This window comes from Crocodylus siamensis, chromosome 15 (assembly GCF_052110815.1).
Source record: "Crocodylus siamensis isolate JL-2025a chromosome 15, ASM5211081v1, whole genome shotgun sequence".
Classification (NCBI taxonomy): Eukaryota; Metazoa; Chordata; order Crocodylia; family Crocodylidae; genus Crocodylus; species Crocodylus siamensis.
Window position 1 is genome coordinate 44,820,242 of NC_143409.1, and position 525,435 is coordinate 45,345,676.

At 44.1% G+C, this 525,435-nt stretch overlaps 4 protein-coding genes and 1 pseudogene across 15 annotated transcripts; 3 read left to right on the top strand and 2 right to left on the bottom strand.

The window, feature by feature from the left end:
* Nucleotides 1-206: 206 nt before the first annotated feature.
* Nucleotides 207-63,880, top strand: GRAMD2A (GRAM domain containing 2A). Of its 4 annotated transcripts, XM_090029208.1 has the most exons (13): nucleotides 207-245; nucleotides 16,054-16,387; nucleotides 23,762-23,875; nucleotides 24,954-25,011; nucleotides 31,998-32,070; nucleotides 32,662-32,765; nucleotides 34,302-34,400; nucleotides 38,885-38,956; nucleotides 44,207-44,269; nucleotides 53,558-53,714; nucleotides 54,908-55,007; nucleotides 56,829-56,936; nucleotides 58,226-63,880. In XM_090029208.1, the coding sequence occupies exons 3-13, from the start codon at nucleotides 23,772-23,774 to the stop codon at nucleotides 58,227-58,229; spliced, it is 942 nt and encodes a 313-aa protein (XP_089885334.1). In that variant the 5' UTR covers nucleotides 207-245; nucleotides 16,054-16,387; nucleotides 23,762-23,771; the 3' UTR covers nucleotides 58,230-63,880. The 4 variants fall into 4 exon arrangements, with proteins under 4 accessions (XP_089885334.1, XP_089885333.1, XP_089885335.1 ...); XM_090029207.1 differs by lacking the exon at nucleotides 16,054-16,387 and having other exon boundaries at nucleotides 213-245; XM_090029209.1 differs by lacking the exons at nucleotides 16,054-16,387; nucleotides 56,829-56,936 and having other exon boundaries at nucleotides 213-245.
* An 11,528-nt stretch (nucleotides 63,881-75,408) lies between these two features.
* On the bottom strand, nucleotides 75,409-85,885 carry SENP8 (SUMO peptidase family member, NEDD8 specific). 2 transcript variants are annotated; one of them, XM_090029283.1, is made up of 2 exons: nucleotides 85,601-85,775; nucleotides 75,409-77,957 (listed from the first exon to the last, which is right to left on the bottom strand). In XM_090029283.1, the coding sequence occupies exon 2, from the start codon at nucleotides 77,912-77,914 to the stop codon at nucleotides 77,276-77,278; it is 639 nt and encodes a 212-aa protein (XP_089885409.1). In that variant the 5' UTR covers nucleotides 77,915-77,957; nucleotides 85,601-85,775; the 3' UTR covers nucleotides 75,409-77,275. The 2 variants fall into 2 exon arrangements, with proteins under 2 accessions (XP_089885409.1, XP_089885408.1); XM_090029282.1 differs by lacking the exon at nucleotides 85,601-85,775 and adding an exon at nucleotides 85,782-85,885 and having other exon boundaries at nucleotides 75,410-77,957.
* Nucleotides 85,886-85,978: 93 nt separating this feature from the next.
* MYO9A (myosin IXA) lies at nucleotides 85,979-480,386 on the top strand. Of its 7 annotated transcripts, none has more exons than XM_090030154.1 (43): nucleotides 85,979-86,136; nucleotides 184,510-185,420; nucleotides 262,998-263,092; nucleotides 266,825-266,887; nucleotides 271,686-271,785; nucleotides 274,876-274,932; nucleotides 280,022-280,119; nucleotides 284,707-284,833; nucleotides 303,873-303,962; nucleotides 348,992-349,108; nucleotides 362,739-362,873; nucleotides 390,340-390,461; nucleotides 392,597-392,738; nucleotides 395,161-395,356; nucleotides 401,376-401,495; nucleotides 410,645-410,720; nucleotides 416,385-416,528; nucleotides 418,006-418,045; nucleotides 421,426-421,548; nucleotides 427,654-427,734; nucleotides 428,955-429,065; nucleotides 430,533-430,655; nucleotides 431,175-431,324; nucleotides 433,026-433,339; nucleotides 434,681-436,390; nucleotides 439,252-439,339; nucleotides 439,843-440,058; nucleotides 447,482-447,594; nucleotides 448,771-448,928; nucleotides 450,757-450,980; nucleotides 451,575-451,691; nucleotides 453,270-453,458; nucleotides 457,034-457,090; nucleotides 458,101-458,212; nucleotides 459,031-459,092; nucleotides 460,730-460,922; nucleotides 461,596-461,724; nucleotides 463,176-463,281; nucleotides 464,249-464,380; nucleotides 466,546-466,669; nucleotides 471,900-472,102; nucleotides 474,233-474,375; nucleotides 475,060-480,386. In XM_090030154.1, the coding sequence occupies exons 2-43, from the start codon at nucleotides 184,578-184,580 to the stop codon at nucleotides 475,530-475,532; spliced, it is 8,016 nt and encodes a 2,671-aa protein (XP_089886280.1). In that variant the 5' UTR covers nucleotides 85,979-86,136; nucleotides 184,510-184,577; the 3' UTR covers nucleotides 475,533-480,386. The 7 variants fall into 7 exon arrangements, with proteins under 7 accessions (XP_089886280.1, XP_089886284.1, XP_089886287.1 ...); XM_090030158.1 differs by having other exon boundaries at nucleotides 439,846-440,058; XM_090030155.1 differs by lacking the exon at nucleotides 85,979-86,136 and adding an exon at nucleotides 86,493-86,843.
* Nucleotides 436,841-436,976, bottom strand: LOC149852504 (U2 spliceosomal RNA; annotated as a pseudogene).
* Nucleotides 480,387-501,699: 21,313 nt separating the features above from the next.
* On the top strand, nucleotides 501,700-521,671 carry LOC149852505 (zinc finger protein RFP-like). 2 transcript variants are annotated; one of them, XM_090029136.1, is made up of 8 exons: nucleotides 501,700-502,107; nucleotides 505,047-505,799; nucleotides 515,758-515,853; nucleotides 516,709-516,939; nucleotides 517,209-517,231; nucleotides 517,686-517,801; nucleotides 518,611-518,670; nucleotides 519,300-521,671. In XM_090029136.1, exons 2-8 carry the CDS (start codon nucleotides 505,242-505,244, stop codon nucleotides 519,839-519,841), a joined length of 1,626 nt encoding a protein of 541 aa, XP_089885262.1. In that variant the 5' UTR covers nucleotides 501,700-502,107; nucleotides 505,047-505,241; the 3' UTR covers nucleotides 519,842-521,671. The 2 variants fall into 2 exon arrangements, with proteins under 2 accessions (XP_089885262.1, XP_089885263.1); XM_090029137.1 differs by lacking the exon at nucleotides 505,047-505,799 and having other exon boundaries at nucleotides 501,703-502,107.
* Nucleotides 521,672-525,435: the final 3,764 nt, after the last annotated feature.

Sequence of the window (525,435 nt, forward strand, 5' to 3'; positions counted from 1 at the left end):
TAAGAGGCAGGTAGCTCCTCGGCTGGGCCCCGCCCCTCACCTGAGCACGGGGAGGCCGCTGGGGGGCGGGGCGCGGGGCAGCCAATGGCTGCGCGCGGAGACGTGGTGCCGGCGCGGGGGCGTGGCCGGCGGCGCCCAATGAGCGGGCGCGGGGCGGGGCGGGCGAGCGGCCGGCTGCGGGGCGGGCGCGGGCGGGGCAGAGCGGAGCGCGGGCAGCCGCGGGGCATGACGGCGCCGGCGCACAGGTAGGCGCGGGGCTCTGGCCTCTGTCCCGGCCGGGGACCCCGCTCCTCCCGCCGGCCGGCCGGCGCGCGGGGGTGCCCCCGCCCCGGGCACCGGCACCGGCGGCGGCGGCGCTGCAGCCCCCGAGCCGGGGAGGGACGGAGGCGCCTGCCTTGCCACGGTGCCCAGGAGCGGTGCCAGGCCGGGCACGTGCCAGCCCGGGGCGCGCAGCAGGGATGCCGCGGCGGGGCAGGCCGGGCTTGCGGGGTCTTGGCATTTCTCCGGACACGAGCCCTGCTTTGTGCGCCTGCAGAAGCCTGGGCGCCAGCCTCGCTGGGCCGTGCCTGCGGCGCCGCGGGCTGGACACGTCGACAGCGGTGCCCGGGTCGCGCCGCGGCCCCGCCGGGCTCTGGTGCCCCGGGCTCCCGGGGGGTTGGCAGCCGCGCGTGGGGCAGATGGCAGGGGCTGGTGAAGCAGGAGAGACGCCAGGCTTTGATGGAGCCGGTCTGGGAAGTTTCCCCCCCACTTTGTTTCCCTTTTCTCCCTGGTATTGTGTTGAAGCAGACCTGGCGCCTGATGCGTTCGCCAGGCTTCTGGAGCTTTTCCCAGCATGCTAATGTCTCCCTTCGCTGCGTCTAGTGGAAAACGCTCCCGTTTGCCTCGCATCGGGCCTGGCAGCCGGGACTCACCGTTTCCCAGAAGGGGAAGGCAGGTCTGCCAACACTCTGGGGCACCAGCAGGATCTGCGTTGTTTGCTTTCTTTTCTTACTTTCATTCCTGGCTTGTACGGACGGGCCATCTGATTTCCTCCCCCGTCCCCTTCCTGGCACATCGCACGTTAATTGTCTCAGCTTGCCCAGCACTTTCTCTGTGCCTGAGGCTGTTTTCTTTGGCATGTGGGAATCATCTGTCCCAGACCAGGGCTGCAGGGCTTGGAGCTCTGAGACCCCTTCATGCTGGGTGGTTTCATACCTTCAACACTTGTTGCATCAGTATGCAGGATTTAAAACGTTTCCGTGTGTTTAGCCCTGGGATCACAAGCTGGGAAGAAGGAGTGCGGCCCATCTCAACCCAGACAGCCCTGCATTCATAGCGAGCAGGTGACTTTCCAGGGGACAGGACTTTGCTGATCTTGCGCCATTGGCTTTTCTGCGGAGGGTGCCTTGGTGGGACACGGCTTCACTGGGAAATGGACCCATTACATAAAAGCTACCAAACAGGCTTCTGACGGTCATAACTTCTGACTTCTCTCAGCCCTTGCAAATCTTCAGCCAGCTGTAGAATCCACTCAATTTGCTGAAGCCGGTCCAGCCACTCTGTGCCTATGATTTCAAGACGCAAGAGTGAACTCGGTCCATAACCAAGGCAGCTACGCCTGAAAGTCAGGGCCAAGGAACTTGCAACGAGTTCCCTCGTTCAAGGCAAGTCGCTTCCCACCAAGCTCCTCACCTGAAAGGCCCAGCCATCCTAAAATGCATCCATGAAGCACCTCGGATTAGAGTGTTCTTGGCGGGAGGTTACCCAAATGTCCAAATCTTGCTGGAGGTGGCTGGGATAATATTGGGCACGTGACACAGTTTGGACACTGACATTTGTCTCCTGTTTCTAAGCTGTCGCTTCAGGAGTCTGGGAACACTTATTTCTCTGCAGGCGGGGAGCACTGCTTTGTGTCTTTAACTATACATTGCTCTTGGGCATCACGGGCCAAGGACCTAGTTCCCCAGGGCAGTGTGCTCCTTTTTTTTATGGTAACACAAGCCCCGCAACCCTGATTAGGCTCCTTTTTGTCACTCTGCCTTTGCTGTCACTCCCTTTCTCCCTGCCTCAGTTTCCCTATCTGTAAAATGGGATAATGAAATTCCTCTCCTTGGTAACAGATCCAGAGATGAAAGGAGCTAAGTTTTGTTATTATTTTGAATGCCAGATGAACACTGTACAACCTAGACCTTGAACTTCATGTCCTGCATAATGGTGCCAGTTGTTTGTAATTCACACGGGGCTAGTTCCACCAGTCAGAATGGAGATGACAGCAGTAACCTGCACCGTACATCGGTGCTCACTCCAGATTGGCAGGGGTGGGGGTTCTGTTTGGGGTCCTGTGTCTCCTTTCTCTGATTTAATTCACAGCATGGAAGGAGGAACCTTTGGAGCAGAGCGGTCAGGTGCAGGATTCAGGGCTGTCCTGGAGCACAGGTGCAACCGGAAGTGCGGGAAGAAGTGATGTGCTAAAGATAAATGCTGTACGGAGTTCTTTCACCTGCATGAGCCTAGGTTCACCTGGCCCGAAGAGAAACCAGCCACTGGAAGGCCACAGCCCCCTGTGCTTCTGGCTGTAGGGATTAGCAGATCACAAACTTGGTAATGCTAGGCTGTACCTGTTCAAGCTCATTTTTGCTAACCAGGGGCAAGGTGTCTGTCTAGTGACCTCCATCAGGGTCTGCACCCTCCCCCAGAGGATTAATTCAGGGCTTGAGTTGCACCGAGTGTCTAGTACAAATCCTTTGTGCTGGGAGGACATGTGAGCAGGTGTGTAAGCACAAAGGGAGGTGTCCTCCCCCTGAGGGCTGGGCCCATGGAAGTGGCTTCTGGCAGGCACTGCTGTAGAGTGAGATTTGCCAGAGCAATGCCTGACATATCAGGGAAGCTACCCCCCGGGCCCAGAGCTTGAGCAGGAGAGCTGTGACTTTTGCTACTTTATCTGCAAACCGCATGTCTGGGAATGCTGGCACCACCTTTTCTGAGGAACAAGAAAACCTCCTTCCCACCCACGCTGCTGCCGCAGAGCCGCATGTGATGCATGTGTTGCACATGTGTGCAGTACAAATAACAACATCTGCGGGTGGTGCAGTAAGGGCTGTGCCTCCGTCTCCCACAGCTCTTGGGCCTCCTAAGCTGTTGCCTCTGGAGTTTGGGAACTCTTAGGCCTGGAGTTCTGGCAGACAGAGCTTGGAGAGCTGGCACTTGATGCCAGCAGGGAGTCTGAGATTTGCTTGGCCTTTTGGCTTTGTGATGGGTCAAGCTGTGGCTGCCTACTCAGTCCCTCCAGTGCCTGTCTGGGATGTAGGCTCCCTCAAGCGGAGCATTTCCAAGCTGGCATCCTCCTTGGGGCTGGGACCTATTCAGAGCTCAGCTTTGGACTTGTGCAGTCCGTGGCATCCCCTGTCCTGTGCATTACTGCCTGTTCCTCCCTGGCAGTAGCCTCGGAATAGCCAATCCCCCTGCCCCTGTGTCTGTAGTATACGCTGTATCCTGCATGTCATAGGGGGCTTCTGTCACGTGTGTATTAGAGCTGTTTAGTGGCAGAACTAACCTTTTTTCAGATCAGCCACCTTGTGAGCTAGTATTTGAGCTTCCTGAATGACAGTGGGACTAAATATGCCCCAGGAATCCCCTGCGGTGACCCTTATATCCAGGCATGGCATTTTTGTTCCTGTAGCCCCTCCTGTGTCTGGTCAATGTGGACTGTGTGAGCATGAAGGGCACTGTGGGCACCAGGTTCACAGGGCTGGTGGGTCTCAGAGTATAACTGTATAGCCAGTGGCACTAGCTTTTGCCTTACTGCAGCTTTTTGGCCCCTTTTGCTGTCTCCTGCCTGTGCCACCACGGTCTCGGGAATGCTCCTTTGTGCCGGGATTATGGTCTGTACATGGCATTGTGGTTCCCAGGGGAAGCTGGGAGCATAATCTAATAGACCTTCCCTTGGCTTTGCACTGGAAACTGCAGTTTCTGCTCTTGGCTGAAGTGGAGGGGCATATTCCTTTCCAGCTGTTAAGCCGGACCCCTCTGGAATAGACCTGTCTTCTGCTGTGAGACCTCCTTGGTCTTGTTCTCTCGTTGCTCTTCAGTGCAACATGGGCCTGCTATTACCTCGCTACCTCTTTGTCCCTATTTGTATGTATGATGAAGTGGGATCTGGTCTGCTGGGAAGAGCCGCTTCTCTGAGGACAGTGGAAGTGCCTTAAGGAAGCAGGAGTGCAGCAGTGAAGTGGGATCTATCTGACTGAAGCTCATTCACCTGCTATTTGCCTGGTACTCTCGAATCAAGTATCTGGAGATGGTATGAGGCTGCTAGCTCGGCTCTGAGCTGTGGGGCAGTAGCAGTAGCAGCTGAGTGTCTTGTTCTGTTCTGGGATCTCTACAGACTGTGAGCATGACATGCCGGTGGCTGCCCAGGTAGGAGGCCAACATCTGCCGTCCTCCTTATCTGAGTGACCTTGCCCTCCTAGGGCAGAGCGTAAAGCTTCATCCTCCTGCCCTCTTTGGTGTTATCTAAATATATCGCACTTGGTTTAGCTGGGATTTGTGGGCTGATGGGATCGGCTGCTGCCGAGGTTAATGTTCTGGGTATAAGAGCCTTCCCATGTATGGAGAACCTACCCATCAAGCGGCTCCGTGCTTGACGCGGGTGGTTTGAGCTGTAACTAGCTTCATGCGCTTGGTTCAGAAGACGCTGCTTCCTCACTCCAGGTAAAGGCTGAGGGATGGGAAAAGGGCACGTCGAAACCTGCCTGGGACTGGGCAACCAACATATGGCAACATCCTTGACCTGTACTGCTCGTGGGAGTGGAGAAGTCTCTCCAGTCCTGGTGACACCCCCCCACCCCCTAGGGAGTAGGGACAGGCCTCTCCTCCGCATGTGACTCCTACTGCTCCACTTCAGTTCCTGCATGAATGCTGAGAGGTAGCTTCTGTGGCAGGCTTTTTTGTACAGGGGCTGCAGTCCTCCTGCCTGGGCTGCCTGCTCTCTGTGTGTGAGCTGCTGGAGGGAGATGGCCAGGGGTGTGGAGGCTCCTCTGTGGACACAGTTGTAATCAGGTTGGACCCCAGTGAAGGGTTTCGGGGCAGGGAGGTGGCTTGTGGTTTCCCAGAAATTAGGGACAGAGTGAAAAACCCTCTGTGTACTTAACCCTCTGTGTACTTTAACCTTATTCTGCTGGAAGCTGGGATGGCTCTGCATCACCCAGAGGAAGGAATGCTTTCTGGTTGAATAGCCTCGGCCAGTTGAATCGCTGGTGTCATGCCAGGGGAGCCAGAGAGGTTTTGTATCAGGGGTGAGTGCAGCCCAAAGTGTTTCAGGATTAAACAAATCCCTGCAACTACAGCAAAATCCCTGGTGGCTGCAGTCATTGCCCTGAGGGAGGGGAGAGCTGGGGCAGTCGGGGGCTGCTGAGCCCTGTCCTTTACCGAAGGGCATGCTGGGGCTGTTCTGCACTGGTGAAGCCATGGAGCAGCCCACTGCTGGGCCATGCAGCCACAGCGCCCTCATTCCACCCAGTGCCTGGCAAGGTGGCCTCATCCTAGCTCTGGAGGGTAAATATTGTCCCAGACACCTACGAGGACACCAATAAGAGCGTGAAACCCAACAAGCTTTTGCACTTGCCATTCACATGATTGACTTTTCCCCTTCAGAGCAAAAGACCACTGGGCTGCTGGAATTTGGGTATTGCTAAAGGGCTCCCAGTGAGTTTCATCGCCATCAAGGGATGCTAGTGCTGCATAGTCCCTCTCTTCCGACACTTTATTGCAGTGGCAAAGCTGGACGGAGGGCCGGCAGAAGGCCAGCGGAGCCTTGGGTATTCCTAGCAAAGTGGCCTCCTTGCTCCCCGGCACTGTGTTACTGCCCCCGGCCGGATGGATAACCAAGAGCTCATTTGTAAATGGCAGTTCCTTACTAAGGTCACCTGAGGCCCCTGGGGACACTGCTCCCTGCAGAAGTGCTGAAGTCTGAGATCTTTGTAAAAATGCAGCCCTGAAGGCAGAGCAAGTGGCTTGGCAGTTGCTCAGGGTCTGGGCCTCACCTGGCTGGGAAGTTCACCCGTCTGGGCCCCGCAGCCCTTCATGTAATGGCTCTTCCGGGCCTGAGTTTGTTCCCACAGGGACAGAGTCATTTAGAGCTTGATGTTACCCTGGCTGCTGAAGCATCTTCCCCTCTCAACCCACGGCTGCCCTGGGCCGCCTCAGCCAGTTTTCTCTTGGCTGCTCTCTCTTGACTGGCTTCCAGATGTGATGCCTTCAGCCCCTGCAGCATTTCCTGTTGCTACAAATGAATAGGTGATGCCCCCTGGCACCTTCTGTGGGAGTGGGGCTGCAGAAAGCTGGAGGAGAGATCCCAGCATGCCCAGGCTGGCTTCTGCAGCAGCCAGGAAAGGAAATCCTTCGTGGATGATCCCTACTTGCTGCCATCTGGCAGGGCCTTGTCATGCTTCTGACTATGTTAACTCCCTCAGCTCCGTTCTTGGGGACTTTTGTAGTCATTTTGGGCAATGGCAGGACAAAGGGGTGTGAACTCCTTAGTGACAGACTCCTGCAGCATTTGGCAAATCTTTCTCTCACATCCGTGGTCAAATTGCCAGATCTGGGGTCAGGGGTGGAGTTCCCCCCGCGTCGCGGTAGCAAGGAACTTTTGGAGATTTTTTGCCTTTCTCCATAAGATGAGGTCTGCTCATCTTAGCAGCAGGTGAACAACTTTTTCCTAAAAAAATCCCTGGCACTGTAGGAGCCATTGCATTGACCAAGGCACTGGTGGTATCTTGGGTCTCTTCTGCTTTCTTCCTGTGGCATATAGAAGGATTTTGTTGTTTTATAGTTTTGTGGTGTGTAGAGGGGTTGGAGCAAATGCTCCTTTGGACTCTTTTGGTTTCCTGCAAATGCAAGGGACTGGACCCTCTACAGCTGCAGCGGCCCCTTCCAGGCCTAAGTTATCAGCTGCCTTAACATCTGGCCCTCGGTGGTCTTGCATGCCGAGTGGTCAGGTGTTGTCCACTTTTTTCCCTCTTGCACTTGGCCAGTAGATTGACATTCCTGGCTCCTTTTGTGAACAAGATTCTTCTTTAAAAGAGCAAAGCAAATGCAGGGCGCCAGCTTCTGGATGTGATTCCCGGTGTTGGCTCTGAGCCCTAGGTGCTGTGCATGTTGGCAACTGCCTCATCTCGCTGCCTCTTGCCAGCTGGTATCACCTATGAGAGAGAAGTGACTGCGGCATGAGGCTCTTATGATTGTAGGTCTTTTGTAGGAGCTGGCTGTTGAGTGAGGTGTGGAATGAGGGCTTGCTAGCCCACAGTGCTGGCACGTTACCCTACAAAGAGGATGTTCATAATAAAATCAAACCCTTACTTGTGAAAGAGAAACTACTTCTGCACATTTGTGAGCCAGTGAGTGAGATCCCATCAAGGTTATTTGTCAGTTAACGGCCTACAAGGAGCACTCTGTGTTAAGTCCCCAGCTTCCTGATTCCAAAGAGGGTTCTTGTGTAACCGGCTGCTTTGTCTCTGCAACTTCTGCACAAGGAAGAAAACAGTGCATTTGTACATGGGAGGGACAGGTGGTGTGCCTTTGGACGGGCTTTGCTGCTTCTACAGCATGGGACCCCTAGAGAGGCACTTCAGTCTCAGAGGCCAGTAGGCCAATCCATGCAACCCTATCTGGGATGCATGTTAAGCTGGTGTCTCACAAATTAAAGTGGTTGCTTTAGAGTATCTGGGGAGGGACATGATTGAAGAAATGCAGGGGTTGGTAGATGCAAATGCTCCCTGATGATGCTTTTCCTGGAATCGGAGGAAAACGGGACTGAGTTTCTGCAAGTTTATATATAGGGAGTACCTTGGGGAGCTCCCGCTGTCACGTCCTCTCTTGAGAGCTTTGCGCTGAGGCATGTGTGTGTATGAGAGAAGCGTCTCACCTGTTGGTGCAGATGTGGAACAGCTGTTATGCTAGTGTAGGCTGCACACCTTCAGTGAGGGCAGGGATGAGTGCTCATTTGGCACAACTGCATCTCAGAGTTGATATGCCAGCTGCCTGTTCTTCACAGGCGTTCTGTACATTTCTGCTGTGAAATCCAGTGTCTGGCTTGGCAAGACACATCTTTCTTTTTTTATCCCCTTTGAGAAATCCCAGCTTAAAATGTGCAAAAGCAAATTGCTGCCTTGTCTGACTTGGGGAGAAAAATCCACATACCAGCAGACTGAGCTGCAAGCTTTTAATAGGGGCTGGAAAGAGACTGGGATGGAGGGAGTTACCAAAAGTAGGATCCAGACAGTGCTAGCAGTTAGTTCATGGACCAAGGGCATGATTATTTTCCACAGGTGCTGAGCAAACCCGGCTCCTGCTGGCATCAGTGGCAGGTGTGGTTGTGCAGACCTGTGAAAAGCAGGCTCCGTGCACCTGTGTCTCCACAATCATGGCTGTGTGCTGTTAAAGTGCCTGCCGGGAGACCTACCCTGTTTCATGGTGTCAGGCCTTGCAAAGTAGATGCTGTGCAGTTCTTCTCTGCCAGATGCTCTGTGGGCTTATGCTGGCTTCAAGGGAGTTAGGAACTGGGTCAGGATGACTGGAGGAATGAGTGTAGGAAATATAAGGAACAGAATACATCCAGATGGTGAAGAGGTGAGGCTGAGATTTGACTCGATGGACCTTATTACAGCAAAAGCTGCATTAACCGGCACTTTATTAGCCGGACAACTCTATTAACCAGCGTCCGAGGGACGTAGCAAAAGCGGAAGTGGAAGCACCACTTAGTTTCATAGTTTCTAGGGTCGGAAGGGACCCGAGTAGATCATCTAGTCCGACCCCCTGCCATGGCAGGAAAGAGTACTGGGGTCAAATGGCCCCAGCGTGGTGTTCATCCAACCTCCTCTTAAACACCCCCAGGGTAGGAGCCTGCACCACTTCTCTCGGAAGTTGGTTCCAGCTCCTAGCCACCCTGACCGCGAAGTCGCACCTCCTGATGTCTAGCCTGAATCTCCCCTCTGCCAGCTTGTGACCGTTATTCCTGGTCACTCCTGGCAGTGCTCGGGGGGAACAGGGACTCCCCCAATGCCTGCTGATCCCCCCTGACTAGTTTATAACAGGCCACAAGATCCCCCCTCAGCCTTCTCTTGTGGAGGCTGAACAGGTTCAGGTCCCGCAGCCTGTCCTCGTAGGGCCTGCCCTGCTGCCCCCTGATCATGCGAGTAGCCTCCTCTGAACCTCTCCATGCTGTCGACATCCCTCTTGAAGTGCAGCGCCCAGAACTGGACGCAGTACTCCAGCTGCAGCCTGACCAGTGCCGCATAGAGGGGGAGGATCACCTCCTTGGACCTGCTCGAGATGCATCTGTGGATGCATGCCAAGGTGGGGTTGGCCTTCCTGACCACGTCCCCGCACTGCCGGCCCATGTTCATCTTGGAGTCAGTGATGGCCCCAAGATCCTTTTCCGCCTCTGTGCTGACAAGAGGGGAGTTCCCCAACCGGTAGGTATGGTGCCGGTTGTTCCTCCCCAGGTGCATCACCTTGCACTTGTCTGTGTTGAATCCCATCCTATTCTCGTCTGCCTACCCTTGTAACCTGTCCAGGTCCGATTGTAGCCTGTTGCTTCCTTCTAGTGTGCCCACGTCCCCCCCACATGTTAGTGTCGTCAGCAAATTTGAACAGGGTGCTTTTTACCCCCTCGTCCAAGTCACTGATGAAGATGTTGAACAGTGCGGGCCCACGGACCAAGCCCTGGGGGACCCCACTGCCCACATCCCTCCAGGTTGAGAAGGACCTATCCACTACCACCCTCTGGGTGCGGCCCTCCAGCCAGTTGGCGACCCATTTGACTGTGTGGGTGTCTACAACACAGCTCCCCAGTTTCTTAATGAGAACAGGGTGAGAGACAGTGTCAAAAGCCTTCCGGAAGTCCAGGAAGACCTATATCCACTGCTACCCCGGCATCTAAGGATTTGGTGATCTGATCGTAAAAGGCCACCAGGTTGGTCTGACTGGACCTTCCACTGATGAACCCATGTTGGTTGCCCCTAAGCATGCAGTCTCCTGCTGGCCCCTCCTGGATGTGTGCCAGCATAATTTTCTCAAACAGCTTGCCTAGGATCAAGGTAAGACTAACTGGCCTATAGTTTCCCAGGTCCTCCTTCTTCCCCTTTTTGAAGATGAGAACCACGCTGGCCCTCTTCCAGTCCTCTGGCACCACACCAGAGCACCACGAGTGCTCGTACAGCCGTGCCAGGGGTCCTGCAATGACCATGGCCAATTCCTTTAGTACTCTGGGGTGGAGATCATCCAAACTGGCTGACTTGAATACGTCCAGTCCCTCCAGAAGTTCCCTAACTAGTTCCTCACTAACCCTTGGCCCAGGTGTGCCTCCCCCAGGGCCCAAGCGGGGCCCGGCAGGGAGGTGGCTGTTCTGGTCCCTACTTAGGAAGGCGGAGGCAAAGAAATCGTTAAACATGTTAGCTTTGTCATCTGGTGTGACGACCAAATTTCCCAACGCGCCCTGCAGGGGCCCCACATTACCCAGAACCTTCTTTTTACCCCCTATGTATTTAAAGAAAGACTTCTTATTTTCCTTAATCTGGGAAGCTAGTCCCAGTCCCATCTCTGCCTTGGCCTTCCTGACTGCCCCCCTACATCCCCGAGCAACTACAGAATAGTCCTCCCTGGTGATGACCCCTTCTTTCCATTGGGTGTATGCCTCCCTTTTAGCAAAGAGACATTCCCGGATGCTTTTGGTGAGCCATGGAGGCTTGTGTGCCCTCCTGCTCCCTTTGATCCTCGTTGGGATTACCTTCCTTTGGGCTTGGAGGATCGTCTCCTTAACGAGCGACCACTCTCCTTGGACACCTGGCTCCCCTCCCCTCCGGGACCTCAGTGCTTCCCCAACTATCCTCCTTAGCTCGTTGAAGTTTGCCCTCCTGAAGTCACTTCCAGGGGACTTCCCGTTTCACTGCTGTGAGCTGAGTTTTTTCTTTGCCAATTTTTTGGCCCACGGCCCAGGGCAAAGCAGCCTGCGCGGGGCCCCCCTCCCTGTCCCCTGGCATGACATCGGGGGGATGCTGGATAACAGAGCTTTTACTGTAGTATGTTTAAGCATCTGGAATGAAAGGCAGCTACACTGTGTTTATGGTCTTGGCTGTCTGTAGGCCAGTGTCTGTCTGGTAAGCTTATCATGATCCTATGTTCAGTCTGGGATTAGGATGTTGGGGTGGGGAGGGCCATAAAGGCTGCTTGACCGTGCCAACTCAGTATCTTTAAGGTGCTTCATATGCAGTCCTTGTAATGGCTGCTCCCTAAAAGAACGGATTGTCTCTGGCCTAGAACAGGCATGAGATTTGTCCTAAGCCAGTGCTTGGCAGCTAGATCCTAGGTTTCATCCTCCTCGCCAGTGTTCACAATTGCCTGGTACAGAGGGCATGTTGCTGCTGCTGACCGGCTTTCCCAGCCCTATATTTCACCACCATTCTCTGGTAGGAGCGCAGATCCAGTCCACGAGGGCAGCTTGGCAGTGCTGCTGCATGAAGATTTTGCAAGCAGCATCTCGGGCCTTGTGCCCCATCATGGAGGCCATGAGTGATGCATCCTTTCTGGTTGTCCTTGATTTCTCTTTAGAGTAAGAGATTCTCTGGGACTTAACCTAGATTTATTATAAGAGGGACCTGTGGATTCTCCCAAGGGCAAGAGGATTGAGAGCTGGAGACATTGCTTTGTCCTTACTGCCCTAAGTGGGTGTGTGTATGTGAGTGTGTGCATGTGTGAGAGAGAGAGAGATGTTCTGTAAAGGGTCTTTGCCTGTTACTCGGCCCTAAAAGTGCCCATAGCCTTTAAGGTCATTGTTTTACTTGGAAGCTAGGATTCAAGGACTACATGACTGGCGTTCTGTACAAGTTCAGCCTCTCAGTCCCTGTCAAGTGAAGAAAAATATTCATTCTGCCTTCCCAGATGTGGAAACGGGGGTGGAGAAAGGTGAAGGAACTTGGCTTGGTCACAGAGGAGCTAGGAGTCCTGACTTTCCATCAGCTCCACAATCCACTACCTTTAGTAGTAACATTTGACAATTCTCCCAAGCGCTGCACGCTAACTCTCCCACTCCTTTGTCCTTGAGTTCCTTCTGTTGCAGTTACTGGGTGTGTGTGTGTGTGTGATCGAGAAGGGTTAGTAAGCAACTAGGGGGGGAAAGGATCTTGCTGAAAGAGACCATCTTTCTACTTAAAGGCAAAACTGCCGCAACAGTACAAGGGATGTGGTTGTAGCAGTAGCTTCTGGGCCTTGCTGTATGGGATGCTACATGCGATTATCTCTTGTGGAGACGGTTTCAGAGGAATGGATAGACGGTGGCTGTGTACACACATTGAGAGAACCTGTGAGAATTCTCCTAGGTTTGTTCTTGTCATAGAGAAGCTTACCAGAGAGGCACATACACATTCAAATACTGAGGCCCTGAAGCATGGAGTGCTTGCACTGTGCAGCCGGGGGTGACCCTCTGCACACATTTCAGAATGCTTCTTTAGTCTGCCTGGCAACAGGTGGCAGCAATGCATAGGACAGCCCTGATTGGCTTGACCCAGACTGCCCATGGTCAGCCTGTTTTTCCCCATAGCAAATTTGTAGAGATTACTAAGGGGGAGTGTTCTGGAGCAGCAGAGTCCAGCAAGTAACACACGTTCCCTGGAGGCAGGGGGAGAAGCTGGAGGACCATGAGAAAAGCCAGTGGCATGTACAGACCTTTGCTTCCCCAGGAGAAACTCCTGGGAGTGATTTAACCCTGGCTGTTCCCCAGTTATCTTTCTCCTGGAGCAGCCATTTTTACCCTGGGAGAAAAGGCCCAACATTTGTCAGGCCTTGGTTTCCTCTGGAAGAGCAGCAGCTCTTCCAGAATAAACTGAAAAGGGCTCTCCTCCACAGGGCTATGCAGACATTCAAAGCTGGGCAGTAGCTAAGCAGCTGTTTGTGGTGGATGGTTTGGGATGTTTCTGTTTATGCCTGGGGGATGCAGGAAATGCTTTCCCTTCTCTCTGAATAGGCGCCAGCTGTGTTTACTGTCACTTCCCCTGAACTCTACCATTTCCTCCTAACCCTTTGTCCTGTTTGCTGGTAGCATACAAATGGAGCGGAGCACTGGCCACAGCACTTCTAGTAACCCCCACGGGACAAAGACTTGCTATGCTGGTTCAGACCAAGACGTGGTCATCCACAGCGGCTTATACCAGAAGCTTTGGAAGAAGATGCAAGTAACTCTGCAGGAGGCAGCTCGGGGCAGTCTGTTCTAGGGGGAGTTTTATTCTGACCTTCATAGGTTAAACCCTGAAGCTGGATAAATGACTTTGAAAACAGGCTGTGATAACTCTCTAGATTGTCTTGTCTAACCTGTAAATTCTAATCCTCTTCTGAATCCTGGCACCTGGTGTCAGGATCATCTTGTGGCAATGAGTCCCACGGGCTCATTATGTCATGTGAGACAGGAGTCTGCTGCTCCTGCTCCCACTTCCACCTCTTGTGCTACAAAAGAGGATGAGTTGAGGAGCCTGATATACTGTCTTTGTACAGGTTTAATCTAGTCTGGAGGACAGCCTGCATGGGCTTGTCTGCACCGCAGCTGCTGACAGGTCCTGGCACTGAGAGGCCAGGCCTGGCTGTGCCTGCTGGCCCACTCCAGACCTGGAAGTACAATAGTAAGGCTGCTCTTGCCTCATACCCTGTGGCCCTTCAAGTTCACAGGCATCTGAGGGCTTGAGAGTGCACGTGAAAGGATGAGCCCTGAGTGGCCACACGGACATATTTGCAGGCTTGGAGTGGTCCTGTGGGTGCGCATGTGTAGGGTGAGCTCAGGCCTATCCCCGCTGGGACCTGCCATGGTGTAGACAATGCTTACACAGCTCACAACAATCTTGTCTGAGTTGTGCCTAAACCCTTTTTAAACAAGCTGTGTGTGCTCTAGATTTGGGCCAGTGCAAGAAAATGATGGATCCTAGAAATTAATTATTTCCTTAGGGCAGGGGTGGTCAACCCCCAGGCCATGGATCAGATCTGGCATCTGGTGCTGGGTCATACGGCCTGCAGGACTCCTTACATGTCTGAAAATTTGGCAACAGGGCTTCCCTGCTGCCCTATTTCCGGGCCTGTGGGGAGCCTCGGGTGGGAGAGTGCAGCGGAAGACTGCTGTGCAGATCATGATCCCAACATGCAGGGTTAGATGGGAGCAGTGTGGGGCCCTGGCGCCCAATTCCAGTGCGTGGGGCCTGATCCTGGCACATGAGGGGTGATGTGGGGTCCTGGGGCCTGATCCCAGAGTGTGAGGGTAGTTCAGGCCCATTCCAGGAGTGTGGGGCTGGGTGGAGGCAGCACAGGGCCTAACTGAGCCCACAGACTGGCCCCATGACACATTTGGCCTTTAGGGTTAGCGGGAAAGAAAGTTGTGGACACATTCATGGTATCCTTTCCTAGGGCATGTTTGCTTGGCATAGGTGCCTCACTTCTGCTGCTGCCTGGAAGCAGGAAGATAAAGGAAGCAGCAAGACTAATGCGGAGGTGGCACCACATCCCTCAGGCTGGAAGCTTGCACATTGCCTTTACACAGACCTGGAAGTTCCTGGTGTGCTTCTCCCCACTTCCCATCCTTCTGCAGGCGGACGTGCCTCAGCTGTCAGCCAGCACCCATACAGACCGTCTGTGTCACTCCACTTTGGGGTGGAGTCCGCTGGCCTGGTGGGTTCACAGGTGTGAACCACTAGGCAATGTGGAGTGGCACAGATGCTTGTCCCGTGTGTCGTCTGGCCGTGGGCTGGGTGGGTTGCCAACCTCTGTTCAGCTGCTGAATTTAGCTGACCCCCTTCCTAGACACACAGGCTGAATTGTCACCCAACAGCTGTGGTCAGCTGTTCTCCCTTAAATGCTGAAGCACTGAACTTGTTAACCATTCCTGTGGGATCCCTTCTTGCTGTTCATATGTGTGTGACAGATTTCGTATCTGTGCTGTTCATGCCAGATTAGGGACTAACATGTTTGAAAAGAGTTTTTTATATGTTTGATGCAAAGAAAAGCCATTTTAGTGAGGGCTCCTGGGGTGAGGCTCCAGTCTGCCTGATTTATGGAGCTAGTAAAATTATTTTTGGTCTTAGCATGAAGCTGTGTCCTGTCCCCCATGCCTCCCCCCTCCCAACTCAGAGAAGTATCTTGCAAGGGAGGGGTTTTTCTCAGTGAGCTGCATTGATGAGATGTGTAATGGAAATGATCTGTTTGTAAGCAACCTGCCGGTAGCGTCCAGAGGGCTGAGAGTATGACGTTGGTGAGCCACCTGCTCCTTGGGGTTGTAAGCCAATTTCTGTTCTGTTGCAGAGCTGGCTTCGTGATCTTTGGGAAGAGCCAGAGCAATTCATTATTTAAACACTAAAGCAGGTTCTTTTCTCCCATCCATCATTCAGCTGGTTGTTAACCCAGAGCTATAGATGAACAGGAGCAGTCTTCATATTACCCAGCTTTAGACTGGACTATGAAATGCAGGGACAGAAGCATTGTGACTGGCAGCAGGCCCAAACTTGCCTCTCAGTTGTGCTGAAAGGCACACCTCCATGACAGATGCTTTGTATGACAGAAGCCAGGGAAGTAGAAATATCAGGACCACTCAGCCCAGCTACGTCCCTGCTGTTCAGTTGTGTGTCTTAGGTGTCAAACAAACATGCACTCACGCTAAGATCATCATTTTAGTGCAGTGACATCTCTTGATGAAGAACGATCATCCAAAATTGAAGGGCCCATCTGCAGCTGTCCAAGGGCTCTCTGCTACCATATGGCTGCTCGGACCTGAGGATAACATGCTCTCACAGTATAGACGAGACCTCAGTGATGTTTTGCGCTCCAGCCACAGCCCTGATGCGCAGAGGGACAACACTAGAGTGTCCCGAGGGCTGGCATTGCTTGACAAATGGTGAAATACTGCACAGGAGTAGCCACATTGTCAAAGGTCTGTGACTGCCAGAAAAATGGAGTTGCCAAGTGCATACAGTACTGTAACTTCTGCATCTGCATGAGGCTTGTGCAGTGTGGAAACCTGGTGGCCTAGCTGTCCTTTCTGCTCTTTTTCAGGATTGTTTTTGTGGCAGTTGAGTCTCCCTTGGGCTGCTGCTTCCCACCTGCAGCAGCTCATCCTGTGTCCCTGAGATCTGACTTGTGTGGGATGCATCACGTTTAAAGGTGCCTGTTTGAAAGTGCTGGATTCCCTAGGCAGCAGTCTATAAACAGTGCATCAGCTGATCCATAACACGTGATACAAAATAACCAGGCTGCACAAAGACCTGGTTCCCCACATCCTCTGAATGGTAATGACACTGCAAACAGAGGATTATGTCTTCAGGCTGGAACAAAGAAGCAGAAGAAGCAAGAATGGCCCTGTTCCTGGGGATTAAAAGGCAAGGCGAAGGTAGGTGGTGTGAAACCTCACGTCCGAGACACTTAGTACTAGATCTGCGGGGTAGTGGTGGCAGTGCCTGGTCAGAGGCTTTCAGGCATGTGGCGATTCTGCTTGTTCTCGTGTTCTCCTGCCCCAAGCATGGGACTTGCCAGACCCTTGTCTGCTCCTGCTGTTGGAGTGGAGAGGGGCTGGAAGTGACAGTGGTGCTGAAGCGTCATGCAGTAGCAAGGCTCGAAGGTGGGCTCTCCTCACCACCATTGTGTCCCCTTTGTTTAGTAAGAGAAGGGCACTGATTCTCCTCGAGCTGATCCAGGGAGCCATTATTCACACAAGGTAAAGTGGCATCAGAAACAAGCCTGCCGCGAACGGGGAGGGGGCTGGATTAAATGACCTCATGAGGTCCCTTCCAGATCTATTTCCCTACGAGCCGATACATCTGTGCCCCAGGAAGTAGCTCCCAGTTCCCTGTACGAAGTAACCCTTGGAAGCACCCCTGCTAAATGCACTCTCCAAGATGAGCCAGCACAACTACTGCAGATTTAAAAGGATCAGATGAGGGAGAAGACACAGGGCAGGGCTGGATGGGACCAGTTTTATAGCTCTTGATTTAGCAGCATACACAGCACTGTTCCCATTCAGGAACCTCTTGTGCTTACTCGTGGCACCGCTTGTGCTTGCGCTTCCTCGTGGTATCTGTTACGCTGCCTGGGGGATGTCTCGGCAGCACTCGGCTGGCTCGTGGGATTGAAGTGCGTGTGGAAGGCCCGTTCCTCTAGCTCTGCAATCTGCGGGTGTCAGTGTTTTGAGCTCTGCTCTCATAGTGACAGCCATTCAGTTAGGATCTGGGGTGGCTGTGACGGCCAGAAAGACAGTAGGTCTATGCCCACCTGCTCTGCTGCTCCAGATTCTCCAAGGAGCAGTGGAGAGTCGCTTGTGTCAGTGATGCAAATGTTTTCCCTTTTGGCCAACGAAGGGCCCCCCAGCCTGGGGGAATCTCACACACGCTGAGAGGAGACGGCGAGCTCTTCCCCTGCGTTTCTGTCCCTTTTGAATCATTTTGGTTTATCTTCCTTGCTCCAAACTGCATTTCAAGCCTACTGGAAGGGCTTGGATCTCAAACCATCCTTTTCTTTGGAGCCAAATTTAGCTGGGCATGTTTTGAAATCCCAGGTCTTCTGTTGACATTGGCTGCAAGCTCAGAAATTAAATGTAACCCTGAAGCTTTAAAACTCAGCTTTGAAATCTGGGATGCCCTCCTGGTGCTGAGCTTCTGCTTCCCCACATGCCTCCTCTTGGACTGTGCTGCGTGCAGCTACCATGAGTTTTTGTGCGCCAGCTCAGTGGGCCTGTTACAGTCTCTGTCCCAACTAGCCGTACTTGCTGTCTCTTGATTTTGCAGGGCAGGATGCATTTGTTTAGCAAATGCTTGCTGCAGGAATGGTGTGCAGGATTCAAATCCCTCGTTAAAGCAGCGTCAGCAGCCTCTCTGAACGTTTGCTTTTTTTCATGCCTGCAATTACCAAGTGGTTTAGTTTACTGTTCAGATTGGCTTCCTGGAGGTCCTCATCCCCTGTCAGCTGGAGGTTTGCTTCCATAGCTTTTGCGGCAGAAAATTGGGGTTTGGCAGACAGCAGAAGAGCTCTGATGTGGCCTGCAAAACTTCTGCAGATCTCCAAATGCAGCCCAGCAAGATTTTAAACCAGCTCTCTTCTTTCTGTTTCTTGTCTGCTGCACTTTTCATGTCAACTTCTCAAGGAGCAGTGGTCTCAATTGCAGCAAGGGAAGTTTAAGTTGGATATTAGGAAGAACTTTCTCACTAGAAGGATAGTAAAACCCTGGAACAGGTTACCCAGGGAGGTTGTGGATGCTCCATCCTTGGAGGTTTTTCAGAGTTGGCTGGACAAAGCTTTGGCTGGGATTGATGTAGTTGGGGCTGGTCCTGCTTTGAGCAGGGGGTTGAACTAGATGTGACCTCCTGAGGCCCCTTCCCACCCTCATTTTCGATGATTCTCTTACACCTCATCAGTTAGTTTTAAATTAGGTTGCATACATAAGAATTCATCTCCAACATTTCATTAACCTTCCAACTAACCCTTTATATTCAGGTAGTGTGTAGCCTTCTTTCCAACGCGCTATTCATAAGTACGTACATTTGTGGAAGCAGTGGTGCCAGGGAAATTGAAGACAGCCATAGGATCTGTTATCATTGGAATACCTACACAGCAAAAATGGAAAGAGAGAGAGATGTCCTGTATGTGAATGTACTTCCATAGGAAGAATATCCTACGTGCTCATTACCCAGTGCTTCATGTGGCTGGTTCTAAAATAGGAGCTATCTGATTTGTGGTAGGGATGATTTTTTTAAATATCTTTTATATATTGAATACAAGTGTGTGTGTGTGTTCTAACTTTTGTCAAAGCAATCTCTGATTTCTTTTCCTTTTCCCTCCACCTAGTAAAGGGGAATATGCCATGCAGATGGTTAGAGTTGCTGGCAAATCCAAATGTCCTTTTCTAAGTGCATCACCACAGTGCAGCCAGGCACACTGCAAAGCCTTCTTTGGTAGTATGTCCTCCATCATGCTGTGCTCCTCCACATGCCTCGCCACGGCTTCTGAGCACAGGTCTCTGTGCAGCACTGAGCTGAGCGATGAGTCCTTTCTGTGGAGTTGGGGAAAACGTGTCCCTCTCAGACACGTGAGAGGAACGCATGGAAGGGACTCCAGCGCTTTAGAGAGGACACAGGCATAGGCACTGAAAAGTGGATGAGTTTCTAGCCTGAATGAAAACAGAACTAAGGCCTTAGCCTCGTGCCCTCAGCTGACTCAGTTCGCTTGAGTTGCAAGCACCACTTAACTCTGGATGGGAGAAGGGTTAGCAAAACCCCCAAGCAAGAGCCTGGGCTAGTGCTGCAGTGAAGACATGCCCCGCGTTGTTGCCAGCGTCAGGCCCAGGTTAGTGAAATGGTTCTGATTGCTTTTCCTTTTGAACTTGGCCCTTGTGACGCACATGCTTGAGGGCTGGGTTCTTTCAACCAGCTCCCTGGAAACTTCCCCCCCGCCCGTCCTGAGTTGGCAGGATGTAGTTTATTTTGAGCCTGTTAGAGCCATTGAGTCTGAACTCAGCCATTTCCCCTTGCCAGGAACTGTCTTGCACAGTTAAACTCTGTGATGTTAGTATTGATGAAAGGGACTTCACACTCATCTCCAGGGAGGTGGCGGCCTGTCGGAAGTCAAGCTGGCTGTTAGAAGGTGTCTAGCCGTTGCTGCTTTGGCTCCAGTAAGAGGAGTGGGGTGGGCAAACAGTGTCCTGTTTTCTGATGGGGTTTGAATAAGACTCGGCTGCCTGCAACCCCAGGGGCTGGACTTGAAGACCCAGGAGGTTCTTTCCAGTTGCCTCGCGTTCCTCCAGCCATCCCCCTTTGCCCCAACTTACTGGGACCCTGTTGAGGGGCAAATGAGGTTTTCAGTCCACTGGTTTCTTTCTCTCTCTCCAAGCAGCCAATTCCTGCCAGTTGTGACGTGGGCAGCTGCTAAGTAGGAAGCATCCAGAAGCACTGCTGACACTCCCTTGCTTCATTTGTGCCAAAAAGTGTTTGCATTCACTTGCACATTCCCACAGTCTGTGACTTTTTTTTTTCTTCCTGTCCCTGTCTCTTGAGTGAACAGCACCAAGTAATCTCAGTTGACTGCCTTTCAGAGAGCCTGTCTGCTAGCTGCCCAGGATGCCTTCATGTCACCTCCTTGCCTAGTATACAGTGGTGATTGCCAGGGCAAAAAGGCTCCCTCTCTTGGTTTCCTCGTCACACTGACTCCATGCTGTCCCCATGCTGAGTCTGGAGCAGGGAGTCCTCTGTCTGCATGTGCGGAAATGCGCAGGGGGGCTGTTGGTATCCTTTTGTTGCTTCCCTTTGCCATGGTAAGCAGGCCTTGTGTACATGCCCACAAAACACAATTATGTAGGCAGCTGCCTTTTAAAATGCAGATTTCTGGTTTTGATGGGCTGTTTCATGGTGCTAATGAATTTAGCCTCTCATGGCTATTACAGGGAGTGACAGGAAGGGCACCTGGGAGGTGAAGTTGCATTGTCCTCGTGTTATAGAGTGGAAACTGAGGTACCAGAATACTGTGGAACTTGCCCAAGGTTGCACAGGCAGTCTGTGGCAGAGTTGAATACCAAAACCTAGGCACAGACTTGCAAGTCAAGCCCCACCTCCCTGCCCCCTCCCCATCATGAAAGTGCTTTTAAATAAAGGGGGAAAGCCCATGAGATTTTTTTTTTAAATGATGCAGTTGGGTTCTGCCCCATTGCCTTCGGGAGGCTGAACCCAGAGGGTTGTACTGACAACTTTTGTCAGCTGCAGTCAGAAATGGGCTTCTTGGATAATCACGGTACTCGACTGCAGCTCTCAGCTAAATACTGAACTTGGCAGAAAATCCCAAGTTAGCAGTGCTGCGGGTCAGGGGGCCTGTCCATTGCATAACCCGCAAGACCATTCGGCTTTGTCGCCATGCATTTTTATCTGTAGCGGAGACCAGCTCTGGAATTCGTCTCCTGCAGCCTGTTCAAATGACAAGCGAGCTCTTTTTCAAATGGCGCATGCAGCAATGTGAGGTCTTGTGGGAGTTTTGTGATTGTGCGCACAGTCCTGCTCACTTTGCATTTCGTTAACCCCCTCATGGCCTCATTGCCAGGGCCTGAGAGTGCTGCTGTGATAATTGCACGCTAAGTGGGTACATAAACCAGTGCGTGTTTGTATGTCCTTTTTGGAAATGTAGACCATAAAATATCAGTGTTGAAAATCCCTAAGCAGGATGTGAAGCCAACTGCTATTTCCCAGTTTCTGCCTGCCCAGTTCTCCCTTGCCTTGCTCCGGTCAGTCAGATTTGTTAATACTGAACTTTTCGTTCTGTGGGAGGGTGGGCAGCGAGGAGGTTCCAGCCTGCTGAGTTTTCTGGCCAAGTGTGATGTGTGCTGAAATGCAGGCCAACCTCATTATACCAAAAACTGGCTTTTAACAGGCCCATCAGCAGGAACTGATTTCTTTTCTTTTTAATTAGGATGATGCCTCAGATGGACTAACCTCATTGTAGTGAACACTCTTCTAACAAGATTTTCTCCCCGTCCCATAACTAGCTCAGACCCTGCTAGTCGTGCAGCTGCTGCTGCCTGGTGCCCAGCACACCCAAGAAGCTGAGTACTCCCTAGGTTGTTAGCGTGCCCAGAGTCTTATGCTGGTGCAGGCCTTTGGCAAGCAGTGAGCTACCTGATTGAAAGAGCAGTGTAATGCCTCTGACTTGCATTGGATGATGCTCCTTCTAAGCTTCATCCACAGCCAGCTGTGATTCCTTTTCCTTGCCCCTTCCCCTGTGTCTGCTAGTGCCTGTTGGATAAAGCTTGCAAGTGCCATGGGGCACAGGCTGCTCACACGTGGCAAGGCACAGACGGACCCTTTTTTCTGCCTGTGCAAATCGGGCCCTTTGTTCTGCCTTGTTTGGCTGGGGAGGCTGCCAGACCCCCCTGGGCAGAAGTGCATTGCCTCTTCCAAGGGTTCCCTCTCATCAGCCCTTGGGAGCGGAGCGTGGCAGGCCAATTTTTTGGGTGGGTGACAGCACACTGTGTCCCTGTTACCATGGCACTGGCCTAGCACAGACCCTGGTTAGCATCCCTGCTGGTTTTGGACTCTTGTCGGTCCTTGGAATAGGTGGGAACTTCGTGGCTCTTGCAACCCCAGAGATCCACTTGCTCTCCCCAGCCCAAGGGCGAGGTGCTCCTCCACTGCTACAGAGGCTCCTGTGTGGGATCACAGGTGTGGAGACCCGAGTTACCCGGCGAGCTGCTGTGACCCTGTCAGCACAAACAAGTACAAGTTGAGCTGTCCTTTGTGTTGCGTTGTATGTCACATGGGTTAGTCCAGGATTAATCCTGCTCAGGCTGAATGATCACAATAGGGCTTGGCAGTAAAGGCCAGTTTGTCTTCCTGAGAGCGCTTAGCAGTTGAGCCGCAGTGAAGCTAAATGGCCTCCCAATTCCCAGTGAAGAACCATGCCTGGACCGTTCTGTTTTCTTGCCCGCTGTTCCCCATAGCTCTAATTCAGCATCTCTTTCCTTATCACCTCTGCGGTCTCTTTTTGTCACCTGTGTTTGCCTAGATTTTTGATAATCCTCCATGGCATTGATTTCCCTCCTACAGCTGTGGACCCAACTCTAAGGCAGTATCTAATTGCAGGCTGTTCAAAGAGGAAGTGTCACCTCTCTGGCCTCTCAGGTGATAACCTTCTGAGCGTGGCAGCAGGAGCGTGTTTACTTTTGGTTTTGTGACAGCTGCAGCTGCACATAGGTTTCTGATAAGCCTGTCTGATAAGCCAGGGTTAAAGCAAATAATTAGCATGATGGAGGGGCTGCTGGCTGTGGCAGGGGGGGCAGGGCAAGGAGAAAGGATCTTTGGAAATAATGTTTCCACGCTCAGGAAATAGCAGCTTGCTTAGCTTTTGCATGCAGCCTGAAGCGATAGAGGGGCATTGGTATTGCTGGTAGTGAGGGTGCCTTATAGGTTGGTCAGAGCTGGGTGGCAAACTCATTTCTCCTCTATAAGCGAGATAAGGCCATTTCTCAGAGTCACGGTTGCCTCAGCCCTAAATCAGGACAACCAGAGTGTCCCATGGTTCCCAAATGGATGTGCGTGTTCAGCCCCTGTCACTTCAGTAAAATACCAAAAATGAAACCAGATAGGCAGCGTGGAGGGTGGGGGAAGCACAGCCTTCCCTCCCCTGTGAGCAGGGAATCGACAGCTGCAATCAGCCTTGAACAGAAACAGAGGAGCCACATGCAGCTCCCGCAAGCAAAAAAGACCCCAGTTGTCTCTGGAGCTTCAGGGCCGCTCCTCTATTTCCTGTTGGATGCCACTTCCCCCTGCTCCCAGCCAGACACGCGGTCTCCACCCTGCTCCCATCCAAAGCAAGGTTCCTGATATAATCTATGTTGTCCTGAGCTCTCGGTAGCTTTTGGCATCACAAAGCCCATCCCTCAGCAAGCACTTGTGCCCATTTGAGCAATTGCAGAACAGCTTATGATGCAGTCCCCTGTAATGACTGCATCCCATTCCTGCTACTAGTTTTTACCACAAGCCAGCAAGGAGAGAGACTTTGCAGCACACCAGCTGGCTGCAAGCATAGAACAAGTCCATGGTTTGGCTCTGGCAGAGCAAAATACAGTCGCTGCCAATGGACCTGGTTCAAAACTCTCTGAAAATCTCCCAGTGCAAATGGGATTTGAATGCAGTGGTATTTAAGGCCTCTTGCAGATGACTCTTGCCTCCCAGCTGCTCCCTTCCTCCACCCCCAGAGTCCTGACAAACTTCCTTTTTGTCCTGTCTGTCTGCAGCACAAAGCCAATGCATGAAAAAGCAGCTTCCCTGAAGAGCTCCCAGCGCACGCACAATCGGGAGAAGCTGGAGGCGTCTCATAAGGAGAAGAGCCTGGATTCCCTGGATGGCAGGTCAGCTCTCAAATCGGTTGGCTCAATTAGATCTGGTCACAGATGGACATCTGGAATCATTTCAGCTGTGGTCAGCTGACTGTGCACAGGGACTTTCGCTTTAAGGGCTGGTGTTGGACAGCTTCCCACCAGATGCGTGGGACCTCTCGCATACTCAGTGCAGTGTGCTTCAGCCAGTGCGGCCACTGCACCGCTGACCACATAACCTCCCTCTGGCTGTGTTCTCTGTTTTCTGCTCCCACAGACCCTGGGCATGGTCTGCGGTGTCCCTGCCACGTTAGAGTAGCATTAACAAGCTCAGAACAGCAGCCTTGTTATGAACCCTTGGGACCAGCTGGGCTGGGTATATCGATTGCTGCAGTGATGGCTTTCTGGCAGCCTTCTGAATTTGAGTAGGGCTTTCTAATGATGCTCTTTGCAGGAGTCTAGTGTCTGATATGCTGGAGATCAGCGAAAGGCTGAGAGACGGTGCTGATCTAGGCTGGGCCTGAGGTTCCCTGTCACGTTCGTCTTCTTTTGTGTGCCTGTTGCCAGTGAAAATCCCTCTGCCCCTTGAGTCAGAAATGGAGCCTTAGCAGGTAGGAAGTCCCTGGAGGAATTTCATGAGAGAATCCCAATCACTAGGATGGGATACTAGATAGACAAAGTAGGTGAGGGTTTCCTTTAGCTCCGGCCCTGGATCCCAGCAGCATCCGGACTTTTCATTGTCAGCAGACTCCAAAGCAAGATGAACCTAAAGAAGTCTGTTCCATCGGACCTAATGGTCCATCTGCTCTGAAATCCTGTCTCTGACAGTGGCAAATGCCAGGTGGTTCATGGGTGTAGGTGGTTCACGCTCATTTCCTACTGTAATGCCTTTTAAATAGCCACTGATAAACAGCAGGGGGAAAGGTACATCTACACTGCCATCAAGCGTATGACTGCAGCTTGTGTAGTTAGATCTGAGCTAACTTGGGTACCAGTAGCAGTGTAACCACAGCAGCTCAGAGCTCAGCCGCCCTATGCTGGGGGTACCTCTCTTGTATTTGCTTTGTAGGACTGGTGGGCTTTTCGCCTGACTAGATTCTCTTTCTTGCAGTCTGCATCTGAATGAAGGTCTGAAGGATGAGGAAGTGAAGAAATGTCACAGAGAAGTGGTGAGTCAGTTTGGGGAAAGCAGGGGAGGAATGGTTGCTATATCTGAACTTTCCACTGCCCACAGTGGGCTGCAACATGCAGATTGCAGGTTACTGCCTCACTGCCAGTGGGGTCACTGGGAATCTCTGCCTGAACGCTGAGCAAATGCATCTGTGTCTGACGGACCGAAAACTTCTGGGGTTTGATTACTAGACAGTATCTCCCTATGTGCCTAAGTCATACAAGTAGCAGTGTCTGAGTCCAGTCCTCGTAGGTCCTCTGCAGAGCTACCCAGAACAGTTTGGGTATTAACTCTTTGTGCTTCCTGTCAGTCAGTACCAATTTAAGTGCCATTTTTCCTGTTGGCTGACAAAGTCAAGTGGTGATAAAATGGCACTAAACGAGAGATAAGGGACCGGGGCCCAAAGGGCAGTGAGAATAGGCGTGCAGAAGAGAATATATCTCACACTTTGCTCTGAGAGGATAATATCCTGCTTTGTTAAGAGTCCAGCCAGTCCAGACACCCCTTGGCTTCCCTTTCTGATCAGAAAACGTGTGTGATGGTGCTTGCAGCACAGTGCACATATGAACTCAGAGCTGTGCTTTCTGAGGCAGCCCTGTTGATTCACCATAGTCTTGTCTCCCTTTTCCCCAACTCACAGCACAATAGGGTTAAATATGAAGACCTTGTCCGCACTTTTCCCTGGTAAACTGAATGACCAAATTGCTGACTGTACTTATCTCAGTTCCAGTTAGGAAACTTCACTTTTAAAAACTTGCTTATTGGGTCTGAAGTGTCAGCGGAGAGAAAAAGTACATGGCCAAGGCTGAGATGCCACACAGTACAGGAGGAATACCAGTTGAAACCATATTGCAATACAGCACACCAAATAAACCAGCTTGTGCTAGGCAGCCTGATAACGTGTGAAGCTGAGAGCAGGAACTCTGTTTGTAAGGTCACTGTGAGCAAACAACGCTCTTAACCCTGCAGTTCACCCTTTCTGTGGGTCACGGAGGAGGAGAGGGGGAATAAGGGAAGGGAGGTGGTAGGGGAAGGGGCAAAGCTGTTGCTTAATTGCCTGTATTTCTGTCAGGGTTCAGGCCTCTGTATTTATGTGAGACATGAGCTCTCTACAGGATCATTGATACCCTCTGTGCACAAGAAAGGGTTTTAAATGGGGCTTCTGTCAAGAGGCTGTGTTCAGGCGAGGTCCCGGACAGAGGTGTTCCAGCCAATCAGGCCAACAACAGAGCATCCCAGTCCCAGATGGAGGAAACTTGGAGTGAGTGTTACAGCTTAATGAGATCATTACCTTGCTGTTCACAGCTTGTCAAAATTGTCATAGCTGGAGACGTGCCCAGGGCACGTGGCAGAAGGAGCCTTGTGACACCTTATCTCTCTGGGTTCCTGGAGGCTGAGCCTGGAGCTATCATGGTATAATCAGTAGGAGCGACATGTGCTCAGGCATCTTGGAGAAGAGTGAGTGATAACTAGCACAGCTGCTGCAGTGCAGATGGTGCTGGTGTAATGGTATGTCCTGAGGCAGTGGGGCTCTCCTCACTGGCCCAACACTTGGAAAGCACTCTGTCCAAATTTGCAGATGACATAGAACTATGGGGTGAAGTAAACACACTGATGGGAAGAAACCGAATCCAGGCGGACCTGGACAGTTTAGAGAAGTGGGCAGAGAACAATAGGATGCAGCTCAACAAGGACAAGAGCAAGGTGCTGCACCCAGGGGAGAGGGAATCACCAGCACACCTATAGGCTGTGGGATGACCTTTTCAGAAGCACAGCGGCAGAAAGAGATCTCTGAGTCGTTGTCGACTCCAGGAGGAATATGTCGTCAATGTGATGAAGTAATTAGCAGAGCTAACTGCACTTTGTCATGTGTTAGTAGGTGCATCATGAACAGGTCCAGGGTGGTGATGCTTCCCCACTATGTGGCACTGGTCAGGCTGCAGCTGGAGTACTGCGTCCAGTTCTGGAGGGCCACTCGTATGGTTAGAGACCTGCAAGGAAGGCCCTATGAGGAAAGGCCGAGAGACCTGGACTTTTTCAGCCTCTACAAGAGAAGGCTGAGAGGGGGATCTTGTGACGGTACACAAGTTCACCAGGGAGGGGGCAGCAGGGAATAGGAGATGCTCTGTGTACCAGGACACCCCTTAGAATAACCAGGAACAACAGCCACAAGTTGACAGAGAGTAGATTTAGGTTGGACATCAGAAATAACTTCTTCATGGTCAGGGCTGCCAGAATCTGGAGTGGGTGTCCAAGGGAGGTGGTGCTCTCTCCTACCTTGGGGGTCTTCAAGAAGAGACTGGACAAACACCCGGCTGGGATCATGTGACTTCAGTGCTCTTTCGTGCCAGGGGCTTGGACTCGATGATCCATTGAGGCCCCTTCCAACCGTAGCGTCTATGAATCTCTGAACAACACCATTGCTCTCTGTGTGCTGGCCACTTCTTGCAGCCAGCTGTCCTCAACAATGGGGCATTGGCAGTGCCCTTATCTCCTCTGCTTCTAACCATGGCATGTGATAGGGTGCTGTGGACATTTCTGGTTTCGTGTGATGTCGGGGTCCAAACTAGTGATTTGAGGGAATCCTTTGCTAAATGGTTGTTTGTGGATGCAAGAGGCTGGACTCAATGGCCCAGAAGGCCCCTGTTGGGCTTCTATCAGGCCTGTCTTCCCCATGTGGAAAGCAGAGAAGTTTATGCACATATGTGGTCTAGTATAGATATAACACGATCTCATAGATATACACAGACACACACACATTATATATGTGTGTGTGTGTGTATGTGTATATAAACGTGTGTGTGCGCATGTGTACATTCTGTGTGTGTATATGTATGTATATACAATCAGCTTAACATTGTATAGAAGCAAATCATGCACTGCCATACAGCTGACACTTGTGTTAATCACAGCTGACTGTAACACGGCTAAATAATACAAGACTGGTGGGGTCCTCATAGCTATGCTATGGTTCAGCCCATGCACTGGAATTTGAGCTCCTTTGTTGCTTGACAAACTCCACATATGTTCAGCCACTGACTGAGCAAAGAGCATGTGACAGATTTCCTGGAATGGTCCCATTTAATTTTTCCCTTTCTGCTTAATCTTGTGGAACGTGGTCATCAGACATTTACTGAAGCTTCATAGCCTTTGACAGAGGTTGCTTCTGCAATTCGTGCTTCCATATTCTTTAGCCAAAAGTTTGCTGAACAGAAGGTGCGAGCGAGAATCTATTGCTCTTTTTAGAGCATTAGTCAAATAGTTGCTTGTTCATGTTGATTTAAAAAAAAACAACCCGCCCCCACAGGCTCCTGGATTTCCTAGCGCTCAGGAGATCTGTGACAGTTTTACCATATACCCCACCGCTTGCTTGTTCTCCACTTACAGGCTGAGATTTTACACAGTTGCCCTGTGACACTTGTGTGCCCTGTTTGGTGTATTGATCTGGGTTTACAATGCTGTTCTGTTCTGCATAATAGCATAGTGTTCTGCACCTGATCTGCTTGAGAGCAGGTGCAGTGAGGTCTGTGATCTGGGCACAGTGCCTTCATGCGTGTAGGCAGATGGAGTGCTGACAGTGCCCCGTGGAGGTCTGAACGGGTGAAGGACAGGTGATAAATTAAATGCATCTGCCTCTCTTCCCAGGGTTGGTTTGCAGTGACTCTGGCCGACTACTTTTGGATACAAAGGGCACATGTAGAAAGGAGTGTTATTTAGAACAGCGTTGTCCAACTAGTGGTCCTTGAGCTGTGTGCAGCCCACAAACGGTTAACATGTAGCCTGTGGGGCCCAACGGTCAACTTCCTTGCCCCATTGCACAGGAGAGCCCACAGTCCACCTGGTGGGGAGGGCCATGTGCTGGGAGCTGCACATCGGTACCCCACACAGCCTTCTGTTGTGCCGGAGCCCGAGAGGCCTGGTTTAGACGGTTGCGTGCGGGGTGTCCCAGTAGGGAGCTTGAAGGAAATTCCAGCGTAGTTGTGAGTCACTGCTGTCCTGTGATCCACTGGGTCACGGTTTTTCTGGTTCGCTTTTGTCAAGACTAGCGAACACCAAGAGCAGGCTGAACAAACAGTGCAGGGTGATGAAAATGAGGAAAAAACCTAGCACAGAGGACCCTGCTGCTATGAGACATGAGGCTTTGCTCACCCTCTTGGCGTGAGCAACCATGAGCTGGTTGAAGTCCAGTAGCGTTGCCTCAGCTGATCCCAAGGGCTGGCTTTAACTCATGATCTTGACCTGTCATGTGGAGGCTGACTGAGGAGCCAGCTTCCCCGATGTCTCTCCTTGCCCTGAGCCACTCTTGAACAGATTGGCTTTGCAGTTCCTTTTCCTGAAATAAATGTAACCCTTCTTTGGCTTCGGTCAGGATTTTCTTGAGGGACAAATGGCTGAATTGTAATGCTGAATTGGCTTCATGCTCCGGTACAGCAGTGTGGTTGGTTGAGCACGGACGTGTTCCTGCCTCTGCCCTGTTCTGGCATAAGAACACCAGTTTTCCTGCTCCTTCCAGGAGTAACGGGACAATCCCAGGCAGCTACCTTTGCAGAGGCTGAGATGGCTCTGCTCCTGTGTGTGTCTGAATTATAGCCAGGCCCGGGCCTGCAAATATGGTATAGTTGAGTCAGTTGCTTAGAGGCATGGATGTATTTTAACAAAATATTTGGAATATTACTGAGAAGTGGCTGGGAGCGTTACAGGCACCGGGCAGAGAGCCACGCTGTTGGAGTCTTCTACACAAGCTGGACATGGGCAGGAAGAGAATGAGATGGAAGTGAGGTCCTGGAGTTTCTCAAGGCATGGTCGTTCCCCCTCCTTTCAGTGGAGCTGTGCTTCCCTTTGCTTTACACCTCAGTTTAGGGGGGGCTGGTGCTTTACACCTGGGGCAGGGGGCTGGACTCTGATCTTCCGAGGTCCCTTCCAGCCCTAAGGTCTATGAAATCTCTCAAGGCAGCTGTTCTGTCGGCCTAGCACTCTGTCTGCGGCCTGATACGTTGTGGTGGCCCTGTCGTGCCCAGATCTCAGCATTACTGAAGCCAGTGAGTTTGGCTGGAGGCCAGGGCCTCTTGCAGGGACCTTGACAGAGATTATAACTTGTCCTCCCAGTGATGGAGGATGAAGGGCAGACATTTCTGTGGTTCTCTGTTCCCTTGGCTGCCTGTGGGACCACGAACTGGGATGTAGCATTGTCCCAGCTATAAAAGCAAGAGGGGCAGGCATGGGTTACTAATAAACAGCTTGCTTGCTTTCTGTTTAGGAGCTGCTGTTGTGCAGTGGCCTACCTGGTTCACAGGGGCTCACGTGAGGTTTGTCGTGGTTATTTTTACTGTGGCTGCACATAGGAAGCCGAAGCCTAGTCCTAGATCAGAGCCCCAGTGTAGCAGATACCAGACAGATGCCACACCAAGGGGCAGTTCCCAGTTCTGTCCTGTGGGCTAATGTCTTCTGAGTGTTTCCGATGGAAATGCAGAGCTGACTTTCCTGTCTGAGCCCATTAGCCCAAGGGAGCAATTGACTTGACTGCTGGTGATTGAGATGTAGATAAGATTAGCTGTCTGAGACTAAGCCCAGGCAAAACTGACTTGATGCTCACAGGATGTCATTGGGGAATCCTAGGCTAAAGGGTCAGTTGGACAGTCTTGTAGCAAATCTGGTGCAGAGCAGTGAGTTGCATCTATATATTTTGCTCTTAAACATGGAACTGTTTAAACACCAGCAAGGTGCAGATGGTACTGACTGTCAGGCCCACAGGACTGTGCAATGCCTTTTCCACCTGAGAACACCCATGCTGCTGTTGAATGCCGTTTTCATTGTCACACTCTATTTTTGGTGTCTCTTAAAAACATAACTATTGCTCAAATGATCTGCCTTGATGAAGGGTGCGAGGCAAGTTTGTCACTGTGTTTGTGAATAAGGGGAAGTAAATCTGGTAGGCCAAAAAATCTTGGCTCTGGGAAAAATTGACTTGAAACTCAAATGTTCATCCAGAAATGACCTGAACAAAGGAGCCTAAAGCCAATGAGTAGTCTAGGTGTGCAGCATTGCCTTCTATTAGCTCAGACTAGAACTGCTCAGCTGTGCCACCTTGCTAAGGGAGTTTCCAAACAACTCAAGGGTCAAGGCCCTCCATTTTGGCAATGGAAGGATCTGGGTCCTATCCCCTCTGTGTCCAAATTCTGAGAGTTTAAGATGCCTGGCACAGTGGCAGCCATACGTGTCCAGGTGCTTCTTGCAACACTGAAGTTAAAGTCGTTAGCATGGCTAAAGCTGCCCCTGGAGACCTGTCTGGGGCACCATGCTTCAGGAGAGGGAGAGAGATTCCAGAAGAGAGCAGCAGGAATGATTGGAGGTCTGACCTGTATAAGAAAAATCTGGGACACCTAAGATTATTTAGTAGGGGATGTCGATACATCTTCAACTACTCAAAGGGTTATTATAAAGAGGATAGGGCTGAATTGTCCCATCCTCACTGAGCTCTGAGAAGAGGAGGCTGTGGGCTTAAGTTGTAAGTAGAGAGATTTAGGCTGGAGATTAGGAGGAACTTTCTAATGAGGACGGTGGTTAAGCACAGGGAACAGATCCTCTAAGGAGACTGTGGAATCTCCATCGCTGGAATTTTTTAAATGCAGATTTGGCAAACATTTGCCTGGGGTAGTTCAGACAAGGATGAGCTTTCCTTGAGCAGGAAACTGGAGTAGATGACCTGTGAAAGTGTCTCCCAGTTAGGCTTAACTATGATTCTGCCCAGCCTCTAGCCAAGAAGTAAATGTTGGTGGGGAGGGGTATTGTGACATTTAACCCCACCTAAATGCATGTTTTGTACTTTTACATGAAATGAATTCTCTTCCGTAGTACAAAGGTCTCTGGGGTAGATCTAAGAGGGGAAGATGGGAAGGGGAACATTTGATCTTGGACTTGATGTCTGTGTCAACAAGGTCACCAGATAGTTCCTCAACCACTTGACTGTGTCTGTTTAATTTCTAGATCTCAACTAAATGCAACTTGCAGTACCACAAGCTGTTCAAGGACATTCCCACAGAGGAGAGCGTCCTGAAAGGTAAGCACTGGAGGCAGTCTCAAGGGAGCAATAAGACGCCCACCATGCCCTGGAGAGGACAGGCTCTGAAGACCAGCTGGCCTCACTGTCCCTGCTGTCAGCCAGAGTGTGACTGAGATCAGAGGCTGGGATGGCAACAGATGGCAGAACCTCATTGGGCCCCTTTGCAGGACAAATGGGTTCATTGATCCGGGAGACCAGAGCCTTCAAGTCTTTGCAGGGTCCTGGATTCCTAGAAGTTTGATCATCGTAGCCTGAGCTGTGCTGGTAGCTTGTTTAGCTTATACTCTGGTTACCAGGGTTTGCTGGGGAGAACCAGTGCTTTCCAGCATCAGTTTGAGGTGCAGTTGGATGAGCCCCTGCCATTTTTTAGTATCAGGTGCCCCTATAGTGAAGGGAAGGAGAGAATGTCTTTCCTCTGTGGCCACAGACCTGTAGCCAGCAGCCCCTCCAGTCAGGTGACTGACAATTTGGGGGAGTCCCCAGAGATGATACCAGCCAGCGGTGGTTCAGGGTCCTTCAGCTGTGGCATTGGTTTTATAGTCCACACTGTAGTAGCTCCTACTGCCATACTGCCGTTATGTGTTACAGTCTGCTCCTGTGCGCTTCAGAGAGACATCCTCATTCAGGGACGGCTCTACATCTCCCCCAACTGGCTCTGCTTCTATGCAAACCTCTTTGGGAAGGACATCAAGGTAACGCTGTGCTGATGTTCTTTGCCTGCCTTTCTTTGGTAAGGACCTGAAATCTCAACACAAAGCCCAAGCACAGATACCAGCATCTGGCAGCAACACCCTTTCCCCAGCCCAGCTTCCACTGACCTGTCCCCAGTGGTGTCTCATCTCATTCTGTCATTGCAGCCTGCTTACGTCAGCAACACTGACTCCCAAAGAGAACTCATTCCTCTTGGGATACAAATGCCTGCATCTGCCTTCCTTGCAGTCCCCATTTAGCTTTAGCAGACGGGACTCCTAGCTCTGGGCAAAGGGCTGTTTTCGCCAGACTTCTTTTCCAAGAGACTGAAATCATCTTCCTTTCCCTCCAGACTAAAGTCATCTCTTAAGAGTGTCAAATAAGGGTGTAGAAAGTAAGATTGTATGTGTGTGTATGTACGCGTGTATAGAAGGGAGACATTTCTTCCGTCTCTCGTCTCTATCCAATAACCCGGAGAACTTTCTTATTGGAAACAAATCCTGCTTTTGTTTAAAATTCCACATCCCAAAACATTTTAGAATCTAAGCCTGGTTCTGCAGCAAGATCAAAGGATTCTAGCGGATTTGAATTTCTCTCAACTCCTTCTGCTTGAAGTATAATTTGACGTTTTGAGTTAATGTTGCATCTGATAAAGAACTTTTTTAGAACCCATTTCCTTTAACACTGTGCTAAATAGCTGAATTATTTATATCGGCAGCCGTTCCTATGTAAACAAAAAGCTGATAGAAGTAATGTTAGTTAGTTTTCAAAGTTTAGCATGTTTTGATGGAGTTATTCAGCTATAAATCACATCCTGGTTTATTTTTAACCGTGGCCTTGATTCCAGGGACTTGCGGGTTTGTTTTTTGTTGGGTTTTTTTTAATTTCTTCCCCTTGACTGATCTCTATAGAGAGCTGCTCTGTTTGTATTGGCTGGTGGATCCTTTTTTCCCTTAGCTGTATTGAAAATGTCGATGCAGGAAATGTTTCGGAGCCAAGGTTGTAACAGAGTTCTGTGACACGTACTGACAAGCAGTCCAAGTAAAATTACCTCCAGGCAACAATCAATATTTGGGCAACTAGTGTAGACAGTAGACAGCAGATAATGTTAAATTGCTGTATTTGTAAAGCAATTGTGTGCATGCACATGCGAACACGCATGTGCACATACACATACACATTGAAAGGCCACCAAGCCAGGCATTCGGAAGTTATTAGGTACCAGAATTAGGGTTGTCCATGCAACCCTAATTTAGCCACTTTGTATCAGATAGCTCAGAACAGACTTCATGGATATGAATGATGCATAATGCCTTCCTATCGGCCTGCTGCCTCAAGCCAGTGCACAAGATGGATGGCGCTCCACTTAAAAGCAGCTGTTCATGTTTTGTTTGATTCTTACCAGTCAGTAGGTGGCCTTATGGCTTATTTAATGCACGAAGTTCAAACATTGCTTTGAATGAAGAATCTGCCCACATAGGATTTTTATGATGCTTCCAGCTCTGCTTATAACACGTGTGTGCTGTTCTGTGTTGCAGGTGGTTATCCCAGTGGTCTCGGTGCAGCTGATAAAAAAGCACAAGACAGCCCGGTTGCTGCCCAATGGCCTGGCTATCACCACCAATGCCAACAGAAAGGTAATATCTTGGGTCTTCTCTTCATGTCCTGTTAGCTGTTTTAGTGCCAGGGCACCAAAATAAACACTACAGCTCTAAGAGCCTTTGCTTCGGTTTGGACCCTCTGAATTTCAGTGCGTTTCTGGTTGGAACTGAACAACCTGGCAAACTTCCACTGCGTTCCAGCTGAACCCTTGAAGCCGGCTCCTGAGGGAGTGAGGGACTGGTGGGAATGTCTGCCTTGTTTGTTCAAATGTCAATTTGAGCAGCAGAGCTTCCAGCGAAGGTGGACTGAGTTCGGTGTTCACATGGACTCTGGCATATAGGAAGGTTGCCTGGTGCCGCATGCTGATGTACACTTGGCTGATTGTAATGTCTCTTCTGCAAAGAGTGCCAGGGAATATGGACTGATCAGAACCTGGTATCATGCTTCCTCTCACCCAGTCCTGTGCTGGGCTTTTGGGTTAGTTTTTACCTGGAGGGAAAAGTATCAGTTCCCCAGTTCCTAGTGTGGCTTCTAACCAGGTAATAAAGGCTGAATCCCGTGAAACATAAAAGTATCTCATGTCGGGGGTTGTCAACCAGGGGTATGCGTACCCCAAGGGTACTTAGAAAGGTTGTAGGCGGTGTGGGCGGGGACAACACAGCCTGGGGCACAACAGTGTCATCTCCCCTGACACGTTTGCCTCCTACCCAGGGGAGGGACACGCTGGGTGCCGCCAGCCCTACACAGCACACCATGGCACCTCCCCGCCCGCCTCCCCAGCTCACTTTCCTGATTTGGCTGCTACCCCCTTACAGCAGAGCTGCGAGGGTCTGAATGGTGGGGGGAGTGTATTTTTGTGCCCACCCCTGGGAGCACATGATTGGCTAGGTGCGAAGCCGATCAGCAGCCTGCGGAGCCATGACCAGCCAGGGGAAAGCGGCGCGGCGTGTGGCCGAGCAGGGCAGCAGCAGTGGTGGCGGGGGTGGCCACTGTGTGTCAGCCCCTCTTCCCACATGCGTGCCTTCCCTCCCCCGTGCTGCTGCTACATGCACCCCACAGGAGGGCACGTGGGGGAGGTGCATGCCCCCAGACCAACATGTGGGGCAGGGCCGGCCGTGTGCTGCTGTGGGCCGGGGCAGCGCTGGGCTGTTCCCAAGGTGGTGTTGGGCCTGGCTGTGCTATGGCCCCTCCCATAGTCCCGCTCCCAGTATCACCACTGCCTGCCCCAAGTGCAGCCTGGCCCAGGCCCTGCGGGGAAGAGCCCAGTGCAGCCCTGGCTCCAGCCTGCAGCTGCAGCCCACCCTGCCCCCTGCTCAGATCTGGGGGGGGGGGGGGGGCACATGCCCCCATGCCCTCTTGGAGGTGTACTTAGCAATGGGAGCCACCCCACTCCCCTGTCCCTGTGCAGCTCAGTCTCACGCCCCACTCCAGCTGCACAGCGCCAGCCTGAGCCCCTCCCTCACCTCATCACTCTCTCCCTCACTTTCTTTGTGACTGGACTCGGGGGAGGGGGGCAGACGAGACCCCCACACTGCAGGAGGGAGTGGGGCAGGGGCAGGGGTGAATCATTCACCCCACCCCACTTCCTCCTGCACTGCGGGGGTTGTCCCACCACCTGGCCTGGCTGGGGCTCCATTCACCATGAATAGAGCCCTGGCTGGGCCAAGTCGTGGGACAACTGGAGCCTGGTGGCTCATCCAGGGGGGGCAGAGGTGGGCTCCCACTGCTGTGTGCACCACAGGGCAGCCAAGGGGAAGGCACGTGTCCCCCCGCCTTTAGCTCCCCTGTGCCATACCCCTGGACAAGCTGCTGGGCTCCACTTGTCCCACCACCCAGCCTGGCCTTGGCCCCACTTTCCAGCCCCTGCTCCTGCCTGTGCTCCGCTCGCTCCCTCATCGCAGGGGCCTTGATCTGCCCTCCCCTCCCCCTGCCCCTTCTCCCAAAGACTTACCTACTAGGGGGGTGGGGGTGAACATGCATGCGCTCAAACTCCCCCCAAATAATTTTTTCTTCCTCTGCCTATGTAGTGCCTGCCCCTGGCCCAGCCCCACTCCTTCCTGCACCATGGGGACCTCAATCTGCGCCCCCCACCCCCCTTAAAAACAAGAAAAAAAATATAAAGGAGTATACAATCTGAAACTTTGAGGCCAAAGGGGTACACTTGTTAAGAAAGGTTGAAAACCCCTGTCTTATGTTATTGCAGCCCAGGTGGCATGAGCTGAAGGTAATGGCTGAGGGTTTCTAATGCAGAACTTGGTATTCAAGCCCTTCTAGCAGTGAATTGTTGTACACTGTGACATCCCATTGGCTTGGATAGGGCTGATCCTGCCTCAAGCAGCAGGATGGACTAACTGACTGCTGGGGGGTCCCTTTCTGCCCTACTTCTCTTTGATTCTGCTTTTATTTTAAGTCAGCAATGACATCAAGAGTTGCGTGTTCCTCCAGCACCCTTGGCCTACTTCTCCTAACATGGAAGCCCAGTTATGTAGTGCTTCTGTTAAATCCAGGCACTTTTATATCACATGCTCTTTTTCTGAATGCCATACTGCCTAGTGCCAGCAGAAGCTCTTATCCAGGATATGAGGTTCCACAGCTGGAGCATAATTAGGGGCTAAGCCATTAAAAATCTGGACCAAATTTTAATGAAGAGGAGCTTTTAGAAAATAAAATCCCATCTAATCATTGGATTGCCAAGAAAATCTTTTGGGGAGGAATTAGTAACAGAGGACACATCTTCTGCGGGCAAGATTTTTTTTTAATAGGGGTTTCAGTTTCACCTTGGCAAAACTGAAGCTGGGAGGAGCTTTTGGAGGCTGCCAGTCTCTTGTACATGCTGTGCCGCCTGACACTGGAATGTGAGAGTAGAGCTAAGTAGCAGAGAAAACAGGCCCTGGTTGAGAAATTCTGCTTGGCTCTGACCTTCTTGGCTGTGGGAGAATAAACACTTCCCTCTGGGCCCTCTGGAGGTCAAACATGATATTCTTACTGCCAGGGCAGGGTGGCACCGTAGAAACCTGGTTCACAGAGGTAGAAGCTTTTGTTGGGGACAGTCAGATGCGTCTGATAAAATAGGCTGTCGCCTATGAAAGGTCATGTGTCTGAGCCAGTTAGTCTCTAAGGTGCCACCCTGCCCTGCCTTCTGCCTGACTTCAGACTAACTTGGCTAACCACCTTACTCATCTGTGTTCTTCTTCAGTGTCTCCTTCTGTATTTCCTTTGAGGTTACTGGCAGGTTAGGAAGGCACGGAAACAATCCCAGTTCCTTAATCTCATCAAGGCTAAGAAGCTTGAACTATCACTTTTTTTTATTTTAAAACTTAATTTGCCAAAGGGCTTCACACTTGCCTGGGCTTGGGCTGTGGTTTGGATTCCACCATAGTCACCCGGCAGGTATTTCCCCTTGATGCAAAGCTTTCCCTCCATCCAGATTCTCTTCCCAATTCAGTGTGTGCTCAAGCAGGCTCTGCCAGAACCGTGCACTCTGGAAAGGCTCTTATAAATGTCTGCATAGCCCTTTCTCCAGGCTACTTGCACTGGAGATCAAGGACTTGGACATTGTGGAGTACACTCGAGGGGTTAGTTTGAGGGCCTGCTGCCTTTGTCTGTGCCCTCTGTCATGCTGTAGGAAGCAATGAGGCAGGTGGCACTTTGCCCAGGGATGAGTCAGTGCTGAGCTAGTGGCCTTCCCAGTGCTAGAACATCGTGACACTTGAAGCCTCTGCCTTCTGGTAAAAGTTCATGTCTGATTCTTCTGAGTAATTAATAATCTCAATTTGTCCCCAGCCTCCTGGCTGTAGCTCCAGGACTTAGCATCCCAAAGTCCTCCAGAGTCACAGTGGAAATGGTCATTTTTTTCATGTCCTGTCCCATATTGCTGAGTAGCAGTGCTGAGAAGACAATGTTCCAGCCCAGAAGCAGCTGCATTTTAGTCCTGATAAACAGCTGACTCTGCAAGACCCAGTAGAGCTAGTTTCTCACTGAAATGGGGGTGTCTCCTCTAAGCAGGCTCTTGTTATATTTAAATATCCTTTCTTTTAAAGTCAGGTTTCCCCCAAAGTACCCAGCATTGGCCAGACAGCTTGCACTGAAGCCAGTGATAAACTACCATGGACATCAATGGGAGCTGAGCTAGGTAAATCCTTGAGACTCCCACCCTATATGCCCTCCTGGGAAAGGCATTTGCAGGGCTCCTGGCCTTTTGCGTGTTTGTGTGTGTGTATGTGCGCATAAAATTATGATGCGAGTAAGCATGTGTGTATCTTCTGGTTACAAAATGAGCTGTTCTCTTGCTGAGTCTGCAGCTCCTGTGCATCCTAATGGAGTGCTTAACCGAGTTTGGAGCTTTTGAAATGTGAACGCTGTTGAACCAGTAGCCAGCAAGGCCACATGCTTTTGGTTTGAACTCTGAGCGTCCAAGCAAAGAAAGGATCCAGCCCCTTAAGCAGCTCCTGTGTATCAGAGCCAGCGTGGTAGGCTGGTGGCCATGCAGTTTCACCACTCTCTCTTTATTTCTTTTCAGTACATCTTTGTGTCCCTGATCTCCCGAGACAGCGTGTATGATGTGCTGAAGAGAGTCTGCACCCACCTGCAGGTACAAACCCGATAGCTGACATATTAGAGGGAGAGCAAGACCCAATGAACAATTATGGTGCTGATGCTGGGGTGGATGTATTTTGGCGTCCCACGCATGGACCTTTTGTGATGCGTCTCCTTGTAGTTAGAGCCTTTTCCCCTGGAAAGCATCTGTTCTCAGGGCAAGAGAACAGACCTTATGATGAGAGGCTGAGAGTCATGGGACTCTTCAGCCTGGAAAAGTGCAGGCTCAGGAATTACCCCGTGGCTGACTAGAAGTATAAAAAGGGTATACATCAGGATCTGAGGGAATTCCTGTTCACCAGAGCACCCCAAAGGATGACAAGGTCACATGGTCACAAACTCCTCCAAGACTGTTTTAGACTGGACATAAGGAAAACCTTCTTTACTGTCCGAGCCCCCAAGACCTGGAATAGATTCCCTCCAGACATGGTGTAAGCACCTACTCTGGGCTCTTTTAAGAAACATTTGGACGCCTATCTTGCTGGGATCCTTTGACCCCAGCTGACTTCCTGCCCCTGGGGCAGTGGATTGGACTCAATCTTCTGAGGTCCCTTCCAGCCCTAATGTCTATGAAATCTTTCCATGTACTCTCTAATGATAACTATCACAACCGTTGGTGCAGGGGGGACCCTGGAGAGTTGGGACATGGAGCCGTAATCTGAATCATCAGGCTGTGTTTCATGGCTTCATTTATTGCCCAATCTACTTGCCCACTGAATCATGCACACACAGGGAGGATGGTGCAAACTCCTCACCTCTGGAGGCAGAGAGCAGCTGCAATGGGCAGGTGAAACTAAAGCCTTTTCCTTCTGTGTCTGGGTAGTTTCAGCTTCAGCTGTGTGTTGTTGGTGGCCCCTGATTTAGTAACTGAACTGCTGGGTGGTGAAATCTGTGTTCCTAACAGAACAGGAGGGTTTGGATGCACTGATAATTCTGGGGCTTCCTTTGGGTGCTGGCCACGTGTCTCTTCTTAGACAGTATGAGCATGGAGGCTGTCATAGCCCAACTCTTCCCTTTGGTGAGTGGGCGGTATGTGATGGCATCAGCTACTTAGAGGATTCCCAAGGCAATCCAGAGGGGGGTGACATGGTACATGATACACCAGACCCCACCAGTCTCTCTCTGTTCAGAGCAGGAGGGATGGACCTGGTGATCTCACAAGCTCCCTTCCAGCCCTCAACTTCTGTGAATCCATTAAAGGCAAATGACAGAATGGCCAAACCTGGGTAACCAGAAATAAGATGTGGCCAGAACAAACCCACAAGCCCTTTTTTCTTTGCCTGGAAGATGCACAGACCCCCTTCCCTTGGCACATGCCCTTGTACCAGGCTGGTAATGTGCTATCTGAACACAACAGGGAGGTACAGAATAGCGCCGTAGACATGAACGTGGGTGTCTCTGGGGTCCTCACTGTCCCGTCAAAGTGCTGCGTCCGTACTGGCTGCTGTTGGGCCTGGTTGGTATGGTTGGGGCTGTCAGCAGCCAGGGCTTCCCCTGCACTTTGCAGGCCGCTGGGTAGAATCTTCTACTGGCTCAGCTACCTGCTGCAGTAATCCCAACTCCGGTAGCTCTGTTATAGGCAAGGCTACTGCTTCAGTTCTCCCATTTGCAATAAAGCAGCAGAGGCCACTGGGGGCAAATCCACTGACTAGACTCTTTCACCATTAAGGGAAGCTAATAGCTGAGTGGTTCTTCCCCTTCACACAAGACCAAAGCCTCCCTTGCCTTGTCTGTATTGATTTAATGGGTGGCAGATACTTATACTTCCTTCTGGGAGAGCTCATGGAACATTTTCTTTCCAGCAGCTGCTGAAGTGGCTGTCAGGGAACAGGGAGTGGCTGAGGTCTGGGTACAAGACTGGGATGTCCTGAGATAGTTGCAGTTGGGTAGTAATAGATGCTTTTGCTTTATTGTGGCAGACGTTTGTTACCCTGTGGCAGGAGAGTACAGGCAGTCTGAGCTGATCCTATTCTTCAGCTGCCCTGGGTAGATGCTCTGGGGATTTGAGGGCCCCTCAAGCCCCTGGGGCACCTGCCTCCTTTTTCTGGTTACAGAAAGGCTCCCTGGGGAACATGAGGGTGCCTCTCCGTAAGTAAGGAAATCAAGGGTCCCTGCTCAGCCAGACCCATTCCCCACAATCGTAAGGGCAGGTCTGGCTGAGCAGGGAAAGTGGGGAAATCACATGGTGCCTTGTCCCTCAAGAGCAGGACAAGGGGCAACGTGTGTTGTGCCCAGTGAAGCAGATCAGCTGTATCGCGACACATCACAGCACAACTGATCTGTTTCATTGACAATGTCTGTTTCTAGCCTTTGAACCAGATCCTGCTCTACTTAAGCCTGACGCCTAAGCCTGATCCTGTCCTACCCTGGAAATCTACCAGTGCACGTACTATTGTAACACTGTCATCTCAGCTTCAAGCACAAAAAAACAGTGAGGAAGAGATGATCCACTCACCTTTTTGTATCAAGAGCCTTTTAGAGACTCCAGCTTGGAGGCAGAAAGGATTGTGCTTGGGCCTCTTGAGCACCAAATCGTTGGAGTACGATCTGGCCTTCTCTGCACTTGAACCACAAGGCCAGGTCACTTTTCCCACATTTAACCCTGTCTGGCTTGGCAAGCTTGGGCAAGTTGCTTTGCTTCTCTGTAAACCAGGCATAATTCTGCTTTGCTGCCTCCCTGGGGCATTGTAATAATTCATCACTTAATGTTCATAAAGTGCTTTGAAGATGAAAGGCTCCATATGCTTTGTACCAGGAAATACAGACAGACAGAAAACCTGCTTCCTATCAGTGTGTGTGTGTGAGATATTGAAAATTTATACATTAAATATAGTGATGCTGGAATGATGAGCAGAAATTAAGTACATATCCTAAATTGCATGACCCAAACATTTCAGTGCTGCATTTTAAAAAGCATTCACTGGACGTTCTCCCCTTTAAAATACATTGCCTTCTACTTTTTGGCTTTTAAAATATTTTTTACGTTTGTCATATAGAGGCAGGAGTCCAAATCCCGACCAGAAAATGTAATAGCTGTCCTGTTAGCTACAGTTGTCTTGCATTTCACTCCTTTGCTTCAAGTAACTGCTCATCATTTGGTTCATACCTAGACACAGATATGGTTCTTGACAAATGATGGGCCAGTGTGTGGAAAAAATTCACTCCCAAAGCATTTGGCTGTTAATGGATTCATATTATAAAACACATGTTGTAACGTTGGGAGCAATCCTGTTTTAACTGTCTTTGCCAGCAGAATTGGGCCAATTATGATTAATTCTTGTGTTGTGCAGCAGACTGAGTTTTGACTTAGCTGCATGCAGTAAGCTAGGTTAGCAGTTTCTAGGTCACTGATTAAACTAGGCTGAATCCAGTGAAGTCTCTGTTTTAATGGAGTGTGCGTGCATTATTTATAACCTCACCAGAGTCCTATTAGTTTGCTGGTATTTGCTTGACTTAACTGTCTTCAGGGCTTTTAAAGTTTTGGAGTAAAAATCCTGGTACAAACATGCTCAGAAGAAATTACAGGGGCAAAAGTCTGAAGGGAAGAAATCTGCTAGTCCTTAAATTGGTGACACGTAAGACGATTTTGTTTGTCATGGAAACCAAGAACTTGATGAAACTCCATAACTTCCATGATGTGTTTCTTTGCACTGTCAGATGGCAGAGAGCACTGGGTCCTGGGAGATGTAGTGCTACCAGAGATGATGGTCTGTAGCAGGGCTGTCTAACTTGCAAGCCACATGTGGTCCATAAGGGGTTAACTTGTGGCCTGCAGGCTCCCTTCTGGGTGGTACTCCCCCCACCAGTCCAGCTGCTGCCACAGCTGGGAGTCTCTGGGTTTCCCTTCCTTTCTTCAGGTTTATCTTCCTGTCCCTGCCTCTGGGGTTGGGGCAGAGCAGCCTGCAGAGAGTGGAGGAAAGGAGGGCTTTTCCTGGTGCAGTGCAGGGAAGAAGATGCCCACACAGTGGGGCACCACCTCATACTCAGAGCCATCTTGTTTAGCAGTTTCCATGATTTCCCTCCCCAGCTTCTGCCTTGAGACTTGCTAAAGAAGTGGCCCCCCTAGCTTGATTCTGGATGGCTCTGTTCTGAGATCCGTGGGCGAAACAGAGGAAGCCAGCAGTATCCTTAATCCAGAAAGTGCCTTCATGAGGTGCAATGTTTTGCCTGGTGGTAAAACGTGGTGCTCTGCTGACTCATCCTTTCAGCCAAACTAGGGGGGACCTCAGTAATTTTAACCCTAGAAGCAGAACCGGTGGAAATGTTGTCAGTGCATCAAAGATGAAGCATTTTGTCAGGTCATTCCTCGTTTGGAAGACCCTCGGAGTTAGAGCTCCAGTATTTCCTGGACTGCAGGGCCAACAGATCTTACAGCTTCTGGACTCCGAGGCTGGCTGATTCCCTGGGATACTGGAGTCAGGCAGTCTGAGGAGCCAGATGGCCTGGGGATCTGGAAGCTTTTGAGGGTCCCAGTTTGCAAGCAGTCAGCAGGGCTGAACGTCCTGCTGCCCAGCAACATGCTGCCTGGGACTGCCAGGGATCTGCAGGGAACACATCTTATTCTGCAGTCATTGTGTTCCATGTATCTGAAATGACATCTCATGGGATTTCCAGTTCAGGAAAATTGTCACCATTTTGCTGTCATCTCAGTCGAGGACACAAAGATTTTCAAAAGGGCAAAAAAAATGACTGTGAATGAAAATTTGCCTTGCCAACTTGCTCAGCCCAGAGGGTCTGGGCACTCCTTGCTCTTTTAAGTCAGAGGTGATTAGCTTGGACCAAGAGAAGTGATTTACCCAAAGCCTCATGTGGTCTTTGGGATATTGGGACTCAAATTTAGGAGCCTCCTAACCATATTTTTAAGCTCAAACTTGTTGGTACCTGTGGTGTCTGAATGCGTTTTTGTTTCATTGTTTTTTTTTTTTCTCAGTTCTGGAAATAGGAACAACCTTCATATTTTGATGTCTCCACGTTCAGCTTTTATCCTGCACAGGCTGACTCTATTTTAAAAACCCTTGATCAGATATATATTAGCAACCCCTCTGTATATGCTACCAGTTTCTGTACAGGTATCCTAGTTGGAAGGCCTAGAAGGCAAAGTGCTGGTAACTGCATAGCAAAAAGGAACTGGAAGTGGGGCTGGGGGTGGGGGCAGGGGTCCTCTGCATCCATTCAGTGCCCAGAGTAGTAGCTTCCAGTCAGAGCCTGAGGTGGGTCAGTAATGTTTGTTCCTTGCTTTTCTCAGGTTTCCAGTAAGAAGAGTTTGAGTTTGAAAGAATTTACAGAGGAGCCGGACTCTGTATCTCTGGTAAGATCCATCTTTTAAAAAAAAAAAGAGTTAATAACCGCAACACAGAAGCACCACTGGTAAAGCGATTCTGTAGCTAGTGTATAAGACTTAATGCTGTGGGCTGCAAAACATTTGGTTGAAATGTTAGTAGGTTTAATACATTCCCTGTGCACCTTGAAGCTGCCAAAAGCAGCATTTGCATGCAGTGAATATGGGCCCCTCCAAATTCACGCTTCTCCTGCCAAGGTAAAGTTTAACATGGGCTGCCTGGGGAGGTCACATAAAGCTGTAGCTCTTGTCCTTGGAGGATGTCCTACAGGATGCCTTTATGCAGTTCACAACGTGGTGGCATCAAGTCCCTATCATGTGTTTATAGATAAGAACCACTGAATGACAGGCAGGCAGCCTTCTCTTGGCTCTGCCCAGCTATCTTGTTAACCAGTTAAGCTGCCAGAGTCATAAATGCCGATAGCATATTGGGAAAAAGGATTGAATCATCAACCATCCCAAGAGATTAAGCCTTTCTTATCTCTTTTCGCTTCCTGCCAAACTGATTCACCAATTCATTACTTTAAAAAAATCTTGCAGAGGAAACAACTCAGAGCAAACAACTCAGAAAATCACAGCACCACACAAAGTATTTCACAGGGTGTTAGTCACTTTTAGCAAAGGTAACGGAGCGGGCTATGGACTGAACTATTAGTGAAAGCTCTGTCATGGGACCTGTAAAAGAACTGTAAGAACATCCCAATGGGTACCAAGGGCATGGCAAGCATTGTGTATAGGAAACGTACATGAAAGGCCCTTTACTGAGATCTGAATAAAGACCCTCTTTTTTAAGACCCTTTGCCACTGAAAAGAAAAATACCTGGTTTTGAATACACTTGTCCCCCAATGAGGAAAGTCAGCGGATAAGAGCTCCCATGTTTGAAGTGTCTAATAGATGTGATCCCAGTCCCAGAAAACTTGCATTCAGTTTTACCTGCAGTAGTGTGAGTGAGTTTGAAGGGAGAGGCCAGGGCTGAGAAGGCAGAGAGCTTTGTTAGCACAGACCCTCGGATGCTCAGTTGAAGGCAAGCGCATTTCCTGTTACTTTTTGGCTGTTGTTCTTAAAACCAGACATGTGGGCACACACAAATGATTGAGAACTTTAGTAAAGAATTGGTTGCAGAAGAAAGGAGGCTTCAGCCAGCATTAAACTGAGGCAAGAATGTCCCTTAGATCATGGAGGGAAGGTGTGGCTAACCATCTCTTGCAGTGACCTGTGTGATTATGAAGCTGGGGACCTTCTTTATTGAAATCCATATGGTGGCATGGGCCCCAGGGAAAGCTGCTCCTCTGTGTGATGATAGCTGAGTTTTGCCTGTCTCACAGTCAGCCTTGTGTTTCTGCAGCTGCTGCCACTGCGTGCTCTTCTCTAGGAAACAAAGCTCTTGCCGAATGGAAATCACGCTCTTTGGGCCAGTGTGGGACAGCTGTTGTGTGACATGGAGCAGACAGGTGCAATTTTAACTGGCTGCTAAAAGGAAAACAGCCCATCAGCTGACATGACCAGCCTAGTCATAGCATCTTCCAAAGCCCTTCAGCTCCGTATACCACTGCACAGGTCTCAGTAGCACCAGGGAGGGTAGGTGTCTGTATAGGTACCAGCTGAATGCTCACGCACCTGGCGTTAAAACCTTAGCAGGACCCTGTTGTCTTGACAGTCCCATAATTGTGCCTTCTCTCTCATTTCCCTCCTGCTCCTTCTTTCATCATAGTTCTTTTTCCCTTCCCAAAAAGAGGGCTTGGTGACCTGAACACAACCCGGAGTCTTGGTTGTACTGTATTGTGGGCCCATGCTGGCTCAACTTTGTTCTCCTCCCTCACTGAAGATCAGTCAACTCTTAGATACAGTTGCTGCTTCTCCCTTGGTAGAATCCGTCTAAGGCTACATACCGGCACAAGACAGACTGTTGGTTTTGAAGGCTGCTCAGGGGCAGGTACTTGTGTATTTCCATCCTGTGCCCACTCAGGGGACAAAGGGAACTAGGGCTGTGTCAGCCCAGCTCTGATGCTGTAGAGTGGCTCTTCCAGTGACTGGAAACATGCTCTTAAAGCTGGCCTGGCAGCTCCTCTGCTTGATGCTTAGTTGAGTCATCACTGTCCAGTTTCTCCTCAGCAGACCCGTCCCTGCCCCTCCCCCACATCCTTTCCTGTCCAGGGCTGGCCCTGTGGTTTCCGATTAGGCTGAAGGAGCCTTATCAGTGCTCACCATTCCACCTGCGGTGCTTGGATTGATTTTGCAACTGTGTTGATATCGCAGCTCTTTTTCACGCTCATTATTTTCCATTCTGCCACATTCATTTCCCAAGAAACTGATGATTACCTGTTGGCCCAGGGCCTAATGTGCCATAAAACTCTTACCCTTACTTTTTGTATGCACTTCCTTGTTTACCACTGAAATGCTGCAGTCCCGAGCAAGGTTTGCAAAATGCTGGAATTCCCATGGCACAAATCCCTTGTTTTCAAGCCAGAGGGTTTTAAAGAGCATAGCACGTCCACTCAAGGTTTTGTTATGGGTAGGCGGGGGGTTTGAAGGAGCCAGCAGCTTCTTGCCAGCAGCTGTGTGCTAGCCTAGTGTCTGTCGCTCCCTGTCTTGCAAACCAGCTCTGGCTGTGGGTTCAGGCCTTCTGGTTCCAGTGATCCTCAAGAACCCATCCTGGTAGCTTTCTTTCTCCACCACGTGTTTTCTAGGAGCATCTCAGGTGTGAGGTGTTTGGTGAGAGAGAGACACCCTGGTTTGGTGTCAGACCCCTTGAAGTGGACTTTTTTCCCCTGTCCGAGCAGGAAAATCTCTCCTTCCTGACAGCCTGGCAGGTATAAGAAGAATGGTGGAGGCACCACTTCACATCTCCTTGGGAGAAAGAAACCAGGGAGGAGAAGAGGTGGAAGGATGTGAAAGGGGTGAGGGAGGAACTCTTCCCTAACCCCTCATGCAGTGCAGAGGCCTGGTTGGCATGCAGAGGGAGGCCTGTCTGTGCCTTTCTACCAGTTACAGTGGAGGGGGTGAAGAGGTGACACTATGGAAAACACTGTTCCACAGGCTTTCCTCCTTGCAAGTTACTGCTTCTGTCCACACCCGTGCCCTTAAGGAGTAGGTGGCAAATCTCTTCTTGTAATAATAGTTGGCTTTGGATCCTGGAAGCATAACTGAGCATGTTGGTGTCCTGGGCAGGTGGTGGGGGCAGTTCTGAGCAAGACTTGCATTACATGGGGAATCCAGCTGCTGCTGGGTCACAGGGTCACCGGACCCTGGTGGCAGAGACTCAAGGCTGTTGCTGCTGGGGCAAACTGGGGTGGCAGCTGCTGCAGCGCAGGTGCCATATACAGTGGCTTCAGCCTGGCACCCCTTTGCATTTGCGCCCATAGAAGATGTTCCACTCTATTCGCCCACCCCTGTGTATGCTACGGGTGGAGCCTCTTGGTGGCTGGGCTCTGAGCAGCCATCTCTCCTTTGAAGGCAGAAGGCTTGCAAGAGGAAAGTGTAAAGTCCTAGCCTGAGTGTCTGCATAGTGGGGCTCCGCTCCTGCTGCCACGCTGCATGCAAGAAAGGCCAAGCCCTTGAGGCATCTCAAATTGAGAGCGTGCAGGAGCAGAGGCCACCCTAGCACCAGAGGGGGATTCTGTCCAGCTGTGTGAGCCCTATGAAGAGATGGGTGTCTGCAGCTGCATCCCTTGGTAGCCCCTCAAGGCAGCCCACAGAATGAGGCCCTGGATGGGGGGGAGGAGGCTGGGCCTGGCCTGTGCTGCCTGGACACCCAAGAGTCCACAAAGAAACTTCTTGCTGTGAATAAAGTGGCTTCTGTCCAGGCATGATGCAGAGCAGTTGGCAACTGCCTTGGACCCAAACACAATGGGGATTTTGACGCTTGCTGTGTATACAAGGCTATTGCTCTCTGTGCCCTTCCCTTTCCCTCCTGCAGTCATCTTGTGGGTGGGGGAGGTGAGTGGCATCCCATCCCCAGGCCTGGCTGGGCTCTGCTGTCCCCAGCTGCACCATGTTCCTGGGCACCCAGATGGCAGAGCTGGGGCCCAGATGGGCCTTGCATCCATGTCAGCCTGCCCCCCCATCCTTTTCACCCAACTCCAGCAGCTTCCTCTTCAGGGCCTTGTTTTCTCAGTGTCCCTCTGCCTCTTCAGACCAGAGCCACTGTGGGCTTTGTGCCAGCAGGCCCTGCTTCCCGCTTGTTCTCTGGTGCAGGAGGAGTACACTGAAGTGTACGGCTTCCTGCTGGGCTGAGATGGCTGCTGTCACTGAGCGGGCCCAGCAGAGCTGGGGCTGGCAGGATGGGACTTGCTGAAGGCAGGACCCCCCCTGCCGAGCTGCTCCTTGCTTATCTGGATCCAGCCCCCATCAGAGCCTGACCACCCCCACCCTGAACATCAGCCAGCACTGTTTCACAGGGAGGGGGCCATTCCCAGAGACTGAAATGAGATTTTCCTTTCCTGCCTTGGCTATAAATTAGCTTCCAAAGTCCTGTCATTGTTGCTTTAGACTAGAGCACTGGTTCTCAGCCTTTTTTGTACCAGGACCTGTCTGTAAACATTGGCCAGTCCTGACCCAGTGCCCCTGATTCCTGACCCACTGCCTCCCGGCCCCAGCCCTCCAGCTTGTGGGGCAGGGGGGCCCCAAGCAGCCCCTCGCAGGCTGGAGCTCTGCCAGCCTGAAAAGGGAAAAGTCACGGTTTCCCACATTTTTCTCCCTTAAAGGCGCATCCATTTTTAAAGTTTGTTGATCCATTTTTAAAGTTTGTTCATGACCCTTTCTTATATTCTTGTGACCCGCTTTTGGGTCATGACCCATGAGTTGAGAAACACTTCTCTAAGTTGTTCAATCCAGGCTTCCCTCTGTGGGAGCCCTAAGCTCTGCCCTCCCAACAAAGATGGGGGCAGAGAGGGTATATTCATATTCAGGGAGGGGTGTGACAGGAGACAGAGCCAGCTCTACCCAGCTGTGTTGCATGCTAGGCCCTTTAATTGATGCACATTGCCACATCAGGGATAGTCATGTTTGTAAGTCAGGTAGTCAGTGAGTTCAGGTCTCAGATGCAGAGAGAATCACATTGTGCACTTGGGAATTTCTAAACATTGCATTTCCAAGCCAAGGCTGAGGGTGGATTGCTCAGTTTGTTTGCGGAGCTTTTAAAGCTGCTCAGAGATTTCTGCATTTGGTAGGCCTTAGCAAAGCAATGGGGCTCTATATGCTGGGAACCCTGCAGCAGCAGAGTGGGTTGCTCAGGAGGGCCGGGTGCAGCGTTGTTATTCAACTTTTCCAGCATGAGTGGCTTGTCAGGTGTAAGATGGTCCGAGGGGCAGCATCCGAATGTGGCGAGGCCCTGACACATAGAGAATGATGGTAGAAATTCCTTGCAGGACCATGAGTGGCAAAGTTTGTTCAGGCTAGCAGAATGATAGAAGATTATTAGGAGTGCACTGAAAGTGTCCCCCCGTCCTGGTTGGCTGGAATGGGGTCAGGAGAGGAAGCTCCGAGGAAGTTAGGAAGGAGTAGAACAGACTGGTAGGGATGGGAAAATGTGCTGAGAGGAAAACATCACTTATCTAAGTCCCAGCTCCCCTCCTGTGCCCCCCCCCCCCGCACCCTTCTGTACCACCCTCAGTCTCAGAGACACTCTGGAAGCGCTCTCCCATGCCAAGGCTCTGTGTAACCTCCATTTTCCCATTCCTGATGGTGGGTTTTCAGTGCTTTCATCACATGCTCCACCATATGCAAGAAGCTTTTCGTTCCCCCCTCTCATTCCTCCTTCCCAAGGAGATGGTGCAGTCCCCAACTTTGGAATTCTTCAAGAAGAGACTAGATAGACACCTTACTGGGATCATTTGATCTCAGCAGTATTCCTGCCCAGAGCAGGGGGGTTGGACTCTGATCTTTCAAGTCTTCCAGCCTTTAATTTCTATGACTTCCCTTCTTCCCCCCCCATACCAGGATCCTCCGTTCCCCACTCCACCATACCAGGACTCCTGTGTGCTCCTGCAGTTCCCCAGGGTGCACAGTACAGGGTGGCCCAGTGGAGGGGCTCCATTCAAGCAGGACCCATCTGTGAGTCGTGCTTTTAAAGGAAAGCAGTAAAGAGGAGGGTGAGAGGAGACCAATACAATATTAAAATGAGTAAATATATATGTACAGTTATGGGCTCCTTTCTGGGCTTAGTCTGCCTAGCTGTATGGGAGGTCTCTATGTGCACAGAAATGTGGCTGGAACATCTCAAGGTGAAGAGGTTTTGAAATTCAGGGTCTGATTCTGGTCACTTCTGCAACCCCTGTGACTTCCATGCAGTCTCTCATGATTTCCAGAGGCGGAGGCAAGTGACATCAGGCTTCCCAGTTACAGTCCCACTTCTGGACTGAAGGTAGCAGTATTTTGAATCTGTCTGTTAAGAGAACTTGGAAGTGTTGTGATGGTATCATCTCCAAGGCCCCATCTGTGGTAGAACATAACTGAGGTGTGGTGGCTGGCTCCCTAGACAGGACCATCTAGACATCTGTGCGTCTCGCGAGACAACTGAACTGTGCTGAGTGAGGCATCCGCTTGCTGAACATCTGTGAGTGTGACTGCAGAGCTCAGTTCTTGAATGACGGCCCCTTCCACACTTATCCCAATTGAAGTTCATATCAAACAGTTGGGTCCTGAATATGGTTGCTGTGTTTTTCCTGAGGTTTCATCTTTCCTCTGCATCTTGGGTTCTTCTTTCCTCAAAAGCCTTCATTCCATGCGTAATAGATTGTTTCCAAGCACTTCAGTCCTTAACAATCTTCTCCCAGTGATTTTGCTCAATATTAATTGACTTCATATCTCTCTTGCAAGCATCTTTGAACTGGAGATAAGGACTCTCACGTGGTCTTTTTCTTGTAAGGCGTTCTCCATACAAGAGATCCTTAGGAACATAGCAGTAGAGTTAATGCAGCAGAGTCGAGCAGAGAGCTTGGAGGGCAGCAATGCAGCCATTTTGCAAAGAAGCACCCTACACTGAAGTCCACATGCTGATCCTATGCAGTACTTCTCGTCCTTGTTCTTACATACCTGCCCTGGCACCTTGGTCTATGAACCCTCTAAAGAGGCCTCTACGCTCTCTGCAAGCAGTCAGGGTATCTGCCGATTGAAGGTTCAAATGAGCATGCTTGCTGCTTTGATCTGACACACCACTGCCTTGAAGAGGGTGGTGGGTGCCAGTTTAATTGCTGGAGTATCTTCTGCGCAGCATTGGCATGGCATATGAAAGGGGCAAGCTGTTTGAAAACCAGCAACAAACTTCTTGGTATGGATTCTCACTGCGTTTGCCTGGGAGCAAGATCAGACTATTCTCCAGAAACAAGCCTAGTGATGTATATCTTTTTGTTTTTTTCCTGTCAAAATATTTATAAAATAGCTGCCACTGTCTGGATCTGGCAGCTCAATTTGCAGTCACATATGACGTGACAGCCATACCATGAACTATGTGTGCTGCTAGATTTGAATTCCCTCTTTGTGTTATGCTTGAGGTTGATTTTATATTGAGGAAGATAATCAACCATTGAAACAACTTTACCAAGGGATGTGTTGAATTCAAGTCAAGGCTGGGTACACTCCTAAAAAAAAAGCGGGACAGTAGCTTGTAATTTAGCTTGTGTAATCACTTTATGCATGCTGTCTGGGACCTGGTTACTTTGTAAGTTACTGTGATACATAGGTAGGGTGAGTTACTGGCATGCTTGGCCCGTGTCACTTTTTGATACAAGTGCAGTGGTTCTCAACCTGGTTAGACTCTAGGCACTATCAGTTAGACTCAAAGCCCCTCAGAAAATACCAGCTCTCAGTTTTCATACATTTTTTGACTACAGAAAAGTAATAAAGCCATTCTTCTTTGGCAAAAAAAACTCAGAAAGCCCACAATGGATCAAAATGTTTTTAGGACTATGGATTCGTATTTGACATTTCTGGATTTATCTTGTGAAAAATACTTGCACACCTAACAGTGCTAACACTGTATGGCACCCTTTGGCACCCTTGAAATGATCTTGGCATCTGGGTTGAGAATTACTGTACTACTGTGATAGCAGGGTTGCTAAGAAAACAGTGGGAAGGTATTATGGTATCATACGCTTCCAGTAAATGTGACAGCAGTCATTTCAAAACTATGCCTGCAAAGATTACACCACCTTGGCTCCTTCCCAAAGTTTTATATAGCAGTTTTACCAAGGCTGGGAGCAGGCAAATCAAAAGAGCCTTCAAATGGTTAAAAAGTAAGTCTTAGGAGAGGGCATGGCATTTGGTAGACTGTTCTCAAGGAGCAGGTGCAGGTACACCTGCAGAGGTAACGTGAAGTAGTTTGGCCTTTCTAAGTTACCAGGGGATGAGAAGACTTAGGCAAGACAGGCAAGCCTCTAGACTGCTTTACTACATTGTTATCTCTTGTTGCCTTCCCAGCATTATGGTTCAACAATACCTTGTCAGTTTACTGAACAAACCATGGGTCACAGCACCCAAAGGGACTTCATGCAGTTGTGAAATCCTGTAAGCCTTCCTGAGCAATCGCAGTCAGGACACAGGGACCTGTAGTCAGACACTTGTTCTGAGTGGAGAATCACGGCATCCCACCCAGACATGTAAAGGCTTGAGGCTTTGTATCTCTGCAGGGGGCACTCTGGAGGGGTCAGAGGATGCTAGCCCTGCAATCATGATGTAGGGTGTGAGGCCAGTGCTATGCAGGAGGTCAGACTGGATGATCATAATGGTCTTTTCTGAACTTAAAGTCAATGAGGTGAAATAAACAGTGATCAGTAATTCAAAGCAGTTCTGAGGGGATATATGCCTTTGGTATCTTGATCTGAAAAGTCTCATCCGGTATTTCCTTCATGGGCATAAACTTAGAGGACCTCTTTGCTCCTGATAGGATTCCATCTCGGCCCTCACCAAGATGCCCTGTTGCTTGCAGGAGTTGACTTTCTGTTGGGTGTGAATCCAACTCTAGCATTTGATTTTAAAAAACAAACAAACTGTATCCTATTCTTAGGCTACCAGATTGCTGTATCAGGCAGTGAGAAAACATGCCTGTCAGGGCCAACCCAGACCTGGGGAGCTTCACAGCTATCTAGGGCAGCCAGGCACCCCCACAGCTCCATGCCTCATGGGTCGGGAGTCCTGGGTTGAAGTCCTCTCCTACAGACCTTTCAAGAGGACTCTGCAGTATAGACTAGGGGCTCTTTTCCGGGGCCTGCCAACAGCAGGAGATGGTTGAGTTTGCTGCTAACAGTCGGTGCCTTCCACAGGAGGTGATTGTCCCAGAAGTGAAGTGGAGGAAGGTTTCCCCAGCGTCTCTCTCCCTGTCTCTCCCAAATGCAGACTACCAGTGCATCCACCGGACCTCCATCAGTAGCATCAGCACCAAGGAGAGCTCTTTTAACTCTGAGGAGCCCCTCGTGTCAGGTGAGGGGCCTGGTGGGGATGGAGGGCTTGGACCTAATAACCCGTTCTCCTTAGCCTGCCTGTGGCTTTGGCCCACCCATGCTGAGACATTGGTTAGGAAATCCTTGGAAGGGGCCTAGAGAGCTTTGTTTTCCGGTGTGGGGAATGTGGAGGGATGCTTCTCTCTGAGAGGTGCATGGCTTTGTGCCCTTAACTTCCATGGAGCCCTTTCCAGAGGACAAGGCTCTTTACTGCTCGTACTTGGCTATGGGGGATTTAAATGCACATATTGCTCTGGAAAGAGATTGCGGATCATGCTGGGAATCCCTTGAGTAATATAGTGACTATCAGATACATCCCCAGTATTAAAGCACAGAAACCACTAGGAGGTTGGGGAGCTGGGTTTCCCTGTGCAAAAGTGTCTCTATGAATGATCACTATGGCAAGATCAGCTCTCTCCATCAGAACTGGGTCACGTGTTGTTCTAGCCTCAGTGAGGGACAGTGTGTTTCGGAACTAATTTCATAGATTTCATAGACATCAGGGCTGGAAGGGACCTCGGAAGATCGAGTCCAGCCCCCTGCCCAAAGGGCAGGAAGTCAGCTGGGGTCATAGGATCCCAGCAAGATAAGCATCCAATTTACTCTTGAAGGTGTTCAATGTAGGTGCTTGAACCACCTCCGCTGGCAGACTGTTCCAGACCTTGGGGGCTCGGACAGTAAAGAAATTCTTCCTTATGTCCAGCCTGAAACGGTCTTGCAGGAGTTTGTGACCGTTCGACCTCGTCATCCCTTGGGGCACTCTGGTGAACAAACGTTCCCCCAAATCCTGGTGGTCACCCCTGATAAACTTATAGGTGGCCATCAGATCACCCCTGAGCCTACGCTTTTCCAGGCTAAAGAGTCCCATGGCTCTCAGCCTGTCATCGTAAGATCTGTTTTCCTGACCTCTGATCATGCGCGTGGCTCTCCTCTGGACTCTCTCAAGTTTCTCCACATCCTTTTTGAATTGTGGAGCCCAAAACTGGATGCAGTACTCCAGCTGCGGCCTCACCAAGGCCGAGTACAAGGGGAGAATGACATCCCGGGATTTGCTCGAGAAGCATCTATGGATGCGAGCCAGTGTTTTGGTCGCTTTACTAAATAGGATCATTCAGCTTAGACTCTTGATCCATTTCATTTGGTGCCTCTTGGCGCTTTTTTTTTTTTTTCCAGAAAGTGCAATAAACACAGAAGAGGAACTGGAGGCAGAACCAAACTGTGTGGCAGAGCTAAGGCCACCTGATTATCAACTCCTGAAAATCTTCATTGTGCTGTAAGTATAGACTCAGACAGGTAGACACCCACATGGGTGAGCAGAGTGGATAGTCAAGTACATGGGGAGTTGGCTGCAAAGCCTTCCCCTCAGAGTTCACTAGTCCAGATCTCATCCAAGTCAACAGTGGCTGAAAGTCATTATTGCCTGTGTGGGCTATGGGAGTTGAAGAGATCTCCATTCAGGTCCTAAACAAATAGTCATGCCTAACTGGCACCATCAGTGCAGAAGGCAGGACAGTTTGGATGTGGGACTGAACTACCTTCTTAGTAACTGAGGTCTAGGGCCAGTGGTAGATGAGAAAGGGGGCCAAAGGGAGCTGCTTGATCCCTGTTGCTTCTTGCTGCACTTCAAAGAAAGCTAGCAAAGATAACACTCCACATTGTGCAGGACCCAGTTCCCTGGTGGATCCATCACTTCTCCACTCCCAGGTGTCACATCAGCTGGGCAGCACCCATGCCCAACACAGCTGCAGCCTGTGGAGCTGAAGCATTAGGCCAGAGTCCGTGCGGAACAGGATGGGGTTATTGTAGTGTTAGCCAAGTCCATTGCTCCACTGATGGCAGTGAAAAGGGGAGGGAAAAGGAGGAGGAAATACATGGCTGAGGGAAACAAGCAGAAGGTTGGAATCAATGTTATGGCTGTAGAGCAGGGGCTGGGGATGGAGGCCTTCTGCTCCTGGCACCCATGTGGCTGGGTTAGCATTTCCCATTTTCAGATCTAATCCTCTGAGCCACTCTGTAATCAGCCTGACCTGAAACAGATATGAGTAGGGCTGGTAAGGCTGGTGCATTTTTAACATGGTTTTGATCCCCAGAAGATGAAAGACAACCAAAAAAATGCTCTTGTTTACATGGTCTGCTCAGTTTGCTGGAGCCAAGCATTGCCCCAGCACAGCTAGCAAGTGGGGTGGCAGGACAGGGGGGAAGGTTTTGCTCAGCAATGCAGTGCTCCAGGTTGCTAAGGGATCTGTGTCTTATTAGCTAGTCCTGGGTACCAGGGCTCCAAACCTGGATCTTAGCACTCCTGCGCACTCAGCTGGCAGATGCCCTCAGGAGGGCACTGGAACATTAGCCATTTGTGCGGGATTGCTTAACACTGTTGTCCTATTGGCCCTGTCTTTCTCAGCCTCCTGTTGCAGAGGTGAGATTCTGTGGGTGTCTGATGCTTGCACTGCTCCTGCATGTTCTGTAGATATGGAGAACTGCAGTTCTCTGGCCTGCCCAATTTAGCCTCTTCGCACCTTCAGTGAGAGAATAGTTTTAGGCTGTGTTGTGATGCACCATGTAACATACTGATATACGGGGAAGATTTACATTCCCATGAAGCCCCTTTAAAATCACTCTACTTTGCTCTAGCAGGGTCAAATGGATGCAACTGTGATTTACTTTGAAGCCTCTCTTTGCTGCTGGCATGGTACAGATGGGCCTTAGGGTGAAAGCAGCTTGGGCCACCGTATCTTTAGGGAGATGCATACGTGAGCAGAGCCTTTGACCAGTTCTTCTCAGGTGTTGCTACTGCATGCTTAGGCCCACGAGGCTGTGACCGCTAGTCCCAGCCCAAATGAGTTTAGTCCTCTGGCTCCTGAGAACTTGCTGCATCTGGGATCCATTGTGACCCCAGGAGAACGGGGCTGTGTGTTGCCAGCTGTTGCAACGAGCAGCTTTTGGAGAGAAAATTAAGTAAAGCAGCACCCATGCTCTAGTTTTATCGTTACCAAGAGGTCTTGTATCACCCCTGGTGGGACAAACATAGCCCTAGCTGTTGGAGAGGCTTTAGTCTCTAAGGTGTGCAGCACTAACAGTCTGCCTCCACCCACAGGATCTGCCTCCTGGTCGTGTCCTCTTCATACCTGGCATTCCGCATCTTCCGTCTGGAGCAGCAGCTCTGCTCTCTGAATCGGGACTACCTCTCACGCGGCCACAGGAGGTAGGGGCTCTTGGGTCCCAAGGGAGCCAATCAGTAGTGGATTTGGGACAGCAAGAAGTGGGGCATGGAGGTGGCAGAGAGCTCACAGTGCAGGCATCCAGCAGCTGACACCATGGGTCTTGGCAGCAAACCAGTGGTGAAGGGAGTGGAACTTCACCCCCTCCCCCAACAGGAGATGTTACCCCTGGGATGGATGCTCTTCCCAGTCATGGCAGGATGCAGGCTTTTCACCCAAATCCAGCATACCTGGTACAGCCTTGCTAGAGATAAAATTCTGGAGGTGGAGGTCTAGGCTGTATTCCACTGACCAGGCATCTGAGCGTGATCATGCTCCATGCTGCTAGAGGACCCTGAAAACAACAGAGACTCCAGAATGGGCCAGTCCTTATTTGCCCGGATGCTTTTTTGTGATTTAGCCTTAGACGTACCAGAGTAGATGTATTAATGATTGTTCAGGACCTTGAGGGAGGTGGAATAGGATTGCATTTAGACTCCGTGTCAGAGGAACAGGAGCTGGCCCTGCATTTTGGAGAGCAGTGAGTCTTGCACTGGCAAAGTATGCTGGATGGGTAAGAACTAAATGAGTAAAGCTTTGCCACTAATGCCTGTGATGAAATAGCATTGCTCTGAATGCCCTAGTTTTGCCTGGCATCTACCAGTATTCACCATGCCGCCAGATCATGTGCTGTGAGCTCTCCACTAGCACTCTCCAGGGGGAGAATTTTTTAGTGCAGTGACGCACAGCAGTGTGTGTGGACCCTGTCACTACTGCTTTGTGATTCAGTTTGCTTGCCTTTAATGGGAGTAAGATCAGGCCTGTAGATTTCACATTGCTCTGATGCAGTGTCATGGAAGCCCAGAGCCACAGGACTTGTCCACACTGCATGATGAGTTAGCCTGTATGGGGCTCTGTGCTTCCATGGCTAGACAACTGCCAGCACTAGAGCTAGGTTAGGTTTTACACTACACTGTACAGGGAAGGTTAGACATGTGTAATGGCTGAGCTTGATGGAGCACTGGACAGGAAGTTGTGAAAACAGGGGATTGAGAGTCATCCAGTTAAGCCCCCTGCATGAATCCAGCATGAGGTATTTCCAAGGTACCCCAGACAAGTGCTTCTCCAGCCTGCTGCTACAGTGTGTAGGGAATGGTCTGTCCTCATGGGATCTTCCCTCACTAACCTCTCCAGCAAGAGAGTCCCAGGAATGAATTGCTTGAGCTGCAGAAGGTAAGGGTGGGGCCCTAATGTGGGATGGATTTCCTATAAATGCCTTGGTCTCTCTTTCCAGGTGACTGTCACCCCAGAGCTGTGGCTCAGGATGGACATTGGCAGGAAAATAGCACTTTGTGTACAGATCTCCAACACAGTCTGTTGGTGAACATTGCTGCAATATTTAGAACACCCGAATTAAGTCCTCAATTCTTTTTTACTCCATGTTGCATCTGACCTGAAACATCGCTGTTTACAATGGAAGACCCCAGTATCCTTCCTTTACTGGAATGCTGTGGGATCATGCCACACCTGCAGTGCAAGGTGCCATCTGTGGAGTGCAGCCAGCCTCTACTCACAGTATTCGGACCAACTCCAAGATGCTCCCAAGCATTCATGTTTCTGGGAGGTCTCAGGTGCAGCTCTGCTTGACTGAGGCTAAAGCAGTGTCTCTCAAATGCATTCTGAGCAAGTCCAAACTACAAGTCACTCGATGGCTCAGGGTCCTGGTCACCTCCGTGATAGGAATCAGGACCACGTACTTTTGTTTCTCCTACCAGCACAGACTCCTGTTTTGGGGTGGGAGGGATGGGACAGACTGCTGCTATCCTGCCGGCAGTGCCAGCAGAACACACATGTGAAGAGGGACCCTATGAGAGCCACTCGTTCTTCCAGGGGCCTTGGTTTTGGCCCAGATGTGTTATACCAGAAGCTGCATCACGGTTTTGCACCGCCATGTCGGGAGACACCAGCACCTTTGGGCTAACATCACCTCCAGTTTCAGCAGCCAGTGGTTCAGCAGGCTCCTGTGAGCACCTGACACGCACAATGCTGTTGGACCCCACTCATAGGACCCAGTGCTCAAATTGCCACCTCTTTTATGTTCAACTTTTTCTTTTCTTTGGAAGGATATTTGAGAAGCTCCCATAATGGAGGCTGACAGGGACATGCAAGCTGGGTGTGTTCTGTTCTTCCCGATACCTGCTTCCATATGAAGTAGTTGTCATCGAGACCCATCCTTTTTGCACCATGGGGTTGCTGTATTTCCTTCCTGTGCTGGACCAGCCTTGTGTGGTCCCATGCAACACAAGGAAACCTCTCTGTGACTAGAAGCCGGTGTTACTGTCCAAGCATTAACTCCATTACTCCCGTTATCAGATGTCCAGTGTAGAGAACGACAATCGAACAAGATGCCAGGCAGGGTTTAGAGCACTCTTGGGCTGATACCAACTGAAGTGAGGCTTGCCCAGGTGGCAGATGATTAACCAGGGAAATTCTGGTGCAGTTTGTCTTACGGCACCAGTGTGCGTAGCTCAGAGACTGTTTGTGCATTCCACTTCCCCTCCTTAACGTATTACAGTCCCTACACCTAGAGGCCCTGGGCCGAAGAAGGATGAAGAGGAGGGCAGGGAGAGTATAAAGCTGGCCCCTTCTCCTGCCCAGCCTCTGCAAAGGAAGTACTATATATAGCACAACAGTGCTCTCTGCAGAACTGAGGCTGCAGGGCTTGATGGTGCAAAACTGGCATGAAGGAGCAGCCCTCCCTGCCAGGAAAAGATATATTGCCCTGGCTGCCCTAGATCACCCAGGCTTATGCAGTGGCATGACAAGCCATCCAGATGCTGACACCTTCAGGTGGCTCCTGGAGGGGGTCCACAACTGATGGGCAACTTGGGGCAAGATTCCCAAGGTCTCTGCTGTTTGGAAAGAGCCTGCATTTTAGCGGTGAAGTTGACTGACCATGCCTGAGTCAGACCTCAGAGTAACAGGCCTCTCCTAAGGTGGTGCCAAACAGACTCTTTGCTCTACATGCTGCTCTCAAGCACTTGGTGTTTCTAGCCACTGGAGGAGGCTGTAAGAGACACTACAAAAGGTGTGGCCCAGGTCAGGCCTCTGCGTGTTGGTTGGTGTTAAAATGTACCTTTGCCATGGCCAGGCTCCAGCCCACAGCTCAGAGGCAGCAGGAGGAATAACTACAGCAGCATTTCCTTGTAATCTCCTTGTTGTCAGCATCTAAATGAAATCTTAAACCCTTTGTGGCCTGTCACTGCTCACCTGGGGAGCAGCAAGAGCTTGAAAGACAAGGCCTGGGGCAGAAGGCCCACTGAATGCGTGGGACAGTGGAGCTGATGGTGAATTGAAAGCTCCTTCCAGTCTCATCTCCCTCTCTCTTTCATGGGGGCTGCCCTCAACATGTGAGGCACAGTAAAATGCTAGAGGCCAAGGTCTTGAATATTCATTAGCTTGGCTGGGCTTATGCATATTAATGTACCTGCCTCGTTAGCATTCTGGTGGTACCCTTTTTACAGCTGCTGCAGCCATGCTCATTCAGGGGTCTAATCCAAAGCCTATCAAAGCCAATGGAAAGACTCCAGCATTCCACCCCCCTTTACACTGATGTTTCAGGGATAAGGAAGCCAGCTCTGTTCATATCTTGTGTGAAGCATTCAGGGGACAAAGGTATGAGCTCGGGGCAGTTCCCCTTACAGCTGCACTGTGTAAATCTGTAGTGACAGGGCTCCCAGAGCTCAGATGAGCTGAGATGAGACAACCTGCTGTGAAGCATCCCTGGGCCAGCTGGCAGACTGTTATTCACCAATAACTTCTTCTCAGGTGTGTCCACCTTGTCTTTGTTGAAACAATGTCTTTTCAGTGCCACGTTCCCCTGGGAGCCACAAGTGGGAGATGCATCCTGCCACCCCTGGCTGTCAAACTGGGTGGTTGGGGGAGGGAAAGAAGTGGTACAACCAACCAAGGAAGCATGTGAGGTCTGGCAACAGGGTGAAGTCAGTGCCAGGGTTCATCATGGGTGTGAGCATTGGACAGATTCTCACTGTTTGGCTTGTACTTAAGTGACAGCTCCTGTTTTTTAGGAGTAAAAATCCACTGGGTGTTTTATTAATAATAATAAAGTTATTAAGTGACATGCAGACCTACTGCTGCCCCTCTCTTGGCTGCCCATGCTGCTCAGGAGGACTATCCAGTCAGCAGTGCTGACATCCTGCTCTTTGCTCAGTTGCTGGAGCTATGGGCTGGTGCTTTGGCATGTCTTTCTTGGAGCAGGAGTGTTACAAGGGCTTTCATCCCTTCCTTCAGCCCCTCCTGTAAATATGGAGAGCACCTCCCATTGATTAACAGCAGAGATGGGGGCCGGGATCTAAAGCACATGTAATGTGTTGCCTTGTGTCACAAAGAGGGGCACAGCAATAATGATTCCTGCAGCAGTGCACAGTGCTCAGCATCTGAGCTTGCAGAAAGATACCAACACACTTCATGCCCCCACTGATCATGGTATTGTCTTTACGATATAAGATCCACTCATTCAACTGACCTCTTCCATTCCCAGCTGCATCTTCTCCACTGCTGTCAGCTGCTGGGCTAAGTTACAGGAAGCCTGTAGGGCTCATGGCAAGATTTGAGCTCCCCCATCTTCAGAAATTGGGCTGTATGAAAGGTTTTTAACAACCAATTGTTTATCGGAGACCCAGGATCTGCCTGAGTAGCTTGCTCATACTGCACCTCAGTGCCTGGAGCAGAGGACAACACCAAATAGAGATGAAGCGTTAGGTGCCTATTACAGGGCCAGCAAGGGGGAATGGAGCACAGTCTTCACTATCCAGAGGGATGTTTCTATGTCTCAGCATTTAGTGCAGGTAAACTGCTGCCAATAGGACTTGGATGTATTCTAGTTCTCTTTCACCTGCAGGTATTTTTCACTGAAATCAGTGTCAGTGCTGCAGGACTATTAGCCAGTTGCCATTAATTATTCTTTAGGGTTATCACTAAGATGGAGATCTCACAGCTGAGCCATGAGCACTTTGTTTTCCCCTCTCCGTGTGGATCATCTTGGCTTCTCAACTGCAGCCCCCAAATGCCAAATCATAGCTGCTAGTCACAGGCTTGCTCCTGTTCTCCAGGAGATAGGAGGCAAGCACATGATTCTTCTTGAGTTTTTTTCTAAACAATATCTGTTTCCTTTGAAGGGCTAGAAAATATATCCCAAGGTAGTAAACCAGGTGTAAACAAGTTTTAAGCTCTTAGTTGTGGACCAATAACTTTCCAAGACCCCAAGTCCTTGAGCTGTGACACAGACAAAGGCAAATCACACAAACTGGTATGAGTGAGAAAGAAGTGAGATTTCTGCTCCAGCCCAATCCTCCAGACTCCTAGCTTGTATCCTATGTCTCTGAGGGTATTGATGTTGCTACTTAAGAGTCAATCCTAAAGGCCACCCTCAAAGAGTCTAGGCCTTATGAAGCACTCTTCTCTGTCAGTAGCTTACTCTGCAGCTGCTCTACATTAGGCTTCCTTAAATGGAGACTTGCTAGGAATTAGCCAGCTTACAACTCTCCTGTTGTGCTTGGCTCTATTTAGGAGCAGTACAGACAGGCTGTGGAATACAAAAAGGCAGGAAGTTGTGGGATTGCTGCTGATGGACTTTATATGTGTGCAAGCTGCAGTGCCTGGGTGAGTGCTAAGCTTGCTGTAGGGAGGAGTGGGCTGAAGCAAGACTTGACCTGGTCAGTAGATCTGGGCTTAAGGGAGGCCTCAAATAGTAATGCCATCTTCTGCTATTACAGAAACCTGTCCTATTTTCTTTCTCTCCATTGCTGTGTAAAGTATTTTGGGTAGGAGATGACTCCTGTGAATTAACCAAGTGTGTTATAGCTTGGAGTTTGTATTTGTTTGACGTCTGAGGAATACAGGCTATGGTGCGAGGTGGGCTGGTGGACTTCCACCTGTCTTGGTGAACATTCTTCCTAAAGAAGCACTGGAGACCCTTAGCTGTGTACTCTGTGTGCTGGGGTTTCTAGATTTTGTGCCCTTGTTTTAAGGGTAAGGGGGAGCAACAGTGTCTTGCAATAATACAATAACAATAAAGTAATGCAATAACCTCCACTGAACTGCAGCAGCCCTCCCACTGCTTTGCAGGGAGATGCAAGGTGTCTGCTGCAAAGCAACCTACCTTCTGTGAGTTTTCTGCCCCCATGAAAATAGGTCTTATTTATTTTAGTAGCCATTTTCCTCCAGCACAATTCTTTGCCATCTGTGGGGTGGCCCTTTCCCACTACAGTATTATATCAGTGGGAACAGCAGCAAATGCTTGGAGGGGAGTAGGATCTGCACAAGAGAAAATGCACTTCAGCACCTCCAGCCTGGTCTGGCTGACATAACACTGATGGGACACAAGGATTAGAAAAGTCATGATGCAGTGGAGTCGCATGGAAATATTTCCAGGGCTCATCAAGAAGACACCCATTCGTGTGCTCTCTGCTATATGTTGGTTCTTGTGGCTGAAGGAAGGTCGGGGAGCCTGGTTTGGGCTAAACTATGCCATCAAGTATCTCATTTATAAGGGCTGACATCTGTCGCCGGAACCATGTCTTTCTGCCTCAGTCACACGTACAGTATTTTTACAAGTCCTTGTACTGCATCAGTGTCATTTTTTACTCTTATTTTTCACTTCAGCCCCACCAGTCACTAACATAGCCCCCTAGACCTGTATGCAACTGATACATCCATAACTGAGAGGCAGCTGCAGTCCAGCATGCTGCTCACACCCCACCCACTGCTTGTATTGTCCTGTTTGTAAACCAGAAGTATTTCTAGAGAGCTGATGAATGGTTTGTCTTTCCCTCTACATCTGTATCACTAGCACAGTGGGCAGTTCCTGGGGAATAGAATGCTATCTCGCTGTAGGTTGTGAATCTATTTTAAATAAAACCAACGTTTTCTAGTGTCTCAGTGTCTGGTGAAAGAATTATTACGTCCCTGAATGAGGGGGTGCCGTGCTGAGGGGGGAGGGTCTAGATCCTAATTGGAATTTACCAGGTGTATCCCCTCCTCATGCCTTTGATCAAAGAATACAGGGGCCAAGTGGCTGGGAAGCCACCGTCTTGTGCAGGGAGTGGTGATGGTGAGCCTCTGGGTGGTGCCCACCCTTCTGTGGGTCAGGGCTGAGTTGATGCCCAGCTGGGCTGCAGCAGCAGCCTGTCAGTTTGCATGAGATCCTGGCTGTTTCAGTGCTGCAGCCCCCGGAGTGCCCTCTAGCCGGAGGAGCAGCTCCCAGCACTATGGGGAAGTATAGGCAGGGAGGAGGCAGCAGGTCTGGAGGCCAGCCCCACCTAAGGCATGGTCTGGCTGGCCAGTGCCTTGCTGCATGAACTGTGGTGGGTCTCCGTAATCTTCAGGGCAGCATTCCCACTTCCCTTCCCCTGGAGGAGCAGCTGAAGACATGATGCAGCATATGAGTGTGGGGCAGTCCAGGGGCTGGTGCCTTTGTTTAGGGATAGTTCCTGTGCCCTGGCGTGGTGCTTTGGGGGCAATTCAGTGGTGCAAAGGGACTGGGACCTATGTATGCCTTTGCTGGGGACTAACCTGTGTAGGTGTATAGTGGGGGCAGGGGAGGTCATGTGCTTCCTCTGCACAGAGCAGGCCATGGCTCTGACACGGGCAGCTCTGGCCTCTGGAAGGGCTGTTTCCTGTGCTTATGAGATGAAGAACCTGAGAGGTGCAGCAGGGGGGTGAGTCTTCGTCTCCTGTCCACACCTCCTGTCCTAACTTCAGGAGGGGAGCCAGCCTTTGCTGGGCTCAAGGAGAAGTAGTCAAGGTCTGTCCTGCCTGGGGCTCCCCCAGCTCAATAGGCAAAAGAACAGCCAAAGCCAAAGCAGGAGCTGCTGAGCAGTGGCACCACAGGAGGGAGGGCAGCTTCTCTGAGCACTCCTGGATCACATCAGAGTTGTCCCAGGGCTACAGTTGGGAAGTGACACCCCCCCGCCTCTTCCCCGGTTAACAGATGGTAAAGAATGACACTGGCTTTTTGCTCCCTTATTAATTTAGGAGCAAGTACGTGTTTCCTTTGTCATGCAGTTGCCTTGAGCTGTCAGCAGCTCAGCCACACCACCCAGTGCAGGGATCACGGCATTTTAAAGTAAGAGGCTAGGTATATTGTCAGAGAGAGAGACTATGTAGGCCCAAGGAACATGTGTTGGGAAGAATGTGGTGTCCCAGATCAGAGACCATAGCCAGATGTGTCCCAGATACAAAAGTTGATAAAAGGGAGCCAGGTTATTTATTGCTCGGAGGCAGGCAGGAAGGTATGTGCTGCTTGGATGGCTGGAGGATGCACCACCTACTTGACTTCTCTGAGAAGAGTGGGTGTGTAATAGCTGTGAAGGGCAGGAAGGGGCAGGGCAGTTCTTGCAGGGTGTGAGGCCAAGCTGTATCCAGCCACTCCTCACTCAGGTATCCCCAGGCCACCTGGGGCCTTTCCCCAAGACTTCAGCACCACTATATAATGGGGAAGTGGCCAGGTAAAAAGGGGTGAGGGAGGCACGTGTAGGACAGGCTGAGACTTTGGCTAAGACAGAGATGGGTTATTTCTGAAGTAAACTGTCCTCTGCAATGAGGGTTGGACTTGTAGGTTTGTGGATGAGATCAGCCACAGAGAAGGGAACCAAGGACCAAGCCCTGTGGGCCCCTTATCTTTGATACAGTTCCCTGTAGTTGCAGGTAAGGGTTGGCAGTGGTGGCTTTGAGACTGCCTTTGGTTAATGACTGTCTATGAGAAGATCCTATGAGTGCGATGCAGTTGTACCAGGCCCCCAAGCTTGGAGGGACTTACTAATTTTTGAGAATTTTCTTTCTTAATAGAAATTAAATGCAAGTGTGTGTGTGTGTGTGTGTGTGTGTGTGTGTGTGTGTGTGTGTGATTCTGTGCACCATGTATTTGGCTCACAAGCCATCTGTCCTCCTGGAGGCCACTTCTATCCAGCTCTGTAGCATGTGGTTACAATGGACTGGTTATAGAGAGAGTTTTCTGTAGAAGATGGAAAGGACCAGGAAGTGTATAATTAACAAGGGGACTTCTGGGTTAGAGGTCAGATGACTCGCTCTCTCTTTCAAATTTAAAAAATGGGGGTGTGGGAGCCAAGTTTCTGATGCATTGAGTCAGGACCCCTGCACTCAATGGCCCAAGAGTCCTGTGTTCCTGTGGTCTTACCCCTTGGTCCTACCTCTCCAGGTTGCTCTAGTCTTTCCTTCCCCACAAATAAATACATCCCTTCCTTCCGCCACACTGCTTTGACTTGGGACTGATTCCAACCTACTTTCCAACCCAACCCTCCATTCAGGTACTGCCTATTCCAGCTCAAACATGGATACTCCTGTATGTTGGATGTGTCCTCTGGTGTTGTGCCTGTAGTCTGAGAACCAGTCATAGGGAGATGGGATGCAGGATGGGGTGGACCAGATATCCAGGAACAAGGGGGATGTATTGTAGGCAGGAGGCCCTTGCTGCCCCAGCTCCCATGTGCAGAAAACTCTTCCTACTCTTTGGCACAAGAGTGGCCAGTTTCCAGGTGTTCCTTCCTTAGACCCCAGAAAATCACCCTCCTCCCATGATCCCAGGGGCAGCTGTAACTGAGTTCATGGCTTGCAAGGGAGGATGCCAGCTGGAGGAATGTGAAGAGTAGTGGGTTTGCCTTTTAATAGTGAAGGGCCTCATGCTGGCTGCTGTTGACAACCCTGACATCAGTTTGGCCCCCTGCAGGATCTGGCCCCATCTGGGGAGTAGCAGCAATCCATCCTGCCATCTCTTGTGGACTGGTTTTAATTTAAAAAGGCTCTGCTCCCTGGCTGTGCCTGTATAAATTCCTACCTCTTTCTAAATGCTGAGCTCTGGGGAGCAGCTGCTGTATTTTTGTCCCCATCACAGCCCTAAAGATTCTCCATTTCCCACACTTATTAAGCCAGAGAAATGAACTGGATGGCATTGTGTTCCAGAGCCTGATTGTATTAGGAGCAATCTTGCTAGTGCCAAAGGACTGGCTCTTGCATTAAAGTGTCACTTTTGCTAGCTTATTGCTAAACTATCAACTTGTTTGTTCCCTGGGGAGAGCCTGGTGCTGTTTTTGCTGAGTGCTTGAGGAGGCAGTGTAGGAGGAATGTGTCTCTTTCCAAAATACTTATTAAAAGGTTGACTTTTGGGATGTGGCTGACTCTCTCCAGCATGAGAGCACAGCATGGAGTTGGGGAGGGGCCAGGGTGCTTGCAACACAACCTCACTGTCTACACCAGGGGTTTTTCCATGCACGCACGTTTCCCTGTGGATTAGCAGAGCAACCTGTAGTTCCTGTGCAAACTCCTCCCATTCCCTTGTTTTTGACTCCACAATGTCCAAGCCACAAGGACAACCTGCCAGTGACTCCACCTGGGACCAGGCTATCCACCCTCCTTGCTACACCTGACAGATGTACTGTCATATTCCAGCAGCGGTGACTAACATGGTGAGACAAGCACCAGGCACCACTGGAGCTCACCAGAGCCTCAGCTGAAGTTGGACTTTGCTTGTTGGATTCTATGTGCAGAGATCAAGGCAGTGCTTTGTTTCTGTCTGGGCACAGCCCTGTCCCCCTCTTTTTTCAGAGGTAGGCTTCACCATGCTGTACTAGCTATAGCCACCTTCAGAATGGGAGGCAGCTGTATGCATTTTCTGGTGATGTTTAAAATATGTTAGTGTTAGAATGATGTTGTGTCCCGGGATTATGCGAGAGGCAAGGATTTCTCTGGGTGATGTCTTTAAAGGGACCAAATGCCTAGCTTGGATAGTTAGACAAGCTTTTGAATATAAGACATTCTTCAGGGCAGAACTGGGCAGCCTGTTCACTCAGCAGGGCATCCCTGTGTGGGTGAGAAAAGGCTGCTGTCCTGGGTGATGCCCCAGAGGCTGAGCTGGGGACCTTGATAGCAGAAAACACCATTCTTGGCAGTGTGTGCTAGATACCCAGCCTCTGCAGCTGGGAGCTGTAACAGATTTGCATTGCCTTTTACACTGGGTAGAAATGGGCAGGCATGGCTGGCCATGTTCATGCTACAGGGCTCTCCAATTGGCACTGCCTTCCAGTTCATTTCAAAGGGCTCTTTACCTGCCCAGCTCTGTAATTCATAGCTGAGAGATTGCCAGGGACTGGACTAAGCTCGCCAGGATTTCAACTCTTATTTGTATGAGAGCGAGACAGTCCAGATCCTGCTCGCATTTTACAGGGAGGGCATCTTCAGCCCACAGCATCCAAGTGCTCACCCTGCTATGGCAGAGGACAGAATCTGGCCTGTGACAAGGGAGGTAAACTCCCTCATTCCATTCCTTTCAATATGCCACTTACCCTGGGGATTAATTATAATGATGATGCAAAGGTATTGAGGAACGCAACTGCTTTAGGTCCCTGACTCCCACTGATATCAACCTAATGGTCCTTGTGGCTGTGGGCCAAACCATTTTGCTGTTGCATGTTTGTAGTGGAAATACTTGCAGATACTGAGTCACATACCAAGGGGAATGGTTTCTGGGTTTTCTTCACAAAGGCTTGGGGCAAAGGAACATACATTTTATCTTGACATTCAAATCCTTGTTTGTAGGGGAGGAAAAATAGTCAGTCCTTGTTAACATAAAAGCAAACCTGCAGAGAACAGGCACAAGCTGGGAAGAAAGCCATGGCTTGATGGTTGAGTTGTTGTGCCTGATTTATTTTATGAGGAACCACAAGAAAAAGGGCAGGGACAGACTGCAGCTAAAGCCCTTTGATTTATATCTTTGAAATCTGTGGTTTTGGAAGACGGAGGATAAAAAGAATCAAATCCAGAATGTCTAGTAACAGGCTGGAAGTCCACATGTGATGCACTACCCTGTGCCATGCCACCCCTCAGCCCCACGGGAGCACTAACTGTTCAACACTGGAAAATTGGGCTGTTCACTTCAAGGAGGAGCTCTAGTACAGAAGAACTAGAGCAGCTCTTTGAGCTCTGTCCACACTAGCTAAAAGAGGAATTTCTGTTTTCTGGTTAGTTTTGGGTAGTTCCAGTTAGTTGTGGCCACTAAAGTGTCAATGGACCTCAAGTCAGGTGTTCTTCACCATCCTCCTCTACTCCCTTCAGATGGGGAGATTTTATACTGCTGGCTGCCACCAAGAAAATCTGCATAGTAGAAACCTATTCTGTCTGGCACTTTGTTAGGTATGTGAAGGGCCTGGACCAACCTGCTTGGAGCTAAGTGCTTCCAGTTCTGGGGAAACTTCAGTCAGAACTTGGAATTTGCACCTGGACTTCCTTAACATTTGGCTCAATGAGTATCTCTTCTCCTCTACTGAAATACCCTGCTCAGGGTATAAAGCCTATATCTTTTTTCTCTTAACGATAGGCATCTAACTTCCAATTCATCAAAGGTTTACATGGAAGGAGGGGCTGCCTGTTCTCTAAGTATAAGAATTGGCACAGATCACAGTGGAAATGCTGGCAGAGGTGAACCTGACTTGATCAGAAATCCCATGTCCATTCACTTTCCAAATCAATCATTTCCATTAGCCTCATTGATTCTGAACCCACCTCCCTCCCAAGACTTCCTTGCAATAACAATTTAATTTAGAAAGGAACAAACACTTGTGGGGGAATTCCTTGGGTTAACAACTGCCTGTAAGTGCAGGGGCCTGGACTTGATGTCCCAGGACACCTGTTCAATCCTTTGTTTCCTTGGAGCAAGGGAAGTTTAGATTGGGTATTAGGAAAACCTTTCTTGCTAGGAGGGTAAAACACTGGACACAAATTATGCAGAGGTGGTAGACTTTGTTTAGCTGAATCTTAAAAATCACAAAAACAAAGTTTTGGCTGGGGTGATCTAGTTGGGGCTAGTCCTGCTTTGAGCAGCGGGTTGGACTAAATCACCTCCTGAGATCCCTTGCCACCCTAACTTTCTTATGATTCTATGTTCTTCCACTTCCATACCCCTCATCCCAATCTATTTGGCGGTAGAGAGAGCACTGCCAACTCTTAAGTACTGGGAAGGGCTCAAATACTAGGATAATGTGTACCTGGCTAATGGGCAGAAAGTTCACAGGTGAAACTATCTCAGTTTTAAAACTTGTGATACAATGGAGGACTCTGCAGTGGATTTAATAATTTATGCCTCATTTAAGAAGTGGATGGTTTATTGTCAGTCAGAAAGGACACTTGAACACTAGATGGCAGCAAAGGATATGCAATCATTATGTTCAGATCAAAGAGAATCGCTTGCCCTAAATAGACCTAGTTGCTAATTCCCTTCTCTCTTATTCAACCTATTTTTCAATTGGTGCATTTGAGCTGAGTTTAATTTAGGCCTGGGCAGGGTAAGGGCAGTACTAGGGTGGGAGGATGTTTTTATTTCTAGGGTAAGCTATTGAACTGGGAATTAAAGGAGTTCGTTCTGTTTCAGGCCATTATGTGATCTTGGCTTGGCTTGGTTACTTTGCTTCTGTGCCTTGGTTTCCCCTTCAGAGGAAAAATATTGCTTCAGCTCCCAGGGGCTATAATTCATCATTTACAAAGTGTTACTGTGTTACAGGAATGAACATCACACAATGAGCAAGCAATTTAGTTATTTAGACACTGTGCAGTTGAGGGTAGAGGTAAAGCAAATTTCTTCCCCATGGCAACATGCCTCTATCATGCTTGGATACAGCACCTAGTATGGTGAAAGAGGTTAGGCCTTTGTGCCCCATTCAGTTGGCTTCCATGTGAAGACTGTCAGCAAAAGGGACCAGGTGCCACAAAGGCATTTGTCTGCAAGAAACCAGCTCTTTCCTCAGAGACTACAGAACAACCCTCAGCACTAACTCATCTGAGCTGGAGTTGAGTTAGTACATCAATGGGGAAATGTACTCTGCTTCCCCTGAATTTAAGGTAATGACAATAGATCCCTGGCCCTTCTCATAAGATGACAACCAAGTGGATGAATGTCCCTCTGCTTCCCTGTACAAAGAAGAACCAGGGTTTCATTCCTGATCCCAATCACTTTAATTCTTGCCCATCATGATCTACAGGTATCATTCTGATGTCAAGCCCAAACCCTGCAGTGATGGGCACTTTGCAGCACTCTAACACTGAGCAGCTGTGGATGGAGTTGCCTTTTTAGCTGGAAGAACAGTTATTCTCATCCAGGGTCTGAAAAGTGGGGGGATATAATGACAACCATCCTGCAGCTGAGTACAATCCACGCATGCGCAAAAGCACGGCTATATGTGAGAGGCTGGATGTGGCTAAGATGCATCGTGAAGGACTATATCAGTCCCTTGTGCATGGGCAACAGTCCTTTGCAAAAGTAGAGCAATGAGCTCTTGAGAATATGGAAACAAGGCAGTTCCAAAGGTTCTGTCCTTCCTTTGCTTTTGAACTGAAAACTGGCCACTGCAATTGTCTTCTGTGTATTAAAGGGTAAGCATTTTCCCCTTAAGCAAGAGCATTCTTGTTCTCCTGGTTGTGAAGTGCTCGGGCCCTCTAAGCATACTTTTGTTGCATCTTCAGTGGTAGGTAGTAGCATCTTCCATGACAATGTAGAGAGAATTAAGGAGTCTGTACTGGATGCCCAGACTGCAAGCCCTACGTAGCATTCCCTGCTGGCCTACATGTACAGGAACCCATCTGAGGGCAAGTTACTCCCACTCAGCCTGAAACATGCTTCAGAATGTAATGAATACACTAATAGGCCCTGTTCCCACCACCTACGCTCCACTCTGTCACCAAGTTCCTTTCAAGAAGGCTCTTTAAACATAGCTTTCATCTTTTTCTTATGGTGATTATTTATTGTACAGTATACTGAACATTATTATGCCTGGGGAACTGAAAGTCTAATCACCTCCCTACCAGTAGGGGGTAATATTGACTAAGTGAGACTCTAAACATGTTATAACTTTGTCAGTGTTTAACATGACATTGTAAGAGCTGACTTTTTTCCCCACCTGGCAGCACACATATATGATATGTCATGCTATTGGGCAATAAAAGGGGCTCTTTTGTTTTTAAAGTTCAGCCTTGAACAAAGGGGACCTTGGACTAAAGGCCTTGGTTGTACCAGGATTACTTTTATTTACTTCATGAGACCCCGACAGGTGAATGATTGAAGTTACCTGAGTAAGGATTTTTAGAATCGGGGTTTGCACATGGTCAGTGATTGCAGCAGGATCTGGAAGTGAGACATCCCTATGAAAAATCACAGGATAGTTTCAAGTGTATGAATGGCAATGAAGTGACACGGGCATGGAAACCTGGTTTAACTAAGATGGAAACTGGAAGTTTTTAACTTACAGAAGGTTCCTTCAAGGTTAGAATAGGGATAAATGCAAGCTAACTAGTATTAGGCTGCACATTATGGTACTAAGGAACAAACATTACACAAATCAATCTGCTGTAGAAATTGGGTTGGAAATTCCATGGAAAAAGGCTTTTCTGGGAGCTAGCAATATGTTGTCTGCTTCAAGGCAGGCTGGCTGTATACTTTGAGGAGAACCTTGCACAGTGACAGCTTGGAAATACAATTGTCTCCATGCCAAAAGATTATCTAACTTTTTTGACTTCAAAAGCACTTGCCGTAAAGGTTAGGTGGAGTCTGTGTGAGCTGCCCATATACTATTCTAGTCCTTGTGGCTACCTGAAGTACACTCCCTAAAGGCACACACAGTTCTGTGCCTTCAGGCATCTCTTAAAAAGTTAGCTGATCCAACTGGGCAAATAAAACCCCTTCTATTCTTTCTGTATTTCCTCCTTCATCACTGCTTATTAGTTACCCAGATGGGTGGGGAGGTACACACAGGTGCGCCTGGAGCCATTAGGCAGTCTTTGCTTTCAAATAAAAGAACAGGACCTGCATTATGTAAACCCTCCCCCAGTGGGAAATCTAACCTGAACCTAAAATAGAGAGAGGATAAAGGAAAGATTTTGAATGTTCATGAATTTGGCATCTCTCCCTAGACTCCATCTGTTGTCCTGAAAAGCGAACTCCCAGAGAGCAGTCTGGCTTGGCAGTTCTCACTTTTTCTCCTGTCACAGGCCACGTTTTACATCAGTATAACCCTCGACACAGAGCACTTAGACCCTTTTTGCCTAAGCTTTAGGCTCCTTATCTACTGGGTAAGGGTGGGGCAAGTTTTCCTTGTGCAGCAAGCATGTTCTCACACAGCACTGAGAACTACAAAAAGCCTTAAAGATCAGGACCTACTCCAAATAAGGTGTTTATTACAGATTAGGTGTTAATGACCCATTGACAAAAATCAACATTTGGCCAGGGGCTGGGGGAGCTTATCTGCGGTTTTCTGAAAGAAAATTATGCGTCACTTCAAACCTTAAGAGGCAGGCTGCCTCCAGGCATGGGGAGAACTCCTCCAGTATGGGAACAACTTACTTTCCTATTACTGATAAACAGGGACCCTGGTTTTCTCTGATTAAACAAAACGGAACAAAACAAACAAACAAAAAAAACCCAATCCAATTTTTGGATTAAAAAAAGTAATGCAAAATCCAAATTTTTCCATAATTTAAAATGAAACGCCACTATAGTGAGAGAGAGATGGATATCCTATATACATACATGTAGGCATTTCATTTTAATCATGGAAAAACGTGTGTTTTGCATTACTTTTTTTTAATCCAAAAATTGCAGGTTTTTTATTTTTAATCGGAGAAAACCAGAATCCCTGGGGATAAACCAGGCTATGGAGTTCTCTCCTTGAAGAGTGTTACACTATAGGGCAGTAATCCTCCAGGGACTCTGCCAACCCCAAGTGCTAAATTAACATACCCAGAGAAGAGACTCGGTGTCCCTCCATGTTCCTGAGCATTAAGGACAGTTGCCTTGCTGTGCTGGTCTGTCCTGCCATCTATGAGCCACAGGCCAGAACTAGACTGCTTTTCAGCTGTGCTGGAGCACTGTAGGGCAGTCCTTTCAACCTCAGGTTGGCTCCACCAGAATTAGGATTTTTACTTGCCCTATGTCCTATCTGAACCCTATGCTTCATTGGTCCCTATAAGTGCCTCTGCCTACATCCACTTAAGAAGCTCTACCACTGCCCCATGTACAATTAGGGCCATTCCTGCTGTTGCGGCAGCTAAAGCAACTAACCCAGCAGGTGAACAAATCTTTTCTAAAAGCTGTCTAGTGATACATTGCTCTCCTGCTGTTCTGAAATGCTGCTGTAACTCAACAGGGTGCTCAGAAGCCTTCAAAATGCTGCCTCTGAAAGCTTAGGCAAGAAGCAGTCAGCTGAATACAGGACCAAAGCTACCTTTGGATTTCTGGTGTTTTCTGCTTTCTTTAAACTGCTATAAAGACAGCATTTGTATTTCTAATATAGCATAAGGCCCAACCATCCACATGCTGCAGGACAGGTGCCAGCTCCCTGCCCTCTTGGGGCTGGCAGATTGCCAGCATGCATTTACACAAGAAGCAGATAAGGGCACTTAGGCCATTGTAGGTTTGTGCCTGCTTTCAGTTGGACACAGTTGCACTGCCCTGTTGTTTTTGTTTTCCAGGAAAGCCTTTGTCTGACTCCTCCTCATGCTGTTTATTCTCTCTGTGCTTGCTGCCACCCTTAGTGCTTTAACCTATTTGCTTCTCACTGTGTAAAGAAATTTCAGCTAGAGGCCTGCTGTGCTTGAAGCTTCCTCGGCTGTCCTCTCTAGCCTGTAACACTAGCTCTGGTAGCCTCCTAGCTCCCATGCCCGACAATCCTCCATCTCGCCTCCCCTCCCCTCCCCTTTCCCACTGTGCACAAGGCACAACTTCTTCCAACTTATCTGAATGCAATTGGAGCGTTCAGACCCACAAAACGGATATCCTAGCTAGTGACTAATATCCTTTAGTAACCACAATTAAAGCTTCTCTTTGACAGCCATAGACTCAGTAACACGCCAGCCTTCAAGAGCTCTAAATTCCCACTTTAGTTGAAGACAGACTGCACTAGTATTTAGTATGGGAATGCCCCAAGTAAGATGGGCAATAGCACTTCAAATAGTGCTTCTCCAGACCTTGATGGATCACCAGCTTCTCAAAGGGCCTTATTTTACAGGAATCTAGCACTTGCTTTCTTGGGTAATTGAGAAGACTGTACAACTAGGTTATAGAGCTGGTCTCAACTAGGTGGCTTAGCTCTGCTCCTTTAGCTATTTACGTTCCATTACTTAGCCAGCACTTACTAGTTGATAGAAGTGTTGTGAAGAGATTTAAAAGAAAGGATTAACAGCTTCAGGTCAGTTCCAGCTTTCCCTGACATGTAGTGCTGCTGGTCCTGATTACACCAAAAAATAACAAAAACCTGTGCTTGTGACTCACTTCATAGTTGACAGCTACCAAATAAACAGAAACCAGTGTTTGTTTTGGACTGAGTAACAAGGGGTGGCAGCAGTAACTCTTAACCCTTGTGTGTGATGCACCACACCCCACTGAACGGATCACTTTGAAAATGCAGCCCACAAAACAAACCCGGCTGTACAAAACAGAAGAAACTCACTTGTTTAGTTGACATTATTTTGCTTTATTCTTGGGTCTGGATTTTCCAACTGGGAGAAAAGGAAGCCAAGTGGAACTATTCCTTCATCTCCTCCCTCCACTAAAACACTGTAATAACAATTGGAGTTGGAAAAGCATTTTACCCCTGCAGTTGGGGCGGGGGCTAACACTGCTGCTGTATGACAGACTGCATTTGTCTGCTAATTGCACAGAAAATCTGGAATGGATATTAGAAGTGATTGCCTACATTTCAGTGCTGCAGGGCAAAAAGAGGAGAGTGTGTGTGTACACATGCTACTCCTTGATAGCAGCAGGGGCAATAAATAGGAACCAGGAAAAAAGACAAGTTCGCCTACAGCAGCCAACCCACTGTACTACTTCTAACCAGCACTAGCTGGCCAGTCAAGCAGTGCAGACTACTGTGTACAGCAGAGCAATGCATTTAAAGTGACTTCAACAACACTATTGCATCAGATACTCTGTGCCTGAAATCTCCAGTATTATCAGTGGAACTGACTTTTTTTTATATTTGAATGATCAAGGAAAAAAGAGAACCAGGGGAAATCCCTCACTCCAGGAGCTACTGTCAGTCCTGGAAGTGTCCCATAGATTGCTGTATTACTTGGATCTCTAATTCTTTTCCCCTCCCTTCCCTTTTATTCAGCTGACCAGACATTTAGAACGATTTCAAAAGTCAGATCCTTACTTGGCGTTGATCTGTGTTGCTCTACTGATTTATGCTACAGACCCATTGTCTGCACTGAATCCTGCAAGAGACACACCTTGGTTATTTCTTTTTTTAATTAAGCAATGATGCTTTTTGCTCTTTCCCCCCTAACATCCCCTTCATCTGTTCATGGAATCCAGAAGACCAGATCCCAGATATAATCCAGTGTGAGAGCAAAAACCTTTCCTATGTTGGAAGAACCAGCTGTTTCATGAAATTGGGTCTATAAAGGACCAAGCTTGATTCTCCAAGGTGCTGTAGCTCCTACTGTTCTCAACCCCTCTGAAACATCGGTCCTTGCTTAAAATTGAGGACCACTTTTGCTTTTTAGGATGCACAAGAAGGGCCTTGCTTCCTTTTAATATTATCACTTCCCTCTTAATTTTTCAGTGGTTTGGAATCAGCCAACATAGGCACAGTGTGAATTTTTAAGGTAAATCAAACAGGTGGGGGGAGCAAGAGAATCTGACCCATCCCAAAAAGCAGTAAAAACCAGAAATCATTGTCCTTTACTTTCTGACAGACTTCTACAAGGACTTCAGTTTTACCTCTGGATTTCTGTAAGTGTAATTTGTATCCTCAGATCATAGATTTCCCAATACTACACTTTCAAGCACAAACGTACCACTAATCCACTAAATCCTATAACCTGTAGTAGCCACAATTACACTTAAACAAACACCTCTAGTTTGTTCTTAAAATTAAGACTAAAGTGTTTGCTGGGATCAGTGAAGGGCTAATGAAAGCTAGTATTGTACTGTTGAGGGTAGGCTGCTTGCCAGGATGAGGGAAGAAACTTTTATAACCTATTTTAATATAGCAAGAAATGACATTAAGCATAGCAAACTGCCTTTGCTAACAAGGTTCCATTAAACACAAAGTGATCTGCCAGACTCAAGGGCCAGTGCATTTTTGAAGAGGCCAAGGCTTTTATACCAGTACAATGCAGGGGGTAGCCATGCTGGAAACAAGGGAGGAGTTGAGGAATTGATGTTCTTTAGAGAAATTCTGCACAGGGGCATCTCTCAGGCACCAGGGGTGGAGGCTGGAGGACAGGCAGGGCAGTTGGTGGGGTGAGAGCAATTAAATCTAAGTCACTTTTGTGCAAGTTTGGCAATGAGAGCTTTCCACTCTGCTCTCTTCTGTGTGATGTAAGAGGGAGTGAGGAGCTGCAGCACTGGCTCCTGCTGTCCCCTAAAGTATCCCTGACATAGAGCCTCTGTGTTACAGATCACATACATCCCACAGTCATAGCTATTCTGCTGGGCTGGGGCCTTCTCCTCTATGAAAGCTGCTTTGCCTCCTCTTTTGCCCAGAAAAGCCTCCAGCTTCCCTGCCACCTGCTTGGCATGGACTGAGTTGCTCTTACTATGGGAGTCATAGTGGGCAAAGCAGTTTCTGTCCCTGAAGTACCCCAATAAGCTCCAATGGGTTCCACCAGCAGCCTGACTGGAGTTATCATTGATAGCCAGGAATACCACCTTTTTGTGGGAAAGGTCCAAGGGCTCAAGGAACATGGCTAATTCGTCTTGACTGGTGGTGCACTTGATAAACTGAGCCACTTCAGGGCCAATAAAGCACACTTGATCAGAAAAGTCCTGGAACTGGCTGCTGGCAAAGTACTCAAAGGCAAACCCAATGATATGGTCGTTAAGCCAGCTTGGGGGATCCAGCAATGCAACATCTGACCGTCTCAGCAAGCTGTCCATGTAACTCAAAACAACAGGGTCCATCCTGTACAGGCAGGGTCCACACTGCTCCAGGAAATGTCAACAGCTAGAATAAACCAGGGGGTACAAAAAAAAGTCAGTGATGAGGCAAACAGGTTTCACTTTCTATGTTATTTAAAGAAGAGCTACTTCTAATATTGAAGACTTTCTCTACCACCAGACCACATAAACTCACAGATTTTTACCAACGTGGGCTTAAGGTGTGAGGTTTAAATGGTCTGTCAAGTGACAGCAAGTGTAAGAGGGGAAAGAAAGATGGCTTATCACTATGTTTCCCATTTGAATTTGTTTGTGGTAAAGGCTGGGTGGAGCTCTGGTCTGCTAGATTGGCAGGATAGTGCCAAGAGCTGCATTGGTGTCTTCTCTATAATGCATTGGAGGAGAAAGATGGCCCAGTGGTTAAAGCTTTAGCTATAGCTATTACTGACCATAGTTCAGTAACAGCTGTAGCTAAATCTTGCTTTGCCACAAACATCCTGTATGATCTTGGAAGTAATTTAGTCTCTTTGGCTCATCTGCAGCATAAGAATCGCTCTTCTTTTCCACCTTGCTATGGAGACCTACGCGGAGGAAAGATTGTGAAGCATTCAGATATTATGGTGGCACAGGCATGAAAATAGAGACAAGCACAACTCATAGGTCTTTTGACACTGCTTTCTCCATAGAAGACTGGTCTCCCAGCTGGCCAGGCAGCCATTAGATGAGGTGAAGGGGAAAAAAAAAAAAAAATCAATCAAAGTAAGATGTCAAACAACTGAACCAACTCCTTTGCCTAACTGCACTTTTTAGGACACAGTTTTCCCACAATTGCCTAGTTCAAATGGTCTAAACTCTTTTTATTTAAATCAAGCATATATTTTTCATCATGTTCATTTACTTCAGTTCCAATTTGAACATGATAACTTATCGTCAAAGAGAAAGGACAGTTGCTATGCTAATAACTAGTCTTCCTTAAATAATAAAAAAGAGGGGCTGCAAAAAAAGAAGAGTGGCTGCTTGAGCCAGTCAGTGGCCTACTTCAAGAGTTGAGATTTTTTTTCTTAATGGTTCCAGATACACATTCATCCCCTCCCCTCTCTGATCCTTGTAGCAGCAAGAAAACAATAACTTCTAGAAAACCCACACGATTTCAAATGCCTCCCCTAGATGGAATCAGAAATTGTGGCAGAGGTGATATCTCTTATTGTTCCAACTAGACTTTTTGCAAAAAAGTCTATTATTTGCAAGCTTTCGGGCACAAGCACCCTTCTTCAGGTATAGGAGAAAGGATTGTAAAAGTTCTCCTAGGTAGAAATAAAAGCTCATATTTCATAGGAGATTTGAAGATGGTGTTGGTTGTAGCCATGTTGGCCTCAGGACATGGGCAGACAAAGTTATTTGGGTAAATGTGGTATCTTTTATTAGACCAGCTGAATAGTTGGAAAATTGTTCTTTGCAAGCTTTTGGGTACAAACCTGAAGAAGGGTGTCTGTACCCGAAAGCTTGCAAAGAACAATTTTCCAACTATTTCATTGGTCTAATAAAAGATACATTTACCCAAATAACTGCGTCCCCTAGATGGACGCTGTCAAGCAGAATAGATCCCAAATGAAGGGTCATATTAAAGTTACATTATAAAAATCAGTAAAGAAAATTTGGACATTTTTAGGATTTTGCTGCTAATGCTGGAAGTCTAAACAGAGAAGCACAGGGTTACCATGTAGAATTCTTGTTCTAGGTTAGTTACAGCTTAACTTAACAACTTAACAGGTGTCAAGTAGTTATTAACCCCTCTTCTCACTTTTTCCACTATACCAAAGGGGAGGGCATGCTAGGATTTTCCCAGCTTGGAAATGGGTAGAAAATGATTAGGTTAGTAAACAAGAAATCGGCAAGCAAAACTGACCAACCAAGCATACAAGCTGAGTAAAATGCAGGGTACCAGACAACACGAAGTAGCAACAAATAGTTTTAATTTGGATGATTTTATACTACAAAGCTTATCAAACACAAGGAAGTGCTACTTTAATACATTAAAGAAGCAGTTATCCTCTGAAGTCCAGGTTGGGATTCAATCATTACATTTCCGCCTACGTAAGGGAATCCTTTGACAGTACTGGATTGACATAATGGCTTCCTTGCCTCCCCTCTTTCCATCATGCCCCTGCCTGATGTTCCCTGGTGGCTGAAGTACACCCTGGAATCCACTGGCCACTCAGATGTTGGGGACTTACTTGACAGTTGGATGGCCACCCAGAAGAGAGCCTGTAAGTGTGACTTAAAGCCACTTTTGTTCCACCCTCTCCTAACCTGAACTACATGTTGCATATGAACATACTGGGATCAAGTGCTTAGTGATAACACCATTTCAGTGTGACTCATTATAAACAAGACAGACTTAATCTATAATGATAGGAAAGGGCTCACATGCATTAGTTTATTTACAAACTGGAAAGGAATGGATTTCGGCTTTCATCATTGCAATGTGAGTGAAGAAGAAAAAAAGCCTTTCCTAGTCCAGGTATGTATAAATTGAAAGATTAATTTGAGTCCTTAATAATTTTGGCAACGAGCCTTTGACATGTATCTTGTTAAATAGAATAATTGTAAAATACAGGAAATGTGGTGTATGTGTAATATTCCAGAAGAAAGGCCCAATCTTAACTGGCAGAAGCCAACAGCTACACAGGTGCACAGGCTGTTCCAGCACAAGCTAAACAATGTCATTTAGAGGGAAGGGGAGCATCCATTATTATGTATACTGAGATATATACAGGCAGCCCTCGACTTAAAACGTTTTGCACTTAGAGCGTTTATAAACTGACACCCTGTTTCAACTTTACGATGTCAGTTTCGACTTTACAACGCTTGATCCGATGCGATGCCACGCCAGCGAACAAGTTTGCTGCATTGTTCATCTCCCTGGAGAACATCTGTCCAAACTTCCTTGGACACTTTCTTTAAGAAAGCAGCCAAGACTCCTGAGAATACTGGACTTTTTGAAAGTCTCTTGGTTGGACTTTTTGAAGGGTTCTTGGATGGAGTAAAGTCACCTCAAAGACGTCCTTCCAAAACAATATGATTGCTATTAACAATATAAATACATTAATGTAGCTATATTACTCATCTATAATTGATCGGGTACAAAATTCTGGGGTATTTTTGGTGAAAATAGGGTATCAGGCCTTGGTTCAGGAACCAATCCCCCATTTATAACATTGTTTCTTATGAGAAAATTGGTTCCCAGTTGCGACCTTTTGACTTACGACACAATTATTCCCTTAAAACTGAATCTTAAGTCTGAGGACGGCCTGTACAATGGTATATGGGCACACTTGACATTCTGCCAATGAACACGCCTAAATTATTTTCAAATTAAAAAAATTCTGGGTTCTACAATTCAGAATGGATGTGGAGAAGCTTGAAAGAGTCCAGAGGAGAGCCACATGCATGATCAGAGGGCAAGAGAGCAGGCCTTATGAAAAGAGACCATGAGCCATGGGACTCTTCAGCCTCAAAAAGCATAGGCTCAGGAGTGACTTGGTGGCAGCCTATAAGTACATCAGGGGTGTGCATCAAGAGCTGGGGGAATGGCTGTTCACCAGAACACCCCAAGGGAAGACAAGGTCCAACAGTCACAAACTCCTGGAAGACCATTTCAGACTGGACATAAAGAAAATTTTCTTTACTGTCCAAGCTCCCAAGATGGGAGCAAGCACCTACTTTGGACACTTTCAAGAAACACTTGGATGTTTTATCTTGCTGGGATCCTTTGACCCTAGTTGACTTCCTGCCCCTTGGGTTGGGGCTGGACCTGATGATCTTATGAGGTCCCTTCTAGCCCTAATGTCTATGAAAATCAATACATGGCAACAACCTTCTGTTTTTAAAAGGGCAAAACCAGAGGAAACATAGCCAACTTATTAAGTCTCCAGGACTTTATACAGACTTTAAAGATAACTGAGCTCTAAAGTCTTAAGGATCTATCAAGGCAATCTAGAAGTGGCCTGTCTTGAATTTGAAGAGTTCCTGGTGAGAAAGTTCTTCCTCACTACTCTGTTTCTGCTTCACTTTTTCCCAGAGACAGTAAAGCTGCCAAACATGCCTTGCAAGCATTAACAGTTGGATCACAAAACTTGCATCCTGTGCTTTGTTAATTTTTCACCCTACAGAAATGAAACTTGGTTTGAGGCTTTTTTTTTTGGTAAGCCATGTGGTAGCTTCCCACAAGCATTCTTTCTTCCTGATTTAGAGTAACTACCACCTAATTGCTACTAGCTACTACTTTTAATGTTATTGCCATCTGGTATTTGTGAAACTGCTTGTAAGTTCTGCATGATGACTCACCAGATATTACACAGTTTAAAGAACACCTCACAGATTCATACTGCCCCCAAACCATCCAGTCCAAGTGGTACATACTGCACAAAAAAAAAAAATTAGTAGAACCAGTTGGAAAGTGTACATAATCTCAGATTTCTCTTTCTAACTAAGACTCCCAATTCAAACTAAAGATGAACTTGATGTCATGTTTGGATATGGTTTTGTATCTAAAGTTCAAAGGTCTTTCAAGTCCAAGTCACACAATTAAATCAGTTAATTCCCTGGTGTTTAAAAGATTCTCACAGAGTCCACTTCAAATGCATATCAGACCTACTCTCTGGAGACAACTGCAAGCACATCCTTATTAAATCTGAAAAAAATACTGACCGAGGACTAGAACGCTTATTCTACCTTATAAGCAGAGCCATGCTCACTGATTTTTGTTTTGTTTTTGTTTAAAGTAGCTTTTTGAACTTATGAAAGCAACATATACTCCTCTGCCTTGCTGCTGGACAAAGCAACAATGGCTTTGAAATAAGACATTTACCTGCTTTCCTAGGTGAAGGTAAGGATATAAAGTGGTGGTTTGCGGGGGGGGGGAGGAGGAGAGGGGAGAAGGGGGCAGGAAGAGAAGTAGTAGTTTAAATAGGAATTAGAGTAAACCAACTTACTCAACTCTGTGAGGTCACACTTCACAAGTTGTACAGAGGACTCACCAATTTAAAAGGTGCACACAATACTTTCCATTACAGAGGCTGCACTACCACAATATCACTTGGGTTCTATTTTCATCCATATTTCTGTTATTGCAATATATTATAACTGGTTTGGGGCACCTTATACAAGTCTGATACCCTTTTAAAGCCAAAATATAAGGTAGTGGGTAATGTCTTATGCACTACAACCCATTACATTAAATAAAGAGGAAAACAGTGCTTTAAATATAAGCTTCTCCTTGCACGGTGGTAAACTAACAAAACAAGAAGAAAAAAAGACCCATACTTGAGAAACAGGGAATTAAACTAACTAGACACCTAGTATAAAGAAAAGCATGCAAGGCAACTATCATAGATGGTTAAGACTGAACCAGGTATTTCAACTTTATGAAGTGCTAACAGCATATGGAGAGAATATTTAAAAAATGTGTTGTTTACTGTGGTCTTTAACAAACCTACAAAATTTGGAGAAACACACAGAAAGCTAACTGATGAAGCTAAATCCAAAATTTACAGATGGACATGCTGGAGGTAGAGATGCGTAATAATCTGCCTACAGTCATAAAGGAAGTCTTTGGAAGAGCTGAAAATAGAAATCAGCCTCCTGACTATCAACCCCATGACTTGGCCACAAGACCATCCCTCTTCAGGAAGTAGTTTTTGAAAGTACATCAGTACTCTTAATCATAACATTATCAGTGGTAGTGAGAGATACTGAGGAAAAACTGATTTATTTTTGTCCTTGCAATCTGGACTGTATTACCAGCATGACCATGCTAAACTCTTGTTCAAAGAGCATTATTAATTTAATTTGGGTCTTCATACAGATTCTAGGTGCCTATTATATTCCATGAGTTGGTTCCAGAGCAAGAGAACATCCTTCCAAGCTTGTTAAGGAGTTACCAACTTAGGAACATGGTCTATTCCCACACCCTTTAGAATAAGGATCATTAAAATAACTAATAATATTTTAGTAATGTATTAATGAAAAACTATACACCATATATGGGCAGAATGTTGAAGGGCTTCAGTCACGCTCTGGATACAAGAAACTAAATAAAGCCTTCCACAACTTTCATGAACAGCCCTCAATATCCCATTTTGTTTAAAAGTCTCTTCTGGCAAGACATTGCTTAGGATCTAAAATAAGATTTAAACAGGCCAGGAACACAGCCATGGACTTACAATTTGCTCCAAAGAGTGAGTGGGTTGGAGGTGTTAGGTTGGCTGGAGAATGCCAGTAACCCATCCTGATGAAGAAGCTTGATAAACAAAAAAGTACAGAACTCCAATGCAACAAAAATTGAGAAGTTAAATATAAAAAAGTCTGTGGATCACACTGACTTACTTTGAAAGAAAGTTTGTTCAATGAAATACTAAAAAGGCCTAAAAAAAGAATGCATTTAGAAGTGTTCATCATTCTCCTCAGTTCAACAGTGGCGTTCAGTCACAAGAACTGCTTTGGGCATTATGACTTTGATCTTTGAAGAACAGCATTCACTAAAATTGAATTGATGACGTAGGTATCAAGCAACACAGTTGACCCCAATTTTTTTTAGCTATAATTGTATAGTATTGTACAATAAGAAACTGTCCTAGAGTGTCTGTAAGAGAAAACAGTCCTCCTAAGTACCGTTTCCTGCAAATTACTGAGAACCGTTGATTCTCAGTGAAATAAGTAAGCATTAAATCATCATCTCAAACTGTCATGGCATACAAAAGAGAAACATGGTTCAGTAGTTAGGAGGGGGATTCAGGAAATATGGATTCTAGCCCCAGTTTTCAGATTTGATTCTTGATCTGGGGCAAATTTTTCACTTCTTTGAGCTAAATTATCCATTTGGTGCCAAAATACACAACTAACAAAAAAGATACCAATTGCTTCTTGACTTCTAAGGCAGTATTTGTTACCTAACACGCTATGACTTTCATTCACATGAAATGAATTTAAAAAAAAATCTCATCTCTGCTCCTCTTTACCCTTTCAGATCAAATAGTCTTCGTCAGTGTCTTGAACTACACCATACAAATACATTAGTTATACTAAGCCTTAAGACTGACACAATCTTACTCTTTTATGATAAGATTTTACTTCAAGTAAGGGGTCACTGAAAAGGGTTTGACATACTGCCCAGAGAGAAAATCATGGCAGAAACCATCCTACTTTATTATCCTAAGGAACTATGTAATGCAGTGATCGCACCCTTCCCTGCTCTTTATACCTTGATGTGGTCTGTTCCACGAGCAATGACAGCCACAGAATACCATGCCTTCTGCAGGCACCTCCAGCTTCCAACCTTAAACACCCCCCAAGTGGGGCTGCAGAGCTTGGCGCCTGCCTGTGTGCTCTGTGGAGCCCAGGGGCAGTGCTGCAGGGGCATCAGTGGTTGCAGGAAGTGCCAAGGGTTGATGGAGGCCTTCCTGCCCCGCCTCTAGACACAGGGCAGGAGGGTCTGTGTCTAGCAGGGTGAATTTATGCACTTCCTTTCACAGCATCTGATGAAGCGAGCTTCAGGTTGTGTTGCCTACCTACCTATCTACTCTGGGGAGTCTAAGGTGTCTATCAACCCTGCCTCCCACTAGACTTCAGATTCAGTCGGGGAATGACCTCTGCTCAGAGCTGCAATACTCAGCCAAAGGTTCCGGTCACGTCATTGTGCTGCTAAATTACCGTAATTTGTTGCAGGCGACCGCACACTTCACCGCCAGCCCCCGAGAAGGGGGATCCGCGCGAAACGGGGCTCAGAGGAAGCGCCAAGGGTCGCTGGTGCCTTCCCGCCCACCCCGCAACCCGGGCAGACCCCGCATCATCCCCTGCCCGCCGAACGACCGGCGCCGGGCCTAAGCCTCACCTCCCGCCGCATAGCCTAGGCGCCGCGCACCTCCCGTTGCGCCTTACAGTTGCCGGGAGCGGCCGTAAAGCGGCCTCGTTACGACAGCCGACGCGCAGGGAAAGGAACGCCCCTCGGGAGAGGGGCTCGTCAGCAGACAACGCATGCGCTGAAGGGCGGGGCCCGGGGGCGGTGAACGCGTGGCCCCAGGCGGGGCCTCGCGGAGGGGGGCGGGGCCGCGCGGGCCGGGCGCGCGCGACGTGCCCGGAGTGGCCGAGCGCGAGCGTGTGTCGCGCGCCGGACCGAGCCGGAGTCGGAGCCGCCGTCGACCCCTCATCTCCCCGCCCCGCGGGATGCGGCGCCGCCCCGCGCCCAGGTGAGGCTCCCGCGCCCCCCGGGGCGGAACGGGAGGAGGGGGCGGCGGCCCCCCTCGGGCTGCGGGGCCGTTGCAGCCGTTACGGGGGCGCGGTCTGGGCGATGCTACCCCCCTCCCCCCGTGTGCGTGTCCGGCCCCGGCGGCATCGAGCTATGTTGGCGGGTGGGCCGGGGGCGGCGCAGGTGCGGGGCGGGGGGCGCTGGGGCGGGTCTGTGGGGGGGATGGGAGGGATCCGGGTCCTGGGGGGTCTGTGCCCGCGGGGGTGTGGGGTCTGGGTCTTTGTCTCCGCGCGAGTTGTCTCGCTGCGTCCCTCCTTCCAGGGGAGAGCCCGCACCCGCCCCTTCTCCCCCGCCGTCCCCTCGGTTCGGGTGAGGCAGGCTTCTTCTCCGTGGCGTTGTGGCAGGAGGATTCGTAGCATCCTGCGCCGTCTCCGCGGTCCTCGTCCCGGGGATGCCCGAGCAGCTTGCCTGGACTGCACGCTTCGCCCTCTCCGCCTGGCTGGGAGGCGTGAGTGCAGAGCACTGCGGTGTAGACCAGCGTCCTTAGTACGCCGGTGACATGCAAGCTTGGAGATCACCCGGGCTGTAAATGTTTCAAGCGCTGTGGGGCTGACAAGCTGCAGTGTCTATTCTGGTTAAAAACAAAAAACAAAACTGTTGTGGGGATACTCGAAACGTTTATCTGTGGCTTAGCGTGCAGGATGTACGGTGCGTGGTGTTTTTCCTTTTAAATGGTTGATGTAATGGTCTGAGACTCAGAAGAGCAGGGCGATTGTTGACGGGAAGCAGCATTAGTAAGTGAACGGGAATTTATTTTTCAGTGTATAGTATGTGCATGATCTTTTTCTGGCTTTTTACCATTTATAAAAATGTAGTAGTGTTATCAGTCAGAGGTAAGGGCAGCTGGAGTGGATGGCGGATTTGCTGTTTGTCTTTTTTCAGGCTTTACATTAGTAATCTCTTTTTCATTACTGTACGACTAGTGTTGAGAGGGGTCCCCTCACTCCAGCCTTTTTTTAATGGTAAACCGAGGTGCAGACTGTAGATGGTGCTTTCAGTTGAAGATGGGGGTCAGGCCTTTCCTGTACTGGAAGTCCGGGGAGAACTTCTCACCATTGCAACTACTGGTGGTAACTCTATTAGAGAAGCTAGTGTAGATGGGACAGCTGTTGGTGTTTTCAATACTCTGTCATTTAGGTCTGTTCCAAGCCGGACTGGATGAACAAAATACTATAAGCAGCATTGCCTTGTGCTTTCAATGTGGTTGCTGCCAGTGGATCTGCATCTGATGGCAATTATATAAATCCTTGGAAATAAATAAGAAAATCTCCTAGTGTAGAGACAGTCTTCAAGCTTGAGCTTCACTGATGCATATCGTTGGCCCATTGCTGCTATTGATTTTATTTATTGGGGAACTGTCATGAAAATAGAGTGTTGTCATTTATTAAGAGTAGTATTTAAAACATTTAAATTGGGAGTCAAATGAAATATCTGGATACAATATTCTTAATATATGTTGCTTTTATTCCTAGCGTGAAATAAAGTGATTTTGAGTAAGGAGGTTAAAGAAAACCATTTTTCTTTCATCCTTCCAGAATTTTCTTATACATAGCAAATGAAACGTGACTTTAGCCCCAAATCCTAGAGCAGGATTTGCAATAACATGCAAGTCCAACTTAAGTTACAGAGTTTTTACAGCATCTTCCTGTCCTTGAGCCAGCAATAAAAGGACAGTCTTGGTTATAGATATTTTAGCAGCTCTCATTTCACATAGTTCTATTTCATACCCTGAAGTCATGCTGAGACTAGTAATTTAGAATACAACCAAAAAGACCATGGCTTTCAGCTGCCTTTCTGTAGTGTACTTTATTGTGATTGTTGGACTAGTAGGCAGTGTCTACCCATATTGATACTCCACAGCAGAGAGTAGGAGCAAGTCTAGTGAAGAACATTATGTACAGATAAGTACTGGAGAGAGAATTAAAGCTGTGTTATAAGGGGAAAAAAATCTAGTTCACTGCTGTGGAGGACAGAAAGCCACCCTCCCTCCTAGGATCACTGTTGCCTTTAAACCATTATTTTGAAAAGTACAGCTTTAGATAATGATTACTTTTTTTTCAGTTCTTCACAGCCAAGTCCTAGGAATTGGAATGTGAATCTTTTCTTCTTCCCCTCCTTTTCAGCAGATTTTATTTAGCAATGAAATTGCACACCCCCAAAATGATAACTGGCATCTAGACTAAAGCCCTAATCCTGCAAACACTTACACACCAGCTTAACTGCAGGCAGCTCAAACCATTCATATGAGCGAGCTGCAGCACCACTCTATAATCAGTAATAGGAGAATATTGTTCAAGTTTCATGGTTTCAAGCACAAAGTTGGATAACTGCAATTTCCTTTACAGGTTATAAACTGTTTACCATGATCTGTTTTTACTTTTTGTCTTTAAGATTGAGACTACACTTGCCACTTGTATATAGAGGCCTTTGCTGCGGGTCAGGACACGCATGCTTTCCTCTGGACTGCTTTCCACCATTCTAGTTGTGGAAGGCATGCAGGGCAGCCTCTCCACAGGTTTTGGGGAAGTAGGGATCTTTGTAGGCAACTTGTGCCTCATGCTTTCACTTCCGGCCATGTTTTTTCAGGCATGTGCTTGTGTGGAATGCCTGCCAGAACAAAGCTCATGCTTGTTAGTGTCTTAATTCATGGTTTAAATACATTGTGCATGTGTTTGCCTTTCGAAAAGTGCTTAGTTGTCCAGATTGGGCCAATAATTCAGGAACCGTGAGAACAAGCTAATGACTTGTATTATCCCTTTACTTTTCCCCAGTATTAGTGACAGTGTCATAACAGTGGAAAACTGAGACTAATGTAATAGCATGCAAAAGATATGCGGTGTGTGGGGCCAAATCCTATTAAACAACAGCAACTTTAAAATAACTTTTAAGCTGACTTTGAACTATGACTCAGTTTCAGTATAGGTCACTTGATTTTGTTATCTAAAAAACTGGAGAAGTATTAATATATGACATCATTTTTTATATACTTTAATATAATTAATATAAACACAGTCACTTTTTCATTTTGGAAATGTTTTCATAAATATAGTTTATAGGTTTGTCTGTCCTTTCCCCCAAGTCTAATTGTTTATACCAGAAAAAGTGCATTTTTTTGTTGTGAAGGGGTTAGTGGGGAAATTAAGACAATAGGCCTCTTTATCATATCATCTGGTCTCCGTATACCAGCTCAAACTTTAGTAATTTTGCAGGTTAGCAAACCTCTTGGGTTTTACAATATAAATTTTAAAGGTTAGCTAGACAGATGCAGTGCAGTCTTTTTTTTTTTTTACTGTCCCAAAGCTGTCTGCTTACCCAAACTTCATGTAAACGATCATTAAGTACACAGCGCTACCTACTTTCTTTCATGTTCAAGACAAGGTGCTTTGGCTAAATCTGATCTCTTTTATTAGACGAACTCATTTTCAAAGCTTCTAATAGTTTCAGGGTAGCTATGAGGGAAGCTAGTTGGTTTGGGAGCTGCTAAAACCACAGCACTGCCAGCGGTGTATGCTTAAGCAATACTTAGAGCGCTGTTAGCCTTGTGGTACTGTCAGCCCCACAAACCAGCTAGCTTCCTTTATGCCAAGGCTACTAATAGCAGTTCCAAAACAGACTATATAAGAAGTCCTGAAAAATGAGGGAAGCTCTTCAGTTTCAGGGTTGCTAATACCAGAGCACTGACAGCTGCATTACTTAATAAGCATTATTTATGGAGCTGTAAGTACTAGCCTGTTAATACCCCCTGAAACTACCTTCCTTCATTTTTTGGGGATGCTATTAGGAGCCTTGCAAGTGAGGAGAGAGAATACCTATGAAACTAACTAGCTCCCTTCATTTTCAGGTCATCTGCTAATGTGCCTTCTCTGACTGCTGCTTCCCCTTCAGTCTTCCTAGGAAGGTTCAAGGGAATGCAGTTAATATGCAGTTAACTTGAATACATTGCTACAAAACAGAGGGGCTGAAATATGCCATGATTTAAGTGGTTTATGCATTTAACGAATCTGCGTATAGCGAGTTTATTACAATAAACATTGAACAGTGATGGGCACTGGCAGCGTTATGCAGCTAAAGGAATCTCACACTCATGCACCTTGTACACACGTGATGCAGCCTGGTAAATATTTCTGTTGAGTCTGAACTCTTTTTACTGTAGGATAAATGAGATAATTTACTCATCAATAATTATGCATACAAGAACTGTTATTGTATTGTATTGTATTGTATTGTATTTGCATAGTCAAGTAATTAGACGTATGGTATGCATGATGATACCCATCTTTAATTGTGTGACTACATCCTATATGTATATCTTCACCCAAGACTACCGTCCTCACTCCAGGTTCAACTGTCATCTCCTCTGTGTTAGAGTTGGGCTGATTCCTCCACCACAGTGCTGGGATGCCAGTAAAAGAAGCACAGAGAGGACAAGGGACAGTCTCCTTGTGCTTGTTTATTTTACCTGGCATTAGAGTGACTCCTGACAGCTGGGAGGAGTAATTGGAGGGAAAGCATTGCTCAACCACTGCAGGCCTTTAGGGGAGCATGCACCATACAAATTAAATCTCCAGAGACTTTAGCTGTCAATTATTAACCAGGTTCTGAGCAAATGTCAATGGAAACTTCAGGGCTCTTAAACTGATCAAATTTAGGTGTGGTCTTCCTCCCCCTCCCCATGGGAGCATCCAAGGGACTATATCTGATACAAAAGCTTTCTGGCACATTTCAGGTCCCTGCCCCAAACCATTGAAGCATGAGAGCTTGTTAATAATAATCATTATTATTATTATTACTTTTTAAACATGGGGTAGGGAAGGAACAACATTTTTCTCTACTAATCTTGTTCACAGGAAGAGCTGAACCATTTACGCTAAAACTTTCCAGCCTAACACAGATCCTGCTATGGAAATATTAATCTCTTATTCTGACAAAATTAAGTGATTGAAAACAAGGTCTTACAATGGGAAGTTTTAGACAGCCTTTATTATGGGAATTTCTGCCTACCTTGTTTATAATTGCCCATAATTCCCCTTTCTAAAGCAGCTGGACTTAATTTTATAATAAACATGAAATATACTTTTAAAGTATTAGTAGTTTAATTTGGGATGATCTAGTTGGGGGTAGTTCTGCTTTGAGCAGGGATTTGGATTAGATGATCTTCTGAGGTCCCTTCCAACCCTAATTTGCTATGATTCTAATTAGTGTTTTTCAGTGGTTTTGCAGAAACTGCACTTTGGTAAAACTCTTTTGCTATTAGAACATGTTTTCTGTGATGTGATTATGATATATCTGGGTATTAGGATAGCTTGTTTAGTATTTTTTTTTTGTATAGTTTGCTATTTCCTTCCAAAACCTGATATTTCAAAATGGCACAGAATTCTCTTCTGAAGAGTCATTTTGCTAAGAAAATCTTTGTATTTTACACTCTGATGTTTTGATCTTGCGTGTACATTATTGCTTACCTGCATTTGTTATGAATGAGACCACTACTCTTCACTAATATTAGGCACGCATGCAGCTATTTGCAGGTTCAGGTCTTCTATTTCCATATTTGGGATTTCCTCTGGTATTCTTTTAGGCAAACACAAAATGATAGACTTTCCTTTTGAATACACAGTTAATTTTCTCTGAATTTAACTTTGTTGATTGTGTGATCTTCCTCTTACATAGTGATGAAAAATGCAGCCACACATTTTTATAAGTTAGGTGACTGGGTATATCACAGTTCATTGCACTGGAGTTAGGGATGAGTAAGTTTCTTATTGGACTGTAAGAACAAAGTGATTCTAGGGAGACATCCATTGACTGGCAGAAACAATGTGACTCAATTGTTTCCAGATTCTGACCATAAAAATTACCACAACTTTTTTCCCCTGACATTAGCTAGATTTTTTCCATAGGCTTTTTGTGTGTGTGTGGGGGTGTGTGTACATATATATTAGTATCTTTTGAGAGCAGGTGTTCAGGATTTAGATTCCATAAATGAAATATACATGCAGAGCTCATGGTAAATAATGGGAAGAAGAAAAGAAGAAAGTGAATAGCTTTTCCCTGTGGGTTTTCTATACATGTCTCTGCACATCTTAGTTCATTATTTGCAATATTAAGGGAAATTTAATATCTTGATATATTTATAAAAAACTTGAAATGTTAATACAATTGCTTGGATTTTATTGCAGAAATAGGTCAAATCAAAGCTATATTCTTCGGATCTCACAATGGGAGCTTGTGAAAAATCTAAAAAAGCTTATTAGAATGGATATTTGTATTGAATAGTGACTTAGAAGTTGATGTATTTCTGCTGGCCTAACGTGTATTTACAGATCTCTTTCAAAAGTTTTGCTTCTGCATTTGTCTGAAATGTTAATTATTCTGCAAGCATTTTGTCGTGGGGGAGGAGTTATCTGACAAGTAGCTATAGAGCAGTTCTGAATGTAAAATGAGACCTGACTGTCCTTGCATACAGGTACCTTTTAAAAACCATTTTATTGCTATCCGGAAAAAAAATTAAGCTGATTTTTCCTCTTAATTCTTTTCTATGAAGAAGTAAATAAAGTAACTTTTTAGTTCCGAAGACATATTTACTAGGTTGTTGGCAGTTTTTCTGCTGGCAGATGAAGCCTCGATCGTCTTTTAGACTCTCTCAGTGCTGTTCCTCAGTCCGCCAGAAGTAGAACTCTGAACATTGTAAGACCCTCCCTCCCCAACAGGGCCTGAATCAAGAAAGAAGGCTTTGGAGCCAAGTCCTTCTCCAGTTGGGGAGTGGAAGACTAAGATCAGAACCCGAGTCTAGATTTCCTACACTGGCAGCTACAGACCACCGTAATTAATCTTTAGACCAGGCCCTTTTAATTAAGTGCAGTAAGCTTCAAAGGAATACGTGAGTTGGTCTTGCTTTGGTGGTCCTTTGGTTCCAGTGCTACTCGTGTTTTATTGTAGGGCCAGAGTAGTGATCCTGATATGTTCTGATACTTTTCAATATAAAAGATCTTGTGACTTTTTGGAGAATCTCTTAATTCTTGCTTGCAGCAGGCCTTTGAAATTCAACAGGGAGACGGCGCTGTGGCAAGAGAAATGTGTTTTCTTTGTCCTAATAAATTCTGTTTGGGTGTAGCTGAACTGTGAATTGTTATAAGTTGTGATTTTTGCATGTCAGGAAAATACTGACAGCATGCTGAAATAACACTTGTATAGAGACATGCTGAAGAGCTTGGCCCACGTTGTTGTCACAGTAGCTGTAACTTACAGGCAACGTGGACTATTTGAGAGATGTCAGAGCAGCTATTAGCAGACCTTAGCCAGGCCCTTCTCTTGGACTTGACGCAGCCTGAGTATATCAACTAACCCTTTTGAGGCGACTACATGGGGAAGGAGCTGTTCTTATCTCCTGCAAAGTGACACCTGGGGGGAAGGGAGAGAGAGCTGTGCTACTCTTCCCTTGATTACCACCTGGACTCGACATGTGCCATTGTCAGGAAGAAAAAGAATCAAACTGTCCCTTTTTGAGGGGAAGGGAAGAGCTGTTCTTTGGGAGTTGCCCAAGAAGCAGCTTTATTCAGCCTCCCTCTCTTGAGAGGACGTCCTGCAGCCAGCCCTAGCTTGGCTTCACAAGGGGCAAATCTCTGGCTTTGAGACCCTGGCTCTTCTCGGTCCCTGGCTTCCCCCCAGTGAGCTGTAGCATCCCCACCTCTGGGGCTCCTTCTGTCCTGTCAGCTCCTGGGAAGGTGGGGGCGTTTTCTTTTTTTAACAGAGTGCAGTTGTCCCAAACAGCACAGCAGACTTTGCTTCAAACCAGGCAGCCTTTATTGTGCCATTTCAGTTCCCCCTGTCTTCCCAGGGACCATTTCTTCTCTCTTGGGCTGCTTTACGACCTTCTCTTCCACTAGCTCCCCCAGGTCCTCACTCTTTTTCTCCTCAGGCTCAGTCACACTTACAACAAAACTATTGTCTTAACCGGGGGACAACACTCAAGGAATACAGTGAAACATTAAGTATGGTGAACCCATCAAGGGGCCTGCTTTCGGGTCCAGACTGCCATCTGCCCCAACAGCGAAAAGGGCATACAGATGTCCTACTTAGGGAACTATTTACAAGAATAGTCAACAGTAAAACCTGCCTACGCTGAGCCCCAAAGTGCTTCCCACCAGAACTGCAGGCTAGATCCAGCACACTTAGCTTCCTTTGTCACAGCCATCAGTAGCTTTTTCGCCCCTCCAGCTCTATTCTGGGATAGAAGCCTTCTGCTGCTGCCAGCTAGAGTATTTAGTGTTTTAGCTCAAGTGAGAAAACATCAAATGTTCTGTGGTGCTGAAGTAGTAGAGACAAAACCTGACGATGCATGATCAGTGACACAGTAGTCAATTGTTGTGAATTGAGGAAGAAATGAGGGTAGCTGTTGTAGAGGAATGTCAATTAGTAAGTTATATGTAGATTATAGTACAGTTAATCTTGGCTGGAAGAAAAGTGAAGTCAGTGGTACAAGTTTTGATGAGCTTCATCATAACTAAAGCAAGGTTTTCAGCAGTTAATATTTTGACTTGTGCTGACTAAATTAAGACACCTATAAAGATATCAGTGAATAGAATATTAGTGCTTCTTTGGGTTGTCTTTGTTTTCGTGCATCTAGTTAAGGAGCTCTAATCCTTGTTGGAAATCATCACATTCCTTGATTTGGTCAGACTGGTGCTGGGTGCAGTCATTTCAGAGAAGCTGGAGCCTTGAAGAGAGACTTTTCCCAAGTGTAATTGCTCTGATCTTGGCATGTTAGGGTGTATCCATCTCTAGTTCCTTATTCTGCAAAACACCATTAAAGGATATTGATTTTGCTTCCGGTTTATGAGGCCATTTGCATCTGGGTAAAGTGTTTTATTGTTGCAGAACAGAATCTTCTGACTTATTTAAATGATATTTACATCCCTAGAATAATTCCCCATTTAAACTCCTCTAATGATATGGGTTAAATGGTTAACCAATAACCCATACCTAGTACCTGCATATATGTGTGTGCTCTGAGCTGTGCACGTTGGGCAGGACCCCTATGTTCCCTCAGTCAGCTGCAGAACTTCCTGTGAAGTGGCGATGGGGACCACCCTGCCCCTTTCCTAGCATGGCTTCTTTGTGACAGCTCCATCTTTAAGCTATGGTGTGCTGAAAGGAGAGGGAGGTGGAGCCATGTGCTGCCTCAGAAATGCCAAAAACCTGAATGTGGGCAGTGACTTCCAGTGGTTCTTTTAAGTTGGAGCTGGTGGCTTCTCCGCACAGTGCATTGCTGATGCCCAGATTGATGAACATTTGCAGTATTTTATTTTGATTTGTACAAAAACATTTTCTGGGTGATTTCAAATTGTTAAAATACAATGCAAAATATATAACCATAAGTTAAGCTTACCACAATAATTCTCATAAGTAGTAACATGCCTTTGCCTTGTATTTTGCTGCAGCTTCTACTGAAATCTGCCCTGAGCAGTCATTGTTCTAAGAAAGTCTTTGTATTTTGGTCTTTGTGTTTCTACCAAAATGGAGGGGGGATGATTTTTCCATTATGTCCTAAAGGTTTACACTCTGAGCCTCCAAGCTGAAAGAGATGCAGACTTGACTGCCTAAATCGTAGTCCTGGTTATACAAATAGTCCATTTGATTTAAAAAAGATTATGCTAGCTCAGGCTTCTCTGAGCCTGATGCAGTGGAAAAGAGATTGATTTGAAGATAACCAGTTCCCACTCAGAAGTCCATATTAAGATTAGGTCCCTAGAATGGTGAACATTGCACAAGCACATTTAAAGACAGTCCCCACTCTGAAAAACATACTGTCTAAATTTAAAACATGAGGTAACCAGTAGGTAGAACAGATAGAGACCAAAAGGGAGGAAGGCTAAAGATAAAAATGATGGAAACACTTGGTTATATATATTTTCTAGCGTAGTAATTCTCAACCAGGGCGCTGCTGCACCCTGAAACACTGCCATATCCTTTGAAGGGTGTCCTGAGGTGTCAGGAGATAAGCAGATAAGAAGCAGGCTCAGACTTGTTTCTGCCTGTCTGCTTCTGTCCAGTCATTGCTTGGCCCCTCTGAACTGTAACATATAAATTTGTTTTTGAATTTGGGTACCACTCAAATCACAAAAATTGTGGAGGGGTGCCTCGAGAGGCTGAGAACCATTTATCTAGAAACTTTTGAATTGAGGGTTATGGTTAAGTAGAAAAATTGGAGATACTAATGTGAGTAATTCCTTTTTGCTGCTAATGTAGCCATAGGTTGTTAAACCTCCTTGATTGAAGCATGTCTTAAGTAGAGGTTCAAAGGAGGCCTTTTTAGTATCTTCATGAATTCCCCCTAAGTGTGGCAGGAAAAGTAGCACAAGGGTGCTTGTTGGAGAAGTGGAGATGTGGACATTAGCAATAGGCATTTTGTAGGTCAGAGGGAGCAGAGGGTCATTTAGAAGCTTTATAGATTATTTGGAAAACAGTAGATTTTGGGATAGATGATTGAGCACTATGTTCCCTGCTCTTAGTCAAAAGCTCATCCTAATAAGTAGGCTGATGAATTCTACTATAGCTTCAGATTTTCAAGTGGTCTTGTTCTTGTTCAGAATTATAATAATTGCCTAACTTAAAATTGACCAAATTGTGGATATAAAAAGTGTTTTTGATCATACTGTCATGCGGATATCTGTGAAAAGGCTAGAGTCTAACAAAATCATTTCAGCCTTTGTTTCAAACAGCAGCTGTACTTTTTCAATCAGGGATGCCAACACAATTTTTTTTCTGGTTGCTTCCTCTTACCTGTTAGCATTACCTTAGTTTTATCTTGATTGAACTTAAGCCAGTCAGCTCTTATCCAAGCCCTGTTTTGATATAGACACCGGCTCATTTGTTCCCCTGCATTTAGGGGGCTGGATTAAATGGCCCAGGAGGCCTCTTCCAGTCTTATGGGCCAGTGTAGATTGAGAGATAGGTACCAACATATTGAAGCCTCTGTTCCAGGTTTGCTTTGTTTTTTTTTTTTAAAACTAATTCTTTCTTTGGACTCTCTATGCACATTGAAAAGATTTCTAATCCTTTTTCCCATGGTTATAGGAATCCCATTTCCCTGGGAAATAAGAATTATAGGAAACATTCCATTAATATATATTTTTTCACCCCATCAGTCTGGAAAGAGGAATAATTTCACGCTTTTCCATAAGTGTGGCTTTTAACAGCATGTGATTACTATATTTAAGTGATTCCAAGATGTTTTCTCCCCACTTAACATGTGTTGGCGGGGTTGGGCCTCATTTTGGAATTGACTTCAGGGGAGCAGACAGCGGCTCTGGCTCCATCCCCCATTTGGGGCTAAAGCTGCATCTGCTGCCTGATTCCTGCAACCTTGGGCTCCCATCTCCTTCTCTCCCCCAACAGCCTCAGACCCCTGCCCCCACCATCTATTACCCTTGCTCCAGCACCAGCAGGCTCCATTGCTGCTGCAGCCTGGGTAATGGAGTGTGGCTCCAGGCCCACACAGTAGCTGTGGTGCCAGCTCCATGCTACTACTATGGGACTGGGCTGGGGCTCTACTCTGTGTACCAGGCTGCAGCAGGGACCAAGCTTGCTGGTGCAGAGTAAGGGTAAGCAGTGGTGGGGGCAGGTGGAGGGCAGAGGCCATGGGAAAAGGTATATGTGTGGTGGGAAGTAGGGGCAGGGGGCAGAAGCAGTGCTGGGGAGAAGATGACCAGGGAAGGTAGTGGGGGCCTGAGGTTGTTGCAGGGAGTGGTAGGCATAATCGGGAAAATAAATAGGGCAGGGGGCAGATGACAGAAGACAAGCTGCCTGCAGTTCCCTACTAGCACTGCCTACTTACCACTGCCCTGGTGGTAAGAGCAAATTTTAAATGACTGTCCAATAACTAAACTAGATTCTATACATGGAAAATTATAATAAATGTATAACTTTCCACATACAGAATGTAATTATTGGGGAGTCCTCTTAAATTCAGTGTCATCTTAGATTCAGGTAAGTACGGTAGCAGTTTCTTTCAAATTCCTCCTATTTCACCTCTTAAAGCAATGCTTCCTACCTGCTGCCCCCCCCCCCCAGTCAGATGGGGCCGGATCCAGTTCGTGGGCCTGATCTGGTATGTGGGGTGGGGTGGCGGGCCCCCAGTTTGGCTGTGTGGGGCTTGGGAACTTGGCAGCAGGGGAGTCATGACAATGTTACTTCCCACTTCTCTCTCACCACCAAATTTCTCAACTGTGGGGAGCCCAACAGGCTGGATGCCATAGCTTTGTGGGCCGCATTTGGCCTGTATGCTGGAGGCTGAGAATCTGTATTTTAAAGCACAATTCTTCTAGTATCAATGCTTTGAGAGAGAAACTTTCCTGAAAGCAATGCATACGGTATTTTTAGCTATGTGTAATCAAATTGATCGGGGAGTATGTAACTGATACAGAATTTTTAGTGCAAATTTCAAAATTGATATTTAATTCCACATTCTCATTCACGATAAAAGCTGCATGTGTTACGGTCATGCAAGATGTCTCATTATGGACCTCTTTCATCAGAGATGCCTGTACTTTCTGCTGGATCCTCTGTTTTTGATAATTTTTCCCTTTGGGTTTCCTTATACTTCAAGGATATGTAGTTAGTTCTGGCCCAAGATGCCACACGTACATATACATACCATTTTTGAAACTGGAATTTTCTAGTTCTAGAGTGTTGCTAGAATTTTTACCTTTCAAACATGGTTTTTTGAGTTGGATTGCGCAATGCAGTTATTCAGCAAAAAATAATCATGTATCAAAAGGTGCTGATGACTTGGGAACACCATTTGAAAAACAGCTTGTTCAGTGTCGCTTTTTCCTTTCTGCCAAGGTGAGTATTCTCAAGAACTTCTCCAGATATATGATGGGGAATAATGCTTTTCTCTTTTAATACTGCATTTTTGACATAAAGGTCAAACTGGAACTTGCAGTCTATAGAAATACTCAGTTAACCTAATCTTTAAAAGTCCCTGGTTGAAATACAGGTTTTACTTTTCAATGCTTCAAATAACACCCACGACTACTGTCAGCAAAAGATTAAAGAGCTAGTTCCCTCCTGCCAATCTTTTCATACAGCGATAGGCAAGGAATATGTTTTTATAAAACAGGAAAATACAAATCACACAAACATTAATGGGATGCAGGAGGAGGTATAGTTTTTAAAGTTACTTCTCGTTCAGCTTAGAAATTGAGCGTATTTCCATTTGAAACCTCAATGTGGTAAATCCTACACTATGTACTTTAATCAGTATTTCTCCCATTACAGCTGTTTGTTTTTTTTATTTTATTCTACAGGACCAATCTAAATGTACTGTATTTTCACAAACGGGCAGTTTCAGTTGTGACTGTGGGGCACATTGGTTAACATAATTTAATATCGAATGTTCGATGCAGAATGCCATGTGTTCTCTCCCAGCTTGGCCCTTATTTGCTGATAATACACTTGGCTTGGATCATTGACCAAGTATTTGCAATGCGATTGCTGCTTAGCAGGTCTGCGTGTTTGTTCAGGATTTGTTTGTTTTCCATCAAACACTGCTTATCTAACAGATTAGTACAAATTCCAGTTTTTAAAAAAAATCTGTTTTTGTTTCTATCTGTAGTTACATATTAAAACTGAGGTTTTTTTTAAAAAAGTAGATGCTCAGTTTTCATTATAATTTAACGGCAGTTGATCATCTCAATCTCTTGGCCTTCTTTTGAGACATTCAAACTTAAGGTACAAGTGGACATAATTTTTGGGGAGTAGTTGGCCAGTAAGGTTAAATTTTTATTCTGTGTTTACACAGTTTGCTTTTTTCTTGGACCTGCTCATATTGACCACTCTTTAAATAAGATTTCCTTAGAAAAATATTTGTAGAAGTAAATTATCACTTTGTTCATGATTTCTTTCTGTCTAGGCATGCATATAAAGTGCCTCACAGTGACAGGGAAAATTGCCATGGTTTATATTTATTTGGTATGTAACTCTGCTTGGAAAGACCATTGAATAATACAGTCATTAAAGAATGTCGTCCCATTAATACAGAAGAAATGAAAGTGCAAGGCTGTATAACAAGTCACTAGAAATGCATTGCTTACTTTCATAAAGGGCTGTTTAACTTTGTTTGAATAAATCCCCAAATAACTACTGTATTTTTAAAAGCTGGACACTATTATTAAAAGGCCTCTTGGAATTTCTTTTGTAATTAATAATAAAATTAAAAAATCCTGCACTCACTTTGGGATGTGGCTACCGAGGGGTGGGGGGATGGAGAGGGAGATCAGGACAGGGGCTCCGCCTCTTTGCCAGCCTTCACTACAGCTACTGAAGGGCTAGCACACCCTTGGACAAATATTCTTATTGTGAAAAAGGAAACTTGACAGAGATCTGGCTGTTAAATGTCATTTTTTCCCTGATCCCTTCACCATAAGAGGTTGTCATCAAAGGGGCCTTTGCTTTTTGGTAACTCAGAAGCACTGGCAGAGCAAAATTATGAGGAGAGAAACTTGCGCATTGTGGACTTTCTTGGAATATAATTTTGTTTCATTGCTTTCAGAGGTTCTGTTCAATACTGTGGTATCCAGGGCCCAGGTCTTAGAAGATCTTAAAGATAAGGACAGAAAACTTGAATTTGACTTCCTATTTTATAGAAAGCCAATATACAGAAGACAAGCTTTACATGTTTGCAGTATCTCTGTTGCTGAAAAAAGATGCTTAAAAGTTCTGTAGTATTGGAAGGGCATGAGGTATGACTGGAGAACCTTACCAGTGTTTCTGGGCAGTTCATTTTATATTTTGTTCTAGGTCATTGTTAATGATAGAATAGCATTAGCTAAGGACAGCTTCCTGTTGGATGTCACTCGTCCCTGCTTCCCTTTGAATAATCTTTCATTGACGGTTACTTTCGGAGATCTACGAATTTGCCAGCTTTTAGCTTGTTTAACTTGCTATCTTAATTGCACAATGTGCCAAGTTTTAATTGGAATGACACATGGTACTGGGTCACATGTCTTATGGAAGACTAAGTATGTTATGATGACACAATTAGCAGCTAAACCTGTGATTGCCTCAAAAAGATGTCATGCTTGCTTGACCGAACCTATTTTCAAGAAAACCATGTTGGTTGCGTTAATTATGCTGAAATCTTTTAAGTCTTTACCAATTCACAGTGGGTCAGCATTTCCGTGATTTGACCCAGTACTGACCATCTGACTTGTAGTTATCCAGGTCATCCCATTTACCCTCTTTTACTATCAGCACAATGTTAGTTTTCTTTCTGTCTTCTGGAACTTGCCTGTTTTTGCAAAAAAAAAAAAAAAAAAAATTAATTATCAAAAAAGAGCTCCTGACTCAATTCTGTAAAATCCTGAGTGCATTTCTAGATATGCGGGTGTGCACGCACACACACACACACACATACACCCCCCCCCAATAGCTGCAACATCTTTCATTGTTGTTGGAAAAGAAAATATGTCATTGTTGCTGTTAGATATGAATACCTCTTATTCAGCAGCTTCTCAAATACTGAATGAAAATATTTATTGAACTTTTCTGCTTTTCTGACAGTGTTTATATTCTTATACAGTAATGGACCACTAGCACTGCTAGGATTCTCTTTCCTTAGGCTAATTCTCCTTAAAACTTAACTTCTGAGGGGTTTTTTCATTAGCTCGTCTATGTTTTGTTATCACTTGTCTGCATTTCATATCTACTTATTTATAGTCATTGCTCTCAATTTCTCCTTTTTACACTTTTTGTGTATATATTTTCTTTCATTTCATTTTGAAGCAGCAAAGGCAGGAGAGGGTGGCACCTTGATTACAAAAACACTTTCCTGCTTTAGTGTATATAGAAATATTTCATATTGTACTGAGTTATTGTGTGAGATTTAGTATTCTCAAATGGCATCTGATTATTTATGTGTTTTGTTACTTTTTTCTTCCCATTTAGATTTTGCTCATGATTGTTTTCAGCTTTGGGAAGCTGGCATTTTTTAAACCTTCAAATTTAAAATTTTAAACTGAAGGAATAGGCTACAATTGGACCTAGACAGATTACAGGGGTGGGTGGATGAGAACAGGATGGGATTCAACACTGACAAGTGCAAGGTGCTGCACCTGGGGAGGAACAACCGCCACCATACCTACAAGCTGGGCAACTCCCTTCTTGTCAGTGCAGAGGCAGAAAAGGATCTTGGAGTCGTCATTGCTGCCAAGATGAACATGGGCCGGCAGTGTGGGGAAGCAGTTAGGAAGGCCAACTGCACCTTGTCATGCATCCACAGATGCATCTCAAGCAGGTCCAAGGAGGTGATCCTCCCCCTCTTTGTGGCACTGGTCAGGCTGCAATTGGAGTATTGCGTCCAGTTCTGGGCGCCACACTTCAGGAGGGATGTGGACAACATGGAAAGGGTCCAGAGGAGGCCACTCGCATGATCAGGGGGCAGCAGGGCAGGCCCTATGAGGAGAGGCGACGGGACCTGAACCTGTTCAGCCTCCACAAGAGAAGGCTGAGGGGGGATCTGGTGGCCTGTTACAAACTAGTCAGAGGGGACCAGCAGGCACTAGGGAGTCCCTGTTCCCCCGAGCACTACCAGGAGTGACTAGGAATAACGGTCACAAGCTGGCAGAGGGTAAATTCAAATTAGATATCAGGAGGTGCTACTTCCCTGTCAGGGCAGCTAGGATCTGGAACCAACTTCCAAGCAAAGTGGTGCTGGCTCCTACCCTGGGGGGAGGGTTGGACTTGATGATCTGCTCAGGTCCCTTCCGACCCTACTAACTATGAAATATATTAATTATTGGTCAGCGCTGTATTTTGCTACTACATAATGTATAATGGGTATGATCACTTGCATGCGGGTGCCTGCTTGCTACCTTCAGTGATATTTCTTCTTTATCTAACAGAATGAGATCTTATAGACTTACCTAGACAAAGGCCACTTTTGTTGCTCAGTTATCAGTTCAAATATATTTGGCAGCTTCATTAAATATGAAAGACTTGAGATGTATATTCAGCCCCAAAGAATGATTTCTGACAACAACAAAAATACTGTATTGTCTGTGCTATATCCAGGCCTTCTGCTGGTTGAGGGGGACCAAGGAAGTGTGTGAAATCCAGGCATTACTCAAATTATTTTTCTACAGCCTTTTCGGCATTCTTTCCCCTAAAAAGACTGTTCAGTACAGATCAAGACTTGGTGAGAAGTGTTCTTTTCTCCAAAATACCCATTTGAAGGGAAGTGTAGGCACATTTCACTGAGGCAGGACCTTTGCTTCCACTGTTTCTTTGTAATGACCAGAAAAGATGCTGCTTGCCCAAATCTCTTTGGTACCTCAACAAACAATACAGGTTAAATTTATGGTAAAAAATGCAAAATCCAGCAAACTGCCTTACTAAGCAGGCAGAGAACCTAGTCTGGATTTGGGTAATCTAGCATGTCTGTGGTGTAATTTTACATTGACATATAAGGATATTTATTCTGCTTTACTCGTTAACCACTGTCACCTTTGTGGTGTTTGAGCAACTTCTAGCTGTGCATTAAGTGACATGAATGGCATATGTTCACTATGTGGTTTGTTCTTTCTTCTTCCCAAGGGGAGAATTGTGCTTAGAGTTTTGTTCTGTTAGGGTTTATTTAATTTTATTTTTAAACTGTACTAGCTGCTTATGTCTGTTGGAGAAAATGGCGAGGTTTGTAATGAGCTTTAGTTCCTGCTGGGAATTTAATTCACCATCTCAGATGTATGTGAAAGCTCTGTCTAGTGCAGAGATTTTATATTGTCTGTGCACTAGAGTAGATTATTGCCTATGAAAGCTCATGCCTCTGAACCAGTTAGTCTCCAATAATGTGCCACCCTGCTCTACCTTGTGCTTGATTTCCCATTAACATGGTTAAACAACTCCCCACTTTGTAGCTTAGACATTTCTACTGTGGGCACAGTTATTGATCCAGATCTTTACCTTAATGTGCTTTAGATGATCTTTTGTGGTATCTAGGGCCCAGACCTTAGAAGACCCTGAAGATAAAGACAGAAAACTTGAATTTGACTTGATATTCTGTAGAAAGCAGAAATACAGAGGACAGGTTTTACATGTATGCAGTATCTCTCTTGCTGAAAAAAGATGCTTAAATGTTCTGTAGTATTCAGGAAGTGATAAAGGCATTTGTAATTGAAACGAGTTTGCTGTTCAACACAATCAGATGGTGCCTCTTAGCCAGCTGGAGATGGTATAAATTTTACTTGCAGGAAACTGCTGTGTGATAGCTCAGTATCATTGAGGAATTCAGGAGCACTCCTAGACAAGACTGAATTAACCAATTTTGAGTGCTTACCTTAAAGGTGACTGTGGAAAGTTTACAGCCATGCTTTGTAATGTTTTCTTTCACCCAGTAGTATTAGCTTGACTCTAAACAGCTTCACAACCCTGTGCTGATTTTTGTTCTCACACGGGGTCATTCTGATAGTCATGAGTTTTCAGTGTTTATATGCATCGGACTTTATCAAGTATCCAGCCTGTAGCCGTATTGCTGTAGAGAAAAAAGCAATTGGGATTTGTTGTAGAGGTGATATTTTTATTAGACCAACTAGTTTTTTGCAAAAAAAAAAAAAAAAATTAATTGCAAGCTTTTGGGCACAAACACCCTTCATCAGACATTTGGGAAAAGACTGTAAAAGCTCTAACCAGGAGAACTGTTTTACAGTCCTTTCTCTAATGCCTGATGAAGGATGTTTGTGCCTGACAGCTTGCAATTAAAGATACTAGATTTTTGAGAAAAAAATGTTGGTCTAATAACAGATATCACCTCTACCACGAATCCTGATTGCTTTTTTGGACTTTATCAAGGTGCTTCTGAGAGTTGAACGTTATTTTTTTCCTCTCAAAATTTAGCTAGTAAGGAAGCTTGCCTGACAGAAAGTCCAATAAGTAAGTAAAGCAGATGCTTAAACTGAATAAATCAGATGGATGGAAAAAAGCATCATATTTAGCAAGAATTAATACAGAAGAATGTTCCTTAGCTGTAATATTGAGAATCTGTTGCTGTGATTTCTGGAATCACTTGCACAGAATAAGATGTAGCAACTTGAAAATATAAATTATTTCATTCATTTTGTATGTTAACCAATATAACAGAGTTCTGGATCTTGCAGCTTTCTGTCTGTGTAACAATTAATTGAATACAGTCTCCTAGAATTTAGCAGTTTTGAGACTTTTTCCTTAAGTCTGTGGATGCAGACGCATCATGTTCATTACAAAGTAAATTGACTTCACAGCAAAGAAGAAAATGGAGCAGACGTAGGGTGTTTGTCTTTTCTAGGGTGAAAAAAAAAAAGTTGTAGAGATTTAACCTGAGATGATTCCATGTGGAATAAGTGTTGTATGTCTACTTTCTAGTCAGTTTCTTCCTAAGATAGCAGTTTGCTCAGTGTTAAATGGCTCCCACAGGCTCTTAGGCTAGGGACAGAAGTTTTGCTTAAACCGGTTTATATGATCAGAAACTGGTTTAAACCTATAACAGAACAGAAGCTCAGTGCACATAAACCAGTTTAAAAGTGGCTGAAACTGATTTAAGACAAACCTTGTTGAATGTAACATCAGACTTAACTGATTTGGGTCAACCCAGGGTTATGAAACTTCTGCCCCAGACCTTAGTGGTGAGGTGCTATCATAGTTCTTACTGCAGGCAACTAGTTTGGGATTCTTGTTGTATGTCAGCTTCTTACTATGGAGTGAATTTGCTGTATAGTAAAATTATACACCTTTTGTCTTGCTGTACAGCAATTTTTGGCCTTAGGCTAGAACAGTTTTAGTGAAGGAAGATAATGTTGCTACCTTTACTTCAAGAATCTCTGATGCTTTTAAATCTGAAGTTACAAAAAACATCAAACTTAATTTTGAGATATGTTTTCTTTATTTTATCGCTTGAAGAGGATTAGTACCTCATCAGATACTATGATGAGTATCGTGGCAGTGGTATGAGCCCTCTGCAGTGCTAGTACTGATGATTTTTTAGGGAGATATAATAAGTTTCTTCTTTCCTTTTTAAATGAGAATTTACTTGTATAACTAACTACTTGTTAAAAGAGCTTAGGTTACTTGGTTAAGTTTTGAGGCCATTATTTCTAGGTCTGTCCCTTACAGATGTAGAGAAAATCCCATCTCTATCCTCTCTGTGATCACCTTTCGGATATTTGAAGACTTATCAGATCCCCGGTTGGTCTTCCTATCTCGAGGCCACAAGTTGGATTTAGCTGTGCAGATACAACTGGAAATTATAAAAATATGCTGAGGACTTGTTAAATGATCTTACTATATTTTTAAAAATTAATACAGTAGATTTTATTATTCATTAATTTTCATTTATCATCTAATCATTTAACTGTTATTATTTTAGTATTTAAGATAGCTGATGATACTAAACAAATGCTCAATTGAAGTTATAGAGCAGATGATACAGGATGATTTCTGTTTAAAAACAAACAACCAACCCCCTTTCCCCAATTGAACAATTCTGTCCCTTGCATAAAACCTTATTTTTAGCATTAAAAAAAAAATCTTTACAAACATTTATTCTGACTTGTTCAAGTAAAAGGCTTTAGAATTTAAACCAATGTGTTGAAGTGGATCATGAAGTGAATTGAGAAAGTTTGGACATAAGGAAGGTTTTGTGCTCCTGCCTGGAGTTATAAACTACTCCAGTTTTGTGATATGGCTGTGCTCTAGGTGGAAAGAAGGAAGCTTCTGCCCAGACCTGTGCAGGGTGTCTATCTCTTCTTTTTACAAGCTTTCTTAGAGCATTAGTCTAAACCCTTTTGGTTTGAGCACTACTGTCTGGGCATAATTTCACCTTGCAGGAAAAAGATGACTAAAGTTTTGGATGTTGTGATGTTATTAGAAAGACATTTGTCAGTTGCAAATTAGTGCACAGGAGTATGTACAAATAAATATTCTTACTTGAAAGTTGAGCTTTCTGTGTCTCAGTAAACTGTTTTGTAAAAGTTGAAGGCTCTTGAAAAATATTTTAATAAACTTAGAAAATGTAAAGTGCCCAGCACAATGTTGCAGTAAAAGTGACCTGGAATAGAGCTGTTAGGAGTACCTAATTCTCTCTCTCTCTCTCTCTCTCTCAATATAGCTATAGATAAAACAGTATATATATGGACGGACAGACAGACAGAGCCATATATGCTCTGTCTGTCTGTCCATAAAGCTCTTGGCGGGGTGTGGGTCCAGCCAGTACTGCATGCGGGATGAATTGCCTGTCAAGAATAACAGTGGGGATGGAGTGCTGTCATGATGGCAGAGGCAGGGATGGAGTGCTTCCATGGTGGTGGGGACAGAGCGGGGGGCGGGGGAGGAAGGGGCAAGGCCAGCACTACTGGCCTCACCCTTCCCCCCTAGCCCTGCTCCTTGGAGGCAGCGGTGGGCAGGTGGTGATGGTGCAGTGCTGGCCTCATTTCCCCCCTCTCTCTGTCCCTGCCGTTATTCTTGACAGGCAATTCGTTAATATTATAATAATATTGCTCAAGTTTTTCTGTCATTAAATGTTATAGTCAGTTGCTTATAGCTCTCAAAGTTTTACCTTTTTAGATGAAATTGGGTATTATTGCTCTCAGTCAGGGAAACACTTTTTTATTTTTTTGGAAATGTAATTTAAAAGTGGTTTAGGTCTTTTTCCACCATGAAAGGAATGGTGAGAAGAAAGCCTTGTGCGAAATCAACGTCTTCTATAATTTATTTATTGCTAATATTTCTAGCACAAAAGTGGCAAGAAATATAGTCCTGAGTTAAAGCTGTAACTTTTCTCAGCTGGTGAATATTGAACTGTTTCCTAAGTTTTTATTGGCACTCTGAATGTAAAAGTTTTTAAATAGAGACAGTTTCCATTTTGGCTAACTGTTTTAGGATTCTATTGTATTTACCCACGTGGTTTTAACAAAACGTAATGTCAGGTTTAGAGAGGATTTTGGGATACCTGTTGTTGAACATGGGAGTGCAAGGAGCTAAATCTCTGAAGTAGTTTTCCATCTTTCGATATAATAACTAAAGGTGAATGTGGAATAAGACAAGATCTGTTGTCTCAAAGTTAGAGAGTCATTTATGAAAGCTAGGCCTCATCTACAAGTTACACTTAAGAAGTTATTAACCAGTTAATCGCATCTTAAGTTGTGACCCAGCCATACATTTTATCAGCTAATGGTGTGATAAAACAAGGAATAAGCCACAAAGTTATTTCACAGAAAATGTGTAATAACTTTGGCTCATTCTTATCATAGCACAAATGGAATGTGTGTCCAAGTGCTCCCCTTTAGCTCCACCAGCTGAATGGGCTCCCAGCCACAGGGGTGCACCATGTGCTGCTGTGGCTGCGTGTACTGAGGGGCTCACAGCTGCGGAAAGCACCTTATGCTGCTGCAGCTGGGAATCCCGCAGCTGATGGGGCTCATAGCTGTGGTAATCCTGCAGCTGCGAGTCCCATCAGCTGTAGGACTCCCAGCTGCAGGAGCTTGCTGCTTGCCAGTGCAAGGGGACCCCAGGATTGTTGGTCCTGAACTCCCTCTGCACTGACAATAAGGTCTGACTGGATCTGATACAGGATCCCACAATTACATCTTCTACTATACATGTGTTGTATGGCAGGAGATGCGATTATGTGGATCATGCATCAGATCCTATCACACCTTTACCTGAACATCTAGAGGGGCCCGTAGGAAAAGTTAGATTGCATGTCTATCTGTAATGTTGTCCCCTTGTGCCCATTTTTACATTACGATGCCCTTTAATTTATAAGATCTCATCCTGTTATTTCCACAGGACCCTGCCTCATTAATTGTACTAAATGTACAATACTTCGGGAATGAGACAACTGTTCATTGTGTCTTATCTTTGTTCATTGTGTGACTCCACGCCTTACTTTTGACAAACCTTCCAATCTCTGCACCGCATATGGAATAATTAACTGTAACAGAGGTCACACTGCATTGTGCTGGTGATGCTGAGTATTCATGGTTTCAGTTGTTTTCTTTTTGCACTTATGCATGGTCACAATTTCTGAGAGTAAGGTCCTGGGTTTTTCAAGCTGGTCATGAACAAAATAAAGGAGTACACAGTTTGTGGCCATCTGCAGAAATGTTGGTTTTAAGTGACCTGTCCATCTCAAAGTTTGTGGCAGAGGCAGGGACAAAACTGAGTTCTTCTGAGTGGCTTCCAACTGCCTTACGTGCAAGATTACGCTTTCCCATCTTTTTTTTTTTACTTGCAGTTCCCTTCCTCATTCTCCACATGCCTTCCAGTTTCTCAAGTAAATAAGGTGTGTGTACTAGAGTCTCATTTATAGTGAGGCTCTGATTTTTCTTCATTTTACGTATTACAGAAATTTGTACTAGCATAAACAATGCAGCAGTACAGCTATACCACTTGTGGCTTGCTTAATGTAGATAACGCTAAATCAGTGGTTGTCAACCTTTTTTAGGTTCAAGGCACTCCTTGTTAGACTTGGGCACACCTCAAGAAATACCAGATTTTAGTTTTCACTTGGTTTTTGACTATAGCAGATCAATTTTTTTTCTGTTGCGACTAACTCAAAGGTCACAACAGGGTAGAAGTGTTTTGAAATCTCTGGGTTTATCTTGTGAACCACATTTGCCCACCTAACAGTGCTAACCTTTCATGGCACCTTGCAGCACCCTCGAAAGGACCTCGAGGCCACCCTTGTTTGAGAGTAACTGCTCTAAATCAAAGGTATTTTTCAGAATCTAAAGCCACGTGTGCGATAAATCAGTACTGTAAATCCAGTTACTTAATGCTTGTTTTGTACTTGCATATCAACAAAAGTTTCTGAAATGGTGGAAGTAGTGTATTTGCCTTTCAGATTCTTTAGATGGTCTGTCACTAACTAGTTAATCCTGAAGCATATGCTGATGTGGAGAAACAATATGAGCCAGTTGCTGTGGTTGGTAGGGTGTGGCTCAAGAGAGGCTTACTTCTGATGATGTTTGCTGGGCTGAGCCAGAAGGGGCTAATTATAGAGAGAAACTGGGGAAGGAAGAGAACAGGGTCAATTAGAGCATCCAGCACAGTTTCCTTTAAATGAGTAGTTGGGTTGACTAGATAAAAATAATAAAGAAGCATTGAGTAAGTTTTCAAAGTTTCTGACTTAAAATAATGCCAGAAGCTATAGTGAATGATCTTTTGTAATTGGTTTCAGTGTGATTTTTTGTTTTTTGTTTTTAAGTAAATTGCCTATCAAATTTATAGTTGTATTTAACAGACTAGCTAAATTTAGTTTAAATGAAGATAGCAAGGATATTAGTACTTTTTTCCCCACCTCTTTAGGATAATAGGGTTTCAGTGAAGAAAATCCAGGAAACACCCTTTTTTGTTATCACCAACATGGACCTTTGACAGGGCAGATAAGTTGACCAACTATTTTTAATATAATTTTTAAACAATTTTTTTTATCAAAAGAAATATCTTCAGTGTAGAGCCTCACACAATTTGACCTAAGGTGTAGAATTAAACATTTTAACTATGTGTTTTTCCCCTAATTTGGGAGTTATTTGCTTCATATTAAATTAGGATAGAAGTTCTTCTTTTTTTCGATTTCTTTCCTCTAATCTGAATTGGCTTATACTTGAGATGATGCATGACTCCTGTGTATTTTGCATCTCGGTTCCACTGATGCTGGAAGCAACACATTCTTGTATGGATAAAACTGGTTTCTAACCAATATTTTTATTTTTTTATTTTGGTGCTTATTAGCTAGCTGAGCTGCTGTCATCTTGAAATGTTTTCTTTCCTTAGTTTTTCTCCTTGCAGGTAAGAGTTAGTTTCCTCTAGATTCTGTTTTTGGCATTAGGCATTTGCTTTTCTTTTGCTTACCTTTGTCTTCCAGTGTATCTCTTGCTCTTTTGGAGACCTGAGAGTTGCATGCTACTTTTTAACTTGTGCTGCCAGATTCCTTCTGCCAATCCTTTTACTCAGCCCTAGGTTTGCTCATGGCAGCTTTTGGCAGTGCATCTAAGCGGGAGTCCATACATTGAAGTCACAGTTGAACCAGGACTTTGTGAAAGTCCAAGCTGAATCTTCCCTATCCTGGAGTCTTTCATGTGTAGTTCCCTGCAGGGTGCACCCTTCTTTCTAGAAGAATCATTTATTTCCTGTGGGCCTAGTGGTTTTCCTCTGTGTTATTTATATGAGCAAGACACGTGTTCCCTTTAAAGGATCTTGCCTGTCTGGGAATAAACTAGATACAGGTTTCCAAGATCATTCAAATCACAGAACTATCCTGTCATCTGGTTTACTCTGCTCCTGCCAATTCCTCCACTGAAGCTTTTCCTTTGCCCTACTTGTTTAAAGTTTCCATGCAGAAATCCCTGGTTAAATACTAGCATCCTAGTGTCTCTCTCTCTCCGAATTGGTTGTTTAATGAATCCTTTTAATTAAAATCCAGACCTTTTGAAGAATAAAGGTCAGGATAAAACCTCATTCTGAGGCTGTCTGTCCTTCCCTCCTGGTGGCCCAAATTAAGTAGGGAGGTTTTTCCTGGTTTTTCTAAGGGTATGTACAAGTGTTACAGTTCCACCAGTTGAAATGCTCTGTGAACAAGTGTTCACAAGGCTTCAAATGGTTAAAAATGGCCTATGCAGTGGAAATCTCCGCTGCTTTGGACCAGGTTGAAGCCCTAATTGATTGGTTGAAGTCCTAATCAATCCCTTATTTGAATCCCTCAGTTGAATTTTAGATGGCTTACAGTAACAAGTTGAACTTCAACCACTTGATTTGAAGGCTTGTACACAATCTAAGTGAGAAGTTCCAGGTACTTGAAGTCTGGCTAGAAAGGAGATTGCTTCAGAAGATAACTGTTGTGGAAAAAGTGGAGGGATTCTGTAAAAATCATTCGGTGACTTCACAAACAGAGGAAATATTTGTGTCATCTTTGTCTTATTTTTTGTTTCAAGTGCTGCTCAGGTGTCTGTAATAAAATATTAATAGTCTCAAAAAAACAAGCGACTGCAAGCCCTACAGAAGATGATAGATCTAAGATAGCTGTGTTAGTTTCTTCACTATCCAATTCAAAATGAAATACCTCTGATCAACTCCTACAGTCTTTGCCTAAACATGCAAGCTCCTATTCTCTATATTGGGGGTTCCCAAAATGTGGCCCCCCAGGCCAGATGTTGCCTGCCATCCAGGACTGTGCCTTTGAAATGGCTCTTCAGGGGTGAAACTTTGGGAACGTAGATCAGGGTTTCCCATAGTCCTCAATCAATAGAAATGTTTAAGTTTGTAGGATACTACAGTTCCTAATCAGTCTTCGTTTTGAACTTGGCAAACCTACATCCAATAAAGGATTAGTGACCCTTGCTCTTGGGATGGAAGGAAACACCAGACTCTTTTGGACTTGGCACAAGACTGGTATGAGAAAACACACCAAGCTCCAAGACTGACTCTCAACAAAGATGAAAGCTGTCTAGTTCTGATTCAGTACATTACTTCTGAGATGTCTCATAGACCTTTTAGTGTTGGTGATTTGTTGTTGTTAGTGCCTAAAAGACCTAGTGATGGTCCAGGCCTGTTGTACTAGGTGCTGTGCAAACACGGAACAGAAAGACAGTTGCTGTCCCAGAGAGCTCACCATCAGTTTGATACATCCGGATGGGTAAAGACAGGAGCACAAGGAGACACTAGGACAGTGTTGACTAGCATGGATAGACCAGATGTGTTGGCACACCAACAGTAATTACCATAGTCATGTTCTTTTGTAAATATAATTGAAAGGAGGAACTTTTTTAAGGAGAGCTCTGAAAATTAGCAAAGTGAAACAGCCCAGTGAATATTTACAAGTGGTTCTTCCAGAGTGTCAAGGTGCTTGTTCGGAAAATGTAACTGGTGGTTGAGGGAGGCTGGCATCTTAAGCTGATCAGAGCTGACGCTTTTGACACTGAACAAGAGAAGTAGGTTGGTGTCAGGCACAGAGAGCTATGCATCACCCTCCTGGAAGTGAAGACAGTGGAAGCTGGGACTTAGAAGGAATTTGCAGGAAGAAAATTCTCCTTTCCCTTTGAATATTAATTTCATTCTTCCGTATATTTAGCTACCTTCATATACACCTGTTTTGGAGATAATGTTGGAAGATCCTTATTTTGGTTCTGTAAAGGGCTACAGTAAAGTTCAGATGTTGTGATATATTCTTTAAATATAGTTATTTCCTAGTTATAAGCAGGGACAAGATTTCTTGGGAAGGGGAAAGTATTTTCCTTAGTATTTGTAAGAAGCTTGGGTAGGGAAAAGCACAATAGATTACACTGATTACAACTGAGTTACCAATGTATTAGTATTAGGCCTGTGCGAAGCAGCTAGTATTTGCTTTGGATTCGGCTGATTCAGGGGACAGTGATTTGATTTGAATCAGTGTCCTGAATTGATTTGGCTGAATCTGATTCGGAGATTCAGCTGCTGCCGAATTTTCAAATCAAACAAACTCCATCCCCTGCCTGCTCTCCCAGTCCTGTCAAAGGCTGCCCTACTTGGCCCCAGTGTCCCGGCACTTTAATTAAAAAAAAAAAAAAAATCCCCAGTCACGGGCTCCTGCCAGGTGCAGGGGGGCAATCCCTGTTGCCCCAACTGCCCTGCACTGCAGGGAGGGCTCTTCCATGAGCCCGCAGAGGCTCTGACAGCTGCTGCAGCAGCTAGTGTGTGGGCACTTTTTAAGTGCTGGGATGCTGGGTCCAGGCAGGGCAGCCATAGATGGGGCTGGGAGAGCAGGTGGGGGTCGCGGGGGGGGCGGTGTTCAGGAGGGCTGGGGGAGCAGGCGGTGCTGGGGCTGGATGGGGGTCCCCCCATGGTCCCCTCCTCCAGCCCCACCTGCCCTGCCCCCTACATACCTGTGTGGAGCTCAGGTCCATCTCCCTGTGGCAGGGAGCAGGGACTGCCCAAATCTCCAAATCTTTTCCAAATCAATTCCAAGGCTTTGAATCAATTTGGACCTCTTAGCTTGTCTTCCAGTTTGATTCAGATTTGGATATTCAGCTGCCGAATAGGGCCTAATCTCCTCTGAATCAAATCAGCAGCCAAAGCTTTGCGCAGCCCGAATTAGTATCATCTTTCTTTTCCATGCCTCTTCCTTTTTTTGTGGACTGTACCACCACTGTCTCAGGCTCCTAAGCCCATAAATTTGGATAACATCTTTATGTGGCTCTGGGAATAGACACTCAAATTACAGCATGTTTTTAAAGGGATGGAGACTTGCTGTTTATCGTCTGCTCTGCAAGTCAGTTTTGTCCGTCTTCTTTTTCCATGCAAGATTCAGGTGCCCCAGCTACGCTTTCCTTTATTAAGGACTAGGGGTGGGCTGATGAATACTGCTCTCTGTTAAGCCTCCACCCCTTTTTAAGTAACTGCGAATTGATTGTTTGTCTTTATCCTCCAGCTTTTCTCTAGATACAAAGGGCATCTTTACATGTGCTCCAGGGTGGGGTGAGGTGAGGCTTGATTGATTGATCAAGTCTGCTCCACCTCATGCTAATTAACCTATGTTGGAACAGGTATCAGGCATATGTGTAAGTGCCAAACATCTCGGATGAGTTTAAATATTCCCAGTAAGAACTGGCTCAACATAGTAAAAATCTGGGTTTTTATTCCCTCTGTTCTCCAAGACTCTGATCAGGCACTCCTCTGGTCTTGCTGCTTGCTACTGTTGAAATAATAATTTATTGCTTTACTGGTTATTCTATCTCTGCTGCATCAAACACAGTTTTTTTTCTTTGTCTTTTAATGTCCTCTTTCCATCACCATTGGTTTTCTTTACCTGCTGTAACTTGGGTCCTAAGTGCTTTGGTGCAGAGATGGTCTATTAATAAATGTTTGTAAAATGCGTAATGCAGTGGAGCCCCAATCCCTCCTGGAATCTTGGGGAATTAGCCTTACACAAATAGGTATTAACTTTATAAATCCAGGTTGAAAACTTGTTTCTATTATTTAGGGGTGTGTTAAGCCTCTTTTAGCCTGCTTTAAGTTTTTATAGGAGGCATTTATCCAGTTAAGTTATTTTCTGTACTGTCATTTCAGCTTCAAATATGGATCTACGGTCCACATGAAACAATTTAATGCTTGGATTGGCTGAATTTTAGAAAGGTTGGCAGTGACAGCACTGCTTTATTATGTTTCTCTTACGCTCGTTTCTGACCATTCAGCACAACCGATAGTCAGATTTTAAGCCAGGGACATTTCACAGTGTTGCTGAGCTCTTAGTTGAAATATTTTTGCAGTATAGCAAGTGGCTAAGTACAGTGCTCATAAACTATATAATGGAATGGGAGTGTGTTTTGAGCCATGGGTGTTTGTTAATATGGTGACTAGAAAGAACCTGTACTTGTAAAGATCATAAACTCAAGGTTTAAGAATACAGCTTCTGAAAAGTCATTTGAAACCTGAATTACTGAAGAACATACTAAGTGCTTAGAGGCTGTGGACCATCTACAGTCCAAATTCAGTTAACCTGTTCAGCTGAAAACATTTCAGTCATTGGGATTTGGGGATGCTGAGCAGCTCTCAAAATCAAGGCAGTTTCTCCTTTGGTACCTTAATAAGGTCTTATAGGCATTTTAATTTGTAGCCAAGTGTGCAAAGAGGCTTTTTTTAACTAAATACTGAACAGAACACAAAATGGTGATAATTATTACTTCAATAAAGATTTCTCATTGCAAATATGTGCAAGGCATTAGTGTAATCATTTAATCTTTACCTGATTTTAGATCTTTAACTATGCCCAAGACTTAAAGTATTGGTCCAGCTACAGTGCAAAAAAATTGTAACCCACATTAATTTTATCCACTTCCTATGATTCTCAGTTAACCCTATGTTCAGGAAATTACTCTGGTTTCCTGTAGACTATTTCTAGTTGCTGTTGGCTGAGAGAACTGCAGTGGTATTTATGCAATGAAACATAATAATAATTAAAAAAAGAAACAGTGGTTAAGGAAGATTAACTTCTCCTAATCTTTGAATGAATGAATTGAATGTGATATACTCGACATTTACCTTGGAGCACTGTAATTTTATTCTAATGATTGTCACAGTTGCTGGATACTGTGAGTAGTTATTTCTTTTGTTGATGAAAGGGCATGTAGCTAGCTGGTGGAAGTGCATAGCTCTCCATGCCCCCAGCTGATCAACTTCTTTTTCTGCTCAAATCCAATTTGCTTCCAGTTCCTGAAGAGAAGTTGTAATGTAAATTCTGCTTTGATTGTTTTCTTAGCTGAAGGAGCTAGATACTGAGCCAGAGAGGAAAATCCTGGAATGTCCTATGTATAACAGCCCTAAAGGTCTTAATTGCTGAATATCTTGTTGGGCCTACGAAGCTTTTAGTTGAGGCCTGCCCTTTTTCTGTTGCTGAGTTGCTAGCAGCAGTAAAGCACAGCATCCTGATTCAGCCACATGCTGTCCCTTACCAAGAAGCATACATTGGACAGGAAGCTGAGATGCCTCAAAGCTTCCGGACTGATGCAGTTAGAACGACAGTTATTTACTTGTTATACAAGGCAGGCCAGTGTGGTTGAGATTTGCAGCTCTTCAGGGCTTGTTGCAACTTTGAGTCATCTAAGTTGAAACTCTCATGCTTCCATGTTTCTCAGGGTGGAATCTCAACCCCTCTTTGCTCTTAGATGCACCTAAGATCTTTGCAACAGGATCCTTCATACAAACCACGAGTGCTCAGAAGGTCTGACTTGGTTTGACTACCTACAGTTCTTCCTTTCAGGAGCTCTAACCAATGGTGAATAGTGACCCCAAGCAGCCTTTTGAAACAAAGCCCTGTTTAATCTTGATAGCAAGAGCAGAGAGAGCATAATAATAAGAGACCCACATGCAAGTCAGTCTTAGGTTGGTCTGTCTGAGGCACCCAGCTCCTGAGTATTGGGCTTCATTTTAATCCGTAGCAATCTCTGCCACATCCTCTCTGACCTTCTGGGGCTCTCTCTTTATCTGCTCCATAGTTCTCTCTTCCGGTTTCCAACCTTCCACACCCTGGTGATCACAAGCCAGACTGGTGAACTCAGCATGGTTGTGATGAAACATCTTTGTGAGTGATACTTGCGTGTGAGGGGACGTTTGCAGGGGAGGTGCAAAGCATCTTGGGATGCAGAGGGGTGGGGATCTCTGTTAACTCGAATCTGGAGGGTATCTGAGACATAATTTCAGTAAACCACTTTAACTTACCAGTTGTTAAATCTGATACTACATCCACCCAGGTTTATCTTGAACCAGTTTTGGTCGTTTCGAAAGTGTTTTATGTGCACTGAACTTATGTTGCAGTACACATTTGAACTGGTTTCTGATCACTTTTACTGGCTTATGTGCAATTTCTGTCCCTAGCCCAAACCTCATCTTTAGTCAGTATTTAACTCTGTTAGGATATTTTATGAATGGTGAACACCCCAAAGAAATATAGTATGCATTGTTTTGTTTTTCAATAAGCAGTAGAATCTCTTGCTCAAAGGAACTTTTCTGTATCTTGGAAATGTGTTGAAAGGTCTGAGTATACTTGCCTTGGAGTTGGTTGTACTCTATAGAGTTGATGCTAATCATCTGATATGAGGACTAGTCCTAGAAGCCTCAATAAACTGTTCTGGAGCCCAGTGGATTATGGTTTATTCTACAGTACAACCCTTAAGACTTTTTCCTGACCTGTGAAGTCTGCTGTAGTTAAAACGTTGTTTTATTCTTTCACTGTATTGTCTCTAAATTGATTTGGTTCTGAGCATTTTTTTCCATTGTCGTCTTGGATGCCTTCTCTTCATTTTTTTTTTTCCCTTGGGAGTAGTTCATCTGAACTGACATTTTTTGAGATCACCTTTCAAAATTCCTTGCAACACAGCACATCTTTTTTTTTTTTTTCCTTTAGCTCTATTGATTATGTCCTCTCCATAATCTTTCTGCTGTTTACATAAAGCTTGCTTTGAAGGGCAGGTGTTAAGGAGACAGTACTCTAAGAATTTTTAAATGGACACTGACAACCAAATCCTGGCTACCATGGTACCTTATTGCTATAAATTGTGCAAGGGGAAGGGATCATTGCATAGTGTGTATGTATGTGTTTGTGTGTGTATATATGTACAGCTGACAATTAGTAACACTAGACATCTGAAAAAGGTGGGGAGAGAGCAGAAAAAAGTAAAATAGACTCTTTCTTTAGTGCATCTCTTCTACCAGAGGCTGTCTTTCCTTTGGCCAGTTTACAGAGATGAAAAAACAAGGTTTTTCTTCAATCTGATACCAGATCACTGCCAAATTATGTTGGCTAACTTCAGTACGGCAAAATCAAAATGAAAGGAAAATAAACACTTAATCAGCTATCTAGTGAGCAGTTCCAACTTGTAAGAGGGTTAAAACTGTCTGTCTCCCAGACTGGGTGCCCTAATCAGGCTTCTTCAACTGGGACAGGTGACCACTGTTCCATTTGATTACAAGTAAAGCGGTATATATTACAGACTCTCGAAGACGCCAATTGATGATCCTGTTTGGGAACTGCTTGGCTGTCTTCCCTTGGACAGGAGAAAGACTGACAAGTTGTTTCCTCCTTTCCTCTGAGAGCCTTTTCATGTCAGGGTGAGCACATCTGGATGCTCAGATTGAAAAGCTCAGCCGCTTCTGTGAAGAGAGAGGCTCTCCAGCTTCCTCCTCCTGCAGGGATTAGTCCCTTTTGTGCCTATGTGATATAGTATATGTACATCCAGGGGTGAATCCAGAGAGGGCACAGTGGTGTGGATGTACCCTCCTTTCAGATGCTGCTGCTACTGCAGGAGCAGCAGCCAGAGGCTTCATTTAAGTCCCTGAATTAGGTAATAATTCCCCATTCCCTTCTCTTGTGCACTTAGCAGCTCTCTCCCTTGCCTGCCCTTTCCTCCCTCCCTCCTCCATCCACTGCTTCCCCTATCCCTGGCTGCTGGAGAGCCAGGGAGAGGCTCAAGAGCCACATCTACATGCACCAGCTGGGCTCCGTGGAGAACTGGGCTCAGTCAGGGACAGCAGCCACAGTGGGTGGGTGGGTTCCTCCTCCCTACCCAGTCCCCCTTGGTGTTCCCTGCCAGCCTGAGAGCAAGCATGGGGGAAGGAAACCTATGTGCTGCTGCTGTTACTGTCTCTGACCAGGCCTGCCTCAAAGTGCAGCCTGGATGGAGTAGGACAAGAGCAGCTCTGGTGTCTCCCAAAATGCCCTTGGTTAGGTGGGGACACTGGCAGGGGAGGGGAAGTGCCACTGAGCATGGAGGGGGAAGGAATACAGAGGGGCAATTTGTTACCTGGTTGAAGGACTTAAAAAAAAGACATTGGCTGCTGTTCCTGTGGTCCAGTCTGCTCTCCAGTGCTGGGGGGAGGCTGGGTGCAGGGGGTGCAGCCACCCCTTGCAGTGCTGGTTGCTGCTTTCATGCTCCCTCTCTACAAAATCTTGGATCCACCCTTGCATACATCCAACCAAATGTGCGTTAAAAATATAAGTATGCTTAGCTAAAGATAAATACATTTAATATCATCCCAAAATGTTATAGTTGGTGATCTCTCAGCATTTTCATTATGACCTCCTTTCTCTATCCAGTTTAGATCATCAGTTGGCACCTGTGGATTTTTTTTTTTTCTCCTTGTATCAACTCATGGGAGAGACGACACAGCACTAGATTAATTTGACTGCCCTCTGACAAACAGATGGACCAGTAAGGCTTAGGTTGCCTCCTGGGGAACAAGGGGGATTGCAGTTCTGCCTTCTGCAAGGAATCGTGAATTCTTGCTTTGTGGGAAACAGAGTCTTAAAATTAAGTAGTGCAAATGATGTGCTTCCATGTGAATAAGTCTTGAGTATTTAAAAAAGGTTTTAATAGCAATAAATCAAATGGTGTAGGTTACAGCAGATAACCAAATGCTGCTTTAGCTAGCATTTTAAAAAAATTGCTTTTTTTTTATGCTTCCCTTTCTCTGGGTTTTTGACTTGAGATACTCTGAAAAAGACTGTTATTCAAAAAACTGCTGAACACCCACTCTCTGGAAATCAGGTTTCTTCAGAGGTGACTTCTTTTTGAAAACCCAAAATTGGAAGCATTGAAAAACACGAGTCACTGAAAAATAAAAGCTGGCCAAATGAAATTGTACATGGATTTTGCGATGTAGACAACAATGGTAACATGTTTAGAGAAATGTCTGCAGTTCTTGCTCTAATGTATTGGTATTTCAAGGCTTCATGCTTTCCTTCTGAATTCTGTAACAGAGTTAAGCCAAGCAAGAGTCAGCAGTTAAGTCTAACTTGATGCTGGTTTGTTTGGTTCCTTTTTATACGTAAATCAAATTTTTTGCTCACATACATCCTCAGTAGTGGAAGTGGGGCCCAAATAATGTAACAGTGTCCTGAAATCAAAGAGAATGCAAAGCAATAGATTTCTGATTAGATGCTTCTTGAGCAAATCCCGGGACGTCATTCTCCCCTTGTACTCGGCCTTGGTGAGGCCGCAGCTGGAGTACTGCGTCCAGTTTTGGGCTCCACAATTCAAAAAGGATGTGGAGAAGCTTGAGAGAGTCCAGAGGAGAGCCACGCGCATGATCAGAGGTCAGGAAAACAGATCTTACGATGACAGGCTGAGAGCCACGGGACTCTTTAGCCCGGAAAAGCGGAGGCTCAGGGGTGATCTGATGGCCACCTATAAGTTTATCAGGGGTGACCACCAGGATCTGGGGAAACGTCTGTTCACCAGAGCGCCCCAAGGGATGACGAGGTCGAACGGTCGCAAACTCCTGCAAGACTGTTTCAGGCTGGACATAAGGAAGAATTTCTTTCCTGTCCGAGCCCCCAAGGTCTGGAACAGTCTGCCAGCGGAGGTGGTTCAAGCACCTACATTGAACACCTTCAAGAGTAAATTGGATGCTTATCTTGCTGGGATCCTATGACCCCAGCTGACTTCCTGCCCTTTGGGCAGGGGGCTGGACTCGATGATCTCCCGAGGTCCCTTCCAGCCCTAATGTCTATGAAATCTATGAAATACCTGAAACCATAAGAAAATCTCAGAAATCTTCCTGCATCCCCCCCGCTTTTATTTTTTGGCATGGATATCTATATAAAAAAAAAAAAAAATTATTTTAATACATTATTTTTAATAAATGCAAAGCTTAAGAGACTGGTTGAGCCAGAAAGATATCCTTCAGTAAGTGGAGATCCAAACTTAACTTTGTTCTGCAGTGATACCATATGATTATGATTCAAAACATTTTAGTTCTGTAGGCCTCGTTAGATAAATGTCTTTACAAAAACATTTAAGCTTTTTTAAGTTCTGTTCCTCCATGATCCTTCCCAGGGCAGTGGTAAGACGATCAGAGTTTTACATTTTCATTTTATGTGGCCAAACTTTTTTTTGAATTTAAGTAAAAAAACTGAATGTGTGCTTTTTAAGATCATTACACCCTTTATGTGTTTGTTCATAGACTGATCTCTCAATTGCACATGTCCTCTTAGTCATACATGTAGCTTAACATAATTTTTGCATGGGATTTTCAATGTTTTTGGATTTAAAAAAGATACATGAATGCTATCAGTCAGAGTTTTATGCATAAAATATTATCATGGTGGAAGACTTGCAGAAAACTTGTAAAATGTCTGCCATCTCCCATAATATTTTGATGAATGGAACGAGGGAAGATGCCAACCCTTTTTGCTTTCAGCAGGTGGGGAGGATATTTGGTCCTATTGGGCATTTATACAGGTGCTCCAGGAGTTAGGGTGTGGGGGTGCTTTGATTAGAGTGGCTCCAAGAGCCACTTTAATTAAAGTGCCTGGACTGTCACGTGTATCAGCATCCGCATGCTGAAAAATGGCGGCTGGGTGCTTTAACTAAAGCTCGTTGTGTGGGGGCGTTTTCAGTGTGGGGATGCTGATACATGTGACACTGGAGTCTGCTGGAGCACGGTAATTACCACGCTCCCACAGACTTGATTGAGTCTGCTCTGACACACTGCAGTTGTAGTGCATTGGAGTAGCCTTGCTGCACATGTATAGGTGCCCATTGAGATGAAGGGACGTGGAAGCCATTTTGAAAGAATTCTTTGTGGATTTGTTGTAGGAGAACATTATTCTTTAGCTGCTGAAGACGTTCCTTTCAGTTACGAAGCATCAAGGGAGAAGGTGGGGAAGGGGGATTCCAGAGGGAGCTAACACAGTAGTATTTCAGTGAATAGAGATTGTATGGGATGTTGGAAAGGTCTGTACAGTTCTGTTAAAGCTACTTGAAAGCATTTGACACTATATGCTATGTTTTAAAATACCTTTATAATTTTAGTTCCTAAATTAACACACAAACTTGAGAATGTCCATGAAATTACTTCTGTACTCAGAATAAATGCTGTAAGGTTTCCTTGGGAACCTGGGCGGTGGGTGGGGGTGGGGAGGAGGAGGAAAGAGGAGGATATCATTTTTATTTTTCCTTATATAACAAAGTTGGATCAGTGTTTTAAGCACTAGACCATCTTACTTACGGAATTGGCTGCTTCTTAATACTGTTTTGGATAAGGCTAGATTAACTAAAAGACTGGTGTTGTACTAACTGAGCTTGGTTAGTATCTGCACTCATGAATTTAACTAGATCGTTTCAGAAGAAACTATTGATGAAAGTCACAGAAATAATGTGGCATAGTATGGAATGTTTGTGCTAGACAACACTCTGCCGTTGGGTTTAGGATGGAGTGAAGAAGAAAAACCTCTTTGTTTTTAATTTTAATAGAATTAGTGCATTTGTTTTAAAAGGCTGACAAAATAAAGGATGTTCTGATATGGTTTTGTTTTTAGATGTTATTAAATGGAAACTTCATTATTTAAGCTCAAAGGGTTTGTAACAAAACAGAGAATGCAATATCTTGTTTTTCTAAGACTTGGTAATTGTTGGTACTGATTATAGAAAAAAAAATCCTTTTGGTCCTCTAGCATGCATTTCATGATAAGTTGTAGTCATAGGCTTTTCCAGGAGAGGTTTGCTTTCCGTCAAAACAATGCCAAAGAAAACTATTTACCACCAAGCAACTTTTCTTCCTTCTTTTATTGGCAAAAAGTATATTTTTATGGTCTAGTACAGGCTTGTCCAACATATGGCCCGCGGGCCACCACGTGGCCTGCCAAGGCATTTTCTGAGGCCGGAGGTGCTGCAATGGGAAACGAAAATAAACACTGTTTGCTTTTGTTCCCACCCCTTGTCCCTCCCCCAGCCCCTCAGCAGCTTCCTAATGGCTGCTGAAGGGCTGGGGAAAGGACAAGGTTCCCACACGCACTGCATCAGCTTGACGTTGTCGACACGGCGTGTGGGAAGAGGAGTAGCCGTGTGCTGCTCGGGACAGGATGAGCCCAGCTGGAGCAGCAGGGGCTCAGCTGCACTTTCCCCTACCTGCGCCGGTCAGTCCCAAGTGGCACACGACTCTGCCGTCACCTCTGCTGGCTAGTGCTGACCCAGGCAGGTCTGTCCCATCTGGAGCAGCATGCAGCTGAAGCTGGCTTCCCACGTGCTGCTGGGGAGAGGAGGTAGCTGGCCAGGTTGGCACCAGCCAACAGAAGCGGTGGTGGTCACTTGGGACTGACTGGTGCAGGCCAGGGGAAAATGCAGCTGAGCCCCTGCCACTCTGGCTGGGCTCGTCCCGTCCCGACCGGCACATGGCTCTGCTGCTGCTTCTGCTGGCTGATGCTGACCTGGCTGGGTCCGTCCCATCTGGAGCAGCATGCGGCTGAAACCAGCTTCCCATAAGCTGCTGGGGGTGGGAGGAGGCCGGCCGGGTCTGCACTGGCCAGCAGAAGCGGCAGCAGAGCCGTGTGCCGCTCGGGATGGGACGAGCCTGGGTGGAGCGGCAGGGGCTCAGCTGCACCAGGCAGTCCCGAGTGGCACGTGGCTCCGCTGCCGCTTCTGCTGGCTGGTGCCGACCTCCTCCCGTCCCTGGCAGCACGTGGGAAGCCAGCATGGGGGGGCCTTGGCAGGTGGAGTTCTGGCATGACCTCTGCGGGGCAAGGTGGCAGGAGCCGTTGTTTGCCGGACCCCGCGCTCCGGGCTCCCAGTGCTGAGGCAACCAGGGCTGCGTGCGTGGGCGGCCGGGCACCATGGTGAGTGGGGCTGCGCAGGTGGGTGGGTGAGGGGCTGCAGTGCAGTGACCGCCTCACTCTAGCTCCCCTCACACAGTGCTGGCTGGTGAGGCTGCGCTGCTCAGGGGATGGAGATGTGGAGCTATTTATTCCTCCCCTTCAGTCTCTGGGGCAGTAGCTGGCTTAATGCAGAATTGGTCCCTCCTGCCCGTGCCCACCAGCAGCTACCATGAACCTTGCAGTAACAGGCAGGTGCCGTAGGGCTGCACAGGCAGGGTCTCCTTGGCCCAGGACAGAGAGGGTGTTTGAATATGGGTGATTAAAAAGTTCATGATCCAGCCCCACATTCAAAAAGGTTGGACACCCCTGGTCTAGTACAAAGCTTAAATCTTTTAATACACTGTTCGTATGCATTTCCATTTCCTTTGAGCATCCCCAGGTATCTTTGCGTACGTACGTTTTTATATATGTATTTTCTTCTCATGACTAGGGATCCTGGTTTTCCCTGATAAAACATGGCAAATTCTTGGATGAAAACCCCTGAATCCATGATTAAAATGAAAGGCCCTTCACTCCCCGCCCCTGCCCTGCCAGAGGGGGCCCTTAGCTGCCAGGGCTACAGGAACAGGGACCTGGTCCCCCAGCATGCAGTGGTGCCTCCTGCAGCAGAGCAGGACCCAGCTCCCACCCCTGCTACCTGCTGCTTGCCTGCTGCAGGTTTGGGTGTGGGGGGCAACTCCCTGAAGTTGTGCGTACTCCTGGGGTGGGGGGGCATGGGAGACCTGTGCCCCCCATATCTGTGCACAGGATGGGCACAGGCTGCCCACTGTGGGCTCAGGCTTCTGCCCTGCTGCCCTTCCTTGGGGCCTCTGCAGCCTGGCAAGTGCGACCCAGCGCTGCAGGGCACAGTGGGACTGCACAGGAAAGCTGCTTGCCACTGCAAGTTCTGCGCTGCTCTGGTGAGGCATCCTCCCACCTTGGGGTTGTACCCCTCACTGCTGCTGCGCTCAGAGGATGTGTCGCGGGGACAGCATGGAGCTTACAGCAGCAGGCAATTTTCCTGCATGGTCTTGCTGTGCCCTGCAGCACTGGGTTGTAACCACTGGCTGAGGAGGCCCCAGGGGAAGGCAGCAGGGCAGAAGTCCAAGCCCACAGTGGGCAGCCCACCCTGCACACAGATCTGGGGGGGCGTGGGTCCCTCCTGCCCTCCCCCCCCCCCCGAGTGTGCATAGCAGCAGGGAGCTGGCCCCACCCCTCCCCTGCCTCCTGGATGATCTGCCTGCGGCCCTGTCGTATTCCCCATCGGGGCCCTGCAGATGCACGCTGCAGCCCCAGCCCTTAAGCCCCACATACCGCCTGGCTTGGCAGCAGCCCCTGCCCTGTCCATCTCCCTCCCTCTCTCCCTATGGGGCCTCAATTTCCCCCACCCCAACTTACGTGTGGGAGCTGCTGTCCAGGCTGCCTGGGGCCATGTGCATATATGTGCACCCCTGCCTGACTGCCCTCCTCCCACTCCCCCCATCCCCTTGTAGGCTGGATTTCTGCCAGTCTTCACAAACCTCTTTGCAAAACTGCAAAATCTGTGGGTTTCTCCATTAAAACAAGAAGTCCGTGTCTTCTTCTGGTAAAAGGCAAAGTCCATGTTTTTCTCTGATTCCCCATGGGAAACGGAAAACCCAACGACAGTTATCAGGAGTGGCTATGTTTGGAAAGACCAGACTGTAGGAAGCAATGGGCCTTGAGAAAAGAGGTTTGCAGTAATGAAAATGAGAGATCTGAACATATTAGTTATGACCTCCGAGAACTATGGAAGACTTTAGAGAAAGCAATGTCGGACTAAGAGAGGAGAAAAAGCTTACAGGCCTGAGTGATGGCAAACATCATGGCATGGCTAATGGATATTGAAGGAGGGTTACAAGGAAACATTCAGATTTCTTTTCCAACTGTTTTGAGTATAGACAAGATGTAGGAAGGGAGGTTGGAGAAGTAGTGAGATGCTTTTTGGAATCAGGGCAGATTTGAACAGAAACAGTTGCTGAAGTTAGTACAAAAGAGGAAGAAAAGAGTGTGTATGTACAGGCAGTCCTCAGCTTACAATGTTTTGAGTTACGTTTCGCACTTACAACATTTATAAACTGACATCCTGTTTTGACTTTATAATGTCAGTTTTGACTTTACGATGCTTGATCTGATGCGATGCCACACAAGCAAACAAGTTCGCTGTGTTAGTCATCTCCCTGGAGAACGTCTGTCCAAACTTCCTTGGACCATGTTCTTTAAGAAAGCAGACAAGACTCCAGAAAAACCTGCAGCCGAGACCCCTGAGAAGACTCCAGCCAAGAACCCTTCAAAAAGTCCAACCAAGAGCCTTTCAAAAAGTCCAGCAAAGTCTCCTCAAAGAAGTCCTTCCAAATCAATATGATTGCTATTTACAATATCAATGCACTAATGTAGCTATATTTCTTATCTATAATTGATCGAGTACAAAATTCTGGGGTATTTTTGGTGAAAACAGGCTATCAGGCCTTGGTTCAGGAATCAGTCCCCATTTATAACATTGTTTATTATGAGAAAATTTGTTCTGAGTTGCAACGTTTTGACTTAAGACACAGTTTCCAGGAACCAATTGTCTTGTAAATCCAAGGACTGCCTGTATATTTGTATAAAAAATAAAAGTGAGCCAGAGCTATGAATCCGGCTTGAAGGAGTGGTTGGCAAGATAGTAAAAGAAACAGATAAACCTAGTGTCGTGGGAGCTGAGAAATCAGAGCCTCTTAGGGTTGGGGGTTGGTGGGGGGGAGGTATTGTTATCCCAGAAGCAGCCCAGAGACTGAGGCAGATGATAATAGTACCTTGGCAGTCTTAGCTTGCTGAAGTTCATTATGAGTGTTGTGATTTTCTTTCCTTCTCTTTTTGTGATGCTTTGTTTTTTCTTAAAACCTGAGTTCCTGCAGGGTAGCAAAATACGTGAGAAACTTTGCTTTCGTTAAATAAACCAAAATAAAACCCAAATATGTAACACTTTTTCAGTTGCAGAGGAAATAGGATGAGTATACCATAAAGATTAAAAATAAGCACGCAAAATTTTAAATCTTGTGATTTTTCTTAAAGTCCATCTCATGACCTTTTGGAGCCTGACTCATGATTTTTAAAGGCTTCTTAAAGTTGACCATGTAAATTTCAGATGAATGGATAAAGTAGAAGTAGGGTTACCATATTTCCAGTTCAAAAACGAAGATACCTGTTGGGGTGGGGTATAGTTTCTAACTGTTACAGTAAATAATAAGTGTTATTGCCTCAGAAACTAAATGTAAAAAAAAAAAAAGCCACAGCTTCTCCCCCCCCCCCCCCCCCAGCCCTGCTGGTGCCCCTTGCTCCTGACCCATAGTCCCTGGGCCAAGCTGGTGCCCCTCACTTCTGACCCACAGTAACTTGCCCCTCCGGCCCATGCTGGTGTCCCTCACTCCCAACCTCCAGCCCTCTAACACTGCCAGTGCCCTGCACTCCCAACCTGCAGCCCAATGGTGTCAGTCAGAAGTGCAGAGCACTGGCACATTTTCCCCGCCCTCCTCACACCCATCTCCTCCACACACCTCTGCCACATGTACACACACATGCACACCTGGACAATCTCTAAGCCCTGGCCCTTCATCCCCTGCTCCCCATAGATTTACCTGCATCCAGCTGCTGGGGATGCTTCCACCATCCTGCTGTATGCTGGCCAAGTGCATGCATGTGTGCAGGTGCACATGGCACCCCATGCCTCCAGTTGCCCCAAGGGCTCCTTGCAGGCTGGAAGGGGAAATCTATAGTTTCTTCCTTTTAAAGAGGAAAATCTGTGTTTTTCTGTAGCAAACAGAAAACCCAGATCCTTGGTAAACACTCACTCAGCTCAGGCAAGCTGGGAAATGCAGTTCTACCAGCACTGACGTTGAAAAAGAACTAGCAGAGCAAAATCCTGGACATTTGTTCCCATTTCAAAAAAACACCCAGGCAGATACTGGAGGACCCAAAAAGAGGATGCGTCTTGGGGAATCTAGACGTATGGTAACCCTAAATAGAAGTATAGGAATCAAAGAGAGGGTAAAAAATAATTTTGCTTAGTGCAATGATATCTGTGGGAGCTATGTTGTCCAAATTTCTGCTTGAGTTGTCTGGAATAATAAGATCTACTGCATGTGTGCCAAAAACACCATACTTGAAATACTATTTAAAAATACTAAATTAATTCTGTTAAATTTAGTGTAAAATTTTAGGTTACTTACCTAAAGTAATTTGAACTTTCTACTTTCAATTGAATTAACAAAAAAAGTAAATAAAAAAGGTTTGTTTTTTTTAAAGATAAATTAACTTTCAGGCTCAGACCAACTATAATAATTTCATCCCCAGAGGATTTGTTTACAAGGAATTAAGTCTGCCTGTTTTGTTATCACTCAGTTTCCATGTTTTTCTGCAATATTCAGGATTAATGTGATTTGCCAATGCCAAGAGCACCACAGATTGTGTTTCAGCAAAGAAGTTTGAATTAAAAAAATATGTCATCACAGCCTTCTTGTGCATACCGTAGTAGAGAAAAGTGGATAGATTAGTTCTGCAAATGTAATAGCTCCATCTGATTATGTAAGTGTATAGTCTCTGGGTATGAAAATCTTTTCTCCCCCACCCACCCTTGCCCCTTTAAAAAATCATAACGGCTGTGTTAGGCAAGGTTCTTTGAGTAGACGGCATATTTTTTATTAGACCGACTGACTAAAAGATTTCATAGACATCAGGGCTGGAAGGGACCTTGGAAGATCGAGTCCAGCCCCCTGCCCAAAGGGCAGGAAGTCAGCTGGGGTCATAGGATCCCAGCAAGATAAACATCCAGTTTGCTATTGAAGGTGTTCAATATAGGTGCTTGAACCACCTCCGCTGGCAGACTGTTCCAGACCTTGGGGGCTCGGACAGGAAAGAAATTCTTCCTTATGTCCAGCCTGAAACGGTCTTATAGTAGTTTTGTGACCGTTTGACCTCGGCATCCCTTGGGGCACTCTGGTGAACAAACATTCCCCCAGGTACTGGTGGTCACCCCGATAAACTTGTAGGTGGCCATCACATCACCCCTGAGCCTGCGCTTCTCCAGGCTAAAGAGCCGCATGGCTCTCAGCCTGTCATTGTAAGGTCTGCTTTCCTGACCTCTGATTATGCACGTTGCTCTTCTCTGGACTCCCTCAAGCTTCTCCATGTCCTTTGTGAATTGTGGAGCCCAAAACTGGATGCAGTACTCCAGCTGCGGCCTCACCAAGGCCGAGTACAGGGGGAGAAGGACATCCTGCGATTTGCTTGAGAAGCATCTATGGATGCAAGCCATTGTTTTGGTCACTTTACTAGCCGCAGCATCGCATTGCAGGCTCATGTTCATTTTGTGGTCAGTGATGACCCCCAAGTTTCTTTCTTCCGTAGTGCTAGCCAGTGTAGCACTGCCGAGCCTATAAGGATGCTGCAGGTTTTTCTTCCCAGGGTGGAGATCCTTGCATTTTTCGGTGTTGAACACCATCAGGTTCTCGTCTGCCCATTTGCTGGGCCTGTCCATGTCAGCCTGGATCACCCACCTGTCTTCTGGTGTGGATGCTTTGCCCCAAAGTTTGGTGTCATTGGCGAACTTGGCCAGTCCGCTCCCGACTCCAATGTCCACATCATTAATGAAAATGTTGAACAATATGAGTCCAAGGACAGAGCCTTGAGGGACCGCACTGGTCACAGGGCACCACGATGAGTGACTTCCATTGGTTACTACCCTCTGGGTCTGACCACGGAGCCAATTTCCCAGCCAGCAGATCGTGGTGGACCCAAAGCCTCAATTGGCTAGTTTCGCCAAGAGGTAATCATGGAATACCAGATCAAAGGCTTTTTTGAAGTCAAGATATAGGACATCAATCTTTTCTCCCTTGTCCAGGTGATAGGTCACCTGGTCGTAGAAGGAAATGAGATTGGTCAAGCAAGACCTACGCACAACAAACCCGTGCTGGCTTTCCCTTAGGATGTTGGCATCAGCCAGTCCATTAAGGATGCCCTCTTTCATAAACTTTTCTAAGATCTTCCCTGGGATAGAAGTCAGGCTGATCGGCCTATAGTTAGCCGGATCCACTGTCCTCCCTTTCTTGAAGATAGCACCGCAGTGGCCTTCTTCCAGTCTTCGGGCACTACACCAGAGTGCCAGGAGCTCTTGAAGATCTGTGCCAGGGGCTGGGCTGTGATGCTTACCAGCTCCTTGAGTACCCTGGGGTGTAGGTTGTCAGGGCTGGCTGACTAGAAGGTATCCAGCTTCTCAAGGTGTTCCTTCACGAGGTCAGCATTTATGGAGGGCAGGGGTCTCCCTCACCCGGACCTCCTTGTCCCATAGTGGGCATGGGCGTCCCATGGGACTGATGAAAGACTTATGCAAAGTACCCATTTAATAGGTTGGCTTTTTCCTGGGCGTCAGTTGCCCCATCTGGTTTAAGATATCGCATCTACTCAAAGAACCTTTCCTGCCTACGTCCTTAGACTAACACAGCTGCAACCAAAAACCCAACCAGTGTGTAAACTTCCTAGAGAAATCTATGAGCAACTAAATCTTAATCTAGAAGTACTGGAGAATAGTGTACAGAATTTATTTCCCTCTTTAGGAGGATGCACCAGCCTTTTATTGTACTGTAATGCCCATGTGCTAACACTAGCAGATGGAAATGTCGTGTCATTATTTCTGCACATGACTGCTAAATTTCTTTGAAATGGTAGGGACATGACCTTAAAGCTTTTTGTGAGAAGTCTTGAATTGTATGTTTGGCAAAAGAAAAACCCGGCGACACAGTACTTGCACATTAAGTTTCAAATACCCACCTTAGCAGCAAATCTTTAGAGCTCTTTTGTGAGCTGACAAATACCAAGTAGTCATGCATCTGATTGAAGCTGAGAGGTAGCATCTGCTCGGTGCTTGACCTATTATTACTGTAGTGCGACAGGACAGGCTGCAAGTTGAATGGATGGTTTGTTACATGCTCTGGCTGGGGGCAGCTGCCTGCTGTGGAGCGCTGCGGTCCTAATGTTTCTAATTCTGCCAGTGAAATGGAGTGTAAGTAATTTAAAAAAAGCAATAGGTTATATTTCCCAATGTCGTCTTTTTTCTCTCTCTCTCTCGTTTTTCCCCATTGTTTCATAATGAACTAATTTTGCCTTGAGGGAGTGAATTGGGTTAAATTTGGTTGTTTGTTTTATTCAAATCCTTGTGTTACTGGGTTTTCTTCACCGTTTTCTTTGATGTGTAAGTTCTCTCATTACTTGTTCATGTAACTAATGTCATTACACAGTCTGAAAGTTGCTTTTAGCTGATATAACTTACTTTTAAAGTATTCTTTTTCTCATTCACCTGCCATTTAAGCACAGCTATTTTGATAGCAAGTGTGTTGATTTTGTCAAACAGGAATTCAGTCTTGAATATGTATACATTACAGCAGGAGTTCCCAAACTCTGGCAGATTGCGCATCACCACTTTAAAACGATACAACCTTAAGTACCGCCAGCACATTTTTGTCATATAGAGTAATTATAATAAATCTGTTACTGTGTACCAATGACAGGTTGTCTGTGTACCACTGGCAGTACCTGTGCCCCAGGTAGGGAACCGCTGCATTACAGAGTTCTGCTGGAAGAAAAGGGAAGTAACATCAAATGTAAATATAAAGTTAATACTTCTAATGCTCAAGAAAAGTAAATAAAACATTAAAGAATTTGAAGGTTGTTGGTTGTAGCTGTGTTGGTCTAAGGACATAGGCAGACAAGGTTTTTTGGGTAGATGTGATATGTTTTATTAGACCAACTAAATAGTTGGAAAAAATGCTCTTTGGAAGCTTTCAGGGACAAATGTCCTTTTTGAGGCATAGGGAGACTCTGCCCACATGTACCCAAAGAACCTTGCCTGCCTAAACAATTGGAAGGCATTTATTGAGGTTTTTTGTGAGACGTTGCAGTGTTGGTCTTTAGTGGCTATAAAGAAAATATAGTCCTATGATGCTTCTTGAAAACGAGGAGCAGTGTGTAATCCCCTATTTTCTAGGCATAATGAAAGCAGGGTCAAAGAAATGTCTTGCACTTGCAGTGTATGTTTGGGAGCCTTATAATGGTCCTGATTTCATGTCCACAGGTTCAGACCAGTCCCAAGAAGAGTTCTGTGTGGCACAGACAAGTTTTAGCCTTACTGTAGAAAGTTGCATGAACCAGAAGGCCAGAGTTCTTTGCCATGGTCTTCATTCTGGAGCATTAGTCAGCCTTAGATGTCATCGGTCAGGACATTTAGAGCTTTGACTAAAAAATGAGACCTTTAAGCCTTGTCTATGCCATGGCATACTGTTTTAGTTGAGGCAGAAATTAACAGGGTTGTCATGTCGGAAGGCTCAAATGTACCTTTACAGAGATTCATGCATCAAAAGAAAATTAAATCCAGGATTTATTTATTTATTTATTTATTTATTGCATTACTAGTGTATGTTCTTGTAATGGCCTCAAATTCTTTAGTGAGCTCTTCCCTCAAAGACTGTTGCAGTAAAAGAAATATGACCTTTGAGATCTATAGCTGGTTTCAGATTTATGGAGGAATTTTGGCTTGCGTTCTTAGATTTCTTTTCAACTTTTCATTTTCTTAGTCAAGGTAAGAGAGAAGCTTGGAAGGAAGTTTTTATTTTTTTAAAGGAATATGCTTTTTCTTTTCTTTCTTTTTTAATTAAAAACATGTAATTCCACTGTGACTTTGCTATCTGCTTAAGAGAGTTCATCTGCAATTTTAAATGTAGAGATTTCTTTGTATGGTATTGATTAGGGATCACTACTCATACCTTTCATGAAAGAAATGATTCCTAATGGGAAGCTTATAGTGGTCTCAGTGAATGTAGGAACCAGTACATTCTAGCCTTGTAGTAAGAATGCTTTGCCTTATTTATTTTGGCCAAAAGGATATTTTACCTTTAATATTTTTTTAAACTTTGATAGCAATCTGAAGTCCAAAAGGATTTATTTTTTTCACAGAATAGACAAGCATTTGTTTTAAAATAACAGATGTGTAGCTTCGTATATTTCATAATTCATATACATAGCTAACTTCATGAAAAGATTTAAACCTGGAAATTAAACTGACAGTGTGTATGAGAATAAGATGTCTTTTCTTTGGTCAATGCAGATGAAAGTTCAGGAAATTTGTTGTGTGACTCCTGTCATTACAATGGGAACTTCATATTTTCTTTATTCCAGTATAAAATATTGCAAGCAAAATGTTGCAGCAACCACATGTTAAATTCCTCACTTGGGTGTGTTGGTTTTGGGCCTCTGTGTTAAAAGAGCACAATGCAGCTCTGGGTAGAGATGCCAGCCTGCTCTGAACATGCTATTTTAGAAATAGGAAGCAGTACAGCCATGTTACTGTGGGTCTCTGCTAATTATTGTGGGGGCAGTGCCATACTGACCCATTTTTATTGCTTTCCTTATCAGAGGTAACACATTCATAATTAGCTCAGATCTCTTTATGCAGAACTGCCTTGTGCCATGAAGACATACTCCAAAAGGCTAGGCCTGAAGGGGAGAGGGGAAAAACCATACCCAAGCAAACTATTTAACTTGCAGTGCTTAAACAGCATATTAGACTTTTTTTTTTTAATTTCAGTCTTTGTCATTTAGGTTTTTTTCCTGAAGTCAAGTTGGGTTGACATAGCCTTTGGGACATGGTTGGTATGAGTGCTAAAAGCAAAGTATACCACAGTCTTCTGTGAAATAGATGCATTTCAACTCTTTGTAAAAATTAAAATAATTGATCATATGTAGTGTTGCTGAGGTGGCCAGGCATAGTTATAGGCAGAGCCCCTGCAATGTTGGGGAGAAGGGGGAGGGGGGACCCTGGTATGGGGAAGAGAGCCATGAGAGGGGTTACATGAGCCTGCGGTAAAGATTGAATTGTGACCCTATAACAGTGAGTTTCAAACTGGCGTCATCAGGGATTCCACAAAAAGATTGGGGGCAGTGATGTAGTGGGCCTGGCAGCGGTACACTGCCATTACCAGGCCAGATTGCCTGGCTCTTCATTGGCTCACACCACCCATTGACTCGGAGTAGGGCTTCTTCGGTAGACAAAGTGATATGAAAGGCCTCTGTGACCTCAGGAAGTTTGAAAACCCCTGCTCTAACGGTTCTTGACTGGTCCCTGGAGAAAGTCCTGATGTTCTTTTTGTTTTTATGGGGAAAGCCTTTTTCTATATTGGTCTGGCTATCTGACGAGTTCTACTTGAATCCTTCAGAAGTGGTCCCAGACAAAGTATTTGATTGACATTTGGCAATCATTATTAACAAAATATTAGCATCAGTCTGAACATTACAAGAGCTTTGCACTGAAATGCTCAGTAGAAACCCAGGTCTTATCAGGTGGGTACTTGAACTTATAAAGAAGACCTTGAAGAACGGAAGAAAATGAACTGTTAAGAAAATCTATGACTTCTCCTTATGATCTTATGATAACTGCTACACCTCCAAAAACAGTTAGTCGCTACTGTGTAATTGAGATTATCCTTTGATAGCCAGCAGATATTGTAGCCAATGAGGCTTTTATAAGTCTCATTTTAAAATGTTGGCCAATACATGCGTGGAAGCCCAAGAAGCCTCCTGCAAATTTAATGTAAAGATGCCTCTCCTCTTTCTGCCTGTGATATTCCATCTGAGTATGTGGAGCGAGCTTTTAAAAGATACCAGCAGTTTTTCTCTTCTGCTGCAGCATTAAACCTCTCTGAATGGTTCCTTTAATCCCTCTAATGGCAGTGGATTTTGAGGCTGTTTGACCTTTTAATTATAACTTTAGTCCCTTTTAGTCACAGGAGCAAATTAACATGGTGCAGGGTGACCAGTGGAGTCCCTCAGGGCTCGGTACTTGGGCTGGTACTCTTGAACATCTTCATTAACGATCTGAATTTGGGAGTCAGATGCAAACGGGCAAAGTTCTCAGATAACACCAAATTATGTGGGAGAGCAATCGCACCGCAGGACAGGCTAGGGATATAGGCTGACTTGGACATGCTTTGGAGGCAGGCCGACCAAAACCTGATGGCCTTCAATGTTGAGAAGTGTAAGGTGCTGCACCTCAGTAGGAAGAACCTTCAACATATCTACAGGCTTGGCAGCGCTTGCACCATGACCGAAAGAGTTTTGAGGGTCCTGATTGACCACAAGATGAATATGAGTCAGCAATGTGATTCTGTGGCTGGCAAAGCAAACCAAACTCTGGCATGCATCTACTGATGCATCCCAAGCAAAACTAAGGATGTCATCCTCCCACTGTACTTGGCCTTGGTGAGACTGCAGCTGGAGTACTGCATCCAGTTTTGTGTCCCACACTTCAGGAGGGATGCAGAGAAGCTTGAGAGAGTCCAGAGGAGAGCCACTTGTATGTTCCAAGGCCTGGAGGGCGGGCTGTATATTGAGAGGCTGAGGGACTTGGGACTCTTCAGTCTGCTAAGAGGGGCTGAAGCGTCATTAGGAAACATCATTGTGTCTTCATCTCATGTATAAAAATGGAAGGCAAGCTTCTGAATGCCAGGCAACATGGCTTTGTGACTGGCATGTCTTGCCTGACCAACTTCATCTCCCTGTATGACCAGGTAACTTGTGCCCTGGACAAGGGAGATGACATGGACCTCGTATATCCAGACTTCAGGAAGGCCTTTGACCTTGTTCTTCATGATGTCCTCATGGTTAAGCTGGAGAACTGTAGCCTTGATCATCATACGGTCTGATGGCTAGGCAGCTGGCTATGGGGTTGGACCCAAAGAGTACTAGTTGACGGGAGCAAATCACCATGGTGCAGGGTGACCAGTGGAGTTCCTCGGGGCTTGGTACTTGGGCCGGTACTCTTTAACATCTTCATCTGTGATCTGGATTTGGGAGTCGGAGGTGAACTGGCCAAGTTCGAGGACGATACCAAATTATGGGAGAGGGTGGTCACACCACAGAATAGGTTAGGGATACAGGCCAACTTGGACATGCTCTCAAGGTGGGCTGACCACCCCCTGATGGCCTTCAGTATTGAGAAGTGTAAGGTGCTGCACCTTGGTAGAAAGAACGCCCAGCGTACCTACAAACTTGACAATGCTACGCTTGCTAGCATCATGACCGAAAGGGACTTGGGGGTCTTGACTGACCACAAAATGAGTATGAGCCACTAATGTGATGCTGTGGCTAGCAAAGCTAACCAAACTCTGGCGTGCATCCACCAGTGCAGCTCAAGCAAAACCAGGGAAGTCATCCTCCCACTTTACTCGGCCCTGGTGAGACCGCAGCTAGAGTACTGCATCCAGTATTGGGCCCCCCGCTTCAGGAAGGATGTGGAGAAGCTCAAGAGAGTCCAGAGGAGAGCCACTCCTGTGATCCAAGGCCTGGAGGGCAGGCCGTATGAGGAGAGGCTGAGGGATTTGGGACTCTTCAGTCTGGAGAAGAGAAGGCTCAGGGGGAACTTGGTAGTAGCCTTCAATTATATAAGAGGGGTGCATCAGGACCTGGGAGAATAGCTGTTCACCCAAGGCATAACAAGGTCTAATGGCCATAAACTCCAGGAAGGCTGATTTGGACTAGACACAAGAAAAAAATTCTTTGTGTGTGTGTGTGTGTGTGGAACAGACTCCCCCCAGAAGTAGTGCAAGCACCTACTCTGCACTCTTTAAAAAAAAAAATCTGGATATTTTCCTTGCTGGGATCACTTGATCCCAGCTGACTTCCTGCCTATGTGGTGGTGGGGCTGGGCTCGATGATCTCACGAGGTCCCTTCCAGCCCCTAATGTCTATGAAATCTATGTTGCTGTCTGAAAAGTCTCTTAAACTGCCAGAACTATGTTGTCTGCACAAAGCCTGTAGAAACCTTTGGCCATCCATGTGATATAGCAGATCCTCTTGGGCTTGGGTTATAATATGACTTTCAGTATGGGGGCCTGCATTTTCTGCAGTCTTTAAGATGACTGTGTTCTGGTGGAAAATATTGTATGACTTCTAGTAGGAAAAGATATTTACATTTTCCCCTCTTCTTTCTGAAAATACTTGCAGAAACAGGAGTGATGTGTGCAAGTCTTGCCGAAATTCTTCCTGTTGAATCTCTGAAAAATATAGCGCATTCAGTACTAAATTCGAGGCCTGTTTTTTGAAAAGGGAACTAATATGAATGTTTACATTCTGCCTTCAGAAGTCTGGGAACAACAATCTTGACTATCTTCTGCTATGCCTGTGGTGTTGATGAATACTGCAGTTTTTCTTGCTTGAATTCTAATGGAATTATTGCTTGGGCCTGAGGCTAGGTCAGTGTGCAAAAACTCCATCTTGACTGGTGATTTTGATTACCATTATTCCCACTTAGTTGCACCAGTTTACAAGCATTTTCCAAATGCAAGAGAGATCACAGATAACTTGTCAACAACATCATAATAGGACTTCCTCTGCCTGAACTGTTCTTCACACTCATGCATTAGCAAGGTCAAAGACAAACCTTGCTGAGTTCTGTCCTGTAACTGTATGTGCTAAATTACTATGAATCAAAAAAGAAGGGACATGGATGTTGTTTCCTAGTTCTGGGTACTACAGCTTTCCCAGCCAGTTTGGAGCTATAGATGTGAAGACTTCTCTTGATATAACAATTTTCTGCAAGACTTGATGAGCATGGGTGTGCACATGTTAATGCCCCCAAAAGTCAAGCTCTTCATTATTTTTTTTCTCCTGCATCGTCTTATCTATTTTTGGGCTCCATCCTGCCCCGAAGAAAAAGGGCAGCCTTAATTTGAAACCTCATAAATACTGATTGCACTTAATACTTCAGGGTTCATGACTTTTTGCTTCTGTGAGCAGAAGCAAGACCAACTGCCGCAGCAGTATGAAATCAAGTATGTCTCTGTTGAAACCAACAAAAAAAGTACTGTGTTTACTTGAATTTAAGACAACCCCCAATAAACTGATTCTATGCATGGAAAACTTATACATTTGTTATAATTTTCTATGTATAGAGTTTATTATTGGAGGGTCATCTTTAATTTGTCCCCCCCACTGCTGCAGGGGGGCAAGCAGTGGGGGTGCAGGTGCTATGAGGAAGTCATGGAGCTTGCCTCCTTACCATCTTAGGCCCCCCTTTCCCTTTCTACCACTTCCCCCATCCTGTGCTTCCCCCTTCCCCTATGTTTGTGTCCCCACTTCCCCACCTTAGCTTTGCTCCATGCCAGCAGGTTCTGTCCGTGTTCTAATCTGGGGCATGGCCCCAGCCCAGCCCCTGTAGCAGCTGTGTGGACTGGACTGTGTGCTGTTGCTACATGCTCAGCTGGGGCTGGGCTCAGTGCACCAAGCTACAAAATGCACAGAGCCTGCTGGCCAGAGCAGATGTAAGGGTGTGGGGAAGAGGAGCAGGTGGGGGAGCAGCGGGTGTATGGGCAGGGGCATATCATAGAAGCATAGAAATAGGGTTGGAAGGGACCTTGTAGATCTTCAAGTCTGACCCCCGCCCCCCACCCCCCCCGCCTGGGCGGGAGAAAAGACTGGACTCAAATGAGTCCAGCCAGGTAGTCATCAAGCCTCTTTTCAAAGATCCCCAGATGGGGAGGAAGAGACTGCAGGGGAGAGATGACAGGGTACAGGGGTAGTGTGGCAGGGAAGGGCAAGTTGTGGCTGAGGCTGCAGCTGTGGCCTTGACCCCAGGTAGGGGCTGGAGCCTAGGCTGTAGCAGCTGCTTGTCCTCTCTTACCCCCTATTCCAACTCTGCCAATGCCCTCGTATGCAATTAAATGTTGGAGGGGGGGACACACTCATCTTGCAATAGAGTAAATACAGTAACTTTATATATGACTAAGTACTTTCAGCCCAGATTTTCATAAACTGCCTCCCACTGAACTTCTAGTTTGGGTCTATAGGCTGGTGGCCATCTGCAAGCTGGGAGAGTGAAAACCAGCTCCAAGCAACTGCACATTTCCCATTCTTTGGAGGATTTTTCTCTACTAAGACAGGTTATTTTGAAGCTTCATTTGTAAGCATCACTATCACTAATGCCTTGCTTCAGGTACTTTAGAGTTTTTAGCAGCCGTGTTTCCAGGACTTCCCAGCCCTTCTCAAGCTGGTGCTTTTCCCTAGTTGATTCTTCCTCTCTGCTAGTGTCTCCCTTTTTCTCGGGCATTTTCCCCTGCTCCTGGTTCTATTCTATATGCATTTCTGCCTTGGGGACAGAAAACTTTATTTACAGTTTGCTGTAGGACATATGATCAGTAGCAGACATGACCAATAATTACAGTATCCAATGTTAAATGTCCCAAAGACTTAAGGAGAACCCTGAGATATGTGCATTTTATTTCAAGACCCAGTGCAGGTTCTCTTGTGCAGATGTGCTATCATACAGCTTTTAAGTACATGATTGCATACCCCTTGTCATGTGAAAGCTCACATTGAAAAATGAAGTGTGATGGGTTGCTCCCCACTCCATGTGACAATTCCTTAACCTCACCCATAGGTTGGCATTCTAAGTGACAAGACGCTACTTAACACATGAGGCTTCATGTCTGGGAGGGGAGAAGGGGAAGGCTGAAATTCAGAGAAATGTGGGCACGTAAGTGCCTTCAACTCACTGAAGATTGGAGTCTTTGTTATTTGTAAAACATTCACAGGGTCTTTTTGAAGTTATCCGAAATTATTTAGGGGGTGTTATAGAACAGTGGTCTGTCCTGCAAATCCTTCTAAAAAAAAAAAATAAATCCTGGAAATTTTTCTTTTTTATTTCTTTGCATCTATACCTCTCTATAGGGCAGCAGTTAGGAGAGTTTTTTGTTATATGTTTAGTTTTAAATTAATTAATCAGTAATGACTTGCCCAGATGAGGTGGCTCAGTTGCTGTATGCACCCTCAGCCTTGGTGAGGTAATTAATTAATTAGTAAGTAAATAGATGATCCTTATAGGCCTCAAAACTCCAACAAGATCCACAAGCAAGAGGAATCCACTACAAGTTCCCAATTAGTAAATCTGGGAAGTTCAGGTCCAGGGGCTGAAAGCAAAGGGCATTTTTACGTGTTTTGCTGATGTGGTGCTGGGCCCTTCTAATTAGTGAGCTGTACTAGTTAAAAGCCCCCATGCCTTCCTGCACTGAGAAAATGGTGGCAGGCTGCTTTGAACTAAAGCACATTGAACGTGTTTTATTTCAAAGTGCCCCGCTGCAATTTTCTTAGTGTGGAGACGAGCTGCGTCACTGACACGCGAGGCTGCCAGAGCACATCAATTTACGTGCTCCAACAGACTCAATTAATCTAGTTTGCACCAATGCCCTGGATTTCCAGTGTCAGGGCAGCTCCCCGCATGTGTGTAAGTGCCTAGGAAAATGGTTGAGTGTCACAGTGAGTCTTTATAGGGGTTAAGGCAGGGTCTCAAACACGACAATTTCTCATTGTTCTTATAATCCTATACAGGTTCAATGACATTTGTACCTAAAGTTAGGAGGGCTTTTGATGATAAAGCTATTTTCTTTATTCTCTTATTTTCTAGATAGTTTTTAACCTGTTTGAGATGTGCTTGCAGGTTTTCATACTAGAAGACAATTCTCAGGGTCACTTAATTTACTACCTAACAGCCTTGTTTAAAGGATTAGGGTGTTTGCACTTTGAACAATATATCTCTTTTCTGTGTCAGCTTCTTCAAATCATTCTTTAAGGTTGAATTTCCAAACATTAGACAAGCTTCTGCTTTTTAGTTTTTTGTGTGCATCTGTTAAGTAATATTCAGCTACTCCTGTCAAATAATTTAGGTTTTCCTATGCTTTGTAATTCCATTCTTCACATACCCATCCCACTTGATAAACATTTTTCAGTACAGGGCTTTGTGTAGCCATCAGTGTAGGTACATGTTTATTAGAATGTCCTTTTCCCATATTTTATACCATGACCTTCCTAAATCTGTCTCCTTTCCTTATTTGATCAGTCAGAAATTGCTGCCTTCTTTGAGGAAGGGTAGTAGCAGCTGCTTTGTTACTGACTAGGTTTTTAAAAATGGCATTTTATAGGAGTACCTGCTAAGAGTCTCTTTGGCCAGGTGCAGATATTACACTTTTTCTGGTTTAGATGGTTAGAAACTGGTCTATACCTGTAACAGAACAGAAATTCAGGGCATGTAGACTGCTTTAAAAATGGTAGATCCCAGTCTAAGATGGACCTGGATTGATCTAGCATCAGACTTACTTGATCTAGGTTAGATTGGTCTGTCAGACTTCAGTACCAGATCCCCTCCCAACTCAAGTTAGGTCACAGTGCCCCAGCAGACAAGGTGCCTTTGTGGCTTCCCTGCTAATCTCCCTTTGCACAGGGTGGCTCACTAGCTTTGACCATGCTCTGCTGCTCTGAGGGTTGCAGGTGCAGGTGGGTGCCATGCAGGTGCATGGGAGGGTGGAGATCATCTGTAGCTCAGGAATTTTCTATATACAGTGCTCGTAGGCGGGGAGGTGTGTGCTCATTTGGAGGAAGTATAAGGCCTCTGGGAGCTCCAGAGAATGGCAGGCACCTGGTGCGTTTCTTGGAATTGTGCTGGGCCATTTGCTGCAGCCCTGAGAGTTGGGAGATCACAGCTATCATGGTCTCTCCTAGGCTCAAGGCTGTGTGAAACCCCTGGGGCTGGGAGACTGCAGTAGCTGGAGTCTTCCAGTCCTGAGGGTTTTGCGCAGCCCCAAGACTGGGTGATCACAGCAGCTGCATCTCCCAGCCAAGGGGACTCTCAACCCCAGCAGCTGCCAACTCTTTTTCCCTGCATCACCCTACAGCTGCCAGGGCCCAGAGTCCCACAGCTGTGGATGCTGGGTCCCAGCAGCATGCCTCCTGGTGCTGGGACCCAGCTAGGTCCCAGCACCTGCAGAGCATGGATGCGATCTCCCAGTCTCAGGGGTTTCACAGCCCTGAAGCTACAAGATTGTGGTAGCTGTGATCTCCCAGTCCTCAGAGTTCTGGTGAGCTGGGCTCCTGCTGCTGCTCCCCTGCAACACCGCTGCCAGCCAGACTGCCAGGCGTCCCATGGCAACCCACTTGGGAAGCCTGGGGCCGAGTGGGAAAAGGGTCCGTGATGACAGCAGGGGGTTGGGAGCATGTGCCTGACAACCAATCTGGGGTGGTCCCTGCTGGCCACAGTTGGCTGCCTTCAGGACTCAGGCATGCAGGAGGGCCCCCTGCCTTCTGGCCGTGGCCAGGCATCTGCATGCCCCCCAACCAAAGAGCAAACGTGAGTCCTGTTAACTCCCGATCCAGTCTTAGAAAAACCTGTGTAGATTGGATCTATTCTGCTTCGGCCTTTTTGAATGTCTGTACTTAGCCTACCAAGTATATATTCTGGATAATGAAATGCCCCTCTGGCCAGTTGGCAGCCAGAAATCAGTGAAGTTCCTAGTGGGTTTTAGTCCTATATTAGGTGACAACTTGGAGGCAATGTAGACTCCAGTACTCTATAGTAAGACTGTCACTAAAAAGGCAAGAAAGGCAGTCTTCCACGGGCTTTCTAAACCTTGCAGGTCTTCTATTTACGTTTTTTGTTGCTTTAAAACTCATATAATATTCACTTTACTTCCTCCTGAGTGACTAGAATGAATTCCCTTTGGAAAAAGGCAAGTGTCAGACTTCAATCAGCTAGAGGATTGGTTTGGGAGAAATAGGGTGTTTGGTTTCTGAAGCCTGAGTACGCTGCAGTTCTTGAACTTGAAGTCTCTGGCAGAAAAAGTTCTTTCTAAATAAACAAACCTGTGAAACAAATGGACTGCAGTGCCTCTAAATGTTAATAAACAATAGGAAACGGAACTAAGGAAAAGTTCTTTTAATTGCATATAGTGTGCACAAAAAAGGTTCAAGGCAGTAGGGTCTTTTGGATCCTGCAAAGGACTGTACTGCACACAAGAGTTGGTTAGCCACGTTAAGCTGAAGGTAGGGTAGGGTGGCGTTAGAAGAGACTAACTAGTTCTGAGATCCTACTTTGAAGTAGGTTGGTGATGGTGAACATTCATGACTCTGAGCCAGTTAGTTCAGGGTTGGGCAAAATACGGCCCGTGGGCCAGATCTGGCCTGCTAGTTGACTGTATCCATCCTGTGGTTGCCCCCACAGTGCTCCACACAGGGCTAAGCCCTGCCTGCTCCCTCCTAGGCCAGCCCATGCTGCGCTGCCGCTAGGACTCGCTGTGTACCCACCGCCAACCCCAGCCGGTGCACACGGTTTTCCAGCGCGGCTGTTGCTGGAGCTGCCTGGGTACTAGTGGGAAGCATGGTGTGAGCTGCCCCGGGTGGGAGTGGACAGCGTTCCTGCGGAGCACTGTGGGGGCAGTTGTGGGCCAGGTGAGGGTGGGCATACACCTGCAGTGTAGTGCCCAGGCAAACTCTGCTGCATACACGCATGGCCAGCTCCCAGGTTCTAGCTCATGGGCAGCCCTCCACCCCCCCATACACACCCCACAGAATATATAAAACTCGTTAAGTGACCCACCAAATGAAACAGTTGCCCACCTCTGAGTTAGTTGCTAAGGTGCCACCCTGTCCTGCTTTCACTATATTGTAAGCTTTTTAGGTCGGGGACTGCTGTTCTCTGTGTACTTGAACAGCCCTTAACAAACCGCGACTCAGCTCAAGCAGTGGCCACAAGCTACAGTATAATAATTAACAATTCATACTTTATTACCATTAAATCTCACTAGTCTTAAATATACCTGTTTAAAGAGTTTGTATCCGCTCAGGCCCTGCATATTCAGTGGTAATTGTACCGAACTTCTGATAATAGGGTTGCCGTGGTATTATAGCTATGACACATCCATCTCCACCCTTGTGTACCGCTTCCTCCCCCCACGCCTGCCTAAGTGTAAGAAGCAAGGGGATTTTTAGTGATTTTTTTTTTTGTTTGTTTTTTTATTGGATCAACTGTATATCTGGGGGAGAGGTTAGACTAGCTTCTCTACAAAAAGTGCCCTTCAGACCTAAGGAAATGCACCTTGTGTCTGAAAGCTTGTGCAGCATCTTTACCAACCATACATTTGGTCTAAAAAAAGATATTGCCAAAAACACCACCACCTTTTCCCCAGAAGTCTGAGGCAGGTTGCAAATTCAATAGCAGCTTCAGCTAAAGTTGTTGATTTTATAAAAATAATTATTTATTGAAATGAGTAACTTATTCAGCAGGGCAGGTTTTATGTACAACTATTCTCATGTTTTCAGATGTGTTTTTTTGTGTGTGTTTTGAATTTTTTTTTATTGCTATTTCTCAAAAATTGAAAGGTTTCATAAAGTAGGGTGGGCTTCTGGACCTTTCTAGCACTTGGGGGTATGGGAGCATTTGTGGGATAAGTACATTAGCTTCATGAGGCATGAAATAACATCTGAATTATCATAAATAAATTACAGACTTTTAGGCAAGGTTCTTTGGGTATATGTGATATCTTTTATTAGACAAACTGAGTAGTTGGAAAAAAGTTCTTGGCAAACTTTCGGGTGCAGTCGCCCTTCATCAGGCATAGGGAGTCTCTGCTGGTCTGAGACGCCAAGGAATGAGATAAGCTAAAAGTGTGGTAGGATGTCAGTGAACATGTAAATAGGTAGAGATAAGCAAGACAGAAGGTAAAGCAGGGAAGGGAGGGGGGAAGAAAGCAGGAAACAAAAAAAGGCCAAAGGGAAAATGTAGGCTTTGTGTTTGTTATAGACTTTTAACCATTTTATTGCTTCAGTACATTTTTATTTGTATATTTTCTTTGTCATTTTTTTCCAATTTGACTTTCAAAGTCAGCAGAATGTTTTGTCATGTCACCTGTTACAGGCACATTATTACTGTCAAAGATTTTTTTAAAAATTTATTTTCTTTTTTCAATATGGAACCGCCTATAGGAGTATAGATCACATCTAGTTTTATAATACCTGCACATTTAATTTAGTTTGATACGTGCTAATTAATTCTGAAGAGCAGTTAAGAATGCACTGTGTGTAATGGTCCGTGGTGGGGTTTTTGATTTTGCTGAAGTACAAAGCTTTTTTCCTCCCAACTGAAATTAAGTGCTTGTTAAATATGATATAATGGCATCGCTAAGCTGTAAAGCCAGTGCTTTAAAAAGCAGGCAGAGGTGAGCAGTGGAAAGGAAAGCTTTCCCACCATCCTCTTTCAAACTTGTTCAGGGAGAATGACTGATAAATTAACATAATAATTAGATATTCATGGCTTGTCCAGTTGTTGGCATCTTTGCTAAAATTGCTAAAAAGTATACCGGTGTGGCTATTTATTCCGTTTGTTAGGGCTGCAATTGAAACCTGTAGCTTAACTCTCATGAGCCACAAACAAAATAGTTGCTGTTCTTTCATGGGTGACCTGAAGGTGTGTTGCAGTTAAGAGCTGTTGAGTTATTCCTGTCACTAATGTATATCAAATATATGAGGGTCAGTCAGAAAGTGATGTTTCCTATTGTTTTCTTAGCTGAATATTATTGAAAAAATCTTAAAATTACAAAGAAAATTGGTGTCACTGCTGAGCACACATCTGTTTTTCCACGTAGCTCCTTCTCTGCCAATGGCCTTCTTCTGCTGGCGAACAAAAATATGTATCCCAATGCTGTAGGAACAATGAGGTAGCACAGTCCACCCCAACTATGAGAGTATTTACTTACATACCAACTTATCCATCACAGAGGAACTGTCATGCAGAGGCAGCACCTTGGACATATTTCTGTCCGTTTGCATGAAATGTTGAATTTTTTTCAGAGGGTTGATGACCTCAGAGTTTACTGTGCCCCCCCCCCCCGGTTAGAAGTCTACAAGAAGACCACCCTTCATATCCATAGCTTGCTTAGGAGTTAAAAATGAGGAATTATTCTTTTCTGGCTGGTCATCACATAATTTACATAAAGTTATATAGAAAAATGTTCATCTGGTCTAAGTGGAACAGAACGTTTGCAGCCTAAAAGTACAGTAAAACCTATGTTAACTGGCATTTTTAGTAACTGGCGCGTACAGGGCCGCTGCCACCCACCACCCTGCGCAGCCACCACTCTCTATCTGGCTACTGCCACCTGCCCCCTCTCCTCCCACCGCTCCATGTCTGGCTGAAAACCCCTGCTTCAGGTAACGGGTTTTTATATAATCAGCATGACCGTGTTCCCCACTCATGCCGGTTAACACAGCTTTTACTGTACTTGTGATTTAAAAAAAAAAGCATAAATACCCATCAGACAGCTTTTTGTGGATGTTACCTTTTACTGAAGTGTTGCTGAACCTTTTTGCTCTGGGGGCTGGATGGGCACTGCCAGGTCCACGTGTGTGCTGGATCTGGCCTCTGGGGCCCAGTCCGGTACATGAGACAGGTGCAGTTGGGGTCTGATCTGCATTACAGAAGTCCAACCACAATCCAGCCGCATTGGGTGGTCCTGGCCCAGTTGTGTGGGGCTTAGATGTTTCTCATTAGGGGAGGGCTGGCAGCGTTAATGACCACCACTCCTTCACCATCACATTTCCTGACCTGTGAGGAGCCCTGTGAGCTGAATGACATGGCTCTGGGACAAATAGGATCCAGTGGCCACAAGTTGAGCATCCCTCTCTTGTTGGACCAGTCATGTGGTTGGGAAGGACTTGGGAAGGACTTGAAACCATGTAGTTGGTTCAATAAAACGTATCACCCACAAAAATCCTTGTCACTCATGTATTTCCTGGATCATCACAGCTACAGCATCACTCCAACACTAGAAATACCCATGATAAATTTTGACATGTCCTCAGTTTTGGCATGTTCATTCATGATTTTCAGGCTTTAGGTTTGACTGATTGAAAATATTATTGATAGCTGAGTTTTTTAGATCATAAGCATTTAGCTTTTCTTCCCCCCTCCCCCAGCTTTTTTTGTATTTTTAGGGGGTTTTAGGAACAACAAATTAGTAGGGCTTTTTCCCTTCCTTTGCTGACTCTTTAACAGCAATTTTGCTGAGGCAGTAGTGGTTTTCAACAAGGTTGGTATGTATAACACTCTAGGGGATTTATGGCTCTTCGGGGGGTGTGGGAAGAAGTTCGTTTTTAGTCTTGTATGTCACAGTGCATCCAAAGCATTCTAATAGAAACTGTGATGTGGTGGTGTGTACTAGCTTATGGTGTTGTTTTAAAGTTGCAGGGATTTTTCATGACACATTTCATTTAATAAAAGAAGATTTATTCATCCATTGTGGCACTCTTTGCTTTGATACATCTGGCACTTGAAGAATAATATCTTCTAAAAATAAAAAAGCATGGGAATGTACAATTTGTCTAGATTCAATACCATGTAAACCAGTCCCCCCTCCCCCAGCATCTCCAGCCTTAAATGAAAGCAGGATGCATAATTTTTTCTGGTGATGAATTTGGCCATAAATGTGTAGAATGCATTGCATCAATCTTCTTTGAAGAGAAATTCTTAATTCCTTTTTCTTGAGTTTGACAACCTAAGCTAATATCTGAAAATGTTCAGGGTCATTCATAGTAGGTAGTCCGAGCTGGGCAGCCATCCTCATCTAGAGCAGGGACGGGCAATTATTTGGGCTGGAGTACCACTTAGGGAGTTTGGGGGGCTGTCATGTGCCAGGTCAGGATCCGCCCCCTCCTCCCCAGCCTGCAAGAGCTCATGAAAACTCTCTAAGCGGTTCTGTCCCAGGGCCTGGCCCCGTGGTCTTCATGGACACCAACTGGAGGGACACGTGTAGGGTACACTTGTTTGAGCGGATGGGAGGGGGCCACGGGCCAGCAGGAAGCAGGTGGCCAGGGCCAGGGTCAGGGGCCAGTGCTGTGGGGCAGTGACAGCTCAGGGCCAGGGGCCAGGGCAGAGATGCAATCTGCTCCCCACATCCCTGTGTGGAACTGGCACCCATCGCAGGGACGTGCAGGGAGTGGATCATGGCTCTGCCCCAGGCCCTGGCCTCGCACTGGTACAGCCCCGTGGTCCCAGCCCTGCCTGCCCATCTTGCTCCCAGGCACCACTCCCTACCAGTCTATGGCCCCATCCTATCTGCCCAGCTAAGCACACCCTCCCTGCACAGGTCGTGGGTACATCTCCATGGAGACCCTGCCCACCCACTCCGTCTGGTGCCCCAGAAGGGCTGGGGTGCCTGGGTAACAGGGCGGGGCCTGGCAGTGGTGGCTGGAAGGAGTCACTGCTGCTGGGTTTCCTGGAAAGTGGAGCCTGGCTGTTGTGCCGCCCAACCCTGCTATGTGCTTTGGGACCTCGGGACAAGCCGTGCATACCGTGGCTTGGGCTGGGTGCAGCTGAGGGGCCCGCTGTAGGCCGGATAAAATCGGTTAGTGGGCCAGATCCAATGAACAGGCTGTATTTTGTTCACCCCTGGTTTAGAGTCTCTCCCCTCCTTTTGTAAGAATTTCAGGTACATGCTGGCATTCTCCATGAAAAATGCTCCCCTGTCATTTCCAAAAAGAGCTGCTTACTGGTCTACATCATGGGTCCAGTACCCCTTTCTTACTAAAATAATGGGAACTCATTTCTGGCATGCTGTCTGTAGCACCTGTGCTGCATTTTATCCAAAACGGGAATTTATCCAGAACGGAATTTATCTCAAGTGGTGGTTCTTGCAATTTATCTCAGTATTTAGACTCAAGGTATTCCTTGGAACTGTTCTCTCTCCTGTTCTCTCTTTCTTTGTTTTGTGCTCACTCTGTTTTTCTCTGTTTCTCTCATAGATCGAGCCTATTGCAAAGAAATGAGAAAGATGCAATAGGTCAGAATGCTTTTTTGACACTTGGATTCCTATTTGAAGTCTGAGTTTATCTTGTGAATTGTGTAGGTGTATTGCACAGCACCCATAAAAGCACCCTTAAAATGATCTTGTGGCACTCTGGAGTGCCATGACACATTGGCTGAGAATCACTGACCTTAGACATTAATTAGCATCCGAAACTGTGGAGTCTACTTTGGAAAGGAATTTTAAAAATAACTGAGATTCCTATTTGTATCAGCGAGTTTAGAAAGAATCCTGTTTGAAACTGTCAATACAAAGTTAGTTTTCAGAACACAGATGTGCTTCAAGTGGGCATTAATTTCTAAATGTTATGCTTTCTGTGTAACCTGTTGGGCTGGAGAAGTCTGGAGATAAAATGCATTGAGAAGGAATCAGACTATGTTACCTGTATTCAGACTGTAATCTCCTCAAAGCGAGCTCCAGGTTGCCGTCCATTGTAGGTTGTATAGTTGTATGGTAAGTTATAGTTGAAAGTATAGTTATATTAATAGTTGAATTGTAAGTTACAGTTGGTTGTAGAAAATGAAAATGACTTGTGGAATTTGAGCTAGGCAGATATTGATTCTTGCTTTGGATTTGTATGAGACTAATTTTGGAGGAATCTTCTATTTTTCCTTTCCCTAAAAGTTCTTTAAAAAATTACTAAGAACAAAAGTGGAGAAAAAACGAGTCTAACAATTGTCTGTCAGTCTGGGTGGTTTTTTTTGTCGGGACTGTTGTACTCTTTGGTAACCTACAGGTTAAGACAACATTTGATCAGTTTAATCTGGAATTAGCTAGTTGTGAAATCTAGCATGCTGTAAAGTGTAAAAGAGACCGTGGCAAATAAAGCATTTTGAAAGTTCCTGCTAAAAGAGAGAGAGTTGGTGCAGAGTGGGCGTTTTATTGGATGGCTTGCTAAAACAAAATAATCTAAGAGGATGAAAGCGCCACTTGTTGTAACCGACAATTGTTTTCATAGAATGAATGGAGTTGTGGAAAGCAGGATACTGTTTATGTTGCTTCTATTTACATTCATTATGTGGAGGTATGCGAAAGTGGGGCTTTGAAATTAAAAGTGAACTCAGTTTGAACGTTTCCAAGTGGGATTCGTGACGTCCACACCTCTGTATGGCTTTAGAACCACGTCTTTCACATAAGTGATAATCCCAAAGCAGTGAAATGCATTTTTCTCCAGAGTTTTAACCAGCAAATGTGTAATTTGGGAAAAGTGCCTTAAAACAAAAAAAAAAGAATAGATATGCAAATTAAAAGTGGGTAAGTGAAGGCTTTGTTAGGCTGCTTAACAAGAAGCCTACACAAATAGCCTACATTTTTTTTTGCAGAAAATTCTTCCCACGTTAGTGAGTGCAAAGGAGACTGTTCCGATTCACTTAATGCCAAAAATGTAACTGCATCAATCTGTTGTTTCTTGTGAAACAATTTGCTATAATTCTTACTTTAGTTGCACGCTGTCAGCTATATAGAAATACATTGAACGGTTTACAGTATTGAGCTCCAGTGAAGTAGGAGGGTCTTGTGTAAGAAAAAGGGATAGTGCATGATGTCATCTCCTTCTCCTTTTTAATGAGATTCCAGCCTTGAGCAGCTGCGTCTTTCCGATGAGACCACAGTTATTTAGCGGAACATGCTGCTGAGGGCTGATTTGACTTTCAGATTCTTTTCTTTGACACTGTTTTGTGGAACGATTGTTTCGCCTTCCCATTTCAGACTGGACTGAAAGCAGGAGAGAGCAGAAAGTGGCAGAGAGTGGGACAAAATGCATGTTCATTTTACAGTTAATTGAGAGCTGCCTTCAATTGTAATGTGCAGATGTCGAAATTTGTACAAAGAGTTGAGGGACTCTAAAACAAGCCGGTTTGTGCTGTAGCTGAGTTGGTGCGTCTTCTGGAAATGAGATGTGTCATAGCAGCAGAGACGCAGCTCGGAACTGGCATTTGCAAGGAAGCTGAAAAGAAGAAATGCTTTATACCGAACTGCTGCTGGAGTTTGCTGATCTAGCTTTTTCACGCTAAAGGTTATCAGTATCTGCAAGTCCACGAGGAAAATATTAGCAGTTTCAGTAATGAGCCTGAAGGGAATTTGGCTGGATACCGAAGACTGTGGGAAATGAATGAGACACAGAAGGTTTGGGGAACTGTAAGTGTATGAATTTGTTAATGATTTGATTAAGAGTCAGATGTTAATAGCACTCAGAGAACAGGAAGACAAATATAGCAGAAAAATATTTCAAAGAGCAAGCCATTTAAAGTCTCATAGGAAGACTGTCAGTATTGCCGATCCCAAATGATCAGCAGTAATGAATGAGGAGTAAAAATCATAATTACCTTAAAAATGATGATTTAAAGCAAAAAAATGATTTATTTTTGCTTCTGTGGTCTTCAGGGTATGTATGTTCATACTATTCTCCAAAGCAATTCAGGCTAGGAATTTATTTTTTAAATAAGGTGATATTTGCATGCATTGATGTAATCAGGAGCTGGAACTTCAGGGAGAGCAACATATGCTTCCTCATACAATAGACTCCTGAGAGGTGGAAATGCTAACATTTTCTATTTTTTGGAGATCTGATAATATTTGTAGAAAAAGATTCTGTTAAGAAACTTTAGAGAGCTTTGAATGTCACCCTTGTCATTGCTGGTTATAATCCATAACTTCATGTAACATGAAGGTAAGTGACAGAGCACCTGCTTTGCAGTGGAATTGTTTGATGCTTTCCAGCAATCACCTAAGTGCACATTTAAGTTTGATGTAGTCCAAGTACTGCTGTGTCCCTTTGGATAATTTGTCAGTTACTGCTAAGACAATTGCTAAAACATTTGGAACCATCACGAGATTAGCTGACCTGATTTATAGAAAATATTTTCTAATCTTTTCATGTAAATTCTGTGTAGTAATTGTTCTAAAGAACTGTAACATTGGTTTTGTCAGTTGTAGTGTTGCCTGATTAGTTGCGTTCTTGATTATCATGAGTTACTTGTGGACTGCATTACAGACTAAGTCGAGGAGTTCTGTAGTTTCCTCTCTGTTTTGAAGTTGAATGCCTACGCAGTGGTGTCTTTATATGTAGAATTTTCACAAGTAAAGAGATTAATGCAAAGATACTGGTTATGGTGGGGAAGTTAGAACAAATAAAAACCTGTTCTATACATATCTTTATTGTATGAAAATACATGGTTTCTAGAAAGCAATCCTTACTTTTACCTGCCTTTAAGTGCTTTTATAAAGTAATTAAATAATTATCCTTAGCTGTCTTGCATCAGTACATTTCACTTTTATAAACCCGATGATAATCTTCGGTCTCCAGAAACCTATAGTTTTCATTTTACTAATTCAGTACTTGATCTTAGACAACATTTAAAGAAGCAATGAAGTTTATGGGCAAACAGCACAATACCATACTTCATCCACTCAACTTTCTACCCAGTTTATCAAGTCAGAATTATTTCATTTTCCACTGGATCTGTAGGGCTGAATCAGAAAGTAAGGATGGATTTATTCGCCTTACCTTTGTTCGCCAGAGTTGTTGAGCTCGGTAGAACAGGGGTACCATCTCTAATCTCCCATGATTCTGAGCTCTAAAACAGAGATTACCTTTTGCTGTCTCTTGCAGAACGCCTGCTATGTTCTTTCCCATCCTCAGGCCGAGGTCCTGTGATATTTGGAGGCACTGGTCTGCCCAAGTACAATATTTACCTGGTAGCTGTTTGTTTTTGTTTTTAAACAACTTTTTTGAAGGCCCCGATTCAGCAAGGTATTTACAGATGCTCTGAAGGTTCAAAGCACTTTAACTTTAACCAGTCCATTTTGATTAAATATGTGCTTATCTGAGCTAAAGAGATTAAGCACAGGAATTGTCAAAGGCGGTTTTGAAAGTTTCTGGAACAACTCAGTGGAGAACATGCCCTTTGTGAGACCTCCTTCACTTGGAAGATGATTGAGAAATGCACTATATTATGAGAAGGCAGATGCTATGTTATTTATCAGTAGCAATTCAGTTAGTTAGAAATAAGGAAAATTAAGGTTCAGTTAAGTCAATACTTCATTGACTTTTATACATGGTACAATGCCAGTATTACAAGTATAACATTATGGGCATATTTACACATGGCCTGGGGGGGTGGGGGCGGGCTTGATTAGCGAGTGCTTTTAAAAAATGCCTGAGTGTCGCATGTATCGGTGTCCTCTACACTGAAAAAATGGCGGTGGGGCGCTTTGAGCTAAAGCTCATTGAACGAGCTTTAGTTCAAAGCGCCCCGCCCCCATTTTCGGCATGGGGACGCTGACACACATGACGCCACAGTCTCCTGGAGCGCATTTATTTCCGTGCTGCAGCAGACTCAATTAATTCTGTCTGCTCCAATGCACTGGATTTCTAGTACGTGGGAGCTAGCACCCTGCATGTGTATAGGAGCCCTAAATGTTTAAGGCTTTTTTCAAAATACTTAAGTAGCACATTGGATTTTTTTGTCTGTTGCCCACAATTCTGAAAATAAAATGACCATTGAAATGCATTTCATAAGATACAATAGAGTGAGAGAACGCTTTCTAGATTACTAATTTTATCACTGAGTTAGAAATATTTTTGAAGTGTGATTAATGGAAACCATTAGAAAGCAAATATTTTCTGGATATATTATAGCTTCGTTCACAAAGCCATTAGTTTTTTCTGAAATACTGTGAAATTTTAACAGCTTTATTTACTTCCACTGGAGAGGAGAATAAGAGAAAAAAATATAGAGGTGTCTTTAACATGAAAATTATAAATATCAATAGCTTCCACCATTATCTAAGTTGAAGTCATCAGCAGGAAGAATGGAGTCATTCACAGGACTCAGTTTGGTTAGCTATCATTATGTCATTTTTTTAAAGCTTAATCAGAGGTCTCAATTGTTCACTTTTTATACAAGGACCCCCTCTTCCACTTCAGTTTGAATATTTATTTAAGTCTGGATTGGAGTGGGACACAAAGATAAATATCTATTACACTCATATTTAAAAAAAGGAAAAAAAACACTATGTTAAAAGAATATTCAAGTTTGTAAGGTCCAGTGCTTGATAAAGTCAGAGGGTGACCATGCAAATTTACTTCAGCCCTCTGGGCACAGATTATTTGATACAGTCTTGAATGGCGTGACTGCATACTTTTTTGGCCACAGAAACTTTGCCGAATTTTGTGCCCAAGATGGACAGTCGTCATTCAGCTGCTTTTCAGTATTTCACTTTGCCTTGCTTGTTCAAACCCTGCATGGAATACAGATTTTTTTTCCCCTCCCCCAATAGCATTTTCCTCTATCATTACCCTTATAGTTTAGTTTTTCAAAAACAAATGCATTCATTTTCAGAATGCCTTTGTATGGTGATGGGGTCCTCTGTTTTATGTAGGCGAACTCAGAAGTACAACGACAAATGCTAAATTGTCAGAAGTGTTCACTGCTTTGAGGTATCTAAGTTGGGACACCATGGTGCCTGATTTTTCAGTATACTTACTGTTTTATGGTACTTGGAACAGAGTTCCCACCGACTTTGGTAGTGAATGTTAAGTGCTTCTGATCTGCTGATGTGTTTCAAATTTTGTACCCAGAAAGTGTGGCTCTCCTTTTTTTAAAGGTGGTTTGTAGTTGACAGTATCTCACAGGAGCTCTGATTCAGAAGCAGAGGTAAAATGGAACAAATTTAGCGTGGTATTCAACTGCCATTAACTGCAGCATCGTGCTTTTTATCTTCTTGTAATGCCTGCCTCAACCATCACACACCAGGTAATGGCCTAAATGTCCGTTCTTTTTAATCACCTTGAAATCATACCTGTTCTTTCCCATATGGATGCATATTTCCAGTCAGTTATTAGGCTGTTGCTTTGCCATGTTTTCATTCTGTGTTATCTCCAGGTTTAGAATCAAGTTCAGATATACCATGGAAGCTAACACCATGTCAACTCAAAGCTGTGTTGGAAAGCAGCGTGGAGTAAGTTTTTAAATTGGAGCAAGTAAGTTTAGTTGGAGTAACAACAAAGAGTAGAGAGATGCTGTGTAGATACATTTTTGTATTTTAAAGGAAGGTGTTCAAGTAATGTGTATATATTAGAACCAAATTCAACCAGCAAACAAATATCACACTGAAAGTAGGAATGAACAGGTCCATTGAGTGTTCTGGTGACGTTGCTTATGTCACTAACCATTTTATCACTTTTAAGGATTGATATCACCCAAATTCCCTAGTGGAATTTCAGCTTTTGTATGTATTCCTGAATATACACAATTCTCTAAGTTCTTAGTAAACCAAAATGACTAATAAGTTGTTCTTGCTGGTATAGCTTTAAATGTCACATATTTTGGCCATTTGTTCACATCATAAATGGGACTGTTGTATTCTAGTGGAACTCTTTATCAAGAGACAATGCTGAAGTGTCTGAGAGGAATTAATGTGGCAAAAATGTATTTGCTGCAGATTTTAGTAAGTATTGTGTTAGATTTGGAAAATAGAAAGTATCGTGCCATTGTGCTTACGCATACCCTCAATTGGTTTTCATTTTTAAAATGACTAGGCTAGGTTTTAAACTGGTACAGTACTTGGACAATGGGCCCTGCTCCATGTTCAGATTAAAGCTGGGTAGAAACCAGCTGTAGGGTTGTTTAAACATTTTCAAACACTGCCTTTATAGATGGTTGGCACTCTTTATAGCTAGATAACATTTTTATAATGTGATAGCTACTTTGGATGTGAGGCCAGTCTAAATTTATTGTGCGATTAGCCAGTTAAGTGCATAATGTGAAGTGTGTAGCAGGAGCCACTGTGGTGTACTTTAATTCTGTTGTAGATCATGTCTACTTTCTATAGACAAGGAGTTGTATAGTGATCAGGCCTTTTCATTATCTTCCACCTTCCACAAAGATGCCTAGGCATCTAGTGCCATAGTGCAGATATTATAAAACCTAGAAAAGAAAAGGGCTATATTCTGCTACCTCAGCCTTTTTCCTAATCTAAATATGGTCACTATAGGGATTTATATGCACGCTCCAGCAGTGGGGGGAGGGATTTAATTAAAGCGGCTCTGAGAGCTGCTTTAATTCAAGCGCCTGGAGTGTCATATGTATCAGCATTCCTGCGCTGAAAAATGGCGGCGGGGGTACTTTAAAGCTCATCAAACTAGCTCTAGTTAAAGCGCCCCGCTGCCCTTTTCAGTGTGGTGGATGCCAATACATGTGACATTAGAGTCTGCTGGAGCACAGTAATTACCACGTTCCAGCAGACTTGATTAATTGAGTCTGTAAGTATAGCACATCAGAGCAGCCTCACTGCATGTGTGTAGGCACCCTGTGTGAGGCCAGGAAGGAATTTTTCCCTTAAGTTTGCTACTAGCATCTTGGGGTTTTTTTTGCCTTCTTCAGAAGTGTTGGCTGTTAGCCACTGCCAGTTCGGGTATGCTAATAGTCCTGCTAGCTTCCTGGCTAAAGGGTTCTCAAGGTCAGACCACCAAATTTGGAACCAGGAAGGAATGTCATGTGGTCATATTGGCGGGGATTATGGGGATTTTTGCCTTTTTCCTGTCCTTATGATAGCAGGATATCGGCAGTACCCTCATCCCCCTGCTTCACCTGTGGCAAGTTAAAGGAGATTTTTGATGTTTCAGGCATTATGCCTGGTAGTTGTGTATGAGGGTTGCTCCTGAAGTTTTTAACAGGCAAGGCACAAAGTTGTCTAGAATAGTTTAGACAGAGGTGATCCTGCTTTTGTAGGCTTTAAAACTAGATGACTTCTGGAGGTTCCTTCCAGCTATACTCTTCTATGATCTTAAAGGTGTGGCTAGAAAAGTCTGCTGCTATTTATCTGATAATTACTTCATGCATATCAGGGGATCTGGCTCTCTGGACACAGCACTTAGGTAGCTGTTATCTAAGAAAGGCAGCTCATCTCCCAAATCTCACTTCTCCTTCTGTCAACCCAGTGTTTACTTGGAGTATTACTTCCTGGTTCCAGGTTGATGAAAGAAAGATGAATCTCGGTCTAAAACCTAGTAAGCTGTCAGGCTTAGGAAAGTTCCTCTGGGAATATTAAGAGGAAAAGCTGGGTTGAAATCCTAAATCAATTATAAGGCAGATGCTGGTGCCATAATATAATGAAGAGTACTGCTGGGAAGTCTGCTTCAATCTCTGAAAGGCAATTTACAAGGTAAAACCAAAATCTCTTTTGAAGGTGTAGATTAAAAAGCATATATTGGCAAATCCATAATAAGGAAAATGGGGTAATTGTCTTAGTGCGACATACATTTCCATAGAGCATAGTACACTTTTAAAAAAATTGGTTAAATCCCCATATTTTATACAGGTTAGGGGACCGAAAAATAACTGAGACTACCTATGGTAGAAGAAACAGTTTTTATCTGGCATGCTTAAACCCGAGGCCTGCTGAGCCATGCCATCTGGCCCACAGAGGTCCTAGCAGTCTAAAAACTTGCAGTTGCTGCTCCCTGACAGCCACTGATATTCCTATTGTTGTGGTTTACTTGTGGTCACTTCGAAAATGACAGTTTTCTGTATTATCATTAGGGCTGTGCAAAGCTTTGGTCACCAACTGAATTTGGAGGAGATTTGGCCCGATTCGGCAGCCAAATCTCTGAATCCAAATCAAATTGGGAGACCCATTATAAGGTCCAAATCGAATCTGAAGCTTCTAAATTGATTCAGAAAAGATTCGGATTGGCTGGGGAGAGGCAGGCACGGCTGGGCAGCTGCAGTATCTCCCATGGCTCCTTCAGCTATGCCTGCCTCTCCCCAGGTTGGGGAACTGTGGAAGAAGCCCCCATGGTTCCCCTGCCCTTTCCTGCCCTGCCCCATCCCCTGCTTAGTCCCAGCCTAGTCCCAGTACTTAAAAAAACAAAGCAAAAGTCCCCTTCCCCTCTGCACTAAATGGCTGCAGCAGGGGATGTGGGGCCCCCTGGCAGAGCCCCCCCCCCCCCCCCCCCACCTGGCCCCAGCAGTCTGGGAATAAAAAAAACAAAACCCAACCCCCCCCACACACACTCACCGACAGTAGCAGCCACGTGGCAGAACCCCCCCCCATGCATCCCCTGCTCCCCGATCTTCTCCCCTCCACCCCCATCTAACCCCGCCCCCAATGGCTGCCCTGCCTGGCCCAGCCTCCTGGCAATTTAAAAAAAAAGCCCTGCACTCACCAGCTCTGGCAGTGGAGATCAGGGCATCTAAGGGCTTGTGGCAGAGCCCCCCCATGCAGCGGGGGGTAGTGGGGATTGCCCCCCCTGCCTGGCACCTGTGCAGCAGCTGTCACATGGCATGGGTGCAGCATGGCTCAGCTGGGTGGCACACGCTGTCTGGGAGCTGGTGCTGCAGGGGCTGAGCGGTGCCTGGCTCCAGCTGATGCATGGAGCTGCCCTAGCTCCCAAACAGTGTGCAGCGCCCTCCCAAGCTGCGCTATACCCGCGCAATGGGGCAGCTGCAGCATGGATGCCAAGCGAGGGTGGAGGGTGATCTCCACAGTGCATGGTGGGGGTTCTGGCATGAGTGCCCAGAGGCCCCAGTTGCTGCAGCCAAAACCGGTGAGTGTGGGGCTTTCTTTTTTTCTTTTTTAATTGACAGGATGCTGGGGCCAGGCAGGGCAGCTCTTGGGGGTGGGGTTGGTTGTTAGAGGGAGATTGTGGCCTTAGAGTCCCTACATCCCCTGCTACAGCTGGTGAGTTTGGGGCTTTTTTTATTTTAAGTGCTGGGAGGCTGGGGCCAGGCAGAGGATGGGGCTGGGCAGGGCAGCCATGGGGGCTTGTCCTGCAGCTTCCCCTGCCTGGGGAGAGGCAGGAAAAGTCAGAGGAGCCACAGGAGAACCTGCAGCTGCCCAGCTGTGCCTGCCTCTCCCCGGCCAATCCAAATCTCCAGATCAGCACTGAATCTCCGATTCTGGTTCGGTCAGATTGAATGGGGACAGTGATTTGAATTGCCAAATCGAATCCACTGCCCTTCAAATCCAAATTGAATGCTCCCCTATTTGCACAGGCCTAATTATCATGTATGTTTTTATTTTTCTTGAGGTGTAGTCTTTCATCTTCCTGCCTGAAATGTATACATTTCTGTTAATGTAAACATGACTGCATCCTTAAATTATCAGTCTTTTATTAAGCAGAAGCAATGAGGTCAGCTTTGAAAAATATGCCACAGCTTTCGTCTCAAGTACACCTAAAATAAATAGTCAATGGTGCCATTGATTTTTATTAACATAAATGAAAGCTCAGATAGCACAGAGTGGTCTGTCTGATTGATGCTTGACTTTTAATAGCAGAACTTATACTTTATCAAGAAGTGCAAGAGCCACAAAAGAAACACCCACCATATTTATTTGGCTCTAAGATGACCCTGAATGTAAGACAACCCTCCCAATAATTAGATGTTACATTTATCATTTTGTTATAACTTTCCATTGTAGAATCAAATTATTGGAGGGTCATTGTAGTGGGAAGCTTGCCTCCTGTTTGTGCTTAACTAACCCCCTGCCACTTTGCCCCACCTTCCTCCGCTGCTCCCCATTTCTGTCTCCTGACCAGGCTTTGCCATCCCTTCCCCTCCCCATCTGCTTCTCTGCGATAGCAGGCTCTGTCCCTGTTTTAGCCTGGGGCACTGAGCACAGCCCCAGCCCAGCGCAGCGCAGCCCAGCCATACTGACTGCATGCCATTACTGCAGAGCTAGGCTGGGGCCATGTTCAGTGTCCCATGCTGCAACACTGGCAGACCCTGCTGGTGCAGAGCAAAGGAAAGCAGGAGGGACAGACAGACATGAACAGAGGCTGCAGGCAGGGGGAGATGTGGGGGTGGGGAAGAGGCTGCAGTGAGGAAATGGTGGGGTGCAGAGGCAGCAAGTGGGGGCAGGCAGCAGGTGCAGCTACTGCCATGACCCCAGGTAAGGGGCTGGAGCCCCAGCCATTTGCCACCCTCCCGTCCCCTCCCCCCTGCTCTTGTACTTGATTCGAAGACAAGGACTCCCTGTTAAATGGCGGGGAATCTCATCTTGGAATTGAGTAAATATGGTATTTTGACAATGCATAAAACATGTTTATCATAGTTAAAGAAAATGACATGCCTCGTCTGTGTTGAGAAATTTGTTTCGTAATGATCACTGTTGCCCAAAGGCATTCCCTGGCATTTCTTTTGAAATTCTTTTAATGAAAGTTTTAAGTGAGCTACCATACTGGGTGAAAAAAAATCCTTTCTGTGTGTAGTACATGCTCTGATATAAAGAGTATGGGCTCATTTATTTCATATGTATCTTTTCTTTACAAAGTATTGGTAATACTAGTCTTATCTTTCTTCTGGAGAATGGGGATGAGAGCTTTCACCAGGCTTTAGTTAAAGGCATCTGAGTATTTAGGAAAGAACTTCCTGTTTAAATGTGTTAGCCATTTGAAGTTAGAGAGCAAGTAAGTCGCTGGTGAACCACATCTATTGTATATTGGTGTGCTTTTCTGTGTGTGTCCTATTTGGTGGTCTTACACAGGCATAGCAGTCCATCTGTGTGTACAAGAGGCTTCTAGTTTTAGACCTAAGAATCTTTTCTTTTTATTGTTCTGATTTCATTCTCTGTCGCATGAATATGGTTATGACATGCTGAGACAAGTGTCTAGTATCTTAATTTGCAGATCTTTATGATGATTGTCAAAATGGTTTTTTTATGCAGGTATTCTTCAATTAGATGAGTTGGCTGCCAGTGTAGATACAGCCTGTTTTCTGTCAGCATAATGCGTATGTATACACATCTATTTCGAAATGTATCTGTGTGTTCCTAGGTGAACCATTATGTAATTGTCAAGATATTGCCTGGTGCCTTTTTTAGCCAAAAGAAGAGCTACCAACAGTGCTACAAATAACCATAGGTTACTGATCTAGCTACTATAGTTGTTTGTGGTTTAGGAGGTTGGTTAAATGCATCCATTTTGCTTTAATAAATCCATGTTGTTATGGTGCTCAGGGCATGAATGTTGTCTTGGAAGTCTTTGCTTAGAAGCTCTTTTTCTTGGATATTGCTTTCCTTAATCTTCAATTATAGTGACGGAGGACTGGATGGTATTTAGTTTGGAGTCATTTAATGCCTTATCTTAAGTGACTGGAAGGAACCTCTGCTGATTTGTTACACATATTTAGAGGCATCTTTAAGTAGCGCAATGGAGGCATCATATTATATTAGTACAGGAAATGTCTTGGAGTCCTGTCATGAGAATATTAGTAAGCTATTAAACAGAAATGGGTTTCTTTAGCTGCTGTAATTTTTGTGAAGGTATAAATGCCACAGTGTTCAAGAAAGAATTAATAATAATCTAGTGTTTCAACAGTTTTAGCCAGTGACTATATATGAAACATATAGGCACCCTTCTGAGGGGAAGGGGGAAGTCCTGGGTTCTACTGTGTGACAGGGGGCCATCTTGGGGCTGGGATTGGCCTGCCCATCTGTCTAAGTAGGGCAGTCTGCCCAGTCTTGTCTGCCATGACTTGCTGTTCCGAAAACTAGTGTAAAATGTGGGAGGCTATCCATTTTAATGCTCGGATACCAGGGGCCATTGTACACCACTCTGTACCATCCCTACACCATGTCCCGTGCCTTGCAGATGGCATCCAGTTTTATTATTGCACCCCAGCTTCAGGGCAGGCCAGACTCGGTCCACTGTTGGAATTCTCACACACTGCCCCTTTCAGGGCCAAATTCATACTACCCCACTCTCACTGGGGGCTCTTCCACTCCACCCTCTCTCACAGGGCCTCTTGTATGCTGCCCATCACTGGGCCACTCCCAACCTGCCCTGCTCCCTTGAGCGACACCCTTGGGCCATTAGGCTTGATTACTCTTAAGCTGGGGCTGCACACGCAGCCCTTTGGATTGCTCATGCTCCCCTACTCTTGTTGGCATAGTCCTTATGCTTAACACTGGGCTGATTCTGCCCCTAGCCCTGGGCAACTTTCCACATTCACATACTCATGGGGGTTGGCCTGTGTGCTGCCCTTCAGCCCTACTCAACACACCCCCTGGTGCAGCCTTTCAGACTGGCCTTCAGTCCTACTCTACACCTTGCTTATGCATAGTCCTTCATGTCAGAACAATGCCTCCTACTCTGTGCGGGCCCATATAAACGTCCAGTTGACTCTTGAAGGAGTCCACAGTAGGTACTTGCACCACCACTGGCGGCAGTCTGTTTCAGGCCTTGGGGGCTCAGACAGTAAAGAAGTTCTTCCTTATGTCCAGCCTGAAATGGTCTTGGAGGAATTTGTGACCATGTGACCTTGTCATCCCTTTGGGTGCTCTGGTGAACAGGCATTCCCCCAGATCCTGATGTACACCCCTGATAAACTTATAGGCAGCCACCAGGTCCCCCCTGAGCCTGCGCTCTTCCAGGCTGAAGAGTCCCATAGCTCTCACCCTGTCATCCTAAGGCCTATTTTCCTCCCCTCTGATCATGTGCATGGCTCTCCTCTGGACTCTCTCAAGCTTCTCCACATCCTTTTAAAATTGTGGAGCCCAGAATTGGATGCAGTACTCCAGCTGCAGCCTCACCAAGGCTGAGTACAGCGGGAGAATGACATCCTGGGATTTGCTAGAGAATCATCTGTGGATGAAAGCCAGAGTTTTGCTCGCTTTGCTGGCTGCAACATCACATTGGTGGCTCATATTCATCTGTGGTCAATCATGACCCCTAAGAATATCCTTCCTCAGCAGGGTGCAGTTTTCAGTCATACCCAGGACCAGGAGCCTCCTGTCATCCTCATAGCTCCTGCCCTTACCTCCAGGGATGTTCTGAACAGCAACTCAGCCAGCTTTTGTTCTTTCAGTTGCCAACAGCATTCTGCTGCTGCAACCCTGCAGACCTAGATCTAAAATGGCCGCTTCATCAGGCCTGGCCTGCACCTGCTGGCTTCCTGCTCCTAGCCTTAAAGTGGCAGGCACCCAAAAGTGCCCTGCCACACACTCTCTCAAGTGTTGCTATCCTAACTATTAGGCTGAAGACTCATGCTTCTCCTTATTGGCACAGAAAATTCTTTTGTGAAATGTAACAGCTTCCAAAGGAGGAGCACAGAGGGGCTCCATCCTGGAGTAGTGTCTAGACTGATGAATGGAGCCCTGTTACCTCTCTGGAGAGATTTGGATTTAAATCTCTGTCAAGCAGAAGATGGAGCTAAATCTGCATTTCCAATGTCTGGGATGAATGCTTTAACCACTGAACAGTTCTATAAAAGGTGGGCACCACTGATGGCACCTCAGCCTAGTATTTGAGGGACTACTGTTCAGTATTTGATGGCAAGAGTTTAGTTGCTTCCTTTTTAGGAGTGAGTTCTTGGCGTGAATCCATAGTAAGTGAAGTGCTGAAGCTCTGGAGGTGAGGGGAGAGATTTAAGATTCAGCCCCGTCTTCCACATTTCTGGTTGTTATATTTTTGCAGTGGGGAACTGCTTTAAACGGGCTTATCTCTGAGTGTGGGCTGCTTCCAGCCTGGCCTGTGCTGCCACTGGCAGTCAGTCACTGTTCCCCTCTGCAGTGCTGTTGGTGCTGAAATGTTGCCAAAGCCCCTTGGCTCCACAGGTCTATGTGCTATGGGTTAGTCATCTTCTGCTAGACAGCTTTCTTAGTGTTTTTGATTCTGTAGATTTCACCATAAGGAGAATAACTGTATGCATTTTTTTTTTAAGTTTGTAAATCTTTTAATAAATCAAAGCTTATATGGGTGCAATGCCTTTCTTTGAAATGGCTGAAACAATTAAAATCAAGCAGAAGAAGAATATGGCATGGATTAAGTTAAAATTAATTCTGAGTTGGGTGTTCTGCTGACATAATTAGGACCACATTAATGTGGTGGTTTCTTCACAGGAGCCTTAATGGAATTGTATAAGTATTATTTGAAAGTTTTGTTGTGACTGGTCATTGTTTCAAATTTGTAAATTATGATTCATTAATTCATATCTGCAGATGATTCAGTATTCATGGCTGGTATATTTTTTTCATCTTTTGATTTTAATCAAATAATTGTTGGAAAAAATAAAACAATATGGGTCATTTAGATCACTTTTTAAATGTGATATAGGACAAACATTTGTAAGGCACTTTATTATATGTATTAAGGGATCACTTTTCTGCCATTGGAAATGCAGCCATTTGTGGGTTGCAATATAACTGGTTTAATAGTGCTACACAAAAATGGGGACTAGAGAGTGAAAAGGGTGTTTCTGTTTGAAATTGCAGTAGTTTAAAAGATGAAACAAAGAGTGAGACTTGTAATATCTCATTTTAAAACATCCAACAAATTTGTACCTCTGAAGAGCAAAACAGAGAAAAGCATCAGTCAGCCTTTTAAATTTAGTTTGTGTATTTGAGCATCTGATCACTGTTCTGCCTTTAACAATACATGATTATTCACAGCTTTTCATATGCCCAGAGAAAATTCCTGTAAGTACAGGGGCAGTGGCCACCAATAATATCCTGCATCATGAATTCAGATTTGTGCAGAGTGGATAAATGAACAAATGGGTATAATCAGCTTCACCTGGTAGTTGTGTTTACTGGGAAAATCTCTCTCTCTTTTTTTTTTTTTAACATCATAGTCTTTGTTCATGTTCAGGGAAAAGTAGAGTTTAATGTTCTATTAATTAGAGTTTACCTAGTGTAGAGCTGTTACACTTTGTAGATATATCTTGAATAAGCTGTAGCCAAGTCAACGTTTTTTGATTTGGACTGGTTGCTAAAACATACAATATCTGAAAACTTGTTCACCTGGAGGCTAAGGTTTTCTAAAATCATGCAGCTCGTGGGGGAGCATGGAGGTGAGTACTATGAACTGAGGCCTGTTGTGGGGGGCTACTATTATCAGTGTTCCTCTGACTTCACATTTCTTGGGCTCTGTGAAAAGGAGGAGAAAAGCAGTCAGAGAGAAAGCTGATGTAGCCATGTATCTTTTGGTCTTCACATATAGGTTTCTGAACATGGTGTAGAAATTTTGGCAATTTGTGCTTCCCTGCCTTTTTAAAAGCTCCCTTTGGAGGTCTTCCAGACTCAACTAGTTCAAATGATTGTCCCTTTTCAGGAAGCGCTTGCTAATAATATACAGCCAGTTGGATTTTAAATTGAGAGTTCATAGTCATGCAAGTTCCTCTTAAGGCTGGGATTTCCCGCCCCCCGCATTGTAAAAGACTGCTCATGTTGCTCTGGTTCTGCTCCTGGTGGGCTTCCCCGTGTTTTCTGCTCATAGATGAGACCATTATCCTTTTCTCACTCATTTAGACTTGGGGAAGTTGATACATCTCCTATTCTTGTCTGAGTCATGTCTCTTGGGAGTTGTTGTTCTGTTAGACCCTGTTTCCTGGTCATCAGCTTCTTGAGAGTATTAGAGAATTCAGCTTTATCTATGAGCTGCTATTTCTACTTTGTTTAACTTTTCATCATAAAAGCTCTTTTTTGGAGTTATGCAGAGTTGCAAGTCATGAAGTTCATCTTATGAAGGTGCTACCAGTTTAAAAGGCTTATAAAAATGCAAGCACTTACCTTGCTGGGATCCTATGACCCCGGCTGACTTCCTGCCCTTTGGGTGGGGGGCTGGACTCGATCTTCCAAGGTCCCTTCCAGCCGTAATGTCTGTGAAATCTTGTTGAAACCCTTCTGAATTGCGCTCACATCCTCCCGCTGTTCACAATTCTTCCCAACTTCATGTCGTCTGCAAATCTGCTCAGGAAGCTTTCTGTGCCAGCATTTGAATCATTAATAAACACATGGAACAGCACCGGGCTATCGACCAATTCCTGTGGGACTCCACTCAAAATCTCCAGCCATGCTGACATGGATCCGTTTAATAATTACCCTTTCCTTGCAGCTATTGAGCTGGTTATATATCCACCTTGTAGTAGTTTTATCCAGTCCACATTTCTCCAATTCATTTATGTGAAGGTTATGTGGGACCCTGTCAGAAGTTGTGCAAATTGCTTTCCTTAGGATATGCTCCAGTAACTTGCCAGGTTTTGAGGTCTAGCCATTCTGTAGTTCCCTGGGTCCTCCTCCCTGCCTTATTTTTTTTTTAAAGAGGGGCACTTTGTTGGCCCTTTGGCCAGGTACCAGAGAACTGGAAATCTCACAAGACTTCATGAAGATCTTTGCCAGCAGCTCTGAGATCTCCTCCTCCACTTTCTTCAGGACCTTGAAATGAAGTTCATCCGGCTCTGCTGATTTGATTTCATTCACACCCAACAAAAGTTCTCTGACTGTCTCTCTTACATTATCTCCTCTTTTAGCTTGTCGCCTTCCTTATCCAGATAATCCCTATAAGGTGTCTGGCAGTTTAAATTTTTTATGAAGACCAAGGCAAAGTAGCTGTTTAGTAGTTCTGCCTTCTTTGTCTACAGGCAGTCCTTGACTTATGTTTCGAGTTACAATGTTTTGCACTTACAACACCCTGTTTCAACTTTTACAATGCCAGTTTCAATTTACAATGCTTGATCTGATGCAGTGCCGTGCCAGCAAACAAGTTCGCTGCATCGGCCATTTCCCTTGAGAACATCTGTCCAAACTTCCTTGGACACTTTCTTTAAGAAAGCAGCCAAGACTCCAGAAAATCCTGCAGCCAAGACTCCTGAGAAGACTCCATCCAAGAAACCTTCAAAAAGTCTAGCCAAGAGCCCTTCAAAAAGTCCAGCAAAGTCACCTCAAAGAAGTCCTTCCAAATCAATATGATTATTATTTACAATATAAATATATTAATGCAGCTATATTACTCATCTATAATTGATCGAGTACAAAATTCTGGGGTATTTTTGGTGAAAATAGGGTATCAGGCCTTGGTTCAGGAACCAGTCCCCCATTTATAACATTGTTTCCTATGAGAAAATTGGTTCTGAGTTGCAATATTTCAACTTGGGATGCAGCTTTCAGGAAGCAATTGTGTTGTAAGTTAGAGGACTGCCTGTATTTAGTTATCTTAACAGAGGACTCAGTTTCCTTGGTCCTTCTTTTCTGGCCAACACAGTTATAGAACCTCTTCTTGTCATCCTTAACTTCCTTTGCCAGGTGCAGCTTGTTCTTTATCTTTGTCTTCCTGGGTCTGTCCTTGTAGGTTCTTGCTGTTTCTTGGTATGCTTCCTTGGTGACCTGCCCATTCTTCCATTGCCTGTATGCTTTTCTTTTGCATTTGAGGCATTTTAAAGCTCCCTTGTGGAGCCACACTGGTTTCTTGTTGTTTTTCTTGTGCTCCAACTGTGTCCAGACGGATTCTTGTTGGTCTTCCAATACTGTGGGTCTTCTCTGTAGGGTAATTCTAATTGTATGTCAGAGAGCCTCTTTATACTACAGTACTTGATTCCCCCCCCCCCCAGATGAAGTCTAGTTTTCATGGGGATGTACCTACTTGTTTCCATTTGTTTTGCCCCTTTCTGTTATCTGGACTTGTATGAGGATCTGACAGTGTTTTGTGCTGTTCAGAGTGCAGAAGACAGGGTGGTGAAGCGTTTAGTCACAGCAAAGGGAACAGCCCTCATCAGGTCCTTATTGTTGGATCAAGATGGCCATCCCAGAAGTGTGGGGCAAATAAAGAAGGTACCAAAAGCACTTCTTTAAAATGTGGTAGGGAATTGGTACACCAGTAGAATCATCCCCTTGCATTTGGACCCATTTCCCTACAGGTATTTGTCCAAAGTCTCCCAAGTCCGGTGTCCCCCGCCCCCCCAAGTTCCTCTTTCCAGTACATCCTTGCTTGGTTGCTGCTTTGAGAAGACACTTTTGGTCCTGCTGCTCTTCCCACAGAGCTAAGAATCTGTGTTTTATTGAGGCCCAACCTCCTTCTACTCCCAATATGCTATATACTAAAAAACAGAAATAAGCAGGGCTTCCCTCTTCCACTCCCAGCAAGAAACAAGCTGCATCACTTTCTAGAGCTCTTATGGTTGGCTCACACTTTCTAAAGCCTGCTTCCTGGGAAATTGGGTTTCTTGCCAAGTTTGTGATGTTTGTTTTTCCTTCCCTCTCTCCTGACAGTTCATTCTGTTATACCTCTGCTTAATCTCCTGGGAAGAAAAGAATCCATACTTCTGGTTGCAAGGGGAATGCAAGCCATTCAGCAGCTGCTTTCCCTGTTAATTTTCCTGAATAGAAAAGCCCTTAGAGGCTGGCTTTTTTAGTAGAAGGAGTCTGCTTATGTAGAAGAGTTGTGCCAGGCAGTGACTTGGCAACTAATTCATAGTTTCCTAGATATTTTAGAACCTGTCAAACTTCAGCTCATGGCTCTTCAGGTGGAGCATTCAAGGCTCTTGAGTCTCTTTATCTAAGATGTGGCCTCGCTGCACCCCACCAATCCTGTATTAGTTCATCTAGAGATTAGGTCTTTTTTAGGTGAGCTTAGCTTCTAAAATGTTGGGTTTATTTTAATTGTACCGTAGTTCGTTTGGTAAAGGAGGCACCATTCTGAGAACGTTGCTTGTGTGCTTGTAATACAACCATGCCCATATAAACCCATCATGAGGACCAGCAGGTAAACTGGCTTGTAAATTAGTGTTTTATTCTAAAAATGCTTTAATTGGAACTGAGAGAGAAGGATGTCATTAACGGGGTCTCTGTTTTAGGAGTTAAAGTACCAACCAGTTAGGTAGTGGTGTTATGTTGCCCAGCAGAATAAGATGCAGTGATCTGGCATCTATAATAATGGTGATCTTTGCAAAAAAACAAAAGGCAAATTACAAAGGTACAACCAGAGTTTTTCTTTCTTTTTTAAATTTAAATCAGGGCATTGATTGCATCAAAAGAAAACTGCTCCTTCCTCCCCCTGTGATAAAATGACTTGTCGTATTGAATAGGATTGATTCATCTTATAGATATTTCTGTCTAATAAAACAAAACAAAAGTAGTACTGATTTTTGGGTTAGATGTTTAAAAATAACAAATGAATTCTGGGTATCTTAGCATTCAGCTTTTTAATATGCTTTTAAAAGGTGCCTGGTATTCAGAGTGAGATTCCATGCTTCCTGAAAAACGGGTTGCTTCAAGCTACCTTGGGATGGGTGCTTCAAAAACAAAGGCAGCCAAAAATTGCTAGTTATTTTTGAAAATCTTGGCTTGTAAGGTTGTTTTTGTTTGTCATATTAATGTAGATAATATTCATGAATGTGCAGTTAGACTGAAAGTTTAGTTTCCGGCCATAAAAATGAGTGAAACTGTTCCAGGAATAGTGCATGTGTTAGACAAACCTTGGCATGAGAACTTAACAAGGCTATGCTGCCTTCTCTGCTTGCTTTGTTGATGGGAAAATAGCCTTAGGAACTGAAATAATGGCTGCTTGGAGGTTAGTAGTACATTGAAACAGAATTGGTCTGATACCTTTAACTTTTAAGAACATTAATTGCAGTTTTCACTTCCAAATCTTGAGGAACAAACTCTGAGACGCTTCTGAATTGGCATTTGTATAATTACTGTGAATATTAAATACGCTAAAAAAAATCGTCTGTGGGTTAATTATTTTATTGTTATTGACTTGAAATATTTAGTCATTATGTTAATATGTATTTGTTTATATTTTGCCACCCTCCCCCCCCCCAAAAAAAAAAAAAAGAAAAAAAATTTCTAACCCTGGTATGAAATTCAGTCTTTCAGGTGAGCACTCAAAATATAGTATTTCAAGAAAGGGGAAAAATATAATTTTAAGAGAATAGTTTTTATTGTATTTTTTTTAACTTAAAGTACAAATGGCTAGGCTATTTTCTAGTGAAATCTTTTACTGCTTTTGGTCTTAGCCATCTTGTGATTTCACCCAGACTCTAGTGAAGAAGGGGAAAATTGGAGTGCAAGAATAAGATCACACACTTTCATTTTCTAATTGAGAAGAGCATATACTTCAAGTGCTGTTTTTCTGACTTGTGAGATTGGGTTTGGAAGCGGTGGCAGAGAAGTGCTGCAGAATATCAAAGTAGCTGGAGTCCTTTGGTTGCTTGCCCCCTAAATGAGGTCTACACTGGTCATTGGAACACTGCAAGTTGTTACAATTCCTATACTACTTCAAAATTGCGCTGTTAATTATTTTAAAACTTCCTTGTGTATACGAATAGGTTTAATTAATCTTTAAAAAAGTATTAATAGTCATTATTCCTTCTGGAAGTTGAAAAATTATTAGAAAATCTGCAATGTTTGTTTTTCAGTTAGTTCTAGATATCTTCTGCCAGTCGTCACAAACTCAGGCAATCACTTGTCATCCCCATATGGAATATTAGAATATCAAGTTTTCAAATAATTATGCGACTTGCCGGCATGAAAGAAGATTATATGCTGGTGTGCTTCTTTTCAGACTTGGTCTCTTAATTTTCTTTTTTTATTTCCCAGTACTAAGCTGTGCTGTGGGTGAAAAACGATAACTAAAATTTATTAGTACATAAGTTTCTAATTTTTAAGGCAACACACACAGCTTAATAATATGACCTTAGAAAACACTGAATAGATGTCATAATGATATCTTTATATTTTGGCTTCTGTACTTAACAAGTAATCAGATTATATATAAATGTAATTACATTAATGTTTCCTTAATATCAGGCTTTTTTAAAATGGCATAATCAAGTATTTAGAAACTAAGAAGCGCAACAAACAGTGATATCTGTGGAATCTTAATTTGGATTTGTGCAAGTAATGCAAATAGGTGGATAGTTATCCATTCTTATTTCTTTTATTTTCAGTTAGTTTGTAGTTCTTTGCCTCATTTCCTAAATACCATTTTTTGTCCATAAAGGCTTTTCTGATGCTTGTTACCATACTATTTGAATAGTATAGATGCTAAATGCATTTCTTGTCAATGATTTGTGAAATAACATGGTGATATTACTTCAGTTCTTCATCTGTCTGTAAAACTGCAGTTTCAAACCAAATTGCCAATTTATATGTCCAGTTAGATAGAGATTACTAGATCTTGATTTTTTTTTCAGAGTACTTAGTATTTTTATAGCTATTATGTGCTCAAAGCACAACTTGCAATTTGTGAAGATTCAGTATTTCTTCAGGCCCCCATGCTTCAAGTGGGAACCCAGAAGAAAGGAACAGACAACTAGTGACTATCTCTTGAAAAGTTTTTAAAGGACCTAGCATCTCACAGGAGAGAGTCTGGGTAGATTCCAGCTCCACTGCAATGACATTCAGTTGCCTTAGCCACATCACCCAGTTCTTCTCCAGTAGGCTTCCTCTTTTTCAGTATGTTTTTTTCCGGCTTCTGTAGCAAGGCACCAGTTCTACAGACAGTAGTTTCATTCTCTCTAATTATGCTTCATTCCCCAAGCACCATCCATCTGGTGTACATGAAAGAAGTGGAATTTGATGGAGGAAAGTAATATGTGAACCTGTCATTAAATGTTGTGAATATAACATATAGAAACAAAGGGGCTGAAGTAGGATGGCATAAGGACCCTTGAATCGGGTATTTCCTAGTGTTTGAGTGCTTGCCTTCTGCAATCTTAATACATTCTCTTAATACAGTTTGTGCTAATGTCATTTTTAAAGCTTTCTCAAAAGCCAAACTGAAAAAACAAAAATCTGTCATATGGAACCATTTAGACCCCTACATGGGTTATCAGCCTTTAGTTTCACAACCTTTAGATTCACAGATTTTTTTTTTTTTAACCACATAAGCTGAGTGACCTGTCAGCATTACTGGGCTGTTATCTCAATGGAAAGTCATTAAGGCTAGGGACAGACATTATACACAGACCTGTTTAAGTTATCAGAAACTGGTTTAGACCTGTAACAGACCATATGTTCATTGCACACAAACTGGTTTGAAAATGGCTGAAACCAGTCTGAGATGAACCTGGTTGAATGTAGTATCAGACTTACCTGATTTGGGTCAAACTGGTTTATGCAGTGTCTGTCCCAGACCTCTTCCTGGTTTAAGTTAAACCAGACTCCCTCAGCATCCCGATATGCTGTCTGGGCTGGGCGGGGTGGGCTCTGCTCCACAGCAGAGCTGGCCCCTCCCTTCTGCTCCCTGGCTGGAGCTGTGGCAGAGACTGCAGGTGTCTGCCTGGTTTCCCTTTACTCCCCACCTCGCCTCACCACTTTTTGCTAAGCAGGGATTTCCTGGTCCCCTCTGCCTTCTACAGACACCTCTCAGCATTAGTTAGCAGACCACATGCTGGCTATGGTCCATGCTATGGCAGATGGGACAAAGGCAGAATCAACATGTAGCTGGTAATGTTCCTCAGTTCTATAAATGAGCTGATGAGCATTGAGTTAAGGTGGATAAACATTGAGTTATTAATTCCCTGCTGGGCTGGTCAGGAGTGGGGTAACCCCTCCCTAATCGGTGTCCTGCTGGGACCTGGCTATGCCCCTCCTCCCCAGCTCAGCTCTGTGGAAGGGAAAGGAAGGGAGGGCTGCTTTAGCGTCCCCCAGCTTCTAGCGTGAGCCAGTGCCAGCATATGCTTGCATTTTTCAGTCCAGAGGTGATGTCTGTGCAGTTACAAATGGATCCAGTCTAGGAAGGTTAGATTAACCTGCAAAGATTGAATCAGTTCAGGCTCAAGCTTTTTGAATGTTTGTCCCTAGCTTAAAAGAAAAGGGCATACATGGAATACTAATGGGATTTATAGTTATTCTGGACTTTCGGAAGGCCTTCGACACTGTCTCTCACCCCGGTCTCATTAAGAAACTGGGGGACTGTGGTGTCGACACCTACACAGTCAAATGGATTGCCAGCTGGCTGGAGGGCCACACCCAGAGAGTGGTAGTGGATGGGTCATTTTTGACCTGGAGGGATGTGGGCAGTGGGGTCCAGCAGGGCTCAGTCCTCAGGCCTGCACTGTTCAATATCTTCATCAGTGACTTGAACGAGGGGGTAAAAAGCAACCTGTTCAAATTGGCTGACGGCATTAAGATGTAGGGGGATGTGGGCATGTTAGGAGGAAGGAATATGCTACAATCGGACCTAGATGGGTTACAGGGGCAGGCGGACGAGAATAGGATGGGATTCAACACTGACACGTGCAAGGTGATGCACCTCAGGAGGAACAACCGGCACTATACCTATAGGTTGGGGAACTCCCCTCTTGTCAGCATGGAGGCGGAAAAGGATTTTGGGAGTCATAATTGCTTCCAAGATGAACGTGGACCGGCAGTGTGGAGGGGCAGTAAGGAAGGCCCACCGCACCTTGTCATGCATCTGCAGATGCATCTCGAGCAGGTCCAAGGAGGTGATCCTCCCCCTCTATGCGGCACTGGTCAGGCCGCAGCTGGAGTACTGCGTCCAGTTCTGGGCGCCGCACTTTAGGAGGGATGTTGACAACATGGAGAGGGTCCAGAGGAGGGCCACTCGCATGATCAGGGGGCAGCAGGGCAGGCCCTATAAGGAAAAGCTATGGGACCTGAACCTGTTCAGCCTCCACAAGAGAAAGCTGCAGGGAGATGTAGTGGCCTGTTACAAACTAGTTAGGAGGGGACCAGCAGGCATTGGGGGAGCCCCTGTTCCCCTGAGCACTGCCAGGAATGACTAGGAATAACAGTCACAAGCTGGCAGATGGGGAGATTCAGGCTAGACATCAGGAGGCGCAACTTCACGGTCATCACGGCTAGGGTCTGGAACCAACTTCCAAGCGAAGTGGTGCTGGCTCCTACCCTGGGGGTCTTTAAGACGAGGCTTGACAGTCACCTTGCTGGGGTTGTTTGACCCCAGTACTCTTTCCTGTCATGGCAGGGGGTTGGACTTGATCATCTCCTCAGATCCCTTCCGACCCTACTAACTATGAACTATGAAAGAAAGGATAAGCCTCAGCTCCCTCCCACACTCAGCCTGGGAATAGCCTGGCACTGCCCTATCCCCAGCCCACCCTGCCCCATGCAGATCCAGGGGCACATGCCCTCCTAGGGTGCACACAGCTGCGAGGAGCCACCTGCACATCCCAGATGAGCTGCGAGTCTGTCCTGCGCCTTCCCCAATCCCCGCAGCCCCACTCTCTCCCTTACTGCGGGGGTCTACAGGAACAGGGCTAGTGCTATAGCCCGGCAGCCAACCCTTCATGACCCAGTGGTTGGGAACCCCTGGTTTAGTCCCGTGTTTTCCAGTCATAGATGCCCTTATACTTTTGTCCTTACCATGAATCAAAATTTTATTACCTTACCTTGTACTCCTTTGTTAGTTGCTAGGCAGCTGAATGGTCATGCCAACACATGGTTCAAGTTTTAGATTGTTGTCTTTAGTAGGCGTGTTAAACAGTTCAAACAAATTTCATATTCTTCATATGGCACAGGTCTACTTATTGCACTGTTTGTTTAGTCTAGATGTAAATTTAGCTGGGTATGATTCTGTTAACTGTTTCACTGTAAAATACGTATTTGTGTATATACATACCTACTTACAAATACGTATTTTTACAGTAAAGCCATTAACAGAACACACATGTGCACAAACACATATACCCGCAGGTGCATCTGGCCAGCTTGCCATTCCCGTTGGTTTTAACTTTCTACTTTCTGTGTACGTTTGACACTATCACCTAGGATATTGTTACTGAAACGCACGCTGTTTGGAGATGCAAGTGATTTTAGGATAAATGGTACTTAAACTGGTTTTACACTTTTCAAAGATAGGATTGCTACTTATTTTAAGGTACTTTACGCACAATGAAGGTATTGTGGAAATGGTATGTTAAGCAAAGCAGTGGTATTTATGTATCATTGGTGGGGGGGTTGTTTGTTTTTGTTTTGTTTGAACAAAAACTTGAGCTGGAGAATACTGTTTATGCTCTGTATGCTGTCATCTTCAGGTCTTTTCACTCCACATTTAAGAAGAGCAGACAGATGGCAACATCCAGTGAAGGTAGTAAAAAGTATGTTTCCAAATGAAAGAGGCTGAAAACACGTTTCTCTTCATTTTACTTTGGAGGTGAATAGTTGAGAACAAGATCCAGTTTTAAAAAACAATGAATGATACAGAGAAGGCAAGTTGGGTGCCTGTACATTTTTTTTCTTGTATTACTAGAATAAAGAGAGAGCCAGCAAAATTACAAGGAACAATTAAAAGTGAATAAAAGGAAATACTCACATGAACATGCACCTGCCCCCCCCCCCCCGAGGCTGTTATAAACCTATGAAAAAAGGTTTGTAATAGAAATCAGGACAGATGTTTAATGTAAATAGTGTTCCTCTCTCTTGAATGATTTAAAGAGAACAGCATGGTGAGCTCTAGAAAGAAGATGGGTAATCACAACGGTAAAGCAATGAGAGTATTTTAAAGTATTATAGGTTACCCCAAGTCAAGCAGCTTTTAAGTAAGTATATGCATAAGTCTCATTTGGAAGAATTGAAACCCGATACTTACTGGTTCCCCTGGGTTTTCCTGTTGATTTAAGCAACTTCTCCATGCCAAAAAAGAAGAGAAGCAAGAACTGGAAAGAACATTGAGATTTCCTTCCCTGTAGTGTTAGCACATGGTATATTGTTTACCACCAAATGACTGGGTCCAGCAACAGCTTTGATGGCAAAAGGATATTGTGTTTTTTCTCATACTCCAGGCAACAGCATTGATGAAGTCAGTAGTGTTTACACTTCTGTTAAGCTGTGTCAAAAATGTTAGGAGAAATTTTGCCCAATAAACTGAAATTAAAGCACAAAAGTATAGCTAAGGTAACAACTTTTCTTAGCTTTCATAGATTAGATTTTGTAGATTTTTTTAGGGTCGGAAGGGACCTCAGAAGATCATCAAGTCTGGCTCCCCGCCCCTGGGCAGGAAAGAGTGCTGTTGTCAGATGACCCCAGCCAGATATTTGTCCAGTCTCCTCTTAGGGGTTTGTAAGATAGGGGAGAGCACCATTTCCCTCAGAAGCCCATTCCAGACTCTGGTAACCCTTACCATAAAGAAGTTCTTCCCAATGTCCAGTCTGAATCTGCTCTCTGTCCGTTTGTGACTGTTGTTTCTAGTTACTCCAAGGGGTGCCCTAGTAAACAGAGTATCTCCTATTTCTTGCTGCTCCCCCCTGATGAATTTGCAGTTTGCCACTAAATCACCTCTCAGCCTTCTCTTGTGAAGGCTGAAGAGATCCAGGTCCCTCAACCTGTCCTTATAGGACCTTCCCTTCAGGCCCCTAACCATATGAGTGACCCTCCTCTGGACCCTCTTAAGGTTATCCACATCCCTCTTGAAGTGTGGTGCCCATAAACTGGACACAGTACTCCAGCTGCGGGCTCAGCAGTGCCACATAGAGAAGTATCACCTCCTTAGACCTGTTTGTGATGCACCTGTTAATGCATGATAGAGTGTGGTTAGCGCTGTTGATCACTTTGTCACATGGTTGACTCATGTTCATCTTTGTGTCGACTATTACTCAAAGATCCCTTTCTGCTTAGAAGGTGATCTCCCAGTCTGTATTGGTGATTCCATCTCCCTAGGTGCAGCACCCTGCACTTATCTTTGTTGAACTGCATCCTATTTTGTTCTGCCCACCTTTCCATCCTTTCCATACCTACCTGGATCCATTCCCTACCCTCCAATATGTCTGCCTTGCCCCATAATTTGGTGTCATCTGCAAATTTGGACAGTGTGCTCTCCACTCCCTCTTCCAAATCACTGATGAAGAAATTGAACAGTACTGGCCTGAGGACCGAGCCCTGGGGGACACTGCTGCCCATATCTTTCCCAGTCGATACTGACCTGTCCACCACCACTGTCTGGGTGCATCCCATTAGCCAATTGGCAACCCACCTGACCATGTAATCATCTAAGTTACAGTCGCTTAATGTTTTTAGTGGGTAAAAAAGCTGAAGTTATACTGTAACAAGGGGCTGAATTCTTCTAGATTCTCCCTTTGCCTTACCTTCCTCTGGATCATCACTTCAGAATTTTCCTTCATCTGGGGAGGATCTAACTGTGGGTGTCTTTAGAATTTGTCAGTGTTGCTCTATGGATTAGTGAGAGCAGTCCTTTCAGTGTTGTGTAAGGAATTTCTCACTGGGCTCAGTGCACTACTTCTGACCCTTTACCAGCTTACTGTGTGTGAAGTGTAACAACATTGTGTGCGGCTTGTAACAATTAGCTAGTAATTTAGTAACAGGACTTAGTTTACCGTATTTGATAAACTACCCAGTACTGGGTTGTCACTCAGTTTAACATTTGCATGTTTAGTTTGCAACAAGTAATTGCCAAAATAAAGTATCCTATATTATTTTTTTAAAATTATTCGGACTTTCTTCCCATGACAGAAACATTAAGTACGTAACAGTAGCGTGGCAGAAGGCAGGGTAGATGTGCATCTTGTAGACTAACCCAGTCAGATGCGTAACTCTTCTGGTCATGAACAGTAGTATGGTTAGCATTTTTCTTAATCGTTTGAGACATTTCGCTTACTGCTAATGTTTAAGAATGGAAAATCGTCTGTCAACTACTGAAGCTTGTGGAAATATATTTCTATAAACTCAAAACACTTTATTGAATAGATTCACAATACATAAATAGCTATCTCAAAGAAACTCCATTAAAAACTTTGAGACGTTACTAAAATGTTTTTTGACAGTTTTGATCATTGAAGATAACTTTGTTTTCAAATATAACTTTTAATAATGACACAAACAAACATTTCCAATCTACCTTGTCAATGTTATTTCAGGCCAAAGTTCTTGATTTGTAAAATCACTTTCCAAAAATGTCAATTTTTTATGATTTAAGTTTGTTGGTTATCACTCATAGTCATGAATTTAATCATTTTTCATCAGTTTTGCTGTGAAGTAGGTGAGTGAAAGTTCTTATTTAAACCTAAATGTATTAAATATTTTCAGAAGGACTTCGTAAAGTGTTTGGCCAAGGAACATTTTGTTTTAAATGTTAGTCTTATTACTTTTCTAGTGTGAAAGTCCCATTTTAAACAGGTACTTAAAGTCCATGAATACATACTTTGAGATTCTATAATTACATGTAAGCTCTTACAGCCTCTGCAAGATCGAAAGGATATGGTTAGAGTTCTGTCTCCAGGGAGAAGAGCATGCTATTTAGGGTGGCCATTGGTCCTGTTTTATACTGAACTGTCCTGTTTCTAAACCCTTTGTCCCCTGTCTATTTCTAAATGAGGAACAGATTGCAAAAAGTCCTGTTTTTCAGTTCACTGGGGGAAATGCATGTAAATCATTTGTCCTCGTGATTCTGATGGCTGTGCCTAGAGGTTAGACTGTGCTCAGCCAGGAGGAGCAGGGTTCCCAGCCAGGTAAGGAGGGAAGCAAGTGGCCTTTTTGTGATAGCCATGCTCCTTGCTGCTGATTGCCAAGGGGCACAGTGGCCCCATCCCTCGCTGCTGATTGGTTGAGGAGGTGGCAGCCCCACCCCTCACCAGTTTTGGCCAAGGGGGCCTGTCCCTCACCAAGGGAAAGTCTGTATTCTGGGGACGCATCAGTGGTCACCCTAATGCTACTACTTTATCTTTCCTAAAGATCAGTAGAGGTTGAAATGTAGGTTAACCTAGAGGTTGAAAGAGATCTTGGTAGTTGAGCTTTAGTAATCTTACAGTCTGCCACTTTCTTGGTATGGGCACATTTATACTGATAAAGGGTAGGTCTGTCTTTTTTTTTTTTTTTTTTTTTAGGCTTTAAAAATTATTTTCTTCACCTATATGGGTATATTACTATTTTGACCTAATGCCATATTGCTGAAAAGTATATTTTCTTAACGTATGGCAATATTAACACTACTCTATTAAAGGGCATGTTTTTGGATAGGGCAGAATATAAATATAAATGAATAAAGAAATACAAATTGCGCAATATGTACTCTCTGAGCAAATGTATCTGTAACAGTTTATCAGCCAGGGTGGTGAATTACTGCCTAGACCTGCAGGGACAACGTTCCTAAGGAAACCTCTCTCCAGATATGTTCTCCTGGTGCTATTCCTATAGCTCTATGAAGGCAATGACTGTTTTCCCTTGTAGGGCCTGCACACAGTTTATTGTAGTATTCCTTCTAACATGCTTTGGGATATGGCATTTTTTTTAAACCAGAGACCTGCCAGTAAGGGTTGAACAGAGTAGGAAAGCCTTATTCATATGTACCAGTGCTTACAAAACCCTTTGCAAATAACTTTGTTAACACTCCACAGACTTAAAACAATCTGACTTTTATGTGCCTTTGGCGTTTATGTACATCTGTATCAGCAGATATATGAATGTCCATAGATTGCAACTACTGGAATTTGTAAAGTTCTGTCACTTTAAGAGTTTTAAATCCATGTATGACCTCTCCTCCACATTGCTAACTTGTAATTTTAGTGGAGGTTTCTAGCTTTAAAATATCTCTAGGGAACTGACTCTGCATATGTGCAATTTGAAGGTTACTGATATTTTCAGGCTTTGCACTCTGAGATTAGTGCTTGGCTCTGTAGAGAGCCAAAGTGTTCAAGATATCTTGTAGCTCGGATATGCAGAACATCATTATGCTGCTTTATTAAAAGAATACAGGTTTTTGAGAACAAATTTAAATGGTTTGAGGTCAGCAAGGGGAGGATGAAATCTTTTGGACTTTTAGTTATAGTTTGTGAGGAACTTTTCCAGCCTCTAAGGCTTTGTCATTACTTCGGGGGGGGGGGGAGAAGCTTTTAAACCTAGGTTCACCCATAGTTTTTAATAAACTAATATGAAAATAATACACTTGTCCTGTCTTTGCTAGGGTCGGACTACCATGATGATCCAGGTAATACGGGAGAAGGAAGGCTTTTTTGTAATGGCTTTTATTAGAGCAGCTGTATAGTTGAGTGAGAGGTTAGACAAGTTTTTGTGCACAAAGTGCGTTTCTTCACTAGGGTTTTACCCTGAGTTAGTAAAATAATTTAACTTGTTCCTCTGCCCTGCCCCCCAAAGACAAGACTTATGTTACAACCAACAGTTTAGAAAATGTTTAAAGCAGTTACTAATTTCTGTCTGTGTGCTCCTCCTACAGTATGTAGGTTGATTCAATGTCAGGTACATTTCTTAAGAACATAATGCTTCAAAAACCATATACATACACTGTTATATATGTGTATACTAACCAATTGCCTGTCAGGAATGACGGGGGATGGGGATGGAGTCCTGGGGCCCCCCGTCTGGGCCTGCTCTCCCTTCCCTCCTGCTGCTTGTGGTCTGGGCCTGCTCCCCTTCTTGCCTTCCCCACTCCGTCCCTTGCTTCCCCACCATCATGGCAATGGGTTGCCTTCTGTTAGAACACAAAGAAAGCGTTACAGACAGACGGACAAACGTAGGCTTCTATAATAGGGGAGACCTTGTAGCCGCCTACAAGTTTATCAAGGGAGGACAACAGGGAATTGGTGATTTACCAGAGCACCCCAGGGAATAACTAGGAACAATGGGTGCAAACTAGCAGACAGTAGATTTAGGTTAGACATTAGGAAGAATTTTTTTACAGTAAGGGTGGCCAGAGTCTGAAATGGGCTTCCAAGAGAGGTGGTATTATCACCTAACTTGGAGGTCTTCAAGAGGAGGCTTGACAGTCACCTGGCTAGGGTGATCTGACCTCAGTCCTCTTTCCTGCCAGGGGCAGGGGGTCGGACTTGATGATCCATTGTGGTCCCTTCCGACTCTAATCTATGAATAGAATATGTATGTATGTGTGTGTGTGTGTATGTGTGTGTGTGTATATATATATATATATATATATATATATATATATATATATATATATGTATATATAGGAGTGTACACTTGCTAATTTATTTCAAATTAGATAAATAAACAGTATAAAATAATACTTTGCATTTACGTAATACAGTTTATCAGGCGGTACTGCACCTTTGAAACTTAATATAATTAAAGATACTAATGTCTGTGTAAGGTAGGTGATATTCCTATATAACCAGGAGTAAAGTGAGATGATGACTATAAGTTAACTAATAAAGACATTGGCAGAAATGGAAATAGAATGGCAGGTAACATTTTCACCCTTACTTTGGCTTTTTCATACTGAGTAAAATAACTGGAGTGGCATAAAGACTTTCTCAAGCTCTGGATGTGTTGACACAGATGAGAATTTTCTTGGTGTAAGAAATAAGAATAATCAAAAGCTTGTTTTTCAAAGAACCTTTTACAAGCCTTGATGTTGCAAGTATGCCAGGGACAAGGATCACAGCAGTGTGGGCATTTGGGGAACTGTTGTAGTCTGTAGGCAGGAAGCGCTAGACTGCTGTAATGCAAGATGGACTGTTGGAGCTATCTGTTCCATGGGGTGCTGAGAAGCCCAGAACCGGGCAGGGCCCAAGGATGACTTTGAGAGGCTAATCCACCATTTCTTTGGGTATGGCTTCTGTATGGGACCTCTTAGAGGTACAGAACAGAATCTTTCCCTGTATCTCCTTATAACATCTGAAGGGGAATCAAGGAAAATCTGCAAGTTGGCATTATGACAGAAGTGCAATGGAATTTAAGATAGGAATCTGTTCTTTTCTCAGCAAATGAAATGAGTCAAGGAAGAACTTATAGGTAGGACTGTATAGATAGGACTGAGTAGATCACAGGATCATAAAAAATGAGGGTTGGAGGGGACCTCAAGAGGTCATCTAGTACAATCCCCTGCTCCAAAGCAGGGCCATCCCCAACTATATCATGCCACTCAAGGCTTTGTCTTCCTGGGTATTAAAAACCTCTACTTCTGATATCCAGAATGTGGCGAGAGAAACTTACTTTGGGAACTCCCATATTTTTGAGTACCATACTTTTTTCACACCCAATATAGACTTAACACTATTTTTGCACAAGTATGTATGCACATCATTTGGATTTTTAAACCAGTGTAGCAGATTAAAAAGTGTATCTGCCTTATCTTGGATTTATCACTATGTGAACATCCTTGAGAAACTTGGCTAAGATGGCAAGCAGCTCTATGAATCTTTGCATCATGGTAGCAGAGATACTTAATACTTTGGTGTTTCTTTTGGGATAAGGGTTTTTATAAGGGGAAAGACTAAACATTCTTCTGGCTAAAAAAACAAACAAACAGCCCACTGTAGTTTGTTAGTTGACTTCACCTTAATCTCTAGGCAGCATCAAGGCCTTGGGAGCTATTTTTCTCTTTGTTTCTCTTGGATTTGCAGCCAATTTGTGTAATACATATATTCCCAGAGGATTAGAATTGTACCTGTACAGCACATACTACTGAGCATTAAGCTCTGTTGTTACTGTAAATAGACAGAAGAATAAAGAGACTTTAGAAAGCATTTCTTAGCAAATTAGACTCTCTAACAGATGCCCACTTAACTGCTGTCAGCTTGCAATCTCACTCGCTTTCTGCTTGAAAAAATCACAATAAGAAATTTGCTTCAATAACTATGCTGTATGTGCAAATAGTGTGGCTTCTGTGTATTTAGTGGAAAGTAGAAAGGTTACGTTGGCTCTATACTTTGGCCCCATGCAGCTGTCTTAAGAAATATGTAGGGGAAAACTGGCACCATGAAGTGAGGAATTAGTGCCAGGTCCTTTTTTGAAAAACTTTTTTCATGATAGCCAAACTATTTATGACGGAGATCTTTTGATTCAGTTTATATATGGTAGCTGCTTCTACATTTTTGAAAGGTGTGGAGGTGGCATTGCTTAAGAACAGTATTCTGGCTGTAGCTGATCAGCTGAGAACTCGAAAGGTGGGTGGGAGGTGGGGGTGATTTGAAGATGGAGTATATTTAGTGACGCTTAATGCACTAGCCTCTGTTCATATCAACCAGCCATAGAAAGGGCAGGGAATGGATGGCCACTGTATTTTTAGACTTCATAGATGTTAGGGCTGGAAGAGATTCAGGAGATCGAGTCTAGCACCTTGCCCCAGAAGCAGGAAATCAGCTAAGGTCGAAGGATCCCAGCAAGGCAGAGATGGAACTGGGACTGGCTTCCCAGATTAAGGACAATAAGAAGTCTTTTTTTAAATACATAAGGGGTAAAAAGAAGGTCCCGGGTAATGTGGGGCCCTTGCAGGACGACATGGGTAACTTGGTCATCACACCAGACGGCAAAGCTAACATGTTTAACGATTTCTTTGCTTCCGTCTTCCTAAGTAGGGACCAGAACAGCCACCTCCCTGCCGGGCCCCCCTTGGGCCCTGGGGGAGGCACACCTGGGCGAGGATTTAGTTAGGGAGCTTCTGGAGGGGTTGGACATATTCAAGTCAGCCGGCCCGGATGATCTCCACCCTAGAGTTCTAAAGGACCTGGCCGAGGTCATTGCAAGTCCCCTGGCACGGCTGTACGAGCACTCGTGGTGTTCTGGTGAGGTACCGGAGGACTGGAAGAGGGCCAACATGGTCCCCATCTTCAAAAAAGGCAGGAAGGAGGACCTGGGAAACTATAGGCCGGTTAGTCTCACCTCGATCCTAGGCAAGCTGTTTGAGAAAATTATGCTGGCACACATCCAGGAGGGGCCAGCAGGGGACTGCATGCTTAGGGGCAACCAACACGGGTTCATCAGTGACAGGTCCTGTCAGACCAACCTGGTGGCCTTTTACGATCAGATCACCAGATCATTAGACGCAGGGGTAGCAGTGGATATAATCTTCCTGGACTTCCGGAAGGCTTTTGACACTGTCTCTCACCCTGTTCTCATTAAGAAACTGGGGGGCTGTGGTGTAGACACCCACACAGTCAAATGGGTCGCCAACTGGCTGGAGGGCCGCACCCAGAGGGTGGTAGTAGATGGGTCCTTCTCAACCTGGAAGGATGTGGGCAGTGGGGTCCCCCAGGGCTCGGTCCTCGGGCCCGCACTGTTCAACATCTTCATCAGCGATTTGAATGAGGGGGTAAAAAGCACCCTGTTCAAATTTGCTGATGACACTAAGATGTGGGGGGACGTGGGCACACTAGAAGGAAGCAACAGGCTACAATCAGACCTAGACAGGTTACAAGGGTGGGCGGACGAGAATAGGATGGGTTTCAACACAGACAAGTGCAAGGTGATGCACCTCGGGAGGAACAACCGGCACCATACCTGCAGGTTGGGGAACTCCCCTCTTGTCAGCATGGAGGCGGAAAGGGATCTGGGGGTCATCATTGCTTCCAAGATGAACATGGACTGGCAGTGTGGAGAGGCAGTCAGGAAGGCCAGCCGCACCTTGTCATGCATCCACAGATGCATCTTGAGCAGGTCCAAGGAGGTGATCCTCCCCCTCTATGCAGCACTGGTTAGGACAGGCTGCGGGACCTGAACCTGTTCAGCCTCCAAAAGAGAAGGCTGAGGGGGGATCTTGTGGCCTGTTATAAACTAGTCAGGGGTATTATCAAGATTTTAATGTGAGGTATTTCTGAGTGTATAAGAGTAGAATAGGGTCTCAAGTGGTTAGTGTTAGCACAGTAAATGTCTTCTGGCTGCAGTTAGTTTTCCTTATAGTACCGTGGTATTTTACAATTCAGTTGACTTTCCAACTGGCAAAGTTTGACAAAGCCCTTTGTAAAATCTTAAGAATGAGATTAATGGTATTGCTTAGCTGATATTGCCTTATCTGCTCATATAGTGTACTAAAACAAGTCTTAATGTTTATCTTCATTTTTAGTGATGTCATGACGGCATACTGGACTGTTCTAAAGATGCACTGCAGGTACTGATGGCAAGGGGTCCAATATGAGTGTAAATGATGCTGGAGGAAGACGACGCTTTGAGGACAGTGAGTTCACATTACACATATACCCTGGGAACATTGCTGAAGGGACTATCTATTGCCCCATTACTGCCAGAAAAACTTCAACAGCTGCTGAGGTGATAGACTCTCTCATTAATAAACTCCAGCTAGACAAAACAAAATGTTATGTCTTAGCAGAGGTGAAGGAGTTTGGTGGGGAGGAATGGATTCTCAACCCTACAGACTGCCCAGTCCAGCGCATGATGTTGTGGCCCCGTATGGCACTTGAGAACCGACTGAGTGGGGAGGATTATCGTTTCCTTCTGCGAGAGAAGAATCTAGATGGGTCAATTCATTATGGCAGCCTCCAGTCCTGGTTACGGGTGACGGAAGAGCGTCGCAGGATGGTGGAACGTGGATTCCTTCCTCAGCCACCGCAGAAGGACTATGACGACCTGTGTAGTTTACCAGACTTAAATGAGAAAACACTCTTGGAAAATCTTCGAAACCGCTTTAAGCAGGAAAAAATTTACACTTATGTAGGCAGCATCCTAATAGTTATCAATCCATTCAAGTTTCTCCCTATTTACAATCCAAAGTATGTCAAAATGTACGATAACCATCAGCTTGGAAAGCTGGAGCCCCATATTTATGCTGTGGCTGATGTGGCCTACCATGCAATGCTTCAGCGCAGGAAGAACCAATGCATTGTCATTTCAGGAGAAAGTGGGTCAGGGAAAACACAGAGCACAAACTTTCTGATTCATCACCTCACTGCTCTCAGCCAGAAGGGGTTTGCTAGCGGAGTAGAACAGATTATTCTTGGAGCTGGACCAGTGCTTGAGGTAAGATGAAAGTAATACTAATGATGAAGCTATTTTTGATGTGTTACAAAAAATAGTCCTGATTTTATAGTATGAGTCTGTGTACTGCCCAAATGATAATAGTAAGCAGGATTACCACACTATTACGAATAGTGTGTAGGTGTGTGTCTTTATAAAGCAAATACAGTTTTAATGCTCTTGAAAAAATGCAGTGAATAGTTATTTGGGGAATTTATTAAAAACATTTGTTTTCACTTTAACTAAAATAATCTAAAAATGCATGGAAATCCCAAAATGATTATTTTTAGTTAACAAGAGACTTAATTTAAAAATGGAGCTTACTGCATGTAGTATATTGACTGTGTTACTGTCAGTGTTTAACTGTTAACTTTATTTGAGGTTTTATGCATGAAGATGCTTTGTACTCGGGTTTTGGCACGCCCAAATTGTCTTTCTCCCACCCATCAGGAAAAAAGCTTCTATATACTATATTGTCTTGTACACAGCATGCCCCAGAATATAATGCATGACTTGCTTTTGAAAGGCGGAGTGAGGGGGGAAAGATTTTGCCTTGTAGAGAGCAACTGAGTAGCAGCAGCTAGGGAGCAGATCCTGTCCATTGTTCAGCTCCCTGTGGATCACCCATAAATGGCAGAACCTTTTGCTTACCATATTTCTCACATGTGGTACACACTCCAATTTCCAGCAGGTGGGCTTGTTTGATTCCCCTCCCCCTCCCCCCCCAAGAAAAGGAGTGTCGTATACAAGAAAATACAGTACTTTAATTTTTACATATGGAATGTCACTAAATGTGAATATTTGTAAGAAAAATATTTACCTAGTTGGAAAGTAATTTCATAGCAAAGGAACTTAATGGGTTGCAAGTACTAGAACACTGTATGTTTAAAAATAGCCTTCTTGTTGAAGCTTGTTTAATTTTTTCAATTAGTGGTTATAAAGGCTCCCTGCATCTAAAAGGGTGATCCTTGGCATTCAACATCCTGTGCCAGGGGGAAGTGGTAACATCTGTCTGGGAAACTAGATTGGAAAGAATTTGTTTAGCAATTTGAGGTGGAGTGATGCTACACCTATGTTTAAAGGAAGTTGGTATGAAGGAAGTTTGCTTGCTAGGAAAAAGAATGCTTCTGGGTGGAGGAAACTGCCTTCAGCTGCCTAAAACAATATGTAAAAAGGTGTGCTGTATTGTTTTCTTTTGTGAATTAGTGTCTTGACTGTATATCCAAGGAATTTTATTAGTCTTGTGTTTTTCATTGCTATCCATTATTGGATGTTTAGCAGCAGTCAGTAGTCCCTCCCAAATTTAGATAAATTCCTACTCAGCCCCAGCTTCCTGCAAGGGTCCATTGTTAGGGCAGGGGCAGAAACCCCTAGCCAAAGGAGGGAGGGAACCCAGAGACTGCTGCTGCAGCTGGAGTAAAGGAGGGAGCAGTGACTGGGTGAGAGCCTGGGGCTGCACATTTAACCCCTCACAGGCCTTTGGAGGAAGTAGGGATCTGTGGTTTGGTTTTTCTTTTTTGGAGGTAGTATCACCATGTGTTGAAGTCTTTACTTTTTCATATTCAGCTTTGGATTCTGTGAATTTTAGTAAACCAGTCTGGATGTAAAAAAAACAAAACAACAACAACAACAAAAACCCTATCAATTGTTTTGGACATGCCTTCACTTGGGAGAGACGTTTCCTAGCAAAATAGAGGTGAAAGAAAATCTCAGGGACTTCTACAAAGATTCGCTGCTGTATTGAATCTTTTAAAATAAATAATGATGCACTTTTCCAATTTTCTTTCTTCTAAAGCATCTGCTGTTGTTGGGAAAGACTAGACCTGTGTTTTCTATGAAGTCCATTAAAAATGATCAGATTAGACCCTAAGCTGTAGTTCACCATGTTCAACTATGGTTATCTCAATGCACACCCTGACTTATTTCAAGGTGTGCAGTTCTTTTCCTTTTATAAGCAATGACGGTGGTGGTAACTAGTGATCACAGAGCCATTTTTAAGGCAAAGTATGTAACACCAAAGAACTTAAGAAAAATAGATCCTAAATGAATTGACCAGTCCATACTTATACCAATTTTTTCCCTCCTAAGGCTCACCATTCCCCGAAACTGGAGAAGGTCTAATTTCTTCATGGTTCAGTATCCCATAACCGTTTTTAGTTTCAGCTTGAAGTCATGGACAGATCCCACCTATGCTCCTAGTCCCTTCCTCTTCAACTTCTGAAAGCACTTTTAACTGCTTATAGCCCTTTTGCATATTAGTGCATAGGGTAGCAAAACAGCTGTGTCACTTTAGTCAAGAGTATTGTCATTGCCTTGTAGTTGTCCTGTCAAATGTGTTTTTGGAGACTTGCTTATGCATAGCTACTGTGTTGTTCGCTTGCTTTTTTCCATTAGCCCCGTCTCCCGTTAAGCAAAACTAGTGCATTTTGATCAGTCAGTCAAGTCTTACAATCTGATATGCCTCACTGTTGGTGTTATAGTGTTCATATGGGTATTCTTAGATTATTTCTCAGCATTTTCAGGTCTGTCATGCACAAGATTATTTTTTGAGAAGTGAGACCTACCAATTTTGAATGTGTTAAGACTGTCAGTTCACAAGTAAACATAGGTTTCCATGTTACCCTTGAGTCAGGCAGAGGGCAGAGCAGGGTGGTATCGAAGGACATTTTTACACATGCTCTGGGAGGGGGTGGAGGGTTTTCTTTAATTAGTGAGCCGCATCAATTAAAAGTGTCCAAGCATCATGTGCACCAATGTCCACTGAGCTGAAGAATGGCGGTGGGGTGCTTTGAACTAAAGCTCATTGAATGATAACATCGTCAGCGGTGGATGTGATGCTGGGGTCTGTTGGAGCGTGTTAATTTCCGCGCTCCAGCAGACTTAACCAATCGAGTCTGTTTCCACACGCTGGATTTCCAGCATGTAAGGGTTGGGTCCCTCCACATTTATAAGAGCCCTTAAAGACTAACCTTTTCAGATAAGCTTTTGCAGGCTATAGCCTATGCTTACTTCATTAGATGCTATGAATGGACTTTCAGAGAACAGGATAGAGAAAGGAGGAAAGAATAGGGGGAGGGAGGCATTCCTGAGCGGGGAAGGTGAGTTGAAGAGATCAAAAGGGATAAACAAAGCAGTTAACTCACTGAGGGCATGAGAGATTTTACAAGCTAGTCTGGGTAAATGGGATAGAATCCAGAATCCCTGCTGAGACCACACTCAAGAGAATCCATTCTGTGGTTGATTTCTTGTTCCACAGTTTCTCATACAGGCTTATTTCCCCACACTTCAACTATTAAGTCTTTCATATATTTAATTTATTGTTCAAATGCACCTTCCACATAAGACTTCCTGGCTTACTAACCTGTGGGTGTGTTTAAGCTATTTTAATTCCAGCTTAATCACTTTTTGTGTGGGATCATGCATAAGGAGCCACCTCTCAGTAATATGTATAAAACCTATCAAAATGCATACAGCAGAGTCCACCTACAAAAAGTATCCCCCACATGTCCTTTTAATACAGATGCATGCACTTACAAAGCCCACCCAAGTACATGGTAAATCTATTTAAAGAAAAAAAAAAAAAAAGAAACCTTCCAATGAATTAAACTCCTACATTGTCTGCAGTCAAGAGAACAAACAATGGATCCCTGGCAATCCTTATTGTTCCTGTTCCTTAGCTCTCTCTGTTAGTAAATGCCATTTTAGTATGTTAGTATTGCTGCGATTCAGAAGTTCCTTGTTTCCAAGGGTTGTAATGATTGCTTGCGTTTCTCAGGATCCAAGTGCTTAGACCTGATCTCCTAACTGTTGGCATATAGGGTCTCATAAATTGTTTAGAAGGAGGCATTACTGTAGAAACTAGAGAATTTGTCCTCCATTTTCATGTTTATTCTTTCTAAGATCTCATGCATAATCGTAGGATTCAAGATTGGGAAAATACAATGATGAGTTTTGGTTTTATTCACTAGATCTCTGTCTTGTAGCATGCCAACAAGGGTATTTTCTATTCACAGAATCACTATTTTCCTCAACTTTAGCCATGTGAGGGTGCATACCAATTCCATGGTACCCTTATTTCTACACTCTTCTAGCTGTCTCCAGATTACTCAGCTATATTATTCCGGCTGTCAATAATGGTTATTCCAGAAATTTTTCCAGCTATCAGTTTAATTGAAAACAATCACAGTTGAAGTAGTTTTAAAATTACATTGTTCATGCTTCTGTGTTTTTCCCGTTTCCTTCCTAGAATTTTGGGGCCAATTTCTTCAGCTAGAGTAACTCTGTTGTAGTCAATGGAGTTATGTTGATATCAAGTTGTTTGGTTTATTGTCTGCATTTTTATATTTTTGATCCAGCTTGTGTCACATTTCTGTATCCCTTGCTTCTTCCTTTCTGCTTTTTTCCTTTCCTATTCTTTTATTTTATGTTTTTCCTCCTCAGTCCCAACATTGCCTCTCTTATCCTGTACTGTGACATGCAGGGGGATGCCCAGCACAGCTTGCTTTGGAGTGCAGACCTGTCCCTCTAGTCAATCATGAGAGATAATGGGCATTGATGCATTTCTTTTGTGTTCAAACCTGTAATTTAGGGAATGAGTAACTGAACTAGTTCTACTCCAGGCTGTTATGACACCCACTCTTCCCATGTTTGTATGCTTCCCCCCCCCACCTCTCCACAAGTGCTTCAAATAGCAATGAAGAATTGTGCCTCTGGGAATGGATAGCTCAGATTCATTCTCATTAATGTTGACATGAACAGACTGCATCCTATGCAGTTTCACTGTGCTCCTGTGGCACCCTTGGATATATTGTGTGACACAGTACCATGCATATCCATCTCTGTGAACGTTCCCTTGCAGGGATAATTGGAAAAAGTAATTATGGGATTCCCATGATCCTTGGCCAAATTAGACTTTTGGGGACCACTGTCAAGGCATATCAATATTTTTCATTTAGTAATCTTGGCAATGTCGTTTGACTATTTTACAAACCAAGTCAGTGGTGCGTACAGATTCCTGCTTTCTAAACCTTAGTGCCAACATTTGATGTGTATTAAGTCTTGCATCTATAAAAGGAAATGCCTTTTCACTTTATTTATTTATTTATTTATTTATTTATTTATTTATATTGGCAGAATGTGATTCAGTAGACAAACTTGTTTTGTGCTTGAGCTTCCTGAGTGTGTGACAGATGTGTAATAATAACCCATTTGAGTGGCAGTTTTGACACGTTTGGCATGCTTATATTTGACAAGTCTGGTTTGCTTCAAACAAATCTTGTTAATAAGCTGGTATTCAGTTTCAGTATGTGTGCTGGTATTATTTGAACAGTGTGTTCTAATCAGTCTTTTTTTCCTTGATAAATAATATTATGCAAGTGCTATACCTACTCAGATTGTAGAAAGTATCCAAGTAGGGCTAAAAGGAAGTAACTTATTCTTTGGTTTCTTCTTTATTTCTTGATTTTTGATGTGCTTGTTTTTAAAGTCTCTAATCAAAGTAAAAGTATTTAATTGTTTTCTATACAAAGTTAGCTTTTCCTTTGGTGTAGCCAAGAGGGAATATTCACTAAGAACATGGTTGTCATTTCAAACTAGCTGGCCTACACCTACAAGGATATATAGGTAGGGACCTACTTAAAGCGTGGTTTCATGATGTGTGTGCTGACCGAGCAGTTGTCATCCTAGGTGCCTCCGTGGCCCAGGTTACCGAGGTTTGCAGACCTAACTGAATTAACTTAAGACTTCCTGGTCAGGATCCCATGCAACAAGTCAACATCCTAATCAACTGAAACGCTTCAAACCTCATTTAATTTTTCTGGGCCTGATTTATAAGTGGAAATACTGAGGTAGTCTGAACTCTTTTAGCTGATACTAATGCAGAGCCAAAACTTGTTGTGCTAGTTATGTGTCATTCCCCAGAAAGCTTTACAGATGAATATCATTTTTTTTCTTTTGCATATGGCTTGTCAGGTATTGCCTCAAAGTTTCAAGTCTAGACTACTTGAAAAGAATGCATATGTTGTGAGAGAGGGGGAGTAATTTAAGGTTGGATTTCACCTGTTAAATCAGTTTCTTGGCACTGCTTAAAATTTTAAGACCGTGCCTGTGGGCTCATCTGGAATCTAATCTAATTCTCAGAAAGCTGTGTGAATCAGAAGTTGATGCCAAAACACAGGCTTGGGAAACTAATCAATCTAGATTTTCAGCTCTGAATTCCAAGGAAAATTTCTGAGTACTCTTTTCCCTGTTTGAGCAATCAGGTGTCTTTATAGGGACATTATCGACAGCCTTCCCTGCTAGCATAGTGACTTGGTGAAGTGTGGCCCCAAAATGCCTCTTTTCTCATGACAGTAGTTAACAAGGCTTTGACTACCCCAAATTCACTTTTTCCCAATCCTCTGCTAGGGACAATAACTTTAAAACTTTTAGTTCAGATTTTTTCTTTCTTTTGCACTCCTATCTAAATAACACCAAGATGAAAGCATGCATGCTTATGTAGGGGGAGAGTAATCCTAACCAATAATTTGTCCTGGGCATGCCTTTGTGAACTTGCAGTTAATATTTTGTGCATACACCAGTGTTGGGGCCATATTAGCTTTCAGGAATATTGTAGATGGAAATAAATTTTGAGTCAGTTACTTATCACATGAAGTATCCACTCTACCTTTGTAGCTATACCAGTCCTACTGTCTTCCCTTTTTATATGCACTTTATGCATTTCTAATATGCTTCTTTTAACTCTTGAAGTGACACGCACACAGTTTTTGCAGCTTTGACTTGACTTTTCATGAAGTCATAGTGGACTTTGAGATGAACATGAGTTGTCAGTGTGATGAAATCATCAGCAAAGCTAACCATACTTTATCATGCACCAGCAGATGTATGACAAATAGATCCAAAGAAGTGATACTTTCCCTCTGTGCGGCATTGGTTAGAGAGCAGTTGGAGTACTGCATCCAGTTTTGGGCACTGTACTTCAAGAAGGATGTTGATAGACTTGAGGGGTACAGAGAAGGGCCACTTGTATGGTTAGGGGCTTACAGGACAAGCCCTATGAGGAGAGACTGAGGGACCTGGATCTCTTCAGCCTCCACAAGAGAAGGCTGAGAGGTGATCTTGTGGCTGCCTACAAATTCATTAGGGGGGTGCAGCAAGGGATTGGAGATGCTCTGTTCACCGGAGGTAACAAGGAACAGTGGTCACAAACTGACAGAGAGCAGATTTAGGCTAGATATCAGGAAAAACTTCGTCATGGTAAGGGTGGCCAAAACTTGGAATGGCCTTTCAGGGGAGGTGGTGCTCTTCTTTACTTTGGAGGTCTTTACAAGAAGACTGGAGAGGCATCTGGCTGGGGTCATCTGACACCAGCGCTCTTTCCTGCCTATGCAGGGGGTCGGACTTGATGATCTGTTGAGGTCCCTTCCGACCCTAACATCTATGAATCGATGAAGTTTTTTTATGCTGTACTGAAGAACTTTGTTCTTTCAGGTCCAGGGAGGCAAGCCTAGACCGTCACATCTTGGGGAAGGTGCAGTTGTGATGCAGACCTTTGATTTACCAGTCTTTTGCTAATTTTTCTGGCTGCTCACTCAGTTTGGAGGGAAGTTGGATGCTGCAGAAATCTTCCCACTGTCAGTTACTGTAGGCCTTCAGCCTCAGGGCTTCTCTCTGTTCAAATAATTGTCAGCTCTTTTCCCACTGCCTTCCCTATACCTAGAAGCCTGCTACTTTTTTTTCCTTTAAAGTACACAGGGAGGAAAATAAAAGCAGTCGGGAAGAGCCTTGGGTAGCAGTAGAATTAGGGAGCAAGAATGTTATTTTCTTTCTTGTTGATTCCTAGCCCCATGCAGGAGATCAGAAGAAGTGAAGATCACCTTCCTTTATTTCTCCTGCTTCTTTTAATTGCCTAGAACATTTTTATTTTTAAATTGAAAGCCCAAGTTTTCAACATTCAAATGATTTGCTTGCTAATGCAAATGTTCAAAAACTTAACAATACCTTGTGAAATGCCACTTAAATGAAGTTAAGGATCTAGCTACATGTTTTGGTAAACTTTCTTTATATTTTTCCTCTTTTCTACAAAATAGCAACAAGAAGTTGGAAGACTGAAATCTTGTACAAACAGCCTTAAGCCAGGAACCTCCTTTCAGTACTAAATTCAAATTTTGTAGGAAAAACATCAACATTGATCTGTGATAAAAGTTAGCAGTTTTGGAGTCAACAGGATTTCCTGGTTGAATTTTGGAGTGGGGACAAGCCAGGCTTTATTAAGCGTGTTTACACTCCTATAGAAGATGAGCACTTTCTTCAGTATGCTGTATAGTAACTGGATGAAAACAACTTTTGTAGGTTTTTTTGCAACGTTAATAGATGTATTCAGTTTTATTATTTTGCTTCTATAATATTTATATTTTATTTTATCCACTTCCCTGGGGCAGACTGGTGCAGTGGTACATTAGCATCCCCCGTTGATTTCTGCTCCTTCCAAAGTTTAAAAGCAACAGCCTGGCAGTGGCAGCAGCTTGTCTAGTCGGGCAGTGGTGAGGGAGTCTGTTGCCTTCATGGCTCATCATCATCCTCCTGATCCCATCTAAACTCTTCATTCCATAGTGTTAGTGACACTCTCTTCTTTCTAATGGTCTGGATATTTCATCAGTCAAGCTAGCCTTTGTTTTGCGATTCCAGTTTGCTGTTTGCTGTTTCTGGTAGTGAAGCTACTATTTCACAACCCATTAGATTTTGAAACAAATCATTCTAATGAAGTTCTGCTTGTTTTTGCTTCTATCTTAAGCTGAATACTAGGCCCCTAGCATATTAGTAAAGCTTCTAGCTTATTTTTAACTAGAGAAAAATATATTTTATGTGTGATGATGATCCTTACCATCTGCACCCGCCTTTTTTAAAATTCTAGGTCTGCCCATAACACTCTCTCTCTGCTAGCAACCAGTATGCCTCTTACAAAAGAAAACCCCCAGTGAAATTCTTCTCTAAATGACCAAAATATCCCTACTAAGATAGTAATCATGTGTGTGGTGGGGTTAGACATGTTGTTCTGAGGGGTTTGCTTTAGGTCTTACTGTTTATAACTTTCCCAATGTCATCTTCAACTTGTTTAACTCTTGCGAGGGGCATTCTGTGCCTGGAAACTTGCCCCAGTTATGGTTGGTGCAGTAAAAGACCTCGCTAAACATACCTCTTGCATGTGCCCTGGACTATCATGGGTACTAAAGCACTACAAAACTAATTGCTCAGCTTGGGAAGATTTACAAGGACATCAGCTCAAGCTGAGTACGTCGCCATAGCATCTGTTTTCAAGCATAATTCCTGTGTTCCTTTGAGTTGTTCACTTGCTTAAGAAACCAATTTTGAACAAAATAAATAAAAAATGGAGACAGACTGCTTCACTTATGGTAACTGTGATGAGCAGTTACTGTTGCCAGACAAGGCTAGTATGAAGAATTGAATTTTCCTATTGGTATACCTATGATTACTCAGTTTGGTTTCCATTAAAAGTTAGCATTTAACTTCTGATAGCAACAGACACACCATGGTTTTTCCTAGCAGACACCGACTTGCTTAGAAAATCTTGGGAGTGGTGGCAGCCATTCATCAGCAACTTTAGAAAGCATGCAACTGCTTAAGTAGGTGTTTAAGGCACTGTTAGAAGTTACTTTTTCAACGGCATGGGATAGAAATCTAATTGCCTTTTTAAACAAAAACTTAAGTACTTCCCCGTCCCGTCCTGTTCCCCCCCACCTTACTGGCAAGTGGATTTTTTCAAGCCCTTTTAAAGGATATAATTTTGTTTTTAATCCTAAAGAATTATTTTGTAATACATAGCTTTATTGTCTGTCTTTTTTCTTGGGTAATTTGAATCGGAGAGTTGCTTTAATTCTTGGCAGCTAGGGAATCTGAACACTGTTGTGTACGAGGAAAACAAGTTTTGCTGTTTACATTTGTTATAGTAGTGCTGCTCAGCTTTCATAGTTTCATAGTAGCTAGAGTCGGAAGGGACCTAGGTAGATCATATAGTCCGACCCCCTGCCTTAGCAGGAAAGAGCACCGGGGTCAGATGACCCCGGCAAGGTGCTCATCTAACTTCCTTTTAAAAATCCCCAGGCTAGGAGCCTGCACCACTTCCCCTGGAAGCTGGTTCCAGGCCCTAGCCACCCTGACTGTGAAGTAGCGCCTCCTAATATCTAATCTAAACTTACCCTCCGCCAGTTTGTGACCGTTATTCCTGGTCACTCCTGGCAGCGCACGGGGGAACAGGGACTCCCCCAATACCTGCTGATCCCCCCTGACCAGTTTGTAGCAGGCCACAAGGTCCCCCCTTAGCCTTCTCTTGTGGAGGCTAAACAGGTTCAGGTCCCGTAGCCTATCCTCATAAGGCCTGCCCTGCTGACCCCTGATCATACGAGTGGCCCTCCTCTGAACTCTTTCCATATTGTCCACGTCCCTCTTGAAGTGTGGCGCCCAGAACTGGACGCAGTACTCCAGCTGCGGCCTGACCAGTGCCGCATAGAGGGGGAGGATCACCTCCCTGGACCTGCTCGAGATGCATCTGTGGATGCATGATAGGGTACGATTGGCCTTCTTGACTGCCTCCCCACACTGCCGGCCCATGTTCATCGTGGAGTCAATGACGACTCCAAGATCCTTTTCCGTCTCCGTGCTGGCAAGAGGAGAGTTCCCCAACCTGTAAGTGTGGTGCCGGTTCTTCCTCCCCATGTGCAACACCTTGCACTTATCAGTGTTAAACCCCATCCTATTCTCATCCGCCCACCGTTGCAACCTGTCAAGGTCAGCTTGTAGCCTATTGCACCCTTCTAGTGCACCCACATCCCCCCACATCTTAGTGTCATCAGCAAACTTGAACAGGGTGCTTTCTACCCCCTCATCCAAGTCACTGATGAAGATGTTGAACAGTGCGGGCCCGAGGACCGAGCTCTGCGGAACCCCACTGCCCACATCCTTCCAGGTCGAGAAGAACCCATCCACTACCACCCTCTGGGTGCGGCCCTCCAACCAGTTGGCGACCCATTTGACCGTGTGGGCATCGACACCACAGTCTCCCAGCTTTTTGATGAGGACAGGGTGAGAGACAGTGTCGAAAGCCTTCCGGAAGTCCAAAAAGACTACATCCACAGCAACCCCTGCGTCTAATGATTTGGTGACCTGATCGTAAAAGGCCACCAGGTTGGTCTGACAAGACCTGCCACTGATAAACCCATGTTGGTTGCCCCTGAGCATGCATTCCCCCGCAAGGCCCTCCTGGATGTGTGCCAGGATAATTTTTTCAAAGAGCTTACCCGGGATTGAGGTCAGACTAACTGGCCTGTAATTTCCCGGGTCCTCTTTTTTTCCCTTTTTGAAGATAGGGACCACATTGGCCCTCTTTCAGTCCTCCGGCACCTCGCCAGAGCACCACGAGTGCTCATAGAGCCGTGCCAGGGGTCCCGCAATGACCTCAGCCAGTTCCTGTAGAACCCTAGGGTGAAGATCGTCCGGACCAGCGGACTTGAACACGTCCAGCTTCTCCAGAAGTACCCTAACTAACTCCTCGCTAACCCTTGGCCCAGGCGTGTCTCTCTCGGGGCCCGAGGGGGGCCCAGCAGGGAGGTGGCTGAACTGGTCCCTACTTAGGAAGACAGAGGCAAAGAAATCGTTAAATATGTTAGCTTTGTCATCTGGCGTGATGACTAAGTTGCCCATCGTGTCCTGCAGGGGCCCCACATTACCCGGGACCCTCTTTTTACCCCCTATGTATTTGAAGAAGGACTTTAAAGTTCAACAAGAAGTTACTGAATGGGGTTAAGGGTCAAGTAACTAGAAGAATTAGGCATGTCTTGGGTTTTCAGTACATGCAGCTGACATCCAGCAATGTGAGGTTGTGTGACCTTAAGTTAAATATGTATACCATTTCATAGGAAAGGTCAGCCAGTTAGTGCTTCACTGATCCACATGTTCATGCCATACTAGTTTGAAGCAACCTCGAATGGTGTATGCACACATCCCCAGGTAATTTCAGGTTGGGCATAATTCCTGTGAAATTCCGTTGTGTTAACTCTTCTGATACTACTGAAACTTTTTTTTTCCATGGCAAATTAGTGGTGTAGTCATACTTGGAATGTAAAGCTGAAGTAAAACTCTATGCACGCTAGACGAGTAGGGTTGTGTGAAGCTTCGGTCTCTGATTCGATTTGGCAGAGATTCAGCCAATTCGGTGGCTGAATTTCTGAATCCGAATTGAATCAGGAGACCCTTTAATCTCTCTGAATTGAGTCGGAACTCTCCAAATCGACTCAGAGATTTGGAAAGGTTTGACGATTTGAACATAGACACAGCTTTAAATGTTTTTTCTGTATACCTCAAGGTACCAGGCGGCTCGTGAATGCTGCGATGCTGGGATGGATGGAGCATCTCACCGGAGTGCAGGGCAGTCCCCAGTGTGCTCAGCAGCAGACTCAGAAGTGGAGTAGAAGCACTTCCAGTCCACTTGTGGGTCCACCGGGGAGCACACTAGGGGCCCCCCCACACTCCCTGGCTCGGTGACTGGTGCCCCCTGGGTCTGGGGGGGGCACCTGGGGTCCCCCCCCATGGCTGATTGCTGTGCTGGAGGGAATGGGGGGGGTCCTGTACGCTTGGTGGCAGACCCAGAAGTGGACCGGAAGTACTTCTGATCTGCTTCCGGGTTTGCCGCCAAGCACACGGGGGGGCCCCCCTGCACTCCTGTAGTACGGTCGGTCTGCCCCACCATCACAGTGTTCATGAGCCACACCTGATACCTCGAGGTATGTAGGAAAAAACATTTAAAGCTGTGACTATTGCCGAATCACTGATTCTCTGAATCAGCATTGAATATTCAGATTCAGTGATCCAAATGAACTAATTGAATCACTGTCCTCGAGTCGGGCTCAATCCAAATTGAATACTGCCCATTTTCCACGCCCCTATAGAGGAGCATGCAGTTCCACAATGGTGGACTTTGAATAACTTGAGAAGATGATAAACTTTGGGAATATTGACCTGCATTTTGTAAAATATGCATCAGCTATACTTTTATTTAAAAGCAGCTTAACTACTGGAGCTGAAAGAAATTTGATTTGCAAATACAGTGATGAGACATTAGGGCAGCTGTCTTACAATTACAGTGCTTGGCTGTTTAAGGAAATTGAACTCTGAGATGTTTCAGTCTTTGTTCTGTATATCACAAATATGAAAAATCTTACAGCAAAAGCCAGTATTATTGTCTCCATTTTATAGGTGGGGGAACTGAGGCACAGAGAAGGGACATGATTTTGCTGAGGAATTGGGATATAACCAAGGTCTTCAAAGTCCTAGTTCAGGCTGTTGCCTGCTCAGCCAAGTTGTCTCCCAGTAAGTTCCTTGAACCTAAAAATCAAATTTAAGGATTACTGTTTGAATTGACCCCGTCGTTGTCCCATCTATGAGTTGAGCTGCCAGAATGCGTTGTCTAACTTAAAAATTGCAGTTAAAAAAATCATCCAGTGATTTCTTCCGCACCTCCTAATGCTTTGTTTTTCTGATTTTAAATTGATGTTAAAATGCTGGGATCAAGATTCTTTTGATTTGTTTTTAATTGCTGGTAGTTTACTTTATAACTCAAAACTACCACCTTTGCAGTTTATGGATTGAAAGTATTAAAACTACTTGATACAGTAAAGTCAATGCAGTAGAACAAAGCTTATCTAATTTCCCCTTAATGAGTTGATTTAATTTGCTTAGTAAAATTTCTTAAGGACTGTCATACTTTAATTGCGGCAGTCTGTTATGTATAAACACTTAGTTGTATGGAACAAGAGGACATTCTGGGTAAATTAAGTGGTCTGAGAAGCATCTGTTTTGATCATTATTACTGTTGCATTTTTATTGCCTCCATCACAAAGTAGCTTTCAAACTAAAAAATAACAACGTGTTTACCCAAATCCAAGATGGCTTCAAATTGAATAACCCCTCCCCCCAATAATTGGATTTAAAATTTGTTTTAATTTTTAATTGAATTATAAATTTGCCACCTGCCCCACCATGCCTGTGCCTGCCCTCCCACCCTGCCTTCCCAACCCTCTGCTCCCACCTGCAGCCTGATTAGGGCGGGAAACCTTGTCTTGGATTCGAGTAAATATGGCAAATTCTGTCTGTTAAAAGATTTTAAACCTGTACATTTTATTCTGCTTTAGTAAATGGACCTTTTCTGGAGATTGCTTCCTTCTATGAAAATACTTTGCTAGTTCTCCAAGATTTAAGGATATAAAATCTGCTATGTCTGAGAATACTGGAACCAGAAAGTTTCTGGAGAGCTTTGACAATAGATCTTTTTCTATTTGCTGGATCCTTCTTGACTGTTTGGTGGCTTTCTAGAATTTTTGCTTTGTTTTTGTGCTCTGTTGATGAGCCTGCCATTATCTATCTGCTTCATCAGCTTTATCCTTGTAGGTCACCCTGCTTTACTTATCTGAGGTGGGGAAAGTATTTAATGGAATCCATAGGCCTTAACATGTGCTTTAATTTGAAGTGTGAAGGAACATCACACCAAGGAAATATATGGCTTACACTGAAGGGGGTGAAACTGTGCTTGATACTAAGGACAGAAATTACACAAAGGCATCTTGAGAGATTTGAAACAAGGACCAAAGTACAATGAGATTTAACTGCCATCCTTCTGCATCTGTTCATTGTTTGGTTTTTGTTGTTTTTTTTAAATGATTCCTTTCCATAGCAAGGTGGCCTAGGAAGAATAAGCTGCCATGCACGTAGTTGAGTGTTATATAAGAGCAGATGAAGTGGTGGAACCTGCATAGCAGTGATTTTTTATTTTTATTTTTGGATAGGACTTAACATTTCCTGGCCCTTCCTCTTTTTAAAGTATTTTATTCTCCAGGACCACTCCCCATACACTTCATAAAAACTTTTCACTCACCCTATAAAAACAGCACCGTGGCAGGCATTGATCAGAAAGCACAGAAGGACCCAGAGTTTCAGTTGTAGAGATTCTAGCCTCAGAATTAAAAAGGAATTAAAATGAAATGGGTTATACGAAGAAGATGACTGTCCAGGATTCTTCTTGCCCAAGGAAAGATGCACCATTTAACTGGGAGTTGGGATTTTCTCGATCCTCTTACAAAGAAAAATGGTGGGTTCTCTGAAAGGAATGGTTAAAGACTTCTTTGCCCATATGTTTTTGATGTATCAACAGTCTTTAGATTGCTGCCAAAGATGAGCAGGTCAGACTCGATCAGGATCTGTTTTGATATTGTTAAAGATTTGAAGCTCCCAATCTCATACTCTTCTTAGAGCCCTAAAAAAATAGATATGAGCAGACAGATGATTTTGTAGCGTTGGACTGAGTTAAAATCTGTACACTCTCTCAAATGTCCTGTGTCTACTTGAGCGCAAATCTCTGAGCTTTTGTTTCCAATCATTCCCTTGTGTGTTGTATCTTTTTCCTCTTTTCTATTTAGATTCCAAACATATGGGAGCAGAAACGATATTGTGCTATGCATCTTCTGAAGCATCTAGCACAGCAAAGACTAGATCTCACTTGGAGAATCTCAGGGTTACTGTTAACGCAGTTAAAACGAGATGGTTTTTGGCTTCATTATTTTGTGTCCAGAAGTTCTGTATGTTCTATTTTTTTGCCATAATGCTCTCAAAATGCTGTTATTCTTCAGCTTGTCCTTATTATACTTCAAATCAGTACCTCCCTGCCAAAAATTAACAAATATGTTTTTGTTACCCCAAACTTTAAAGTATTCAGTTTGTTTATTTTGCAAGTTCATAAGGGTGTACTTGGTGCCTTCCCAGAATATTAGCAAGTGATAGAATCAATCTGGTGGCTGACTTTTTGCATTAGAATGGAAATAAGACTATTACATTTTTGACAGCTGCAGTAAACATTATGCTTCTTTTAAAATGCAGCTTCATTATAATACTTGAATGCAAGAAACTATTGTTTGTGCTTCTAACCTAAGAATGGGTTGTGTGAAAATTTATACAAAAATGCAGTTTAATAGCTTTATTTGAACCAGATACGGGTTCTACGTGTAAAATGCAAGCTATCATATTTCCACTGTAGAAGGATGAATCAAGGTTGGCCCTTCATTTTTTTCAACCAAACAGCCCTGTGTTAAGGAAGCCACATGCCTGCTGAAGTGGAATGAAGTATTTTGGCTTTTAATTTAATAGTCTGATTCCCTTCCTGGCTGGATTCCATGACTGAATGCCTGGCCTTTTGGTTGAGCATTTTTATTTTTCTCTTTTTTTTTTTTTTTTTTCCCCCATGCCCCTTGGTAGACTTCTCTTGCTTTCCTCTACCCTTATCATCCATTACCCTCTCTCTGTTCCCCTTTGCGTGTCCTTTTCCTTCTACACCCAATGTTTAGGATAGTTCTGAATGAATGGAAACTCCAGCCTGAACTGATGCCTTTGCTGTAATATACCTTACTAGAAATGAAGTAGTTTTCATTTGTCATGTCAACTAGTACATTTGGAAGAGAATTCTTGTCTTTAAGGTTAAACAAATGTAAATGCAATGAAATCTAGTAAATTCAGAATTGAGACTGAAACATTGTCTTTGATTTGTCTCCATTGTCTTTGACTATAACAGTAACTGTAATATTACCTAATGTCTGACTTGAAAATTTAGCCATTAGTTTGGGCTCCTTTAGGTAACCAGTGTTTGAGTTTCTGACTTGACTTTGTTGTTTGTTGTTGCTGTCCATGATGATGCTGGTAATACAGAGGGGTGCTTGCGAGGCAAGGGAGGCAGGGAGAGGTGGCTGCTTTGCTTAATAGCAGCTATGTTTGCAAATTAAGGGGCCATGTCATGGACTACCTGCAAAAGGCTTTGCATCTCCTTAAGGATGGGGATGTACATCCCTAAAGCAGGAGACAGTCAAAGGTTCCTCAAGCTCCATCTGAGATGTGTAGGACCCAGGAGAAGGAAATAATTCTGAGTTGGCAACCAGGTTCTGGCAGAATACAGGGTTATCAAATAAATGACAAAGATTTCAGCTTTTCATTTTGTTTTTCAATTGAAGCTGGATCTCAAAAGCTAATAAAATGATTTTGTTCCTTAGGGAACATTTTAGCATTCTTCTGATTCCTAGTGATTGTAAAGAAAATTTGTTGTAAAATAGCTCCCACTAAGAAGGCTGTAATGGTTTTTTGTTTTATTCTGGTAATTTACTGTGCCATATGTATTCTAATTACTGAAATCTTATTTTGTGTCCATCTTACCCAATGGTGTCTGAGAATAGCAAAAAGCAAAATTAACTCACCTTGTCATAAAGAAAACGTACAGAGAATGGAGACTTGCATTAATTTTTCTACTGAAAGAATGGCATTTGTCTTTGAATACAGGTTGGCAATCAGGTCACGACTTTTCTAGAATTGATAAGCTTTTCTAGATGAGAATTTTGAAATTTACAATTTAAAAAATATTTTATTAGAACTTCTGGAGTGTGGTCAATTTAAAATGAGAACCTATAGCTGTTGAGTTTTTGGTTGTAGTCGTGTTGGTCTAAGGACAAAGGCAGGCAAGGTTCTCTGAGTAGATGCGATATCTTTTATTAGACCAACTGAGTAGTTGGAAAAAAGTTCTTAGCAAGCTTTCCGACGCAGTTACCCTTCATCACTGATAGGGAGACTCACTATGCCTGATGAAGGGTGCTTGTGCCCAAAAGCTTGCTAAGAACTTTTTACCAACTACTCAATAAAAGATATCACATCTACCCAAAAAACCTTCCTTACCTATAGCTGTTTCATTCAAAGGAAGTGCCCAAGGAAATTACAATAAGTGGCTGCTGTTTATATAAAGTGGCTAAATGATCCAACTTCTAACTTCCCCATTTCATTTAACAAGCTGCAGGTTAAAAAGTCCCAGTTTGCTTTGAAATTAGATATTAAGCTGCTTCCTGTCTGAGTTTTTACCGACTTCGTTTCAGAAATATTTCTGTCCACACTCTTAAAACTGACAGGCAGCCCTCCTATTCGCATAGAGTACAGTTCCTTGAATTTTAACAATTCCTCGTGATTGACATGGAGGAAGAATTCCTTCAGTATTTAGAACATGATTGATTAGAGTACTTCTTAAGTAAATGAACAACTACATATCGTATAGTTAAACTAAGGGAAGTTGTGATCAAATTTGTGCATAGCTTAAAAAATTTGCAAGTGGGGATCAAACAGTATTTGTTTTTTATATGAATGTTTTGGAAGTAATTTAAGAAAATAAACAGTTTCGTTTTCTTTGAGCTTATCATCTTTTTTCTCCTGCTGCTTTGCTCCTCTTTCACTTTGAATAATTAGGGGTTATTTTCCTCCTCCAACTATTATATTATCTGTCTTATTTTCTATTTTGATATTATTTTCCTTACCTTCAATATTTTTCCTTTGTTTACTGTTTTCCTTTTTTTCATGATGATTCTGTTCCATCAGTCATTTTTTTTACCTTCAGAACTCTTTCCCATTCTTATTTCCATCTTTTCCCCCCAAAATATGCATTTTAATACTGTTTTTCTCTTGACATTTTCCTTCTCTTTCTCCCTTGACACATGTGCAAATAGCAGCCCCTCACTCAATCCATACAGATCATGCTACATAGTTTTTTTTTCCTTATGAATTTTGATACACTTCTGCCTCTGGACTTATTTCCCTGTCTTTGCAACATATAAGCTGCCTTTTGGTATAATTTATACCCAGGTATTGAAACGCTGTTGATTTATCATTTATTACTTTTTATTTTTCAGTAATGTCTCTTGCAGGGGTGACCAGCTTGTGCCATGGGTGCCAGCTTGTGTGTGTGGCAAGTGGTAGATTTTATTGAGTACAGGCAGCACAGCAGCAGATCAGGTAGGGTGCACAAGGAAAGCAGTAGAAAGCAGAGCAACAGTTGGATCAGGGAGCACAGGGGAGGAAGCAGAAAGCAGAGCAGCAGATCAGGAAGGGGATTGGAGTGGCACTTGAGGAGTGCATGTCTAATTCATGGTAGGCCTGTCAAAAGGGTTGGCTCCCACTGATCTATTTTATAAAGTCCTCGGCCTTTACTAAGCTTCCTAATTTACCTGCCATTTATTTTTGCCTTCAGCTTTTTGTAGACTATATTTTATGAAGCTAATATGAGAGAATCCTTTTTCAGGCAAACAGATTTTGTGCCATGTTTTTATTTCTTTCACCCACAACAGATACGCAGAAGTCAAACAGCATAATGACAATATATACATCCGGTAATTATAATTAACATTTTAGGTCAAGGAGTTAATGAGGCTAGCCCTTTACTCCTACGCATGGCTTCCATAAAAGAGCCAGGTTGATCGTTGACATGCAGGTCCTTCACCCTGCATTGAACATGTGCGTATTGCAAATGTGGATTTTTGAAAGTGCAAACTTTTGTACTCCTATTAAATGAGAGAGCTTGCAGCTATGCCCTTTAAAGAGTGGGAGGAAAGAAAAAACAGACAAGCAAACCAGAGTATTGCAAGTTCAAAATGTGGAAGTGATTTAAAAACAATGTTACTGAGGTTTTAGGAAGTGAAGCATCGGTTAAATACTAAGGTTCATAATCATAAACTATTTCAGAACTATGGTTGTAAATGGTTGTCAAATATCAGTCTGAGCCCTAACAAATATGGTCCTTTATAGTATCAGCAGTAGTAGTTGCCCTCAGTTATAAAACTATATTATATGAAATTAATGCCGTTTTTCTCGGTGCATGGAATAGGTAGTATCAGCAGTTACTGTGATAAAAGAGTTGACAAATTTTGGCTTTCCAATGTTTTCTCCTGAACGTGGCTGCTGCGTCAGCATTTCAGATGCCTTACCTGCGGTGGAATGTTGTAGAATGAAACTATATGCTAAATAATAAACACAAATAAGGGTCTATAGGTAGTGTAGCATTTGTGATTTTTCCACAACTTGTTCAGATAGTTTTATCAAGGACGTGGGTTATAAAATTCTTCATGTTTTTTCATTTGGTTTTGACTGCCAAGCAATTGGTATCGCTTTGGCTTGACATGTTTGGGGTTAGTCTTATGGAACTCTATTAATGGGAACAAATTGTCCCTTGAAATGGCACGTCAGGTTGTTCACTATGACTTGCACCTATCTTTAAGTGTGGGAGATAAAAGGTGTTCTCATTTTATATTTTGCATAAAGAGTTTCTGCTGTTGCTACTTTGTTCCCAGTTCCGATATTCTGTAAATTTAGGATAAATTAGCTAGGCTTTAAAGGGTTCTGATTACTTGCAGGGGACAGGGGTGTAATTGGAGTCATTGGTATGTTAAACCTGAGGAAGGCCTGTCTAATGGTTATGGCAGTAGCCTGGTTCTTTAGAGACCTGAGTTAACTTCCTTTTGTGCCACACTTTCCTGTGTTGCTTTGGACAAGTCATGAAGCCCCAGATTTTTAAAGATATATGCATGTCTAACTCCTGTTGATCATAGTGTGGCTATGATACCTTGATACCTGTATATGTATGTATGGAAGTGTCTCTGTGTTAGTTCCCCATATGTAAAATGGGGGTAATAGTACTCTGCACTTTTCCATGGTGATATGAGGAGAGGCATACATAGAGACATAACAAGCAGCATTTGTGCCCTAGCCGCCCCTCCGCACCCCCCACCCCCTCACACCCAAGAGAGCCAGGGATTTGGGAGGGAAGGGAAGCTCCTGAGCACTGGAAGGCTGGAGGCTCTGAGAGCTGGGTGCGGGGGAAGGAGAAGTCTTACTTATGCCAGGGGTTCAAAAACAGTCCCCTTCTGCTGCTGCAGCATGATCTGCCCCCATGGCTGTTGCTCTTAAAGAAGTAGCTCAGTCTCTGTACATGCAGCTGAGAGGCGGCTGCTGCTGTGCTGGGGCATGGGCTCTGCAGGTGGGGGTGATTCTGGTGCCCCTCTGAATTTAGCACCACGGCTGATGCCCCATTCGCTTTCTTCAAGTTATGCTACTGGGCATACAAGATGTATGGAGAATAAATGTTGTCTTGGGTTCCATCAAGGAACAGAAAAGTAAAGCAAGGATTACTAGGATGGATTGCATTTGACCATGGAAAATGTGCTGTAATAAAGATTGCATGTCCATTTCTTCTGGTGGTCTGGAGGCAACCACTTATAATGATAACTTTGACACTTATAACACTTATAATAACACTTATAATGATAGCTATAATGGTACACTTGCTTTTTAACGTTGTGCCCCGGCCTCAGCAAAAAGTAAAACTTAACAGTGCTTCATGTTGAGGCAAAATTAGTTTCTAGTCAGTAATTATAAATGCTATCAAAGTGAATTTTAATTAGGTAAGATAGCAAATAGTTTAGATGTCCATACACTGTCTACTTAGTGATTGTAGGATAACATCTGATCTTTAATCTTGAAGTTGATATGCAAGCTAGGGTATTTATTAATGTTGTGACTTTTTTGTATTTTTTTTATTGACTCTAGATGAGGTCATTTTTGGACAGCTAATTTAGCATGCAAGGATGCAAGACACAAGTAGCAAGCCCCTGAGAGTGTAGTATTTCTATTGTGAATATAAATCATGTTAAAGATAATAATTCTCTACCACTGTGGGCAATATTTAACCTAGGGAGGTGTTTATCTGCTCCCCTTCCCATTTAGTATTTGAGTACTTCAGACATATTCATGTTTATTCTCACAACATTGCTGTGAGGTAGTGAATATTAGCTCTGTTTTACAGTTGGGGAATTTAGACAGAGATTAAAGGCCTACTAGAAAACTCATTGCTCCAGGTAACATAGGAAGCTTGTGGGAGAGCCAGAAATTGAAGCCAGTCCGGGGTCTTAACCACAAGGCTATCCTTCCTTCCTGGTGTCCTCCAGTTAAAAGGCTCTGTGTTTAATTGCTAAGCCAGCAAGATTTACTATTTTTTTTTTTAAATTGAACAATTTAATAAAAGTGGATCTGGCAGCAATATGAGAACTGAAGTTCTTGTTATGATTTAACTATCTACAGTATGCTCTATTCAGAGTGCATCGCCTCAGGACTGAAAAAAGGGCTATGCGTTCACCTCAACTATGCCTTTACTGAAATTCAGTGTAAAACATTGCTCGTTAACTAGAGGAACAGCCTGCACTGAGCTTTTCAGACTTCATTAGTGCTTCTCACATTACCCCTCTAATAGCAGGGCTGAAATTGCTAATACCTAGTCTCTTGAAGACTACCTTAGGAGCCTCAAAATTGGTGGATCTGGCTAGAAGCTGTCAGTTATGCCGTTAAAAGATTACAGTTATAGAAAGTAGAAGAAGACAGGTGAATTCTTGTGTATTTACGCTTTGCTTTTAAGAAAAATTGTGAAATACATCCAAACTTCTTCTTTTTTTTTTTTTTTTTTAGACGTGCCAAATTTTAATCAGTAAGTACCAAGATTTTTTTATACCCAGAGTCTGCTGTGTTGTCAGCAGGTTAAAAACCTCTAGTGTATCCATGTTTGAGACAAGGTGGAACAAAGTGTATCTGCTTTGCAGTGAGTATGGGGGACCAAATAAAAGAAATCTGGATAGATCTGATCCTAAAACTAGGCAAACGTTTAGCTTCTGTTTTCAGTAAGAAGTATGATGATGACCCCAAGGACAACAGTTTGACGTCTGATGGGAATGTGAGTAGGGACATCTCCACCCTGACATAAAATCAGAACTAAAAGAATTCAGGCAGGCGCGGGGTAGAAAACTTCAGAATTTTGAGAACTGGTATATGAAATCACAGGTCTGGGAGCCAGGGTTTTTAACTTGAGAACAGCAAATATAACACTTATATTTAAGAAAGGGGAAAAATATCACTCCTTCCAGCTGCAGCTTGGAAGTGTGGTCTCAATGTATTCAGGGGCTTTAGAATGAATTTTGAAGAAAAGATTAATGGAAGACATAAAGTAAATGGAAAACAGACAGGAAATATAATGAAGATTTACCAAAGGTAGAGAAGGCCAAAGTACCCTTTGATAATATAATTCATTTCACGAAGGAGTTGCAGTAGATCTAATCTAATCTTTTGGTTGCCACATGAGAAATTAATTAGTTGAAGTAGCTCAGTTTAAAGCAGGGGTGGGCAATTATTTTGGCTGGAGGGCTGCTTAATGCGTGTTGGTGAACTGTCGAGGGCTGCGAGGGTAACCCCACCCCTTGACAGGTGCCCTGCCCCCTGGTCAGCATCTTGGGACAAGAAGTCCTGCCTTTAACCTCTGATCTTTGCCACTGGAAGTCCCTCCCTAGATCTCCAACAGGAAGAAACCAATGACATCCAGCACTGGAGTAACTGAAGTGGGGTGAAACTCAACAGTACAAAGTGCAAGATTTTGCATTTAAGGAGCAATAACCAACATTTCTGCTGTAAGCTGAAAGTTCATCATTGGAAATGAGTGAGGAGGAGAGAGGCTTGTGTATGATAGACAATCACAGGATGTCTGTTGTGTCATGTAAAAGGCAGATACCTTGCCTAATACACTTTAGGATGGTATTTCAAGTAGAGATAGGGAATTAATAATGCCGTTGTCTGCACCGGTGAGACCCCATCTGGAAAGCAGCATGCTATTCCGGTTGCTTATGTTCCGGAAAGACTAATTCAATCTGGAGCGAGTGCAGAGATTGACTATTAGGATGATGGGGCAAATGGAGAGCCTGTCTCATGAGAGGAGAATAGAAGAGCTTGGCTTGTTTAGCCTAGCAAAATGAAAGCTGAGGTAGGATATTATTGTCATCTATAAATACACCAGGGAGGAAGAGGAACTATTTCAACTAATGCACAATGTTGGCACAAAAACAAATGGATAGAAACTAGCTGTGAATAAATTTGGGCTGGAAGTTAGATGAAGGTTCCTAACTATAATAACAGCAAAGTTCTGGAATAACTATTCAAGAGGAAAAGTGGAAGCAAAGAAACGTGGTTTTAAGAGGGGCATTATCAGTTTCTCAAAGAAATTTTTCAGTTTGGCTAAAATTGGTGATTCAGAATTGGTGATTCAGAAGGCCTCTTCCAGTCCAGTATTCATAAAGTAACTGCATCTCGTTATTCTAGGAGCAGATCAGTGCTTTTTGCTTTTCTTGTAAAACTCTGCCCAGCTCTTCAGTTTGCCTTTCTTTTGAACATAGCACTTTGGTGGCTCATAGTTACCTGCTACTAACTGGTATGCCGTCTCTCTTTCAGCAGATAAACTTGTTATGTTTCCTAATTTCACTCTAATAAAATTAGCCACTCTAATCCTCAATTGTTTAGTTTAACTTATTCCTTTTACTTAGCATCTTAGAAAACGTTGCTATGTAGTCTCCAGTTAAAGGATATAAAACAGGCATGTCTTATTCTCCTCTTTTTCTTTTTTTTTTACTTGCAGTTTTCTGTAAGAGCCTCTGCTTTGACTATAATAAGCGTTTGTGATTCAAAACCAGTGTCTTCAGATAAACTCTGTTGGTGGGTTGGGAGAGCATTCTGTATTGAGAACTGTTTGTTGCAGCATTACTTACTGCACCATTACTTACTGCAGCATTTGACTGGGATTTTGAGAATTCCCCTTTCTGCTTTAAGAATGCAAATGAAAATGAGATGTGCAAAGAGTCAGCATTTGTTCCAGCTAGTGCCCACTATGTAATAAAGCTTAATGGTTTCCTTCAACCCGTGTTCCAATCAATCTAGATACAAAAGAAGTCCTATTAATCAGATTTTATTTTAAAAGAAGAAACTTATTCGTACATAAGTAAAACATCAAACAGTCATTGTGACAATTGCTATTTGCCAACTGTACCAGACAATACCCTTTTGACAACATCTCAATCTTTCTGGCATTTAGTAGCAGGACTCATATAATAAATTCCCTGGATTACATAAATACTCAGAATGGGCTATAAATGACTAGGGAGAAAAAGATGAGAGCTTTTTAAAGTGAGCTGCTTTATATTCATAGCTCCTATGCAATGAAATCTGTCTTATGTGGCTACTCAAAGACAGACATAAATCAGTTGTCTAATGGGTGGTTGTTTTATCAGGGTAGAGCAGGTTGGATATGGTGTATTTGGAGATGTCTTCAGCTACCTTATTAAAACAGAAAACTGTCTTTTAAAGGGTGTCCTGGACAAGTTTTGAATTGAATTAATTATCTCAAGCTTATTGAAAATTTCACTTAATTTTAAGGACCTCAAAACAATTATGACTCATCTAGGAAGTTAATTAAAACTGTCATGTCCTTAATGCTTTAACAGTTTCAAATGACAAGCTTACACTAGTTGGTTGTAAGCTATTAAACTATATTCTTTGATTTTCTTTTTTGATTTTTTTTTAAATATTTGAATGCAACTCTTCCTACAGCAAGAATGTGGGAATAGGTCATTTTTTAGAATTGGTGATAGGAAGCATTATTAGACTAATAAAGATTTGTCTTCATATGAGAATTTTGGTCAGTCGGACATGTCCCTATTGTCACTATTTTGCAAGAATATTTTGTTGTTTTAGTGTTGAAATGTAACATTTTCTCTGTCCTGCTAAGAGCTGTGGTGGTTATGATGATGCTTATTGAGCAGTTATTTCCATATATCTGCACTCCGGTTTTGTGGGCCAGAGCTGTCCTGGTATTTGGAGGCCTCTAGGACAGATATAAACTTGCCAGCAGTTCATAAATTTTAGCCAGGCTTTTACCTGACTCAGGAAGTGCATGTTTGAACTTTATTAAGGGGCTTAGGCTAGGATTCACAATGATCTAATACCAGTGCACTGCCAACTGTAATGTGTAATTTTCCTGTTTTATTGCTCTGTTTTATTTTAGTGGTTTTTTTGCTTTAGATAGATTTTTCCTGCATCAGTTTCAGGGATGTTAATCACTAGTGGGTAAATACATATAGCCATTCTGTAAAATGGCCCTTAGCAGTAGTACATTAAATTATGCCACATAATACCATCCTCAGTGAGAGAGGCAGTTGTTTCCTAGCGTTAGGATGGCAATACAGTATGGCCATTTTAGATCTGGATTATGTTATTGACATGGGGTTGGATTAATTTATTTTTCAGGAAAAAATAAAAAGGAGTAGATAATTTTAACTTTTCCGAATGATGTCTAAAAGGGAGTGTGATGATACCACACTTGAAGGCTGCATATATCAAATAAGGAGAGTTTGTTAATGGCAGCATTAGAGGAAGCTGAAAGGGTAATAGAATGTAACTAAGTGATTAGAGAAAATTGAATGGCTGGCTCCCATTTTGTGTTGGCATATAGTTAACATATTTGCCTTGTGAAAGGCATAACTGTTAAACTCTCAAAGAAGCCTCAGAAAAATACAAAAGATAAAACAAGTTATTCTGGCTACGGGAAAGCAACTAGAAACTGGGAACACAGACGATTTTTTATGTAAACATTAGTGAGAATATTAGGAAATATTTCCTAGCAGTTCTTTCAACTTCACAGTCAAATGAAGGTCTAGTTCTGTGTTGCTTTAGAAATGGGCTGCGCAGGTAACTTAACTTAAGGTTGTATTATAGTTGGTGCTCCTGCACTGTAATGTTGAAATAACCTGGATGTTATTTGGTATCCCTTTCATCTGAGTAGCTCAAGACAAACTAAAGCCTTGAAAAGGGCTTTATTTATTTGGCTTTACAGAAAATAACTGATCATCCAAAATAACAGGAAATCAGTGTCAGAAATGGGAACACTATCTAGATTTTTCTGATTCTCGTTACTTTGCTTTAAATAGTAAATTATATGATCTAATATCCTGGTTCTATATGCCATGTTGTATAATAAGCAGTATTTATTTTTTTTGTTTGCAGAGTATTGTATTACCCAAACACTATTTCCTTTTTCTCACTTTCTCCTCATATTTTCACTAATAATATAGTACAACTTAGAGTACAAATAGGATTATGTCTTAATTACCATATTTACTCAAATATAAAAGAATTCCACCCCCTCCCCCAGCATGTGGGGAAATAGTTCCTTGTCTTATATTTGCTTGCAAGGAGACCTCATTAAATCCATTGTCTATCATTAAACTGCTGCCAAAAGCAGCAGGTGCTCAGTAACAGAAACCAACTATGAAGCTTATTAAATGTAGCCAACACTGAGCATGACTATAAAACACATGGCCCACATGGGGCAAACATAGTGATTCTGTTGTTGTTGTTTTTTAATTTCATGTCTTGGGTCAAACCGGTTCCAAATTTTATAGACTGAGCAGAGCTCAGTTGTTCAAGCCTGTTTGGGAGTACCACCGGTAAGCATCCTACTTCCATGACTCTTCGGTCTGGGGCTTCAGATATTCTTAAATCCATTGCAGGCATCCTGGAAACCTACCACAAGTAAAGGTCAATGCATCCCATCTAAAAAAGACGCATGCTAGTGCTCACTGTGCTCAGTCCCCCACCAGTGTCATCTCTTTTTCAAGTCATGGTAAGCCACTACATTGACTATGTTTCAATTTCCTCTTTGATCCCACAGCTGAGCTGTGTCTGTCGTCCCCCCCCCCCCCAATATTTCCAATTATTCCTGTTTCTTCACCAGCCTCAAGTGTCTGGCAAACCACACCAAACGGGATCCCACTCAGAATCCTTTTGTTGCCTCTTCTCAGCCTGTTGCATACGATTAGTGCGACTCTGCTCACCATGTGGTGGAACTGGACAAGGTTGCTCTGCCCCTCATCTGCATATAAAGTTTTGGAGGATCCCAGGAGTTGTAACAAAAGCACTTTGGTTCATGTCATGAGCGGACGGCTACCTAGCGTGTGGCTCCTTTGTAAGGGGGTATTTCGAGTGTACACACATACTGAGCAGTGCTGAGCTGTGGGGTCACCATGGCTTGAAATGCTTTTGATTCTGGTGGGGCGCAGCTCATGAATTATATGATAAATCATGTATGTTTTGGGTTTGAACTAATATCATGCATAGTTTATACTATAAGTAAGTGCTAGAGTGGTGCATGCTTAGAACTGCGTTCATGGAGTATCTGTGCTAAAACATGCAGCAGTTTAAAAAAGGTAATATGCATCCATCCTTGATGAACTAGGTCTATGGGTACCCATAGTAAATTGCCTATGTGCAAATTGCTACAGGCAAGTTTATTTCAAAGTCAGTGTTTTGAAATTTCTCTCTCACTTTCATGTGCTCAGGGGAAGCAGGGTTTGATAGTAAGACGGGTGAAGGGGCTACAGGGAGAAGAAATTGGAGGACAGAGGATAAGGGGGCCACTTGAGCCCCCAGTTTTGTTTTCCCTGCTGTAGCCGTGGGAGGAAGACAAATTCTAGGCAAATTCCCAATAATTAGATTGTATACCTGGAAAATTATAACAAATGTATACAGTTTGCATATATAGAATCCAGTGATCAGGGAGTCATCTTATATTCAGGGCCATTTTATATTTGAGTAAATATCGTATTTATATATTTCCTAATTTAAACCAGAGAACAGAATTAAAAAGCATTGATTTTAGGATGTAAAATTGTTCTCGGTGGGTGATCAGAGATGTTTTGAAAGGCATGGATTTTTATATTTGAAGCAGGCATAAAGCTATGGGTATACATAGTGTCATGAAAAGTGACAGCTACCTTGAGCAGCCCATACAACCAACTTCTGAATCCTTTTAACTTGCCTTTTGATTTATGTACAAGTGTCTCTCTCCAACAGTGCTTTGCTGTTTAGAAGGTATAAAAATGTAGTTCTTGTAAAACATGACTTAATTTAGTAGGGTTGGAGGAAATATGGAAGAAGCAAGGTATTTTTGTTTATTTTCTTTGTTGTTATATCTTTTATTTTATCTTTGGCTGAACCAACTGTATAGTTGAGAGTGATGTTAGATGAGCTTTCAAGCACGAAGTGGCTTTCCGCAGGTCTGGGGAAGAAGCAGCCTAAACTATAAATACCAGGTAAAATAATGACTTGTGTTAACTCCGCATGTAAAATTCAACCGACAATTAATTGTCTTAATTTTGCTTGACTTGAATTACTCAGAATGTGTAAACTTTGATCCATGCCATTTTCAGTGTTCAGGCATACATGCATGTGCATTTCTTGATGTTTGGACTATCATACTGAGCAGCCAAGAGTCAAATAGCTTGAATTAATACCGTGCTTGAGCTCTTTTAAAAGGTACTGTGAGCCAGTGGCAGTAATGTGACAGGATGTAAGCCATATTATCTGAACTGCTTATGCCACAGAATGAAAACTTTGCTGAAATCTTTAACTCATGTGCTGCTTTTTACCCTACCAGTTCTCAAAGGAAAAAAAAATGCAGTTTCTAGTATTACATCACAATTATGATATTTATAATAACAGAGATGCAATATATATAGCCTTATGGCTTGAGTGAAATATGGGTAATGAATGGGTGGGACCTCATAGTTGCTCTCTTGGTTTTTAATTCTGGCCCATGTAACCACCCCCATGATGTGACATCTGTTTTTCATTTTTGACAGAAAACTGGGTAATTCCAATAAAACTGGAGATAGAGCTTAGTGATTTTTAAGAAATAAAAACTGATAGTAAGTACATCATTTAATAGTTGAACTTAGGATTTTTTATGGGAAGTGTTAAACCGTTCTGTTGTAGTGAGTGGCTATACATCTGGAAGGCTGTAAAAACTAGATGGGGATTTTTAATTTAGTCCTTTATCTTCATATGCCTTTAAATGTGGAGGAGTGCTTCTGAAAAGCACTTAAGTATATTCAGAACTCCAAGCTTGAAAACAGTCTTACTGATTTCAAGAGGGGGCTACTTGCATGCATTAAATTATGCATATACATGATAAGTATTTGCAGGATGGTGTCCTTAGAATCAAATTAATCTTTTTAAATGCTCCTGGAAATTTGATAAATATATGGGAACAGCCACAAGCGATCATGTTTGCTTCTTGGGTCCTTCTGTTTGTATTTATTTTTTTAGAGATTTTGTTTCTTGTTCTGTAAACCTGGCAACAGGTGGGGAAAAGTTGTAAATAGGGATTCTCATTGTAAAATGTAGAGCCTGTGTCAGCTATCCTTCTTTTCGATCTTTCAAAACCTTATGTTTGAAATATACCTTAATAACCGAGAAGATGTAAAGAAATGTAGGCTTCACCAGAACTAGTCAGGGGATATTGAATTTAACTAGGACACATTTAATTTTCCTTAAAAGCAGCAGCAAGAGTAGAACTTGTTTTGAAGCAGTGTATACAAATTGGGCAAGGTATTTGAGAGAGATTTGAAGGGTGTTTTTTTACATCTATTACTTTCTCCTTTCTGGGTTGTATTTTATACATTAGAACCAGCCTGCACTATATCCTTTTTAGATCAGTTCCATTTTTGATCCCACTGAGCAGAGGTGACTAGGTTAAGAAAGTATGGTAGAATAATTTAGTTTTTAAGTAAACTTTTTGGATTATGTGCTGGGGTACTCAGCTTTTCAGATATTAATAACTGGTTACTTCTGAACAGGCATGGCTTCCCTTGTATGTCCGTCCTAGTGCTAACAGGCCAGCAAAACTCCTTGTAAGATTCTAGGATGGTTTCTTTCTTCATACAAAAATTCTGTAGCTTCTGTTGAGCTTTCAAGGGCTGCATAATGTAGTCCCTCCAGTCCATGGTGGTGGTTTCAGATCCTGAGGGCATAGTGGGGGAATCCACAGCTCTAAAATTCAACAATCTGAATCTCATTGCTCCATGATGACCCTATGCGTGGGCTGTACAGTCTCTGTAGCAGGGTTGTCTCAATCTGGGTGCATGCCTATCTACTCCTTGGAACGGAGGGCAGAACTATAGTGCTTGCATAGCTGGAAATGCTGTGCTTTACAGATGTGGCAAATTGAAATCAATTTTGCATAGGTATGTGGAAGAACTTATGCATACGTTCCACAATATACTGCATATAATTCATAGAATAATGGAGCACTAAGAAGCTAAGGGAATATCCCCAGAAATCCTAGCGCCGCATTAAAATTAATGTGGCACCATTGTTTGATTGGGTGACGTGGTGTCTCTTATACTGGCTTAGCAGCATTGGATGCTCAAACATAGGTTTCCAAAACCCGGTTGCCTGGACTCGGGTTAACTTAGAAGGCATACATTATGATTAAGAGTTAGAAATCACTGGGGGAAAAAACGTTTGAGACTACTAGTGTGCACCTTTTCTGGTTCAAGTTTCATTAGCACTGAAGAACGTATGGTGGAGCTCCATCTGATGCTATGGGATAGGGGGGAAAGAAGGTATATCTCATTCTTGGATACATGAACAGGAGCGTCTTACCTAAGGCATGGCAAGCGATTATTCAGTTCTCATCTGTTCTAGTGAGACCTCAGCTAGAGAACTATATCCAGTTATGGGCACTGCACCTTAGGAAAGATGCAGACTTATTGGAGGGGGTCCAGAGGAGAGCAACACAAATACCATATTATCTCTCGTACCATGTGCCCCCAAATAAGACCTGTATCTTGTTTTAGGAAAGCGGGAAGAAGAAAGATTTTTCCAGACTCTTACCTGCTACAACATGAGCTCACCACATTTGAAGGCTGCCATATGCAGGAGGGGAAGAGTCCTGTCATCAGCATTGCTCACCCTTTCCTTGCAGCTGATCGGCTAGAGGTTCAGCCCTGTTGCAGCCACTGCCTAATTGGAAGCGGCTTTTGGCTTGGCTCGAGTTCAACATTGCCTGTGACTGGGTTAAACCTGAAGTTGCTGCTGAATGGGACTTTCGCCTTTCTGCATGTGGTGGGGAAGGGAGCCCAGGCCCTGGCAGCCATTCTGGCATCTACTTTTCTCTGTTCTGGTGTGGAAAACAGCTTCCTTGCTTCAAACATGCGCCCCAATTTTGGAGGGCTAATTTTGGGAATGGGTGCATGTGGCATGCACTTGAGTACAGCAAAAAGTCTAGAAAAATGCCCAATGCAGAAAAATTGAAGCAATTGCATCTGTTTAGTCTAGAAAAGGGAGGACAGAGTAGAGACACAGCAGTCTCCAAATATGTAAAAAGCTTTTATAAAGAGGATAGTGATTAATTGCTCTCCTTATCCACTGGGATAGGATAAGTGATAGTTTGCAGCAAAAAAACATGTAGGTTACCTACTAGGAAAGGCTAAATACAATAAAGATATTTGAGCACTGAAGCAGACAACGTAGGGAGGTTGCCAAATTTGTTTTATCAAAGATTTTTAAATACACATCAGTGAAAAATGTCAGGAACAGTTCGTGAATACTTATCATGCCTCAGAGCAGGGGGGATGAATAGGGCAGGATGTATATCTGACGAACAAATAAATGATGTCATGAGATCCTTCCAGACCTGCATCTCTGTGATCTCAATGATTCACAAAAAACAGCAACAAAAACTCAGCAGTACTTTGTGTACATGAATGTTAGTTGTCGGGCTTGCAAGATCTACCCCAGTATAGACAAATGCCCATTTTTTGTAAATCCTATCAGAGTAAGTATTAAAAAGGAAAATTATACCCATAACAACAAAACTTTGGTTCATGCAGACTGGTTTAAAAATGGCAGGACCTGGTCTAAGATTTGCCCCTTCCTCTTCTTTCCCCCCCACCCTCCCAAACGGCGATTGCATGTTATGTTGCCTACTGATCTAAACTAAGCCACTTAATGGAAGGTCATGCAACTTCAATTGATTCTGCCTCAGGCTTTTTGAATGTCTGGACCTAGCCTAAGGTGCTAGCTACCCTGCTCTGTCTTCTGCCTTGAGATGTAAAATTATTGTGCATATGTTAAAACAAATTAAAGCTTTAAGCAGTGGTTCTCATTCAAGACAAAGTGGCATTAAGAGCCACAGACTTTTATAATTTTCCATTTGCTGCCTTTGTTTTGCACACAAATTATTAAACTCTTTGGGATGGAGAATAGCTTGTTCAGTGCTTGTATAGTTCGCATCATAATAATACTAATACTTGATTCAAATTCTGTTACTTTATTCATAGTTTATTTGGTTTGCATTAACCACTGCAAACTCTTTACAATCTTGGACTTACTGACCCAAGCTGTGTTCTGTCGGTGAATTCTTCATGGATGGAGCCCATTGTATGCAGGGGCTGTAGTATGAGGATAATTGGCTTGCCCTGTCTTGTATCAGTCAAAATTATAGTCTGAGGATCTGTGATGAAACAGTGCCATCAGAACTGATGTACAACAAGGCTGCTTCTGGTATTCTTTCTTGCTGATCACGACCTAAGAGGAAAGACTTGCTGGTTCTAACTCGACAAAAGGCATTTGACTCGATTGGGAAAGTTTTCTTTTTTCAGTTTCCCATTTTGCCTGTTTTTACCTTTTTTTTTTGGCTGAAGCACAGGTTTATTATATCTCAAAAAATCTTCTAAGTTGAGATTTGGAAAATAAATGTTTGAAGAAGGGGCCAAGCAAAATATGGCCCACAGGCCAGATCTGGCCTGGCAGACGATTCCATCTGGTCCCTGGGACCCCTCTGTAAGCCCCTGGCCTTGTGTCCCCCGCATGCCACTACCACCTGTAGACTTGTGTGGCAGCTGTGTATTATGGACTGGGTGGGAATGGCCCCACATGCTGCCACCACTTGCGGCCAGGGACTGGTGGGAATGCAGGAGCTGAATGCTATGGGGCCGGGTGGGGCTGGCTTTGCTCGCTGCCACCATCTACAGCTTCAGGGACTCCCTCTACCCCCCCACATACACCCACACTTTCTTATAGCCCCTATACACATTCACCCCCCACCATAACCCCACAGCCCCCCACACACTCCAACATCTCCCCCACCATACCCACACACATCCCCTCCCACCACCCTGCCCCCTACCATACTTCCAAACCTACCCACACCCTCCCACAGCTCCCACTCGCACTCCTACCCCCTACCCCACCATACCCCCCCACACACATGCACACCCAACCACTCACCCCTACACCCACCACCCCACCCCACTGCACACACTATACAAGAGTAAGACTGTACTTTGAACTATTCTGCAATTGTCTCTAGATACACTATGCAAATGCACAGAAATCCAGACACCATTTAAAAAAACGAAAATAATTTAAAGTTATTGTAGATGTTTGATTTTAGTATATGATTTGGATTTTTTTCTGGTTTCAAGATGGCAACCCCCTCCCCCCCCCCCCCCAAAAAAAAAAAAAGAGAGTACTTTTGGGACAAGGGGAGGGACTTTTGGTTGCAAAGGTCAGGGGTTACAGGCAGGACTTCTGGTCCTAAAATATTGACCGGAGGCAAGGCACCTGTCAAGGGGTGGGGGCTATCCTTGTGACCTTTGACAGGTCCTCCAGCTGAAATAATTGCCCATCCCTGTTTTAAGAAGTAGCAACTCTAGAGTTCATTACCTGTTTTAATCTGTTTATGTGCCAGATACTTATTTACATGCTGTCATTAGCAGGATTTCTTATTGGAGTGTTAGAAAAGGAAATATAAGGAATATCAAAATATGGAAAAATATTGAAATTATTTGCCCTGATTATACAAAAGCTTAAAAAGTAGATGCATCACTCACCTAAATAGTCTTCCTGGCTTCAGTGGGACTATCTGTGTGTTTAAAGTAGTGTCTAAGTGTTTGCAGCATACAATACTAAAATTGTTTTTCTTTTAATTGAAGTGTTATAATGGCATAATCTCTTCATTACTTCAGAACAAAGCTGCAGTGTTGAGCCAAACTTCAGACTATCTGTACACTAAAAGAGTTGATATAACCATGATTTATATATTTAGGCCCAAATTTTAAGAAATAGGATCCTCAAGTTAAGGTGGCAGTTTCAAAAACAAAGGAGGAATATAAGTCCTGTTGACTTAAAACTGGTAAATTCTGAGTGGGAGGAGTACAACCTGGTTAAAACATTTCAGCTTACTTGACTTGTGAACATGCCATATATTAAAAAGTAGCTTAAAAAATAGAGCAAGAAATTTTCTTGCCAGTTTTGTGTTCTGAGTGTGTGGTGATGTCCAGTTAAGGATGTTAAGAAGGCCTCAAATTGGACTTTCAACAGATGAACATTTTAAGATGAAATGTCTAAGTCGGGGCTGTCCAACTGATTTGGCTCTGTGGGCTGGAACTGGTCCAAAGGGCTTCTCGGATGTCGGAAAACTGACCTTCAGTGGCAGGTTGGTAGCCTGTGGGCACAGTTGCCAAAGATGCTACACTGCCATAGCTCTGGCATTTAAGATAAATGCTGCTTTTACTTGCCCCCCTTTTTTTCTTGCTGTTGATTTTAGCTGGCAGTAGTGCCAGATGACTGTGAATATAATGGCACGTAAGGAAACAGCAGGATGGAGGAGAGCAGTAGCAGTAGCAACCTCAATCCCCCTCCATGGAGTTTCAAAGCCATGCCCATGCAGAGGGCCCGGCAGCCATGTGGGCCACAGTTTAACCCTTGCAGGGCACGTGCAGCCCATGAGCTGCCACTTGAACAGCACTGATCAAGGTGAAAAAAAACATTGAACACCTGGAATTCTTGTAATAGGAAATAAAATATCAAAAGTACAAAACATCAATTTTAGCAGTTTAACTCTATGAAAAGTAAATAAAGAACAAGCAGTGTTTGAGTAAATTGATTTGCCCCCCTTTTTTGCGGGGGGAAAAACCCCATTAATTTTATCCATTCTCTTTAATCTGTTGTATGTCATAAAAAGTGCCAATCATTGGTGCTACTCGAAACACAGTAGCAAAGTTTTAAATTAGCCTGGTTCCTGATTTTTTTTTTCTTTTTCTTTTTTTTTTTTTAATTTCTGCAAGTTGTTCTATATTTTTCCTTTTTAGATAACTCTTTCAGAAAACATGCTTCTGTTCTCATTGCCTTTTGCCACCCTAGAACTTAGCTGATGAGATTTGCAAATTTGCTGTTATACAGTTCTTTGGTTAGTTCACTTTTCTGTGTAGCTTTGTTCATGGGGAAGTACTTTGGAGGAATCTATTTTAATAATAAGTAACATTTGGTGGATGTTTTACTTTTGGATGTAAATGTGAATATCTGTTCTCCTTTCCATGTTGAAGGGTTTGTTTCCAAAGATTAAGAGGTTAGGACTAAAAAATAAAATTTGCCTGCTGTATATAAGATGTAAAACCCTTTTCCTTTTTCTCTCCTTATTTGGCTCCCTTACAAGAATATGTGTGCGCCTCACTCTAATGTATTCATCTTCACAATGATCCTGTGAAGTAGGCAAGTATTATTATTTCCGTTTAACAGATGAAGAGCTGAGAGACAGGCCAAGCAAAGTCTATAAATTGCATCTGTGTCTTCCAAGCTAATACTCTATCCATTGTGTCATCCTTCCTCCAAGTGTCGTCTCTTCTAATTCCCTCCCCCACCTTTCCTAGTGTTTTCGGGGCAACTAGAATTGCTACCACTACCTGAAAATTCCACATTAATGTAATTAATGGATAACTTGTTAAACCTGACCTTCTTTTTTAGTACCATAATTGAACATAATTGTGCAACTACAGATATAATGCATTCAATTCCTTTTCTGTAATTTGGCTGTCTTCTGACAGGCTTTGTATTTGGTAAGCAGGATATTTGATTCCTAAAAGAGTTATTTTTATATCTTCCACCATCCCCATTTAAAAGATAATGCAAATATAAGCTTGCACAGATCCGTTTCAGCCTTTTAAAGAATTTATAAAACCAGGCCGCCCTATATTTACAAGACTCCTGACGTAAATTTTTTCTCATTCTTTGCTTGAAGGGTAGTGTTTCTTTTTCTTTCATATTAACTACTTAGTGAAACTGTTTTCTTGATTTCTCTGGCCCCATGGTTTCCATAAATATGCTACCTGGTATGGTGGGTACTTGATGATTGCCACTATGTTCAGTGCTGTTTAAAAAAAATACACAGAAAAGAATGGTTCTTACCTTTGACTGAAAACTAACTGCGTCATAATATTGATATATTTACATATAAAAATTCTCATGGACCACCTTCTCTCCTGTTTGTAGTTACACAAAAGGCCTTTGACACAGTGTTTCACCCCATTCTCATAAATAAAGTGGCTGTGACTTAGATGATTACATGATTAGGTGGGTGACAAGTTGGCTTCAAGGGCATAAGCAGAGAGTGGTGGTTGACGGGTGAATATCAGCCTGGAAAGACGTGGGCATTGGGGTTCCCCAGGGTTCAGTCCTTGGGCCAGCACTGTTCAGTGTCTTCATCAGTGACCTGGATGAGGGTATAGAGAGCACTCTGTCCAAATCTGTGGATGACACCAAATTATGAGGGAAAGTATACATTAGTGGGCAGGGAACAGATTCAAGCGAATTTGGACAGGTTGAAAAAGAGGGCAGAACTGAATAGGATGCAGTGTAACAAAGATAAGTGCAAAGTGTTGGACCTAGGGAGAAGGAATCACCAACACATTTACAGGCTGGGAGATGACTTCCTAAGCAGCACAGCAGTGGAAAGGGATCTTGGGAATCATAGTTGACTTCAAGATGAACATGTGTCAATGTGACGATGTGATCAGTAAAGCTAACTGTATTAGCAGGTGCATCACAAACGGGTCTAGGGAGGTGATACTTCCCCTTTGTGGCATTGGTAAGGCCACAGATGGAGTACTGTGTTCAGTTTTGGGTGCTGCACTTCAAGAGGGATGTGGAAAACCTTGAGAGGGTCCAGAGGAGGGCTACACAGATGGTTAAGGGCCTGCAGGTAAGGTCCTACGAGGAGAGATTGAGGGACCTGGATCTCTTTAGCCTCCACAAGAGAAGGCTTAGAGGTGATCTAGTGACCATCTACAAATTCGTTGGGGAGGACAGCAAGTAATAGGAGATGCTAAGTTTAGCAGAGCACCCACTGGAGTTACTAGAAACAGTAGGCACACACTGACAGAGAGCAGATTTAGCTTGGACATCAAGAAGAACTTCTTTGGTTGTGCAGGGGAGGTGGTCCTGTCCCCTACTTTGGGGGTCTTCAAGAGGATACTGGACAAGCACCTGGCTGGGGTCATGTGACCCCAACTAGATTAGGGGTCAGCAACGTTTTCGGGCAGAGTGCCGAAAACACCCTCAACCTCGACTTGTAAGATGTTGGTGTGCTGGGGCAGATGGAGGGGGAGCTGCGAGGGGCCTGATCCTTATTGTGGCTGTTCCTGCCATTTGCCCTGTGGCGTGCGTGCCAACCAAAATGCCTTTGTGTGCCACACTCTGACACCAATGCCGGGGTTGCCTATCTCAGGACTAGATGCTAAGGGAGACCTGGAGCTGGGTGACTAGAAAAACCTGCACCGTGCATATAGACTTGGTAGTGCTACGCTGGTTAGCTCTGCAGATGAAAGGGACTTGGGGGTCATGGTTGACCACAAGATGACCATGAGCCTTCAGTGTGATGCTGCAGCTAGTAAAGCGAGCAAAACACTGGCTTGCATCTATAGATGCTTCTTGAGGAGATCCCGGGATGTCATTCTCCCATTGTATTTGGCCTTGGTGAGGCTGCAGCTGGAGTACTGCGTCCAGTTTTGGGCTCCACAATTCAAAAAGGATGTGGAGAAGCTTGAGAGGGTGCAGAGGACAGCATGATCAGAGAGCAGGAAAACAGACCTTATGATGAGAGGCTGAGAGCAATGGGGCTCTTCAGCCTGGAAAAGCGCAGGATCGGGGTGATCTGATGGCCACCTATAAGCTTATTGGGGTGCTCATCAGAATCGACTGGCAAACGACTGTTCACCAGAGCTCCCCAAGGGATGACAAGATCAAACGGTCACAAATTCCAGTGTGGCCGGTTCAGGCTGGACATAAGGAAGAACTTCTTCACTGTCCGAGCCCCCAAGGTTTGGAACAGACTGCCACCTGAGGCGGTTCAAGCGCCCACTTTGAACGCCTTCAAAACACATTTGGATGCTTATCTTGCTGGGATCCTATGATCCCTGCTGACTTCCCACCCCTGGGGCAGGGGGCTGGACTCGATCCTTTGGGGCCCCTTCCAGCCCAAATGTCTATGAAATATATGAACTCTTTCCTGCCCAGGGCAGGGGGTCGGATTTGATGATCTACTGAGGTCCCTTCTGACCCTAAACATCTACAAAATCATCTGCAGCCATTGCAATACCAGGAAGCATTGTTAAAGTTTTTAACATATTTATATTCATCTTCTAATGTGGTTTGGGAAGTGGAAATGAAGAGAGTCTGCACTATAATACCAGGCAGCTCCATGTGAAGCAGATGTCACAGGAATAGGGGGAAATTGTGTGCAGATGCTCTTACTTCCCCTGCCCTGCACTTCAGCTGAGCCTTTATTGAAACACAGACAAGTGGAAGTCCTTTCAGCACTGTTAGGAAAACATTACACCGAGTTAAACCTCAGAGCAGTTGTACTCAGACCCTAAATGTAGGTATTAGTAGCAGCTTTTAATTAGTTTTAAAAAGTCACAGAATTCTTAAATGTTTAATACAAACAAGGCCACTATAGTACTTGAAATATTTCTTAAGGTTTTAAAACAAAAGCTATTAGATAGCAAAGCTGCTACTCTTCCCTCATTTGCACTTCCACACTTTAGGTGGTGTTGCTCATTACAGTCTAAAGGTTTCAGAATAATGTTTACATCGCTGTTCTCCAGCTCAAACTCACATTCTTCCTATTTTTTTAACATACAATTTTTCTCAGCCTGTGTTACAGCTTGAATATGGTATATGCCATCTGGATTTCTTCAAAACTTGAAAAGAAGTGCAGGATCACTCAGTTCTTTCCTTAATGCCTGTCAGCAAATAAATGTCTTGTGGCTTCTCATAGATAGAAGTCTCCCAGGGAGTTTGTTAGTAGATGATCAGTACGTCAGCTGATGAAAGAAGGAAGATCTTGTCAGAACCCAAAGTGGTGCAGAAATTGGGATCTGCATATAGAATATTATTTCCTTTGATTTCTGAAAGAATGTCACTTGACAAGGTACCCTTTTTTGCCCATGAGCTTAACTGAGTTGAATGAAAAATGTAGTATCTTCATTTTGCCAGCTCTGCCTTGATTGAAGGGAGAAGAGAAACAAAATTCCAGTTTAAAACTGCTAATACTAACGTGCAACTTTATAGGCTCATAGTTTCTAAGAGAGATAGGTACTCCTAGATCCATCAAATACACTGTGCTCTACCATGTATCATTCTGCCTGGGGGGCTTTCCTAACAAATACAGCCAGAATAACACTTGCCTATATCTACAGTGCTACAAGTATTGAGACTGGGCCTTAGCATCAGGTACTGTCTACTTTTTAACCAAGAACTGTTCATTCATTCTATGAAGTGAAGGAGGCAAAGGTCCCGTGGGGGTGGAGGGATGGGGCGGTGGTATGCATGTGATCAGGTTAGTAAAGCCTGTTATTGTGGTGCATTGTGTGGGTATTGCTCATTCACATGCTAAGGATTTTTAAAGTTATGGGTAACTTGAATTCTGACACTTACTAAACTTTCCATGCTTGATGTCGCAACATAAAATTCTTCTAACTTCTTTTTTTGTGCGTATAACAATATGAAACTAATACCAAACCAAACAGTCATTAGGGAGAACAGAGGAAACTCTGCCCTTCCCTTCAAAACAATAGCCAGGTCATTATAGATTGGTGCTACTAGTGACGCTTGAAGTCAAGGATGCCTAATGCTTTTCACTCTAAGATCCTGTTTCAGATTGTTTATAAATTCCCCAAACTTCAGGCCTTAGAGCTGAAATTTCCTCCACTAGGTGATTGATAAACCTGTTTTTTGTTGTTTTATTTTTTTTTACAAAAATATTTCAGCAGAAACCATCCAGATACTTCCTTGACCAACTCTAAGGCAAAACAGAGTTTGTTTTGTCCATGGAAAAGTGGCGGGGCGGAAGCTGGAGAGGGGAATCTGATAGTTATTTCCATTAAGACCTCTAATAATTTTATAAGCTAGGACTTGAAATTCAGCAAGGGAGAGGGCCATGTGAATCGGGAATGTTCCTTTTGCCATTTTTCTCAAAGTCTGCTGAAATGTGGCCAAGTTGCAGGCCTCTGAAAAATCTTTTTGCATATACATAAAAGTTCATTTTTGCTTTATGAGGTGGACTGCTTTATTCTCTGGAGAGTCTTCCCTGTATTGAGCATGCTCCTTCCTATAGTTTGCCGAATGGGCTGTTGACATGCTATTTTACTGAGCTGGCTTTATCCCAAAGCTGCAGTGGCTAGTCAGAGTTTTTTCCCCTGTTCCTTCTTGTATTTAGGAGCCCCTGTGATATAAAGCAACAAAACTGAGAACAGCAACTCTATCCTGAACTCCCAGTGTCGTCTTTTCCTTCCTGCTTCCCTCCCTTGGGATGAGAAAGAAAAAACTTGATAGTATAATGCCAGAAAATTGAATGCTTAGGTGGTGACAGGGATGGACTGCGGGGTGTCCTGAAGTAGATGGGTCTAAAAAATCCCCACTCCCATCCAGAATGTTAATTAAACCTATGACTGTTGTACCTCAATTTTGACATTATAGTATTATACAGGATGCTCTTTAAAAACCTATTATAGATAATAACATGACTATTTACAAAACATCATTATTTTTGTACACATTTCTTTTTGCATTAAGTTGCTTCAGATTTGACAATTACAGAAACAGTGACTTCTAAAAGATGCAGTGAGGAGGTCCAGAGTCTCTTGTCCTGAGGTTTAATTTTATTGTGTATTTGGTTTTTGTTTCTTTCAGGACTGTGTCTTTTATTCCTCCTGCATTTGCAGATGTTTAATTTATAGAATTAGTGGGAGGCCTTTTGTGCTGCATGTGGTTCCTCCTGTTTATTTTTATAGTTTAGGCTTTTAGACAACTAAAGTAATTATACAGTAGTCTTGGAATAACATCTGTGAAACCAGAAGTGGTTGCACAAGGCATTTTAGTAAAAAAATTTACAAAGAAGTTCCTGATTTCTCTAACGCTTTTCTCTAACAAGGGAGGCAAAAAAGATGAATGTCAGCAATCTTCTCATCCTTGTCACTGATTGTGTTCATTTTAATTTGGTAGAAACAAGGTTTCTTTTGGTAATATCTCTCACAATGCTCTGACCTTAATTTTGGCACATGGCTTTTAAAAGGACTTATAGGTTGCAAACCTAATTTAGATTACTACTCTGAATTTGAATCTTAAAATCATGGATGTATTTGGCTATTTTTGCTCTATGCCTTGCTCTACTGCTTCTCTGCTAGATGCGTTTGGGCAAGTTATTTATTTTCTCTGTGTCTGTTTCCCTGTCTGTAAAATAAAAATAACAGTATCAGTAGTGCAGCTGAGCAGGGGTGGGGGGCAACTGATGCAGCAATGGCTTTGTGGGGAGAACAGAGTACAACAGTAACCACCACCCACACTGGCAGCTGGTCATGGCGTTACTGTATGCACCACTGCTCCTCAGGACACAGAACTGCCCTGGTACACCTCTGAATAATATTGACCCTCCTTGAGAACTATTTTGAGATCTACTGATCAATCTCTTTAGTATTTTAAATACTATAAAATGTTAGTAACTTACTCTGCATCATGTGTTCTTCACCTGATTAGTCATGGTTACATTAGAAACAAATATGGCTTGTGATCATTTGTTGGGTTATTCAGTCTCAGAATCATAAAATTAGTAGTGGGTTTTCTGTCTCATAGTTTTCAAATATACAGGGTACATGACACTGTTACAGAGGTAGATAATAATGTCACTTGGGAGCCTGCTGATCCTCATAGTTTCTATGTAAAATGGCATATTTCATTGGCTTGTCTCTCTCCTGGTTTTTAGTTAGTTTAGGCAATATGTGACCTAAATGTTGGATATTGCTACTGTTCCATACACTTAATTCAGTTAGTATAAAGTGTAACATGAAACTAGAATTCAAATAGGGGATTCCTAACTCTTGGGTATGGGATGGTAAAGAATTATTTGGCAGGAGAACGATGATGTTCTGCTGCCTTCAAAAATAAGAAAGCACATTAGAAAATAAGGGAAGTAGCTGAAGGAAATGTGTAGTGTTTGCTCAGTGAGTGACCTGTGCGGTACATGAAGTCAGAATGATGTCCCTGCGCCATTGAGCTGTTTAGTTTCCCAGTGTTCTTTGGAAGTTTGGAATCTGATGCTGGGTTCACAAATGGTAATATCAGAATTTGTTCAAGGGGCACAGAAAAAATAGGCTGAAACAATTTTTCAAAGTTAAGTCTGTCCTGTCAAGACTTACCAGGTTGTGTTCATGTTTTGTTGAGCCTGGAGAAAATCAATGGATGATTGTAAGAAATTGGACAACGGAATGAGTTAAAAGAAAAAATGACTGCTTAATTTAGAATATTTAAGCTTCGCTTTTGGAATAGCTTTTATTTTCTATTGATTTATTTTGGCTTTTTGAACAGAAGTACTTTAAAAGGTCACAAAACACCAAGAATAGTTCTCGGTGCTCCATCTGATGTACAGCATCATTTGAACAGTGAAGATGCAAAATAAAGAATTTGTTTTATAAAAAAGGAATGGTGACAACAGAAAACTGGAAGGAGGTATCTAGTAGTTGTCAAAGCAGTTAATCAGAAGTGGGTATCCCGTTTCCCATGCTCTGCTAAAATGTAAGCATTTTTGGAGGGTTAGAGCAGGGCAGAAAATAACAAAGCGAGTTATGACTTGGAAAAATACCATTTAGTAATGGTGGGGAAATAATGCAAAACAAAGATCACCAACAGAAGGAAAACCTGTTAAATGATAAGTAGAAGAGCTTTACAGTATATAGGAAGAAAACAGCAATTTTTATAGGCATTTTCAGTGTATGTTTCAGCTATGTGCATGAAGATAACACATCCTGGAGTGGACATGCAGTTTTAGGACCCTCAATACCAGAAAGACCATGGCTAATTAGAGAAAACAAATGACTATCAAGGACTGTAGGGACTGACACAGAAGGACAGATGGGAAAAGCTCAGCTTCTTGGCTATGAGATTACTGAACAGATGTAACCATCTGTATCTAAAGGCTGCAAATGCCAAGTTTAGGCCAGACTGTTTTTAGCAAAATGTATGAAGGTACATTTTGGCATGGTTGACGCAAAGAATAAAATTTCTTCTGAATATCTGAAAAACTTTGCAAAATTATTCCAGCCTTGTCTCCCAGGAGAAGTAATGGAAACCCTATTTAAAACTAAAATGAACAAGGTATTAGAAAATGTCCTGTGGGGAATAGTTCTGTATTAGATCTTGGGAGATGGACTGGTAACCCAATATGTCTTTTTTAGCTCTAATTTCCAGTATTTTGTTAACTCAGTATAGTATGGGTAGTACTATGTGATATTTTTACAAAAATAATGAACAAGCTGTTTTTTTTATGACTTTTATTTTTGTTCACTTAATGCTGAATTTGCATTTGCTATTTCAAGTCTATTTCCTTATTCCTATACATGCGTGATAGTCCTTAAATATATAACATGCTAGTACTTCAATATGACACATTATATTGTTATGTAAGTATAGACACGGGCAATATTTTGTAACTTTCTCATTCTTGCTATTTATAAAGTAATTTCGTTGTCATGAAAATCAAGTGTTTTGTTTTATTCAGTAAGACACTTTATTTAATGCATCTGCCCCTTTGAGGCTTTGAAAACTATTTTTCTCCACTAATATATAATATTTTTATTTTGGCCCAGAAGCTTAGCTTTCCTTAGCTAATCTTGAAAGGAAGCAGTTAAACAAGGGGTGTGTGTGTTGAGCATGTATGTATAAAATTAGATGATTGCTATGAGTTGGAGTTAATTGGATTGTCATACTTACTCTGTGCTCTCTTCCTGGCTACCAGGTAACAGGAATATGGGAGGTACAGGAAGGGATAAGTGAGTGCATCTCAAAAGCTAAATTTCAGCAGGTAGACTGGCCAGTTGAGCTTTCTAGATAACTGCAATGACAGAAGAATGAGGAAGCAGAGAAATAAGTAGCTGAAGCAGTCTCTCCTCGTCTTCTTCCCAGCATAGTGAAAAAGGAGATTCTGACCCAAACTGTTAGAAGAACCTCATGGGAGCAGAAACCACATCAGTGGGGTCAGGCTGTCTGAAAAGCACAATGGAAAATGTATCCTAGTTAAAAATACTTGTTGAAATACAGCTCTTTGAAAAATCACTGATATATTGTAAGTGTGTGGTGAATGAGGGTAAGGAAGATGGGAACACAGAATATTTCATGGATATTGGATAAGTTAATAGCGCAGAAGGATGCAGGAGTATTTTGGTACTGTAGAATCATGGTACCTTTATGCTGTGGAGTCTGTAGGGCCCTGCTAACAGGTAGCTCTGCCAATTTTCCCTGTGTTTATCAAGTAGAAGGCACCTTTAAAGACCAACTTGCTCAGAAAGGCATAAGCTTTTCTAGGCTATGGCCTGTTTCATCGGATGCTAGCATCCCTAAACTGTAGGCTATGAAAGCTTGAGAGTTAGTCTTTAAGGTGCTATCCTGCACTGCTTTCTGCCTGACTTCAGACTCAGGCAGCTTCAGGTCCCTACTGAGTAGGTGTGAACTCGCTTCTATTCAGGCTGCTCCTTTCTCTCCCCTGTAATAGAGGGTGATGATCAATTTGCAGCAAGAAAGGAAGCAGAAAAAGAAGAAACATTCTAACAGTGATGAGCAAAAGGGAAAGTGATAAAAAGGGAAAACAAGTACAGAAAGGAGAAGCAAAAACTAAGTCTGGTAAGGGGAATAAGATATAACTTGCAACACGTGAAACTTTTTTTAAAGGGACCTGGGCTTTCAAATACATCAGCGAACATACATTTAAGATATGGACTCTGGAAGAAAACAGGCATGTAAATAGTTTTCTCATGCTCTTATCTTTTAGTTTGTCTTCCTATTCTGCAAGCAGGGAAATATGGGCAGCAAAGAGCATATACGACAGTCACAACTTTCCAGTATACCCGCCCCTAACCAGTATTAAAACAGTCTCTTACCCTACCCTAAACTCCTTTGACTGTTGTCCTGGTTATTCATTTTGAAAATATTGCCACCTTTGGTGCGACTCAGAATGTATATATACATTTCTTATTGAGGCAAAAATCCTTTTGAAGCTGGTCAGAATTTGCCTGAGAAGAGGCTCAAAATATGAGCCTTCAATAAATATATTTAAAATATATTTATTGTAATGTGCACAATATATTTATTGTAATGCCCCTTCTGTACTTAAAAATCTTTGCGTAGTTATAATTTACATTTCTGAGCATTTACATTATCTAGACATTGACTGCCAATTTAAAGTGATATTTGAGAACACAGCTGCACTGGAGGGAGAAGAGGAGGCAACATCTTAGATTCCTGTTTAAAGAAGACTTAATTTCACTATTGATATCAGAAGAATTGTACAGATATTTGGGGTCAGTGTTTTAAACATGGATGCCTACATCCACATGAAAGGAATGCATTTGCAATTGCAACTATTCCAGTAATATGAGGGAAGTAATTTGGCATTTGCAGTGTCTGAGTACATATTCTTGTCAGGGGGTTTTGGATTTGGGCTCCTTTTCCCCAAAGTAAAGTCCCAACATGCGTTGTGAAGACAGAATTCATCAAATTTAATCATCTCATTCCAGCAAGTTTTTGCAATCCGTAAGTTGTTCTTGAATTTCTTAAGAAGGCGTTTTTGTATGGGATTTGTACTGGAAGATTAAATGATAAGAGAAAATTAACTGAGTTATTTCAGAGTCTGATGCAAAGTACAATTCTCAGCTGAATTGTTGACTGTCCAGTGCAGGCACAAGGGAGGGAAAGATCCCATAGGGCCCTTCTGTGTTCTCCTTGCACCTGGTGGAGGTACAGGCAAATGAGCAGTGTCTGTGTAGCTGCTCACAGAAACATGCAGATTTCTTGCTCCCCTCAGCCTCGGCCAGCGCAGCAATGCAACTCCAGTGTCACGTGGGAGGATGTGTGTTGTGCCAAGTACAGGGGAGGAGGTGAAAATGTATTATTTCATCCCCTTAGAGCAACAGAGGGGAAGTGGGGATGGTGACTGCTTGCAGTCTGCTTCCTTGTCCGCTCTTGAGGCAGTACAACAATGTGTCGTCCCTTATGCAGAACTTGTTACAAAGGTATAATTGAGCTCTTTATCGACTAGTAAAAGGTGACAAGTAGAGAAATACGAACATCTGCAAATTGGTTTTCACTACTGCACAAAATACTGAACAATTGCTTTGTCCAGCCCCCCATTAGTCACGTGATAATTTATCATGGAGATACTGAGCCCAGCTACACTAGCCCTTTCACCTCATGATTGACTGATTTAACAATAAAAAAAACTGCTGTCACACTTGTGTGTTTAAAAAGTTACTGATGCAGATCAATGGTGGAAGAGTATTTTGTAAAAAAGATTAAACTGCTGCTTATGTGTTGTCATGCAATACCAGTTTTCAATCATAGATGGAAATGGAGCCCCAGCAGTATATTGCTTTTGGTTTATTATCAGGATTTTAACTTGCAATATCTAGTTTTAAGTTTACCTGATGGTAGGGTTACCATACATTCGGGGCTTCCTGGATGTGTCACCTTTTCGGATCCTTCGACCTCCGTCCAGGCAATTTTTAAAAATATATATAAAGTTTTATATTTATTTATTTGTTTAAGAGCTAAGCTATGTATTTCCCCTGCACTGGGTCTTTTTTCACAGACAGGTATCTTTGCTCACTCTATTTGCCAGCCCTTTACAATCAAAATTGGAGTTCAAAGTACACCGTTCTGGGCATTATGCTTGTGTGCTATCTGCTGTCAGTTTTGGAAGTGGATTTTTATGGTGCCAAATATTCTACACATTCTAAAGGTCTTTTTCAACTTCTTTACAGGAAAAATCAAACCTTTCAGTAGTTTTCACATTTTTGGCGATTTTGTAAATATTTTCAGTGTTGCTTTCTTCTGAAAGTATGTGTCAGTATTTGGATCTCACAGAAAAAGGTGAGAGAGTTGTCAAGTGACCAGATAAAGCAGTCGCCTCTGCCTTTTCTGAAACTTTGTATGGTGGAAAATATCATATATGCAAGGGTCATCTTTAAAAATATTGCACCCTGCTGAGAAAATCGATACTTTACATGTGCACAAAACACAGTGGTCTGTGCCCTAGCACTAAACCACCTTAAAGTCTTGCAGGTTTATCAAGAAGAATGGCAGATCGTTTACACCAGGGCTGTCTAATGGGAGGCCCACAGGCTCCTATCCAGCCACTACTCCCCCGTCACTTTGGCTGCATCAGCAGCCTGGGTCTGGGTTTTCACAAAATCAGAGAAAATGAGGGTTGGAAAGGACCTCAGGAGGTCACATCTAGTCCAACCCCCTGCTCAAAGTAGGACCATCCCCAGCTAGATCATCCCAGCCAAAGCTTTGTTTAGCCGTGTTTTGAAAACCCCCAGGGCTGGAGCTTCCACTGCCTCTCTGGATAATCTGTTCCTGTGTTTTATTACTTTCTGAGGTGAGAAGATTCCTAATATCTAACCTAAACTTCCCTTGCTGCAACTTGAGACCACTGCTTCTTGTTCTGTCATCTGCCACCACTGAGAACAGTCCAGCTCCATCTTCTCTGGAACCCCATTCAGGTAGTTGAAGGCAGCTGTTAAATCCCCTCAGTCTTCTCTTCTCCAGACTAAAGCAGCCCAGTTCCCTCAGCCTCTCCTCAGAAGTCATGTCCCCAGCTCCTGATCCATTTTTGTTGCCCTCTGCTGGACTCTCTCCAATTTGTCCACATCCTTTCTGTAGTGGGGGACCCCCAAACTGAACACAATACTCCAGTTTTCCCTCCTTCCTTCAGCTTTCATGTCCACCTCCTGCCCCAGGGGGTAACATGGCACGGCACAGTACAGTGCGGCACACAGTGTCAGGGGATCCCAGCTTTCTGTAACTCCATGTCCCTCAGGGGGTGCTTGCTCAGGACCATTGTAGCCTTGTCTGGTCTCTGAGAGTACCACCAGAAGCCAGCTCGTGCGTGGCTTCTGGAGTTTGGAGGGGGCGAGGGTAGCCCAGGTTCCTTCCATGCTCTGAGGATCTTGGCTTTTTTTTCCCTTGCCCTCCCTGGTTCTCCATAGCCCTGACTGGAGGAAAGCATCCAGTTGCACTCCTGGATGAGGGACATCACCCCTTTCTGGGAGCCCCAGTGCAGCCCCCACTTCCAAGCAGCGCAGCAGACAGTCTCTTTGGTAAGGCAAAGGCCAGCCAGCCGGAGATTCTCTGTCCCGTCCAAAGGGGTTAAGCCTCTGTCCCCAGCCCAGCCTGCAACACGCCCTCAAAGATACTTGGCTGTTCTCTCCAGCTCCCCAAAGCTCATCCACCTGTATCTGACTCTTCTGGCTAGGAGCTGCCAAGCTGCTTGTTTCCAGGAGCTGCTTTCCTATTGGCATGTGTATCTCCTCTGGATGCCTCTTGGGCATTGGGCATCTCACTGTAATGCAGTGCAACCTACAGTGTTGGGTGGTGAGGGCTGTCTCCCAAAGTGCCTGTGTGGTGCAGTGCAGCTGCAGATGAGGCCAGGGAGCTATAGAAGCATGTCAGCTGGAGAGGGAGGAGGGGCGGCCCAGCTGGCATGGGGCATGTGGTGCCCAGCTGCTTAGAAATTGGACAGCCTTGATTTAGACAATTCCACAGAACAATCATCAGAAGCTAGCTACTGTGAAATATGTTGTACCTTCCTTTTAGTTGTGCATCCTTATTTTATACCAGCACATACCAAACTTCTTTTATTCTTAAGACTTAATTGCAGTGTGCCTTTTTAATTTTTTTTGTATATTATTTTCATCTTGTAATTAGACAAATTGCAGATGCAGCCTGAAAGGAAGGGTAACAGAGGCAGAAGCCAAGTTGGGTTTCACATTGCAGTGGTATGTTTCTGTTGTTGCTAACATGTTTTTTGTTTTATTCATTACACACATTTCTCGTGGGGGAAATTCACAAAAGCATACATTTGTGTCAATTATACCTCAGGCACATGTGTCCATGAGCTCAACCGGAAAGTACCAAATGAAAGATTGTCCGTGGGGTCTTTTTCTTCTGGAGTTTTATTTTCAGGTGACAGGCAGAAGGTTAATTTCTGTCAATATCCTAAAGTGGGAAAGTACCCTAAAGAAGAGTGCATCTACATATCCATAGCTACTAGGTTTACGGTAGCGTTCCTCCTTATAGTTTTTGTAAGCCCTTAGAAAGACAGGGTCTATTTCCCTTGAGTATGTGAACTTGTGTAAGGCCCTGCTGAAAGCACAAGGTGTGAACACTGTTTTTCAGCCAGCAGAGTGGTGGTAGCCCATTTCTATTTGACATGGTTCCTGGTTTTGAGGGAGCAAGGGCAGCCCTTGACATTCTTCAGCTCCAGGTCTGGGGTTCTTGGGCATAGTTTCAACAACACTGTATTGAAAGAAGAGATTGGGTGGTGGTATTACTATTTCTGTGGTTCCCCTACTTTGCCTGTGGCAGGTTAGGATTTTAGGTCTGCATTGTGTCAGGGTTGACAGTAGTTTCATATAGCGTTTACATCATGATTTGTATGGAACGGTTTGCATAGGGATGATCCTGCCTTAGACAGGGGGTTGGACTACATGACCTCTGGAGGTCCCTTCCAGCCATGCTTTTTGTGCTTCTGTAATTCTGTAACTGGAGGGGGGGGGGTGCTTAAAGTTTTATTTCTTCATATTGGTGGCCTCTTTGAGAAGTTTACAGGTAGGATCAAAATTTCTCTGATTCTGAAAATGTTAAGAAATGTGAAAAAAAATACCAGGTAGAAAATTCCCAAGAAGGGAACACAAAGCCTCCCATATAGATTTTTTTTTTCTCAGTGGGAGTGCAGGAAGTGATTAGGAAATGGTACTTAGACATCACTTTACATTCACGTAGTCAGACATATGGTTGGATAATGATCAGTTGCATCATATCAGAATTGTGTATCGTGGTCACCTTGACATTTCCTTTCACAGTTACCTGTACAACTTGCTATGGCAGAATGGTATGTCATGCAGTTTTGATGCAGTGATTCAGCCCATCCTGCCAACTACTAATAAGTATTATTACTTGCTACCTCAGATACCATCTGTGATTGGATTGGAGAAATTTAACTCTACAGTATGATTAGTGTATTTTAAGACAGGGCTATCTAGTTGGTGGCCCATAAGCAAGAATCCTGGTTTTCTGTTTCCTGCAGAAAAACATAGATTTTCCCCCTTGAAGGAAGAAAAATGAATATTTTCCTCTTTTGCAAACATTTCTCTGTAGGCTGACAGTGATCCAGCCCACAATGAGCCCCTAGCAAAAGGACCGCAAAGCCCCCAGGCAGTGTCTGGAAGGGGCAGAGCATGCGGCCTGAGAATCTAAGACCAGTCAGGCCTGGCTCAGACTTACTTTGTCTCCTTCAGCTTTTGGGGTAAATAGGGCCTGGAGGGCTGGGGGTAGGGGGCAGCTGGGGGAGATGGTGGGGGTTGTTGGTCAGGATTTAGGGGCACTGGCAGGGCTGGGGGGTGGGCCCTGTGAATCGGGTGCAGGTCATGCTGCCAGGGCTGGGGTTGAGGACTGCAGGGAGAGCTGGCAGGGCATTGAGGTGTGGGTTACACTGCCACGGCTGTATTTAGTTAGTAGCAAAAAATTCTAGAGTTCCCTTGACCCTTTAATGAATACACAGGGAGCTGGCATGGCAGGGGTCTGTGAGTGGGCAGCTTGAGCCATGTGTGGTGGTTGGAAAATACATGACAGTGGTGGTAGCCCTCCAAGACCCAGTTATCCGGCTCAGGGCTCCTTAGCTGGGCAATTGGCAGGGACAGGCTTAATTCTTTGGAGCCTGGGGCTTAATTTTGTGGGCTTACCATGGCCTTTGGCTCTGTTCTGCTCTTGCAGCACCAAGCTGCCCCATCTTGGCTGGGCTGTGGTATTAGTGCACAGGCACTGTTTGGGGTGGATAGGGGGGAATGGGCCTGGGATGCTGCTGCTTTTTCTTCTTTCTCCCACAAGGGCCAGGGCAGACTTGCACTGTGGGAGGCTGATACTTTTATTTTCAGGTTCAAGTCAAAGCACCAGTTCAAACCAGTTCTTGGATTCTGGTTCAATTCCAGTTTGACTCCCAGTTAGAGCAGGGGATGGTAGAATAGGCACCCAGCAAGTTGTGAACTCCCCAGCACTGAGTGTGTTCAAGAAGAGCTTGGTCAGCCACCAGTTGGGGATGTGCTGAGATTCAGCCCTGGAGGGCCCTGTCTACAGGGTCTTGACCCTCTGGCTCAGAGTCAGACTGAGACCTGCATTGGGATCAGGAATGAATTTTCCCCTGGTCAGAATGGTATCGACCGGAGGGATTTTTGCCTTCCTCTGCAGTAGGGGCATGGTCTCTACCTGGGATCTCACAACAGTTGCTGAGGGGCTGCACTGGGGTGAGCCCTGCAGGCAATGCCAGCTGGCATCCAGCAGCCTGACAGTTCTGGCTTCCCCACCTTTTTCTGCCTGGAACCAGAAAGTCCTTCCCCCACCCCCCACCCCCAACAAAATCATGGGGCTTGATTGCTTTTTTGTTTTTTTCCCCTTGAAAACACTTGATTTTGCATTTTCCATGAAAAAAATGCAGTTGCAAATTGAGTCAGGCCCTTCATACAGGGGCTAACATTTTGATGCATCTCAAATTTTATTTCAGCCTCCAGACATCTCATTCAAGTCTAGAGAAGATGTCAAAGAATGCAAAGTCGCCCCTAAAGATTTCACAATGATGATACTGAGCTGTTTTGCAGTGCATGCAGCAAGGCTGCAGATCTGGGGGGGCCTGTGGCTTGGGAGTGATGGGCACCAGCATATCAGGGCTACTCAGTACCACAAAGCAGCAGGGGGCACAACTGCAGTTGCACCCATGCCCTGGCGAAGTGGGGAGGATGCTGCTGAGAGGGTGCAAGTTGGGGGTAGACAGGGGCTGCGGGTCGGGAGTGAGGGGCACCAACAGGGCTGGGGAGGCTGTGACTTGAGAATGAGGGGCACCAGCATATCAGGGCTGCTCAGTGCCACAAAGCAGTGGCGGGGGACAACTGCAGATGGACCCGCATCCTGGTGAGTGAAGGGGGCAAGGAGAACTCTGATTTTTTCCATGCTAAAAAGTCCAAAATCAAATGCTAAAATATAGGTATTTAGAATTTATTTAATAATAATGATTGAGGCACTGGTAGGCTTCCAAATGTGCATCCCTCAGACTCCTGGGTGGCTGCTGCTGTACCATCACCCCTTCTTCCAGCTGCTACTGCTGCTTTCTGCCTGTGCCCCAGGGGACAGGCCAGGGCAGTGCAACCAGCAGTGCATGGAGCTGAGGCTGAGTATGGGGTCACATGTGTATGGCTTGGGGTGGTGATCATGCCAGTGGTGCAGTACTGGAGGGGAGCACTCTGCACTGGTGGTGGTAGTGGTGTAGGGGTGCTCACAAGGATTTGCAGTACAATGGGGAGAGGAGGGACTCATGCTTGTGTGCCTGCACGGGGCACCACAGGAAGGAGGTTGGGAAGGGATTGTGCTCATGCCCACATACTTCAGTATGGCAAGGGGAATTGTGCTTTCATGGCTGGGTGCCCAAGGGGGTGGCCTGTGTGGTACAACAGGAGAGAGGGGGTGTCTATGCAGCCCAGTGGCCTGTGGCTCAATTGGTGCAGCCCCCCAGGGCTTAGTCAGGAGTGTTGAAACCTTCTGTTCCTACTCTAGAAAGGCACCAGCAAATTCAGCATCTTTCTCTGCCAGTAGTGTAATGAGGGGTGGGTGACCGGGGTATCTACTGCATGTGTACCCACTTAGAGGGGGCACAAGAATGATGGCTACTGCTGCAGCTGGCCTAGGCCCTGCACCCCCCAGGTAGTTATGCTTCTGTCTCCTCCCCCCTCCCTCCCCCCCCCATGTTTTTCGGCTCTGGTTTTAAATCGGTACATCTCTAAGTAAGTGGATAGCTCAGTCTACAAACCCATATAATTCTTGGCCTCATCTGCAGTTGCCTGAGTGGATACCAATTGCAATGTTTAATTTTCTTCTATGTTATCAGAATCAAGCAGGTCCTTTGTGCTCTGTTCACCAGATAGAGAGGCACTTACATATCAGCTGCATGGAGCCTTTATAGTTGGTGTTTGAAAAGAGAATCAGTTGCTGTGAAATGCTGTATACTACATTTGTAGCAATTCTTGAGAAATTTAGAATTTGGGATTAGGTGTTTATGTTATAGCACTGTATTCAATTTAGATTTGTAAAAACAATGTCTTGGCACTGAAAAGCGTGAAAAAAATCAGAAGAGTGGTGTAACTTGACATTGAAATGGAACACAAGCTATTTATTATGCAGTCTTTTAAAACTGTATTTCCAACCCATTTTTGTTTTGTTGCTAGCTGCTTTTACTCATACCGCTTTTGTCATCTGATAGAACAATAAGGTCTGTTTTCTTATGCTGTAGGCTCTGTCACTTTGTTTTTCTACTGGTTCCAGTCATTGTATCCTGCTGTGATTATCTGCTGTTATCAGCACCAGTATGGAAATGAAATTATTTGAAGCTCTGATTTAAAAAATGTTCTCACTACAGTTTCATCATGGACTGAAGGACACTTACTGTGGGGCATGATTCATAATATTAGGCAGATGATTTATGGTAAAAGAATATGTATTTTTTTTTTAGGATAGAAGTGGTAATTGTAGGTAGACCTAAATATCTGCCAGGCTGAACACACTGCTTTTATATTAGTAACCTACTAAATACCAACTTGAAGTAATACCTACCTCCTTGTAAGCCATGTCTACACTGAAAGCTTCATTTTTGTTGGCTTATGGTTGCCAGAAGTATGTTACAGGAGCACTTGCTCATATGGATACTTTACTATTACCAACCATCTTAACAAAAATGTCTTACCAGAGAAGACAGTGCACCCTGCGTAGACCTTGGGGCTTAAAACTTCCAACTCTGGTTTGTCACTTGGAGTGTTATCATTCTGCATTTGGCAAGTAGCTGTATGTTGGCCAAAGGCTGGTAGTGTTTGGGGAGGCAGTTTTATTCAGGCAGTAGAAAGGCTGGGTTTGCCAGTTTACATAAAGTGAATATGTAGCTGCAGGTAAACCTGTCAAACAGAAGAGATGAAAGGTAAAGGGTTGATCAGTAAGGCAGTCTTGAAAGCCTACTGAATGGAAACAGCTGGGAAAAGGTGGTAAAAAGTGTCTCAGACCAACACAGCTACCAAATACATCCCTGAAACATGGAAGATGCTGAATTTTAGCCAATCTTGGATTTTAAACTTAATTGCAGAACTACAAGAAAAAAGTTTAAACCTCCCTGGTTGCCATCTGACACCTCCAGGGAAGGAATCCTACCCGATCTACACCACAAAGAGCAACTTGGAACAACTTGCAGAGACGCTCTTATGGACCCAGAGGGACAGATTTGCCATCTCCAACTCCCTCTGTACAAAAATAAAGTTTCTTTCTTACCTATGGGGACTTTTTACCATTTTTAATCTTCCCAAAGCCTGATGAAGGGTGTTTGAGCCTGAAAGCTTGCAGAAAAATTTTCTATGCAATTTCCTAGTTGGCTTAATAAAAGGTATGATTTCTGAACCAAAAGTTATAGATTTTTGTATTTCTTTTTGTCTCAGACCAACAGAGCTACAAAAAACATCCCTGAAACAGACAAGTTACAAAATCGGTTTTAAATATTTACTGAACTGGGCCTATATAAGAGAGCCTCCTCCTTCCCTTTTCTTAAGGGGATACTTATAGATTCATAGTTGTTAGGGTCGGAAGGGACCTCAATAGATCATCGAGTCCGACCCTCTGCATAGGCAAGAAAGAGTGCTGGGTTCAGACTACCCCAGCCGGATGCCTATCTGACCTCCTCTTGAAGACCCCCTAGGGTAGGGGAGAGCACCACCTCCTTTGGGAGCCCATTCCAGACCTTGGCCACTATAACTGTGAAGAAGTTCCTCCTAATGTCCAGTCTAAATCTGCTCTCTGCTAGCTTATGGCCATTTATTTCTTGTAACCCCCAGGGTGCCTTGGTGAGCAGAGCCTCACCAATTCCCTTCTGCGCCCCCTTTAATGAATTTATAGGCAGCCACAAGGTCGCCTCTCAACCTTTCCTTGCAGAGGCTGAAGAGGTCCAGGTGCCCTAGTCTCTCCTCGTAGGGCTTGGCCTGCAAGCCCTTAACCATACGAGTGGCCCTTCTCTGGACTCTCTCCAGGTTATCCACATCCCTCTTGAAGTGTGACGCCCAACACTGCACGCAGGACTCCAACTGCGGCCTGACCAGTGCCTGATAGAGGGGAAGTATCACCTCCTTGATTCTGTTTGTCATGCATCTGCTGATGCACGATAAAGTAGTTAGCTTTGCTGATGACTTCATCACTCCGGCGACTCTTGTTCATTTTGGAGTCCACTAGGACTCCAAGATCCCTCTCTGCTTCTGTGCTGCCAAGCAGGTCATTTCCTAGGCAGTAGGCGTGATGGACATTTTTCCTCCCTAGGTGCAGCACTTTGCGTTTCTCCTTGTTAAATCGCATTCTGTTGTTTTTTGCCCATTTGTCCAACCTGTCCAGGTCTGCCTGTAGTTGTTCCCTGCCCTCCGGTATGTCCACTTTTCTCCACAGTTTTGTATCATCCACAAACTTGGATAGAGTACACTTCACTCCCTCGTCCAAGTCACTGATGAAGACATTGAAGAGTATCGGTCCAAGGACCGAGCCCTGTGGGACCCCACTGCTCACGCCCTTCCAGGTCGATACTAACCCATTCACCACCACGCTGGGTACGACCCTCTAGCCAGTTTGCCACCCACCAGGCTGTGTAATCATCCAAGTCACAGCCTCTTAATTTGTTCACCAGTATGGGGTGGGATACCGTATCGAAGGCCTTCCTGAAGTCTAAGTAAACGATATCAACCCCTACTCCTGTGTCCAGGTGTTTTGTAACCTGGTCATAAAAAGAGACTAGATTAGTCAGGCATGATCTGCCCGCTATGAACCCATGATGGTTTCCCCTCAGTATAATTTTTCCTGCTTGGCTCTTGCATATATGAGCCTTAATAATCTTTTCAAAGACTTTGCCAGGGATGGAGGTGAGACAGACTGGCCCATAGTTGCCTGGATCCTCCTTCCTCCCTTTCTTGAAAATAGGGACCACAGTGGCCCTTTTCCAGTCCTGTGGGACCTGTCCCGTGTGCCATGAGTGCTCAAATATTCTTGCTAGTGGCTGTGCAGTGATACCGGCCAGTGCCTTCAGTACCCTCAGATGGAGCTCATCCAGGCCTGCCAACTTAAACACATCCAGTCCTTCCAAGTGACTGTCAAAATCTCAGGGTCAACGCTTGGTAGCCTGGCGCCCAGCTGTTGCCTCTCTACAATGTGAGACTTGTTTTGCCCCTTTTCTAGGAAGACTGAGGCAAAGAACTCATTGAGGAGTTCAGCCTTGTCCTCCCTGTCTGTTACCAATTGCTTTTGCCCATTCAGTAGTGACCCTGGGCCTTCCTTTTACTCCCTGTATATCTGAAAAACAATTTTTTGTTATCCTTAACTTGGGATGCCTCTTAAAGAGGTGATGCTCGTAGCACAAAACTGATCAGAAGTTGCCCTGGGAGAGGAAGGGTCTGCCAGTGCCATAGTGCTTTGTTGCTGATGCTTCCAGTATATGAGATCAGATGGTCGTCTTTAGCTGATATAGCACCTGACTCAGCTGAGTTATTAATTTCCTAAGCAATCATGCATTTTTAATTAATTTTTTTATCATCAATTTATCTAGTAAAGTTTAATTTATTTTAACGGAGATGGTGTCCTTGTTCGTCATAGGGAGGCCCTTTATTTTTGAGCTTCTTTTATTCAATGTATCAGTTTAAAATCAATCCTTAAAGTACATTAGCTTCATGTTTTTGCTCTCCTATTGGATCTCATATTAATTTGATCTTGCATTAAATATGGAAGAATATGTTTTTAAAGTGTGTAAAGATTAGCAGTAGCAGTTGACGGTACCTTTTTTAGCTAATTCTCTACAAAAAAGTTCATTTGTCATTTAATATTCAGCCCCAGAAAAGTTAATGTAAAAATCTGCCTTACATCGGGTTTGTTGTGCTGTGGCTAAGGAAATATTTCATGACTTCTGATTTTAAGTAGTTTTTACCTGATTTAAAGTACTAGCTTAGATCAGTAATAAGAGGTGAAAGAAGAAAACATTTTTCAGAAAGATAGTTTCATAGTTTGTAGGGTCGGAAGGGACCTGAGCAGATCATCTAGTCCGACCCCCTGCCATGGCAGGAAAGAGTACTGGGGTCAAATGACCCCAGCTAGATGTTCATCCAACCTCCTCTTAAACACCCCCAGGTTAGGAGCCTGCACCACTTCTCTTGGAAGCTGGTTCCAGACCCTAGCTGCCCTGACTGTGAAGTAGCGCCTCCTGATACCTAACCTAAACCTACCCTGTGCCAGCTTGTGACCGTTATTCCTGGTCACTCCTGGCGGTGATCGGGGAAACAGTGACTTCCCCAATGCCTGCTGATCCCCCCTGACTAGTTTGTAACAGGCCACAAGATCCCCCCCTCAGCCTTCTCTTTTGGAGGCTGAACAGGTTCAGGTCCCGTCGCCTCTCCTTATAGGGCCTGCCCTGTTGTCCCCAGATCATACGAGTGGCCTCCTCTGGACCCTCTCGATGCCGTCGACATCCCTCTTGAAGTGCGGCGCCCAGAACTGGACGCAGTTGTTCTTTTTTTTTTGTTATGACGACCCAGACTGCATTCATATTCTACACTTCTTAAAAATCTGTTACTGTATTTACTCAAGTATAAGACAAGGTTTTTTTCCTCTCAGTTGGCAACCATATCCTTCCCCATAAGCATACCCCAACCTACCTAGGAGTTGCATTAGATTGTTCCCTTGCCTATAAACATCACATTCAGAAGGTTAGCATGGATAGCTGCCTTAAGATGTTTAGCCGACACAACATGAGTTGCCAACTTCAAAGTGTGCTCAGAACCACCACACTCACAATGGTACATGTCCCAGCAGAATATAGGGCTCCCGCACGGTCCAGAAAGTGTCGCGTTAAAAAGCTTGACACTATATACTTAACAGTGCACTGAGAATCATGACAGGACTGCACAACTTACACACATGCACATATATCCTTGTACTCTTGGGTATTAGACCAAGTGATATAAGAAAACATCGTTACTAGCAATAGAGGGAAGAGATGACAAAAATCATCTGCTCCATCAACTGTTAACTGTTGATCTGAACAGATGGCGGCTTAAGTGGCTTAAAAGTTATAAGTCATTTATATATGACCCATAAGCTCATGGAAGGGATTGGAGATGCTGAACCAAACCTGTGGGCAGCAACAGAGTGGGCTGACTGCTGGAAAATATCAGACCTATTCCTACAGCCTTTTAGACTAACACCAAACGAGTCTCCCATTGGGTACGACTTTCATGGAGAAGTGTGGGTCAAGTTGAACAGACTGAGATCTGGAGAAGGAAGCTACACTACACAAGGGATATTGAGATTTCACAGAATGAACATCTTGCACAGTGTGAATGAGGTGTCCAACTAACAGCACAACACTGAATGGAAAGCTGCAATCTTTACAAACGCCCAGACAGGGCAGATGGAATCCGCACGTTGCATGATAACATCAGGCAGTGGCTCAGATTTGGCAGTTGATATCTGATGCCATATGAAAGAAGAACAGCCTTAAATGGGGCCCCAAACAATTCACCCAGAATCCCTCTGTTGCCCCCCGCTCTCAGCCTGTTGCATATGATTAGTGTGGTATTGCTGTCCCTGAAGTGAAGCCAGACCAGATTGCTCTCCACCTCACCTGCATATAAATTATGGGAAGATCCCAGGACACGTGATGGGAACACATGGTTCCAGTCATAACTGGGGTGCTAATTAACGCATGGATCCTTTGTATGTGTGTGGGGGGGGGGAGGGTATCAGGCGTATACACATGCACACCTTGAGCAGTGCTGTGCAGTGGGACCACCATGGCTTGAAATGCTGTTGACTCTGGTGGGGCCCAGCCCAATGAACTATGTGGTACATCACAAGTCTTTGGCTTTGGACTAATACCATGCATAGTTTGTACTACATATAAGTAGATGCTCAGGATTGTGTTTATGGAGTACCTGTGCTAAACCTTGCAGCAGTTTCAAAAAAAGGTAAGATGTATCCATTCTAGATGAGCTAAGTATATGGGTACTATATGCAAATTGCTACAGCCATGTTTAATTTCAAGGTTATTGTTTTCAGATGTGCTCCTCACTTCCACCAGCTTGGGGAGAGCAGGGTCTGACAGTAAGGAGAAGGGGAAGGGGCTGCCAGGGGAAAAATGTGGGGGGAAACCAAACAAAGGGATAACCTGATTTCCCCCTTGCAATTTATTTTCCCTGCTGTAGCAGTGGGAGGGGGACAAATTCAAGGCAAACCTCCCATAATTAGATAATTTTCTTGGAAAATTATAACAAATTTATAGTTTTTCTCAATATGCAATCTAATTATTGGGAGTTGTTTATTAATCAGGGTCATCTATTGGAGTAAATTCATATTTTTCCTATGTTAAGGTACTACACATTTGAATGGCATATAATACTATCTTTTCTCTGACCACTTACTTGAGTACTCCAAAACACGATTAAAATATTTGAAATGGTTTTACATTAAAAGAGCAGTACCGAGTTTATCTCAGAATGGCACAAACATATTGTTAAGACAGCAGCGACATTGAGGGTAGAATGAAGTATGTAATTTTAGTCTCCGGAACTCAGCAAATTATATATTTGAGCCTTTCTCCGTACTTTCCAACTCTTTTTTTAAACTTAACTCGAGACGCATCTTTCTTTGCAAGATGCCCACCTGCCTGTCTGGGTTTCCCACTATTCATATGCTAAAAAGAATAGATTTTTTCAAAGAGGGGGAAGAACGCTTAGAAGCTCTCAATATTTTTCATTCTTTGAACTTCATCACGACTGAAGTTTGTGCCTGAACATAACACACTTGAAAGTTTTTTTGTTTTGTTTTGTTTTTGATGCACGTGATATTAGGGTTTCATTTCAGTCTGTGAATGAAAACGTCAACTGCATTAAAAAAATAAGAAGGGAGGCAGCATGAACATCAAGGTTCTTACTACACCTCTCTTAGGAAACCATGAGAAATTGTTAAGAGCTGTACAGAGGAGGAAATAGTTTTACGTTTCCTGCCATCAGAAGGACATGGTAATGGTATGAATCAGCTATTTCTAAATGTTGGAAAGAAGGGCAGGGGACAAACTGATGAAAGGGTAGCTGAAGTGGCAGGCATGGCATCCAAATGTTTCTTCAAAAAGTTTACTTACTCATCTTCTTTTTCTTAGTGTTGAATCACTAGGTGGTTGTAATTTTTGAAGGCAGGATGTAATTAGTGAGTTGGAATAAGACTTGGTCTTAAATCTTGCCAGTTCTAAAAAGTGACATGGTATTTTTAATGAACTAGGCATAATTGGTACTACTACTGTTCTCTGAAAGATGGCACCCCGGTAGCAGCATCATACCAGTGTCCTACTGTGGCAGATTGAATGCCTTAAAAATATCCCATGGGGATTTCTCATTGAATTTGGTTCCCATGACATCCTGGTCTGATTCCCTGAACTCTGTTTTTCAGCAGTTTGCACTATTCTTTTCTTTACTTTTTGTGGAGGATTTTCCTTTTTACTAAACAAAATATAATCCAGTAAACACTGTCACTCTTATTTCCTGAACTCTCATTAAGATTCTTACCCTGCTCATAGTCTGAAGTGGATTGGAGTTCATTGTGAGATTCCTCTTGCGCCTTAGAGAGCAAAAGAGGGCTAGCTCTTCAAAAATAAAAAAAATCATATTGATTAGGAGTTTCTCCTTGAAAGCAGTATAGATGAGATTGGAAACCCTTTCCAGGTTTTGTAGGAAAATCGTTCCAAATGTTATTTATACAATTTTTTTGACGCATGTGGGTTCATTTTCTTGAGACATGGATTAAGCATTTACATTACTTGTTTTGTAAGGGAGAAGAAAGCTACTTGATTTTGGCAGACTTTCAGGAAAGTGATTATGCTGGTTTGATATGACAGAAAACAAATAATAACTAGGAGATGCATTAACATTACTATTCAAGGTGGGGGGGAGGGGGCTGCTGGGACGCAATTGTTTTTTGTTCCTGGCAGGGTGTTGGATATATGGCTCCTCTATCATTTCTGATGGCCCTGTGCCAAAGGGTAAAATTGCTGTTGCCTGCCCTTAGGGAAAGGTGATGAGATGGAATATAAACCATTTGGGGAAAAGGAAAAGTCAGAAAAAATCCAGAAGCTGAAATAATATTTTTCATACTACAACAACTTCAAAAATTAAGCTACCCTCCTAAGAGTTTACTCATTCAAGCCTTTCATTTTTGAGATGCATCTGTGTGCTCTCTCACATACAGAGAAATTCACAGAAGTCTGTTAGTAGGGTAGGGTAAAAAAAAAAGTTACTAGAAAGTTGTACTTGACTTTTGAATCCGGCACAATAGATGCATAATTTCAGATACCATATTTACTTGAATCCAAGACAAGTGTTTTTTTCCGCAATCAGCATGGGGAAAAAGCCTTGTCTTGGATTGGAGTACCAGCCCAGAGCACAAAGCAGCTCAGGATTTCAGCCTTTGAACTTACTGGTATGTGGTGAGTATGAACTTTAAGTTATTGCTTGGCCATGTGGCACTTTTTTTACTTATACTATTTCAGCTTTCCACAAAAATAAAAACTTCTGGCTTAAATAGCAATTACATGATACAATGAGGTTCTGTCTGAAGTAACCTAAATTTTACAGAATATTTCAGTTCAACATATGAGTAGATCAAGCTGTCTAAATATTGAACATGCTGTATATATCATATTAATAGGTAGAATCTATTGTACCAGGTAGATATTAAAAACATTCTTGTATGGTGACACATGTTTTTCACCATATGCAAAAGTCAGCAAGGGCCACAGGAAGTTCTTCTGAATAATACAACGCTCATGACAAGAATGATGTGAAGACTACTTTGATTTGGAATGCAGGATGTAGCACTTAGTCTGTGGACTTAGGATAGGAAGCGAAAGGCTAAATTGCAGTGATTTAATGTGAATTTCTGTAATAGCCTATGATTAATTTTTCCAAATCAACAGTAATACTTCAATAGCATTAACAAAGCACATTGCTATAGATGTAAAGAGGATGTTACAATTGCAAGAATGTTTTTCCTTTATTTTAATAAATAAAAAAGGAAAATATATGGAACTAGAGATGAATGTTTAATTCATTTAATAATATTAATTAAAATATTAAAAGGGTTAATAATATTAATTAAAATGTTAAAAGGGGATTAAGAAAGCCTGCAAATCTGATCTGTGGCAGATGGTAATTTAGGATGTCCCATTATAATTCTGGAGTATAGTAGATGGGATGCTGAGGCAGTATTTATACCTGTTTCTTAAATTTAACTTGCTGAAGCAGAAGCTACAGTTATGTGTTTTTAGGTGATTATACAGAGTTAGACCTCAGGGCTACTTCTTGTATATAAAAACCTGGGAAGTAGGTTTCCAACTGATTTTCAAAGAGCACAGTATTGTTTCTTAGTCAAAGATTCATTGAATGTATGTTATAAACAACATAAAATAGTATTTGGAAATTTGGCAGGCATGTTTTCAATTTGCTTTGATAGTTTGAGCCAAAATAGTTCAAAGAGTTAGGAGCAATGAGAATGCAGGAGGAGAAAAATGTATTGCAAAAGTTCAATAACTTTTAAACATTAATAGACAGAAATGAGAAAGTATGCAGGGTAGTGATCTCTCATTGATCAGTGAGCATTTTTGGGGATGTGGAGAAAATGGATTTTTCTGGTTTTCAGAATAATAATGGTTTTACATTGTAGTTTGCAAATTCACATTGAACATAAACACAACAGGGTAGTGGTCTATAAGTTGAATTATATTGTGAGGTTCTCGTTCTCAACTTACGTCGTGATTGATTTAGGAGTTGTAACATCACTGACTCTTCACAGGTCGGTAAACTTTCTGTAATCAACTGGGAAGACATTCTCATGGAATCTTTTCTTAATTTTCTGATAAGTAGTGGTCAGGGTCAGCTCAATTAAATGCCTATATTTTGGGGATGAACTTATTCAGGAGGATTCATTCATCATTTCCAGATTGTGCTATAGTTTAACCAATCATTTTCCAATGCAGCAACTAGGAGGTGAAAGACGTTAACATGCATGTCTATGGATCAAATGAATGCATTTTAAATTATGAAGAGATAAAATACTTCAGTGCTCAGTAAATATATCCCTTTTGAAAAATAAATTGCTAACTTGCATAGCAAAAAAAGAAAAGAAAAAAGGGAAAGCTATGGTTTTCATCTTAGTCTGTTCTTCAGAACTTAGGGAAGAAGGGAGGAATTTTTATACGAACAGTATAGTGTCAAAATATGATGCGTTCCCTGAATATCAAGTCATACAACATATACCAATAGGCATACCAACTTGCTTGTGTTATTAAGGCATGAGACAATTAACTGGTTTCTTTGGTTTGGTTTTTTCTATGCAATAAAAATTAGTGTGAAAAATATTTAAGTGTCAATTCAGTATAGAAGTGCTCTACAGAATACTGGAAAAAAGTCAATGTAATATACACAGATATTAACTGAATACTGATTGGTGGAGGAGCCATGCTTGCAGCTAGCTCCTCATCAGCGGGGAGGTGAACACTGCAGTTATAATTATGGCGATGTTCTTGCCTCCTGCCACTGATTGGCTAAGGGGCCTCAAATGGCCCTGTTAGCTGCTGACTGACAGGGAGGCAAAAACAGCACTATGTTTAAAACTGCGGTTTTAGCTTCCCTGCTGGTCAGGAGGGAGTAGAGGGAACCTCTGCTAATTGAGGGGGAGGGGGGCAGAGGGCCAGCAGTATGCGGGGGAACAGGCAAGATTAAAGGAGCCGCCGTGCATTCTACTTCAACCATGAATTCGGTAGGTCACTGAAGATGGGTATTGGTGGTAAAATTTGAAATGCTGCTCCCTTTGGGAATGTTCACTTGGAGTACTTTTAGAGCAGCCCCAGAGTACGGTTTTGAAGAATGGTTACACATTTAAATTACAGGTGGTCAGTTTACAGAGTGTACTTGTAAAATCAACAGAATAAATTCTTCTTGAGTGGAGGGAGAAAGGGGAAAGTTAGCGTGAATACTAAATAGCATGCACTGTACAGGTGTGTTCACTGAAAATACACACGCACACATGCACAGACTTGCATAGTTCTGTTGTATATTTATTGTATTTAACATGCATCTTCAGGGACAAGTAAATGCAATACTGAAGAATGACTCCTTTGTAATGGCTTAAATGCATTTTTTGTTCCATCAGGAATTTTTAGTTAAATTTTGCATTTATACATTTACTGTTAATTAAAATTTTTTTGCCTGATTCTATGCCCATTTGTTTCCTATCTGGGGGGGCAGCGGCAGTGCAGAGCTTGGGTGGGCGGGGTATGGTTGTGAGGGAGGATGTGGGTTTGTGGGGCAGGGGATGGTGTGGGAACTCTCCCACCCACACTCCCCCTATGATGAGCAGCCCCTGCAGGTGGCAGCAGCAACAGCTGGTGGGGGCACTTGTGCCCAATGCAGGCAGTGCTGTCTGGCAGTGCACAGCTCTGGCCAGCTGTGGACATGGGTGGGAGGAGTGCAGTTCAGCCAGCCCACCTCTATTGCCTGGGCTCCCTGCTGTGCATGTGCAGCTCCTGCACTTGCATGCTACTGTGGGAAGCCCTCTGCTGGAGCTGGCTGCTTTCCCTGCCCCCAGCCTTGTGCTGGTTCCAGGACTCCCCTGAAGGAGCCCTGGCCCCTGCTTCCCCGCAGAGTTTCAGGACCTGCATGGCAGGGAGCAGGGAGGCAGCTGGTTCCAGTGCAGGGCTTCCTCCTCTGGCACATGACTGAGAAGGTGCATGTGTGTTGTGGGAAGTGTCAGAGACTGGGAAGTGACATGACCCCATGTACAGTGCTGGCTGGAGACGTGTGCTGCCAGATGGCAGTGCCTCTGGTGGGTAAAAGCCCCCTGCCTGCTGCTGCTGCCACCTGTGTGGGGCTGTGCAACTTGGGGGAAGTGTGACATAATGACACGCAGCCAAACCCTGCCCACACAGCCCCCCACATATACATAACCTATTGCTCTCTCACACACAGCCACACCTACCACAACCCCCCACATCCCACCATATGCACACATACCCACACCCCCACAACCCACTACACACACGCATGCATCCCACCACATACCTCCCAACTACACCCTCCCCACACAATATACAAGATGAAGACTTTATTTTTGAATTATTATCCAGTTCCCTCTATATAGAGTATATAAACATAACTCATGATGTGAATATTTTTTGTAATAAAATTAAAATATGTTATAGTAGGTGTTTGACTTTTAGTGTGTGATTTGTTTGTTTTTTCTGGTTCTAAGATGGCAACCCTCCATCTCCCCAAAAGGAGTGTTTCTGTGGTGTGGCAAAGGTCAGGGGTTGGGGGGTGGAACTTCTGATCCCAACATGGTAACCGGGGGGGGGGCAACTATCAAGGGGTGGGGCTACCCATGCCACCCTTGACAGCTCACCAAAGCTCATTAAACACGGAGGTCCAAAATGTGCTCCCCTGGTATAGACTAAATCAGAGATGTATAGCATAAGTTTTCATGAGCAGTGGGCTTAATTCATCAGATACTGTTGTAGTTGGGCATTGTTACTAAATGCCCTTTTCCGGGCTTTTAACAGAGTACATATTATGTGTGCTACCTGTAGTATACATACGTACTACCTGTAGTATATAAACTAGACAAAATGCGGAAGACTTAATTAGTATTAAAATTTACTAACCTTGTAAAATCAACTTTTCAGGCATTATATATGCATGACTGGCCTGCCTCTCTGGCTTTATTCTAGTCTGTGTGCGCTTGATCTTCTCTGGCTTATTGTGTTTCCCCACAAAACAGACTCTGGGTAACTTTGATTCCTATTCCAAAGTTCCTACCATCATTATACAGTAAAACTCCTACGAGAGATTTGTTGTGTTGCCTTGCTAGCTGGCACTTTGAACTAGTGTATTGCTTGTATAGTCAAAAGGAAGATCAGATACTTTTGATGGAGCGTTGCTCATGTATTCTTGTGCTAATGTATTTTATTCCACACTAAAAATAATAATAGAGGTTCTGTAATTTAAAAGGGAGAAGGAAAAGACTTCTATTATTCTTGCTTGCAAAGAGCTGAGTGCACATGCTGGAGTATCTTTGACGTGGAATAGTCTGTGTGAATTGACATTCAAATGAACCACTCAGTGACTCATTACTTCTAGAATATTCGTTGTGACTCTTTTTCTGAAAGTTAAAACTTGCCTGGTAAATAAGCCATAGATAATTTAAAACATTAAAAAAAAAAAAAAGCAATATATTGTCATTCATTTTGTCCTTGTTAAGTAGAGTGGTTAATTTCTTCTGTCTTTTTGCTAGGATATAATAGTTGCCGATGTCTGGTAGAAAGCCTTCAGAGAAATCTTATTTCTGTGACGTTTAGAATATTTTCAGGAATGGGGCGCATCTCTTTTTGCTACTACTGCCACCCAGTAAGAAAATGAATTACATTAGAAACTGTTAACTGATGGAAACCGGGCTGGTACATTACTGTTATTCGGTCCAGTTACGTACGAGTCTGTGCGGTATATTTTCTGAGATCTGTAGATCTAAGTGTTTATGAAAATAGGAATTTTTCTGTATGACAAGAAATCTCTATTTGCAGTAGAGCATTCCAGGGTGCATTAAGACACAGTTTGGTTGAAATGTACCAGTCAAAAAAACACTCACAGTAAGGATCTGTACAATATTAACTTGGTCATAAAGTAGCAAGCATGAGCCACTTACTAACACAACTGTAGCTCGACCACATTTCAGTGACACAAGAAAATGGAAGGTTGTTTTCTGGCCTTGGTGGGCCCAAAAAACAATCTGCATGGATGAAACCTCTTGGTGGAAGACTGGGTGGGAAATGGTTTTAAATGCTGAAATGAGCTGAGTGGGCTGAAGATACTTCCTCGTTTTCCTTTTGTGGATGGGTGACATTAGGTCAGTGTTTCATGGGTACTAAATGGCGTCTTCTTGCTTCTTCCTTACACAATTAATTATATGTTGCTTTTATAAGCTGTATGGTAACTGTTTAAGGTAGTTTCGTATTTAGAGCGTATAAAAACGTCTTTATTCACCTGCTTTGGTCTTTACAGGAGTGGTCTTTCTCTCAAGTACTTCCAGTAATATTCAGAGCTAATGCTTATTAGTGAACAGGTGTCAGATTTAAGAAATGGTGAATTTCTTTGTAGATGTGCCAATATCTTTCTAGCTCAGGGATGGGCAATTATTTCAGGTGGAGGGCTACTTAGTGAGTTTTGGTAAGCTGTCAAGGGCTGCAAGGGTCATCTTTGACAGGCAGCCAGAGGCAGATAAAAAATAATTTTCTAAAATTTGTAGGGGTCCTATGGGCTGGATAGAGTGGCCTGGTGGGCTGGATCCAGCCCACAGGCTGTATTTTTGTCCATCTCTGTTCTAGCTGCATAGATCATGGACGCCAAAATTACTCCCACCATTGCTTCTGGAAAAGTAATTCACTACTGATCTATAGCTACCGTAGATTACTTCTTCTATTGCTCTGGAAGCCTAGTGTCAGTACTTCACTTATCTAACTGCCTAGAAGCAAGAATAATGATCACAGAAGTTTTCAGATTCACTGATCTACATGCATTGAGTTACCCCATGTGGGCAATAAGGGGTATTTTTTTTGTTCTGTATTTCCCTAGCACTGGCATGTAGGATAAGCAGCATATGTTTCTACATATGTTTTAAAATCACAGTACTTTGAATTTTCATGATACAGTTGTCAGAAGAAGAGCATAAGAAGTAAAAGTCTTGAAGCAAGAAGTAAAACCTACATGTTGATTCCGAGAGGGCTCATCTATCTTATGTAAAAAAGACCTGACTTCAAGAAGGTGTCCGACTAGTATTTGGTGAAGTGCAAACAGTGGAAGAGAAAAACCTTGCAACAGGTTTTACCCTTTGAGGGGTGGAAGAATGTGTTTGGAGGGAAAAGGATGATTTGAGAAAAGGTTGCAAACAACAAATCAGGTTGCAAAGCCGAATCACATCTCACAGTAGTTTCCATTCAGTTTGGTTTGGTGTTAATGCGAAGAAATTTGGCTGAAAAATTGCTGTTTCCAGATGTCTTTAGTCCAGGGAGGTCTAGTTGGGTGTATGTTAATTCATATATGTTTATTGTCAAATGGAGCTGAGACCTTGACATCTAGGGTCAATTTGAACATTTATAGACATGTTCCAGGAGGCGGATGGGGGTGTGTGTGCTTTAATTAGCATGGCTCTTGCTAATTAAAGCACTCTATGTATCACATGCATCAGCGTCCCCATGCTTAAAAATGATGGTGGGGGAACTTTAAAGCTTGTCGAATGAACTTCAGTTAAAGCACCCTCACCTCCATTTTTCAGCAGGGGGACGCTGATGCACACAACACTGGAGTCTGCTGGAGCATGGTGAGTAATCGAGTCTGCTCCAACGCACTGTAATTACAATGTATTGGAGTAGCCTCCCTGCAGTGTATAGGAGCCCTTTGTTGTGGAAAAATAAAATGTGTGTTCAGAGCTCTGTGAATAAGTGTATGGTTTTACTCGTGTTTTGCAATTCTGAGTTTGACGTTCTTCCTTTGCAACCCTAAAGTACTCTCACTATGCTTTCTTTTTACATTTGAATGTATGTGTGCATGTGCGCACGCATGTGTTTGCACATGTGTGTATAGTCATGACTGCATAGTAAAGAATTTGAATTGGATGTATCCTGGGATAAATTCCTGTTTTATATTAATTTATAGGTGCCTTTTAAGCATGAAATAACCTCCTCCAAGCACACACTGATTGGAGGCAAGCATTCACAGCAGCAGTGTTTGGAGTAGATAGCTGAGGATTCAGGGAAGATTGCTGTGATAGGCTAACAACATTAAGATGGTAGGATGTCTGCTCTCATGTATAAAAATTGTAGGAGTTTCACATTGGATGTGTCTACACGAGACACTAACTGTGGAGTTGCCAAATTAGCTCTACAGTAATTGTCTTAATGTCTACATGTGCAGTTCTGTTAGAACAGAGTAAACTAATTAACTCCACCATAGGTTAGTATTTCTAAACACAAGTACTATCTTGTGGTAGAGTTTTTTTTTTGTTTTTTTTGTTTTTATTTCGCAGCAATACATGTGTAGATGCTGACAGGACTGGCTGGGGCATGAGGGTGCTTCAGTGCAGGGGCTGCCTGCCCCACACTAGAGCACCCTTGTGTCTCAGGCAGTCCCCCATAGCACGTTGAGCTGGGTTGGAGCAGCCCTGGGCTAACAGGCTGACCCCCCTGCTCCTCCCCTCCCCGGGTCCCCTGCCAGCAGGGGTTGTTCCAACCAAGCTCAACGTGCTGCAGTCCTGGGCCCACATGTAAATGCAGCACCAGAGAGCAATAAACTCTAGTGTGATATGCACCAGAGTTTATTGCTGTGTATTAATAGCATATGTTGATGCACCTGGTATGTCTATAAATGGGAAAATCGAGGCTGCATATCATTACATTGCTTTACTTTTCCATACTTTTATGAGAGATATTTTTGCCAGGTATATTATATATGTAGTAACCAAGACTTTCATTCATTTGTAACACATTACTTTGTATGCTGGTCTCACATTTAACAGGAGAAATGTTTGAGAAGTTTTATGCTGCCACATATGACAACCTTTAGCTAAATCTTATTATGCATAACTAAATTTCTTGTAATTTTGGATGTAGGAATCTCAAAGAGATGATTTCATAAACTTTTCTTCATGCCTGTTGAAAGGGAAGCTGAAGAAATGGTTGGAGGTATGGGCAGAACCAAGAGAGGACTGTATCTCAAAAGCTTAATTAAGATAATACGCCCAAGAGAAGTATATGGATAAACAACATACATATATAGCTGCTTCAGAAAGGGATGGAGAAGCTGTTGCTTGTGATTAGGTAGTAAGTTGTTACACTGTAACTGCTATGTCTGCATGGGCCTGTAGTAATTTAACCCAACACCCACCTCCCTTTTCTTTAACCCTGCTTCATCCAGGGTTAAAGTTTAGGTGATTTAGCTCTGCTTACATCACTACAGAATCATGGAGATGACTGCAAACAACAGAAGGCAAATGCAGAATCCCAACTTTCCCCTTTTTTAAAAGTTTTTTTCATTTTTTTGGGAAATGGGTCTCATGGTTATGGCAACTTTGTTTATGATTATTGGATTTTGAGGGGGTGACAATATTACCCTTTTTTCATAAACCCTTTACCCTAACAGCTTTTAAGGTTTGGTAGATATTACATTTCGGCTCACTTTTTAAAGATGTAGTTAGAACTTATAGGAATGGATCAATTGTTTATCCATGGCTAAATTATTTTAAATGTTAAATCATCAGGGTCTGATCCAGGGTGGATGTTTTCCTCATACAGAGGAGTATTGAATTTTTTTTTCCTTCAAAATGTTGAATCCTAGCCAATAAAAGCTCTGGTCTTAACAAGAATTTCAGGAATGCTCTTACGGAGTTTTGCCATAAAGCATCTACAGCCTTACACCAATGAGTTAGTAAAAGGAAATAATATAGACAGAACAGAATTTGTTTTAGTGAAATAGTTATAATTCATTCGCAGTTTTCCAAGACTATACTGTTATATTGCATATAATCCTTATTGGCTTTACAAGAACTCAGTGTACTGTTCAAATATATCTAGACTTGCTCATGCATAAGTTGCCTTAATAGGACTTTTTTATAGCCTAGTCACTCTCTTTAAGAGACCTACTAAATAAAACAGGAACAAAGAATATATTAAATTGCCTCAAGTTAAATTTAAAATATACTTTTTAGCTAGTAGCCAACACTTTCAGCAAGCCTCTGCTATAGAGTTAATCTAGTGAAATAACAAAGAATGTCCCAAAGATCTTTATAAATAATAACGGAAATCATAAAAGATTGATATTGCATATTATGTTTTGATTGCCCCTCTGGTCATAAGTTAGATTAGCCAGCCATGTGGAGCCTAAAAAGAAAAATACCGTATTTTCTCACATACAACACTCAGCTTTCCCCCCAATTTTTGCATGGATGTAGTATCTAGTGCTGTGCAAAGCTTTGGTCCCTGATTCAATTCAGCAGAGATTTGGCCCCATTCATTGCCCAAATCTCGGAATCCAAATCGAATCAGAGGACCCTTTAATCTGTCTGAATCATTTTGGAACTCTCCAAATTGTTTTTTTTTCTCCTTCTTCATAGATTTCATAGACATTAGGGCTGGAAGGGACCTCAGGAGATCGAGTCCAGCCCCCTGCCCAAAGGGCAGGAAGTCAGCTGGGGTCATAGGATCCCAGCAAGATAAGCGTCCAATTTACGCTTGAAGGTGTTCAATGTAGGTGCTTGAACCACCTCCGCTGGCAGACTGTTTCAGACCTTGGGGGCTCGGACAGGAAAGAAATTCTTCCTTACGTCCAGCCTGAAACGGTCTTGCAGGAGTTTGTGACCATTCGACCTCGTCATCCCTTGGGTCGCTCTGGTGAACAAACGTTCCCCTGGTCCTGGTGGTCACCCCTGATAAACTTATAGGTGGCCATCAGATCACCCCTGAGCCTGCGCTTTTCCAGGCTAAAGAGTCCCATGGCTCAGCCTGTCATCGTAAGATCTGTTTTCTTGACCTCTGATCATGCGCGTGGCTCTCCTCTGGACTCTTTCAAGCTTCTCCACATCCTTTTTGAATTGTGGAGCCCAAAACTGGATGCAGTACTCCAGCTGCGGCCTCACCAAGGCCGAGTACAAGGGGAGAATGACATCCCGGGATTTGCTCGAGAAGCATCTATGGATGCAAGCCAGCATTTTGGTCGCTTTACTAGCTGCAGCATCGCATTGGAGGCTCATGTTCATCTTATGGTCAATGATGACCCCCAAGTCTCTTTCTTCTGTAGTGCTAACCAACGTAGCACTGCCGAGCCTATAAGGGTGCTGCAGGTTTTTCCTCCCAAGGTGGAGAACCTTGCATTTATCGGTGTTAAACACCATGAGGTTCTCGTCCGCCCATTTGCTGAGCTTGTCCAGGTCAGCCTGGATCACCCGCCTATCTTCTGGTGTGGATGTTTTGCCCCAAAGTTTGGTGTCATCGGTGAACTTGGCCAGGCCACTCTTGACTCCAGTGTCCACATCATTAATGAAGATGTTGAACAGGATGGGTCCCAGGACAGAGCCTTGAGGAACCCCACTGGTCATAGAGCACCATGATGAGTGACTGCCATCGATTACAACCCTCTGGGTCTGACCACGGAGCAAATTTCCCAGCCAGTGAATCGTGGTGGAGCCAAGGCCACAACTGGGCAGTTTGGCCAAGAGGTGATCATGGGATACCAGATCAAAAGCTTTTTTGAAGTCAAGATATACGACATCAATCTCTTCTCCCTGGTCCAGGTGATAGGTCACCTGGTCATAGAAGGAAATGAGATTGGTCAAACAAGACCTACCCGCAACAAACCCGTGCTGGCTATCCGTTTTGGAGAGATTCAGCGATTCAGACGTAGATACAGCTTTAAATGTTTTTTTTCCTACATACCTCTAGGTAGCAGGGGCTCTGAACGCTGCAGTGCTGGGGCAGATGCAGCGTCCCACAGAAGCATGGGGGGCTCCCCAGCGCACTTGGCAGCAGACCCAGAAGTGGACCAGAAGCACTTCCAGTAAACTTCCTGGTCCACCAGGGAGCATGCAGGCCACGCCCCCTGCACACCCCTGGCTTGGTGACTGGTGCCTCCTGGGCCTGGAGGAGCACCTGGGGTCCCCCTGTGGCTGGTTGCTGAGCCGGGAGGACATGGGGGGGTAACCCCCCCAGCACGATCCCTGGCAAACCTGGAACTTCCAGGTTCTCTGCCGAGCATGCTGGAGAGTCCCCCGCACTCCTGTGGGATGCTCCATCCGCCCCATCACTGGAACGCTCATGAGGCACGCCTGCTACCTCAAGGTATGTAGAAAAAAATGTTTAAAGCCGTGAATCGGCATCAAATGTTCAGATTCAGCCAAGTTGAATCAGGGACAATGATCCAAATCAACGGCTCAAATCGCTGTCCCTGATTCGGGCCGAATCCAAATCAAATAGGGCCCATTTCGTACAGCCCTAGTAGTAAAACTGCAAAGAGGGAAGATAGAAAAAGATGAGGGGACCTTTCCTGCTTTCCTCTCCATCCACAAATATCTACAGAGTTTTGCTTAAAAAGAAGGCTGAGGTTCAGTGCTGGGACTGAGGAATAACCTACCTGCAGTGCAGCTCTGTGGTTGTGATTTTTTTTTTCCCCCCTTTAACTGAACTGGGAGGTAAAACTCTCAGCGTTTGAGACCTTGCTGTTTTTTGTAACCAGCTCAAAATTCTCCCCTGGCTAATATTGTCTACCATAAAGTTCAGCGCTTATTGGTTTTATTCAGAAGACACTCGAAGCAAGGCAGTGTGCTGACTGGTGCTGAATATAAACACATACTGCTAATTAGATTGGTCCTGTGACTGCAGGGCTGAACTAGTCTAGTTTTTTGTTTGAGTTAGTAGGGGCAAGATAAATTGAAGGTTTTAGATAAATCGCATAACTCATGTATATAATAGCTCAACTTAAACTTGGAACACCCATTTCTTACTGTGTTCTTTCAGATAGTTTATCTTTTACCTTCATGCAGATGGGAAATAACGAAGTATTTAAATTCCATTACTGAACAGTTTGTGTAGTATTTGAGTTTTCTATTTCTTTCTTTGTACAGTTTATTAATAATTCTTTTGTACAAATATAAGTTTGATGGGGAGTTAGAAACACTTTCAGAGTATAAATAGGACGTTCAGAGCCGAGTCATTGGGTTTGAAACTGGGACGGAGAGTGTCCCTGCTCTGAGGATCCTTCAGACAAAGGTTGGGAAGGGAAAGAGGACCAGGGAAGTGAAATGACTTGTGATCATGTGGAAGATCACATACAGTGCCAGAAATAGAAGCTGGGTTTCCAAATTCCATGGAGGCTTTAAGACCCGGCTAGACAAAGTCTTGCTTGGGATGATTTTGTTGGCACTGGTCCTGCTTTGAGCAGGGGGTTGGACTAGATGATCTCCTGAGGTTCCTTTCCACCCTCATTTTCTGATTCCCAGTAAAGTGTGCTAGACAACACTGCCTCTTTTTATGGTGATTGTGCTGCATGGAGCAGAGCATTGCTATAGTATTAATATTTGTAGGACTAGAAAAAGCCATTAATAAACTGTTGCAAAGAAAGGCAGAATATGTTTCTATGTGACCTAATGCTTCTTCATCACATTATTTTAGCATGTTTTTTTCTTTCCTCCTCCTCCCTTGGTATCCTTGGATAAAGCACCATTTTTTTATTTGTTTGCAAAGTAGTATTTGTTTAATATAGTTATTAACAGTTTGAATATTTTTTGGATTATTCTATTAATAAATATGCTTAATAGTGCACCAACTAGATTTAATGCCATGCATGATAATGGGTATTTGTGTTTCACTTCACTGATTTGGTTAGAACCCAAATTTATGCAAATATATAACTGCAGCCTTGAGCGAAGTGCTCGTTCCATTTTATTGAACCACACTTCGTTTTTCTTGGTTTAAACATCCTTGTGTTAACTCCAGGCTCTGCCTGTCAGGCCAGTCCTGTGCTACTGGAGTCAGAAGGCCAACCACTCTGTTTCCCACTGGTCTGGTTACTCAAGAACAGCTAGTCTGGTTAGAATCGGATTTTATTTTGTTATTTTTATTTTTTATTTTATTTTATTTTTTATTTTTTGCTTTGATCAGGTTGACTTAGGAGTCTTTACTAACCTGAAATATGCTCATCACCAGGCTGCATCACTAAATTTAAAGTTTTGGTGAATAAGAAGGTAGACTATTGCTGTTCTTTTTTTTCTTTGGTTGCAAAATTAAAAAGGAAAATATAATTCGAAGGATTTTACTTTTAAAATCTTGATCATGTTAGATTATTAAAGTCTATTCTGTTATAAATGAAAAAAATTCTCTTGTGGGAGAAACTGAATTCCTGTATTTATCCAAGAGGTCTCCATACAATTAGTGTCTGTATGGTGGTTCTTCAGGTAACTCATTATGTTCTTGAGGGACGTACTAATAGTACAGGAGGAATCTAATCCATGCTTAGCATTGATTTTTGTTCTAGCAGAAGTTTATGCTTGCATGCAATGATTTTGATGTATGAAAGCCAAGATGGATTGATTCAGAGTGATTTAAACTGTTTATTTGTAATAATCATTCAAATCAGGAGGCAGGAAACCTTAATTTAGAACATTGATTTTAATTTTGCTTTGCATCAGTATTCTATAGTAATTTCCTAAAAGCATGGTACAATTTAATTGCTTGGTATAACTATTAAACCATGTAGATATGCAAGTATATAGAACATTTATATGGAAGACTATTTCTTTTTGCTACCCAGGAAAATGCATTCATTGCATAAATAAATATGAAGATGTATATAAACATATAGCTTAATAGACATGTATTTGGATTTTTAATGTTTTCATTTTCTCCTTATGTTGTTATATGGCAACTGAGGCATTAATTTGCTGTATTATGATTTTTTTTTTTTACATGGGAATTGTCTGGCTGCATTTAGATGGAAGTTGTAATTCAGTTAAACATAACAAAGCATTTGTATACATTCATTGTATATGTACACACCGCTTGAAATGAGCTTCTTGCTCAGCAGAAACCGGTGCAATGTTTCATCTCAAGCTAAGTGGAAACTGTAAATATTATGCCTAAATTAATTTAAATCGGGTAGGTAATGCGTGCCAGGCTGTGGCGCACACGTGCGCCCTGGGGCAGATGGCAGGGGAGTTTGGCGGATCCTGATCCCTGTGGCAGTGCAGCCTCTGCCCCACCCACCGCTGCCGTTCGCCCCAAGGCATGTGTGCAACAAGTCGGGTCAGGGCTTCGCGGATGTCAGTGCAGCTGCCTGCCATCTCCCTGCTGCTTGCCACAAGCATCCTGGGTTCTGTGATGGGTGGCAGGGGCCTGCTCAGAACCTGGGCCAGCTGTGGCAGGCAGCTGGGAGGTGCGAGGGGCTGTTCTGGGGTCCGCGGAGCCCTAGCCCTGCTTTTTGCTGGTGGCGGGCGCATGCATGCCTTGGGGCGGGTGCCAGGGAAGGGTCTGGGGCTGCACTGCCACAACAAGGATTGGGGCCCTCTCAGCTCCCCTGCCATCTACCCTGAAGTTCCTGGTTTAAATCTTTTTTGCATATGCCAACTGTAATTTCTTTTTTTTAAGGTTGCAAACAATAAAAATTTGTTTTTCCAAATGTTTGTCAGTGTTTGGCTTGATTGTTGTTTACAGTGATCATTATCAAACTTTGGAGCCATAAACAGCCTAGCCTGCAGTATAGTCAACAAATCTAAATTTGGACCTTTGCTGGGAGGGGAAAAAATGTTGGGGATCTCCGTACAGGAACGTCGAGACACTCTTTGCTAGGCTTTCTTTCATTGATTGTGTAGTGATGACTGTTCCAAAAGAAGTTTGTAATGTGTATGTAAATAACCTAGACATGAGTTGTTGATTTTAAAACAATCTCCCTTTTATTTTGACAGGCATTTGGAAATGCAAAGACAGCACATAACAACAACTCAAGTCGCTTTGGCAAATTCATTCAAGTGAATTACCAGGAGACAGGCACCGTGCGGGGGTAAGTGGCACAATCAGCAGTAGCTCAAGGTTTTGAATTTTAGAAGCATTGTCTGTACTGCTATTCTGACAGGCACTATTGGTAATATGTGACCTAGAAGGCTAACTGTCTGCTTTATATTTTAGACCCAGCTGTCATATTTTACACCTAATATAAAGATATGGGTATATCTGTACTGTGGTCACAGAAGTGACTGCCATGTAGTTTAGGGGTACCTGAGCTGACTTTTAGCTAGCTAGCTACTAATTTACCCTGGTGTTTCCATCACAGTATATGTGATTTAGCCTCTCAGCTCCAGTCGGTCATAACTGCAATTGGATAACCAAACCTCCATAATGAAAATATAAATTGTATTCCGTTTCTTTGTTCCAATTCAAACAATGGATTTATGTTCTTTAGCATTTAGATTACGCGATGTTTTGCCCTGGCTAAATAGCCCTGCTGTGGAGCAGGACAGACTAGACTGTCTAGGGTACCATACAGTGTAGCTATGTTTCTCCAGTATTTTGAACTTGCTGCCCTGGGACAAGCAGATGCACCCTTTTTACCCTCTCGCTTGTTTCCCAGGAGACAGATATCACTCCTTATTGTCTTGGGTACTGAAACACTGAGATTCTTTTATTTTTAAATGCTCTCTCAAAACAAAACCCAGCATCTATCTTTCTTATAATGATACGGTGGTAGTAATCGGGGGGGGCGGGAAATAACATTTCTCTTTTATTTCAAACAGAGCTAAATTGATTTGGCAATTTTCTTAAACACTTTTAATTTATGTAACACTTTTTCATAATGCATCTCAGCTGTGTGGTGCCAGCATCCATTGACAATTAGTGCATATCTGCAAATTGCAGTTTAGTATAATTCATCAGAAGAAATCTACCTCCTTTAGAAATTTCTTTCTTCAGTCTTTGGGAACATAAAATATTGGGGGTTTTCCCATATAAAGGTAGACTTTTGGGGTCGGTGCTAAATCTGTGTCTGTGCTGTATAGGCTGTTTGTTGTGATGTCTCTGTGATGACAGCTTATACTATACATCTGGTTTAATTGGTCTAGAAGGTGCAAATCTACCCTGCCTTTTGCTGTGATGTCTCCCACTGATACTCAACCAAGGTGCCATGGTGCCTTGAGACCCTTTCTGGGAATCCTTAAAAACATTCTGACTTGTTGTGGTCTTTTTGAATTTTTTGCAGCCAAAAATTGCTCTATTATTTTTCCAAAACCAAAGACCAAATGAAAAATAGGAACTGTCATTTTTCCAGGGATGCCTTGTGCCAGTTCAGGGGGTACGTTGGGTCTGAAAAGGTGGAGAATTAGCAATGTATATAAAAGTTATAGAAGCAAGAAGTGCAAATGTAACACTATTTTTTGCACATGCAGTTCTGGAAAATCACTGTTAGGTATTTGCTTATTGGAATGGCCAAGCTTAGAAAAGGCTGTAAACTTGACAGGCCGGATTGCATCAACCAGAGCCCCATGTTAAGCAAAGCAGTTGACTATATAGTTTTAAAGGCAAAGGGACTCAAGCAAATGATTAAAGTTAAGTACTTCAGAGCTGAAGAGGGGTCAAATGTGTTCATAACAAACAAGTTCTTATGCAAAGGTGCTTGCAGCATTTATAACCAAATTAAAACAATGAGCAGTATTTCAAGGACAGTTTGAACATTTATAAAACAAATGGTTCTGTCCTTCCTGTTTGTTCCTTTGGAGGGGAAAATCCTATCTATAAAAACACTGATGCAATACTAAATTTATGGAAAGGAAGTACTCAGTAGGGAGAAATTCCCAAAATGAAAGGTTTTTTTACACTCTTAATTTTAACACATTTTATTTGGGTATTTTGTGCTTCTGTATCCATGTTACATTAATTCACCCTAAACTTTCATGTAATTTTGTTTACCATAAAATGTGCCTACATCTGTTGCGTGGCAGAATTAAGACTGTGGGCCAGACCTCCACTCTTAGAAACTCCCCCTTTTGGAATGCTTAACCTTGTAAATTTTAATATTGTTAAAGGTCCAGATGGGTTAAAACACATAGCTGGGTTGCTTACTTTTTATGTTTAATTTGTTTTTCTTTTATTGTATCCTAACTAGAAAAGAGAGCCTTTCTCAGAGTTTGCCTGCTTTTAGAGTGTTTGTGCTGAGCAAGGAATAAAGGCCATAGCCTCCCTTTTCCTAGTCCATAGCACTAGCGTATGACCATAGCATCCCTTTTCCTAGTGGAGGCAGAAATGATGTTTTGGTTGGTTGCTCCTCTCTCAGCGCACACGCTCTAAACCAGGTACTACCTTTTTCATTGCCCCAGCAGCATTGCCAGCCTCACAGTGTCAAAAATCAAGAGACACTCTCTTATAAATCAAGAGATTTGGTATGTGAATCATGAGATGCTGTGTTCTAAACCCCTTTCCTCCTGGCTCCTCACATGCGGCCTGAGCAGCGCCCCCCTGCTTTCGGCTCCGGGCTCAGTGCTTACCTGGTAGGGCTCCCTGCACCCCTTTGCAGCTGAGTCCTGCTCCTGCCCAGGCTCCCGGGGACTTTACAGCTCTGGCTCAGTTGGGTGAGAGACGTACGAGAAGATTTGAGAGTTCTGTTGTAAGTTCATGAGTTGGACTTAATTTTACTTAAAAATTTCAACTCTCACGGTAATTTTGTGAGAGTTGGCATTACAGCTCCAAGCATAGACTCCACAAGGAATTTTATCTGAAAGAATAAATTGGTAAAACAAGAACCTGTGATTTAAGGACTACAAAAGGAATAGAAAGGAAACAGCAGAAAGAGCAAGTCTGTTTTATACTTTCTCATTGAGGATAAGTGACAAATCCTTCTAGGTGTCTCTCTAATACGCTTGAACATTAGTGGAATAGTACTGACTTTGCTATAGCACAAGCCCCATTTTTCTTCTCTGACTTTCGTAAATCTCAAAAGCATCATCCTGTTATTGATAGAGCCTGCTTCTCCTATGTAGTGCTGCAAACACTGCTACAAAGCATTCTGCTGCATGTGTCAGTGGCTTATTGTGAAGTCCCAGGAGAAAAGAAAAATTGCTGTGAGGACAGATTTCCAATTCATGTAATAATTACATTTGAATCCATTTTCTCAAACTGGAGGTAGTGGTAGAAAAGCATCTCTAAAAGCACCTTGTTATGACATACGGTATCCATACTTTTCTGACTGTAGCCATTGCATAATAACACAAAATTCCTGTACAAAGAATAGCTGTACGGTGAAAGGTGGTAGTAGTAGTAGTAATAATAATAATACGGGTTCTGATCCTGAAGTGAACATCTGCCTGGGAAGATGGCTTCATTCACATGTGTTTCTTTGCTGCATCAAGGCCTTAAAGGAGCTGGTGTTACTCTTAGGTGTAGATGGTTTGCAGGCAACTTTTGTTTTACTGGCTTTAGGTTAAATCAGTATCTTAGATTCTTTGGTTTCTTTCAGGAATTCCCTCTGCACTCACTGCCTTGGGCTCACTCATCAGATATCATGGATTTCATATCCATGTTAGTTTTGGCTTTGTATCAAACCAAAACCTCAAAAGCCAAACATAATATTGGACTTGTTCTGCCCAGGAAGAAATTTATACAACTAAGTGAAATAAGGCTAAAATACAAGTATGTCCTTTTTTGTATAGTAGAAGTCACAATAAGGCTGTGTTAGTTTAAGAACACTGGAGCAAAGAATATGTCTATGTGTATATGTATGTATGTATATTTTTTTTTTTTCTTTCAGAGCCTATGTTGAAAAGTATCTGCTGGAGAAATCCAGGCTAGTTTATCAGGAACACAATGAGCGGTAAGAGCCTATACTTTAAAAGTTTAGTAAGTTGATTCGGTGCATGGCACAGGTAGCTTTAAAATGCCGTTTTAATTGTAACTTCCGTATTTCACAGTCCTACATGTTATGCTAATTCAGTTTGTCAAAAAGTTACCTGTGCCTTGACAATATAATGTATAATTAATATAAAGGTGCAGTGCTCTGGTCAGCTGGATACTCAGGTTTAAAATCTCCTCATCGTGTGCTTCATAACATCAAAGGGAGAATAGACCACACAATGCCCACTTTTATATCTGTGGCGTACCAAAGATCTCGGTAGCTGCTATTAGAGTTCTACAAGCCCAAGTAGTATAAATTGTGCTCCTTCTGCATTATTTTGGGTCAAGGACTATCTATGAGTTGTACACAGCTTCTTACACAATAGAGGTCTGTCATCAGGCTATTAGGTGCTATGGTAATATGTATAATAAGTAGTAATAAAATTAAATCATTTTCTTTTGCCTAATCATGGCCTCTTTCAGAGCTAAGTTAGGGTTTTCAGAATTTTCAGCCCTCTCAGAGCTATATCAGTAGAGTTATTGATGCATTGTAAGGAAGCTCGTTGACATTTTGGATTAATGTATTAGTTACATGCATTTATCAAGCATCATCACATTGTCTAGGAGGTCTTTCATAAAATTATTCTTGGAGTAGCTGTGTCTTCAGAGAGTATAAAGGGCCTAATTCTCCAGTGTTCTGCACTTTGATCATTTATAGCAGTGGATGTAAGCAATAGTCTCAGCTGCTCCCTCTACCTAATATTGCTGCTGGTGTAAGACATGAAAGTCTGAGCTGTCACTGTAGGTAATTAAGTCTTTTTCCAATATAAAGCTTTGTAAATGAGGTCCAGGTCTTTTAAGTTGGATTTGGAGCTAGACAGGCAAATGTTATGAAGCAACAATGTGATATGCTTACATGGATTTTGGCTTAAATAGGATTGAGGAGCTGGATCCCATCTCAACACACTTGTATCTGTCAAGAGAGTAGAACCTGGTCAGGATGGGACAAAGGGACTAGGATGATGGAAGGCTATAAACTCTATAGAAGTTCTTCAACAGATGTGATTCTGCTACTATATATTCCCGAGACAGGCTGGGATATAATTACAGTTTTTTTAGTGTTGCTTAAGAAACTGGGAGGCTGCATATAGTATCTGATCTGTACTCATTCCACAGGTCTGTTGAACAGTCCAGACTTCCTAGGGAGAGATGCTTTATGCTCTCAGGAGATCTTGAAAGAAGAGTCTCGGGGGGGGTTTCCCCCCATACTCTCTCACTGTATATCCTCCTGCCCCTCCTATATCATATTTCAAATTTCTATCCCCTAACACGTGGCCCTTCCCTTTTGGCTTTCTTCTGTTTCCTCTTTTTATTCCCTGATTCTTTTCCAGACTGATTTCATAGCTCAAACCAAAAGTTCAAAAACCCATGCTTAACAGTTCATCCAAACAGTGATTCCGTTTGTCGCAAATCAACAAAGTTCTGAATGTAGCTTTCAAAGAAAAAAGCATAACAACCCCCCCATGTAATTTTTCCCAGTATCATCTACAGATTTTTTTAAAGTCTGTTTTAGAAGCTTGATAGTTTCATTCTTGAGGCTTTTGAATGTAAAAGTTTAGGACTGAAAGAAATGTGGGTTGTTGAGTTGCATGCCCTGCAGTTGACTTGACATAGTCCCTTTCATGAGCTTGATCTTGAACTCCACCTTAAATGCTTCACTGAGGTGGCTCAGGTATATCATGGAGATCATTGTTGCCATGGGTCCTAGTCTCCTGATCAGCATAGTTATCCTTTACACTTGTTCTAGGTTGAAGTTTTCTTTCTTAAACCCAGGTGTCCAGTATCGGGTTATGTCTCACCAGTGCCTCATACAGGGATAGCCATACTTGCCTATTTCTATGGAAATTGCAGATGCTTTGCCTTTTTCAAGGCTGTATCCTACTGGTCTTCCATAGTCATCTTATGATCAGCTAGAACACTGATCTCCCTTTCTCTCTCAGCCATTTCCATCTGCTTGAGGCAGAAATTCTTGTTATTGGTCCCTAAACACATGATCTTGCACTTTGCACTATTGAATTTCGTCCTGTTTAGTTACTACAGTCCCCAAAGTCACCTTTTTCTTCCTGCATTGATATTCAGATGCTACTCTCAACTTTGTGTCATCAGCAAATTTCATTAATGCACTCTTGATTTTGTGCCAAGGTTACTGATGGAAATATTAAATAAAATTAGTCCCAAGGCTGAACTCAGTAACCTCCCTGCAGCCCAATATCTCCCCGTTTGGCACAGCCTTGATCTATAAAGGTCTTCCGTGAGATAATTTCCCATAATATAATAACCATTTCTTCTCTAATTTTCTTGCCTTCTGCATATTTGTTTACACAGAGTTTTTATTTCATGTCAGCTTCAGGTTCCTTTTCCAGGTGATTTTCACATAAGTAATGTTTCATCTCTATCCATATACAAAAGGAGGTCATCTATTCATGTCACTAGTATTAGTTGGCTTGGTATGTGCAGACATGAAGCCTGAGGTCAGGGGCTCAGAATTTTGGGAGAACTTTGTGTGCAGTTAGAATTGGCTTATCGATAACTTATCAGAAACCCTCCCAAATAAAGGGAAGTTAGTAGCAGGGCAGCAGCGGCTGGATTTTCTGCAGTGAGCAATGATTCTTAGACTACAGGTCAGGCTACTTATGTTTTAAATTGCTGGTAGTTTGCCCCCTCTCAAAGACATCTTAATGATCCCGTCAGCATTGGGTCCCATCACACCTGGGGTTTTCAGCAGCCATTAATTAAAAGAAGTAAAAATTACAATCTCATGTGTCTGTTGTTTAATATACTTGATTGTTAGTGTCCATATGTTTGAACTGGGTGGTTAGAACTAAAGGCAAATCTGATCATTTATTTTTCAAGCTGTTTCACAGTTGAGTAGCCAGGGAGCTAGTGTAACCTTTTTTATAGTTTGTATAAACTGCTTTTGCTCTTTTTTTTTTCAATCAGTAGTAGCATTTTATTTCCCTACTTATCATTTTATTCCGTTCTATATCCTTTGCATTATCTAATTGTCACTCCCTTTCTCTCCCATCTTCTGATTTTTTTTTTTTTTTTTTTTTTTAAATTTAATTTAATTTAATTTTTTTTTTTTTTTTTTAGGGAATCCTCCATTCCCTTTCCTCTACTTATCCTCCCTTTTTTTGCGGCTCCCTAGGTCTTTGCCCCCCCCCACACTTTTTTTATTTTTTAAGTAAAAATCTTCCTTCCAGTGATTCTATAAGAGTAATAGAAAACATGAACACTTTTGCTGTACTTATTGTGGTCCCAAGAAGTCTATTGTGGGTATTTTTTTAGTTTTCCCTCACCTCACTTTTCCTTCAACTTATGGCTTTTACAAATAAGTTGTTCTTGTTACAGAGTATGCTGTTGGACATTAACTACAATTCAAAGCAGACAAATGGTATCAGAATCAGCTTGAGACTCTTAGGACAGCAGTATTATAGATTGTGTTCTGGTCTCTTGAAAAGTATTCTTCTTTTATTCATCCCTGGTGAGATTTGCAATGCTGTATGACTATACCTGTTCATTTTAAGAGACTAAGTAGGTATACCCCTTGCAAAATATTCTCAATAGCTTAAAGGCTGTACTCATTACAGATGGGCAGTTATCACAAACCTTTAAGTTTGCCTACACAGAGGGTGCATTAGTGTCAATGAGTTGGTGTCTTTACTTGTCTGTATTTTATTTGGTAGCTAAATAGCTACAAAAATGGATATACAGTTCATTAAATGTATAATTTCCTTAACTGAATAAAAGATTGCTAGTCCCAATTGGTTACTTGCTGCCTTCTTGGTAACAAGCAGCCCTTACCTGCATACTGGTTAAGTGCCTAGGAACCCTCTGCTAAATTGGTGAAATTGATAAGGAGCTGTCAATTTTAAGGCTGCTTTTAAAAATAATTTTTTTTAGAATTTTTTTGTGCAAATTTCTAGTCAGTCTAATAAAAGATATCACCTTTACCATGAGTTCTGACTCATTTAAAAGCATAGGGTTCTCTGAGAAGCAAGGAACCCTAATGAAGTGTGAAAAGCTTAGCTCAGGCTCTTCGTATAGATGATGAGCACTATTTTCTTTAAGTTGGTGTAAGTGCATGCTCCACGTAAGTATGCTGGCCAAGAACTGAAAAAAGGTTGTGTGCCCTTAAATGCAGTATGCTGTATTTAGAATCATAACAACAGTATTAACTCTTGCTCAGGGAAATAACGTGAAATAAAAGTAAGTGCTGTAAACTTTGATCTGATGGTCAACTTCTCTCATCCATGTGGAGGATCTTAGCTTTGTGTTCTGTTGTTTCCCTGCATGGACAGTCTTTACAGATTTTACTGGGGAAAGGTGCACATATAATGAGGCCAGTCAGTAGCAGATTGCTGTCCTGAATCTTCAAAAGAAGAACATTAGTCTTCATGTGCTGGTGAGACATTTGATAAGGCCAGCTATTTTTACATACAGATGGCTAGATACACCTCGAAGGTAGCCATCTGCACATCCTCTTGAACTTTCAAAGTGGCCTAAGGATGCTAGGTGCCTGAATTTTGTTTGAAAATCAGTGGGAATTGGGCACCAAACATCAGCTGGGTCCTTTATAAATCACAGTATATGTGTTCGAACTATAAGCAACTGTGAGTACTTGTATTTGAAAATTAGGTTCTTAGTACATATGTGTGTTTCTGTGCCCAGTGCTAACACTGCTTTTGAAGGTTAACATCATTTTTATTCATTACCAGGAACTACCATGTGTTTTATTACCTCCTGGCAGGAGCGAGTGAGGAAGAAAGATCTGCATTCCACCTTAAACAACCTGAGGAGTATCATTACCTCAATCAGGTGGGAATAGATAGGCAGCTCTGGGGATGACAGCTTTTTTTTAAAAAGGAGTTGCTTAATATTTAGCTTTGGGATGGTGGACTGGTCTCTTTTAATGACATGCTGTTTTCTATACTGATGATACTGAATGTGAATATAGAAAATAATCTAAATGGTAGACTTTATGATCTCTGGCTTTTGGAGTCTGTGATGGGAAATCATTTTTTGTCCTTTTTCAAGTATTGGAAATGGGATAGTTTTGCTGCTTGCCTTTGCTTAAGCAAGGTACATCTCTTAAAGGGTTTATAGTAATCTTTTACCTGCTGCCTCATGAATGTTGTTACCAATTAATACTTGTCTTCTGTCTAGTTTTGTTTAGATAGAGATATGTCCATCTCTTACCAATGGGTCTGTAGGATATAATGTTGCATGATGTAGTCATAATTTTTAACTTCATGGCTGTCTGGCAGCATGACTGTCTTGTAGCTTAACAATGCAACAAGCCTAATATAAACCAAATGTGGAAACTCCCATAAATTTTAAATGAGTGAGATACTATGGAGTTACTCAGTTTGCACAACAGAAAACATAATTGACAGTAAAGATTTTGGGTTGTTTTTTGGCACTTATGTGTTACCAGGAAAGACATTAGGTCCCACAAATGCTAATGGAGTTTTCACATTAAAATCTTGCATGTCACTAGTTATTAGATCTCTTCACCTCCTTGTTCTGATTTGTCCTTTTATTTCCTGAAGTTGAGATCACATGCAGTATAAATTAGTTTCTTCATTGGCTACTAATAAAGACTAATTTGCCTGTCTTAGATTTCTAATTAGCGTTAAAGATGTAAACACAGTGTGCTGCAAGTAATCTGTTAAGCTTTTTAAAAAATGTAAAAGGTTGACTTCATAATATAGCATTAACTCTCCAGAAGTGTCATAACTTTTAAAGACCTTGAAAAAATCTGTCAAAGTCAAAATACAATGTTATAATGATTACCTCCTGCATCTAATGACATTAAGAATTTCACACCATTGAATAAGCAAATAGGAAGTTAAAGCTTAAGGCATTTGCTCTATTAAATACTGTGTTGGTGCTTAAGTGTAGCAGAGGTTTGAGAATAGTGTGCGTTCTGTATGCACCATCTGTGCTGCAATTTTGAAGCGTGAGAGAGCCAAGATAGTTTTGGATAGAATGTTTTCTCACTTCCGTTGGTTTTGTTGGATAGTCTTAATACCTCCATATTTTTGTAAAACAGCCTTTTCTATTTCATTCCTTTAATTTTTTCAAGGTAATAAAATAGAGGTCAAAACATTTAAAACTAAAAGTCAAAACAGAAGAGCCTGATGTGTTGGGTAAGCAAAAGGCAGCGATCTTTATGATGAAAGCATCCATTTTTCATCCTTCCTTAAAGGAACATGGATATAAATAGAGTTGTATGGAGATTCCACGTGCATCTCAGTTAATTATGGAAGCAGATTCTATGCTTAGTTCAGCAGGAATATTTGGTTTGACATGATTGGCTTAGATAGGTATATGGGTAGAGAGAGATTTTTACCAGTGCGGATCTATATGAAACTGGCTCATTTAGAATGATTAAGCATAGTGTTTCAGGCCAGTGCCTTCCATCTATGGTGTAGCAACAACCTTCCAATGGTAACAATGAAAAATAGAGAGAGATGGGAAATAGGAAGATGAGGATTGTTGAAGAAATGTATGGAAATATGAAAAGACAAGGCAACAGGATCAGCTCTGAACACTTTCCTATTAACAGAAGAATTTCTTAAAGATGCCTTAGAATCCTCTACTGTGAAAGGGGATGAGGAGAGAGGAAAGAGATTAACAATTACTGACTGGAAAAAAAACAAGTGAAGTTAAAAAAGCAAAGCTTTTATTTCTACCTTTTTTTTTTTGCCCATGGTGGGGTGAGCCCACACTGGGGTGAGCCAAATAAAACAGTATTTTGTTTGGAGGGTGAGAGCTGGGGCATACTGGCAGAGTGATTAAGATGTCCTACCATACAACTCCAGAAGGCATGAGCTTGAAACCTCTCTGACTCCTGAGGAAGGCTGCCCCTCTCTCCACCTGCTCCAGTCAACCCAGCTGCAAATTGGTACCTGATTATTTAGTTTAGCGAGTCAGAAGTAGTCAAATATGCTGTTAGCTAAGTCCCCAAATTGTGTGCCCTTGCCTGTAGAAACAGGTGCTGCTTAGCCAGGTGGGCCTTGTGGCTTAGCCTTATCTTGGCACTTAACTAAGGGGTGACAGATTACTTGAACAATAGATCCTCTAAACATTTTAAATGTCCAATATTCAAAGGGCCTTTCAGTTTGAGAAAAGAAATTAAAAAAACATTTACAGTTTCCTCTCAGGTCTGACTTGGCCTACCATTCAAATATGCTTTTATTTGAATGTTCACCTTGCGGTCTTACAAGGTATACTGAATAATACCAGGGAGTATCCTCATTGAATCAGCACCTTGCAAGACTGGGTCCTTAATTAGTCTAATTTCCACAACAGAATGTATTGTACCACATTTCTGCCCTTGGACTGCTTTCTTCCTCCTGTGTTTAGTCCTAAGAATCTCCATGTTTTCCCTTCTCCAAACAGTTTTTCTAATCTCATCGTTGTCTTTTTGGCCAACGAGGACATTGAATGAATGCATAAATAAAGAAATGTGGTCTTTTTTAGAAGCTCTTCAATGTAGCTTTATCATTGGTCATGGGAATATGTTTTGGCAACATGTATCACTTTCCAGAGCCTGCGGTAAAAGGAATGAAAACTAGACCTTGGTCTCCAGCATAGCTGGGCAGATAACTCTGTAGCTAAGCCAGTGGCTCCCATTATGATAGACAAATTTGTATTTGTAATATCTTTACAAATTCTGCACGTGTTTAAAGAATTAGAAGTATAGATCAGAGTATGATAAATGTGGCAAATAATTCCTACAACCTGAAATACTTTCTTACATTTAAAAAAAAAATGTTATGATTATATGCAAAATCTTTGCTGACTTTGCAAGTAACTTTGCATTGTTCCTGTCTCAGATACCAGAGAGAGGGAGATATGTTTGGTTTGAATGCTGTTTAACTCAATTTGCCTTGCTTTCAGATGACAAAGAAACCTCTCAGACAGAGCTGGGATGATTATTACTATGACTCTGAGCCGGTCAGTACAAGTACATGCGCATTCTGTGTTGCTGGTGTAGGGTGCTACTTTGCTCACTTGAATCTTGGCTACACCAAGACACAGGGAGAAAGCAAAACTGAATGAGTTTAAAACAGAACCACCAAAAACATTAGCCAGATTTTCCCTTCATTGAGACTGCTTGCATCTTCATATTACATTGGAACAGATCTTTACAATGCTTTTTTTTTTTTTTTGGTCATTGTCATCTGGGAAGTGTTATTTAATAGATTAGCTATAGATTGGATATACCTACCTAATTTTAACCAATTATATGTTGGATGACTTTATCCAAAGTGTAATACACTCCAGTAGGTGACTTCATAGAATATCTATTATGTACACATTTGTGTGGTAATACAATATCTTGTATGTGAAAATAGAACAATATTTTAATTCAGTTTCAATGAACTGCAAATCAAGGTTTTAAATAAACTACTGTTGAAAGATTATTTGTTTGTTTTCTTGTCCATTCAGAATGGCGGCGGCAGCACATTTTTTATCCAATGTGTTGCACAAAAACAATATACCCAGTGTGAGAAAATGGTCTTCGAGTTTAATTTCAAGTGCGAACAGATCCTTATTTAAAGTAACTACGCTCATTTTATCTGAAAGAAGACAGCTCAATAGCAACACCTTTCTAAATGTATATGACCAAAAAAAGAAAGAGTGAAGGTTTTCTTTCCTGTATGCAATTACGTGATGTGACAAAGGCTCAGTTTAGAAATACGCTTTTGGCTTGTGTGGCCTGTAAATGTGTCTTTGTGGTGTTCTTTGTCAGTTTGGTCTTGCATCTAAAAGCATGTTCCAAGTCTAATTGCATGATATTGTTGCTAATTCTCTGCTTACTTAATGTCTACCAAACTTCTAGAAATGAAGGGTATCATATATCATTGTGTAGATATATATATAGAAAAATGAAAGCAAGACTTATTCACTGTGCACTGTCTCTACTGTTAAGACTTTAAAAGTTTTAATATTAAATTAGTGTTCTGGAAAGGGGGGAATATCTTCTCCAAATAATATACTGGCAGTTTCAGAGAACTGTTGGATTCTAGCAATCAACTAATTGTATTCTAGGCCCCCTCTACACATTGCATGTATTACAAAATTAGCTGGTTAATTGTGCAATCAATTTAGGCTAGATACACGTGCAAAGTAACCCAAAAGGTCCATCCAGTTATAAAGTTAGAGTTGGTAAATGTGTAATAACTTTATAGCTGGTTCCTATCCAGCTTTAATTTACACGTATAGCAGGGTCTATGCCCCTATGATTGGGGCAGCTGACTGGGCTCCTAGCCTCAGGGGTGCATCATAAGCTGCCAGGGCAAGGAATTGCACAGCTGCTAGGATATTGAACCTGGGCTCCCCTTGCACCAGCAATAAGGTGTGATAGGATCTGATGCTGGATCCCACAGTTGTGCCTCCTGCCATGCATGGTTGCGTGGATCACGCATCAGATCCTGTTATGCCTCTACCTGAACATTTGGAGGGGCCCTAGAAAGCGTAAGAGAGGCTGAATAAGATGTTCTCTTTACCTCCCAGCAGGGCTAGTAATGAACAATTTAATAAGGCAAGCTGTTGCAGACCCAGGAAATTCAGCATTGCATTGCCCATTTTTGAGCAGCAAAATGTTGTTTATAATTACATGTTAGGTATTTCCTTAATTCTGTATTTCTTTTTTTCCTCTTTTGTCAGTGTACTGGAATAACACTACAGAATAGAGAGAGAGCGAGAGAGAGTGCGAGCGCACGCGCATGGAATTCTTACTAACACAGCGCTTGTTCACTATTAGATTCTGGAGTCTATCCTGTGACCTTGCTGGGACTACAGGGATTTAAAACAAAAAAAAGAAGCACTCTATTATCACACAATGTGAAGAAGTGCATTATATTATTTTAACTTTTAAGCGGAAGTGTATGAATTGTCTCAACTTACTTTAGTAAGCAGGGCACTTGGCTTGTCATGCCAAAGTTGAAAAAGTTCAGAAAGTAATTGCATAAACAGAATACTGATGACTGGATTGATTGGCACACAGATGTTTGTTCTTTTCACATTTGTCTACCATAATAGTATGAATGTTCTAGATTTATAGATGTCCACTGTGAAAAAAGAAGATAAACTGTGGCGACATACTGGAGATGAAATAGTGTACAGAACGAGCATCTGCTTTTAAGTCAGTGATTTGCAAGAAGCCTTTCCATATGGGTTAATGAGCGTGGTAATTGTTATGTAAATTGTTAACCAGATTGCCTTTGGCTTTGCAGGTATTGCTTCTCAGTTAGCTGTGGTAGTTGCAGTATTAACTTTTGCTCTAATTTCAAAGAGGTGAAGTCATATGATAAGATTGTCCAATGGGATGTAAGCATTTCAGTTTGTTTAGTGATTTTTTTTTATTTGTTTTTAAATTCCCTTGACACATCTCAGTCCTGGAAATTAAATGCATGTATTTGACTGTGGCTCCCAAGTTCAGCATAGGCAAGATTAAAAAAGCTTCCTCAAATTATCTTCAAACATTATTTAGACAAAGAAATTTACCCTTGTTGGTTTATTGGTTCCTTAATCTTTATTCCTTCATTTATTTATGATTTGTGCATTGAGTCTGCCAACAGGAAGCCAATTCTCATACTGATTTTTTTTTTTTTTTTTCTTCTGATGCAGGCATTTGTTCATTAGATATTTGACTAAGTTTAACAGTTTGCTTTCTGCAGTTTACTAGACAGCCACTAGTTACCAATGACTTTTGGTTGCTATCACTCTTGGCCAAGGTCAAACTGCTGTTGTAAAGGTGAAAGCGTTTGAATCCCATTTCTGACGCATTGGACTACAATGAGTTGCTCTCATTGCTTCTTTTTTTTCATTTATTGTGTTGAAGTACACCATTTATTGAATTGGATATCAATGCATAAATCCATTCAGAACCAAAAAGGAATCTATCTGCTTGTGCTTGGTTATCAATTGAGTTCAGCACAAAAGTAGAAAATCCTAATGGAATGCAAATAGATTTTTCTAATAAACTAAAACTTAAAGCCTGCCCATATTACTTTCGCATTAGGTTTTAAATCCGCTGTTTAAACCCACTTACTGTTAATCAGTTATTTTTATAAATTCACTTTGTCACTATAATATTGTTTTGCTGATTGTTGTGCACAGGGCCGGTTGAAACCGATGTTAACAACCATTTTCCAGCTGAACAGGATTTATAACAATTAGGTTGAACATCACCCAGTTTTAGTTATGGAGAACCAGATACGCCACAGAATATTGCCTCATGCCTGTATGTTTGGGTTGCTTATAAGATTTAAAATACAGGTGCTTTTCTTTTATGATAAATCGGTATTAGTCCAAAACAATAATCCTGTTAAGTAATGGGGGGGAAAGGGGAAAGCCTCATCTCCTTAAAGGAGAATTTCAGTGAATTGACTGTGAAAGTTTATCTGTATTTACCTACTGACAATGAAATTACAGCTTCATGCTCTGTGTTGTAAGTGAGCATGAGACTATGTGAGCTCCATGTACTAGTCATTATCATGTGTCAATTTGATGCCAGTCCAGTGATATTTCCCATGCTAGTTGTTTAGCCATTTTTGGTTTGTTTTTCAAAACTGTGCATTCAAATTGTGTGGACACTTAAATATTCAGGTAATTTGATTTGCATGCAAATTATTAACACTGACGATATGTGCGCACAACTCTGACCTGTATTGGCAGTTAGCTTAATTGCAGATGCTGTTTTGAACAAGCCTTTATTTTATGCACACTCAAACTATAAATTACACTAAGATTTCAAATTTCCTTTCATCTAGCATTTCCAGGGCACCAACTAAAAATAACTTGCATTCAAACATCTTCAGTATGCAGCAATCCAGAATTCATTATTCTAACCCCAGAAAATTAACCAGTTGATTTTAATTTTAAAAGTGCATTTGAGAGAAAGCTTTATGTATTTTTTTAATGGAATTCTTCACATTCTGTAAGGGGTGTCAGTCACATTAAGAAATTTGCTAATAGGAAATCAGCCTCTGAATCAGTGCACTAGCTATTTGCTCCAACTCTCTGTGTGGATACTCTTAGGCCATGTCTATAACTTGTCTGCCAAATCCTGGGGCACAGCTGAGAAACAAACCTGCCCCCATTCTTTCTGCTTTATATATGCCCAGCAGTTCGGTGTATGGTTGCCAACTCTGACTCAAGCTATTCTAGGAGATTTTTTTCCCCCACTATGTGACATAATGTAATTAATTGTACTGTTCAAGCTGTTCACAATATAAATCTCCCAGATTGCTTTCAGTAGTCACGGGGTGTCGATGCAAGTCCACTAGACTCCTGGCCAATCTGGGAGGGTTGGCAACCTTAGTTAGGGGGTGCAAAGGCTTAGAGCAGTATTGGGCCTGTGCCATGAGAGAGCTGGAGAGCAATGCTGGGGTGCTTGCTCAGGACTGTTTTAAGCCACCTAATTGCTGAGCGTGAGCAGTCAGGGCTTTTTTACATGAAGTATTTTGCTCCATTTTCAAAGGCCCTCTTAATGTTCACTGGACATCCACAGGGGCATTCAGTGAAGAGCAATCAATGTAGTGTAAATTCACACCCTAGCTTTACTGCACACTCAATTCCTCGTGTAGACAAGGCCTTCTCAAAGTGCTTGCTCAGTTAAAATGTCACAGCTCATTTGTTGTTTTAGAGAGACTTAAGGCAGGGTGGAAGAAAAGGCTTCTCTGCCTGAGGGCATCATTCAAAATAGCTTTTACAGAATTAACTATTCCACACTATCTTTCTTTGTGTATGTTCTTATTTTGTATTGAAAGTACCTTGGTATGGTTTAGGTTAGGGAGTGGATCAAACTTACAAGGTGAGTTTGTCCACACAGGAGTTAGTACAGAATAGCTATACTTAGTTATTAGCTATAATTAGCTGTATGTAAAATCCAGGCAGCAGACTGGAAATATTCTAGTCATTGATAGAAAAGCATGGAAAGTGCCAAATGGGATTTACGTAATGCTGGATTGTCCATCCACACACATTCTGGACTTCATTTTTATTAATTCTTCATCTTTGTGTTTGAATCAAACAGGATTGCTTCTCTGTTGAAGGGGAAGATTTGAAGCATGACTTTGAGCGCTTACAGCTGGCCATGGAGATGGTGGGGTTTCTTCCCAAGACTCGCAGGCAGTGAGTTCATCTTCCAGTTTAACAGCATGCATAATGAGCAAGAAAATATGTCTCATTCACAGCAATGTGACTCTGTTGTGTCCAATGTAACTTAGATTGCTGATGTGACAGGGAGTAATGATATTTGACAATTCATATATTAAAGGACTAAACAAAATTTCAAGATGTAAGCAGAAGTGATCTGGTCTGTGCAAATTGGACCTTGAAGTATTTTTGAATTGCTTGTGAATGTAAATGCCTAATTCTGAACGTCTTGAATTCAAATGACAATTCATTCAGAAATCCTGTCTCTGACCTTTTATATATGTTTAATTTTTAACCTTTGGATTCAGATTGTGTACAAATGTGGATAGTGTAGCAGGCTTTTTCTAGAAGCCTTGAGAAGACTGTGTTGAAACAGTTGATCCAAATCTGTTTGAAAAAGTGCTCATCAATCTGGTCATAAAGCAATAAAGGAATGAGATGGCAGCCTTTATCAGGCTACAAAAAGTCCATCTAGTTTGGATAGGGTTTTTCTTTAAGAAAAACTGAAAAATAATTATCAGTGATTATCAAATTAACATAATAGGAACCATTGAACTATTATAGAAATCATGCAAGTGTGGGGAGGATGACAACTTTGTCTTGTTATACTCTTAAATTAAGTTAATTCCATTTGATACCTCGCTTATCACCCAATGTAAGCGATGATGTTTAACATTTAAAAAATAAACTGATTGCAGTTAATGTAAATGTTAATGTAACTTTTAAAAGGTATTTTTCTGGGTCTAGCAAAGTTAAATAGGAGGCAAGCTTAAAAACCCTTGCCAATACGGTGTGCAACTTTGACCATCCTGTACATAGACCTTCCAAATAACCATTTTTTACCCCAAGTATTAGAAATTAGTTGATGCTGTAAAGCTAGTTTATCTCATGCTTCCTAAACAAGTGTAAAAACCACAGCATTGCCAAGAAAGGAGAGAAGGCTGTTGTAGTTTTTGCCCCAGCCTACCTCCATTCTCCCTCCTCCACAATACCCATATGTTTGCAGAGAAACTCCTTGTTCGTGCGCACATTCAGTCTTGTACCTTCATCTCTTTGACTGCATTGGCCTAACAAGTAGGTTCTCTGCTCTGGGTAGTAGTGTTGGCAGTGGCTGCCATATTGTGCAGCCCCTCAAAGTCATCAACAAGGGTCAGGGCTGGAGCCTTAGTCACCCCCCGCCCTGGGTGGTTTACAGTATGATTTGATGCCTGCAGAGCCGTCCCTTGTGGGGAGTGAATCAGGGTGACCGCCCTGGGCCCCGTACTTTGGGGGACCCTGCAAACAGCACCATTGGCACGTGCTGTGGGTGCCACCACCCTGTACAGCCACTGGCTTCATGCTCCGGCTGCTCACTCCCCCCACCAGGCTGTTATGCCCCGGGCCCTGCACGCCCCCAGGGGCAGCTCTGGATGCATGTTTTCAAACAAACAAAGATGACAATAGATCTGTACTTCATAAACATGGTGTTCCAGTCGACACAACTCCTTAGTACAACAGAAACGAACTACTGCTAAATTGGACCGTGTTGTTCTGATTATAAGTTGACCATTTTTCTTCGAGAACCATAAAATCACATTAGACTTACATGCAGGGTTGACCTACAGTCAGGCCCCAGACCTTTGTGATTGCAGTAGTTGTGTACATGCAATAAAAATATCAAATTGGATTTTTTTCAATGAAGGTTTTATGATGTTTTTAGTTCATTTAACCGATTCTGTGGGATTTTGGAAAGGCAGTAGGACTTTGAAGACTTAATTTATAGCTATCAACTTATTTGGAAGAGAGACAGGTTTTTTTTTTTTTTTTCTTAAAACGAACCTGGAAATATGGGAGCATGTTATCTCCAGGGTTGACTTATAATTGGAACAATACAGTATTCAGTAGCTTCCTGTATTCTGTGCCTAGATGACTCCTTGTGCATCACACAGTGGGCTTGGTGACAATTTTTTTTTAGGGATTGGTCTACACAGGGAAATTATCACACAGTAAGCTAGTAAACAATTAGAGCAAGTTTCCATCCATTAGGAGTGTCCATATGGAACATGTAGTACACTGTGGATTCACACACTAGCTTTTACTGCACAATAACTTCTCTACATAATATCTGTCATATGTGAACTCTGCAAAAAGTTGGAGAGTTTAATTGGCAGACAGGGTTCTTTGGGTAAAACTGATATCTTTTATTAGACCAACTAAATCGTTGGAAAACTTTTTTGCTTAGTAAGCTTTTGGGTTTAAAAACCCTTTGTCAGGCCGAGGAAGCATCTGCAGTTGGTATGTGCTCTTCCTGGATGGAATGAATAGTAAGTAAAGAGGCCAGAGGCTGATATGCATGCAAGAAAACAGTAGTTTATTAAACTTGTAAATATATACATATAGTTGTAATTTTCCTGTTAATAAAGTGTTTCAAGTTAATAAAACATCTTCAGTGTTTAAAAGTAAGAGTAGTTGAGCTTTGTGGATTTGCTTTTTCCAAAAAATGGGTAATAACATTAGGTTGAGACAGCTATAAAGAAAACAAAGCAATTAAAAAAGTGTGTCCTTAAAGAAGTGCCTGCCAAAACCAGCCATGGGTTTCTCTGTTTGTTGTCCTTATAAATAATTAACTCTTATAGCTAATAGCACTCTTCATATCTTGATCTCAAACCCTCAAAAAAGGAAGTCATTATCACGATCCCTGTTTTACACTTTGGAAAGCAAGACACAAAGTGGTTGAAGTTGCCATGCCCAAGCAGGCAGTGGTGGAGCCAGAAATAACACCAGGTTCCTGAATCCAGTGCCCTGTCCAGGCCTGAAGCCGTGTTGTCTGCCCTGAGTTCCATGTCGGATGTATCCAATTATAAACCTGAAAAGATTTGTTCAGTAGCTACTATCGCCACAAATCCAACTAGGTAGTTGAAAGCCAATCTGGGTTTTTTCTTCATTGTGTTACATCTCCAACAGAAATTAACCTCATACAATATTTAGCATGGCACATTAAATGGATTACACATTACCTGGTAGATCTCAAAGCAGTTAATGAACAATCATAATCAAAAAGGGATGTTCCTAGTGAGTCCAGCGAGGATATAATTTTGGCCCAGTGCTATTCAATATCTTTTTATCAATGGGATAGAAGTTAAAAATAGAAAAGTATTTCTAGGGAAGTTTGTCATTAATACACAGATTGGTTAAGTAGCCATTAATATGTAGGGAAGGCTGTTTATACAGAACATTCTCATTTGTTTTGTTCACTGGAGTTATTAAAATAATGAGGATTTTAATTCGGTTGTTCCGTGTCATTTATGCAGAAACAAACTGTAGATTAGCTTTACAGGATGTGGGACTGTGAGCCTATTTAAAACTGAACCCAAATTTATAGCCTCTACAGAAATGACTCAGTGAGAAGCTATAGCCTTTCTGGTGGAGAAAATTAAACCAACTGATTATAATAGCCTTAATATTGAATTCAGCAGGAATGGATTTATAAACCCAAGTTTTGCTCTCTGATGTTTACACAGGGTCACAGCCCTCATTGGGGTTGCACACTTTTAGCAGTAGTTACCTTGTAATGGGAATGTGTTGACCATTTTTACTGATGCACAAAAGTAGAATTAAATTCCATTCTATTATGTATGGAAAATATGCACAGCTAGTAGGAATGAAAAACAGGGCATGGAAGTTAGCCACTACTAGATGGTCAAAAAGGACAGACATAGGGGTAACAGTGTATTGGGGGAGGGAGGGAGGGAGAAGGTCATTTTAAAATTATTTCAATCATTTTTCAGAATGAAGTTCCATTTTAAAAGAAATAATTTTTCCATCTCAATATGCAAAGTATAAATAGAGCACCGGTGCTTTTGCATATGGAATCAGGTCGAATGTCCTTCTGTTTCTCTCTAAGAAGTGGGTTGCCAGACCTGTTTTGTCCCCTTCCCGTCTCCCTCCCTGTTGTAACATGAAGGCATGTCATGGAACCATTGGTGTAGTGAATTGAACTGGAGGCTGGGATTTGGTTGAGCTGGCCTCTCTTGCTCAGGGGTGCCATTACTTAAGTGGCTTAAGAATAATTTTAAAAAAAAAATGTAAGCCATATTATTGGGAAAGCCATTTTTAAGTCTTCAGTGAAAACTGGGCCTTAGATGACTCAACATTGATATTTATTTTGAGTAGACACTTTTAGAAATGCTAGCAGAAACTGTCTGGCTCAGTCCTCCTGATTTGTAAACAGGGCACATGATGGTAATTTAATTGCTTTGAGATCTAGTCATGAGAAGTAATAAAATGCTGGACTAGAATTTAAACAGACATAGCAAACCATACATAAGTATTACAGACAGAAGGATGCTTAACACTGCCTCTATTTTTAGATAATTTTTTAATGGGAATACATTTTGAGGAGTGTTTTATGGCAGTGTTTTGGCAGTTTTTCTTTTAGGTCTCACTACACTAGAATTTTGCCAACAAATGCCATTGCAAGGTTGTTAACACTAGTCTTTGTTCCATGAGAACAGATTTTATTTCTTTTTTAGCATTATGGGGGAAGAACAACACCACAAACGTATTTTAATTCTTTTTTTCCAGAATTTTCTCTCTCTTATCTGCAATACTACACCTGGGTAATATTTGTTACAAGAAGAAAACGTATCGGGATGATTCTATAGACATTTGTAATCCTGAAGTTCTACCTGTTGTCTCAGAGCTACTGGAGGTAAGCCGTCACTTTTCTTTTCACACTGTTCATTTCATTCCTCTTTCACGGTGAATTTTTAGTTTTGAATACTACTTGTTTCAAATGTCAGAGATGTGGCGCCTCCATATTGGGCTAACATTTAGTACTGGCAATTCTAGCTGCTTTCATTGTCAGTGAAGGGCTGTTGTACTTCGTAAATCAAGTTATTTCTTTTCATTCTTTTGATGTCTGTACGTTTGTTTCTGTGTAACGTGTTTCCTGGATTTAGATACCCTGAAAAGACCTCAGAGATGCTCTTCTTATCAATAACATTAAAGGAATAGCAAAATAGCAATAGGGGAGAGAAGCCTCCATTCAACCTGGATATTCATTTTGAGTAAATACTTTTTGAAATGTAGGATATAAACTAGGGGTGGGCAATATGGTGGATCTGGCTAGTGGTTGGACTCCATTTCCCAACAGCCCTGCCTATGTTGCTGCAGCCGGTTTCCATGGAGACCAGCCCCAGCAGCACTGGCAGGGCATGCTGCTCCAGGGCTGGGGCTGGGATCTTGCGGTGGTCCAGAGCCGGGGCAGAGCCATGGTCCGCTGGCTGCACATCCCTGCCCAGGGTGTGTGGGCAGCAGATTGCAGCTCTGCTGCAAGTCCAGACCATGCTGTCACTGCTAAAGTGTCCTGGCCGCAGAGCAGCTCCCTGCCCAGCCACGTGTCCTGCCAGTGCTGCTAGGGCTGTTCTCCAATGCTATGACTCTCAGAGGCCTGTTACTGCTGGAGTCTCCATGAAAACTGACTGCAGCGGTGTGGGCAGGGGCTGCTTGGAAATGGAGTCCACTGCTGGCCTTATCTGGCCTGCATGCTGGACTTTGCCTGCTCCTGGTATAAAACATGTGTGGTTTAGTCGTCCTGATTTGCAAACAGTGTATATGATGATAATAAATTGTTTTGGGATCTTGTGGTGAAAAATATCTATATAAGGTGCAAAGTATTCATAAGCACTGCTGCCAATAGGATGCTTAACATTGCAGTCTTCTAACATTGCATTCTAACATTGCCAGATGGCAAAAAAGCTTGCCTGGATTTGTTTCTGTTCTTAATGATCTAAAAGCAGCTGGGGTGTTTAACAAATCCTAAAGTGCACACTTAAGTGACAGATTTTAAGTGAGTTATGCAGCCGTTGTCTTTATCCTCTAGCTGTTCCCCTAAGCTAACATCATCACTTCAATCTTGTCTTTGTTGAGCCTCAACCAAGTGAGGCTTCCATATCCTGTTCTCCCCCAAATAGTAATTAAGACACTCAGTGTTTGGACTGAATAATCTAGAAAGCTGGCCATCTTCAATATACTTAAGGTTCTCCAACCTGTATCTCTGGACTAGCGTTTTAACATGCTATTGATCCAGAACGGTGACACAATACAGCATCTCATGAGGAAATGCCATTAAAGCAGGGAACACCTACCGGGTAATGCACATCGGGCGCTCTCCAAGTGAAATGCCATTGGAAGGCAGTTTACAGGGGTGCATAGGTAATTCAGTATCCTGTGATCAAAAGTATATGATAGATCTAATTGGGTTGGGTCTGCAGGGAGAGATTTTTCAAAGGCACCGTGGGGAGTTAAATACCCGGTTGCTGTTGGAAATTAGGTACTCGGTTCCTCTCATTGTCTTTGAAGAATCTCCCTCTTGAACTTCATATATAAAAGAAGAGAGATAATCAGCTAAGGGAATAAGAACAGCATACGGGTATACCACTGTCTAGTAAGTCTGAGGCATCAATATCCAGAGTTGTCTTGTGATGACTCTTTCGAATTATTTCAGCTAACAATGAAAGATTAAACAGCAGATCAATACAAGGAGAGTGATAGCTGCCTGTTGCAGTTGAATATAATAGTTACAGCCCTAAAGTACTGCATCATTTCCACAAACAATGCTATTTTCTACCTGCCATTCAAATACATCTAATACAGGAGAAAAAGGCTAGTTTTCATGCCCATTCTCCTTATCTGGACTAGAATTAAGCTAGAACATCCATATTCACTCTCCCAGTATAAATCACAGATTATAGTTTCCAGATGTAGATCACATTCCCCTTTATCTGAATCTCACCACAAATAAATCCCACAAGTATCCCATTTATCAAACTATATGTTAATATATTACTTGCATGCTCTGGAATAGAAAATGGAGTTTGAAGTGTCCAGAAAGTGTCAATAGTGATTCCAAAAACTTCTGAAGTAGTTGTGTCATCTGTTATATAGATAGTAGACTGGCATAATGGGATAGAGATAAAATATTTCTGCCACATGCAGTGAGTGTCATGATTTACATAGGTGACTGAGAGTATCTTATGTAGCTGATCTTTCCTTACCACATGCAGACTTCAAAAAAATGTTTTTTACATTTTCCTGTTACTTTTAAAATATTACAATATTTTTTCTAAAAATTCCTTTAAAAATGGAAACAAAAGCCATATTAAAATTACAGTTTAAGCCAGGCATACGCAATGTATCTAGGACCCTGCAGATGGTAGAAAGGAATGTATACAACTTAATGCACTTATGGGACACAGCACTAACTGGAAAGATTCTTCAAGTTTTTGTTTTCTTTTAATTTATAGCGACTGTTGTTAGCCAGTTGTAATATAAAATAATGTTATGAAATGACTTTAAATGTAGAAAGAAGACTCTGTTGCAACCTAAGGGCAGTTGCAGAAAATTTGAATCATATCTTTTTCCTTATCTAAGAGAATGTTAAAATTGGCCTTATAATGGGAACCTGGTTGCAATCTACACTACGGTGTAGTCTCCATATAATGAGCATTTCCCCAGCATTTTAAAAGAGCCCCACTGCACATTCTGTATTACACTTTATACATATTGGGACTTGCATTCATATCATTTATAACATATATATCGCTAAGAGGAATGCATCTCTGAGATAACATTCATGTTTTTGTCCTGTCAAGAGCATAGTTAAGATTTCTATTTTTTTAAATTTAATTAATAAAATGGCACGCTTTTTTAAATTCAGGAATGAAAGAGGCTGAAAGAGGTGCTATTACCCTGTTGAGGTCCCCGAGTATGCATCCTTAAAGAAAGGAAAATCTCATGCATCTTCTGTCCTATGTGTGTATATATATAAAATGTTTTATGTATGCATGTTAAGAGCGTATGAGGAAAGCTAGGTAGTCTACGTATGGAATGGGATGTGCACACCTTTAATCACTGCACAGTGTTATAAAAAGGTTCACAGTGTGCCAAATTAAAAATATAATGAAAAGGCATTGTGTATTTCTCTCTCTCTCATGAATTCAGCATAAGAGATAGTATGGAGCTAGCTATGTATTTTCTGGGGACCCATTTTCTGAATGATTCCACATGGAAACTTTTCTGCAAGATTCTGGAAGAATTGTGTTACACTGGAGTAGCCAAAGCTTAGCAACACCTACTTTTGGGAATTCTAACTCCTATTAGCTCATTTCTAAGATATGAGAGCACAGAGGGAAAGGATATTTTTTCCCAGTAGTCTTCTGATGCTTGTGGTGATGTTCTGCACTTTTTTTCTTCAAACCAGAGAAACTAGTCCATGGAAAATTCTTAATAATTAATTTTAATGTTGGCGTTTTAAGCTATCCCTTTTCATTGGCCAGGTGTCCCTCCTTCCAAATTCCTTCCACTTCATTTGAATGTGTAGCCCTCTTTTTGTTCTGTAAAAAGATGAAGCAACCCATTGTGGAGGAGTAGGGGCAAAACTGGGGAAAGGCTGGTAGATCTAATAGATTTTTTCCAGTGCTGTCATGGAGGTGAGGCATTGTTTGACTTCAAATAAACTTGGAAATAGCACTGCAAGATGCCCTTAGCTGGCAAACTCCCTTTTCCTGTTCAACTTACCAGTGTAATACTCTACAGAACATACTGTTCTTATTTAGGAGTCCATGAAGTTGATTACACTCAGCATAGCTGGGATATTGTTTAAATGTACAATAGCAAATTGTATCAGTTAGGATTGTGCAAAGCGAGCCCTATTCAATTCGGATTCGGCCTGAATCGGGGACAGTGATTTGATTTGTTGATTCAGATCACTGTCCCTGATTCGATTCAGCCCAATCCAAATCTGAAGATTCAGTGGTGATTCAGAGAATCAGCGATTCAGACACAGGCACAGCTTTAAAAGTTCTTTCTACATACCTTGAAGTAGCAGGCATGGCTCATGATCACTGTGATGCTGGGGTTCATGGAACATCCCACAGGAGTGCGGAGGGGGCCTCCCGGGTTCCCCACCGAGCATGTGAAGTGGAGTGGAAGCACTTCAGGTCCATGTCTGGGTCTGCTGCCAAGCACACTGGGAGCCCCCCATGCTTCTGCAGGACCCTCCATGCACCCCAGCATCACAGCACCGACGAGCCCCTGCTACCATAGAGATATGTAGAAAAAACATTTAGAGCTCTCTCTCTGTCTGAATCGTTCCAAATCAATTCGGAGAGATTAAAGGGTCCTCTGATTTGATTTGGACACCAAATTTGGCCGAATCTCTGCTGAATCGAATCAGGGACCAAAGCTTTGCACAGCCTTAGTATCAGTATCTGCTTCTTTCTATATTTAATTAAAATAGATCCAGTTAACTCAATTTAGTCAACTGTTTAAAAAAATCAATAGAAAAGCAAAGACAGTTCATTAAGGGTAACTTAATGTGTATTTCCCCTCATGACCATAGCTATATATTGCATCCACAGTATGGCAAATGTGTAGTATTTTTATATGGTACTTCAAAAAGGTTTCATATGAACAGAGTTACTAAGTTTTAAATCTTACAGTTTTAAATGTCCTGTTATGACCTTGCACTTACTTTCTGATATTTTGTGTGGAGGTTTTTTTGGCTCTTCCGGCTTGGGGGGCAGTGACTAAATTGTACTGCATTTTGGGGAAGTTGCTGTAAAACATGAGCATAGAACAGGGGTTCCCCCCCCTTTCAAAATTAGGGGTTACACTAATAAATAAAAGTAATGTTGGGGTGGAACTCCTTGATCTTTTCCGAAATACGGACAGATTTTAATCACTGTACAAAAGTGCTCTCATTAAAGCAACACTTTTTAAAACTGCAAATCTGCAAAAGTTTCAAACAGTGATCTTTGCCCCTGATTTCTTCTGCAACATCTGTAAGCTGTAAGTCATCAGTTCTGTTCTTGTATACATGTAAAATCCTCCATCAGTTGAGCTATGATTGTCCTATTGTGAATTGAAGCCATGTTTTAATGAAGTGTAGAGCACAGAAAATATGCTTACTTATAGCACTGATTGCTGGTACAATCAGAATACATATTATCAAACTTGCTGTTTCAGAACACTTACGATATTCAGCTTGGCTTGTCAAACTCATGTCTGAGCTGATTCCAGTTATCTTTCTGCAAGTTTAAAACAGCTGAAGCTGAAGAATTAGTTGATCATAATGGAAATCATAACCATAGATGTAAAACATGGTCTTTCTTGCATTTTCAGTTCTTTTGTGTTATGAGAACCTTAGATTTTGAAAACACTGCTGAATACTGGATATTGCATTTTTTTAAAAATTAGATGTAGTTATATGTATCTTTGAACTTGACTATCTGGGGTCACTTGTCCCTATTTCCATTTACTCAGGGACTGTTTTTGGGAGGTTCTGGCATTGGGAATCTCCTCAGTTTTCAGCTTTTTTGCTCCTACAGTCAGTTTGGGCTTTTATCGGCTTTTATCTCATCAGATGGGCTGAAAATAAATCAACTGTCATTTTCTTAAGAGATTACCCTTCTATTGGTGAAAAGTCCAACCCTTGCTGAGTTTTGTGGAAATTGTTACCCCCCTCCCAAAAAACCCCCAAAAACAAACAAACAACCTTAAACCTGGGAACCAAAGAAAGTGAAAGGCTTTTCCCCCCCAACTTTTTAGGGTCTCATTTCAGGTTTCTTTGATGCATTCTTTGCAACTTTGCAAGTTTATGCATTTCACAAAGCAGTTCTTGAATATTGAAACCAATGCTTCTGTACCATAGCCATCTTGTTGGATAGAGAATATGTGTAGTTGATGATGCAAAGAACATGTTTTATGTCCTGAAATATAGCTTCTCATTTAGAGACATGATTTCCATGATCTCATATTGAAAATCTGGATTTATAAACTTGTCCTGATCCTTTTTTGGCCACTTTGAAATATCAGGACCATAGCTCTCATTGTATACAAAGCAGTTCAATGAAGTGGCAGCCAATCTCTTCACATAAGTTTTTGCACAAGATAACCCAGGCTGCTTGGTTATTTTCCTTGGTCTGTTCTTTTTTCTTTCATTCTGATAGTAATGAAAATTTTGTGTCAGCAATATTCATTGGCTTTTGAAGACTATCAGCTGCTTTGTGATTCTGCAAGGAAGCTTGGCGTCTCTAGTTTGTCTCAAACCTTTTTTCAGTTAGAGAATCCAGATGGTGTGAAAGCTTCATTTGCATCGAGTCTAATGTAGTTGTACATAAAAGCTGTGCAACAGTCAAAAGAGTATGCTGTCACTAGTTATAGAATAATGGAGTTACTGAAAGTCATCAAACCAGGATTAGCAGTAAGGATGGCCAACTGTCATTTGTTTCCCACTGCGGGCAGTTGTGGAGAAAGCACAGTATCACAGCCAGCAAAAGTCAGTCCACTTGTTTGAAGCGTACAGGTTTCCCTGGTTTTATGCTGTAGATGCGTTCCTGGAAAAAAGTGTATAACTCGAATTCGCATAAAGGGAACCCACTTTACGATGTAACAAATAGGGATACGTTCCAAGACCTCGACTGTACTGACCCCCTGACCCGTTTCCACCACTGTGACAATTCACACAAGCACAGGGCCGTGGTTAATGTGGGGATGGCAACTATAGCAACATGTCACAGACAACAAGTGATGAGCACAGATCCACATGGGAGGCTATAGTTTGGTGCGCGTCACTCCCCCAGTGCACCGCACAAAGCAGCTGACTACGGACTTCCGCCACATCGGTCGCATAAGAGTGAATTGACCTTGCATATAACAAATTTTTGGTATAAAAAGGGTCATCGCATACGAGCGTATTCGCACGTAGAGAACCTGCATAAGACAAGGGAAACCTGTAGTTTCCTTTTAGTCAGCTATGTTTAAGTGATTTTATTCAAGTACCATATATACACATATGTTTAATATGCATATGCATGTATATTAATTCCTTGGGTTTCTCTCACTTAAATTTTGTCACTGAAAAGCCTACAACTATACTATTATTCATATGCAGGTGTATGCATTATTTTCATATTTTACTTAGTTGCTACTATAGGACCATGTACAGTTGTAGACTTAAAAACAATATCCTCTGGCACACACATCAGCTTATTGATTTTTATATAGTCACTATGTTCTTTGTAGAAGAATCTCAAATGTGGCAGAATTAAGAAAGGAAACAGCCCATGCACGATCTGTTGATTTGACTAGAAAACAATTGTTCTCATTTTGCTTATAACCTTTTGGGTTCCTCTTACTCTGAAGCCCTGCTGGGGGAGAGACTTCACATATATGACAGCTGTAAGGCCTTTGGCCTTCAAATATGATTGCTTTGGAGTCAATGGCTGCAAAGGAAATCAAAGAATCATGGGCTCCCTGGTCTCTTGCATGAAAGTGTGTGGGAAGAAGGGCGGGAAGAAGAAAGGAGCCAGCTGGGAGGCTCAGAGTCAGCCCCAAGGGAATGACAACTGACTGGGCCCAGCTCAGATCTCCTTAGACAGAGGGACCAGAGGTCCTCATGCAGAGAGAGGACGGATTAGTATTTCTTACAAGAAAATGAGGATACCTTGGTTTTAGTAGGAGTAAAGGAGACATAGGCAGGTGAGCCTTACTTTGGCACAAGCAAATGCACCTTGCTAGAGAAAGAGACCTTGCTTATCCACCCAGAGTAGAAAACAGATAGTGCCTGCCCTAGAGAGGATGCTTTCAGTCTGGCCTCGGCTACCAAGGCCAAGTTGGTATCCTGGGGGAAAGAGAGGGATTGAATGGCTAAGACCATTAGAAAACTACTCTTGGCCTGAGGAGAACATACCATGACTTACCAGAGACGGTCTCTGTTGCAACAGTCAGCTAGTGTAATGTCAACGTTCAGATGCTCTTATTTTTTATTCCTTTTTTAATACTGTCAGACCCCTTTCCCATGTAAGAAAGTTATCTATGCCCCTGAAAAGTAAAGCTAGTATTGGCAGTTGTGAAGGAATGCAAAAGATGATAAAGTACTAAAATGGACCCCATTGTTCTTAGGTAGTGAAATGCCTTCCAACGTACAGTGCATTTTTGATTTCTTAAAACATTCAGACTGAGCATTTGTTGGAAAAGCAAACGGCTGCATAGGATTTTGGCCAGACTCTGTGGATTATAGTTTCATTTACAGCAAGACCTTAATTACTTTTTTTCAGTAATAGACATACTATATGGATTATGTGAGGGTTTGGCAGATTTTTCTTGGCCTTTGTTTAAACTTCACTGAAAGACAGTGCTGGAGGATGATGTCAGTGTTGCCAGATGAATTGACCAGACATGGAATTCTGTAAAAATAGTGAAGGTGTTACAGGAGGAGGGAGCATTTTTGTGCCAACAGGTTTCATGCAGAAGTTGGAAGGATTTTTTTTTTTTTTTATGGCGAAAAGCCTGTAAGCACCCACATGTGGGCTCACTGGTATGCACCTGTTTCCATCACTCCTATGTAATGCCAGTCAAGACGGTCTCTGAAGTAGGGAATGAATATAGCTGTTTTTATTTGTATGCGTAATTTAGGTTTTTAAATATATTTGAGTTAATCTGAACTTGCAACTGAAATCTTTTGACAGCAAATGATCAAGTCTGTTTTTTTTCTCCAGGACCATTTCCTCATTTATAAAAAGAAAAAAAACCCAAATAAACAAAAAAACCCAAACCAAAGCTGATTGTACTTACCTGTCTTTTGTAAGGTCTGCACCTGAATCCTAAAATTCTAAACTTCCTTTGAACTTTGGGTGAAAGTTTCTCTGAAATTACCATTTTAAATACCTTTCCTAATGCCTAAATAAATGGTTGTGCTCTTTCAGATCTCTTTCTGATTATCCATTATGATAAACAGTATTCTGTACTCTTTTTGGGCTTACTTTCTCGATGGTGCCTGCAAATTGCATTTACCAGGAGCTAGAACTTTCCAGCTCGTCTTTTGTGTTAGGGAGAGGTTACACCATAATTTACCTTGTAATAGGTAAATAAAAAAAATAAAATGTTCTTCTGTGCTTGCAGTTTGTTTTTTCAATACACACATGCCATGAGGAGACGTGCCTACATGCTCTATTAACTGATTGAATACAGGTTGTATTCAGGTTGTACAAAATATATCAGCTTAAGAGCCCATTGTACACTGCCTATAGTATAGGTTCTTATTATAGGTGGAGGGAGAATTGGCTCCCACCACAAAAATCTGCCAAATAGCAGTTGAGAAGTTGCTTCATTAACCAGAAATAATTTTGAAGGGCAAAGGGCTGTAGGTATGTCATCATCTCAGAGTTAGCGTGGCCATCCATTTGATTTTAGGAAGCAGGAGATAGACCTCATTGCTATCTTCAGTTTCTGGCAGACATTACATTTATTCATGATTGTGTTAATTGGGTAATAAATTGTACCAAGATGCTCCTGAACATCTGTTATGGCAAGGTGCACAACTTTAGGGGTCCAGGATAAAATTTCTCAGTCCTCATTGTGCAAATCTAATAGGTCCCTTCTGATCCTAAAATCTGTGAAATCTATGAATGTCTGATAGGAGCCTTTTAGTTTTATACCAGTCAGTTATTGGATGAGTTAGTAAAAAAGTGTAGTCTAGCTCTCAAAAATGAGGTGGGCCAGAAAGAGGCAAAGAGCTGCGTTTCCTAGCTCTCATGTCAGAAATAGTTCATTTTTCTTTAGCTGCTATAACATAATTGTAGCCCAGCATTAGTGGAGAAGTAAGCTTAGCCTGTCTTGGCACCTGACCAGCCTTTGTGGGAGTCTGCATAACCTTCTGGCTGTCTGCACGCTGCCACCTCCCTCGTCTAGTTCTGTTGACATTTATAGCGATGGAGGAGTTGCCTTGTCATTCTTCACTGGTTTTTAAGGATCCAGTCAAGCCGCCACTTCAATTTAACTTATCTATGGCAGTCAGTGAACTCTTAAATCTACATCCGCTTTATAAAACAGTTATTTCATTCTCCTTGTGGATTGTCCCCCATAAATAAAACACGAAGTCTTATAAGCTTTCCGGGTTTGCTTGTTTGTTTATTTACCTAAAGAATTTAAGGCTTCCTTGTTAATTAGGAAAAAGGCATGAAGCCCGGTGTAGGAGAGTGGCATGTGATACATGAACTAAAGAAACAGGTTCTGTCCCCATTCATGCCTTCAGCCTTGTTAGACTTGTTAATCTACCTCAGTGAAGCAAGCGCAACAAATAAAGCTGGTTTTCTGATGTTGTTCAGAGCTGTTCTTACTCTGTCTCCCTTACTGCTTCTACATTTTGCATTGCCTTCCACTGCATAATAGCTGTAGCAGATTTCACTTTGTTGCTTTTGTCAAAGTTTGTCACCTGAGCATTTCGGATGCCTTTTATGCTAGATAAATGGCAAAAGTGTGTTACAGCTTTCTTACTAGTTTAGTAATGGATTGAGCCTTCATAAGGTCTCGCAGAGCTTTGATGTTTTATATTGTGGTTTTGAAGGTTTTTTTGTTTCAGGTTTTTTTGCCCCCTTTTTACTCTTTCATGTTTCTACCTAAGTATAGCAAATACTAATTAATAGCTACCTGTAATAGTTGGGAACACATCCTCACCACTTTTGAGGCAAGTTCCCATCATTCCAAGTCAGCAATAATTTAGATCACTGGTCATGACTTTACAGCCAGTTTGCTATGTTTTGTAACTCAAAAACTTTCTGAGATTGTCGTAACTAAAAATTTAGGCTAAACTAGAGAATAGGAATGAGCCCCATTTCTGGGCATTTGTGACAGATTTATCATTGGAGATTATTCCTTTGTCCTTTTGAAGAAAGCGGCATATATGAACAAAGTCTTGAATTAAATGTGTAGTGATGTGGCCGACTGTGAAAAGTCTTTCTCTGCAGCTGTTGTTCAGAATAGAAGTATTAACTGAGTTTCCCATTGGGATTAGTTACACCACTAGGTATAGTGATTTTTTTTTTCTTCCTCATTTCAGTTCAGCCCTTTCCATATTTTATGAAGAATGTTTCCATTATTTGTGGAGATGACTGGGTGTTCTTATTTGGAAATAAATTATTGATCATTTTTAAACTGTACACCTCAATTCCTGTTTCAATTTAAATGTCTCTTGTTGTTGCCGTATTGTTTTTTGTCTTTATGTAACCTTCAGAGCAAGGTACTTGATAGATAAATAAGAAACAGTCCCACAGAGGAGGCCTAGCTGGTTGAAGCTCAGTTTGAATAATACCAAGGTAATGCCAATAGAATAGGTAAGGTGCTAAAAAGATGCATGTAAAGGATTAGTATTGAAGCTCTATATTGAGGTAATATAATTTAGTAGACTTAGGACTGGTCCTGTGTATTCATTTGTCATCTCTATGTTAGAGCTTGCTTTCTTTCTACAAATACACCATTTCTTTTAGTTGTGAACTTTGCCTTATTGAGCCTCATTTTTGTCACTAAGTTACACTGAAGTTATAAAAGGAGTTAATGTTGGGCTACTTCAGATCATTCAGTAACAGACTGTTGTACTGTGTGGCTGGACAGGGTTCACACACAATATTAAATTGAGATTTTTTTCCCCCCATAGAAAGCATGTTATTACCTCTGTTTTCATTGATCTGCATGGGAGGTGGTTTCATTGCTGACTAGGCCTTATTACTTGAACTATGTACTTGGGTCACTTTTAAATCTTGCCCTTTTTTTTTTTGTACAACATCTCTAATTTTGGCTTTTTTTTCTGTCCATGCAGCTACAAGTTTAATTCAAGCCTGTATCATTTTATAGCTTGAGTACTGAAACCTACTTTCTTCTGGCTGTGATTGATATAATGTAACTTTCCTTAAGTTAATTCACGATGTTGATGCCCAAAATAATCTTGGCCACTTCCTTTGACCCTTTTTCTTCCCTGACTGTCTCTTCATCTTCTCATCAAATACAGTTTTCTTGTCTTCACTTTTAAGGCCCTTCATAACTTAATCCCCACTCTACATACTAGAGCTAGTAACATATTGTATAATCAACCCTAAATTCTCTCTCAGCTTTACCGGCCATCAGCTTACTACTTCTTTTAAACCCCCCATGCTTTCTCATGCTGCCCACTTACACATGGGAGAATTCCCTGAAAAATCATTCACTATTGTATCTCTCGTCAGTCTTTCCTTAAGAGTGATTTCTGACACAATCCCCAGAAAAAGCTGCCTGCTGATAATGGCTGGGTAGTTCACAAGCCCTGATGATTCTCTTGTACCTTATTACGTTTTCTTGCTTCTTACTTCTCATCTCAGTTGAAAAATAAAACAAGGCAAATAACCCATATGACCACCAGAGTTAGATCTCTACTTCAGTACATCAGTTTGCTTGTATTCACTTTCCTTACTTATGTTCTGTTGAGATCCTAAACTCTTCACGACAGACAGTGTCCCCCTCCTTTATACAGCATCCAATACAGTGCAACTAATTCCATGTCTGATGTGAGTCTTTTGGTGCTTTCGTAATATAGACACTGCTTTTATCTGCTTTGATAGAAAGTCCCGAGTAGCGGGAAAGTTGCTTTAGAGGTGACAGGTGAGAGTGGCTTTATTCTGGCTATTTTAAGTCCCAATTCTGATTCTTGCTATGGAGATGAGCGAGGTAGGGTTAAAACAGATAGTCCTGGGGAGATTCAGGGCAAGACTGTGTTCTGGTAGAAAGCTTGGAGAGGGATCAGGATCAGAGCGGTGCTAAAGCCACTTTAGACTCCCTCCGTGTGCGTCTGAGTCCTGTACGTGTGTGTCTTGGGGTATGACTATATAGGGCTTATGGTGGAATTACTCTATCCAGCAATAATCTTTCCTCATTAACAGTTTGGGGCTTTTCTCCTGTAGTTCTGCTAGGGCTAAAACGCCACCCTACTTCTCTCTTCAGTCACAGATTTAATAGGATCTTACAAATTGGTGCTCGAGATGGGGGCCTGTCTCTGCCCCAGGTTTAAACAGAAAAGGGACCCTGACTAGGCATTCTCTTTGGAGGGTCTTCAACTGCGATATACACACTCTTGCTGTGTTTTGGGCTGGCCTGTGTGGAGCCTGTCTCTCTTGTGCTTCTGAGAACTGGGAGGTCTGAGAGTAGAGGGTGATGGTTACGTAGATGGACAGTTGATCGGGTTGTTGTTTAATCTGTACTTGTGCATTTGAATTATTGAATGCCAGATGGTGCATAGGATATGTGCTGTGGAAATCTTAAATAAATACAGACATGATAAGTGCCCTTAGCAGCAGCTTCATTTTCTGAGTCCATCTTTAGCAGAGACCTCTAACATTTTCCTTTGCTATCAGAAGGCAAATATCTCATGACTATTGCCAGAGAACAAAAAACCCAGACATGTTGTCTGTGTTCGTCCTGTCACAGTCAAGTGCTTGATTTATTATTTCTGAGATCTATCAGACCAAACGCAGCCCTGCAGTAATTGTGGGGCAATGGGATGAGTATCACTTGAGAATTGCTCTCTAGGGCTTTATTTCCAGTCCTTTGACAAGTATATTTTTAATATTAAAAGGACATTCTTCAGCTGTGGGGCTGCCTTGGAGGGTAGACAGATTTGAAATTTACCTAGCATATACGTATGCCTGATTCGACTGGATAGCTGGGATATCAGATCTGGATGTGTTTACTGGATGGCTGTTCGTATTGTAGTGTGCGTTGCCTTGGTAATCAGCAAGTCAGAGTACTGGCTGCTTGTTTGTTAACTGAGACTAGCATTGTTCCCACTGCAACATGTTTGCTCTTTAATGTGGGATAATAGACCGCCTAAAGCTCACTTTTGTTCCTGGCCTGTTTGCTCACAATTCTTAGAGGTCAGTTGACTGCTCTGCAGTTGGGCATGGTTGAAAACATGTATGAATTTTGCCTTTGGCTGTGGATTGAGTCAGCAAATGACCCTGGATATTTGCTTTGCTTTTGCTGAGGCAGGAACTTGGAAATGAAGCAGAACTACACAGAACTTGGAAATGAAAAAGATGTTAAGTGTTGATTCAGAAGCTCCCATTCCTTCCAGCCTACATAGAAAATGGCCAGCCATACTCTCTAAACTAAACTCTAGTTACTTTTTTTGCTTAGTTTTGGGCAATGGAAACCACTATTGAAGATCTGCTGTCACCAGCATACTGTTTTGTTTGTTTGTTACAAAAACAGAACCATTAAATTAAACCAGTAGCGATTGCTGAGGATAAATGAGGTTAATTCTAGGGTGCTGATGTTTGACTTTTTGTGACTCAGGCACCACATGCTGGTTATCTGTATGCACCTCCCAGCTATCTTTTTCTTTTCAGAAGATGAAAAAAGCAAGAGAGTGCTGATTTGATTGCAAGGGGATAGATAACACACGACATTAGTGTTGGCCAATGTTGCTCTTGCCAGTGGTGGGCATTTTAAGCACGAGACATGAAACCATGTGGAAGCCCAGTGTCAGCAAAGAGAGCAAAACTATGCATATGAACCTGTGCCTTTATTGCATTGGCTTCCATGAATGGAATTTCTTGGGTTCACAAAGAATGGGATGACCACATTTTTAATATATTGGCTAGGATTATTGATGTCCACAGTGGAAATATTTTAGTGACTACCACTGAGAGATTAGGGATACCCAGTTTTAAAAGAAACTAGCTCTCAGTCAATATACAGCTCAAAATTCCATGTTTCCTCTTAATTTGCATTTTTCAAATTGAGACTGAAAGTATAGTTTTTACTGTTCAAAGTGGTGCATATTATATATGAAACAACAGAAGATGCGGTGCTTAGTGCATAGTTTCTTTTGAGCTGCGAACAATTTGGGAAAGTCCAGGGATCCAAAGAGTTGGTTCATTTTTTTGCTTAGAGTCAAAATGATACTTACAGGGAATATTAAAATGAACCAGGTATGACTGTAAAGCCAAACGTCTTAAAATACGAAGCCAAACTGTTGAAATTTGTTTGTATATAGCTAATCTGAAAATAGCTTGCTGTTTTCAGAGACAACTATATGTCACCAGGATATTGCTACAGCAGTGGCTAGTATCATCCCTTGAATCTCTCTCTCTCTTTTTTTAACTCCAGTGTAAAAAATCTTTAGCGCTTAAACAGTATTTTCTGAGGAAAAAAAATAAATCAATGAAATTTGTCCGTCTTCAGTGAGCAGAATTATCTCTTAGGGGGTTGGGGGAAAGATTATCATGACTTTCTCTGCACAGTTGGTGAATCTAAATTGGTTTGGGCTGAAAGCTTTAACTGAAAATGAAGAGAATGAATCTAACTTTTCGGGAAAGGTCATGTTACCTTTCTAAGGCACACTTTATTAGTTTTGTAACACATTTGCTCTGGAGGACATGATTTTTAAACATGTTTTTCTAGTGGCTTTTATTAGGAAGGGTATTGCAAGTTGTTTTTCACCAAACATTTGTCTTAATAATAGTAACTCTGGTGCTCTTTACCTTTAGGCCTTCAAACTCAAATTAAAATACATGTATCAAATTTGCCACTGAATTTGAACTTTAAGGAAAACATGGTGGGAGATGAGGCTTTTCCTTTTACATTTCTATTCACAGAAAGATTGTGGAAACTGATTAGAGACTGTACCACTCATGAGTCATCATTTACTTAGTGAAAATGAACTTCTGCTTAGAGGCTACATGAGCAGGCCAGATTACTTTTTAGGCATGTGGTCCATTTGTTAGGATTTGCTTTGAGTTTCCTGCAGAGATTTTGGATATTCTTACAGATACAAAGAATTGGCTCATTAACTCTCACCTGTCTTTTGTGAAGAAAATGTTACTCCTCTCTTAACCAATGAAGAAACTGAGGCTGGGTGGGCAGATGGTTTGCTATGATCACACAATTTAATTACCACCTTCAGTCCGTCAAAAAGACCTCAGTTCCAATATTACTGTACCATGCAAGACTGATGAAGAGGCATTGCATCTGTATTCCTAACTCTGACTCGTGTGTTCTGACTTCTAGGTTCCTTTTCCATTGATTCAATATGAGATTTAGACAGGCCTCTAAGGACATTTATATATGTGCTCTGGGAGTGGGGGCAAAGAGGAAGGGCGCTTTAGAGTGGTTCCAAGAGCTGCTCTAATGAAAGCTCCCAGATCATCTTGTGTATCAATGTCCCCCCAGTGAAAAATGGCAGCAGGGGTGCTTTAAATGCCCCCACTGCCATTTTTCAGTGCAGGGCTGCTGATATGCAAGATGTTGGAGTGAGGTAATTACTCAATTAATCGAGTCTGCTCTGATATGCTCTAATTATAGCGCATCAGAGCAGCCTTGCTGCACATGTATAGACGCCCTAAACTTCTGTGACTCAGTTGATGCATTGTTAAAATGCACGTTGTTCTTTTATGGGGGGGATATTGTAGCTTGATTAGAGTGAAATTCTAGCCTTTGGCTACAGTCAAACGGACAAATTACTCAGAGTAAATGCTGGTCCCATCAGTCACAATACTGATTATTGATTTAACAAATCCAGTATCTCAAAACTCACCCAAAATTTAAAGCACCAAATTCTTTATAGTGTCTATCAAAAATCATAAATGGGCCAAAACGTTGGGACACTCCCAAAACATGATGTGAGGGTCACGAAGTTCCTCCAGATTGTACTGAGAACTTCCTAGATCTGGGATTTGGGGACTTTGGTTTTCATACCATATGTTTTGCAAAGTTCCTGCACACATTGTATACCTGATTAGTTGATCAGATAGCATAGCAGCGGAAGCCCTGCTGATCAATCATTCGTTTGCTCTTGGTAGTTCATATAAATATTGAGCTGTAAATATGAATCCATAGTCAAAGGCTCTCAAGGATCATTTCATCTAGATAAATTCCCTGTTTCTAACTTGACATTGGAATGTGATTATGACCATGACATTTCACTAAATATTTTTCAGGCCTATAATTAGATTTTCTTTTAATTTTACCAGCGAAAGGAATATTATGGTAATAGGGTCAGAACAATGCCACAGAAAAGGAAGATGAATATTTTCACTAACAGTTCCTATGATACTGTAAGTACAGTGATGCCAAGGTTAAACTGCTGGGAATGTGGCTTCTGGCATCCCTCCGTAGGGTGGTAGATATTCTGGCAGCATTCACCCATTTGCTGTTGTGCCCATGTATTATGCATCTTGTTTTTACTCAGACCAGCTTCTGATGATTCTGGTTAGGAAAATGAATGTCATCTGGCAAGAAAAAAGTTCCTTTTAAGAACAAGCACCTGGTGCCCTTTGACCATTAAAAAAGATATTTTGTTTTGCTGCCTTCTTTCTTTCTGCTAAAGAAGCCTCTGTTCAGACAGGTTGCTTTTTAAAACTGTGGAGTAGAAGAGAAGTCCATTTTTGTTTTCACTCTGTATTCAGCCTCCAGTCTTCTCTGGAGAAGAGAAGACTGAGGGGATTTCATAGCAACCTTCAAATACCTGAAGGGGGGTTCGAAAGAGGATGGAGCTAGACCCATGCTTCCCAAACTTTTCCCAAACATGGCCCCTAGCTCCCAACCTGCAGCCCCCCACCACCTCACTCTTGACCCACAACCCCCTGGTCCTGCCTGCCAATGCCTGTCAATCCCAACCCGCACCCCCCTGGCTCTGCCGGTGCCGCTCACTCCCAACCTGCAGCTTCCCACTTGTCCCAGGTGCCCCAGAGTTGGGGCCTGCAGACCCCTGCCCTTCTCCACCCCCCCAGCAGCGTCCAAGCCCTGGCTGCTGCTCACAGGAAGTGGTAGCTAACGTGGCCAGAGCGGAGTATTGGGGCTGCTTCCCATATCATCCCCCATCCCCTTGCTGCGGGTGTGGGGCTCCTTGGCCTGCTGCCCTCACCCTCGGGGCTCCATGGCCCAGCAGGCAGGATCTGATGTGGGAGGGAGCACCACGCCACCAAGCTGAGGCACTCCCTGCTCGCCTGGCAGCAGTGGGGGCACAACTCCATGCCACTGCCACGATGAGGCAGCACTCCCTCCTGCGCTGGGTCCTGCCCACTGCACTGTGCAGGTAGCTCTTGCCTGGAACTAGTCCAGCCCCATTGCATCTCTGCGCCCTGCTGTGGGTATATGAGTCTCCTAACCCCAACTGCTCATGTTGTGGCCCCATTTGGGGTTGTGATCCACAGTTTGGGAACCCCTGAGGTAGACTGTTCTCAGTGGTGGCAGGTGACGGAACAAGGAGCAATGGTCTCAAGTTGCAGCAAGGAAAGTTTAGGTTAGATATTAGAAAATTCTTATCACTAGGAGGGTAGTAAACCCAGAGAAGTGATAGATTATCCATCCTTGGAGGTTTTAAGACCCAGCTGGACAAAGTCTTGGCGGGGATGATGTAGTTGGGGCTGGTCCTGCTTTGAGCAGGGGGTTGGACTAGATGTGACCTCCGGAGGTCCCTTCCAACCCTCATTTTCTCTGCTGCTTTGTTGTTTCTGTGAAAGTCTTATCAAGTTGGTGTGTTTTACTTGCATGCTTCTCTCTAAAGTGATAGCACCTTTTTGCCAATATGTTCACGTATTATTATTATTATGTAACCCATCCTGATCACACTAGAAAGTCTCATGGGGCTTTTTTTCTTTTACCGAGCAAAGCAAAAAAAAATAAAAATAGAACATCGAAGCTACAAATGCTAACAAAGGAGGCCAGTTGCAAAACCCTGGAAACTGAATATAGAAAATCAAGCTCTTTTAAGCTTGCAGCTCTGCCTTTTTTTCTAGTGCCAGGTTGACATACTAATTTATATTGGCTGCCTAACATCTGGTTTATTCTTGCAGCTTTTCAATGACTGACAAATCCTTGTGGCCCTTTTTATCTGCTTTTAGCATTGTTCTAATTAACATTGCTATTTTTATTTACATTAGGTGAAAGAAGAGATGCTGTTTGAAGCACTGGTTACCAGAAAGACAGTGACAGTGGGGGAGAAGCTCATTTTACCATACAAACTAGCAGAGGTACGTAGTGTTTATTTTAAACTGGAGGAATGTTAATGTGGTTTTCAGTGCTCTAGTGTGAGAGCTTGAAATGTACACTCAGCTTTGGTCAGTACTGACTTTTCGAGACCTTTAAAAATAAATAAATATAGGGAAAGTTGGTAGAGGAGAATGTCTCGAGGCAATTGACTCTGCTCCTTCACCCTGTCACAGCTTTAGCAGTGTTTACATTCTTGGAAAGCAGATACTGCAAATGGTTATGTAGGGATGCATAACTGTTTTAATGGCTTTTTGGATACATGATAAATGCTGTGTGTGTAGTAAGAGCATTTTCAGGTGGTGGTCTGTATTGCCCCTCTTCACATTGTAGCCCTTGTTCATCTCAAAGAAGCCCTCTCCGGAGTCCCAGCTGAAAAAATGTTGATAGTCTTAGCAAGTGCACCAGTCACTGATTTGCTTTTGCAGGGAGGTGGTGTGGGGGGGCGCTGTGCATGCTCCTGCGTAAAGGAGTCTCATTTTGCATAGATAGTTTGCATCCTGGTTCCTTAACACTTAGGAGTAAGCATTAGTAAATGAGTCTGTTGCATCCCTTTTTGCCCAAAAGGCTTTCGGCCTGGGCTGATAGGATGAATTAAGGAAAAGGGTGATGTTTGTGCACATGCACTGAAGTTAAAGGAGGATCCAAGAGAGATTAAGTGACATTGAATTAAGGACCCTTTTTCTCAATGAGCAGATCCACACAAGGGTTTTTTAGTGTTCTTTAATTCTGTGGGTAACTTCACAGCTTCAGTTAGTTTGCCTTAACTTTCCTCCATGTAGATAAGCCCTTAAATTTGCTCAGAAGATTACTTTGAGTGTAGTGGATGCTATCCATTACCCACGAGGAAGGCACTGCAGCAAGTCAAACCTTGGACTTCCGCATAAAAATCTAGGCCAGGTTACTGTGTTGGCATAAATTATTCTTTTTAAATGTGCTTTCCAGAACATGAAATAAACAACATAGCAGAGAACAAAAATAGGTAGGCTTTTCTCTCTCTCTCTCTCTTTTTTTTAAGTGAGTCCTGGATTTTTTTATTCAACAGTGTCTCTTGGGGCTCTACCTGCACTCAGTGTCCTTCTATCTTCCACCCAAAACCATAAAGAATAGGACCAGCTAGTTGTTCCTCAGTTCCTTCTCATTGTCTGTGGCCATGAGTCAGAATTTGCAGTGTGAAATCTATGCAAAGCAGCCGATTATTCAGGTTAACTTTAGATATTCTTAAAGTGCTTTCTCCCTCTCTCTCCTCTGTGAAAAAGAAATCCTTTGCAACTCCTCTAGTACCAGGGCCAGTTGTTATAAATGAACATAAAATTTTGGACTTTTATTAATAATGCCCTTTGTGTAAGGTAACAACACATCTTGAGGGTGTGGATACCAGATGCTAACTGAGCCTTAGTTAAGGGCATACAGCAGATATGCTACTTGTAAATATTTCTCGAAGAGAATCGAAAGAGCTAGGGAGTCTCATCTGAAGATGTCCCTTTTTTAGAAAATACTGGATCCCTATTAAAGCTTTGGGTGCCTGGGACTGAAGAACCCATCCTCCAAACTGGTTCCTCTGCTCACAGATTTAATGTATTCCTATCTGATAAAATATGAGGGGCAGGAAGGAAGAAGTAACACCAAGCCTCTAAAGGGAAGAGATCTATTTCCTTTACCACCTTTATCCTCAAGAATCAATGAATCCCCTAGAATTGCTTCAAGAAAGGGTAATTTAAGACCCCAAAAAATCAGTCTGACACTTATTCAGGGACTGGTTACCTCAAGACCAGCTTCCTCACTAACTCAGAAATTGTTGATATCAGTATATCCACATAAAGATTCCTGGTGCCAGTGCTGTCCAGTAACCTGTCTGTATGATCTGGTGACGAGGTAGAGGTTTTTGGTATCAGAAACATCAATATAGTATTGCTAATGAAAAAGCTTTCTCCAACTACCCTTATTCTAACACTGAGCCACACCCATGGTACCAGTTACAGCACAGTATGGATATGCTACCAGCACCCCAGTTCCCAGATATTGATTCTGAAAGTATGAATGGCGGAGGAATATGTAGTTTGTTACCTTTTAACTACTAGTAGTAGGTTTAAGTCAGGATTTCCTTGGCTGATCTCAGCATATCCAGTGCCACATTTGTGGGCATTGCTGTTCATAACTAGAATCACTTGGGATTTAGACGGTGACCTTCCTTTACAGTTTTAACTGCATGCAAGGGAACCCTTTACATAGAGGGTTTTGTACTAAGTGATGAACACTATCAGGAACCAGGTACTGCTCAGTCTTTTGACAGACAAAACTACAGCCCTTCTGTGAACAGGATTTTTTTGCAAGCTTAGAGACAGAATTCTGGGAAAGTTGCAATCCCTTTACTGAGTACCCCTTTTCGTAGATTTCATTGACATTAGGGGCTGGAAGGGACCTCATGAGATCATCAGGTCTCCAGCCCCCCTGCCATAGGTGGGAAGTCAGCTGGATCAAGTGATCCCAGCAAGAAATGTATCCACCTGTTGTTTTGAAAGAGTCCAGAGTAGGTGCTTGCACCAACTCTGGGGAGAGTTTGTTCCAGACCCTGGACATACGCACCATAAAAAACTTTTTTCTTATGTCTAGTTTAAATTGGTCTTCGTAGAGTTTATGGCCATTAGACTTTGTTATCCCTTTGGGAGCTCTGGTGAACAGCTGTTCTCCCAGGTCTTGATGTACCCCTTTCACGTAATTGTAGGCTGCCACCATAGTTTCATAGCAGGTAGGGTGGGAAGGGACCTGAGCAGATCATCAAGTCCAACCCTCTGCCATGGCAGGAAAGAATGCTGGGGTCAAACGACCCCAGTTAGGTGTCTATCTAGCCCTCTTTTGAAGACCCCCAGGGTAGGAGCAAGCACCTCTTCTGGTCCCCCTTGGCCAGTTTATAGACGGCCACCAGACCCTCTCTCAACCTTCTCTTGTGGAGGCTGAACAGGTTCAGGTCCCATAGCTTCCCTTTGTAGGGCCTGCCTTGCTGCCCCCTCTGGAGCCTCTCATTGCTGTCCACTTCCCTCCTGAAGTGCAGTGCCCAGAACTGGACACAGTACTCCAACTGTGGCCTGACTAATGTCACATAGAGGGGGAGGATCACCTCTTTGGACCTGCTCAAGATGCATCTGGATACATGACAAGGTGCATTTAGTCTTCCTGACCACATCCCCACATTGGCGGCTCATGTTCTTCTTGGAATCAGTAGCGACTCCAAGATCCTTTTCTGCCTCTGTGCTGAGGAAAAGGGAGTTCCCCAACCTGTAGGTATGCTGCTGGTTCTTCCTCCACAGGTGCAGTACCTTGCACTTGTCAGTGTTGAATCCCATCCTGTTCTCATCCACCCACCCCTGTAACCTGTCTAGAACTAGTTGCTGCCTGTCCCTCTCCTCTAACATACCCACTTCTCCCCACATCTTGATGTCATCCACGAATTTGAACAAGGTGCTTTTCACCCCCTCATCCAAGTCACTGATGAAGATGTTGAACACTGTGGACCCAAGGACTGAGCCCTGGGGGACCCCACTGCCCACATCCGTCCAGGTCGAAAAAGACCCATCCACCACCACTCTCTGAGTGCGGCCCTCCAGCCAATTAGCGACCCATCTGACCATGTAGGTATCAACACCACAGTCGCCTAATTTTTTAATGAGAATGGGGTGACAGACAGTCAAAGGCCTTCCTAAAGTCCAGAAAGACTACATCCACCGTGACACCTGCTTCCAAGGATTTGGTGACCTGGTCGTAGAAGGCCACCAGCTTGGTCTGACAGGACCTGCCTCTAATGAACCCACATTGATTGCCGCTAAGCATATTCTCCCCTGCTGGTCCCTCGCAGATATGCTTCTGGATAATTTTTTCAAAGAGCTTTCCCAGGACTGAGGTAAGACTAACGGGCCTATAGTTTCTTGGGTCCTCCTTCCTCTCTTTTTTGAATATGGGGACCACACTGGCCTTTTTCCAGTCCTCTGGCACCAAGTTCCCTCTGAGCCTTCTCTTCTCCAGACTGAAGAGTCCCAAGTCATCAGCCTCTCCCCATATGGCCTGCCTTCCAGGCCTTGGATCATACGAGTGGCTCTCCTCTGAACTCTCTCAAGCTTCCTTACATCCTTCCTGAAGCGGGGGGCCCAGTACTGGATGCAGTACTCTAGCTGCAGTCTCACCAGGGCCGAGTAAAGCGGGAAGGTGACTTCCCTGGTTTTGCTTGAGATGCATTGGTGGATGCACGCCAGAGTTTGGTTAGCTTTGCTAGCCACAGCATCACATTAGTGGCTCATAGTCATCTTGTGGTCAGTCAAGACCCCCAAGTCCCTTTCAGTCATGGTACTAGCAAGTGTAGCATTGTCAGGCTTATAGGTATGCTGGGGGTTCTTTCTACCAAGGTGCAGCACCTTACACTTCTCAACATCGAAGACTATCAGGTTTTGGTCGGCCCACTTTGCGCGCATGTCCAAGTTGGCCTGCATCCTTAACCTGTTCTGTGGTGTGACCTCCCTCCCCCATAATTTGGTATTATCCTTGAACTTGGCCAGTTTTCATTGGACTCCCAAACCCAGATCACTGATGAAGATGTTAAAGACCACCAGCCCAAGTACCAAGCCCTGAGGGACTCCACTGGTCACCCCGCGCCAGGTTGATTTGCTCCTGTCGACTAATATTCTTTGGGTCCAACCCCATAACCAGTTGTCTAGCCATCGGACCATATGATGATCAAGGCCACAGTTCCCTAGCTTAACAATGAGGACATCATGGAGAACTAGGTCAAAGGCCTTCTTGAAATCTGGATATATGATGTCCATGTCATCTCCCTTGTCCAGGGCACAAGTTACCTGGTCATAGAAGGAGAGGAAATTGGTCAGGCAAGACTTGCCAGTCACACAGTCATGTTGGCTGGCATTCAGAAGCTTGCCTTCCATTTTTGTACATGAAATGAAGACAGTGATGTTTCCTAGTGATGCTCCAGTCCCTCTTAGCAGGTAAAGGATTACTACTCTTCCCCCGCCCCCATCACATAAAGAGGCAAGAGACTGGGCTATAACCTGCCCTTTTATTGGTTACACCTCAGAGCATAAGAATTAAACCCTCCACTCTATACGTGCCTAGCAACCTGTCACACGATGATACAGATTCTCAGTTCTACTTGCTGGGGGAGATGCAGGAGGAAGAAGGAGGCTAGGAGTTCATTGGTTCCACTTATGTCTGCATAACACCTACTTAAAAACTCCTGTGTCATTGAAACTTTGGGAATGGGACTGAACCAATTTTACTGTGCACTTGGAAGATGCTAATTAGCTGGGGTATGTGTACCTGGGAAAAATACAATTCTGTAAGCCAGGAGTGCTTCTCATCTCTTTTCCTATGAATCTATGAACTGGAGCTGCTACACTTTAATTTTAAAAGTAACTCCTTTTCTTCCTCTGGCTTAAGGAAGTGACCCCAATTCATTCCCTAGGGTCCAGATATTCAGACCTCTCCCTGATGTGTATGGGTCTAGGACTAATTACTTTTTACCCCAGGTTTTAGAGCTCCAACAATATTCCCCTTTATGGGTCTCTAGTCCATATGCCCGTTGTCTGCCTCGATCTTATTTGGGCATTGTGAACCTTCATGGAGTTAGAAGACCAATTTCTGCATCCCAGTATTCCTATTCCTAAGAAAGGGCACCATCAGCTCAGACTGCAGTGTAGCTATCTAAACATGATCAAGTTACTGATGAGGATTATTCGATGGAGGACTCATCTTTTCATTTTCTGATGAGTCTATGATAACTGCAACATCACCTATTTCCAGAACAGGCTTTGTGCAGCATGACTGACAGAATGGAGATTTCAATGGACATAGTTCAGAAGTAGTTACTGGACTTCATCCTGTGTACGTGGACATCTTGCATCACAAGGCCCATCAAGAGATGGTGTTAGTCTGCTAAGTTACTCTGGCAAATGCTTGCCTTCTTTTTTGTTATCGAAAGAGAGCATAGCACAGCTGCAAGTACCTTTCCACATCCTTGGGTAGTTGCACATACACTGTATGTCTGGATTGTTGGTTGTCACAGCAGCTAATGAAATGCACACACAAAGCAAGCAAAAAAACTACATATCAAGATGAGGATTCCAAGAAACACAAGTTTGCTACAAAATTTTGTCATCAATCTATAATTAAGAATTACCGATGACCAGATGTTGGCGATTGTGTTTCCAAATTCTGATGAAATCCCTGAAGAAAGCACAGAAGAGAGAGAGAACTTGTAGTGCATACATCTGTAAGTGTGTGTTGACACTGCACCCTGTGGATGAATGAGTGCCTTGATTATCTAAGCTTAAAGTATTTCAGTTTTTAATGTAAAGATTAATGAGACTTTAGGTTTCAAAGGATGCTTGAGCTTTGCTGATATCCCTATGAGCGTGTACTCATGCACCACATAGAAATGAGATCGCTATGTTGCACTTGGTGTAGATAGCTTGAACCATCTAGGAGCTGCCAGAAGTTTCAGAGCAGGAAATGATCACATCTACAGTCACATCCTCTGAGCAGCTCTCATTGTTGTCATGACAACAGGTTTAACTCCTCAGCTAGGATCAGCATATAGTTTATTAGATCTCCCTTTTGTCTCCCCTGTTTCAGGAACATTTTAATTTGTTTTCTTAAGTCTGGGATACCATCATTCTGGAGTAGTGGATGCTGAAATCATGTCTGTGGGCTATTTGATCCAGTTTAAAATCCTCCTTAACTTCCACCCAACCTCCATGTTCCCTTGCAGGATGCCCTCTCTCAAGAATAGGCTTCCCTAGGAGCTGCAGTCTTAGAGCAGTGCAGGAAATGCATCAAGAATCTTTGGTCAGCAGGTTTTATTCCTATTTTTTTCTAACTTCCTAGAAGAGGGCAGGCTGCTATTCTTTAAGCAACTGAACTTCTTTCACAAGTTCAATCTTGGGATGGTATTTCTAGTTTCAGTAATTCCAACTTTAAATCCATATGACAGGTACTTGCAACCTCCAGGATGCTTATTTTCATATAGCAAGTAATCCATCTTGCATAAATAAAACTGGGGGGGCGGGGGGGTATAGTCTCACTTAGCGATACAATTTGCTAGCATTTGGCTTGTTGTCATTTTCAACTAGTCATTTTCAAGGGTTGGTGCCAAGGACAGCTTACTTCAAGAGACATGTGAAGCCCAGGTACATAGATAGCTAGCTTGTTCTTGGGAAGTCTCTACAACAGATAACTGACCTTGCCCTTTTTGCCCTTTCTAGAATTCAAAGCATCCTTTCCTACTCAAAGGTTAATTTTATGGGTGCTTATACACATGTATTGAGGTTGCTCCCATGCACTGTAATTACGGTACATTGGAGCAGACTTGATTAATTGAGTTTGCTGGAGAATAGTAATGACTGTACTCCAGCAGACTCCAGCATCATGTGCATCAGCGTCCTTGCATTGAAAAATGGCAGCAGGGCCACTTTTAACTAAAGTATGTTTGAGCTTTAGTTAGTGTCCCCACTGCCATTTTTCAGTGAGGGGACACTGATACATGTGACGCTCCAGGGACTTTAATTAGAGTGGCTCTCGGAGCTGCTGTAATTAAAGCGCCCCCTCCCAAGCACCCTATAAGAGTGGTTTCAGAGTCCATGTTAGCAGTGGCCTTACCAGTGGCAGGAAAGCTATAGCAGATAGAACCAGCCACCAACAAGTCCATCCCAAGGTATCTACTAATGTGTCCCTGAGTGCTAAGGTACATAGTCTTTTGAACATACACAGTGCAGTGTCCCTACATACAGGAGGAAGAAACCTCTTCAAACTGGGATTGTTTGTAAATGCGATCCCACGGCATTGGTAATGAGAGCGTCTTGCAATGAGCAGTGATTTGTGATGGTAAGCACACTATTGCTTATGCACACTGGGCTTTATCTCCACTCTTTCTTTTCAGTTCTGTTCTTATGAGTCCATGAAAATGGTAAGGCTACTGTACTTTGGGATGTTTTAAAACTTGTCACTTGTAACCCCCTACCTCCTCATATAAAGTAAGAGTTTGTGCAATAAAATGCAAGGTTTTAGGGATGTCTTTGAGCCAACCATCAATATAGTTTTACTGAAGAAGGTTAAGCTTGGCTGACTTGTTGTCTCTAGAATTCTTTAGGCCTCTTTGTGACTTGGCTACTGTAGTTTCTGGAGAGGGATGTTAAATTATTTCCATCCCAATTGAGAAAGTACTTCCAGTTCCTGCTGTCTCGGAAAATGAGAATTGAAGCTATAATCCCAATTTGTTTCTGCTAGACGGTAACATTTTACGTTGCAATTATATATACAGGACTGTGATCTTAAAATGTCTGAAAAGAAAAAAGGCTTAATTTTTAACATGCAATTAATTTTGGGGCTCAAAAGTTCTGAAATTCCTTTCAAAGGGCCAGGTAGATAACTATACAAGCCCCTTTCCAAAAGTGGGGGAAGGAGTCCAGAACAGTAACTCTTTACAAGAAGTACAGTTTTGAAGCATTTTTTTTGTTTGCTTTTTCTGCATGAGGGAGAGCAGCTGGACAGCTTGCCTGATCCTGGGATACTGCCAGATCCCCACCGAGACCCTACTGCAGCCAGTTGGGCTTACACCCTGCCAGATGTGTGCTGCCTTCTGGGACTCTTGCTGCTTCTATGCAGTCCAGCCCCAGTTCCCTCTACCTCCCTATTCCACTGCAAATGTTTCAGTTGTTACATTTGTCCACACCCTATGTGCACTGGGTTTTGCACATCAGCAGTTCTTGTCCCTGTGAGTCTCAGGGAACTGTGATACCTGCAGAGCATGCCATTTTCCTTGGATTGTATTTAGCCCTATGCAGAAATGGTATAAGAAATAAGTGGGCTGATTTCAAGTGAAGCTAATAGCACAAGATAATAGGCTACTTGCGGACCAAGCTGTAGTTTAGAGTCTGAATTCTTCTTTCTTACACTGTGCCCATCTCCTTGCTATTGTAAGAATTACTGGATGTGTCAGAACTAGAATGGTTGAGGAAAATTCTTTTAAAACAATTGTGTCCTACAGCTCCTTTGGCTCCTCAGTTAGCAAGGCTTGTTGTATATGGGGGCATGCATCTGACTTTCTCACATTAACATTCAGAGGACAGCATTTTGCCTATGGAGCTATAGGTGCAGCTCTAACGAGATGCTAGGGAAAAGGGGAGCTGTCTTTACAGGTGGTAATCAATACTTTTGCACAAATATTTTGCACACACGATCTTGGAAGCCCTTTGAAAAGAAAATCTTTCTATGAAAAACAGAGGGAGCCAAATTCTAACTAGGCATTACACTGTGTGCAGGTGCTGCCATTCAGTGAAAGAGGATTGTTTTTGGTCCACATGTTTAACAGTTATTGATATTTAAATGAACAAGAACACTCTGCCCACAAATAATTCTTGTATTTACCTCTGAAAGCTTCCTCTTATCTTCAGACGCACAGAGGGTTGTCTGCTGTAGAGCTGTCTCCAGGAACTATTCCTTTTTTCCTTTTCATTGTAGCTGGCTGGTGTTTCAATTGTGTTTAGGATGGCTGCATAATTTAGTCTGGAGCTAAGGTTTAGAAACTTTATGTTGTAGATAACTTCATTAAAAGGGCTGCACACACATGAAAGATTGGGTTGCTTTTCAGGATGCTACATTGATTGTCTGGCAGCGACTACAATCTTTTGTCTAGAGTGAATTTCTAAGTTGACATAGCTAATAACAAAGGTAACAGACTTCCAGAAAAATCAATGTGTGTATTTGGAGGTATAAGGGGAAGAACTGTATAAAGATGAGCTGTCTGACTGTTGTTATTGTGGACAATTCCTCCATATAATGTTGAGAGTCTTCCAGTAGGTAGGGAAATCATCAGTGAGTCTGTAGAAGACTGAAGAGGCCAATCTGCGATTCACGTGTTTGACTGCAGATGTGACAAATAGTTCTGGGGGAAAGAAGTAGATCTTGGTGATGTTGGGGATCACAGCTCTTTCCCTTTGTGTCTCTCATCTGCCCACCTCCAGAGTGAGATGAACTTGCTTGAAATGATCAATGCTTTGTCATACATCATGGCACCATTAGGAGCAATTCAGTGCTTGAGTCTCCCAGGTATTGATGTTAATATTTCATTTCTTCAGATTGGCCTTCAAGGTGTTCTTGAATAGCTTTTGTCCACCTCTAGAGTGGTGGCCATTGTCGTGTTCGGAGTACAGGACCTGTTTTGGGAGCTGGTTGAATTTATCCTCACTAACTTCCCTGTGAAGTTTTATTTTCCTCCATTTTACAGAGGAAAAACTAAGAGAGTAAGTAATTAATTGACATGTCCAGGATCAACGTGTGACAAGGCAGTAGTGCCTGTTTAGAATCCAGATGTCTTCCAAGTCATTCCCTTCTCTCATCTCTTCCATGTGGGCATCATCTTTAATTTGCCCCTCTCCCTAGAGCTGTGCTTACAGAACAATGAGGGGGCAACCGTTTTGGCAGATGTGCCTCATACCCTCCTTGAGTGCCACTCCAATCTTCTTGTCCTGCCTGATCTCCTGCTCTGTTTTCTGCTCCCTGCACTGTTCTCTGCTCTGTCCTGTCTACTTTGTGCTCCTTGCCTGATGCAATGCTCTTTACTTTCTGCTCCCTGCTCTATCTGCCACTGTGCTGCCTGTCCTCTTTTTGAGCCATCATGCACCATACATACAGGCTGGCACTCCTGCTGCAGGTTGGCTATCCCTATTCTAGGCCACATCCAACTCCTGATGCTGCTATCTGAACTGGAAATTCTTAACACTTGTCAATGCAAGGGACTCCTCACTAGACTCCAGGCACCCCTTAGGAAGTGGGAGCCCTTATCTTACACTTGTTTCTTGACTGTGGAAAAGTGATAGAGCAGTTCTGTTGCAAAGAGCTCAGAAGGACAAGTCAACGTAATTGATCCTTTTGATTCCAAATTGAAATGTCTAGGTTTATCTTGTGAATCACATGTAGGTGTTTGTTTGCATACTTAGCAGTGCTGATATTGCATGGCACTCATAAAAGGATCTTGCAGCAGTTTAGGGTGCCATGGTTGAGAACACTGATCTAAACATTTGGATTTCTCTCTGTCCCAACTGCCAAAGCTCTTGTGCAGCAGGCCTTTATCTCGTAACTTGACTAATGAGATCTATCTTGCGTTGACACTAACCATGTTTTCTCCTGCAAATCAATTCACTTTTGTGGCTTACAGTTCTGACCTACATCAACCTTTTTCTTTGTAGGGGAAATTGGATCAGCTAGTGCGGAGCACCCATACACCAAAGGGTGTGCTCATACGCCAAAGAGCACTGATCGCATCCCTTTTGCTGGGCTCATTCCTAGCCGCGATCAATTAGGCAGAGAATGAGGGAGTGTCGGCAAGATGATTTATTTCTCTGCAGAGGGATCACTCAGTGCCCAGTAGATAAAGAGCTCCCCTGAACTGAGTTCGGTAGCACCTTTTATACCAACAGGTCATACATATGCAAATATAGGGATACATAGGCATATATGCACATGTATCTTTGGGAAATTTCCACTCGACTTGCGTTTTTCCACTTGAGGTCACAAGGTCACTACAAAACAAACTCTAACTGGTTCAAACAGGTGGTGACCAGCAGTTGTGAATCTGCTAGCTGGCCATCTTGCAGACACGTTCTCATGCACATTGCTCCTCCACAAAACCCTCATAACAAGCTTTCTCTTACACCTTGTATCCCTCCTTTGGCTTCTCCTTTTCTGCCACATCAAACACAGACCCCTTATCTTCACTTGTAAAACATTACACCATTGCACTGTGCATATTTGATTGCAGTCCTGGCTCTTTAGCTTTGTTCTGACAATAATGCCAGCCTTGGTCACTGGCTGCTTCCTTTTTTTTTTAATTGCATTTTCCATGGTGCCTACCATATGTAGGAAAAACTCCCTGTCATCTGCTTTTAAATCATTTCTTAGACTTAACTTTACCTTGATGCCTGTAGTTCACTCGATTCATAGCCTTCTGGCACTGATCAAGTAAGTGGCAAATTGCAACTTTTGCTTTTCTGCTTTACTTTACCCTTTTAATTGGTACTCCCAATCTAAACCGTATTTCATCCCTAAAGTTTAGATCATGAATGAATTCACATTTTTAGAGTCAAACTTGAAAGCGTACTGTCAAAGGAATATGAAAGATATAAAAGCTTTTTTTTTCCTGGAGCAGCAGATATCCTTATGGCAGAGGTGATCTAAAAGAGATCACCTCTTCCATGAGTTCTGATTCCTTTTGCCTGTAGACTAATACAGCTACAGCCTGCATCCCTGGAACAAACTAGCCCTACATGCTCCTTGAGTGCCACTTGCATCCCTTTCTCCTGCCCAACTTGCATCGCTTTCTCCTGCCCAATTTGCTGCTTTGCTTTCTGCTCCTTGCCACTGTGCTGCCTGTCCCCTCCCCAATCTACGGTGCCACACATGGAGACTGTCACTTGTAGTACTTAATGCTGTAGGTTGGCCATTGCATGCTAAAACATGCCCCATCCTTATGATAGCTGGAAAAGCAGTTGTGAAGAGTAGGAATAGTTTTTGGTGATCCCTGTGTTTTGTTTTTGTCATTGAAACAAAAGTGCCTGCTCTTAATACAGTGGTCAAAGATTTATTCTCAAAAAAGTATTAGTCCCCAGAGAAATACTGTAGCATGTGGCTGGGAGCAGGTTTGGTTTGACCTAATGGTCTGTCTCTCGCTCTCCTTTTTTTTTTTTTTTGTCCTGTGACTATTACTGAGTTGTCCTGTGCTGTGCGTGTTCCCAGCTGTTGGATTCATGCCCAGGAATGGCAGAGCAGCTGTTAGCGAAACAAAGTGGTATGCCATAGCTGGTCTCTGCAACCTGAAACTACATGGAGCAAGAGGAGGAAAAGAATTAGTCTTATGTTGCATCCCTATCTAGTTCTCTTTGTGAAGCACTTCCACTGTGCATTTCATCCAAACATTTTTAAGAGCTAGGTGATGGAGGTGGTGGCATAATCTGGGACGCAAAACATTTTGCCAGAATGCTAGAATTGCTTGCTAGAATTTCAGGTCTCCTCGCCCAGCAATATAAATGTCCTTGTTTTAGGGCATCTACTAAAATTATATTACTGTATAAAATGTCTTATTTTGAACCCTTTGCTTCAATTAAATGAGTCTCTTGCAAATTTTGCTTGAGAATAGAAAGTGGGTCATAGCTTTCATGTACGTTAACAGATGCTTGACTACAATAACTTTAGTCTATGAAGCAAAAGAACAAAGCCTGTACCACCACTGCATGGTGTTATGGGACCGTATTTCACTGTAGCAACCCCTACATTTTGTGCCAAAACCCTAGATTTTTTTTACTATTACTTAATTCTGTTTCTATGAAGTGGCCTTTCGTCTTGTTCCCCACAAGTGTACACAACTACACAGCAGAACTGAAAGTACGCAATGTACAATTCTTTACTAATTATATACAGGAGTGATTAGCCTAGGTCAGGTGACTATTCCTCTAGATTAATCTGTTAATCTGGCCCAGATAGTCTGCAGTAAAGATTTCTGAGAGAACATAAGGAAGGGGTGAGATTGCTGGCAAAATATTCAGTCTCATTAAAAGAAGCTTTTATATTAGAAAAATTAAACATAATAAAAATGTTGCACCAATATTGGAAGAAGTGCTAGGAGTGATCCAGAAGGTAACAGAATGTTACTTCTACACTAGGTTTCTTTATGTTGACTTAGTTAATTTCTCTTGGCATAGCTGCATCCATACCAGGGGTTTTACTTGGATCAACTTTTGCGTTGGCTACTTCTAGTTAATATACCTATGCGAGCAAAATTTTGTTGGGCAGATGTGCTTGCAATCTGTAGTGAAGAACAACTTTTCAGGGGTGTCCACACTAAATATTACAAAGCATGAAATAATTTCATGCAATCAGTTGACTCCAAGGTAAAAGTTTAGTGTAAGCAAGCCCTTACAAGAGTAGGACCGAATGGTCAATTTTCATTGTGTCAAAACCTTATATGTGGTGTTTCACAAGGTTTTATACTGTGACCAGCATTGTTAAGTGATCTAGAAAGGATCTGAGCACCGAAGTGACCAAATTTGTTAATGACACAACATTTTTTAAGATAAGCAAGTGCCAGAGGGAGAATAGTACTTGCCAGTCTACTATGTCTCTACCACTTGTCTTAGATTGTTAGAGTGGGAAGTAGCAGTAGACTGGGGACTTCTGCTCATCTCGTCTCACTACAAAAGCAAAGGGGCATTTAAAAACTGGCAAATTTCAATTGGTAAGAGGAAATTCTTTTTCACATTGAATACAATCATCTTATGGAACTTGCTGTCACTATATCATTATAGCCAAGAAAGTGGCAGGATTCAGTCACAGAGTTGACGTTTATTTTGATAAAAATATCAGTCCCACAGTAAATATTACGCGACAATAAGAAGATATACACAACTGGTTTTTGTGGGAGGGTGTATTTTACCACTTCAGGACATGAGCTAATCTTTGTGTTGAGGTTGAGAAGAAATTTTTCACTGGGAACATGTTATTTGTAACTATCTATTGTATGCCTTCATGCATTTTCTTTGCAGCTGCTAGTACTGGCTATTGTTGGTTACAGAACATGGATAAACTGGATCATTTACCCAAACCAGGATGCCAGTTTCTGTACCTACATGTTCTGTTTTGGGAGGCAACATACTGCCTTTGCAGGGGGATAGACTCAGCAATTAAGTCTCTTCTATCTTCAGTTTCTTTGATCCTCTGTATAGTAATGGGACCGTAAACAGAAATACCCACTTACATTAAGCTATATATAGGGAATAGTACTAAGATTCTGCTGGAAAAAGTGTCCATGCTTATTGTCATGGAATACCTTTAAAGTCTCTAGGGTTTTATGCTGATCATCTCTATATCAAGGGCTCCTGATGCTAGACGTGTGCATATGTGGTATATCCCTTTTGTAAACTGTCTTTTCAACAAGTGTGGGTGTCAGGTGTATGAGGTGTGATTGACTTGGAAAGAAAGAGAGCTCTGGTGGGATATAAGAATATCCAGTAAATACACAGAATAAGCAGTTTACAGATGGAAACATATTGCTCCATCAAGTTTTAACTGTTCGGTGATGTGCCTCCCTATTCCACATATTGTGGAGTAGAGGTGGGCAACCTACAGTACATGTGCTCTGTAGGTGGCATGTGATAGACTGGGAAAGGAGCAAGCAGCACAGAGCAGATAGGGCAGGTAATAGGAAGCAGAGTAATAGGGAGCTCAGGGAAGGGAGCAGAAAGTAGAGCAGCAGCTTGGGCAGGGGGAGGGGATTAGAGTGGCACAAGGACTTAGTTTATGGCATGCTTGCCAAAAAGTTTGGCCCCCTACTGTTATGAAGGCTGCTTCTTGGGAGCTTCTGCCATCCAGTGTACCCTGTTGCAAATGGATGCTTAAAAGATGCTTTAAATTTGTAATAGAGGTGATATCTTTTATTAGACCAACTAGGTTTTTGCAAAAACAATTCTTTAATTGCAGTTTTGTGGGCACAAGCATTCTTCAGGCATAGGGGAAAAGATTGTAAAAGTCCTCCTGGGTAAAAATGGAAGTTCATATTTCATAGATTAAATTTGCAATGGCTTTTAATTTGGGTAATTTTGCTGTTCAGTTCTGGCTGAATTCAGGTCATAGAAATAGATTTACTGTATCCAATATAATATATCAATTTGTCTAACTCAGAATGTAATTTTAGCCTGGTTGGCCAGGCTAGAAGATTTTATAGTATCCCACAATCTGTCAGTATTTGTAGGTGAATTTTCTTGGAATTAGCTAGAGACAAACTATTTATAAACGTTTAAAGGAAAAGGTTTAAGAGCTTTCTAATTTAAGCCAGGTCTACAATACAAACTGTTACTGGCATAGCTATATTGCCTGGGGTGGGTGGGGGGCTAGGGTTAATGAGATGTGATCTGGACGTGATCTAGTTATTTTGACAGTGGTCTCTAACATAGATTCTTATACTGGCAAAACTACACATATACTGTCAGGGTTGGAAGAAGGGGTGTAGGGGAATGCTGGAATTAGCTATGCCAGCAAAAGTACCATTTTTGGCAGTATAACTGGCACCCATGCAGCTTATCTGCAAAAGTTTCCAAGTTTAGTTCTGGCCTCATCAATGTAGGATATTACAACTCTAGATCAGGGGTTGACAATGAGCCTGTGGGCCAGATCTGGCCTGCAGAACCATTGCATCCAGCTCATAGCCTTGGGCCGGGGCGGTGTCTTCTGCAGCATTTCAGGAGATGGGGGCGGTTTGCAGGGTTCCAGCAGCAAGGGCCTTCGACCGTGTTGCAGCCATGCAGCAGGGTGGAGGCTAGGTCAGAAGGGCCAGTCTGCCTCATTTCAGCCTGTTGCTCATCAAATGTTGCCAACTGCTGTTCTAGACCAAGGAAAGTTCTTCCTGCTTCATAACAATTGGTCAAGCCTGCTTTCCAGTGCGATATCCAGGCAGAGTTCTTGATCCTTGTGAGGTTTATTGAAGACTGTAAATTCTTCAGGGGGGCTATTCTTTGTTACGTGTTTTTTGCAGGACCTATCAAAAATGGAGTCCCCGTGAATTTACTTTGTGGTCCTAGGTGTTGTGATATTGCAAAAATAGTAATGTAGGTTCCTTTTCTCTCTGCAGTGTTTTTTTTCCAGCTATCTAGTCTTCAGTTATTCTTTGTTTGCTTTGCGAACTCACAATGACCTGCTAATTTTTTTTCTTTTAGCCTGTTTCGTGTATTAAAAAGCAGACCAACACAAGAAAGTCGGAATAGATTTGTGCTCTTGGCATTTTGCTACAGTGGAAACTGGATGCAGAAGAAAAGCAATAAAAACTATTACCACCAGTTTTAGCATGGTCTGCGTGACAGTGCATCATTCTCGGCACGTTCTCCGGTGCCTATTACTGTACCATGTGGGTTCTTTCTCGTAGTGCATTATGCAACATGACTGGCATGTGTCACATGCTCGTTGGGCTTTAATACTCTCCCTCTGGGGAGAACTGTTTTGGTTTTGGTACAGGGTGTGGGTGGCTATGACTGGGCATGTTGGCTAGGGGGAGGTTTTGTTTTGCCCTTTTTTGTCTGAGCTTTGAGGTGCTTTTTAAAAAGACACTAAAGAAGGCAAGATCAAAGAAATGTGCCTTGCACTTGGAATAGAGGAAGGTTCAGTTTCTGCTGATCACTTAATGGTTTCAGATTGGCCAAAAATTTCCATCTTTTGCTTAGAAGAGTTTTAGCCTTGGTGTAGAACAGTGATGTTCAAACTTTTTGCTTTGTGTGACAGGTGAGTAGCACAGGGCAGGTTTGCAGGTCACTGCATCCAGAGTGGGCCTTGCACTGTCCCAGCCCTGTGCATCTTGTCCAGCATGCAGAGCCCCACTGACTCACCAGGCTTCCCGGGGGCCAGACATTTGGCAACTAATGGTGCTGCTGCTCCCCTGCTGCCAGATTTTTTTGACCTCTGCAGAGCCTGGTGAGCTGGATCTGGCCTGCAGAAAGTGTCTTGATATAGTTAGTGTTAAAAGAGGAAAATTGCTAACTGACAATTTCTGATTTCTACACTCCTAGTCTTAAATGATGATTCAGTGCAGAAAACCAGATATCAGACCTTTTGCTTCCTTTTTGGTTTTGATGCAGCAGAAATTGTGACTCAAGTATACAGGTAGGGATAGAAATTATTTTTTTAATGGAATTGTGACTTCAAGAGCTCAGGTTTTAGGAAAACTACCGAAGAACTAGAGAGCTGCAATACAATTACAAAAAAGGGCAGCCCTAAAATAGTGATGACAGTACCTTTGGGTTATTTCATAGACTTACGCAGTGTAGGCTGAGAGTCTTGGTCGCATTCTTAGAGCAGAGCTGACTAATAATGTTTTTAAGGGAAAAACACTAAGATATTAGCATTCAGTATTGACCCTGAATTTGCCTTTGAGTTGTCAGTCTTGGTAGAAGGGTCAAGACTCGGATGATAGACAAAGGCTGAACTTCTTTTTAGGGATGTGGTTGCTTCACCTTTCGATTGAGGCACATTGATGGGACATTGGGGGTAAGTCTTTATTATGATCAGTGTTGGATATTAGCTGTAATAAGAGGGAGTACACTGTAGTTAGTACTTCAATCCTGATGTGCTTCAATTTATTTTATTCTTCCAGATAAGTCAGTGGAGCTCTTGGACTCCATTTCTCCATCTACAAATAAGAGATAATCTGTACCTAATTCATAAGGCTATTTTGAGATTTAATTCATTTGCAAAAATGTAAGAGGATTTTTTTCTCCCAGAGATTTTAATTGAGATGGTTTCTGAAAAGGCTCTCAGGGTTAGCAGAACATTACAGTGTTCAGCTACCACACTTGAAGTTCAGAGAAGGAATTTTTAAATCGGCTCTAAAATGGATGATAGCCAAGGCTATTTTTAGCTAAATTGCGATGGTGTTTTATGTGACTGATTTCCCATCTGTCCTCTCTGGAGTTCTAAATACCACCAAACAAAATAGAATTGTTAATACATGTGTAGCTTCTTAGCATGTAGGGTGAAAAAATATACAAGGTAGAAATAAGCAGGAGTGCTGGAATAAATCATCGGTAGGTAAGGGGGAGCAAGAGACAGTCTGGTATGAAAGGATGGAACAAAATTGTCAATGACATCTGCAGAGGGAGACTGTCCTCAGCTTGGAGGATCTTCTTAAAGTTGCTTACATTACAGAGCTGCTGGTAGACCGTTGTGAGCCAAGCCTTTTTGTGGTAATGTGGCATATGACCGCAGAAGGAGTTTTTTCTGCTGACATAACGATACCACCTCCCTGAATAACTTCATCTAAATCAGGTGGTAGGCCTGCGGCATAGGTGCCACAAGTGGTACGAGCCGCCTTTCTATGTGGCATGCAGCAGATTGAGGAGGGGACTGGCAGCCCAGTGACAGGTAGGGCAGGGAGCAGAAAGCAGAGAATCGGGTCAGGCAGGGAGCACAGGGCAGGAAGCAGAAAGCTGAGCAGCAGTTGGGGTAAAGAAAAGGGATTCAAATGGCTTTTGGGGAGGGTGCTAATTTGCGGCACGCCTGCCAAGAAGGTTGTCTCCCACTGATTTAAATTAACAGAACTCCTCTTCTGTTGTCCAGGCTGCATCCAGACTGTGGGTCTGTCACACCTCCAGCTGATGTATCTAATGCCTGCAAAACTTTGTATTGTAGACAGGAGGTTAGTAGCTCTGAGGGTCTTTCTCACTTCTTCGGTGTAATTTTTCACTGAGCCATTAGAAGTGTCTCTTAAAATGTTTAAGTTGAGTCCTAGGGAAATGAAGGAACAAGGGAGAGGTTTTAAGGTTTTGCAGATGGAGTGCCTGCTGCTGCTTCGGCATGTCTCCAGTCCGGCCTTTCTATATGGCCTGCTCCCAATAATCTGCACAGACCACTGCTCCTGCTGTTGGTGTTGAGAGATCTTGTGGGGTGCATTAAGGTGCTACAGGGCAACTCAGAAGATGATTCATGGTTTTCTTCTCCTGACAAACATATTGGTTGTGTAGAGGCCTATGATTTCATGAGAAAGTTGCATCTACCAAGACCTGCTCTCAATCTGTTTAGGCTTCTCCATGTGTGTTGTTTGTAGTTAAGAGCTGAATGCCAACCCCTTAAGGGGGGGGGATAATTCCTCACCAGTTCCATTCAAGAGCTTTGTCATCTAGTTTCTCCCATTCTTTTTGCCAGAGGGTAGTTCTATCTCATTCTGGTGATGTGGTCAGTGGTGTGGCAGAGGACAAAAAGGTATTTCTTATTGAGAGATGATGGTGCGCTGGTTGATGTCTGTAGAATGGGTGGCAGTTATCTGACTTGTGCCCATCAGCGTTGCCTGCTACATTCCTCCTGATGTAAGAGGGTGCTGTGCATATAGGCAGGGCACAGGGGTGGGTTTTAGGCAGCCTATTATAAATCTGCATGTATTATTTAAGGCGGTGTCAATAAGTTTGCTGTAACTTGAACGTCCCCACGTGGTGCAGGCATATTTAGCTATAGAGAAACAAAGTGCTAAGGGAGTAGTATGTAGGGTGGAAGGATGTGCTCCCCATTTGGAATTTGTGAGCTTACATGGGATGTTGTTTCATGTTGACCTTGCCTTTGGTAGTTAATATGTGCTTTTTGTAACTCAGTGTACGGTTCAGTGTTACTCCTAAGTAAACTGGATGTTTCTGATTTTTTGAGACACTGGTCACCCAAGAGGACATTCAGGTATCCTTCCACATCCCAGTTTCTCAGATGTTAAAGCACAGATTTGGGTCTTTCTAGGGTTGAGTTTGAGATCATTATTTAGGGAAGAATCTGACATCTTGTTCAGTGCCTTCTCCAGAATCTTCCTTGTGTCCTCAAAATTCTTCTATTGTGTGGTATTGCAGAGATCATCAGCACAGATGAAATAATGACATTTGGCAGGAAGTGACTGATCGTTAATGTAGAATGATGTTGAATAAAAGTAGAGTGAGCACACTGCCTTGTGGTAAGCTGTCCTTTTGGAAGACCCATGTACTTTTCTGGCCATTTAGTTCCACAAAGAAGTGCCTGTTCCCCAAGAGGAAGTTTTTACAACTGTGAGGCTATGGATGGTCTGGCTTAGATCTAAGTTATCATCATAAGGTACAGTTTGTGGATCATGATGCAGTATTGGGCAATATCATATGCAACAGGTAGGTCAACAAACACTGTGCTGGTGATCAACTTCCACTGGAAACCATCTTCAGTGTGCTGTGTGAGGCTTAGTACTTGGCCTGCACAGGACCAACCTGGTTTAAAACTTGCTTGGTCTTATGTAAGTTCGGAATCTACCAAGGGTGAAATTTGTCGCGGGATGACATTTGTAGAGTTTGTAGGTGGTGCTGAGGAGAGAGATCGTTTTATAACTTTTTGGTGATTAAAGGCCTTTCCCTGGTTTGAACAGAGCTATTCTTCCCTTTTTCCACACCAGTGGTAACTGTTTATTTATCATGCATGCATGCATTGGATAGAACAAGGGTGTTGGAGTCTGCTTTGAACAGATCAAGGAGCCATTGCCTTGCAAGGGGTCCTATGTGTCATATTATCTCAGTGAGTACATAGTCTAATCCTGCTGTCTTCTCATGTTTCAGTAGACCTGCACGACTGTCAGTTCCTTCATAGTAAACGGACAGGTTAGGTCTTTAAGTGGTTGCTTGTCAGACAGTATATAATGCAGCGATGGTGTTTTCCAGTGTTTCTTTTATGTGATATGCTTCCCATTGTTGAGCAGTTGTTGTGCAACCTGGTTGGCAGAACCATTTGATATAGCTGGAGGAGCGATGTTATTGCCTCCTAGTTTTCTTATAGTCGCCCAAGCTTTCTTGCTGTTGTATGTCAGATTGGATTCATTAATGATCTCTTTTCAGGCCTCTGCTCTACTCCTATGTCGTCTGTTAGGATTCCTCCCAGTGTAGTGGTGGATTCTGAGAAGGGGTTGATATGATATTCTTTCTCCTAAAGAGCATACGAGTCTGGGATTAAGCTCAACATGCCTAGGATATATCTTGCATGGCAGCCCCTTGGGATGGAGCAGCAGTTCTCTTCACAACCCTCACAAAATTGTTATAATTCTTGTGGGTAGGAGTAATATCCCTGACTGATTCCTTCATTGCCTCTGTGAAGGCTGCCCAACTGGCTTTCTTCAGGTTGAAATGTCTGCAAAAAGGGAGCATTTTCCACCATTGTTGGGGACCCGAGTTTGATACTTACAGGATGATGCTGGATGTGGGCTCCAGCATTGTTCTCTTGCACACCTGGCTGATTCCACTGCCCCCAAAGCTGATATCTGGGTTGTAACCTCTTCAGCAGCTGCTGTTAAATGATTTGTTGTTTAGCATCATGTACCAGCATCAGTGGTGGTTTGTATATAGATGTTATAGTCATGTTCTTAAGGCTAAGTCTGATGGTATCTATGTCAGTCTCACTTATGCTGGTATGCACTCGCTCAATTTGCAGGTCAGGTCTGGCAAAAACCACACTGCAATACTGTACTGCCTATGTCTTATTTCAGTAACAAGTGTTTATCCTTTGTTAGTAGGGCAAGAGTTATTAGGTCCTTTGTGCATCTCTTGCATGCATGCAATATTATACTTCTGTGATATTACTGCCAGGATATTAGCTTTAGCCTGCGAGTATTCTTCAGTGTTAATTGAAAGGATTAACAGCACCAACTCTTAAGTACTACATAAACACTACATTGCTACATCAAGCACTATATAAACACTATATTGGATGTCTATACATGGGCTCTGAGGTGTAGGGAGGGGGGTGCTTTAATTAAAGTGGTTCCAGGAACCGCTTTAGTTAAAGCGCATAGTGTCACAACTATTTAGCATCCTCCACTTCAAAATGGCAGCAAGGGCACCTGAACTAAAGCTCATTCAAGCTTTAGTTTAAGTGCCCCCATTACCATTTTGAAGAACGGGAGTGCTGAATAGACATGACACAGTGGCTGCAGGAACATGTTAATTAACGTGCTGCAGCAGATTAATCAAGTCTGCTCCTACGCATGTTAATTAGCGTGCATCAGAGCAGATATCTGACATGTGTATACGTGTCTATTTTTTTTTTTTTTTTTTAGTGGATTGGTTAAAAAAAAGCATTGCAGTGACAGTAACTGTATCAGTTCTTATTCTAATAACTGTTAGAACAGCAGTGCACTTAAGGACTTCTTCATCTTCTCAAGATCCACAAAATAGGAACAAAAAGATCATAAAAAGGTAATGAAAATCAGGTCCTTCTTTCACTTGCTAGCTGTATAGCACCCCCATTTGCTGTGTTAGTCTCAAGTCGGACAAAAGGTAGGGTAGACCAACTGAATCAGAGATGCATAAGCATTCTCTTAGGGAAAGTGGGAATGAGTAGGACAAGATTCTTATATGATGCTAAACTAAAACATGACTGTGGAAAATTTACATCATACTCATTAGGTCTAAATATGATATAATACTCAGTGATGCCAAGATAGGGATTAAGTTAGAGTCTGATATCCTGCTATAGTACTTTCCTCCGGGTGTTAAGCCAATGTGTAAAAAACTAAGCAGGCTTGTCTCAGCATCTGTCCTGTGACCTAAAGGGGAACCACAAAACTTGCTTAATCTGTTTTTCACCATAGGACATGATTGTGAATGTAAACCAGATTCACAGCATATTGGGTAATAAATTGAATATGACAAGAACAGCAGGAAACTCTCTGTGAGCATATACATGACCCAGTAAATATAGTTCTGATCTAATGATGTTTGGAAAGAGTCAAGTGTTGGTCTGAACCTATAGATTCAAATTAAAAAACCCCAAAGATTTCTTTCCCATAAACAAATGTCCTAGCAACAGGCCTCTAAAAATGCTGGCTCAGTTTCTCAGATCCAACTCTCTAAAATGACTTTCTCTGGCTTGGGAAGCAAGTTGACAGTTGTCTTCTTCTTGGCTGCCCATTTACTGCTCTATCTAGCAGCAAAAACACTGAAAGGTTGTAAGTGTTCTTCACGACTGTCTTCCCTTGATGTTCATAGAGGGTATCTTCATTTCAGGGTAAGAGGGCCGCATTAAAAATGAGTTCATTTTAAACAGTGGTTCTCCTGTCTCTACTGGTGTGAATACAACACTTTTGTTAGAAACAGCTATCAGGACTTTGATAAAGTTTGAGGAAAAATTAGGGGTACACCAGTAGAGAATTTTTGGGCTGATACCGATGGCCGATTTTTGACAAGCCATGTTGGCCAATACCGAACTAATTGCTGATATGCAGCCAGACGGCTTGGAGAGCAGCGTCCGGCTGGTAAGTCTGTTGTGGGGGAAGGGGCGGGGGGCGTAGATTGAGGCTTGTGCAGTGAGGGAAGGAGAGGGGCAGGGACAGGCACTGCACAGCCAGGACAGAGCTGCAAGTGGCTTGTTTGGGGAGGGGGGCAGCTCCTGCTGCTGCACACACCCCAGGAGGATATGGGGGCATGTGTCCCTGGATCTGTGTGTGAGGTGAGGACGAGCTGCTGCTGCGGGCTGGGGCCGGGGCAGTGCTGAGCTCTTCCTGGCGAGGGGCTGGGCTGCTCTCATGGTGAGCAGCGGTGGTGCTAGGATGGGCATTACAGGCATGGGAGGCTGAAAAATTTGCCATAACCTCACCATAACCTTCCTCCCAGCGCTGCTGCCACTGCCTGCCCCGAATGCATCCCAGCCCAGCCTGCCCCACACCCCTTCCCTCACAACAGACTTACTAGCTGGACCCAGCTGCTCTCCATGCTACTAGGCTGAACTCCTGGCCTGTGTGCTGCGCTGCAGCTGCACACATGTATGGGGCTTTTATCAGTAACAGTATCAGCCATGTTCTCCCAAAAAAGCCAATTTGCCGATGCTGTCAATTTTCCTTATATCAGTGCTGATCCGATATGGGACCGATGCATCGGCGCACCTCTAGAAAACATCAATTACTTCTCCCCAACCAAAATAACCCACTACTCTCAGTCCTAAGCACCTCCACAATGAAAAATAAATGTTTTGGAGGGTGCTTATTTATTTTTATACCATATTTTCTTAACTATATTGTGCACCTTATCCCCAAAAATCAGCCATCCTAAATTGAGTACATGTATGCACCCAATGGGGACCCATGCATCCAAAAGAGGGAGAGTATTTTCTGCCTGGGATAGAAACACCCTGCTTTGATTCCTGCTTTACACTGTAGCATCTGTTGCGTTACTCTTCAGGCAGCTGAGGGAGTCTGTTGACTTAATGGCTTATTGTTCTTCATTGCAGAGGTATTAATAATTATATGCCCTTTTTAATGGTTTTGAACTTTCCCTAATCTAGCTAACCTTTCTTAGAGCAATTTTGTAGCTACTCCTGGTCTCTTATGCAGTTATTCTTTTTATACCAAAAAACTGTTATATGCGAGGTAAATTCACTCTTATGCAATTGGTGCGCTATCAGCTGCTTTGTGTGGTGCGTAGTGGGAGTGACGTGCACCAAAATGTAGTTTCCTGTGTGGATCTGCATTCCTCACTCATTGTCTGCGACACGTGTTTCTGGAGTTGCCATACCCATTAAAATAGTGCCCTGTGCTCATGTGTACTGTCTGCTGTTGGTGAGTACCCAAATTGTCTTGTAAAAGTGGTAGAAAGGGGACTGGGGGTCAGTACAGTTGAGGTCTTAGAACATATCCCTATTTGTTACATTGTAAAGTGGATTCCCTTTATGCGAATTCAAGTTACGCGCTGTTTTCCAGGAACGCATGTACAGCACAAAGCGAGGGAAACCTATATTTGTCATCTCCCTTTTTTTAAAGTACCAGCGTAAAGAAACCAGTCTTATCCACCCTTCCATAAATATACAAAGTTTACAACGAGTTCCATATTCCAAAGGACTGGACTCCATTCCTATAGATCTGGCACCTTCAATGGCACACAAGATTAGTAAATTATAGGAAATCTACTTCATTTCAGTTTTGTTTGTTCTTGTATCAGATGAGGCACCTCTGTAGTGGTGAAGCATCACCTCATAAGGATTCAGCCATGTCAGTACAACGCACAGTAAGATTAGGTTGTGGAGGGGGAAGGGGCCGGACAACTTGAGAGCAGAAGCTGATATGCTTTGCCATTCACTCGGATGAACAGAGTGATGTCTTGTAGAAGAAACTGATTTTTCTACTGAAGTTGAGCGTGTTCCAGTTCTGTTATTTTTGTCAATTGTGCAATGCAGGTGCCCTTCAGCAGAATGATGGGAGCATTTTATAACGTGTCCTTGCTGAACATGGTAGATGAATGCCAGCGGGGGAAGCGTGAGTGGTATTAGAATACATTTTCCTTTGACTCAGCCTTGAATAGGGCTCTCAGCTGCATCCTATATAAAAGTAAGAAACAAGCTGAACGATGACTGGTAGACATTTGAAAGCGGGCATCAAATTAAAGAAAAATGCAATTTCCAGTTTATGCTCTGAAGAACAATTTTCTCAGTAGATTTTTTGTGACACTATAACTTGGCATGTCCAGCTTGCTGAAAGAGGAGACGTTATAGTTTCTTATAATGGGGCCAATTTGAATTGACTTGGAGTAAGACCTTTCAAATACATGAGGGTGTTGTAGGTGTGTGTTAAAGTCCCTGAGGTTCAATGCATAGTTCATGGAAATATTTTAGGAAAATCAGTTTCTTCTGAAAATGCCTTTCGTGTAAAACAACACACAAAAGAACCAGTATAAACTTGCAAGAATATTTTGATTTTCAAGTGTTGCAGGGCTTCCTGAATGGGAAGAATCCTAGTGGCTGTGTGCTTACACTTCCACTGTTAAGTTATTTCATTGGAAGCACCTTTCATCCTTCTATAGAAATTATAGGAAGTAAATCAAAGGCCTTGTGGGGGAAGGATACATTTCCCTTCTTCCTGTGTTCATATCTTATTTCCTGACTGAGACAGAAATCTGCATGTTGGTTGTATGCACACAGAGCATGTTAAGCACCTTTTGGGGAATAGGGGAGGTTTGCTTGAAGAACCCAAACTATGCATTTGTAGTAGTGGTTCAAAATTGTTGCAAACCTGAACTGTCCCAGGAGGCTGGTTTTCTAGCAGTCGTGGAACTTTTCCTTTTATTCTAATAAAAGTAGTTGATTGAAAAGTAGCACTGAAATGGACTCATGAGTTTTCTGATTTCTTTCTGGAGGGCAGGAAAACACCATGTGTATGTAGCAGTTTGTAATTCTGCATACAAACCTATTGGTTGAATATATCATTGTTTCAGAAAAAGAAGCTTATAGGCGGATTCTGTAAACATATTGCTGCATCATTTAGGATAATGGACTTACTTGCAGCTTCACAAATAAATGGAAACTAGCACAGACCAACAGAATTAGGAGGAGCTTTTTAATTGTACAGACCTGTTTCTTCTCAGTCTTAAATTTCAGTTGACATTATTGGGGAATTTTTTGTGTGTAAGGAATGTAGGGTCAGGCTGCAAGCTTACCTGATAGGGGCACATGCAGTTGGTAAAAGTATTACTGGTATTAGAAATAAAAGGAAAATCATGTTACTCCTGTAAAGGAGATTCTCTTAGGGAGGAGAGCACTAGTAATCAAGGAACAAAATAATTTTCCAGCTGGATAGGTAGTGTACATCTTAACTGCTTATTTCCAAGCCCAGGTACTTTACGGAAAAAACAGATGCTGAAAATTCTAATTTTCCTCCCTTTTAGTATAACGGTAAGAATTGGGGGGGGGGATTTAGTAAAGTTATTTGCTGTTTGAAGACACTGTGAATAACTCAGTTGTCTCAATTATCTTGAAAGATTTGAGAAGTGAAAAAATGGTGGAAGAATATAAAGTATAAGTTGGATACTTCATATATGAACTCTGCATTATGAGTGCTGTATTGATTGTAGTGCTTACCTAAGTCCAAATTCAGCAAAACTGTTTGAATCTTGCTTTATAGCTAAAGCACACTTAGTTCTCTCACTGTTCAGGAAAACATGTGATTAGGAATTAAGGTCGGAAAGTCTAATATACATGTACAGAGTAATTTCTTATAAATTGCATTTCTGTGTGAGGCCTCCAAGTACTGGGACACACATAAAAAGATAGTCTTTACAATGCATGTAAGATTTTGAAACTCAAGATGCAAGGCATTTTTACAAAAAGTGTTTGGTTTCAGAAATGTGTTTCATATTCCAAGAATTGTGATACAGATAGATATTTGGATCCTGTGATGTTGCAACTGCAGTAACCCAGAATTAAAAGAATTTAAAATAGTTAAAACTACTGTAATGCTGAAGCTCCGGCTCTCGGGTTGAGCTTTGCTTCTACCGTCTAGCTGTCACTGACACAGGCAGCCTTCTTTTTTACAGTACAAACACCAAGCCTCTTGGTTCTGTGAGGCCAGTGTTTTAGCATTCTCTTTGCATGTAAGAGGTGGAACTACTTCTGTTTAGGAGATTGCAATTAGAGTAAAAAGCTGGAAGGTGAGTGTTGCAGTCCCCACAGCTCTGATTTCATCTTCAAGTGGACGGTGGGTAGCCAACCTGCCAGCAGGAGGTCAAAGGCTGCAGTCTCATTTGCAAGCCAAGGATCCCAGGTCAAACCAGATCTTTTTCAGCACCTTCATTTGTCACTCGTTCCTGTCTTTTTCCTATTTTAGTTTCTTGATAAGAGGCTGCTTCCACAAAGAACTTCAGATGAGTTTTTGTTATGCAGAAGTAGACACAGTGCTGACCTTTTCTTATATGCAAATTTAGCTTCAGCTAAGGCTTCTGTTGATGTGCAGCAGTTTGTATATAACATCAAGGTTTGCAGTGTCAAGGTGGATTTTCTCATTTTATTCTGTGTAAAATTCTAAATGGGTAATGTGCAGTTCATATTTTTTTTTAAATAACATATTCCTTACTACTGTAAAACACTGCACTAATACCATTTTAGATTATTATATATAAAGAGTTTAATTGTTTTACGTTTTACTTTTGTTTAGTTTTATGATTCCACTCCCCATAGAGAGAGAGCTTGGAGCATTGCACAAAAATGAAAAATTCAGTAAGTCAAATAAAAGACCACAGCCCTTGTCCAGAAACCTCTGCTGCCTAGTAGAGTCCAAGGCAGAACGATTGTGTTTATATGGAACTATTCATAAGAGCTGTCTCCAAACAAATGCCTCCCATTCGTCTATCTTTTCCATCCCTATAATCCACTCCACCCATCAGTATTTCATAAACATCCCTATTCAACTCCTGGAGCAGCGTGGCAGAAACAAGTGAATCATGCAGTGTTTCCAGATACCCACCAGGTCCAGGCTGTGACAGGGCACAACAGGAAGCAAATTCAGATGCCAGAGGTTATGTGAACCACTTCCATTTTAGAGCAGAACACTATTAAGTGATACACCTTTAATTACTTCATCTATTGCAGGAACACAGTGGAAAACAACAAAATCTTGCCGTCATGGGGATTCTAGATATTAACTTGCTTGAAGGTCCAAAGCCAGAGGCATAACTAGGTGCTTAAAACTGTTGCTATTTTTGCACCTCCCACCCCTCAAGGGTCCCCACCCCCTTGTACACTAATGTCTACAATGGCATAAACTTCACTCAGGAATCATCTGTTAGCTAATGTGGAACACAGAGCAGGAGTGTAGTGTTCTTAGACGATAGCGAAGGTGATCATATTTGCTTCTGAATACACTCAGTTTCTGATCATTGTTGATTTCTGAATCTCAAAGTGTTAAGGAAGCAAATCCTGCAAAGGAAGGAGGAACTTTTTATTCAAATGCAGCTTGCTTGCTTTTCTTTTCGTCTGTCTTCCTTTAACAGAACATTGAAAGTGTTTGTCCTGGTCATAGTTGTGCAAGTAGTTTTTATAAAATCTAACACTGGACCAAATTAGTCCTGTGTTTTTATTTAGGCCAACGTTTTCAAACTTGGAAGTGAAAAGCTATTCATCAGTGTAAAAGTAGGGTCTGAATTTATTTATTTTTTTGTTCAGCGGTGCAGCTACCGCTTGTTTCATCATTGGCGTTCACACCTCAAGGAGAAAATTGCTGTAATATTTATTAACCATTGTGAAGGTTAAAGTGTAGCACCCCACACAATGGGGATGCGATTCCATTTGTAACCTTTGAGTATTACCACAGTGTACACCTTGAGTTAGTACTAAGACTCGGTTTGATTTCCAGTACCTACAATATAGAGCCACTCTGATGTACTGTACTGTTGTGCAATTGGTGCAATGCCCTATTGCTCTTTAATCTTCAAAATAAATATTCACAGGAATTCTTTTTGCTCATCCCATATTTGTCACTTTTGTCCCTGGGTCTGTTTGAAAACCTTTTTAGATTCTCTTTCACGCCTGAAATGCTGTAAGCTGTTTCTCGTCTATTAAGTAAGTAAACAATATAAGCACAGACTCTAATAAGAGTAACAGACTGCACACTAGGGAACTTATTCTCCTAGCAGATCATGTGAAAATATCTATAAAAGGTTAGCTGGGTTGCTGCCAAGAAGGCAGGTCACTGAATCAGAACTCTGAGAACTCTGTTGTTTAAATGGCATTTCAGGAACAATGATGCTGTTTGAAATGGCACTTGAGGGGGAGAAAAGCAAATCTGCAGAATCAAGAGTAAGGGCTCTATCTTTCTCCCGATTATGAGGGCGTTCCCTCACCACACGTGTTTTCAAGTCATCTTTGTCCATAAGGAAGAAAGTGCAGTTTTGCTGATTTTACAAGGTGTCATGTGCGGTGACAAAGGACTTCAGAGTGTCTGAGAACAAGACTGAGCTGAGCGAGCAGGCCTGCTTTCTATTTTTAGAAAGAATACATTTAACAAATGTGTGTTCCTTCCATTCCTCCCTTATTTGACAAGAACTTAATGTACGGGCCTGTAAATTATGTTTAGCAACAGTTCTTTTATAAAAATCTGCATCAAGCACCAAAACCTTCTAGCTAATTAGATTTGGTTTAAATCTAACCAAGAACACTGAGGTCCAGTTTTCACAGAGCCCATCTATGACGGTAGAAGCTTTAATCAGGGTAAGTGCCTTTCTGCAATAAAACATCCTGGCAGATCATTATGCCTGCAATGTAGCCTGCTTGTCTTAGATTCTATGACCCTCTTTACCTTAGTGTCTAAGCACCTTACAATTGTTAATTAATTGAAATCAATGGAGCTCAGCATGAGGATTCCTGTGCTCATCTCACTACAGGGTCAAGCCAGGATCTGAAAAATAACAGGTATATTAAGGATGGGAGCACTGAGTGAAATTAGATTAAGAAGGAAGCATTAGTTTTGTTTGAACAAAACTTACTTGGGTGTAAACTACGACATAAAACTGCCTGTTTGGGTAAATTCACTGTGATTATTTTGAAGGGTAGGAGGTTTGAAAAAGCTGGTGTTTCCTAAGGAACTTACTACTTCCCTACAAAGTCCCAGTAAAGTTACTAGCTGTAACATAATTGTTTCCAGACAAGTCCAGCGTACAGTATTACCATAACGACTGTTAAATCCTGGTATTCCAGTTGTCTTTGTAATCTTAATTCAGTCTTCTAATTCAGATAGATTGGTAGATAGCTACATTATTGTACAGCCTTTAATTATATGATCACATACTGTTTTTTTACTACAGATCCCTTGCCTCTGTTAGGGCACAGGACAGAAGATACTCAGTTAATGAGCAGCAGTTTACTATTCTTGATCATCTTTATTGTATAGTGTGAGGACATAGGCCTTTTTACTACGTGCCATTTAAACCATGCTCTTAAGCTAGAATTATTTATTTCCTTGTGGACTTTTCCATGGTGATCACTACTACAATTTCTGAGCCCTTCTCAAATCTTATAAATAATACTCAGAAAATTCTTGAAAACTGAGCAGGCAACATTAACCCCATTTAGAGATGGAGAACAAAGAGACATGCCAGCACAGCATCACTGAGCATATCACAGTAAAAAAGTGTTCACTAATTTTGCCTGCCTAATTTGAGATGCCTCTTATTACTTAGCATCATAGTGCATTTATACACTGAAAGCACAGCTCCCCTTGACTTCAGTGGTAGTTGTGAATGTTCTGTAATTTGTCTACTGAAAACGGGCAGTTTTAGAAGTTTCTATATTGGCCAAATTTGGGCACATTCCTGATGTAGGCTACCGCTTGCCCAAATTCAGGTCCCTGCTCCAAAGGGTGAAGGTGGAGGACACAAGGAGGCATTTGAGCCTTTATAGGAAAAAACATCTTTGATGTTTTTTAACGGGGATAAAACAATGTACTTTTCTCTAGCATTGTTGTTGGAAAGAGCTGAACCATTTGGGTTGACATTTTGCAAACTTATTTAACTTGAAACAGGTGGCAATCAAGGCGAATTTCAGCCTGAGCAGTTAAAAATTGGCAGAATTTTAAGCAACTAGACCCAGGGTCTTAGAAGGGAGTAATGTTGGACAGCTTTAATAGGTGATGCCACCAGCCTTATCTGTAATCAAAAGTTTTTCCCCCAAAGGTGGTTTTAAATGCAGGAAGCCTATTAATTAAATCATGTTGTTTAGTTTATCTCATGAATCACTGAATTAAAATGTTTGATCTATTTTGTTTTTGAATCAATAAGCAGTATTTCCTTTTGCAAGCGGCTGTGTTTTCTTTGGTTCCAGAAAGATTACTTTGGCACTACACAAACCATTTTAATTTTACTAACTTTTTAGGGAGTTTTATAAATAGACACAATATTTCAAATGTGTTCAAAAATGATCACATAACAGGACATGCAAAGCATACCAGAAGCTGTGGATTACAAAAACTGCCTCATAACATGAAACGAAACTTTTTTTTAGGAAACCTTAAGTGGCAGAATTCAGCAGAATTGCTTACTTTGGGTGGATGCATTAGCTATGAACACAAACACTAAACAAAGAAGTTGGTTTAGAAACCCACTAACTCGGTTTGTTTTTGTGTAAGGAAGCTTGGGGGTCGCAAGCAGTGTTTTCTTGGTTTTCCAGTTGTCGGTTTAAGAAAAAGAAAAGAAAACCCAACTGGATGGGCTTTGATGTTATAGACCAGGGGTTGTCAGCTGGGGGTACTTGGGAAGGCCTCTTGCAGCGGTGGTGTGGAGAAGTGGGGATACTTAGGAAGTGTACTGCTATGCGCCGCTCCTGCCCGCCACTGTGTGCCACCACCAGGGCCCCTGAACTTGTCCAGGGGTAGAAACTCCGGTTATAGGCTGGCAGAAATATCTGTCATCAAGCAGTGGGACTAAAAATTGGTCACATTAAGGGACAAAGGAAAACCTAGGTAACAAGCCTCACATAAATAATACGGTAGCAATAGATGTTGCCTGGTGTCTCCTTTGTGTCACCATAACGTTTTTTATGGTGGTACAAATGGTGAGCAAACAGATGTCCCTGCCCTTCCTTGTGTCACATCAGAGGAAAATCAGTGCTGTGACAAAAGGTAGTAACAGATTCTGCAGCTTTACTGTGTGCAGACATTGATTAGCTCTGTGGCAGGGAAGTGGAGGTAGCTTGAGCTGCCCATACTTTCCAGACACCCCAGGCAGGTGCTTTGGTGGCTTGAGGGCCCCTCAAGCTCCTGAAGCACCTGTGTGGCCTTCCTTGCTGACAGAGAGGTACACTAAGGAATCTCAAGCTGCTGGTCCATAAGCAGGGAAAGTTGAGGTTCCCTGCTTATGGAGACACCCCACAGTCTTCACAGGTGTGTTTGAGTATGAAAAGCTTGCACAGGACCCAGGGAATCTCTGGTACCCTGTGCTTCCCCATAAGGACCAGCTTCCTGAGACTCATCCACAGGAGGCAGGTGTGGGTAAATGAAGAATAGAGGGATTTTCCCACATATCAGACCTGCCTTGGAGATCTCAGGGGTGGAGCTAGGTAAGCAGGGAAAGTGGGACTTGTGTCCCCAGACACCCTGAGGGCAGGCCTGGATAAGCAGGGAGACCCAGGGCTTTTAAGGGCCTGATCCTGTCCAGGACTTCCCAGGTTCATAGGACTGGGCCCTATAAGCCCTGGGAGAATAGATCTCCCTTTGTCCCTCATCATCAACAGGAGGGACAAGAGGCGATGGGTGTTTTGCCCAATGAAGCAGATCAGCTGTGCCACAACACAGTGTAGTACAGCTGATGCACTTCATTCAGTGACACGTTTCTAGCCACAGGGCACTGTCATGTAACACTTCTTGCCCCATCCCCTCTATTCATCATATCACATTATTTATTAGGGATCTGATTATTAGAACTCTTGAGTTTCTTCTTGAGAGATTTAAAAAGTGCCAATCAACGTAATGCCCAGGCATGGTTTTAAACCTAGATGTGAATATTTTCAGTATGCACATTTCTGAATAGCATGAGGGTAGTTACTTTCTCATCAGCTTTTGCAAATCATTAGTACAGTGACACTTTTGTAACATTAGTGACATTGACTTGTTTCATCAATTTAAATAGATTTTTAGAGAGGAAAAAGTTCCATTAGTAATTCTACTAAAAAAAGAAAATTCATGTATGTAAGACCCCTTAGCTTAAGCATTTGTTTTAAATGCTGTACAGTATAGGGTAAACTTTGCATCCATTTAAAGGCTTTTCTGAAACCAAGTCCTATGATTAGGAGGAAAAACATTTACAACTTTTATAGATTCATAGATTCATAGATGCTAGGGTCAGAAGGGACCTCAATAGATCATCGAGTCCGACCCCCTGCATAAGCAGGAAAGAGTGCTGGGCCTACATTACCCCAGCTAGATGCACATCCAACCTTCTCTTGAAAACCCCCAGGGTAGGGGAGAGCACCACCTCCCTTGGGAGCCCGTTCCAGACCTTGGCCACTCGAACTGTGAAGAAGTTCCTCCTAATATCCAATCTAAATCTGCTCTCTTCTAGCTTGTGGCCATTATTTCTTGTAACCCCCGGGGGCGCCTTGGTGAATAAATACTCACCAATTCCCTTCTGTGCCCCCCTGACGAACTTATAGGCAGCCACCAGGTCGCCTCTCAACCTTCTCTTGCGGAGGCTGAAAAGGTCCAGTTTCTCTAATCTCTCCTCGTAGGGCTTGGCCTGCAGGCCCTTAACCATACGAGTGGCCCTTCTCTGGACCCTCTCCAGGTTATCCGCATCCTTCTTGAAGTGCGGCGCCCAGAATTGCACGCAGTACTCCAGCTGCGGTCTGACCAGCGCCCGATAGAGGGGAAGTATCACCTCCTTGGACCTATTTGTCATGCATCTGCTGATGCACGATAAAGTGCCATTGGCTTTTCTGATGGTTTCGTCACACTGCCGACTCATGTTCATCTTGGAGTCCACTAGGACTCCAAGATCCCTTTCCACTTCCGTGCCACCCAGCAGGTCATTTCCTAGGCTGTAGGTGTGCTGGACATTTTTCCTCCCTAGATGCAGCACTTTGCATTTCTCCTTATTGAACTGCATTCTGTTGTTTTCTGCCCACTTGTCTAACCTGTCCAGGTCTGCTTGCAGCTGCTCCCTGCCCTCCGGCGTGTCCACTTCGCCCCATAGCTTAGTGTCATCTGCAAACTTGGACAGAGTACATTTCACCCCCTCGTCCAAGTCGCTGATGAAGACATTAAAGAGTATCGGTCCAAGCACCGACCCCTGCGGGACCCCACTGCCCACACCCCTCCAGGTCGAAACCGACCCATCCACCGTGACTCTCTGGGTGCGACCCTCCAGCCAATTCTCCACCCACCGGACTGTGCAGTCATCCAAGTCACAGCCCCTTAACTTGTTCACCAGTATGGGGTGGGATACCGTATCAAAGGCCTTCCTGAAGTCCAAGTATACGACATCCACCCCTCCTCCCGCGTCGAGGCGTTTTGTGACCTGGTCATAAAAAGAGACTAGATTGGTCAGGCACGATCTGCCTGCCACGAACCCGTGCTGGTTTCCCCTCAGCATAATTTGTCCTGCCGGGCTCTCACAAATGTGAGCCTTGATGATTTTTTCAAAGATTTTGCCAAGGATGGAGGTGAGACTGACTGGCCTATAGTTACCCGGGTCCTCCTTCCTTCCCTTCTTGAAAATGGGAACCACATTGGCCCTTTTCCAGTCCTCCGGGACTTGACCCGTGCGCCACGAGCGTTCAAATATTCCCGCCAGTGGCTCTGCAATGATGTCGGCCAGTGCCTTCAGTACCCTCGGATGGAGCTCATCCGGGCCTGCCGACTTAAAGGCATCCAGTTCTTCCAAGTGACCCTGCACCACCTCAGGGTCCACGCATGGAAGTCTGGTGCCTTGCTGCTGCCTCCCTACACTCCCAGTGAGAGACTTGTCATGCCTCTCGCTTAGGAACACTGAGGCGAAGAACTCGTTGAGGAGTTCAGCCTTGTCCCCTCTGTCCGTCACCAATTGTTTCTGCCCATTTAGCAGGGGTCCTATTCCTCCCTGGGCCTTCCTTTTACTCCCTATATATCTAAAAAACAATTTCTTATTGTCTTTTACTTGGGTTGCCATCCTCAGCTCCATGGTAGCTTTGGCCTGTCTAACTGCCTCCCTACAAGCACGAGCAGAAAAGGTATATTCCTCTTTGGTGATCTCTCCCTGTTTCCACTTTTTATGTGCTCCCCTTTTGGCCCTTAGTCTGCCCTGGATTTCTCTGGTCAGCCAGGGAAGCCTCCTGGCCCCTTTCCCTCTTTTACCTCGCACGGGGATCGTCTCGCTTTGTGCTCGAAGGATAGCTTCCTTAAGGCACAGCCACTCTTCTTGGGCTCCCATCATTTCAAAACTACTACTCTGCAGTGCGTCCTTCACTAATCGCCTGAGTTCACTGAAATCAGCTTTCCTAAAGTCCAGCACGTTCACCCTACTGGTTACCTTACCCACTCGACGCCTTATGTTGAATTGTACTTTTAGGTGATCACTGTCCCCCAGATGGCTACCGATCTGTAGGTCCCCTACTATGTCATCCCCCGTTGCCAATACCAGATCCAGTAAGGCATTCCCCCTAGTGGGACCATGTACCTCCTGCGTCAGGTGGAGGTCCTGTACACAGGTTAGAAACCTGCGTGAGCGGTGGGACTTTGCTGTCTGTGTCTCCCAGCAGATGTCCGGGTAGTTTAGGTCCCCCATGACCACCGCCTCTTTAGCTTTTATGGTCTCCGAGAGTTGCCTCAGGAGCCCCAAATCTATTTCATCCCCTTGATGTGGGGGTCTGTAGCAGACCCCTACCACCAAATCCTTTTCTCCTTGCCCCAGTTGAAATGAAGAACTGTTGGCTCATTGAACTTCCCTAGATCTGTCACTTTCAGGTACTTAATTATCCTTAATATAGAAATTGGATGGTTAAATAAATCAGAAATAATAGGACCTGTGGAAAAACATAAATTCAAATACAGTTTTCTTCTAATCCTCATGGACTCAAGAGACTCTGTGGACTAATGGTATTTGTAGCCATTTCTGTTGTAGCACAGAGTAACACAGCAAGAACATCTGAGCTTAATAAGTGATACAGGGAAAAAAATTTTAAAAAGGAAAATTGTTCTTCTGCACACTGGTCCAATAATCCTCTAGGTCAGTGGTTCTCAAACTTTTTTTGGTGCGGAAAACTTGAAAATTGCTGAGGGTCTCGGTAGACCATTTAATAAACTTTTTTGCATAATCGTCCAAACAGCCTTGATCTCTGTCATCACAAAAAATGAATCAGGTGCAGGGCCAAGTACAGATCGTCTCGATTGTTCCGCAACCTTTCTGCCGACCTCCTGAATGGAGCGGAGAACCTCTGCTCTAAGGCCAATCTTGTTGTTTAATTATACTGCTCAAACAGAACGGCTTGCTTACTTCATTATATTATGTAGTTTGATATCTAATTATGATAAAGAGGTATTACTCTTGTTGCCTGAATTCAGTGAAGTAATGTACATTTGGGATGATCTTGAAGGCAGTTATGGAAAAATCTTTGAGCGGCTATAGGTCCATCTTTCACACGGCGAATGACTTGATAAGCAAACAAATAAATTAAAAGACACCAAAGCATCACATTTAAAAGCTACTGCTCTGTAATATAGTCCTGGAGTTCGCTAGTGTAGTTGTGGTCATCCACATGGATGCTTTGTTATGCCATTGCTTCTTTTGACACAGTTCAGTTTTGCATACACTACAAAACCAGGCGCAACGAAATGTCTGCTGCATGGAAAAACAAGATGGGAGCGCTCTACAATGAAACACTTTTCAGCAAAGCTATGAGGGCCAGCAGATGTCAGGCAGCAGTTCTCCAGTAAAGTTGATTTTCTCTCTAAAAGACACAGTTTCTATAAATCTTGAAAGTAAGAGTAAACCTCACCACTAATAGGCAACTACATAACCACTTTTCAGTATTTCTTTCAAATCTAGCTCCTTCAAAATAGCATCATGATCAATATATAAATTCTTCCAAAAATTGCCAACTGAACTATTTATCTACCTGCAACCAGACTTCCTTGACTGTGTGTACCATTGCAACCCTGTGGTGGGCATGGGAATGTCCCGCAACATGCTTTGTGCACAATAATTCTTCCATCCCCTGTACCTCAAGCATACAAAACTCCCGTGTGGGTCTTACCCCTGGCCTTGGTCTCCATGCATTGTACTTCATTCTGTGTGAAAAATAGTGCTGAATTCTTCTCTCATTTACATCATTCCAAATCTGAAAGTAACTGCCATGTAGTCAATGGAATTACGCTGGATTTAAGAGACTATTATAAGTAAGAGGAAAATTTCACTGAGAGAAGGCCATTAAATTTGAAAATGAGGTCAATGTGTGCAAACATGTTGTTGTTTTTTTTTAATTTTAATAAAGCCTATGCATTTTTCTATGCAAGAAGCTTCCTACCAGGTCCTAAACCCCTAATCTTGAGCTCTTTGACAATTCATGTTCATGATGGCCTTGGCCCATAAGTTATTCTTCATTACAGACCTCCTTCAGGAAGAAAGCAGCAGCCTTCTTGTACACTGCCTCTTGGTCTTTCTTTCTCTAGCTTCTTCGATTTATTTATGGGTGTTGTGTGATGTGATCTAGTTCAACCTTAATGTGCTGGCTTCCCACATGCTCCATTCGGCAGCAGAGCATGAGGTTACCCAAAATCTGTTAATTTGTTGAGGTGTTTCTTTATACAATTTGACAAATACATAGCAACGAGAACTCTGAAAAATTATACTTCCCATCAAAACACGTTGGTTAGGAAATGTAAAGCTGTGTTTATAATAATTTTGATAAAAGCTAACAACCAAACTCCAGCCAGGTTCCAAAACACAGGTTAGAGCATAAAAGAACTTTTTAGATTTTCAGTAAAACAAATTATTTTCACTTCCAATGCTTGTATTGTTCACTGTTTTTGGAAATGAGGAATTGCTTATTTTGGCAGCATCAAGTACTTCCTTTTCTTGAGCTAGTTATTTTTTAAATGTGATGCTTTGGTGTCTTCTAATTTATTTGTTTGCTTATCAGATGGTTATTGTTGTATTGTTAAGCAAAATGTAATCACAGCATTGTCAGTTATTAGGTGGCATTGTAACATGACCTGACAAAAGGCTCAGTTAGGCTCCAGAGCGGTGAGAGACGCGTGGGTGAAGCCGGCTGCGGCCCCGCTCCCCCAAAGCCCCCCAGACACCCCCTCAGCAGCCGCGGAGCCCCCTGCCGACCCCCAGCACAGCCAGAGGTGAGCGGGCTCGTGGTGGGAAGGGGTTAACTCCTCGCTTGCTGGGAGGAGGCCGCTGCCTGGTGCCGGGCTGGGTCAAGCCCACCGCCCAGGCCCCTACTTGGCCCAGCCCCGCAGGGAGCCCCGCGAACAGGCTGCGTAAACAGGCGCTTGAATTAGCGCGGAGTTTGCACAGGAGAGGGCGTGGGAGGGCACGAGACCCTGCCTGCGACCCCCTCAGAGTAGTCAGCCCCAGCCGTAGCCAGCCTACCAGAGGCATGACACGGATGGGCACGCGCCGCACCCCGAGGGTCCCCTCGGGCTCTGTGGCCCCCCCATTGGGCACCTCAGAGACGGCCACCCAGACGGAGCCCACGGTCCCGGGCTCCATGCAGACGGAGCCTCTGGCTCTTGGCTGCAGGGGCTGCCTGTCCCTTTTTCAGGCTCTGGGGCCCGGGAGCATGGCCACCTCCCCTTGCGGGGTCTGCTCTCTACTGGGGTCTCTGGCGCGCCAGCTGGAGGAGCTCCAGGCCACAGTCCAGAGACTGCGTGCCATCAGGGACTGCGAGCAGGAGATAGACTCCTATTGCCAGGCTCTTCTCCCCCGGGAGCCGCAGGGGAGAGCACCGTCTCCCTCCACGACTAAGGAGGACTCTGGGACCTCCCGCTCTACCCAGTCAGGGGCATGGACCAAGGTGGTCAAGGGCCCGAAGGCCTGCCGCACCAAGGCCCCTGCCCCGCCGGAGCTTAGCAACAGGTTCGCACCTCTTGCAACCCAGGCTCAACCACAGCTACTGGCCCCGCTCTCCCCAAGTTGAAGCGAAAGGTGTTTGTTGTGGGAGACGCCATCCTGCAGGGCACTGAGGGGCCTATCTGCCGCCCCGACCCCTTAGCCCAGGAAGTTTGCTGCTTCCCAGGGACCCGCATCCGAGACATTGCGGAGAGGATCCCGCAGCTCATACGGCCCACAGACCACTACCCCATGCTCCTTATTCACGTGGGCACGAATGACACGGCTCGGAGCACCCCAAGCCAGATCATGAGGCGCTACAGGGAGTTGGGAGCGGGGCTTAGGGGTCTGGGAGCTCAGGTGGTGTTTTCGTCGATCCTCCCAGTCTCGGGCTATGGGCTGAGGAGGGAGAGGAGGATCCACGCGGTGAACCAAAGACTGCGGCACTGGTGTCATCGGGAAGGCTTTGGCTTCCATGACCACAGCCCGCTCTTTGGCAAGAGAGGCAGCAAGCTGCTGGGAAGAGATGGCCTCCACCTCTCTCCCTTGGGGTGGAGGCTCTTCTCAGCCAGGCTGGCTGACCTGCTCCACTGGGCTTTAAACTAAGCCCGCTGGGGGATGGGGGGACTACTGCCCCTGCTGGCCCGCTGAGCGACCCTTGCAAAGCCAGCAGACCAAGGCACTTAAGGGAGCCCACCCCTGCCCCAGCCCTGGCACAATCTGTGGGCAAGGCAAGAGCCCCTAAGGGCACACTTGCCTGCCTGTACACTAATGCCAGGAGCCTGGGCAACAAGCAGGAGGAGCTCGTCCTCCTGCTCAGTGCAAAGAATTATGACGTCATTGGGATAACGGAGACCTGGTGGGACTCCACCCATGACTGGACCACGGGTATAGAGGGCTATACCCTATACAGGAGGGATTGTGTTGACAAAAGGGGCGGGGGTGTAGCTCTCTATGTGAAGGAAAGCTACATGTCCCTGCAAGCTGATGTTGGCGACCAGCATGGACAGCTAGAGACCCTCTGGGTAAAAATTCGTGGGGAATCCGGCACAGGGGACACAATGGTGGGAGTCTACTACAGACCTCCCACTCAAAGTCCCGAGCTTGACCAGGAGTTCGCCCGGGAACTGACTGAGGCCGCTTGCTCCAGGACCTTGGTTGTCATGGGTGACTTCAATTACCCGGACATCTCGTGGGAAGATCACTCAGCTAAATCTGAGCGGGCGCAAAGCTTTCTCTCGTGCGTGGATGACCTCTACCTGACTCAAGAAGTCTATGGGCCAACGAGAGGCAAAGTGCTGCTCGACCTGGTACTGGCTACGGGGGACGACCTAATCGGCGACCTAGTGATTGATGGGAAGCTGGGTGACAGCGACCACGAGCTGATCACCTTCACCATCCGCCGGAAAGCTGGCAAGTCAGTCAGCAACACAGAAGTCCTTGACTTCAGAAAAGCTGACTTTGACAGGCTCAGGAGGCTTGTTGGTCAGGCCCTCGGGGACCGTGACCCCAGGGAGATGGGAGTTCAAGAAGAGTGGTTGCTCCTGAAGGAAGCGATCCTCAGTGCACAAGCTAAATCTATTCCAACACGGAGGAAAGGCAGCAAGAAGGCACAGCAGCACTCCTGGCTCTCCAGGGACCTAGCAGACCTCCTGCGGCTAAAAAGGAAAGCCTACAGAGGATGGAGGACGGGATTCACCTCCAAGGAGGATTATTCTGCACTGGTCCGGTCCTGCAGGGAGCAAACCAGGAAAGCCAAGGCTGCAACTGAACTCCAACTAGCTTCAAGCATCAAGGACAACAAAAAGTCCTTTTTCAGATATGTGGGGAGCTGGAGGAAAAGCAAGGGCAACGTTGGACCCCTGCTAAACCAGATGGGGCAACTGACAACTGATGCCCAGGAAAAAGCCAACCTATTAAATAGGTACTTTGCGTCAGTGTTTCATCAGTCACACGGGATGCCCATGCCTGCTATGGGACAGGGAAATCCGGGTGATGGGGATCCCCTACCCTCCATAAATGCTGACCTCGTGAAGGAACACCTTGAGAAGCTGGATACCTTCAAGTCAGCTGGCCCTGACAATCTGCACCCCAGGGTACACAAGGAGCTGGCGAGCGTCATAGCCCAGCCCCTGGCACGGATCTTTGAAAACTCCTGGAGCTCTGGTGTGGTGCCCGAAGACTGGAAGAAGGCCAATGTGGTGCCGATCTTCAAGAAAGGGAGGAGAGTGGATCTGGCTAACTACAGGCCCATTAGCCTGACTTCTATCCTGGGGAAGATCTTAGAAAAGTTTATTAAGGAGGCCATCCTTGAGGGACTGGCCCAGGCTAACATTCTAAGTGATAGTCAGGACGGGTTTGTTGCAGGTAGGTCTTGTTTGACCAATCTCATTTCCTTCTATGACCAGGTGACCTATCACCTGGACAAGGCAGAAGAGATTGATGTCATATATCTTGACTTCAAAAAAGCCTTTGATCTGGTATCCCACGATCACCTCTTGGCCAAACTGCCCAGTTGTGGCCTTGGCTCCACCACGATCCGCTGGCTGGGAAACTGGCTCTGTGGTCGGACCCAGAGTGTTGTAATCGATGGCAGTCACTCATCGTGGTGCCCTGTGACCAGTGGGGTCCCTCAAGGCTCTGTCCTGGGACCCATCCTGTTCAACATCTTCATTAACGATGTGGACATTGGAGTCAAGAGTGGACTGGCCAAGTTCGCCGATGACACCAAACTTTGGGGCAAAGCATCCACGCCAGAAGATAGGCGGGTGATCCAGGCTGACCTGGACAAGCTCAGCAAATGGGCAGACGAGAACCTGATGGTGTTTAACACGGAAAAATGCAAGGTTCTCCACTTTGGGAGGAAAAACCTGCAGCTTCCTTATAGGCTCGGCAGTGTTACATTGGACAGCACTACAGAAGAAAGAGACTTGGGGGTCATCATTGACCACAAGATGAACATGAGCCTCCAATGCGATGCTGCAGCTAGTAAAGCGACCAAAACGCTGGCTTGCATCCATAGATGCTTCTCGAGCAAATCCCGGGACGTCATTCTCCCCTTGTACTCGGCCTTGATGAGGCTGCAGCTGGAGTACTGCGTCCAGTTTTGGGCTCCACAATTCAAAAAGGATGTGGAGAAGCTTGAGAGAGTCCAGAGGAGAGCCACGCGCATGATCAGAGGTCAGGAAAACAGACCTTACGCCGACAGGATGAGAGGCATGGGACTCTTTAGCCTGGAAAAGCGCAGGCTCAGGGGTGATCTGATGGCCACCTACAAGTTTATCAGGGGTGACCACCAGGATCTGGGGGAACATCTGTTCACCAGAGCACCCCATGGGATGACGAGGTCGAATGGTCATAAACGACTACAAGACCATTTCAGGCTGGACATAAGGAAGAATTTCTTTACTGTCCGAGCCCCCAAGGTCTGGAACAGCCTGCCAGCGGAGGTGGCTCAAGCACCTACATTAAACACCTTCAAGAGTAAATTGGATGCTTATCTTGCTGGGATCCTATGACCCCAGCTGACTTCCTGCCCTTTGGGCGGGGGGCTGGACTCGATCTCCCGAGGTCCCTTCCAGCCCTAATGTCTTTGAAATCAATGAAATATGTTGTGGATTTGTTATCATTCTTAGGATTCACATATTTGCGGTGGAGGTGGTAGTGTTGGTTTTGTGGGTTATGGATACAGAATATCCTACAGCGTGTTCTCAAATGCCATCTGGTGGAGGGGTGGGGGGCGGAACTGGGTAATTTCAAATAAAGCTCAGCGTTCATACAAGAGCATACAAAATGTCAGTAAAAGGTATACAAGAAAAAGGAGGCAGGTGTCAATGTGAAAAATAGCAAATTTGTTTCCTGTCAGGCCTTTTGGCTAAATTCAAGTGTTCACTTGACAACATGCCTGCCTTGATATCTTTATCATAGTGAAATAAAGCCACCCTTGTCATGTACTCTGACCACAGAGGGGTTGAGTGAAAGTGAAGTTTGTTTCTTTTTCTTTTTTTCCCCTTTAAATCTCCAAATGCCTTTGGATTTAAATTTCTTAATAGAGATCACAAAGGAAGTAAGAAGGATGACTTGGGCAAACAGCATGTTAAATTCTTCCTACCTGTATAATTGAGGCAAAACTTTAACTGCTTCCTTGGAAAAAAAATATGTCCCATTTATTCTCGGTGCAGCATTTTGAAAATTTACTCAGTGTGAAACCCACTTACGTACTTAATGCCACATTCTGAAAATTTGCTCCATAAGAAGCATTTAAGTGCTGTTTAATAAGCTGCCAGTTACAGCTGTAGCTTAGGGCTTTTTATTAAAATAGCTTTTTCGGAACCTCCTATTGATGTGAGAGACCCTTTCCATCACCCGAAAGGCTTGATGTTCGTTCTTATTAGCACTGTGACTAAAAACAGCTTCGAGTTAACTCCACAGTTGCCCATAACACTTGCATTTAAGGTGATTTAGAATAAAGTGCATTATTTCAGACCTAGAAATTGTAAGCAAGGAAAGCAAAGATACCCCCAGCAGATTGCATGTCAGTAGGACATCTAAGTGCAAATTGCAGACTCCTTTTGTAGTCAGTACTGTAGAATCTGTTCCATGGTACACGTGTTGTGGAAAAAACCATTCTAAATAACAATATTCTGGTTCGTTCTTTGCTTTTAAGTGTTACCACTGAAATGAAATCTCTTGCAATGGTGGTAGAAGAAACATCATGACTTGGATGTTGCTTCTAAAGAAGTAGTATTGCTTGTTCTGAGAGCTGCTTGAAGAGCAATAAACCTCTGTAGAAGTGTGATTTGCAGCTCCCATTGATGGAGCCTGGCAGATTTCAGACGCTCAGGAAACCCTAACTGATCCCATTAAAGTTCAAATCTGTATCTTTACTTCAGATTTCAGCATCGCATTGTACAATTTCCTTCAGCATTATCCACCAGAGTTAAACCAGGAGGCCTGGTATTCATGGGTTGCCTGAGTAGTCTCTTAATGAAGATAAATGACTAAGTCTTTCAGAAACAGTGGAGCGTGCAATACAGAAATTAAGCAGAGTTTTCTATAAAAATGAAACATAGGCTTTGGACATGCATCTTTAAGACACGAGTTTTAATGCAGATCATGAATTATTTCTAATAATTTTTATTTTCTTTCTCCTCTAGGCCGTGACAGTACGAAATTCCATGGCTAAATCATTATACAGTGCTCTGTTTGATTGGATAGTTTTTCGAATTAATCACGCGCTTTTGAATGCAAAGGATGTGGAAGAAAGCACCAAGGTAAATTCTAGATCCTCATGCTTGGTTGTTAGGTTGTAATCTTGGCTCTAACGTTTACAGTTAAACAAGCACAAGCATGTGTAACAAAATGGTCAAATGTGATGTAGAGACACGAGAAGTAGTAGTAGTTACAGGGCAAAACATTACACAAACTATTGATTACAAGCAGCCCCAAAAGGCCTGTTCCTGCTTGTATTTCAAAAATGAGACCATAATTTTTTTTTTTTTTAAAGTGACATTTTGTGATTGGGATAATAAATGGCATCAAGTAATTGAGTCATGATGTGAGTCATGATTGAGAGAGGATTTGTGTCTGACAGAAAACTATCTGCCCCCCATAAGACTGCTAATCTCAATTTTATTTAAATGATTCCTGTAAAGTGTTAGTCTGCTTTATTTGTAAACCTGTAGCATGTAATGTTATCGAGAAGGAAGGTCAAAAGAGGTTAGAGGATGGAATGCTACAATAAATACTCATTTAATAGGATTTTTCTACTTTTAAATGAAGGAAGAACAAATGGGTATAAATGGGCTTTGAATCAATTTGTGCTGGAAAATAAGACGTTTCTATCCAGCAGAGGAGGAGGATTCTGGAAAAGCCTTCCAGTAGGAACATTTGGCTAAAGAAACTTAACTGATTTCAAGTCACAGCTTAATAAATTTGATAGGGTTTACATGATGTGAGCACAAGTGATAGCAGGGAGTTGCTCAGTGACTCAAGATATAACTCCTAATATACAAATATTTTCTTCTGCCCTGAAAAGAGACTTACTTTTCTTTCAAGTTAAGGGTTGTCTGTATGTATGCACATACATGCAGATGAAGCTAACTAAATACCCTTGGCTTTGAAATTGGGTCCAGGCCAGCAGAACTTTTGGTCATACATCGTAGCTGACACTGCAGCTGCCAAAAATGATTATTTAGCTAAGTGCTAACATTGTGTTTGAATTATCCTACTGTAGAATTGATTGAAATTACAGATCCTTAAAGTATGCCTGACCCTTTATTTTACTGCATAGATATGCTTGTAATGTATAAGGAAAATAATTATGGTCTGTGTGCACACATCTTTGTTTTTGTAAAATTCATTTTTAATATGTGGTGATGACACTGCTGGCACGTGAGTTTGTTAAAATGGATAACATGCTATGTTTCTTCTGGCTGCTCTCTCTGCTATTTGGTATTTTACTGTAAATTTTATGTTCTGTCTTTGTTCCAAGAGCCTAAAGGTTTCCTTTGGGCTGTCTGAAGAGGGAATTTATGTATTTGGTGAGCCTACGAGTTGGCTTGTTTGTTGTGGGGAGTGTAGCTCAAATATTAACCAAATGAATTATCTATTTTTTTTAGACGTAATTTAAAGTGCTAGCTGTTCCTTAGTGTATGTCTACATTAAAGGTATGTGTTTGTGCTAGGACAGTATACCTTGCCTACTGAACCTAACTTAGAATACTGTAAAAAGCTTTAAAGCTTTTATAAACCTAGACTAATTTTTATAGAGCTGTAAAAATTATCACTCTTATCACTTATCCCTTATCACTCTTAAGGCCACTTTATGCACAGGAAAAATGAAGCACAGAGCATAAGTAACCTGCCCAGGGCCACAGAAAGACTGTCCCAGAGTCAGATAATAATAATATATAATACAGGCACATCCTGCACTTGTCTCCACTGTCTTTACTTTATTTGACTGTCAGTAGGTATGCTTTCAAAGAATCATGCAGGCTTTTGTAGAGTAAGGGGAATGCTGAAATGGGTGCAGTAGAGGTTATCAGCTTGTATAGGTGAGCGCTTGTTACTTATAAAGCATAGTTAAAGGAAAATTCAGAGCATCTGTATTCAACACAAATATATGAAAAAAGCAATTGTATATATCCCACTTGAGGTGTCTGTCTGATATTGGAGGGGCATCTGATGATGCTGAATATGGGCTTTTTTGTATTAATAGTCTGGAGAGTGTAATAATTGATTTCTCTCGGTGCTCATAGTTTGCATTTTATTTCCCTTGGAATCCAGTTTTGTAGAACATGTCTAGACTCTTATTTCTGATTTGAATGGGGCTGGTTACAAATCTCAGAATAATTACTTACAGAGAGAAGAGAGCTACCAAACCAAAATAAGACCATGCTTATTCTTTCTTTGCTTATAAAAAAAAAAAAAGTTTTGCAGGTGTGCAATACCATGCTAAATCAAGACCCAAAATCTTGTTTAGCATCTTTCCTAATTAAGCAGTTGATCCAATACAAGATTTAACTAAAAATGGAAAAAACCCTTGCCTTGTCCATAGTTTTGTTCACAAAAGTGCTTTCACTGGACTGCAAATCAAAAATAATCCCTTAATTATGCATAGTCTATCTCTGCAACCCTTCTTCTACTGTTTCTATCCTTCTATTCTTGTTTCCCTGCCCTTGGACTACTGTTCATACTCTTCCTAACTGCAGCATTACCAGGTAGATCATATGTGCATGCATATGTGTATACATACATGCATGCACAGGCACATGCACGTGCGTGTGTGCGCATGTGTGGGCACATTATTATAATTATAGTGATTTGCCTATACGCTTGGAAGTTTGGTTATGTGGCCAAAGGCCCAAGTGAAATCATTTGACCAAAGGATTAGAATTTATGGTCACTGGACCAAAGTATTAGATTGGCAGAATGACTAGCATGCAGGTTTGCTCCTCCTGAAGGATTATAAATCCTTCCATCATTGTTCTACTCAAGTATGACCAGTTTTTTGTTCTCTCTAGCATAAAACTATAATGCACATGGTTCTGGAAAGATTACTTCATCTTAATAAACTATTGTTGATAATTCCATCAAGTTAACATAACTTTTTTATACATAACTTTTTTAACATAATTTTTATACATCCAGATACCATAATCCTGTATATCTGTAATATTGCTCTAGGTTGGTGGTAGTCAACATTTTTGCTTGGTAGGTCAGATGGGCAGTGCTCAATCTGTCTGTGGGTCTGGTCTAGCAGGCACACGGGGCCCTGATCTTGCTGTGTGGAGAAGGGTGGGAGGTAGCCTGGCCCCAATCCAGCTATGGCTGGGGGGGAGGGGAGTGGGGCCAACCCTGATCCAGCTGCACAGAAGAGGGGGCATGGCCTTAGCCCTGATTTGGCCACATGGGGAGGGTTGAGAATCTGGCAGTGGGAGAGGGTGGCAGTATCGGTTGCTATTGCTTCCCCACCACTAAACTTCCAGATCCATGGGGAGCCCTGTGGGCCCCATATCATGGCTCTGAAGGCCAGATGTGGCCTGCAGGCAGGGGGTGAGCATCTGTGCTCTAGGTAATAAATATAAGAGCTTAAAAATGTTTTACTCATATTATACAAGTAAATGAATAATGGAAATATCAGCCCCAGGCCAATGTTTTAAATACAAGATTCTTCTAATAGTCATTTGCAGTATACTTTGTCATAACATCAAGCTACAGTCACAAGGATACTATACTGCACAAATTAACCTGCATCTTTACTGTTTTCATGTAAAGTAGGATCATAGGAAAGTAAGACTGGAAGGAGCCTTACCAGTCCCCTTCTTCAAGGCAGGATAATTCCTGATTAAACCATCCCAACCAAGTGCCTGTCCAGTCTGTTCTTGAAAATTTCCAGGAATTCCCAGGAGAGAAAGCTTCTCTTATCAGCCTGTTCCAATGCTTGAGCACCCTCATAGTCAGAAAACTTCTCCTGAAACCAGCTTCTCCTGTGAAGTGCTCCATCTGGGGAGAAATAATCCTCAACACACTTACAGGCTTGGTGGTGCTACACTTGCCAGCACCACAAGTGAAAAAGATTTGGGGTGTCATGACAGACCACAGAATGAACATGAGCCACCGGTGTGATGCCATAGCTGGTGGAGCAAACAAAACACTGGTATGCGTCAACCAATGCATCTCAAGCAAGACTAAGGATGTCATCCTCCTTCTCTACTTAGCCTTGGTGAGACCGCAGCTGGCGAACTATGTCCAGTTCTGGGGGCTGCACTTCAGGACGGATGTGGAGAAGCTTGAGAGAGTCCAAAGGAGGGCCACACACATGATTAGTGGTCTGGAGAACAGGTCATATGAGGAGAGGCTGAAAGACATGGGACTGTTCAGCCTGGGGAAACAAAGACTTACAGGAGACTTGGTGGCAGCCCATAAATATATAAGGGGCATACATCAGGGCCTGGGGGAGCATCTGTTCACCTAAGCACTCTAGGGGAAAATGAGAACCAATGGCCACAAATTGCTTGAAAATTGCTTCAGATTGGCCATAAGGTGAAACTGCTTTATGATTCACGTGCCATGGGTCTGGAATAGGCTTCCCCCAGAGGTGATACAGTGACTTTCCCTGGAGACCTTTAAAAAAACATCTTAACGTGCATCTTGCTGGGGCCATCTGACCCTAGCAGTCTTTCCTGCCCAAGTGCAGGGGGACTGGACCTGACAATCTCATGAGGTCCCTTCCAGCCCCTAATATCTATGAATCTTCAACCTAAATTTCTCCTGCTGCAGCTTGAGGCCATTTCTCCTAGTCCAGTCTCCAGTGGTCACAGAGAAAAGCCCATCTCTGCCCTCTCTATAATTCCCCTTCAGATATTAGAAGACTGTAATCAAATTCCGCCCCCCCTCCCCGGCTTTTCTTCTCCAGACTTGAATAACCCTATTTATTTTAGCCTTTCCTCAGAGGTTGTGCTGCTTAGGCTTCTAAGCATTTTTGTTGCTTTCTGCTGGACTTTTCCCTATCTTTCATGAATGGTGGGACCCAGAACTGGACACTTTGAGCTCTATTCAGAAGCGAAGCCCCTGAATAGAGCTCAAAGATCACTTCCCTTGATTTGCAAGTGGCACTCTTGTTGATACAGCCCAGTATACTCTTAATCAGAAAAAACCCAGGAAAGCACTTCAAGTAAGAGTGAGCTTTTTTCACTTTTAAGGAAAGAATTCACATAAAATTGCCAGCTCTTATTACTCTCTCTCATGAGCAGCATGTCAAGATCATTTGGATTTAATTAAGCCACTGCTCTGCAGATACAATTTAAATACAAACAGACTCTTCAGATATGGACAGAAGTTTCACATAAACTGGTTTAAATGATCACAAATTGGCTTAAACCTGTAACATAACAGAAGTTCAGTGAACATAAACCAATTTCAAAAGGGCTGAAACTGGTTTAAGATGAACCTGGTTGAATGTAGAATCAGACTTAACTGATTTGGGTCAAACAGGTATATGAAACTTCTGTCCCAGACCCCTTCTTGGTTCAAATTAAATCAGTCCCCTAGTATCCCAGCGTGCTTTCCAGTTCTGGGATGGGTTGTGCTGTCTGCTCCAGCAGAGAAGTGGGGGCGGGGGCGAGGCAGGGACTGTCCCCTCCCCACTACTCCTGTCAAACCCCAGCTGGGGTCTGGCCCCAGGGAGCGGGGTTAAAGTTCCCTTCCCCTGAGTACAAAGCTGCCCTGCCTTGCTAAAAACTTACTGCTGCCTGCAAGTGTGGACCACAAATCCCAGAGGCACCTGGAAGCAGGAAGAGGAAGTGGTGAGTGGTCTGCAGAGTCCTGCTGCTCTGATTCTGGATTGCAAATCCCAGAGACCTCAGGGGCAGCAGGAGGAGGAAGTGAACACACAGCCCATGTTGGCTATGTGCCAAAGAGCTGTGCTTTAGCATCACCCCCAGCTTATGGCCTGAGCCACTGCAGGCACGTGGCTGCATTTCCTAAATGAAAAGTGAATGTCTGTCCAGTTGTTTCTCAGTCTAATCTCTGCAGTTTAGACTAACCTGCAAAGACTAAATCAGTTCAGCCTCGGGCTTTTTGACTGTCTGTACTTAGCCTTCATATCACCTCCCCAGAAGAATTTCACATTAAATATTTAAGCATAACCATTATTCCCTTATTCCTAGTACTGGTTAATCTACCCTACTAAGACTGCTGTTAAAGAAAAATTGCTAGTCTAGTTATAAGCAAAAAAATAAACTATTGCATTTTGTCTTTTTTATTGTCAGTGGCTTCTATAATCAGTTGTAGCTCCCTCTCAAAATGCCACAGGAAATTCAAAATCAAAGAAAGAGAAGAACAATCAAAAGATAATTGCCAAAAGTCCTCTTTTCAACAAAACAAAAAAAAATCACAGGTATCTCACATGATGAACAGTGAAGCATTCCACAGTGATTTCAGCATTGGAAAAGACGGAAGAGATTTGAGAAAATTTTTAACCCATCTAGCCCTTTTGACTTTTTTTAAACTGACCCCCATCTGTTTTCTGGGTGGGTAACGTGTGTTAGGAATTCTGGAGCTGAGCCAAAATGCTCTGATATTAACATAATATTTTCCCTTTGCAATTTCATTAGGGAAGACTAGAGCAGGGCTCTAGAGCTGTTTGTATTTCAAAGCACTCGTGAAAATGTGTAAATGCATCACTTGTTATCAAGTTGCTCCTAAAAGAAATGTAGTTCTGCGTAAGTTAAGTCTTAAGCTTGAGTAAATCCTCTGAAATAACACAGGTGGGTTTCATGGCTAATCCCATGCTTTCTGGTCCACAAATAGGCACCAGCAGAGCACAAAGACAAGGAAGTTTTTTGTGTATTTTGTGATGACTGCATTGATGAAATATAGTGAAAGATGAATCTGTATGTTTCTTAGCTTGATTTCACTATCTGACCTAAGGCACTGACAAGAGAAAAATGCCCTAACATCACTTGTGTATACTTTATGATTCCTTATATGGTTTTCACTTTGCATTTTCTGTTTTTTTCTAAGGAGTCCTGATAATTTAGTTTGCAGTCCTATATTTCAACATTAAAGAAATATAAATAGGCATTTGTTCCTTCAAGTTCTTCTGCCATTTTGGCTTGAGTCACTAAGTTCAGTCTTTATTTTAGCATCTAAATATCACATGGATGGCACATGATAACCTCTCAACCTCTTTTTCAAAGGGTGCCTTGAGTCTAATGAGACACCCCTTTTAAGACTCAAGGCACCCCTTGAAAAATGGCAACTCTTAGTTTTCACTCTGTTTTTTGACTACAGAAAAAAACAATAGAGCAGTTTTTGGATGCAAAGAACTTAGAGGCTAGGGACAAACATTCAAAAAGCCTGAACCTGAATTAATTCAATCTTTGTATGTTGGTCTAACCTGCAGAGAGTGAACCAATTTGCAAGTGGATAAACGTTCACTTTTGATTCAGGAAATGCAGACACGTGCCTGCAGTGGCTTAGTTTAGAAGCTGGAGGGGTGCTAGTGAGCCTTTCCTTCCCTTCTACAGTGCTCAGCTGGGGTGGGGGATGTGACCAGGCCCTCACAGGATGTGTTGATTAGGGAGGGGTTTAAACCCCCACCCTGGCCTGCATAGTCCCCAGCCAGGGTGTGCCTGGAGGAGGAATGGGGGAGCAGCCCTCACCAGACCTTTCCCCCTACTTTACTGGTCAAGACCCTGGCCCTCAGCTAGCACTCTAGGCAAAGGGGATATGGAAGGGAGGACTGCTTGTGTAGAGTGCATGCATCTGTTAATGATACTGAACTTTTCAATCTTTCTCGCCCTGCTTCTTCATACTGTCTGCAGCAAACTGACAGCGCTCACAGGTCCCACGCATTGCAAACCAGGTCATTTTGCACACCTCTCTCTGTCCCCTCATGAACACTGTCAGATTGTGGCTTTTGAAGCAAGACGGCAGGGAGCCTATCAGAACACAAAGCTTATCAGCACATCAAGATAACAAAAAACCAGCTTTTTCCAAGGCATTTGTAAGGAAGAATGGAGGGACATTACCAGCTGACCTGCTGATTAATTCCAAAAAGCCCTAAGCAGACACCATTTTATCTGCCTTTGTTCCAGTGAAATTGGAAATGCACACACATAGACACCTTGCAGCATTAGCTAGCATGGGGGGGTGGCATGACTGTGACCAGATGTTGACTGAGGTCTGTGCCGCTGTGGTCCATGGTGTGGGAGAGGGGAGGAAAGAAGGAGGGATCCCTGCTTGAGCAGCGAGTGCTGTGCCTGCAGTCTCCACCTCCTCAGCCAGCCGGAGCTCTGGCTAGGGAGGAGAGGGGTGGAGCCAGCCCTGCTTTCTGGATCAGACAGCCCAGCCTGGGGCTGAAAAGCATGCTGGGATACTGGTTTATTTTAAACCAGTTTTGGCTGTTTTGAAATTGGTTTATGTTCACTGAACTTGCGCTCTGTTGCAGGTTTAAACCAGTTTCTGATCACTTCAACCAGTTTATATGTAACTTCTATCCCTAGCCAGAAATACTGCCACAAGGCAGGACTTGGTTTACCTAACAGACCAGCCACAATCTATAGCCCAGTTTATGTAATGAGCAATTTCATTATAATATATGCTGTCACATTACGTGAGGTAGAAGGCAGTGGTTCACAATAGGCTTGAAAGTAAAACCCTACAGACAGATGGATAGACACTTTAAGTCTTTTACATGCTGAACAATTTTTACACTTGAGGACAACCAGCTAATAACCCAAAACTGAATGGTTTCCTTAATTCTGCCCTTTACTTCCTTCCCCCAGGCCCCCCAGCGCTGCTGGTGCCCCTTGCTCCCCAACCACAGCTCCTGCTCTCCCAGCCCTGCTGGAGGAGCCCCCAAGCTGCCAGGGCTATGGGGCCCTTACCTGCAGGAGTTGCTCTCCAGGCTGCCTGGCAGCCCTCCCTGACCCCTGCATGCTGGAGCTCTGCCAGAGAGCTCTTTGCAAAACTGCAAAATCCACGGGTTTCTCTGCTTAAATCCACCTTTTGCCTCTGGTACAAGGTAAAAGCCATGATTTTCTCCATTTTTCCCATGGGAAATGGAAAACCCAGATCCCTGTTAATAACTAAACAAAATCTGAAAGCCACTTGAAAACAACTCTGATACATTTTTACAGAAATGAGGGAGAATTGGGGAGTCTACATTCATAAGAAACAAATGACAAAAGCCAAGAAAGGTTCTCTGTCAAACGCAGTAGTCTACTGCTTTATTGGCATTGAAACTGTTTTAGGCAGTGACAAGTGGTTTTTTTTTCAGTATTCCCTCATGTCACAAGGTGAAAAGAAATAAATTTAAGATCTTCCACTGAAGGTTTAATATCCTAGTTTAGGGCTATCCAACTTCTCAGTGTCTGGGGGCTGTATGCCCTGTGGGTCACACCAGCAGGAGCTTGCACCAGTGGGAGCCGTGGATCCCAGGGGCCACATACTCCCCAACTGCACCATGCACCCCCTCCCCTGCCTTTCCACACACCCCTTCTGCTGCACCAGACACCAAAAGGCTCCCCCACTGCTGCTCCTCTCGCCCCCCACGACCCTCACTGTGCTACGTCACGTACCCAGGCACCTCTCTGTTGCACTGTGCATTTCCCCATCCCCACCAGTTGCTGCTCCTGTCACCACCTTGCTGAACTGCATGCCCAGGCACCCTGATGCTCACTTCTAGCTTCCCAGCTGTAAGCTCCCACACAGTACTGCACCACACACACCCAAAGCTTCATTCTCCCCCAAGCACTGACAGTTGTGTCATGCTGCACCTGGCTACCATGTGGAGCAGGCGCAGGGGCTGGAAGGGGGAGCTGGAGGGAGAGGGAGTCTGAAGCCACTGGCTACTGCTGCAGCTGGAGCAGCAGCTGGGTGGGAGCGTGGGGGCTGCAATTTAACACCTAAGTGCTGCATGTGGCCTCTGGGCTGCCAGTTGGTCAGCCCTGGTACAGCTGATATAGAAAGAAATTCCAAGATCTTATTAATAAAAGGCAAATGCAAAACACTTGTGGCGGTCGGGTGAGGGAGGCAGGGAGGGGTGGGGAGATAGGGAATTAGCTTGTAGGTGTTTCATCATTCCTATAGCACAGAAGAAATGAGCAAACACAGTAAGAACCAGTGACTAAGTAAACTTGAACAAAAACAACAACATTGTAGAACAAAAATAACAAAAAACTCAAGTCACGGGCAGTGAACTGCAAATTCTGACTGTGCCAGCAGGCAAAATAAGCCAATTCCTGCTGTGTATTATAGCACAATTTGTTGTACCTTTAATTGGGAATATCATTGTTGATCTGATTTAAGTGCTTTGAAAACTAGACTTGAAAAACAAAAGGGGGGGACAAGGATTGTTTATTTAGTTGCTAGTAGTGACTAAGAGGGAGTCCAAAATGAAGGAAAGGCAAAAAAAAATTAAGACATGAATATTAATATTTTTTTTTACCTTGTCCAAGTGCTCAGACTTAGGCCAGCTGATTGGAGTTTGTAGGAGATGGCTTCTAGCAGAGGGGGAAAAAGGTGCAGCATCTCTGATAAGCAAAACTACAGCTTTTCCATTGGGGTGATCTATTTTTAAAAGGGAATGTAAATTAGTTTCCCATTGGTAAGACAGAATGGCAAGGAATCCTTTAAGGACCCTGATAAAGGTTGATGAGAAGTTTTGGTTTACAGGGCTTATTTCAGATGTTTTTTACTGTAAACCTGGGATTTTGTCCCAATCTCAGTAACTTCTTAGTACTCTTTCTTAAGCAGTGGCCACAGGTGTGCTCATGTGGCGCTGGGAGTCCAGAGTAAAGAGCAGAGGCTTTGTATCTATGTCATGAGATATATAATACTTTAATTTTCTGAGGCACTTGCTTCCTTCTCAAGATTCCAGCTTGAATATATTCAAAATCCTGAGCTACCACAGAAGCACAACAGGCCCAGGCCTGTCAGACCTGTTAGTCCCAGCCTTTAAAGTAAGTTGGATTTTGAGGACAGCCAAAAGCCTGGACATGAGAGGCTAAAAGAAGGTAGAGAAATGTTGCGGAGATGGAGCCTGAGGAGAGAGCTGAAACCACACCTGACAGTTAGGAAATCAAATCTGGAAGGAAGAGAGATGGAGAGATAGAAAAAGAGAGATGGAGCCTGATAAAGCAGCAATGTACCCAAGCCTTTCAGTTTGGTCATCCTGGCACTGAAAAAAAAAGCACTGATGAGGCAAACTGTCTTGTTTTGTTCTTTTCTTTTCTTTTCTTTTCTTTTCTACTGAGCTACTTACTTCCAATTGGTCCAATAAAAGCGAATCTATCCCACTCATAGATTTCTTGGACCATCACAACTGCCCAACAGCTATTAGTTTAATTTTTTGCAGCCTAAGGACATATCCATGTAAAATCTTTAACAAGTTAGTGCCTAGTTGAGCCAACATCTTATTAGTTTAGCAAGGGGACTTTTCCAAAATTCTCAGTATAAAGAAGAGCAATAAAATTTAAACCTAGTTAGTAATTAAAGCTGCTATAAATAGCTTTTTGTCCTTGGCAGTCTGTGTTCCTGCCAACTGGTTCTACCTGCTATTTTTTTGTTTTTGTTTTTGCTGTTGCTTGAATAGGATCCTCTTCTGCTTGTGTAAATGGTTTAACCTGTCTTCCTTCTTCCTAGCTATCTCTGTAATAAATAGGTCATCCCAGACAGTATTTCACCATGAGCTGGTTGTGCTGCTCATCCTGGTATTCACTGTACTTTTTCTTCATGACTCAAGCTTTGTGTAGCCACAAGCTGACTTTATTAGTTGTAAATGATTAAAATACTATGTTAAAATGCACAGTTAAAAGTGTGTAGATTATTTTGTAGTGGACATTAGGCTATCTCAGTATTGGTGATTTATTTCTTCATACATATGTAAAATCTTAAGTAGATGCTAAATCAAATAGCAAAATTTCTAGTTGTCTAATGGTACATGTTTTAAGGAGCCACTTTTTCAGAATGGAAGAAATGAAAAAACATATACTTTTGGCATTCCTTAAAAAGCTGTCAAGTACTGACTGTCCAGTGTTGACATTAGATTTTAGGAGCCCAGCCCTTATACCTTTGTTCCAGGTGGGCAAAACCCTCAGACCAACCACACCACCTGCCAGTTGACAATAGGCATGTTTATTGATACCGAGTGATAACAAAAAAGCAACAGTACAAACAACCAAGCAATTCTACATCTACTAATCCTAGGGCTGTCATCAGAGTCAAAGTACATCTGGTCAAGATGCAGGCACCACTGTGAGGCTCTCTTTTAGGTGTCAGCAGTCTGGAGGTGGGATGCTGAGGCCCACAGCCCATCTCCATTGGGGTGCATGAGATGGGCTGGTAGTATCCCCTCAATCCATGGTGGCCTCAGGGACCCTTCCCAGGGGATGGGGACCCTTCTCAAAATAGAGAAGGAGGGACCCTTTGTTAATCTCAGTTCACTGCTTTTGTATTCTCCTTCCCCCGTGATGACTCCTGCTGACTCTTCATCCGTGGCTATCTCTGGTTGGCTGTTTCTCTGCGGTCACATGTCCACGTAGCCTTCTGGGCCTCCTCCTAATTCGGCCTGTTCCCTCAAAACTCGGACTCAGCTCCCCCTGGAGCTCTGGGGCCTTGTAGCTGGTGTCACTTACCTTGTGTTATGGGACAGTATGGTATATACTACTTTGGTTTCCATGCTGTGCGTCCTTGTGGTGTTAGACAACCTGTCTGCCTTGAAGGCTGTGATCTCATGTTATGGCACGCCCCACCTCAATTCTTGGGTTGTGTCCATCCATTGGCCTTGTTGTGTTAGATAGCCCGTCTGTTTTCAGGGCCATGAGAAGCTGTGTGCGCATCTCCCAAGCCCATCTTGAACCCTTATAATGCATATATCTATACCTATAAGCCAATTCCCAAAAAACAGGCCTTTAAATGCTATTTTTAAGCCAACATCTAGGTGGTAAGGAAATTTTGACTTGGGTATTTTCTGAATCTGAGCACTTCTCTTTACAATGCTGTAATTCTTTTGAAGTTCTTTGGTTGTATTAGAGAATGTCTCACAACTAGAGAAAAATATTATTCTCGATTGTCTCTATTAATTTCATTGTTATGGGCAAATGCTAAGTCTTTTGCCTCGCATTGAATTATTTTGTTTGTTTGTTTTATACAAATCTATACCAGAAGAGTTGTCTAGAAATAAATCTCATGAGCATCTGACAAATGGTGTTTGTTCTGTATATGTTTCTAATCTGTTGTCTTATGCATGTTTGTTATTATGAAGAGTTGTCCTGGGTATTTCTAAAGCAATCCCTTTTTCTTCTTCCATTACTATAGAGAATTATTTATTTATAGATCCGTCCCGCGTGTTTCTTGGTTTGGAATGTTCGCAGTTGGAGTATAACCATTTATAAAGCTAATGTCGAGTATCCAAATAAACACATTCCTTTGGTTTACCCTTCAAGTTGCAAGTCATTTTTCCAGTGTGGTGAATGCTGTTAAGTCATATGTCCAAGAAAGTATTTTTGGAACTGTATTCAGAGTTCCCCAAAGAGGCAGTGATGCTTTTAGCTGTAAGTAAAAGCCAGACCAACACAATTTTATTTGACCAAAAAATGTATGCTGCCATCTCAGTGTGGGATGCAGTGCCGGATCTGGATAGGAATTCAAAGCTCCCTGTTTCAGAGAGAGATAGTAAGTTATGTCTGACCTGGTATCTAAAATTGCATGTTGTCTCCCTCAATTAGGTGCAGTCCTCCAGATGGAGCGATATTAATAGTTTCAACACTGATTAAAAGCCCTCATATTCAGTATATTAGATTCTGTTTGTATGGTTTTCATCTTCAGTTGTACTCAGGCTTTATTAACTTGGTATCATAATATTTAAAAATATATTCTGTACTTTTTCTTACAGACATTGTCCATTGGGGTACTTGATATCTTTGGATTTGAAGATTATGAAAATAACAGCTTTGAACAATTCTGCATTAACTTTGCTAATGAACGCTTACAGCACTATTTTAACCAGCACATCTTCAAACTAGAGCAGGTAAGTCTGTCAGTATTGACTCCATGCTTCTACATATGACATATTGCACTTTGTTTGGTTGAAATTCTTGAACTAACATGTGGCAGAATTAGCTTATAAGTCTTCCTGGGCTGTCTTCTAACAACTGTTCCATCCATCTAAGGACAGCAGGTCTTTTCAGGCATGAATTCTAGTTTGATCAGATGGACCACTTCAAGAGGTACAGAGGTGAAGGTAACTTTATACTACATGTCAGGGTTAGGGTTTGTTGAGAGAAAAAAATCCTATGCGACTTGTCCTAGCAGAAGACTTGCAAGACATCTACATGGTCAGCTATTCTTACCTTCACATTGTACAAGTATCTGTATTCATTCTGCTGAAAGGATTCTGCAAACAGTAGTTCTTTGGTAAGGAGAGGCTAGTTATTAGTGTTGTCTATACCCCTTGCTCTTCTTGAAGCCACATTGCTAAAAAGAATCCCATTGTGAGGTTCTGTGAACCTGCCTATACCAAGAAATTGGAAAATGTATCTAGGTTCTATTAAGCTTATCTGTAAATAGCCTTCCTATTAGTACCTAGCCCACTGTGGAAGAATTAGGCTTCAATTTATGGATTAAGCTTGAAGAGGTATTATTGTATTGGAAGATGCATGATCTCCAGTAGCAAATATTTCAATGGACATATTCAAAGCCTCACAATTAGTTATTTGATTCCTGTTATGCTGAAGTATAAGAAAACTGCTGTGGAAGATTTCTTGTGGAACAGGTATGGATGCTCCCTTCTGCCTGTAGATTCTGTCTTCACAGTACTTGCAACAGGCTGAAAATACCCCTGTGAAAGTTTTTGGACTCGTCTTCTAGAGAAATACCAGAGGACTTTTCTATTACGGCGCTTTTTGTCAGTGATTGTTTGTACCTTTAATGTTGTGGAATGCAACTGAAAAGATGCCACCCAGATTTTCCTTCACACTTTGTAACAGCAAGCATGACTTGGACAAAGAGTCCAGCACAAGAGTGATATGATGTTTAGGTGTGTTATATAGTGATGTCTGGGTAAGATTCATTATAAAACTTGGTAGACAGTCAGCTGAGAACTTTTTCTTTTTAACATAAACCTTATTCTATCTACTTCCAGCTGCTTGCAGCTAATCACTGTGGGTGTGCTCTGGCACTCTACCTTCTCAAGATTGCAGACATGATGCCTCTTGTAAATACAGCTGTCACTGTACCGTATACTGAGAGAATGTTTAGGATTGAAGCAGACTCAGAGATCTCACTAACAGATTTTCATCTTTGAGCCAAATGTACAAATGAGGAAAATGAAACTCAGGATACTGTTGAAAGTTTTGTGGGGAGGACGAGGCAAAAAGGGTTAAATGTTGGATTTCTGCCTTGAACAAAGACTTGCTAGTTAATCTTGCTTGCTTGCTTGGACCCAAGTGTTCTAAATTACTAAAGAAGGCTTGGCTTATGATGATTCATGATAGTCTTGGAATATGCTTTACCATATGATAAGCCTGGGTGAAATATACTAATCGAGCTGTAAAACACAGTCACATAAATCCTGCTCTGTCTTTGTTGCCAAAGCCTTAGATTTAAAATTATAGTGACCTTTTTCTGGCAGCAAGCCTTTGCCCAGGAATCATAACTTAAATGGAGCCTACCCCATCATTCAGGAGAGAGATTTTTCCACCCATCTCCCCAGATGTGGTTCTCATTCTTCTACCAGGCAAGTAGGACCAAGTTTCCACCATTACATTCACTAATTTCTTTTAGTAATTAGCAGCTGTTGAAGTGTGCTCCCACATCTGTGCAGGATTACCTTCTCCCCAATTAACCAGGTGTGTTAAACCCCATGTTCTGACTTTGTCCTGTTTAAGTGAGTCCTTTTGCATGACAGAGAAGAGTCCTGCTGCTGCATCATTCACCTGGCACTCCATGCCTCTCCACCAGGAAAAATAGGTTTTTTGTGCATTACACTATTGGTAACATGTATACCCAAAGATAAAATAATAAGTACAAGAAAAAGGTATGGCAGGGTGGCACCTTAAAGGCTAACTGGTTCAAAGGGGCATGAGCTTTTGTGAGCAGCAGCCTACTTCATCATGCTAGGAATAGACTGGAAATCTGTTCCTAGCATCGGACAAAGTAGGCTGTTCTTTACAAAACCCTTATGCCTCTCTGAACCATTTAGTCCCTAAGGAGTCTCTCTGCCCTACTTTCTACCATAAATAGGAAGGTTTCTAGATCTGTTTTTATATACCAACAACTCTCTGCCATTTGCTCCCTTTTTTTTATCAGCAATGATGAATTTTTTTTTAATTTAAAAATAGGTTCTACAGTTTTCATTTAAAATGTATTGCCGTAGTTATTAACTGTAATGAAGTAAAGGACCATAAATATGCTACATCCTTGACAACTGTATATAGCTCTGAAGGTCCTTGTATTTTCTTATCTAAAGCACCTTTCTCTCTTTCTGCTGAGGTCACTTTTATACTTCATTGGTACATATTAGGCTTGTACATATTTTATTTTTATCACTGTTAAAAAGAAAAAATAAAGATCAGCCATTGACTGTTCCAAACCTTGGTTCAAGGTTCTCTTTCCATTGGAGATGGGTATAGCTTGTGGGTGCCTTTTGAAAGATGCTGTAGTCAGCTGTATTCTGTGTGACACGCAGAGAAATAATAAACTGCAGAAACCATTGATTTTTCTATTTGGCAATCTGCCATCATAACATTGTTCACTTTTTTTTGTTTTTTTACAGAAAGCTTTTAAGTACTCAAACACTGTCTTAGAGTAGGAAGATTCCAAATTAGAAAAAGTGAAGTAAAATATGACTCCAGTAATTATCAGATGAAGCACTGTTTGCTTTGGCTGTGCTGCATTTCGGGCTAAGGAGTATTTATAGTGTAGGATCTGACTCCAATTTCACAGGAATACCATTTGCCACCAGCATGTTAGGAGATTTTTCAAAACAATTAATGGACTGCTAATATCTGGATTTATCTTCAGGTAACTGAATTGTTAACGTGTTAATTTTGGTTTTCCATTATTCAAGGAGAGAGTGTGGACATGTTAAGATGGCATAAATGCGCGCAGCAAGTAGAAATGGAACAAAAATGCATGAATGAAAAAGCATGGGGTGTACGGGGATGAATATGGGGCATTGGGAGGTGCAGTGGTACAGTTGCATTTCTATTCAGGCAGTGCCGAGAGAGTCTATTGACTTCAAGGCTCATTGTCATATCCCTGATTCCTGTTAATCTCTCTCTACTGTATACATGCAGGTGTTAACAACCCTCTCTTCTTTTTAATCCTCTTGATGTTCCATTATTCAAACTATTCTTTCTTCTGCAATTTTGTTATCTGTTAGCCATTCCTGGTAGTGTCTCTGTCTTCTATTTTACAGCCCTGCAGACTGTTTTCAGATCTACCGAAAACCTTAACTCAAGTGTGGCAATACTAATTTACGTGTAGAAATGACCGACCCGTGAAATATTGGAAGCATTGTCAAGATGTTAAAGAAGGCTAGATTTTGTTTTGTGAATCTGAATAAGAAGCATGAATTTAACTGTAATGACTGCAGGACTAACGACACTATCTTTTGCCCTTTTTCACGATTTTTGCCTAGTTTGTTGTATTTTTAAAAACTGTTATATATAATCTAGTAGATCAGTCTGTGTTATAATTGTTATAGTGCTAGCCCTCTAGTATAAGAGTAAAGCATTTATTTTGTCTTTTAACTGGAGAACAGTAAGTTGTGTCTTATGCAATTATGTGCCACACCTCTCTTTTCAAAATTGTCAATATGCCCATGGGGGTGTGCATGTGGCAGGGGGCAGCATTTAATTTGGAAAATTAAATGCAAAATTTACTTATTGTGAGATCTATCAGTCTGTGAAATTAACACAGTTCTTGAAAGATTTCTTGACTCATAAGACTTTATTGGATAAAGCCCTAAAATATATTTTAGGAAACAGTCTTCCTTTGAGGTGATGGTATAATAGAATCACAAGACTCTTTCAGCTTTCTGTTACAACTGATTGGGTTCCGGCCCAGTAGACGCACACAAAACATGATCTGATTTTTTTTTTTTTTTTTTTTTTTGTATTATTCTTTCTCTTGGGTTTCTTCTGAAGCATAACTCACTCGAAAAATGCGGCCAGGAAGCCCACTAGGAGCTTTTATTGCTATTGATTTTTTTTTTTTTTTTTGGAAGATACTCAGACGCTACACAGTGACAGTATAAAACCCTAAACTAAATAATTTTGTGTCACTGTCTTCTCCTTTCTTAAAAGGGTGGAATATCTAGCTCATAATTGTTCTAAACTTGACCTACCCAAGGGTCTGATCTCAGCAGCAGTAGTTATAAGGGAGGAGTTTTCTATTCCTAAGTGTGGCTGCTAATTCGGTAGGGATAACAATTCAGAAACAAACCGAACTATAGGCTCCTTCTATTTTTCACTTAGCCTCACCTCAGTAACTGACTGATTGGTAGAAATGGGGTTCAGAAGGAGGAGACCAAAGTAACTGTTCCTAGACATTCTGGGTACAGGTGGACACCTGCCTACCTTCACCTATGCTGGGGTTAACGGGAAGCCGTTTCGGGACATAGGCAATGATTGCCGTAAATAAGGGACAAGGGAATCCAAGTAGAAATGGAATCAAGGCATATGGTGCTGATTAGAAGGAGAAAGACAAATTGATTGGAGAGAAAACAAATTCTGAAACAGTCTGGGAGTGACAGGGAGGAATAAAGCAGGCAGATCGAGAAGAAAATGAAAATGCAGAAGAGCTTGGGAAGAGAAAACAAGGGAGACATACAGTGCTAAATTTTAGTTTTATTTTATGCACAGATTCTTGGTAAAAACAGATATAAATTATTTTGGAAGCTTGTAAATGTGAGAGTGGGGTGGTCTGCATAACTCTAGTTGGCGTAACTGTGTGCGATTTATACAGGGTATGCCAGATGTTTTACAACACAGGCTTGTGCCATGCCACCCTGTGTTTTGTTTATGCAAGAGATATGGAAGAGAACTCTTTTGAAATTTATATGTTGAGATTTAAGAAGAAAATATATAATTGCTATTGTGTACATCTGCCCGGTAAGGCCAGGAGGCATCTTAGGATGTCTCTACATGTGCAGGTAAAGGTGTGATGGGGTCTAATGCACAATCCACTCAGTCACCTTTGCTGTCATACTACACGTGCATGGCAGGAGGCATGACTGGGATTGCAGATTAGAGCTCATCACACTTCATTGCTGTTGCAGGGGGAGTCCAATCTTGGGTTCCCCTTGCATTGGCAAGAATCAAGCTCCTGCAGCTAGAAGCCCCCTGAGCTGATGGGGCTTCCAGCCAGGGGTGTACCCCATGCACCTCCATGGCTGGGACTCTGCATCAGCTGCAATTTGTCAGACGCAGGGACACACCACACCTCCCCACAGCCGGGAGACCATAGTCTGTGCCTCCGCAGCTGGGAGATAGCAGCTGCTGCAGTCTCCCAGCCACAAGGGTGTGTGGGGCCCCCCCATGTCTGGGCTCTCGGGCACCGGTGGCTCACATGTCGTTCTCCCCCCCCCGCCCCCAGCGCATTAATTGGCTGACAAGGCTTCTAGCCATAGGGGCCCCTGGCTTCATGCATAGTGGCTTGATAGGAAGAAACCCCAAAACTTTTTATTTCACATATTTTGTGGAATAACTTTGTAGCTTATTCCTTTTTCTGTCACTCCATTAATTGATTGAATGTGTGGCCAGGTGATCACGTAAGGTGTGATTAACTGGTTGATCGCAACTTAAACTGGTTGAGCACAACTTAAATGTAGCTGTAGTGTCACAAATCCAGATGTACTACTCAGAGGAAGAACCACAAATTGTATAAAAAATGTACAGGTCTTTAAAATGACCCAAGTGGTTTGATGTAAATGGTTCTTCAGTGGATAATGATGTTTTGATTTTAAGGCTTGATATTCTGGGACTTTCCAGGGTTCACATGGAAATGCTACACGTCATCTTCGAAAGGTGGGAGGACCCTTTAAAAATTTTGACGCTCCCATTTTTGGATCGTATGAGTCACAAGATATTGTCTACACTACACCTCTAGGAAGTGTAATTTTTAAGGGCAATTCCACATTTGCTTAGCTATTTAAAATTAGCCTCTCATGATAATGTTGGTGTGGATGTGGAGTAGATGCAACTTATACCAGTATAGGCTGTTTTACTCCAGGATAAAGTTACTCTTTGGAAAGTCAGGAATACCTATACATTAGTGTAAATTACAGTCTTGTACAATTTGTATGTCCTCATCTAGCTAATTTCAGCCCAGGGTAGCCTTTTTTTTTTCAATCTGAGCAGGCCATTACTTGCTTCCCTGTGGCAAGGGTTGTAATGGTGCTAACTGCAGGGAGCGGCCTTTCTGAGTATTGGTTATCTGTTTAAAGCACCAGTTTAACTTTGCGTTAAACTTTTAACTTTGCGTTAAACTTTTAACAGTTTAACTATGCGTTGGCATACAACACTGATAGCATCAGTCCCATTCTCCTTGCTCAACCTTTCCAGTTCTGCAGCTCCTTTCCTGCTTCTGTCTTCTTGGCTCATTGTTTGATCGGTCTCTCACCTTTCCACCTACTACTCATTTCTGTCTGCTCCTGGCAGATATCACTGCATAAAATTGCATTTGTTTGGGCTTTGAAAGTTATTGCATGATTTTATTTACGTCTACAGATAGGGTCAGAAAACTCAGATTCCTGTGAGAGTAGCTTTTTAGCCTAATGAGCACATAGGCCGTAACCTTGCTCACTAATAGTAGAGGGTATCGCCCACAGCAGATGTTTAAATTATGGGTGAGGAGGAAGAGCATCTACAAGAAAGAAAAGATGAAACTAACATTAAAGTTTGAGATCTGTGTTTCAGCATTGTTTTGAGCCAGTACTAAAACAACAATATTTAATTAAAAACCTTGTAACCCTGTACCATAGGGGATTAAAATTACCATGCTGTGTAGCTACTTCTCACTTTTTTATGGGCCTGATCCAAAAATCTGCTGAAGTCAGTGGGTGTTCTCCCGTTGACATTAGTGGGTTTTGGATCAGGTCCTAAACAGTGTCAAAGCCTGTTCACTGAAACAGCTGTTGTAAATTGCATTGAGTTGCTGCCTTTTGAATAGCCACTAAAATAGTAACCTCTGATGTGAACGAAGTATAGCGAGGTGGTTTCATTTCCAGGCTAGCTGCCAACATTCAATAAGTGTTTTGAAAGTCTATCTAATTAGCTGCGTAGATGGTATTTGTCACCCACAAGAGATGCTGCTGGCTGATTCACTCCCACTGGAAAAATGAAACAAGCAATTGAGTGGTGTCTGTACAATTCTTTGCACTAACTAATTGTCAAGGCTTCTGCTGATGGCTTCTCCCTTTTCTGGTAGTGATTTTATGTCAGGTGAATGTTCAGTTCAGGCTCCTTGGAGAAAGCTCTGAAATGGGAATTCCCTATTTTTTGCACAGTTAACGTCATTACTCCAATAGCAGAATTTCATGTGAACCATATATCCCTGAAATAATAAAAAAAAAAGAAATCAGTAACATGCTGTCCTGAGCATGATTTTGTTCAGATTTCCTAGAATGCAAAACCATGATTTTCCTCACTATTTTTGGGGGGGAGAAGCCCGTCAGCTGCAGAAGTTCAGCAGATACCTCCTGCCATTGTAATATGTCATGAGCAACTCCAAGTCAGTTTGATGATGAGAGGAATAGAGCAGATCTCTAGATCTAAGCATTGTTCTTGTCAAGGAGAGTTGAGGCTAATGATCAAGTGGGTTATTTAAAAGGTGACAATCTATTTTATAGTGATGTTGATTGTTGATAGCTAGAATGTTACATAAAAGAAATATGCATACAAGCTGTTAATTGGAGAGTATTCCTTACCAGATAGTATTATTGAATACAGATTGGTTTATAAACCTGTCTGTAGACTGACTCTGTGTGTGTGTGTGTGTGTGTGTGTGTGTGTGTGTGTGTGTGTGTGTGTGTGTAAAATAATATCAAATGGCTGTGAATATAAATTTATTTTCTACTTAGACCTGGAACAATGAAGAAATACTTCATGAGCTCACAAGCAAAAGTATTGGCTACAGCTCTGGCACTCTTTTCTGGAACAGTTTCAGGAACTTGAGGCATGTGTGTCATCTGTGGCCTATAAACGCTTAGGATCAAACCAGCAATTGTAAAGACAGACATTGGCCCCATTCATTCAGGAGCAAGAACTCTGTCATAACATTTTCCCTATTTATGAATCCATCATATTAAGAAAAGGTTCTTCATTTCACAATTTTGGAGAAAAGATACGAGGATTCTGCTTAATCCTGTTCTTTAAATTGAGGGATAATTCATAATGACTGTCTAATGATCTTCATCCAAACATTCCTTCATGCTTGCATAAAGAGTGTAGGTGTCTGAATACCATTTGTGCCCATGAGAATTTCCCCCTCGCTCCCCCTGGCTTTCAGTAGAAGTTGGCACAAACGGCAGGAGCCCAGTTATAATTTTCTGTTTAGTACCTTTCTGAATGCATTGTTTATTTGGACACATTTGAAAACCAGCCAGCATTCTTTCAGAAATAGAAAAAAACCATTTATTTTAAAAACACATTTAAAAAAATAAGGTGATCCAGTGCCATCAAGTGACAAAAATATCAACTCCCTTCTACTCGCTTTTCCCATTCAGGCCAGCCCTTCAAAAATAACTGAAGCAAATAGACCTTAACACATCCTGAAGGTGATCAGACTCCAGGCCTGTCTCAGTATGGAGTGATTTTAGGAGACTTCTGGGATAATACTCTTCTTTTATATAGGACACATGGATTGTACGGGAAACTTTTCACTGTCCAGAGGGATGTTTCAGCAGGTATGGGGGAGTGTTGTTAGGGTCACAGTAGTCTGGGAAATATGTAAGAAGCAAGGGGGGGGGTTTGGGTTTGTTTGTTTTTGTGGTATCTTGGTCCAATAAAAGATGCTACAAAAAAAACCTCACTTGCCTCCAACGTAGACGGAAGTTTTAATTTATTAATTTATTTAATTTTAGCCATTCTTATCTAACGTCACAAATAACACTTTACTGTCACTGTAAGAGACTATGAAGTTTTTATTAAGCTTTTTGGAATTGTGCCTGTGAGAATGTTTTGTATCTCTCAGACCCCAGAAATACAAAACATTTATAGCGAGAGACGAAAAACAGGCCCTGCACTACCCGCATAACTTGCCACTGTAGGTCTCCACAGCTTATTCCAGGTTAGCTGTTTGTTGAAGGCAAACAGGCTGTTACTTGCTCCTAAATACCTAATAGCAAGGCCCTGTAGTAGATGTCTTACTCCAAGATAGTTGCACATCTGTCTGCTCCTGACCTTGGCATAACTTATATACCAAGATGTACAAATCTAATGCAAGTTGCACAGGTGTTTCTGCTGTCTGCCTTGTCATGTTAGCTTGTCAGGGTTGAGCCTCTCCTTAAGGATTTTGGAAAAGGTTCTTGTAACAGGTTGATTTTGTTTGTATAATTTCATACACAAAAGCTTTTGGTGCAGCAGCTTGGTTTTTTCTTCATGCTGCTAAAAGATACAGTTATGCCAAGTTTTAAGTGCAAGTCTCAGTCATGATCCTGGTTTGTTTGTGTGGGTCCTACACAACAATAGGGAGAAAGAAACATTTTTTAAAAAAAGAAAAAGATGAGATATTTAAAGAGGCATAAAACTGTCATGGTTAGTCAGCTGGAAACTGCTTTTAACACAGTCTCTAAATTGATTAGATCTTCAGTTGACAGTGTCCCTTTAAATCTAATCTACGGTTAATGATCTTCTTCTGGCTTTGCCAGATAGGCAGAAGCGCCAATCACGATACAGAATTATTTTGCAATGCCTCATCTGTCAGCGCTTACTAATGGATGCCTATTTTCTCAAGACATATGGTAACATTTCTGCAGAGCGGCAAGGAAGGATGGCATTAAATAAAAGGATCACTGTTTAGAAGGCTCCAGACAGAAGTTCTCTCTTTCCTGGGCAGGGTAGTATTAAATACAGCCTACCCATTTTAACTCTTCCTGTAAAGATTGGTTTTGTTTTAGTGGCACTCTTATTTAATTGTACAGAAAGCTATCTATCCCAATCTCAACCAGGGTGTCATAGCATCATGAGGTGCCGTGAGATCCTTTAAGGGTACCATATACTATTAGCACTATCGAGTGTGCAAACACTTACACATGTTTTACAAGATAAACCTAAAGATTTCAAATGGGAATCCACAGTGCCAAAAATGTTCTGGTCTGTTAAGGTTTTTCTGAGTCCTTTACGAGGAAGAATTGCTTTCTTAGTTTTCTGTACTCAAGAAATGAGTGAAAGCAAAGAGCTGGCCTTTTCTGAGGAGTGCCTTAAATATACGGAGGGTTGCACTGTGTCTAAGAAGGTTGAAAACCATTGATTTGTCCTAATGTCTGTACGCCTTTAACACACATTTGGAAACATAGTTTTTCTAAATCCGTCATTTCACCTAACAATGTCCAGTCACTATGCGCACAATTCTCCTTTCCTCGCAAACAATTGGGAAAGTGCATGAAATTTTCAGTGTGCCACAAAGGTCAAGAGATTTCAGCTCATTTAGATAAAAAATGGGGCATCAAAATAGAGGAGACTATGGGATTAATAGCAAGGCAGCAGCTCCCTCTATATTTAACAAATTCCTGCTGATGTGAATGGCAGCCTTACTGCCCAGGGAGTGACCTTGCATTTCAGGTGAGAAAGTCCTGAAGGATGGTCTCAATTAGGAGAAAAAAATCTTAGACTCCCACTTTGACCAGCCAGGCTCTCAGGTGCATAGAGGTTTATAAACCAAAACTGTTGCCTTAAATTCCAAATAAAAAATCCTGTGGTAGACCAGAGGTGGGCAATTATTTTGGGCAGAGGACTGCTTACCAGAGTTTTGGCAAGCTATGGAGGCATGACAGGCAGCCCAGGGCAGATGAATATTAATTTTCTAAATTTTTTAGGGGCCCCGTGGACTGAATAGAATGGCCTGGTGGGCCACATCCGGCCCCCAGGCTGCATTTTTCCCACCCCTGTGGTAGTCCCTTGGGTCTGATGTTACAGTAGATACAACCCACCAAGGGTAGGGTTACATACTGTTTTGGGGGTTGATCCACATCTATGTGATGTTCCTGTCCATTTCTGATGCGATAGCAGGTTGGTCCAGAGCACAATGCCATGGCTCTAATCATAGGACAAGGATCTTTGTGGGTGATTTATCTTTTAGTGGACCAGCTGCATAATCAGGAAGGATACAGACAAGCTTTCAGGTCTATACCCAAGTACCCTTCATCAGGTCTCACCATCACCCCAACACTACCTTTAATCATAGGCTGGGGCATGGGTTTTTTGTTGCTTTTTTATAAGTTTTATGATTTCTGATAATCTGAAGAATTGTCTTTTGTTTTTCCTCTCTTTGGCATATGTTTGGGAAGGGAAAATGTTTCACTTGACTATATAACCACGCTCCTCTGGTTTGTGTTTCATACTTCCCAGTTTTCACTTAAAGTCTCGTTGCTGGTTCTGTTTTTTGAGAGAATCTGATGCAGTTCTGTACATTTTCCTCTGGCAGTGTATCTTCTAATGTCATGGTTTTGTAGCAGTCGAGCTTGTTGGTGATTTTGATTTCTTCTTTCTGGGAGGCTAATAGATGGACATGCTACATTCTAGTCTAGCATCTTAAGCATTCTTTGGTGCTGAGCAGAACTGCTTGCTGCTCTGGCCAGGAAGTTGCAATTTTTTACCTAGAGTATCAAAATACATAGAAATGGATCATGACTTTGTTTGGATTTGCCAGTTCTTAAGCTATATGTGCTTTATGATGGAGGGAAAAATGCTGCTTTGGGAAAAATGGACCCAGAAGCTGAATGTTGTTTTTTTTCTAGGTATGTTTGTGATTCAGGATCCAAAGCAGTCTAAGGCTGCCATTACTCAGTCAGTAGTGAATGGTTACTTATATCTGTTTTAAATCTTTTTTCACTCTAAAAATAGTTCCTCTCCTTATGCTCAGGGTGCCCTTCATGTAATTTAGAATTGGTGTTTTACCATAAAGTATAGTAATACAATTTAATATATCCTGCAACATGTTATCAGGCAACACAGAATCTCACATTGCCCAATTCTTCCAAGTTGCCCACCTTTTTTACTCCACCATCAGCTCCATTACCCCTTCTTTAGTGTCCAGAGAAAATAAACTTTAAGGTATGCCCTGATCAAATTGGTCAATTTTAGATGTGGAGTGAGGGTGGGCAGAGGCGTAATAGAGCAGCGGCTATTTTTTTCATCTTCCCCACTCCAAAATCAGCAAAATCTCCTTCTTAGTTACACTACTGGACAAAACTCCAGAGCTGTTGGGCGGTGGAAGCTCTTGGTGTATAGCTAGGGGGCATGTACTTCAGCTGAGCTCAATTTTTGTGTTTTAGCACTAGAAGAGAAATGGTCTCCCACTAGAATTGTGTAATGCACGCCCTAAGCCATTTAGGACTTTATAGCTCCCCACCCAACGCCTTGAACATCCACCCATAAACCCATAGGAATCCAGTGGAGATCACAGAGCTGATAGTCACTGTGAGATACTCCTCTAACCCAGACAGGCTGCTGCATGGTGTATCAGCTTCAGATTCTGGATAACTAAAATATAGGTTAATACTGAGCACATTGCGGTCTACTTGCAGCCTAATCTTAGTTTGACAAAAACATGGGTAACTTTTGTAGGGTTTTTAACATCCATGTTGCTTATTGAGGCGTGCATGACCTGTATGGAAGAGATCCATACACACTAAGCACCTTGACACCATTATGAATGATAGCTGCCAGTGCATCACAGGATGTCTGAAGCCTGCCAACCTTAAACAGTGTTGGCAGGCTGGCAATAACTCCATCTGACATCAGAAGAGCAGTGGCCAGCAGGATAGAAGGACTGAGACAAACTGAAGAAGTGAGACACTCGTTGTGTGACCATCATGCAGCACAAAAACCTCTGAAGTCATGCAGGAGCTTCCTCACTAGCACCCAACCTGTCAATGTCACAGCCAGGGAGCCAACTACAGACTTGGAACAGAAGGGTGAAGAAAATACCTGGCAGTGAAAAAATGGACATTCCAGCAGCTGAGTCCTTACCGCCAGGGGCTGATGAACCATGGCAAAAGTGGCAAATCTCAACCACCTGCATACCGGAGTTGGACATGCTAAAGAACTAATGAAGAAGCGAGGCTATGCCACTGATTCAACCATCTGTGACAGTGGCACAGAGTCTGAGACAGTGCAACACCTGCTGCAGTGCCTGCTGCTTGAAGGCACATAAGCAGTGAAAGATCTTGCCAAGTACCATAAACGAGCGCCAGCATGTGTAACAAAATGGTCAAATGTGGTGTGGAGGCACAAGATGATGATTGGGGTGTAGAAGTCTCCCTTAGATCTTTCTGTCCAGTGTAATGTTAATTGCCTTGACTACCCTCTCTGGTTTATAACATGTAAACAAGCTATTTACTCTTGAGTACTCTGAGAATTGGGAAACACTGACGGTATCTAGACAGGTACCAAAAATGCTGGAGTTTGGTGAATCTTTCCATTAAGTGTGACAGTGCATAAAACCTGCCAAGCATGAACAAGAAAGCAATAATCAGATTTATTTCCATCCCCTTTACTTGTTTTGCAAATGATAGCCTTTTCAGTTCCCCATATGTTAATGGTCATTATTTTAACCATTCATTTTGGAACAAATAGTTTGCTCTTCTTTTCTACTAGGTTTTTAAATGTAGCACTAACAACGTTCATTTTGCTGGGATTTTCTGACCACATTCATATTGAGAAGTTATTCACAGATTTTTTTGGCCAACTGTCTGAATGTGAAGTCTTGGCAGTAAGCTGCAATACAAGAGCCTCAGGAAACATAATCTGTGACTAACTACCAAAAGAGAAACAATCTATATGTTTTGGTTTGCAAAATTTAAGCTTGCACTGGTAGCTATTTTTATCTTTTAATATATTAAAAATTGGGCATAAGAACTTGTTTATATTCTTTTTCAATCCCATTGCAGGAAGAGCTGGGAAAATAGGCTACAGATTGTGAGGAGAATTAAAGGAGATTTATTTACTAGTCCCTCAGACTGCAAATGCTGTCTGAGAGTAAAAATGTAGTGTTGAGGATGGGAGGAGAAGAGGTTCATCATTCTGCTTTGGAACTTGCTGTTGAATTTTTAGGGAAATGAACCTCTTAAATAGAAAACTGAAGGGCTTTGTTCACTGATTGCTTTAGAACAGAGAAACCTTCATCACCAAGCACAGACACTGCTCTGTCTATACGCAGATTGTTCTGGAGCAACTATTCTGGAGTAATTCTAGACACTTATTCCAGATTAAGCATGTCCACATGTGCAGGTACTCTGGAAGAACTATTCTGCCTTAAATTTACACCCACCTGTATTGTGGAATAATTTTCCTATGTGCACAAGCCCTTAGTATGCCCAGATGACAGAAGTGTGAAGTGTACTAAACTCTGTCAGAACTCATGCCAAGAAGGATGTAAATTAATTAGTTTTTCCTTTATTTTTTCATCTAGTCAAGCAGCTCTAAGTATTGTATTTTTTTTCATTCCATGTTTCTAGGATTCAAACCATGCTTTCTTTAATTTGAAAATAATTCTAGCCAAACAAGTATTGATTACATTGTATGTTAAGACCCCATCTACTTTCTGTGCTTTTACAAAGTTGAAACATGAAATACAAAGGGAAATGTCCATGATATAATAGCTGAGGATTATTTACCCCAAAGCTTTATTTACACATAATAAGAATAATAGACATGACTCTTCTAACTACCTTCTTGCCTTCAACTCATGTACAGTGGAGGAAGGGGGGGAGTCAGCTTTACAGGGTCCCTCCCTGAAAGGTTAACAAATTCCAGAAAAGATCAAAATGTTCAGAATTAGTTATCTTCATAGAAAATGCTTTGTCTGCATAGCCACTTTCTGTATACCCAGGGACACTGACTGATCCTGTATCTAAATCACATGAAGTAGAGTGTGGTCTGTCATCTTAAAATCAAGCTTGAAGCCATGCAGGTCTGTATTAATTAAATAAAACTAGGTTTTCTAATGACTCTACAAGGAAGTTGTTGTTGATTGTACTGTTCAGCAATCACATGGGTGTTTCTATTCTGTCTTCATCAGGGTTCTCAGTTTTAGATGTTCGTGAAAAGGGCTTGGACTCGGTCCTCAAAGCAAATAATGGCATAAACTACACTTTGTATAAAGACTGAAATTCAGTCTGTGGACTCATGAGATTCTTCTGTTGCTCTGCATGATGCAGCTTGTGTGGTCCAGGACCAAAACACTTTAGAACCAGGGACAAAAGTATTCCTGTATGACAGAGTCACACTCTTGAATAAGCTAGTAGTTTGGGCAAATCCAGAAGGAAACGGTGTTTTAGGCAATTCTGGAAAACCTTTCTTTTTGAGCTAGGATTTTCCCCAGAACCAAAGATGACTTTCACTACTTTGGCAATGTTCCTTCCAGAATAATATCTTAGGACAAACAAGCCTACCAAAATAAGCACAATGACTTAAGTGGTTATTTGCCTGAAAGGGGAAATGTGGTAGAGTCTCTTAAAATGGGGGAGCAGGGAGCAATGTAAAACCCTAAAATAGGTAGGGGACAACAACAGGCCTGAGAGCATGAAACACTGCATTAGGGAGATGCAGGACAGCATGTCTCTTCCTTATGCAAAGTCAGTTCTTCACACCAGTGGAAACCAACTCCAACCCTGAAGCAAGAGATTTGATAATCCTTTCCAAAATGTGTAATTTTAGAATTCAGTTCTAATTCTAGAAATTCTTGTTTCTATAAATGTTCCTCTTTGAATATGGTCAGATATTCTGCCCCAGGGATGTCCTGTGGCAATGAGTGCTACTGGCCAATTGCCTAGTGTAAGAAAAGGTTTATCTTAATATTTAGTGTTGACTTCTGTTGTGTTTCAGTTTAACTGAATGCTCCCTTGGTCTTGTGTGAAGAGAGGGGGAGAAGAAAAATCCCTGATCTGCCTTCCTGATATCCATTATTTTCTGTATATCCTGTTAATCTCATCTCTTTTTGAAGATAAATCATTTAAATCTTTTTCACAAGAGGGATTGTGTTGCCTGCCTCTGATTCCTTTTGATTCTGCAGTATCATTTCTGAGATGGAGTGACCAGCACTGAGTGCCGCGTTGCAGATAAGAATGAATCTTGTTCATTAAGTATCGTAGAATTTTGAATTTTCTCTTGATGTTTGTACAGAAGTCTTCTTTGAACTATTGACAGTAGTTTTGCTTACCCAACCAGCCCTATACAAATATTTTATTACCCTCTCCTCCATTTTCAATAATTTGGGATAGTTGCATGAAAACAGAGTCATCTTCTTTGTAAGAGCTCTTCTGCTTCTGTTGCTGTTTCCCCATCCCTTTCTTCTTTGTGATGCAGTCTCTATAATTGTATAGCAACAGATGTCACAATAGGATGAATACAGATCCTTTGGAAGAGACTAATTCAGTACTGATTTTTTTTTTTCTCAGAATGCAGAGCCGCAGGTGCCCAAGTATCTGGGTGCAGTTCATCCTACCTAGAAAAACCAGAGGAAGAGACAGATGCATGCAACTCTTAATTAAAACATATTCTATGTTCCTTTCTCCTATGTCCTGTTCATTGGGTGCATTCCAAATAAGAATTTAAGTGTAATTCAGTGCTCATTTTTGTTGTGAAGTTCGCTGTTGTTGGACCCCCTTTGTCAGGACTTCAGTCTTATCCAAAAGATTGTAATGGGTTTTTAAAAAATGCAGTAATACGCTTCCCTCATCAGAGATTAAAACAATGAAAGGTTAAGGTAAAATCAAACAGATGCAGCAGTGGAGACCTTACATCCTGTTAAAGTAGTTCTAGCAATTTGCATCCTTCTCCAAACACACAGGCATATGCACGTATCAGTTTTGTTTTCCAGCACGAGCCAATTCTTCAAACTTGTTGATCTTGTGTTTTTATTATGTCATGACACACTTTCCTCTGGTTCTTCTGTAGATTAGAAATGCCTCCATACTTCAAGTTGTTAATTCAAATAAGGATTAGTAACATGCATAGAGCTGATCCAGCTGTTCCATCAAACTAGAGGGATTGCTAGTCTTTGCACGGTAAACTGTAACAGTTCCAGATGGGTCATGTCCACAGCAATTTTGTTTCCATCATTTCTAACTTCCCAATCAGGAAGACTGGATTCTTTTTGTTTGGCCTATGTACCCAGTATTCATTACAACAAACAACCCCTCTCTGTCTAGATGTTTGTACCTTTAGGTCAGTTGTAGATGCATCTTATGCATCTTTAATGGTCATTTAGCCAAGGTAGACATTTCCACTGTACTCGGAAAAAGCCTGCCAAATTCTGTAGATTTTTTTTTTTTATTGCAGAGTCTGCCTACCTCTGTGCCTTAGGGCTTGTTTGACTAAATTAGCAGTGTGCACACTGACTTCAACATTTGCACCTAATTACTTGTAAGCCTTTCAATGATTTGCATGTTTAAGCCTTACCAGTATATTCTTGTGTCACAAGTTTCAGGTAAACCTGGTGACTTGGGATAAGTGATTTTCTTAGATCAAAGGCTGAAACACTGCAGGCTGGCAGTTGGTGGTGTTGTCCTATCTTCTTAAGCCAAGCCATGTTTCCTTTCCTACCACAGCTTTTTCCAGCTATTTGATGAAATCAAGAATTTATTTTTTCCCAAGTGGTAAAAAGAGGGGATTAATATCCCTTGCTGGAACATTGCAGATGAGTGAGAGAAGCCAGATCTATGCTCCAGATTTTTCCCAGTATAGGGATGGCAGCAAACCCCTCTGGCAGAGTGCAGCTATGGCAACAGAAGAGGGGTTTTTGTCTTTCAGGGAGATGGTATATCTCCTGTTTGCATTTATTTCATCTCTACAAAGGCCTTTGCAGATGTGGTCTTGTTACCCTAGCTAAAGCAACAAAGGCTCTTCTCTGGTGTATGTGGTCTCAGAACTACGAGGCATAAATCTCCACATAGCTGATATGCAGGTTAGTTGGAGAATGGTCAATAACTTCTCTCACTGAGTGTGCTTATAGGGAAGTAACAGGTATTCCAGCAGTATTGAGCTGCTAGCCTCTGAAATGACTGAGTATGCTGTTCTGGCTCCACGCTTCGCTCCTTCTGTCCAATTTCAAGCCTCAGCATAGAGCCAAAGCACAGTTTTGTTCTTCAACAGACATGCAATGCAGGACACTATCTGTCGCATAGTCCGGGTCTGGAAATAAAGTGGAGCCAGGTCTTGGAAACCTGAGAAAAGAATAGGAAACCCTGGCCAGGATTGCAGGAGACACCTTTTTAGGAAGTTACGAGTGCAGTTCTGTATAACACGTCTATATCTGCAACAGCCTTAGCTTAACTCCAGCAGCAAAATTCACCAGAGCACCACAAGGGATGACGGGGTCCAATTGTCACAAACTCCTACAAGACCATTTTAGGCTGGGCATAAGAGAGAACTTTTTTACTGTCCCAAACCTCAAGTCCTGGAATAGACTCCCCTCCAGAAGTGGTGCAAGCACCTACTCCGGAAACTTTTAAGAAACATTTGGATGCTTATCTCGCTGGGATCCTTTGACCCTAGCTGACTTCCTGTTCTGTAGGCATGGGACTGGACCCAATGATCTTATGAGGTCCCTTCCAGCCCTAATGTTGGGGAAATCTATGAAGACCTTTTTGCTAATATAATTTATTGTCTGGGGAGCCATTTTAAGCTATCCATGCCGAAGAACTCCTGCTGCATCTTCACCAGGAGCTTTAGTTTACTACTGACCAAGTCTAAGACAGGTGCTCACTTTTAAAGTAATCTGGTATCAGCTGCTTGACATTTAAGTAGGCATTAGTGTGGAGTGCAGGTAGTGATTAAAATGAATGAGTGTATTCATCTGGTAGAGCTGCTGTTTCTGAAGAATCAGTGAAGACCCAGCATATTGCATTTTGGAAGATTTATTTATTTTACAACTTGTAAGGCTGAAATGTTGAACTTACCTCTATGGAGAATTGCACTGGGTTTAATTAAATGCCTGAAGCTGAACTGATTTAATTTAACTAGTACAACCTGCTCTTCAATGATTTATTTTGTTTTAATACAAGCTTGTGTTTGTTTACCAAAGCCTGTTACCAGTCACCTTAATCTTGTCTTTGTTTTTGTTAAAAGGAAATCTTAAGCTCCTCCGGTATAATTTACTAATATCAAAACTTTGCACATTGACCCTCAGTTGCCACAGTGGGCAAATCCTGTGCCTGTGAATTTGATTGCCCTGCTCAGAAGTCAGGTATGACATTAGATGTAGTGTAACTTGGTATATGCAGTTGTTGGCAAAAACAAAACCAAATGAAATAAAAACAATCCCCCCAACCTCTACCTGAACTAAGTTACTTAGAATTAAATAGAACACATCGAAAATATTCTACAAGACAATGAAAGAATCAGACAAAAACAATGTAACATCTGTAATATAATACTAGGTTTTCCCTATAAAATATATAGCTTGCTTTTCTGTATCAGTGATTTTCACACTGAAGTCCACAGACTATCTAAGATCAATGATGGCCTGGCCCTGGCTCCATTTCCTTGGAAGAATTTATCTAAAGATCATTGGAAAGAGATTGACTGTATGCGAAGGCAGAAAGGAACAATGCCTACTATAAGTGGAACGAGCTGTTTTATCATAAACCAGCCCATCAGTTGAATTGGAGCTCCCAGCCAAAGAGGAGATGAGGGCTGCTGATGGGATAGAGGCATCTAGTTGGAGGGGAATGTCCAAGTGATAAATAACTAGGCAGCTGGACAAAGATTGTCTAGGGGAAGAGGAGGACTAGATGCCAGGGCAGCAGGAGAAGAGATCAAAGGGACTAGGCTGGAGAGACCAGAGTCCGCTGGGGAAAGTGTGGGCAAGGATTAAAACAAGAAGTGAGAGATGAGATTAGGAAAAAAAAAAATCACAAGCATTTTCCCCACCCACCTCCTGCAAAGTAGAAGCCAATTGTAAGGTGAAGCTAAGATGCATCAATGCTTTGATCATTATGTAGTTCCATGCAAGTCTAGGCCAGCAGGCAGCTGGGCACTTGTTTGATTTCTACTATAGTTGTAGTGACACTTCAAAATTGTTCTGTGCTGTCAAGACAGTAGTGGCCAAGAGGTTGTACAAGTTCCCTCCTCCTCCTGCATACGTTCTTACTGTGGGCCTGATGAAGATGATGGATTGATGAAATAGTTCTGACTGTATTGGGTATTTCCCAGTGTGCCTCAAAGAGAGGCTCAGACCAGAATCTAGTACTTCAGTTAAAATGGGGCTTGGGCTGTGAAAAAAGCTTGAGTGTATTTTATCTGTACAAGTGATGGAAACAAATGCAACTTCAGTATTGTAAAGGGTCTCCTCCCTGAGTTATGGAGCATTCTCTGATTTACTTTTTTAAGTTTCCTGATTACCCTGCTTTGACAATGCTGCAACTTTTCTTTTGCAGTATGCATAGCCAAGGGGTTGATCTTTATGTGGAAATTAACTAGAATAACTGTTCCAGAATAATTATTTAAATATTTTGGCCCTTGGGGTTAAATGTTCTTATTCTGGAAAAACGGTAACCATATGGGAGAATTATTCTGAATTATTATTCCAAAGTAGCTATTTCAGTACATTTCCAGGTGCAAACCATAATGCATAGACCAATGTTATGCACATGCTGTTCTAACTAGATTTTTTAGGGTCACATTTGGAAGAGTCCAAGTCTATCCATCTACCAAGATTACACACCCAGCCATCCACCCAGCTTACCTCTATACACACACACCCTGCCATGCACCAAGCCTTCCTCTATACATACAATTTATGTAATTGCATTTATTGATTTAAAAAAAAATGTAGCTGCTGCTTTTACTTCCAACATTTTAAGAAAACGACAGTGGAATATTTTAATTTTAGAAGTTTAGTTGAATTTTTGCCATATTATCCTGCATACAACATGCATCTTTTCCCAAAATTCAGCTGCTGGAAATTGGGGTGCACATTATAAGCAAGGAAATACAGTAAAGTAAAAGTAACAGCAGGGCTTCATGTGGATGTCCCTAGCTGCTGGCTGTGGACTTCCATCACCCACTCCACTCCCAGCAGAGGCTTCTGTTGCAGAAACAGGCAAAGATGTTTTCCCCTTTATTCTGCCTTTCAAACACAAGGTTTGTATTTTGTTCAGGAGTGTTATAGCAAGAAAAACACGGTATTTGCACAGAATGCCATTAAAATGCATCAACAAAATGAAGCTGAAAATTGAAATAAGTTCTCTCATCTGATGCGTTATCGGATCAGCAGCTATTTGTGATTTGGCTCAGCATCAGTGGAAACAGTAGCTAAACAGAGCATTCAGATATTCATGAGTTTAGACCCCCTCCCCTCACAAAAACCCCCCAAATGAGCCAAAAACAAACAAACAACCCCCCACCTCCCAACCAATCAGTAGATTTAACTTTTAAAAAATCTTGACTTTTTTTTAAATGCCATATGTCAGGCTCTTTCTATTTCTCTCTCTTTGCTTAATGTTCTCTTTTGTTTCCACTTTAAGACTTTGTCGGCAAGCAGGAGTGTTGACCACTTTTTCTAAGCTTATGAAAGCGGTGCCTTTAAGTAAAACAAGAAAGCCATGCAGTTAAATCATGAGTTTTCTTATGACTCAAAACATGACCATGCATGTGTTCTACAAAACTCACTCGCTTGCAATGCAGATATGATGTAGTGCAGAAATGGGCAAGAAACTCCATCTAGACAAGAGAATACCAATCACTTCAGATATTGTAATATGCACTGTAAAGTGGAGCCTGTTATCATTACATGTTGCAGCCTAGAGAAATGTTCTAGGGAAAGCACTGAGTACATTTTATCTAGTGTCTAGATATTTAAAATAAGGGGATACAAATGACTGAAAACCTGGAAAATTTCAGCTTCAAAATTAAGATGTTTAAGCAGCCTGGTTAGGGACTTCAGTAGGCATTCAGATACTATTTTATGGTAGCAGCTACAGTCTTTATTAAGCATAATAGGAAAAGCAGTGAAACAATAAGCTGCATTATAAAAAAAAAAGCAGTGATGAAAAGGAACTATTATTATCCATTGGTTTATAGATGAAGAACTGAGGTGCAGCCAGTTTGAGTAACTTGCTTCAGATCACGTGGAGCTTGTGGCAGAGCTGGATTTGAACCTAAATAAACAAAGTCCCAGCCCAGTGTCTTAACCACAGTGTCATCATCTTTCCATGTCTACTGTAGGCACTGCTCTGAGGAGTATCCTGGAAAACTGAATTCATTAAGCTAGTGATCTCTGTACTCACTCCAGTGGCATGTTTAGGTCAGTGGGTGAGATTACTAGAAATAAGGTAGCAGGGAGCATCTTGTATTGCTTTTAATTATGCTATGCAGATCTGTAGATAAGCAGAACTGTGGTTTTCAGTGTTGGCAACCTATGCTTTTCACCCCTAAATTCACATGAAATTCTAAGCTGTTTGGTTTCAGAATGGCCAGAAATGCCAAATGACTAGCCACTACTTTTAAAGAATTTGTTTGTGTTACTTTTGTCATATCAAAATGAACTAAATACCTGAACAGAAATATGAACTAAAACTATTTCTAGAAGACAAATGGACTGTCTAATTATGTACCTAATATCAGACTTGTGGAAATTTCAGTGTTTGGATTATTTAAAAAAAAAATAAATCAATTTGGTAGAGTCCTGATTGTGCCAGTATCAGGTGTTAATAAGTCACAATAAAAATACTTGAAAAGTTTTTTTTAAAAAGGTAGCGAGAGAGAGAGAGAGAGGATTAATAGGAAAAGTCAGCTGATCATAACAGCACTTAGCAAGTGCTATTAACAACTTACTAGTTCATCTGGGTTTTATTTGGAGCTGTTTCATTCAGTATTCTGAAGATCAAGAAAAAAATATTTCCTATTTTCTTACTCTAGTTAATTTTTCTCTCTCGTACTTCTTCATGCACAGCTTTTTTTTTAAGAAGGTGGAAGTGTAATGAATGCTTTCCATATTATGAAGCTCAGAGAGCAAGTCCTGCTGTATAGAAAAGGTTGTTCCAGAAGAACATGAAAAATGCATTACAGAACTGTTGCTTTATCTTGGCTTGCTTCCAAAGAGCCTTTGGCAACAGTTTCAATCCCAATAGGAGCCAAGGCTGCATTTTTGTAAGTGAAGTCATAAATGGCAACCATTGCTCTTCCCCTCACCAGACCTCCCCATCCTCCTGCAAAAATGGCTAGAGTGGTAGGTGACAAGAATCTGTTCTCTATGAACTGTGCCCTTTATCTAATTTAAAATAGGGAGAACAGTCTCTGTGATTTTTTTTCCCCAGATGTCCCCAAAAAGTTCCTTTTCTCTTAACAGTAGTTGGGATCTATCTGTTGTAACCTATGTGGAGGTAAACTCCATTTTTATCGGTTAAAGGAAACTTCCCCTAAAATATACTTAAATTATTTAATTACTTAACACAAATGGTTACATTGTTATAATCCCGTGGGTCTAGAGCAGGGGGTTAACCATCTTTTGGGAGGACGGTTTAATGAAGCTAAGTCCAAAGGCAGGCTGCCATTCTCCTCCTCCCCCTTTTCCCACCTGTAATGCTGCTGCTTCCCGCTTCCTTATCCTCTTCAGTGCTGATCTACCCCCAACGTCTCCCACTTCTAAACTGGTGCCGCAGTCAGCTTTGCAGACTGGATCCAATTCCTTGGAGGGGTAGATTCCACCCGTAGGCTGCAGGCACCTAGTCTAGAGCCATTGTCTGGTTTAACACAAATTTGCAGATGCCTGCGTTGAGTTTATACTTTACACCACAGTCACAGGAGCTAGTGTCTGAGCACAGAATCAAAACCCAGGAAGCACTTGACTTCTCATTCTCTTAGCATGCTATTGACTTTCAACCAATCAATCTTGCCACTCGCTTCAATTTCCCTTGGTGTAAAATAGACAGAATACTTATTCCCCTTACTAAGATATTGTGAGGACTAGTTAACTAATGTTTGCAAAGTAGTTTAAGGATGGACTGTTCTGCAGGGAATACTGAGCAACTGTCTTTATGTATTATTCATGCACAATTTTTTTATGCTGAAACCTTTTTCATGATTATGTAATGTGCACTAGTCACCTTAAAACTCTCCCTCTCTCTTAGCAAAATGCCTCGGTAGATACCACCGTTGTTTAGCTCTGAGTACAGTAGAAAAACCCCCACAGTGAGTGGACGTCTGAAAGTCATACATGCTGCATCTGATTAAGTTGCTGTCAGAAGCAGGCAGCTAATAAATGATGTTATGCACTTTTACAGGAAGAGCTTGAGCTTAGTGAAGAAGTATATGTTCCAACAAGGTTGGCAGAGCTTTTCTGTTGAAGTTTCTTCCTTATTTGTCTGCAGGATATGTTGCCCTTTTTTTGAAATTGAAAAAGAAAGGGAGATTTACCTGCAATTTACAAGCAATTTGTATTTTGATTTCGGATATCTTTGCTGTAATATGGTTTCCGCCATTCGCTGAACAGGGATCTTCAGTTATAAAAACATCATACATTGCCTTCAGTGGGTTTTTTTCATTGAAATCCATTGTGTGTATTGTTCTTATAGCTTATTGTATCTAGTCTAATTACTTTGCTTTTGTTATGATTGTATTAACATGGTAATGGTAGCACTGGTTTATATTCTGGCAAGACAAACTAGTGACAGAAAATGCCAATTCACTGAAAGCAGAACATTTTGCAGAACAATATCCATTTCAATGCATTTCCATTTCAAGATAAAAAAGAGATGAAGCATGATGATGAGGCCAAAATGAAACCCCTTGATATTTTTAGAACAGGGTTTTTCTGTTTCATTTTAGAGTGGATATCACTGAAATTTCTTTTGGCTTTTATATTATGTTTTAAAAACATACCTTGAAACCCAGAGAAAACATTTAAATTGAGCTGAACTAAATTGTTTTTAAAATTTCAGTTTTCAGGAAATTTTGAAATGTTTGCTTTTCCAAGTTATGGACTAGCTCATAAAATGGAAAAATTGTTTCCTGCCCCAACCCCAATCCCATTGCAAATAGTGCAAGGCAAATATAAATGGATGTGGAAGCTGAATTTCAATTGTTTGGGAGCTCTGGACAGATCTACAAACTTGAACTGTTGGCTGAGAGCATCCATAATACTGAACCAAAATTATGTATAAAAATTTTTAATCTTATGAGCTTCTGTTAAGAACAGAACAAAACAAAGCAAATCTTGTACTTTAATAGGCTTGTATCATCATTGTTAAAAGTGCCAATGACCTAACATATTTGTATAACAACTCCTATTTGATGGTGTGTGTATATATATATATATAATATATATACACACACACACACACACACACACACACACACATACATCTATGGTACGGGTTTGTATGTACATGATGTTATAAATTAATGGTCTCTATCACTTTTATATCAGGAGTTATTGGCAGGCCATACATATTTTTCAAGGGAACAGTACAAGACCATTGTTTGTTTCTGAAGGTTTAGGTGGGTTCACAGTTCTTCTCAGGCTTTGAACTCTGCAGGTATGTGCGTGTAGAAATACCTTCATGCATTGTTAGCTAGAGAGAAGTTAAGTGACTGTACATTGGGCCTGAAGTTAATATTTTTAAATGATCTTTATTGGTTACTGGAGGCTTTTCAGTACATAAATTTAAATTCTGAGTACTGAATTTAAATTCATTTAAAAAAAATGTTCAGGTCACCTTTAAGAAAAAGCTTTTAAAATATACATTAAGTTCCTTTTCTTAAAGATGTGTGTGATAATATGGAAAGCATAGGATCAAAGCATACATTTTTAATAAGAGAGCAATACGAGCAAGCTGAAAGGCTATAAAATTTTGTGCTGCCGGGGAGCATTATGGCAGGTTTGTTTCTGTGACTAGCCCTGTCATCATCAAACCTCTCACAGCAGAACAGTAAAAACTTGGCTGGATTCTCTGCTGTTTTGTTGTTGTATGCAGCTGCATATGCACACGCTTTGCAGTTAAAGTATGTGTCCTACCATGGAGAGAAAATAGCTTGTAAAAGGTTACTGCATTAACATATGATGGAGATTATGCTTTATGAAAAGACTAAATGTACTTCCCTCCAGATGCATTGGCATTTATTTATATAGCAGCGTTCTGTAAATGGTTCATTTTAAAATCTGGTTTATACTCTTTGTAATTTAAAGGAGATTTCTTTTTTCAAAAAGTGGGGGAATCAGCCCCTTATTGGATGTAAATAAGTGGAGGATATGACCTGTAAAAGGATCTGTTCTGCTTATTCCCAGTATAAACTGGAGGCTGGAGCCTCAATGAAAGAAAACTGATTTTATACCAGCTAAAGATCTGTGCCCACACCTTCATAACATCCAGCATTATCAATACCAGATGTATAAAGGGATAGATCATGGCTGGTTATCAAACCTAGCAGCAAAATACTGTCCAAAGCAGGGAGGGGATAGCTACTGAGATTGTGATATGTTGCAAATGATATCAAAGGCTAGATATTATTTCTTATTTGTGACAATGTTTCAGTCCTGAGTGGGATGTTCCCAAGCTGCTAGGGCCCAAGGAAACAGTAAGGCTTTTTATTTTACTTTCCTATCTAAATAAATAGACCAAAGTAGCTCATATCTCCTGCTGAGCTGTGTTGGCTGTTTATTTCGCTAAGGTTTGGTGGCTCCAAATGTGAGCAGTCAACCTGTGAGTGAAATGCAAGCATATCAGACAATGCTGGAATAGCCAGGCAGAAAAAGGAAGACCTGGAAGAGCGATGGGTACATCGTGTACCTTTTCAGTAGGTGTGATGTTCTGTGCTGAAAAATCTTGCTGTTTGAAAAAAGGCTTATAAGTATTCTTTTTCTTTTGAGATGCAAAGGCAATCTCTTCCATCTAAAAGTGCCACTTTTGTGCCCTAAAAGTAGTTGAGAGACTACATGGGCTTGAATTTGTAAGGTGTCCTGTGGTATTTAATTTGTGCAAAGAAAAACATCATGGTGGAGGATCATCCCAAGAGCCAGCCCTTCCTTGTAATTTTTAGATGTTATGTCTGAATGTCCAGCAGAAACGTTGAAGCATCTATGTTCAGGTTTTGTTCTTGTTTGGGGAACACATCTCTTGGTGTTCTATTAAAATTCTCCGTGGGTGCACATGAAAGATTTGGCATGCTGAACACCTTAAACTTTCCTTTGTGTCTTCATTTTTTGGCTGCATCATTTAAATCTGTCTTCTAAGCTAGCTTTTCTCTTTCATTTGGGAAATTTTCTGGTTTTTGTGCAAGCTCAAAACCAGTTTATTTGCATAACTCAGTTCTTGCTTTTTCTCTTTCTAGGAGGAATATAGAGCTGAAGGCATCAGCTGGCACAACATAGACTATATAGATAACTCTGGCTGCATAAACCTAATCAGCAAGAAACCAACAGGCCTGCTCCACCTGCTGGATGAGGAAAGCAAGTGAGCAAGAACCAGTTTTGATGGGCACAATGACTGCTATTAAGTGTCCATCAAACCAAAGACTTTGTATTGTTTTACCTAAATTGTTTGAGAGTCAGATGGAAAATTTAAATGAGAAAGAGATTATGATTTAGCTTGATACTGCTAAGGGGAAGCATCTGAAATTCTTTTCTCACCTTTTTACTATTTGCTTAGAAACCAGTCTCACAATTGAAGTTTTATCTGTCTCAGTAATGTTTTCTAGAGAGAAAGTTAAATCCCTAATGTCTGTTTCTACATAGTCATCATTTCAAAGCCCTTCCAATTATTTGCCTAATTTAACCTCTTGCTTCCAAGACAGCAAGACTAGTAGTTTTTAGAAATACTATACTTTTAACATATTTAGTTAATAGCTTTATTTATTAAAAGATTATCCTCATTGTGGGGAAGAACCTCAAAAGTACCCTTTATTTAGCCCTCTCCTTTTTTCTGCCATGTCTTTGTCTTGGGTCATGTCTACCTGGGGACAAATTAATTAAACCAAATTAATTAAAAGCATGACTTTCAAGTGGATAAATGGAAGTGCCTTAAGCCCCAGTGTGAGTAATGTTATGAAGAAATAAAGTGGCCTTATTCATTTGCTTCCAAACTTAAGCCAAAGTGAGCTAAGGTTATTTTATTTCTAAATGAGTGTGCATGCACACAGGGATTCAGTGCATTTTAAAATCACAGTGTTAGTTAATTCTGCTTGTCTTCCCATGCAGACAGTCTATAAGGCTGCCTCATGGGATGTGTAGCCTAAATCTATTGAATGTAAATTTCTAAATTGTAAAGAACTTCAATAGGAATGTATTTGCAAAGTTCCTCCCATATTGTTTTTTAAGTAGCACAGCTTCTCCTACCAAGTGATAAAGCATGGGGCCCACCTTCTAACTTGAGAGATTCCCATTCTCTTCTTCCAAAGACCTACAGTGGCCCTCCTGATCCATGGCAGGCAGCTCACCTACCTCTGTTCTCCTGCCCGCTCCCCACCCTCCTCCCATGACCTCAGGATCTGCAGTAAAAATGACATACTGAGCATTCCCAAATGATCAGGAGATTGGGAAAGTCAGCACTACAACAAGGGAAAGATCTGCCGGCCAAGGATCCTGACCCTACACAAATACAGGGGCCAGGTCAGGGTAATATTTTTGAACTACAGGTTAAATGAGATTAGGTTTTACAAAATTACATTTTTTTTCTTCTCTTTTTGTAACATGTGGCAAAGGGTCTTTTTCAATTTCAGTTCATTGCAGTCAAAAGGAATTAATACACAATGTCCAAGGGCCGTTAGTTAATTGTCACTTGGTTGTTGCTCTGATTTTCTTCCCCTCTTCATAATTCTTTAAATCGAGAGCAACTCCCTTCAGTTCAGAAGAGAGATACTGGTGTGAGATGGACATGGGCGTTATGAATTTATTTTTTGCATTCCTTCAATCATTTTAATATTTCCTCCTTATTTGGCTCTATCAGGCTTAAATACTAAAGGTATGGCTGCAAATAAAGGCTACTGTTCCTAGATATATAGATATGCCATGTACCAATGCAGTCTACATTGTGAGCCTGAAGGCTGAAGAGAAATGCATTTGAGGTGCATATTAATGCAGGTATTGGGGGTGTTGGTTGTAGCCATGTTGGTCTACGGACACAGGCAAACAAAGTTATTTGGGTAAATGTGATATCTTTTATTAGACTAACTGAATAGTTGGAAAAATTGTTCTTTACAAGCTTTTGGGCACGAGCACCCTTCTTCAGGTATAGGGAGAATCTGCTGGTGTTGAGATTTAACACCTTACTCTGAATGCAGTTATTGCCCATAACTAACTCCGGGCTTAATTATGCTCGTGTAATTGACTGATTCTGGACCCAATTAATTGTACCAGGTATCTGCAATTGGAAGTTTCATCTGAAAACATGTATATTGCATAATGCCTTACCAGCGAATATATCACATAAAAACACCCAGTGCAGATCAGTGCTGGTATAATACCTGTCACTGCAGCAAAAGAAAAGCAGGATGTTCCTTATTACCAATTTATAGTCTATCAATAAGGGTGTGGGGTTTTTCGATTTGACTGACTTCACAACTGCCTTCAATTTTTTTCCTTTTTATTCAGTTTTCCACAAGCGACAAACCAGACACTACTGGACAAGTTTAAACGTCAGCATGAGGGGAACTCTTACATTGAATTTCCAGCTGTGATGGAGCCTGCTTTTATCATAAAGCACTATGCTGGAAAAGTGAAATATGGTGTGAAGGTTAGTCACAATGGCTGTTCACTGACACATTAGTTGAAATGCTTACAAGCTAAACTGGAAACCAGTGTGCCAGGGGTATGAGCACAGACAGGTAAAAATAGGTCAGTTTTGTTTTACTGTGAGGTACAGTTCAGAAGAAATGATTTACTCCTAAAACTTTTTGGAAGCAATTTGATGAGTGGAAAAAGAGTGGGTGGGAGGGAAGAGTTCACATTTGGAAGAAAAATGTTCAGTAGGAAGCAGAGATGTAGCTAGAAGTAAGGGGAGGAAGAAGGCAGTAGGGATTAATTTGGTTTATTATATGGGGGACATTATACAATATGATGGTTGTAATGCAGAGAATAGTGCCAATATAATGTCCTGGATTTAAGCAAACTATAGTTGCTAACCTGTGAGTGTTATTTAGGCGGACACAATAATGGAGAGCACAGGGCACATCTACAAAGTTATTTGGGGATGAATGTGGAGGATAAAATGAAAGGCCAAAGCTTGCACCTGGGACCTAAGATTAACTGTCCTATAGGATAATTTAGTGCGTAAAGTTAACCACATGCGTACATCTTTGCAGAAAATAGACCTTAGATTATGGTTTTGTTGCAACAAGAACTGTCGTTGTCTGTACAGTGTCTACTACACTTTATGTATTACACATACATAGATCAGTGGTTCTCAACCTTTGCTGTACTGTAACACTTTTCCTATCACGATGTGACCACTCTCCCTCCTGATACCTCATACCTGTTCCCAGAGTCCAAGTTGAAACTCCTTTAAATAAAAGATGACAGTGATCAAAATTATCTAAAAGTACTTACGGCACTTCGGGGGCAATACCTCCACACTTCTGGATTTCATTGAACTTGGGGTCAAGTTAGGAACAAATCAATCCATCGCTGCTTATGTTTCACCATGTGTGACATCAGAAAGTTTAGCTATCGGAGTCATGATGAAATGCTTTCCTTGTTACAGCCAGAGCTACTAGATGATACAGAAGGTTACCAGAACAGTTTTGCTGTGGTTGGCGCTTCATGGTTTTTCTCAGCTCATTTGCTGATATATTCAGGGTTTTGCAATGGAGTGCACTGGAATATGAACTCTTTTTTCTTTTTTGGATTGCTACTCTGTTGCTTGCATGGGCTTTGTGGTCATCTCAAATTGTTGTATGCAAGCAGCAAGTATTTTTCGTCAGTTGCAGCAACAGTGGATCCATAGGCTTTCTGCTTCTGATATTCCAGTGTGGTTCCTCTTGCTGCTTCTTCCCTGATGCCAAAGCCATTTGGGAAGTGATACAGAGCCACTTTGGTACCTGCCTACTTTCTCCCCTGGCTTATGCATTGAAAACACTGGGGCCAGATCCCAAAATGATCACTCTTGTTATATCTGGTAGTATTTTTCTTCCTTCCTTTGTCTTGAAGTGAAGGAATCCAGGTATGTTGTGTAGTATGGCCCTTTTCCATCCCCCCCCCCCCCGCCCAGTAACCTTGCAGAGATCTAATCTATTCAATCCTTGTATAAAACAAAACCTTTTGTACTTCATCAAAATGTATGTAGAAGGTGTGTGCTGAAACACCAAAGCATACAATTTACAAACATTCCTTGCTTGTTGAGATTTCCTTCTAGGTCAGTCTAACTTGTCTGATGCTCTAAATTGCCAGCTGTCAATTCAAATGATTTTCTGCTAAAAGAACACCTCATCTCAATTAAACTGTACCAACCCCATACAGATGTGGTGCCTTGTGTCTAGGAAAAGTGGATTGCATCGCTTTGCCGAACTCTTGAGCCGTGTTTCTTGAGCTCCTCAAACAGAATTTTTCACATAGTACATATTAGAAATACCATATTTTTTCACATATAGCGTGCCCCTAAGTTAGGCATCCCTTGTTTTTGAAAGGTAGAATGAAAAAAAAAAATCTTTCCTTAAAAATACTGGTAAGTTGCAGTTACTGAGTAATAGCTTCTATAGCACTCTGTTTTCAAGTACGTAAATTAATTAGAAGTCTAATGTCCTTAGGCATTTTTAAAACGCCCTTGCACATTATTTCATAACTGACCTCATATACATTCACATCAACATGAATATTAAGTCCTCTCCTCTACACTACCGTTTGACATCTAGACCTGTTTTTCCAGAAAATGGCATAGTTGGCAGTGGCTGTGGTGCTTAAACGCGTACCAGAATGACATTAAAAGTTTGCAAAGTCAAGCACCAGTTTTAAAAATGTCTGCTTTATAGAACCAATGGGGTTAGGATGAGAGAGTTTTTCAGAGCAAGAAAATATTATGAACTATCAGATGAAGAAGAATGGTGAGAAATTCCTGAACAAATATTTGTCTTGTAAGAATAGTTAAACTTTAAACCTGCATGCATGCAGAACTACAGGATGCTGGTTACCAGGCCCCTGCCTTTTTTCCCCTCTCTACTTAGGATTTCCGGGAGAAAAATACAGATCATATGCGTCCAGACATCGTAGCCCTACTGAGAAGCAGCAAGAATGCCTTCATCTGTGGGATGATAGGGATTGATCCAGTGGCTGTATTCCGCTGGGCAGTCCTCAGAGCTTTTTTCAGGGCTATGGTCGCTTTTCGAGAAGCTGGAAAACGATATATTGAGAAGAAAACTGGTAAGTTGCAGATCTTGGAATTCTACACACATGCCCATTTTTAAGGCAGACTTATCAACAATCCCTGATTTTGTGTATTTCACTGTTAATTGGCTTATACCTGTCCCCCCTGTTTCTGACAAATATGCCTAGGAGATCATGAATTGCTATGGGTGGGTTTGATTCTGAAAAGCATGGCACTTTACAGATCCAGTAACATATGCCACACAGTTTGGAAAGAAGGTTTTTCGTCTTGATGCTCTTTGAATTCTGCCTTTGGTAGATGTCTTCATATGGAAAAGTGTATGATATTGTAATGGAAACATAACATTATGAAGCAAAAATAAGGGAACTCTGTTTTTTGGCTGTTAGCAGGAAGCTTAAAAATGCAAAAAAAATAGCATTTCCCTTCACAATTTTTCAAACTGTTCACCCTGTGAGCTGAAAGAGAGAGTATTCTCCTGTCTAGCAAAAATTCATTGCTGAGCGATCAGCTAGAACCACCTACTCACTTTCATGCAGAACGGGGGGGCAGTAAATTAAATGAAAGTAATGGTGCATCATCATGCTGTGGTAGGCAATTCTTGGCTGTGCTTGTAGAACATTTTTTTTATGTAAAGCAATTCCTGAAAGACAGGTACAGGCTATTACTATTAATTTCTGAGCATAGGAGGGCTTGAAATTCATGATGGAATTAGAACATGGGCAGGAAAATGTCAGTACAGAATTAAAATTAAGCATGGAACTAGTCTTTACATTGCTTTAGTTGGGAATGTGAAAAGATATGCATCAAATAAATTCAGGGAAAAAATATATGGATATGAAAAGCCATCCACATAAGAAGACACAAGCTTCTGTGCTTATGAGAATAATATCTAAGCCTCTGGGTCAGATTCCCCCAAAACAGCAGGAAACAAAACCAGCATTCAGCTGTTAAGAATAGTTGAGAGAGGAACAGCTCCAAATGAATAATAGAAAAGATACTTCTGGTAAATGAGCCTGAGACTTTCTTACGTATCAATGCAGGGTTGAGAAAATGAAAAGTTCCACAATGTCCTTTGTAATTCTGAGAGGCACAAGGAAGAGCAATTTTGCTTGTGAAGCCTCTGTGATGAACAGTCATTAGACGAGGGACTTCCTTGAGATCCCATGTTAGCATCAAGGGGTGGGGGTGAAAGGAAATCATGTGCAACCCACTGCTCCTTTATAAAATGTTTCTGTCTTTCCCTAGTATTTTTTTAAATTGCTTTATGAATCCCAGCTGGATAGCTGGCTGGGCTATAGCAAGCTGCCTAAGAAATTAATAATAAATATGCTAAAACTCTGCCAGCAAGAGCTATTTCAAACACTGCCCTGCTAATTTCAACCCCTGCTTCAGCTTCAGCTTCTCTGTCTTCTGCAATCACTTCTGCCATTTTAGAGTCCTTTAATAGTTACTCTCTAGATTGGGTCAGCGATATATCTATATAGCAATGTGTAGATCAGTGATTCTCAACCTTTTAGACTCAAGGCAGCACACCCCTGGATAGACTCGAGGCCCCCTTCAGAAAATGCCAGCTCTTAGTTTTCACTTATTTTTCTGTAATCAAAAGACAATAGAGCAGCTATGCTCAACATTTTTGCCCAGCAGGTTGGATGGGCAGTGCCCCATCCATCCTTGGGCTGGATCCCAATAGTGGTCCCAATCCGGCACCAGGGCTGGCTCAGTCCTGGCAGCATCCAGCCACTTGGAGGCATTCGTGGGGCAGCGCAGCCGCCACCCAGCCCCACAGGGGAAAGGAAGTGTGGCTCAGCCCGGTGTGGAAAGGGGCCATGGCCTGGCTCCAACCCGGACCTGTGGGAGAAAAGGAGACATGGCTTTGCCCCAGCCTGGCCCTGTTTGGGGGGAAGCCGCATTGCCTGGCCCCTGATCCAGAAGGAGGGGAGGGAAAGAGGTGTGACCTGGCGTGACCAACAGGGCAGAACTTGGGGTTTGAAGATTTGGCAAGGGGGAGGGTAGCGGTATTAATGGCCACTACTCCCCTGCCACCAAATTTCCCACTGCATAGCAAGCCCTGTGGGCCAGATGCAATGGCTCTGGGGGGCTGCATTTGGCCTGTGGGCCAAAGGTTGAACTCCCTTGTAATACAGCAGTTTTTCTGTTGCAAAGAGTGGAAACCACAATAGGGCAGAATGGTTTTTAAGACTACGGATTCCTCTTTGAAATCTTTGGGTTTCTCATGTGAATCATGTTTGCACACCTAACAGTGCTAATGCTGTGTGCCCCCTCACGTCACCCCGATAGGATCGCAAGGTACCCAGTGTGCCATGGCACCTTGGTTGAGAACTGGTCGTTCATGTATAAAAGAACAATTTTAGGTTTTCGGGCAGTTCTGGGAGTTTTGATTTTTTTTTTTTTTCCCCCCATCATGGCAGGAATAAGCAGCGTATCACTGCTTAAAAGACTTCTCATACTTCTGTGAGAACTCGGTGCCAGTAGCACTGAGGTGGACAAGCAGGGCACCATCCTTGGGGGCTAATTGGACAGGCAGTTTGGGCACAAGATTGGCTGTCACTGCTGCCAACCCAGTAGTTGCCCCTCTCACCCTGCTCCAGATAAGCTACTGGCAGGGTGGCACTTTCACATGTTAATGATTTTTTTTAACTGTATTATTTAGGCCTACACCTGCTGTGAATAGAAATATTCACTGGAAATAGGAAGAACATATTATGAGGCATCGATCTCAGCTGGTGCCTTTACATGCTATCCTAACAAGCAATGAAGCTAGCCAACATTGTTAAGCTGTAGTGTCAGCATTCATGCCAAGGAGGGAACGGTGATCCGCTGGCAGCATCTCCGATCTCTTGTGGTGTTGATCTTTTTTCTTTCTTTCCGTCCCTGTGAAATCTCTTCTTTTGTCAAGAATATTTTAAAAATTAGTTCCAGCATAGAGCATGTCAGTGGTATCTGCTGCTCTGGGCACTGAACAGCTCTGACATGATAAAATAAGCAAGCTTTGGGACTACTGTCTTGAGAATTTGTTAGTTTTGGTCCCCAATCGTTGATGCTGCAGGCTTTTGTACTTAGCACTTCCTTAACAATGAGGCCCTGTCCTCACCTCCCATTCAGTTATCCAAACCAACCTATGACGAAGCTTTGGCTTAACCCAAATTATATGAAGTTCTAACAGGGGTATCGCTAAATAGAAGGTACATGTCGCTGTTGTGCGGCTGTGTCTTGCAAACTGGTACATTAGCTCCCAAAAGATTGTAACCCTTAATGCTATGTGACATACTTGGTTACTGGAGGCTGGTGCCTGTCCACTGCTATATGAAATAACATACAAGAATCCCCTCTGATAATCCAGTGAATGAATTTATGGCAACTGCTGCCTCTGAATTGTTAAAGGAGCACTCCTGCTTTTAGGCCCTGAAATTAACCTGTCTTGATAGCTGTCCCATAAAACAGCACTCCTCTCTAAGGATTGCATCTGTTTTTCAGGTGTCTTTTCCAACTAATTCTTGCTGGCTTTAATTAATATGAACCAAATGCACCTGGTACAACAAAGAAATGTTAGTGGATAACATTCCCCCGTGTGTCCCCCACACTCAATATCACCCCGTGCAATCAAACATACTACTTAATATTACATCTTTTTTAAGATAGCATGCTGCTTTATGGTCTCTGGTAGCTTTGTCTAGCTCTCCTGTGATTTCTCAGACAGATGCAATAAAAACCCAGTTTTAAAGGATGTTCTGAAAATGCTGCATATTTCTGCTCTGGAGTCTGCAGGATTTGGGGACTTTTTCCTTGTTAGGCCAGAAATAATATACTTGTCTGAAGGTTTATTATAGTGATGGTAGTGGTACCAAAATGGGGGATTTCATGAAAAATCTCAGCCCTCTTTATAACAGGCTTTGCAAAACCTCGTTTTTGCTTCTTTTCCTTCCTGCTTTCCATACTTCTTTGTGTCATAGATGTTCAATAGCAGCATATAAACACCTTTGTGCTTTGCTTCCAATATTGTTGCTGCCGGGTTAATAACTATGCTCTTCATTCCTGCCCTCTGAAGCTTTCCTTTTTCTTTGTGCACACATCATAGTCCTGTAGTTTAGCTCGTAGCCATTTTTGTTTGCAAGTGAGATGAGTAGAAGCAAATCAATGTAATTGTCTGAATTTTGTTGGATACATTTCTCTTCTGGTCCAATAGGTGTTTCTTACAGTGCTGCCAACCCTTTCCCCTTTCTGAATTAAAAACTAAAAGAACTATCAGACTGGTTAAGATGCAGGCGGCTGCAGGGAGAAATCTTTCTGGGAATTGTATTTTCTTTGTTGTTTCCTAATTGAGTTTTCTATCTGTCAGGTTAAATTCTAAATGAAAAGCACACATTTGGGTTTGTTTTTTCTTGAATCATAATGAACTTTATTAGAGGGACATTGTCAAGGAATTTAGGATGCAAATTTGACTGGTTATGAGATACTTGTAATCTAATGGAAGGTACTTCCACGTTCATTTATTGCCTTGGATTGTAACACCTCATTAAAGATTTTAAGGAAAAAAGGCATTGTTTTGAGGTAATTTGCATACACCTATGGATGAAAGTCAATAAATCTTCCTGTGGTTTTTCTGCAAGTTTTTGTTTTCTCCCCTTATTTTGAGCAAGTTGGACAAGAGCATAGATCCTACGCCTGATTAAAGGATTTGTGCTCCTAACTCTTAGTCTCCCTCTGCTGGCTCTGCCACAGTATTCAGCTAACAAGGGCTATTTCTAGCTTGGCTGAGATAAAGTTGTAATGCTAATTCGTGAATGGTGAAGTGGACAAAAGAGAATCACACAGATAAGACGAAGCAAATCTTCAAGGTTTCCAATGGGCAATACAAAATGAATGGTAGCCAAACTTCAGAAAAACAATAGTTGGCAACGTTCCTCTAAAAGGTTCAGATTGTGTGCGTTGGAGGGGCAGGGGGAGGAGCGGGGGTTGATATTTTAATGCAGCAGCTTTAAACGCTACACTATATTATACTGACATAAGATAACTTGTCAGTGACCTCATCACATCTTAAATGGGAGCATGACATATCCCAGAGTATAATCCCCTATTGCTCATTCATTTAAAGGATTATTTGTTGGTACTTCCTCTTTACGTGACGATACACTGTAGAGCTTTTATTTCATTTTAGAGCCATTCCTAAATCAACAGAGACTGCCCCAGATGTCCTCACAAAGACGTTCACCTTAACTTCTGACCTCAACCCATTCTAGATTCAGTCTTTCTCAGTTTTTATACTTTAGTCTTTCTGAAATCTCCCTGTTTCTCAGCGTGTGAAGAAAGTTGAATGTGCCCCCTCTCCCTTCCTTGATGTTAAGCATCTCGTATTTCATTTTAACTGGAAATATCCGAGGTAACGCAGTGGGGCAGGCCAGAATTTGAGGTGACCTCTTCATGAACACAGGCGGGGGAATGATGAAGTCAACCAACTTTGGTTCAATTTAAACAAAAGGAGTTCTAGAAATGTAGCTAGTAAGAGTAGAAAGTTGTATAATTACAGTTGTGTTGTTTTGGTTTGTGGTCTTTTAGATGACCTGGGAGTGATTACACAGATTATTGTGCTCCGGCTAATAACGGCCTTGAGACTATCCGAATAATGGTATGCTATGCAGTTAACAAGAAAAAACTATACAGTCACTATGCAAATCAGACCCCCTCAATCACAGGGCAAGGAATTGCCTAATTAATAATGCAAGTCTGCAGAGATGCAAATCAGTAAGTGTGTAGTTTCCTTAGACTCGGATGACCTAAAACAATCCCATTCCCTTATCGTATGTGGGATGTCATAAAGCTTTGTCATGAGGTAACTGCAGTTAACCTGTGTCACTGCTATATGTTATAACTGCTACAGATAACAGTTTTGGTGTGTAAAAGGAAGAAAATGTGGTTTTTGAACTATTCTTGTATCACTAGGGCAGTTGGCAGCATTGTTCTTTACTCTTTCCTGATTTCTGCTTATATAATCTCTTTCTCTTCTCTCCATTTTTTGTTTTTATTTTACTTCCCAAGGGCATGATGATGCAGTGCCATGTGCGGTTTTGAAAAGTGTGGATAGTTTTAGCTTTCTCCATCACCCAGTCCATCAGAGGAGCTTAGAGATCCTGCAGAGATGCAAGGAGGAGAAGTACAGTAAGGCTCCATATCCCACCATCCTCTCTGACATGACACTCACACATTAGGAAATGGAGACCAGGTGCATTCTGGGGGGCAGGTGGGGAAAAAAAATACAAGCAAGGAGCATTCCCGTGCAGCCCACTGAGATCATCCTAAGTAATTACAGGACACTTTTAGGAAGGGATTTGTTTTTTAGTCCTTTCCTACTAGAAATTCTCAGGCAGAGTTTTAGTGTACAAAGATCTTGAATGGACTCTCTGGATTCTGCGATCCTGTTAATCAATTAGACAAAAAACCCCAGTGTGCGTATCCAGGTTTAATGAATTAAACCTGGAACCATTTTGCTGATAGTTTCACATGTTGCTCTGTGAAGACAGGATTTTGAAATTGGCAACACTTTTCATACCATTCATTTTTTGTGGTGGCTATGAAAACATCGACGGCAAGCACAGAGAACCAGTAGGAATACTTCTAGTGTGATTTTAGGATGCCTGATATAGCTAGAATTTTACCTCCCATTTGCAACTAGATGTAGTCCCTTTCCCTTTTCGTAACATCATCTTTTGATGCTAACTGCAACTGGAGAAGGTGCCAATATATTTGCGAGGTCCTTCATTGAAATGTGAAAAATTGTGATGCTGTAGGGCAGAGTCCTTTTTAGAATGGGTGGGCAGAAATGCACTTGGTCTCCATTTTCTTTTCACTCCTCTGTTTATTACATAATAAACTAGTCCTGCATGGAAAAAAAAAAACAGGCACTTCTGCCTGTGTTACTAATTGCTATGGCTGGACTCCTCTTGTGGGAGGAGAAGGGAGTTCAGCAGCATGGAACATAACATCACCTGCCACAAGGAACAGCGCATGGAGATGCAGCATTATAACAATGTATAGGGCCTCCTGCAAGATGCCACAATGCTAGTTGCTCATTAAACACCTCTATGTAATTGTTGCACTTTAAAAAAAAAATCAAATCCGCATTCAGTTGCAGACCCTTCACAAAGACACTGAAATAATACAGTTTCCAGACCTACCTTGTTGCTTTCAGGGAAAAGGGATCAAACTTGAAGGTGAACATGAAAATGATGTATTTTAAGTTTTGTGCCTTTATATTCCTCCTTCACGTTACATAAACAGCATCTACAGAGCATGGAACATTGCTTTAAACAATCCTTAAGGGCAGTTTGGTTTCTAAAATGCACATTTTAAAGCTATTATAAGGAGATGCCTAAATGCAACATCAAAAGGCTTTTCCCCACATTGTAGAAATATGTGCGGTAAGTACAGCATTTGCATGTTAGCGGTTCAGAAATATTTGCTTCGTCTTACAAAGCTCTCCCATATGCTTCCTGCAGTATCCTAGAACTGGGAGAGTTAAAGGTTTTCTTCTTCCTGTAGGCATCATCTTATACTAAACTTTTCCTCAAATTTTCCTCCATTGTTACCACCCTTGACAAGCTTTAAAAAAAATCTGGTAGAGACTCAGCCATTGAATTTCCTAAGTAAGTTAAGTCTAAGTGGCACTTATAGATAATTACATAGCTCATAGTAGTTTATTAGTAGTGTAAATAAAAGACTTGGAATCCGGATTGATTTTTTTTCCTAAGTCAGTTCATCTGTATCAGAAACTTAATTTTGTCTGTGGGTTTATTTAAAAAGAAGGGAAAAAAGACTCATACAGCAGAGAATATTTTAAAATATCCAGCGTAAAACAAAAAAGATATCATCTTAACACTGCTAAGCACAGTAATGTTAAAATATTTTTGCTTTTAATTCAATTTTGCCAAGTACCACTTGTAATTCTTCTCCCTTTTTGTAATAGCTGTTGCTGATAACTGTAATAACTGTTGCTGTTCCATACTTGGAGGCTAGGAAAAGTGATCTAACATTGCTATTGCTGTAGTTTTACTAAATGGCTAGGAGTTGGTAGTGAGTCATATATGCGTTCAGGTCTTTCTGCATATCACCATATAGTGGATGCTGTCATTGGCCAACTCCCAGAACTATTTGTTATGTAGGTAACCTAGAGTTAGAACTTGCTGAGAGTTAGAACTTACTGCAGTCATTCATTTACAAGCCATGAGCCATATGTGCCGCAGGTATTATGGGAGTCTACTTTCTTGGTGATGTACTGGCTGAACTTGTCATTTCCTAGAAGTTCAATGAAGTTACATCATCATCTTTCTTGAAAAACTGACTATTTGATTCAAGACATCTTTTTGTTTTGAACTGTGAGCATCAGTTGCAAATACAAGTATAAACTGCAAAGATATTTAACTAATGGATTAGTTGGTAAATCTAAATTCTCCTAAGGTTATAATATTGCTTACTGTTCTAGCTGTTTGGCTAGTTCATGGTTGCATTTGCAGTCATGCTTTAAGCAGTTCACACTGGTCCCTTAAATCTTGAACTGATGTTGATGTTTCCCCCAGGATTCCACAGCAACAAAAAATTGCTGACGTGGACCTAGTTTACCAGTCTCTGAATTCAAGATAGTCTCTGATGGTTCAGGCTCTTTCTGAAGGATGGAATGAGTATTGTCCAGCATTCTTTATACATGAATTTAATACATGAAGAAGCTAGAGGTGAAAAGAACCAATTAAGTAAACTAGTCTGTCACGGATGGCCCCGCGAGCGGCCGTGAGCTCGCGAGCGCCCCCTTGCCGTGCCAATTAGGGTGGTCTGGCACCCTCTTCTCGCCCGCCACGTCTTTGCTGTTAAAGTTCAGAATGGGAGGCTGCCTACTTACGCCTAACGGCACCTTGATGGTATCCCCTCCGTTCCAAAGTGGGGTACTCTCACCCCAGCGTTATGGGCAAATGCGTGCCTCCAAAACCTCCCCTTTAGCACACCCCAAGCCTCGCAGCTGTCCCGGGGGATGTTGTCTGGTCCCCTTCCTGTTCTGCGCCCTCCCCGGGGCCTGTACCGCGCTCCCCGCGCCGCGCCCTCTCCGGGCCTCGCCCTCTCTGGGGGCCTGTACCGCACTCCCCGCGCCGCGCCCTCTCCGGGCCTCGCCCTCTCTGGGGCCTGCACCGCGCTCCCCGCGCCGCGCCCTCTCCGGGCCTCGCCCTCTCTGGGGCCTGGCGCTCCCCGCGCCGCGCCCTCTCCGGGCCTCGCCCTCTCTGGGGCCTGCACCGCGCTCCCCGCGCCGCGCCCTCTCCGGGCCTCGCCCTCTCTGGGGCCTGCTGTGCCCTCTCCCTCTCCGGGCCTCGCCCTCTCTGGGGGCCTGTACTGCGCTCCCCGTGCTGTGCCCTCTCCGGGCCGCGCCCTCTCTGGGGGCCTGTACCGCGCTCCCCGCGCCGCACCCTCTCCGGGCCTCGCCCTCTCTGGGGCCTGCACCGCGTTCCCTGCGCCGCGCGCCTCCCGTGCTTGGGGCTCAGGTGGCCGTAGCCGTGCCTGGCCCCCCTTGACCCTTTCCTGGGTCTTTTCTCGCCACCCACCTGGGCAGAGTGCCGTCCTTACGGGCCGGGGTCCAACCCCGTGCTCCGTGCCACTCCGGCACCAACAGTTGTGCCCCCCCGGCACTGTGCCCCTACTGGGCACCCGGAGCCCCCAAACTGCTGGGGAGCCCCGCTGAGGCCTCCTCGCTCCCCTACAGCCTCACCCGGTCCTCCGGTGTAAACTGTAACGTAATACTCAGGCCATCTGGCTACAACATAAACAAAGTCTCCACACGCCTAACAATACCTCCAAGCCCCGCCAGGGCTCTCAATCCTACCTTCTGTCAGGGCAATCTTGTTCCCTGCATCATTGCAGCCGGTTAGCGTGGTAAGGTAGCAACCACTAACCCAGGCCACTCAGCTCGAGCCGCAGAGCTCCTGCTCCTGTGGCAGCCAGAAGGGAACTGCTCCCTAGGCTTTGGCCTAGCTGTTTATAAGGGCCTGGCCCTGCCCCCTCCTGGCCACATGACCTGCCTGGTTGCCCTAGCAACCCCCCATCTGTGTTGCTCCAGGCCTCTCCTCTTCCTGGGGCATCTCCTTAGGAGTGGGGCGCGGGAGTGCCCCACGACATAGTCCATCCTCCTGAAACTAATGGAGCTGAGGGAGAAGAAACGAGCCCAAACAGGGAAATGAGGGTTGGAGAACAGGTTCAGTTTTAGTACCTCATCTTAGAATAAGTTGGCCTCCCAACTGGCATAGCCCTATGAATGGGGAAGTGCTTATGTGCTTCCCACTCATATCGCTGAGCCTGTGCTCAAAGAATAATTGTTTATGCAGTTGATGAATACATTTTTTGTAGTCAAAGCCACAAGCAAATCAACAGAAGTTTTTACATTAAAAGCCCACCTACCTTTCATTCCCCAAAGCCTTTGTCTCTTTCTCTACAGTGGAAACACAGCTGTATTAAGACCACAGCTTTTCGCTACTGGGTTATTAGGTTCAGAGTTCTTTTAAAGTATTTAGTCCTCTTATATTGAGCCAGAAAGTGGTACCATGTAGAAATGTTTTAGTGAGCTCTTGCAGCAGTTGCTTTTAATTCAGCTTGCATTCATCTCATACATACTTATTTTTACAGTTGCAAGTGACACTTTTTTTTAGATTAATATGCTGCCTAGGGTACTGGTTATACAGGTTTTAACATAGCTTTAGATTGACGCTGGAGTAAAAATGCTTCTTTTCCTGGCTGATGTAAAATTAAGTTATGACATTTTTTTGTACAGCTTTATCTTGTTATTTCTGCAGCTCATAAAATATTCCCCTTCTGTGCATTTTGCATTTCTGGGAATGATAATCTTATTCTCATTTTAACATACTGTGCAGACATGGGACAAACAAGTCACTAAAAAGAACAAAATATAAGATGATACCACAAGCTCATTATTCAAAAGAGCACTTCAGGTTATGAAAAATTCTGATCAAAGTGATGAAATACAAAAAGGTTAAGATTTTCCCCATAGGTGAATGGAAAAATACCCAGGCATTTATCACATGTATTGAATGTGGAAATCCAAAGTATTAGCTATTCCTTTAATGAAAGAAATAAATTATTTAAAATGTACTATGGATCTTCATTATTATAAACATAGTAACATCCCTAACCTACTACACAGTAGATGGAAATTTGCCTCAAGACAGTGTCATCCCTACTGAGCAGTCATTTTATTGTTAGGTCCTTGTTAGCATTGAACAGTGCAAAATCTTAGTGAATCTGATAAATCCTTTGATGTTAGGAATGTGTTTGAATCTATGGTCAGTATAAAGTAAAGCTCCCTAGGGGGAGTGAGGGTTGGAAGTGCTTTTATAAATGCTTTAAAGGCATTGTATCAGCTTTTCTCATATCCTGGGGAGAATGGTATTCAGTCATGTACCAGCAATCCAGGAAAGGAGCTGTGCATGATGTTCATTTATAAAAGCACCAATCCACCCACTTCCTGTGTCTTCTCCATCTGTCATGCAAATGCATGGGATAGATGCTTGAGGCTTGCAGCTCTCTCCCAGTCCTCCTCTGCAGAAGTAAAAGAAAATAAGGACCCTAAAATAGATGAAGAAGACAGAGGAGAGCTCTGCCCAAGAACCTGCGTTCATGGCTGAAGGCTTCAGATGACATTGCCTCACCATGGTCTGCTTTATAAAACTTGGGTATTGAATTCTAAAATTGGAGATCTGTTTCTCAGCAGGAAATTGTATTGCTATGCATCTCTACACAGCGTCAGAACTAATCCATGACTGTCCCCTCACTCCTCCTGTTTTGCCACTCGTTTTGCTGTGAAACCATCTGATGCGTTTTCTTGGCTCTGTATTCAGTGTGCTCATACTAGCTACATGTTACCTTATAATTTAGGCCTTTTCACTCTGTCTTGGTCAGGCAAGATGGAGTCCTATAGGTAGGAATTTGTGAGTCTGAAAATATACTGGAGCAATGCCAGAGGCAGCGCTGACCCAGAGAATGCTGCATATTTGACTCTTACTCCAGAGGAATAGAGCTAGGACCACTCTGTCTTACATTTGTGGTGCAGCTAGTGTTGTTCAGTCTGTCTTCCATGCCATGCTCTTTAGCCCTTTAGAGTCCCACTGCAAGTAGATGGCCAATTCTGTTTAATGGAGGTCTCTTCCCAAAAGGCGAATGAGCAGGCTGTATGTGCCTCTATGGATTCTGGGGATGTAGCAAGAGGGGGAGCCCTGAACCTCCTGGAATATGTGAGTTAGCACCTCACTCTGAGTCACAGTACCCAGAACCCAGACTGGAAATAATCATAGGAAAGTAGGAAGTACAACAAAAAAGGAGCGTTTCCTTTCATTACCTCCACTTCAGCATACTGGATTTGACCAAAAGGAATGAAGAAAAGGTGGATCAGCATTTATTCTTCCCACAGCTGCTATAAAACAGCATCTATTCAGGCACAGTCTTTTTCATTTCTTATAGTTAACATTTTCATGTTCTTATTTTCAAGTACATCTTCTTCGTGAACACTGTTGTGGTTTCCAGATAAACACCCAAGCTTGGAGAAATACTTGGAGAAAACCACCAAGCGGCTTTCTGATGCATGCACATACCCCCACCCCAAACTTAACTGCTTTGGCTGCCCCAAAGCTCATCTGTGAAAACATGAACGAGGAACACTGCCAATCCATCTTATTTCCCCTTCACTTTTATAGCACTTTTATACCAAAGCATCTCATTCCTGCTAAGGACACTGATGTCTGCACAAACAGGACTTATACATGCGGACTTCCACTACCCAGCCTACCAGTTCCTCTCCCGCTCTTGCCATCCAAACGAAAGGAAGACCATGTAAGAAAGCCAGCAGGGATATCATGCTGTAGGCGTTACACCTTCAGATGTTTGCTTGATGGAAATGGTTGTTTACTAGGCATACAATGATTGTTTGTCAGATGGGCCACCAGGCTTCCAGCCTCCACCCTGGCTTCAGAGTGAAAAACCACCATCACACTTTTCAGTAGATAGGGGAGAAATGGTAACTGCCAGGTTGTTAAGGGATTCAATATTTTCAGCTCTGGCCAGAAGTCATCTTCACTCCTTTAAGCTTGTCTGAGCACAGTTGAAAAGCAACAGCAGGATATTCATAAGGACTGTTAATTGAAACAAGAGGGATGCACACTGTAAGCTCAGAACTATCCCTTTCTAGTCCAGATGGTTGCCACGATTCTTTTCCCAGACATGCATTCAAGAAGAATGAGTGCAAATGTCCCTATGGATCATGAAGAAGAAATTTTGATGCTTTTGCCTTTTTATTTACGTGTTTGTGTGAAGAATCTAATGGGAGAAGACAAAGGTGTGGTTTTTAGATGGCCACAGGCCTTCACCTGTGGTACAGCTCTGCATGGATTAGAAGTAATTGCATTTCCTCTATCAAAGTTGCTGTTGCCAGTTCTTCTGATCTCAAGCTGGTAGCATGGGCATACTGATAGGCATTAACAAGCACCTCCAGGGAAACTGCTTGATAGTCGAGATTCTGAGGATCTATGAGGTTTAGTGGCTTGCCCCGTCTAAGTGCTTTCTTTTGCAAAGCCCAAGTAAAAGTCGTTCTTTAACTGGTATCAGATGGGGTATTTCAGCTACAAGTTTGCTTCTTTCTTTTCAGGAGTAAGATATCTCTTTTTCCCTGTGCTTTACCTTTAGAAAGGATCTATTCAATGGCTAGGAACTATGAACATTCATTTCACTGACCCTAGATTATCTCTTCTTCTTTAAAAAAGAGAGTGTCATTGCATTTACTCCTATACTTTATCGCAAAAGACAAGACAGATTTTCTTACTTCTTGGGGTTTCCCACTTTACTCCATATAGCAGAGGAACATATACTTGTGTAAATGCCATTTGTGTGCAAGAGAAGAGATAGGTGACTGCGAATTCCAAAATTTTACTTGACACAAAGGAAGTATTTCAGGACTGCTAAGGAATTGCTTAGCTGTTTTCATAATCATATGCAAGTCATAGGGTCTCTAAATAGTATCTACTCCCTTTTAAGTGCCTAAACCTTGGGGCTGGAAAAAGCTATGTATGTACCTGTTCCAAACTTAATATGAAATATGCTCCTTAGGTAAGCATCCAGGGCTGTCAATGCTGGGGTGTTAGCAATCCCCAAACTGGCTAGCTCCCTTCATTTTCACAGCTTCTGATAGTTTCAGGGCCATTATTGAATGCCTTGAAAATGTGGGAAGCCTGTTAGTTTGGGACTGCTAATACCACAGCACTGACAGAACTGTAAGCCGTGTTCATTAAGCATTGAGATGGCAGGGCTGAAGTAGCAGAAGTCTTTACTGAGACTGCTGGACTCCCCCTTATTTTCCAGCCTTTCAGTAGTCTGTTTTACAATACATGTAGGTGGAATGTGCACTGTGCATTGTTTTAGGTTGAGTTATGAACTGGATTTTGTTGTCTGAAAAGACATTTTCCACCCCCACCCCTTCCTTTTAAATGTATTTGCACTCAAAATGTATCCTCTTTTTGGGCATCTGCAGCTGAAGCCTCTGTCAGATCTGCAGTGCTGTTAGGTGTTTCTTTCTTCGTGCATTTATCAGACATAAGATATTAAATGTCTTAATGTCAGGATTCAGTTTTGGCAAGAGATGAGACTCCCTCCTGCTCCCCCCCCGTGTCAGTGTATTGCTTATGTGCATTCATTGCCCAGAAGAGGAGAAAGTGGTGATATGTGACCAGTTAAAAAATGCTGTTTACGTAATAGGTTGTGGTAAACTCTCTCTTTCTCATATCCACCTGATTTTCAGCTTCTTAAGGAAGCTACTAATCATTACATATCATTTCCTCCCCCCAGTGTTATGGCTCTAAAGTTTTTTGACCAACAGGAAATAACGTGCACTGGTACTTTACTTATACCCATCATGACAGTGATTGACAGTTTCCCCCTCTTCTTGCTTTCTAACAATGGAAACACCTCTCTAACACACTGCACGTGTGTAGGACTGGGTGGGGAGGAAAAGGTAGATTGGGGAAATAAAAATGCTAGCAAAAAATGTGATAAGTGAGTAGTCAGTTGAGATTTCAGCCGCCATGACTCCTCCTTGCACCCCTTATTTTGCATTCCCAGCATGTGCCATAACAAGTGCATATTCCTTTTTTTCCCCCATTTGCAGCCAACACAAAGCTGTTGCTTGCACTAATCACTCTCTTCCACAGAGAATATTTGAAATTAAGTATTTAAAAATGTAAACAGATATAAAAACTTTTATTGTTGTGCTGCCACAGGTATTACCAGGAAAAGCCCAAGGACACCTCTTTCAGATCTTCAGGGAGTTAATACCATCAATGAAAGGACTCACCGGTAAGTCTGCTCTTCTGATTAGTAGGTAAAGGAAATAAGGAGGGAACTTCTTTCTAGCTTTGAAATGTGTAAATGTCTCTTCCAGTCTTAACTTTTTATGTCAGTATTCAGCCCCTTCTTCCTTTCTTCTTGTTGCATGAGGATATCTTTAGATCTTTTTTGATGGTAAGAATTTGAAATGATGGTAACTTCTGAGGAGCATTCTGTAATTGCACATGGTGGAGTTTGAGGACTTATAAGGAGCAGGCTATAAAATATTGTTAGGAGGTGTCAGGGTTTTCCATCTTCAACATTTAGCTGCAAAATATCTTGGTTATAGGTCAGGAAGTCAGAATTCACCCACAATTTTATTTTGAACAAAAATCTGTGTATATAAAAGGGATGAACTACACAGAAAGCTCCTATGCACAGCTTTGTGTGGAGCATCCAAAGAGTTGCAGAGTTTTGAGGTGTTGGTTTCAAGTTCCTGGCTACTGTACAGGTTCATTTGCTAAAGAAATGTCAGGGGACTGACTGCTAATGTAAGTGTATGTCTGATGATGATTTAAACTGTTGTAAAGTGCAGATGATCTTCTGCTTTGCTCTGTAAGTTGTGGGTCTTGGATCTATTCTATCACTGCAATTAGTCGATGAGATTATGAAATGTGCTTTCAGTAAAGCACTTGGCCTTTTCCAGCAAGGATTCAGTGAGGATGTAGCTCATTTAAAGTGTCAGGTTTGCATGTCAGAAGCAGCTTTGCTGCCTGCTCCCCTTTCATGAGGGGTTATTCAGATCCATCTTCAGAATTAAGACTCGTGCCAAACAAAGCCTTCCTCCCTAGAAGACAAATCATAGGTCCTGATTTCCCTCCTCTCTTCAAGCTGCTTTGAGGCGATATAGTCTTTCTGCTCTGTTCGCTCTCTTCTCATCTTCAGCATAAGAGGCCTGGCCAGAGTATTTCATCAGTCCTCACTTGCAGAAAGAGTTGCTTGGAGTTTCTGAATATAAGGTACAGCAGTCATGAATTTCCTTTAATTTTCACCAGAGGGCCAGATAGCCCCAGGGCAGACCAAAATGAGGAAGCATCAGTGTGGCTAAAAGCCACTTTTACTCCTTGTGGTTTTCTCCAAGTATAGTCATAATGATTAGGAGGATCTGGTCTTTTAGCACTGGGCTCTGTGTTAAGATTTCTTTCAACCTGTGCAGAATACTCCTCTACAGTTGTCCATAAACCATTGTTCCTTTTGACTGATGTCTATGTGCGCAGCATGTCCTAGATAAAAGCCTTTGCTTATTAAAGTTCCATTCTTTTATTCATTGGGACAGAGACAGCCATCTATCATCATCTTTTGTTCATCAAGTACTTACTAATTTCCAGATAAAGTAGAATATCTTCCCTTCCTTGTATTCTTCCAATACAGCTGAAGTAGCTATATACTTTTAATGTCAGGAAGGCCATGAAGTTCTGTCGAAAAAAAGACTTAAAAATTCTCAAGCTCTTAAGTGAGTTGGCTTACTCTCAGTGCCAAAAAAGAAAATAATTTCACAAAATGGTGTTATCCAGCTTGGATTCAACTGTGTATGAATTAGGCTCATACTGGGAGTCAGTACTGTCTTGTTTGGGCCAAGGACTTCTCCATAAGACACTATGCCACTCCTGGGTTGAGAGAAAAAACACACGTACAAAGTTATTGTCTGCTCTTCCACACACTGCTTGACTGGGTAATGTAGAGCTGAATACTTACGGAGTGGCCATATTCTAGAGAAGCCTTGTTTTGGTTATTGGAAATAATGCCATCCTTGTGGGAAGAAAATGCCAATATCTTTCTACTGTCCTTGTTTGTTCGATCCCTTTATATTTCCTGCCAGTTCAACTCCAGCTACAATGCGTTTAATGTAAGTGGTGTGGTGCTTGTGGATAGTGAAGATAAGAGCCGCATATCTGCCATTCAATATATCTATATTCACTTTGGCTGCACAAGATTTATTTTTTGTTATGATTTACACTTAATTAGAGTCTTTGTCCATCACAAAATGTTTCTTTAAAGGTAAGAAAAAATCTGCAGTCAGAAATTAGCTGTAAAGGAAGTTGCTTTACCCATGACTCCAACTCATGTTTCTACAGTTGTCTTGTCGCCGCAGGCTTAAATGAGATGGCTTATTTTCCAAAAGTCTTCAGATCTGGTTCTGACGCATACAGCAGATCTGTTGAGTAGGATGGTGGCATTTTTGCACGCTCTTCTGACTATAATTCCCCTTTTAAAGATCTTCAGAGTTAAGTTTTGTGGTTTGCCAGAGTCTTCCTAATACAGAATGTGACAGCACTATCTTGGAGGACAAATTTCAGGTTTGTTATAGAAGGTATTTCCTTGAAATTCACAGTAAGTGCAGTGGAATCTCTATTTCCACATCGGAGTAACCGGGGACCAAGAAAAATGCTTGTATTTATTTATTGCCTCTTGGTATGGAGTACACTCCTGAGTTTATTTGGATTAAAACAAGCCAAAATAGCAAATACGTTCTCTGAAAGTCAAAGCTGCTGGAAGATTAAGGTAAAAGGGTAGTAAGTACCTTGCCATCTTCCATTACCAGTGATAGCCTCTCTTGTATCCACAGCAGTTGTGCCATAATAATTTCTTAACTGTAGTGCTTAAAGCTACCTGAGTATGAGAACTTAGCCTTGCTTTATCACTGTACAAATTCTAGTACAGTTAGTGAATAGAGAATGTACTTATCAAGCTATCACAACTAGTACATGCATCTCTTAATATTGTACCATTAGTATAGACTTACAATGTACAATCTATAATTCTGCTAGAGATGGTAAAACCCCCGAACCCTAAATGTCTTATTTCCCTCATGCTCCAGAAAGGAAAAATCAGTAACATTTTATATGTTTAAACACAAATGTAGTGATCGAGCGTGCGTGCAATTTTAATTTCAGACATTACAGTTTGGTTTCTGTTGAAGAGAAATTTTGATCATATATGTTAAGTTGCACGGAAAGCTGCACCTACAAAAATAAAGATAACGTTACACAGGAATCCAGAAAAGTACACTCAGAAAAGTATAACACGAATTAATAAAAGGCTTTTTTTTTTGTAACTAAAATGTACCAATTTAAATCAGTTCTCCCCTGCAAATTAATAGAGTGATGGCCTTCTGATTCTTAGTGTGTTATTCATTAATCATTTTCTTGGACCTAAATTAAAACCAGGAGTTTCCTTTTTATAGCTATCTTATTACCATATGGCTGGTGATAACAGGGCATAGATCCAGCCCTGCAGTATAGTCTGAGGCATCCTTCTGAAAGCTAAGCAAAGCAATGACATCATGCAGGAAGTAGCTGCAGAGGGGATTACTGATCAATCCTTGCTCCTCAGCTCCCCTCCAAAGAAAGTGGTTATGTGGTTTCCACATGCATATTATGGCAGCTGGAGGGGAAAAGGCTTCACCAAAGCATGAGAAAGACGCCCTGCCTTTAAAACTGCCTAAAGCAGCCACTAAATAATTAAAAGCATGTTATCACTAACCCAAGCCTGACAGGGTGGCTGTATTTTCAGTACAACAGAAACTGTTTTATGTTCATTAATGGTTTAAGAAATGTGAATAACAACAGCTGTGGATCATTGTCTCCCTTCCAACAGCCTGGCTTGCTTTGTGAGATGATTAACCCTCTCAGTGACACAAGTTGCGGGTGTGTGAGCTATTGCCAGTGCACGTGCACCCAGAGGGATTAAAGTTACCACAGAGTCTATTTTTAATGTCACCTGGAAATGTTTCTGATTTTAATATTGGTTTAAAATCCTTGTTGCAAACTTGATGGAGATTCTCTTTGTGACTATGTGCTGTTTCAACCCAGAATGTAAAAAACCAGCTATCATAATGATGGTAGGATTGTAGGAAATTTAGCGTTGGCAGATTCCGTGTAAAACAAAGACGGAAAAGCCAAGTAGTGACAGTTTGCTGTTCCATGTTTGTACACCTGGATTTTGTTTCCAGTATCATTCTCTTTCTCTGGATGGTAGGTAGACTCGGTAAGTCTTGCTTAGGGCTCCTTTACCTTGAGATAACAGCTAATTCTCTGCTCTCCCCTCCAACAGGTACTCTGCTAATGAGCCTGTTTTGGCTCCCAGCTTTAGAAGCCCTTCCTAACTGTCTCCCACAAATCCTCTGTGTCTGATCATCAGATTCAGGTGGTGATTTTTAAATATGTATGAATTACTCTCATCTGCAGAGTCATTACAGTGTCTTGTTGGGGCCAAGGCCTTTTCCATAAGAAACTATGCCACTCCTGTTCTGAGATAAGGAACACGCCTGCAAAGTTATTGTGTATATATATATGATGGTGACCTTCTCTTAAAGGGCCTGGGAAAGAAAGAGGGTGCCTGTTCTGCAATTGTGGTCTGATTGTTATCAACTAGGAGGGTGTCTGCCCACCCAGCACTGTGGATCCGTCCCCTTTTGGTAGGGTATGGATTTTGTCCATCTCCCCTTCCTCAGGCAGGGGACTGAAAGGATGTATTACAGCCAGTAGGTTAAAGGATTCCCCCTCATAGAAACCATCTCTCCACTTGATTGATTGCTAGGGTATTCTTTCAGCTTGTTTGATTCCCATTCTTGCAAGATTTGTGAACAGAGCGTTGGTTCTGGAGGTGATCCTTTTGAGTCGGGTCTACTTACAACTACCAGATGTACTTCTCTGAGTGTCCACTCATTTTTGTCTCTGTGTGTATCCATTCAGTGCTTCTGCACACTTCAGGCCCTGTTTCCCCTCTGTCACATTCTTCGGGCTCATCTAGCCTTTCTCTCTCTCTTCCTCCCCTTCTCACATCTTCTCCTGCCCCCATACCGTTGCCCAGTTCCTGTGGGAAAAATTACCTACAGATGTGGTATTCTTCATTCATCTCTAGAGAGTGTTGTATCAAAATTTCTTCTTCCTCCAAAAGGAAATTTAATTCATCTTTCTCCATTCCTTCAATTGGGACCATACATAGCTGAGTTTATCATTTTCTTGATATCAAAGCACACTGCTATGTAACAGAGCAGGAAGAGTTGGATCTGTCATTTCTGTTTGCTCATTTTATCAGACATTTTCTTTGTAGTGCATCAGTCCTTTAGGTATTGGGCTCTTCCATTTATAGCATCTCCTTTTCCCACAGTATCTTCTGTCCTCTTTCCTTTCCCTTCATCTTCCCTACTACATGGCTATATGAAACGGGGAATGTTTGACTAAACACCAATTTTGTCTGCCATACAAGATGTTAAACGATATTGTTCTCTAGGGTACAGCGAAGTAGGCAGAGTTTTAAACGTGTATATTTTTGGATACCCCTTAACTTCAACAGCTGATGAAGTGTATCATCCTGTAAATGAGAGGTTATTGTAGTCCTGATCGGCCAATGATAGTGAGATTGATCGATCTATCTATCGATCTCAATTTAAAATCTGGCTTAACAGATGTTGTGTCTCTGTTTGAGGCCTGGCATTATGAACTTATTGTGCAGAAGTGAATGACTAGTGACAAGGAGAAATGTCAGTTGTCTTCTCATTTAAGAAATTGCATAACTTTTCAATTCAGAACTTTTTAATGATATTCAACAACTAGCTTTGTTTTCTTAAGGAACCAAGTGATAACTATGTTTTAGAAGTGCATGTTGCGACTCATCTCTTTCTCATTTCAGTGATGCCTATGGAGTTGGCTGGAATGCCAGGATGGCGATCCGACAGGGCAGACTCTCCAGTCCTAGTTCCTTCCTAGACAAAGATGGGATATTTGTTAATTCAACCAACAGCAAGCTACTGGAGAGGGCCCATGGGATTCTCATGTTAGTATAAAAGGAGTGGATCTTGGTTTCAATCTGTAAGGTGTACTGCACTTCAAAGGTCATAACAAAAATATGAGCTGCAAGAGTAAGGGAATCTGCTACTAATCCAACAAATTCAAGTTCCAAGTGGACTTGGACATGCCAAATCTTTATCAAAGAGGCTCAGGTGTTTATTAGGACCATGACATGCTCCATTTCGTATCATTCAGGGCTTGCTGGCTAGTATTTCTTTCCTCCTTTTTTTTGCTGGAGAAATGGATCTACATTCATAATAAATAGGCTAATCAAAGATGTGACAGTGATAGTGGCACTAGAGGAAAATGACATTGAGACTTCCTTTGACTGAGTCACTCCAACGAGCTATGGAGTATTTTGCTTCAGTTTGAGAGGTGTAGGTGGTCATATTTTAACCAACATTGGCAATTCATAGTGTATCTGCATCATAGGTTTCTGAAGATGCCAGAATAGCCTAGATGCGAGTTATGGAGCATGATGTGATAATTTGGAGGGGAAATTTCTGTTCCTTTCTCCCCATTTTGCACAAAGGACCAGCTACCCCACAGTTTGCTATGTCAACCCAATTTAATTGGAATTCCTTACCTTTTGTACTTCATTTCACATGCACACAAATGATATGCAGAAAGGAGAGTAATCTCATTTATTATACAGGTTATATATAGAAAAACATTGCTATGGAGGGTTTAAAGGGATTGTGTCATTTACTGTTATGTAGCCTTATGGGTGGATCCAGGCTTTTGGAAAGCGAGGGTGTGAGAGCAGCACCCTGTGCTGCAGGGATGACTGCACCCTGGCTCCCAGTGTCTCTCCCTTCCCACACCAGGGTGGGCAGCTCTCATCACAGGAGCAGAAATAAGGGACTTTTTTAAGGCCATTCAAGCAGGTAAGAATCTTCCCTACCCCTTCCCCTCTGTACTCAGTGGCATACTCCTTTCCCTCCTCTGCTCACTGCTGCCACTGTTCCCTGCTGAACCAGGGGGCTTCAAGGCTGCTGCTGCCTTGCTGAAGCCAGGCTGCACATGGAGCCACGCTCAGCTAGACAACAGCAGTGGCAGCAGGCTGGTTTTCTTCCATGTGTCTGCAATAACAGTGGTCAGGGGAGAAGTACCACTGAGCAAGGAGGGAGCGTGGGGGAAGTCTTACTTGCTTCAGCTGCTTCTACTGCAGTATGGTTGACTGAAAGAGCAGGGGTACATCTGCACCACTGGATCCACCCCTGTATCCATTCTGCTAAAAATATTTTTATACCTCTTACATATATTTTTATCTCAAATAGCTTCAAATCTTTCACACCAGGTCACGCTGACTATCGCCAGTAATGCCAAAGACACTGGGCTTCCTCATGACAGAAGCTGAGATCTCCCATTAGAGGGTTAATACGAAAGCTCTGGAATAGATACATAAATGCATTTCTGTAGCTTTATGCCTGTATTAATATGACTTTTTGTTGTCTCCTTAGGCGAAACAAGAACTTCAAAGCTAAACTCAGTCTTCCAAAGGTGAGAGAACAGCAGTACTTATCTTTCTGTTTCCTCAAGCTTGAAAGGAAGCAGTTACTTTGGTTAAATGTTAACTTGCATATAATACGTAACGATAGTTTGAAAGGGGACCAGTTCAAAGTTATTTGTTCATTTCTAAAATGTGGTTCGCCAAGCTGCAACCACAATTTGAGAGCTATTTAAATTGGCTCCAGCCTGATGGGTTCAGGGGGTTTTTTGCATCACGCAGACGAGACTTAGCAGACTTATAATAAAGTGACACCAGCACTCACTCATCCTGGAAGAGAACTGCCTAGGCAGTGGGGCCCTTCAACCACAGATGCTACACAATATTTTGTTTAATCTCCATTTTAAATTCAGCAAAGACAAGGTCTGGCCCCTACAGCTGGGGGAGAAGGGCATCCATGCAGTAGTGTAACTAGGGTGGAGCCAGCAGGGCGCCTATGGAGGGCTGCCAGATTTCTCACAACTACCCTGGGAGTCTTTACCAGAGCAGGGGCAGCCCTGCACTGCCACTACCTGGCCATAAGAGCCCCCTGCACCCCACAATTATTCATCAGGGTGGAGGGGGGAGCAAGTAGAATGGTGCTTCACTCTCCCTGGGGAGTTTTTTTCACTACCCTACATCCAGTAGCGAATTTGGTACAACTCCAAGGGAGCCCACAGCATGGAGTTGCTGTGTGAGACCCTCTTACTCTCTGCTACTGCTGCATGGGCTCTCTAGGAGTAGCACTTGTGTTCCCTATGCAGAGATCCTGGGCAGGTAAGATCACTCTTTCCTTCGCTATTCCTCCTCCTACCCCAGGCATACCATGGCCAACGTACCCTTCTCCCTCTCCCCTCCCCACCATGCTAAATGAGTTTGCTGTATCTCTGCCTCCATGTTTGCTGGGCCCTCTTTGGATAAATCTGAATAAGCTGGAAGAGAAATGCTCACAGACCATCGGAGAGTCATTAGGATTTGCTGTCCAGAGTAGGCTGTTTTACCTGCACAGTGCAGGTTTCCTCTCATAGGAAAAATCTTTGTGATCGGTTAATTCCATTTTAATTACAGTCCTACAGCACTACATTTGATTTGTAGCTCTCATTCTGGGTAAGATACCTGTGTAACACTGCTGCTATTGCCTTCAGTTTTGGCTGGGTTTTGGTGCCCAAAGATATAAGATGAGAGCCATTGTCTGCCACCTAACACACTTATGGCTTTTTATAATCATTTACTGATGCTGCCCTGGTAGTCAGCATGTGATAATTTTTGCTATGTCCGTTACGATAAGAATTATGTTTAATTAAAAATAAACAGCAAAATATAAACATGGAGTACTATAGAGGGTGTATACCATAAAGAACAATATTTTGATAAAGATGCAATCCTTATTTGTGCTTTTATTAGCAATGAATAAAAAATAAAGTAGCTTTTCCTCTGGAAAAAAGAATGGAACCACCTCCAGTTACTTTGTCTTTTTTATTTTATTTTTTTTAAAAGGACAAATTGCACTGAGATCACTGGATGTTGCATTTGTTCCACCATTAAAGGAGGCACAGGGTGGTACAGGATCCAGAGAATTCCCAGTGCCCCATGCTTCTGCATGGGTCCCAGCATGCAAGCAAAGCTGCTAGGAATTCCCCAGGACATGCACTGCCCCACGATTCCTTGCCAGGATCCACCCCAACCTCTGCCTTCATGTGAAGCATGGGTCCCCTGGCAAGGAGACACAGAGGGCACAGGGCAGTGAAGGATATGAGGAATCACTGGGCAAGGGGAAACACATTGCCCGTTGTCTTGTATCAGACCCCTGCCCAGAGCAACGGGAGACATGTTTCATCCACTAAAGGAGATCAGCGGTGATGGGACTTTTTTGCCACAGCTCATCCGCTTAGTGTGGCAACATATGTTTTTACCCAGAGATATTTATAGGAACAATGGTTAACAAATGGGGTGAAATGAAGTATCCATTAAGTATCTGGCGAGGGCATTTCATATGTCAGTGGGTTGCACTAGATGAACTGATCATCTTCTTTTTCTTCTCATTAAACCAAATCGACTCAAATTCCCACTGATGTTTTTATGTAGGCGTTTTGAGCAACTCAGAACACTGCTTGTGAGTTTCTTTCCCCTAACACTCTCACACATGTTATCTGAGTCAAAGCCATGACCTAAATCAAACACTTTGCTACTGCTGCAAAGCGCATGTTTTCCATCAACAGTTTCCTACCCGAATGAAACCTCAAGGCTTGCTAATTACTTCCAGGAGCTCATTTTCTGCATGCATGTGATAAGTTTTGCAGTGGTTCTAATTAACCATTGTTGTTAACACTCAGTTAAAATAACTGGCAAATGATCAAACTCCTTGTGGTGTTCAAATTTTAGTTTGTAAATGCAAGCCAGCTGTGTACTGATATGTGGGAATACCCAAACTTCACCCAGTTAAGGATCCCATTAGCAACTTCCTGGGAGCACAAGCATGTGTATTCTAGTAGGGCAGCCTGGGTACTTAAGTAGTCAGAGTTGAACAGTCTTGAGTGGATTAATCTGAACCAGTACAGTTGTAATGTCTATCTTTATTGGCTGTTTCCATTATAATGTATAATCTCAGCATGGCATCAGATCAGAGTGCAGTATAGATGCCAATGGGAAAAGAAAGTGTGATCTAAATGGAATGGATCAAGCTGTAATATGCATTCTTCACACCCACATCTCTCACAACAATGGCAGATATCCACAGGGTACATTTTGGGAGGCTGGGGACACTGGCTGTTTCTGAGCTACATCATTAAGTTATTTTTTTGCTATTAGAACATTACTTACTGATATTTTGTGCTTTGAATTAGATACTGAACTATACTTGTCATCATTCTTAATTTTTAATAATGCTTTCCTCTTGGTATAAGCACAAAGCACATTAAAGCTAAACTGTCAAGCTGTTTGTTAGCTTTGAGCACCAAGGATGATGTCCTGTAGTTTAAAACTTGCATGTGTATTTAAGCTTGTGAACTGCACATGCTGAAAGTAATCTCTTAAGCCATATACTCCTATTATTGTCACTCCCCTCCCCCTTCCCTTATGCTCTGCACAAACTGGTTTTGTCCTGCTCAAATCCAGATTGTAAACTCAAAGGAGCAGGCATTTCATCTGTGTGTGTGTAGTATCCAGCAGAACTGGGCTTCTGGATACCATAATAAAGATACTAATAAAAATATCCAGCTGTGCTGTGAATTGTTCCGTTGTTTTTCCCAGGGGATATTGAATTAGGGCAGTTACCCCAAGGGGTAAAGAACAAGAGAAGTGGGGATAGCAAGGGAGACCATAATGGACAAACCTGGCTAGTCATTTTTATCTGAAATGCAAGCAAATAAACACACTCCTACTTTGTATTCTGCAGCACTTATTGGATGTGAAATCTCTGAAGCACCTAACCAACCTGACCCTGCATGATCGCATTACAAAGTCTCTTCTCCATCTCCATAAGAAGAAGAAACCCCCCAGCATCAGTGCACAGTTTCAGGTAATCTAAAATGTTCCAAATGTGGGGGAGCCTGTGAGAGATGAGACCTGTTCTTGGGCATGTGCAAGCCAAGCATCTCATGGTGCAAAGAATGGCACTCCTGGGCACAAAATTCCTCTCCTCTGATTTGTGGCAGAACATGAAAGCTACTAAATGTAGTTTGGGCAGGCTGTGACTTGGTGGGAATGTAATAGTTAATATGTGCTTTGTAGGCTGTAACTACTGATTGAGACAGGAATTTTTGAGGCGGTATAGAAAAGAACTGCAAAGAAGGACTGGGGGAGTTATGGTGGATCACAGATTCAACACGAGTCAGCAGCTTGATGCTATCATACAAAAATGAATGCAATTTCAGGTTGCATTAATAGAAGCACTGGGTGCGAGACATGTCTTGCATACCTCGGTCCCAGTACCACTCTTCTCTCAGATGGCTAGGACTGAGCTGGAGTACTATGGCCAGGTTTGAGGCACTGCATTTTAAGAACAGTACAGGGAAACTGGATTCCCTGAAGATAAGGAGGTTAAGAGACTACCTTGATAGTTTCCAAGTATTCAGAAGACTGCTACAAAGAAGACTGAGAATAACTTTGGTCTCTAGCCACAGAAGGCAGGACACATTGCATTGGGTTTAAATTGTAACAAAGCAGGTTTAGATGAGCTTTCAGGAAAAAAACTTCCAATGAACAAGAATTCAGTGGAACAAATTGTGTACATGACTTGTGGAATCCCCTTCCTTGGAGGTTTTTAAGAAAAGACTTCTCTTCTAGGGCATATTCTGCATCTGGGCAAGGGGGTTGGACTAGGTGTGATCCTTGTTGTCCCTTTGTTTCTATGAAATGGAAGATTGAAGCAGCCTATCAGGAAGATCTTCTGCACAGTGAGATTTTAGACTCAATCTTTCAAGGAAAATAATGGAGAATTGTTATTCAGGGGATCATAAAAACGGAGTGGACAAAGCAATAGGACAGATACTGTAGAGAACACTTACATTGATGGAGAAATAAACTAACCCCTGCCTTTTCCAGTCTCTGGAATATTTTAAGGGGTATCTCTTTGCCACTTCCACGTCCCTCAATGCCACTTAAACACAGACAGGACTTGGGTTATACTATAGTCCTACCACCTTTCTTATTGCATTTTTTTCTGAGAAACAGTAGCATCACTAGGGGTGGGTGAGCAGGGCACCAGCCCCGAGTGCTGGTATAGAAGGGGTGCAGGGACAGTGATGGTCTCCGCTGCCACCCAGGGTGAGACATTGCTTGTGTATGGCTCCACTGAAAAATGCGAACAGTGGTGTGTAGGAAAATGTCACCTTGCTGGGGAGAAGCTGACAACTGCCAAAATTCAGCAAGAGAAAAGAGGTGACTCTTATTGCATTCCAGAGGCCTTTGGTTTTGGCCGTCTCATGGGTGAGGATGTTTAGGATCACAATAGATAAGAGGATAAGCAGCCCTTTTAGAAAGTGATAGCAGCCCCCTATCCATTAGGCTGTGGTAAGAAGGGCAATGGAGAGCAGTGTTTAGTGCAGATTGTTGAGAAGATTGGCAAGCCGTGCAGGTTTTCTGAGCAGCAGCAAAGGGAGACATGTGTCCAGAGATCGAATAAGGTGTGGTTAATGTCTTAATCAAAGCAGCTCTGGAACATGGGTCAGCCCTCTGAAAAGTGGAAAGCTGATTTTTTTTTTTTTTTTTTTGTTAAGAATGAAGTACAGCCCATCTGGTAAATGTGCATCCAAGTGTCTTGTTAACGTTTAACTGGTTGTTCGTCTTCAGGTACCGATTTGCGTATGCAGTCAGTGTAATGACATATGCAGATCAAGCACCTGTTTTTATTTATGTTGCTCGCTACCTGATATGGACAACAAGTCCCTTTGTCATAGTTTCTCTGTGGCATCTATCAGTAAAAGCTTCTGAATAAAGCAGTGTTTTAAAGTGTAATTGCTTCCACTATTTGTATCTCAAATTCAATTTCTTTTCATGCCGGTGTTAAGAATGCAGTTCCTTGTTGAAGCCAAAAAAAGCCAAACACTTCTGCATTAGCTCCAGAAATAGCCATGAATTCTGAAAGGAAATCAGTGGCAGTGTCTGTTGTGCTGTCACTGCTCCGCACCAGCAAACTTGCCATTATGAGTAACCGTAGCTAAAAATTTAGTTTCGTCAGTGTGGCTACAGACTTGGAAATTGCCATTGCTGAGTCACAACACAGCTGTACAAGTATGTTGATAGTGTCTGAGAAAGGCATTTCAGAAAGTTCAGGTTGTAGAAAGACCATTCTCTCATTCCAGATGATTCCAAGCACATTTCCCTGGGAATTAGTTAAAATGTAGAAACATTTTTTCCACACGCACATTACTTGGATGAGTTTAATTGATTTAAAAAAAAAAAAAAAGCAAACCCCAAAACAACAGCTGTGGTTCTGGTTATATGAAACATGACTGTAGTCAGTGGCTTTACCATTCCCATCTCGGAGAAGGAGGAAATGTTGCAGAGGCAAGCTGCAGTTGACTTGCATGCTCAGATTTATTACCCACAGTGTTCTTTTGTGTAAGAAGTAGATTTAAATTATTTTCCAAGAAAAAAGAATGGGAGAGACAAACCACGTCTGGTAATAAACAGCTCTGTAAATTGGTGGTAGTGAGCACGGTATGTAGGATCACAATGGCATTCTCCTGTTCCTGCTGACACTTCCAAAGAGGAGATGCAGCCAAGTTTCTGTCACTGATAAAGCAGTAATTTTCTACCTGAAGTCAAATGCTTAGTTACCAGGAATCCTTGAAGTGCTCCATTGACTGTGAACTAAACTCTGTATCCTGTTTCCATGTGCACTCTGCTTGGAAAAAAGTTGACCTCTTACTCACTTCAGTATCCTTTTATTGATCGTTCTAAGTAAAGAAGAATATACACTACATAGTAGAAGGAGCAGAATCATACCAGCGTTACACTGGGCAGGAAATGACAGCTTCATTGATATTGTAACATGAAATTATCATTGAACAGAATTAAAAGGAAGAAAAACATGCGGTTATTTTCTTCAGATTATTTCATTACACATCTACTCTTCTGCTTAATTTTATTTATTTTTATACAAAGAAGTTATTGCTGCTCTTACCTATGATAATGACCATGACTCAAAATTTATTTGAGCCAGCTCAGACCAATAGCAGCCTTCCTTGTAGCTTCGTCCCCTGCTTATTGATTGCATGTGTGCTGATCTGCTTTTGACTTCAAGATCCAAAAGATTGCAATCAGTTTTCAGCATTTCTGAAATCCGTGAAAGGCGGAGCAGCTGTGAAGCTGGCTGTTTGGGTACCAGCCACAAAGCACGCTCTATCATGACATACAGTAGATGTGTGTTCTCATGGCCCAGTTTAGTACAACATGATTTTTGTGCAGTGCCCTTGATAAAAGGCTTTCCTGCAGGTTTGCACTAAACTACTCGCGTGAGAAAATATTTCTCTCTTGTGACTGCTAAATAACATGGGGGTTATACAACCCTGCATTTTTCTAGGATGAGAACCAGAAGAGAAAAGGAAGTCAGCCAGTATGCTATGCTAGTTCTGAGTCAAATCTAAACATGTTTTTTTGTTTGTTTCTAAGAAATATTTTAAAAGACAGAGCCACATAGTTGCATATAGCTCCCAAGATGCAGGATGACCTTTGATGCATTGCAGAAGTCTTGGTCTTTGAAGGAATTCCACAAGTTGTGTCCTTTCCATTGCAAACCTTCCCCCCTGACCCCCCCAAAACCCACCGCTTAATGCATATTATTCCTATAATAATAATCATAGCATAAATAAATATACAGAAGACTATCTTTTTTAGAGCATCTGAAAGATCAGAATTAGTAGAATAAGGCTATATTCATAATTAACTTACTTTGAAGTATATTGCTTTGTATTGTCTCGTAAAGACATGTCCACTATTTCAGTGAGCCTTGCAGTCCAAATAGACAAAGGGCAGATGAAAGATGTGGAGAAGGAATTCAACAGAAAGCAAAATGCTTGTTGAGTGTTGGGAGTGACTATAAACAATGCCACTATGAATTCTTTCACTCATTCATGAATTTAAGTAAATTCAAAATTAAAAGATGAGAGCATTTTAATATAATTGTTCCAATTTGCAACAAGCATGAAACACTATAAAAACAATGCAAGCAGAGCCTTGTGGATATTGAATTTTCACATGAACAGCCAGTTCTTTCCACCTGACACACAGGGGTTATAAATTTTACACAGAAAACACTGGTTCTGTCAGTGGCAGCATTACTGAGACGGAGTCTTGTTGTACTTCTGCCAGAACATGAGTGCCAGGAAGCTGTGCCTCCAAAAAAAAAAATGAGTCTAGATCATCTTGATCGGTGGTGTCAAACTCCCAGGTTCTGGGCTGGATCCCAACCACAGGATCTCCTCCCAGGCTGAATCCGTGGGGCCAGCAACGCTGTAGTGGTTATAGTGATAGGGGTCTTGGTGGGCCGTATCTGCACAGTTTTTACTCACCCCCCTGCCATCAGTGGCCATGTCCACTGGGGACCAAGAGCCCTGAATTCTGCAACAGGCTGTGTCCCTAACCCTGCCCCCCAACTTCTGGTAGCCCAGTGGTCTCAACCTTTTTAAGTAGGAGATTGCCTTTGGCATTTAAAAGCAACCCAAGATCTACCATGCACTGCTGCAACTCCCCCACCCGCCCCTGCCCAGCAGATAAATCTGTGGGAAGGGAAGGGGGGCGTAGACTGAGGCAGAGGGAGGAGCAGTGGTAAGTTGAGTGGGGCCCCGGCTGGGTGGGAGGGCCTCACTCAACTTACCACTGCTCCTGCCTCTGCAGCCCTGTCCCTCACTGCGAGGGCTGCGATCTAGCACCTGCTCCTTCACTCCCCCATGAACTGACCTGCTGGGCTGGGGTGCATGCACACATACATGCAGGCACTCAACACCCCCCACCCCAGCCTCAGACTGACTTCAAGAGGCTCCAAGATCTACCGGTGGATCGCAGTCTACTGGTTGGTGACCACTGTGGTAGCCTGACCAACTGGATGGAATGGGTCCAAGGACTGGATGCAGCCCACAGATCGTACATTAACCAGTCCTGATCTAGATAAAATTGAAGTCCTCTTCAACCCAAGCACAGAGGAAAATATATCCACCTCTGAATCACAGGATAACACTGGTGGTTCCTAGGGTAGCCATGTAGAACAGCACGGTTATGAGCACTAGAGGAAACAGGAAGCTAGAGGATCCTAGCATCCCTGCATTCACAGCTTTCCATCTGAGCAGAGGGAAAAAATGGTCTAAAATATACCAGCTTTAAAAAGTTTCTGATCTAGAAACATCTGCTGAGCTGTTGGGTGCTTATAGTATGTAAAATTTGCAGAACTAATTTAGGAAAAAGCATCCAAATCACCCATTTGCACTTCTACCACCACAATGATTTTTTTTTTTAGACTCTGCAGCCAATTTATAACATTTTTCTAACAGATGAAGCAAAACCGGGGGGCATTGTCAGAACTCTGTGGGAAACAACTTTGGGTTGGGGAGGATTTAGGGGTTTTTTATATATTTATTGGAACATTCTACAAAAAATGGATTCCTGAAAATGAGTAAAACAAATTACCTGAAAGCAGCAGTGTAACTGTGTGGGGGGAGGAGTGACTGGGGCAATCACTTTTGGGGAGGGGGGACAGAGGAGGAGGGAAGAATCACCCACCACTGTGATCAGCATGGCGGCACCCCATGCTGCCTCCGAAAGCAGCAGCTGCCCTGGGTGTGGAGCTGCCTCACTATGCTGCCTAAAATAGACTGTTCATGTAAAAAGAAATCTGTCTGCTTTCCTACCATTTAAATAAGAATATTTTATTAAATAAGGCATTAACACTTATGTTTAGTATTGATTACAATCTCTGGTGATGTAGAGCACGTGATGAGTCAAACAACATACCCCTTGAACAAAGTATTCCTCCTCTTGGTATTTGATTAGATTTTGTCTTTAACAAGAGCAATTCTCACATTGCTAATCTGCTAAAAGTTCCATTGTGGGGATGAGGTATTTGAGGTCTTGGCATGCATCATGTCTAGATCTTTGCTACCTATTTATGGTTTGTTTTCTATTGTAGGCATCTCTTAACAAGCTTATGGAGACACTTTGTCAAGCAGAGCCTTATTTTGTCAAGTGCATTCGATCTAATGCTGAAAAGGTAAAGACCTACTACCTTAATTATCTTTGCCCAGCACCCAGTTGTAAAAAAAACCCATGACTTTATATTCATGTTAATGCCCTGCACAAAGAAAAAAAGGTGAACTGGAGGTAGAGGTCAAATACCTCTGTCTGGGTCTTGCCCTGTGCCATGGTTCTAGATATTACAGTCTTCTAGAACAGTGTAAGCCAGTGTTTTGAGGGGTCATGAACATAGCCACTGCTGCTGGCAGGGTCCAAGTATTAATAGCTGACCACAGCAATACTGCTTCAGTTTTCAGGAACACTGAACACATGTCTGTCTTCAGGATAGTCTGATCTGGAGGTGTGCCATGATGCACTATTTTAATTTCAGTGGAATTCAAGAACTTAATGAGAAGGTTCACGTTACCCCAAAGCACTGCTGCTGGCCTAGAGTTTGAGCAGTAGAGTGATGTACCAAGAGAAGTGGTGCACCTATCACCTTAGTATTTTTGGGTCTGGTTACAACCCAAGATAGTGTAGACTACTTTGAGTATCTGTAAAGTCTTTTATTATTCTTTCACAAAAAGAAAAAGGATCTTGGGAGTGAATTGGAGACCATTATTAAAATGTGTAAATAGTGCATAATATTCTTACTTGCTAAGTTATAGTGGTTCTTCTGGTTATACATATTTGAGAGCTATTTCATAAGCTGAATTGACTTATTTGCAGCTCTTCCCATATGTGAAGGATTTAGGTTTGCCATGACTCAACACTGTCTTGCTTAAATTAGAAAATCCATATGAAATATTAATTTGAGAGAAACTTGCAGAATAAATGTTGTCAGATTTAATGTTTGTGCATAATAATTTTCCTTTATGGTTTTTAAAAATTATTTGGCTTCTTGGACTAGTGGCTTACTGTTGGAAAACCAAAGCTGGAATGAGGCTGGCTGGTTTATAGGTTAACAGAGTTTTTCTCTAGATCCCCATTTTAAATTTGTCTAGGGAAGTTGTGTTTGAAAGCCATTTCCCTGTCATAGCATTCCAAGACCAGTGAAGAACAAGTTAGGCTGGGTCTATTTCCTGGTGGTTCATGTCCCATACTACAGCTGGCATGATTGCCAGTATGTAGGAATTGTACATGTTCCTTGCCTAAGTTTTGAAATCAATTTTCCTGTCCAGGTATTCTCAAGTCTCTTGAAGAATTTATGGCTGAGGGAAGTACTTGCTAATTGTTTGGCACTTTTTTTTCTTTTAGCTCCCTCTGAGATTCAGTGACAACCTGGTGCTTAGGCAGCTGAGATACACAGGAATGCTGGAAACAGTTCGTATTCGGCAGTCAGGCTACAGCTGCAAATATTCCTTCCAGGTTAGACACGGCACATTTAATCTCTGTTTTATATCATCACTGTCACATTCATTTGTGTGCTGCTAGTGCTTATAGGTGCCCCTGTTTTTATGCTCTTGATTGTGTGCATGAATTCAAAACTAATACAGGTAAATTAATTTCGATGCTGTTGGCATAGAGGCATAGAATAATCTTATGCTGTGCCAGTGGACCTCAGCAGCGCTACTCTAGTCCTGAACCAGAACTGCTAGCCCCATTTCAGGGTGCTGGACAATATGATGATTTTGTGATGTGCCCATGAGCCTTATTCTTCATAAAGCACACGTGCAATTATATGCACGTTCTTAAAATAAAGACTAACGTTTGTTGAAGGGTGAAATAAATACATGCAGGCTCTTTTGACCTACAGAGGAGTTGAACCCGTCTTTCCAAAAGTGAAATTCCTTGGGCACTGGATCACCTTAATCTTCTGGAGTAAAGTGTCTGTATCTAATGTTGTCATGCCATAGAGCACAGCCTGTTCCTAATGGAAGAGTCCTGCCCAAGCAATAGTTGGGCCAAATCAACCTACTGAAACAGTAATGATTCCAAGCACTCATTTCTCTCATTCATGTTTTCTTACTATATTTTTGTTGAAAGCACTGTAAAAAAGTTTTTCTCTTGTAATAGGTGTGAGTCAGACTAGGGGCAGAAAAGTATCTCTTTGGTTTAACTAATGATCTTATTAGGACAGATGTCCTAATACTCACTTGTGGCTTTTGTTCCATTTCCGTGAGGTTGTATTTGTTAGTTCAGTCCATTTAACTCTGGGAGCTGGTGTTTCCTCCCTTTGTGCCAGTGCACAATGCATCTTGCTGTCCTGCTGTCCCAAACCCCATAGGAAGCTTTATTTTGTTCTTTCAGATTTACTTGTTCAAGGGAGCTGTTCCTTTTTACTGTCCTTTTAATGATTTTGCAGTTGTTTTGGCCAAGCATCATGTCATGTACAGCAACTGTTGGAGAGAAGGACTCCATGGTTCCTTTACAGGAAACCAAAATTATTTCTTATTTTGGAGTATCTGCCTCCAGAACCTCATATTTCTGCACTTTGGACCATCACCGTGGTGACTGCTGAAATGCTCTGTGCTTTCTGAGATACTTTGCAGGTTTTAATAAATCCCTCCTGTAAGGACTGTTTGAGGATTCATGGCATGTTCTTGCAGAATCGCTCAACTCTCCTCTGTTGACAGACATTGCAGTATCTCTCCTCCCACATTAAACGCCCATCAAGCCTACATTGTCATTTGCTTTTCATGCAAGCTGACAGCGACTAATCATTTCATGAAGTAGGAACCTTTACATTTGGAAGTATTTAAACTGCCAATTAGGTTTCTTCTCATTTACTGAAGCATGCCTGAAGTAGCCAACACAAGAGTTAGAGCGTATAGCAAAGAGACAGAGGTGAGACAGAGGTGTGCCTTTATTTAACTGTGGCTTCTCATTTTACAGGACTTCGTGGATCATTTTCATGTTCTTCTACCACAAGGAGTCAGCCCATCTAAGCACAACATCCTTAACTTCTTCAGGAAAATAAAGCTCAACTCAGACAATTACCAGGTTGGGAGAACAATGGTAAATGTCATGGCTCAAACCACAGAAATAAAGTGTCCTTGTACCTTTTCAGCAACTATATAATTCGACTTCTTTTTATACATGTTTTCATTAACCCAATTGTGTGGTCCCATGGTTCTCTAAAAAGCAGGCCAACTCAGTGAGAAGGGTTTGAACAGTGTCAAACAAAATGCAGACTATTAGCAGGCCTATTGCTATTCAGCTCAATCAGGATGATTTGATTGTGTTTTTAAAACAAAGCATCCTCCCAAAGGCTTCACTTGTCACCAGACTTACTGCTCTGACATCATGTTCTCTGTCTATACTTGGAATTATGGGCCACTCTGATTTATGTTATACATCCAACCTGTGACAACCATATGCTGTAGATAAAATTTCAGATGCCTTTTTAGGTATCCCAAACTCAAGCCACCTTCTAGGCGGCTCAAGGTATGTAAGCCTGTTGCATTAAACCATTTCTGTCTTGTGGTTGAGGAAGAACAAAGGGTATTTTTCTGACTTTTCCTGTTTGTTTGTTAGGTTTTTATGAAGGAACAGGAGCGTCAGGTTTTACAAGGCCTCTTGCATGAGGAGGTGCTCCGAAGAATTACTCTCCTTCAGCGCTGGTTCCGCACGATGCTGTACAGGAGGCAGTTCTTGAACCTGAGACAAGCAGCAGTGATCATACAGGTGGGTGATGATGACAGTGTGTTTTCGTCTGGATTGCTAGTTACTATACATAGCATAGTTGGTGTGCCTGGTCTCTTTCAGGCGTGTAAGGCACAATCCCTGCCTTGAGCAGTTTACACCAAAATTGGTCCCATTGTAATGAAGACCTCCAGCAGAGTGGAGAGAAGAGGAAAGCTGGAGACATTCAAATCCTTATAGCCATTAAAAATCCTGTTGTAAAAATCATCATCTTGGTTTAATCACATTGACCATGTTGTCCAGTCTGCTTACCTTGACTGACCTCCCCCCGTTTATCCTACTAAATCAAGCACAATCTTCTTGTCTTTGTTCTTAAGTCCTTCATTCCTCACTGTCATTCATTTCTTAAGTGCTGCGGAGACCTAGATTGTTGTCCGTGCTCCATCAGTGATGCCACCTCTGATTGCCCTATGTCAAACTTTCTAACAGAATACATCATGCTTTCTGTCACACTGGCCCTTGAGCCTGGGAAGAGGTCCCTGTACAAATCCTCAAAGCAGCTACATTGGTTTTCCTGTAAATACCCACCTGTGCGCTGATATCTACTGAACACTTGGTAATAGTTAGGCAGCTGGTGTGCTGTGACCGCTGTTAATCAAGCCACTTATAAGAGTCTCCCAGTGAGTTTCTGCTTCCCCCATCTTTTTGTCTTACCTACCTGTTGTGTCTCAGCTTAATTGTAGATTGTCAATCCTTTGGGGCTGATTGTGTCTCTGTGTGTGTTTTTGTGTAGGGCTGACTGCATTAGAGTCCTTACCAATGAATGTAATTTCAGTACAAGTAATAATTTAAATTAGATTTCTTTTTTCTAATCTACTTAAATTTAAAGTAGATTTATGTATAATTTCAGATACAATTTTACTTTTCCCAAAGGTAAGTGAAGTAATATGTTTCATGAAGTGAGATGGAGATGGGAGCTGTGAACTGTAATACTCAGTTATTGAGTGCTGAGCAAGCAAGGAACAGGTTTGGCTGGGTTGGCTTTAGTGGCATAAGAAAGAGGTTTGAAAATACCGTTTTGCAGACAAACACGGCCAAACTCCAACCGAGTCAATGCAGTTCTGCATCCTTCTAATGTAGATACTGAAAAGAGTTTATTCTGGATTTGTGTTCTGGGTTTCCCTAAACCTTGTTTGCTGCCCACATGGATATTGAAAATGACTTGGAACTTTTCCTGCCAATAATTTTGTGGGCCAGAGATTACCGTGCCTCTGCTCCTGAGCAGCAAGTTGCATTTAATTCGACACATTCAAAATCAGTAGATGGATGCATTTTAGTGGTGCTGTATGTGCCTTGTTAAGGTATTTGAAATTATTGAATATTAAGTGCTTAAAGAAATGCAATATTATTATAGTTTCTCAGTGTGACCATCTCATACATCTTGACTTTCTCCACCCACTCCCAGCTGCCCAAGTGTTTGAACAAAACACAAACCAGACATCAAAGATGACTGCTGCTCTGGGCTAACAAAGAAAGTAAAGAAACAGCCACTTAAAAATAATGTACATTTTAAGGTTTTAGCCACTGATATCAACAAAAACAGTGCTAGAGATCTCAAGTGCTAGCCAGGCACTTGATGTTCTGCTTCTTCCTGACACAGCCATTTCCTGTTAAGGGAATGAGCGCCTGTTTATTTGCACTGTAAATCTGGTGCTGAAGGAATGCTGTTTGTTTTTTCTGCAGAGATGTTGGCGTAGCTATCAGAATAGAAAGCAAGCCAAAGCTTCCCTGGTTGACCCCCTTGTTCTCAGCAATGCAGCAGTCATTCTTCAGTCCTACTGGCGAGCTTATGTGGAGAGGCGAAAATTCTTGCAGATGCGGGTTGCAGCTTTCATCATTCAGAACTGTTGGCGGGAGCACTGTAGGCGCAAGCATGCTGCAGCCACGTGCATTCAGGCTGGATGGCGAGGATACTGTGCAAAGAGACTCTACAAGGCCAAGAAAAAACAAATCATCCTGCTGCAGGCAGCCTGTAGGGGATACATAGTACGACAAAGGTAACATGATTAACTTTAGTGGACAAAAAGGGGAAATGCTGCCTTAAGTTGATGGTTTAGCAAGAAGCCAATGCAATCTGGAACAACAATTCCCAGTAGCGTCTCATACTTTTGTTAGTAGTCAGTCAGCCTCCCTTTGCCTTGTATGTATGGCCCTTTGCATTTTCACTGCTTGCTTCCCACTCAGTCCACTGTCTAGCCTTCAGTGGATCTTACTCTGTTCAGAAGCCCAATCTCAGGTTCATCAGAGTCTGTTTCAGACTGAGAGCTTTGGCTGGCACAGTTGTGCCGTTGGCTCATTGAAGAGGTATTATCCCTTCCCAGAAGGGTTGGAACTTCCTAGCATAAAATAAAAGATTTGAGAGCCAGAGCACACCCTTAAAGTCCTGAAAGAGTTTACCTAATGGTACATCAGCCAGGAGAACTGGTAAAGAACAGACTCAGAAAACCAGACTCTGAACTGTGCTTTTCTGGATACATAAATTCAGAAAACAAAAGCATGAACAAAGTTTAGAGCTGTTGTAGTCACCAAACTTTCAGCTCTTCCCATGGGCTTGTCTACAGACCACTCTATAATGAAATTAGATGCAGCGGTGAGAAGCATGCGCACTTGCTTCTACTCTACATAGGAAAAATCCCAGAAATGAAGCAATGAAGCCTCCTTAGAGCACTCCTGAGTGTGTCCCCAGTGCACCTCTCAGCTCTTTGCCTTGGGCATGCTCTTTGGTGTGCACTCTAGTTTCTGGGATTCAGTGCCTACAGAGTGAGAATGAGTGAATTAAAGGATTGTAGAAAAGTAGGTCTCAAAGGGACCTCTGGAGCCATCCGGTCTGCACTATTCACACATTCCTGTGTAAGGCTTGCTCCCAAAGTTTTAAAAAATAGGTAAGGCAAATGCCTAATTGCCTAACGTACCTTTAAAAACTTCGGGAGCGGGCCTTACACAGGAATGGGTGAATCATGCAAATTGGATGGCTCTGGGAATTTATTGCATAAAAGTCACAAGAGGGTGTAAAGTAATCATTCAAGGTAATATGGGTGTTTAAGTGGTAGTGGGTGAGGTGCACTTCTCTAGCATCCCTGGACTCTACACCCCCCTGCTCTTCTGTGCTTACACCCGAAGATACCTGTTGCCATTCAGAATTTGGGAAACAGTGATGTAGGGGGAAGTGGAGCATGCATGTTCTGTGTTGCACATTCTCGCATTTGAATTGCATATATTAGCTTAGCTAAGGCATTGGACACAGGACCTTTGTGATTCCTATACAGAATCAATGCAGTGCATCCAAGCGGCAGAAGTGGACACTGCTCTACCATCTGATATTTGTTGCTTTCTTCCAGGTTTAGAGCTTTAAAAGAGCAGAGATTAAAAGAGACACAGCTGGAGAATGGATTGTTGGTTACAGAAAAGGATGGACTGGAAGCAGACAATGCTTTGAAAATTAAGGGCTCAGACCCATCTAAATGGGAGGATGGCTCATTTGAAGAACGAGTGAGAGCCATAGAGGAGCACAAATCACTGATAGAAAATAACCGGGTGAATCATACAGATCCATTGGATGGCCCTGAGAATTTATTGCACAAAAGGCATGAAAGGGCCAGCAGCCAAGATGGTGTGGACATCGAAGAGGAAATAGCTGTAAGAGAGAGACCCAAATCCCTGGAGGATCTCAACCAGAAAAAAGTGGTCCGCGCAAAAAGAGAAAACCGAAGAATGCGTGAACTGGAACAGGCAAAATTTAGCTTGGAGTTGTTGAAAGTTCGTTCTATTGGAGGAGTGTCTCCCTCCGAGGAGCATCGGTGGTCCACAGAGCTTGTGTCGGAGCACCCTCATTCTCCTCAAGGAACCCCAGAGAGTGAAAGCTCTCAGGGGAGCTTAGAGATGTTAAGCTGTGAGGACCCTCAGAGTAAACTTGATTCCCTAGTTTTAGGCGAGCAAAATGTGCAATCAGTCTCCACGGAGACCCAGGACTCTTTACTTGGCAGTCCTAAGCATGATTTGCAGGACAAATCTATCTACGCAGCAGATGTAAACAGCAATTTATCAAGTAGAAAAAGGACACCTTTGAGCTCAGAAATGACAGAGAGCCATGTTTCTACAGAGCACATGGTTTCTGATCCCCAGAACATTTTCTATAAGACGCATCCAAGAGAATCCTTTATTTCTAGTAATCTGCCTACCTTCTACATGCCACCGCAGGACAACCTGAAAATAAATCAGTCACTGATGGAAAATAATCTGAGGAACAAACTAATGGAGAAGGAAGAAAGATTGGTCATATTTCCTGGGGTCAGGAAGGACACTGAGCCAGACAAGGAAGAACTGGGCACGGCATTGAATTCAGAGAGCGGAGTGAAGCCTCCTGTCAAAACAGAGGAAAGCATAGCTTCGCTTGCACCTGAGGCACATTCAGCAGACTCTGTTATCAAAAGGCTGGAAAAGCTGAATGTGGAGAAGGAGGAGCGACAAAAGCAGCTGCAGCTCCAGAGGGAGAAAGAGATGATGGAGCAGATCCGGCAGCAGAAGGAAATTCTGGAAAAAGAACGCAAAGCTTTCCAGCAGCTTGAGAGACAAGGGAAGGGGGAGACCTTGCAAAGGACTGAGCCAAACAGAGTCAGGGAGTCCTCTCTCAGGCTACTGAAAAAAACAGCAGATACCAGGCCTCAGTCTCTCTTCATCCTGAACCCCCAGAACAAGGTGGAATATTGCCTGGCCCCAACTACAACACCCACTTCATCAGTAGACATTAAAGGGCTCACTGTTGCAAAGAAAGGGAGCTCCCCTGCCCATAGTGTCCAAAAAGACAGGCCTGTCAGCATGTTCATGGAGCGAAAAGAAGGTCAACCAGGAATGACCCAAGAATCAGCTGGAACAGATAAATGGCATTCAAAACTGGCTGTAGAATCAAGGGACCTCCCAAGCAGCCAGTTTGGAAGGACAGAGCGCCTCAGGCAGGCCCGAATCCCAAATCAGAGCATGGACGGCTCTTCTACCGAGACAAGGGCAAGTGCTATTTTCTTCACGCCGAAAGACGGCCATTTCAGTCTTCAGTGAGTAAAATGTTTCTTTCATTGCTTTTCTTTACACTTGCAAAGCTGGGTATAATGTGACCCCTACTCAAGTGGGCATTACCATATTTACTCAAATATAAGAAAAGTCCCCTCCCCCAAAATCAGCATGGGGGAAAAAGCTCCCATCTTACTTTTACATGCAAGGAAACCTCATTAAATACAATGTCTATCATGAAACTGCTGCCAAAAGCAGCATGTGCTCAGTAATGAAAACCAACCATGAAACTTAATAAATGTAGCCAGCATGGAGAATGACTCTAAAACACATGGCCCATATTAGGCAAACATACTGATGGGAACCTTTTTTTTTTTCTTTTTCATGTGGCCCTTGTGGGGCCACGTGAAGGGAAAAAAAAAAGTGGGTAGCAACACCTACTCAGTAATATTAACTTCACTCAAAAAAAAAAGGCAGTTGCTCCTTCAGGAGAGTGTGAGTACTGGGCCTGGAGGTGTACTGCAATACCAGGCTCCAGTGCCAGGAGGGCCAGAGCCAGCCCTGACACTCTTCTCTTGGTGCTAAAAAATGCTGGTACATTTGATCTTAGCCAAAAGGTTGAGAAGCTGATGGGAATCTCTCTTTTTTTTTTTTTTTTTTAAATGAAAACTTTTCATGTTCCAAAACCAGATCAGCCAGATCAATTCTAAATCCATGAGTCAGTCAAGAACCGTAAGTGGCCCAGTACTGGCCAATGCAGCCCATCTGAATACGATACAGGCTAGTGTCCTCTGTGCTCAGTTCTCTCAAGTACTGATTCTTTTTCAAGTCATGCTGAGCCACTAGACTGAATACATCTCAACTTCCTCTTCAGTCCCACATCTGAGCTGCACCTTTCTTTCCCATTTCCAATGATTCCTGGTTCTTCACCTGCCTTAAATGTCTAGCAAACATCACCAAATGGGGCCCCAAACAGTTCGCTCAGAATCCATGAGGTAGAGCAGGACAAGGTTGCCCTGCCCCTCATCTGCATATTAAGAGAAAGAAAGGAAGAAAGGATTTTTCAAGAAGAGCATTAGGAAAGATGTCTTTGTTTTAAACTGGTAGAATAGACTCCCTAAAGCAGCTGGAGGAAATTTGAACAGACTTTTTAAAAAGAGAATGCAACAAACTACTGCAAGGCCGTTTCAGGCTGGACATAAGGAAGAATTTCTTTACTGTCCAAACCCCCAAGGTCTGGAACAGCCTGCGATCGGAGGTGGTTTAAGCACCTGCATTGAACACCTTCAAGAGTAATTTGGATGTTTATCTTGCTGGGATCCTATGGCACCAGCTGACTTCCTGCCCTTTGGGCAGGGGGCTGGACTCGATGATCTTCTGAGGTCCCTTCCAGCCCTGATGTCTATGAAATCTATGAAATCAGTCTAGCACCTGGTGGGAAATGGCATAAATGACTGAGCAGGTCTCTTGTTTGTGGGAAGTGAGGTCTGCACAATCTTTTGTCCTACTCTGTATAAAGTTACACATTTAAAACTTTTAGTGGTAATCTGAAACTGCTGCATACACTGTATGTGCAGTTCTGATTGTAAATTGGCAGTGAGTTCATTCTTGGGGATGGGTTATGATGTTGGTATAAGGTTCTTCATTGATGTTCCCTCCTATTCTAGGCTGTAGCTCAAACTGGTTTGATCTTTTAGGCTATGACTATATGCAGAGAGCAGTCCGTAGTGATTTAACACTATAATTCCAATCACCACCACCCCTGCAGCTCCTGAAGCAAGGGTCATAAATATATTCATTGCTCTAATCATTGTTTAATTTGGTTACAGTATCATTTGCTGCATACTAGTCACTTCATATGCTATGGGGAAAGAAAGCGGATGAAATCAATTTCTTTTATTTAGTTTCTTTCTTGTCCTGAGGAGCTCATACTCTGGAGAGGATCAAGTGAATATAGAATACCCAAAAGAAGAAGACTTATTATAGACAAGTGGTGCCCTATCTGTTGGCCATGTTGACTGGATGAGTGGCAAGGAGCTAATCTGTGGGCCATTTAGGTCCCAGTTGCCAGGATCAGGTCCCGCTCTGCCTTCCCCAGCCCTGTATGCCCCAGTTGGTCCCATAGCACCTCCACCCATTCCAGCGTACCAGAATTGGGTCCTGCATTGCTTCCGCTGGGCCCTGCACACCTGATGTAATGCACAGGGCTATGTTATCCAGCCTGCGGGGCTCCCTGCAGGTTTGGAAATTTGGCAGCAGGGAAGCAGCAACTGCTGCCATCTCTCCCTTGCCCCCAAATTTCCAGACCTGTTGGGAACCTGTGGGCTGGATGACATGTCTCTGCAGACAAGGGGTTGAGCTCTCCTGGTATGCACAATGAGGCATGAATAGGCTGCTAAGAAGACTTTAAATGTGGGCAGGGGTAGAACTCTTGTAGCCCTCAGGGAAGCTGACCTGGACCCATGTACAGAAGATAGAGGTGACTGAGAGGCGAACAAGGGTGTGGGTAGCAACACCTACTTGGTAATATTAACTTCACTCATAAGTGCCAACTGTGAACCTGATGATCTGAATACGGGACAAAATGAAGACTAAAAGAGCTTACACTTTGGAATATAAGACCTGATGAGAGGCCCTGTAGAAGGCATTGCAGAGTAATTTTAAAACAGTCCCTTCTCATAGTCAGTATGGTTCATACTTGGATGAAAGGCAGGAGTTCTGTTTATAATTCCTAATGGTATTAAGTTTAAGGTGGAAAAAAAGTAAAACAATCTCTTAAACTCATAAAATCAAATACCAGTTTGGCCTTGATCATATGTGCTGAGATAGGAATGTTGCTGATTCTATGGGTGAACCTGTGCGGAGATCTAAATGTCTTTTTTTTGTCGTTGTTGTTTTTGTTGAGTTTCAACAAGGAGTCTTCAGATCAATGCCTTTCAAAAGATGATCTACCTAGGAAGGCACTAAATGTTCCCGGGCCAGGCCGAGGGGAGGTAAGCTGCAGATTTCTTATTTTATCTTTTTAATCAAACATTTATTCTGTCAGTATCCTGTCATGTATTTGCAGAGAAAAGAACACTGACAGGCAGGCACTGCTAAATCGTGAGCCCATTGGGGGTAGGGAGGCACTCGCGTTTACACTTTTTCATGGGGAAACCCTAGTTAACATGAGGACCACCCCCCACAACAGGGCATAATTGCAAGACATTTTTGACCCAGAGGGCATCTCTGATGGCAAACACTGTAGAATGCCGTCCTGTCTTGTTACATACATTGTAGTAACATCCATCCCTGTCCGTTTTCCCTGTTCTGTCTTTTTTTTTGTTTTGTCCTGATCCCCGTACTACCTGAGATATTTGTGTGTTCCACGTGCAGTAGAGTGTTGCTCATGAATTTCCCAAGGCCATATTTGACCTACACTATGATGCCAAACACCAACAGAATCGCCTTTTCATTTGAAACATTTTTACGTTATCTGTTTTATCATTTGGTCAAGCAGGTTGCCCGACCGGCCCATAAAAAGAAAGCCCGCATGGCGCGGACGCGCTCCGATTTCTTGACTAGAGGTACTTTTGCAGATGGGGAGGGGGATACGGAGGAAGATGATTACGATGACAATTTTGAGTTCCTTCTCTCCTCTGACCAACCTCCTCACCCTGAGCCAGGGCCTGCAGCCAGACTTGGGCAGGCCTGTCACAGTGACTCCGAAATGGTAATTTTTACAACATTGGGGAAACAAAAGGGAGTGAGCAAATGTGCGGGAACCTTTCTTTGCTAACCCTTAGTTGCACTGACTCCGTATGCTGCTGCTTCTACCACTTGCAATGATGCTGTAGATGGGTAAACTCAGAACACAGCAGAGACAAAAAAAAAAGTACAAAAAAGTATATGTTAAACCATGGAATTCCTTCAGGATGGATCTGACAACCAAGGCATTTAATGAAAGTATTACTTCTAGTGTTCCTTCAAGCTAGATAGCTGCAGTACCTGCCTGGTGACCACTCTGCCAGAATCATGAAAGAGCTTGAAGGAAAGCTTTCAGGACTGGAGATCCCCTGTAGAGTTAAAACTGTTTATCACATTGCACAGTTCTCCTTTTTTTTCCTTGTTTACAACATCCTTGCTAATCGCTTTCTCTCTCGACACATTTCATTGTACAGTTGATTGGAAACAATGTGAGCAAAAAATTTGTCATCTTATACCCCCACCAAATCTTTGATTAAACAACATCTCAAAAAAATTCCCCATTTTCATTTTATATTTTTCCTATTGGCTTTGATTGCTCATCTTCAATTGCACGTTCCATCTGCCTGTTCCACATTTGAAAAGGGGTGCTTCATTTGTTCTTTGAGGAAAACAACGTCAAAGAAACTTGTTTTTGGCATGGATTTTTCCCCCCCTTGAGTTTGAGTGTCTGGAGACAGTATGCATTGACAACACTGCAATAGTCAGAATTCTGTCTCCGCTATGGTTAACAGCGTAGTGTGCAGGGAAAGCGAAGCAACATTTGCTTACATAGATTTTAAAACATCTATCAGTATTTGGAAGAAAGTTCCATATGGAGAAGATGCACTCATTGAGCCTCTTTGAGTGAAGATAAGTAATGTGCTTTCACACACCAGCATAGATTGTGAAGGCAAAACTGGGCAGAGTGGAGGGTTGCGTGTGGTGAATAAAATAACTGATGCTACATCAGGGTGGGCAAAATGTGGCCCGCAAGCCAGATGCAGCCCACTAGGCCATTCTATTCAGCCTGTGGGGCCCCTAATAAATTTAGAAAATTAATATTTATCTGCCCCTGGCTGCCTGTCTTGTGGCCCTCAATGGCTTGCCAAAACTCAGTAAGCGGCCCTCCGCCCAAAATAATTGCCCGCCCCTGTGCTATATAGTATCTCTAAAAAAGAATAAGTACAGGAGACTCCAAATATATTCTGGTCATGCTGATGCAGTGCTGTTTGGCTCTTAGGCTGCTTTAGGTTGTATATAGATCAAACATCTGGGGAAAAAAGGCTTTTCTTTCAAATTTGTTTTAGCTAAACCATGAAAAAGGCTTCATTTGCACTCTGAGTGTGAGCAGTGCCATAAGCTGTGTGCCATGCTGTGTACCTGAACGTTTACCCTTTTTACAAAGCATTAGTTTGTTAACAGTAGAAGTCTTTCACACTGGAAACCTCTGCTGAGATGCAAAAGGGTGCTGGGCTCACTTTGCTTTGAGGATCCCATCCTTGGAAGGGTTCTTGTCCACGCCACTTCTTGGAACTGCTCCTGTGATTCTGCTCACCTGGTTTAACAGCAGCCATTGCATGCAAGTAGTTGTAGGCCTGTCTTCATTGGCACTCACTGTGTATCATCTCTCCTATATCACTCTTACCCTGTGCACTCCATCACTAGCTCTACCTGGTGGTTGGGCTTGCCTCGCAGTACGGCCCAGAGCAAGCAGGAATTTGCTTTTGAGTATATGCTGAAATAGATACATGTGTGTATATAAGTACTGTATGTCTCTGTCTTGTAAATATATGCAGTGTTTCCAGCTGTATTTCCTGACTAGGTTTGAAACCAGGTCTTGGAAGTGACAGCGTTTAGCTTCTTTGTTTCAGAATGGCCTAGCTTTTGGACTCGTGTTATTTAGACCTGCGCAATTTATAGACTGTTGAAGTGATAAATTTTCCAGCAGCTCATTAGCATTTAAGTTTTAATAGCTTTGCCCACACAAGGCCTAACAGGCTGTTAGAAATGATGAAGCAGGCTACAAAACAGCAATACCGATGTCGGCTGGCTTCAGTACACAGCAGAGAGTATGTCAATGTGCATGTAAATTTGTCATGTTGTGTGACCTCAATGCCAGATGAAGAAGAGCCAACCAATCTTCCTTTGTATCACAGTGATTCTTTTACAAAGCAAAACAAATGAGTTTATTGCATAACCTATTAATTGCTGAAAAACATCTCTCACACCAAATGGTTTGGGTATGCTGGCTGTTATCCAGCGCTGGTAAAATACGTTAAAGTAATGCAACATGACACTGATAAATAAAGCATATTATGATCCAGTGGCACCCGTTAAATTACTAGTCTGCCCTTGTGGAGACCTAGTATGGTAAGACGCTAAATTTTTTGTAGGCAAAAATCACTTAATTTATATAGCTCAGTGGTAGTTAGAGGAACATTAGAACATGTTGCCTCCTTGCTGTATACTAATGTATGACCTGATTGACAGTTTCAACCAGAGGTGAAATCGGAAGTGTAAACATTGGGGGTAATTGTTTAAGACAACCAATTATAAAAGAAATATAACTAACGAGAAGGAGATTTAAAATGAAGCTGTCTCTTCAATGGCAGCCTGGATTTGGGGAGTTCTAACTCACTGGGATAATTAGCAAAGACACAGTGTGGTAAGCACAAATTTAAAAGTCAGGTATATTCCTAGGAGCCTGTAGCTCAGATGGTTCTGCTTTAGCTTTAGATCTAAAGAGTTTATCTGTTGTATCATCTATATGAGAGCTTGGTTACTAAGATGAATTTAAGTATTCTGTTAAGCAGTTAGCTATAATTGCAAAATGATAACTATAAATTGTATGTTAGAGAAGAGAGTGAAATCCTTTCCATGCTGCATATGGAAGCAAAACCCTTTTGCCATAAGGAGTTTGGTATGATATGGATGATAAGATGATCATTATGATGATATCACCCCATTTTTTTAATTTAAAACATTGGTGTGAGTTTTGACTTCACAAACCAAAATATCTGTATGGTCACCCACTATCTAACTGTAAGCAGTTTGCAGAAATAAGATGATGAATTCAGCTGAGATGCAGGAAATAATAGCCTTTGTCATAAACTGTTACTTACAATTGGGAAGTGAATCCTATGAAAACCCCTCCATCCAGCAAAGTGTTTTCTTAATCTGTTGCAGTTGTATCTGTGCAGCATGAAGACAGTAAATCTGAGCATAGGTCACCTTATTCCAGAGAGAATAATCTTCCCTCCCTCATATAAGACTTAGCTCCATAAAGCCCACACCCTTCATTAGCCTATGTAAAGAATATACACCTTGCAGTCTGCCCTGAAGCTCAAGAAAGCAGCTTTTAAAATTCAGGACAAAGATTTGTCTCAGAGCTGAGACCTGACTTGAAAACATCCATCCCAGGGGCACATGTCATTCACACTTGCAACAGGAACAGAGACACTCTCTTTATTAGAAAAAGCCCAAACCCATGTAGAGCTTTATAAGTTGACTTCAGTACCTTTTAAATTCAAGAATATAGTGAGTTGCTAAAGCAGTTCTTTAATTTTTAAAGAAAAATAGCTCAAAAGATATGGAGGAATCAAAGTAAAGGAGGGCAGTGTGCAATCTTGATGGTATTTAGAAAAATCACTTAAAAATTGTATAATAGTTTAAGGATAATCCCATATACCTCTTATCCGCTTCATCATGCAGTAGCACCATCAGCCAACGTTTTCTGCGCTGTATGTTTCAAAGTCTGTTGCCAACTTCCAACCGTCGGAATGCCAGCTATCTCGCCGCTGCATTTTGTTTCGATAAAAAGGCCCTTTCAGTAGAACTGATCATATCTCAAACTGTCATAAAATGTGTCCTTGTAACATCAACAAGACAAGGGCACAGCTAGGAAAATGTGTGCCAGCAAGCTGTCTACGACGGCTTTATAAGGTATTGTATATCATGGTAGGAAATTGTGGCATCCATTATTTTAAGCACTTTATCACTTCATATTCAAAATATTTATTACTAAGAAACTTGCATCATCTTTGGTCGTCATATCATACACATGTTGTGTATCATCTAATTTCATGGCTTGTCTTTGATTTTAAAAAAACATGAAGATGTTCTGCGTTTTGCCCAAAAAGTGCACTACTGCCATCATTGTTGGTACGTCCTCAGTATGTACACAAGATCTTGTTGTCTTTGCTGTGGACAAAGATCAGATACCAGGGCTCGTATGGAGTAGCTGTGAGCTGGAAGGACATTCTGGTATTGGCCCTGAGACCAACACAACAAATCTTCCACATTGCTCTTGGAAATACCCAAAGCGGTGCTGCCAGAACCAACACACCACTCTTTTTTAAACTGAAGCACAGAAAGTAGAGGCCAGGGCAGGAAACGTGTACATATTTCTCATTCCCTTAGCTGGTAGAAGATCCCAAAATGCATGCATGCAATTCAGGAGCTATATTGCCCCTATAAAGACTCTTATTTACATAGGTCAGGAAGGACAAAGATGTTTGTAATGAGAGATCGAGAAATATGATGGAAGCTACTTTGAAGTGCAGCTGCAGTTAAGACAGATTAGGGTTGGGTATTTGACCAGTCAGTAAAGTTTGGTTAATTGACTGGTCAAATATCAATCAAAAATAGTAAAAAATTGCCTGTAGGGCCAAATAATACACAGAAAAAGTATACATTTTCCATTAAGAAATGTGTCCCAAAATATAAATCAGATTTCTGTCAAGAAAACTAAAAAACAAATGGGGGGGGTGTTATGTCAAATTGCCATAATCTTTGACCAGTCAAAAAAAATATGTAGTCAGTTGACCAGTCGTTCGACAATATATGACCAGTCAGTTGACCGGCTTGCCTAACCCTAAGACAACTATTTTTTATAGGTTGATTTGTATGAAACATATGTATAAACTGTAGCTACTTTCATGAGCATTTGAGTCACCAGCTAATAGAATAGATGTTTGACTGCATCCATGTATTTTTGATAAGAGCTGCTGTCACTTACAAGGAAGAACTGGATATTTTGCCTTATTTCTCTTCAGTAAAAAGAGCCTTTAAAATATTACTTCAATGTAACACTAAATAGTCTAGTCAAATATAATGTGAGGAGATTCAGATTTTTGTAATTAACCTCTGCATTGCACAGTTGACCTTTGTCAGAGAAAATTCACAAGCTTGAAAAGGGGAACTTGTATTTGTGCTGCTGCAGTTCCTTGTTTCAAGATTGGCAGCGTGCTTCATGTAATGCCATCTCATGGCTAATAAGAGATAAAACATTTTAAATGTTCAGAAAGCCACATACATGAAGGAAATGAAATAAAGGCTTGCCACATTTTTTTTAAAAAGGTCCAACTGTTACTGCCTTTGAATCAAGATTTTACATAACTGTTTAAAGCATTTTATTATATTCATAGAAACTATAGAGTATAGTGCATATTGAAAGAAAAAAAGCATTAAACAAATCTGTATATTTGGTTGGCAAGTTTTTTCAGTAACGCACTCCCCCCTGAAACCAAAAAACCAAATGCAGCGTGTAGTCCAAACACCGTCTCTCTCCCTCTCCTTCTCTGAAATATATTACCATGCCTCTTAACATTCATGTCACTGGAAAGGAAGATATTAGGATAAGGGTATTGTAAGCATGAAAAATTGCTGTTGTCTTTTTGATTATATCGCTCTGTCTGGTTTTATAAAGTACAGCTTTCAGCTCCCAGAATCATGCCAAAAATGACATTTTTTTTTTGTCAGGAAGATGGTCACAACCAGAAGTCAAACTCAGAAATTACCACTCTAGTTGAAAACAGTTTCAGTAATAATCTATGCATTTTACATGGGAAACCTGAAAGGAATAGCTGCTGCCCCTTTCAGCAGTCACATTGGAGTTGCTGAATCCAGCACTGTTTTCAGAAGCTGGATGATTAAACGACCATTTTTTTTCCTAATCCTCGTCTTCAATATGCCCAAATACCCTCTTCAGTGATGTCTATTATATATATATATATATATATATATATACACACACATATATCTCACTGTTTATAATATCTATAGAGCTTCTCGCTGCAGATGAAATGTCACTGTTTTTTGTTTTATTTTTTTTAGCACAGAAGAAGCCAACATATGAATTGAACTGCTTTCTCCTACATCTAGGGAAGAAAAAAGAGAATTGATTATATTTAATATTTCCAATTATAGATTTTTATGCCCAGATGCCACTATTGCTGGGTGCTGCATAAATACATGAAGAGATTAGGATTAAGATAACATCTCCAACTGACTGCCTCAGGCATGGTTTTGGACAACACGTTTTGGAACAGTGACTGATTGTCTTTTTTTGAACCAAAGGAGACATAACAGTGATAGCAGCCTATCTAGTCCTACACTCAAGGGAGATTAGAAAAACACAGTCTCTGCAATATTGCTTCCCACTGAATCAGAAGCAGTAAAAATAATGCCAAATTTAAATTCAAAGAGTTTTACATAAAACCTTAGAAGATATAGCATGCATTATATTTCAGGGAACTTTTATTGAACTTAATGAGCTCCATCATTAATAATCAGTTCAGTTCACACTGCCAGAATTTACCCACGCTGTTTTAAACTGTGGCAGGAACTACGAAATCCCGTATACTTTAAAGATTGAAAATAAACATTTTACATTTCTTTTTCCAGAAGGGTGTGTCCATTTTAGCCTGTCAGAGCATTAGCAGGCTGGGCATATCTTTTTTTTTTTTTTCTTTTGCCTTCCAAGTGAGGCCAGAGCAAGCTTTGAATACTGACAGTGAGATTTATCAGGACAATATGTTAATATGATGAAGAGTATGGTGTAGCGTGTTGGCCTTGTCACTTTTTTTTTTGCTGGGAGCACATGCTGGAAATTTTATTGCAAACATCCCTCTTCCAAAAGGAAAAGATGGTCCTTTCCCTCCCTCATGTGATCCAGTTGACTGCACGTTCTTGGGCGCTCTGCATTGGTGAAAATGTGGTGTGATGTGTAGAAGTTGAAAGTATCTATTGCTACTCCCAGTTTAAGGGATTCCTCTTGAGAAAAGAACATTTATTATTATACCTGTGTGAAAATAAGTTAAGTATGCAAATAAGGTGCTGAAGCAGCATGTTGTATGGTACGTGAAATGCGGTCTTTTAGGAAGCATTAGGCAGTTCGTTTCCTGTAAGTGGACTTGGAGATGGTTGAACTATGCCTGTACGTTTAACTGTTTACCTCTTAGTCAATTCTTAGACAACCAAACAGGAATCAAGTTGCTGTGAGCAATAGCATGTAACATTTTTCACTGTTTCTTGTGCAGCAGGTGAATTTCTCATTAGCTCTAGATTTCTGTCACCTGCAACACAAGGGGGTCTTGTTTGTAAAGTGTTTTTTCTTGTAATTATTACAGATATCACAGCGATTTGCATCAGGCGAAGGCCAAACCAAACTTCATAAAACAATGTCTCAGGGGGAGATTGGGAAGCTGGCCACTGTTCAGAAGAATCTAGCTCCCGATGGCAGGTATGAAAGGTCCAGTGTGGAGGGTTGGGTGCTGAAACCCTGGGGCAGCATGTATACAAGCCTGTGTCATCTTTGTTTCCTGCCACACATTAGTGTGATGGGTTCGGTCCCTGGATTTGCTCTCTCTTCAAGAAGCGTTCCAAAGGCTAAACTTAAGAGAGAGTCACTGGCATGTTTCTCGAGTAAAATGCCTTATTGACCATTGATAAATGTTGTACTGAACAGTACAACCAAGCCGGTGTAACGAGTTACGTGGCTAAATTGTCACAGATAAATACCAAATTTCCTGTGTGAGGCTATCCCATTGTGTGTGCCTGTAAGCAAATGTTTTTGAAAATGCAGCCTTTAATTTATAATTACAAGGAGGAGAACAAATCCCAGACTTGGGTAGAGTAATAAGTTTTTGTGAGAAACGTTTTATTGTGTCCTATAAGGAAACAACAAGGAAGAACGTACAAGGCCACTTAATAAAGGATCCAGTGTAAGGCCCCTTTTTCAGTAAAGATTGTGATTTAATCTCTCTATAAGGAAATCTCTTCAAATTCCCTTTAAAACTGAATGTAAATACATCTTCAGTTATGATTCGGTATGTATCTGAATTAAGTAAGCCAGACCTGTCATTAAGAAAAAACAGTAGCTGGAGCTTCCAAAGAAAGTGTTGTTCCTAATCAAATTGTTGGAATCCAGGACGCAGAATTCCCAATGGTTACAGCTGGGCTGGCAACTAGACGAGTCGTTTTGACCATCTTGGGCTTATCTACTGCATCAGTGGCATGCCCCAAGGGATCTGAGATTGATCATGGTTGCCATGTGGGTCTGCTGAAGAGCTTCCAAGCCAAAAGTTTTCCAGTGACTGCTCAAGTCACCTGCTGTTCACCATCATACCAGCCAGAGACCAAGAGCTCAAAACTGGATGCTGAGGATAAGTCCACCAGAAGTTGTACAAACTTCTGGTCCTGAAAGGTATCAGCAGACTTAACTGGCAGGGCCTTCTCAGTCTCTGAGACCTGCTGATGACATACCTGTTGATCTCAAAAGACCAGGCACACAGTAGGATGAACAGGAGTACCTACTAATTTATGTCACTGTATGAACTTTCCAGAAAGTGCTTGTACAGATTTTATTGTTTAGAAACAGAAATGAGCTCGTTTTAGGTAAAATACTGCTTATTTCCAGGCCTCAACGAACCAAGATGAAATTCTGGGCAAAAGGAAAACAGGGAGAGAAGAAAACTCCCAGAGAGAAGCTGGCTACCCAGTCTGAGCTGCTTGAGCTGTATGCAGAGCAGGAGGCATCAGGCAGAGAGATGATTCCTGGTCTACAGCTTGGAGAAGGTAAATGGGGAACAGTCATCCGTCCCCCCACCCAGGCTACAGCTGCTGGCCCATACTCCCTGTCACGGTACAGACTCCTAAAGAACTACTGTAGGCCTACCTGTGACCTGGTAGTATTACAGGCAGTAGATAGGATTCAGCAGCAGCAACACATAGCTGAGAGGATAATGGGGCTCTGTGGGCTACAAAACCCTGAGACAACGCTCCCTGCAAGGTGCTGCACTCCTGCTTTGTCTGTCCTTCAACGTCTACCTTCAGAGGCAAAGCTTTAATCAAGCTCTTGGTTGTTTGGGGGGGGGGGGGGTGTTTTGTTTTGTATTGTATTGTTTTGTTTTTTGGTTTTGCTTCTTTTTTTCAGGCAGTTGCCAACCCTGTGTAAAATGTGTAGTGGCAGACTGCTGGAAATCAAACAAAGATTTTACATCCTCATTTTGACATTATGTACCAGAGCTGGCTAAAATGCATCCTTGAGTTTGTAATAGTGAATAAATGAGATGGTATGTCAGGATGATAGAATGATAATGGTTCCCAACTCAGAAACAGAGAGTCTTTCCGAATGAGATGGGTGATGACATAGTCAGTAAGTTGAAGACAGGAAACACGCTAGTAGTTTTAAAAAATCAGGCTATATTTCATAGACATAGACATTAGGGCTGGAAGGGACCTCAGAAGATCATCGAGTCCAGCCCCTGCCCAAAGGGCAGGAAGTCAGCTGGGGTCATAGGATCCCAGCAAGATAAGCATCCCATTTACTCATGAAGGTATATCATAATCGCACCCCCACACATCCTTTTTCAAGACGGATTTGAAATTACAGATATATACATCAATAACTTAAAGGAAGGAAGTCCCTGCATGGGGTATGGCAGCTACAAAATGGCTGCAAGTATCTGACAGCTTTGGTCTTGGGTCTCTTGAAGGATTGCACATCTCATATTTGATCTCTAGTTATCGTTTATCCTAACAGCTGAAGGACCTTCATTCTCTCTCTCTTTTTTTTTTTTTTGTATAATGTTTAAGAATTTCTGCAGAAAATACCTCTGCAGAAAATGCCTTTCCTTCTCATATTTCCCAGCAACTCCTAGACTGCACAGGATGCAGAACTGGGATGTGGAGCAAGGTGTGTGTGCTCTGTTATACAGAGCTGCTTGCCCAGACTTCTGAGTTGGAAAGTGCTCCTGTTTTTATCATGCTTGGAAGACTCCATTTTCAAATCTGTGCAAGCATCATATAATGAATCCTCACTGCACCCCTTAGAGGCTGATGGGTCTTACCAATTTGACCTGGGGGTGGGAGGGTGGTAACAGAGAAGTGAAACTTGCCTCTGATAAATGATATGTACAAAATGACATGGCAGTTCCCTCCCCTATAAATTTGCTCCATGAGAGCACTCTGAGGCGTATCAGATTACAAGATGATTTCTTATATACAGTTACTGTGTTGTGCAACTGGAAAGACACTCAAGGAGGAGTAGTTAGATTCTTTCCTGGCTCCAGCTTTCTCAGCAGAGCAGTTACCCAGTTTCCAATCGCATTGCATTTATTGTTGGTGAAACGGACAAACCAGCTTGACTTTGAGGTCCCAGGTGGTAAGCATGCAGTACTAGCATTGGGGAAGGCCATTTCTATTGCTTGCAAACACGCTACACTTGATGCCGAAGCTGCTGAAAAGCAGTGTGTGTTGCAGCACCCTATGGTGCAGAACTAAAATTGATTATAAATGAACATCACTATAGCATTTCTGAAAGGTACTCACTCCAGAAGAACTGTGCTTAGTTTACTTCATTATTCTTACTGCCCACCCCACCCACACCTTATGTTGATTGTAGACCTGGGCCCACACCATCTGACACCGCCACGGAGCCCAGAGCTGTCGGGCATCTACAGAAGGGAATTCAAGGAGAACAAAGAACCATCTCCCAAAGTGAAGCGCAAGCGCAGCGTGAAGATCAGCAACGTGGCCCTGGAGCCAGTGCAGTGGCAGAATGATTCTCTTCAGATCATAACCAGTGCCAGTGACTTGAAAAGCATGGATGAGTTTCTCCTTAAAAAGGTACAGGCCTTTGTCAAGGTCAGCAAAAACAGAGCAGAGAAGAGGTGGCAGACAAAATGTCACTATTGCTTAGAGTTGGGATCACATCTTACGATAGGATTGCTGTATTGAGTCCATCTGTGGAAAAGTTAATACCATATTTGAGACTGCAATTGTAGGTCAAAAGCTTGTAAGCTTGACTATTGCTATATTAAATTCTAGCCATTGTTAACCTAGCAGACAGTGTTAATTAATCCAGGTATTTTAGTATTGGGAAAAACATTCCTGTTAGTTCAGTTGGAAGGAAAACAATGGATCAGCCAATGGGCTGTTTTAAGTCCGCTGCCATTAGGACAAAATAAGATTGTTACATACTTTTGTAACTAATTGGCTCGCTAGCTAAGCAAGAAAGTGACTGTGGAAGTATTTTCTAAGCACTAAAGCATACAGAAATCAGAAAGTATATACTGTTAATAACCTATTCTTATTGAATAATTTGCTTATAACAGGGCACTTAAGCTTTAATATTACTTTATTTTATGCAAAGCTTTGTTAAAGCACAAGTGAGATTGCCACGTAAAATTCATGCGGTCATTTTTTTTCTGTGGTTCCCAGATGAATGATTTGGATAATGAAGACAGCAAAAAGGACACCCTTGTAGATGTTGTGTTTAAGAAAGCTTTGAAAGAATTCCGGCAAAATATCTTTAGCTTTTACTCATCAGCTTTGGCGGTAAGTGAGCTTTCATGTGGCAGGAAATGGTTAAGTTTGGAGCTTGTAGATCATTTCTATGGGGAGAAAAGAAGAAAAAGAGTCCTCACTTTTCATGAAGGCACTCAACTCAACTTTGGGTTTAAATGCATCGTGGAAACATTGGCAGAATTTTTTAGGGGGATGGAGGGAAACCAGTTCTCTTGGATTCAAAATGTGTATTCCATATAATGTGTGCTTCTGGATATACCTATAAAGCAACACACTCCTATCTTCTATGCAGATGCTTTTTACTTCAGTAAAGGTATGCATCTTCAAGGATGATTTCCTGATCTTACCTTTCTCAGCAGGAATACCCCCTCCACACTGTCGCAGGGCAGTGGTACTTAGCTTCATACATCAGGTTTTTATGAGGTGCTCAAAGAGCTTCCCCAGGATCGAAGTAAGACTAATGGGCCTATAGTTGCCCAGGTCCTCCCTCCTCCCTTTTTTGAAGATGAGGACCACATTGGCCCTCTTCCAGTCGTCCGGCACCTGGCCACAGCACCACGAGTGCTTGTAAAGCTGTGCCAGGGGCCCCATGATACCCCCTGCCAATTTCCTCAGCACCCTGGGGTGGAGAGAGTCTGGACCTGCCGATCTAAACACGTCCAGCCCCTCCAGAAGTTCTCTAACTCTGCCCTCCCTGACCCTAGGCCTGGCGGAGTCTGTCCTGAGTCAGTCCAGAATCTCAGTGGGGGGGTCCTGGTCCCTGCACAAAAAAATGGAGGCAAAGAAATTGTTAAAAAGGTCTGCTTTTTCCTCTGGTGCAACCACCAGATTGTCTAGCAGTATCCTGCAGGGGCCCCACATTACCCAGTGCCGCCTTCACACTCCCTGTGTATTGAAAAAAGGACTTTTTGATGTCCTTGATCCTTGCCCTAGTTCTGTATCTGCCTTAGCTTTCCTAACAGCCCCCCTACAGACCCGAGTGATGGAGGTATACTCCTCTTTGGTGATAACCTCTTGGTGTATGCCTCCATTTTGGCAATCAGGCATTCCTGAATGCCCTTGGTGAGCCAGGGGGACTTTTGAGCACTCTTGCCCCCTTTGATTCTTGTTGGGATTGTCACCCCTTGGGCTCTGAGTATCATCCCTTTAAGGAAGACCCACTCATTTTGGGCACTCAGTTCCCCTACTCTCCAGGACCCCAGTTCCTCTCCTAAAAACTTGGGCTCATCCTGGGATTTGAACCCAGGACCTCTTGCACCTAAAGCAAGAATCATACTGCTAGACCAACAAGCTACCCTGCAGACTGGTTGTCTTCTGTGCTAGGGTGCAGTGCAATGTGGCTTCCATCCTTCCATCGAACTGGTTGTATTGTGATGACCGGGTGTCTTCTGGAACTCTCTGCCCTTCAAGTGTTTATGTAAATTCACATTGTACTTTACAAGACATGGCCATTTATTTCCCAGAGCTCTAAAATACGTCCTAGAAAACATCCAACCCTTCCACTTAAAGCACAAGAATACTGGTCAGGATGCAGTAGCAGTTATGAGGCAATGTAGAAAAGTCCTGTGTATAAAAGTCTTTTTCCTCCTCGTTTTGTTTCCTTAAAAGATGGATGACGGGAAAAGCATCCGGTATAAAGACCTGTATGCCTTGTTCGAGCAAATTCTGGAAAAGACCATGAGGCTTGAACAGAGGGACTGGAGTGAATCACCTGTCAAAGTCTGGGTCAATACCTTTAAAGTATTTCTGGATGAATATATGATAGAATACAAGCCTCTGGATTATGCTGCTGTGAAGGTAAACATAACACCTGGACTGCCAGGTTTTCTTTCTCTTTACTGAAATGGGGCCAGGCAGATTCATAAACTGCATCACTCTGGCATGATGCTGCCAACGTGGCAAGAGCCTCCTTTTCTTTAACAACCGTGCCAGTGAAGGTTTGCCTCCTCTTGTTCAGTAAAGTCAGCATTTGTTTAGCTTTGGCACCCATTTCTGTGTCTGCTTAGGCTAAGAGGTCACTGATGAGTTCTGGAACCTATCCAGTATCTCCAGTGCTCCCTCCTGCTAGATTATTCATTAATGCAATGCATCTTAGTAAGGATTTGAGCTGCACTGACAACATCTTGGCTGATGATGAGTATAGTTCACTCAGAATAATTCTGTCTCATTTTTATAATGGAAAAGATGTCATTTCCAGAGACATCAGAAGAAAGGTAGACACCCAGCTGCTGGAAGTGGGGATGTCCAGGACGTGATGCAGCAAACTTGCTAAAATGGAGGCTTGTGAACTTTGAGAGCACAACCAAATTAGCTCACTGATGCTTTTTCCTCCGAGTTAAAAAAACTAGACTCCCCCCTCACAGCAAAGCTGGGAGTTAGCTCCCAATAAAAATGGGCATCATGCTTTGTCTCAGCAGTTCTTCAGTTGGCAATGTGTAGAAAATGTCTCCAGGGACAAGTTTTTACCAATGTGGGTAGACCACAGGCCGTTGAGCACATTCTGGTGAATCTAAAATTTTTTTCATCTTCCAAGGATGGGAGGAGACAAAGTAACGTATCGCAGAATTCACCAGAGCAGGCAGACAATCTTCTGTACCCCTGCTCTCCTGTTGCTCTGGTCACTTGTGCCTTGATATTAAATATGTTCTCTCCATTCTGCTTCTCTGTCCTGTCCTGGTGACCACCTGCCCAGCTGTTGCCCAAAGTTTAAGAAAGTTTTACATTTTACTTAACCTCAGATGTAAGCAAAACTTTTAAGCCAAATGACATATAGACTGATTTTAGTGAAGCTAAACCATTAGGTTGAATAAGAGCCCTTGGTTAAAATGGTGAAAGCAAGTATATTAGGTTTTTAAGACATGGGGAAGTTTAGAACAGATCTGAGGTATCCAAGATGATTTAAAATAAAATGGGTAATAAGATGATAAGTATATAATGGGGGAGAGGAATCCTCTTCCTTTCTCTTTTTCTTTCTCTTTTTGGCTCTATCTGCAAATTTTCTTTTTTCTTGTTATTGATGGACACTGGACATGTGTAGACTTAATGTGTTAGGTCAGATAATAGAAGTAATAGAGGTAGGATCATGTGAAGAAGATTATTGTTTTAGAAAGGTCTCCAACTTGCACCTCAAGGTACTCTTGGGTTCCACTTGTTATCCTATTCACTGCTTGAACCAAGCTGTCTAACCAGCTGTAAACAGTTACGCTGATGCATCAAGAGGGACGTGGACGATATGGAAAGAGTCCAGAGGAGGGCCACTCGTATGATCAGGGGTCAGCAGGGCAAGCCTTATGAGGAGAGGCTACGGGACCTGAACCTGTTTAGCCTCCACAAGAGAAGGTTAAGGGGGGACCTTGTGGCCTGCTACAAACTGGTCAGGGGGGATCAGCAGGTATTGGGGGAGTCCCTGTTCCCCCGTGCGCTGCCAGGAGTGACCAGGAATAACGGTCACAAGCTGGCGGAGGGTAGGTTTAGATTAGATATTAGGAGGCGCTACTTCACAGTCAGGGCGGCTAGGGCCTGGAACCGGCTTCCAGGGGAAGTGGTGCAGGCTCCTAGCCTAGGGATTTTTAAAAGGAAGTTAGATGAGCACCTTGCCGGGGTCATCTGACCCCGGTGCTCTTTCCTGCCAAGGCAGGGGGTCGGACTAGATGATCTTCCTAGGTCCCTTCCGACTCTAGCTACTATGAAACTATCACTGTGATTTGTTGTTCTCTGATTTGGTTATATACATATAAACATTTCTAACTTAGCATTAAAATTTATCTAATAAAGGTCTTCTCTCAGGGTCTTTCCCTCCTCATTTTAGCATTGCTGCTTTAAGTCTTTCAGGATCTGAAAATAAAAAAGTTTCATCTAAGCCAATATGAGATGAACCCAGTAAGAGAGCAGAATATGAACACTCCTTTGAAAGTAAAGGGAAGAAGAATTGAATTGATTACACAACCCACTCAGCCATGGCTGCTGCTGAAAAGCCTCTTCAGAGAATGGAGCAGGGGAGGAGGTGACTGTTCTGGCTACAGAACAGCAGGGAAACATACAGAGCGTTGTGGAGCAGTCAGAACCTGCAATATTCATGCCCCGGGCCCTCTATATTGCCATTCACATATGCAGGCTTTCCACTGCCTGCCCCTTTTGTCCTTGCAGGGCAAACAACTACTGAATCTCAAGCCAGGCTGGAAGTATCTAGTAGTTGCAGGGAAAGCAACCATAGCCAACAACCTCTGCAGGCCAGGAACTCTTGAGCACCTGTACACATCACGGGGTTTAATTCTCATTAAATTAAATAGGTTTATAAAATTTAAACTTATTTTGGAGCATCGCATCAGTGTTTGCATGTACTAGGTTTTTGAATTAAGCTTTGGAGCATCACATAAGTATTTGTACATACTAGGTTTTCAAATGAATTAAGTCCAGTCCCCAGCTGGTGCTGAAGGAGAGCGGGACAGTCCCTGCTGCCCCCTGGCCTGGGGCCGCCCACCTTGTGCCCTGCCATACAGCTGTGGGAGCAGGGAGCTTTCATGTGGCACAAGAGAAAAAAAAAAAAAAAAAAAAAAGCAGCAGCAATTGGAACAGGTGAACTGCGAAAAAGTTGCAGCACCATCTGGTGGATAAAGAGGCTCATTACACATCTTTGAGTGCCTCTGTGTTTGCACGCAATGAATCCATGGATGCAACACTTTAATTCATGGCAAGCCAAACTAAACTGCATCCGAGGAGTTTTAGTTTAATGCACCAGAAAGACTTTTAAAGCATCCTGAAAACCCACTTGTGCAAACAGTCACGCCATTCCATCATAAGAAAGGGAAAAAAATGTGATATGTACAAATGCCCCTTGAGTCAGTGTACATATTGGCCATAGCTGTCTCTGCTGTCATGTTGTATTTGCCTGCTACCCACAATCTGAATTTGCTAGGATGGTTTTTCAATTCTTGGGACTCTTAGGCAAAGCAAAGGCTTTTGATAATGGACAACTTACTCCTGCTGATTTTTGGAAATGGGATTGTGGCTTCTGGTTCTTATTCAATTTTTACCTATAATGTGTTTGCCTGGAAGACAAAGGTGCACAGGCAGAACTGGATAGATGTGCTAGGACTTGGAATGTCTGAGCGAGCTGCAGGACTGGACTGAGGTGCAGTGATAGGGATGGTGAAGACTGGCATGACAGAGGATTGATAGTGCAGTGTGGGAGAGCTGCTTCTTCCTGACTCCAGAGAGCCCTTCATTTTTATCAGCATGAATTGTATTAAGTATCACTGGGCCTGAATGTGTAGTTAAGAGTAAAGAGAAGGAAGAGGAGAAATTTGAGAATTTAGCAGACTTTGAAGTGAAACTGTCAGTCTCTGCTTTAATTCTCTTAAATCTCTTTTTAGCCCTCACAGGTGCCAAAAACAGAGAGAAAAAAGAGAAGGAAAAAAGAAGCAGATGTGGTAAGTTGCAATCTCTGAACTTTAGGGCTACACATTCAAATGAAAGCTGGATAGAAACCAGCTCTAGAGTTGTTACACATTTTCAAACACTGACTTTATAGCTGGTTGGCTTGTTTTATAGCTGAAGAACCATTTTTATTGCATGATGATTACTTTGCCTGTGTAGCAGGTCCAACTTTATTATGCGATTAATCAGTTAGTTGTACGATGATTTACTTTGCACATGTGGCTAGTCTAAACTTACTGCACGATTAACCCATTAATTGTGTAATATATGTAACATGACTGCACTGTTAAAGAACTGAAGTCTGCACATTTGAATGATCGATAAAGGAATTGTGGTGAAGGCAGTCCCAGTGGGTAGATTGTACCTCAGTAAATGCAAATCCCAAAGAAAGAAGCCTGCTAGATGTGCACTAGGCTAACTAAATGAACTAGTCTCGCCTTTGTATCTGTCTCATTGTCTTTCAGTTTCGTTCAGTCTAATTCCAATTTCCTTTGCTGGTAGCAGATAAAAAATACAATGTTTAAACAAAAGCATGCACTTCTTTATGAAAACCTCTAGCTAACGTCTCCTGTGAATTCATTCCTCTTCAGGAAGAGCCAGCAACTGTCAAAGTTTGATGTTTGACTGCTTCACTTGGGCTGTGGACAAAAAACATAACTTTTAAATTATTTAAAAGCAGAAAGTAAGCTGTTGCTTAGGAGTACCCATCTATATTTAGGCTTTAACTGTTATGTCTGCATGCTCTTGTAGCAGTACAAATGTGCTAAAGCACTGTAACTTTAGCCCTGAATGAAACAAGGTAAAAGTTGCAATGGCTTGGCTACACTTGGGCAGGGGGTGGGGGGTGCTGTCGATATACAGTTATTATAATAATTGATTTCAGGATCCTTGGATATTGACATTAGTTGTTCAGTCTGCTGTAACCTCGGTTTAAACCAGTTTGTTGCACCTCTGTCTGTTTCCCTTTTGTTTCTGAATCTTTTATCCTCCATTTTTTTTAAAGGTAGAAGAACATAATGGTCACATCTTTAAGGCAACCCAGTACAGCATTCCCACTTACTGCGAGTACTGCTCCTCCTTGATCTGGATAATGGACAGAGCTTCTGTTTGTAAATGTGAGCATGGACTGTTTAGCCTTTCTTGGATTTGCTTCCTGGTGATGCCTTGTGTGCTCCTAAGGATGCCCACTATTGTTTCACTCTCCCTACCCACGCACTCTGCAGCCATCAGAACAGGAACCTTTGGGACCCATCTAGGGGCTCCTGACATCAACCAGTGGTGGGTGGGGAGAAGAGAGAGGCCCCTTGTCAGAACTATACCTGAATCTCTCCCATGGCGCTGTAAGTCTATTGCTAAGTCTCGAACCCAGGCAAGATGATTTTAATTAGCCTTTTACAGAGACAGTAAGATGAGTGAGAAAAATATGAGAAGGAAATAAGATCTGAGCTATAGTCACCTGGTCTGATCCTGCCATATTTCTAATGCCTCTTTGTGCCCAAGATGGATTAATTCAATTTAGAAGAGTTGCATTTGAGGTGATTGAGCCCAGGAAATGGTCCAATTTTAGGACAGATTGTGCTAATTTTCCTGGTGGCTCTTTGATCAGAAAGAAAGGGCTGAAATATCTAAATGCACAACACATCTTCTGAACTGATCCACCAGACTTTTATAAATGTTCCCAGACTTTCAGTTTTGTTGGGGGAGAGAGGGGGGGATTGAAATAAAAGGGTTGGTTTTCATTCATGAAGACTCTGTACACTGTTCAGACCTGACATTAAAATTAGGGACAAAAATGTCAGTCAAAAGGCTGTAAAGCTCATACTGTTCAGTAACTCCTGACAAGTTAGTAAAGCCACTGTAGCCAGAGGAGTATTGGCTGTGGAGAGATCTGAAGGTGTGAAATACTCAGCAGTATTGTTTTTCATTATTGCAGTATGTAAGTATGCTTGTCACAAGAAGTGCTGTCTTAAAACTACAACCAAGTGCTCCAAAAAGGTAAGACCGGCTCATTCCACCTGTTGGGCTAGATACCTCGATCTCCTCAATCTCAGTTTTAATTAGGGTGTTAAGGAGCAGATGACCATAGTGGAATACCAGGTTGCATGCTCATGTGTGTCTTAGCTGCAGAGATGAGCTCACTCCTTCAGGCAACTGCAGGGCTGTAATGTTTTCATGCGGCACCTGCTGCACCAGTCGTCTGCTCCCTGAGCCTTTAATATTCTTGCCAGCAGCAGGAGCTTGCCTCATTTAACAGCATTTTAGGGGAATTCAAACTATAACTGTCACTCGAATTCAGCAGATCTGACTTTTGTAATGCACATTGTGGAATAGATTGTACCAGAAGCCTACCTAAGGCCATGGATATCTGCTGCTGTTATATTCCCCAACCTATGATACTGCTTTTTTTCCTTTGTGTGTAAGATCTTTGTTAACGAGTGAACCTTGATTCTTTTATCATACTTAATATTCTTGCAGCCAGTGACAACGTACAAAGGACACTTTGTGTGTTAGCCCAGAGTGATGATACCTTTTTCTGGGCATAACTAGATGTTCATGCAAAAGGATCTAGATCCCTTTTTTGTTATATCTTGAATAGCTATTCAAATGTGTTTGCTTTGAGAGAATTTCTCAGCAATGTTCCCCATCACACTGACAGTGTGTATCCTGTGTCTCTACAATAATAACTCTGCCAGCCTGTGCTGCACAGCCACAGGATGCTTCCCGCACCATCATAGCAGCTGCCCAGAGCTCTTATGCACAGCCCAGGCCTCAGCAGTGGCTGCAGCAGCAGGGCACAAGGCTGTTGGCAGTGTGGGGGAAGTGTTATGTGGCTGCATACACAAGCTAGTGCACCCTGGGGGGTCACTGCACAGGAGCGGCTCCCAGCCAGGTCCAGCTTGCTGTGCACAGGTATCTGAGCCCTGGCCCCAGCCCCTCTTTTACCTCAATTCTTATAAACGGGCCGGGACACTGGAATGCCCTACGAAATCCAGGACTGTCCCAGCCAAAATGGGACATATGGTCACCCTATTCCAAATCCTAAAGATTAACTAGGCAAATTGGTTCCTGTTTCTTCTCTGGTGTTCTGAAAATGAACTTACACCAAGTAGCTGTTGTATTCTAGAAGGGTTTCTTTGGACTGAATGTTTTTATTTCTTGCTTGCTACCTTTCTGGCTGTAAACCACTTGTCTGCAGCCAAACCAGCATGCTTATACTGATGAGCCCATAGACTTGGGGCAGCCCCATTGTTTTCCTAGTTGTACAGCTAGTACTTAGTTAAGGCATCAGTTGTCATTAGTAAATAACATGATTAGGTGTCAGATGCAAGGACACAAAATGCTTCAAAACCAGGTAAAGTAACTCAATTCTGCTTATAAAATCAGGAAGATGCATGCAACACTATAAGAGTGGTATCATATATTAAAAACACCATGTGCAAGCCTCAGCTCTCTTCCTGTGCCTTAAGTTAGATTTATTGGATGAATGCATTGAGACCCCCTGGAATTTGAGTTAAAAAGATGACCTGTCTTTGAACGGTGGTTTATCAGTCCCGAGATACCCCGGAGTTGAACAGCATTGCCTTGATGCTTTTTCCACCAAATTAAAACTCCACCTTTTTTCCTGATGTTAGTACGATCCAGAACTTTCCTCGCGACAATTTGGGGTTGAGCTCTCCCGGCTGACCAGCGAAGAGCGAGCGGTGCCGGTAGTGGTAGAGAAGCTCATCAACTACATTGAAATGCATGGGCTGTACACTGAAGGCATTTATCGGAAGTCTGGCTCTACCAATAAAATCAAGGAGCTCCGCCAAGGGCTTGACACAGGTAGGGTGCAGGAGGATCGGTGGGGGACCCAAGGGTGCTCCTGATCTTGCCGCAGAAAGCTGTCTCTGAAACTGTTTCAGGTTGTTTCAAAGGGAACAGCATACATTCTGGCTTTTGTTAACCAAAGTTTGGACACAAAGGGCATTTATAAATGTCCTCTGGGAGGCAAGGGGTGGCACTTTAATTAGTGCAGCTCTGAAAGCCATGCTAATTAAAGTGCCCAAAGCATCATGTTGTATCGGTGTCCCCACACTGAAAAATGGTGGTGGGGGCACTTTAACTATAGCTTGTCTCATGAGCTTTATTTAAAGAACCCCCACTGCTGTTTTTCAGCTTGAGGATGCTGATGCACATGACTGTGGTCTGCTGGAGTGTGGTAATTTCTATGCCCCAGCAGACTCTATTCATGGTAATGACAGTGTGTTGAAGCAGCCTCCCTGTACGTGTATAGGAGCCCAAAGTACAAACCAGAAGCCAGGGATTTTTTCGTGGCTACTGCGTGGTGTATGGTGTTGGATTAAAAATTCTTTCATTTAAGTCAGTATTTGCGCTAGCATTGGTTATTGCATCAGTATGAAAACATTGGCTTGTCCTATGTCTCAAAACTGATTATGTGGAATTATTTCTTTGAATTCTTTCCATTCCACCCACTCTCACTTCCTTTTGCGAATAGATATTGACAATGTGAATCTAGATGACTACAACATTCACGTCATTGCCAGCGTGTTCAAACAGTGGCTGAGAGATTTGCCTAATCCTCTCATGACCTTCGAACTCTATGAGGAATTCCTGCGAGCTATGGGTAAGGAACGTCTGGGCTCATCTAGAAGACCGGTAGCAGAGAGTAGTGCAGGGAAGGCAAAATACAGCTGGCAGGCCAAATCTAGCCCACCAGGCACTTTCATCTGGGCCACGGCACCCACTGACTAATTGCACCCTACCCAGCCCTTCTTCCCACAAGGGTGGGAGCGAGGTGCCCATGTTAATGTACAAGCCCCGTCAACATACTTTATCACACCTTGCTCCCACGCATGTGGGTGGAAGAGCCTGGCCCAGCCAGTGCACAATTTCCGGGTGGGACTGTTGCAGCTGCAGCCGCCAAGGATCCTACTCAGCTTTTCCAGTGTCCTGCTCACTTTGGCGTCCTTCTACACCCCACCATACACCGCATCTCCTTCCCCACCCCCCCGCCCCCGCAACCACACCCCCACCACACACCTTCCCCTCCTCCCCCCTGCAACCACACCCCACCATACACCCCTCTACCCCCCACAACCACACCCCCCAGTATACAAGACTAAGTCTTTATTTTTGAGTTATTATACAGTCGCCTCTATATACAGTACACAAACACACATGACAAAAATAGTTTTTGTAATAAAATTAAAGTATATTATAGTCGGTGTTTGCCTTTTAGTGTATGACTTGGTTTTTTTCTGGTTCTAAGATGGCAACCCCCTCTCCCGAAAGGAGTATTCCCAGGAGAGCAGGGGGCAGGGCAGAGAAAGGGATGGATTTCCTGTGGCAAAAGTCATGCGTTAGGGGGAGGACTTCTGGTCTCAAGATCGTGACCAGGGGGTGAGGCTACTCTCAAGGGGCAGGGCTACCCATGCAGCCCTTGAGAGCTCACCAAAACTTGTTAAGTGGGTCTCCAGTCCAAATAATTGCACAGCCCTGGAGTAACAGGAAGCACCAAACCCATTGGTAAATGCATCATAGTTGACTCACCAAAGTGAATAAAAATGGTTTTATTTAAAATGCATCACTGCTGTAGTCATGACAGGCAGGAAGCAAACATATTTTGTGTGCGTTACACCTGGAAGTTTTTCATTAAAATTCTCTAAAGATTTCTCAGTTCAAGATCTATCTCCATCTATGATGGAGTAACCAGAAACCCAGTCTTTGTTCTGGATACTAAAAACAGTTTCTACAAAGCGTTGGTGTTGCTACCCAACACTGTTGTTCAGTTCATAACTCTTTTGGAATCCATTTAGGAAAGAGACTTTCTGTATGCTCATGCTTTAGCTCATTCATAGGGTACTCGTAGCGGAGGAGAGCACAGCCAAGAAATGGAATCTGCCATGAGGTCTTTTTGTTCAGCCAGGAAAGGGAGATGAGAGAGATTATCCTTGTCTGTGTTCGTTGGCCTGTTGCTTGTCTCGCATGTACTGATCCGAGCAAACTCCTTCATAAGTGAAGATGGCAGGAGAAGCTGAGGGGAAGCTGCTGTAACTGTGTGTGTGCTCTCTCCAGGCCTGCAGGAGAGGAAGGAAACCATCCGAGGTGTGTACTCAGTCATCGATCAGCTCTCTCGGACCCACCTCAACACTCTGGAACGCCTTGTCTTTCACCTTGTGAGGTAAGGGACTGTTGTGGTAGGTGATCAGTCCTCTAGGTGATCTCCTACATTTCTCACCAAAGTAGTACCTTGCTCCCTGAGTAGTGCAGTGGGGTGTTTAGTGGAGCGGTAAAATATGCTGTATGAGTAGGAACATCCTGTCATGGACTGGTGCAGTCCTAGTACTTTTGGTAGGGAAAAATGAGAGACGTTACAAGGGGATGCTGTAAATTCTGAAATGGGTTTTAGTAGCTTAGACCAAGAGCTCTCTTTAGCAAAGAGCTTTGTTGATTATAGTAATGGTGTTGCATACTTAACTACTACACTTCCCAGGTTAAATTAATGCGATCCTGTGTCTCCCCTGAGGCAAGCTGTAATCCTTCCCAGTGTGGCTGCACGTTGCATCTTCTAGCTTGACTATTGAGACCCCAGGGATCAAATGTGAAGCCTTTCTATGAGTAAGACTGCATGGCTTAGCCTCTGTCCATGGTATTGGAGGCTGTGAAGATTCCTGCTACATCATGTCCACCTAAGATCCCTCCAGGTAGATGTTTTGAGACTAACTGTCCCTGAGGCATAGGTGAGAACTAAGTGAGCAGCCGTTATTATAATAAGCATACCTGATCTCAGTTTTCTCTTGGAAAAGTACAGCAAAAGATTTCCTAGAGAGCATCACTGAATGGTTTAAGGAGAATTCAGTGTCTGTTGTATTTATCTTTGCCCCACTGAATGGTACAACATTCACGTATTTTTAGCATTGCTTGTTAGTGTCTTTCCCTCCCAAGGATAATAATTTGAAGTTCTTTACATTACATTGAAGCTACATGACGTTGGGAGAGCTTCTGGTGGCTCACAGATCGCATGCATCTGTCCAATGCTTCATTTGCTGCTGTGTCTGAATTTGGAATTTGTTATCATTCCATCTCTACCCAGATGTTTCCTGCCAGTGCCTTTAACACTTCCTTCCTTGTTTTTTGTTACTGTTTAGAATTGCCCTTCAGGAAGATACTAATCGGATGTCAGCGAATGCCCTAGCCATTGTATTTGCTCCCTGTATTCTCCGCTGTCCTGATACCACTGACCCACTGCAGAGCGTTCAGGACATCAGTAAAACAACCACGTAAGGATTCAGAATTGTAACTGCAGAGTTATCCACATTTCCTGCTCTAATGAGGCACCACCAACACACTGAGATGGTTCCTGAATAATGCATTTTTAATATGCTCTGCAACAGTAGCAAAGAACACGTTACTGTTCTGCAAATTAAATTGCCTTAAGAAAATATACTGTGTTAGGAGTTAGCAAGGAGATACGTAAAGCAGCACTAGCAGGTGTTAAAACCTTTAAGATCTGCAGAACTAGATACTTTGCACTCCAGAACTTTAAAAAGAATTTGCCAAAGCACTCCAAAGAAATCTTGCCATGCTAGATTTGAAAGAAGCTAAGTAAGGGCAGGAGTTTAAAAGGGTAAGCAAGAGGGTAAATTGCATAGGGCAGTTAGCTTTATATCACTCCTAGCCAAAATCAAGGAAAAGCTGGCGGAGAACATACTCAGTAAAGAGTTAAGACAGTCGCACAGTAAATTCCAGTCAGCATGGTTTAATGGGAAATTGGACTGGTCAAATGTAATTCTGTTGATCTTTGGCATCATGTTGTATTGACAAAGGTAATTGTGTTGATATCATCATATACTTATAGATTTTTGTAAGGCATTTTAGATATTGCCACGTATTGGTCTGATTTTTTTTTAAAATAGTGCTGTATCGGTTCAGCACAATTTACAGTAAATGGACTAAGATGTGGCTAACTGTAGTACATAGTAATTGTAAATGAGATGATATACTGTGGACGATGTTTTTGCAGGATGTTTTGCAAGGATCTGTTTATGAGTTCAGCAGTTATGTTAAGGACACCTATGTAAAGACAGAGGTGCACAAGTACTATGGAAATGGGAGGGGCATGGGTATCAAACTGGGGGGAGGCGGGGAAGGACTCATCTGGTGTAATCCTGTCATCAGAGCTATATAGGAGGTGAAACTAAGTGACCCAATGGTAGTTCCTTGTGTCATATCTATTAAATTTTCTACTAAAAGCAGTTTTTCAGCATATAATGGTTAAAGTCGATTTGAATCACTTTTCTGTACATTTATTATAGGAGTGTCTTTGTAATTGAACTCTTAGATTCTAGTTACATCAGAGTACCTTTAACCTTTTTTCTAATAAAGGATTTCTGCCAGGAAATAATACTACCTCTATTTAAAAAGCTGCCTCTGGCACCAGGTCAACATCCTTGCCATGCTACTGTGTCTCCAGCTCAAAAGCAAACAAGTACCTATGTAGGTGTTGGCATGTAGCTACTGGCAGATAGAGAACAGCTATCTTGGATGTGCTGTTCTAAGCCTTCCTTTGGAGCCTGTTGGGCTTCTGTATTTTCTTTTCCAAGAGGAGCCCAGTTTCCCTGATGTAACTGGAGGGAACGGGAGTGTTCTTCTCCTTGTTCCTTTAGTCCATTTGGAGCCGTTCTACCACATGGCTCATTTTCAGTCTCTAGAGCAGGGATGTCAGATTTACCCTTGGCCCCAGGCTGGTTCTAGACAATGGGGCTCCTCCCGGACCAGATTGTGAGGCTGGCCATGGTGGCGGGGAGCATAGCACATCCTTCGCTTGCCCTCCTGTTGCTGACAGATGTGCCCAGTGGAACCCAGAGGCCCCAAATACTGCAGCATGCCATGCTCCTCCGTAGCCATGCCCCAGCTTCTGGTAGCCTGGTAGGCCAGGTGGAGCAGCTCCACAGGCTAGCTTGAGCCTTGCAGGCTTGATGTTTGGATGACCAAGGCATCTTTACACGTGCTCGAGGGTGGCACTTTTATTAGAGCAGCTCTCAGGAGCCACTCTAAAGCACCTGCAGCGTCTCATGTATTCAGTGTCCTGCGCTTCAGAATAGCGGCGTGGGCACTTAAACTAAAGCTAATTCAACGAGCTTTTGTTAAAGCACCCGTGCTCCTATTTTGAAGTGCAGGGTTGTTGAATACACGAGATGCTGAGGCTGCTGTAGTGAGCTAATTATCATGCTCCAGAAGACTTAATCAAGTCTGTTGTGATGCATGCTAATTAGCAGGCATTGGGCACATATGTAGGTGCCCACCATGTTGTACAGCCAGAGGTTATAAATTGGAGGATACGTCCCTTCCCCTCCTGGCAGAGCAGAACACCCGCTCTTCTATGACTGATGTAACTGCTTTAGTCAGCCTGCTTTAGTCCTAGCTCCATTTCCTTTTCTTGCAGCTGCGTGGAATTAATTGTCATAGAGCAAATGAATAAATACAGAGCCCGCCTCAAGGACATCAACAGCCTGGAGTTTGCTGAGAACAAAGCAAAGAGCAGGCTGTCTTTGATCCGGAGATCAATGGTAAGATGCAGAGGTGGTTATGGTGCTGGATGCTGGTTCTGTTCTTGATGGACTCGTCTCCCCCACCCCTCCCCGGAGCAGACCTTTCTTTTCTTTTAGGAGGGTGATTTTCTTCTCCCCCATTGTTTTCCTAGCTTCCTTGCTCCTAGAGAAGTCTGGGTGGAGGGGAATAGATTTTGGGCCCATGGCTGTTTTGTGTTTTACTTGGTTTAGTCAATTAATCTGTCACCAAGAAGAAAATGTATACTGCTGCACTGACAGACAGTTCCTTGGTTCTGACAAGCCACCTCCATTCTCTCCTCTCCTTTCCACTTAAACTAACCCCCCTAATCTTCTCCTACTTACTTCAGCCTCCATAACGCCTTTACGCCTCCCAAAGCACCAGGCCCAAGGCTGACAGAGACTGACCCTCAGCCTTGCACCGACTCGCCATGCTCTGAAAGCCCACCACAGGAGGTGGGAATGGTGCCTGCCAGGAACTCTGCAGGAAGTTGCCACAGAAACATCCCCTCTGGAGCTTGTGGGCTCATTGTTACGTTCTCAGAATATCTTTTGAAAATTCAGATGAACTCTCCTGGGTTTAATCAGCCCTTTGCTGGCTGTGCTGATGACCATCTCCCACTAGCATTAAATTCCCCTGCCTGAGTGCTCTGCCATCTGATACAGCCCACTCAGCTATTGGCCTCCATTTGCTTCCCTCCTCTGCACGCACACAGCAGTGGGGGAATTGGAGGAAGCTGCTCTAATCCATGGCCTTCCTTTGATTCTCCCTGTATGCAGGTTCTTTCATTAATATTGCCTCCAGCGCAGGGGGCTGAAATGAGCTCCCAGTAAAGGGTCGTTGTCTTTTCCTCCGGTACCTTTCTAGGAGCTCAGAACAGCATCCTACTTGGCTTTCACGCTCCCTGCTGGGCTGATGAATGTGAGCTAGAGTCTGAGGTCTGAGCTGGCCTGTGTTCCTCTCTGCTCTAAGCTGAACAAGCAACAGGCTGCATACGTATGCTGTGTTCGGCTTGCAGACCAGTCAGCTCGGACTCTTCACTTCTAAGAACCCAGTATCTCCCCATGGCTTGTTCTTCCAAGCGGATGCTTCCACAGTTATTTTGCAAAGCTTGTGGCTCAGCCATGCGTCGTTGCTGCTGCAGCAGAAAGCCGACTCTCATCACGTTCAATGGCTAGAAGTTTTCAAGGGGCAATGGCATGTGCACTCTAACCTTCTGCTTTCCTTTTCATGTCCTCTCTAATCCAGAAACCTGTACTAATTGCAGTTAGATTTATGAGCATAACCCGCAATTCAATCCCGGTATGTATTAATTGCATTGCACTCTGTGACAGCTGCATCCCTTCATTGTGTGTAACACTCCACTCATTCAAGCACCATGCTACTGGCCATTGTTTGTGACTTTGCCCATCCATTCATTCCCATGCAAGCTCCTTTCCACTGACTGACTAACCATCTCTCTCACTCTGGAGGGAGCACCCGGAGAGCAATTACAGCAGGAGTAGGATTTGAGTTGCGTAGTAGCAGTTGCTCTTGGTGATTGCTGCTGGTGACTTGTGTCTGCTGGTGCACTCCTCCAAAGGCTGCTCTTGTGCTCAGTCTCTAGCCAGTGTCTCCCTGCCGTGCCATAGCTCCTGCCCACTGCTCCTAGCACTGGCAAATGGCAGAAACCTTTACATCAGAGCAGGGAGGGCTCAGCCCTAATAAATAAAAGGAGCTGGGGGATCCAGTCTTGCTTAGTGATGGGTCGTTCCTGCTCACAGCTCACAACCAAGCTCACTGCTCCTGCTTCTGTCACCTTTGCCCTTGTCAACCTTTTTTCTGTGCTCCTCTTCCCATTTCCTCCCTCTACTTACTAGTTCCTGTCCCTGCTTTCCTTCATGTAGCACCCTTCCCTCTCCTCCTGCTCATGCTCGGGCATGGGGTGTGTTTATCTGCTGTATCCCCAAGTCATACCAGCTGCCTCAGCTCTGTCATCCTTTCTTACCACAGCAGATGGATTTTCCCCTCAGGCATTACTGCCACGGTAATGCAGCATGGCTAGAGCAGAGGGATCCCACCCTAGAAGCCATCTAGGAGACCTGGGACTTGCCTCCATACCCACTGCTTAAACGTGCACACATATGCACCACGATGCTTAGGACTTGGCTCTTTCTGCACAGATTTGAATTGATGGGTCTATCTAAATCTTCCTTTTCCTCATTCCTCCCACACGACTACCCACTCTTGCCGCTTGGTCTACACCCATGCTGGGTCCCAATGCAGTAATGCCTCCTCTGGTGCAGTCCCTGACTTGTTTGTGAGGATGGTATTATTGCAACTTTGTGACACACAAGGAAAGCAGACTTTAGTTTAATGTAAAAGACGACTCATTTGATTTCTCTTCGCACCAACTCCACCCCTTCAAATTTCTCCATGCCCTTTTAAACCTAGCAGTGCCCAAAGTCAGGCAATGGATTAGAAAATCATAATCTGGACTGTGCTGCCATTGTCTTCTTATGTTTCCCAATACATTCAGCAAATCCTTCCATTGCGCTAGTATCTGTGCTGCAGCATTCTCATTCAGTCTTTTTTGTGCAAGCCCATCTTGTCCTATGAAATGTTTTGAACACAGCAAGCGGTATCCCTTGCCCTTCTCAACTGGTTCCAGCCAGGTGCTAGGCCTACTGGGGGGAATAGCTGAATCATTCAGCTCCAAATGTTCTGTTTTACAGCAGCGTTATTTCTCCAAAAGTATCAATAAGGAAAAGAAAGAAAAGCCCTTATTTCTTTCCATGTAGTGCGTTGGAAAAGGACTTGGAGTTGTGATTCAGGCAGTAAGTTTTGTAGAGTCCAGAAACACAAGGCACAAAATGTTACTGCTGCCCGAGACTGACTGGGCTCAGTGGGCATGTCTACACATTCATTAATACACTTTAGGTAATGTGCATTAAATTTAGTACCTCCATTGTGAGATACTAAAAAGTGGTGCAATAGCCTGTTTTTATGTGCATTAACTAAAGAGCAGGTTTTTCTGTGACACTTCAATGTGCATTAAAATAGGATTATGTGCATTAAAGCATATGTGTAGGCATGCCTATTGAGATTCGGGGTGACTTGCCCTGGGTGTCACTTGGAGGGAAAAAAAAAAATACTTCTCCCCACATGCAGGATGGAAGCAACATGTTCTTTGCTTTCAAAACAAAAGAGAGAGCATAATCTTTGCAGTGAGCCGTAATGAGCTCAATCTGTGTACTTATCAAAACAAATACTGAGCAGTCTTGAATTGAGTGTGCAAACAGCTCTGCTGGGAGAAAGTTCCAGGTGCTAATGGCACCCTTAATCTAGCAGGAAAAAAGGTATAAATAATATGAACAAGTGGCTGGAAGCTTAAGCTAGATGAACTCAAACTGAAGATAAAGGACCCGTTTGGCAATTGGAACAATCTCTCAAGGGGAGTAAAGGATCCTCCACGTCTCAATGTTTTTGAATCAAGACCAGGTGTGTTTCTGGAAGGTATGTTCTGCCTCTACACTGAGAGGTTGCATGGCAGAAGTAGCTTGTGGAAATTAATGGCCGAGATATGCAGGAGATCAAGGTGGATGATGTAATGGTCCCTTTTGACCTTAAATTCTGTGAGCCTGGATTGTGCAAATGCAAAATTAGTCCAATTCTGATAAATGTTTGCATAATTATGTGGAACTGCAAAGAAAGGAGATTCTAGTCTCTTCTCTGTCCACGGAGATCTGTTACCTCTCAGCCACCAGGAGGCAAACCCAGGCAGCTGGTCCTAGAATGGGATATTCAAAGCCAGCTCTGCATACATTATATTTGTTCCATTGTGTGGGTAGGCCTCTTGTTCCTTTTCAACAGATTGGAGCTTCAATACTGGTAGAAAAGCCATAATTTCACTTGTTGTCACATATGCAAAATGGCAGCATCACAGCATCTGGGATCTCAACAGTGGCAAATGAATTCCATGCTAATAGAAATGAGAAGTATCACAATAATGTTTAACAATCCCTGAAGATTTAACAGACCATTTCTGCTGCTGGTCTTACTTATACAGTGGGCCATTGATCAAGTTGTAGTTGATATAATGAGCAAGGAGCAATGACATGAGTTCACTGAGTGAGTCCAGGAAGGTCCTTCTGAAGCTTAGGAGATGCAGAGAGAGCTTAATCAAAGGTGGACTTCCCAAAGCATCAACATTGCTGTTAGAGCACTGACGAGTTCTCGAGTCACTTAAGTGTTTTGGAAAATTTCTCCCATATAGTATTGTTAGGGAAAAACCTCCTTTGTGAACAGTTAGCTGTTCCCCAGATCTGTCGCACATTTAAATATTAAATGCCCTGAACTTTTTACTCCACATGCATCATAGCTGGACAGGCATACAGTCTGCTGGAGCTGTATGATGCTCCATCAGCCATCTAGCAGTGTTCTGAAAGATATTTAAAACATTTCCATGTTCTCCGAATTTCCTCTCATATTTGCTCCCTTGAGAAAGACCCCTGTCTCTTTGCCTGGTGCAAGAAGTGACTTATGCTTATAGCTGGCCCACTACTTGTTTTAATGCTGAACTACTTTTGTCCAGGGAGTGTCAGGATTACAACTCCTACCATAGCTTTATTGCCAGCTTTTCCATTTGCTTTCATTTGAGCTTCCTCATGTCTGCTGGTTACAGAAAGCAAATTTGTACCCCCCACAAAGCTGAATACTAACTGGCAGACAGTGGTATCAGTACAGTTCTCTGTGCAACAGAGGGACTGTCCCTTTGCAAAGAATGGGATGGTTTAGACCTGTGCCTGCCAGTGCCTTGTGGTTAACAGTCAGGATGTTCCCATCATGCTCCAGCATTGCTACTTGGCAGAGTGAAGCTTCTCATCTTACACCCTGAGCTTTTAAAACTCTGTGCTGCTGTTTCCTTAATTGACCTGTGAAATCTGGGTTGCATGTAGCTAATAAGGAACATTGTCTTCATTCCCATCTGCTGCCTCTGAATAAACTGAGAACGTTTCTGTGATGTCCCCCAAGCTAGCCTGACCTTGAGTTATCCTTGAAGTTAACATGCACTGTAATTTGTGTATTGTGAACTTGTGCCAGGGACCTACTGCTGCTGTTTTTCCCATGTTTGGTGTTGGGGTGTCAGTGGGGAGAAGAGCACTGTCCTAACCTAAAGAGTACCACAAAATGTCTCAAAAGTCTTAAAGGATCTGCATGGCGTTCGTTGACACGAGTGTTGTTTCACAGGGTAAAGGTCGCATAAGGCGTGGGACCTACACCAGCCCGACCTCTCCTGTTGCAGTACGATTGCCCTCAGTGTCAGATGTCCCAGAGGAGACTGTGAGCAGTGAGGAGGCTATGGAGATGGACGTCACAGAGCAGCAGCAGGCAGCCATGCAGCAGGAGGAGAGGGTGCTGACAGAACAGATTGAAAGCTTGCAGAAAGAAAAGTGAGTCATATGGAACAGAGGATGCAATGGTGCAATGTATAAAATGGGGCCGGAGGGGGAGGGTCTTGAATTCAAACCTCCTCAGAACTACATGTGAGAATGCATTTGGTCTCATGACAATATCTACAACATTTTGCAGATGGCCAGTGTTTTCTCAGCATGCTTTCAGCAGTTAGCACTGTCCACTTCATTCTGGTCTCAACTACCAGGGGCAAGTAATGTCAGCAGCAGTGTGAATGTTTAACACTGAAATTGCAAGTGATAGTGCAGGTCAGGATTGAGTTGGGTTTGTACTGGATGGTTGTGGAATTAATTTTGGAGGAGTCGTAAAAGGTCAAATCAAAGTTGAGGTATGTAGCTGGAAAAAGATCTTTGGACCTGGCATAGTTTCTAAGGGTTGGAAGGGACCTGAGCAAATCATCTAGTCCATGGCAGGAAAGAGTACTGGGGTCAAACGACCCCAGCAAGATGTTCATCTAACCTCCTCTTAAACACCCCCAGGGTAGGAGCCTGCACCACTTCTCTTGGAAGTTGGTTCCAGACCCCAGCCGCCCTGACTGTGAAGTAGCGCCTCCTGATATCTAATCTAAACCTACCCTCTGCCAGCTTGTGACCGTTATTCCTGGTCACTCCTGGCAGTGCTTGGGGGAACAGGGACTCCCCCAATGCCTGCTGATCCCCCCTGACTAGTTTATAAGAGGCCACAAGATCCCCCCTCAGCCTTCTCTTTCGGAGGCTGAACAGGTTCAGGTCCCGTAGCCTCTCCTCGTAGGGCCTGCCCTGCTGCCCCCTGATCATGCGAGTAGCCTCCTCTGGACCCTCTCCATGCTGTTGACATCCCTCTTGAAGTGCAGCGCCCAGAACTGGATGCAGTACTCCAGCTGCAGCCTGACCAGTGCCGCATAGAGGGGGAGGATCACCTCCTTGGACCTGCTCGAGATGCATCTGTGGATGCAGGACAAGGTGCGGTTGGCCTTCCTAACTGCCTCCCCACACTGCCGGCCCATGGTCATCTTGGAGTCAGTGATGACCCCAAGATCCTTTTCCGCCTCCATGCTGACAAGAGGGGAGTTCCCTAACCTGTAGGTATGGTGCTGGTTGTTCCTCCCAAGGTGCATCACCTTGCACTTGTCTGTGTTGAAACCCATCCTATTCTCATCCGCATTAGAATAGGCACTGTTTGGATGTCCGTTGGCAGTGGAGGAAAGGAGTTGTCTCTGTGCCAGCTGTTATAGGATCAGCTGTTCTTGCTAGCACTGCCTGTGATGTATAGTTGAGATATTTGGAATTGGGAGAGCAGCCCCCAGTTGGAGCTGGAAAAGGATGAACTCACACATTTACTTCCTTCAGGGTTTCATCTGGTCATCTCTCCTGTTTTGCATCTTTTGGGAACCAGTGCATATGTGCAGGTTCTGTAGTCTCATTGCTCTGCTAGCATCTGACCAGTAGTAATCTGGGGGAAAGAATGTCATTTGGCACAGGGAGCAACAGGCATTAGCATTTATCTGCATCATGGGTTGAGGTGTTTGCTCCATTCTTGGGCTTATCTGGTTTGCCAGCCTTCAGGTCCTGTGAGGGCCTCACAGGTCCCAGTTTCCTCAGTGGTGGTCCATAGGCCCCTCGGGCCAGCCAGGAGACTGTGATGCATCTTGCAGTGGTCAATATCTTTGTTATCTCCCAGTCTGAGCAGTACACTGTGTCCTGCTCAGGCTGGGACAGGTCACTGCAAGCACAGGCTGCCTGCCCTGAGGTCTGTGTGGCTTCTTGTTCACTTGAGGAGCTTTAGGGCTGTGAATGGTCTGGGACCAGCTTAGCTGAGAAGTGGCTTCTTGCTTGAGATCTATGCACACACTTAGGTGATTAGAGAGGTTCCACAAGTGGATGTCTCTGTTATTGCCAACAGGCCTGTTCCTTTTTGCCCTCTTCTTTGTGCCCAGGTGTGAAAGGCAAGCTTCACTATATTGAGTTTAGATTCTGAGCATTATTCGCCATTGCTTTCTGTTCCGGATATGGTGCTTGCCTGGCTTCTTAGAATGCTGGAGTTTGTCCTTTTCTCTCTCTCGATTTTTCTCAGTGCTGGTTTCTTTTCTTTCTGCCCTTGCCCTGACTGGCTGTGTTTTATTTCTGTAGGGAGGAGCTGACTTTTGAGATGCTCGCGCTGGAGCCCCGAGCCTCTGACGATGAAACCCTTGAGTCTGAAGCTTCCATTGGCACTGCCGATAGCTCTGAAAATTTGAACTTTGACTCTGAAGGAGCAATCTCTGACCGATCAGGTAAATGCAGTCTTTGTACTGACCAAAGATTTCCTTATTAGACATAGTCAGGGCAATAGCATGTGGCCTGCAGACTCGCATGGCAATAGTAGGCTTTTGAATTGGTATTTGAGGATACCCCTTCCTCCTGCACCACGGAACACCACTGAACTGTGCTGCCTGTTCTAGTTATTCAAGTGCAGGCTGTCTCGCTGTGAAACTGAGACTCCCTTAGTCTTACCCATATAGCAGAACAACGCAGTTTCTGACATGAGTTAAAGTATGAATTGGAGAGGGTGGCATTCACTCATGGTATGTCCAAGAAACCCAGTCACTGAGGTCAAATATCTTGTCGTTCATACACATGACTGGGAAGCAGGTTGTAGACTTGGCTTTGCTGCTTAATTCATGATGGACATGAATTCAAGTTGCTTAACCATTTCCTGCCTATAATGGGGCTGTCTGTTAAGGTACCCTATACCCGTTGTGGGTGAGCACCTAAATCCCATTTTCAACAGTGCTGCATGCTTTTGTGAATGTTAACCTGTAAGCAGAGAAGTTAAGTCAGTTGCTTCTGTCTGTCCCACTCTACTCGGACAAAGTCCCCCCCGAGAGATCCACCAACATCAGAAGTAAGAGGTAGGTGGAAACGCACTGCAGTGCACGTGGCTGAGTTACAATTCTCCTGCTATCTTTGTCTGTCAGAGAGAAGTTTAGCACTTAGTTCGCTGAGGCCCATCAAGACTGAAACCTCAAGCAGGTTGCGAAGGCACCTGAGGAAGCAGCAAGACTCTGTGGACTCAGTAGACTCTTCTGTTTCTTCTTCATCTCCGACTTTGTCTTGCTTACCTCACATGACCAGGAAGCGATTCCAAATGTACTCCAAGCCACCCTTCTATCGCGCGGGGTCTTCTGCTGACACCACAGAGGCGAGGCTTGGACTTGAAGGGTCACCAGGGCAGCTCAGGGGTCTGGAAGACAGGCCCCAGTTCACCAGCAGAGGGACGTTCAACCCCGAGAAAGGCAAGCAGAAACTGAAGAATGTGAAAAACTCACCCCAGAAAACCAAAGAGCTCCCTGAGGGAGCAGCTGGGGCAGGCCGGAAAAGAAACGCTGAAGCAGACTGCAGCAGCACCCAGCAATTGGTTCTTTTTGGGAACAACGAGTTCATGGTGTGAGCCAGTTGTCTGAAATCTCACCATCATCGCAGAAAAGCGTGAGCATCTCGCCTATGGCATCTTCCCCCTCACCGTCACCGCTGCCACCACCGTTGTAGAGTTGCTGCCAGTTGCCCATGCAAAACATTTGCTCACTAATTGCTTGGGCTTCCAGCCTTTCATTGCCAGCGCTAAAGGGAGGAGATGACTAACTCTTAACAAAAAAAGTCTGTTGGGGGACAGTTTCAGCAGTGGCCTTAGCTGTTTTTAATCATTTGGAATTCAAAAACTATCAGTTTTGGGGTTTGTTTGTTTTTTGACTGGCGACTTGAAATGAAAGAAGGGGAACTGGGGGAGGAATTGCTGGTGAGCTCTGGTTTGCTTCCCATCTGCCTTTGCCATTCTGAACCAAGGAAACGGGCATCGGGAAGAGAAGCTGCCGTAAACCACCCACAGGATTCAGAGTTGGAAGAGCTGGTCCAAGCCTGTTTTGACTCACTTGGTGAAAGTTGCAGACTTTTTGGTTTGTGTTGTTACGCTGGGAAGAAGCATACACTCCTCACAAGGAACCACAGACTGATTCTTTGTTCAGAGCTATTTATAATGCACTCCACGTTGTTGTCAGGTGATAAAAATAAAAAGCTATCATTTCCATTCAAGCAATTGGAGCATGTCTCAAAGCACCCACCACGTAAACCTGCAATGAAAAGAGTAATTTTTTTATTTTATTTTTTACTTTGGTTTATTTTGTTGGTGATGAGAGAGCAGAACAAAATCAATGCCAATTTGACTCCTGGTTAGGTAAAGCCAAAAATGTGCCGAATTTTGCATAGCCATAACTAGTGCTGTGATTGTGGCACAGAACAGGGTTTCTAATGAGCAAAAGGAATCGTTAGTAATACAAACCTGGCATGTTACAGCAGCCTCACAGTCCTGTAGGGCTGCCTGCTTTTATACACCAAACGAGTGAACAGTGGCACCTGAGCTTAACAGTTCCACCAATGGACAGGAACGTCTCAGTCACGTGGCAAAACTCATGCGGCCAAAACCTCACTGTTTTAACGGCATTGTAAAAGCAAATGCATGGAGAAGTGTTAAGGATATCTGCCAAAAGTAATCTTTTGTTTAAAAATGTGATCTAACCAACTTTCTTCTCTCTTTCTCAGACCATCAGTATTAAAAAAGAAAGGAAAAAAAATCAAGGACTACTTGAAGCTATTTTTGTTTATATTATGGTTACTGAAGTTCACTGTAAATATAATTTTTATAGTTTTTTGGTTTTTTTTTTTAATAGTTGTCCCCAGGCAGAATGCATTTGCCAGGAGGAGGACAGAGGGAGGGGAGGTACTGTAGAACTAGAACCTAGCACTCCAGCAGAGAAAGCAAAGCAACCATTTTTTTGCCACAGTGCGTCACCAAGCTCCTGTGCATTCGTCTTCAAGCATCTGAGAGATTAGCAGCCTTAGAGCACACGGGGACCTGAGTGTCTTCACCTCTCACTGCAAACCTGACACCCGCCGTCCAGGCAAGCATGGGAGAAATTTTTGTTTTAAATAGGTCCTGTTAGATCTCCCACGGTAAGAGACACAGAGTCTTTCTGTAGAGACTGTAGTCGAAAAATAATCCATTGGTGCTAGGCGGGTCACTCATTGCATCGTTCTGTGAGTTGCCCCCAGCACAGATGTTGCTTTTAAATCTTGCAAAAATCTGAGTCATGAGGCTTAGAGGCACTGTCCATAATACAACTAGTTACTGAGTCCTGTTCACTGACTCGTAACTTAAAAGTAGATGTCCTAGCCTGTCAACACGCATTCCAGTCTGTGTCCTTAGGCCCACATACGCAGCCCAAGGCCCAGAGTACCGTTCAGGGCAGTGGTTACAGCTGTCTTGGTTCTCCAGATCAGCAATTGAGCTGTGTTAGAACAGCAACACAGGCATGTGTGCTTGACAGCTTGTTATCTCACTTGCACCCAAGGGAAAGGGGCAGCAGTACTGGGAATTTCATGGTTTGGTTGGGTAATGTTTCCTTCTTGCTTCCTGAACTTGAAATTAGGACTGTTCTGCAACTCTCAGCAACTGCTGTCCTTCCCCTTGCCTTCCTTGACCTGAATTGCAGCACAGCTTTGCATCCCGACTCAACACCTGCATGGTTCAATTCACAAAGGGTCCTTCCCAAGCCTGCAGATGTTCTGGTTACTGCATGCCTGGCTTCTGATATGGGCAAAAAACCCCTGGGGGTGTGTTGCTGTGCTTGAGGGGCCTGTATTAGGAGTAGGTTAATGCATTGCTTGGGCTTCGCTGACAGGGAGTGATCTATTCTAGGCTTATTCCTCCTCTTCTGCCTCTGAAGTGCTATTTCCTTAAGGGGACTCTTTATTTATTTATTCTTTGCGGTGAAAAATGGAACGGACGGTCATGGTACAGGAGTGGTGGTAACACAGGGCTGCAGCAGGGATGTGCGGTTTCTGTTCTGACTTCTCTGGGTGGAATCGCATCAAAGTTTGCTCTACCCTTGATAGGTTTGTAGATCTGTAATGATTTCCCAAATCAATCAAGAAGCCTCTGAGGTGGGGTGGTGTTTATGAAGGTGGAAAGTTATTAGGGAAACATGATGGGGCCCCAAGATCCTTCAAAAGCCAGCTAATACAAGGACAGAAAAGCAAACGTCCTGTGTCTGCTGCTGTTTCAACAGAACTGAGCACATGATGCCCAGCACAGTAATCGACCCGAGTACAGTTTTAAAATAATGCAGACTAGTTAACCTGGGCACGAGAAGTACTGACTTACGTGCCTGACTCCCCCTGCATTGCATGGAAGATTGGCCCTTGCGACTGATTCTGATAAGAAATGGTTACCCTGTTTAAAGAAAAAAAAAGTCAGCCATTTTCTCAGTTCAGGTTAAGTCTGAATTTAACCTGTTCACAAGTAAAGAAGACTTGTTTCTCCTGGGCTGTCAGCCCTTTGAGCTCATGCTGGGCTCTTGAGAGTTGAGTAAAGTCCTTTTACCTGCCTCATTTCTCCTTACTGGTACGATTGCTGTGCCACTGGAGCTTCATTACCAATTCCAAGGATGTGGGGGTCAGAAGGAAGTCCAGTCGGATGAGCCTGAGCAGTCCCAGGGAGCAGTTGCTGGGCCAGTTACGCACTCACTTTTTCCCCATTCCTGCACTTTGATATCTGATGCAACCAGGCAAGTTGCTCCATAAAAGCATGCTCTGAGCAGCCCCATGCCACTCCCTTTCAAGGGCTTCCACGCAGAATTGTTCATGTTTAAAAGTCCAAACACAAACTCTTTGGCACCAGCGCAGTAAGCTCCACACCTGCTTCCTGCTGCGCCCCTAGAAGCCCGGGGCTTGGAATGCCACTGGCAGCGTGGGTGCTGGGCCCCGGGGCTCCTGGCACCCAACGCTCGCCTGGACAGGTATACTGGGACTCGGAAGATGTGCTGGGTCATCGGTGAAGGTGCCATTTTTACAGTAACGGGATTGCTTATCTGAGAGGGATGGAAAATCATTGCCTTGGTGGTTCCCCCAGCAGGATTTCTTAGAAATAGGCTGCCGACTCGGTTTCTGGGAGAGGATTTTGCCTGCTTGTTTTCTTCTGAGGGTTTTAGCTCCCCACCAACCTGTCCCTATCTCCCATTGAGCTGTGAGTTTTTGCAAAAGCAAGAGGTCAAGGTGGGAAGGGAGAATGGCACTCTGACACACTGCACTTGTTAGCATCCCCTTCGGGGGCCTTCTCGTTGCAACCTCATCATTTAACCTTGAGATCTCACACTCAGTGCCCAGCCGTACAGAAGCCTCATGTGTGTACCCTGTACGCCAGAGGTCTTTCCTGTTGGGTATGGAGGTCTGCACGTAGGAATGGAGGCTGCTGCAGTCAGGATGGGAGGAAGCGGGGGGGCGTGTGTGTGTGTGTGTGTGTGTGTGTGTGTGTTGGGTGGTGGTGGTCATCCTCTCAGAGGACTTAGAAAAGTGGTGCAGACACAGAAAAATCAGCACGTCCCCACCTCACTACTTCAGGCGTTCTGGTCTGCCTCAGAGGCTCACAAAAAGTCCTGGCCATAGCCCTAGGCTTCAGACACAAGCTGTGTGCACCTAGATTCCCCCTCTCCCAATGCAAGAGCATTCATTTCAGCCAGAAACCCCTTCACCTGTTCTCTCTTTACTCATGTCTCCGAGTGGGAGGGACAGTGAACCGGTTTGAGTGGGTCCAGACCGTGTTTTTCTGTTTTTTGTTGCTGTTTAATTATTTTGAACACAGGCGCAGGGGAGACCAAGCTTTTTGTTTCGTTCCCCGTCCATGTTTAGCCTGACGCCTGTCTTCCAGTCCTCTTGTACAGTAGGTAAGCAGTAGGTTTCCAGCTGTGATCCACTCCTTGTACCAAGTGAATGTACTTACCACTGGAAAGGACCTGGGCTGCATAATTATAATTATTATTATTATTATTATTATTTTTAATGGAAATTTTTTTAGTAATTTATAAGTATGCTGAGTGTAAATTAAAAAAAAAATAAAGTATGTATTGTAAAAGGATATATTATCCTGTGTCATACTCTCTATAAATTTTACCTGTTTAAAGAATGAATAAGTATATAAAGGAGAGAGGATTTATCGTGCCCACCGAGCCAGGTTGTGTGCAATTCTGCAGTCACCTGGCACTTTGTAATTTCTTGTCAGCAGGTTCTCTTTATTTTTTTTTAATTAATGTTATTTTTCTCCTTCTGGAACAAGGCCGTCGTATGTATAAAGTGCAATTTCTGTAATATTTCTTAAATATATACTGTATGGCTGTACAAAAATGACTTTATGAACAAATAACCCCTAGCTTACTAAAGAACAAAGCTATTAAAAATAAAGAATGAGAGCACTTGAGATGTTTTGTCTGATTTGGGGACCTTACTTTCAAGCCCTGCAGACTGACACTCCCACAGCAAGTAGCTTCCCAGTTTCGGGTATGGGTCTGAAGAGCAGCTCAGAGGTAAAGTGAGGTTTTTCTCCCAGGCAGATTTAACTTCTGTGAATCGGGTGCAGGACTGAAGACATTATATAATGTCCCAGCACTCTGTGCCTAAAATATCTGGGTTGTTGAAACCTGGACTTTCCATGCGGCCCTGCTGTATTCTGAAGATGCAGATGACTGCTTCCTACAGGACAGGCAGCCTGTGAGCTTCCCAACAAGTTGCTGCTGTCTCCTTTGAATGGGCAATGTTGGAGCTCCCAGAACGAAAAAGCATCTTCCTGGAACTCAGACCTGGGGCTAGTCGTCCTTGGGGAGATGCATTTTTTCCCCAGGTTTAACAGTAATGGTCACGCTGGTCCTCGGTAGAGTTGGCTGATGGCTGTTATGTTGAGGTTCATGTACTTTGAAGGGACCCTGGTGGGATAGCAAAGAGCCCTGCAGGCCTTAATGCTGTGATTTGGCAGGAGCATGATGTCCCTCTGTCGGAGGTAGATCCACAGCGGGGACAATCGAACCCTTCTTCCATTCCTCCATCCGTCGCCTTAGGAGCCAACAGCCCAATCCTGTCAGGGCCCAGGTGTCCAGCCCCTCTTCCCAAGCTGGGTTGGGTGCCAGTATCTCCTGCCAGCCCCAGAGGCGTAGGGCCCCATCCTGATCATGCCTCCCTTTTCAGACTCCGCTCTTCCATCAACTTACAAAAGCAGAGCTGGGAGGCGCCTCAGCACAGCTGAGGTTCACGGTTTGGTAGAGCAATATGCAGTGTCTCACTGCTAGATCACTGGCTGGCTCCACCCCAGGTAGGTAGTGATCCGTATGTTGGATGCCGTATGTGAAATAAGCAGGTGAACTCAGTCCAGACTGCTGCCATCACCACCACAGTCACTGCTTCCTAGATCTTCTCTTGGCATTCTCAGTAAAATAACGTTGGGTTTCAGTTTCACAGTTGGTTGGGTCGGAAGGGACCTGAGCAGATCATCGAGTCCGATCCCCTGCCATGGCAGGAAAGAGTACTGGGGTCAAACAACCCCGGCAAGGTGTTCATCCAGCCTCCTCTTAAAAACCCCCAGGGTAGGAGCCTGGACCACTTCGCTTGGAAGTTGGTTCCAGATTCTAGCTGCCCTGACAGTGAAGTCGCACCTCCGGATGTCTAGCCTAAATCTCCCCTCTGCCAGCTTGTGACCGTTATTCCTGGTAGTGCTCAGGGGAACAGGGACTCCCCCATTGCCTGCTGGTCCCCTCTGACTAGTTTGTAACAGGCCACTAGACCCTCCCTCAGCCTTCTCTTGTGGAGGCTGAACAGGTTTGGGTCCCATCGCCTCTCCTTGTAGGGCCTGCCCTGCTGCCCCCTGATCATGCGAGTGGCCTCCTCTGGACCCTCTCCATGCTGTCCACATCCCTCCTGAAGTGCGGCACCCAGAACTGGATGCAGTACTCCAGCTGCGGCCTGACCAGTGCCGCAAAGAGGGGGAGGATCACCTCCTTGGACCTGCTCGAGATGCATCTGTGGATGCATGATAAGGTCCGGTTGGCCTTCCTGACTGTATCCCCACACTGTGGCCCATGTTCATCTTGGCATCAATGATGACTCCAAGATCCTTTTCCGCCTCTGTACTGACGAGAAGGGAGCTCCCCAGCCTGTAGGTATGCTGCTGGTTCTTCCTCCCCAGGTGCAGCACCTTGCACTTGTTAGTGCTGAATCCCATCCTGTTCTTATCCGCCCACGTCTGTAACCTGTCTAGGTCCTATTTGCAGCCTATTCCTCTCTTCTAGTGTGCCCGCATCCCCCCACACCTTAGTGTCATCAACAAATTTGAACAGGGTGCTTTTCACCCCCTCGTCCAAGTCACTGATGAAGATGTTGAACAGTGCGGGCCCGAGGACCGAGCCCTGGGGGACCCCACTGCCCACATCACTCCAGGTTGAATAAGACCCGTCCACCACCGCTCTCTGGGTGCAGCCCTCCAGCCAGTTAGTGACCAGTTAGTGACCCATTTGACCATGTAGGTGTCGAAACCACAGTCCCCTAGTTTTTTAATGAGAATGGGATGAGTGACAGTGTCGAAGTCTTTCAGAAGTCCTATGTCCACTGCAATCCCTGTGTTTAAGGATTTGGTGACCGGGTCGTAGAAGGCCACCAGGTTGGTCTGACAGGACCTGCCTCTAAGGAACCCGTGTTGGTTGCCCCTAGGCATAATTTCCCCTGCTGGCCCCTCATGGGCATGTGCCAAGATAATTCTCTCAAAAAGCTTACCCAGGATCGAGGTAAGACTAACTGGCCTATAGTTTCCTGGGTCCTCCTTCCTCCCTTTTTTGAAAACAGGCTAAGGTGAGCTGACCGCCTTCCCCTTTATCTAAGTGATGTGCCCACCCCAAGTATGGACTGAATCCCTTTGGCAGGGCAGCGTGTACAAGTTCATTGCTGCCCTGTTGAGTGGACGAATAGGAGTTGTAACTCCAGGGCTGCTCATCCAGCACCTCCCTTGAGCTTTGCATTCACACTTATGCAACACACCTAAGAGCAGCTACAATAGGCCCTTTTTATCGCTATGCTGTGGTCTGTCACAGGTTGGCATCATGGCCCAAGGTTTTGGTCAAGTTTGGATGAGGGAAAAGGACGTCTCCAAAGGATTCTTAGCTCTGTGATTTATGGTTCACAACAGGCCGCAAATTCAGATGACCTGGAACACGAAGAGTCTCCAACAGGAGTGAGTTTTCTTTCCTGGGACTGGAACTGGATGAGATTTGGTGCCTGTTCTGGGAGCGGGGAAGAATGGAAAGGAAGTAGAAGTAAACAGAAGAAATACAATCAAAAGGGTCTTCTATTATGCCATCAGCAGCAACCGAAACTGGCTGGTATTGCTTCCCAATAAAGCTCAGTTGGTTTCTGAGGCTTCTTGACTTCTTGTGGCTTCTGTCAAGATGCATGAGAACTCAACTGCGTCTCTGCCAGTGGTGGTGTCTGCCACCAAGCACCAGCGTTTGCAGCCCAGTGAGGGTGACATCCTTTGTGTGTCACTGAATGAGGTAGGAATGGTGTTGCCAAGGGCCAATGTTTCCCTGTAGCCTGCATTAAGAAGTCCAGGTGTAAGAGATGCCACTTTGCACCACTGCTATCCCAGAAGCAGTTTCCTCCATCCCAGCCTCAACCTCCTGCATCCAAGAGGACCAATGCTGCCAGCACTGTTGGAGCTCCCCATTCCTTCAGAGCCAATGGGAGCCGTCTTGCCTGGCACCAGTGAGGGCTTCACAATAGGGCTGTGTGAAATTTCGCCACCAGTTTTGTTTCGACGCTGTTTCAACCCGTTTTGAGGTTGAAACAACAAAACTGAAATGGAACAGATATGGTTGAAACAGCCTTGAAACAAAAAAAGGCAAGTTGAAACGTTTTGCCGTTTTGACGCTGTTTCAATGTTTCACCTGTAGGCTATTATGGGGATGGTTGAAACAGCCTATACCTTTGTCATTTCTGGCCAGATTTGGATGCAACTTGCAGAAATGGTAGCCCCTTCTGAGGGAATGAAATGTGCCTAGTTTCAAGAAGATCGATGCAGGGGGTTCTGAGAACCTGCACCCCAAAGTCTTGAGAGCAAAACTCATGTCGTGTATGTGTTAAGCCACAGCCGGGTCAAAATTGCAGGCATGCTAGGACCTGCTGAGGCCACAAAGCCTGCCAGGTTTCAAGGAGATGGATGCAGGGGCTTGGGGGAAACTACACCTCAAGCTGCGGACAAGCAAAACTCGTGACGTGGGTGACACTGTGTGCGTTAAAGCACAGCAGGGTGAAAGTTGCAGGGATGGTAGCCCCTGCTGCAGCCATGATGCCTGCCAGCTGTCAAGGAGATCAGTGCAGGGGCGTTCTGGGGCCCTGCACCCCTAGCTGCTCACAGGCAAAACTTGTGACATGGGTGCTTGTGGGACTGACTGTGTCTCATCAGGCAGGACTGAAGATCCACCATCACTTACCACCACAGACCTGGGGGTAATAATTGACCACAGTATGAACGTGAGCCGGCAGTGTGATGCTGTAGCCAGCAGGGCCAACAATACTCTGGCATGCATCAATTGATGCATCTCCAGCAAAACCATTGCAAAGCAGTGGTTCTCCTGCTCTACTCGGCTCTGCTCAGCACTGATGAGATCACAGCTGAAGTACTGCGTCCCATTCTGGGCTCCGCACCTTAACAAGGACATGGTAAAGCTTGAGAGAGGCCAGGAGAAAAAACCAGGAACAATTTCTGGCCAAGACATGAATCCTTGTGGGTTGGACAGGGCGTGCTCCCCAGAGGGAAGGATCTCTGTAGGAGAGAGCTTTGATTTCACCCTGCAGTGTCGAATGTAAGTCCAGGCAATAGGGTCTGATGATGTGACAGTAAATCAGCAACTCCCCAAGCTACATCCTGTCCCAGGAAGTGCACAGAGAAAAATAATGCTGGCTTCAGTGGAGTCCTCAGATTTGGATACCAGAGACTTTCCTCAATGTTCCTTTCTGTATAATGCATGTGAGCCAATAAAGCATATGGCCAAAGATTCGTGAAAATACCAAGCCGTCTTCCAGGCCATCAGCTCCCCAGGCTTAGGCAGAACATTAGGCTTGAGCTGGAAAGCAGGATCCAGCTCAACAACACTTTGTGCTCTTTGCAAGCCTAGGGTGCTTCTAGTCAGCCCTTCAGTGACAGGCTGCTCCAAAACAGTATGTGGGATACAGGACACAGGAGCCAGGGAACAGGGGAGTTTGAGTGGGAGTTCAAGTGGGGACCTTGCCTGACCACTGTCTTTCTCTGTAAGCTTGCTGAGAGGAGGCAGGTGAAGAAGGAAGAGGGAATTTTTTCCAGGACAAGAGGAGGAAGCAGCTAGCAGGAAAACTTATAGCATGGCTCAAAAATGTCACAATGCCAGTGCCTCTGCCACTGCTAACCCTTCTGCTGCCTGTACTTGTGCAGGCTCTGTCCAGCCTTGGACCTTGACTAGGGAGGCATCCACCCAGGTTCTAGCCTGGCATTGCAGTGACTCCGGTCTGCATATCCTTGCCAGGGGCAGCCAGGTCAGGGAAAGCTTGCAGTGTGAAAAGTGTCTCCTGGAAAATTTTCTCAGGAGTCAGGTAAGGAAGCTGCAGAAGGAGGTGGATAGGCTCAGAAATACCCATGAACATGAGGCCTTCATCAACTTGATGTACAATGAGACCTCCAGCATCATGGAAGAAGGAGAACCAGAGAAAGCCCTGGAAGATGCATCTTCTCCAGAAGGTGGAAGATGGCAGCTTGTCACCTCTAGCAACAGACAACACTCCTCTCCAGCTGGAGAGCTGCAGGTCCAGAGCAGGCATTGGATGAGAAGAAGCCCAGTCCAGAGGCAGGAGAGGCTAAGCCATGCCCCTTAAAGGAAGGAGGATCAAGACCATTGCTGCTAAAAAGAAGTGATGAGTGGTGGTGGTTGGTGACTCCCTCTTGCAGGGCATGGAGGAGGCATCCATCTGCCTGCCTGACCTGTTAGCATGGGTGGTCTGCTGCCTGCCAGGAAGGAGCCTGCATCCGAGATGTCACAGAAAAGTTGCCCAGATTCATCCAGCCCTTGGATGTCTATTCCAGGCAGCTCGTCCATGTGGACACTAATGATACTGCCAGGCACAACCTTGAGCAGATCAAAAGTGACTATATGGCTCTGGGTGAAGAAGCAAAGGGGCCTAATTCTCATTAATCCTTCTAGTCCAGGGTAAAGGTCCAGCTAGATAGCAACACATGGCTACATAGATGGTGCCACCAGTGGGGATTTGGCAGCTTTGGCCATGGTTCAAGGAGCATTGGACTGCTGGGAAGAGATGGGGCCCACCTGACAAAGAGAGAACAGCATCTTTGTGCACAGTCTTAATAATCTAGTGAGGAGGGCTTAAAACTAGGTTCACCAGGAGATGAAGACAGAAGCCCAGCCATAAATAAAGAGCCTACAAACCTGCATAAAAACTTAGTAAAAGGAAGCAGTAATGGAAACCTTAGCAGGGAAAAAATAGGACAGTCAATTAGCTACTTAAAATGTTTATAAACTAATATGAGATGTATGGAGAACAAACAGGAAGAACTGGAGATCCTAGTACAATCCCAGAATTAGGATGTAATTGGGATTACGGAGACCTGCATATGACTGAAGTACGGTCATAGATCGGTATAACTTGTTCAGGAAGGATAGGCAGGGGAACAAAGGAGGAGGTGTATATGTGTTTGGATGTGCAGGACAAAGTGGAAGGTAGGCCTGTTGAAAGTCTCTGCATAAAGGTTGGGAGTGGGATTCATAGATGCTTAGGGGCTGGAAGGGACCTTGCAAATCATTGGGTCCAGCCCCCCACTCCAGGCAGAAAGACAACTGGGGTTAGGTGACCCCAGCAAAGTGACTGTCCAGTCTCCTCTTGAAAACCTCCAGGGTAGGTGAATGCAGGGAGTTTATTCCACAGTCTAGACAGCCTGACTGTGGTGGAGTTTTTCCTGGTATTAAGCCTGAAGCAGCCTTTCAGGGGTTTGTATCCATTGGTCCTGGTCTTCCCCAAGAGTGCCCTGGTGAACAGTTGTTCACTGAGCTCCTGATGCACTCCTGTGATGTAGCGGTAAGCTGCTATCAAGTCTCCTCTCAGCCTTCTCTTCTTTAGGCTGAAGAATCCTATGTCCCTCAGCCTCTTCTCGTATGGCTTGCCTTGCAAGTCCCTGATCACATGGGTGGCTCTTCTCAGGACCCTCTCAAGCTTTTCCACGTTCTTATTGAAGTGCGGTGCCCAGAACTGGGTGTCATTGTGGGTGTCTGCTACAGCCTCCAAACTAAGGGGAGGAGGTGAGCGAGGCCTTCTTTAAACAAGTGACGGATGCTTCCAAATCACAGGACTTGGTTCTCATGAGAGACTTTAATTATTGGGACATTTACTGGGAGGGAAACACAGCGGTGCACAAGCAGTCCCTTCACACTCCAGGAGAATATTGAGGATAAATTTTTGATTCAGATGGTACAGAACCTGAGGGGGGGGAAGTGCTTCTCAACTTCCTGCTCACAAACAGGGAGGATTTAGTTGAGAATATGAAGTTGGAAAATAAATTGGGTGACAGTGGCCACAAAACAGTCTTTCAAATCTTAAGGGAGCAGGAACAAGCTATCCAGATGAAATGAAAAAATGGGAAGAGCAACAGGAGCCCAGCCTGGCTAGATAGTGATCTCTTCATCTCGTGGGAGGATCACTCAGCAAAATTCAAGCGGTCACAAAGCTTCCTTTTGTGCGTGGATGACCTCTACCTGACTGAAAAAGTCTATGGGCCGACAAGAGGCAAAGCGCTGCTCAACCTGGTACTGGCTACTGGGGACGACCTAATCGGCGACCTAGTGATCGATGGGAAGCTGGGTGACAGCAACCACAAGCTGATCACCTTCACCATCCGCCGTAAAGCTGGCAAGTCAGTCAGCAACACAGAGGTCCTTGACTCCAGGAAAGCTGACTTTGACAAGCTCAGGAGGCTTGTCAGTGAGGCCCTAAGGGACCCCGACCCCAGGGGGAGAGGAGTCCAGGATGAGTGGTTGCTCCTCAAGGGAGCGATCCTCAATGCACAAGCTAAGTCTATTCCATTTTGGAGGAAAGGCAGCAAGAAGGCACAGCAGCCCCCCTGGCTCTCCAGGGATCTAGCAGACCTCCTGAGGCTAAAAAGAAAAGCCTACAAAGGATGGAGAATGGGATTCACTTCCAAAGAAGATTATTCTGCACTGGTCCAGTCCTGCAGGGAGCAAACCAGGAAAGCCAAGGCTGCTACTGAACTCCAACTAGCTTCGAGCATCAAGGACAATAAAAAGTCCTTTTTCAGATATGTGGGGAGCCGGAGGAAAAGCAAGGGCAACATTGGACTCGTGCTCAACCAGATGGGGCAACTGACAACTGATGCCCAGGAAAAAGCCAACCTATTAAATGGGTACTTTGCATCGGTCTTTCATCAGTCCCATGGGACGCCCATGCCCGCTACGGGACAGGGAGTTCCGGGTGAGGGAGATCCCCTGTCCTCCATCAGTGCTGACCTCATGAAGGAACACCTTGAGAAGCTGGATACCTTCAAGTCAGTTGGCCCTGAGAACCTACACCCCAGGGTACTCAAGGAGCTGGCGAGTGTCATAGCCCAGCCCCTGGCACAGATCTTTGAAAACTCCTGGCGCTCTGGTGAAGTGCCCAAAGACTGGAAGAAGGCCAATGTGGTGCTGATCTTCAAGAAAAGGAGGAAAGTGGATCCAGCAAACTATAGGCCCATCAGCCTCACCTCTATACTGGGGAAGATCTTAGAAAAGTTTATTAAAGAGGTCGTCCTTGATGGACTGGCCGATGCCAACATCCTGAGGGATAGCCAGCATGGGTTTGTTGCGGGTAGGTCTTGCTTGACCAATCTTATCACCTTTTATGACCAGGTGAGCTATTACCTGGACAAGGGAGAAGAGATTGATGTCATATATCTTGACTTCAAAAAAGCTTTCGATCTAGTATCCCATGATCACCTCTTGGTGAAACTGGCCAATTGTGGCCTTCAGTCCACCACGATCCGCTGGCTGGGAAATTCGCTCTGCGGTCGGACCCAGAGGGTAGTAACTGATGGAAGTCACTCATCATGGTGCCCTGTGACCAGTGGGGTCCCCCAAGGCTCTGTCCTGGGACCCATCCTGTTCAACATCTTCATTAATGATGTGGACATTGGAGTCAGGAGTGGACTGGCCAAGTTCGCCGATGACACCAAACTTTGGGGCAAAGCATCCACACCAGAAGACAGGCGGGTGATCCAGGCTGACCTGGACAGGCTCAGCAAATGGGTGGACAAGAACCTGATGGCGTTTAACACTGAAAAATGCAAGGTTCTCCAACTTGGGGAAAAAAACCTGCAGCACCCTTATAGGCTCGGCTGTGCTACGCTTGCTAGCACAACGGAAGGAAGAGACTTGGGGGTCATAATTGACCACAACATGAACGTGAGCCTTCAATGTGATGCTGCGGCTAGTAAAGCAACCAAAATGCTGGCTTGCATCCATAGATGCTTCTCAAGTAAATCCCAGGACGTCATTCTCCCCCTGTACTCGGCCTTGGTGAGGCCGCAGCTGGAGTACTGCGTCCAGTTTTGGGCTCCACAATTCAAAAAGGATGTGGAGAAGCTTGAGAGAGTCCAGAGGAGAGCCAGGTGCATGATCAGAGGTCAGGAAAACCGATCTTATGACAAGCTGAGAGCCATGGGGCTCTTTAGCCTGGAAAAGCATAGGCTCAAGGGTGACCTGGTGGCCACCTATAAGTTTATCAGGGGTGTTCACCAGGATCTGGGGGAACGTCTGTTCACCAGAGCGCCCGAAGGGATGATGAGGTTGAAGGGTCAAAAGTCCTGCAAGACCATTTCAGGCTGGACATAAGGAAGAATTTCTTTACTGTCCAAGCCCCCAGGGTCTGGAATAGCTTGCCAGTGGAGGTGGTTCAAGCACCTACATTGAAGACCTTCAAGAGCAAATTGGATGCTTATCTTGCTGGGATGCTGTGACCCCAGCTGACTTCCTGCCCTTTAGGCAGTGGCTGGACTCGATGATATTCCGAGGTCCCTTCCAGCCCTAACGTCTATGAAATCTTCAAGGAGTCGAAACTCAAAAATAGGAATCCTATAACAAGTGGTAACTTGATCACAGCGCTGGACTAGGAAAGAGTATAAGAGTATTCAGCATCAAGAAGACCAGTGTTATGATAACATTGATTCACCATCAGCGATTACAATAGGTGAAAATGTATTGGATGTTGTAAGTAAAATTACATCCCTTGGCTCCATTGTTACCAACATCCTGTCATTTGAGACTGAGCTGAATACTTATATTGGCAAAGCATCAGGTGTCACAATCATGCTGAGCAAATACGTGGAACAACAACAAACTTACTGTTAAGACCAAGATCAAAGTATATTATGCTTGCATTATCTGCACCCTTTTGCATGGCAGCGAATCCTGGACCACATCCTCTACTCAGGAATGCCTCATCACCTTCCTTACACCCTACATTGCCTTTGCCTCATTCTAGGAGTTCCTGGTGGGACAAAATTGCCCACACTGAGGTCTTGGACCATGCCAGCTTTCCAGCAACCATTCTCTTCTTAGTCTGTTGACTTTGATGGCTTGATCCATATTCAGAATATGGATGATGGCTGTATAACCTAAGGATCTCTTGTATGGAGAACCCTTTTATAGGAAGAAGAATATATGGGTGTCCTTATCTCTGGTTCAAAAATGTTTGCAGGAGAGGTATGAAGGCAATGAAAAGCAAGCCAAGGGGGAAGACTGTTGAGGATCGAAGTGCTTGGAAACAGGCCAAGATGAGCTGACCTCCCTCCCCTTTATCTGAGGGATGGGTTCACCCCAGGTAAGGACTGAATCCCTTTGGCAGGGCAGCGTGTGCAAGCTCATTGCTGCCCTGTTGAGTGGAGGAATAGGAGTTGTAACTCCAGAGCTGTTCATCCAGCACCTCCCGTAAGCTTCACATTCAGGCTTACACAACATGCACAAGAGCAGCTGCAATAGGCCCTTTTTATGCGCTACGCTGTGGTCTATCGTCATCAGCTGGCATCATGCATGGAATGAAGCCTTTTGAAGAAAGAAGATGCTGAAGTGCCCAGGGCAGTGGGTTGCACTTGATCTACTGAGGTCCCTTCCGCCCCTAAAAATCTATGAAATCCATGAAAATGTATGCAGAAGAAAGCAGAACCCTCAGGGAAGAACCCGGCACCACTTTCTGGATTGCCCTGATGTGAACTTCAAATTTAATAAGTGTGGAAGAGACCGTCACTCAGGAATCGGGCTCTATAGCCACACTCGCAGATGTTCAGTGAGCTCTGATGCCTCAGAACAATGCTGTTGTCTTGCCAGATAGACAGATACCTACTAGGTCAGAATATTAGGAAAGAGTATAGGAATATTGCATGGACATATGGGGAAAAAATGCTTTACAGAATGTGGCAGGCAGTCTAGTCAGAGATGATATAGAGACAGCTGATGTAGCTGATGCCTTTTTTTTAACTTCAGTTAACACAAATAGGGGCAGCTACCGGACGATGGGTGCGGTTCGCAGCAGCAAGAGGGAAGGAAACAAAGAGCTTCAGGTAATGGCAGAACAGGTTGGGGATTACTTGGAGAAGTGAGATGCTTTCAAGTTGGCAGGGCTGGACAGGATGCGCCTGAAGTTACTGAAGGAATTGGCAGAGGTAATTTCAGACCATTGGGTATCCTTTTGGATAACTTATGGAAGTCGAATGAGGGGTCCCTGATGACTGGAAATGGGCAAATAATGTGCCAATCTTTAAGAAAGGGAAGAAGGAGCATCTGCGGACTTACAAACCAGTCAGCCTGACCTGTATGCCTGGGAAGATCACGGAGCAGGTCCTAGTGGAATCCACTGTGAAGCACCTAGAGGAGAACAAGGTGTTTGGGAGCAACCAGCATGGATTCACCAAGAGCAAGTCATGCCTGACAAATCTCATTTCCTCCTCTGATAAAGTGACAGGTGCTGCGCATGGGAGAGAGTCGTGGATGTGTAGTATACTTTGACTTTAACAAAGCTTTTGATACTGTCTCCTACAATAATTTTATTAACAATTTAAGGAAATGCAAACTAAGCAAAAGTATTGTAAGGTGGATTCATAACTGGTTGGATCACTATACTTTTACATATTACTACTTATTGAGTAGTCCTCAATGTTTGGTTGGGTGGAGATATCAAGTGGAGTTCCCCAGGGATCTGTCCTGGGTCCAGCATTGTTCAACATCTTCACCTATGGTATTGATGCTGGGATCAAATGCATATGCAGCAAATTGGGTGATGGCACCAAGTTGGGTGAAGTTGCGGACACTCTTGAGGATAGGGCTAGGATCCAGAATGACTTGGACAGACTGGAGAAATGGTTCACAATCACTGAAATGAGATTCAACAAGGACAAGTGGAAAGTCCTGCACTTGGGACAGAATAGCCACATGCATAAAAAAAGACTGAAGAATGACTGGCTAGGCTGCAGCACTGCAGAGGAAGACCTGGGGGCTGTAATGGCCCATAAGCTGAATATGAGCCAGCTGCGTGCCCTCCTTGCAAAAAAAAGCCAACAGCATGCTGAATTGTTTGAAGCGGGCTGTTACTTGCAAACCAAGGGAAGTGATTTTTCTGCTCTATTCAACATTGGTGAGATGCCACCTGGAGAATTGTGCCCAGTTGTGGGCCCCGCACTTCAGAAAGGACATGGACAGTATTGAAGGAGTCCAGTGCAATGCAACAAAAATGAGCAGGAGCCTGGGAGCTGAGACTCATGAGGAAAGGCTGAAAGAACTAGGTTTTTTAATTGGAGATGAGTGAAGGTGGATTTAAAAAAAAAGTCTTCAAATTCCTGGAGTGAGATTATAGAGATGATGGAGACAGACTCTCCTCTGTAGCTGCAGGGGACAGGCCTAGGAGTAATGGCCTCAAACTGCAGCGGAGGAAATTTAGGCTGGGCATTAGGAAGAACTTCCTGACTCGGCAGGTGGTCGAGCACTGGAACAGGCTACCTGGAGAAACGAATCTTCATCTCTGGCCATTTTCAGGAGCAGGTTAGTCAGATACTTGGCTGGGATGGTTTAGACAGGGATGACCCTGTGCTGAGCAGGGGCCTGGATTCGATTTTGTGAGGTCTCTACAAGCCCTGCTTTCTGATGATCCTAAATCCCCTAAACAGGCCCTCAAGAACTGGGGATTGAGGTGACTGAGACAGCCCTAGTCTCACGGCAAGAAGGGCTGTCTGCCTCTGCTCTGGCAATCAGACCCCCAAAGAAAATGCCTTCTTGGGGCCCCCTTTAAAATAGATGCTGGTGCCTAGTGATGAGCATGTGCCAACGAGGCAGGGGTGAAGAAAGGCAACTACAGCCAAACCGATACATAAGCCGCTGCTCTGAGACCAAGACTATCTACGACTATGTCGTATCCAAGGTAGGCTATAGGCCGACAACACTGACGTTTCCTTGATGAGTAAGGAAGTAAGCACTCGTCTAAAATTAAAACTCCATTACTGGAAGAAACAAACTATTATTGACTGTCTGAGCAGTTCAAGTGTCAGGCAGTGGGTCAGGCCTTATCGCTGATGCCCAGAGCTGGGGCTGCTGATGCTGCACCCTCCCAGAGGCCTGGCCCAGTGCAGGCTGTGGGGCCTTTGTCTGGGGTCACTCGTAAGTGCAGGGTGCCAGGGCCACCAGCCGCCATTATATTGTGCAGGTGCACTGATGTCTTGGCACATCTCCTGATGCTACCTCTAGCTGCCATGGAAATGCCACACTTTGCCTCTCCCCTCCTCACCTCTGGCCCAAGCTGGTGCATGGCAGTGAGGTGAGTGGGGAGCACCACCTGGCAAGGGTGCAACTGCCCAACAGCATCTGCAGTCCTGGGCAGGCAGCCGTGCCCCCCACTCTCCATCTGTCTGAGCTTAAGGAGCGAGCAGGACCCAGACTGTCATTGCCTGCTGCCCTCCGAGCCTCAGCTTCCCCCAGGCTGGTGCAGCCTCTTGCAGGCACCTCCAGAGAGGCTGCAGTGCGTGCTCAGGCGAGTACAGCGGGGAGGGGGCACACGTGCTCAGCGGTGCTCAGCACTGCAGCGGGGAGGGGGCACATGTCCCCAATTAGATCTGCTCAGCAGAGGGTGCAGAGCCGGCCCCTGGGCCGCATTGGGAGGCTCCTGGCAGGTCCAGCATCCCCTGGGAGCTCTGGGCTGGGAGGGTCCTGGTGAATCCTCCTCGCAGCTCTCGCATAGCCACAAGCAGTCGGTTCCCAGCTAGAGGGTCCTGCCCCTCCACTCGGCGTCAGGGAGGAAATTCATGCCATGATCAGGTTGGTAGGGACTGTGGGGGGTTTTGCCTTCCTCTGTAGCCCAGGGTGTAGCTGTCTTCCTGGGATCTCTCCAGCATATTTTAACAACTTTTGCAGCAGTTGGATGTTGGCTGTTGGCTGTTGGCTGCTGTGGCCCCCCTGCTTTACATGCTGCAGCTGAGGGTGCTGTGTCTTGCTGCTGTCAGGGTTCATAGTATCGTAGTACTTAGGGTCTGAAGGGACCTGAACAGATCATCAGGTTTGACCCCCAGCCCCGGGCAGGAACAGGTGCCACGGTCATATCGCTCCAGCCAAATATCTGTCCAGCCTCCTCTTGAAGCCCCCCAAGGTAGGAGAGAGCACCACCTCACTTGGGAGCCCACTGCAGAGCCTGGTAGCCCTGACTGTAAAGCAATGTCTCCTGACGTCCGTCCTGACCCTGCTTCTCACGATCTGTGGCTGTTATTCCTAGTAACCCTAGGTGGTGCCCACCTCGCCCCACAACTTGGTGTCGTCAGTGAATTTCCACACCCACATCCAGATCGCTGATAAAGATGTTGAACAGTACAGGTCCCAGGACCGAGCCCAGGGGGACTCCACTGCTCACCTCCCTCCAGGTGGAAAATGACAGCGTAGTTTTGCTGAGAGATATAGGATGGTTTGGATAGGGATGGCGCTGCTTCAGGCAGGGGGTTGGACTTGATGACCTCTGGGGATCCCTTCCAGCTTTGCTTCCCTTTAGTTTTAAGGTGCTTCTTCCTGGGGCTCTGGTACGCTTCACCTCCTGCTCAAATGCATTTCCTCTCAGGCTGAGCTGTGTGGTGAGGATAATGCTTTATTAGGACTGCAAATGTCCCCGACAGACACATTAGCACTCTGACACCAAGGAGTCTGGAGAGCAAGGCCATGCTCATGATCTGCCCCACTATGAAGGATCAGCCGGAGAGGCCACATTGCCCGTACAAGACAAGGGGGAAACTCCCGAGGAAAGGTCTGAAGCTTGGCGAGGATGTGAATTTTACTGGGACCCTGAGTTCCCCTGTGGCTCTAGGAGCAGCCAGCTCCTGCGCTCCAGAGCCCGACTGTGCCGACCCCCACGCGGGGTCTTGGCATCTTGCAGCCACGCGTGCAGGCTCCAGACGACGCAGCCCCCCGCCACAGGCTGCTTTGACTAGATGAACCTGAAAAGAGACTGCTTCCAGATCGCCCGTAAACAGGCCAGGCACAGCCAGAAGAAATTAGCAGAGTGAGCAGACTTACCAACGTTTCATTTTTTCATCATGCGCTTCTCCTGGGAGGGATGCTGTGGCAGGCATCCAGAAGGCCTTGCGGTTGGGAGAGATTTGTGCAACACCAGGGCGAATGCGAACCATTCCCTGCGCTCGTCAGCCAGGGGCGTGAGGTCAGCCTCTGCCTAGGCCAGTGCAAAGGCAGAGGGTTCGAGGCTGAAAACCTCAGCCTGGATATAAACCATCAAGCCGCCTACTCAGTGACTTCTGTGTCCTGCTCCCACAGCTCAGCGAAGCAACAAGCCCAAGGAATTGCCGGGGTCCCAGAGCTCACTCCTGGTGTTCAACAACTGGTGTCAAGGAGCCCCAACGCCTGGCAGTTTTAATGGCGTACAACTAGCGTGTGAATGGGCGAGACAATATAGGGTAAGGTGAATCGGGCCAAATAATCAAACGTTTCTTAATAACAAGATATTGGAAATAGAGATTGCTCTTCAATATATTAAGTACTAAAGTTTTAAAAGCCTCTAAGGAGGTGGCCATGCTGTTGGGAAAAAGGTTTTTGCCTTTCTCTGTAGTGGGGGATGTGGCCCATTCCCTGGGGATCTCTCGAGCTTATATTAATGACCTTTCATAGAACGAGGACATTGGCTGCTGTGGTTCCTTTGCTTTACTTGGGGCAGGTTAGGATGTTATGTCTTGTGCTGTGTCAGGGTTGGTGATAGTTTAAATTATGGATTTATATAGGATGGTTTGAATAGGGACGGGGCAGATCTAGAGTTTTGAAAAGGGGGGTGCAGATGCTGTGGTGCATCATCATAAAACAATACGTTTTCCTCCAGGTAAAAATAACTAGAAGCTTTACTAATGCGCCAGGGGCCGAGAGCTGGGTTATTCCTGTGGCCCCAGGACTCCCCAGCCTGCGTCAAGGTCTGGGCCAGGCTCTGAGTAGGGGACGCCCAAGTTCCTCTCCAGGACTCCTCTGCAGGGCAGGGCTAGAAGTGGCCGTGGAGCCAACCTCCACTCTGCTGAGCAGTGACCCTTCCCAGATATCCCATTTTCCTCCCTTCTCCTCACCAGGAAGGCATGGGTAAGTTAAACATAGAGCCTCCCCCAAGGGTCCTTGCTCAGTCCTGGCCTACAGCTGCTGTTCCCTTCCCTCCTCCCTGGGAGAGGAGGTGCTGCTGCAGGGGAGCAGGGAAATGCAGGGGCAGCTTCTGAGCCCATCGTGGCAGCAGGTGCTGGGCGGTGGTGGGAGAGGGGCCATCACAGCATTTCTGCTCCATCTCAGGCGCTTGAGATTGAGCGCCAGAGCTGAGCTGGGCTGGGCTCATCAGCCGGATGGCAGGGAGTCCGATGTGTCTGAGCCTTACATCTGACCTGGAGAAGAGGAGGGGAGATGCACAGGAGGCATACACCAAGGGTAGCTCTGATGGAGCTTGGCCTTCAATTTACAGCAAATTCCCCAAATCCCCCCAGAATCCACAGATAGTTTTTCCATGCCCAGACCTCACATCTCTGAGCTCAGACTGCTGCATAGATGTTAGATTCAGAGGTGGGAAGTGGCAGGTGTCCCTCAGGGCTTCTGTGTCCTCTCCTTTCCCCTAGCAGAAGCTCCCCTGGTTCTTCTCCGACCTCCACCCTCGCTTTCGGGCAGGGCCGCACTCTCCCTGGGCAGCTGCTCCCTGATGTGGAGATGGCAAGATGATTCCTGCCGCCACCTCCTCCTCCTCCCTTACTGCAGGAGTGGCTCCTCTCCACAGCTGCTGCTTCACCTCCATTCCCAGCTGAAGCATGAAGGGCAGGTCAGAGGAGGGAGTGTGAAGCTGTTGCTCCCCCCCTCCCCCCCACCGCCCAAATCACAGCTCTGGGGCCCTTGCTGCCTGTATCCATCATCTTAGGCCCCCCAGGGCAAAAATAAAAGTTGGTGCCTATAACCTGTCATGAAATCACCTCAAGTATCCAATCAGGGGTTGGCCAGGCCTTTGGCCTATTTCTTTTAGCCATTTAATTAAAAAAACAACAACACTGCCCATTCAGGCTATAGGTCTGATCCTGTTGCTTACATGACTGACCCCATGCTTTTTTTGCTTAAATTAAATAGCAGGGGTATCCCTAGACAATAGGTCTAACAACAGGCACAGGTATCTGCCTACATGCAGTATCTCCTGTCTGTAGCTTACCTAAGAAGGGGAAAGAAAATGAGATACTCAAATATAGGAGACATGGGAACATATGGTATGGCAGGAAAAGAAACCATATTTAACTAAAACCATGCACAACAACACACTTTGCAATACAAAATGGCTTGTACTTTTTGTGTGGGTTACAAGTGCATACCTACTTGGCCTTCTGGCAGAGTTTAGAGCAGGGACTGGCAAAATACGGCCTGTGGGCTGAATCCAGCCCACCAAGCCATTCTACCTGGTCCACAGGACCCCTCCAGACACCGATTAATACTGGCCCGCAGCTGCCCCTCTGAAAGCTGGTGGGAGGCAGGATTTCAGAGGTCAGGAACCATTGGACCAGGTGGGGTTTGTGGGGGCCGAGGTGTGGCTGGATGTGTGCTTTGTGGGTGGGTGGTGTCAGCTATTCTGCCACACACTGTCCCTCCATGGTGCACAGCCCCTGCTACCAGCGGCAGCTGCAGCAGCAGGTGGCAGGCCTTTGGGGCACTCGTGGTGCACAGCAAGCAAAGTCACCCTGAGGCTCTGGCTGAATCCCAGGAGCTGCACGTGGCCACATACAGCCAGCCTGGCATGGCCTGCTGGTGTGCTTTCAGGCCAGACCAGGTTGGGTCCTTGCAATCGCATGGGGCTTCAGGTACTACAGGCAGGAGCCATATGCATTTGGGCTGGACTGGCCCAGCTCCATACCTCCATGCGGGGCTTCTAGCAGCCAGGAGCTGCAGATAGAAACACAAAGATGGCCTGGCTCAGCTCGGCATTGCGTGTTCCCAGCTCCAGTGCTGTGAACCCCATGTGTTGGCATGGAGCTAGCCTGGACTGCCCAATGGCACATGACTCCAGAAGGGAGAGCTGGGAGCTGCACATGGCAGCACAGAGCCTGCCTAGCCTGATGGTGCACGGGTCAGGCCACAGGGAGTCATGTGCCATTGGGTTTGGTGGGCTCCATGCTGCCATATGAGGCTCCTGGGACTCAGGCAGAGCTCCTTGTTGCTGGGGGGGCTCTGCCTGCCATGGGCCATGAGTACCTTGATGGCCCACTGCAGCAGGTGATAGGGGCTGTATGTTACGGGGGAGGTCTGTTGCAGGGGACCCACACCCACCCTCCCACCCACATACTCCCATAAACTTCACAGCCACCTCCTCATACCCACCCACATGCGGTCCCACACCACCCCTACAAACTCTACACCCACCAACATACCCCCCACCCCTTCACGAACACCTCCCCACAAACCCTACACACACCCACACACCCAACCCCCAGACCCCTTCACAAACCCCACACGCCCACAGATCCCACACATCCACACAATATACAAGAGTAAGACATTAGTCTGAGCTATTATGCAATCACCTCTATGTGCACTACTGTGACAGGAGTATCACTATCAGAGCTTTTCTGGGAGTGGCTCTGCCCTCCTGTAATGGGTCAACCGTCTGCTTACTCACCTGTCATGCCTTGATCTTATTTGATTAATAGATTGTTGTAATCAGCGGGAGGCTGCCCATTTTCCACACCCCGGTGACAGGGCACTACCTGCGGCTCCTTTTCCTCCCCTACACTGCAGTCCAAGCTTCGCAGATGGTGCTGACGTGGTTTGACCTGGGCCCTGTTGTGTCTTGGCCCTCATTTTTACTCCTGGGGGGCTCCTTGCTGCCCCCCTGCTCGCTCTGGGGGCTCCTTGCTGCCCCCCCTCACTCTGGGGCTGAGGCCAATACACCCCACAAATGTTGTGCCCTTTCCGGCACGAGGAACCCCCATGCTACTGGGGTGTCCCCATGAGGCCTCCTCCAACCCCTAATAGCCTCACCCGGTCCTCCAGTCAAAACAGTGAACATAAGAACCCAAAGCTCCTGGGCTACAACATAAAAACTAGATCTTCCAGTCAAACTAGATTCACAGCCTACTAGGGAGGGAGAGCTCTCCAACCCCAGCAGCAACCGTGGTTCACACTGCCAGAGTTCTCCCCTCCATCAGTCTTAGCCGAGTTCCTACTCCCACAGCCGCCGTAGAGGAACTGGCCTCCTGCCTGGGCTTAAGAAGGGCTAAGCCCTGCCCCTTCCTGTCAGCTGGTTTTACTGGTTGCCCCGGCAACCAGCACCTGTGCAGCCCTGGTGACTGGCAGCTGAGCCTCCCCCTTCCTGCCACTAGGGGTCTCTCCCGAGCCGTCTCCGCTTTCAGGTGCAAGGCACCTGAGTGCACTGCAACAACTACACAGAAACTTGTAAATTGGGACATTTGAAATAAAAGTAAAATATGTTATAGTGGAAGTCCGAATTTTAGCGTATGATTCTTTTTTTTTTTCCCAGTTCCAAGATGGCAAACCTGTTCCCCCAACCCCCATCCCCCAAAAAAGAGTACTTCTGGGGGCAAGGCAGGGATTTCCGGTGGCAAAAGTCAAGGGTTAGGGTTGCGACTTCTGGTCCCAAGATGGCGACCAGGGGGCAGGGCACCTGTCAAGTGACAGCGCTACCTTTGCATCCCCCAACAGCTCACCAAAAGTCAAGTGGCCCTCTAGCCAAAATAATTGCCCACCCCTGGTTTAGAGCATCACTGGAGTGAACCCTACTGTTCCTCGCATGTCAGCTATGCTAATGGAGTTGCTCTCTGATTACGCCCCTTCTGTCCAGGCAACAGTTACCAGAGGCTTTAAGGATGAGCACCTCAGGCCGTGACAGCTCTACAGTCTCAGAAACAAACCTCCAAGTTTCTCACTCTGGGATGTCTGTTTCCTGCTCCAAAATCTCAGTCCAGGCCCAGGCCCCAAAAAAGATGTCTGTGGCCTGAAGCTCCCTCCTGAGCTCCAGCAATTGATTGCACTTTGGAGGTGTCTCCAGTGCCATGAGCATACTCGGGTCTTCAAGGAGCTAGAGCAGCATTTCTCAACCTGTGGGCCGTGACCCAAAAGTGGGTCATAAGAATATATGAAAGGGTTGTGAACAAACTTTAAAAATAGATTCTCCTGGAAAGGAGGAAAGCTTGGAAAACCCACAACCCAGACTCTTTAGGGCCTTAGGGGTCCTAAGCCAGAAGCTTGCTTTGCACCCAGAAAGGCAGCAGAAGCCAGAGCAGACTCTGGAGCAACGTGCTCCGGACAGCCCACCTCTGTCAAAAGCCAGCTGCCATGTTCTGCACCAGCTGCAGCTTCTGGATGGTCGTCAAGGTCAGGACCATAGAAAGCACATTTCTGCAGTCTGTGCCTGAGGTGCAAGGATGTGGCTAATGGTGGCCAGATCCAGACTGGAGGGAATTGGTGAAAGGTGCTCCTCGTTGCCCCATCCATGACTGCACAACCTAAGAGGTCTGCCAACTGTCATCACCTGTCTCATCTAGATTCAGCTTCGCTTGCATCTCTTGTGTCCAGTCCCCAGCTGTTGCCAGCTAATGAGTAAGGCTCAAGAATGGAGGGTGTTGAGGAAATAGGCCAGCTGCTGTGTAGCACCCATACGCCGAAGGGTGTGTTCATATACTGAGGAACACTGGCCTCCTCCCGTCTTTGAGCTCGTTTCTAGCCGCGATCAATTAGGCCGAGAACAAGGGGGTGTCGGCAAGATGATTTATTGCTCTGCAGAGGGGTGCTCCATGTCCAAAGACAAAAGAGCCCCCTGCCTTGAGTTTACAGCTTGATATTTATACATTAATCGTTACATAGCTGCGCGCGCATTCAAGGTCTTTTGTCTGCTGTTACAAAGTTGCAGGACACATAGAACAGTGTTAGGCTGTCTGGAACTAGTTCTGTGATTAACCTTGTCAGCAAAAGATTCATGGTTTCATGGTTTTGCTTACTGTCAGCAAAAGGGTTTGTTTTTTTTTAAGCTTAGGGAAAGGTCAGCAAAAGTTTAGCATTAGATCCTCTGTTCAGCAAGGGGTCACCTGCTTTTTACGGGTTATATTGTTTTTCTGACAAGGGCCTGGGTCGGATGAAAAAGAGGGAGAGGTATGAAATCAGCATACTCCAAATCTCTGATCTCACCTAGCATGGCCACCTCCCCTTGATGCATATTAGGGTCAAATGCAATGGCAATAAGAAACAACTGCATATCAGCCGGGGGAAGGATATTATCTAGGTGTCTCAGGCTTTGCCAGGGATATGCCCCAGGAACACTCAGGCCTGCGCCGGTGTTACTTACTGTTGGTGTTTTACAGAAACGGGCACGATCCAAGAGGCAGAAGATTGTGTCTGAGTTTCAGCAGTTGCACCAGTTCCTACAGGAACAAGAGCAACTGCTGCTGGCCCAGCTGGGAGAGCTGGAGGAGGAGGATGAGAAGATGCAGAAAGAAAAGGGCACCAAACTCTCCGAGGGGTTTTCCATCTCAGCGAGCTGATCACGAGATGGAGGCGAAGTGCCAGGAGCCAGTGAGTGAGTTCCTGCAGGTGAGCCTGTGCTGGGGACAGCCCAGAGCCTTGTACCAGGGAGGGAGGGGACACATGGAGTCTCTGTGGCCATGGGAGGAGATGGGCTCTGGTGTCTTGGCTTAAATTTAGGTCATGTACAAAAGTCAGCCAAAAAACTCAGTGGCTATAGTGGGGCCCTGGCCCAGGCATTAGTACTTCACATTCATTCACCCTGTTGTTGCACAAGGGGCCGTTCGAGCTCCTGGAGGCTAAGTTCCAATTTGGTCCCCAGAAGTGAGTCGCACCACGAGCCACAGAGATAAATAAGGCCTTTATTGCTTGCAAGCAGGTTGGCCTGGAGTCATGAGACTCAGATCAAAGCCGACCCCTAGTGCTGGTTCTTCATTACTTACATATCCTGTTACAGAGTACTGGAATCTTTCTTTAGCGCGGGCGTACTTTAGGCCAACATAGTTACGAGACTTGGGACTTTCTAACCGTGAGTTAGCAGGGCGGGAGAGAAACAAGTAGCGGATGCCTCTTAAGATATGGCAGGGTAAGAGAAACAAGTTGCCGATGCTTCTCCAGATACGCTCTTGTGGAATGACTAAGCGTAAAAGCAAACAGTTTTCGCCCCTGCTTTTTCTACACTGTGACTTCATAAATTTATTAAGGCCCATGTTTAGCCAGTATTTTCCCCAAAACAGGACCTGGCCAGGCAAGTGCTCTGGGCTCCCTGTCAGTCGCTAGAGCAGGAGGAGTCGGTGGGAGCTGCGGGAGCCCAGCCCCTCTGAGAGCCAGGCCATGTTGCTCCGTGATTGACATCCAGAATAGAGAACCCAAATCGAGGTTTTTTTTCTGAAACATGGGGCCAGCTACTCTGGCTGCAGTGGGCTGTAGGGAAGGCGAAATCTCCCCTCCCACGTCTTCCCCCTCCTCCCCAGGAGCAGCGGGCACTGGGAGGGCCCCTGGGAGGATGTGAAACAAGGAGTACGCAGACCAGGCAGATGGAAGGGTGTTCCCTGTGGGAAGCTACACCTTTGATGTCCTGCTCCCTTGCAAACCAGGACATCTCTATGCATCCCCGTGGCTCTCTTGGTGTGGGCCTCTCCTGCTCTCTCCAGGCTCTGCTGCACCCAAGGGAGGGGTCTGTCTCTCCTGGCTTCTCCATCACACTGTGCCTCATGCACCTGCTCCCATGTATGTTCACTCAAAATGAGCCGTATGTTAAGTGTAAGGGCTTATTACGAGCAGAAACGTCCCCCCGCTGGCCGTGCTAGGGCCCAAGTACTTCCTTACAACACGTTCTGGCATTTGCTTCCATCTGCTTGACTAGACCGTTGTTAAGAGACAGAGGCAGAGGAAATGAGCAGGAGGGAGACAAGGAGGTCAGAAGCCAAGAGAAAGACAAGTAAACGGAAGCTGGCTCAGGATGGCCTTGTTCGTTTAGTTTATTAGCAGTTGGACTTGGTTTAAGGTTTCTGTAGGTGACCAGATGCAGGCATTGTTACCTGACAGCGAAGAAGACTTGTTTGATAACCATGTTTGACAAGGTTCATTTAATATTAACAATGAAAATCCTATTCCGCACATTTGTATGTTCACTAAACTGCTTCAGCAGGCTTCTGCGGTTGGGCCAGGGAATGGAGTGTAACAACTCAGGTCCACCTCAGATGTGTTGCTCTTCAGTCTTGAACTCTAGTTCTTGCTGAATTTCCCCCTTGCAGGTGACCCAAGATCAGTGATTCTTTAAAACTTGAGTGTTTAAATCCTCACCGTGAAGCCGTCTTCCCCGGCCTGTGCTGGCCACCTTCTAGAGGCTATTAAGGTGGTACTCACGCTGTGGGTTGCGACCCCAAATAGGGGTGCAACATCAGTGGGTGGGGGCACGGTAAATGTGCCGCCTGAGATTTCTGCGCCCACAGCGAGGTGCAGGGCTGCAGCTGGGCCAGACCAGCGCCGGGCAGGAGCCACCTCTGCAGCCCAGCGGGTGGGATGCGTTGCGGGAGGGAGTGCCGTGCCACTCTGGCTGCCAAGGTGTGAGGCGAGGCCGTGGCAGCAGCACGGAGGTGTGCTTGGGTGAGCAGGGGGAATCTCAACTTGGCAGCCACAGCAGCATCGTGCTGCGCTTCCTCACTCCCACGCCGGAGCCCCAGGGTGGAGGGCGGGAGGGTAGGGAGCCCCAAGCGTGCAGTGGGCAGCTGACATCCTCCTCACCTCCATGGGCTCCTCCCTGGCAGTGCTGCCCGGGGGGAGGTGATGGGGGGGTGGGGAGCCCGGATCTGCACGCCGCTCTGGCCACAGCCACCTCCACCTCCTCCAGTCGGCTACCCTACTGCAGGCCTTGGCAGCCTGCGACTGGTGGGTGGGCTCAATCCGGCTCATGAAGAGGTCCAGTCCTGCCTGCCTGCCTAGGTCCCATGCAGCATGGGGGATCGGTGCACTGTGCTGCACATCCCCTCTGGAGCTCCAACCTCTGCTGCATGTGCACTTCTCCTCCTTTGCAGCAAGGCTGCGTGCAGGCAGCTGGCCACCCCAGTGGGGAGGGGCTGTGCCTGCCCCTGGGGCCAGGCTGCAAAGGGTGGCTTGCACCAACAACAGGTTTCCCCCCTGCCCTACAGAGACATCAGCACTACAGCACAGGGGCGCCTGGGAATCGAGCCCTTTCTTCTCTTCTGCCCCATCGGGGGTATGAAGGGGCCCTGTTCCCAGGCAGCTGGTGGGGCGGCTGCTCTTCTGGGCACTCACTGTTTCCAGGGGGACTTGCTCCATGGCACAGCCTGTTTCTGCAGGGGGTGAGGGGTTTCTCTGAGCCCTTCTTGTCCCACTAAGAAGGGGCAGGAGATATTCTTGGGTTCTGCCCCACACTCCCCGCAGCAAACTCTGGGCACTAAGATGGCCACAGACTCCTCCACCTCATCCCCTGCTGCTCCTCTGCACTCCTGCTCCATCCTTACTTTAGACTGTTATTGTTGCAGGGCAGGGCTCCTCTTTGCATTTATGTCCGGTTCTCAACAGAAAGGATCAGTGCTTCTGGGCTTTTTCTGCCCTGAGTATCACTTCCAAGGTACAGAGGACAAAATATTTGCCCAGAGAATCCATGAGCAGGAGCTAGACTGAATTTCAGCTTAGGAATTGCTGAAATAATTTCAGTTAAAAAAAACCCCTCCGTTATGCATGGACTCCTGCCTGGTCAACCAGCGCTTAGTATCATTTCCAGGAAGGGAAACTCCCAGCTGTTGCTCGTGTCTGAGCATGTGCCTGAGCTCAGGAAAGTGAAACCAACCCCGTTCCACCCTCCGTTTGGAGACATGGCTGCTGAGAGCACCATAGAAAACCTCTGGGATGAAGCGACCTGCTCCATCTGCCTGGACTTCTTCAAGGATCCGGTGATGATCGTGGACTGCGGGCACAACTTCTGCCGAGCCTGCATCGCCCAGTGCTGGGAGGGATTGGACAGAGATATCACCTGCCCTCAGTGCAGACAGACCTTTCCACAAAAGAGCCTCCGGCCGAACAGGCAGCTGGCGAGTGTTGTGGACATAGCCAAGAGGCTGCATGTGCAGAAAGCCGAGGCAGCCGGAGGGCAGCAAGCGTGTGGGGAGCACGGGGAGGCTCTGAAACTGTTCTGCCAAGATGATGAAATCCCCATCTGCGTGGTGTGTGGCCGATCCCGGGCGCACCGATCTCACAGCGTGGTTCCCCTGGAAGAGGCCACTGAGGCCTACAAGGTAGGAACCGCTGCTCGGCTAATGTGCACCGGCTTTAGGTTTAATTGCAGGTTCATATCTTCCCACCCTTCCTTCCACTTGTCATGTCTTGGCTACTGGTGCGATCAGCTGTGGGGAGCCTCCCTTGTAGGGAACAGGTTACAAAATTATATTGGGTGTGTAAGGGTATCTAGGGGTTCCTCAGTCAAAACAGCACTTAATGAGAAAGACACAAAACCTCTTCGTAACAGTCCTGGGGCATTTGTTCAAACTGGCCCCTTTCCTCTTCCCTGGTCCCCAGCGTTCACCGCTCGGCTCCACACTCGCATGCTCCGTGACACGGGACTTCCTCTGAAGCCTCATCTTGCATATCAGTGCGCCTTCCCTCCTAAACAAAGCCATAAGCCATCCCAGATAGCAAATTCCACGGTCCGTATTCTCAGCCTGGCAGCGCTCTCGGGGGGGTGATTACTAGCACATCACTCTTGGGGGCGGTTTTTACCACTCACTTCTTCCAAATCTTTATGAGTTTTTCAGGGGGTTTGATCTTCCTCTCTTCTCAGCGCCAGCCCTTTGGTTGCATCTGCGTTCCTTTCTTCTTACGTGGTAATTTTTGCAATGCCTTGCAGGTAACAAAACAATAATTAATGTGGGTACTATAAAGCCACTATTGGCTGTCACCAGGGATCCCGGTTTTCTCTGCTATAAATCACTAATTCTCTGATTAAAATCCCATAATCCATTATTAAATTAAAAGGCCACTATATATATATATATATATATATATATAAGTGTGCATATGTGTGTGTGTGTGTGTGTAAGTGTGCATATGTGTGTGTGTGTGTGTAAGTCTTAGTTGAACACAATATTTTGTTTACAGTTTTAAAGCATATTTGGAAATATTTACAGTTTTAAAGCAATTTGGAAGCCTACCAGTGCCTCAATCACTATAATAAAATTAATTATAAATGCCTATATATTTTGGCACTTGATTTTGAGTTTTTTATCATGGAAAATAAGAGCTGCTGATGAGACCCCCTCCGTAATACACCCCAGGGAATTATGCGCAGAAGAAATCAAAATGATGTGCAGGAAGACTCAATTATGCAAAATTTATTATTATTTTTTTCTTTACAAATTAAACTAAATATAACACTATTTGAACCTTCTTTAGAAATACATGCAGGTACTTTGTGTGGTTGGGGGGTGGGTGTGAGGTGTGTGTATGTGGAGGGGGATTTGTGAAGGTGTGGGGAGATGTGTGTGGGTGTTGTGGGTGGGTTTGTGGTACACAGGCCCCACTGCTGGCAGCTCAACAGCAGCAGGCAGTGGGCCCTCGGTGTGCTTACGGCTGCGGCAGGCAGAACCCCTGTGGCACACACCTCTGGCCAAGTCCAAGGGCCTGCATGTGCTGGCATGGAGCTGCTGGTGCACGCCTCACACCAGACCAGGCTAGCTCCATGCTAGTGCATGCAGATTGTGGCACTGCAGGCAGGAGCCACATGTTATCGGGCCGGGTGGGCTCCACACCTCCATAGGCAGCTTCCTGCTGAATGCCATATGTGGAGGCATGGAGCCAGCAATCCTGGCCTGATGGTGTGTGGGCTGGGAGCTGTGCACCATCAGGCCTGGCTCTTTGCCTCCATGTGGGACTTCTCACTGGCACCTCCCCACTCCATCAACCCTTGCTCACACCCCTCTGCCCTGTTCCCCACCCGTCTCGCTGGCTCTTCCCACAGCCCCCAGCCCTGGCAGTCACCTGCACCTGCTGGTGCCCCCCCCCCATCCCCAACCCACAGCTGGTCTAGCCACCCCCAGAGCCACTGGAGAGGGCTCCAAGCTGGCCCCAAGCTCCCTGCAATCCCCACTTACCTTAAAGGCTCCAGGAAGGAAAACGAGCCTGAGCCATACCCTGGCTGGCAGTGTCTCAGGCCCTGCCACTTCCCACTCTCCCCACCCACGGGACAGGGCTTGGGGTTTGCCACAATTCTTGCAAGATGCTCTTGCAGGCTGGAACTCTGCCAGACTGCAGAATACTCTTTGCAGAAGTGAAAACTGCATTGGTATCTCCACTAAAATGAAAAATCTGCTTTTTTGTCTGTTAAAAGGGGAAATCTGCGATTATTTTTCCTGCTTTTCGGTGGGAAACAAAACCCAGATCCTTGGCTATCACTTTATCCAGGTTTTTGGCTATCATTCTTAAGTGCCCTTGGCTTTTGTCAAACCCTATTCCCTGTGTCTGTGTGGTTTTGGAGGCAGTTGTTTCTCAGTGGTACTCAGTGGGGCCCAGCTACTAGAGTGTGATTCCTCAGGTGCACTTCTGTCTCCTGGATTCAGTGGTCGAAAGCCATAGGATGATATGACAGCAGGCCTGGAAGGGACTTCATGAGATCATTTTGACCTGTCTCAGGCAGTATTATGCATGACTAAACAAACCTACCTAACTTGACTAAACAAACCTGTCTAACCCTCTCTTGAAAATTTCCGCATGTACAGATTTGATAACTTTTCTAGGTAGTTTGTTGCAATGCTTAATTACCCTTGTGATCAGAAAATTCCTCCTCATCTCTGCTGGGCTCTTTGCAAATCTGCCTACATCTTTCCAGAAATGTGGGGCCAGATGCCAGACATAACACTCCAGGTGAGGCCTCACCAGTGCCAGATAGAGGGAAAGAAACACTCCCCTTGATTTGCAAGTGCCACTCCTGTTAATACAGCAAAGTGCATGGCTCAGGGGCTGATGCCCAACTGCAAGGGGATAGAGGGACAAGCCTGCCTGCCTAGAAGCTCTAGGTCAGCTGGTGGGGATGATTGGCTGGTTGTACAGGTAGTTAAAAGCTCCCAGGGATTGTGGCTAAGAGGGAGAGGAGGAGGAGGCAGCAGTGGCAGTTGGTACACTGAGGGAAAAGCCCAAAGCCTGGGTTGCCTCTCTCTCTAGGTTTAGGGAAAGACCAGAAGTTTTACTTTCGTTTATTTACATGTTTGTTTATGTTGTTTCTTGCTCTGTTCGCTGTGGGGACAAGCTCCCCACATGTAAAATAAAGGGACTGAAAATTGGAATGGCCCTACTGGACTGGTTGGATCTTACAGAAGAGGCCTATTGCTGCAAGTTCAATTAGAGACTTGGGACCTGAATACATGGCCGTGTGCCATGGCCCAAAGCTAAAGGGTTTGTGCGCCCACTGGCTAAACCCAGATTCCTGGTTGACTGTGGATATTTTAGAACCGGTGACCCTAGAACAGTTCTGCACCAACCTCCTAGTAGAAATCCAAAGGTAGATGTATTGCCACTGGTGGCCAGCTTGGAGGCCACCTGAAAAGTAGAGGACTTTATGGGGGTAGGGGTAGACTGTTGGGATCCCTGGGGAAGTGGGGGCTATGGGGAAAACCAGCTGAGTCCCTAAGGAGATCCCCAGCAGGGTGTTATCTCTGTGTCCTCCAAGACCCCAGCCAGGAGGAAGGGAACCTCCAGAAGGCTCTTGAGTGATCCTTCCAGAGAAGAGAGCCACCTGGGGCATCCCTGCAGTTCAGGAAGAGGAATTGAAGCTTAAATGAACTTTCATTGCAGGAAGAAGGGCCATCAATATCGGGACTGTCTGCAGATGGATTGTGGGTGTACTCATGCCTTAGTCTTGAAGGCATGGTGGGAGAGCCCAGACACAAGGGGATGTGTGATCCCCCCCAAAATAGGGGATGTCCATGTGATGGGGCTCATAGACTCACAATCTGGACAGAACATTTTCTGTGAGCAATTTGTGAACACAGTAGACATTCCAGTAGGTGAATGCTGGGATTCACCTGCATTCATGGGGATACTTGACACTACCCCATAATCTGTCTAAGCCTGACCATCAGGAAGGTCATGTGAGAGCTGTGATGGCCAGCCATCTAGTATACCCTGTGATGGTGGGGTGAGATTGGGGCTCAATGACCAAGTTTGGTGTGGCTGGCTCAAAGAGTGGATGGAAATCAGGCTGATCTCCATCCCATGGAACCAGAACTGGAAGAGATGTTTCCCTTTTCAGACCCTGAGCTCTTTGGACCTTGACCCAGGTCATGCTGAGAGCAGCAGCAGGTCAGGTGAGAGGCCCTTGCCAGCCACAGGAAATACTCAGGAAAAGGAATTGGGGGTTCAATGCAATCTGGACCACCCCCCTCCAAAGGATGCAGAGGGTCAGTGAACCTCAGGACTTTGGGAAGGTGGGCTGATCAGGTAGGGGAAAGCTGGTATTTCACTTGTGATCAAAGGAAGGACCCAGTAATGTGCCCTTCTGCATGGATGGTTGGGTTGGGCCAATGAAGCCATAGCGAGTGCAAAGTTACGGGGGGAACTCTTGATGAGGGTGACAAAGACAAGACCAGAGGGGCCTGCCGGTCCCAACTACTAGTCCTCAAGCAGCACCATAGCCAGGTTGTGAAGCTGGCCCATGATATACCATGGAGGGTCATTTGTGGGTGGAAAGGACCCAGGATAGAGTGCTGGTGAAGTTTTTTTGACCACAAAATCAAGGACTATTGTGCCTCCTACCCCAACCGTCAGATGATTGCCCTGCGGCTTGCCCATAAAGCCCCATTAATACCCATCCTGTTGGTTGGCATACCCTTCGAGCAGGTTGTAGTGGACTTGGTGGGACCTCTGGAGCCGAGTTAAAGGGGATTCAAGTTTCAGGCAGGACTACATTAGTCAAACACCAGTTTATGTTCAAGCCAGATTGTACAATTCAGAAGGGACACTCAAGAATTCCAGCATGGCTGAGGGAAACAAGTAAACAGTTTAAGAAAATGTTGGAGTTGGGAGTAATAGAGGAACTGGGTAATGATCACACTGTCTGATTTTGTACTGACCTCTGCAAAGTCAGTGCAGTTTCAAAGTACAATGCATATCCCATGCCCAGAATAGGTGAAATAATGGAGGGAATAGGCAATGCAAAGTACATAATTATCCTGGACTTGACCAAAGGGCATTGGCCAAATACCTTTTGGACTCGGCATCCCGAGAAATCACAGATTTTGCAACACCTGGTGGGCTGTATTACTTCAGGACTCTTTTGGTCTACATGGAACCCGGTGACCCTCCAACATCGAAAGGACAAAGTGCTCTGCCTGCACTGGGCATATACGGCTGCCGATGTGGATGCTGTTTTAATATTTACCAACGCATTTACCTCTCTCCAGGAGCTGAGAGAGGTGTTCCAGGTGAAATGAGTGGCTAGTCTCAAAGCTAACCCTGCCAAATGTCACCTAGGACAGCCAGCAAGTGTCAGGCCTGTCAAAGAGGTGACAGGTCTGGGTGTTCCCCAGCCAGGGCTTTGTGTGTGCGTGCATTAGCTGGAGGTTATGGTGCTTCCTACCTGCCTTTCGCCAGGGGATCGTTGGTCCTGGCATTTACAGGACTGCCGCGCCACCACCAGTCCTACCAGGCCTCCCTACCCTGGCAGGGTGCAGTTTTAGTGGTCATGCCCAGGACCTGGGGCCTCCTCCTTCCCCAAAGCCCCCATCCAATACCTCCAAGTTCGTCCTGGCAGGGAATGAGCTCAGCAGGGACACGTTCTTCCCCGGCTGGCTGGTGATGCAGTTAGTGTCCCCTTCACCTGAGAGCAGGGCATTACTCAGCTTTCAAAAACTCAAAAAAGGAAACTGGTGCAGACAGAGTGAGGCGGGTGGCACCCAGTCCGTCTGCAGGTGGAGCTTGGGGAACCGCAGCGGCGGGAGGTTCACCGTCAGGAACACCAGCTGCTCCGCCAGCGTAGGATGCAGGCAGGTGTGGTGGGGTGTCACAACGTCCCCAGCTATGCCAAACACCCTCTCGCTTAGACCACTGGTCGGTGGACAGGACAGGTGTTGCCGGGCAGCCGAGGCCAGATCCTGCCACATCTGCCTGTGGCTTTCCCAGTAGGCCGAGGCATCACAGTCCAGTGACTCCACATCCTCAGCGAGATAAGTAGCCACCGAAGCCTCAGTTCTACCTGCCTGAGGCTGGGGTCTGGTGCGTTTCGACCCCAGCATTGAAGCCATGGCCCACATTGGCAGTGGCTGGCGTGGAGGAGACTGGCTGGTGCTGGCGCCGGTGCTGGTAGTGCTGGCACGGGAAAGTGGATCCTCCTCTTCCACATCCCCTCGCCGCTGCACTTCAGTCTCCCTGACTTTGTTCATCAGCACCTGTGTCCAGTGAGCGAGGGTTTTGGGGCTGCCAGCGCACATGCTCCCCTTCACCCTCGGGTCACACATGCTCACCATCATATGGACAATACTGGACCGCAAATGATCCAGCCATCTCCTGATGCCCTCCTTCAGCCGCCTCACCAGTGTCTGCACATCTGGTGACAGCGGCCTGCCGCAGACAGGAACATTGATCCCCTGGAACATCTCCATTTCATAGTTTCATAGTTGGTCGGGTCGGAAGGGACCTGAGCAGATCATCAAGTTCAACCCCCTGCCAGGGGCAGGAAAGAGTACTGGGGTCAAATGACCCCGGCTAGGTAATTATCCAGCCTCGTTTTGAAGACCCCAGGGTAGGAGTGAGCACCACTTCTCTTGGAAGTTGGTTCCAGATCCTAGCCGCCCTGACTGTGAAGTAGCGCCTTCGGGTATCCAGCCTGAATCTACTCTCAGTCAACTTATGACCGTTATTCCTCATTACTCCTGGTAGTGCTCATGGGGAACAGGGACTCTCCAATAGCCTGCTGGTATCCCCCTTGGCCAGTTTGTAGATGGCCACTAGCTCCCCCCTCAGCCTTCCCTTGTGGAGGCTGAACAGGTTCAGGTCCCGTCGCCTCTCCTCATCGAGCCTGCCCTGCTGCCCCCTGATCATGTGAGTGGCCTCCTCTGGACCCTCTCCATGCTGTCCACATCCCTCCTGAAGTGTGGTGCCCAGAACTGGATGCAGTACTCCAGCTGCGGCCTGACCAGTGCCGCATAGAGGGGGAGAATCACCTCCTTGGACCTGCTCGAGATGCATCTGTGGATGCATGACAAGGTCTGGTTGACCTTCCTGACTGCATCCCCACACCGCCAGCCCATGTTCATCTTGGAGTCAATGATGGCCCCAAGATCCTTTTCTGCCTCCGCACTGATGAGAAGGGAGTTCCGCAGCCTGTAGGTATGCTGCTGGCTTTTCCTCCCCAGGTGCAGCACCTTGCACTTGTTGGTATTGAATCACATCCTATTCTCATCCGCCCACCCCTGTAACTTGTCTAGATCTAGTTGCAGCCTGTCCATCTCCTCCAGCGTGCCCACCTCTCCCCACATATTAGTGTCATCTGCGAATTTGAACAAGGTGCTTTTCACCCCCTCGTCCAAGTCGCTGATGAAGATGTTGAACACTGTGGACCCAAGGACCAAGCCCTGGGGGACCCCACTGCCCACATCCCTCCAGGTCGAAAAAGACCCATCCACCACCACTCTCTGGGTGCAGCCCTCCAGCCAATTTGCGACCCATCTGACTGTGTAGGCATCGATGCCACAGTCGCCTAATTTCTTAATGAGAACGGGGTGAGAGACAGTGTCGAAGGGCTTCCTCAAGTCCAGAAAGACTACGTCCACTGTGGCACCTGTGTCCAAGGATTTTGTGACCTGGCTGTAGAAGGCCACCAGGTTGGTCTGACAGGAACTGACTCGAATGAACCCGTGTTGGTTGCCCCTAAGCATGATCTCCCCTGCTGGTCACCTCCAGTGAGGTTCTCCAGTTCCCTTACTAGGAGGATCACCTGGCTGAGGACAGCATCGCCAGTGCTAAGGGTCTTGGTGACCTTGAGGAAGGGCTTGAGGACCACCAAGATTTGTGCCCCCCTTTCTGTCCACCTTTTCCCCCTCTGGTCCAGGGTGGCCTGCCTCTGCTTTGGGGGTAAGTGGTCTTTGGAGCGACTGGGGGACTTCCCTTTCCACACACTCACGCTGGTGCCAGGCTGAGCAGGAAGAAAGGCAAGGGGGTGCTGCCTCCTCAGATGTAGCAGCATCGCCGTGGTAGAGAAGTGTCTCACGTCCTTGCCACGGCTCATGTGCCTTCAGCAGTGCTGGCAGATGGCAAACTTGGGATCATCTGCCACCTCAAAATGATCTCACACTACACTACTCCCCTGCTTCTGGGCTGAGGGTGAGGATCCTGCCTTTTCCCCCTTCTCAACAGGCTGAGGTTGAACAGCAGGAGCTGCCTCAGCTGAGCCACTTGCCTCCACAACCTCAGCCTCCTCCAAGGTGCTGCTGTCCGGAGGTGACCTGGGTCTAGGGGAAACTTGAGGGGTATGGAGCACAGACTCTGATTCCCCCTCGGTCCCCAGGATTGCTTGAGTCAGCGCGCTCAGCATCCCTGGTTCCAGCTCCAGCTCCTCTCTGGCAGTGGGAGGCTCACGCTGAGAAATGACATTGGGGTGGAGGAGGCAGTGATTCCACGGCTGGTGCCCACTTCTGGACTGAGGGGAGGTGGTGCAGGGATGTCAGGTGCAGACACTGCTCCCACCGCCTCGCTTTCACGGGCAGCACGAGTGTCATGGGAAGGGAATGCATCTGTGTTTGGGGCGGGGGGGGCATGCAGCTCTAGCTCTCCCCCTACCCCCTCTCCTTCCCCTGCCAGAAGACCTGGCACCTGCCTTTCAGCATGCTTTGTATTGATCTTTCCTGTGATGCAAAAGGTCTCTGTGTGTGTGAATTTTTTTGTATATCTGTCTTGTTCTCCCGTGAATATCTGTGTCTTGTCTCGTGCTGTGAATGAAATTATTTGTGCATCTTCTTTGTGACTCTCACAATATTGTCTATCTTGTGCTCTGAATAAAATTAGTTGTGTGTCTTCCTGTATCTCAATATATTATCTGTGTCTTGCTCTTCTGTAAATATCTGTTGTCTTCCGCTGTGATTTTTTTCCTATATTCTGGGTCTCTGTGTATGTGCATGCATGCTAGCAATCTGTGCCTTACTGCACAGTGATAGATAACACTGGCTGGGAAAACACAACTTTCTTCTTGCGAAGTTTCCAAAAAAATTATTCAAGGAAATAAACTGAATTGTAATACTACCAATAATTGAATAGAATAGCTAAGCTAAACTAAGCTAAGCTAAGCTAAATCCTAACCACTCCTTTATAACATGAAAAAGCAGCGTGCAGGTCTCAGTCGCAGCATTCTTCTCTCACATACTTGCTGACAAGGAACCGGCTGCAAAAGGCAGAGGCGGGCTGGAAACAGAGGCTTTTATACTTTTTTAGGCCCACCCCACAGACACTGCCATTGGAAAGGTAGCCAGGGAGAAATCCTTCTCACTGGCTACCTACAGACGTCAGTCTTCCCCCCCCACCCCTTCCCACTCTCTGTCCCTCCCCTGCTCCCCCTCCCTCTTCTAATTGCCTCAAAATGCCCGAAGCGGGTCTGAAGCATCTGAAGTGATTCGGATGCCCCCGACCCACTCCGGACACCATTGCTGGGATCCTGCTTTGATCCGGCATCTGAAGCATCCAAAGCAGGTCCGGATCTGAAGAGGGATCCGAAGACTCGCACAGCCCTAATATCTACCCTGCTTCCTGGCAGAGTTTAGAGCATCGCTGGAGTGAACCCTGGCACTTGTCATGGGTCAGCTATGCTAATGCAGTTGCTCTCCGATTCATGCCTTCTGTCCAGGCAGTGCAGTTACCAATGGCTTTCAGGCTGAACCCATCAGGCCGTGTCAGCTCTATAGTCTCAGAAGCAAACCTTCAGGAGTCTCACTCTGAGATGCCTGTTTCCTGCTCGGAGAACTCCGCTGAGGACTGGGCCCAAAAAAGGTCTGTGGCCTGAAGCTCCCTCCTCGGCTGCAGCAATTGATTGCACTTTGGAGGTGTCTCCAGTGCCATGAGCATACTCGGGTCTGCAAGGAGCTGTTGAGTCTTGGTGTCTGGGTAGTCAAAGAAATTCCTTTGTTAGCATCCTGCAGAACAAGCCACTGCAATCATCCCATGCATCCCCCTGCTCCGCTCATCAAGATAAAATGGCTCAACTCATTTCTGTTTTTTTAGGAAAAACTTCAGGCCCATTTGAAGACTCTGAGGGAAAGAAGAGAAAACCTCCTGGGACTGAAACAGACTGGGGAAGGGAAAATCCAGAAATCTCTGGTAGGTGTCTTGGGACCACAATGGGAGGGATTGCCTGGGCCGAGGAGCAGTTCCCCAGAACCACCTCCTCCGTGATTTCACCGAAGAAGCTTGGCACGTGTGTGGTCCTTGTAGGACGTTACTATTGGCTGATGTCAGTGGATCACAGTGGGGTGTAAGGGAAAAGGGCTGCCAGAAGTGTGCAGGGCCCAGACTCTTTAGGGCCTTAGAGGTCAAAACCCAGAACTCTGTTTTGCACCCAAAAAGGTGGAAGCCCGAGCAGCCTCTGGAGCAATGTGCTCCTGACAACTGACCTCTGTCACAAAGCTGGCCATTGTGTTCTCCAACAGCTACAGCTTCTGGCTGTTCCTCAAAGCAGGCACATAGAAAGCATATTTCTTTAGTCCATTTTTGAGGTTACGTGATGGTGGCCAGCTCCAGCTACAGGCCCAGAATTGGTAACACGTGCCCCTAGTCATCCTCATGTAGTGAGTGTTTTCTTTTTTCACCACAAGCCAGGAGGCCAGCCAAACATCGTCGCCTCTGACTTGCATGGATTCAACTTCAATTGGTTCTCCTGTGTCTGGTCCCCAGCTGTTGCCAGCTACGGGTCAAGGACCAAGACTGGAGTACCTGGGTCAGATGAAAAAGAGGGACAGCGTACTGATGGTGCCTCACTTCAGATCTCTGACCGATCTCCCCCAGCATGGCCACCCCCACCCTTAATACATATTAGGGTCAAATTCAATGCAAAGCGAAATGACTGCATATCTGCCAGGGGGAAGGATATTATCCTGGTGTCTTGGGCTTTGCCAAGCACCTGTCCCCTGCACACTCAGGCCTGTGTTGGGGTCACTTACTATAGTTGTTTTACAGAAACAGGCAGGAGCCAAGAGGCAGAAGATTGTGTCCGATTTTCAGCAGCTGCGCCGGCTACTACAGGAACAAGAGCAGCTCCTGCTGGCCCAACTGGGGGAGCTGGAGAAGGAAGTTGCAAAGATGCAGAAGGAAAAGGATACCAAACTCTCTGAGGAGATTTCCCATCTCAGCGAGCTGATCAGCGAGATGGAGGCGAAGTGCCAGCAGCCAGCGAGTGAGTTCCTGCAGGTGAGCCTGTGCTGGGGACAGCCCAGGGCCTTGTCCTGGGGGGGACGGCTGCTGACTCCTGGAGCCCAGCAGCAGAGACCACAGGGCGACCTGGCACGCGCACCACAGGCATGGCCGTTCTTCTTGACTTCTGAAGTTACAGATGCGCGTGCCAGCGATGGAAATCTCGGCACTCAGCCCTGTCTCTCTCGTGTTTCCAAAGGCCTCCTTGAGACCTCCAGCGTGTGGCATAGACTAGATGATTCACTTTGTCTCTCTTTGTCTTCCAGGATATCAGACGGACCCTGAGCAGGTACGTGGCATCAATCGACTCCTCACACGGGCTGCTGCTGGGAAGCGGCTGCAGAGCACGGTAGACTTGTGCCTCCCCGGGGCTCAACAGTGCGGTTGGTGGGGCACGATGAAATTTCTCCAGTGAACTTAATCCTGAGGGGAGTATTTCTCCAAAATGGAGGGGTTGTTTTGGCTATGTTTAACCTAAAGCCTCTCCAACAGATGTGACTTGCCCTGAGGTCCGGCTGCCTGGGGGCCCTCGGCGTGCAATACGGGCCATTGTTTGCTAGGCCATTGGTCACAAATCTACCCAGGTCAGCAGTGACCAAGCTGGGGAAAAACATCTGAATGGGCCAGTGTGAGGGGCGGTTGCACTGCCACTGCCTGTGCTGCGCCTCCGTGGAGCAGGGCTGAGCAGCGAAGGGCACTGAGGTCTGCCAGTTCATTCGCTCACCTGAGATGGGTTTTCCCAGGTGTGAAAAAAGGGTGATCCCACAGCCGGTGCCAACTTCTTCTGAGCTGGAAAGGAAACTCCAGGATTTCTGCCAGCAAACCTGTGCTCTGACAGAGACCGTGAGGAAGTTCAAAGGTACGGAGAAGGGATGGGGAGGGGATGCAGAGAAGAGTGTCTGTGGCCATGGGGGGAGATGGGCTCTGGTCTATGGGCTGAAAATGTGGTTGTTTATAAAAGGCAGGAAGCCAACTAACTAAGTGGACAAGGAGGATCCAGGCATTAACCTTATCGCATGTGTTTGCCCTGTGACCTCAGAAAATTAAGGCCCAAGTTTAGCCACATAACTTTTGCAGTGCTTCCCCAAGACGCAGCCTGGCAGGCCGTGCGCTCCGGGCTCTGTCAGTCTCGGCTGCGCGAGGAGTCGGTGGGGGCTGCGGGGGCCCAGCCGCTCTGAGAGCCAGGCCGTGTTGCTCCGTGATTGACATCCAGAATAGAGAACCCAAATCGAGGGCTTTTTCTGAGCTATGGACCCAGCCTGTCTGGCTGCAGTGGGAAGGAGAAATCTGCCCTCCCACGTCTTCTCCCTCCTCCCCGGGAGCAGCGGGCACTGGGAGGGCCCCCGTGTGTGTCTGAAGTAGAGGGGGGCAGGCCAGGCAGATGGAGGGGCGTTCCCTGCGGGAAGCTACACCTTTGATGTCCTGCTCCCTTGCAAAAGCAGGACATCACCTCCAGGCAGAGATGGTGCCACGGTCGAGGGGCAGAGATGCAGAGGCAGCTTCTGAGGTTACAGCAGCTGCCGGTGCTGGTAGCTGGGGTGGAGATGGAGCCGCCCCAGCATCTCTGCTCAGTCTGAGGCACTCGGGTCAGAAAGGTGGGATCTGGGCTGCAATGTCCGTACCAGCCTGACACCAGGAAGTGTCATGTTTGTGCTCTTCCCCCTCCAGACACTCTGCTGTCTGCCTGTGAGCAGGAAAATGAGGATCTGCTGGGTTCATACACCAAGGGTAAGCTCTCGGGGGGGATTGTCCTGAGTCGCAGCAAATTCCCAGAATCCTGCACGGAGTCGCAGAGACTTTCGCTTCGCACAGGCCTGTGGCCTTAGACTTAAGTGCAGCTGCTCGTTTGAGAGGTGGGAGGTGGCAGTCGTCCCTCAGGGCTGTCATGTCCCCCTCCTTGCCCCTCGCAGAGGCTCCCCTGGCTCTTCTCCCATTCCCTCTCTCTGGGGAGGGCAGCTCTCCCTGGGCCACTGCTCCCTCCTGTCGCGGGTGTGAAGATGCTGCTGCCTTGTGCCACCTCCCCATCCCCCCCACGGCTGCGTCTTCACCTCCATGCCCAGCCTGGGGGGGCAGGGCAGCCCAGAGGAGGGAGCGTGAGGCTGTCGCCTGCCTCCTCTTGCCCCCTCACGCCCCGCTCTGGGGCCCTTCCTGCCTGTGTCCCTGCTGCTGGGAATGGGGCAGCCCCTGCAGGGGGGCAGGGGCAGGGGCAGTGCCAGGCCGAGGAGCTGCGGGGCCGTCTGTGCTCGGCCTCCAGGGCCCAGGGCAGGGGCAGCCCCTGGGAGAAGGGGACTGCTGGGGAGGGGGAGGAACGGCCCCGCCTGCCCCAGGGCTGAGCTGGTGCTGTTTGTCTCTCCCAGCGGCAGTGACTCTGGCTCCAGGCACAGCTCATCCCCGCCTTGTCCTGTCTGCGGATCGAAGAAGTGTGAGATGGAGACAGGCATGGCAGCCTCTGCTAAATAATCCTGAGAGGTTTAACTTTATGTACTGTGTGCTGGGCCATGAGGGATTCACCTCGGGGAAACACTGCTGGGAGGTGGAGGTGGGGGAGGGGGATTGCTGGGCCGTGGGGGTCGCCACAGAGTCTGTGAGGAGGAAGGGGAAGTTCTTCTTTAGCCCTGACGAAGGGATCTGGGCTGTGCAGCACCAGTTTTCTGGCCCACTGGAGGCTCTCACTGCCCCTGATCCAACCCCCCTCTCCCAGTGCCAGGTGCCCCGCAGGGTGCGGGTATGTCTGGACTATGCAGCAGGGCAGGTGTCATTTTTTAATGCTGACACCAAGGCCCCGGTCTTCACCTTCCCACCAGCTTTGTTTGCTGGAGAACGAATCCGGCCATGGCTCTGGCTCAAGCCTTTCAATGTAGCCAGCTTTGGTACACCTGCACTTAAACTGTGCCCCTGAGCCAGGGATGGGCTGTTACCCAGCCAAGGGTAATGTGGGTGTCTCTAAGCAGTCTCTCTGACCCTGGCGGACTCCCCTTTACTCAGCCTTCCCTCCCTCTCTACTCTTAGGACGAGCTTGGGTTGTGTCTGTACAGACCGAACCATGCTACTGCTGCAGCAGTAACAAGGCATGTTGCTCCCTGGCTTTTGAGGGCTTCAGCAGGGCTGGCAGTACAGGGTCCCCTGAGGGATGCCCCCGGCTCTGGAGCATTGGTCTGTCTCGGACCCAAGCAGCCCAAGGCTGGGGGCTCCCTGCAAAGTGCCTCTGGGCATCCTCTGAGAAGGGAGGCCCCAGCTGGAGATGTGGGGGGGTCAGGCTGTGTCTGGAGGTGCAGCTCTGCCTCTGGGGAACTGCTGAGCTGGTTTGTGTTTGGGTTGTTTTTCATAAGCAGCTGAGGCCCCTGGGCTGGGGGTTCCCAAGAAGCAAGATCCGTCTTTGCTGTAGGGCAGAGGCTGAGAGACTGAGACAGGGAAGGGGAGGGCCGTGGGGGACTGGAGAGTGTGCTCGTGAGGGTGAGATTCAGAGGGCAGGTTCATGGATGGGAGCAAAAGAGTTGTGGGGTTTGGGGGACACAAGCTGTTGCTGCATCAGGGACAGAGAATGAATGAAGTAGGATTTGGGAGCATGGGGAGAAGCTGGAAGCTCCCATCTGCTTTGAGCAATTAAAGCCCTGTGCAGTAGGATCCCAAGTGGATCTACCAATAAACAGCTTCTGCAGCAGGCCCCGAGCCTCCATCCTCTGTCCGTGTGGAAGAGGTAACAGCCTTCCCATGTTCTCATGCCTAGAGGTGGGAGGGGAATTCAGCCACCGTAGGCCTGAGAAGTCATGCAGAATGCATCTTTAATGTGGTTTACGAGGGCTCCTGTCCAAAGTGCTATGAACTTTGGGGGCTGACAGTGGTGCTCAGGTAGGGACAGCCCAGGTGTCAGCAGAGGGACCAGCAGAAGAAAGGCAAAATAGTGAATTCCAAAAAACTAACTGGAGAATCCTTGGGAAAGGCGGAGAAAGGATGTGGGGGCCTGATTTGCACCATGGAGCAGAGGATTGTAGGGACACAGAGACAAAGGACCATGACTGCAAAAAAAGTGCTGGACAAATCAGCTGGTGAAAGGAGGGAAAGGGGAAAGGAGGAAAAAGAGTGCAAGAGGGAGATTCCCAACAGGCTTCCCAGGGTGAAGCCAGCTCCTTGGTGCCATGTATTAGCACATGGATTTCCCCATCCCTCCCTGTCATGGACTAAGCAAAGCTGCAGTGGGGCATTTCACAGACATCCCCACTAAGTTGGGTTGATGACCATCATGTTTGCTCTCTTATAAGCAACTAAAACCAAGCTCCCATATGTGCATTGTTATTGTGAATATGTTTGTGCGTTCAGCTTTAGGGTTAGACTTGGAGATTGAGGACTTCTGCTCAACAGTAGCTGAGTCCATAGCAAAGGGTGAAGCACCAGGGAAGATCTCAGAAGAGAAGATGTAGATTGGTTTCAGGAACTGAATGAAGGAAAGATGAAGTGTTAGAAAAGGCAGGATTTAAGGAGAAGTTCTTTGCTGGGAGGGGGTCACTCATATTTTCAGGTGAAATGGGAGCGCAAGCCAGGGAGAGGCTGTGGGGTCTTCCGAGAGATTAGTGGGCTGCTTGTTGACTGAAACAAGGAAGGGACCCGGAAGCTATTCCGAGTCAGAAGGCAGCGGTGCAGTGGTTTGGTTTGATTTTCTGTTTGCTTGTCTGCAAGTTGAATCTCTGTTCTGTGTTTTTCTGTCTTATGCAATAAACCTATTCTGATCTTACTGTTTCTCTTGTGATTTGTGGCAGCTGGCGGCAGCGGGTTTCGCTGCTTGTACAAAGATGGCACACCTATTTTTGCAAGCTTAGGGAAGCCAAGAGTTTTTTGGTTCTCCACCAAGATGTAAGGTCTGGTCAGGGAGCTTGTCAGGTTGAGTCTTGCTAAGCAGAGAGGAGTCTCCCATGAGCAAGACCCAGTCTCAGGGTACAGCAGGACAGTGGGTAGATGCCTGTGTCCTGTAGATAGCCACCAAGCCACTCGAGGGTTTGTCACGGTCTCCTTCCCGCCCTAGACTTGTCCAGAGCCAGAAAGCTGAGGGCTGGGCATGAAGGGATTTATGCTTGGGGGTGGGATCTGTAGCACGTCACTCCCGGCACTGTCCTTACGTCAAAGTCCCCAGCTCCAGAGTGTGACCTTGACTGTCATCCCCCGCCTCGGCAGGGAGCTCAGGGGTGGATGTGCCAACTCGTGCAGCATTGACAGCCTGAGTATGACATCGGATACTGCAAAGTGCTGTAGTCACTGACTGCACCGCACTTGCATTGCTTCTTGACATTTCCTTGACTCTCTTCTTCTGCTTCTCTGTTCCTCAACTCTTCACAGGCGGCGGGGCACAGGAGATAGACCTCCAGGGCACTGTGAGGCATCCAGCCCCCTCATCATATGGCTCAGTGCTCTGAATAAAACCTCCTGCTCCTCTGCACGGACAAGAAGGGAGGCGGTGAATTGTCATCCAGTGCTCCTGTGCAGGAGGGAGAAGTGGGAGGAGAGATTTCTCCTTTCCCTACAGCCCACTGCAGACAGACTAGCTGGGCCCATATTTCAGAAAAACCCTTGGATTTGGAGCAACAAGACCTGGCTCTAGGTCCCTACTCCAGCTGTGGGGGCCATCCCAATACTGGGCATCTCTTGCTGATGTATGTAGCAAGCACAGAGCTGGGTTGGGGCCATGTGGATCTCTCCTTGTCCCCTTGGATATCAGATAGACCCTGAGCAGCTACGTGGCTCCACTTCACTCCTCCCCACGTGGGCTGATGCTGGGCAGGAACTGAAAACCACAGTGGACTTGTGCCTCCCCAGGGCTCAGTAGTGCGGTTGGTGTGGCAGGATGCACCATAGTGTACTTAACCCCAAGGGGAGCATTTCTCCAAAGCTGAGGGGTTGTCCACTCTTATCGAACAGGCCATTTTTAACCTAACCCCTCTCCAACAAATGTGACTTCTCCTGAGGTCTGGCTGCCTCTGGGCCCTCAGTTTGCAATATGGGCCATCGGTCACAAATCTACCCAGGTCAGTGGTGGGGGGTGGGTGGGAATGGGACGTCCCAGAGGCCCTGCCCAGCCGAGCTGGGCCATGGGACAAATCCGGGAGCGGCTCATTTGGGAGGTGCAGTGACAGGGGAAGGGCAGCTCCTGCCACTGCATGCACTCCCGGCAAGCATGGATGGGGCATGTGCCCCCTGGATCTGTGCATGGGGTGAGGGTGGTCTGCCGCTGTAGGCTTTGCCCCAGGCACCAAACGTTAGTGCTTTGGCACTGCTCAGGATAAGTGTAAGGGCTTATTATGAACAGAAACATCCCCCGGTTGGCCTTGCTAGGGCCCAGCTACTTCCTCATGACACGTTCTGGCATTTCCTTCCATCTGCTTGACCAGATCGTTGTTAAGAGACGACGAGGCAGAGGAAATGAGCAGGAGAGAGACAAGGAGGTCAGAAGCCAAGAGAAAGACAGGTTAAGAAGGGAATTTGGCGCAACTTCGCCTGGTTCATTTAATTATTTATTAGCAGTTGGACTTGGTTAAGGGTTTCTGTAGATGATTAAATACAGGCATTGCTACCTGGCAACAAGCAAGATGTGCTTGATAACCAGGGATCCTGGTTTTCCCTGTTAAAAAATTGCTAACTCTCTCATACAAAATGGCAAATCTCTTTATAAACCCCCCAAAATCTGTGATTAAAATGAAAGGTCACTCCCCCCGCCCTCCGGCCCTGTTCTGCCCCACACTTCCCTCCCTGCAGCCCCCCAGTCCTGCTGATGCCCTTGCCTCCCACTCACAGCCCTGCCCGAGGGGGCCTCCAGCTGCCAGGGCTATGGGGCTAGGGACCCAGGACCTCTGGCAGAGGCCGTGGGGGGCACGGCAGGTGTGATCCAGCGTGGCAGGGCAGTGGCGCCATGCGGGGATCTCCCTGCCGCTTTGAGCTCCGCACCGCCCTGGCGGTGCACGTCTGCCCATGTGGCAGCAGCACAAGCGTTGGGTGGTGCCCCCCTCGCCTACTGCCGCACACGCGGGGGCGCGTCATCAAGGCAGCACAGAGCTCGCAGTGGCGAGCAGCTTTCCCGCGTGGCCCTGCTGTACCCTGCAGCGCCACATTGCAGCCGCTGGGCTGCAGAGGCCCCGAGGGAGGGCAGCAGGGTAGGGAGCCTGAGTCCGCAGCAGGCAGCCTGCCCCCGCCCTGATCCGGAGGGCACGGTTCTCCCATCCAGCCAGGAGCGGGAAACTGGCCCCATCCCCCGCCTCCCAGACACACTGCCCGCAGCCCCATCTCACTCCCCACCAGGGCCCCGCAGCTGCGTATTTTGGCCCTGGGCCCCAAGCCCCATGCACTGCCCGGCTGTGCAGCAGCCCCAACCCCAGCCCCAGCACTGCCCAAATCACTCCCTCCCTCCCTCCCTATGGGGGCCTCATTCTCCCCCTCCCACTTACCTTTGGGAGCTATGACTTTGCATTGGTGCAGACTAAACCACATCTGGATGTAGTTTGGTTTGCAACCGTGCAGCTATGAGAAAGGTAGGCAGCGCAGCCTCCACGGGAACAAAAGGATCGGACCACTTGGCACTTCTGCCTTCAGCATGTGCCTGCTGAAGGTACCTGGCAGGGGAAATACTGTGACAACCAAGGTGATTTTCCCAGGGCCAAGGGATGACCCCCTTTCTGGCATGGGGTAGTATCTGTGGAGGAAATGTATAGTTAACCTCCCACGTTCATTCCCGTGAGATGTTGGCTTTACGCCAACTTCATGGAAATGGGGCACTCCTCCTTAGCTTGCTCCTGTAGCCATACAGCTGAGGGCGAGTGAAACTTGGGGGCATCCAAACCCCAAGCCTCCGGGCTTGGGCCTGCACATAGGATGCCCGCCAAATGATTTGGAAACATCTGAAGCCCCAGGTGAGGGTGGAGGATGCTTGCTGGTAGTAGGGCCACATGTGGTTCTTGAATGACCCGTGGATTCGGAATTGATTGGGCTGATTTGGGTTGGAACATGAAAAATTTTACTTAAAAAAAAATAGAAATTGGTGAGAGGCCCAATCCCTTTTTCTTTTGTGTTTTTGAGGAGCCTGCCTGCCTCTCCGGCCGCTGGGGTCAAGCTGCTGGTGGGCTGAGTGGCCACTGAGCTGCAGGGGGCCTGGTCCTTCCATCTGTGGCGAGAGCAAAGAACCGGGGGATCGCGGGCAGCATCCCAGCTTCTGGGCTTTTTGTGCCCTGAGTATCACTGCCTGTGTAGAGAGCAAACAGGTTTCTCCAGAGAATCCAGGGGCAGGAGCTAGACTGAGTTTCAGCTTAAGACCTGCTGAAATTATTACAATTAAAAAAAGGTTTACCTAGAGTTACCACGTTTCCAGTTCAAAAAAGAGGACACCCGTTGCATGCACACTGGGTAGATGATTGTGAGGGGCAGTGATATGATGATGCCCTGGCTCTGCCCATTCTGTTGTCCCTCACTCTGAAACCACAGCCTCCCCAGCCCTGCCGCTGCCCCTCACCCTAACCT

Bases quoted from the DNA above. Each gene is read 5' to 3' on its own strand.
- GRAMD2A (XM_090029206.1), top strand. From the start codon at position 23,682: ATGACTCTTGCCTCCCAGCTGCTCCCTTCCTCCACCCCCAGAGTCCTG. The intron at 32,071-32,661 runs GTAAGCACTGGA...TATGTGTTACAG, and splicing joins AGAGGAGAGCGTCCTGAAAG to TCTGCTCCTGTGCGCTTCAG. The intron at 55,008-56,828 runs GTAAGTATAGAC...CTCCACCCACAG, and splicing joins CTGAAAATCTTCATTGTGCT to GATCTGCCTCCTGGTCGTGT.
- SENP8 (XM_090029283.1), bottom strand. From the start codon at position 77,914: ATGGACCCTGTTGTTTTGAGTTACATGGACAGCTTGCTGAGACGGTCA.
- MYO9A (XM_090030154.1), top strand. From the start codon at position 184,578: ATGAGTGTAAATGATGCTGGAGGAAGACGACGCTTTGAGGACAGTGAG. The intron at 431,325-433,025 runs GTGGGTGATGAT...TTTTTTCTGCAG, and splicing joins AAGCAGCAGTGATCATACAG to AGATGTTGGCGTAGCTATCA. The intron at 447,595-448,770 runs GTATGAAAGGTC...GCTTATTTCCAG, and splicing joins AATCTAGCTCCCGATGGCAG to GCCTCAACGAACCAAGATGA.
- LOC149852505 (XM_090029136.1), top strand. From the start codon at position 505,242: ATGCATGGACTCCTGCCTGGTCAACCAGCGCTTAGTATCATTTCCAGG. The intron at 517,232-517,685 runs GTACGTGGCATC...GGGTTTTCCCAG, and splicing joins ATCAGACGGACCCTGAGCAG to GTGTGAAAAAAGGGTGATCC. The intron at 518,671-519,299 runs GTAAGCTCTCGG...TGTCTCTCCCAG, and splicing joins GCTGGGTTCATACACCAAGG to CGGCAGTGACTCTGGCTCCA.